Raw genomic sequence first — 576,716 nt, 5'->3', positions numbered from 1 at the left:
ACACGTTCAAACTCACGTTAATCTTGATAGCCTGCCATTGTAGCAGCAGCAAGCGATTCTAAGAGTTGCCCCAGACACTTGTTGTCTTGTATAGGTTTTGCCGACTGTAGCGCCGCATTCTGCGTGTTTACCTGTCTCTGTGTTTGAGAACGCGTGACTATACCATTTTCTTTTTTGTTTCAGTGTAACTCTGGAGTTGCATCGGGAGGTTGTAGCTGCATTGCGGCCTGAGATGGTGTCGTTCCCGTCTCTGCTTCCCCCAACCAGGACGACGTGTCGGACGTTGCTGGTGGGTCTTCTTCCACGGCTGTAGCGGCCACAGTGCCACTAGCTGTAGATTCCGGCGTGGGTGCGACCGATTTCAATAGAGTAGGCTTTAGTTGTTCAGCTTTCTCCTGTGCCCCGAAATGCGCGACGCAAAATTTTTTTCTTTTCAGGGTGACAGATGTGAAGTGTCTCCGTTCCTTTTGCCATTCGTGCTCTCGTTACGTCGCTATTTGGGTTGCAGTTCATCGTCGGAACTCTGAGTGGGGCCTGAGGGAGGGACAGCACCATCATTTCTTCCAACTGGAATTACACTGACTGTTCCGCCGGAATATCAACGCCCGAATGAGTGGCAGATGTTTCGACATGGAGGGTGGCCGCAGTAGGTCACGGGGCGTCAACCGCACCCTCCACGTCGTATGAAGTCGCCTCCCCCGCCGCAACAGCTTCCTCCGATTCGCGGATGCGGTCCCCGGTAAGCGGGTGTCAGTTTGTGGGACGGAGCTCAGGCTGCCGAGAGACAGCGGTGGGGTTCGCCGCGTCAGCCAAAGCACTGCGCGAGGGCGTCGCAGCCTGGCTGAGGCAGTGGCTGGTTCGCTCCGCGGGGAAGTCGACCCGGAAAAAGGGCAGGTGGGGGGACTCTCCACTGTACGATAGGAATGTCCGTATGCCACCAACGGACACATGCGAGGGTATATGTCTCTTCAAGTCAATTCGAACATTCCTAACACCGCTGTGAATTTGGCGGATGTAAGCAGACGACCACTTTTCATTAGTCACGCTAAGGACGGTTCCATAAGGACGTAGCTATCTTGACGTATCGTCACTCGTAAATGCGAACGGCAGACTGAATATGCGGACATTAGAGATCCCGTAGGCATCGCGTGCAATTTCTACGTCACTAACAGAGCCAGCAAAATGTCTAAATTTTCGGTTCCCTCCAGTGAAATTTATAATATTTTCACAAAACTCTGAAGTTTTCAGTCTTACAAAGAGAGATCTGAATATGAAATCCAGCTGAAACCCCATAATATCTTAATGAGCAAACTTGAGTTCCTCGCGTACCCATTTGCGAATGTCTAGAGCAGTAAGATGCAGTCGGAGATGCACTGGATACGATCTGTTCTATTTAAGTTACACGTGTTACTTTGCGAACGTTGCCACGGCACACGCGACATCACGAACCTCACGCGATGCGTAAACACACAGCGGCTCGCTGCCACCTCCCTCTCCTCTCTGGCCTCACGCTGGTAACAAAAATTTCGTCCGCCACCAGGATTCGAACCAGGTTAGCGACCTCGGCTATTAAAGGAACGTTTCTGCAGTTGTGAGTGTATAAGGGAACAGAGCTGCGTCAAGGATGGAAATGTCATGGGAGAGTTGTCGTCGGAATACGTGAAGAACTGTGGCAATCACCCACTCTTTTGGATACCGGTAGCTTTTACTTCATGCAGCGACGTGTTTCGAGGCATCACGCTTCTTCAACTTGCCTAACACATTTAAGCCCTTTTTACACGGCCGAAAGTCTTGTCTCAAATGACTGCTCATGGCAGCTGAGGCTACTGCAACGGCTTTGGCGTTTGTTCCAGTCGCAAGTGATCGACTTCATTTTACACGTACTGCGTTTGTTGTGACAGATATCCACTGTGCAGTGTGAGAGCTGCACGGAGATTACGAAGGACCACACTCTTCTATAAGAAATCGACATATAGTAACAGAGCCGCGCGGGATTAGCCGAGCGGTCTCAGGCGCTGCAGTCATGGACTGTGCGGCTGGTCCCGGCGGAGGTTCGCGTCCTCCCTCGTGCATGGGTGTGTGTGTTTGTCCTCAGGATAATTTAGGCTGAGTAGTGTGTAAGCTTAGGGACTGATGACCTTAGCAGTTAAGTCCCATAAGATTTCACACACAGTTGAACATTTTTTTTATATAGTAACAGAATGTAAGCAATGATAACATACGTTGTTGATGACCAAAGCAAAATTCATTGTCAAATTTTCTTGACGAAGGTCGTATGATAAGTTTTCCAAACTCCTGACAACTGAAAGAATTGGAAAAGTGTCGTCCATAAGTTTCAAAACACCTACATTCATTTGTTCGAGAAAACACAGACTATTTAAAAAAACTGTAATATACATTGACGGAAAAAAAGACAACACCAAAAATTAATTAACATAGAATAATGAAATTTCGAGAATACATTTATGTAGGTAATATGCACTGAAGCCCTAAAGAAACTGGTATAGGCATGCGTATTCAAATACAGAGATATGTAAACACGCAGAATACGATGCTGCGGTTGGCAACGCCTATATAAGACAAATGCCTGGCGCAGTTGTTAAATCGGTTACTGCTGCTGCAATGGCAGATTAACAAGATTTGAGTGAGTCTGAACGTGTTGTTATAGTCGGCGGACGAACAATGGGACACAGCATCCCCGAGGTAGCGATGAAGTGGTGATTTTCCCATGTGACCATTTTACAAGTGTACCGCGAATATCAGGAATTCGGGAAAACATAAAATCTCCGACATCGCTGCGGCTGGAAAAAGATCCTGCTAGAACGGGACCAACGACGACTCAAGAGAATCGTTCAACGTGACAGAAGTGAAACCCTCGCACAAATTGCTGCAGATTTCAATGCTGGGCCATCAACAAGTGTCAGCGTGCGAACCGTTCAACGAAACATCATCGATATGGGCTGTCGGAGTCGAAGGCCCACTCGTGTACCCTTGATGACTGCACGACACAAAGCTTCTAGATACGACTCTGACAGGTGAAACGTACGTAAGCATCCTGTCTGATCATCTGCATCCATTCATATTCATTGTCCAATCCGACGAAGTTGGGAAATTCCAGGAGGACAATGCTACAACTCACGTCCAGAATTGCTACAGAGTGTCTCCAGGAACACTCTTCTGTGTTTTAACACTTTTGCTGTCCACCGAACTCCCCAGACATGAACATTATTGAGCATTTCTGGGTTGCCTTGCAACGTGCTGTTCAGAACAGATCTCCAACCCGTCGTACTGATATGGATTTATGGACGGCCCTACAGGATTCATGGTGTCAATTCCCATCAGCACTACTTCAGACATCAGTCGAGTCCATTCCACGTCGTGTTGCGGCACGTCTGCATTTTCGCGGGAGCCCTACACGATATTGAGCAGATGTATCAGTTTCTTTGGCTCTTCAGTGTATTTAAGTGATTAACATTGCAAAATCACTGATTAGTGTAAGCGCGAACTAAGCCACTGCAAATATGAAATGTTGGTAAATTTATAATTGGTGTAACCGCCAGGCTGTTGAATGCAAGAATGGAAAGTGCATACATTGTGTTGTACAGCTGCCAGGTATCAGTTTGTGGGATGGAGTTCCGCAGCTGTTGCACTTGGTCGCTGTCGCTAAATACAGGGGCGGTAATGCTGGTTGTGGATGGCGCTGTCCGATGTTGTCCCATATGTGCTCGACTAAAGATAGATCTGTCATCGAGCAGGCCAAGAGAACATGTTGTCACTCTATAGAACACATTGTGTTGCTACATCAGTATGTGGGCGATTGTTATTCTGTTGGAAAACAGCCCCTGGAATGCTGTTCACGATGTGCTAATAACAGGTCAAACCAGCAGACTGGCGTACAAATTTGCAGTCAGGGTGTGTGGGATAACCACGAGAGAGCTCCTGGTGTTATAAGAAATTGTACCCCAGACCGTACCTCCGGGGATAGGTTCACGTGCCAGTCCGGTCTTCTCGCGGCCGTACACTGCAGTGGCCGGCGCTGCCAGCAATCACGTACAGTGGCTACATTTCTGCCAAGTCTCTCTACCATAACGCAGAAGGAACATCCAGTTTCTCGTAGCCCTGTTACACCACCTCGTTCAAACTCAGTGAGGTGTCGACAATGGCGGCTTTGTCGCCTTAAAGGCATTCCTGAGTAACATCAACTCCCCACGTCCGATTCAAACGTATCTAACCCTCACGAGCGTTACAGCATGTGTTTAAAACAAATGTGATTTGCATCCTCATCGTGGCGCCACTCTTAGGTGACTGGCGTCAGATCTGAGTAGAAACCATCTTTCAGACATAAAAACACACCTACCAAGTTGTTGCACAACTCCTTCTTGGTGTTGCGACTTTTTCCGTCCGTGTAGTATTGATCAAAATTAGGAGAATAGTTTCTATATTTATATGTCCAAGAATCAACACCTGTTGAGATATGGATAGAGGACGTCTAGCTGTGACTTCAGTTCTACGAGTACACAAACAGTTGTTTTATCTTTATCGTATGTGTGCAGAGCGATTCATGAAGGCTTGCTTAAAAAAAAAAAAAAAAAAAAAAAAAAAAAAAAAAGGATCATCTAGTTACGATTATTAACAGTAAGGCTTGTAACTTAGGTAGGGACGTGCAGTGCAAGCGGCTACCATCATACCAGTAATCGCTCATATGCATTGAGAAACCGCTGATTTCTCGCTCAATGATTTCGAGTTACAGGCAAAAAATGACGCAGCCACGTACATTTGTAAGCAACAGCTCTAAAGGCCGTATGCAGAGGTCCTGAGCTAGGCGGAGTTCCATATCGAGGAGAGTTCCAGCCAGAAGTCTTGGATGACTACCATCCTACATCGGATACTATGTGAGTGAGCATTCTACTCAATTAAGCTTATGCACTAGGAAGGACTAGCAAAACCTTGCCTGTTAGCCTATGTACCCCTGGCTAGGGTTATTGACTTCCATCGTACATTTGACTACATGTATTTATGTCTGTAAGTCACTTCCATTGTGACGAGTATTTGAGCCGAAGGTTCGAATAGAGCAATAGAGTCTGGCATTCGTGGTTCGTGGTCTGTATACCATACGTTACTCTGTATACCCGAATCCTGGGGTGGCTGTTTGTTTTGGTAATTCACTGGAGAATCCAATAAGTCTCATCTGTGTTTCACACTTGCTGAAGTTGTCAACTGAGATGACAAAAGTCACGGGATACATCCTAATATCGCTTCAGACTTCCTTTTGCCCGGCGCAGTGCAGTAACTCGACGTCGCATAGACTTAACAAGTCGCTGGAAGTCCCCTGCAGAAGTACTGAGCCACGCTGCCTCTATAGCCGTCCACAATTGCAAAAGTGTTGCCAGTGTAGGATTTTGTGCACAAACTGACCTCTCGGTTATGTCCCATAAATATTCGATGAGATTCATGTCGGGCGATCTTGGTGGTCAAATTATTTGCTCGAATTGTCTAGAATGTTCTGGTATAGCACATTGCCATCCATAAAAATTCCATCTTTGTTTAGGAATATGACGTCCACGAATGGCTGCAAGTGGTCACCAAGTGGCCAAACTTAACCATTTCCAGTCAATGATTGATTCAATTTGACCAGAGAACCCAGTCAATTCCATGTGAACGCAGCTCACACCGAGGCAGGGCCACCACCAGCTTGCACAGCGCCTTGTTGACAACTTGGGTGCCGGCCGGGGTGGCCGAGAGGTTCTAGGCGCTACAGTCTGGAACCGCGCGACCGCTACGGTCGCAGGTTCGAATCCTGGCTCGCGCACGGATGTGTGTGATGTCCTTAGGTTAGTTAGGTTTAAGTAGTTCTAAGTTCTAGAGGACTGATGACCTCAGAACTTCAGTCCCATAGCGCTCAGAGCCATTTGAACCATTTTTGAAGAACTTGGGTCCATGACTTCGTGGGGTATGCCACACTCGAACTATACCGTCAGCTTTTACTAAACTGAAATCGAAACTCATCTGATGAGGCCACGTTTTTCCAATAGCTTAGGGTCCAACCGATACGGTCACGAACCCGGGGCAGACGCTGAAGGCGGTGTGCTATTAGCAGAGGCACGCTCGGCGGTCGCCTGCTGCTGTAACCTGGTAACGACAAATTTCGCCTGCACTGTCCTAACGGATTCGTTCGTTGTACGTTCCACACTGATTTCTGCGGTTGTTTTTGTTCTTCTGCATGTTGAATGCAAACACTTGAAGCAGCAATAAAATGTAAACCAGTAAGCCAACCCAGAGTCTCAGTTTCTTATCGTCACCATATCTACCTCCTTGGCGTAACATCCAAGTCATTCTTTACTGCCTCCGACCATAGAGACCTGAAATATCTCAAATTGACCCAATCGCCGCCTCCCTCCCGTACGCAGCCGCTCGTATACCGAGAGACTGACGATTTCAAATCCTGCGTCGCCTCCGATCTCAGCGTGAGCTTCTAACCGAGTGCATTGCGAACCACGTCGGGTTGTGACACGTGCAAGTTCTTCGAGCAACAGACCACAACACCCATTTACAGTTTTGCCAGTCACTTCTGTACCAGTCTGTATGTTATTTACAGATGAGGCAAAATCACAAGAGATGGCGTAGCAAATCACCACAACACGCACGTATGGGTAGATGTTAACCCTCGAGCAGTCATGAGGATCACTTCAATGTCAATGTATGGGCAGACACTTTACGAAACAGATCGAATGGTGCTGCACCTCATTGATTTCTGTGCGATGAATTAAAGGCGTCGGCGAAAGAAACTACCAACCCACGAGAATATAGCGTTGAATTATTGCGTGTTATATCTTTGGCTAAATCGGAAATGGCGATAGATTTAGTTGGAACTTTCTACGAACTGTTTTAGCTGTGTAGTCTGCTGGATGGAGATGGCTAAAATCTTGTCCATACGTACTATAAAACTGTCAATAGTGAAATAAGAGCAGTACGAGGACACTTTTGATATCAAATTGAAATGCAAATTAATTAAATTGCTCAATACATTACCCCCACCCCCACCTCCACTCCTGATGACATCACGGGGTTTCCCCATCAACATATGAGTCGTCACCCCCTCCCCATCCCCACCCCTCCCTCTCCCACTCGTCCGCCTACCATATTGACTGGAATTTCGAACTTTGACGCCAATTTTTTGTCCTAGGCTGTGCTGACGTGCCATCCCACCCCCTCCCACAGAAATTGGCGGTAAATTAAAAATGGTGGATGCCCTTTCTGGGGCTTAAACCCCCGCCCTCCTGGACGGAAAGACCAAGTGCACCCCCCTCACCCCCAAACACAGGGAAACTGTTCAGACGCAGGAGAGGGCGGTTAGCTTGAGAGGCACCCACATGCCTTGCTCATACTGTGGCATCAAGCAGTCAGGCCTGCAAGATGAGTGGTCTGCCAAGCGAGTGGATTCACTCTTATTTATCGAGTAACATGAACTCTAGTACTCACACTTAAGTTACAAGTTATCCTCCTATATGATTAATACGCAACGGAAACACGCATCTGACTATCAGTTATTTACAGAATTCTGACTGTACACTACGCACTGGCAATACCACATTTCCTTTTTGTCTTTTATTTAACGGCTTTTGTCAACACGTGGCCACCGCACTGAATATGAATGGCGCACACATTATAAATTCGGGACATAATGACAACATACAATTCGAAGGAAAAGTCCACCAATCTTTTTCTTTTCACTATCTTATTTATTCCGATAAATTCTCTAACCTAAACACACAAATTCTATAACCTACAACAATAACACATGAGAAATTCCGCCCAATGGGCATGGCTTTACATTGGTGAATCTCTATATTATGGTCTCGTAATTATTTAACGCTACAGTGCACTTTCTGGATAGGATGGGGGATCTTTTATTATATCTCACACTTCGACTCTCACAATCATCATCACGAAACTTTCCTCCAGATCGAGCGATACAGAAGGAACAAGCATAACCCACTAATCTTTTGAAACTACCTTGCTACTCTCCCATGCAAACCACACATACCCAAATTACATGACATACATCACACTGCAATAAGAAATACAAAACACAACATTATCACTTTCAGCTTTCCCACTTCAATTAGTATTTATCCCAGTTTCACACGACATTGCCCCACTTTGTAATTCTACTTTCCTACTATGAACTCTGGAGATATTTGCACGTCTTCCTGTGCAATGCAAGCAAAGTGGCGTTGCTGGATAGACGGGCAACTCACCTTGCTTCTCTCTCAGAGTTTGAATCTAGCGTCACACGGAATCATATCACGCAAAGTAATATTAAGAACGTATTCATCACACATGCGAGTCCTCAACTGATACCATGAACGAGTACTTCTCTTTATCTTTTGTCTCATACACAGTTTGAGACTCACACAGTACTCACCACGTGGAAGTACTCGTCTCTAATTTCAAGTCCTGCACACGCCATTTCTTAAATATTTCAACTTATGGTACACACGCTATTTCTTAAATATTTCAACTTATTGTACACACGCTAGTAATTCAGCTTAACTTAAGCACACGGAAGTATTTCAACTTATTGCTACACGTGGTTTCATTGTGACCGTTGGTCACTTCCGAAGATTACTACAATCCCATTAATATTACCTGCCTGACGTTTAATTCTCCCCACAAAAGGTCCTGAAATAGAGAAATTATTATTTCAAACTATTCTTAAATATTTCACATGCATACCATGTCTCCACTCTTTTGTCATTACGGAGCACAACTAAAACAGGTCTCAACAGCACAAGATCCAGTGGCAGAGTGCTGAAACATGGCCGTTCTGTAGGTCATCTCGCACCTCTGTCGAGGTGGGGGGAAGACCATGCTACCGTATTGGTCAGCCACATTTCAGGCGCTCAAAGCTCAGGTAAATTTCATCTCTTTGGTCCCACCAAAGGTGGCCAAAGGATCGACTCAAAGATGATCATATATTCACATTCACTATCTGTGGTTAGCAGACGACCATACATTCATTCATTTCACAGATCTCACCAAACTGGATGTAGGGATTTATTTTGTGGGAGTGCACATGTGATCAATTAAATAAATAAATTGTCATTCTTTCCCACACTGGTATCTGGCTTCGCTGTATTAATTGAAATTGAGTTATTCTACAAAAAAAATGTGTTGTTCTGACAAAAATAATGAAGTATGTTGTACCTATTTTCAATGTCGGGCAGTACTGTACCCTTTCAAGCTTAGTGTATTATATTTGTTTTGATTGGTCAACTGAAGTAATGATCGGTACTAATTACATAATTAATCATAAATATCCATCCTAATTACACAGCAATATGCATAGGGCTTCACAAGGATCGGCTAAAATCGCAATACAGCTCAAAAATTGACGATGACATCCAGTTGGTGATATCCTCCTGGAAAAGCGGCTAGATTTCTACCCACAATGCACTACATCCGGGACAGGGTTTGAAGATGGATGCACCGTGCATTATACCTGCAAAGGTGTCTAGAGGATGAATGCAGTACATCTGGGATAGGTTCCAAAGGTGGATACACCAGCGACAGGACTGGGTCAGGTTTATTGAAGCGATCCACAATGTTCTGACGGGGTTGTGGGAACGTATCAAGCTTGGAAGTTATAAAAAAAAAATGGGAAACTCATCTGGTAGGCAGTAAGAGTATATACTTATGTAAAAAATGTCAGAGCAGCAGCAGAAATCAACTCTGTACATAAGTCAACTCCCTACTGCAGATCTGTACATGGTAAAGTCGAAGTCAAATGAACATGTAAAATTGCGCCAGAGTTTGAGTTTCAATCAACTGCATCACTACGACAGTCTGCATACTAGCTCTCTGATGTGTCATAACAGTACACAGAACTGTTTCCAGACTTTGAGTTTCCAATCCGCCTTATCTAGGTATAAGGTGAACGTTACTATCTTTTCATGATCTTCTTATCCAAAATGCATGCATGTAGATCATTGGGAAGAGGGGAGTTCTTAGGATTTTTTGGTAGGCTGGTGTATAGGGCACGCAAATATCCTCATATAAAATCAAGCAACACATGGGTATACCAGCAATATAACCATATACGTACGGAAAACTACCGACAAAAATATGAAAAAGACATAAAATCGGCAAAAATCGAGAAAAACTGGTATAATTATACGGCAAATTGATGGGAAATACGTAAAATTGAGAGAAATACGACGAAATATGTAAAATCGAAAAATTACATAAATTGAATGGAAAAGAACAAAATTAGAAAAAAAGCGCCATGAAATGCGGGGAATTGAGGTGGGATGGGACCCGGAGACTCAAGACCGAGAAGAGTTTAAAAATTACGCTGTGTCTGCATTCTGTTTTTTAACCTTCCCTTTCGCCTGTAAACTACGTGTCTTTTCCTAACACATACTTCAACAAAGGCGATGTAAGTATTACCAGAGGTGCTATATTAAAGCAGGTGAAACGGATGTATCCAAATCCAGAACTGTGTTCTCACTCATGGAGTCGAATACAGACATTAACGAATTATGGCTAGTTCTCACAAGCAATGCTATTAAGTATTAAGTAGAAGAATCAACATCTGTGTGTAAGAGGAAGCAACTAGCTTCGTGGTGATGCTGCTGTTAACAGCAATAAGACTGTTGCATCTCCTTTGGCTAATGCTCACGGTGCTTACTCCCTTGTTAGAAAGTGCTGCGTCTTCGTGTGCATTTTCGTGCAGCAGGAGGTCAGTGGTAGCGCAGTGTATCAACTATGGAAAATATTCACGTCGTTTTTTCCTCGCTCTGTATCCTAGTGAGGCATAGCCGCATCTGTCAAAGCTGCTACTACTAACAACAAGCATGGCTGACACAGCAAGTGTGGTATGTTTCTGACCTAAAGAGATGTATAAATTGCATCAGTTTCGTAAGGGATAGAACAGCAGCCTCCTGATTTCGTTCTGATTGGCTTAAAAGCAGCTAAAAAAATGGTTCAAATGGCTCTGAGCACTATGGGACTTATCATCTGAGGTCATCAGTCCCCTAGAACTTAGAACTATTTAAACCTAACTAACCTAAGCACAGCACACAAGACCCAGCCATCACGAAGCAGAGAAAAGCAGCTCAAGCTGCAGGTATACGCCTTCTTAGTGAGGAACAGCTCGGTCACTTCTTAGGACATCTGGATAGTGTAGAAGCCATTTTAAAGTTTGTCAACATAGTGATTGGGGTAGAAAACTTGCAGAGTGGTTGTATGTCTGATGTTGGACATATATGTCCTGCATTAGAGTATTAAGAGCGTTGCATTCGCCAACTTGGTTCTGTTTGGTATATAAGCAGGTCGAGCAGTGGATATACACTGACAATTCCTTCGTGGTGAGTAACAACTCGATCACTTTCTAGGACAAAAATAAAAAAAAAAGGCTCTCAGCACTATGGGACTTAACATCTATGGTCATCAGTCCCCTAGAACTTAGGACTACTTAAACCTAACTAACCTAAGGACATCACACGACGCCCAGTCATCACGAGGTAGAGAAAATCCCTGACCCCGCCGGGAATCGAAACCGGGAACCCGGGCGCGGGAAGCGAGAACGCTACCGCACGACCACGAGCTGCGGACTTTCTAGGACACCTGAATAGTGTAGAATCATGTAGTTTTATCATCTTAAACTTTGTCATCGTAGTTGGGGGTTGTATGGCTGATGAACACGAATGGCCTGCACTAGAGTATTAAGAGTGTTGTATTCTGTACAACTAATACTTTGGAAACCATATGGCTTTACGGCCTTTTTAGGTGCAGAGTTGTATAGCCATAGGTGTGTGTGTGTGTTCTATGATCATTTCTTTCATGCTGGTACCTTCTTGGCACTGACTCCAGACACTGAAAAAATACTCCAGAATTGTTAGCACAATTGATTTGCTAATATGTTCCGAACTCCATCCATCTGGAGCTCCATCATGTATAAACCACTCATTTCTTCTAAGCCATCTGTTATATCACCCCAACACTCCCATGTCTACTATACACCAATAAGAGGTGCCAACCTCCTCGAAGTGCACGCATCTGCAGACATCTTGTGCACTTGGATGGGTGCCATGGGAAAGATTGGTGTGGAAGAGTCTTCGCTGGACAGCAGTTACAGATGTGGAACGTAGTGGGTATAGCGCTCAACCACTTCCGGTCAGTTGCAGATTAAATTGGCGACCATGTTGCAGGAAGGTTTGGTCGAGGACAGTGCACAGTGCTCTGCCAATCTCTGACTTTTTCCTATGAATGTGAGAATACTCTGAGACTCCCATCCACACAGGGAACGATGGTCAGTCGTAATCGTAAATTCTGCAGTATGATCGATATGCTAGAAATATGTAGATAACTGTATCTGTACAGGACGCTGTCTAGTATACTTTGCTGTATATGACCAAATGGACATCCTGCATATCCATCTGTCTGCATTCGCAATTTAGTATATGCTACTTGCAAAATTGTGCAGGGGTGGTTTAGCGATGATACACAAACTGGGAAGCATTCTGCTGTGTCATTGGCTGGCATTGAAGTTACGGAAGAACTGGTAAAATTGCTAAAATTGATCACACTATGAATTGCTGTGCTTATTACAGTACATCGGCCCATATCAACGGTGCCTTTTCCCTCCCATCCATCCATTGGTATGCTGTCGATTACCACATAATGTTTGACTGACACTACTTCTTTGAGACAGAGAGAGCCTTGGCGGAACGCTGGACATCTGTTACTTGTCACTGTGGAGAATGGGATGAAATGTAGCGGTCTTCACCCTCAGACAGTTGTTTGGAAGCATTCCTCAATGCTGCAGACTCTTCCTGTTTCCATGTGCTGCGATGCCCTCCATATTTTTTTTTCACCAGTGAAATAAGAGTACCTCTTCTTTTCTGTTGGCATGGGCATGCTGTGAACAGCACCTTCTGGCAATACTGAACACTAGAACAGTGATCATGTACACAACTGGAATATGGACATGTGTTTGTGCTGGGCCATTATTCCCCTATCATGTAAATTGCTCAGTTGACTGCTTCTTTGCATTTGACTTCTTTATTTAGTTGAGAGGGATCTATATGCTTGCAGGTAATACACTTTCTTTTAAATTAATCTCTGTCCAACACCAGGGTTTAGTCGGTTGAACGTCTTTCCTCATCGCTTGTAGGCGTAGGGTAGAGTTTGAGCGTTTCTGCCGCTGTTTTCGAGTGGTATAATTTTTTTCCCGGCAGGATAAGACTAGTTGTTGTATGGTATAGTTAGTTTTTGCGATTTTAAGCCATTCTTGTGCAGTGCTATATATGTTGTTGTTGTTGTGGTCTTCAGTCCTGAGACTGGTTTGATGCAGCTCTCCATGCTACTCTATCCTGTGCAAGCTTCTTCATCTCCCAGTACCTACTGCAACCTACATCCTTCTGAATCTGGTTAGTGTATTGATTAACCATACAGTAAAGCTGCATGTCCTCGGGAAAAAGTGCTATGTATATAGTTTTGAAATTAGGACCGATCATTGTGATTAATTAAATAATTAGGGTGTATAATTGAGTCAGTTTCCCAAGCAAAATAAATAAAATACACTAACTTAACCTTCCTCTACCGCATGTGGACAGTTTCCATGTGTTAGGAGTTGGACTTCGGCTTTCGATCCAGTAGCATCACGGTTCGAGCGGCTGATAAATTGCGTTTTTTTACTTGCACTGAGTGTTTGTGGATTGAATTATTTTCGGGTGTTAAGTGCTGTGAGTGTGTTTGAATGCATTATTTCGGTGATCTACGAGTAGTCTGCACGTCTGCATGGTGTGTACTGGATTATTTAAGTAAGTTACGAGTTGGTTGGTTGGTTGGTTGGTTTGGGGAAGGCGACCAGACAGCGTGGTCATCGGTCTCATCGGATTAGGGAAGGATGGGGAAGGAAGCCGGCCGTGCCCTTTCAGAGGAACCATCCCGGCATTTGCCTGGAGTGATTTAGGGAAATCACGGAAAACCTAAATCAGGATGGCCGGACGCGGGATTGAACCGTCGTCCTCCCGAATGCGAGTCCAGTGTCTAACCACTGCGCCACCTCGCTCGAGTTACGAGTTGTTTGCGTCTCTGCACACCAGCGTAATGCACTATTTACGAGTAGTTTCCAGGTCTGTAAACTGTATATTGTGACTACAAGCACATCAGGGTGTGTGTTTTGCATCAGCATAACAAATAAATAAATTAGGTGAAAACTGTGGCTAAATATATTGTTCAAAAAATAAATAAAGTACACTCCTTCCTCTCTCCAGCAGCCCAGAACAGGCTGATTCCTTTCTCACACCAATTTTCCCCCCTCCAGACCGTTGGCAGTGTGAGTCTTTTTATCAGCGTAATAAATAAAGTGGGTGACATCTGCCCCTCGACGTATGTAGGAAATGTGGTTGGATGACCTTGAAAACTAGTTGAAACTAAGTATTTGAAAGCGTAGCGAACGCTTTTTCTTGCCTGTATGAACATCGACAGCTCAATAAGCTCCGATACCTCAGCCTCTTGTAGTAACATCGAACCAAGTCGATATTGCTGGAGGTAGATAACAAATTTAAACAAATTTATAGAAATTTAAGCAATTTTAAACAAATTTACTAAAATTATATTCGAATAGAATGAGCAGCCTCCAGTGGGGGCGACACCATACTAACTCGCCTCAGCTGCATGAGTAAACTCTTAGAACAAAATTCACCCCCATTTTCCAAGAGGATGGCGAACACATTTGACGGTGCTGGTGGTTCTAATTATTTAAATAAAGACTTATGTCCAGTTCCTAGGAAGAGGTGACTAAGGATAGTGGAGATAGCCCAACTGACCTTTCTTTCCCGCAATTTTCTTAGGTTAGTGGCGGTAGCCCAAGTGCCCTTTCTTTCCCACCAAAATTCAAACTTCCTGCCAGGTCTTAGGAATAGGTGGCGGTCGGGTTAGTGGAGGTAGCCCAAGTGCCCTTTCTTTCCCGCCATTTTCTCACGTTAGTAGAGGTAGCCCAATTGAACTATCTTCCCTCCAAAAATTCAAACTTCCCGCCATCTTGAATCACGTCAATCGTGTCATCAGCTGACGTCACGTACTTTCGTCACGGCCGCCATTCTGGATAACGGTACTTGGGATGACGCTCTCCCTAGGGTGATGCCGCCATCTTGGATACCGGTACTTGGGGTGACACACAGGTTACCCTCCCACTCGTAGTGTGAAGCCCTACAAGCACATGCGTCGCTGCAGACGTGACTTCCCTAGTCAGTCGAACAACCGAATGAAAACAATCGATTCATTGTTTTGAGTGACACAAGTTTGTACGAGCAATCGATCGAAACCAGTCGTTCAGTTGGTCGGACTACTCATTCATTCTTTTGAATGAAAACAGTATGTGGGAGCAACAGAATGAAATCAGTTGTGTCAGTCGGTTGTAGTTTCACCAGTCGGTTGGATTATTATTCATTGATTTTCTTCGAGTGAACAAAGTCGGTGGGAGCAATAGAATGAAAAAATTCAACACTGTCCCAATTTTGCATATCGACTGAATTATCCTTTCTTTCTTTTCAAGTGAAAACAATCAGTAGTTTTTTTGTCAGTTGAACCATTCTTTAGTGTTCTAGCTGAGTGAATTATCCCTTGATTCTCCTAAGTGAATTCAGCCTGCAATCCTTTATTTAGTTGAATTGAAACAGTGCTACATTATACGACAGGGGTAAGCAAAGACTTGTCTCAGGGGTATGGTACAGTTAAACTAGGCAGTATGAATGTTAATTAATTATGTACTGAAAGGAGTAATTTTTCTTTTCCTTATTTCAAACTCGTTAATATACTGTTGTGGATTAAAGTGTTCCAGGTGGCATTACTACGTAACTAATTAAGCTGACGTATCACTGGTGTAGGCTTGCCGCCACTTAAATTGCCAACCCCAGACAAAAACTTCGAAAACTCCGCACGTCTGGGACAAATCGAAATACTTTCCCGGACACAAACAGCCTGTACAAGATGGCCAATGGCCACGATGTTCCGCGGGGAGCGGGGACATGGGAGGGGGAACGCTTCCTCGCTTGCGTTTCAGTGCTAACAACGTCAGTGGGGGCACGCCTCCATCCGTCTGGCACGTGGCACTAACAAGGACTTGTGAAACCGCCTTATAGAGAGGTTCATGTTCGGAAGTAGTACTAATTTGCAGTAAGGAGTACCGATGTAAATGAAGTCAATTTTATACGGTTCCCTGAGTAGAACACAAATGACATTTAAGATATTCAGTTGTCTCGTGGTGTATGCGATCGCCCATTCTCGTCAGTTTCTCATTGTCTCAATAAGTAGTATGGAAAATAAAGCATGTTCCAAAATTGTCTTTACAACTTTGATCACATATATCTCAGAAATGGAGAAAGACAGAAAAGTGCGGCACAATGTTTGCACACACCTAAGGTTCTAGTACCCTCTGAACGGAGTTCAGCGTGTTAAGGTGACCACATTTTCTACACCTGAATTCTGGACACATTAAAAAAATTTGAAATTCCAAAAAAAAAGTCTTAATTGAATGTAACCAATGCAAACCATCATTTTAATTTGTTACAAAAAGTATATTAATGTATACTTTATTAGCACCTTCTAAGATGAGGGAGTGCGTGCAGGCATACAGTATTTATCAGTGCTGTAAATTTTCTTCAGCATGCTATATTCTTCAACAGTATATGAAAACATTCAGCTCAAGTTTCGTCATAATTCACTCTAGTCACTAACATTGTTTTCATAGTTTCTACAAGAAACTCTGTTTTGGCGCTGCTCCATACATTACTGATTTGAGAAAATATCCTTTCAGTAGCAGTATACCGACACAGGTAAAATAAACATCTAATTCGTGGTAAATCGTTTCATTAGTGCTAAATTCGGGACAAATAGATGTCCCGAACTACTTTTGAAAAAATTTGGAACAGAGCTACAAAAATTGCGACTGTCACGAAAAAAGTGGGACAGATGGTCCCGTTAAATGTTTGCGCCCTAGCATACAGGATGTCCAAGCGATGTTCCAGTTCCATGTCAGGCCCAGTATGTCGTCATTAACGTGTGCTGTTGCTGCTCTGATGTGGGCTCACACTTCGTGCAAGTCCGGCAGAAAAAAAAAAAAAAGTAATGGGGTTCCGCAGGGCCTGGATGGCAGATCTCGGCTGTTACCAATCATTCCATGCACTGTGACAAAAAAGCAAAAAATAGATTTAGTGTGTGTATGTGTGAACATCATGCCTCAAACTGCACCTTTTTACATATACCGTTTCTAAAATATACGTGACCAGAGTTGTAAAGATCATTTTGGAACATACTGTAAGTGTATAGGAGAGCCTCTAAGCGTGCTTGCCGCTAAGTTCTAACAGACTAAAGTGAAGAAACTTTCTACAGTTCAGTTCTTATTTAATAAATTTTAGCTAAGGTTCGTTACAATCTATTTATTTCCATCAAATTTCCACAGGTACGGAAAAGGTCCGCGTTTACCTTTTTTGTTTTTTAGAAAGAGGTGGAGCCCCTCCACGCCCACACCGGCATGATGGCCAACACAAAAGGTCTACTGCCATGTCTGCATAAGGGTTAGTATTCACTAAAGTAGTGAGGTGTCGCAGGATGTGGCTACTGCGATGTTTGCGTACGTCTGGCTAGGATTAACCATTAATACGCGCTCATCTGGAGATAGATTGGTCGAAATCTGACGAAGGGTAGCGGTTTGAAGGGCAGAGGAAAAAAAGTGCCAAAGCAAGAGCCAAGGGAAAAAAACCTCTGCGAAAGTTAGGTCGGGCGGCAAGAGCAGTAGCGGTTGTCTTGCTGCCTGCGATAGGTTGTGCAAGGATAGGCTTTGTTAGTAGTGGGTATCATGCATGTCGATACCTTGACGTTGTGCGTTTGTGCTGCTCGGCGGCTGGCGCTGGGTGCTGGTACAGAGTCCTCGTTCAGCGTCCTGCAACCTGCAACAGTTAGGTTTGTTATCGGTCTTGTGTCCGATAGGTCATATACCGGAGGCACAGTGTGAGGGAGTGTTGGCAGATTGTTCGTGCGTCTATGGGCGAGCTCGTCGGTGTCCCTGCTGTGGCCTGTTGGTTGGCTCTAATAGCAGCTGGTAGTTGCCAGTCAGTGTTGCTGATACGCAGGGGCTTACCGGCGTTTGTCGATGTTTGCGTATGTTAGTTTACCATAGGTGGTTATGCCCTAGCTAGCAGTGTCTTTGGCCGCTTGTGTTTCCACCTGTGGTTGTGATCGTAGTTTCCCAGAGTGAGGATGAAAGGATTGTTCGAGTGTCTCGAGTTCCTGTATAGTCGTGTGGCGTGTTTCTTGAATACTTCCTTGAGGGTATCAAGGCGGTATTCATGGTGAAGATCCACGGTGCGTGTGTAGCGTGGAGCATTGCTGATGATTCGTAGCACCTTGTTCTGTATGATCTGCAGGCGGCGCAGTCGTGTGGGAGCTGCATATCCCCAGACGGGAGCTGCGTACGTCATCAGAGGTCTAATCAGTGTCATGTATAAGGACCTCGACACCCTCCTATTCAGTGTGCTTGCCCTGTTGAGCATTGGGTAGAGCTGTTTGAGCCTCGCGTGCGCTCGGTTGGCAACGTATTCGATGTGGTCCCCCCATGTAAGTTTCCGGTCCAGCCAGACACCAAGGTATCTGACATTCTCTCGGAAACGTATTGGGCGTGTATGTAGTGTTATCGGTCTACAGTGTTGGTGTTTGCGCAGTAGTTTCGGTCTGCGTGTGAACAGAACTGCTTCGCACTTGTCGACGTTTACTTTAATACGCCATCGCTCCAGCCAAGGCTCAGCTGTTCTGAGTGCCGTCTGTATTCGTGAGTTGATGTTCGACGGTTCCCAGTCTTGCGCGAGGATGGCTGTGTCATCCGCGTAGACGGCTAACGTCGTGTTTCGTGTCGCTGGGAAGTCATTAATGTACAGGTTAAACAAGATGGGCCCTAGGATGCTTCCTTGGGGTACTCCTGCTTGGATACCGTGTTGTGTTGATTGTTTATCCTGCACGTTAGTGTTGAAACATCTGTTCGTGAGATATGAGTGTATGAGACGTACGAGTCCGTCTGGGAAACCAGCTTCGCTTAGTTTGCGTATGAGTCCGTTGTGCCAGAGACGATCGAAAGCCTTTTCGATGTCTAGGAACACGGCCTCTGTGGCTTTGTTCATGTTGTAGCCGTGTGTTATATGTTCTACTACGCGGAGGAGTTGTGTTGTCGAGTGGTGATTCCTAAAGCCGAATTGCTCCGGTCTTAGGTTGTCGTTGGCGATGCAATGCCTAGTGATACGTTTAGTATTACCTTCTCAACAATCTTGCTGAGCGAGCACAGCAGACTGATGGGTCGGTAATTTTGTGGGAGGGAGTGGTCTTTCCCTGGCTTCCTGAACATCAGGACCTTGGCCGCCTTCCAAAAGTCAGGGAAGTGTTGGTGTGTCAGGATGGCATTCGTTAAGTGTGTGAGGTATTCTACGGCTTTATCCGTGAACTCCTGGAGGACACGGTTTTGAATGCCATCAGGCCCAGGGGCTTTTCTAGTGTTGGTGTGCTTGATAGCCCATGTGATTTCATTTGTGCTAGTACGTCTTATTTCGTTGCGCGAGGGCTGGGCTACAAGTCGTGTAGCCTCCTGGTCCGTTTCAAGTGTGAATGCTGGGCCTGAAGGAACCAGATTCGGCATGAATGACGCTGCAAGTGTTGTGGCCATAAGCTCTGCCTTCTTCGTCGCGGAGTAGGCCGGGCCGTCTGGTCCTTGTAACGTGGGACTGTAATATTTCTCCCTGGTGAAGTGTCTGGCCAGCTGCCACACGCCAGGACGTGTGGTATCCAGCCCAGCGAGTTTCTGTCCCCATTGTTCGTTTCTGAATGTTTGAATTTTATCCCGTATTATGCCCTGGAGCCTGTTGACGTGCAGTTTATAGAACGGGCGCCTGGTACGCTGCCAGTATCTCCTGAGGCGGTTCCTCATTGAGATAAGGCCCAGGATCTGCTGGGGCAGGGCCGTCGAGTGTTGTCTTGGTGTTGTAAATGGAATGGCGTCAGTCATTGCGTCTTGGACGGCAGTTGTGAGAGCCTCCACAGCCTCATCGATTTGCTGTGTGTTGTTAATTTCGTGGGTGTCAGGAATGCGAGTATCAAGCGTTTCCTTGAACAGTGTCCAATTCGCACGCTTGTAGTTAAGCATCCTGCGTGGTTCGATGTCCTGCAGTGTCTCTTCCATGTGCAGTATTACAGGCATGTGGTCTGAGTCCAGATCGTTTTCAACCGTTAGGTTGAGTGTACATGTGATGCCCTTTGTGAGGGCTATGTCTAACAGGTCTGGCCTATGTCGGGCCTGTGTAGGCACGAACGTGGGAACGTCCGGTCCAAGTATAATGTAGTTTCGGCCTAGCGCGTGTTCGTACAGTTTCTTGCCGTTGGAGGTTCGTATTCGTGAGTTCCAATCAGGGTATTTTGCGTTGAGGTCTCCAGCGGCTATTACCCGCGGTGCTATGTTGAGTACTGTACTGATATCGCGTGTTACTATGTTTTTAGGAGGATTGTATAGTGATACCAGTGTGGTGTTGGCTCCGTTGAACTTGGCCCTGACGGCCGTAGCCTCTAGTCTTTCAAGTGCTGGGAGCTCGATGTTCGTGTGGTCTATGTCTCTGTGTATGATGATTGCCGTGCCGCCTCCCCTCCTGCCATCCGCTCGGTCGGTACGATAGACGCAATAACCTGGGAAGTTTAGTTGTTTGCGAGGCGTAAGCAGTGTTTCGTTCACAAGAGCGATTCGGATACCCTTTCGCTCCATGAACGCGGCCATCTCGGCTTTTTTGCATTCCAAAACAGGATCTGTGTGATTGTGTTTAAGTCTGCGTTTCGGGGCTGGTGTGGTGTATTATCCATGTAGTAGTGTGAAAAGCGGTGTGATAGTGGCTTGGAAGCTAGTCCAGTTGAGCGTACCCGACATGAACTGCATGAAGAGTTGTGAGACACACCCCATAATCTTCGAGACTATTTCGGTGGTCGTGCGTCCGGGGAATAATGTTTCCATTATTCTCTGGAATGTTGTCGTAATGTTGGTCATGTCGGCCTGCGAGTTATTGGTCGTGTTAGCGGCCGCTTGTTCCAGTGTTGGCGTTTGGTGAGGGCTGGCCTGCGAGTCGGTTGTTCGTGTGGCAGTTGTGGTCGCCTGTGTATTCTCTGTGGTGAGTGGGTGTGTAATGTGAGTTGTTGAGTTGGTGTCCGGGATGTGTTCGTGGGTGTTGGTGTTCTGTTGCCTGTGTGGTTGTTGTGGTGTGGTCGTGTTCCTCGTGCTGCGGCTGTTTCTCCTTCTCCTCCTCCTCTGGCGCTGTGGTTGTCCCTGTGTGGGTGCGTTTTCTGTAGCCTGTGGTGGGCTGCAGTTCGCGATCTCAGGGGGTAGGGTGTTGTTGCTTGTTTCGTGTGGTGTGCCCGGTGCGGGTGTGGTGTCAGGCGTTGTGCTTGTCTGTTGTGTGTCTGTTGCTGGGGGTGTTTGCTGAGCGTGTTCTGAGCTCTGGGGCTCCTCTGACCGTCCCGCGCTGCTGGGGCTGCCAGCGACCACTCCAGCGAAGGATATTCCACTTCTTACTGGGCGCGGGGGCGGTTTTGGAACTGTGATGGCGGTAGGTTTCGCATGTTTCGCGATTTTGCGCCTCAGAGCTGCTTTGTAAGCAATGCAGCCTCTGTAGTTTGCCGGATGGGCAGCACCACAGTTGGCGCACTTGCGAGGTGCTGTATGGGGGAATTTGCAGCGTTGGGTTATGTGACCGCCAGCGCAAATGCGGCAGCGGGGTGCGAGACCGCATCTCGCATCTGATACCAACGTGCGTATAGCGCTGGCAGTTGTTGCATTGTTGGGGGGTGCGCGGCGTGTTGTAAATTTCTACATTTACGACCATGTGAAGAAATAGCTTTAACTTCAGCAGGTCGCGGGATTTGGCCGTGTCGGCCAACTCCGCCATGTAGTTATGAGACGGTCTCGCTGTGCCGAACTCTGACATTCGGTTTACCCGAATGCACTCCCACCCGAGAGCAGAGAGTTCATTGTGTACTGTGTCGGTCGGGGATCGTGAGTCTATCCCCTTTATCACGTACTGCTGTGTTTTTTCCAGGACTGTCCTGTACGTTTACCCCGGACAGTTGTATAAAAGTACCTCCGGTACGGCTCTGGACGCCCTCACAACCATGACCAAACTCGGGAAATCCGGAAGTATTGCAGCCCTAGTTGGGGGTGCAAAGGTAAGCGTAATAGTTCGTTTAAGGATATATGACGATGAAAGGAACCTTGCCTCGTTTTAGTGACAGTTTCCATTCTGTCTTACAACCAATATTTGATGATGTCAACACATGCAAAATCGTACGAATATTCAGCCATGTGTTTGTATGGAAGGTACATATTTTGTACAGAAAATTGCATCACCTACTACATAGGCACGGCCCAAGTTCTGAGTTTTGCATGTAATGTGACAGCTATTAAAAATTCGCAGGCACAAATGTTCAGGAGTGTCTGTGCGACGTTAGGATTCGTGTGGGCTAGGAGAGATTATTTAATATTTACTTGTATTAGTCTGTTTTAAAACCTTGTTATATTAAAAAGTTTTCTTTTTAAATAGTATTCAGTCTTTTGTGTGTGTGAAATTTTTCAGTTGATTTCAAACATTTCGATGAGATTACAACAGAGACATGTGGTAAACTTCAGGTTTATTTCAGTTTCTGAGTCGACCAATTTACTGCTTCCTCCTAAGCATATCTCGAGAAATGGCCGAGAATGTAAAAATGAGAGAGAGTCGAGGTCACAGGCAAACTTGGCAGCAATCGTTCTTAACTACGAAACATTCGCGACTGGAACGAGAAAACAGGGAAACAGCAGTGCTACACCAAGCACTACTACACCAAGTATATTACATTGTCGTCCAGTTCTGACCTAAGTTGAAAGTTTCAAGTCTTTACCTTATCAGGAAGTTAATTTAAAACCAGTTGCAAAATTTGTAGCGCACAGACAGGCAGACAGCCCGAAATACAAAGTCCCTCCGCAACACACTAGTCTCGAAAGTGTGTTATACTGCAGTATCGTCCGGTTCTGAAACTACGAGGGTGATTTGAAAAGTTCTCGGAATCACCACGAGAGGCCAGCACTAGTGCAACGCGTTGTTCACGTGATATTCATTGGACTGTCGGCTGTAATCAAGTGCCACGTCAGTGCTCTTGGAAGAGAGCTGAGGCTGTGACGTGGGTTTGTTGCTGTTCCCACATTGTGATTTGCGAAGATGGAAAAAATCGAGATTCGAGAAGTGATTAAGTACTTCATAAAGAAGGATATGAAAGCAAACGACATATGCCGATTTCCAGAATACACTGGGCGACTCTGCTCCTTCATATTCAACTGTTGCAAAGTGGACAAATGAATTTAAATTTAGTCGGGAGAGCTTAGATGATGATCCGTGCAGTGGTCGGCCAAGACGTGTCACTACTCTAGAAATCATTGCAGAAGTGCAGAAAATGATCGTGAGGGATCGTCGGTTGAAAGTGCGTGAAATTTCTCACACTTGCTAGACGTCATCTGAAAAGGTATATCACATTTTAAGTGAAGATTAGAAATGAAAAAATTATCTGCAAGATGGGTGCCGCGACTCTTGATGCTGGATCAAAAATGCATGAGAAGAACATAACGAAACAAAGTTTGGCCTGTTTTAGGAGAAACAAACAAGATTTTTTTCGCCGGGTTGTGACCACAGATGAAACCTGGGTGCACCGCTATACCCCACAGACAAAACAACAGTCAAAGCTGTGGAAACATGCTGATTCTCCGCCACCAAAGAAAGCAAAGACAATTCCTTCAGCGGGAAACTTCATGGCGTCAGTATTCTTGGATGCGAAGGGGATTCTGTTTGTAGATCATCTCCCCACTGGGCAAACAATTACTGGAGAATACTATGCCAACCTCCTGGACAAATTGCAACAAAAGATGCGCGAGAAAGGCCAGGTTTAGCAAGGAAGAAAGTCATTTTCCATCAAGACATTGTGCGCCCACAAACACGTGCCATCGCCATGGCAATATTACACAAACTAAGGTATGAATTGTTGCCACTCCCTCCTTATTCACTTGACATGGCTCTGTCAGACTTCCACCTCTTCCCAAAACTCAAAATTTTTCTTGGTGTACGAAGATTCACTTCAAACGAAGAATTGAAACTGGCACTGAAAATTATTTTGCAGGCCTGAAGGAAATTCATTTTCGAGATGGGATCAAGGCACTGGAACATCATTGGACCAAGTGCATTAATTTACAAGGAGACTACATTGAAAGATAAAATAACTTTCAGAGATGTAAGTACTTTTTTCTGTTCCATTCCGAGAACTTTTCAAACCACCCTCATACGATTGTGTGGAAGTCCTCCATGCGGGCCTCTCGCAGGCACTCTGTGGTTCTCTGCCGGCTCCGTATCGGCCATGCCTGGGTGACCCGTGGATATCTCCAGCGCCGTGAAGACCCACCTCAGTATCGGTGGCGCGGTCGGTTGATGGTGGACCACATTTTGTTGCGCTGTCCTACTTTGGCTGCCCAGCGACATAACCTTCAGTTACTGGTCTCGTTAACGTTAATTTCAGCTGACAGCACCTCATCAGCTGATTTAGTTTTACATTTTATACGTGAGGGGGAGGAGGGGTTTATCATTCTAAGTTTTAGCGCATGTCCTTTGTCACTCTGTGATGTCAACCTAGCTCTTTTAGGCTGTAGGTTTTACTGTGTTTTAATCCCTTCTACCTGTTCCTTGCGTCTCTCTGTGGTTTTCTGGTCCTACTTTGCCCATTGTAGTGTTTATTGCCGTTCTGTCATTCTTGCGCTTTTTCTTTTATCCCAGTTTTGTGCAGTAAATCTCGTTTGTTTTATTCTTTCCCTCGTGAACTTGTTTATAGGAACAAACGACCGATGACCAAACAGTTTGGTCCCCCCCCCCGCCCCCCCACCCCTTAAACCAACTAACCCTACTACGAAAGTTAGTACAACACCCCAACCGCCGCGCTGTCAAGCTAGTCGGCGAAGCAACTTCACTCACTAAATGCTTCTTCACAGCACCAAGGTCACCTGTGGCGACTGCTGTCCATACTTCTCTGGTATTCCTTACTTGGACCTTTTCTGCCAGTTTTCTAATTAAAACTGGGGCCACGGACCTTTCTATCTCTGGCTGATCCCACATCAAAACTGCTGCTGCGTCGACTGCTACGTACATTCAGCGTGCGCTACCATCAGTGCATAACAGGCACTTGCCTTACACCTTTCTGTGGCCTCAGATGTGCATTACGTGGTCTGCCATAATACTATGTATCCGTTCAACTCTTTCGATGAAACGAACATAATTCTCATGATTATCACATGGTCCTGCAACCAGTTCTCGCTGAATACAAAATGCTAATCTCCGTTCTATATCCCCCAAAACAATTCTATACCTATGCCCATGTAAGGAAGCTTAATTCATTTCCGCCAGTATTCGCAGAATCCTTTCATTGTACCATGATCTGCTTTATACTTATTACCATTCAAGAAACCTGTGAGAAGTTCTCGTTGAATTTCTGCAGAACAGTACTCTTTTAAAAATTTGTCTTTCAACTCATGTAAACATCTTTAGCGACAGCATACACTCATCTAACGGTGTCATCCCTGAAATATCCTGCGAGAAAGAAACCTATCCTTGAGCAGACCAGGAGAACGGTAACCCATCCACAAATTCCTGCATCAATCATTTCGAATTCACGTGCCTGTGCGGATCGAAATAATTAAATTTTCGACAGCAAATAAAGGCAGCTTCCATTGAAGTTCTAATATGTCCACAAATTCCTGTATGAATAGTTTCGAATGCACATTTCTTTGCGGATCGATATAAGTAAATGTTCGACAACGTTTAAAGGCAGCTTCCATTGAAGTAACAGGCGAATGCTGTAACACAGTTCGTGACAACTTTGAAACTTCATTCTCAGTTTAAATCAGTTTTTTGTTAATAGTCTTATTACGCGATGGCTTCTCTGAAATGAAACGCGTGATGTTCACTTGGTGCCTCCATCTGTGCTACATGATCGTTGAGATCAAGCAACATCTTATCATGGACATTACTTAATTCTCGGACTACCAAATGCTCGTGTTCTAAACTTTTGATCAATTTCCTTAGTGAAAGTGCCCTAGAGAGTTTCGTTAACTTTAGATCTTTTCATTATCTTCCCTACAGATTCCCTAGCTCGTGCATTGCTTTTTTTGTCCATCTTACTAAGATCTCAGTTTACTTTTGAATCCACCTTTTTCAGATTTGCTTCATCATTTAAACAAAATCTTTACGTTCAGCTATGTAAATGAAGCTGTACGTCGTAGAATGCTAAAATATTATTAGTACCTTAATTATCTCTGTCATTGTCACCGATATTGTGCTATTAAAATACGAAAAGTGTATAGCTGTCATTTTTTCCTTCTTCTTCCTCGAGCGTTGCTATAAAAGGTTGTAAATTTTCTAGCCTGCAAATGATATTGTAATATAATAACTTTTATTTGATTTATTTACGTCTTTCTTGAGTAGTGCTGATTTATATCTTTATAGAGTACTACTGAGTTCATACATTTTCTCCACTAACAATGAAGATTTTTGTATATTTTTCAGCGTTTTAAAAATGTTTGGAAGTGGATGGTTTGGTGAAGCAACAATCACGTACAATATGTGATCAAAGGTATATGGACACCGTACTTGCAGTGGATCCCGATGCAGTTAGGAATTCCTGTGTGATGGTCTGGATAGATGTCTCTCTGTTACACATTACGACCCTTTTCAACTGTCGGCGGTCTCTGTCAGCCAACAGACGAGATCGATCTATATGCTTTCGTGCTGTACGCGTCCCTTCACGTTTCCACTTCACTATCACATCGGAAACAGTGGACCTAGGGGTGTTTAGGAGTGTGGAAATCTTGAGTACAGACGTATGACACAAGTGACACCCAGTCACCTGACCACGTTCGAAGTCGGTGAGTTCCGCGGAGCGGCCCATTCTGCTCTCTCACGATGTCTAATGACTACTGAGGTCGCTGATATGGAGTACCTGGCAGTAGGTGGCAGCACAATGCACCTAATAGGAAACAATTATGTTTTTGGTGGTGTCTGGAAACTTTTTATCACATAGTGTATCATATGCGGGTTATCGTTTTCGTATTTCAGCATCTGTAAGTCGAGCCTGCAATCTATGTTCCTTATTATTATTATTATTATTATTATTATTATTGTTGTTGTTGTTGTTATGCATATCATTTCTTAAAACTGGAAGTTAACAAAAAATGGCTCTGAGCACTATGGGACTTAACATGTATGGTCTCAGTCCCCTAGAACTTAGAGCTACTTAAACCTATCTAACCTAAGGACATCACACAACACCCAGTCATCACGAGGCAGAGAAAATCCCTGACCCCGCCGGAAAGTTAACAAATGGTTCAAATGGCTCCGAGCACTATGGGACTTAACTACTGTGGTCATCAGTCCCCTAGAACTTAGAACTACTTAAACCTAACTAACCTAAGGACATCACACACATCCATGCCCGAGGCAGGATTCGAACCTGCGACCGTAGCAGTCGCGCGGTTCCGGACTGCGCGCTTAGAACCACTCGACCACCGCGGCCGGCGGAAAGTTAACAGTAACACGGTTTTGCTACACCAGTCTTGTCGCTTATGAACGACGACATCTGCATCTGTGGTTACCATTTAACTCGATAAAAGAAAAGATATTTTACAGAGCTTCTTATGTAACAAAAAGAGAGAAAAGGAATTCACACTTTCTTTTTAATCTTTGATTAAATTTTTTTCCCCTTCTTATTGGCAACGTAATGCAATAGGTAGCATTACATCTACTGCTCTAATTTTGCTCAGTATTGTGCCAACTGTTTTTCCTGTCACGCTTTACTTTCGATTTTAACTTAGTCATTTCCATGGGCACATGAGAACTGACATCTCGCGCATTGGAATTCCCTTTATTTATTGCAGCGTGCAGGCTAGAATTTATTTTAGCCATTTCTGTTGTTTATTCCGTCTTGAGAACGTTTCAATTAGTGGCAATAGTAAAACATTTTACCCATCCGACTTTGCCTCTGGAGCCAGCCGCTCCTCTCCTTCATCCGCCATTTCTTGAGTGTCATCAGTGCCTTCAGGTACCGAATCGCTCAGATTACTTTCCGGTGTGTCTGACTGTAGATTCTAAGCCTGTTTCCTCCTCATACGAAACTCTTGTGGGTACATATTAGGACTGAAACACTCTGCAGTGTTTGACTACCTCCTAATTCTATGCATATCAATAATTCCTTCAATTTCGCCCTTGTATCATTATCGACCTTTCCGTGCTCTAGGCTACCAGCACGTCCTAGGGCTGATGGTGACAGCTTAGCTTCGGATGCGTTCGGCGCTGCGTCTCCCGTGGTGCCACCCTGCCTTGCTTCGGCTGCCCGGGACCACTCCTTGTGTTTCCCTACTCAACTCTATTAGTTCTGAAGAACCTTCTACAAATTTCCTAATTGATTATTAATTCTCTGCCGTATGCTTTGATCGGAATTACTGCAGCTCACGCGACCATAACTTCTTACTGTCAGCCCAGCGATACTACTTCTCGGGGAAAAGTTACTCACGCTCGAATTTGCACTGCCGTGCTGCCTCAGCTCTTTGAGACTTTGCTGCCACACCTGTTACTGCCTGCCAAGTGGGGCTTTCTAACACACTGTCAGGACAGTTTAGGAATTGCTGGTACTGAATAATCTAATATTCTCCTAAAACCAAAATTACTACTAATTTCCCTGTAGTAAACGAGGTCATCAGCTCCGATAAAATCGCAATACTGAGGCAGTTAACATTGGAATAATCAAAACATCAAACTTACCGACACGAATTGTAGGGAGGGCCTCGTGCACTGCATAAATGTTGCCTAACTTCATCTAAAGTCTTGTTACTCGATAATGGTGGAACCTGGTCACCTCTGGCGCTCGTGAATTTAGGTGAATAAGTCGAATTAAAATCCAAATATTTCGTGACTCTTTACTTGGATCACAATGCTGTTTTCACCAAACTTATTCTAATAAAATTAGCCATACATCTAGCTACGATTAAACCTGATTACTTCTCTCCTTCATTAATTTTAATTTATTGACAATGAGTGGAATGAGTGTGCACAATGGATAGACATACAACTGCCATATCTCATGATGGTAAACAACTGTGAAAGCAGCACTTGCAGTTTTCAATGTTTCACCTTCCATTTTTACAGACAGGTAAGTGCGCATAGAGGGATCACACTGCATACCTATGAACACTCTACTCCATTCTGCCCAGTTCTGTGCTACTCTGCATTCCTCTGGACCATGCCTGATGTGATGCGGCGAGTCTCACACGGATGCTCCTTAAAAGACTGCACTTTTGCTGTGTACCATATGTGGTTTAAACAGTTGTTCTTTTTATTAAAGAAGTTTATTCGCCCATATCGCATAAAAATATACAAAGAAAATTAGTTTCAGCGAAATTAAATCGCCATCCTCACATCATCTATATAGAAATTTTTTTTAAAGAAGAACAACCATGTTCAGGTTCTGAGATCGCCTCCAATGCAGTGGCCAGTGTCAGGTAATCATCATACGTGATTTAGGCTGATCGTATTTCTTTACCCTCTGTGATAAATGTCCAAAACCTGTAACACCTCTTGCGTCCAAGTCACTTCATATCCAGTGTTTTCTTTTGCAAACAACAAACACGGAAAACAGCAAAACTTGTTTGTAAAGTCACAACATATCCAATCTACTTTCCTGTAAATGTCTGGTCTGAAAATTCTTACAAGTTTTTAACTTTTATTATTATTTTTCTCGACAAACCCTATATCTGCCTTGAGTCTTCCTAGGTTGTTGTTACAAAGCTTATCTTCAAGTGACACGGAAGAGAAAGTACTTTCCCTAAGCCACAGCACTGAACTATTGCACATATTAACTTCACACTTTAGACACTGCAGACACGGGAACTCACTACTTCAAACTCGCAACTTCATATCACATCCTCACTCATTACCAACTTTAAAAGGTGGTCACAGCATTGGTAACTTGACTGTAACAAACAAGAGAATACTCCTGCCTGTCCTTGTTTGTTAAACTCTGCAGTTTAAGAAATGTAACTGCTCACAGGGATCAATGACACAACAGATGATAAAATGTTACAGAATAGCATAGAGATGAATTAGATTCAGAGCATGCTGGTTATTTTTCATATTGGCGAAACGACTGGGGAGGTAAAGAAAGCATACTTTGGCGAGGTTCAACAGCAAGAAGGTAAGTGGAGGCTCTGGGCGGGCACATGCTGGAGCGTTGCTCCAATGCTCAGAATGGGAAAAACATCCTGCTCCCGCCCTATTCTGTGCGTAGTCAGCGCTGGAAAGCTGTCTTTGGAGGGTGCAGCACGGATCTTGGCCACAGGCAGAGCTGAGAACATAAAAGCTGACCGCCGGTTTCAAACAGACTGCAGACATCAGCGAAGAGGTTCATAAATCTTAGTAAACAATAATTAGTCACAGAGGCAGGAGAATGGATAGTTTTAAGTTTAAAATTGTTTCACATTTTTGGCCCTTTTTTTATTGACACTTTATTAATTCGTGATAGGTCATTCACGACGAGCTCAGTTTGGCATTTTTGCCATTGTCAGTTTAGCCCGCAATGATGGTACAATTTTTCGTAAAAATGTACCATAATTGACACTTTAGTAATTTGTTATGTTTCAGTCACAACGAGTTCATTTCGGCGTTTTTATCGTCAGTTCAGACTGCAATGACAGTACAATTTTTTGTACAAATGTACGATAAAAGAATGTTGCTTATATCTGTAGTATAATATAGAATTTTATGCCCTACATATATGTCAGTAATTACTTGTTTTATGTGTCACACGTTACGACAGACGTTACATACTGCGTCCCGAAGCATCTCTTTTATCATCCATCACTGGTAACGTCTATAATAGATTTTATATAGCATTTATGTAGCTCTTATGTACAGGATGGTTATAATTAAACTTTCAAACCACTGTAGAAATAACGCCACTGATCAGAATGACGTCACATTGCAATGGAATATTATCGGAGAAGGGGGAAAACGTGTGGCAGAAGAAAAATAAAGTTACAAAATGTAGCAATAGATGGCGCTGTAAGCATCATAATTTAATGGTGGTCAACTACAAATGGGAAATGAGTCATACAACAATGCCTAAGGTGTACATTTGATTTTAAACAGACTGTACTACTCAGTGTGTGTGTGTGTGTGTGTGTGTGTGTGGGTGTATAGGTGTTATGCTGTTCGTTACATGAGCCCAGCCATCACGGCAAGGTCATGTCACACTGGATGGAGAAAATCAGTTTTTAATTGTCCTGATGCCAAAAACCGCATAAAAAGCACAAATCACATCTGTTTTTAACTGTCCTGAGGCCAAAAACCGCATAAAAAGAATCATTAAAAATCAAATCGGATTATTAATTTCCGTGTGACTGGCGCAAAACATGTTCAATATGCTGTCCACCGTTTTCTGCAACAAACTGAAATCGGGAAACAGTATGTTCCACAAGTGATCGAAGTGTTTCCAGAGTTACGTTCAGAATAGGATGTGTAATGCGTACCTTCAACACAGCTAAGTTTGCATTTGGAACACTGAACACATCTTTCAGATAGCCCCACAGCCAGATGTCAAACGGATTAAGATCAGGTGATCGGCACGGCCATACTCTAGGGAAATGGCGGCTGATAATTATAGTATTTCCGAAATTGCCTCAGCAGCTGCTTAAGTGGATTTGCAATGTGCGAAGGTGCGCCATCTTGCATGAAAATGATCCCATCCACACATCCACGCTGTTGGATAGGTGGAATGACGTGGCTGCGCAAAAGACATTCACAGCGCTTACCAGTGATGGTACAGGTAACAGGACCGGAAGCACCTGTCTCTTCGAAAAAATATGGTCCTATGATAAATAATGTCGTAAACACACACCACAAAGTGACCTTTTCAGGATGAAGTAGTACTGGTTGATTTGCGTGTGGATTTTCCATTGTCCATATTCGACAATTCTTTATATTGACATATACTGTCAGATGAAAGTGGGCTTCGTCTGTCCACAAAATCTTCCACGGCCAGTCATTGTCCACTTCCATGCGTGCAAGCAATTCTAAAGCAAAGGTCTCTCTTGCTGGCAGGTCAACAGGAAGCAACTCGTGCACATGGATAATTCTGAATGAATAGCAAAGAAGGATATTTCGTAGGATTTTAAGCACTGTATGTCTGGTATGTCCAACGTTCGGGCAATTCTCCGCGCACTACACGTTTGCACACCACCACTCGTCTCCTCCTGCATCCTGTGGCCACTGCTTCCACTGACGTCGAATCAATTCGTTTCCTCCCTCTATCAGGTTGCACACCAAAAGAACCCGTCTTTTCGAATTTCCGAATCATTCCTCCAGACCCACGGCAGTCATCGGACCAACCTCTTTTTTCAAACCCTTCAGTATCCGGAACTTCTGCAGAGCGACGTGTGTACAGTCATCATTCATGTGATACTGCTTTACACGCAGAGGCGATCTGCATTGAGACAGTCATGGCGAACGTCGCCGTGTACCCGGCGTGTTTATAGCAACTTCAATAGGTCGTGAGCATGACAGGTGTTTTTATTCACATATTCTGTCACATACAGTGCCATCTCTTGATCAATTTTTACACTATTTTTTTTCTTCTGCCATACGTTTTCCCCTTCTCCGGTAACATTCCGCTGCACTTTAGGGGACTGATGACCTCAGATGTTAAGTCCCATAGTGCTCAGAGCCATTTGAGCCATTCCGTTGCAATTTGACTTCATTCTGACCAGGGTTATATTCTTACAGCGTTTTGAAAGTTAAATTTTAATTGTAATCACGCTGTATGTTTGACGGTTTTCTCCTGCGATTCTTATATGTTTACAGTCAATTTTTTTTTCACGGAAAATCATTAAGTAGAAACGCCTCTGTAATGAGCGTTCAGATCCACAGAATTGATTTTGTTTTGTCAACATGTCTTGTCACCATGATCGTGTGTTCTCAGGACAGCTCAGGTTTGTCTGTAAGGCGTCTTATAAATTTTGAATGTCATTACACCGCTAGTATAGACACATTCCATTCGTAGGTGCTGTGGATTTGGCATAAGCGTCGTGTAGATACCGAAAAAATTTGCTCTTGATATATCGAATAAAGTGGGCTCTTAGCTTCGAAGACCAATGTGAATAGGCCTCACATCACGGCACCATCAAGACAGCATGCGTTTACACTGCGCATCACGTAACGTCATGTCAATTCACTTAGCCCAGTACCAAACGGTGAAAGTGGGGTTACGTATCGGAACTGAGGAACTAACAACGAGAAAGTTTATTTATGCCCAAACCAAACTTCATAACGTATGGTTTCTACTAATTTTGTTTGTGAACACGCTGAGAAGTGTAAAAACATTTCAAAACGTCGACATTTATTTGGTCGGGAAACTACATACATGCGAACATCTCAGACAACAGCTACGAATGAATAAATGGAGCCTGTTTACCTTGTCCATTATGTTTTCTTTCTTACATAACCAATAACGTCATAAACAATTGTATTTTTCTCCTTCATCAAAGCTGATATTTTCACTTAAAACGCCATTTAATAGAAATTGCTCGTTAACTCACGTTCTTATTAACATACATTGTGGCCTTTCTGGTGTGATATGACTGCCTATCTGAAACGAATTGTGAAAAAATTTGACATAACGAGAATAGATGTGACGCGACAAGACGTGACGGCCATTGTTAATTGCACTTAAATAAACATCGCCGTCCAGAGATCACTCCAGCTTATTGTTGATAACATGCGCCAAATGCAATGCTCACTCCAGAGATGTACCTACTCCATGCGAAAAATCTGTAATATTAAGTACATTACAAAGACAATGTAACTATAATTTCTTTTTTGTTGTTGTTTCTCTTACAAATATTTGTGAGAAGGAAGAATGTGAATTGTATTGCTGCTCTATCCACTTGCAGAAATTTAAGTTGTCCTCTTAGGTTCCAGCCTAAACACACACTCGGAAATCGCCACATATTTGGAAATAAACAGCCAAATATTCGTGACAAGGAAGAATGCGAATTTTATTGCTATTTGTTTCACTCGCAACAACTGAAGCTGTCCTCTTAGGTCCAAGACTAACCAAACGTTTGGAAATCCCCGCATATTCGGAAATAAACATCAAAATATTTATTTCATCATTCGTTTTGTAATCAGGCGGAAATCGTAAATTGAAGAAACTATTTTCCTTAGAGGACGCTTATCAATGTGTAAATAACATCGAATATTGGGGAACATACCTGTAATACATTCATGAGTCCCTGAATGTGAAAAACGCTAAGACGTCAAAAATGAGGATGTAGCAGGATGTGAACCTACTTCCTTTGACTCTGTAATCCACATCCTTATCCACTATGCTGTTCCTAAACCATGTTGGTTATACGTAGCATGCCTTGAAGGCTTGTATCACTGATGCACCATTAACTGACATTTAATTATAAGGGTGATGTATTAGTGATAAATCTTCAATGTTTCCTTGTCTTGGAACAGCAAGCTAGAATACAAAACAGAAAAATACGCCACAATAAATACAGCATCTGTTGCATCGAATGATACGTCATTTTTTCATGAGTTCCATGTGATTCTGAGTGAGTGTTACAAAATAACACCAGTAGTGTGAAGTAGTCTATGGTCTAAATGGAAGTGATTTAATTCTGTCGTTAACTTATGGCTTATTGTCGCACCCTAGTATGAACTGCCACTGCTTTAGTGTTGAGATTTTTACAGCAAACAGAATCTTCGCGAAAATCTATAGAGGTTGCCAGAAAACAATTTACAGAAACGAACAGTGGGAAAGGGAACACATTACAAGATGTGGTTTCCACACGAACGCAAAAGGAAAAAGGACAATGAGTGCCGAAATATTTAAATTCATGAATGAGTCCTTTATAGTGCTAGAGATTCCATTCACCATTCCACCAGAATCATTATCAGTGGCAGCATCGGAGTCATCGTTATTAATAGCAAACGCAGCAGAGCAACAATAACCACCAACAGCAGAGGCACCGTCGTAGTTGGCAACAGAACAACAACCACTTATAGCAATGGAGGCTTTGTCATTATCAACAAAAACTGCCAGCAGTAGCAGCAGAGACTCTGTCGTCAGCAGGAAGGGAAAGGTTACGTATTATTATTATTATTATTATTTAATTTTATTGCAACTTGTCTGACTTAATTATTCGCATTACACACAAATGCTTAGTTAATTAGACTACAGGATCACTAATTTTGCAGTGAGTTTAGCTACTATGCATGAAAACAGACAACAAGCAGCACGAGAATCACCATCGTCAGCAGAGCTATCATCTTCAGCTGCAGAAGCAGCATCCAGTCCAGCGTTAACAGGCATCCATCACAAGCAGTTAATTGATTGTCAGTCAGAAGAACAGTGACATGGCCATTCCACTTAAAAAAAAATTTCTGTCAAGCAGCCTGAAGGGGATACCAAGGGGAGCCATTGCAACGTCGATAGGGATTGCATTCCGTTCTGAATCCTGGAGGAGAAAAGTATTTACGACGTCCCTTCATGTGTGGTACTTGGGTAACGCAAAGCTCTATTCAGAATTATTGTGGCTCAATATAGCCATATGGTCGAGCCATACATACCTGTTTTCATGCCTAGTAGCTAAACTCTCCAACTTCCTACCTACACGTGGTGCCCCTGTTAAGCCGAGCAACTCAGCGGAAGGTTGGGTAACCAACCCCAGCGGGAAACTGAGTCGGTGAGCAGATAGGAGTTGGAGGACAGTGGAAGGCAACGGGAAACCACCACTGAAGTATCCCAAGAAAACCCCATGGCTTCGCTCAGCTCAAAATGTTCCGGAGTTTCAAGTTCCCCGATCGGATCTCCGGGGGGAACCAGGTTGAGAGGAGCTTCACGAAGAGTAAGATGGTGCAAAGAGAAGCACTGCATAGGAACATGGAATGTAAGATCCATGTATCAAGGAAAACTAGACATAGTGAAAAGCGAAATGGAGAAAATTAACATCGACATATTGGGAATAAGTGAAATGAGGTGGACTGGCATGGGAGAATTTGCTTCGGATAGCCATATGGTGTATTATTCTGGGCACGATAACAACAGAAGTAATGGAGTAGCCTTCATAGTTAGTGATAAAGTGAGAAAAGCTGTGATGGGATGCAAATATAAAAATGATAGAATGATGTCCATCAGACTTCAAGGTCAGCCCCTCAACATCACAGTAATTCAAGTTTATGCACCAACAACCGATGCTAAAAAGGAAATTATTGACCAGTTGTATGGAGATTTACAAGAATTACTACTGTCAACACCAAAAAAGGATATCGTCTTCATAGTTGGAGATTGGAATGCAAAAGTGGGAAATGAAGCCGTAGAAGGTATAACAGGGAAATATGGTCTTGGTACAACAAATGAAGCTGGACAGAGACTCCTAGATTCTGCCAAGAAAATTCATTGATAATTACTAATACACTGTTTCAACTACCAAAACGACGCCTATATACCTGGACTTCGCCAGATGGCCAACACCGGAACCAAATTGATTACATACTTTGTAATCAGAGGTGGAAGAGCGCGGTTCAGTCAGCTACAACAAGACCTGGGGCTGACTGCGGATCAGATCATGAGCTCCTGATTGCAAAATTTCGGCTGAAACTTCAGAATGTAACAAAAAGTATCCCAACTTGCAGATACGACCTTAACTCTATACCCTCCGACTATGCTGTAGAGGTACAAAACAGATTTAATGTATTACAGCTGGAGGACAAAAGCTCGCAAGAGATGTGGACAGAAGTAGCTAATACTGTCAAGGAGGCCGCAGAGAAACACATTCCCAAGAAAAGGAACAGTAAGAAGGCTAGATGGCTATCAGTTGAGGCACTGCAAGTTGCAGAAGAACGAAGGAAAGCAAAAATCAAGGGAGATAGATCAGCTATGTTTGAATTACATAAAGATTTTCAGAAATTAGTTAGAAGAGATAAAAATATGAACAGTGCAAGGAAGTTGAAGATAGTAACGTAATGGGGAAGACAAGAGATCTTTATAAGAAAATTAGAGAAATTAAAGGAAAATTCCAGGCAAAAATTGGAATGATAAAAGATAGAAACGGGAAAGATCTGAGTGAAGCAGAGGATGTTAAGGAAAGATGGGCAGAATATGTAGAAGACCTATACAAGAAAGAACTGCACCATGACAGGGCTCCTACTGCTGATGTTAATGTTAATGTAGAACTAGAGCCAGATATTTTGGAGAGCGAAATCCAGTGGGCCCTTGAAAATATGGGTGATAACAAAACTAGTGGACATGATGAAATACCAGCAGAATTGTTTAAAGTCACTGGAAAGGATGCAGTGAAAGTGCTGCACTCAATATGTCAAAAAATATGGATCACGCAGCAGTGGCCAGAAGACTGGAAAAGATCAGTATTCATCCCCATTCCAAAGAAGAAAATTTCTAAAGAATGCTCAGATTACCGAACAATCGCACTTATTTCACATGCTAGCAAAGTTATGTTGAAAATCTTACAAAATAGACTTCGCCAATATCTAGATCGAGAGCTGCCAGAAGAACAAGCTGGATTTAGGAAAGGAAGGGGAACTAGAGATCAAATAGCTAACATTCGGTGGATTATGGAAAAAGCGAGAGAATTCCAGAAAGATGTGTAACTCTGCTTTATTGACTACGCCAAAGCCTTTGACTGCGTCGATCACAACAAATTATGGAACGTACTGAAAAACATGGGTGTACCAGATCACCTCATTCATCTGATACGGAGTTTATACCTTGACCAAGAAGCCACGGTGAGAACTATGTATGGAACAACGAAATGGATAAAGATTCAGAAAGGAGTCCGGCAAGGCTGCATACTGTCACCGTACTTATTCAATCTGAATGCAGAACATGTCATGAGGAATGCGAGGGTAGATGAAGGAAAAACAGGAATTAAAATAGCTGGAATAAATGTAAACAACCTCAGGTACGCGGATGATACGATCCTGTTGGCAGAAAGTGAAGAAGAATTGAGAACACTCTTACTGAAGGTGAAAGACGAAAGTGAAAAGGCTGGTCTTATGCTGAATGTGAAGAAAACGAAAATTATGGCAACTACACCTACCAATTCGTGGGATATAGCAGGAGAAACCATGGAGGTAGTGACCACATTCAGTTATCTCGGTTCCCAGATCTCTGCTGACGGTGACTGCAGCCATGAAATCCGGAGACGCCTGTTGCTCGGTAGACAGGCGATGTCAAACCTTGACAAGGTTATAAGGTCCAGAGATATAACACTAGCAACAAAGATCCGTATTGTGAGGGCTATGGTCTTTCCAGTTGTGATGTATGGATGTGAGACCTGGACCATTAGAAAGGCTGAAGGGCGAAGAATTGACTCCTTCGAATTGTGGTGTTGGAGGAAACTTCTTAGAGTTCCATGGACTGCAAAGAGAACCAACAGATCAATATTGGAGCAAATTAAACCAGATTTCTGCCTGGAAGGTCTAATCTTAAAACAAGAGCTGACCTACTTTGGACACACAATGCGAAGGCATGCCTCGCTGGAGAAAACATTAATGCTGGGGAAGATTGAAGGAACTAGAAGAAGAGGACGTCAGAGGATGAGATGGATCGATGGCATCACAGAAGCAATGTGTTCCAACCTGGAAGGTCTACGGGAGAAAGTGCAAGACAGGAAAAAGTGGCGTGATTTGGTTCATGGGGTCACGAAGAGTCGGAACCGACTAAACGAATAGAGAGAGAGAGAGAGCTAAACTCACTGCAAAATTAGTGATTCTGTAGTCTAATTGTCTAAGCATTTGTGTGTAATGCGAATAATTAAGTCATACAAGTTGCAATAAAATTGAGTGATAATAATATGCAATCTTTCCCTTCCTAATCGACCTACTGAACTACGATATAACTGACTGTGATCGCGTATGCCTAATGAAATTTTACAGTGAGTAAGGATATCGCTACTGAAGGAAAATGACATCGGTTAGCAGGAGGAAAGTGCACAACAGACCCTTCTGAAGGAAGAATCTATTCTACACCTAATCTAAACACTGATGATAATTTTGCAATTGGTAGAAAATAGTGCAATCGCTAACGAACCACACAAGGAGGGAAAAAGGGTACTACGCAATATTTAGTACAAAAAATGCTGATAACACAAAGACAACACTGATTAGCTAAAAAGGGATAATTAAATTTCGCCAGCCCTCTAGGGCAATGTATCTCCAGAATCCTAAGGAAGGCAACGGCAAAGAAATTTAAGCAAATAGTCACTGGCATGGCAACAGGCGGTTGTCACACTGTTCCACACCACAGTAGCTCACGTGAAAATAAATGAATCAGAAACCACTAAGTATGCAGTGACTTATTCTGAGATAATAAAGTTTGAAGTAAAATTAAAAGAAGTTACAGGTTAAATAAATAACTGGAGGAAACTAAAACTTCGTTAATGTGAAAAATGACTTTCAGAAACCGCAATGTAACATAGTACAAAATTTAGAAAAAGGCAAGCAATTTACTTTTGATCGTTGAAAGATTGAATCCTCTTTAAGCAAATGAGCAACTGATTTTACTATTAATATAACAACAATAAAAATAAATATACCGAGCCAGCAGAAATCACTCGCTAAGCTAAATACAGAATAAATGAAAATGCGCCCTCTTAATTTGTGCTGTATCTTTAGTTATTAGTTTTGCCAGTGAAGTTAATACTCAAAACGGCAAATTTGTTACTGTTATGCAATACAAGAATGAACAGTTAGTGTTGCATAAAATTTAGATAGAAACTGGTCATTAGCAAACAAACACAACTGGCAGTAAATAATTAATCAATTTTCATATTGTTTGCACGGAAAGGGAAGGGACTCTGCTTGGTAATAACGTCTGAGAGCAATGACAACCCCCATACCCTATAAGTTCTAACTATTGCAGGTTATTATTCAGGTTAGCCATACTTTGTGAAAGGAAGTCTCTACAAGACCACTTATATTTTGTCACTTTACGGTGTTACGACGTTGTAGCTGTGCGGAGGACGAAGAATGCTGCTGTTGCTGGTTGAGAACGTCGAGTTGTCTCCAGCACCACGGATAACTATGGGGCAGGCAACAATTAGAGTTGCTGCTTCCTCCCCCTCGCCATTCCTACCGTGTTCTCAATACTCATCGGTTAATGAGTTATAGTGCGTTTAAAATTAGTTGCGACTTTTCACTTTTGGCTCACCGGAGGAGACTTGACGCCGTTGCCCAGGTATCACCAATGGCGAGCCGGTTTTCCCTACCACGCCGCCAGCAGTTCGGCTGGTAAAGCGCCCCTGTTGCCACGCCGTGGGTAAACAGCACCACATTAGAGGCACCTACGTTCATTAGCTCACGTTATAAAGTGATATTTTCTGGGTACTGTGAACGTGTGCTTCGTGTTGCTGCTGCATTAATAATAAGAGTGGAGCACGTGTGAACACGAGATTCGCAATAAAAATAGTCGTCCAAGAACACGTTCACCGGTTTGAAGACAACGTTTTTATACAAAATATTCCTCCGAATTCGAGAATAGTAATGGACAATACGCAATACCACAAAAAGCTCCAACAATGCAACGGAGGAAAACAGCTATTATTCTCTGTGCAGAAAGAAATGTTAGATTGGATAACGTTAAACCTAGCTTGTGTAACTCGAAGTCAATGGAACTTGTAGTACTCTGCAAGCCAAAATCTCGTCGCTACCAAGTCGACGAACGGCCTAAAGCTAAAGAGCATAGTTTGGTCAGGCTTCCTCTTATCATGCTCATTTAAATCCGACTGAGAGTGTACGGGCGTACGTGAAAAGTAATGTGGCAAAACAACAAGAAATTTACTCTGGGCGCGGTTGAAATGCTGACAAAAGAAGTCATCGCAAATGTTACATCACAGGACTGGTCTCAGGTTGTCAGCGATACCAAGAATGTAGATGAAGAGAGTGTTGAGCTTCGAGTAATACTTATGTCCCTTGTTGCTGTGTTAACATCTGCTTCTTTTGCCTAAACACGGCAGAGCTTACGTTCTAATGCAGTTGAAATTGTGGCGGAATGGTTCAAATGGCGCTGAACACTATGGGACTTAACTTCTGAGGTCATCAGTCCCCTAGAACTTAGAACTACTTAAACCTAACTAACCTAAGGACGTCACACACATCCATGTCCGAGGAAGGATTCGAACCTGCGACCGTTGCGGTCGCGCGGTTCCAGACTGTAGTGCCTAGAACCGCTCGGCCACCCCGGCCGGCTGTGGCAGAATACTAAACCAGTGCATTATTAAACTAGCAACTGAGGGCGAGACATACCAATAGTTATGAGAAGGCCCATTCTCAGTATAAAAGTAAATGTGCAGCTTTCACTTATATTGCTGCAAAACCCATAGGAATCCTCGTTTCACAGGCTACTGACGGTCCTTAAAAATTGCATTATTTTAGTTTAAAAAATCTGTAGTTGCTCGAATATCGAGGTGGATATGGAAGTTTCGCATATTAATCGTATGGCAAAATAGTATTCACTTTGCGTGAGATACGAGGAATTGATGAATATTTCATTCTGGCCTTTCCACTGGTGAGTGCGTTCGTTACAGAGCCCATAACATTATGCTCGACACTGGAGACAGACAGTGATATCCTTCGAGGTTTAAAGCACGATTTAATATGTTATCTAAATTTCATGTGCAGCAACATATGACCTAATACACACCTGACATGAATTCATAGTGACCCCTATTTTTCACTGCAGACTTCAAGAATTTCTTGCAGTAGTTGAGATAATACTGAAATATCACAATAACTATGACCGTTAACGAAATGATAGGCAATTCACCATGAAGGTGACGAATGAAGCTGTAAGATGTGCAGGACTCGGAGTTTTTTACCGTATACTTTCTGTAAAATCGTTTGAGAAAGATTGCAGATCGGCCAACTTGCGCGGCTGAGAGGGTAAGAGCCGAGAAGTCTCGGTGTTACCGTCGCCCGCTGACGCATTCAGCACACACTGGCAACTATGTTTTCATCCATCCGCTCCGTACTTGGCTGTCTGAAGCCGCAACTAACTTTAGCACTATAGGTGCGCCTACACTGGCGCGATCCTGACTGCAGCTGCGTCTGCGGGGGCGCCCAGCGAACACTTCCGCATTCTCGCCACTACGAGCTGCTCTGCTCCCTCTCTGCTCGCAGTTCGACATACTCTCCATACGCCGCAAAGGTAAACGACGGCACAGCTACTGCCATTTCGTCGTTGCTATCGGTACATTAAAATAAAGTTCCCTGGGCTATTACCCAGCAATTTACATCATAATTACAATCAATTATATACGTTCAGAAATACACTATTCCATCCATTACATATTAAATATAAAACTAAACTAAACTCCTCCCAAACAGGCCAAGAAGGCCCAACGGTGCTGACCGGCCGCTGTGTCAACCTCAGCCCCTAGGCGTCACTGGATACGGATTTGGAGGGGCATGTGGTCAGTAATAGTTTCTGTAATAAATAAAATGTCGTGTGACTAGGGCCTGCTTATTACAGAGTTATGAACAAAACAGGATAATACATTCAATACAACGTAAGGTATTTAATTCCCAGAGTTCACAGTTTAATTACAGTGCATTTGGACTAACAACGCAAACTGATAAATAAACGTGACGTAACAAACTGAAACAATTCCTCGCGAACACTGTATTAATTTAGGTCCTGTTGATTGAACTACAGCAATGCACAATAACTAAGGAAAATTGAAGCATTTTACAGACTGTACTGTACTGTACTGTATTTGCACAAATCTTAATGCAATGCATGTTCAAAATGCTGTCCCTGAACTTGCAGACAGACCCGTGCTCGTCGCATCAATGATCTCTGCACATTACACAGTCCGTTCAACTCTCCACGAATAATTTCACAACCACCTTCAATTCTTTGTTGTAGCACTTCTCTGTTCGGTACTGCAGAAGAATACACCAATGTCTTTAGTCGGCCCCATAAATAAAAGTCTAAAGGGTTCAGGTCAGGTGATCTGGCTGGCCAAGCAATTGGTCCTCCGCGACCTATCCATCGATGTGGATACGCAGAATTGAGGTACGCCCTTACGTTGCGGCTGTAATGGGCGGGAGCACCATCGTGCATAAACCACATGGTGGCTCGTGTTGCAAGAGGGATATCCTGTAACAATCCAGGCAATTCTCCCTTCAAAAATTCGCAGTACGCGTGCCCATTCAGCCTTGGAGGCAGAACATGAGGTCCGAGTAAGTAATTCCCCACAATACCACACCAAATGTTTATGGAGAATTGATGTTGATATCCACGCACAATTCTCGCGCCAGGATTCTCGACAGCCCACTGGTGCATATTATGCGAATTGTTTACACCCGCACGAGTAAACATGGCCTCATCTGTGAATAATATCCGCCGAATGAACATTGGATCATTCAAATGACGCTCTTGTAACCACTGGCAAAATTGCTGACGGCGAGGATAGTCTTCAGGTGTCAATTCGTGCACTTTTTGCGGGTGAAATGGATGCAACTGTTGTCTCCGAAGCAGCCGCCATACAGTAGATTGTGGAAGTCGTACAGCTGCACTAATTTGTCTCGTACTGATAGATGGATCTTGGTCTACCAGGTCCAAAACATGTTCCTCGACGTTCACTGCATGCTCAAGTGGTCGACCTGAATGTGGCCCAGGACGAATGCCATACTCCCGCATACGTCTGTCCACAGATACAAACGTCTGATGACTTGGTAACCGTCTTCCTGGAAACAGCTCACTGTACCTTCGTCTTGCTGCAAGTGCATTTCCATCTGCTGCACCATACACAAGGTGCATATCAGCATACTCACTGTTTGAGTACATCATGTGCACGAAACCTTTAGCCTTCCGACGATGAATGAACGACAGGACGTACTTTTCCGTTACCAACAACATCAGCGCCATCTTCCGTACAGTAGGAGTAAACATCACGTGCAAACAAAAACAAACACTATTCATGCAGTTTAGAATCAACTGTTGGGAGATACGTATGTGAATTACGTACCAGAATATGGCATCCTGCTGCTTGCACTGCCGTCGTTTTGATACGGACATGACTTTCGTATTTAACGATAACTCTGGAATTAAACGTTTATGGAAAAACATTTATAGAACATTTTTGTCTTATATTTACCTCACAAATACACCCTTAAAATATTTACATGCATTTTTGAATCACCCTGTATATTCAGAATCAGAAGTACAGTACAAGTTATTGACGGATATTAAACGGCAAAAAATTTTGGATGGCGTAGAAAGTATTTTATCTGCATTTTCGGTGTTACAAACAGACAATAAAAAGGGTTTCATTTTCATAAATAGAGACCGGATTATATGCATTTGCATGTTGCATATGCCTTTGCATATTTGGCTCCTTTTCACCGGTTTTTGCATATTTTAACTAAAAACCAGTGACCATGCATATTTTCGCTCTATTTTTACAATATTTAAAAAAAATTAGATGGGCGGTCTCCAGCTCGATCAAGTTTTGATGCCTCACAGATTGACCGCGACCTGGAACTGCGTGCAACCGCTAAGCGAGGGGTCACTGCCTAGCGAAATCATTACAGAAGGGCAACACGAACAGGCAGGCAGGGCCAGCGCTCCTGCGCCCGCACATCCGATTAGGACCCCAATGTTTAAACCGAGATTTACGCCAAAAATCATTTGAAATTTTTCATTTATCCTGTATATAATTTACTTTTACAATGATTTAAGTGTTGTTTAAATGCTTCTAGTTTACTTTATTGCACTAAAAAAAGCCTGCAGCCTTTTACTATTTATCACACAAAAACACATGATGTTGTGTGGTTCTTTTAAATAGTACACATATATAGACAGACTACTGAATTTTACATTCAGAAAAATTATACAATCTCTGTAGCAAATAAATTTCCAAATAAAACTATATTACAGGGCTTAAATTTGCGGATAAAAATTCCACCCGATAGGTACAAAAAGAAAGTCTGTCAAATTGACATTCATTGCTGGGGGCTACATTTTTCTTATCACCACTCGGAACACATTCGATTTTAACAGACAGACAGATCCCCATCACAACTTGCCTGAAGTTCTTCCTCTGAATGACACTCTTGTTCGATAGCAGAACTGTCGTCTCTTTCCTTTATTTCTTGATCTATATCACTAACACCTTCCTCCATAGACCGACTAACAATTTCATCAAATTCGGGAAAGTTAAAAATGACGCATTGGTGCCAATACGTTTTGAGCTTTACGGTACCACACTGAAGAAAACAGGCACGCAGTTCACGAGGCGCGGTTTAGGGGACTCTCAACACCTACCTATCAACAACAGATGTCAACAAGAAACACAGAAGGCGATAACGCAACCGACCTCCAGAACATCGTGGGCTTGGCAATTTAATGAGGGCAGGGGGAGTATAGAAGCATTCCACCACAACTAGCCTTGGAGAGCGAGTTGGGAAGTTTCCGCGCGGTCTGAGAGGCCGCACCTCGTGAGTTAAGGGCTAGATGAATCAACATTGCGTAAAAACTACATACCGACAATTTACGTAAATGTTCTGGAAGAAATACACTATGAACTCAAGTACAGCATTATCTGGATTTCAGTTGACGAAACTATAGACACTTCTGGCCGTTACATTGCAAATTAAATTGTTGGTGCTTTAAAAGAAGAGCCTTCTTCTTCTTATTTAGCGGCATGCAAAGTACTTGAAAAAGTAAACCATTCTACGATCGCCATGCTTGTGAATGAGGGTATTAGAAAAATATTTCCAGAATCTTCTGCAGATGAAAAGGTGTTTGTGTTTATTTCAGATGCTGCTTCCTATACGATCAAAGCAGGGAAAGCTCTCCGAGTATTTTATGCTCATGGAGTACATCGCTTTGCTGAAGAAGTACGTTCCACTTTTGCGAATGTAAATAAACTGATTTCATCCACAAAGAATGCCATTCTAAAGGCTCCTGCTCACATCAAGATCTGCCAAGGAAAACCACCAGATGTGCCTTTACCTCCCGAACCAGTGGTAACTCGTTGGGGGACGTTGGTCGACGCTGTGTTGTTTTGCACTGAACATTTCGAGGCCATTAGAGAGGTAGCAAGCGACTTCGATAGTGCAGAGACTTTGGCAGTTTGCCAGTGCAACAAAGCTTTTAATGATTCCGGTATTAAAAAAGACATTGCTGTGATTAGCACTCATTTTACCCATATACATGCAAGTATCAAAAAACTTGAAACTCAAGGTTTGGCTTTGAGTGAATCTATTCTGCTAATGAATAAAATTGTTCTACTGAATTCCTAATTGCCGGAGATATTCCCAAGAAAACTTAAAGAAAAGTCTGAAAACATTTTAAACAATAATCCAAGTTTTGAATTCTTCTGCCAAATTGATAGTTTTATTAATGGAACAGGTGAACTTTTATCAGAAACAATAAGTGCCAACATAGCACCCAAATTCAAGTACTGCTCAGTTACCTCAGTTGATGTAGAACGGTCCTTTCCTGCTTATAAAAATGTTTTGAGTCATCGAAGACGCTATCTTACTACCAATCATTTGGAACAGTAGTTGGGCGGATATGTTTACAATAGTAGAATAATGAAAAATAAATTGTAAATGATGCTTAGGTCCAATAGTAATAATTAAAATTTAATGATGTTCAAAAATTCATGATTGTATGTTGCTCAAAAAACAACATACAATATTATGGAGTTTTTGAGCGTGCCCCTCTGTGTGCGATATATCTCTGAGTTCATCTTGTACATATTTATTGTTTCGCTGCGACTCACTCCCATCGTATCCGCTTGTTACTGACACCAATAGCAAAGAAGGAACAACTCTTGAAACATAGTATGTGTCTCCATTATGCAAATTTTTAGAAACTAGTCCCAGAAAGGTCCCCTTCCAAACATCTACCAGAAAATAATCAGAATGATAGCGTTCTAAATGTACTGAATTTTCACATGCCGGCACTCTTCCTCATAAGTGATTTGCATAGTTACAATTCAAAGGAAAACAGCCCTCGGTCACTATTTTTAACAAATTAACCTGGTTTCAACACTGCTAGGAGTGTCTTCCTCAGAATTTAAATCAAAGAATGGTCTATATTCTATAACATGGTCACAGAATTATGACTAAAAACGTATGATAGGGTATAAGTACAGAGTCATCGTAAAAGACTGGCAGTACTTATATGTGATTTATAAAATAATAAATATGACAAAAGGGCATTAGTCACAAAGATATTTAAGATATCTAAGTACTGAGCAGCTCTTAGTGGCTCACCAAATTCATTAGCAGTTTCTTGTAGTCTTGTGTTGTTGTGGTCTTCAGTCCTGAGACTGGTTTGATGCAGCTCTCCATGCTAATCTATCCTGTGCAAGCTCCTTCATCTCCCAGTACCTACTGCAATCTACGTCCTTCTGAATCTGCTTAGTGTATTCATCTCTTGGTCTCCCTCTACGATTTTTACCCTCCACGCTGCCCTCCAATGCTAAATTTGTGATCCCTTGATGCCTCAGGACATGTCCTACCAACCGATCCCTTCTTCTAGTCAAGTTGTGCCACAAACTCCTCTTCTCCCCAATCCTATTCAATACCTCCTCATTAGTTGCGTGATCTACCCACCTAATCTTCAACATTTTTCTGTAGAACCATATTTCGAAAGCTTCTATTCTCTTCTTGTCCAAAGTATTTATTGTCCATGTTTCACTTGCATACATGGCTACACTCGATACAAATACTTTCAGAAACGACTTCCTCACACTTAAATCTATACTCGATGTTAACATATTTCTGTTCTTCAGAAACGGTTTCCTTGCCATTGCCAGTCTACATTTTATATCCTTTCTACTTCGACCATCATCACTTATTTTGCTCTCCAAATAGCAAAAGTCCTTTACTACTTTAAGTGTCTCATTTCCTAACATAATCCCCTCAGCATCACCTGACTTAATTCGACTACATTCCATTACCCTCGTTTTACTTTTGTTGATGTTCATCTTATATCCTCCTTTCAAGACACTGTCCATTCCGTTCAGCTGCAATTCCAAGTCATATGCTGTCTCTGACAGAATTACAATGTCATCGGCGAACCTCAAAGCTTTTATTTCTTCTCCCTGGGTTTTAATACCTACTCCAAATTTTCCTTTTGTTTCCTTTCCTGCTTGCTCAATATACAGATTGAATAACATCGGGGAGAGGCTGCAACCCTGTCTCACTCCCTTCCCAACCACTGCTTCCCTTTCATGCCCCTCGACTCTTATAACTGCCATCTGGTTTCTGTACAAATTGTAAATAGCCTTTCGCTCCCTGTATTTTACCCCTACCACCTTTAGAATTTGAAAGAGCGTATTCCAGTAAACATTGTCAAAAGCTTTCTCTAAGTCTAAAAATGCTAGAAACGTAGGTTTGCCTTTCCTTAATCTTTCTTCTAAGATACGTCGTAAGGTCAGTATTGCCTCACGTGTTCCAACATTTCTATGGAATCCAAACTGATCTTCCCCGAGGTCGGCTTCTACCAGTTTTTCCATTCGTCTGTAAATAATTCGCGTTAGTATTTCGCAGCTGTGGCTTATTAAACTGATAGTTCGGTAATTTTCACATATGTCAACACCTGCTTTCTTTGGGATTGGAATTATTATATTCTTCTTGAAGTCTGAGGGTATTTCGCCTGTCTCGTACATCTTGCTCACCAGATGGTAGAGTTTTCTCAGGACTGGCTCTCCCGAGGCCGTCAGTAGTTTTAATGGAATGTTGTCAACTCGCGGGGCCTTGTTTCGACTCAGGTCTTTCAGTGCTCTGTCAAACTCTTCACGCAGTATCCTATCTCCCATTTCATCTTCATCTACATCCTCTTCCATTTCCATAATATTGTCCTCAAGTACATCGCCCTTGTATAAACGCTCTATATACTCCTTCCACCTTTCTGCTTTCCCCTCTTTGCTTAGAACTGGGTTTCCATCTGAGCCCTTGATATTCACACAAGTGGCTCACTTTTCTCCAAGGGTCTCTTTAATTTTCCTGTAGGCTGTATCAATCTTATCCCTAGTGAGATAAGCCTCTACATCCTTACATTTGTCCTCTAGCCATGCCTTCTTAGCCATTTTGCACTTCCTGTCGATCTCATTTTTGAGACGTTTGTATTCCTTTTTGCCTGCTTCATTTACTGCATTTTTATATTTTCTCCTTTCATCAATTAAATTCATTATTTCTTCTGTTACCCAAGGATTTCTACTAGCCCTCGTCTTTTTACCTACTAGATCCTCTGCTGCCTTCACTACGTCATCCCACAGAGCTACCCATTCGTCTTCTACTGTATTTCTTTCCCCCATTCCTGTCAATTGTTCCCTTATGCTGTCCCTGAAACTCTGTGCAACCTCTGGTTTAGTCAGTTTATCCAGGTCCCATCTCCTTAAATTCCCACCTTTTTGCAATTTCTTCAGTTTTAAGCTACAGTTCATAACCAATAGATTGTGGTCAGAGTCCACATCTGCCCCTGGAAATGTCCTGCAATTTAAAACCTGGTTCCTAAATCTCTGTCTTACCATTATATAATCTAACTGATACCTTTTAGTATCTCCAGGCTTCTTCCATGTATACAACCTTCTTTTATAAATCTTGAACCAAGTGTTAGCTATGATTAAGTTATGCTCTGTGCAAAATTCTACCAGACGACTTCCTCTTTCATTTCTTAGCCCCAATCCATAATCACCTACTGTGTTTCCTTCTCTCTCTTTTCCTACTGTCGAATTCCAGTCACCCATGACTATTAAATTTTCGTCTCCCTTCACTACCTGAATAATTTCTTTTATCTCATCAAACATTTCTTCAATTTCTTCGTCGTCTGCAGAGCTAGTTGGCATATAAACTTGTACTACTGTAGTAGGCATGGGCTTTGTGTCTATCTTGGCCACTATAATACGTTCACTATGCTGTTTGTAGTAGCTTACCTGCACTCCTATTTTTTATTCATTATTAAACCTATTTGATTTTGTATTTATAACCCTGTGAATGCTGAAGATTAGATGGGTAGATCACATATCTAATGAGGAGGTACTGAATAGGATTGGGGAGAAGAGGAGTTTATGGCACAACTTGACCAGAAGAAGGGATCGGTTGGTAGGACATGTTCTGAGGCATCAAGGGATCAACAATTTAGTATTGGAGGGCAGCGTGGAGGGTAAAAATCGTAGGGGGAGACCAAGAGATGAATACACTAAGCAGATTCAGAAGGATGTAGGTTGCAGTAGGTACTGGGAGATGAAGAAGCTTGCACAGGATAGAGTAGCATGGAGAGCTGCATCAAACCAGTCTCAGGACTGAAGACCACAACAACAACAACCACCCTGTATTCACCTGACCAGAAGTCTTGTTCCTCCTGCCACCGAACTTGACTAATTCCCACTATAACTAACTGTAACCTATCCATTTCCCTTTTTAAATTTTCTAACCTACCTGCCCGATTAAGGAATCTGACATTCCAAACTCCGATCCGTAGAATGCGGGTTTTCTTTCTCCTGATAACGACATCCTCTTGAGTAGTCCCCGCCCGGAGATCCGAATGGGGGACTATTTTACCTCCGGAATATTTTACCCACGAGGACGCTATCATCATTTAACCATACAGTAAAGCTGCATGCCCTCAGGAAAAATTACGGCTGTAGTTTCCCCTTGCTTTCAGCTGTTCGCAGTACCAGCACAGCAAGGCCGTTTTGGTTATTGTTACAGGGCCAGATCAGTTAATCATCCAGACTGTTGCCCCTGCAACTACTGAAAAGGCTGCTGCCCCTCTTCAGGAACCACACGTTTGTCTGGCCTCTCAACAGATACCCCTCCGTTGTCGTTGCACCTACGGTATGGCTATCTGTATCGTTGAGGCACGCAAGCCTCCCCACCAACGGCAAGGTCCATGGTTCATGGGGGGAGGTCTTGTAGTTTACTCAGTAAGAATTCCATAAGTGCAACTAAAGTAAGTTAAAGTTGAATCTTGCACAGCACACAAAATGTTAAAATTCCAACCAGTTCTCAGAACCTAAAGATCACATGACTGTGAAATATTATAAGTGTGAAAAAATGTTAAAGTATTCATGTGGCCACTAGCTACCCAGAAACGAATACTTTACTGCACTGTCAAGTCCACAATATGTTACTGAAGACTCTCTGAACCAAACTTAACTTCTGAATCCTCTGCCAGCTAAACACAAAATGTCTGATCCTCCTTGCTCTCAGAATGATCGAACACCTATCTGTTTGCGCCAATGAAAAGTTATGTTTCTCCACCATACATGCACAGTTTACTTAAAATATAGAAAATGGATTGTTATTTGAATGTTGGTACTGTCATACATTAGACATCTGGCTTAATGAAAGATCGTTTTCTCCTTGTTCTATAGAGACCAAACACAATATTCCACATATAAAAGTTTGGACATAATGAAACACAGATCTAGCATATGCGTGCTTGTAGCAAATAATAAAGAATACACACTAAAACATGCGAAAATATAAGCTTAGCCTGCTCAACTCGTGCATCTTATCACATCCAGACTAGCGATTGTGTGCCTCTCTGTCAACAAATAGAATAACAATGTGCTGAATTGTGTTCAGAGAGCGTTAACAGTCAGAACACTGACAAGAAGTTGCCTGTATTTGTGATTACCGTCCATAAGACAATAAGAAAGAACATGTTGCCTGAGACCAACATTAGGAAATAAAGGGTTAAATCTTATGAATAATTAGCCATTTTCAAGCAACAAAATTTTTTATACAGGCCAACTTAATGTTTGGTTAATTAAGTCAGAAACAGTTAACAATTTAGATAAATTTAATATAGTAACATCTGGTGAGATCTGAGAGCTGCCATGCTGCTTTCATTTACAGTGTAATTGTGATGTATATGATGATCTAACGCACTTACATAACAAAAAGATATGAAAACGTAATAACTCAATAAATAAATTGTGTACAAATGTGTGGTTTCCTAGAATGATAGTTAGAGTCCTAAGTCCTATTCTAAGATACAATATTTTGTTTATTAAGATTGCATTTTTAATGATTAGATGTTGATTTACTGTCATCACCTAACTTCTGTAGGTTTTGTGATATTTATTGTATTAGTGTCCCATTAGATACACCTCAGAGTGCTTGTGTGTGCTGATATGACTGGATTTGCACTATGATAAAACACCAAATTATTACAGAATTAAAAAGTATTTAAATATCATCATCTTCCTTTGTGTTGCAAAAGCCGCCATTGTGTCAGACATACACCTCCGACCATACTGGCTGGTTCTGTTTCTTTGGAAAAACCTGCATATTATCTACCACTGACTGCTCCCTTGTTGGTGCACCCAGCCCACTATCAAAACTCCAACCATCATGTCTTGCCTTGGCCTACCTCAGCCAGACAAACACTTACATTCCATATCACAAAGCCTTAATCTAACTGATTACTCCCCAGTACATGGGTTTCATTACACAGCTCACCAAGTCTAGGTGTCAATCCCTTAAACAATACTACATCAAAACGAGCAAGGACTAGGTAACAAACTGTGTGAGCTGGAAATATTTTAAATCGTAATATCAAGAAGGTTTCTGCGTTGTGTGTTAATGAGCACTAACTATGAGTCACACAGATCTGTGTAGCAGAAATACTAGATTTTGACCTGATAAATAGCTTTTGCAGGAAACATAAATGTGGAGGGGTATACATCCATATTAGGAATAGCATTAAATCTCGAGAGATAAAAGTTAACAAGATAAAATGTTTAGAAACAGATTTTGAACATCGTGCATGTGAACTGACAGATTGCACCTGCTGGTCCCCATCAGATGATTTTACTTTATTCTTTCATTACATAGACGATCCTCTAAATGAATTATGAAGTATATCAAAAAGCATAGTAGTGCTTGGTGACATTAACACCAGTTCTAATGAAAATAATAGAAAAAGGTGCAATTGTTGAGGATGCAGGGTACTTATAAATGGTGGAAAAATCGAATTTTTTATGACTTTATTAAATTCCATAATCTTTCCTGATTACAATGGTATATATACTTTGTAGGGTTTCAAATGAAAAATGACCTATACATATACCAAATTTTAAAGTTACGGTCATGTATGTCACCAAGTCCCTTTTATTTCGGTTGCAGAAACCAGTATTATTTCGAAAAGGACTGTGAACTTTTTGCTTCTAGCGATTATACAGATGAGACATTGTACATGTTGGTTACAGTGCAGGTTTCTAGTGCCTGTAAATGATTACCTTTGTATAGTATTTACTTTTGTTTCGCTGAAGCAGTTTGTTCACGTGTTACTCAATGTCTGTTGTCCATGTGCTACATATATTTGTGGAAGTACATATCCTTTAGTGTGCAATAAGTACGAACTATGCCACGCATCAAGAAATTCAATAAAAGGAAATTCCGTGGTAACCAGTTCACATAGAAAGCAAACCACACTGTTGAAAGTAGCCTGTGTATCAGTTCTTCAGGGAAGAATCTCCCACATGGCACACCCCCTGGTGATTCAAGTTTTTGTATTGACAATGACGCTGTTTGTAGTTGATTTTTTGTTGTTGATGGGGGCATCTTATCTTCTTTGATAAAGGAAGCAGCGAAATGTAAACAATATGATGGTGTAGGCTGTATGGAAATAACTGAACAACAAAGTAGCATGAAGGGTTTAGAATCAAAGTTAGTTGTTCTGTGTACGAGTAGATCCAGAAATAAATCTACCTTGAAAATAACTTCGAAAATTGTGCATAATTCATACGATGTGAATTTGAAGTTAGTGTATGCAATGTGTGCAATAGGAAAAGGCAAAAAAGGGTGCTCAAAAGTTTTGTGGTTTGATGTACCCTTCTCCTCCACCTCCTCCTAGTAGGTTCAGCAAGTACATAAAAATACTTGTAGGTGCCTTGACGGTTGTGTCTAAAGCATCAGTGAAATGTGCAGTAGAAGAAAACGTAAATATTAGTGGAACCAGGGACATTGCTGTTGAACTTGATGGGACATGGCAACGTCGATGATATCGTTCCTTAAATGGTGTTGTAAGTGCTACTTCTCTGGAGCATGGAAAAGTAGTTGATGCTGAGTTCTTATCTAAGCACTGCCACATATACCATGGTAACACTGAAGGACATATTGAACATTAGTGTTCTAAGAATTATGATGGTTACAGTGGAAGTGTGGAGTGTGGTGGAGCTCTAAAAATATTTTAGAGGTCGGTGAACATTTATAACGTCAGATATACAAAGTACCTAGGTGATGGGGACTCTAAAGCTTTCAGTAAAATTAACGAGTTCAATGTTTATGGTGATACCTTGGTAACAAAACTGGAGTGTTGTGGACTTGTGCTAGATTGAGGAAGCTACGCAGAGAAATAAAAGGAAAGTTCTTATCTGATGGAAAATCTCTGTCTGGCCGAGGCAGATTGACAGAAACTGAAATAGACCTTCTTCAGAGTTATTACGGACTGGCCATTAGACGAACTGCACCTTAGAATGATGTTACAGCAATGAGAAAAGCTGTATGGGCCACCTACTTTCATAAGTTGTCAACAGATGACCACATTGTTCACAGACTTTGCCCTAAAGGAGCAGATTCTTGGTGTGGTTACCAAAAAGCAAAGGAAAGTGTTCAAATATCCCATCATAAGCATTGTCTTCCTGAGCCTGTTGTGAATGAAATAAAACCAATTTTTAGAGACCTGAATGACCCTGTTTTGCATAGTAAATGTCTTCATGGGGGCACTCAGATTACAAATGAAAGTTTCAACCATTGCATATGAGAAAGATTACCGAAGAATGTTTATGTAAGATTAAACCCATTAAAAGTTGGTGTACTAGATGTAGTGACATGTTTCAATGATGGAGTGATAGGAAGGTTGGAAGTCCTGAGAAATTTAAGCATAAAATGTGGCTCTAATATGGAAGATCGAGTGCTTGCATGTGACAGACAACAGGTGCATGAAGCTGAAAGATTCGCTCTTCAAGTTACCAAAGAAGCAAGAAGTGCTAATATGAATGCCAAGAAGAAGCTTGAAGATGAAGAAATGTTGCAGGATGAAGACTATGCTTCAGGAATGTTCTGAGGCACAGTTTAATTGGACTCATATCTTCATTCGCAATTTCCCACAAATTGTATTTTTCAGAATTCAGGCACACATATTTCCTAAATTTATAATGCATTGCTCTAATTTGTTTCTGTAACTTTCAATAGTCCATAGTTATTTAGTAGGCCTAAGCTTTATTGCAGAATCAACTAAATTATAGAAAAAATAACATTTTTATTAGGAAAAAATTACAAAAATTAAGATGTAAGATGTGATATTTTTTATCCTTGTAATATACATAATAGGTGGAATTAAACAGTTCTAGTATCTCAGCCATCATGTCACGCATATCTGGTAAAAATTTGGCCTCCTTCAAATGTATAACAGATTAAATGGTACCTGAATTTGAGGAAGCATTTTGGAAAAAAAATTGCATCAATTACTTTGTAATTTTTTAATATCCCTAAGCAAGTTCAAAAATATTCAAAATACTTCTAATTTGTTTAGAAAGTGTACTGCATTATCTGATATCAACAAAAATCTGTAAAACATATACAATGTAAACAGTGTCTGAAAGAAATAAGTGTTGATTTTTACATAATATTGAGCTAGAAAAGTACCCTGTACCCTTAAATTTGGTTAGCTAATGCAAGTAACTGTGCAGGAAATTACCAGATGTGGGGACTGGTCCAAAACAACCATTGAACAAGGCTGTGACTATAATATCCAAGTAACAGATACTGTATTTTCCGATCATATGGGTTCAAAATGATAATAATGAATGGGAACAGTAATAAAAGTACAGACACTAAAGATACGTACAGAGAAGATTTTTTAATGATAAAAACGTGAGGATTTTTGATAGTACACTCTAAAGGATGCACTGGGACAGAGAGCAAACTGATAATGTAATCAAGGAATATGAAATGTTTACTGCTGATTATAAATAATGCTACGGTATTGCGTTCTCATTAAAAATAGTTAAAGTCAGTGAGAAGTCCCACACATGGATAACACAAATATTGTCTCTACTGAAGCTGAAGTCGAGTGTGACACTGGAGTTGACTGATCGCACGTAACAGGTGTAGGTGAAACCAAGTTAGTTGTTGGATGTGACAATTCTAGAGTTATTCAAAGAAAGTCTACGGTCAGTAGTGCATAAATACCCGGATCATGCGGTACTAGTTGGAGGAGGCTTTAACCCACCAAGTATAGAATGGGATGCCCATGGATTCACTTTGGGGGGTGGGAATACAGACAGACCATTGTGCAAAGTACTTTTGAACTCATTTACCGAAAACTATTCTGACCAGCGAGTTCAGCAACCTACTCGTAACTGAGATATCTTACACCCTGTAGCTACAAATTGGCGAGGCCTTATCATCGACAATGTCATTATAGAAACAGGGATTAGTGATACTGTGATTACGAAAGTTAATAAATCAGTCAAGAAGGCTAGGAGAGTGTTTCTGGTAGAAAGAACAGATTAGCAGTTGTTAGCATCTCACTTAGACAGTGGACTGACATCACTTAGTTCCAGTAAGATGGAGGTAAAGGAATTATAGGCGAAGTTTAAGAAGACTAAAAATCGTGGTCTGGAGGTCTATGTACCCATTAAGTGGATTAACTATGGAGAAGACCCACCACGGTTAAATAACGAAATTCAGAAAATGCTGAGGATGCAGCGGCTGTTGCACTCTCGGTTCAAAAGAAAAGGCGCAAATGACGACAAGCAAAGGTTAGTAAAGATTCGTGCGTCTGTGAAAAGACCTATGCGCGAAGCATACAACTACCACCGCCATACCTTAGGAAAAGATCGGGCACAGAACACGAGAAAATTCTGGTCCTGTGTAAAATCGATACGCGTGTCTGAGGCTTCCATCCCGTTCCTTGTTGACCAGTCTGATGTGGCAGTTGAAGACAGCAGAACGAAATCCGAGGTTTTAAGCTTCGCGTTCAAGGAATCGTTCACGCAGGAGAACCGTACAAACATACCGGCCTTTGACCATCGGTCAGACTATCGTATGGACGACATAGTAGTAAGCATGCCTGGCGTAGAGAAACAACTGAAAGATTTGAAAGGAAATAAGTCACCAGGATCGGACGGAATGCCAGTTCGGTTTTACAAAGAGTACTCTAAGGTATTGGCCCTTTACGCAGGTTGCGTTTATTGCGAACCACTCGCCAAGCGCAAAGTCCCAAGCGACTGGAAAAAGGCGCAGCTGACTCTTGTATATAAGAAGGATAAAAGACCGGATCCGCAAATTTACAGACCAATATCCTTAACTTCGGTTTTTGCAGAATTCTTGGACATTCTTAGTTCGAATATAATAAATTTTCTTGAGACCGAGAAGCTAATGTCCAAGAATGAGTGTGGTTTTAGAAAGCATCGCTCGTGCGAAACTCAGCTTGCCCTTTTTTCACATGATATGCTGTGAACGACGGATGAAGGACAACAGGCAGATTCCATATTTCTAGATTTCCAGACAGAATTTAACACGGTGCCCGTTGCAGGCTGTTAACGAAGGTACGAGCATATGAAATAGGTTCACATATATGTCAGGGGCTCGAAGGCTTTTTAAGTAATAGAACCCAGCACATTGTCCTCGAAGGTGAGTGTTCGTCACTGACAAAGGCGTCGTCAGGAGTGCCCCAGGGAAGTGTGACAGGACCGCAGTGGTTCTCTGTATACAGAAATGATTTGGCTGAAGGGGTGGGCAGCAACCTGTGGTTGTTTGCTGATGATGCTGTGGCGTGCGGTTTGGTGTCGGTGTTGGATGGCTGTTGGAGGATACGAGATGGCTCAGAATAAGTTTCTAGTTGGTGTGATGGATGGCAGCTAGCTCTAAATGTAGAAAAATGCAACTTAATGCCGACGAGCAGGAAAAACAAACCCATAATGTTGGGATGCGGCATTAATACTGTCCTGCTTGACGCAGTCACGTCATTCAAATCCCCGACTGTGACGTCGCAAAGCGGTGTGAAGTGGAACGAGCGTGTGTGGACTGTGGCAGGGAGGGCGAGTGGCAGACTTCACTTTATTAGGAGAGTTTTAGGAAAGTGTGGTTCATCTGTAAAGGACACTCACACTGGACACTGGTGCGGCCTATACTTGAGTACTGCTCGAGAGTTTGGAATGCGTACCAGGTCGGATTGAAGGAAGATATCAAACCAATTCAGAAGTGGGCTGTAAGTGTTACAGAGATGCTTTGGGAACTCAAATGGGAATCCCTGGGGGAAGGCGACGTTCTTTCCGAGGATCAACGTTGAGAAAATTTGCCCGCATCTCGTGGTCGTGCGGTAGCGTTCTCGCTTCCCACGCCCGGGTTCCCGGGTTCGATTCCCGGCGGGGTCAGGGATTTTCTCTGCCTCGTGATGGCTGGGTGTTGTGTGCTGTCCTTAGGTTAGTTAGGTTTAAGTAGTTCTAAGTTCTAGGGGACTTATGACCACAGCAGTTGAGTCCCATAGTGCTCAGAGCCATTTGAACCATTTTTTGAGAAAATTTAGAGAACCGGAATTTGAAGCTAAATGCCCAACGATTCTGCCACATTGTGCATAAGGACCACGAAGATAAGATACGATAACTTAGGGACCATATGGAGGCATATAAGCAGTCGTTCTCCCATAGCTCTATTTGCTAGTGGAAGAGGAAAGGAAATGATTGGTAGTGGTGTAGGGTAGCCTGCGCCACAGGCCGTACAGTTGCTTGCGGGGTATCTGTGTAGACGTAGATGTAAGTTAAAAATCAGAAGTCACCCATCGAAACCCAAGCAGACATGCTGAAATGAATACAACAATAATAGCGTAGTTTACAAAATACAAAAGCGTCTACAGGAAAGAATAACAAACAGCATAAAGTGATTCAAATATCAACAGGGGAAGCAATAAATTAAAATCGATTTAGAGTGTTATAAACAATAGTAGAGGAAAATGTAAAACTATAACTATAACTTCAAAATTAAAAGTGATAAGAAGATGTTCAACAGATTTTCAATATATTCAGTAAAATTAAAAATATGTTCAGTTCAAATAATAAAAGTACAAAAGTATCAATTTGTGAAAGGCAATGTTTCTGTGCCCAGTAATATATTCTGAGCTGTGATATGCTATTAATAAATTTAAAAATATAATGAGTAGTGGTATTTGTAAAATTACAGACAACATAATAACAGTTCCACCAGTATAGATCCTTGGCTTGCTGCATAATACTTCCTTCAGGACAGGAGTGTTTCCAAGAAAACTAAAGCTACCCATTCTAAAGGCACTCTACAAAAAGGATACCACTGCTGACACAAGTTATTATACACCATTGTCACTATTAACACGTTTTTCTAAAGTTATCAAAAGAGTAAGGATATTTGATTTCCAGAATAAAAATAAAATACTGACTAAAGCTCATAACAGATCAACAGGAGCAAGTTCTTTCAATTCATGAAAATGGTCCTACATTGGATCCAATCTGTCATGACTTGCTGCTTTTGAAACTAGATTGTTATGAAGTCTAGGGGCTGTGGTCTAATAGACAATAGAGTGTACAAATATGTCATGAAATTGTGTAGATGTGGATGGAGAATACCTTTCAAATTGTGGAAAAATAACTATGAACCCTCAGTGTTATGTGTTAGGCTCTCTCTTGTTCCTGATGTACATAAATTTGACAGCAGTTCTGATACAGTAAAGTCTGCCTATGGCACAAGCTTTTTTTATAAAAGGTTGCAGTGATGATGATCTACAGCAGAAAGCCTCTAAGACAGTAATTGAAACTGGAAAATAGTTTAGGAATAATGCTTTTGTTAATAACATTAAAAAAACATTGTGGATACACTTCAGCAATATCAGAAGTAAAGTTAGAATCAGTATAAGAGCTGAGTTAGGAAACCATTCTATTGCAAAGGTTCCACACACCAACCCTCTAGGTCAATGGATAAATGAGCAGTTGAGAAAGAAAAAATATCTGAGCGCTTTGATTAAAAAAAGTAAGTAAATGTTCCTATTACGCTTGTATGAACAGCTTATTTGGATATGGTGTGATCTTTTGGGGAAATACATGTATGATGAAACAAACTTTCAGATGTCAATAAAGGACCATCAGAATAATAAAAGTAATTCCTCAAGGAGAGTTATGCAAGGAAATATTTAAAGAAGTTAAAAAAATGATACTTCCTGGCTTATACTTTCATAAATGAGTGCTTTCTGAAAACTCACCGCAAATTTTCAATACTGAATAGTCAAATTTATAAATACAGAACAAGAATCAAAGACTATTTTCACATAGACTCCCACTAAAAATATTTTACCAAAAAAATGTATATTATCAATGAAAAATTCTTTTTTGTACAGTGCCTGCTTCAATAAAGAAAATTAAAAAATTTCAAAAGTCCAAAGTAGAACTAAAACAATTTTAATAACACATAATTTTCACGTCATAGAGGAATATTTGGATATGAAAAAGTTGATCTATTTACATTTGTTGAACTAAGATGTATGTATGTATGTATGTATGTACAGCTGTAAAGAACTTAAATATAAGGAGTTCTTTTGTAACTAATCCTCACTGTGAATTGACTACATCCATCCAGTATATGGTACACTGTTAGCAGATGAATAAAAAGAGTGATTAAGAAACGTATATTGCAAATATGTATCATATAAGTGAATGAACATCTGTAGCGACACAAGTGAGGGAGAGTGAATATGCCATTTCATCACAGTGTCCTTTTCTTCACAATCATTACAGCCTTACAGGATAAACTCTGTTATGCTTAATGTATCGATATTATTAGAGATGTCTTGTTCTGCCAGTTGTTACTTTGACTGTACCGACTATGAGAAGGTGATGAACATATATATTGTCAGATGTTTTAGGTTTTTTAAGTGCCTTTTTAAAACGTGGCAGCCCATAATTTAACTGCAATGCAATATTTAAAAAAAATGTAACATTTGCCTATTTGCTTGTGTTCTAAAGAATCTAGCAAACCATAGATTGATAGCTCTACTGTTGTGCCTATCAAAGTCGAAATTAATCATTCTGTGTATTTTTGTACTTTGTGTTAATGATTGTAAGCGTTAGATGTACTTTCGGATTGTTGAGGTATGCGAGTTACATTCGAAATTTTTTAATCGACTTATAAGTAGATAGCAGTGATTATTTTCCATTGGTGCATTGTAAATATTCGTTTATGAAATAAATACCTTCTCTGTGCTGCACTGTTGATAAATGATAATCCATTAGAATTTACCTTTCACATAAAAGTCATCTTGGGTGAGCCTTTCAAAATATCATAGAGCTTTGGTTATACATATGTTTTGTATAGATTCAGAACAAGTCATGTCCTCAGTTTATGTAAATTAACTTCCAAAATTTAAGCTTTCCTATTGGTTTTCGTTTCTTGTGTTCATGTGGCCACAGATCGAAAGTAACATTTTTAGTTTGCTTATTGACACAAAGTATGCTTCAATTACACACATAATTAAGCCAAATGACATCAGGCAAGCAGATACTTCTCCACTCTAAACCACAAACTTCCTCGCAGAGGACATGTTAGCTGGTGGACCATGTTGGTAAGGTCGTCTCTACAAATGTTGTAAAAATTTCAAGAAACTGTTACTGTTCTTAATATGAAAAATGTTCTCTTTTCCTAAAGTATACTCCAATAAAATATATTTCTGCTACTCGAATAATATCCACCTGTTCTATGGAAACAGAGTGTATCACTTCTTCAGTGCATGCAATGAACTGAAACCCACAATCGCCCATGCTATGGAGTGAGTCATAAAATTGGAAAACATATCTTTGATTCGAATTATACCATGCAGAGTCATTTGGGTTTCTGACATAAGCACATTTTAGGTCTCAAGCCATTCGGGCACTCTGGTTTTTTCCGAGCAGGTGACTTGATCAAATTTGACGATATACGTAGAGGTATTCTCGAAGGTGGCGACCGGTCTTCCCACGGAGGCTGCTCCTGATCGAGGCTGTGAACACAGGAAAACGGTGATGTCGCAGAGGAAAAGAGCTTTGAAAACTTTCGTAGTCTTTGAAAATAGCATTTAAAACTCAAACTGATATGCAGTTATTGTGCTGACAATATAAACAAAAGAAAAAGACAGACTTCGACACATACAGTCACAATATTTTACCAGTCTTTTCAGTAGTGTATATTGTTGCTGAGGTCTAAGGTGATATTATTTTTTGTAATGCAGCTGCAAATTCAGTGGCCTTTTTTTAAATCTTGTGAGTCTAGTGTTAAAAGTTCTAAACCGTTAAATACTCGCATTAGAACTACTCTCTCTTCTTCTACCTTGATATCAAAGTCACTCTCTCTCCATCAATCGTGAACCACACACACACACACACACACACACACACTGAATAACCTCAGTACTAAAAGTGCATTTAGTCTCATTTATTGCACATTTAATGACCTGTTACCATGTGTTTTAAGGTATGTCGTGTATTTTGCAGTTTTCATCATATTATAAGACAGGTTTTTTTCGTATTACAAGCAATTGTTCTTTTAGCAAAGAAAAATCAAAGTAATAATAATGAGGTCTCCAGAAAAGTAAACAAAAACGTTTCTGCAAATTATTATTATAACTTTACAGTTATGTAAACTATAAATGTTAGTATTTTGAAAAAGAATAAAAGGAAGACAGGAACGGATAGACGTAATGGTGGTCCACCACTGTCATTGATTGGATGGGAAACCTTTGGAATTGCATCGAGTCTTTTCCTTTCGATTTGACACAACAATTTTTACATATAATTTGATTGCATCCTTAGGATAATTTCTTAAATTGGTTACACTTTCTGTATCATAGTTACATCAGCTTTTACCACTTGTCAAGCAGAATATGTGAATAAATTTTCTACTTACTTTCTGTTTGCTGCTAGAATCTTACCTCCACTCGTCGCCTAATGCGTGTATTTCATACAAGTAGGCCTTCCACTTGTTGTCCTTAAGAGGGTGCGGGTCTGTGCCTGCCAGGAGTCTGTCAACGTCATTTCGGCGGATGTGTAGCAGCTGTTCTCGGATACGTTTATGTTGCTCTTCAATGTTGCTCCCGATCATGTATATCTGTTTCGTCACCTATCCAGGCAACAGGACCATGTCACAGTTCATATAAGGCTAATTATAAACACTCGCGAGTGCCAGCTGGACAACTTAGAACTAGCTAGCTTGAAATACTCACCTTGCGGAAGAGTATAAGCTACAAATAAACTTCCCAGTTACTTGTGCCTGCTTTCTAGTCTGGGACTCGGACTAAGGTCTTTCACGGCCAATGAATTTCTCAGTTTATATAAACCAGCGAGTCTTACTGGCTTCCTCAGAACCTCACTTTCCCGGTATTCAGTTCGTAAAGTCGTTCCGTGGCAGTGAATCTGACTACAGTGCCGGTTGAGAACACTGCTTCGACAAAAGTGGAACTCATAACGCAGCAAACGTTTTTGTCCAAGTAACCAGCATAGGATGTGGAATCACCGAGTATACAGCAGAAGTATAAGGTGCATTAAAAAATGAGCTTCTGCTGTAAAATGAAAACTGCTATGGAATCATAATGCCATTGCGTTCAGAAGAAGGTGATGCCCCTACACAAGTGCTGAGGTGCCAGACTCGCCGCTAGAGGGACAAGGGCGCACGCGTCGTGTTATGACAATGTGAGTGCAAGCATACGTTAACGGTTCATTGCACTTGTAGTGCTGAAGACAAAGAAATGAAGGCCTCAAAAGAGGAGCAAAGTGTTGCAGTGTTAATCGCAGAAGGAACGGATTTTCGCTGAAGAATGGCACAAGTGTACGGAGAGCACTGCAGGTCCGTTGCAATTCCGACGCTCATTCCGATTTCACGGGAAATGTGGCGTTCCAGATGGTGCCTCCTCTAAATGCTCGTGGCTCGCCTTGAACCCTGCAACGGGCACACAGAGCTCTTCCTACACTTCTGCCATTCTTTGAAGAATTTCCGTTCCATGAACTCGTTCGGCTGTCAAGAGACGCAGTAAACTAGTTCGCTCTTATTCTGAAGCGACGCGAGCGGTTCTAGGCGCTTCAGTCTGGAACCGCGCGACCGCTACGGTCGCTGATTCGAATCCTGCCTCGCGCATGGATGTGTGTGATGTCCTTAGGTTAGTTAGGTTTAAGTAGTTCTAACTTCTAGGGACTGATGACCTCAGATGTTAAGTCCCATAGTGCTCAGAGCCATTTCAACCATATTTTTTGCGAAGCGACGGTCTCACAGTTTCCAGAACAACTGAGTGCAGCGGACGCTCGCCTCTGGCGGACGTTCTGAGTATCTTCCAGGAGAGTGTTATTTTGCCCACATTGAATATGATTACTCTGAAATTTAAACGTCACAGAGTGTCCATAGCACTGCTCGCAGAGTATTTCTCGACCGTTCCACTCTCGAATAAAATGTGGGGAAAATGAGCACGTAAATCTTTGCGTGTGAGCTCTGGCTTCTCATGTATTATGATGACGACCATTTCATCCAATGTAGGAGCGATTCAACAAAATATTTCGGCATTTGTAGGGAAAAATTGATGAGTAACATTTCGTGAAAGAATCTCGCCAACGCCCTTGTTTTTATACTAGCCATCACAAATCGCTTATCATAGCTGTGACATTCTACATCTACGACTTCGTATACACACACATTCCGCAAGCATATACACACATATTCCGCAAGCCACCGTACGGTACATGGCGGAGGGGATCTTGGACCTCTACTAGGCATTTCCTTTTCTATTCCACTCGCAAATGGAGCGAGGGAAGAACGACCGCCTATGCCCTAATTTCTCTTATATTCGTGGTCCTTACGCATTGACAGCAGTAGAATGATTCTGCAGTTTGCCTCAAATGACAGTTCCCTAAATTTTCTCAATAGTGCTTCGCAAAGTAGGTGTCTTCCCTCCACTTCCTTTCCTAAAACTCTCCCAAAGGCCAAAGTCGACCATTCGCCCGCCATGCTACCGCCTTCGCGCGCTCGCTCCACTTCCCGTCGCCCTGCAACGCTACGCCCAGATATTTAATCGATGCAGTACACTACTAATTCTGTATTCGAGCATTACGGGGTTGTTTTTCCCACTCATCGGCATCAACTTACATCTTACACTTTCTTACATCTAGAGCAAGCTGCCACGCATCACACCGGCTAGAAAGTTTGTCTGAGTCATCTTGTATCCGCCTACAGTCACTCGACGATGATACCTTCCCGTACTCCACAGCACCACCAGCAAACAGCCACTCACCCTGTCCCATCAGATCACGTATGTACATAGTAAGGGCAGCCTATAACACCTGCTAAGCCACTGCTGACGATACCCTTGTCTCTGAGCAATAACGGCTGTCAAGGACAACATATTGGTTTTCATTAATTAAGAATGTATCACTCATATACCTTGAAACCTATTCCATGTGGACATCTAGGAACAGGGAATCTGCCTGTTGTCCTTCGTCCATAATTTGGAGGATGCTATGCGAGAAATGGCAAGCTGAATTTTGCACGAGCAATACTTTCCAAACCTTTGCATATTTGTGGGCAGAAGCTTTTCTGTCACAAGAAGCTCAAAACATGCTCAAGAATGCCGCAGCAAGTCGGTGTTAAGGATGCTGGTTTGTAATTGTGCAGTTCCGTTCTTTTACCTTGCAGTCACTTGTAAGGGGTCAACCTCCCACTACGTAGTAAGAACAATAAATCTTTGCCTCACGCAGGTTTCAGGAGGTACTATCGATAGTCGAGCGGCCAGTGCGGCAGAGAGTAGTCAGTGTCGAGACTCCGAGCAAGTTAAGTTGTTGGCTGCTAAGAAAGCAGGGCGATTACAATCGTTTAACGGCTGTGGGCCTGACGTCCAGCAAATACATAAATGACATTAACTGAGTGATTTGTTTGATGTGTTAAAGTATTCATTTGCGCACCGTGATTACGCGATAACCGCGCCGGACACCCACAATTTGGATTGCAGTAAGATCGTGTATTCATTGCCACATGAAGAATATTGGCGTGCAAATGGATATGAGCGTTTGGCTTCATTGGCCAGAAGGCTCCTTGTGGGGCAGGTCTCGCCGCCTTGGTGCAGGTCTTACTACACTCATGCTCATAAATTAAGGATAATGCTGATACATGGTGAAACAAAGCTCTGGTGGGCGGTTTGTGGGTTTAAATCACCTCAGGGTACCACCATGCGGTGCGTTTGACCTGAGGTCGTCGCACGGTGTCGCTGGCAGCAGTCCACATATGCAGAGGTGTGTTGGTCTAAGTCAGAGTACAGTGCAGCAAGTAAGTGTGCAGACGTTTTCAGACGTGCTAATGGTGACTGTGTGTTGAAAATGGCTCAAAGAATACATATTGATGACGTTATGAGGGGTAGAATACTAGGGCGACTGGAGACTGGTCCAACACAGCAGGTCGTAGCACGAACCCACAAAGTGTGATCTCAAGATTATGGCAATGATTCCAGCAGACAGGAAACGTGTCCAGGCGTTACAGTACGGGACGTTCACAGTGTACAACACTACAAGAAGACCGATATCTCACCATCAGTGGCCGCAGACGGCCACGGAGTACTGCAGGTAGCCTTGCTCTGGACTTTACTGCACCCACTGGAACAGTTGTCTCCAGACACACAGTCTACAAACGACTGAACAGACGTGGTTTATTCGCCTGGAGACCTGCAAGTTGCATACCACTGACCACTGGTCACAGGAGAGCCTGTAAATCCTGGTGTCAAGAACACAGTACACGGTCATTGGAAGAGTGGTCCCAGGTTATGTTCACATACGAGTCCACGTATAGTCTGAACAGTGATTCTCGCCGTGTTTTCATATGGCGTGAACCAGAAACCAGATACCAACCCCTTAATGTCCTTGAAAGGGACCTGTATGGAGGTCGTGAATTGATGGTGTGAGGTGGGATTATGATTGGTGCACGTACACCCCTGCATGTCTTTGACAGAGCAGCTGTAACACGTCAGGTGCATCGGGATGTCATTTTGCACCAGTATGTCCGCCCTTTCAGGGGTGCAGTGGGTCCAACCTTCCTCCTGATGAATGATAATGCACGCCCCCACCGAGCTGCCATCATGGAGGAGTACCTTGAAACAGAAGATATCAGGTGAATGGTCTGCCTGTTCTCCAGACCTAAACCCCATCGAGCACTCTGGGATGTTCTTGGTCGACATATCGTTGCACGTCTTCAAACCCCTAGGACACTTCAGGAGTTCCGACAGGCACTGGTGCAAGAATTGGAGGCTATACTCCAGCAGCTGCTCGACCACCTGATCCAGAGTATGCCAACCCGTTGTGCAGCCTTTGTACGTGTGCATGGTGATCATACCCCATATTGATGTCAGGGCACATGCGCAGGAAACAGTGGCGTTTTGTAGCACATGTGTTTCGGGACGGTTTTTTCAACGTATCGCCAATACCGTGGACTTACAGATCTGTGTCGTGTGTGTTTCCTATGTGCCTATGCTATTAGCGCCAGCTTTTTCCTGCTATTATCCTTAATTTATGATCATGAGTGTACATTCTACGCCACACTGGGTGACCTGCGAGCTGGATGAGGATGAAATGATGATGAAGACAGTACAACACCCAGTCCCTGAGCAGAGAAAATCTCCGACCCAGCCGGGAATCGAACCCGGGCCCGTAGGACTGCAATCTGTCACGCTAACCACTCAGCTGTCGGGGCGGACAATATTGGCGTGTAACGACATTAATAGGCGACCTGTGATGAGTTAACCGTTATTACTTTGTCAGACGAAGGGAGTAACTGCCTCATTCGTGCTGTTTAGCCAAAAGATATAGAACATTAACAACAAAGTATGTACCGATTATTGCTACCTGGCATCCTAATTAGCTTTGTTGGATTTGATATGAAACAACTCCCGTGCAAATATTAACCGATCAGCCTTTATCAGTTGCAGACGGTGAAAGTATTTTAAACTGTTAGACTATAATCCACTAGTCAATAAGGTGGGTTTAATAGTGAGTGTTTCAAACTTCTGCTTTTTTCCAGTCCCTTGGAACTTTGCAATGGGCGTGAGATTCGCTATAAATGCAAGCTAAGAAAGGGGCCAATGGCGAAGCGTACACTCTGTAAAGCCGAACTGGTACTCGTCCGGATCTGGCGACTTACTTGTTCTTAATTCTTTCAGTTGCTTCTGTACACCAGGGATGCCTATTACTATGTCTTCCAATTGGAGATTGAGCGACGGTCAAACAACGCCATTTTGCACGATTCTCTTGCGCGAATGGTTTCTTAAACGGAAAATTTAAAACTTCAGCTTGCCTTTTGCTGTCTTCTGTTGCCAGAATGGCAAACGAATGACTGAATTCACGCCTTCGACCTGCTTAGCGATCTTACGTAGAAGCAGAAGTTTCTCGGATTTTCACTACAGTATGATGGTGGAAGTTGAATGCTTCGCTTGTCGATCCTCTTAAAGACGCAGGAATTTGTTCTTTTTCGAATAGAGAGAGCAAAAACCTCTGTTTCCTCAGCATTTTCCGAATTTTATTATTGAACCACGGTGGTCCTTCTCCGTCCTTAATCCATTTACTCAGCACACACTTACCCATGGCGCGATTTAGAATCCGTTTCAACTTTGCCCATAATTCCTCTACGTCCGTACTATTGGAACTAAATGGAGTCCATTCATTCTCTAAGTGAGATGCTAACAGTTGTTTATCTGCTCGTTCCAACAAAAATACTCTCCTAGCCGTCTTGATGGATTTATTAACTTTAGCAAACATCGTGGCTATGATGACATCGTGATCACCAACCTCTATCTCTATACTGACACTGTCAATAAGGTCAGGCCTGTTTGTAGCTACAAGATCCAGAATATTTCCTTTGTGGGTGGATTTTCTAACTAGCTGTTCAAGATCGTTTTCCAAAAATGTGCTCTAAAATGCTTCACGAAGTAGTCTGTCCATACTACCTGCAATGACTCCATAGACGTAACAGTATATGCTGGGCAGGCCCCGTCTCTCCTGTTCTACAATAATACAAAACAAATAGCCTCTTGGAAGTTTTTCGGTGACCTTCGTCAATCCCATCTGGTAAGGATCCCATACTGTGCAGCAGTACTCCAAAAGACAAAGGACAGGCGTCATGTAAGTATTCTAGTTGTCTGCCAATAAAGGACAGTCGTGGTTTTGCGGTTACATACGGGTGTCATCTAGTGGTTGGTCATTGGTTTCGTTATTTTAGAAGATGTTGTTTGCATTTCGGCTATGTTTTGGGTTATTGACAGGGGGGTTTTGACCCTTGTAGCGCGTCTGTGATACTCAGCAATGTTGCCGACTGTTCGATTTCGATGATGCGTCGTATACGTAAGCAATTGTTGACGGAACTGAGAAGCTATGTACATTATTAGCTTTGTGCCTTTGGTTTCCTTGACTGGGCGTTAACACACTAGCATTTTCTTTTGCTTTTGAATATAATAAGGATTATCATTGGTCTGACACCACACATTACATCTGATATGGAGCTTTGCCTACTACACACTGAAGATTTCTGTCTATATTTAGTCACGACTTACATGGACTTACGTAACTATGGTCCCCTAATGGCTACTCATGCTGGTTTACCTTTTGTGGTTTATTGGTTCCATTGATCAACTTTTTAGAGTGATAATTTTATTTTTACTTTTCTTCATATCTTATTATATTTCTTGTAGTAAGTAATATATTTGAAACATGCACATGTTATTGTTCACCCCTTGTGTTTCACCTCGGTTTCACGTTTTGATTAGTTATTTAGCATTGTGATGTCCATGTGTTCATGATGTTTAACCAGGGACGCCTAATGCTATAGTAATACGTACTGCATGTTTCTGTCTATTTTCATTTAGCCACAACTTACAATGAATTATGGAATAATGGGCTCCTAATGGTTACTCATGCAGGTTTACTTTTTGTGATTTGCTGCTTTTATTGGTCCAGATCTTAGGTCAATAGTTTTATTTTCATCATATCTCATTTTATTCCGTTTAGTAAGTAATATATTTGGATCCTATGCATGTTGATGTAATGGTGTAATAGTGCTTTTAAATGTTATTATACCAGACTGTCACATTTAGTTGTAGGTACCTTAATGTAATTTTGCACGATGATAACATGTAATTTATATGAAGTTATTCTCCTTCTCGTGGTGTTACAACCCTGCTTGGTTCTTATTAGCCTCTTCAAAAAGTTTCATCCATTCTGCCGTCTGCAGTGCAGTTCTCCGTCATTCTCTGACAGATTTTATAGCTTCTTCCACATCGACTGTCCACCAGTTTCGTGGCCTTCCTCCCTGTCTTCTTCCAGTTGGCCTCCATTCAAAAACCCTTTTAGTTGTTTGTCCAACATTCATTTTAAGGACATGCCCAGGCCAGACTGTTCTCTTCCTTTTTATTGTTCTTACAATGTCAGCTCCTTGTATGAAGCGATTCAGCTTTGTGTTCATTCTATATCTCCAGAAACAATTGTTATCCTCAATTGCTCCATAGATCTTGCACAGAATGCCGCCTTCAAATATCCTGAGCTGCTGCTTATCAGCACTCATTAACGTCCATCTTTCACATTCGTACATTACAACTGACTTGATCATGACCTTCTAATTTGAAGTTTCAGTCTATTTAATAATCTAGAGGCCAATAATTTCTTAAATGTGTGGAACCATCTATTACTACTAAGGATGCACTGTTTTATTACAGTTCACATGGAATTTGTCCTTTTTATATTAGGCCCCTGATGATTAAAGTTCTGCCCAGATGCAAAATTGAAAGCAGCTGCTAGTAGTTTATCCAAGTTATTCTTTTCCCTCCTGGTAAATTCATGTACTTACTCTTTATTTCACTAGTACCAAGGCCTCTAGGTAGTGTGGCTTCTATCAGCTCACGTATTGTCCTCTCTAGTGAAACTCTTCTTCTTCTAATAGCTGCTACATCATCAGTATTTGCACATATCTGGGTTGAGTTTGTGCCTATGTAACCAGATATTGGAAGCTTTTGAATGGATGCTCCAGGAGCCAGATCAAAAAGCACTGCAGAGAGGGCATCCCCTTGTCTGACTCCTTTACTAAAACATTTACTGGTTTCTTCATCCACTCACACTGTAGCCTTGGAACCCGCCAATGTTGCTTGGACATGTGAAACATACAGGGTATACCAAGCAGTAGCAAACCATTTAGCATTTCTGCCATGTCAAGACTATCGAACACCTGCTTGAGGTCTACATACAGGTTATGAAGCTGAATATTATACTCGCATGCATTTTCATGTGTTTGCCTCAGCACAAATATCTGATCTGTTGTTGACCTATTAGGGCGGAATCCACACTGACATTCTCCCACAATTTCTTCTGCATATGGAACTAGCCTATTGTAGACAATACTAGAGAGAATCTTATAGGCTATATTCAGCGGGGTAATTCCTCAGTAATTCGAGCAACAAGTCTTATCTGCTTTCTTATGGTGTGGTAAGATTACTCCTTAAGGTCAGCTCTCCTGGATTTCTTTCCTGTTTCCATGTCAACTTAATAAGTTTGTGGAGTCGCTCATGGAGACCAGTTTCCCCAGTTTTTAATACGTCTGCAGTTATCAATTTCTGATGCTTTTAAGATTTTTAGGCTGTGCCCTATCTTCGGTAATTTGTCTGATGTGGGTTCTTTTATCTGTGATTCTGCAGTACAGTAGAGTGGCTCTAACTCCAGATATGACTGCCCTCCAGAATTTCCTTGACGTATTCTCTCCATTTATCCAAAACATGTTATCTGTCAGCAAATTTACGTATTTGTCCTTACAACCTGTTATTTTCGGTCTATAATCTTGAGTTCCTTCTTCAATTTTCTTGTAAAATGTTCTGCTCTCATTCCTTTGATAGTGCTCTTCTGTCTCCTCTATCTTTCTCTTTATGGCTTCTCTTGTTTTCCTCCTGCACGTCTTTGCTGCTTCTGTTCTCTTTTGATTATATAATGCCAGATTTGCTCTTGTAGCACTTGGACCTTACTTCCCTTTTCTGTTCCACCGCTTGTCGGCGTTCCTCATCATACTAGTCTTCATTTCTAAATCTCCCCCCCCCCCCCCCCCTGTTGTCAAAATAGCATTTTAAGAGAGTTCCATTCTTTGCCTATAGGGTCTTCACCATTTATTGTTGTAACTCCTGTTTCTATCTGCTCTGATGCTATTGAACAGTAGACCTATCTTTCAGCTGTTCTATAATCCATTTTTTTACTCTGCTACTATTTCCTGTGGCAGTTACAGCAAGGCACTAATAATGTTGTTGTTGCTGCCTTCAGTCTGAGAACTGGTCTCAGACATCTCTCCTGGTTAGTCTATCCTGTGTAGGCCTCTTTATTTCTGAATAATTACTGCAAGCTACCACCATCTGACCATTTTTAGTTAATTCATGTCTATGACTCCCTCTATAATTTTTACACTCGACTCTCCCCACCATAGTCAAACTGACTATCCTCTGGGATCTCACGATGTGTTCAATCAACAGATCCCTTCTTTTAGTCAAGTTGTGACATAAATTTCCTTTCTCCCTAATTCGATTCAGTATGCTCTTTAATTGAAGACATTTCCCGCCAAAAATAAAGACAGCCTTCCTCTCCAGCCCTTTTCCTGTCAGTTAGCATATGGATGAGGGGAGACAGTCCTAAAACAATCCAATACGTCCTTCCTCTCTGGCAACCCAGCACAGACTAAGACTTCTTTCCCACTAAGTCACAAATGGTTAAATGAAGAATATGCAAACTGAATTTTATGAATAAACAATATATCCTCTGCAATTAAATTGAATTTCGTGTCATGAGATACTTCCACATCAACAATTCAGCACAGACTGTGCATTTCCCACCAATTTACAAATAGGATGGGGGAAGGGAGAAAGGGTGAGGAGGGATGCTGAGTAGAGGATTTCCCAGAGGGCGAGTAGTTCAGAACTGAAGGGGGGAGGGATGATGAAAAAGTGCCCCAGGATCGGCTTCCCTTTTCCCAGAGAGGTGGGGGAGGGGAGGAGGGGGATACGGAGGGGTGAGGGGTTTCTCAGAAAGATGGATTATCCCCAGGTGTCATAAATCAATTAGTATAACGATAGGTTAAGGGACTGCATAATCAATTTAATTAATTAGCATATCAATTTGATTTAAAAAATGTCCTTGAATGAGCATTGTCCCACTACTCACTGACACTAATACTGATTTATGAGCGGCTGTAAAGGAATATTTGAAAACAGAGTTAAGCAGTTCCGTTTTTGCTTTGCTGCTCTAAATTTCAGTTCCTGTTGTATTTGCTAGGGAATGGATACTAACTTTGGTGTCACTGTTTTACACCTTTTATGCTGTAGTCTGTTTCTTTAGAAGCTACTTTACAATGACTTTATACCATAGAGGAACCCTCCATTATGAACTGTACCACTGGGTACATGTCTTTCCAGTGCGTGGTCAACTATTCGTTTAAACTTGAGCCATAGTTCCTCTACATGCTCCTGCCCTGTGCTGGAAGTCTCAAGTCCCTTGTGGAGATACGACACTACTGGTTTTTATCTACTTTACTGAACATGTATATCATTGTCAGTTGCACTTTCTACATCAGCAATCATTGTTGCCACAATCACGTCATAATCACTGATACCAGTTTCGATGTGGACACCCTCAAACAGGTCAGGTCTATTTGTTGCCATTACATCCGATATATTTCCCTCATGGGTGGGATTCCAAACTATCAGTCCCAGGTAGTTTTCAGAGAAGGCAATTACAATGCTTCACAGGATGTCTTATCACGCCCACAACTAACAAAACTGTAATTTTTCCAGTTGATTGTTGGATGACTAAATTCTCCACTGATGATTGCAGTATGATTGGGGAACTGACATATAAGCGAACTGAGGCTTCCTCTCTAGCTTTCCGTTACATCAGGTTGTGAGTCTGATGGGCTTCAGAAGGACACAATTACCAATTTATGCCAACCCCCAATACTGAGTCTTATCCAAACAATCTCACATGCAGCTTCAATTTCCATCTTGGATGAACTGAGTTTCTCCTCTACTGTGACAAATACACCACCTGCAAGTCCCTGTAGCCTATCCTTTCGATATACACTTAAATTTCCCCAGAAATCTCACTGCTATCAACTTCAGGTTCTAACCAATTTTCTGTACCTAGTATTACGTGAGCTTCACTGCTTTTCTGGGACACTTTACACTCTGGCATTTGTCTCTGCCAATCTCAGTGGGCAAGCCCCAAGTGAAGTATTGCAGTTAAAGATGGAGAACACAGTGTCCACTGCACTTCATGGTAATCGCTTTCCCTATGGGACCACACCACAGCAGTCTGTGTGTTGTCAGGACTTTTATGTTGTTCACACCACGGTGTCTTGAAGTAACACAAGAGAATTTTGGGGGGAAAATTTAAGTGTATATTAAAAGGATAAGATATTGGGAAACAGAGGTGGTATATTTGTCGCAGTAGATTAGAAACTCAGATCCATCAGGATAGAAATTGAAGCTGGATGCGAGACTGTTTGTGCAATACTCGGCATCAAGAGCGGGCATAAAGTTGCAATCTTATCATACACTACTGGCCATTAAAATTGCTACACCACGAAGATGACGTGCTACAGACGTGAAATTTAACCGACAGGAAGTTGGTGATGTGATATGCAAATGATTAGCTTTTCAGAGCATTCACACAAGGTTGGCGCCGGTGGCTACAGCTACAACGTGCTGACATGAGGAAAGTTTCCAACCGATTTCTCATACACAAGCAGCAGTAGACCGGCGTTGCCTGGTAAAACGTTGTTTTGATGCCGCGTGTAAGGAGGAGAAATGCGTACCATCACGTTTCCGACTTTGATAAAGGTCGGATTGTAGTCTATCGCGATTGCGGTTTATCGTATCGCGACATTGCTGCTCGCGTTGGTCGATATCCAATGACTGTTAGCAGAATATGGAATCGGTGGGTTCAGGAGGATAATACGGAACGCCGTGCTGGATCCCAACGGCCTCGTATCTCTAGCAGTCGAGATGACAGGCATCTTATCCGCATGGGTGTAACGAACGGATCGTGCAGCCACGTCTCGATCCCTGAGTCAACAGATGGGGACGTTTTCAAGACAACAACCGTCTGCACGAACAGTTCGACGACGTTTGCAGCAGCATGGACTATCAGCTCGGAGGCCATGGCTGCGGTTACCCTTGACGCTGCATCACAGACAGGAGCGCCTGCGATGGTGTACTCAACGACGAACCTGGGTGCACGAATGGCAAAACGTCATTTTTTCGGATGAATCCAAGTTCTGTTTACAGCATCATGATGGTCGCATCCGTGTTTGGCGACATCGCGGTGAACGCACATTGGAAGCGCGTATTCGTCATCGCCATACTGGCGTATCACTAGGCGTGATGGTATGGGGTGCCATTGGTTACAAGTCTCGGTCACCTCTTGTTCGCATTGACGGCACTTTGAACAGTGGACGTTACATTTCAGATATGTTACGACCCGTGGCTCTACCCTTCATTCGATCCCTGTGAAACGCCACATTTCAGCAGGATAATGCACGGCCGCATGTTGCAGGTCCTGTACTGGTCTTTCTGGATGCAGGAAATGTTCGATTGCTGTTCTGGCCAGCACATTCTCCAAATCTCTCACCAATTGAAAACGTCTGGTCAATGGTGGCCGAGCAACTGGCTCGTCACAATACGCCAGTCACTACTCTTGATGAACTGTGGTATCGTGTTGAAGCTGCATGGGCAGCTGTACCTGTACACGCCATCCAACCTCTGTTTGACTCAGTTCTAGTATAATATATTTGTCCAATGAATACCCATTTATCAATTGCATTTTTTCTTGGTGAAGCAATTTTAATTGCCAGTACTGTACTATTTACCACTAAACTCACCTCCAGATGTCACGAAAAACTTTTAGAGGAAACCTAAGTTCATTTGTACGTAAGTTCGTTAACCATACTACCATCACCAGAGGAGGCTTCATTCCTCCAGTAATCTACTGGAAAAATCACAATTCTGTAAGTGGGGCCGAACATTCTTTTTTAGATCGAAAATCCTATGAATGCACATTGACTTTATTTAAGTCTTACTTTTTGTCATTATTAAACTGTGACATGAGTCTCCTGTGGTTTACTACCCATGTATAATTTCGGAATCTCATTATTATGAAATCCCACTGGCATTTTCCTATGACTCCTGGCATTTTGTTTACCTCCTCCTACTTCAATTTCTGAATGCTGTGCTTGACGTTACTGACTGAAGTACACTACAGAGCTCAAGGGTGGGCTTTTCCTTTCTCTTCCGTGTTGTCGAAGCTATTTTCTCACTTAAATCCATCTTCTACTTCTTCCCTACAATAACATTCCACTCTCCCCCTGCTTTCCCACCGTGTTTATTAATTTTTATCTCCTTTTGAAATCGTCATGTACGCTTGAACTATAGTTGTCGGCTTTGGTTTGGTTTCGAAACTGTTGAGATAAAATTTATTGTTGAACTATTCACGGTACCCCAATCTTAGCCCTTCCTTTCCATTCATAAAAAATCCTAGTCTCATTATACAATTTCGTGATGCTGCTGATGAGTTCACTGACGTCTAGTAAATCTAGATTTGGTCTATGCATTCCATACTGCCTTGTATGTAATTTTCAACAGAAAGCATTCCTTGTGTTGAGACCTTAACCAATATATCAGCAGTACAATGCAAAAGTTGATCGACTTTTCAGTAGCAAGTACTGCATTATTTGTGCACCTTGGTTTCGTAAAAAAAGATGAGTCCAACCCCTGTCGACAGACTTTCCTAAGTTATTTTAGAATGTTTGACAGGTACTTTGATGTAACTGAGTCTTGTCTCCAGTGCATCATTATGAATCTGCAGCCCTGTCTATCACTAACATAAGTCGTTACAGCATAACTTACAAGTGCATTTCTAAGTTAGGTACTCAGTTTGATCAGCTGATACGGGAAACAACTACAGTAACATTAATCTTACACGGTTTAAAAAATACATGAAATATTTCATCAAAAGAAATGAACAAGAGTTGCAGATGAGTCACAAAGAGGCCCTTTATCATATTTTCAATGAAATAAACGCATGTATAATCAGGAGACTCATCTTCTAACTTCTGCGGAGAACCAATACTGTAGCTACTATCGAATACAGCTTGGGCGATTTGGCACATTGTATGATTAAAACTGTTGCAGATCACTTGCCTCATGAAACTCCTGGGCCATCTTCTTGAACTCTAGGAATCCAGCTGAGTGACCCATAGCTGGACCAGTCTCTGGTGTCTCAAGTTTCCTGCCACAGAGTGATTGTGATATTAGCCACAGAGAAACAGTCTGAAAGATGCATCTATAAAATGGTAATAGGTAAGATAATGAAGTAAAATTCAAGGTTCTTGATGGGAGGGCAAGTTCCCAAACGAAAAAAATTAAGTTCAAATGAGGTCGACCATTCTACATTGGAAGCTAACTGAGGCACTGGACATTTGTGGCTGTAGTAGTTAATAGTGGTGTCTAGGTGGGATTCAAACCCAGATTGGACCTGGTGGAGATTTTAACCTTTGAGAGCGCCTGTGAGGTATGTCAGACAGATTGTGTGGTACCGCACTGTGCCCATAGCCACGAATCCAAGTGTGGTCCCAAATGGACTCACAGATGTACGGGCTGGAACTGTTCATCACATCATAGTTTCATCTAAAGAGTATTAATGGATGATCCTTAACAAATTGGATATGATATTCTTCACATTCATCTTCTCTTTACAATAGAAAGGCTCCAACCTATTGATGTAATAATAAATTAAATCCATGGACCACAAGGATAAGTGATCAGCGTTTAAGAAGCAACACTAAAATTAACTTGAGGCTGCAGTGCAGTTAATAGACGCCAGACCTCTGTATTATAAGGACAGATATGTGTGGTGTGGTGCAACACATGGAGGATCAGTACGTTAACACAAGTGATTATGTTCATTTATAAGCATTAAATATTTTTTATCGGTAAAATGTATATTTAGCCAATGAGATTGTAGGTGATGTTTTTCGTGCATAAATAGCCTCGAGTGCACATAAAACTGCCACAGCTGCACCTCTGAATACAGCCATTGTCTTTAGGACTCGTCTGTGAATCGTGACAAGGTCAACTATAGTCGTACTACATTAAATGAAATGACTTTTTCTTCGCATATTTACCATGGCAGCAATGTCCTGAACGTAAAATACGCTCACAAACGATAGTCTAACATAGGACGAAACAACTAACTTTACTTGTGTGAGTGTAGTAGTAAGGCAAATTTTGCTCTACCCGACATTCTGGTTTCATACATTCAGGGGCAAGCGTACAGATGTCCTTTCTACATCACAATTCGGGTTGCATACATTCAGGAGCAAGCATATGGTTGTTCATTCTACCCCACATTGTGGGCTGCATGCATTCAGAGCCAGCACACAAAAGTTTGTTCTACCACACACTGGAGGTTGCACATATTCAGGGTCAAGCATATATCCAGGGCAAACTTATTGTCATGCTAGTTGATTTATGATCTCCTGGTGGTTGATTTATGACCCTCTGTAGATAATCTGTGCTCCTGGATTCGTTGGCAGTACGTTCAGCTTATGATCTGGGAGTCCCTCACATGAAACCGATGCAGCAGAATGCTGGGCTATATCACTAGTGTCGGTCAGTACAGGTTTGAAACAAACGTTATACTCTTTGCAAAACCAAAATATCGAAGTGTATTCAACGAGTGATACATTACGGAGTTGTTCAGAGAAACAAGGATTAAACAAAAGGAGAAACTAGAAGTGAACAGACGTAACCATATTGCCTAAACTCAGTATCGTTTGTTAAGATGAAAGCAAAAAGAAATATCACAACAGTTCATGAAATCTAAAGACAAATCACGCTTATACAATTGTGGTACAAGTATTACCGCAACGCCAGTTACATTTATGGGTCGAGTAACCAACGTCGACACATAAATTAAAGCACTGGAGACACGTGGAGAGAGCGCAGTTCATTGGAATGGGTGAGCTGTTCCGAAAATACAGAAATCCACTTTGAAAACTGTTTTTTGTCTAGTCAGTGACACTATGTTTCAGTGTTATTACGTTTAAGAAAACTGTGCAGTAACAGAGGGAACATAATACAGAATATTTATGTTGTATGCTGGTCATTACTAGAAGAATGGCCGCAGAGGCTCCATAATGGGTTAATGGATTAAAGATTGTTTGCAAAAAATGTCAGACAAAATGAATTCTAATTTTGAAAAATTATCAGCCACAGTAGATTCAACAAATAAGATGCTGACTGACATTAGAAATGAGTTACCTCACACTAGGAAGAAATTATGTGACAAAGTAGATTTTAATGTTAAGGAAATATCTGACAAAGTAGATTCTGATATTAAGGAATAATTTGACAACGTAGAGACTAAAAGTAATCAGCTGTCTGTCAGCATAGAAAATACGAAAGAAGAACTAAAATTAGAGGTAAGAGAACATGTCAAACAGGAAATAGAAGCTAAAGTAACTAACATTGGAAGTACTTTGTCCTAGATGCCTCAGGACTTGAAGGATGAGATCAATAACCAACGCAATTCAGTTCATGATGAAGTGAAAGAGCGGTTCAAAGAATTAGATGGCAAAAATCAACAAAGTAGGTCCATTTGCCGTTAGAGAGTTCAACCAGATTAAAGAACAAATCTCAGTGGTGAACGAATGTGTAACTACTTTAGAATAATGCAAAGACTTTAGACAAATGGTTAACACACCTGAAACAACAATTAATTTGAAGGAACGATTAAACGAATTTGTAAATTCTACCATGCAAGAGAAGATAGATTTCCTTGATACTAATACTCTTTCTAAAGGAGGTTTAAAGAATTAATGAGACTAGAGGAGGCTGTTGTGAGTACTAAGGAGAAAATCTTTAGAAGGCAGGCATAAATAACAGTGGGCTATCGAGTAGTTTATTAGAGGAGTCACAATTAGGAAATAATATGAATTCATCAAAGCAATTTCCGAAATTGAAACCTGATGGAGAAGCTCACCCCACCTATTTTTTTAGAGTATTTCCTAGATCTTTATCTAAACCCTGGGAGGATAACAAAAAGATAGATTTTACCTTGAGTTATTTGATAGGTGATACAGCAGAATGGGGCACTGAGGATTTTTCGTCTTGCTTAGATTTCAGGAGTTATTTATACTAGCACACAAGAGAAATTAACACTAGAGTTATTAGGCTCGAAATACCATAATAACTCTTGTGGAAGTATATAGAATGACACCTGAATCATTCTAAATATTTAGATAAGCCAATACAGGAGTACCACTTAGTCAAACACTGGTACGAAGGCTACCGTATTATGTACAAATGAAACTGTGGTATAGGGGCTGGGCAACAGTTAATGATTTATTAACTTTTGTTGAGGGATTAGATACACTAAACAAATAAAGGGATGAACATATGGCACAAGGTAACAGGGGAAGTAGTAATAAGGATAATAAACGATTCCCAAACAAGTTTATTAAGATACAAAATACTTGTCTTTGCCAAGTATGAAGAGAAAATAAGAGCAGGAATACACCTACAAGTGGGCAAAACATGTCCTACCCCTAAAACAGTAAAGAGTGTCAAAACAGCAATATACCTTCACAAGTATTTGTGCCTAAAGTAGTAGCTAATAGTGGGAACAACAGAACACAGGGAAATCAAAGAGGAACAGAGAATACAGTGATTGCAATGCACTATCCTATAATAGTTATGGAAAACGAAGAAAATCCTGGAGCACTGGCCATGATCCAGGATGTAATGAAAGGGAAGGTAGTTTCTCTTTACCCAATAGATGCCGACAAGAGAATGGTTATAGGAAGAGGAAAAAAGAGAAAAAACAGATATTCAATTGAAAGTCATAGCAACCAAGACAATTTATGGAAAACCCAGAGACAAAGATCCACGTAGTGAAGTATCTTTAGCTTCACAAGAACTAGTATGTAGTATGAAAACCAATTTGTATTTCCAGTGTTAGTGGTCACAGGAGTACATTTAGTAGGTATTACTGGAACCAAAGGTAAGTCTGCGAGCATGAAATGAGGATACCTATCATCATAGGAGAACATGAATTTTGACAAAGTTTATTAATAGTGCCAAATATAAATTTACCTGTTTTACTTGGTATGGATTGGTTGTTAAAGTATTAAGTAGTTACAAATTTTGATACCAAGCCCTTATTTCATAATTTCAATGGAAGCAGTAGACATACGACTTAAGTCGGAAGCTGAGATAAATCCAATCCTTATACTAAACATAAAAATATGTTTGATTGCAACTGCTCAGTTAGATTTTCAAGGTGAAATGGCAAATGACATACCAACTAGTGAAAGGCTACTATTTAACAAAGCTTATGAATCACCATTGTTAACTGCAGAGCAAAAGCGAGAGTTATATAAAATTCTGACTAAACAGAGTGATGTATTTTCTGTCAAATCAGGCACCATAGAAAGTTATATAGATAAATTTAAGATAAAGAATTCAAATCCTTTATTTTGTAAACCATTCTCAGTACATATAAACTTGAGAGCAGCAGTTCAAGAGGAAATCAACAAAATGGTAGATAACCAAGTCATCGAACAAAGTTTGAGCGATATAACAACCCATTACTTGTAGTGAAAAAGGTACAAGAGTGTTTCAATAGGTGCTGGATGCTCATACATTAAATAAATATACAGAAACCAAAAGGGTCAGACCCATTAATATGGAGAAATATTAACCAAATTCAAACAAGCCAAATATTTCACCTCTATGGATCTCACAAATGGTTATTCGCAGATCAAAGTACATGATGACTCAAAAAATATACTGCATTTTTATTTGATGGAAAATCTTACCAATTTAGAGTATCGCCATTTAAGTTAAATATTTCAGTGTCTGTTTTGTTATGGGCACTTGATGTAGCATTAGGTAAAGATCTGTTGTGAGAACTAATTAATTATGTAGATGACATTTTATTAGTATCGAAACCAATGTCATTTACTCATGAAAACTTTGCAAAGGTTGAATGAAAAGGGGATAAAATGCAAAATTGTCAAAATCACATTTTTCAAGGGGGCAATTAAATTTTTAGGACATCTAGTTGTAGTTAAGAGCATAAAACCAGACCCACAGAGAATAAGAGCTATATGGGAGTGCCCAGATCCTCAAAATCTAAAACAATTGCGTTCTTTTTTAGGATCAGCAGGATTCTACCATTGATATGTTCAGGGACAAGTATTGAATGATCCACTTGTAAAGCAACAGTCTGTGTGGTCATGGGGTGAGGGTGCAGCAGAAGCTTTTAGAAATATTGAACAGGCACTAGTAGGCACCCCTACTCCTATAATGAATGGGCTGTTTAGGATAGCCCCAAATGCATTGGAGTAAGGTAATGCAGCGGCATTATTCGAAGGGGAGTGGAATCCCAAAGCGAGGGAACATAGAATGGTAGCCTCTGCTAGCAAAAGTTTAACGAAGCATGAAATGAATACACAATCACAGAAAAAGAACTGTTAGCACTAGTGTGAAGCATACTAGTATGGGCATCTCAGATCATCTACATAGGCCATCAAGCATTGTCATTTTTGGTAATGTTTTGGGCTGTGTTTTTACAAGAACATCAGATGCCTAACCTTCCATACATAATCACAATTAGCATTAGGTGTGAGTAATGTTAAACGAATTGAGGGACTGGGAGTGATTTTTGCCATCAATTTTTTTTGGGACTGAGCTACACAAACATTTACACAAGGACTCTAGTCTTAAGGATAAAACAAGACATGAAAGAGGATCTTCACTTTTGGGACATGTATAAAAGTTGTAAAGAACTACCACTACCCCAGTCAGGAAATTCTGGATGGGTGATAATGAAAGATTGTTATTTATGAAAGCACCATCAGATCAGTCAAGATGCAGACTACATATTCCATGTAGTGCAGAAACTCATCTGATATGGTTCATACGCAATTGATATGGTCATTTTGGAAAAGGAAGTGTATCAAATATTAAACACATGTATAAATTTTATTATTGGAAGAATATGAGTGGGAAGATGGTCACTGTGTTGAGATCATGTACAACTTTCCAACTCATCAAAGAGGATAATAATCATCAGCACTATAAACTATATCTGATAATTCCAAAAGTTTTGCATGATTTAAAGACAGTGAACTTCTTTGAGCAATAACCCACAGGTAGAGCAGGAGTAAATTATATATTGATGTTGTAGAATGTTAGTCAAAGTATATTAAACTTTATCCCATTAAACTAGTATATACCAACATAATAATGCATTGTTTTCAAGAGTATTTTCAGGATGTAAGTAAACCACAACATCTATTAACTGATAATGGTCCACAATTTATTAGCGATAATTTTAAGAATTTCGTTACTTGGGAAGGGGTAAGATAAGTAACTATATATGAATATCGTCCACAAAAAGATCCTTGTGAATGTGTTATGAAAGAATTAGGACGTTCGTGTAAAACGTTCTGTTCTACAAGGCACACTGCCTGGGCACAACTAGAGCCGGAATTTCAAGTAATCCTTAAAAAAGTACCACATATGTCAACAGGATTAGCTCTTGTAGAAATTATGAAAAAAACTTTATAGGAGTGCCCTTGTTAAAATTGTTCACATGGCTGAATTCAGCAGCGATTGACTTGGAAAAGTTGCAAGAGAAGGTAGAAGGGAATTTGATTACACAGGCACAAAAAAAGAGTCAGAACTTTTAATGATAAGACTATTGTACCAAACTTTCAAATAAATGATTTGATATTAGTTCAAGGGTTTCATCATGGCTCTAATTTAAAGAAGGAAACAAGTAAATTTTTTCATCATTACTTTGGACCTTTTAAAACTCGGAATATACCACATACAAAAGCAGTATATCCAATAGACCCTGATACAGGGAAAGATAAAGGATTATACAATATAGATATGATTAAAAGATTTAACACCCCAAGAGAGTTTATGTCCTTTGCAAATTTGGGAGATTGACGACCATGTTTCTGTATTTCTACCTTAGTTTTCTCAGGGACAATTTCTATTTTCTTTGACTGTTCTATTATCTTTTATTAATGTTATACATTCTACTACCCCTTTCTCCAGAAACAACATATACCGGGTGATCAAAAAGTCAGTATAAAATTGAAAACTTAATAAACCATGGAATAATGTAGATAGAGAGGTAAAAATTGACACACATGCTTGGAATGACATGGGGGTTTATTAGAACCTAAAAAAAAAACAAAGTTCACAAAATGTCCGGCAGATTGCGCTGGAAAGCAAAATGTCAGTGACTGCACATGACAATCGTGTATAAAAGGAGCTGTCATGAGAGAGAGAATCAGATGCGCCAGCAGTCGCAGTATGTTGACTTTACCTGAAAAGGCACTTTTAGTGAAGCTGTATTATCAGAATGGGGAATGTGCTAGTTCAGCGTTACTATCCTATCGCCATAGGAAGGGGATTCGAATGGATAAAGGTCCGTTGACAAATGCAGCTGTGGCGAGAATGATTTCGAAGTTTGAAGCCATGGGATGTTTAGACGATAGACCCCATAGTGGCCGACCGAGCACAAGGTGTAATGCTGCTGAGACAGTTCAGGAAGAAATGGAGACTGTAGCTGGTTCGTCTATGCACGGGGAAGTCAGCGCTCGTGAGAGGTATGCCAATATGTTACAGAATCGCATCATCCCCAGCCTGGCTGATAAACACCTGCTGCAACGTACGATGTTTATGCAGGATGGCGCTCCACCCCATATTGCTAGACGCGTGAAAGATCTCTTGTGCACGTCGTTAGGTGATGATCGTGTGCTCAGCCGCCACTTTCGTCATGCTTGGCCTCCCAGGTCCGCAGACCTCAGCCCGTGCGATTATTGGCTTTGGGGCTACCTGAAGTCGCAAGTGTATCGTGATCGACCAACATTTCTTGGGATGCTGAAAGACAACATGCGACGCCAATGCCTCACCGTAACTCCAGACACGCTTTACAGTGCTGTTCACAACATTATTCTTCGACTACAGCTATTGTTGACTAATGATGGTGGACATATTGAGCATTTCCTGTAAAGAACATCATCTTTGTTTTGTCTTACTTTGCTATGCTAATTATTGCTATTCTGATCAGATGAAGCGCCATCTATCGGACATTTTTTGAACTTTTGTATTTTTTGGTTCTAATAAAACCCTATGACATTCCAAAAATGAGTACCTCTCTATCTACATTATTCCGTGATTTATTCAGTTTTCAAATTTATACTGACTTTCTGATCACCTGGTATATATATATATATATATATATATATATATATATATATATATATATATACATCCCAACATCTGTACACTTAGTATCTGGTGTTTATTCAATAATAATTGCATTGGTATGTTTACAAAGATAGCCATGAGCTTAGTCAATAGACTTAATTATAAATTAACATTTCAAAGAAGATTTTGAAGATGTACGATGCACTTGTAGTACATGAAAAGCCAAGAATAAGAACGATATTATCTTTATTATAATATATTAGTAATAGAAGTGGAAGGAGTTTTAGCACTACAGCAGTTGCAGAGAAATACTTTAACTCAAAAGGTCTTTGCATAAACTATGAATATAGTAAGCAGTAGGCTAAAGCTTCTGGAATTTAGAATAAGAAGTTATTGGTTTTGTACATTTTTTAAACATAAAGAAAGAAGAACAGAATGGTTGGGTTTGTATTTCAATTTTTTAGGGGAGGTTAATCATGGGTAGTGATATCAACACTATTGAGTATTGACTGACGAGCAGGCCAACCACAGAAATTATGCTGATTGTTGACGACAACTTATGTAAAGATACTTGCCTGTTTCATTGCATTTCATAGATGTTTCTTAGGGTCAGTTTTCAGGGTGTTCGTGATGGTGAAGCTGTGGCAAGTCTGTGCTGTAGGGAATGCCAAACAACTTTTCCCTCCAGCACCACAGATGGGGTCACTGGGGACGAGGGTGGTAAATGAATCCGTCTATGGGCTTCTTTTCTTCTTCGATCCTTACATACCAGTTTCTCAATTTCCCTTTCTTACTTCTTGATTAGAAGTACAAACTCTGCGTTCCCTCTGTCCATATGCAAAATTCATATCATAGGGTCTCTTCTTGCTACAGTGTATATGATAGAAGCTACAACTTGCAACAGTAGGTCTGCATTGGCGGGTATTTTGCGTGTGACTATGACAATAGATTACCAATTTTTTGGGTTAAGTAAGTGACATATGTTAGTCACACCACACATTGTAGAGGAGAAGAGTCCAGATAGGAGATGGAAGGCAAGACAAACTGATGGTGTGATAACATGTCTAGTCGAATAAAAAGCAAGATCTTAAGAGTTAACAAGAAAATGAGAAGATTTGATTACTAGCAATCTTTTGTATTGTCTAAAACTAGTAATTATAAGAAAGTAAAGATGAGCTACATGTATCACTAAGAAGAAGCATAAACGTGAGAAATGTGTACATAGTGATGTTGTATGTGTTATAAACAATTGAAAAAAAGTTAGAAGAGAGGAGTTAAAATATTTAGATGAAAAGCAATCAGGTAATGCCAGCAGAAAGCAATAAACTTCTCGTTTAGAGCGAGAAAAGATAGCAAAATGGGGCTAATAACTGTGTTTACTGATAAAGTTAAGGTGGGGCATATTCAAATATTGGATGAGGTGTAGGAGAGAAAATGGGTAGGTGGGTCCATAGGAGGAATGGTCTATACCTTGATCAGGTGAATCTGTCGAAGGAATGGCCTGTACCATTTAATGTAGGTAGGAGAGACATAAGGTTACACAGACCCATAGAGGGGATAAACCGAAATCTATAATGTAATGGAGATTTGACACAGTGAGTGCCCTTAGGGAGTGTAAGTGCACTGAATACAGAAGTATGACGCTTTATAAGGACTGGTGATCACGATACGAAAGTTTTCACCAAACTAGCTCAGTAATCGAATAAAATTAGCTAATAGTATAGACGAAAATGGTTAAAGCAGGGATGTTCCACGGTTGCTGACTAGAGCCAGTACTGAGATTTGACTCTAGAGACTGAATATAGGCATATACCCGATAAGCAGCTATTCACGTAATAATAATGTGAGAAAGAGTAAAATGTAACTAATTATGTACATACACAAGAAGTAAACAAGAAACTCGAGTATAATGGCTTGTTAAATAAATAAGAATAAAAACTATAAGTAAGTTGAGACAATGCGCATATGTAATATTTAAGTGATATCTTGCTATATAGAAAGACTGGCCATTACAGGACAATTTCTAGCATCACTCAGCATGTGAAGTAAAAAAGATGGAGACACACAAAGTAGACTAACGCTGTTTAGCACAATTTACGTGAAATGAAGCAACAAAATTGAGAAGAATTTTTATTAAAAATGAAGTTTTTATTCCTCTTTAAAGAAGGAAATCATATCCATTGTTCTTTAGTTTGTTTATAGTTGTATGTTAATGAGAAATCAATTTTTTTTACAATGTGAGTGGTCCCGACATCTTTCCTTTAATTTGGGGAATATGAAGTGTTATACGCCGTTTCAGCAAAACACTTCACACTTCTTGTGCAGTACAAGTGTGTGCGTGTGTCTGGACCGTGTGGGCGCCCAACGGCGAGGTCATCAGTGCCTCTACACGTATTAAAACAAACGCATGTGGAAATTAACTAAAACTGTTGTGGTTGCGTGCACTCTAAATGACCACAGAGCCCCCCTATCTCTACTGCACTCTCACATGCACTAAAACCAATGTAGGAGGGACTGTGTAGCATAGGGACAGATGATCGTGACAGAATAATATTAAGTAGGGATTAAATCGCGGAATGTATACTGTGCCCTGGTGTTTGTTTTTGTATGTGCAAAAATTAAATGGGAGGTGTGGAATACGAGAAAAAGTCAAGGTGTGGCGATAAATAAACGGCTTCGCCTGCTGTGGACGGAGCCAGTCGCACTTTCGCATCGCAGCTTGGCGATGGCTTGACTGTCAAAGAACAACCAAACTCTGCAAGAAAGAAAATAATAGTCAAGATGGTTTTGTGAGAAATGAAATACAGTATATTGTAACCTGGAATGTAATGTAGAGCCTTCGAGGCGTATGTGGTATAAAAAGTTGTGCTCTCCTCTAATTTACGAGTAACACTAATGATCAGCACACGCATTCAAGGAAATCTATGTTTGTAAAAGGGAAGTAATGGACGTGCTTTTTCACGATATGAGTAGAAGTTTAATAAGTCACAGCTGCAAAATACTAACGTGAATTCTTTACAGACGAATGGAAAAACTAGTAGAAGCTGACCTAGGGGAAGATCAGTTTGGATTCCGTAGAAATGTTGGAACACTTGAGGCAATACTGACCCTACGACGTATCTTAGAAGCTAGATTAAGAAAGGGCAAACCTACGTTTCTAGCATTTGTAGACTTAGAGAAAGCTTTTGACAATGTTGACTGGAATATTCTCTTTCAAATTCTGAAGGTGGCAGGGGTAAAATACAGGGAGCGAAAGGCTATTTACAATTTGTACAGAAACCAGATGGCAGTTATAAGAGTCGAGGGACATCAAAGGGAAGCAGTGGTTGGGAAGGGAGTGAGACAGGGTTGTAGCCTCTCCCCGATGTTATTCAATCTGTATATTGAGCGAGCAGTAAAGGAAACAAAAGAAAAATTCGGAGTAGGTATTAAAATCCATGGAGAAGAAATAAAAACTTAGAGGTTCGCCGATAACATTGTAATTCTGTCAGAGACAGCAAAGGACTTGGAAGAGCAGTTGAACGGAATGGACAGTTTTTTGAAAGGAGGGTATAAGATGAACATCAACAAAAGCGAAACGAGGATAAGGGAATGTAGTCGAATTAAATCGGGTGATGCTGAGGGAATTAGATTAGGAAATGAGACACTTAAAGTAGTAAAGGAGTTTTGCTATTTGGGGAGCAAAGTGACTGATGATGGTAGAAGTAGAGAGGATATAAAATGTAGACTGGTAATGGCAAGGAAAGCGTTTCTGAAGAAGAGAAATTTGTTAACATCGAGTATAGATTTAAGTGTCAGGAAGTCGTTTCTGAAAGTATTTGTATGGAGTGTAGCCATGTATGGAAGTGAAACATGGACGGTAAATAGTTTAGACAAGAAGAGAATAGAAGCTTTCGAAATGTGGTGCTACAGAAGAATGCTGAAGATTAGATAGGTAGATCACATAACTAATGAGGAGGTATTGAACAGAATTGGGGAGGAGTTTGTGGCACAACTTAACTAGAAGAAGGGATCGGTTGGTAGGACATGTTCTGAGGCATCAAGGAATCACCAATTTGGTACTGGAGGGCAGCGTGGAGGGTAAAAATCGTAGAGGGAGACCAAGAGATGAATACACTATGCAGATTCAGAAGGATGTAGGCTGCAGTAGGTACTGGGAGATGAAGAAGCTTGCACAGGATAGAGTAGCCTGGAGAGGTGCATCAAACCAGTCTCAGGACTGAGGACCACAACAACAACAACAAGTAGAAGTTATCGTCTTTTGCTCCAATAACAGCTACAGAACGTGAAGAATTCAAGCCTTTCCACGGCTATAGATTTTATTTCAGAGCCACTGATCAGCAGGAGCTCTACATCGAGAGAATCAATTATGGCAACTGAATTAAAAGAAAAAGGTAAATACTCGTCCATCACACCCTGTGTCAGGTGACAGATCTCATGAAGTGTTCTGACTCAGCTTCAACTACAGGGAGCGAGCCAGGACCTGCATAAAAGCTTAAACCAACAAGAAAAACACTTCTAGGGAATATGTTTAACAAAAAATTCTCATTGCTAAAGTTACACCAAAAATGCATGTGTGAATATCAAAGCACCAACAAAAGTAGCCAGGCATTTAAAATGAGAAAGTACAGCGATCTGGATAAAAGAAGAAATCCAAGAAAAGTATGAAAAGACTCAAAAAAATTATTTAATACAAAACTGTACTCAGAACATTTAGAAATATCAAAACCACTACAAATTAGCGTATTTGACATAATTATGAAATCGATCAATAAATGTGACAAATGCGAACTCACAAAATTAGACTTTAAATTCGATTGATAGAGTTGAAAATCTTACACAAGTAGAAGTTAGTAACAACATTCAGAAACAGACTTATTAAAGAAAGAGATAACATGTATAAGTAATTTACAAATAATCCAACTTTTACTAGTATGGCAAACATTACTGGACATGTAAAAATAACCATTGATAGACCTATGCAGCCTTTGCAGAACAAAACTATATTACTGGGAAAAAACTCCCAAATGATTACCAAACACTGTTACGGCAGCAAAAATACTAAATTGTACAAGAAAATACAAAAAGTCCACACTGTTTTGTGAAAAACCGGAAAAACACTCAATAATTCTCAAAGCTGACAAAGGGAATACAGTAGTAATTATGTCTAAGTCAGACTATGCTGATAAAACATTGAAACTTTTCAACAAAAAGATCGTCATTCGCATAGAATAAAAGCAAACATTTGACTCCAAGCCTTTATTAATACAGCTCTACATAAAAATTAATTTTTACTTGAAAAAAGAACAAAAATACGTTTCACGCCATGATGAACCTCCACCTACATTGCAGTCTGTATATCTCTACACATCAACTAAGCAAAATATTGATTTATATTCTTAGATAAAACTGCATATATAATACCAAACATACGTTTAAGAGCTTGAGCGTCCTGCTACAACAAATTAAAGATATCCACATCGCAGACCACCAAAAACTTAATTCCTTAGATGTAACCAACATTTATGCTAATTTTGTGGTTAAAGGAACTACTGAAAGCAATGATGGCAATTTACTGGCATATGGTAAATGAGTGCAGTAGAAATAGAAGAGTTTGCTACTTTAGTAAAATTAGTACTGTGCATGCGATAGAACACAGTTTAGTAATGGGAAATTCCCTCATTGGTTCAATAGCTAATATTTTTGTACACAAAACTGAAAACATTTTTAAAACTCAACCTGAATGAGCTAATAAAGCACATTATCAACTCGGGTACAAATAACAAAATAAAGTTTCTAGATCATGAAATCACGAAAATGGACCAATCCCTGCATTCTGGAAAAATACATCTCAAACTGTGTCATTCACCATAGCTCTTCGATGCAAAGGAGCATATTTGCGGTTCTGCAGAGAGACACCAATAAAATATCCGCAAACTATACGGAAAAAAAACCTCTGAACTAAAAAACTGAGAAAAATTATAAAAAACGCGGATTACCATGCTCGTCTTAGTCAACAAACGTTGTACTAAAAAGCTACACGTCAACAGTCTACAGCTATCGTTCTAGAGGTTAGCGTCACTGTCTCTAGATCATGGTGTACAATGTTCAATTCCCAGCTGAGTGCCTGCATTGCACTTATCATTTCATCTCATCTTCATCAACACGAATGTCGCTTAAGTGATATCAGATACAAAGACGTGCTCCAGGGTGCCGTATAACCCCAGATAGGCTATCCCAGACAATAATGTTATATGACAATTCTTGTTACACACAAATGAAAAGAAAATATTAGACAGCAGTAGTCTAGCAAAGACACATGATAACAATCAAGCTCAGTTCATTGTCAAGCTACATTGGCAATAAATTTCAATAAGTTACACCTACAGTTCAAAAAACCAAACTGATAGTAGGCTTCCAAACAAGCAACACAATACGATCATAAATTTGTCATTCCCTACAACACCCAGCAAAGTTAGCCATTCAGGATTTGTAAGTTAAATTCTGATAGCGATGAGGAAATATGTCCATGACAGAAATTCCAAAAAGAGATTCAGAGCACACTTGAATGTGGCTGGTGCAAACCTATTTTCTCTTAGTTCACATCTAAAAAACAAACTCACACAGCCAGAGACATAAAACATTGCTTAAAATGGCAGCTTGCTAAAAATTGTACAAGAAATGGAAATTCTCACATGTGTATCAAATCGTTCTAAAAAAAGAAACAAAAGTAATCGAAAAATAACAATATTTTAGTAAACTTTTAGTCATGAAGCAGATTCTTTATTTTAGATAGTCTGATGACGTACAATATCTTCTTCACAATTCGTAGAGGCAAAGCACATCGCTCCTGTCAACTACACAACATCAAAATTGATATGCTGGTTCATTCATTTTTACTTACAAATTTTCACATCAAATGTTGAAAGTGTCCCCCCTGTTGTTAAATACACAATTCAATTCGTGTAATCATGTTTCCAAACACAAGTTGTAACATTTCTTCTGTAACAGAAGCAGTGAAAGTGGATATTGCAGTTTTCAATTCATCGATGGATTTTGGACGGTTTTTGTAGACAGTTGCTTTCGCTGCACCACAGAAGAAAAAGTCAGGTGATGTTAGGTCAGGAGATCGTAGAGGCCATAGTCCCTGTGAAATTATGTGATTACCATAAACATCAGCAAGCAGTGACACTGAAACGCGAGCTGTATGCGTGGTTGCACCATCTTGTTGAAAGTAACCGTTCAGTATTTCACTTAACACAAGGTCTCCTATTAACGGGTACAGAATATCACTGCAGTATCATTGTGCATTTATTGTTTCGTTGAAAAATGTGGGACCCACAACCAGACGTCTAGAAATTTCAATCCGAACTCCTATTTTCACAGAATGAAGTGGTTCGTCACGAACACACAATTGATTTGCAGTACTCGACATACGAGAATTTTGCGAGTTCATGTATTTTGTTGAACGACATTTCTGAACCATTGACAATAGTGCAGTCTCTTGCCACGATCGGTATTTTTCAGTTCTTGCACACGACTGTCACTTTGTATGGGAAAAATTCTAATTTATTCCTTGCAGCTGTGTGGGCCTTTCCTACGCTGCCTGAGATAAACGAAACAGTGGAATGTTGGGAGAGTCCACTTGAAGGGAAGTAACCCAACCAGACGAATAATCGTACAGCATGGACGGCTAAAAATCATACGGCACTGCGGAGAGACTTTTTGAACACCCTGTTGTTCAGCAATAATGTAAAGAACAAAAAGTAAAAACTCCTGGGCAGATAAAATCGATATATAATAACTTCACACATTTTTAAAATTTGATGTATTCTTTCGTTTATCTAATGAATCTCTTTAATATTTCTAACTCTCAACTTAATTGGTCAACTCAAAGGCAGTCAATGTCTAAAATATTGTTAACTATCCTTATGGCAAATAATGTGGTGGAACTAGTACTTTCAGGGCCAACTAGTCCCACATTCTGAAAGTTGCAGACAGTTGAGACCTTACAGAAGTAACGAGCTGTCGCTGTGTGTGGCTGCTGTCGTGACATCTGTGAAGTGTTGTGGCCGACTTCATTCACAATGGTGAGGAGATGCGCGTTACAGAGTGACGTGCAACTGTCACGGTAGGAAAGCTGGAGCAGAAATGATTAGCGAACAAGTTAACACTACAGACAGAAGATATAGGGGAAGGCGGGGCAAGACGGTGAGGAGGGGTAAGACGGGGAGGTGGGGTAAGACGGGGAAGGGCTATAAGTTACAGTTAGAGTGCTGCCATTTGTGGGTAGCTACGTCAACATCATCAACACACAGGTCTCAGTGTGTTGACATTGCTGAACCTTAGTTTCGCGGCGGTTTCTGTGAGCTTTCAAAGGTACATACAATTGTTATACTGATTTGCAATGTCTTACACCTTTCGAGGTCCTAAAACATGTGTTTCGTGAACATTTGTCCAGACTTTATATATAGCACTGAATAGTACGTCTTATTAATAGTAAACTGCTGTGTCAGTAGTCAGTGTTCACTAAATAGTGTTCATGTAGGCGTAACATAACCTGACAGCATGGTAGGGGGCAAGACTGGGTGGGGCAAGATGGGGAGCTTCCCCGTCTTGCCCCTACTATTTGTCCAACCATTACGTTCTTATCGTCTCATGTGTTTACCTCGCTGCGGGTTTTGAACACGTAAATTGTACGTTGAAGTTTATTCGGCAAGCCTTTATTCATTCAGCTACAATGTCCACAGCAGTGAACGGGTTTCGGAAAACAGGCATTTGGCCTGTAAACAGAAATGTGTTTCTGGAAAGTGATTACCTTCCCTGTTCAACGACAGACATTCATCAAGCTCACACATCTGAAGTTATAGAAACGGAAGACCAGAGATGTTGTCAAGACGTAAAACACCTGAACAATTAACAACTGACGATCAAGCCTCTGTTTCGTCTAACTTTCAGGTTACGAGCCCTGAAATGGTGTTAGCTATTCCAAAGGTGGATAAAAAAACCAAAAGGAAACCATCTAACAGGCGTGGAAAACCCATTGTTTTAACCGAATCTCCTTATAGGAGTGAACTATCTGAAGAAATTAAACGAAAAGGAGTCCACAAACGTAAACGAAAACTCTTCTCAAAGATGTTTAACAAACCTGGGATACCACCAAAAGGAGATAATGACAACGAAAAAGTGACGAACGTTACTGACGTCTTAGCCATCCCTTCATGCTCAAGGGATAATAAACTGAGGTCGAATGACAAGGAGGAAGAGAGTGAAGAATGTTTATACTGCTATGACTTCTCTGAATGAGGCTGGACACGGTGTATTAGCTGCGGACGCTGGGCCCACGACACTTGTACAGGGACAGAAAGTGATGATGACGAGGCTGGCCACACTTGTGTACTGTATAAAATTGTTGTTGTTGTTGTGGTCTTCAGTCCTGAGACTGGTTTGATGCAGCTCTCCATGCTACTCTATCCTGTGCAAGCTTCTTCATCTCCCAGTAACTACTGCAACATACAGTAAAGCTGCATGTCCTCGGGAAAAATTACGGCTGTAGTTTCCCCTTGCTTTCAGCCGTTCGCAGTACCAGCACAGCAAGGCCGTTTTGGTTAACGTTACAAGGCGAAATCAGTCAATCATCCAGACTGTTGCCCCTGCAACTACTGAAAAGGCTGCTGCCCCTCTTCAGGAACCACATGTTTGTCTGGCCTCTCAACAGATACCCCTTCGTTGTGGTTGCACCTTTGGTATGGCCATCTGTATCGCTGAGGCACGCAAGCCTCCCCACCAACGACAAGGTCCATGGTTCATGGGGGGGGTATGTAAAATTAAGAGGCCTAAATAAAACGTAATACCTGATTCTACAATTCGCAGAACCATGTTTAGAAACCTTATCGTCACATGATAGCGTTATTCCAGTCCTTATTTAAGCTTTAGAGATGAATTCATGCTAGCTCCCCATCGTACCCCGCACATGGGGCAAGACGGGGAATTGGTGGTTTATGTTTCAAATCGAGATATTTCTAACTAAATGTAACAAGTTTGCAGGTTTCTTTGTATGCTTTTGTAATTCAATGGTTAAGTAAACAAATGATAATCAAACCTACTTGAATTTGTTTATTTTTGACCCTTTTGTAAGGGTTTAAAGTTAGTTCCCCATCTTGCCCCGCCTTCCCCTACTTGACTTAAATTTCGCCAAGTGTATGAAGACTCATTATAAATAATGAAGCAAGAAACAGAGCCGTATGATAGAATAGCAACAAGGATGAGACTCTCTGAACTAAAGCACAAACGATTGTGTAGGAGCCGCAGCTAGGTGAGGTCTGTGAAGAGGCTCCAAGTGAGAGCAGGCTGTGTGGCTGCCGCCGACCATCCTATACTGCAGCAGCAGAGGGCACCCACAGATTGGCCCCACTGTAGGGGTGGATCCGCCATCTCCCGCACGACTGCTGTCGCCGTGTGACGAAAACCTGCACTTCCACTGCCAACTCTGACGCCCGTGAAGAGGCATCGATAAGTGATACCACGCAATGGACACCCTGAAAAACTCTGCGACGATCAGAATATAATTACACGAATAACTGAACAGTACTGCCACACCACATGTTACAGGATCAACCCGCAAACCGCAAAACTCTGATGGGTGTCTGTGCGAATAACAGCATCATTGCTTAAGATGCTGCATACCTTGTGAAACTGAAGTGAGCGATCATACACAATAGGAACCACGAAGTGCAGAGAGAAATACCGTGACATTCACTACACAGTAACTCTAAAAAGAGAGAAGAAAGATACAGAAGTGGGCAGGATGAGCGACTAAACTGATCTTCAGAATAAAACACTTTCATCTACAACATCGTCTCACTCGATTGATGAAAACACGCAGCACTGGATTACCATTAAAAAGAGTAAAAAATAAATAAACTAAGAAATAATATATGGTTAAAAATATGCAAAGAAAGAGGATTTAGAATTCCTTTGAGATGTTTATGGTGCTCACTATAAACCTGCAGCAACTGTAATAACTACACTGTCACTATGAACGTAAAAACAAAAATTGGGTGATTTTATGTTGAAAGAACGCTGTCTCGAGCTTTATGTACGGGGACTTCCTAAGTCGGTACTCAACAGTTAAAATAACAACATTTTGAGCATTAAGAAGAACATGTTATCGTATTGTGAAAGAACATAACATCACACAATGATTCGTTTGATGCAAAACATATTTACAGGAAACCTTAACATCTAATTCATTTCCTCACGACTTTTGTTACATCATATTGGTGTAATGTCTACAGAACCAATATCTGTAAATTGTACATCATGCAGACTTTTATCCAGACCATCAGCAATTCTACAAAAACAGTAAATTATCATATTAACCAAGGAACTATACAACGCTCTTATTATCTTGGGAATCTCATAACCATATGATAATTTAAGCCTATTACATACAGTTGCTTTGGTCATAAAAGATATTGTTCCCTGTAGATCGACTGAAAAGAGTTTTGTATGTAGTAGACATCTACATGAATGTCATATACTGTATGGCGGCTTGTAGGGTACGTACAAAAGGCTAGTCATCTGGAAATCTGTTTCTGTATTTTAGGCCTAATCTAGGTGACGTGTGATAATTGTATGAAACACACTTAAGAGTGGTTTATCTCTGTAGTCTCTAACTTCATGATATGGGAACACATTTGCTGTGAAGGGAGGTCTTTGCGACAATTCTAACACAAACTGTCTATGAGTACATGGGGTATGTATGAGAAGATAGGGGGGGGGGGGGGGGCTGAAGTGTGACTGTGTGCTGGCATCAGAGGTGGGGGAAGGTGGTGGAGAGGACACCAATGCTGGCTGGGCTGGTGAGGGCGTGTGATCCAAAGAGTGTACGTGGGCAGCCATGATGGTGAGGAGACCATTGGTGGAGAAGTGGAAGGTGAGAGCAGCTGTATCGACATCGTGCAATATCTTAAGGGAGGTACACCATGGCCGTGCTGTGGGATTTACGAGACAGTGGTTGTTGTCTGTCGCTTCCAGCCACTCATCTTGCCGTCGACAGCGAGACGACAGCGTGCAGGGGAGTGGCACACTGCACTAACTGAGCAACATGACGTGCCTCTTTGGCTGCTATGTGCGCCCTTTCGTTCTCAGCAATACCCACGCGCCCTGACACCCAGCTGAAGGACATCTCCTTCTACATCCTTTTCAGCTGCGGGAGAGCATCCTGGATATCCTAACTACTTTATCAGCTGGATTCAAGCTTTGAAGGGCACTCAGGGAGCCTGAACAGACGAGGAATTTAGCAGGCATGGCACGTATCACCTGGCTGGCCGGAGTGGCCGTGTGGTTCTAGGCGCTACAGTCTGGAACCGGGCGACCGCGACGGTCGCAGGTTCGAATCCTGCCTCGGGCATGCATGTGTGTGATGTCCTTAGGTTAGTTAGGTTTAATTAGTTCTAAGTTCTAGGCGAAGTTAAGTCGCATAGTGCTCAGAGCCATTTGAACCAACGACGTATCATCTGCTCCAGTACCCTCAAAATCGCGGATGGTTCGGCATTGAATACAGTAAGCTTTGGAGGCAACTGAATCTTCAGGACACAATCCAGGAAAACAACAGAGCAGTGAACTGAGTTCCCCGGTTTTGACTCATCCGTAAAGACAGATACATAGTTGTGCTGTTCATATAAACTGTCAGAATATATCGCATTAAAAACAAAAGCAGGAGTGCAATCTCTCCTGCACTGCACTAAATCTAAAATTTATCTGGGCCTCTGCAATAACCAGCGAGGAAGTTGGTTAAAATCCCCTATTTGAGCCTGGATGTGCTCCACACCGATAGACTCCAGTACACACGTTACACTGATTCTAAACGGCCTCATTGCCCATGGAAGATTCGTAAAGGGGCGTTTATAACATGACGAGCAACGGTATGGTATGCTGAGGAAGTGCGAGTAGCAAGGAGCTGACATGCCTGATGCACCATGAGAAGTTGTCGCCAGATGGTACATGGCAGTTCACCAGCATCAGCACAGGGACTAGGTATGGAGCTGATCTTGTAAGTACCTGAGGCTGGTCTGATCCCCTCATGCTGTACAGCGCCAATGATCTGCAGATTTTGCACATGGATCGAAATCCCCTGAATTCACACCGAGAGTGACTTAGGAGCTGCCTGGTCTCCAGCATCCAGACCAGACGATGGTTAACCACTCGCTCCAAAGTCTTTCCTACACATGGCAGCCTGCTCCCCAAAATCTGTGGCTACGACACTTCAAAATGTTCAGTGTCTTCTCGGCCCTTGCCTTCAGGTTCCTCAGGTGTGGTAACCACGACAATTAGGAGTAAAAAATGAGGCCTGAAAACCGCACAGAATGGAGTTCCAAATAAGCAATTCAGGTAAATTAAAAATACAATGTGAACGATTAAAATGAACATAAACACACTCGTCTGCTGAAAACACAAAACCAGTCTTTGCAGCCCACTCCTCGAGCCATTTCGCTGTAAGTAGCAACTGACAAGTTGCTGTCGCTCTACTGGAGGAGAAACAGAACACGGCAAAATCGTCCACAAACAAGGAGCATTGTATGGGACTCTTTACTGTAGATGTTATACTGTTTTGTGGCTATGGCAAAGAGGGTAATGCTTAAAACACCGCCTGAGGAACACCATTCTCCTTCTCGAAACTATTCGACAGCACCTCACGAACTTAGTACGGAAAAAAATTATTTGATATAAAGGATCGAATAAGGATGGGGAGATGGCCAAGGAAGCCCCATTGGTCGAGCTGTTATAGAATACTGTGGCTCCAAGTAGTGTCAAACGCCTTGTTGATATCAAAAAATATACCTACGCAATGCTGTTTACGTAGGAGAGCCTGCTGAATAGCCGCCTCTAGCAATGTCAGGTTTTCCATAGTGGATCGAAATCTCCTAAATCCACACGAAAGCGAATTACTAGCAGCCTGGTCTCCAATGTCCAGACCAGACAATGGTTAACTATTCGCTCCAAGGTCTTTCCTATACAGCTTTCCAAAGCAATGCTCCAGTAACTGCTGGGGCACATTCTGTCCTATCCCGGCTTTAGAAGAGGTAAAAAAATTGCCTCCCTCCACGATCTGGGAAATTTGCCCGTCTTCCGTATCTAGTTAAAATATTGTAAGAGGACTTCCTTTGACACTGGTTTCAGTTTACACAGAGTGCTGTATTGGATTTGGTCGTGATCGGGCGCAGTATCATGAGCCACAGACATGGCCAAATCCAGGTCAAACATGGAGAATTGGCAGTTGTAGGACACTGAATTGATAGACCTGAAGTCCAACTCACACCATGGTGGCATGGTACTGACTGGCTCTAAGTGGCAGTAGTCCGCGCAAATTGCTCTGTCACTGTACGTGCAATGTCTTCAGGTGTTGTTTGGAGACACATCTGATGCAATAGCACTATCATAGGTAACCGACTGCCTTACCAGAAATCCTCCTGATGACTTCCCACACAATAGTAGAATAAGTGGAATGATTGATAGAGTCCAGCAACAGTTGTCATGACGTTTTCTTGCTCTCCTTGATCTTGTGTCAAACCTTTGTCCTCGCTAATCGAAAAGCTGCGAAGTTTTCTGCTGTTGAGCGGCACTTAAACCGTCCCAGAACTTCAAGCCTGATGCGGATTACTGAAACGCACTCATCATTCCACCAAGGGACATGTGGCCTCCTACAGTGATGAGAGGACTTTAGTATGGAGAAGATAGCAGCATGTGGATTACCCGTGTGGTGTAGTCCACCTATTCTGTATGCTGCTGCAGCATTCAGACACAGCCATCTGGCAGAAAAGCGTCCATTTGGCTCTGCTGAGCACCCATCATGACCACATCCTTTCAGGGAGAGCTCCATCAAGTAGGTGAATGTGGAATGGGAAGTGGTCACTGGAATGATGGTCATCATTGGATTCCCACTGAACAGAGTCAGTAAGGGCTGCAGAGCAGAAACAGAGGTCAATGGCTGAGAATAACCCAGTAGCAGCACGGATATGAGTGGGGTTTCCTGTGTTGAGGATGCACAGATCTTGAAACATCATGAGGTTTTCCAGAACCTGAGCCTGAGGGCAAGTAGAGGTCGAGCCCCACAATACATGATAGGTATCGAAGTCTCCCAGTAGGATATGTGGTCAGGGCAGTTGTTCTATAAGATCTGTTGGAGCATCAGAGACAACCACTTCGTGTGGAGGTAGATACCGCAAGCAAACAGTGATCCTTTGACACACATGAACTTCAGCTGCAACCACTTGCAGGTCAGTAGCTAGGGGCAGAGCAGAGAAGTGGTCCAAGTTATTGACAAAGTGATTCCTTCGTTGACCCTTTCCTCAGTCACGTCATCCTTATGATAGAGCGTGCAGCGCCATAGCACGAGGGCGCAAGACGCTTTAAAATGCGTTTCCTGCAAACACAAGCGCAAGGTACATTCCTGTACTAGCCATTTCAGTTCCTCACATGTATCCTGAACCCATTAAGGTTCCACCATAGGATGGGACTCATCTATCATGGGGTAGCACTTTCATTCTGACGATGAGGGGAACCTGCAATGGGTAGAGGCTCGGACTTGGGGCGACGTGATCGCTCCAGTCTGACATCGAGACCCATCACCTCTGAGGAAGATACAAGAGAGACGTCAGAGAGGATGATGTCGACATCGTCTGACTGTGTACTTCCTGCCTCCCTCAGTGGGCGATCCTTCAGAGACTGCAGAAGTGACAGTTGCAGCACTGGGTGGTGGACCAGACTGGACACTTGTAGGGACAAGGAGTTCCGCAACATCAGCAAACATGGCCTTTCCTGAATTTGTGGGGGGAAGGGCAGGCTTCCAAGTAACTGCAGCAGCACAAGTGCACTGACAAACGCACCTACTAGTGCTACCACTAGCAACCTCCGTTTGTGTAGCAGCATCAGTTTCCTGGACTGGCTGTTTGAGAAAGGAAGCAAAGGAGGCAGCGAACATAAGTGACTGCATGGCCTTGTATACCTTTCTGGCTTCCTGGTACAGGATACACTTTGTCGTTTTTATTCTTCCATTCTTCAAGGCAGACAATGCAGTCCCTACTTTAGATGGGGTGATCCCCAGAGCAGCAGATGCACTTTGGAGGAGATGAACAACTAAGTCTGTTGTGGGCAGCCTTACTGCATTTATCGCAAGTGGCTTCTCTCTTACCACAAAGAGTAGTGTGCCCAAAGTGCTGATATTTAGAATAGTGCATTGAGCTGGGGAAATAAAGCTGCATGCTTAGGCAAAGGAAACCTGCCTTGACATGTGTTGGAAGTTTGATGCTGTTAAATGTAAGTATAAAAGAGTATGGTTTGACAAGATCACCACCCACCTTTTTCATGATATGTTTTACGTCAAGAATACATTCCAGAGATTACTCAGCTTTCAGTTCGTTTTGGGGAACGTCAATCAGATTCCTACAAGTCACAACACCTTTGTTGTAGTTTGTTATGCAGTTCAGTTTTCTACTGTGTACTCCTCGAATCATCAAGCTTTCTGGAGGTTCTTCACTTGTTGGGAACTAGACGTTTCGACTAACAGGCTCCCACTTCGAAAATGATTGGCAGATTTTAAGGTTCCTGCAATGCGCTGCAGATATTTCTCGATATAGAATGGTGAAACTTTATCGAAGCTGCCCTCTTTTCGTTTAACTATTATGAACACATTCTGAAAAGCAGCATGCTTTCTGTTACTATTTCGTGGGTCTCGAGAACTGGTTACCTGAGCCCTCTTGTTAGACTGGGTGTTGGTACCTACCAGCGGCCCACTCGTTCCGATGTAAGCAGGAAGAGTACAATTCGAGGGTTCCGTCTCGGTCCCACGAGCAACCAGGGAAATAAAAGTCCACCTCAACAGAGCCCCATGTGCCTAGGCAAGCCTTATATAACTGAAGTGCGGCACACTCCCGATACGTTGCCCACTAATGACTGTTCCACTTCAACAGTCATGCATCTTATCAGCATGCAGCATACGTTGAGACTGAGAGGTTTTTTATAGAGGTTTTCACCATCCTCGCGATCCAGGTGGTCAAACCGAGATCCCTGTTCCTGTGATACACAATGTACCATCGCCGTGCGCCATGCCGTACAGTGCTCACTGAAGTACGACTGTACCTTACAGTGACAGGAGACTTGTGGTACTTACCAGTCCCCAGCTAAGGAACTCCGAGGTCGCCTAGCCTATACCCAGCAAATGAATGCTGAGACCCTGACGGCGGGATGCGTCATTCGACGGAATAGTGGAGGGCAGTTGGGAGGGGTCATCAGAAAACCTTCTTGCAGAATCCACACTGGCCTAAGACGACGATACTGTCATAGGTTTTCTTTGTAACAGTATGTCAAAGGGACGGTCATCCCATCGAAGTGCCTTGTGAAGATTCGAGTTACGTGGTTGCAAGGGTTCTCAGATTATGTCATCGTGTAACATCACAGACTCACAATCTTCTACAACCATACGGAGGAAACCCTACATGCAGAGTGACGAAGAAAGGGCAGTACATGGAGATCGGTGACATGGCGTTTTACACATGAAATGAGATTGGGTTGGTCAGGAGATAGAGTCGACAGTTATTGAAACACAGAGTCACTGGACAAGCAGAGGACTTTGCGATACAAAAGTTCAGTGAGCGAAGCTCGAACATCGCGTTTGTGGGCCATATGCACTCCTAGGCATACCAGCAGAAGTGCCTCTGTCCACAGTGGAACATAAGAGCCACCTTTAATGTGTGATGCCAGTGCTCGACGGGTGCGTCTCTCCGTGGATGATGCGCTCTCATTCTAAATCAACGGTTGCTGCCTATGTTGTGCAACTTCAGAAAAAGGACCGATTCTTACTGCTGACATTTGGCAGTCGTTATTGAGATCCATGTATCGATTTTGACGGTGGATATGACTACAATGTCCTTAAGTGGCACAGCGTCTAGCCATCGAGTGACACAGTCGATCACCAGCAGGATGTACCGACAGACTTTGGAGATGGTTAGTGGGCCCACAAGGTCTGTGTGCATATGCTGAAAACGTCCTTTTGGGATTTCAAAGCGACCTAGGGGCAGTTGAGCGTGGCGTGATACCTGGCTCCTTTGGCACAGAATGCGCATGCGGGTCCACACGTTATGATCCTTCACATTAGGCCATACGAATAATATAGTGCTCCACTATAGATGGGATGTGGAATTTACAATAACGCAAATCATATCTGAAAAAACGCACGCTTTATTAAAAGAAAGTCGGTACAACACAGGTACGTCTGCACCGGTTGAAACCATAGGCTGCACTGTCTGTCAGAGAAGCTTGAACATAGCCTCAGAAGGGGACGCGATGACGTTGGGATGACAGATTCACTTTAGACTGTGCACATCTTTAGTGGGTCATTAAAACAACGTAATGTGCAAGTAGTGGGGCGCACTACTCTGGCAAGTCCGAGAAAACCGCAAGACACGTGTTACACGTCTATTATGTAACTGATGGTGTGGCTGGTCCCGGCGGAGGTTAGAGTCCTCCCTCGGGCATGGGTGTGTGTGTGTTTGTCCTTAGGATAATTTAGGTTAAGTAGTGTGTAAGCTTAGGGACTGATGACCTTAGCAGTTAAGTCCCATAAGATTTCACACACATCTGAACATTTTTGTAACTGATGTATCCGCGATGAAGGGTTAGTCGTTTGAAGTCATGGTGGTCAAACGGCGCCAGCTCGGTAGCTCAGTGGAATGAGCCATAATGAACAAAATGACATTAAAAAAAAAAGAAAGCGGTTAGCGTTCATGTTTTGCAAACGGATTGTGACCGGCACGATGGCTCGAATCCCACCTACCATTTAGTTTTTAATCTATATTTTTTTCATCACTGGCCGGTCGCGGTGGCCATGCGGTTCTAGGCGCTTCAGTTCGGAACCGCGCGACCGCTACGGTCGCAGGTTCGAATCCTGCCTCGGGCATGGATGTGTGTGATGTCCTTAGGTTAGTTAGGTTTAAGTAGTGCTAAGTTCTAGGGGGCTGATGACCTCAGATGTTAAGTCCCATAGTGCTCAGAGCCATTTGAACCATTTTTTTTTCATCACTGCTCACATTATTTAATTTATATTACATTTGATATTTAATATAATGAAAAAACCATGAGCAATTTCATGAACTTGTAGAAAATTTCGTGTTATTTGACTATTTGCTATTTGTAATTCAATTTTCAAGGACGATGGATGGGCTTGGAAAGCCCAAGTCAAACCTCGATAAATAATGATGCGAATGACATTATTCACAATCAGTAATACAGTAAGTCACAGTGTGCCAGACCACAAGAGTGATGTAAAATTACTCGTTGGACACGCTCTCGAAATCACACGCTGCAGGATACAGGGGAAACATAAATTGAAACTTCATGCAAATACACGTGGTTTTTTTCGTTATATTAACTTATCTCTGAAATGTCATAAAAAGTAAATAATGTGACCAGTGATGAAAGAAATATAGATTTAAAAAAGTGAGTGGGAGATGGGATTCGAACCATCGTGTCGGCCCTTAGTCATTGTCAGTGTGAACGCTAATCGCTTCATTTTTTCTATTTTTTTGTTTTTATTTTTGAAAGGAACCTTCCCGGTGTCCAAGAGAGGTGTTGGGACAAAGTGGGCAGGGGTGTCACAACCCGAGGCCTGGCCACCATGTCCTATTATTTTTATTTATTTATTTTTGTCATAAATACCACCGAGAATATCAGGAAATTGGCGTCACGCAAGGAAGAGGGCGCAGCAAAACCTCAGACTAAGAAGAACATTCCGATTACCAGTGAATATATAGGTTCTAAGTGTGGAGGAGGGGGGATCAACCTTTCATGACAGGAACACACCAGCTCTGTGGTGGGTTAGGGAAGACACTGCAGAGGAAACTGGAGAATAATTGTCTGTATTTTGGATTGCGGACAACTGCACAGTGGCGTTCATTAAGGAATTGACAAAAGTACTTTTCTTACCATTATCAAACAAGCAGTGTGCTGTGTGTCTACAAATCCACCTCACAGAGTTCGTCTTTGCTTGAAGGAAGTATCCCGCGTCGGGAAAGACGAGCAGTTGAGAAGGTATCTGATAAAGAGTCGTATGGGTAATTAGGGACAACATCTGTCGCACCAACAGCCAGACACCTCTCGCTGATCAGCACAGCAGGCGGTGGTCGTCAGTGTCCATAACGTCACAGTCGACACACAACGGCGTGTCTGTGAAGGCGTGACGGGCATACTTGTTTCCCATTGTTGTTGTTGTTGTGGTCTTCAGTCCTGAGACTGGTTTGATGCAGCTCTCCATGCTACTCTATCCTGTGCAAGCTTCTTCATCTCCCAGTACTTACTGCAACCTACATCCTTCTGAATCTACATCTACATCTACATTGATACTCCGCAAGCCACCCAACGGTGTGTGGCGGAGGGCACTTTACGTGCCACTGTCATTACCTCCCTTTCCTGTTCCAGTCGCGTATGGTTCGCGGGAAGAACGACTGCCTGAAAGCCTCCGTGCGCGCTCTAATCTCTCTAATTTTACATTCGTGATCTCCTCGGGAAGTATAAGTAGGGGGAAGCAATATATTCGATACCTCATCCAGAAACGCACCCTCTCGAAACCTGGCGAGCAAGCTACACCGCGATGCAGAGCGCCTCTCTTGCAGAGTCTGCCACTTGAGTTTATTAAACATCTCCGTAACGCTATCACGGTTACCAAATAACCCGGTGACGAAACGCGCCGCTCTTCTTTGGATCTTCTCTATCTCCTCCGTCAACCCGACCTGGTACGGATCCCACACTGATGAGCAATACTCAAGTATAGGTCGAACGAGTGTTTTGTAAGCCACCTCCTTTGTTGATGGACTACATTTTCTAAGCACTCTCCCAATGAATCTCAACCTGGTACCCGCCTTACCAACAATTAATTTTATATGATCATTCCACTTCAAATCGTTCCGTACGCATACTCCCAGATATTTTACAGAAGTAACTGCTACCAGTGTTTGTTCCGCTATCATATAATCATACAATAAAGGATCCTTCTTTCTATGTATTCGCAATACATTACATTTGTCTATGTTAAGGGTCAGTTGCCACTCCCTGCACCAAGTGCCTATCCGCTGCAGATCTTCCTGTATTTCGCTACAATTTTCTAATGCAGCAACTTCTCTGTATACTACAGCATCATCCGCGAAAAGCCGCATGGAACTTCCGACACTATCTACTAAGTCATTTATTTAAGCAATGGTCCCATAACACTCCCCTGTGGCACGCCAGAGGTTACTTTAACGTCTGTAGACGTCTCTCCGTTGATAACAACATGCTGTGTTCTGTTTGCTAAAAACTCTTCAATCCAGCCACACAGCTGGTCTGATATTCCGTAGGCTCTTACTTTGTTTATCAGGCGACAGTGCGGAACTGTATCGAACGCCTTCCGGAAGTCAAGAAAAATAGCATCTACCTGGGAGCCTGTATCTAATATTTTCTGGGTCTCATGAACAAATAAGGCGAGTTGGGTCTCACACGATCGCTGTTTCCGGAATCCATGTTGATTCCTACATAGTAGATTCTGGGTTTCCAGAAATGACATGATACGCGAGCAAAAAACATGTTCTAAAATTCTACAAGAGATCGACGTAAGAGATATAGGTCTATAGTTTTGCGCATCTGCTCGACGACCCTTCTTGAAGACTGGGACTATCTGTGCTGCTTAGTGTATTGATCTCTTGGTCTCCCTCTACGATTTTTACCCTCCACGCTGCCCTCCAATGCTAAATTTGTGATCCCTTGATGCCTCAAAACATGTCCTACCAACCGATCCCTTCTTCTAGTCAAGTTGTGCCACAAACTTCTCTTCTCCCCAATCCTATTCAGTACCTCCTCATTAGTTATGTGATCTACCCACCTTATCTTCAGCATTCTTCTGTAGCACCACATTTCGAAAGCTTCTATTCTCTTCTTGTCCAAACTGGTTATCGTCCATGTTTCACTTCCATACATGGCTACACTCCATACAAATACTTTCAGAAACGACTTCCTGACACTTAAATCTATACTCGATGTTAACAAATTTCTCTTCTTCAGAAACGATTTCCTTGCCATTGCCAGTCTACATTTTATATCCTCTCTACTTCGACCATCATCAGTTATTTTGCTCCCCAAATAGCAAAACTCCTTTACTGCTTTAAGTGTCTCATTTCCTAATCTAATACCCTCAGCATCACCCGATTTAATTTGACTACATTCCATTATCCTCGTTTTGCTTTTGTTGATGTTCATCTTATATCCTCCTTTCAAGACACTGTCCATTCTGTTCAATTGCTCTTCCAAGTCCTTTGCTGTCTCTGACGGAATTACAATGTCATCGGCGAACCTCAAAGTTTTTACTTCTTCTCCATGAATTTTAATACCTACTCAGAATTTTTCTTTTGTTTCCTTTACTGCTTGCTCAATATACAGATTGAATAACATCGGGGAGAGGCTACAACCCTGTCTCACTCCTTTCCCAACCACTGCTTCCCTTTCATGCCCCTCGACTCTTATAACTGCCATCTGGTTTCTGTACAAATTGTAAATAGCCTTTCGCTCCCTGTATTTTACCCCTGCCACCTTCAGAATTTGAAAGAGAGTATTCCAGTTAACGTTGTCAAAAGCTTTCTCTAAGTCTACAAATGCTAGAAACGTAGGTTTGCCTTTAGTTTCCTATTAGTGTCAAGATAAGGAGCGCACACCAATCGCCAAGTGGCGCGACAGTCTATGTAGGGAAGCTTCCCCTCAACCATATTCGGTGACCTGTGCTGCTGAAGTAAACCATAGATCACTTTCGTGGATGTCAATTGAGCTGGCAGTATCACAGTACGGACGTAGCTCAGTTCAAGGAAAAAGTGGCGGAAATGAAAGAAGGGCCGCGGGGATTCCGAAAGTTGGGTAGGTGGTGAGAGAGAGCGTGGTGCAAGGGCCTCCAGCGGCAGGCAGGTAAGGCACGTGGGACTAGGCCGCCACAATATCACGTGAGAGCCAATCAAAAGGTCTATCGCCCTGTCAGACCCGTGACACAAAGCTAAGCCACCTGCGCACCGCAGGTGGGTGAGGGTTTCGTACCTTATCTTGAATAGCAAGCCGTGGCAAACAAATGAACCAAATGCTGCTAGCATGCGGCGGGCCGTTGATGGCGGAACAAGGAGTGTCTGTGCCACATGTACGATATGTGACGCCAAGTATACATTAATGTATTGTGTGCGTTGTAGAAGATCGAGTGCTCGTAACTGATGATCCAAGAGCCCGGCTCATAGTTGGGAAAGTAGATGTCGGCACTGGAGGGCAACTGTCCACAACAGAACACTTGTGAAATCGAGTCCTAAGCATCGGAGAGTATCAGCTACACACAGAGTAGCAGCACTGTCCAAGGAAAGTTCCGCACCTCGATTTGCGCACATTAAGGCAGCTACCAGAAGCCTCGCCGTAGAGGGTAACCCGTGCCACTGACTCCCTGACCTCAGCAGCGCTTCGAAGAATGGTGACAATATCGTCTGCATATGAAGTGCAGCTCAATACATAGTCACCGAGAGACACCCCAGAGGGGCTTTGATGGAGGTCACATAGCAACATGTAACAACAACTACTGAACATATAATAAATTTTTTTCTTTGGATTTTTTAATAAATTAGTATAAGCAATGTTCTGATGTCATTTCTTTTTCTTTTCGTGTTATTATGTTAAAGAAAATGTAAGCAACTTTAGATGTGAATATTAATATTTATGTCAGATTTCAAGCAATGCTATAACAAAATTGAGGTGTAATCCCCGTTGAATCTATTGTAACATGTCTGAAATTGTAATTGTGCGCCTGCGTAGGCAATGTATTAAGATATGTGGAATGTAAAACCTTTGGTGAATACCCTATCTGTAGGGGAGCAGTAAAAGGTGGATGGCAGGCGAGCGCGGGAAAATGCACACGGGCGCGGTACGGCATAACGGGCTCAGCAGCGGTACTAGTCGGAGTTGGGCATCGGTCTGAGGAACACGTACCGGATCGAGGAGGCTATCCTGGAAAAAGTGGTTCCATTGAGGCTCGGATGTGCCGTGTCCGACGACTATACAGCATGGCTATATTCTAATGGCACTGGATTGAAAAGGATTACGACGCCAAGAAGAAGCAAAGTGCCGCTACAGCAAAAGCCATAGCTGTGATTGTATGTGTGCTGTGCGTCTCGCCACCTCGCCGCCCGCCAACCGCTGCTTCGACTCGCACAGGTTGAATCTTTAGAATTGTATTCGTGTGGACCAGTGTTAATTTTGTTCCTGACTGTTCAATAATAACTTAACTTTTACCAGATTTGTTCTATCAATGAATTATCCTAATCACTAACCTAGACAGGGTCCTTTCCACATGTTGTGCAATCCGAGTGTCCCGAAATGAAGATTTAAAGTTTATGTTAATAAGAATTAACTGCAGACCTATTTATGCTAGAATGAATCTTAATGAGCTTTATTGTTAACGAAAATATGAGTAAAGAGCAAAGGTCTGACAGAGTACTAAGATAAATTTGGAATTGACTTAGTAAGGAAGTTTAATTAATTTGAGACAAAAATCATGGTAGTTAAATGAGGAAGTAATTGGACAATAAGAGTAATAATTCATATTTTTTAAATCTTGAGTAATTAATGTTTCCAACAGTCAATGGTTTCAACATTGTGATCATAACAGTTTCAGGGTCCCCCCCCCCCCCTCTTTCATTCTTTTCTTTTCTATTCATTTAAATTCTGAAGTGATTGCACTGATTTGACCAGCAAAGTTAAAGTCAAGATAAAACCTAAATTTATCAGTGTTTTACCATTATTAAAATTGACATTGTATGTGTGTGTGTCAAAAGTGCTATTTCTAGGGTGACCTATGTCCGATTTCAGTCGGATCAATAGACAAAACGCAGTTCGTAGTAAACATTGCAGTGTAATGTTGTGTATTTATAGCTTGTTCAAACTAGTACAAAAAGGGAAAATCTTAATTCAGTAGATTTTTCTGGCACTAAAAATCCACCATATAATACAGTATTACTACGTGTGGTTATGCTTGTACGTACATCTACTTGTACAAGGGGAAAACTCACTCAATGCCTAATTAGGCTGGCGACCGTATTATTAACCATTAGTAGCATCTGCAGTGTACATTTCTTACCTGTCCTAATGTGTAATTGCACTTATACTTGCTTGACGTATCATTGTTGTTACTGACTGGGTATAAGTCCGGTTTTGCTTCCATTTAGGTACACGCGGTCAACATATGTACTAAAATCCTTTCCTATAAGGTGAAGCCCGTCAACTTATCATAGTACAGGCTTTAAAGAGTTAACGTACGCCCGAGGGTGGACGTTACAAACAGTTCCGTGGCAAATGCATACAATAGTGCAGAGAGTGGGCCAGCCTTGATGCATTGGTCGACGGATCAAGATGGGAGGAGTAAGATGGCCATTGTAGAACACACGAGACGTAGCTGCACGAAGCAGACGCATTACGAGGTCGACAGTAGTATCAGGGTAGCCCATACTGCGGAGCACCCTTTCCAGGAAGTCATGATTGACTCGATCGAATGCCTGACTGAACTCCAGAGGTGCCAAGAGTCCTGGCATACAACAAGCGTGAGCAAGAGAGATTATGTCCCGATAGCGGCAGAGCCCAGTGCGGATATTACTGGTACCCCCCAAAGCAGTTTGATTGGCGAAAACCATATACCGAGCTGTCCGTTTAAGGTACACAGACAACAGCTGGGTAAAGACCTCTGTATCACTGTTGAGTAGCATCAACAGGCGGTAATCGCATATCTGTGAGATACACCAAGGCTTGTGAATGGGAATGAGGAAACCATCGAGGTAAATATTTGGAATCAGCACGAAAGGTGACATAAGGTTCTGACAAATTTCCGTCCACACTGGCCCAAGAATGGGACGAAATGTCCAATAAAACTCCAGTGGGAGGCCATCAGGGCCAGGCAACCTGTTTGTGGAACCCACCCGGATAGCGTCATGGACTTTGTCCTTCGTGACGTTAGCAATCAGATCCATCATCGCATCCATGGGAACCGAGCCAAAGGAGAGCCTGGAGACTGCTGTAATGTTGGCAGGGTGGTGACGTTGTTCACAGTACAATGTAACATAATGTTCATAGAGGGTAGACACAATATCCCGTTGGGTATCAAAACGCTGCCCATGATCAATCGTAAGAACATCAATCAAATTCCTCCGACGGTGGCGTCGTTCCGCTATAACATGATACATAATGGACGCTCTTGCACTAACCCATCGTTTGTGTGCACCCTGACCGTAGGTCCTTCAAGATGGCTGTGAGAAAGGGACGTGAGCTGCGCTTTGGCACGATTTGCCATCGCCTGGCGCTCTGGTGGATACTGCTTCATAGTACATTCTCAGAGAATGGTGAAATAGAATTCCTGAGTCCGCCGACGCCACGCTGCAACCTCCCTTCCATCGTCAGAGAATGCAGCGGGCCAGACTTCAGCAGACTGTATGCCATTGGCAATATCGCGGGAGATGTAAACATGGTCGAGTCGGTTGGAAACTCCCAAGAATCCACTAGGCTGAGGTGCTGGAGAATTGTCACTAGTGCCGCGCACGGTGAGTGAAGTGGTCATTGGTCTATGGGTGCCTAGGCGCAGTTGAAATCGCCTCCCATGATCAATGCATCCTGCCATCCCAGATAGAGGCGTGACTGTCTCTGAGAAGAAGATGGGACGTTCACTATGGCAACCCAAACTGGTGCATAGACATTGACGATGCTGACGGCATCAAACGTGAGAGCCATACCTCTGGCGTCAGGGAGATAGGCAACTACATCAGCGAGGATACCGTCACGTAAAAGGATTGCCATCCCACTACCAGTAGGCGACGCATGAGAGGCATTTACTGTAAAACCATGGGGAGCACAGAAAGAAAATTTGGAAATTTGTGGTAAGGTCTTAAGGGACCAAACTGCTGAGGTCATCAGTTCCTAAGCTTACACACTATTTGATCTAACTTAAACTAACTTACGCTAAGGACGACACACACACCCATGCTCGAGGGAAGACTCAAACCTCCAACGGGGGGGAGCTGCGCGGATCGTGACAAGACGCCTCAGACTGCACGGTTACCCCGTGCAGTGAGAATGGAAAGTTGCAATGTGCACCTCCTGGAGGAGAGCTACATCAATGTATACAGCATACAGCATATCATGGAGTAAAGCCAGTTTGTGGCATACTTGAATAGTGTTGACATTGACCATGGTGCAATAAGTCTGGAAAGCTGCCATCGCTAGGAGGACAGGCGATTCAAAGGGGGAGGGGGCGGGGGTGAGGAACACAAGGAACTCCCTGTTAGGCCCTCACTGAAGGGCACATCACTATGGCGAGGAGGGAAACGACCCCACCAATGTGAGTCCATCGTTCTGTACACCTTCAGAATGTCCCTCCTCAGCATCCATGGCGTCAGCTCCGGACACAGACGTGGCACCGGGCTGGTTCAGTGGTACATTATCAGAGGTGCGCCCACAGGTAGCGTTAGACACAGAAAGAGAGGCAACCGCACCAGACACAGGCGGGGTAAGGTCGTCGTCCGAAGGTGGACACTGGCTCTATATGGAGGCAAGGAAGGACGTCACATCGTCAGGTGGCAGCGCGTCAAAGGGCAGTGCGCCATCATTTGCAGGGTCGTTATCCTGTGCACACATCCAGTGGACGCAGTCATCAGAAGGGGTACAACATTATCTCTTCCGTTTCCTCGGCGGCCGTTACTTCCTAACGTGCTTTCCCGTGTCGGATGGTGGGCGGCTATCGTCCAACATGTGGCCAGATGGCAGAAACGCAGAGGTATATACACCTCCATGAACAACAACCGTGGGGCCTGCTGACGATCGTCGTTCATTTGTACTGCCTCCGGCAGGGATGTAGGAGAAACAGGAGAAACGTACTTGGTATCGTCTGGAGGAGCCGACACGGCTACAGACTGATTCTGCACAGCAGGTACCACCGCCGCAGACGCGTAACACAGAGGTAGCACAGGGCGCCTCATCAGGAGCCACGTCTCCGGTCGGCGTCTGAACCAGCCCACGTCGGAAGTATTCTGAACGGACGTGGCCTTCCTGGCCACAACCTGGGCAGGTGCGCGGCTGGCCATCGTACAGACGACAGCCCTGCAGCCGGCAATAACCGAGTATGAAGGCGCGTGTTTCCGTAGTTCAATTTTTATCCGACGGACACCACTGAGGACACAGTACATTTCAAACGTGCTCCACGTTTCAGCCACGTGACTGACGCAGTTGCCGTAAGATTTAGAAGCGGCTACCACGGCGTCCGACGGTACTTCAAACGGGATTTCGAAAACTCGCAACGTTTGGAGGCCAAAAACCTACGTGATCAATTACGACAGCCCCTCTATGTCCGTCAGAGTATCGAAACTTGAGACCGTTAGGGTGGCGCCGCACAACGTCGGCACACAGCTCGTCATTCGCCAGGTTTTTATACACAGCAGTACTAAGGATTGAAAAATGTATTCCGAGAACGTGTTGTGGCGGAGACGCATTTAATCCCATAAAGCGTTCAACTTCATACGCCTTCGGTCGTTCGTGATGTAATGGAAAAGTTGGTTTAATTGTGGCGTGGCGGTAAGAAAACGCCATGATGATCAATGAAGTTGGACTCTGAGACAAGCCACTACGCGGAAGTAAACAAAAGCGTACGCACTCGCTCGCGAGCAGCACAATAGGCGAGACGCAACAAAGGCGTGCGCGCTACATAGCAGCCAAAGGCCGACTGACCGCTTGACCGCCAGGACTTCGAACGACCAGTCCCTTCCTGCCTATACGTCAGTTATATAATAGACGTGCAACACGTCTCTTGCGATTTTCTCGGACTTGCCAGAGTGGCGCACCGTACTACTTGCACACTATGTTGCTTTAATGGCCCACTAGAGGTGTGCACAGTTTGAAGTAAATCTGCGATCCCAACGCCTTGGCGGTCGACTTGAAGTATTGTTTATTGTTCTGGAGTATTCACAACTTCCATTACATACTTCAGTAAACCAAGTTACATAGTTCTATAAAAATTTTGAATACTGGAAAGATCGTTCTGTAGATCCTAACCAGAATGTCTGATGGTTTAATCTCTTCTTTGGCCGAGTGTAGTTTTAACTGGTACGACTTTGCAGCTGACAAGCTTCGGTTTTTACTTTTCATGCTTTTCCATAGACTCAAGCCTCTAACCAGATGAGAGGAATGCTGCAAGGGTTAAGGAATCGTTGCAAACTTCTGTTGATATTCCGATTTCAGACGAATGCCAGATACACTTCCAAATTTTAGTCATCGTAGCTTTAGTAAACAATCGATACATCCGGCAAAAGAAACCTTTTAAATTAGTCTATATCAAAAACATCACTGGAAGGTAGCTCTAGTCTACAATACAACATGAAGAAGAGACAAGAAAATAAACACGAGTATCGTAAATGAACGACAGATACACAGAGAACATTTAGCGCAAAGAATTTATAGTCACAAATTAGCAACTGGCATCTAAAAACACATTGCACCCAAATTCAATTACAAATTGCCATAATGAACTAGTAATGTATCAGGTTGTTGAGCCTGCTCTGTTAACATAGCGTTACGCAAATCATCATAGGTTTTCCGGGAAACTTCTGACATTAGCTCTACTCTGACTGCGTTACAGCAAAAGTCGAGTTTTCTCAACGTTTCCCAACCTAAATACCCGCTGTGCATGCGTCAGTCATAGAAATTCAGAGCTGACAGAGAGATAGGACTCATACTCGGTCGATAATACAAGCCAGACAAGCCTCTACTTGAGCCGTATAGTTCATTCGCGCAGCTACAAATAGTTCATACATTTTCCTGCACCGCTGAGAGAATTTAACACAGTTTAAAATTTTTCGTGGCCCGACGTGGAGTCACGTGACAGTGGGATGGTGGAGGGAGGTGAGAGCAGGGCTGGCTACCGCGATGAACCACTCGCCTGCGCTGTACGCGACACGCCATGGCTGCGGTTTAAACGGCCACAGCTACTGACTGGTTGCGTCACCAGCACACACGAGACTGACGCGGTGCAAACACAAGGCAAGGAACATGGTTGCGCGGCTTAACTCGTCACACAATTTCCATTGCAGCGGCACTCACCTTTTATCGCTATCCATTCTTCTTTCTAATTTGTTGCTGCATATATCACGCCAGAACTGTTGCTAGGTTGCTGACGAACGACAATAATTCATTGTTAGTTCGCTTGCATCTGGAGATTACTTTCGAACACGACGGTGCCGAGGCAGAGTTTATTACAAACAAGTTTCTTTACGCCGAACTAAAAAGGAATACGCCCATCAATAGGGGTTCAAAATGCTAGTTTCAGATGCACCAGGCAGTGAGTTTCTGCTACTATCTATTAAGTCCAGCCTTGTCGTCAAATATGGGTTGTCTAGGAATCCTTCTTACTCGGTTCCTAGACAAACAGTTCAAACAAACCGTATGAGACAGCACTTAACTTTGCAATTACAGAGATGTGTCGCAAGCAAAGGCCGACGTACGAAATATGAAATCTTCTTCAGTATAAACAATTCCAAGCCTGAGCTACACAGAGTGTACAAGCGAAGTAACGAGCGTTGACCCTTCTACACAAGTCGCTGGTCAAACTACTATTCAACTGGGCCGCGACCAGTCTTCTGCACATAGGGGCCACAGCTGTCGAGTTGTTGTCCTGGACAGGGGTCGGTCGGCGTGCGATTGGCTGACGTCTTCTCACAGCCATCTCTCCTATATCGTTTCCGATTGGCGTTCCAGCACTTGACTTTACGCTGTAACACTATTCTTTCGACTCTGTGTTCCAGTTGTTTCTTAGAGCCTAAGTGTGGAAAGACAGTGCCACATTAGTTGGATGACTCTATTTAGTGGTCAGTCGAAAGATACCCTCGACACATGGTGGTCGTCCTATTCTCAATCACGTTATAGCAAGTATCCAGAAGTGAGAAAAATAATATGTTCAGAACAAAGAAACACAAGAGAATTCTAGACCCTTTAAATTGTACCGACACTCCAACGAATGAGTGCATGCACAAGATTTAACAAAGTGCCACAGTAGCTCTGGCCTCTCGTAATCGAAAGGTTAGTCATGAGCGCTCGTCACACGAAGACTGGAGGCAGCTTCTAAAGGACCTGGGTACAGAGTCTCACAGGCAGTTCGGAATCTCATAGACAGACGTGAACATTTCAGTAGAGGTGCGCTTGTTTTCAAATCAGCTGTTGGGTCAGCTGTAGTAATATGATCGGCAGTTTTGATTTTCAAATACAGTGATTTTTACCAAGCTTATGTTCTGAACTGGCGAGAGTCTTGTGTCGTATTAGACACCTAACAGTTACCTGTAAAATGTTCCGATTGAGAAAACGTATTTGACAACGTCTTTGAAAGTGAGTCCAAACAGATCGCATTGAGACTGTCATTTTTCATTTCGATGTGCCTTTTTTTTATATACATTTGTCATTACGAGAGTTTCTCCTTTTGTTGAGAAGGTAGATGTGTGCGATGCGAATGCAACAGAAACAAATAAGAACAGCACCAAACTTGACGCACTACTTCCCCTTGTAATCCATGCCATAAAGTAAGATAATACGGGATTTAATGTCTGCCTCAGCGATCCAGATAGCCCACCATCCAGAAAAATTGGAAAAAAGGTCATCAATAAACTTGCTCCCACACTGTACTGAATTGTTTCTGCGATGAAGAATCTTGTAAGGGAACTGAAACTACGAACACAGGAAAGTATCTCGTGTCTTCGTCTGCTATGTTTGACAGATTTCATAGATACTGACGCATCTGAAAATGAATTTCAGTTTCAACAGTAAGGACTATTTCAGTGACGTAAAAGAAAAGTGGCAATATTTGTTGAGGGTGAACATCTCATCCCATGTCTTTCCTGAAAAGCAAATATGTCGTGTAGTGCATAGTGAGACAGCTGTACAAGGGATCCTCTATTCTTTTCTCTCTTATGACGACTTCAGAGGACACAACACGCTACCGGTGGCGGCACTGCATGCCCAGTGAATCGAGCTCTCGGGGGGGTCACACGTAGATGATATCTGCATCAGGCGCAAAATTCCTGCTTCACGATTGTTGTCTGCCAGTGATCTCTTGATATTCTTTCTCACCCTCAGAAACACAACTCAGTGGAATGAGGTCGCTGATTTGCGTTCTAGTCATCTCGATTACGATGTGAAACGTAGATAGAACATTGCCCAAAAGAAAGCTAATGAAAAGGATTTTCAGCGTGGCAGACAAAGTTTTAACGGGAATAGCCTACACATGATACACCGAGCCCATGATACGTCTGTTCTGAATTGAAGAGACTCCCTGAAGAGATTACTCACTCCCTGGTGGCCTGAGGGTTGCAGCTCTGCAGTATTCCAGGCTTGAGCACGTCCTAGTGTTGACCGAATGATGAGAACACAGAGGAACCTTTAGGGCGGCGAGTACCAAATGACACCTAATTATACAGACAGCTACAAGAAATTTTGGCTTGAGCTTCTGAGCACCTTAAACCACACCAAAACGTCAGTAAGAATTCAGTTGAATGTACGTTACTATTAAGACAGCATATTTTACAAAGCATACTAATGTGGCGTTGTTGTTGTTGTGGTCTTCAGACCTGAGACTGGTTTGATACAGCTCTCCATGCTACTCTATCCTGTGCAAGCTCCTTCATCTCCCAGTACCTACTGCAACCTACATCCTTCTGAATCTGCTTAGTGTATTCATCTCTTGGTCTCCCTCTACGATTTTTACCCTCCACGCTGCCCTTCAATGCTAAATTTGTGATCCCTTGATGCCTCAAAACATGTCCTACCAACCGATCCCTTCTTCTAGTCAAGTTGTGCCACAAACTCCTCTCCTCTCCAATCCTATTCAATACCTCCTCATTAGTTACGTGATCTACCCACCTTATCTTCAGCATTCTTCTGTAGCACCACATTTCGAAAGCTTCTATTCTCTTCTTGTCGAAACTAGTTATCGTCCATGTTTCACTTCCATACATGGCTACACTCCATACAAATACTTTCAGAAACGACTTCCTGACACTTAAATCTATACTCGATGTTAACAAATTTCTCTTCTTCAGAAACGATTTCCTTGCCATTGCCAGTCTACATTTTATATCCTCTCTACTTCGACCATCATCAGTTATTTTACTCCCTAAATAGCAAAACTCCTTTACTACTTTAAGTGTCTCATTTCCTAATCTAATACCCTCAGCATCACCCGATTTAATTTGACTACATTCCATTATCCTAGTTTTGCTTTTGTTGATGTTCATCTTAAATCCTCCTTTCACGACACTGTCCATTCCGTTCAACTGCTCTTCCAAGTCCTTTGCTGTCTCTGACAGAATTACAATGTCATCGGCGAACCTCTAAGTTTTTATTTCCTCTCCATGGATATTAATACCTACTCCGAATTTTTCTTTTGTTTCCTTTACTGCTTGCTCAATATACAGATTGAATAACATCGGGGAGAGGCTACAACCCTGTCTCACTCCTTTCCCAACCACTGTTTCCCTTTCATGCCCCTCGACTCTCATAACTGCCATCTGGTTTCTGTACAAATTGTAAATAGCCTTTCGCTCCCTGTATTTTACCCCTGCCACCTTCAGAATTTGAAACAGAGTATTCCAGTTAACATTGTCAAAAGCTTTCTCTAAGTCTACAAATGCTAGAAACGTAGGTTTGCCTTTTCTTAATCTTTCTTCTAAGATAAGTCGTAAGGTTAGTATTGCCTCACGTGTTCCAACATTTCTACGGAATCCAAACTGATCTTCCCCGAGGTCCGCTTCTACCAGTTTTTCCATTCGTCTGTAAAGAATTCGCGTTAGTATTTTGCAGCTGTGACTTATTAAACTGATAGTTCGGTAATTTTCACATCTGTCAACACCTGCTTTCTTTGGAATTGGAATTATTATATTCTTCTTGAAGTCTGTGGGTATTTCGCCTGTCTCATACATCTTGCTCACCAGATGGTAGAGTTTTGTCATGACTGGCTCTCCCAAGGCCATCAGTAGTTCTAATGGAATGTTGTCTACTTCCGGGGCCTTGTTTCGACTCAGGTCTTTCAGTGCTCTGTCAAACTCTTCATGCAGTATCGTATCTCCCATTTCATCTTCATCTACATCCTCTTCCATTTCCATAATATTGTCCTCAAGTACATCGCCCTTGTATAAACCCTCTATATACTCCTTCCACCTTTCTGCCTTCCCTTCTTTGGTTAGAACTGGGTTGCCATCTGAGCTCTTGATATTCATACAAGTGGTTCCCTTCTCTCCAAAGGTCTCTTTAATTTTCCTGTAGGCAGTATCTATCTTACCCCTAGTGAGACAAGCCTCTACATCCTTACATTTGTCCTCTAGCCATCCCTGCTTCGCCATTTTGCACTTCCTGTCGATCTCATTTTTGAGACGTTTGTATTCCTTTTTGCCTACCTCATTTACTGCATTTTTATATTTTCTCCTTTCATCAATTAAATTCAATATTTCTTCTGTTACCTAAGGATTTCTATTAGCCCTCGTCTTTTTACCTACTTGATCCTCTGCTGCCTTCACTACTTCATCCCTCAGAGCTACCCATTCTTCTTCTACTGTATTTCTTTCCCCCATTCCTGTCAATTGTTCCCTTATGCCCTCCCTGAAACTCTGTGCAACCTCTGGTTCTTTCAGTTTATCTAGGTCCCATCTCCTTAAATTCCCGCCTTTTTGCAGTTTCTTCAGTTTCAATCTGCAGTTCATAACCAATAGATTGTGGTCAGAATCCACATCTGCCCCTGGAAATGTCTTACAATTTAAAACCTGGTTCCTAAATCTCTGTCTTACCATTATGTAATCTATCTGATACCTTTTAGTATCTCCAGGATTCATCCAGGTATACAACCTTCTTTCATGATTCTTGAACCAAGTGTTAGCTATGATTAAGTTATGCTCTGTGCAAAATTCTACAAGGCGGCTTCCTCTTTCATTTCTTCCCCCCAATCCATATTCACCTACTATGTTTCCTTCTCTCCCTTTTCCTACTGACGAATTCCAGTCACCCATGACTATTAAATTTTCGTCTCCCTTCACTATCTGAATAATTTCTTTCATCTCGTCATACATTTCATCAATTTCTTCATCATCTGCAGAGCTAGTTGGCATATAAACTTGTACTACTGAAGTAGGCATGGGCTTTGTGTCTATCTTGGCCACAATAATGCGTTCACTATGCTGTTTGTAGTAGCTAATCCGCACCCCTATTTTTTATTCATTATTAAACCTACTCCTGCATTACCCCTATTTGATTTTGCATTTATAACCCTGTAATCACCTGACCAAAAGTCTTGTTCCTCCTGCCACCGAACTTCACTAATTCCCACTATATCTAACTTTAACCTATCCATTTCCCTTTTTAAATTTTCTAACCTACCTGCCCGATTAAGGGATCTGACATTCCACGCTCCGATCCGTAGAATGCCAGTTTTCTTTCTCCTGATAACGACGTCCTCTTGAATAGTCCCCGCCCGGAGATCCGAATGGGGGACTATTTTACCTCCGGAATATTTTACCCAAGAGGACGCCATCATCATTTAATCATACAGTAAAGCTGCATGTCCTCGGGAAAAATTACGGCTGTAGTTTCCCCTTGCTTTCAGCTGTTCGCAGTACCAGCACAGCAAGGCCGTTTTGGTTAATGTTACAAGGACAGATCAGTCAATCATCCAGACTGTTGCCCCTGCAACTACTGGAAAGGCTGCTGCCCCTCTTCAGGAACCACATGTTTGTCTGGCCTCTCAACAGATACCCCTCCGTTGTGGTTGCACCTACGGTACGGCCATCTGTATCGCCGAGGCACGCAAGCCTCCCCACCAACGGCAAGGTCCATGGTTCATGGGGGGTGGCGTACACCTTAGAATCCTATTGCAGACACCACTATTGACCTCTTCCGTACAGGAGTGTCCGCCTTCAGTACAGGAGAGGGCCAGCCGTGGGTAGACGGGCTTCTGTTCTCCTTTACCACGTATCAGTCATGTCCGGCCTTCTCTTTCCTCAGGCTCTGTACATAGCACTCGAGGACATGTTCCAGCACCGTAACTAGCGAGCCCACTTGAAATCTCTAAAACGGCAGCACTGTGGCACTCGATGACAGATCGCCACTGCAGACAATTAGAAGCATCATGTCTCCATAGGTCCTCACGCAGCTTCCTATTTCTGTCTGTGTTCCTGTATCAATTACGACACCTCTGTTGCTGCTTCAGCTTCCTACGCACTTGGTCGTATTTCTTTGACAAACTCCTACGAGGCAGCTGCCTGGATTTCTGCTGTCGCTGCTCCACCTCATGTTTCTTCCTGGTAGTTTTTTAACTCCTTTTTTGTTATTTTGTTAAGTTTGTTCCACATCCTTTCTTCTCTCAACATTACAGATACTGTTTCTAACTAGAAGAAATTCTTATCACCATCTGCCATTGCTGACTGCTTTTGCTAGAAGAAATTCTTATAATGTCTGTCACTGCTAACCGGTGACGCAGTCACTAGCACACTCTGGCAAGCTGCTAGGCTGTTCGTTCATTCTCTTTAGGTAGCTTTGCTTTAGTCCGTGTCCAGTCAAGTTGTGCATCGTACTGATGACGAGACTGATGACTGGCGCATAGTAGCAACACTGCCACTTCTACAGAAGCTGTGCCGTAGTTTCTTGTTTACTTCTCACGGGTTGTCCTATGACTTGTTTCGTTGTTTGGGACGCACTCTTCTGCAGCCACGACTCAGTGCCTTTCTTACGAACTTCCAGGTCTGCTGGCCAGAGAGGCTCACCAGAATGACCAGCTGGTGCAGTCCTATATGCTCCTGTTTAACGAAGAATCACGTTTAACTGCATAATTGATAGGGCTTCCGGTGGTTTCGCCAGTTGCAACCAATGAACCCGAACGCTAGCTATGGAGCTATGCAATAGCTAACAACCTGAATGGCTTTGTGATACATTCTCATACTTTGTTATGGAAGTCCAAACTTATTCTATCCTATATTCGCTGGTTTGCTTATTATGTAAAGTCCTATCTTGACGATATGTTGGATGTGGGCGGAGAAATTTTTGTTTCCCGTCGAACAATAACCAAGATATTTGCTGGCCTCTCCTCTTTGTGAGCGTTCCTCATTTATTTTTGCTGTAGGAGTTCTGCTTCTTAAGAACTTTGCTTTAAGTACTAGAACAACTGTCTTGCGTGGAGACATGCGGATTTTATTTTATGTACGCCATTCTTGCAGTGTTCTGGAACTTGTTTAGAGTTGTCTTCTAGTTTGCGACTTGGATCTGTCGTTGTGGAGGTAATTGCAGTATGTGAAGCAGTCTTATTGCGTTGTCCGTATTTTCCTTTCTAAACCTCTACTACATATTTCTTTTGTGCCTCTGTTCCACGTCCATGCAGGGTCATCAGGGTTATTTACAAATTTGGCACTGTTAATTTAAAGGGTAGCCCAACTGTATGTGAGCGAAAGTTTTCTAAATTTCTGCAAATTGTGTAACCAAGGCGGAACTTGGGCTCCAGCCCAGTATTCACCTGGTGGGATGTCGGAAAACGCCTAAAAGCCACGTCCAGGCAGGCAGCGGCACTTTCACACACTCGGCTAGCCGGGTGGACTTCCTAAATCCTTACTGATAGGCATTTATACTTCAAAGAATCGCGCGAGTTTCTAATTGTTTGCACAAAAGCTTTTCGCTGCATTTTCCTCATTGTGTTCGACAGGCATATTGGTTGGTATGACTTCACTTTTGTCGCATTCTTATCCTCTCCCTTTTTCAGTACGGTAAACTTTGCTGCCTTGCAAACATTTGGTATTTTTCCTTGATGAGGCACTCGTTATGTAACTGTTAAAGCATGGCACGACACTACTTTCAATGCCTGCAGAACCTCAGCTTTCATTCTGTCAGGTCCCGGTCTCTTATTCTTCTTCATCGTTCGAGTAGTAGTAGTACTTCTTCACCCAAAGGAGAGGTGTTATCGTAGCGCAAATTCGTCTCTTCTCTTAGCTCTGTTTATCGTCCTGTCCAGTTCGCGTAGCTATCATCTGTAGCAACACAGCTTTAAAAGTTCTGCTGAATTATCCTCCTGCATCTTAGCTTTTGGTCAGAACGTAAGTGCGGGCGTATTACTTTCTGCCTTGGATCAAGTCCTGGGGCCTGAATTACTTAGCACAGTCACTGTTTGTACTATAGTCCTATGCTATACTACTAATAGCCACCCCCATCGGGGCAGAACATCTAAGACCGTTAGCGCAAGTCCTAGACAGAGTTTCAGAATTTGAAGTCACAGCCAATCTAATAAAACAGCATTTTGGTGAAGAAAAGGTTAAATTCCTTGGCCTCATAATATCTCCACAAGGTACACTCCCAGACCCACAGAAACTGGACGCAGTCAAACACTGTCCTGCGCCTCGGAATAAGGAGCAGTTTATGGCCTGTCCGGGCCTAATATCATTTTTTAGAAAATTTGTACCCAGACAACTTTTGAATACTGATCCGTTGTTAGATCTTCTGGGAGAGAACCACCCAGGGATACGGACTGACCCAGCGTCACGCTGACTTTGACAGTGTGAAGGAAGCGCTATTGAATGCCAGTGTTTTACGCCAGCCTGCCGTGGCTCTAGGTTTTTGTTTGTGTATCGATGCGTCCTCACAAGACTGGGCGCTTGTTTGTTCCAGATCACTGACGAGGCTGGGGAGCTTAGCCGCAAAGGTGATTAGTTTCGTTAGTCGAATATTGTCAGAGACTGAACGGTCATATTCCGTAACAGAACTCACGGTTCTCGCGGTAATATGGGCATTTAAAAAGTTCGAATGCTGCCTGTGGGGCAGATACACTAAAGCTTACTGCGGCAGACAGTCCTTGTCCTTTCTTTTAACTTGCAAACTGTGGTGGTGCTCGTATTTGCAGGAGTTCGATTTTCATATCGTCTCTATTAAGGACAACCAAAATGTAATCGCAGATGCCTTGTCAAGGCTACCTCACGGACGGGACTTGACGAAATCCTAGAATTTATGGAACATAATTCAGACATCAGGGTTTTGTTAATGCAAGATAAGACACAACAGCCATATTGCATTAAGGTGTGTAAGAGTATGGAACAGCTGTGACAAGCAGATCCGACGTGGTGAAGGGTAAGATTAAAACAATTACAAAACGGTGATGATCATTTAAAGAAATTTTCTACAATTTACAAAGGGGTCTTGATCCAGAGACACCGCCCAGCTCAAAGCCAGTGGTGTGTTGGTTTGCCAGAAGACAATGTGGACGATTTTATACTGCATACTCACAGTGGCTGGGGCCACTATAGCGTTTCCAAGTCCACTAGCAAAATAAATACCTACTGCTACTATACTAATTTGCGATGGAAGGTCCTTCAGGTGATACAAAAGTGTATTAAATGCCAAAAGGCAAGTATTCAAACTTGGCCAAATTCGTTGAGTTGCGCTCAATATTGCCAAAAAGAGCTTTGGAAATAGTATCTTTGGATATGGCTTGGCCCTATCCACAAGGGAAAGGACGCGTAAAATATATTGTTGCTTTGTACGATGTTTCTCCAAAAAATATCAAACTGTATGCTGTGCAGTTGCTGACTCCTAATAACATTATTAGGAGAATGACAGAAGACTATTTCTCGAGGGCAGAAAGCCAGAAATATTACTACGCTTGTCCAATGGAGCTATATTTACAAGTCAACAGCCTTTGCACATGCGCACTGCACAGCTTAGTCCGACATTGCATAGCCGGCAGACTGAAGCAGCTTAGCAAATGAACGTCAACCAAACTGTATTTTAGTAACTTTACAATATAAGTTAACTACTGTAGAAATGAACAGTGTACACTACAAAGCTGAAACTAAAGGGAGAGAAGAATTAATCTAAGGAATAATTACAGTGGAAAAATAAAAAAAAACTTTCTACAAAAAAATATCTACACATTGTATTACTATCTACAGTATACATACATTTACAAGTGACTACACACAAGCTACACTAAACACTATAGGATGACCTCCAAGTACAATGAAGCAAGGAACAGATGTTAAGTTTTGAATAAGTTACGAAAGATAATGAGTTTGTACCCTACCTACGACAACACTTTTATTTTCAGGTTCAAATGGTCAGTCAAAATAACAACTGCACTATTAACACTTACGCTCTTGTAACACTAGATGAATACAGCTCCTTACTGGTGGAAAATAAATAAATGTACATCGAAAAAGTAATGTGTAAGCAGCCATCCAGCGAACGCCGTACGGACACGTCCTGGGATAAATAACGAACACAATGGTTAGGTGTTAAGTACCAAAGCAAAAGGGCCAAACCATAATATAGATAATTATAGTTATAAAAATATGTGTGATAGTGTGGATGTGTGCGTATGAAAGGGCTACAGTACGTCACACGTTATAAAAGTTAAACTGAGGTGTCGTACTACCAAACCACAAGGGTCAGACCAGTTACTATAAGTTGCTGATACGAGCGCCAGATATGTGTCGGCGTGGTGCATTTGCACATGATCACAAGCTATCGAAACATTGTCTTACCGCTATTCACTGACACAATCTTGTTAGTGACATATTTAAACACATCATAATACACAAGAGTGATATCCTCTAGTGAGAAATGTATAAGTCACGAACACTGAAGGACAATCATTGCACCGAGCGAGGTGGCGCAGTGGTTAGCACACTGGACTCGCATTCGGGAGGACGACGGTTCAATCCCGTCTCCAGCCATCCTGATTTAGGTTTTCCGTTATTTCCCTAAATCGTTTCAGGCAAATGCTGGGATGGTTCCTTTCAAAGGGCACGCCCGATTTCCTTCCCCATCCTTCCCTAACCCGAGCTAGCGCTCCGTCTCTAATGACCTCGTTGTCGACGGGACGTTAAACAACACTAACCTCCCTTCACCCCTAACAATCATTGCAGGTATTTGCAAACAGTTGACGTTGATGTTTTGTATAACACAGTGGTGTACTGTCAGAATTTACCAGTAGGTAGGAAACACCAAAATAAGTGAGTTACGCAAAAACGAGTAAATAAATGTTCACAAAGGGTGTACTCGATATTTCTCTCATAGATAAACGAAGGACTGTAGTAACAGAGTAAAATAAACGCTTCTTCCTTTCCATATAACCATTCCTGTAGACTAGTAGACACTTACTAAATAGTGGGACAAAGTATGTGCGGCCCCACATTCCATTGTTGCCAAATTTGTTCAAGTTGGCAGCGATGACGTCATCCAAGATGGCGGCCTGTAGACTTGACAACAGCACATGACATCATCCAAGACGGCGGATTTCGGCGGGAAGTTTTCATTTTGGCGGGAAGGTAGGTCGATTGGGCTACCTCCACCTCCACTAACCTAACCCTCCAGAAAAAAATTGGTGGGAAATTCAAATTCCAGAAGGATAATGCATCACACCACGAAAATGGCGGGAAAATAGACCAATTGGGCTACCTCCACTAACCTAACCCCCTCCCCAAGAAAAATGACGGGAAGTTCAAATTCCAGCACGATAATGGCGGGGAAACCGGACCTGTCTTTATTATTATTTAAACAGTATCGTGCAAGCGTGTTCGCCACGAGGTCCAGAGTCCAACTGGCTTAGTACACATAGCCACCAGCAGAGGACATCATTCAAGATGTCGGATTTTGGTGGGAAGTTTGAATTTTGGCGGGAAGGAGGCCAACTGGGCCACGTCCACTCAACTACCGTTATCCAAGATGGCGACTTTTTTTTTTTCGCTACTCAGATGACCTGAATTGGCGGTGCACATTCAGTCTTTGCTGAGCTGTCGTCGTCAAACCATCGTCATGTGTTCGATCATCAAGATGAATGTGAAGGATAGAGCAGCTTTCAATAGCTGCATTACATGTAGACATTCGAGGGAGGACTGTAGCCACAGTTCACTACATCACGTATGGAAGAGTATGATAATGGAGGAGTGTAGGAGGAATAAGTACAACAATTCTGTTCAGCAGATTTCGGCAATGCAGAGGGATGGAGCCAGGATGCATATCGTAACCAGCTCATGCTCATGCACATGCGCAAACTTCCGAGATATTCAGCATGCAGCATTCACTCTGCCATAACGGAAGAGATGACCAGTTGATGTCAATTCGCTTCAGTCTAAGCATATTCGTATACTCCATATATACCACTGAATATCAGCTGCTCACCCCCCCCCCCTCCCCCATTGTCATGGCCGTGCCGAATGTTTTCTATCGATGAGTTATTAGTGTTTGAGTGGGATGAGTTTAACAGCTATGTTGTTTGTAAGCATACAGTCGAGAACTGCTCCCATAGCCTCCTACATGCGGAATGAAAGCACACATTAATGCTCGAACATATGAAGATGAAGAATACGGCCCTGCAAATAAATGCATTTCAGGGAGATGCTTTAAAGATGCATTACCCATCTCATGGAAACATCTGCTATAGTTGGAACAGTCTGCCTTTTCTAAAAGCACCATATAAGCTCCCAGCCCACAAGAGACGACTGCCTCCGATCCAGCAGACCGAAGAACTGATCTAGTTCACGAGCTCATAGCTAGAGGGTGCTTCGATAGTTCATGTGATCACACGATTCAGCCAATATGAACACGGCATCATGATGACGTAGGTGGATGGTATATAAGGAGGGCTCAGCAGCGGCTCGATCTCTGTTCAGGTCAGTCAGTCAGTCAAGATGCAGCGTCAGTCACCGCAGCAGCAGCAGAATAGGAGGAGGAAGCACCAGAAAAGTAAGTATCTATTTCGCAAAATTACTATTATTATTATTATTATTTCTGTAACAGCAGCATATTATGCTTATAAATATTCTTCTTTGTCTGCTAGCTTCACCCGCACACATGGTGGCCTCGGACTCTTCCACGCAGGATCCTGTATCGCAGCTTCTCAGCATGCTGGAGCAGGATAGCGAGGTCCTAATGTCAGTGCCAGAGACTGCTTCACAGTACTGAACTCCTTCATACGCGCCATCCATTGATCATCACACAAGAGATGTACAACCATCAGTGCAAGAACAGCAGGCTAAAAGAACACCTGGCTTAATGACTCTAATCTTCCTAAGGCCCTCAAAAAACTTAAAATACTCTACCAATGATCGCAAAGTGTATGGTGAAATACTACAATTGACTGAGCTGTATAAAAATCCTGATGGAACACTGAGAAACCCGCAAAACTCTAAATACACAACCATTAAACAACCTTTACTGAATGAGCAACCTAAAAGCATTGGTGAGGGTGTAGACTTTCAGCATAAAGGCGTGAGCAGTCAACTCCCGCAGTATATATGTTACGATGAGCCGGATGAACTAAGACTTCCGACTGTTGATGGCTTCGGCTGCTGCGGGCAATACAGCTCATTCGAATGAGGTTGTTTCGATAATCTCTGAGCTTCGAGAGAGAGGTATCATCGAATAAGTATGGGCACGGTAGTTCGAGAATTGCACAAGCCAGCACGCAAAACATACCCTCGCAGGCATGTTATGATTAAAGGGCTGGATGACTTAGGACAGGCCGATCTTGTAGATATGAGTCAATATTCACATGAGAATAATGGATTCAGATACATTTTAATACATACTCTAAATTCGCATGGGCATTACCTGTCAAAAGTAAAACCGGTAGAGATGTTGCTGTAGTGTTTGAGCGTTCGCTGCAGACAGGAACGAATCGATGCCCGGACAATCTTCAAACCGATCATGGTGGTGAGTTTTACAATGAACAATTCAAGACTGTGATGGAGTGGTACGGGATACACCACTACTCCACGTTTACCCACCTGAAAGCTAGCATCGTGGAGCGTTTGAACAGAACGGTCAAAGCTCAAATGCGGATGCATTTTAATCTTTGCGGTTCGACAAGTGGCTAGATATCATCCCACAGATAATTGCGCGGTATTATCGAAACAAACATAGTACAATAAAAAAGACCGATCGATGTTCACGATAATTCACTCATGGACATAGTACACTTCCGCATTAAAATGCTGGAACAGAGGTTCAATGTAGGCGACTTAGTAGGTATTTCAAAACACAAGACAGTGTTCGAGAAATCGTACTTACCAAACTGGTCGGCGGAGATATTCACAGTATCCAAAGTGCAGAGAACGATCCCTAGGACATATATCTTAAAGGATGGCAAGGGTGAGGAAATTGCAGGATGTTTTTACACTGAAGAATTGCAGAGGAGTTCTGAACCAGATGTATTTCTCATCGAACGCGTGATAAGACGTCGCGGGAATAGAGCGCTAGTTAAATGGTTAGGATTTCCATCATCAGAAAACAGTTCGATTGACGCTGACGAGTTAGTGTATAACAGGGAGCGTAGGCCTCTATCTCATCAGTAGCGTACCATGCATGATAGGAGGCGCACCATAATAAGAGGTGAGGTGGCGTTCTCGACAAATTGCCTGTTGAATTGCACACTCCGGGATATAACTTCTGTGGGCCTGGAACAAAGCTTCAGAAACGCCTGGCACGCGGTGATAGAGGTATTTGTTGTGACTTGGCAAGACAGCCAAGCCACTATGAGATAGCCGAAAGGCACGCGTTTAAGCTCACGCAGGCTGGCGTGATGTCTGGAACAGTTAAAGGAGTTGAGTCTAGTAAAAAAAGTACGTAGCTTCTGGAATACTTAACTTTAATCCATAATTGGTAAACATCGGTCTGACGGTACATGCATCACAAGATAAATAGCAAATGATAATGGCGCCTTGCTAGGTCGTAGCAAATGACGTAGCTGAAGACTACGCTAACTATCGTCTCGGCAAATGAGAGTGTATTTTGTCAGTGAACCATCGCTAGCAAAGTCGGCTGTACAACTGGGGCGAGTGCTAGGAAGTCTCTCTAGACCTGCCGTGTGGCGGTGCTCGGTCTGCAATCACTGACAGTGGCGACACGCGGGTCCGACGTATACTAACGGACCGCGGCCGATTTAAAGCCTACCACCTAGCAAGTGTGGCGTCTGGCGGTGACACCACATTCCTCCCCCGCAAATCGGCGTACGGTTGTGTTATAAGGCTTCCGCCCGCCGTGGGGAGGACCCCATGTTGACGTATGCGACGAGGTGGGGAGCCTAACAACATGCGAGGCTGTGCCACCCGCACCCTGCCATTCGGTCCGAGGGGAGCTAGGAAACGCCTGAAAACCTAGTCCAGGGTGCACGCCAACATGCGGTGTATGCGCCCGTAAAGAGACAGGAGGGGCCGAAGATTCGACCTCCATCGAGCCGGGGCACCCGACGGGCGAAGACGACATATGGTCCGGAGCGGGCAAGAGTTCCATGTCGGAGGACAACTGGTCACGGGAAGCGATCGGCGGCGCGTGACCCATGGAGACGCCCGGCGGTTGCAGCGACGCGTCCACTACGGGCGTCGCCGGCGGGAGAACAGACGGCGGCGGCGGCGCGTCGCCATGGGGCAAAATGGAAGGCAGCGTCGGTAACACCTGGGGATGAGGCGAGCCAGTAGATGGGTCCCCAGGGCGCTGACCGGAGGGCACCGTCGCTGAAAGCAGACGGGGAGCGGCAGAATCCGTGCGACGACAGAGGTGCAGCTGATTGAGATGCCGACGCACCTCACCAGAGGCCCCCAAAACCAGATACATAGCGCGGCCGAGGCAGCGAAGAATGCGCCCTGCGAGCCAACGCCGTGAACCTCGAGAGTTGCGATAGTATACAACGTCGCCTGGGGCAAAAGCAGGTGTCTGCCGCTGCACAGGAACCTGATGCGGCGGATGTAGCAAAGACATCAAGGTGCGATGAGGGCGACCGTGAAGCAACTCAGCCGGCGAGCGACCATCTCGAGGCTGAGAGCGATACGAGGACAAAAAGAGCAATAAGGCGTCCTCCCGAGAATACGACTCTTTCAACTTCAACATCTGTGACTTGAAAGTCCTGACCAAACGTTCAGCGGCACCGTTTGACTGCGGCGAAAACGGCGCGGTTGTCAGATGTTGAATATCATTGGCCTTGCAGAATGACTGAAATTCTGCGGACATGAATTGTGGGCCATTGTGGGAAACAATAGTCTGTGGAAGACCTTCAATGCAAAAGATAGCGGATAACGCTTGGATGGTGGCAGGTGGCAGATGACGTCGTGGAAGACATCCAGACAACAGAAGGAAAATTACTGAATGAATCTACCACAACCAACCATCGAGCATTCCAGAATGGACCAGCAAAATCGATGTGTAAGCGTTGCCAAGGGGAAGTGGCTTTTGGCCATGCAAAGAATTTCCGCGGTGGTGCGGATTGTTGTTCGGCACACGCCATGCAAGAAGAGCACATATTCGTAATCGCAGCATCGATTCCTAACCAAGTACAGTGTTGACGAGCAAGTTGTTTCGTTCTCACTATACCCCAATGTCCTTGGTGGAGAAGCCGTAAGACAGAGGAATGTAACGAACGTGGGAACACTACCCTGGACTGATCATTATCAGAACGCAACAGCAAAACACCACGTTGTACAAAAAGTCTCTCCTTGTGAGCAAAAAATCGGCGAACCAGCGGATCCTCGATCCGTGACTTTGACAAGGGCCATTGCGTAGCAACGAAACGCTGAACGGTAGCAAGGACAGGGTCTGCAGCTGTGGCTGTAGCTACACGACGAAAATCAATCGGAAACGATTCGACCACGTCATCGGTTTCCGAATCAAGGAACATGCAAGCAAGTGCGGAGGAATCGAATGCTCTATCCTCAGCAACAGGCAAACGGGACAACGCATCGGCGTTTCCGTGCTTAGCAGTGGACCGATACAAGATATCGTAGCGGTACTGCGAGAGGAAAATAGACCAGCGAATGAATTTCTGCGCTGTACGTGAAGGTACAGGCGTGGTCGGATGAAAAAGCGATGTCAAAGGTTTGTGGTCTGTGATGATGGTAAAGTGACGACCATACAAGAAATCATGAAACTTTGTAACACCAAATACGAGAGCCAAAGCTTCTTTCTCGATCTGTGAATAATTTCTTTGTGCAGACGAGAGCAATTTGGACGCAAAGGCAATAGGGCGATCGTGCGAACCATCTTTGTGCGCAAGCACAACACCGATCCCGAAATCCGATGCATCTACCATCAACAAAAAGGTCTTCCAGGGATCGAATGGCGTAAGGCAAGTATTAGAAAGCAACGCCGATTTCAACTGGCGAAAGGCGCGTTCGCATTCCGCCGTCCAGACGAACGGAACACCTTTACGGCGTAAGCGATGAAGCGGAGCTGAAATGGAAGAGACGTGGCGCACATATTTATGGTAATAGTTGATTTTTCCCAGCATACCCTGTAGCCGCTTCAAATTCTGCAGCGAAGGCAAGTCATGTATGGCACGGAGGTGCTCGGGACTGGGGTGTATGCCTTGGGCATTGATTACATGTCCCAGATAGGGCAAGTCGCGAGCAAAAAACACACATTTGTCCTTCCGCAAGCGAAGACCATTTTGGCGCAAGACCTGAAATAAAGTTCTGAGATTGGCTAAATGTTCTTCTTCTGTCTTTCCGGAGATCACAATATCGTCCAGATAGTTTGCTGCAGTAGGGACCGACGCACAAACTGTTTGCAGATATTGCTGAAACAATGCAGGGGCGGATGCACACCCGAATGGCAGTCGTTTGAATCGATACAAACCAAGGTGCGTGTTAACCACCAAAACGCGCTGGGATTCTTCGTCCACCAGTATTTGCAAGTACGCATCTGCTAGGTCCAACTTCGAAAAATATTTACCCGGGCACAGTTTGTCAAAAAGATCTTCCGGGCGGGGTAAAGGAAAAGTTGCAGTCACTACTTGTGGATTCACTGTTGCCTTGAAGTCCACACAAAGTCTCAATTTTCCGGAAGGTTTTGGCAAAATTACTAAGGGTGATGCCCAGAGAGAAGCCTGCACACGTACAATTACACCTTGTGATTCCAAATCGTTTAATGTTCTTGCGACCTCATCACGAAATGCGCGGGGAACATTGCGCGCTCTGAAAAATTTCGGTTGCGCATTTACTTTCAGCTTCAAATGTGCTTTATAGTTCTTAGCGCAACCAAGGCCCGGTGCAAATTCTTCACATAGACGAGTAACACTTGCTGAAGGCACAGTCTGGTTCACTGATAGGACCTGATTTACAATAGACAAGTAAAACAACTGAAACAAATCTAAACCAAACAAGTTCACTGCAGAAGAAGAACGAAGGATGTAAAATGACACAAGTTTTGTTTGTCCTTTGTATGTTACAAGAAGGCTGCACTGTCCTAACACAGGGATTGCTTGTCCTGAATAACTGAACTTAACTTAACATTTGCGGCACGCAACGGAGGGGTGCCCAGCTGTTTGTACGTGTCTTGATTGATCAGTGAAACTGCAGCTCCGGTGTCGAGCTGGAATGGTATCACGTTGCCATTAATGTCCAAGTCTACAAAAAGTTTATTGTCCTGCTGACGACAAGAGCGACTGTCTCGTGCAACGTGAACTGACACTGGTACTGAATCACTTGCGACTTGGGATTTCCGGCAATGTCGACGCACACTATTTGTGGGACGAACACAGTCACTGTTAGAGAGAGTGGCACTGGGCGGAGTGGAATGAACTACATGAATTTCCATGGGCGAAGGTTCACGAGCCTGAGTATTCTGGGTTCGATTCCGATTCCGGCGCAAAGCAAAGGGCCTGGAATGGTTGGGAGTGTCCGATCAGAGCTTTTTCTGGCAAACACTTTGAACATGTCCTTTTTTATTACAGAAAAAGCAAATAGCTTGGCGTGACAGGCAATCCTCACGCGAATGTCTAGTAGCACACTGCGAGCATGATTTCACTGCATTTGCGAGCCGGTGCGGGACACGTGGCTGAGAGCCAGGCGGCTTTGGCGCGGCTGGGCGCGAGGACTGTTTACTGTTCCGTGCAGCTCGCCCGGCGGGCCGGTTTATGTGACACACGGCCAGTGAAGTTTCAAATGATTCCTGAGCAAAGTCAATTGTGTCCTGTCGATCCAATATGTCCATCACTTGTTGAAGGGAGGGATTGGCCAGTTTCAAAATCGGTTCCTGTATACGAACATTCTGTGCAATAGCATCACGTACCATAGTATCTGAATAAGGGAGTCCACATTCACACTCAAAAGCACAATCCCTAGTAAGGCCTTGCAAGGTTGCAACACACTCCCGATCAGTCTATCCTGCCGTACGTTTGGTACGAAAGAAGGTATACTGTTTGGCAACTACATTGACTGATTCTTTGAAATATGCATCTAATGCAGACAAAATTTCTTCATAGGACAGAGTTGCTGCGTCGCGTCGGGGAAACAATTTGACTATGACGGTATGTGGACATGCCGACGCACGATAATAAGAAAGGCTGCCACTCGTTACCATGAATTCTGTAGGCGGCGAGATGGAATCCAAATTGGCGTGACCACTCCGTCCAGCTTTCCAGTGCCGCATCAAAAGGACGAAAAGGTGGTGCAACTGCGTGGTGTGGCTGCGGGAGCGGTGAAGCGGCGGCCGCCGCATCTTTTTGCATTCCACGTTGACCCTGGACGAGCTGTCCAAGGGCGTCCAGTAGGGCCTGCGTCTGCTGATTCTGTAAGCGATGAAATTCGGACAGTACATCTGGAGATTGTGGCGAAGTCATGACACAAGTAAATCAGGACAATTTTGGTACAAACGCGAATTGGCTCGTCGCCAAACTGTTGTGGACTGCCCAGACAGCCAATCCACTATGAGCGGTAGCCGAAAGGCACGCGTTTAAGCTCACGCAGGCTGGCGTGAGGTCTGGAACAGTTAAAGGAGTTGAGTCTAGTAGAAAAAGTACGTAGCTTCTGGAATACTTAACTTTAATCCATAATTGGTAAACATCGGTCTGACGGTACATGCATCACTAGATAAATAGCAAATGATAATGGCGCCTTGCTAGGTCGTAGCAAATGACGTAGCTGAAGGCTACGCTAACTATCGTCTCGGCAAATGAGAGCGTAATTTGTCAGTGAACCATCGCTAGCAAACTCGGCTGTACAACTGGGACGAGTGCTAGGAAGTCTCTCTAGACCTGCCGTGTGGCGGCGCTCGGTCTGCAATCACTGACAGTGGCGACACGCGGGTCCGACGTATACTAACGGACCGCGGCCGATTTAAAGCCTACCACCTAGCAAGTGTGGTGTCTGGTGGTGACACCACAGTGTTAACCTACTAGACGAAGTCTGCCTTGAACACGACCTCGCATTCGCTGCAAATAAAGATCTCCCAGCACGCCACGTTGCCGACCGAATATTAGCTGATAGAGTTAAGCAAATAAGACGAAGAAAAGATCTCGGAATAGGTCAGCGCATTGCTGCATTCGTAGTTGATAAAACCATGCGTGGAAAAACTAAGTTGGGCTTGGGGGTGATGAATTTCAAATGAATTATGAATGCAGCACGAGCAGCTTTGGGGGCGAAGAAGAAGAAACCCGGTTGTTTGAAAAACTGTATTCTCACTTCGATGTGTGCAGCTAAACGTGTGTTGAAGGGGGGGGGGGGGAGAAGAACAAGAAGAAGAAGAAGGCTGCAATTAAACCAACTAGGGACCTACCACTACTAAACACATCAGGTGGAATTATTTCGTTCCTCGTTCCAGCCCTTGCAGCTCTGTCGACGGTAGGGTCACTTACAGGTGGGGCTGCAGCTTTGGCCAAAACCGCACAGAATGCACAGGCGCAACTAGAGGAAGCCAGAACACATAATCGGGCCATGGAAGCAGTAGCTATCGGAAAAGGTCTCTACTTGAAATCGCACAGGAAAGGACTAGGTCTCTTCATAAATAAAAAAAAAGTCCGTTACTTATCCTATCTGATCGAGCGCTCACGAATAAAGATCTCGTTAATATAGTTGAAAAACTTCACATTCCTGGTGTTGAGTGGTACTTAAGATAAGTAAATAAATCAGTGAAATCAGAGTGGAGTAGAAATTAGAAACTAAATGAAAAACTTGGTTTAGTTTAGAGAGTTACATACTGACAAACAGCGGACAGAGCAGAAGAGACAATGACCGTGAAGTCAGCAAGTTCCACATAAGCGGACGCTGTCGATTCAGCCGTCAGGGCATCGCCCGACTGGCTCACGTGTTTCTCAGTTGTCGCATGTGAGCAAAGGCCCTCGCCTACATTCCAAGAGCCAATGACCGACGTTAAGAAGATTCTTCGAGAAGCTTTTCAACTTGACAGACGAGGCAATGGCCATGAAGTCGTTCACCTCCAGTGAACTAAAGGGAATAAATACGCGAGATGCAGTGGGCCCGACAAGAAAAGAAGAGTAGCAGTAGTTTTCAGTCAGTTTCGGTGCTGAAGACCGTCATGCAAGAAGAGACTACATCATGCACAGACGCACCAAGTCCGCCGCTGTATTGGAATACCAAGCAGCAGCCTCGGCGCCAGAAGACAGAAGTTAAAAGGTATTTGAAGACTGATTTTTACGTACCCGGGTGACTCGTGAGGACGGGAAGGAGACGGCCTTACATCAGCAGTCACCTGTGAGCTGAAATGAAGATCTGACAGCCGAAGACTGGCAAGCGGGAGTCCGTTGTTCGAGTCCGGGACACTGGCCTTCCCCCGCTGCGCCGCTCCGCTGACCGACGCACAACACATGCACCGCTTAGAGAAGAGAAACACTGGGACGCCACATCCAAGGTATCACCATCCGATGCACGACTTCGCTCTCAATAATTAAACGGGCCACAGCACGAGGCGCGTCTCCAGTCAACTGGGCAAGAAGGCGACACGAGATACACACCGCCAGGCGTAATCAGACGCCGCCGCTGCCGCAGCAGAAGGCTTCGCAAACGACACAGCTGCCGCTCTCCAAGCCAGAACATCCAGTAAGATACAGTTGTACAAAACTTTCAATAAAAGTTATCTTATGTAAAAATGCTGTTTCATTCTACCTCATCCCCGAGCCAAGGAAGAACCCACCCTGCCCACATGCTGTTAAGAGAGAAAAAGTAATTTATTTAGTATTTTCACTCTGATATAATGCTTTAGAATCAAATGCCCTCTGCAGAAATTCTCATCCTGACAATTGACTAGCATCAAAAGAGAAAATCCAGTTACATTTAGTGACAGAATTGTTACACTGGATTCTGCGGCGTCTTTATGCGGGATACATTACCGAAGACCATGTCGCAGACTAATGAGTGCGGAATTGTAAATTTAGATGTTGCTGGTGGTCCAGGGACCCATTGGGTGGCTTATGTTAAGAAAAGTGCAAATACAGTACAATACTATTTCGATTCATTTGGGGATTTACAGCCGCCTGAAGAATTACAATGCTACTTCACCAGCAACAGACGTGTTTTCTACAATTTCCGGTGATATCAGGACCTTAACACATACCTGTGCGGGCATCTCTGCGTTATGTTCCTCATCACAGCCATGGCAAATTAGCCTTCACTCGCATCAGCGAACCTCTGGAATGCGCGCTATATTTAGACCGAGCGGTGAGAAGTGTGGAATGCGCGCTTTCTCCTCTCCTCGTCAGAGCCGGTGTGCGAACATCCATACATATAAAAGAGCCATCATTCAACGCACGCCCATCATTTGAGGTTTAGATGCTATGTCATACACTCTGACTTTAAAAGAGCGAGAATCAGTATTACGAGCATATTACTTTCCGCCGATTGATTTAAGTACAGGGGATTTGAGTATTGCGCTGATTGGTCTGGAGACGTGTAACAACATTCCAAATATCACAAAGAGCAACAATAAACTGCATCTGGAAATTGACGGTCGGAAGGAGATTTTACAAATACAACCTGGTGCCTATGATATTGATGATTTAAACGAAGTCTTAGAACAGTCAGGAAAAGATATTGAACTACAGGCAAACATTAATACCCTTAAATCCGAAATACGGACAGAGAGTGCTAGATCGACTTTAGACAGAAAGATTCAATAGGTCCACTGCTAGGTTTTGCAAAGGATCGTGTTTTGGCGAAGGACGCCAGTAAATTTTACGCATCGGATCACGCTGTAGACATACTACTAGTCAGCACAATCCATGTTGAGTGCAATATTGGCACAAACTCATACCTCAACGATAAGTCGATTCACTCAATTTACCGATTCTTCCCTACAGTTGGTAGTGGGTATAAAATAGTTTAAGCCCCCACAAATGCTATATATCTCCTGGTGACAGTTCAGACATTGGATTACCTAGAACTGTGTTTTGTTGACCAGAATAATCAGCATGTTAACTTTCGAGGAGAAGAGATCATTGTACGCTTGCATCCAAGGCGAGATGGGAGTAAGGTATAAAGCTAGCACACCGAGCTCACAACCCGTCAGTGTATCGCGGAAGGGCAAGGTGATAACACGCCTTAATTACGAATTCCTTATTTCAGCAGGTTTCAAACCGTAAAATGACGTCGCTCAACGTAAGTCAGTCAGTAGAGTATTATGACCGAATTATACGTCATGTATACCACTCACACAAACCCTATGCTTCAAGCACATTTAGCAAAAATGATGAAATTAGGATTGTTATCCAGGATCAGGACGCCGTAACATTGCCTTGCAAGAGCTTCCTGTACCTGGACTGTACATTTAAGAAAGGATGGCACTGTGGTAACGCTATCGAAGCTCAGGCGAAATGCTCTAGCATTCCTGTTTCAAGAGATACATTATGAACTTAACGGTATTGATACAGATCGCACACACAATGTCGGGGTAAAGTCAACCCTTAAGACATACGTTTCAGCCTCACCCTCTGATTCAAACAGCTTGGAAAATGCGGGACGGTTCATAGATGCCCCGGATGGTGAGGGGGGACACAGCGGATTTACCGCGTGCGTACCACTAAAAGTGCTAATGGGTTATTTTGAGGGTATGCAGCGGATAGTTATCAACGCTAAACAGGAGCTTATTTTGGTGCGGAGTGCAAGTGACGCGAATTCATTCTTTCAGACAGCTGCAGATAATGTTCAATTCAAGATTAATAGTATAGTATGGAAAATGCTTCACATCACTGTTGCTGACGAAGAACGCTTGAAGCTCTTAGAAGTTCTGAATGCTGGCACCTATCTACTACTAACCTTCCGATCATGGGAGCTTCTTGAATACCCAGTCCTACCTACAGCATCAACACATACTTGGGCTATTAAAACATCAGTGCAATTGGAAGCACCTCGACCCATCATACTCGCATTTCAAACTCAAAGGCGTGGGAATGTATCAAAGGACTCAACTGAATTTGACCACTGCAAATTAACTAACGCCAGAGTGTACCTGAATTCCGAATACTACCCATACGAGAATCTACATCTACACTTGGACAGCAATGTATACAGTCTGGCATTTGAAATGTATGCGAGATTCCAAGCATCTTACTACGAAGGCATTGAAAACGAAGGATGCCTTCTGAGTCCACAGAGTTTCAAGAAGCTAGCACCAATAATCGTGATTGACTGTTCAAAGCAGAATGAGATAATTAAAGCAGGGCCTGTAGATGTATGGATTGAATTTGAATATTCAGCAAACTCCCCAGATCACACTGCAGCGTGTGCTCTAGTTCTGCATGATCGTGTTGTTAACTACTGCCCGTTCACTGGTGTAGTGCAACGAGTTGTGTAAACTAATAGGTGCTCTGCTAGCTCTAAGGCAGATGACGATGTTGCCCCAAGGTGTGTGGATCGTAGCTGACGTACAAGGATTTTACTATGACGAAAGCAGGAGATTCAATATTAAAGACTGTGCATTAATAGCATTTACACAAAGTTATGGAATAATAGGAACATATGCATCAAGAGTTGCATCGCCGAAACCATTCAAGGAAGTGAGGTGCATTAAAAAATGTAGAAGTGCAATGTGGTTAACACACTTCTATCATGGAATTCACTGGGATGACCCTGGCATCTCTTATAAAGATTTGGTGCGAGTGCTCCGTGTATTTAGTCACAAGGAGACAATCATCAAACGTTGAAGGTGATGCGAAGATTACCTGGCTGCGTCAAATATTTAAATTAGCTTCTATTCAAGACCTGGAATTGTACGGATGTCCATCTATCCATCGACTCGAGAACATTTACGAAAAAAGTGCTTTTGTATCTGCATGTGAGATAGTAAAATTACTTTTAGCTTGGATTACAAATAAATAATGATTTAATAAAATTTGTTGTTTTTCTTTCTTTCTATGACACCCAACATCCTTAGAATGTAAGTTTATTGGCGGATATTGTATACGAAGCGAATACTAATGGAACTGTCTGAGGCGCACACCACAGCCTTGACGCGCTGAGTGACGCTACCTGAGCCAGTAACAGACCAGCCTTCACCTCACCTCACCTCACCTCACGTGCCTGGCAATGCGTCAGACGGCAGCCGCACGGCTGCTGGCGCCAGGGGCTGAGAGAAAGTGCTGAGACAACTGCGTGTTTGTGACCGGTGGACCAAGTCCAGCGCGCGTCGTTCAGAATTCATTTGTGTCTTTAAAGCAGTAAAACCTTATAGGTCTCTCTGCAGTCCAATGTGGCTGTATCCACGTTTTGTATACAAAAATTACATTTATCATATATTTTTTTAATAAAAAAGAATGATCATGATTGAGGGTGATATAATAATAACAAAATTCAACATTTTTACAATAAAATAAGTGAATTTATTATTGAATTCAGAATTTTTTAACAGTGTTTGCAAAATATATCTTTACAGTAAAATGATTCAGTTTTTCACATTATATGAGTTTACAGATATATTATTTCTTATCATGTAAAACATGAAAGTTCTGCTCTTTGCAGATACGTGTTTTACATTATTCATAAATATAAGCATTGTACTGAGATAACTATATAATTTTACAAGTAAAGCAGAGGTACTACAAGCTAATTATACGATCTTACAAGGTAAATAATATCGCTAGTGATGTTCCACAGGAAACACTTTTAACTAAAGGCATATGTAACATTTTTCACTACAACAACCTATTGAAAATATATTTCATTCAAGCAAGTGGGTCTAAACATTTTTTCCACTACAACAAGCATGTGAACATATACATATATTTCTCTCAAGTAAGTTGTCATAAACATTTTTTCCACTATAATGACCAAGTGAATATATATTATTTAATTGGTGGAACTCACATACTTAAAACTACTTCTGACTGGATGGCTAGCGGCAGCTGAAACTTACAAACTAAAATCTAACCTCCATAACAACAACTCAGATCGAAGCAGATATGGGCTGTGAAAATTTTGTTTTTTCCTTCTTCATTATAAAAGGTACAAGTGAACTGGAAAAATTTATGTTTTGGCTCACACGCATTAAATAGTAATATTGGTCAAAAAATATATTTACATATATATAAAGACTCTTTAAATAATTTATTTGAGTTTTTAAAATATTTTTATGATTTTCTTTCAGAGAATAATTAATATATATTTACACACATGCACACTTAACACAGGCTCGCACACATTTGCACACTCTGACATACATGGAAGCTCACTAGCTGATACACATCTCCACAGCAACAAATTTGTTATTGAATATGGTGACCCATTTAAAATTTGGTCTGGCAATGCATTTTCTTACCCCATAACGCCCATCCCATTCGGTTCTAATAAAAATTTCACGTCGTCCCCTCAAATTCTCCATAGTTTTACCGAAAATTGAATTATTCATTAATTTATAAAAATCTTTCTCAAAGTCACACGACGCGGAAGCTCTCTGTCTCGTATTCAGATCAATATACACCTTCAACTAGGGGGACTGCTTGAAGGAGATGGCCCAGGTGATTTTAGCCAGCTCCATACCCAAGCTGAGGCATCGCTGGAGGTTATGATATACCTCTGATTATCCCCCAGCATTGTCATAAGTTTCGGTGTGGAACCTCCTCACGGAACTAGTTGCTCTGGACACAGCAGCAAATCAGTATGGGCATCATGCAAACTAATAGGGTATGTGAGTTCTGCCTCCACCACATACCCTACATCAGAATCAGCTGCCAAACCCACCCATGATTTTTCCATCTAATCCCTTGCATTCATCTTCGGACAGCCATCAAAACTCGGAAATCGGCAGTGATTGCTGCATGACGTACCCGTATAAGTTATTTACGACGAGATACATTATATAACTTGAATCAAGGGACGTGTTGAACCTATCACCCATCCGTGGGTTATTTGCTTTCACGTGTCTATGGACACATTGGAAAAGTCCCCCACGGATCCCTCGCTCAAAGAAAAGAAGCATGTCAGGATCAGTCAATAATTCGATACTGCACTTCGTTTTCTTGAGCATTGCACCTCAAGACAACCCAGGTGCCGTGTAATAAAAGGCAGGGTCCAGAGAATATGTTGTCATACATAGACTCCGGAACTTCTCGAAAACGTCCGCAAGCAACTGCACGTCTGTGTCCGTGTAAAGCAGTGCGTACTCCCCTAAATTGGAAATATTGAATTCCCGCCAGACATTCACGGCATGCTCATATTCTGCATTCGTTGTGGCGTCGCCTGTGAGGTTGTTGGAGAATGCGGTTATTTCGGGTAGCCTGGTTTCGTTGATTTTGGCCACACTATCCACATACTCATATGGGAAAACCCCCTTCCTAGTCGCAAGTTGAAACTTTTACTCGTCAGGAAATACAGCTCGAGTGATATGCATATCCCCCAGAGATAGAGTCTCAACAAGTTTCTGTGGTGGTGCCTGCATAAAACGTAGCATATCAAGGAAGCGGAGCCCAATTCTTGGCATCATTCGTTTGGAGAATGAAATATACTTCTCAACACTCTCAGGTAGGACACTGACCAGATCTTTCTGCAAACTGAATCACTCAAGTGCTGAACTAGAACGTTAGCATCATACCCTCTTAAATTGTGGAAGAAGACGGATATGTGTCTAGGTAACTGGTACTTCAAATTGCATGCGTTGTGAGCGGCACCACGGAATTTCCCTGTAAGATGACAGTGGTCCCTACGAGGAGTTTCTGCTTTTCTGCCTAAAGGCAACCCACAAATATGACAGTGGCGTTGTTATACAAATCTTCATTCTCCTTCGATTAGGTCATGGGAACGTTGCCGCTGCAAAGCGTGTCAGCTTCCTGTGAAAATTTTTCAAGCTCAGAGAGTAAGCAAACCGAAAATGAATTCTATCTCAAACTTAGTTTTATATATATTTTTGTGCGCCCTAAAACACTAATCATCATCATCATCATCTTAGTTTTATATATATATATAAGGCGAGTGAGTAATTACCTTTTTGGCTCTGAGTCCACGGCATAAACAATTCAGCGGGACAGTCTATCGCGCCCTCAAAAGAATCATCCAGCCCATCAGCTAATAAGGACTTATCATGATCTAGAACAAAGAAGATATATACAAATGGAATAGTTAAAGAAAAAGAAATAATTATATTAATATTATTAGAGAGAGGTTTTTTTTTTAACTTACAAGTAGGCTGTTCACTGATCTGCTGTTGAAAGGCCTCCACCTGACTGTCTTTTGATAGTAGGTCATCAATAGCGTTTCCTGTAACAGAATGAGATATAATTTTAGTTATTTTGAAAGGTTAGCTAGAGTGAAAGACGATAGAGATTGATTTACTTTTCTCTATACTTAAGTGAGTGGTGGTGGTGTTCTGGGCTATTTGGAGGTGGAGGCTGAACACAATTATGTAGGGCGCTACATGGGATCTAGAAACAAAGAAAAAAATAAGAAGTCCGAAATAAGAAAAAAAAATTAAATAGTTAATATAAAATGAGGAAAAGATTAGAATTAAAATTATACTCACAAGGCAGTTCCGGCTATCCATGGAGCACAGGGGGCTGGAGCTGGGGAGCCTGTTGTGCTCCAGTCCGTTCCTCAGTCTCGAGGATAAAGTCCATGAGGCCCACTACAACAACGAGATATATAATTAATAAGGAGAATATATAAGATATCGAGGAAAATTGATAATGAAAAATAGAAATTATTTACTTACTCGGTAATGGCGTATCCTAGACTCTTGTTCTCTTCCCACTGGACTCTGCGGTGTTGTTGTCAGAGTTAACACGCTACATATTTGTAGTGAACGAAGAAATAGCAAGCACAAACAAACAAACGATGTGGCAGACAATGGATGAATGAGAAAGATGACCAGGGGGTGACTCCTCATATAAGTGTGATGATCTTAGGATGAACTAATGGGTGTTGAAAATTTTGTGGGGGTTGGTGGTTGAGTTCACTAGCAACCCTAGTGACTAAAAGCTGAACCAGTCAGATGCTTCCAGGACATGGTGGAGAGGTAAGCGTTTTATAATTTATAAAATTATAGACAAATTATTCATACTAGGAGTGAAGATGCTATTTAGAATAGAGACCAGATGATATTGAATTCAAGATTTGAGATCATTATGTGTGTATAAGGAGCTATAGTGTTAGGATGAATGATTTAGATATATTCTTGATGAGGCATTAATTAAAAGTATGTGCGGGGAATGTTTATATATAGAATTTATAATGGGAAACCAGGACTGAGGGCAATGAAACAATGTCCCCAGTTTGAAACAGGGTTTTTAGTAAACATAAAAATAATAGATTCAGTAACGGATTTCCAAGCAGTATCACCAAGAATTGCGACTCTAAGCTTTAAAACAATGAATAAAACCAATACAATAATAAATGCTCATGCCCAACAAATGAAAAAAAATGTCTAACAAAAACAAAGGAAGAGGTAGATAAATTTTGGGACCTTCTAGAACAAACTGTGAACAGAGTAAATAACAAGAATGTAAAAATCTTATTGGGAGATTTCAATGCTCAGTTGGGAAAAGAAAGGAAATATAAAGATATAATTGGAAAATGGAGTCCACATAAATTTATGAACAAAAACGGTCAAAGACTTGTAGAACTCTGCAGAGAACACAACCTTATATCTAAATCAACATACTTTAAGAGGAATCCAAGTAAACTTAAAACATGGAAACATCCAGACTGGAGGAAGGGCGAGTGGCAGCTAGACTATGTCTGTATGGACAAAAATTTTCATAATGAGATCCACAATGTTAAAGTACTGAGAGGAGTAGACACATTATATGGTTAAAATTAAAATCAAATCCACTCTGTTAAAGAAGAGGACAATAAAAACTAATAAAATAAAAAGGTTTGACCCACATCAGGTAATTAAAAATAATAAGTAACACAAACCATCAAATTAACAGATGATCTAGAACAACTAGTGCCTAATCTTAAAAAAGAAGCAGAGAACACATAAAACTGAAGAAAATGCCATCAACCTAAAAAATAAAAGAAAAAAATTCACACAAAATATGAGAAGAATCAAGAGAGGATTTCATAGATATTACAAACTCTATAGAAGGTAATTATCATAAAACCAACTCCAGGAACTACTATAAAATCTTTGGGAAACAACTACAATAATATGAGGCCGCTACACTAATACTGAAAGATGAAGTGGAAGAATGACACATAGTAACAAGGAAAATGCAGAAATCATGGCAAAAGCATTTACCAAACTTCTGAATTGCGAGGAACCCAAAGAACCTTTACAAATCAACATAAATACCCCAATAAAAACCAAACCTAACAAACTAGACCCTCCAACTTTCCGAAAAGTAGAAAAAATTCTTAAAGAACAAAAAAAAAAAAAAATAAGGCATGCAGAGAAGATCAGGTTTTTGTTGCAATGTGGAAATATGCAAGTGACATAGTCAAGACCTCCTTACACATGGCTCTAACAAAAATTTGGGTAACAGAACGATTTCCTGAACATTGGACCACAGCTATCATCCACCCACTACACAAAAAGGGAGATAAGAGAAACCGAGACAACTGCAGAGGAATCTCTCTCCTAGATTGCACATACAAAATTCTATCCAAGATCCTATATGAAAGAATCAAGGAGCAATTAGAACAGGAGTTAGGGGAATATCAGGGAGGTTTCAGACCATGGAGATGCTGTGCAGAGCAGAGAATTAGTTTAAAATTGATTATGGCATACTAAAAGAAACAGAGCAAACCTCTGGCAATAACATTTGTAGATTTTAAGAAGGCATATGGCAGTTTCCACAGATCTTCAGTATTAAAAATTTTAAGAAATCTAGGAATCCATCCAAAACTAATTAAAATAATACAACTCACTCTAACCAACACCAAATGAAAAATGAAGTTTAGAGGAGAAATTTCGGAACCATTCCTCATAAAAACAGGCTTAACACAAGGTGACTGCCTATCACCATTACTGTTCAACTGTGCACTGGAATACACAATGAGAGAATGGTACAAGGACAATCCAAAGATGATAAGAATTGGAAGTACAAAAGATGATATTAGCTTAAACTGCTTAGGATTCGCTGATGATCTTGCTCTCCTAGCCAACACTGTTCAAGAAGCCAGGCAACGAGTGAAATCACTACAAGAAATAGCAGAGAAAGTAGGCCTTAGAATATCATTTGAAGAAACGGAGATTTTGCTAACTGATCCACCACATGCAAACAAAATAACAATAGGAGAACAGGAAATCAAAATTGTTGATAAATTTAAATATTTAGGCGATATAATACCATACAATCTAAATGAGAAGCCATCATGGCAGAATAGAATAAAAAAACTGAACTACGCAAATTACATTACTAAAACTGCATACAACAAAAAAGGCCTATCTATAGATGCAAAATTAAAACATTATAAAACAGTTATACAACCATAAAAAACGTATGCAGCTGAAACCATCTTCAAAACAACTAATACAGCAAAAATTGACAGAATACTAAAAATAGAAAGAAGAATAATTAGGACATGTATAAATAATCCGTATAAAATAAATGGACATTGGAGAATAGCATCAAATGAAACAGTATATAAGAAAATAGAACCAGTCATGAGCACAATCAGGAAGAAACGCATCTCATTCTTTGGACATCTGATGAGAACTCCAGAATAAAGAATTAGTAAAAAAATAATACAAAAATTGTGGAATAGCAAGAGCGACATTAAATAGATCACAGAAATTAAGGAAGATATAAAAGAACTTCAAATTACAGTAGATGACCTAAAAAACAAGACAGAAAACCAGAATACTGCAAGACCCGCAAACCAGACTACAAATGAAAATCAATAAAAGGAGTACAGGAAGAGTGGTCTCAGATGAAGAAAGACAGAAAATATCTGAAAGAATGAAGAAATATTGGGCAGACAGAAGAGCAAAACACCTTTCATATAGGAATAGACTCTAACAATTATATTACCTAAATATCATATTAGGTTATTGTTGAACCAAATTGGATCCCTGTGTAACAACTTGTTTACAACTTTGTATTTTTGACTAGAGTGGTCCAATGAAGGCCATAAAATAAATTATATATATATAATTAAAGGTTGATGGTATTAATAATAGCATTAGTAAGCGATGAAGAAAATGATTTTTAGAAAGTATTGAGATGAATATTATTAGCTATTTTTCTTGGTAAAGAGTTTATGGTAGAGAGCGAATTTGTGTATGAATAAAGAGAATGTCGACTATTTGTGGAACAATATAGAATTTGAATGAGTTCTTATTTTCTGTAGATATGGATGTGAGTTGTGAGCTTTGCTAGATTCAGTTGGGGGGGCTATATAGCTAGGAGCATGCAATGGCTCACGCATATGCACGTGTGTTTTTGCGATGATCTTGGATTAGTTAATCGGGCCATGTAGGTTGAATAATGAGACTTGTGTGATCAGTTAACTTAGCGGGAGCGATCTTTGTCGAGCAAGCCATGTGGTGGACCAGCGGTTGTGTGACGTCAAGGCAGATTCCACTGTCGAGCAAACAACTTTGGCACCAAAAGACCTAAGGCTTGATGTGAGCGGTCAGACGGTCGCGGGCCAGTGAGGTGGCATGAGAGAAAGCGGAAGTCACGGCAGCATCCTGAACTCTGGACCTCGTGGTGGTGGACACAGTGGGTGCAGCCATCTTGAATAACGGTACATGTGTCATGTTCTGATGTAAGGGTGGCACCCTCTGCTGACAAGAATATGAACTAAGCCAGTTGCAGTCTGGACCTCGTCGCAAACACACCTCCATGATATTGTTTAAATAATAATAAAGACAAGTCCGTTTTTTCCGCCATAATCGTAGGTGTGCCGCATTATCATGTTGGAATTTGAACTTCCCGTCATTTCCTTGGGGGTGGGGGGTTAGGTTAGTGGAGGTAGGCCATGTGTACAATCTTACACCATGTGGTGCATACACTGGGTGCAGCCATCTTGAGTGACTTCATGGTCGCCATCTTGGATGACATCACGGTGGCGTCCTCTAGCGGTTGCGCTGTGTACTAAGTCAGTTGGAGTCCCATCCTCATGGTGAATACACTGGGTGTCGCCATCTTGGATTATGTCACAGATGAGAGCGCCCTCTGGTGGTGGCGATGTGTGCTAAGTCAGTTGGAATGCTGACCTTGTGGTGAACACACATGCATGGAATTGTTTAAATAAAGTCTTATGTCCAAGTCCTTTTCCCATGAATCCTTAGAAGGTGGCAGTCTGGCGACTGAGGTTAGTAAAGTGTCTTATTTCACGCCATTTTGTTAGCTTAGTAGACATATGGAAACTGAATTTTGTTTACCACAAAAAAAATTGGTGGCAATTCGTAGGAAGAGGTGGCGGTCGGGTGACTTAGGTTAGTGGAGGTAGGCCAAGTGAGCTATTTTCCTGCGATTTTCTTTGCTTAGTAGAGATAAGAGCGGTGTGGTGCATTATTCTGATTGAATTATAACTTGCCGCCATTTTCTAAGGGGTTGGGGTTGGGTTAGTGGACGTAGCCCAATTGGTCTATTTTCCCACCATTTTTGTGGTGTGACGCACTATCCTGCTGGAATTTGAATTTCCTGCCAATTTTTTTCTGGAGGTTTAGGTTAGTGGAGGTAGCCCAATTGACCTATCTCCCCGCCAAAATTCAAACTTCCCGCCAAAGTCCGCCATCTTGGATGACATCATGCACTGTTGCCAAGTCTACAGGCCACCATCTTGGATGACGTCATCGCCGCGATCTTGGATACATCTGGCAACAATGGAATGTGGGGCCACACATACTTTGTCTCACTACTCTAGTAGACATGCAAGAGGTGTAGCTTAAGTGAAGCTATGTTGGCTTATAGCTACTTGCATGCCATGAACATTTCTTCTCTTCAGCATCTGGAATGACAGATGCTCCCGTCAGATAGGATTACGGACGGAGGTTTATGCACATCACGTGAAACTTCTGTACTCATGTTGTCCTTTTAATAATTAAAGATGAAACTTAAATTGGATTGACTAATGTCTTATGTAAAGCAAAGTTTGTAAAATATCATAAAATCATAATGTAATATTGAAAATATCCATGGGACGAAGAGAATATAAAAGATTGTATATAGTAGTAACAGTTTTAAATGGTGCTCATTAGGCAAGAAATGTAACTTATACTTATAAATATGGTTATATACTGAATAAGTAGCGAGTAAATACGGCATGTCAGCGATTCTATAAATTTAAATCCTTAGATGCCTAGTTTAAGAGAGTAATGGTGTATTTTGAAATTCAATTGTATGTATTCGTTTGTAAGATCAAGACTATGTTGAAATATCGAATCTCAAAACAGGACTGTGAAGTTATATGAATGTATAACATATGCAGCAAATTAGTGCACCCGTGTGCCAAAGCGAAAAACAAGTGCAAGCGTTTACCAATAGGAAAACATCTTGACCCTCGGTAGAGTCGTAGGACGACAGACATCTTACAAAAGTGAGGGTGAAGAATAAACTGGAAAACACTGTAAACATACCTTGATCTCGATCAAGTGTCGAACCGGTGCTGAACGCACGAGTTGTGTTCAATCACTGAAATATACGAATTACGACGGAGAACCACTGCCTTGGGGCGTAAATGATAGCCTACTCGTCGCAGCTTCGATACCCTAAGTATGACACGCCACGGCACACCATTTTGAAGCAACGTGATTAAAACTTTCCCAACAAACTTCGTGATAAAAGGTGAAATGGTATTACAAACTCGGACAGCCTGTCTGTTGCTGCCGTACTAGTGAACTTCCAAAGTACGCTCTCAGAGTACAGCTTGTGGCTTAACCATGCTGGTAGCAGGAAACGATTATACGCAAATAAGGGGAGCAAAATTTTTCTCTTTAAAATTTGCTTGTTGTAAATTATTTGTAGACGTAAATGTACGTATTACAACGCTAACACGTCCTGGGCAAACAACAAATTAAACATTTAGCCACCATATAGGCCAATAATAATAATTTGAAATGTATAAAAATAGAAAATTGATGATGAAGGTGATGTTTGATTCGTGGGGCGCTCAACTGCGCGGTCATCAGCACATATACTAAGTCCCAATTTTTACGTGGTCAAATTTGTTCACAATCCAATCTAGCCAGTGTCACAGATGATGATGACGAAATGATGAGGACAACACAAACACCCAGAAAACTGAAGATGCTCGATTGCCCCACTACTGTATACTGTCGTCCGGTGATAGTGGAACACGTCAGTATACAGTAGGGGGGGGGGGCAGTTGCGTAGGTACATATAAGGTTTACTTGTATCGAAAAAAACGAAACGTATTAATTCATACACGCGCCATTTGAATGCGCCAAAGATACGTTAATCCATATCACGCCACATTATTGTAATTTGAGAGGACAGCAGAGAAATTAAAAACGCTGTATCCGTACCTTAAAATTTTTTAACGTCGGCTCTTTTATTTTAATGACTGTAATATACCTCTTCTGTTATCGTCAGCCGTAGTGTATGGACATATCTTGTTATACATGTGCCTAGCAAATAAAAATGGATAGCTCGTGGAAGAAAAGTATTTTATTTCTACGAGCTACGAGTACAATCTTTCCCTCCCTTCGCGCACCACGAGTTTGCCGTACTCCACTGTTCACCATAATTCCCGGATTTAAGCTCCATTAAAAATCCGTGGGGCACCTCGATCGGGCTGTTCGAAAATATCACACCACACCTTAGAAGAGTACATGTTGTTCTTTGCCTATTAGAGAATGAACGAACTTATACTAAAAACAAACGCAATGATTTTTTTTTTTTTTTTTTTTTTTGCTGATGGGCTGCGTACCGAGCAGAGCCACTGCTGCAAGCTATGTCGGTTGATTTCCGGTAAGGCTGCACGATGAAATGACGGTTAATGCGAGCTGGAGTGGCAGCTGGCTCAAGATGACACAGCTGCTGGCAGGAGCTGACGTGAACCTCCTTGCCTTGCCAGTGAGCGGCTCTCTGCACTCCGATTCTCGTTAAATGACGTACAAGATGGTTTCTTTTGGCTGTCTGAAGCAGTATTTGAACGGTGTTGCTCTGCAGAAATTTTGATGTGGTCATAACGTTCAGTCTCTTTAGTGGCGGTTGTGATCCGCATTACCTGTCAGACAGCGCATGCAGAGGAAGTTGTGTTCTAGAATATAACGTCACGTTGTTTCTGCCCCCCTTTTTTTAATTGCATTTGTGTTTAGCACAATTTCGTTGACTCTCTAGTTGCCTCTGAATAACAAGCTGTGCCCTGACATCGCGATTTTATTAATTGGTCACTATATATATTTCAGTGCAATATTTAATCTATTACATAGTTTCTAAAGGTGTCAACATTTGACTATAGTGTCAAAGCGCTGTTGGCACTGCATATAGGATGAGGCAAAAAGATGTTAACATTGAATATGTCTTCTCTTTTTTGTTTTTGCCAGATTAAACCGTGGCATCCCAATATTCCATTGAGGGACGAAGGAAGATAGCTTCCTGGATGGAAGTCTTTCTAACTCCGAAGCATCATACAAGAAAAATTCAAGATCTGGGCTGGACGAGATGCACCATTGTACCTGACAAGTGGTAGGATCTACGAGAATTTGTAACGACAGGTTCCGTTTCAAGACTATTACGAGGGAAACAAAGGTAGAAAGAGAGCTGTCCTAACTGAACCGAATGTTATCCTCGTACATAGAGCGATGGTAGGCAACCCAACCGAGTCCTCATGCAGACTATCTCTAGAGACCAACATTTCTGAAAGGTCAGTGGTCAGAATTTTGCACTAAGACCTAGGAATGAAACCATAACACTCGCAGACTGTGCAGCAGCTCACAAACACAGAAAAGCAAGCGCGTGTGAGCCGCGCTGCACACATTGTCTTGGAAACAGCGCACACACAGACTGACGTATACTTCTTGTTTTCTGACGAAGCAACATTCCACACCAGCAGTCGTGTGAACAAGCACAACTGTGTCATCCGGGCAGTTCCTGGAAGTTCAAGACCACTGACGCCATCACTTTTATCCCTGCCCAAATGGCCCAGTAGGCCTTACAGTAAACAGTGGGCAGACTCTGTAAGCATATTGAGTGGGTTGGGTGACAAATTGAAGCCCTTTAACCAGATCCTTGCCTTGTATTTTCACCTGAATAAATACTCATTTAATGTTAACAGCTTTTTGCCTCACCCTGTATTACTTCAATGTAAAAATGCGTATACGATTCTGGAGTGTTTCAGCGCTTGGCAGCAAATGAGGCAGGGGAAGACTCAACATACGCATGGCTGAAAGTAAAAAGTAAGAATCTTATGATCGGTTCATGTTGTGTAAAATAGAAAACTTTTGGTTTATGTTGAAGTAAGCTTCCAGGTGGAATATTTGACGAAGATATGTATTCGTTCTTTATGCAGAAGTACATAGTTGTGTATCTGACTAATGAATAATATTTGGTTTTTATCCTTTTTAATGTCATTAAAGTGGTTAACCAAAACGTTATGTTTATCTGTAGTCAGTTACATTAAAACATTACTTACAAGTCTGTGTAAGTTACGTAACAATTATTTATGAGTATATTTATGTGGACCTTGCCGTCATTGGGGCGGCTTGTGTGCCTCGGCAATACAGATAGCCGTACTGTAGGTGAAACCACAATGCAGGGGGCCGAGCGGGGTAGCCGCGCGGTCTAGGGGCGCCTTGCCACGGTTCGCGCGGCTCCCCCCGTCAGACGTTCTGAGTCCTCCCTCGGGCATGGGTAAGTGTGTTGTCCTTAGCGTAAGTTAGTTTGAATTAGGTCAAGTAGTGTGCAAGCCTAAGGGACCAATTACCTCACAGTTTGGTTCCATAGGAACTTACCACAAATTTTGCACAATGGAGGGGTATCTGTACAGGGACCAGATAGACGTGTGATTCCTGAAGAGGGGCAGCAGCTTTTTCTGTAGTTGTATGGGCCACAATCCAGATGACTGACTGATCTGGCCTTGTAACGCCAACTAAAACAGCCTTGCTGTGTTGGTACTACAAATGGCTGAAAGCAAGGGCAAATTAGAATCATAATTTTTCCAAAGGGCATGCGGCTCTACTGATTGGTTGAATGATGATGACATTCTCTTGGGTACAATAGTCCCTCATTTGGATCTCTGGGCGGGAACTAATCGGGAAGATGTCGTCATCAGGAGAAACAAAACTAGTGTTCTACTGATCAGAGCATAAAATGTTATATCTCTTAATTGGGATGGCAGGTTAGAAAATTTATAAAGGCAAATGGATTGGTTGAAGTCAGATGTAGCAGGAATCAGTGAAGTTTGGTGGCAAGAGGAACATGACTTCTGGTTAGATGACTATAGGGTTATAAATACAAAGTCACATAGAGACAAAGTCGCGTAGGGGTAATGCAAGACTCCACGTAAGCTGCTATGAACAGCTTAGAGGACACATTATCATAGCCAAGATAGATACGAAGACCACACCTACTACAAAGTACAAGTTTATATACCATCTAGCTCCACGGATGATGAAGAGACTGAAGAAATGTATGATGAGATACAAGAAATTATTCAGATAGTTAAGGGAGATGACAATTTTATTATGACGGGGAACTGGAAGGTGGCAGTAAGAAAAGGAAGCGAAGGAAAAATAGTTGGTGAATACGGACTGGGGGAAAGGAATCAAAGTGGAAGCCATCTGGTAGAATGTTGCACAGAGCATAATTTAATAATCACTATTGATTATGAACTGCAGATTAAAACTGAATACATTTTAAAAAGTTTGGAAATTAAGGAGGTGGGTCCTGAAAAAGTTGAAAGAACCAGATGCTTCAAAAGGAGGATTAAGCAACAGTTGACTAGAACAGGCGAAAGGAATGCGGTAGAAGGTGAATGGGTAGCTTTAATGGATGAAACAGTCAAGGCAGAGGATCAAAGCGATAGAAAAACAAGGACTAGTAGAAATTCTTGGATAAAACAGGAGGTATTGAATTTAACTGATGAAAGGAGGAAATATAAAAATCCAACAAACGAAGAAGACGAAAGTTAACATAAACGTCTAAAAATGGGACTGAGAGGAAGAGCAAAAAGGCTAAGCAGGAATGGCTAGAGGGCAAATGGAAGGACTTGGAAGCATATTTCACTAGGGGAAAACTAGATACCGCCTAAAGGAAAATGAAAGAGGCCTTTGGAGAAAAGAGAAGCAGCTGTATGCATATCAAGAGCTCAGATGGGAAACCAGTACCAAGCATATCAGGGAAAGCTAAAAGGTAGAGGGAGTATATAAAGTGTCCAAAGAAGGTAGACAAAGGGAATTTTGCAGAAATGAAGCAGGAAACAGATGAAGATGAGATGCCAGATATAAGAATGCGAGAAGAATTTGACAGAGCACTGAAAGACCTAAGTTGTAACAAGGCCTCTGGAGCAGACATTCTGTCAGAACTACTGATAGCCTTAGGAGAGGCAGCCATGACTTCCACCTGGTCCAAGATGTATGAGACAGGCGAAATTACCAAATTATTACCTTAACCGTATTTACTCGAGTATAAGACGACCTGATTGTAAGGCGAACTTCTTTTTTTCAAGAGAGTTCATGAGAAAAACATATTCTGACTAATCAAAATTACAATATGTTTTACCAACATAAAATATCCTAGAAAGTTAACATTTTACTTACTGTAAATTTATGCCGTTTATTGAGTGTGTACATTCTGGTACTACAATGAGAAATAAAATAAACGAAAAAAATGGTTTACATTAATTTGCGGAACGCTTTCTTCTCTACATTTTTCACTTACTAACCCTGTCGCCTGTAGTATCACTAATTTTAATCATCATCATCATCATCATTATCATCATCATTATCCTAGTTGCATAGTTGTGAAATTTATATCCTCATTGTCACAAATCTTTGATAATTTTTTCTGAATATGTTGCAGTTTCTTAGGTTGTGGTTATTGTTGGACCTGAGAGCACGGCTGTTCTTATCCGATTACATTTCGGATTTCACTTCTATACCGATGTGGGAATGTTACAGTCCTTCTTGCTTTCACATACATCTTCTACCCGCCGCTCTCTCGTTGGCTGCGTAGAGCCAGCAGCTGACACACCCCCTTCCGTTCCCGTCATACGTCACGGTGAGCGTCGATGACACTGGAGCCACGGAGCACGTAAGTACGTCGCTGGCCCTTGTCGAGACTATTACCGTCTCCTGCAGAAATGAATAGTGTTGTGGAGTAATTATCAAATTTTAAAGTAAATCCAATTCCGACTGCAGATGGCTCTAGCAAACTGCAGTGTAAACGTGGTAGGTGTTCTTAACAGGCCAAAGTACGTGGTATATATTTCCATGGTTGGCAACATGACATAACATGCTGACCACACACTACCATGGACTGGCATGATCGTAAGAATGAACCTCACGTAAAATTACACTACCTAATCTTTAGCGTTAGCTGAAACCTCATTGGAGCCAAGCTGTCTCGAGTACGGATCAACAGCTTTACCGGCGCGTGTAACTAGGACAGTACTTTCCAGGCAAGTGATCCAGCTAAACCGCAGTGACGTGAACGGTTGCAGTGAAGACGTAAAAAGAAACGAGTAGAGAACTATACACACTACTGGCCATTGAAATTGCTACACCACGAAGATGACGTGCTACAGACGCGAAATTTAACCGACAGGAAGAAGATGCTGTGATATGCAAATGATTAGCTTTTCAGAGCATTCACACAAGGCTGGCGCCGGTGGCGACACCTACAACGTGCTGACATGAGGCAAGTTTCCAACCGATTTCTCATACACAAACAGCAGTTGACCGGCGTTGCCTGGTCAAACGTTGTTGTGATGCCTCGTGTAAGGAGGAGAAACGCGTACCATCACGTTTCCGACTTTTATAAAGGTCGGATTGTAGCCTATTGCGATTGCGGTTTATCGCAACGCGACATTGCTGCTCACGTTGGTCGAGATCGAATGATTGTTAGCAGAATACGGAATCAAATGGTTCAAATGGCTCTGAGCACTATGGGACTTAACATCTGTGGTCATCAGTCCCCTAAAACTTAGAACTACTTAAACCTAACTAACCTAAGGACATCACACACATCCATGCCCGAGGCAGGATTCGAACCTGCGACCGTAGCAGTCGCGCGGTTCCGGACTGAGCGCCTTAACCGCGAGACCACCGCGGCCGGCCAATACGAAATCTGCGGGTTCAGGAGGGTAATACGGAACCCGGTGCTGGATCCCAACGGCCTCGTATCACTAGCAGTCGAGATGACAGGCATCTTATCCGCATGAGTGTAACGGATCGTGCAGCCGCGTCTCGATCCCTGAGTCAACTGATGGCGACGTTTGCAAGACAACAACCATCTGCACAAACAGTTGGACGACGTTTGCAGCAGCATGGACTATCAGCTCGGAGACCATGGCTGCGGTTATCCTTGACGCTGCATCACAGACAGGAGCGCCTGCGATGGTGTACTCGATGACAAACCTGGGAGCACGAATGGAAAAACGTCATTTTTTCGGTTCAATCCAGGTTCTGTTTACAGCATAATCATGGTCGCATCCGTGTTTGCCGTCATCGCGGTGTACACACATTGGAAGCGTGTATTCGTCATCGCCATACTGGCGTATGACCCGGCGTGATGGTATGGTGTGCCATTGGTTACACGTCTCGGTCACCTCTTGTTCGCATTGACGGCACTTTGAACAGTGGACGTTATATTTCAGATGTGTTACGACCCGTGGCTATACCCTTCATTCGATCCCTGCGAAACTCTACATTTCAGCAGGATAATGCACGACCGCATGTTGCAGGTCCTGTACAGGCCTTTTTGGATACAGAAAATGTTCGACTGCTGCCGTGGCCAGCACATTCTCCAGATCTCTCACCAATTGAAAACGTCTGGTCAATGGTGGCCGAGCAACTGGCTCGTCACAATACGCCAGTCACTACTCTTGATGATCTGTGGTATCGTGTTGAAGCTGCATGGGCAACTGTTTCTGTACACGCTATCCAAGCTCTGTTTGACTCAATGCCCAGGCGTATGAAGGCCGTTATTACGGCCAGAGGTGGTTGTTCTGGGTACTGATTTCTCAGGATCTATGCACCCAAATTGCGTGAAAATGTTGTCACATGTCAGTTCTAGTATAATATATTCGTCCAATGAATACCCGTTTATCATCTGCATTTCTTCTTGGTGTAGCAATTTTAATGGCCAGTAGGGTAGCTTTGAATGTCATTCAATTTTTAAATAGAAGGAAATATATGGAAAAACTCAGGCAATGCGCATCTTAGGTGACCGGACGGAAAATATAACATGCTCTCTATATTAGCTAACATATTATGGTAAGAGTAGTGAAAATTCCAGACTTTAAGCATGTAGTTAAATATTGAAGCCACAGAAGGTATTACAGTCAGTCGTCTGGTAATCTTTGAAGTCCTCCCATATCGGACTCCGAGGAAAATATTTCAGTACTGCTAGCTGATAACGTGACGATCATCAACAGAATCCCAAGCCACCAAAGAATCCTCATTTCCTCCTCCTCTTTTATGAGGTACCGTTGTGCATTTCGCTATCGTTCGGCAGTGACGTTTCGCGAAGCTTCGTGCATCAGTTCCAGTACGTTTGGCAACTTAAATGCCTTGTTATTTCTCTCGACAAATTCCTTAACTTGGCTACAGATCAGTGCCACTGGGTTCAGATAGCAGTGGCACGCCGACAACTGTAAAAATGCAGCATTTGTACAGTGTGCTCAACGCCATGAAAATTGTGTTCCATGTTTCTATGACTCTGGCGAGACCACATCCGTCCTACAAAACAATGGGCATATTCAAACAGAGTATTTGATTTTTCATTACTCTCCAAAAATTTAACTGTGTAATGTATTCTTAACTTCAACAATATTTTATAAAATATCGATAATTAAGAATGTGTATTTGCAATGAAAACCAAAATTTCGCGATCAATACGTAATTGGAATCTAGAAGACGTGTATTTTTCTTGAAAAATGGTGGTTAAGCATTAGTTAATTATCATATATTCGATGAATTTTATATTTAGACATTCAAACCGAACTATATATATAACAACCAGCTGCGAACCGTCGCCTACAAGCATACCCTATTACCCGCCTACACGCTACTGTTTTCGTCACGCATATAATACTACTCCCTATTTTTATGACCTACTGTTTATCAAATACGGATTTTTCTCTGAGACCTTGTGAAAAACATTAACAACAGCTTGTTTCTCGCCATTACCGGTGTTCCGCGCGCGTGTTTCACCACGAAGCACGAAGTAGTGTCATCCATATTCGCGGTACATATGAACAACGAGAAAGTCAGAGCACAAGCTGCGCTCTGACAAGGAGTATGGGACTTCACCACCACCACCATCATCATCATCATGATTAAGAAGGACGTTGATGGCTGTTAATACATGAGAATGTCTTAAAGTTCCATTTACATTGACACAGTGATAAGACATCTAATACAGAAGTTGGACCTACTTCCAAGGACGGAACCACACCAGTGTAAGAGAGCTACGGCTGCTGGACAGTCGTAACGTTTGTGTTTGTTTACATCAGGTTTATTCTTATGATGAACGAAATATGCTCTCCTCGAACTCAGCCTAGTTCTCAGCCGAGCTGGTATCACTGTTTCCCCTCCAGCCCTTCCTTAGTTGCTGTGTTTGAGTAACTGTGAAACACGGATTGCAGTATCTTCTCGTGTGCAAGCCACGTGAAACAATAGCCGCTAATACGTAAATAAAAGATCGCAATCAACCGGCCCTTTCCGCCATTCGCGCACCAGCTGCCATCCTGCGTTGTGCTCGTGTGCTTCGCTCCATTTTTGTGCGGCATCAGGCGATTCCGTGCTAGCCGGATCATGGGTGTTGGGGGAAATTGTGCGCCAGGGCCCCCATATCGTGGGACAAGCCCGCGTACGCGGAGGCTAAGGACACCGCTTCCTAAAATTCAGACAAATTCGCGATTCGCTGCGGATTACTTGTGGAGTTCCGCAGCCGCTAAGGCTCCCCAACATTCCTCTGTCCATCCCCCCTCCTGCGAGAAAAACACATAGATACACCACATATCGCCGACACACACCAAAGGATGACGGGAAAATCCAAACCGCAAACGAAATGGAACGCGTCGTTTGCGCTATCGCGAGATGCGGAAAACACCGTCACTACATCCGACTCAACAAAAAAAATGGTTCAAATGGCTCTGAGCACTATGGGACGCAACTGCTGTGGTCATAAGTCCCCTAGAACTTAGAACTACTTAAACCTAACCAACCTACGGACATCACACACATCCATGCCCGAGGCAGGATTCGAACCTGCGACCGTAGCGGTCGTGCGGTTCCAGACTATAGCGCCTTTAACCGCTCGGCCACTCCGGCCGGCTCCGACTCAACAGCTGCAAAGAAGAAAGTCGCAGATGTTCCGTTGAATCCGAACTCCGATACAGAAGCTCCATACCTTCCCCCTTCAGAAACAGACATGGAGACCGAAACCATCGCAAATGTCGCAACCTCGAACAAATTCGACGTCCTTCCGATGGGCGCTACAGGTGACGAAAAAGTGAGACACCCACCCAAATCAGCAAAACCATCAGTACCACCAATCGTGGTCTACAATACTAAAGATTACATAAATATCCCACGTGTCATCAAACCAAACCTGAACGGTAAGATGAAAACCAGATCTGCACAAGACAAGATCACATATAACTATACAGAACAAGAAGCTTTCCAAACACTCTGCAAACTCCTGGACACGGAGAAGATACCATACTACGCTCACGAACTGTATCCGAATGGACCCTTGAAGGTAGCCATTTATGGACTGCTAATTAATATGAGCCACACATTGATCCACGAATGTGTAGTTGGGCTGAACCTTCCCATCAAAAGGGTGGCACAGATGTCAGAGCCCATCGAAAATGTTGCAGGCAAGCGATACAAAGACCAGTTCATGATCCAACTTGAAAACACCAATGAAGGGAAAACAATCTACGAACTTAGATCTCTTCTTCATCTGAAGGTAACAGTCTATTCCTACAGAGCACCGAGGGCGCCTGCCAATGTCACAGTTGCAAGGGCTTGTTTCACGGATCACGACGCTGCTGTCTTCCCCCAAGCTCTGTGAAATGCGACCAAGACCATAAAACAGCAGACTGTACAAAGGAATACAAAATAACTTCGACTTGTGCGAACTGCGGCGGCGGGCACACTGCCGATTACAAAAACGACCAGAATTCTGAGCCGAGCCTTCCAAGTTTTCTGCACTTGCTAAGAGTAACAAGAACATCCCAAATTTCACCCCAGCACCACCCCAAAACCACAAACCATAGCAATATGTTCCGCAAAATCCCCCTCAACCTTCAGCACCAAGCTCCGGACTGGGTCATGACATCAAATATCTCCTTGGTATGGTCACCAAACTAAGTCTCCGACAAGTAGTCTCCACCGTAAACGAAACAGTCCAAGAACTCCGACAAACTCCCGGCTTCATCTCAAAATTCCGCATCATTTGCAACACCGTAATGAAACTTTTCCATGGATTTTAACAACCTAAGTAGGGCATAACACTCATGACATGGAATGCAGATGGCATAATCCAGCAACATCCAAGCCTTAAGGAATATTTAGATCAATATAGATATGGCACTGCTCACAGAAACACACTTCCACCCACGCTGCAGATTTACAGTAAGGAACTGTACAATATACCGAAACGACCGACTGGATAGAGAAGGCGACGAAATGGGCGTCTTAGTAAAAAATAAAATTCCTCATTGCCAAGTAGTTATACTAAACCTCATAAGAGCAGAAGCAACCGACACTGAAATACAAATTAATAATAAACGTGTAATATTAATAGCGTTCTACAACCAACAAAGCGTTCCTACAAAACATCAAGCTGACATAGATGCCCTGATAGGTCTTGGAACAAACGTCATTGCAAGAGGTGACATAATTCCAAGCATCACACTTGGCATTGCAGCGCCAGAAGCAGGAACGGAGAGATTCTCTACAACTATCTTCAGGCTAGGAGTGATGTAACTGTTGTTTCTCCTGATACACCAACTCACATCCCACGAAACTACAACCAACGCCCAGACATTCTACACCTATTCCTCCTCAAAAACATCTCCTGGAACACCATCATATACATCACCAACGAGGTAAACTCGGGTCACAACCCGTTCTCCTTACCATGGGCGCAGTGAACCATCCTGAACAATTGCACAAAATAAAATCGTCCCACACAAACTGGGACCACTTTAACACTTCCATATCAAATAACATTCCTGACATCCCAAATGTAACTTCCAAACCAATCATAAACCAAGCCATCAAGTTGATATCAGACACCATCATTGAGAGCAGCAAAAAATTCACAATCACGATCACCCACCACACCAAATCCCAAATCCCTCAACAGCCTAGCCGGAAAGAAGCACTATCGGCGCAGATATCAGGCCTACAAGGATCCAACCTACTGCCGTCGTGCAGAGCAACTAGGGAGGTAAATAAGATCTGAGCTCCAAGACCACAAACAACACTGCTGGGAGAAAACTCTACAGGAGGCAGAACAAAATCCCAGGAAGTTCTAGGTTTCCTTCTACTTCCATTAAACCATTGCACGGCCCAAATGGGGTAGTTTATGATCCAAAGAACAAGGCAGAGGCAATGGTTGATACCTTGGAACGGCAATTCACGACGCCAGAAATTGACGATGAGGACGTTGACGACCACGAATAAACGATCATGAGAAGTCTGGCTCGTAGCCTGCATGCGCCCCTGTGACTCCTCACTTTGTTCCTATAACTACCAATACCCTCTCTGGTCACACAAAAATCCTACACAACGGGAGGATATCTCCTGGCCCTGATTCCATCTCCCCCTCCCCCAAAAACACCTTCCTCCCATTGCCATCGATCTCCTAACCGACATCCTCAATGCCTGCCTTTGATTGCTTTATTTCCCAAAACACTGGAAAATCGCAAATGTTCTTACACTTCCCATACCTGGCAAAGACCACCTCTTCCTCAAAACTATCGACTGATTTCTCTTCTAAGCTGCGTAGGCAAAATACTTGAAACAATCATTTTCTCCCACCTCCAAAATTTCCTAAGCAACCACATTATCGTTGTTGCTGTGGTCTTCAGTCCTGAGACTGGTTTGATGCAGCTCTCAATGCTACTCTATCCTGTGCAAGCTTCTTCATCTCCCAGTACCTGCATCCTTCTGAATCTGCTTAGTGTATTCATCTCTTGGTCTCCCTCTACGATTTTTACCCTCCACGCTGCCCTCCAATACTAAATTGGTGATCCCTTGATACCTCTGAACATGTCCAACCAACCGATCCCTTCTTCTAGTCAAGTTGTGCCACAAACTTCTCTTCTCCCCAATCCTATTCAATACTTCATCATTAGCTATGTGATCTAACCATCTAATCTTCAGCATTCTTCTGTAGCACCACATTTCAAAAGCTTCTATTCTCTTCTTGTCCAAACTATTTATCGTCCATGTTTCACTTCCATACATGGCTACACTCCATACAAATACTTTCAAAAATGACTTCCTGTCACTTAAATCTATACTCGATGTTAACAAATTTCTCTTCTTCAGAAACGCTTTCCTTGCCATTGCCGGTCTACATTTTATATCCTCTCTACTTCGACCATCATCAGTTATTTTGCTCCCCAAATAGCAAATCTCCTTTACTACTTTAAGTGTCTCATTTCCTAATCTAATTCCCTCAACATCATCCGACTTAATTCGACTACATTCCATTATCCTCGTTTTGCTTTTGTTGATGTTCATCTTATATCCTCCTTTCAATACACTATCCATTCCGTTCAACTGCTCTTCCAAGTCCTTTGCTGTCTCTGACAGAATTACAATGTCATCGGCGAACCTCAAAGTTTTTATTTCTTCTCCATGGATTTTAATACCTACTCCGAATTTTTCTTTTGTTTCCTTCACTGCTTGCTCAATATACAGATTGAATAACATCAGGGAGAGACTCTGACCCTGTCTCACTCTCTTCCCAACAGCTGCTTCCCTTTCATGTCTCTCGACTCTCATAACTGCCATCTGGTTTCTGTACAAATTGTAAACAGCCTTTCGATCCCAGTATTTTACCCCTGCCACCTTCAGAATTTGAAAGAGAGTATTCCAGTCAACATTGTCAAAAGCTTTCTCCAAGTCTACAAATGCTAGAAACGTAGGTTTGCCCTTCCTTAATCTAGCTTCTAAGATAAGTCGTAGGGTCAGTATTGCCTCACGTTTTTCAACTTTTCTACGGAATCCAAACTGATCTTCCCCGAGGTCAGCTTCTACTAGTTTTTCCATTCGTCTGTAAAGAATTCGCGTTAGCATTTTGCAGCTGTGACTTATGAAACTGATAGTTCGGTAATTTTCACATCTGTCAACACTTGCTATCTTTGGGATTGGAATTATTATATTCCTCTTGAAATCTGAGGGTATTTCGCCTGTTTCATACATCTTGCTCACCAGATGGTAGAGTTTTGTCAGGACTGGCTCTCCCAAGGCCGTCAGTAGTTCTAACGGAATGTTGTCTACTCCGGGGGCCTTGTTTCGACTCATGTCTTTCAGTGCTCTGTCAAACTCTTCACGCAGTATCGTATCTCCCATTCCATCTTCATCTACATCCTCTTCCATTTCCATAATATTGTCCTCAATACATCACCCTTGTATAGACCCTCTATATACGAGGGCAGTTCAACAAGTAATGCAACACATTTTTTTTCTGAAACAGGGATTGTTTTATTCAGCATTGAAATATACCAGGTTATTCCCCAATATTTTAGCTACACAACACTATTTTTCAACGTAATCTCCATTCAATGCTACGGCCTTACGCCACCTTGAAATGAGGGCCTGTATGCCTGCACGGTACCATTCCACTGGTCGATGTCGGAGCCAACGTCGTACTGCATCAATAACTTCATCATCCACGTAGTGCCTCCCACGGATTGCGTCCCAAATTGGGCCAAACATATGGAAATCCGACGGTGCGAGATCGGGGCTGTAGAGTGCATGACGAAGAACAGTCCACTGAAGTTTTGTGAGCTCCTCTCGGGTGCAAAGACTTGTGTGAGGTCTTGCGTTGTCATGAAGAAGGAGAAGTTCGTTCAGATTTTTGTGCCTACGAACACGCTGAAGTCGTTTCTTCAATTTCTGAAGAGTAGCACAATACACTTCAGAGTTGATCGTTTGACCATGGGGAAGGACATCGAACAGAATAACCCCTTCAGCGTCCCAGAAGACTGTAACCATGACTTTACCGGCAATGATGACACACGCTTTGCCCAACGACTCACCGTGCTTTTGTCCACTGCCAGATCACAGTAGACATTCTGCAAGCGCCTATGAATATCTGAGATCGCCCGGTTTTCCGTCAAAAGAAACTCGATCACTGCCCGTTGTTTGCAACGCACATCCGTTACAGACGCCATTTTAACAACTCCGTACAGCGCTGCCACCTGTCGGAAGTCAATGAAACTATACGAGACGAAGCGGGAATGTTTGAAAATATTCCACAAGAAATTTCCGGTTTTTTCAACCAAAATTGGCCGAGAAAAAAAATGTGTTGCATTACTTATTGAACTGCCCTCGTACTCCTTCCACCTTTCTGCTTTACATTCTTTGCTTAGAACTGGGTTTCCATCCGAGCTCTTGATGTTCATACAAGTCGTTCTCTTATCTCCAAAGGTCTCTTTAATTTTCCTGTAGGCAGTATCTATCTTACCCCTAGTGATACTCGGTTCTACATCCTTACATTTGTCCTCTACCATCCCTGCTTAGCCATTTTGCACTTCCTGTCGACCTTATTTTTGAGACGATTGTATTCCTTTTTGCCTGCTTCATTTACTGCATTTTTATATTTTCTGCTTTCATCAATTAAATTCAATATATCTTCTGTTACCCAAGGATTTCTACTAGCCCTCGTCTTTTTACCTACTTGATCCTCTGCTGCCTTCACTACTTCATCCCTCAGAGCTACCCATTCTTCTTCTACTGTATTTCTTTCTCCCATTCCTGTCAATTGTTCCCTTATGCTCTCCCTGAAACTCTGTACAAGCTCTGGTTTAGTCAGTTTATCCAGGTCCCATCTCCTTAAATTCCCACCTTTTTGCAGTTTCTTCAGTTTTAATCTACAGATCATAACCAATAGATTGTGGTCAGAGTCCACATCTGCTCCTGGAAATGTCTTACAATTTAAAACCTGGTTCCTAAATCTCTGTCTTACCATTATATAATCTATATCATACCTTTTAGTATCTCCAGGATTCTTCCATGTATACTACCTTCTTTTATGATTCTTGCACCAAGTGTCAGCTATGATTAACTTATGCTCTGTGCAAAATTCTACCAGGCGGCTTCCTCTTTCTCTTCTTAGCCCCAATCCATATTCACCTACTATGTTTCCTTCTCTTCCTTTACCTACTACCGAATTCCAGTCACCCATGACTATTAAATTTTCGTCACCCTTCACTATCTGAATCATTTCTTTTACTTCATCATACATTTCTTCAATTTCTTCGTCATCTGCAGAGCTAGTTGGTATATAAACTTGTACTACTGTAGTAGGTGTGGGCTTCGTATCTATCTTTGCCACAATATTGCGTTCACTATGCTATTTGTAGTAGCTTACCCTCATTCCTATTTTCCTATTCATTATTAAACCTACCATCCTGCATTACCACTATTTGATTTTGTGTTTATAACCCTGTAGTCACCTGACCAGAAGTCTTGTTCCTCCTGTGACCGAACTTCACTAATTCCCACTATATCTAACTTTAACCTATCCATTTCCCTTTTTAAATTCTCTTATCTACCTGTCCGATTAAGGGATCTGACATTCCACGCTCCGATCCGTAGATCACCAGTTTTCTTTCTCCTGATAACGATATCCTCTTGAGTAGTCCCCGCCCGGAGATCCAAATGAGGGACTATTTTACCTCCGGAATATTTTATCCGAGAGGACGCCATCATCATTTAACCATACAGTAAAGCTGCATGCCCTCGGGAAAAATTACAGCCGTCGTTTCCCCTTGCTTTCAGCTGTTCGCAGTACCACAACAGCAAGGCCGTTTTGGTTAGTGTTACAAGGCCAGATCAGTCAATCATACAGACTGTTGCCCTTGCAACTACTGAAAAGGCTGCTGCCCCTCTTCAGGAACCACACGTTTGTCTGGCCTCTCAACAGATACCCCTCCGTTGTGGTTGCACCTACGGTACGGCAAGGTCCATGGATCATGGGGGGAACACATCATCATTCCTCAACAATTTGTCTTCTGTCAACAACACAGTCCTGTCTACCAAACCTTGAGGCTAGTGGAACACACATGCAACACCAGACAGATCTGGCACAGCATAGGGGCCGTCTTTCTCGATATTGAAAGGGCCTTTGATAAAGTCTGGCACACTTGCCTCATCCGCAAACTCATCCTCTACAACTGTCCTCTCCACATAGTCCACATCCTCAGATCCTTTCTCAACAACCATCAGTTCTTCATAGCCATCGAATGCTGAGAAAGCCATCCCCATCCAATAGCTATAGGGGTGCCTCAAGGTTCCATTGTGGGTCCCACCTTATATTCAATATACACAAATGACATCCCCCAGTAGATGGGAGGCCACCTTGTCCTCTTTGCTGACGACATGGCGATATTCAGAAGTAGCAGCAACATTCCATACACAGCAATGAAGCTCCAGCAACACCTAGATGATATTCATCACTGGTTTCGGCTATTGAAAATGACAGTAAATGCAGAGAAAACCCAGGCTATCATTTTCACTTACTTAAGCATACCCTAAAATTTCATGTTATCCCTGGATGGAAACAACATACCCTGGAAGAACTACATCAAATATCTCGGAATCTACCTCGACTGCAGACTAACCTTTCAAAGACATGTAGAGCATATCTGTAATAAGGGCCAAGGAGTCACCTATATCCACTAATCAAAGGAAACGGATTACCACTGAAGACAAAATTCATTATGCCCAAAAGATTGATACTTCCAGTAATAACATATGGCTCTGAAATCTGCTCCACACCCATATGAAGAAATTCCAATGAACCCAAAATGGATTCCTAAGGACAGCTGTGGATCTATCTCATTCCTTCCAAACATTCTGGTACAAAATGCTCGTGACATTCTTAAAATCCCACAAATTCTTCAAGAAAAAGCCAACACCTTCTATCAAAGCACGCAAACCTTCCCATATGACCCCATCCAATCACTAGGAACAATCGCTCTTGATCCCTGATTCAAATTCCCGCGTATGCTCCAATACCGCAACTTCACGATATAACTCGCCAAACATAACATCTCCTCACCTTCCAGTGAGCTCGTCCCCTCAACCAAAATCCCGAATGTCCGATATAAGGAGAGAGACTGTATAGTTGCGGGCCTTGAGACGACAGGGGCCCAAAGCCCATCCGATTACGCAACGGCCAAAAAGTCCAATACCCAAACTTCGCTCATCCCGTCCTCTACTGACGTATTTGAGCGCTACCGCCGTGACGTGTCCCGTCGCTGTGGTTTATTCTCGCGACAACAATTAGTTAAATATTAATTATTTCGTTTTTTAGCATTTAATTCTGGATTAATATTCATTCTTGTTTCATCTGAGTGTCACCTTCATGTCCTAAAGCTTATTAAAATCTGGAAACGTTTTTTTATCCAGTATTTTAGTACATGAACAACGACCGCATTTTTCATTGCAACCAACTTATTAAATCATTACAATGTTCCGTAAACAAAATATTGATCTCGGTTCAAAATCAAGTAATGTTTTTTGAAGTTAACATTTTCGGGTTTGAAAGTCACGTTTATTTAAAAACCAACATTAATATTTGTATAATTATTGTATCCATACATCTATGAGAACTTATATTGCAAACCTGTTCGACCACAACAAGTTTGTAAGATAACAGGATTTAATTAATGCTATTTTCTCCTGTGATTCACTAAATTGTCATATTTTAAGCAGAGCAGTAGACTGTTGCATACTCTGTTCATCATAAGAATAAACCTGATGGAAACAAATACAAACGTGATGATTGGTCAGCAGCCGCAGCTCTCATACACTGGTATTGGTCCGGTCTTGGAAGTAGGTCCAACTTACTTATTAGATATCTTATTACTATGTCACTGTAAATGAAACTTTGACATTTTGATGTATTAACAGCCATCAAAGTTTCTCTTAATCATACTTGAGCAACTTAATTTTTATTTCAAGAATCGCGTACAGTCACAGTTTCTGTAAGCGCTATTTGTGCGCATTCCTAGTTTCCCATGTTGTTATATATTGAAACCACTGAGGGACTTACCTCTTAAGTCGTTTCATAATGGACTCCAAAGAAAACATTTCAGTACTGCTACACTGATACCAAGGCGATCAACAACAGAATCCCAAGTCACAAAAAGTCCACATTTCCTCCTCCTCTTTTATGACGCACTGTTCTGCATTCGGCATCGTTCGGCAGTGATGTGTTACAAAACTTCGTGCATTAGTTCCAGTACATTTGGCAGCTTAACTGTCGTGTTATTTCTCGCGAAAAATCCCTTAACTTGACTCTAGATCAGTTCTACTGGGCTCAGATAGCAGTGGTACGGTGACAACTGTAAAAATGCAGCATTTGTACAGTGTGCTCGACGCCGTTAAAATTACTGTTTTGCATTTTTCTACGATGCTAATTGCTCTGGCTCGTGATATCTGTCCTACAAAACTATGTGCATATCAAAAAAGGGTATTAGATTTTTCATTTTTCTCCGAAAAAATTTGACTGTGTGATGTTTTCTTAACTTCAGCAATCTCTTATAAAATTTGATTCGTACGAATTTATACTTGCATTTTTCTTGAAAAATGATGGTTAAGTATGTTCCGGCGTAACGAAAAGCGCCGGCACCAAGATGAAGAACGCAAGAGCAAGACTACTACTAGGCTGTGAGACGACGTCAGCCAATAGGACGTCACCACGACAAGAGCGGCCTCTACAAGAAGACAACATAACCCCCATTTAGGATCAAAGAAACGTAACTACAAAACAGTGTTTTGAGATGGTTCGATTTAAAGGTTTTGTCCAAAAAAAACTGAGTACTTTCTAATAGCTTTTCACAGACCTTTCTATGGCAAATAAAAAGTATACTTCATTGATTATGGTTTTCTACTAGGTGTTACATATTTTAGCCACTCGATGGACACTAATGAAATATTTAATAAAATTATGGACGCAGTTACGTATGTCCGATCCTAAACTTAATGGCTGCTGCTGTATAACATATGAACGTCAAACAAATAATGTGCAGCTTTAAGCGATATTATCATATTAAAGATTACTGCAGTTGTGTTATTAATGTATTTATAAATACAGATTACACGGAACAAGCTATGGGAGTGTGCGTCATTGCTTTCAATGAGTACTAAAAGCAAGAGAACTATTTTCCAGAAAGTTTATTATCAGTCTATGACGAAAGAGGGGCAGCAGCCTTTTCAGTAGTTGCAAGGGCAACAGTCTGGATGATTGACTGATCTGGCCTTGTAACAATAACCAAAACGGCCTTGCTGTGCTGGTACTGCGAACGGCTGAAAGCAAGGGGAAACTACGGCCGTAATTTTTCCCGAGGGCATGCAGCTTTACTGTATGATTAAATGATGATGGCGTCCTCTTGGGTAAAATATTCCGGAGGTAAAATAGTCCCCCATTCGGATCTCCGGGCGGGGACTACTCAAGAGGATGTCGTTATCAGGAGAAAGAAAACTGGCGTTCTACAGATCGGAGCGTGGAATGTCAGATCCCTTAATCGGGCAGGTAGGTTAGAAAATTTAAAAAGGGAAATGGATAGGTTAAAGTTAGATATAGTGGGAATTAGTGAAGTTCGGTGGCAGGAGGAACAAGACTTCTGGTCAGGTGACTACAGGGTTATAAACACAAAATCAAATAGGGGTAATGCAGGAGTGGGTTTAATAATGAATAGGAAAATAGGAATGCGGGTAAGCTACTACAAACAGCATAGTGAACGCATTATTGTGGCCAAGATATATACGAAGCCCACACCTACTACAGTAGTACAAGTTTATATGCCAACTAGCTCTGCAGATGACGAAGAAATTGAAGAAATGTATGATGAAATAAAAGAAATTATTCAGATTGTGAAGGGAGACGAAAATTTAATAGTCATGGGTGACTGGAATTCGAGTGTAGGAAAAGGGAGAGAAGGAAACATAGTAGGTGAATATGGATTGGGGGACAGAAATGAAAGAGGAAGCCGCCTGGTAGAATTTTGCACAGAGCATAAGTTAATCATAGCTAACACTTGGTTCAAAAACCATAAAAGAAGGTTGTATACATGGAAGAACCCTGGAGATACTAAAAGGTATCAGATAGATTATATAATGGTAAGACAGAGATTTAGGAACCAGGTTTTAAATTGTAAGACATTTCCAGGGGCAGATGTGGACTCTGACCACAATCTATTGGTTATGACCTGTAGATTAAAACTGAAGAAACTGCAAAAAGGTGGGAATTTAAGGAGATGGGACCTGGATAAACTAAAAGAACCAGAGGTTGTACAGAGATTCAGGGAGAGCATAAGGGAGCAATTGACAGGAATGGGGGAAATAAATACAGTAGAAGAAGAATGGGTAGCTTTGAGGGATGAAGTAGTGAAGGCAGCAGAGGATAAAGTAGGTAAAAAGACGAGGGCTAGTAGAAATCCTTGGGTAACAGAAGAAATATTGAATTTAATTGATGAAAGGAGAAAATATAAAAATGCAGTAAGTGAAACAGGCAAAAAGGAATACAAACGTCTCAAAAATGAGATCGACAGGAAGTGCAAAATGGCTAAGCAGGGATGGCTAGAGGACAAATGTAAGGATGTAGAGGCCTATCTCACTAGGGGTAAGATAGATAACGCCTACAGGAAAATTAAAGAGACCTTTGGAGATAAGAGAACGACTTGTATGAATATCAAGAGTTCAGATGGAAACCCAGTTCTAAGCAAAGAAGGGAAAGCAGAAAGGTGGAAGGAGTATATAGAGGGTCTATACAAGGGCGATGTACTTGAGGACAATATTATGGAAATGGAAGAGGATGTAGATGAAGATGAAATGGGAGATATGATACTGCGTGAAGAGTTTGACAGAGCACTGAAAGACCTGAGTCGAAACAAGGCCCCCGGAGTAGACAATATTCCATTGGAACTACTGACGGCCGTGGGAGAGCCAGTCCTGACAAAACTCTACCATCTGGTGAGCAAGATGTATGAAACAGGCGAAATACCCTCAGACTTCAAGAAGAATATAATAATTCCAATCCCAAAGAAAGCAGGTGTTGACAGATGTGAAAATTACCGAACTATCAGCTTAATAAGTCACAGCTGCAAAATACTAACACGAATTCTTTACAGACGAATGGAAAAACTAGTAGAAGCCAACCTCGGGGAAGATCAGTTTGGATTCCGTAGAAACACTGGAACACGTGAAGCAATACTGACCTTACGACTTATCTTAGAAGAAAGATTAAGGAAAGGCAAACCTACGTTTCTAGCATTTGTAGACTTAGAGAAAGCTTTTGACAATGTTGACTGGAATACTCTCTTTCAAATTCTAAAGGTGGCAGGGGTAAAATACAGGGAGCGAAAGGCTATTTACAATTTGTACAGAAACCAGATGGCAGTTATAAGAGTCGAGGGACATGAAAGGGAAGCAGTGGTTGGGAAGGGAGTAAGACAGGGTTGTAGCCTCTCCCCGATGTTGTTCAATGTGTATATTGAGCAAGCAGTAAAGGAAACAAAAGAAAAATTCGGAGTAGGTATTAAAATTCATGGAGAAGAAATAAAAACTTTGAGGTTCGCCGATGACATTGTAATTCTGTCAGAGACAGCAAAGGACTTGGAAGAGCAGTTGAATGGAATGGACAGTGTCTTGAAAGGAGGATATAAGATGAACATCAACAAAAGCAAAACAAGGGTAATGGAATGTAGTCTAATTAAGTCGGGTGATGCTGAGGGAATTAGATTAGGAAATGAGGCACTTAAAGTAGTAAAGGAGTTTTGCTATTTGGGGAGCAAAATAACTGATGATGGTCGAAGTAGAGAGGATATAAAATGTAGGCTGGCAATGGCAAGGAAAGCGTTTCTGAAGAAGAGAAATTTGTTAACATCCAGTATTGATTTAAGTGTCAGGAAGTCATTTCTGAAAGTATTCGTATGGAGTGTAGCCATGTATGGAAGTGAAACATGGACGATAAATAGTTTGGACAAGAAGAGAATAGAAGCTTTTGAAATGTGGTGCTACAGAAGAATGCTGAAGATTAGATGGGTAGATCACATAACTAATGAGGAAGTATTGAATAGGATTGGGGAGAAGAGAAGTTTGTGGCACAACTTGACCAGAAGAAGGGATCGGTTGGTGGGACATGTTCTGAGGCATCAAGGGATCACCAATTTAGTATTGGAGGGCAGCGTGGAGGGTAAAAATCGTAAAGGGAGACCAAGAGATGAATACACTAAGCAGATTCAGAAGGATGTAGGTTGCAGTAGGTACTGGGAGATGAAAAAGCTTGCACAGGATAGAGTAGCATGGAGAGCTGCATCAAACCAGTCTCAGGACTGAAGACCACAACAACAACAACAACATGACGGAGAATACATAAAAGCCATTATTATTTTCACTTTGCATTATTTGGCTGCAGTATCACCGAATTACAACGAAAAATTTACAGGTGACAGAAATAATATTCTTGTTAAAAAACATAAGAAAAATCATTTTAACGAAGCACAGTGCGCCCTCACACCTGTTTTCTGTTCGTGGATTACTGTTTAAATAAATAATAAAAAAATACAACACATACTTTTAAACGAGCCAAAATTAGTTGTTTACATGAAATAGCTAAGGTGATGAACTAGCAACAATAATAAAGGAGATAAAACCAGAAAATAAACATGAAGTCTATTCCCTTGATTCTTCCACATTTTCTAAATCGTTAGCAGCATTGAGTCCTTGATATAATGTGTGATTCCCAGGAGGTATCATTGCATAAATCTATAAGATCTTTTTTTTCTTTTCTTTACTTATGCTGAAAGGACTCTCATATGCTAAGTCATGAATTCGAAGAATTTTGTAGGCCAGGTCTTTTCTTGGAATGCAAAACTTAAAAGTCACGATCATCGTAGGAATACTTGAAAATCATCATGTCAGGCTGATCTTTTCCACATTGCATCCAAACAATTTTAAGCCATTTTACAGTTTCTCCATTCTCAGCAGATTTCCTATTCTGAATTACTGTCTTCTGAAGCTGGTTGAAATCTAAAATTTGATTGTTATCCATTTCTGTCACTCTGTACTTGTTGGATGTCATTCTTACAATTGTATACCGGCAAATGGGATTGGAAACATCCACATGTTTAGTTTTTCTTTCGATGCTCGCATGCACTTAGTCTACTTCCATTTGTGAATGTCCAGGCTCACCGGCCGGAGAGCCCGTGCGGTTCTAGGCACTACAGTCTGGAGCCGAGCGACCGCTCCGGTCGCAGTTCGAATCCTGCCTCGGGCATGGATGCGTGTGATGTCCTTAGGTTAGTTAGGTTTAATTAGTTCTAAGTTCTAGGCGACTGATGACCTCAGAAGTTAAGTCACATAGTGCTCAGAGCCATTTGAACCATTTGTCCAGGCAAAAAAAAGCATTGGTCGATAGTTGGATTGATCAGTGTATTCACTGCATGCAAACACATAGTGCTCATGTTGGCATTCCTGTTCTGGACCCCACATGTATCAGAATTCAAGGTTAACGGTTTTCCTTGTGCTTCATTTTTCAAAAAATCCCACAAATATGAAGTTACCTCTATGGACCTCCTTTTTGCCGTTGTCTCGTCCCACATGTAGCAATCGGTTTTGTTGTCTCCTTTACTAAGGATTGTGATTGTACACCGAGAGCCTTCTTTTACAGAATACTGCCTTTGCATTCATATTAGGGCAGTAAAGCACAGCTTGTAAGTCAAATTCAGCTAGCAAAGATTCACCTTTTCTTGCACTTTCTTTCTTAATCTTCTTAAATTCCTGTGCCATTTCTTTCCTTTTAGAAGCTCTTCTGGATCCCTTTTAAAATCTTTGTCTTCCTTTTCCTCAGTCAAAAGGTGTGAAAACTTGAAACATTTATCACACATATCTTTTCGGGCCTGTGGAATTTCAGATTAAATTCCTTTGTGAATATCTTGGTATACAGCCATAATGTCTCGACTATCTTTCCTTTCTCATAGCATTGTTACCAATATTTCATACATTATCTTAATACTCATATCAGCAGATAAATAATCTGCTGTACACCCCTTCCTCTTGTAATGAGAAGGAAGGGTAGGAAAACTCTTAATGTGTTTCGTTATAGCCTCTTTACTTTCTTCTGATCTCTATATACCTGGCTCATGACATCCTCTTCACTCTTTCTCAATTACATGATGTTCATTTCTTTCTTTAATAGTATTTCTTACAAAGGTTTCAGAAATGTCAAATGTCTTGAGAAAAAACTGTGTACACACTTGAATCTTATCAGATCTCTTTGTTAGATAGAATTTCTTGGTCCTCTGCCTTCGTGAGTTATCCAATTTTGTCCTCACACTTTGTTTCTCTTCTTCTTCCACTAACTTATTTAGGTACTGCCTTTGTAGCTCAACTAACCCAAGATCCCAGTAGGTTATATGGATATTTTGTCTGTCTTGTTCAGTAAACTTACTGGAGCACTGTTGTGGACATCTAGAACAATCTTCACATTTCTTGCAGGAACTTTGGAAGTCTTTGTAGAGATATATGCTCCACCATGCTGTCCACTGATTTTTCTTTGATTTCTTTTCCATTTCTCTTTAACCGCTACCCTTTTTCATTTCCTTGTTTTGTTACTATTCTCAGTACCAGCATTGTTATCTGCAATTTCCCCTTCCTGATGGTGATGATTTACTTGTGCACTAGTTGCATCCACAGTAGTTTTTCTCACATTCTTTACAAGGGACATTCCATGTTCAGTACTGTAGCAATAACATGACAGGTTTTCAGAGGACGGGAAAAGAAAATTAACTGGAACTACTATAGCGTATAGTAATTGTTTGGTTACTCACTAGAATCCGTAGTGTTGTCCGGTTCATAGGATCATCATCTGTATCTGAACCAGTGAATGTCCTGACCATCTCCATATCACGTTCTTTCTCAGCTATGAATATTACCGATAATAATAATAATAATAATAATAATAATAATAATAATAATAATAACAGAAGTAATAGCAATAATAATAATAATAGTAATAATGACAACAGCTGTAATAACAATAATAATAATAATAATTATTATTATTATAGTACTTACTACCGAAATATATACACAAAGAACCAGTTTCTAATACTTACAAGATTCCATTAAATTCTGTTCCTTCTCGAGCCACATTTGAACCATCCTTCTTCCTCTGGATTCCACAGCACCCCTACTTGCTTGTAAACCCATTCATAACTTAAAACAATATTTTAGGATCATAGAAACGTAAGAGCTGTTCCATTTCACAAATTAACAGTGTGTCCAGTGGTCTAAAGATGGATCAGCTCTCCCGTCCGTCTGATTCTTACTACTTTTCGTAAAATGTTGATACATTGACAGTTAAAATGGAAACCACATAAGATAGAGCTGCGCTTGTTTGATGGTAACTTAGGTCTTGATTTCGTGTACCTTGTGGTACTAACAACTCAAAAGTGGCAAAAATGAAATTACGACTGTCTGATCCTAAATGGGAGATAAGGGCTGCTCCTGTCAGCCTAGGCCGCACAGTGCTACACCGGCACTATCAGACCACGTCAGAAGACGAGACACTAGGAGAGCACTACCATAGCAGTTACTAGTGATCCATATCCATTGCTTGTATGGACATAGTATATACAGAAGGACACTGACTATTTGCATGTCGCCAACACTTGTGACACGATCTTGTAAATCCAGAGTTAAGGGGAGTTTGGACGCCCTATCCCAACAATGTTAAATTTAATGACTTGACTTCCCTGTATTTCAGGCACCACTGTAGCCACTGGCATGGAACTTTTACAGGACATTAAAACTTGTGTTCTGAGTCTACTGAACTACAACTTTTTAATTACAGAGTTACGATTTTGTGTACTTTTTTTGTACATTATCCTAAATAATTTTAATTATACATAACATTATGTTGTTCTTTTAGTTCTGTAGACTCAGGATATGTATGTTAGTACAGCCTGAAAATTTAAATATTCTACTTGAAGTAGTTTCTGAGATTTTGGGAAAAATGCAACAGAAAATGTAAATTTTCAGGAATGGCTTTTAAAGTTTTAGAAGACTGTAACTCAATATATGCTTAATTTTTTATTTTTAGTCACTCAGAAGCACCCTTCACCATACTGTATATCATCCTTTTGATCTTTTTCAAGCTTTTTCTTCTTTCAGGACTTCTTAGTGGCCAACTGTGCTGCATACTTCGCCTTATCTATGCGAAACTTGTTCATCCGTTCAAGTTAACTGATGGTTTGCTCCAGGATTAATTCCTGTATGCTGTAGCACTTTCACTCTGCCTATGTTGCCATCAATAAAAGCATCACTGACCCCCAATTTAGTGTCTTCATTCCAACAAAACAGTTTTTTGGTAAGCAACTCCATATAAGATTATTGGAATTTTGAGTCTGACCACGCAGACACTTCAGTAATTCAGGATTTGCCAGGTCTCTGTAAATATGTTTTATGATATCCATAACTGCTGCTGGGATGGAATGTTTATGGCTGTATGAACTGTTTGAGTACTGGGCATTGCAGTAATTGCACCATGAATCAGGTACACGAGGGCAAAAGTGGTGTACTGGCTTTTCATCAGTTGACAGTCTGTGGAAGAAGGTAGCCCATAATGCCTGCTTCATTTTCAACAAATCCTCAGTATTATTTCTAATGGTCATCCCATAATACTGCTGTAGTCCATCAATCATTGTGTCTGTCAGCCTGCTTCTTATGGTTTTACCATCAAAGTTTCTTGTCTCTCAAACTTTGTTTCAACTTCCTCACCCTGGTGCCTATCCTCTTCTGGACATGACCAACACATTTCAGTTTTGTGATAATCTTGTCACCATAAGGCTGAGCAGCTACTACACTGTTATATCCTTTTGAGTCTCCAGCACCTAAGAGCTTAGTGTAACACACTCCCCTTTCGTTCACCAAGTGACTAAAAATTTTAATAGCTGCAGAGATTTCCATACCACCACTTGTTCCTTCATAATTTCTGTCAAAGATATGGCCTTCTTCATCCCCTGATTTAAATTTATAACATTGTTTCCTTAAAATCTGGAAATCTATTACCTTTCCGGTATCCACCCTGGTTACTGTAGCAACAGAATTCTTAGAACTGTAGCCGCACTTCTGCCAAGTGCCATCAAAAACTACTGGTATTTCAGTCATACCATCATTTATTTCAACAGCTTCATTTGCAGGACTCTTCATTGACTCAAATACAGCAGATTCCACAGCAGCACCAATAAATCCATCATACTTGTTGATTTTACAAGGTGGGCATGGCATATTCATCACGGTACACATTGTTTCTGCTGCAGTGTGCCCTTTGCCAATAGCTCTCAATCCATACAACCACCTAACATTTACTTCACAATAATTACCTTTACACTTATCAGAATTCCAAAATAAATGAGTATATTTACAGAATGACGATTTTGGAAAAAAACCTCGTCTTATCATCACATAAATACAATAAGTTACGGCTGTACAATATTAACACAAATTATTTACAGAACGTGAAAACTGGTAAAAGCCAATCTCAGGGAATACCAGTTTGGATTCCGGAGAAATGTAGGAACACGTGAGGCAATACTGACCCTATGACTTATCTTAGAAGAAAGCCAAACTTACAATCGTAGCATTTGTAGAGCTAGAGAAAGCTTTTGACAATTTTGACTGGAGTATTTTCCTTGAAATTTTGAAGATAGTGGGGGTAAACTACAGGGAGCGAAAAGCTGTTTACAAATTGTTTAGAAACCAGATGGCCATTACAAGAGTCGGGGGCTGAACGGGAAGTGGTGATTGAGAAGTGGGTGAGGTAGGTTTGTAAGCCTATCCCCAATGTTCTTCAGTCTCTATATTGCACAAGCAGTAAAGGAAACCAAAGAAAAATTTCAAGTATGAGTTAATGCTCAGGGAGAAGAAATAAAAACTTTGAGGTTTGCCAATGACATAGTAATTCTGTCAGAGACAGCAGAAGACTTGGACAAGCAGTTGAACAGTGTCTTGAAAGTAGAATGTAAGATGAATATCATTTCTTCTTTGTCAAGTTGTGCCACAAATTTCTTGTCTTCCCAATTCTGTTCAGTACCACCTCATTAGTTAAGTGGTCCACCCAGCTAATCTTAAGCTTCTATGCTCTTCTTGTTTGAACTATTTATCATCCATGTTTCACTTCCATACATGGCCACATTCCAAACAAGTAACTTCAGAAAAGGCTGTGAGATCACAGTGAATACAATGGGTAAGATACATAGAGACAAGGGGAGAGTGTAGAATTCGAAATAAAATGATGAAGGGTGTGATTCATTCAGCTATGCAAAAAGGGAGACCTAGAAGAAGATGGATTGACATAGTAGTGGATCTCACCAGTATGGGGGTGGAAAAGAGCAGCAAAAAACCGAGAAATGTGAAGGAAAAGTGTTGAAGTAGTCAAGGTTCACCAAGGGCTGTAGTGCTACTGAAGAAGAAGGGCTACAACAGCAATGACAAGAGCAAGACAAGGATAATGGAAAGTCGTTGAATTAAATCGGTGATGGTGAGGAATTGGATTAGGAAGATAAACTGACGGTATCCAAAGTAAAGACGATATAAAATGTAGACTAGCAATGGCAAGAAAAATGTTTCCGAAGAAGAGAAATTTGTTAACACCAAATATGGATTTAAATGTTAAGAAGCATTTTCTGGATGTATGATAAATGGTTTAAACAGAGCATAGAAGCTTTTGAAAGTGGTACTGAACAGAACTGGGCAGACAAGAAATTTGTGGCACAACTTGACTAAAAGAAGCAATCAGTTGATAGGACATTCTGAGACATCAGCGGATGATGAATTTAGTATTGGAGGGAGGCATGGGGTGGGTAAAAATTGTACAGGGAGACCAGGAGATGAATACAGAAAACAGATTCAGAGGGATATAGGTTGGAGTAGTCATTCGGAGACGAATAGGCTTGCACAGGATACAGTAGCACGGAGAGCTGCATCAAACCTGTCTTTGGACTGAAGATCGCCACCGCTGCTACCACCACCACAACCACCAACATATATCCTGACAAACATCGAGTATGTAACTGAAAAGTATGTGATCAGAATTATTTACTGAATCAATTTGGTGTGGGTGCACATGCCTTGAGGTTTGACTTCAATTAGCTGCGTTGTCATTTTTCGATCTTCATTTCTGTAGTTGTTAACATTATCATAAGGGGCTTTTTTTGTTGGGTGTAAAATTTTGAATTAGTTTTATTTTAATGAATTGTTAAAAGTGTAACTCGGCCAGAATTATTCTAGCACATTCAATATCCCCTGCCACACTCACTAACACATCACTGACACTTACTCAGTCTAGCTGACGAGTTGTTCAGCAGCCACAGTTCATAGTTTTCTGTGCAGCTGGTGCGGTCTTCCTTTTAAGAAATACAGTTGTGGCATCTGACAGCAAAATGGTTCAGTGAGCATCTACATTCAAGCTCAAGTCACTGATGTGCAGGAGGAATAGCAGAGATCCAAGTACTGAACCTTTGTTTGACTTCTTTATTTCCAGATTGAATTTTAGTTGCTGAATTGAGCAGCTTGTTGGTGAATGTCATACAGATGTTCTGTAAGCTATTGCTTAGGAATGATGCAATCCATATATTTGCATCCTCTGAATCCGTTACTATCTATAGCTCCAATTATTCTGGTTCCAAAAATGTGTAGTTTTTCTTGAACAACATATTAGTTTATGAAATATTTCCATTACAAAATTTAAGTTTCTAAAAATCTTGGCAGGCTTTGAAAATACCAGCACACGGTAAAACATCTGCCCCACAAAACAGAACCATCATTTATGCCCATTTCAGGCCACTTTGCTGTCAATCAGGCTAACTTCTTTGTCTGATTTTTATAAATACACTATATATTTCCCAACTTTTACATTAATATCTAAATCTCAACAACTTCATATTTTAACATTTCATAATATTTGACCTGAGTGAGTCATTAATTAGGAGTCTTGCACAAACCCACATTCAGTTAGTGGTGAGTCATTCAAACAATACACATACTATGTCAGTTCATGTTTAGCATTCAGTACGTAAAGTTCTATGTCAGTCAGCTGATAGAGTGTAATCAGTATTATTAATTGTATAAAACTTAGTGAATTCCCTGTATTTACATAAGGTGAAGTTCATTGTCAGTGATTATTGTACATAATCCATTATCTAAACCGAATAAATCGTTTACGCATCTTATGTAACGTTGTTAGTGAAACATCATATTTCCAAGAATAAAACGTTCTTGGTTTTCCAGCCGCATCAATTCGAATAAAATGCTCGAGCTTTTGATGGCCATCTTCATCAGGAGTTCACTTACTGCCGGGGCTGTTACGGTCTCCCGCTTATATAGGCATGATGCCATCATCAGCAGCCAATCAGATCGATCCAATGTGGCGCGCGCGCGTAAGTCGACCCGGGCAGCTATAGCGTAGCTATTGCCCGTGGCAGCACCGGTGATGTCAGGTGGCGCCACGTTTGAAACTGCCGCTCCCGCGTCGTGCATCTGTCTCTGCTTTCTTTCGATGTCCAATGCCCGTCCCTATGCCCTGCTGAGTGTGTATCCCCGGTCTCTGTTGAAATTGTTGTTGTTGAAGCAAATCTTGGTCGCTTCATTTATAACGGAGTCCCAATATGTAGTCGCATGAGCCAACACTTTTGGATTTTCGAACTGTATTTTATATCCGTTTTCTACGCGATGCTCCGCTATGGCCGGCTTGTCAAGCTCCCTTTGTTTTATATGGCGCTTGTGCTCAGTAAAATGCTCCGCAACTGTGCAAATTGTCTGTCCAATGTACATGCTGCCACATTCACAGGGTACACCATACACTCCGAGAGCAATGTCGTCCTTAACAGGGCGCAACATTCTTGTATCTTAGGGGCGGACCGGAACACTGGTCTTAGCCCATGTTTCTGCAGCAGACGTCCTAACTTACTGCTAGTTGCTCCACAGTATGGCAGGAATACAGTCCGTTTGGCCTCTTCTTCTGATTCATCAGGTGTCTTTCGTCGGCGGCCCTTGAAAGCGTTTGCGATGTCTTGAATTGACGTGGCAGGAAAACCGAGAACGTTTTATTCATGTATGCCATCGCGAAAGACTCCGAGGACATCGCATTTTCAAGTAATCTAGTGCTACAAATCATGTATTATTGGCACTCGTAAGTACATTTGTTGATGTGTTAGATCAGGGGTCCGCCGACTCTTTCTAGGGGGTCCGCGGCCGCCTTTCACCTTATCGTGTAAAATAATGAGTAAAATTATCGAATAAAAATGTAAAAATCAAATTGATCACTTTTACTTCAGGTCGTATTCCCAAGGAGCCTTTGCGGATCCTAAGTGAGAACGCATACACAGTTTAGTGCCGGAGAATGGGCCTTCTCTGAATCGACTGTTTTGCAACAATACGGGGGTCGTTTGTGCGCTGGCTCACGGCGCAAGATGCGCTGAAACCTTTTACGCATGCGTGGAGCGAGCTTTGTAGACCAATCACAGCGCTCGCTGGCACGTATGCGGCCCCAGGCATCATTAAATGTTAAACCTGCTTTGTCAGTGCACTACCTGTTTCATAAGTCGATTTTTGATCAGTTTATTACTTCTAACATGGATCGGCGGCTGAAGTCAGGATCATTGAAGAAGGGTGCAGTGTCTCCATCACCTTCACAACAAGGAAAGTTTCCTGTTGAAATGAATGAGCAGGGAGGACGACCAAAGGAAGAACAATCACAAGAAGCTCCACAGCCGGATTTATTATGTGAAAATGCTGCAAGTACTCTATTGGTTGCAATATCCTGTAGAAGTGGAATAACCAAGAACCCTAAGTACAACGAAAGCTATTTAGAAATGGGCTTTATGGAAACAAAGGAGGGTAAAGCTCAGTGTGTAATTTGTTCAAATGGCTCTGAGCACTATGGGACTCAACTGCTGAGGTCATTAGTCCCCTAGAACTTAGAACTAGTTAAACCTAACTAACCTAAGGACATCACAAACATCCATGCCCGAGACAGGATTCGAACCTGCGACCGTAGCGGTCTTGTGGTTCCAGACTGCAGCGCCTTTAACCGCACGGCCACTTCGGCCGGCCGTGTAATTTGTGCACGAGTCCTTCTGAACAGCTCAATGGTTCCAGTTAAATTGCTCCGTCGTTTTGAAGGTACTCACCCGGATTTCCAGGCTAAAGACATCGATTTTTTCAAAAGGAAGAGTGCTGAACTAGCTGCTTCTCAGTATTGCATGACAACTCATGCAAAAACAATTAATGAAAATTCATTAAAAGCTTCTTTCTTGGTTAGTTATCGAGTGGTAAAAACAGGCAAAGCTCATACCGTTGCAGAAAATCTCATAAAGCCGTGTGTTAATGATATTGTTTCTTGCATGCAAGATGAAAAGGCAGTAAAGCTTGTATCTTCGGTGCCATTATCAGGCAATACTGTCAAGAGACACATTGTTGACATGTCAAATGATGTGAAAGACACTCTTGTTTCTCGCATCCAACACAATTCATTTTCTCTGCAGATATATGAATCCACTGATGTTGCAGGATTAGCGATTTTATTGGCTTTTGTCCATTATGAATATTCTGGATGTTTTGAGGACCACCTCTTATTATGCAGACCACTACCTGCCAACACAACAGGTGTTGAAATATTCCATTTATTGGATAATTTTTTAAGGACTAACGAAGTTTCATGGTCTGATTGCATAGATGTGTGCACAGATGGTGCAAAAGCTATGACGGGACCTACAGCCTGAGCAATAACGAAAATAAAAGAAAACGCCAAGAATTGCAGCAGTGGTCATTGTGCTCACGAAAGATACGCTTTAGCTACGAAACAAATGCCTGTTTCGTTCAAGAAAGTTTTAGACGAATCCATTCAAATCATTAACTACATAAAATCGAGACAGTTAGTCAAGACTTTTCACAATACTGTGTGAAGATATGGAAATCCTTCATCGTTCCCTGCTTCTCCACACAGAAGTGAGGTGGCTCTCACATGGCAATGCACACACTCGGTTGTACGAAATAAGGTTGGAGGTCTTAGCTTTCCTTTTGGAGCATAACACCAAATTAGCAGACCTTATTAATGACGAAAATTGGCAGTGTATACTTGCGTATTTGTCAGATATTTTCTCCAAAATCAACGAAATGAATATTTCACTCCAAGGGCAAAGTGAAACAAAGGTCACTGATATCGACAAGTTCGAGCATTCAAGAGGAAATTCAATTTTTGGGCAAAGAGTGTCGAGGAGGGGGAGGTCGAGCGTTTTCCTCTTCTCAAGGAGTTTTTGAAAAACAAAACATTGGCACTTGGGAAGAATTCGTTTCATCAAATCCTGGAACATCTCCGAAGCTTGATGTCATTCTTGGAGCATTATTTCCCAACAGCTGAAGATGAGAAGCTGCAGAAATACGAATGGGTGGTCAACCCATTCACTGTATCCAAAAAAACTGAACATTCTATCATCAAATGAATATGAGTTGTCGATAGAAATTGCCACAGACCCTACCTTGAAATCAAGTTTTGACATTGACGGTTACTCACACTTTTGGATCCGTTTGGATAACAAGAAATGCTACCCCCTTGTTGAAAAGGCAAAACATGTACTTCTTCAGTTTGCCACAACATACATATGTGGATCTGAATTCTCGATCTATGCTGCCCACAAAACTAAGTGCCGAAGCTGTCTAGATGCGGAACCAGACATCCGTCTCCAGTTTTCAAGAACTGATCCCAACTTTTCAAAATTGTGTCAGCAGAAGCACCCTCAACCATCACATTAGGATTCCATTATTATTCCTACAAACTCATCTATAGTAAGGAAGAAAGCATTTTTCTTCGTAGATGCTCAGTGAACGTTCCTGAACTATAACTCTGCAGGAATATTGTTTGTCTTCTATCATTTACAAAATAATTGTTAATTGAATTCTGTTGGCATTGATATTTTTGTTACGAAAATTAAAGTATCTCTAAAGCTAATTTCTTTTCTTTATAATATATTCCGTCCTCTCAGTTAAGAGTACGACCTGCCTGTAGTTCAATTACAATTACTTGTTATTACTCTGACACTATATTGTGGCAACTGGCTGCAAGGGTAAACAAATGAGGACTTTTCATGTGCCACCTTGTAAAAGGTAAACCTCCTCTGCCAGAATTGTTTCCTTTGAGAAAAAAAAGTTTTACATTCTGTGAAATGCTTTTTCTTCTTATATAGAAATAAGAGAGTCTGTTTGTTTGTTTTCCAAATTTGTTTACAGTCGAGGCTGACTGCCACGATATAGTGTCCAAGTAGTAGTTGAAGTTATCAGCTGTGGCTAAACTGTTGCCACGCCACATGCCAGCTACCGACTGACAGTACACTGTTGCAACGCACCTGCTAGCTGCCGGCTAAGGGCTAACAGCTGCCGTTCAGTAGATACGCAGAGTCGTAAAAATAACTAGACTTTCCGAGCTGTTTACATGGGCATGAAAATCGATTGTGCAACTGGAAAACTGCTTTACAAAAGCAGATTTCCAGAATCGATTTTGTTTATCTGACCAACCAAAAGTGGAACTGGGACATCGGCTTACGAAATCCAGTTTTGGAAACGCAAGTAAACTGGGTGAATGTATTCCCACACATTGCACAACGGAAGTCACAATAGCCCTTTAAAGGGAATTCCTTGGCCTCTTTTCTTTCGTGATGTGTTTGTATCCCGAATCATGGGTGTGCCTCTTTTCTTCACAGCTGCGAGGAATGGCCGTGCAGTCTTAGGTGCCATGTCGTCGTGGATTGCGCGGCCGCTCCCGCTGGAGGTTCAAGTCCTCCCTCGCGCGCACGTGTGTGTGTGTGTGTGTGTGTGTGTGTGTGTGTGTGTGTGTGTGTGTTGCCTTAGCGGAAGTTAAATTTAGGTTAATAGTGTGTAAGACTAGGGACCAATGACCTCAGCAGTTAAGTCCCATAGACTTTACATACATTTCAACATTTTTCTTCGGATTTCACTAAAAACCACACACACACACACACACACACACACACACGACTGCTGCGAAATATGCGTGCTTCTTACTCAACAGTAGCCAAACAGTGCAAGTGAACAAACCACAAGCTGCAGCTTGTCAACAGCGAACAGTTTGGACATGACGTTGATTGCTCTTGGAGGAAGGCAGCTCCAACATGTGAAATATCAATTACCAATTAATTTTAATCAGGCTATAGTGTGTTGAACAAAGGGAGTAAATCCACTAGTAAGTGCCTGGATACAGTGGGAATCCAAATTGGATCATTAATTTCAAGTTATTTTCATTCATCTCTAAACCAAAGACTGCTGATACTTCGGGGTGGGGGGCTCATTGGGAACATGGCACTTGTGATTGAGAAGCTTTCAGTTCCCATGGGTTTCGCTCTGAAATTTAAAGTTACTGTGCTCTTGACTGACTAGGGGTCCGCCATGGTTTTTCGACTGAAGAAGGGGTCCGCCAGCTGAAAAAGGTTGGGAAGCCCTGTGTTAGATGACACACGATTACTATTTTCGAGCTGGTCGACATTGCAGTGAACTATGGTTGGGCCCTTGACTGTGCGCCCCGTATTTTGATTCTGCAGGCAGCAACAGTGCGAGTTTACAGGTGAACAGTGTTTGCAACATTCATTCTAACGTAAAACAGTGTCCTACTCACAAGTATGTACTAACATCGAGCAACTTCAGCTATTTGAAATAAGTCGCATTGCTGCACATGTTGGGCACTACATACTGGTGGTGTGTCATTGCTTTGAACAGTCATCTGTGGAACATTCCCACACCTGTTGACCAGAAGCTGGAGGTCCATGAAATACAGATGCACGTCTATATCAATACATTGTGTGAGCAATGGTGGCCGACTGAGCGTTATCTAGGGATGAGATCTGGGCATATGTTGGGCTTGCTGTGTCATCAGGTACCCTTGGGAACTGTCTGCTTGTGTCAGGATTAACATCACATGTGGCTCCTGCCATGTTAGCGCTGACACTGTGACACAGCCAAAAGTGGCTACCCTGGTGGTGTTAAAGTGACTGGGGAGTGTAGTCGTGGTGTTCTGTCCTGTGATGAGAGTAGGTTCCGTCTGTACTCGACTGCTGGAAATACACAAGTTTGGCACAGATCTGTTGAGCTGCTTGTGCCATAGTGCATTCACCCGCGACACACAGCCCCACCCCAGGTTTCTGCATGGTAAAATAACCAGTGCTCGACATATTGCACAGACCGTCATTTCTGGGCTATCGCCATTTGTTCTACGGGTAGGTGATGCATTTTTTCAGCAGCACAGTGAAACCCACATATGGCTGCTTCAATGCAATATGCTCTTCACGATGAACAACAATGAAGGAACTTACTCATTCTTACAATACTTGCAAGAACAGTTGCCGAATTGCACCAAAAGTCACAAGATGCTCGGGACAATCTATCGCAGGATGCCATTTGACTCTTTTATAATCCTTTTCAGGCAAGAAAACGTGCCTTCGTTGCTGCTTGAGAGGGGTACACTGTGTACTGATGCAACTGTCTTGACACGGGTAAAATACTTATGTAGGCAATCAATTTCAGTCAGCTGACCATCATCAATTTCATCACAGCGTCACGTTATGTGAAAAATAAAATTGTTATTGCCAGGTGATAAAACCACAAATAATACACTGTTATTATATTGTAATGTGAATTACATTGTCAATCTGTGGAAACTGTGCAAGGGGATGTACTCGCTCATGTTAAAACCATCAAACAGATGACTGAAATTCATTGCATACCTAAGCAAAGTATTTTACCAGCAGCTCAAGGCAGTAATGTGACATTTTTCAAATATATAAGAGCTGAGGGGGCACCAGCCCCTGGACACTGTGTATTGTGTCATGTGCATTTTATTTGGTCTGAGTTTGTTATAATGTGCTCTTACCTTACTTATCCATAAAATAACACTGTCCTTGAGAGAGTCCTCTACTCAAGATACCACAAAATTCATTCATCACTCTTCTTGGTCATTGTGTGAATATATCTAAATTATTTTCAACTATTCAAGGAGAACTTACCTGTCATTCATGTAAATAAAACTAGCAGAGACACATAATGATTTTATTTTTAACATACAAAAGAAACTGAAATAAAACAGAGAAAACTTACAAAACTAGCTTCTCAATGCTACAATGTTCTACCAGAAATGAATATGCAAAAGCAAAAGAAACATTTTTGTAACAACAACATTTAGGAATCACATTTCATTTGTACTTGATTTTTAAATATTATGAAAAATGAAAATAAACTAAAATACTTTCTTGTGATGATACAAAAGTCAGTACATTAACATGACATAAAACTAAGGGTAATTTACATAAAAGAGTAAACAACCGTTTAATTAATGAAATTCTCAGACTTAACTGGCTGTAAAGGGCACTTTTATCTAATAGGAACTATTGAGTATTCACTAAAAAATATTTTGTGTAAGAAAAATTTGCTGGTTGTAATAAATGTGGAAAATGGTACTATCATAATTAAAAAAAAGTTAATGAAATTATGTGCAGGCAACTTTACAGACAAAACACAAATCTTCAAAATTTCAGAATAAGTAACAGAATCATTTTTCTGAGGCTGCACAGACCCATTTTTCATTTCTGCAGGCCTCTCATACTTCTACAAAATGGAACTTTCTGCATGTATGTATAATGTCTTTATATTTGGCTTTCCTCACTGTCTGTGATGTATAGTGCTTTATCAGTCTCAGTTGTATTGGTAGTGAGGATGAAATCAAATTGATCTACGAGTCATAAAAAAATGATAGAATATTATGGAACCCGAACATCCTATTGTAGCAAAGCAAAATAAACAAACATGACTTCGTATTGTAACAGCATCTATGAGAATAAACATTTAACAAAGTGGAATTCATTAATTGGTTGTTATTTACTTTGAAACAACGTGACAGTTTGTCGATCATGGGTTTCAATACCATCTTCCAAGCTGTTCCCGAACACCAAATAACTTTGCCAGTATATATTTTGAGGAGTCTTATAAAACAGAACTTGGAAAATAATGTCTGTTGTTAAATCTATCAATTTCCAAGTTTTAGAGTGTTTCATTTCTTTTTGTGGAATGTTGATAGATAACAAATTTCCAATCTTTGGAAAGAGTACTACCAGTGGCAGCTCAGTTTGTACTCTACACAGTAACACCAGTTCACAAAGAAAGAAATGAGAAAGGCAGTCCAGGAGCTTACACCTCTCACAGGAATATTTTAGTGACCTTATACTCCAAACTGCAAATGCAAATGAAACCAGCAGTGTGGGCCACACTGATATTAACATTAAACTCTCCAGTTACCTTGTCAACAATCAGAAAACAAGGAGAGGAAATAAACTCAAATACAAGATGCTCATTACACATTACATCATCTGTCTTTAATGAGCAAGAGTCTGCAGGAGGCTGATACAATTTTTCACATCTAGTGTACTTGAAAATACCTTCTTACATAATTTTCTCTTCTCAGCCCTGCATCCTAATTCCTCTGCCTTTTTGAATGCAACTCTAATGATGTCAGTAGAAATTCCTCCCAATTTTGCTGCATTAAAACCGTATGACTTTGGACACACACCTTTCACAAACTTGTACAAGAAGGTCACCATCTCCTCTGTAGGATCATCTGCACCTTCATTTTCAACAGCACAAGCCTCGGAAAAAGAAAAGAAAGCAACAAATGATAATGGTGAACATACAATAAAGACACAAGGAGTATTACATCAACATAACAAAACAGAAAGCAAATACAGTAACATTTGTGAGTATTGCAACACTTTATAATTTATGCCAAAAATAGATACTAAATTTTTAGGTTTTAAGTAATATAATTTCCGAGAAGTTATGTGCCCAAGATCTGAAGGGTACACCCATGTCCACATTTTTTTGGTAGCAACACAAAGTTGTCATTTTTAGCATCAACAGACAAAGAGCATTACACAAACAGGGTACACACTAGCCTACTTTATGCACCATAAGCCAAACAGAGACAAAAAACTAGCTCTAAGGTGTACGATTCACATACACTGTGGCATAACAATGTTCTTGTCCACAACTTACACACCATAAACAGCTTCTCAATTCTGTGGTTAAAAACTTTTAGGCCAACCAGTGTCTTGTGTGATTTGCTTCTTGAGTTATTCTCTTTTTCTAGAGTCGAAACTATGTTTTTCAATGGCAAGTAATACTTATGACAAAATTCAGACTCAAAGGAGCAGCACTAACACATAAGCACTTGCACAAGCAGTATAATTTCTACTTTGGTAGTTTTGTATTTTAAAAGCTTACCAATGTTCTTGTATTTCAAAGAACACTCACACTTGCTTTTGCACTGGGGTACGAGCTGAAGAAAGTATTTTTCAACAGCTGGCCAGAGTTCCAAAAAGCCTCTCTAGAGCTGGTTCTACTGTCAGTTGTCTATAGATAAGGCGTTTCATAAATCAATAACTCACTAGTTTTATATGTAATTGTATTTTTTCAAAATGTTTCCAACAAGATGTTTGGCCACCAAAAAAATTATAGAGAAATGAGATAATGTCCAAAGCATTTTCACCAGTCTTGTAATCATTTATTGAATGCATTATGGGTTATGTTTATGTTACATGTGCCAGCATCAACCAACTGTTTTCTTCCTAACAGGACCAAAGAATCATTCATAAGATGATTCACAGTTTCGTTACTATTGGTTGATAACAATTATCATCAATAACTTGGAACAAAAACGCTGGGCATTATTGAAGTCTTAATTTAACTAATAGTAAATATCACTAGTGGTGCCTTTAGCAATAAAGAAAGTCTGCAGTCATCATGTCATAGTAATTTGTTTGGAATCAGGTCAGTATTTAATTACAGTATGAAACTCTTTCTTTGAAGCTGCATTCACAGTTTCACAAAAACAAAGAGAGAAATGTGCTCATCCAGTATAATCCACTTTTAAAATATGGAGCTGAAGCGTCACATATTAAATATCCTGCCTTTCTTCTACTGAACACTGCACAGTACGTTTCACATTTTCACAAGCTGGCTGAACAGCGAGGTTCCCTCCAGTCATCCTCAAACACCAGGTTGACTCTGGCCTAAAAGCAGCTTTAACAGGATAAAGCTGAATCGATGGCGTACGTCCGTGGGGTGTAATTGTACCAACACTTCTACATTCAGGATGGACAGAAGACAAATATAGCTGTGAAGAACTCACTTTCACTTTACAATGTTCTCTGAGCTTCCGAGTATAGGCATGTTCCTCTACAGCACTACAGTCCCAAGAAACTGAAAATTTCTGGCTTAAACTGAGATTTGTTTAAGATCTTCATGATCACTTGAATAATATTTCCAATATAGAGCTCAAGAAACATTCTTTGGTGCACATGGTTGTTAACTAAGTTATAACTCAGAGCTTTCTCAATGGTATTTTTAATTTTTTAATCCATCTGCCACATAAATGGTACTTTACTGCCTACAAACCCTTTTCCATATGATGTAAATCTTTTTCAAAAAAAGGCCATGGTATAAAACTGACTTTATAGACCAAAACTGAAAAATACAGACTAAAACTGACCAATCAGTAAAATGTTATATTTCATAATATTGTTAATATTCTAACCTGGCCTTTTAATTGTTTCAATCTGAAAAATACTCACTCTTACTTATTTTACTGAGTATTTTCCATCCCTGTATACTGCTTATGAGCAAACACTATGCAGTAATCTAAATACACAACTGAAAGGCAAGTAGTAATTCCAGTAAAACAACAGGGAAAGAAACATGACTACAGCACAACACACAAAGCAGAACTACAGTAACACTTCATTTATACGTTTTTCACTTATACGTTATTCTCACTTACACTTTTTCCTCCCATATCCCGGCAAAAATCCACAGTGTGCACAAGTTATGATGCAGTATTTCAGAGTGGGTTGCCGGGAAGTGGATTGGTAAGGTCAATATTAGACTATAATAAAACTTTCATAGTATAATAAGGAACTTTGTCAAAGTTAGGCATTGGTCAAATTTTCTTTGATCAAATCTATCGCCTCACCTTAGATTTGATAAAAGGAAGTGTTCATCTTATGTTTACCGCATGGAGAAATCAACTGCTTGGAGTGCTACCATCGCTGCAGGTGTCTGACACACGATGTTTATCAGTATGACTCCCAAATTTACATGGTGCTTAGCATATATAATGAAATTGATAGAAATATTCGAGGCAGATGAAGCACTGTGTACCTTACAACATCCCGAATAAAAAAACATGATAGGAAGAAAAAAAAAAAAAATAGTTTGTACTGCTATTAGCCATGAAGTACGGCCAGGCTGTACCCCCGACAATATAAAGGAAAAAGTCTACAACTTCTGTGCAAATAAAAATTTTTCATGACTGCAGTAAGTATTAATTTATTTGCCTTCACATATTCCTCCTTCAGTGGGTTATAAATAGCACCAAACATTTCTGGTATTATTTTCGTCAATGTGCACTACAGCATTAGAGTGGTACTGTAAACTAGAGTAGCTAGAAATCACAGTATTATGGTAAATCTGTCTTTTGTGTATGTAGCATTTCTGAGGAGTGTGTTCAGGTTCATAATATGAGGAGCCACTTTCTCGAGCACATACTGAAATGTACTCTCGACCATTCCCAAAGGGATTTTCATGCGACTTAACGTACTCAACTTGTAGCTCCCATAGCCAATTTTGTTGTACATCTTTTGCATTTTGCCATGAAGTCTACGGTTTCACCCAAGTAAGTTTCCTTTTCTTCTGCTTCTCTTGCAAATGCAATGACAATGCAATTGCAGCACACGCCATTGTGGACCCAGCATAATTTTACTTATGGCATCGGTGGCCTAGTGTGTCGATGTTGGCAACGACCATTCATTTCTGGAAATTCATATCACCACAAAGTAAATAATTAAATTTGTTCTTGCTCTATGGTTGACAGATTCTTGCATGTACTCTCGTCCACTCAGTAAATTAGTTATACTTGTAAAATGAACATTTCATTAAAAAACATCTGCATTATATGAAGATGGTGTTGCCAACTTCAGCACACTACACCACCAATGCCAGAAGTAAAACTGAACTGTAGAGAATAGTATTAAGTTGTCGTCGGCCATTATGAAGGAACTTTGACGAAATATTTGATGACAGTGTAATACCCCCTTCTGCGCCCCGTCGAAGACCATTGTCAAAGAAAATTTGATAGTATAATACGGACCTAAGCTTCATTTATTAACACGGCAGCAAGCTGCCAACTAGAAAATCACTTTGTCGCAAGCATCTGAATCCAACTAACATTTAATTTTTAATGTGACAGACTTGAGACTGGTTTTATAGATTGACAGATACGCAACAACAGTATAAACTGGAATAATAGGGTGTCACAAAAACCAGATGTTATTCAGAGACTGTACAGTACTGGAAAGTACAGTATAATGTGACGGGAAGGAAAAGCTTCCCTCACGATCAGGAAATTTGCGAAGCCCCATTGTTTTAAGAATATTGTTACATTTCCCACAAAATTTGTTTCTACCGACAGGCAATGCACTACACTGCAGCTTCATAGCACAGAGTTTCAGACGATACTATGCGGAACTGTTTACGAAAAGCCGGATTTGGAAATGTAGTCCATGATCAGGGTGGAAATGATCATACTGACGATATTTCACATAATGAAGAAGAATGGAATCGACTAGAAGAGCAGGCATCACTTGAGGATTACGTGAACGTTGATGAAAACCTTGTCAGTACAGAACCCATGACTATCACTGAGCTGGTTCAATGTGCATTGCGGGACATGGATGAGGAAGAAACTCACAATGAGGATGATACAGAAGAGCCTCAGCCGTGACATTTAACAATGCAGTAAACACGTTAGGATTACTTAAACAATTTGTGATGCGCCACAATGTTTCTGACGAAATAATGACAGAGTTATCCCATTCTGAGGGTACAGTGTATGCTATTGCTGCGTCAAAAGAAAAAACAAGCAAAAATTATGCACTTCTTTTACGAAATGACATTTTCTTCTGTGTAGAGGTTTACATTTTTCTTTATATCTTTGTTAAGTATGGTACCTAGTAAGCCTATGTAACTTTTGTAGAATGTTTTTCTTTTTAATTTACTGGATTTTTCATTTTTGTTTACCAATTAATTTGATAGTATGGTGCTATATTTGATATATATTTATTTTTCACACTTCTGCTTTTTTTTTTGTAGTCCATTGAAAAACGTATAAACGAAGTTTTACTGTACATACTGCCTTTGCATACAAGGCAAAACAAACTTTGATGGGGAAACAATAAGTTCAACAACTATTTAATAACATGACTGCAAAAAGGTAGTGCTCACTTACCATGTGTGCGAAATAAATATCAGACATATCCTTGAAACTGTCAACCAAAAGATGATAATGTGTTGAGAAAATTGTTCGGCATTTCATTTTCCTCAGTCTATTTATGACAGCACATGCCACTGCACACCCATCATAAGTAGATGTACCTCGACCTGGAAAATAAAATGTTCAAATATAAATGCAGGAAGAAAGAAACAGTTTTTATTTATATTGGACCTCTGGGTCATTGACATTGGGTCATAGAATATATATCCCCTATTATGAAAAGGATAGTTGCTAGTCAGCGTATTGCACAATAAAAAGACGGTCAAGCAAAGCTTTGGCCAAACAGGCCTTCAACACACCCACCCACCCATGTGTGTGTGTGTGTGTGTGTGTGTGTGTGTGTGTGTGAGAGAGAGAGAGAGAGAGAGAGAGAGAGAGAGAGAGAGAGAGAGAGAGGTGTTCTGAATCATTCAAAGAGAGTGCTACTTTAAAGAGGCTGATATATCTTTTCTTCTGTAAGCATTGTTTAGAATGGTAAAATGAAGTTTGGTGAAAAGCTTTGTTTGACAGTCTTACATTGTGCCTACCTGTGGCTCAACACCTCTGCTATATGGTGAGTAGCAACTATCCTTTTTATAATATTGTCATTACTCCATCCTGGATTTCCCATTCTCTGATTACAACATATTCAGGCTCTTTAATTGGGTGAGGGTGGGGAATAGTAGTATTAAAACAAAATGGCACTGAGGACTATGGGACTCAACTGCTGAGGTCATTAGTCCCCTAGAACTTAGAACTAGTTAAACCTAACTAACCTAAGGACATCACAAACATCCATGCCCGAGGCAGGATTCGAACCTGCGACCGTAGCGGTCTTGCGGTTCCAGACTGCAGCGCCTTTAACCGCACGGCCACTTCGGCCGGCTAGTATTAAAACGTGGGACTGTATAATCACGGAATAAAAGAATGAAAACCACACTGACAAGACAAGAATTTACTTCATTTTACCATTCTAAACAATGCTTACAGAAGAAAAGATGTATCAGCCTCTTTAAAGTAGCACTCTCTTTGAATGATTCAGAACACCATATATCACCCAAATTAGAACAGATGGATCAGATGAGTTAACACTACGTGTAACTTCACAAGACCAATGTATGCTTAACCTTAGAACACACTTTATTGACTTACAATTACAACAACAAAATCAAGTGAATCTGAGCAACATTGTCTGCATTCCATTCATTTAAATGATGTATAATCCCGCAAGAAAACTATATATAGGTACTTATGCGTGGACAAGAAGTTTACCAGAAGAAAAGTCTTCAAACTGTGTTTTAAAGCTGAAGCTTACTGAACATATACGTTCAAAATGCTTACCGTTATTGACCACAAATCTCATAGGTGAGCTGATTTACTGTGCTGCTGGTGCAAAAACGTGGAAGTCATTAAACAGCACTAATAAGCTAAAATTGTATTCTTCACATGCCCTCATTGCTTGAAGTCATATGGGATAACATTTTGTGGCAATCAAGTTCAGACAGAAAGAAATATTTCAGCTTAAGAGTCATTCATTCACCTCACACATGCTATTAATTCTCGAAGCTCATTTGAACCTCTGTTCCACTAGCTGCCAACCCCTGCCGGCAAACAATATAGTGTGTGGCAGCCATGGTCGGATGCTGTGTGTCCTCCATTGTACTGAGCTGTGTTGTATTTCTTTTCAACTGAGTGGTGACACCATTCCAGATCCAACACAGATGTTGCCAATGACTACTATACGAACATGATGGCCTGTTAACTGTAATAATGTGCAGTAACAGATGTTGCTGCGACTAGGAAAAGCAGCTGTCTGATGATGATTAGGTAATTTTCCGCATCTCATCCTACTGAACTGCCCAGACCTTCTGTTAAGGCAAGGTCAAGTGTTAACAGAATCCTTATAGGTTCACTTTGCTGTCCATCCGTCCGTGTCTGTCCGTCCGTCCATTAAATGTCCTTTTCTTCAACAAATGATATATGTATCAAGTTGAAATTTGTGTCACACACTAAGGTCTATGGCCCCTGGCTGTGGTGGAAAAAAAAACTGAAGCTTCCAAGTCAATGCAATCAAAAGATATGGCCATTTATGTGACATATTTTGATACGAACTCATCAAAATCTGTAGAATACCTTCACGTTGACCTAGAATCATGAATTTTGGCTAGAGCAAGATTTCATGGAAGAATGAAATTTTAAAAATCCAAAAATTGGTAATTATACCACATAAAAAAAACAAAAAATTGTCCTTTGTTAGCAACTTCAAATTTGAAATTAAAACATTCTCGAAAGTCTTTTAATTTCTGGTACCAATATCTTGCCAGTATCAAATGTCAGTACCACTGAAAAATTGTCGAGATTTTTGAGACCCGGGACGGATGATCATGTTTGGTTTGTGGGGCGTTCAACTGTGCAGTTATCAGTGCCCATACAAATTCCCAACATTTGCTCAGTCCAATCTTGCCACTTTCATGAATGATGATGAAATTCCAACACAAACACCCAGTCCTTGGATGGATGAACTGTTTAATAAATAATTAAATTTGAATGTAACCCTCAGAGAATGAGTCCTAGTTGCACTTAGCCAATTGTTATTATTATTATTATTATTAAGTTTTGCAAGCCATGAAGTCTCTCTGGTGCAGAAAATACAATTTGGAGCTACTTTGCACTGTCCTTGCGAGTAATTTTCTGGTCTCAATATTGTGTTACTGACTTTGTCTGACGGTGCTCTAATCATGTGTCCAGTATCTTGTTCACTGTAAATTGTAAATTTCATCATCAAGTAGTATTTTCCAGTCATTAGTACTGCTGTCCCTAATAGGTTCAATTGTTTTACACTAAAATATACTCAACTCTCCTCCCCCCCCCCCCCCCTGCTGCTGCCCTCCCTCCCTTTTCTAGCTGGGGGTGAGAGGCGAAAGTCTACTCAAATCTTTAAATTAAGACTGGTACAATTAATGATTTACATATGTACAATTTAAATTTCATAGAAACTAACTTCCTTTTGACGACTCTTGTAAGACAATGACCACATCTGTTAGCCTTCCGAATGCATGGTTTCTGTTAGGCTTAAATGGAGTTGTGAGAGGTTAGTAGGCTGACAAGATAAAAAAATTCATTGGTCTTTGTGAAAGGTGTGTTATTAGTTTGTAGTACATTTCTGTGTTCTTTGAGAGCTTTAAATTAATTTTCATTGTTAGCTAATAGAACAATGTTTTCAAAATATGCTCTTCAGTTGTGTTCCATTTTGTAATAATTTTATTTTTCAATTACTTGGCTAATTATGATATTAAATAACATTGGAGGCAGTGAAATCCTAGGTTTGACTTCAAAATCTTCACAAGAGTTTGTTTGCAACTTTAATTGTATATTTTGAGCTAGAAGTGCAGGATTTTATTAAATTCATCAGTTTGTTACAGGAACCACACTGTCTCATCCACTTCTATAAATATTGCCTATTAATAATAGCACAGGTTTTATTTTATTCTTAAATCCATTAAAGTATACTGTAATCTTGACTGAATTCATACTTCTTTTTATCAACGTCCTTAACATATGTAAAGTGTGTCCCTCCTAAGAGGCATAAGGCTTCTCCATTGCTTCAGAAGAATCTGCAATTTCATTTTAGCAATGTGTAGCTGGAGTCAGCTCAAACAAACATTGCCCATCACATCTTTTACGTGATGCACCAAATTGTTTCCAGTTAGAAACAAAATGATTTCTAAAGTGGGATTTTATACGCCCATTCAATAGAGCAGTCTAGTGAGATACTCGTTTTATTGCGAAGTATTAACAGGAACAGTAAAATAACAAGAATAACCATTACTCTAGCACGGATGGGACCACCCTGGCATGCGTCAACTGCTACCGCCACAAAGCAGTGTTGCTTAGTTACTGCTGGAGTACTTGTCACTCTTTACTTTTTATTATCCCTGTTAATACACACAGAGAAAACTAATATCACAGAAGACTAATCCGAGACTGCTCAATCAAACGAGCATGAAAAATTCCACTTTAAACATTTTGTTCATAACAAGAAACCAAATGGTGCTTTCCATCAACAATGGGCATTGTGTGAAAGGCATGGTGAGCAGTATCTGTTTGGGCTGATTGCAGCTACACATTGCAAAAAGTAAAATTCAAATATCTGCTGAAACAACAGAGCAAATACACCCGATTACTTGTTGACTTGAAGGACAGACAACTCAAATATTAGCCACTGTGGACCTGCATCTTCTGTACCCACAACAGACATTGTCCATGGAATCTCAGACACATCAATGAGCCAAAACATTACGACTGCCTGCTCAACAACACGGTGGCCTGCCTGTACGATGCAGTACAGCAGCTTTACGATTCCCACAAATTACAGGCAGGTGGGTCGTGAGCAGTGCTGGCATCCGATAATGTACCGTGTGGGTCCAATCAGGTCCAGATCAGGCGAGTTTGGTGCCCGAGGTGTCAATGTGAATTCACTATTGTGCCCCTCAAACCACTGTCGCACAACCTCAGCCTCATAACTCCGACAGGTATCCAGTTGAAAGATGCCTTTGCTGTCAGGTAACATGCTGAGCACGAAGGTTGCACATGGTCTACAATACTGTCCACTTAGCCCACAGCTGTAGTGATGTCTTTGATTACTACTACAAGTCCTACAGAAGACCACACAAATGTTCGTTATAACTTAATTCTGCACTCAATGGCCTGCATATGGTGCTCGTTTTGAGCAGCCATTCACATGAATGAATAGTTATCTGCGCATCATCCTGGTCTAAGAAGAAATGTGAATCATCTAATCAGATTGACTCTTAGTCTAATCTCGACGATCCTTTGTCCGCTGAAAATCTAATCCATGATATCATTCGATTGGCACAGAAACACGCACAGGTCGTCAGCAGTAGAGACCGATGTTCGACAAAGTGTGTGTACAGTGCCGTTTGAAACACTTGTGCCTGGACCGGCACTGTAATCTGTTGTTATATGTACCACAGATCGCTGCCTATCCTGCTTTACAGAGCAGGTGAGTGTCAGGCTCTACGTTCTGTGAGGAGGTTCTGACGTCCAAAATCCTGTCGTCCACTCATAATGTCACCATCTTTTAACCATTTTCCAGCTGTGCTCACAGCATGGGACTGTGGAAAAGCTTCACTGTTTCCAAGACGCTTGTTCTCAGACATGGGCCTGATGATTCTGCCCCTCGATCAGTCGCTTTTGTAGGTCTACCATTTTATTTAAAACAGGAAGCAGAATAAATCTTGTTTGACGACAACACAAGCATTGTTATAAAGCTGAACACAGACTCATCAAATAGTAAATGCTGTTTTTCTGAAAGTTACTGAATGGTTTTGCACAAATTGGCTATATTTCAAATTTGAAAAAACACAGCTTACCCAGTTTTGTGCTGTCAAAAGTATTTCACCTCCTTTTAACCTACTATACCAACAAGATAGAAGAAATAGGGTAGAAAATTCTAAGTTCTTCGGCATCCATATTGTTGAAAACAAACTGGAAAAACCATCTACTAGACCTCCTAAAACGCTTATAGGTTTGACTACTTTTGCCATAAGAATAACTGCCAACTTTGGGGATATAGAAGTCAGTAAGCTGAGATACTCTGCATACTTTTATTCACAAACAGGATAATATTCTGAGTAACTCCTCACTTGAGCAAAAAGTAATTAGAATTGTGAGTCATCCACACATGTACATCTTGCAGGTATCCCTTTAAGCAGCTTGGAATATTAACCACAGTGTCACAGTATCTTTATTCACTTATAAAATTTATTACCAACAATCCATCTAATTTTGAAAGTAACAGATATTCATAAGTACAACACTAGAAGCAAAATTAATCTGCTGTATCCTTAATGAATCTAATCTTGGCACAGAAAGGGGTGAAATACACAGCTATAAAACTGTTTCAAATTCTACCCACGGAAATAGAATGTCTGACAAACAGCCGAAGTGTTTTCTAATCCAGATTAAAGAGCTTTCTTCTCAACGATTCCTTCTACACCATAGAGAACTTTAAATACTTTTTATTTAGTTGTATACAACTTTCTCTGTCTCTTCTGTTGACATGTTCAACAACATAACATTTTTTATGAATCTGATCTCTGCAACGAGTAAATAACTAAAAATTGGGGAATGCTTCCCAAAAAAGGGTGGCAGGAGGGAAATGAAATATCTCCTGTGGACTAATAGGCAATGCAGCATCTGGTCCAGAGCAGGTGCAAAAGGCGCCTGTATCCCATGTTTGGAGTGACTTCCAGAATTGCCGAAAGTAAAGGACTAGCACTGCAAATTATTTTCCCTGCATAATGCAGTCTTCATTTTACATGCAAAATATGGCTTCCTCTCAAGTTAATCAATAACCAGATGAAAGCAAGTCCCATGTTTGGATCTATGGGGAGATGGGTATGGGATGTGGTGTGGAGCAACTTTAAAAGGAGACACTATATGTTAAGAAGAAGGATGATATAGAGTTTAACATCCCATTAATGGTGAGGACATTAGAGATGGAAATCAAAACAAGGATTAGTACTTGGAATGTCTAACACCGCTAACGGAGAAAAACTAGAAATCCTTAAAAACAAGATTGAAAAGAATAATATGACCCTGTTAGGGGCTGCTGAGGTAAGATGGAATGGAGGCACAGAATTGCAGTAAGATGAATACATAATGTACAACTCCCCAGGACAAATAAAAGGATAGAATAGAGCAGAGGTGATTATGACAAAGGAAATGGCTAAATGTGTGGAAAATGTAGACTATGCAAATAATGGGGTTATCAGTGTAAGACTGAAAGGAATACAGAACATTCTGATTATCCAGGTGTATGCCAACTTCAGGACTTTGACGACCAGTTCACAGGGGAAACATGTAACATAACAGAGGGAATCATGGAGAAAAATCAAGGTGCTACAAAATAGTAATGGAGAACTAGAATGCCATTGTGAGACAAGGGAAGAACGTAAGCATAATAGGCTGTCATATTCTTAGGGGGAGGAATGATAGAGGTGACTGGTTTACTGACTTCTGCACGGTAAGGCAGTTAGTAGTGACAAATATATGGTTCAAAAATCACAGGAGGAAGATCTACACCTGGAAATCACCAGACGATAAATACCGAATCCAAACTGATTTTACACTGATGGAAATCCAGAGATGGTATAAAGAAGGTGCAACATTATCAGATACAAACATTACTAATGACAATTTACTTTTGAAAAAAGGGGGGCTGGAGAATGTCACTCTGATGAAGAAGTGGGAGCTAGAGAAGATAAGATCAGGGAGAGAGAGACAATTGCAGAAATGACACCACATTTCAGGTCAAAGAACCAAACGATAACAAACGATAATGCCAAGGAGTACTGGTATAATCTAAAAAAAAAAAAAAAAAAAAAAAAAAAAAAAAAAAAAAAAAAAAAAAAAAAAAAAAAAGATTTCCTAGATGGAGGAAGATGAAAATTAAAAAAACCAAGAACAATGAAGATACAAGAAACAAATATCATAGGCGGTATTAGAGAAACAGCATGACAGGAAGAAATGGCTAAAAGAAGGGTGTGACAGAACTGAAGAACTGGAGAGGAAGGAAATATATGATTTACAATACACAACAATGCAGAAAGGATAAGAAGGAGGAGAAGAAAAAGAGAAAACAAAATGGAAACAAAACAGATGATGTGGCACTAGTACGGAAATTCTCAGTAAAGTCAAAAATATAGCATACAAGGACCACGACGGCATCCTCCACGGATGGAAAGACTATTTAAAAGAGCTACATGACACACATCACAAACCAACAACTCCGGAACTTGAATTCTAGAACAGTGTGTATGATGAGAAAGGACCACCAATCATAACATAAGTAGTAAAAGTGCAAAAGTTGCAATAAAAAATCGTAAAGCAGTAGGTACAGATACTAAACTGGGAGAAATAGTAAAATGTCAAGTAAGAAGGAATAAGAGAAATATTGATGTTATTCAACAAAATATATGACAGCGGTGAATGGCCAGAGAACTTTTTGACAACAGTAATGATTTCAACAACAAAGAAACCATGAACCAAGAAGTGCAGTTGGCACAGGACAATTAGCTATCATTGCATGTGCAGCCAAAGTTATATTATGAATCATTTATGAAAGATTGGAGAAGGTAATGGGGGAGAATTTGGATTTGGACCAATTTGGTTGCATATGGAACGCAGGTACAAGACAGAAACATGACTGTTGCCAGTTTTGGGGGAGAGATTTATTGAAAAGGGGAGATGTATATATTTTATAGATCTGGCTACGAAGCCTACACCATGCATTTCACAGTGGTTTGCAGAGAATGTATGTAGGAAAGCAAAGGAATTGGGTATTCTGGAAAAGCTTACTATTGAAATTTGGAGGGTACATGTTCCAAGAAGAGTTAAACTTTACTTCATCCCCGTACATATACTCCCAAATAACCACACTACTAAAAACAGAGAAAAATCAAGTGTGTACAGTCCTACAGACAGTAGTAGTTTTGGTGAACCATTTTGAACTGGAAGGGAGGGGATAATAGTAGTAGTATTAGTACTCTGTGTGTGTGTGTGTGTGTGTGTGTGTGTGTGTGTGTGTGTGTGTGTGTGTGTGTGTGTAACAGTACATGATGATGTATCCTCTACCACAAGCAGATGGTACGGAACAAATGCATATGTAAATAAGACATTCTTTGGGCAGACTCATGTTTAAAATTTTATCTAATACATTTATTGCAAGTCATACAAACCCAGTTCGTCGACGAGTACCAGTGAATGCTCTGTAGCATGTGCACAGATAGTCGCAGTTTCGCTCAGCTCAATGTAAAATGTGCTCTCTCCGGCCATTGCATCATCTCTCGCACCTATCCTTGTGAAAATTCTGTCAACCAATGTAAGCTCAAACGAGGCAGCTGGAACGTGGCAGCCCTGGAAAAGCAAAACACAAAAAAACTGGTAAGAATTCTTAATTGAAATGAAGTCGGCTTTGTAATGTTTCTCCTTATATCTCAAACACTATGCTGTGCTGAACAATTTTTAGAAGTTCAACTTTTGTGGATAAAAAGGAAGAAGAAGAAGAAGAAGAAGAAGAAGAATAGGGAAAGGGGGGGGGGGGGGGGGCAGGGCAGGGCAAGACAAGAACAATTTCCTCCTCTTTACACACCATGACACACAACATTTTGTTATTTTGTAACTCAATCCAAATGAGAAAGCACTATACAAAAATTAAATACACTCAAATTTGTGAAGATTGCACAACCCAGGAAAAATGGGCCAAATGAATATGTACAACAGAAATGAGCATGCGAGCAAAGAGGTGGCATAACCCAGTGGTCTGTTAAAGCCATCCGTATCACAGTGGAGCACTACAATATGTGATAGTGCATACTGTAATGTAACAGACTGAGGCTAGCATATTGCTATACAGGATATGTTGGACTGCTAAGCAACACAATGCACTTTAGTTCCATAGTGTATATATTGCATATCATCAAATTTTTGTTTTCGACTTACGTTAATTACTATTAATAATATTTAACATAATACATGGAAATTACTTTAGTAGAATCTTTGTTCAGTTCTATGTAAAATGATATCTATAATTGTTTGTGATGTAAACAAAGGCCATATTTATAATAATCGGTAGAACTGAAAAAGCAATTCGTATAAAGTGATATGAAATGTCTAAGGAAACTGTCACAATCGAAAACAAGTGAAAGCCCAAATTAACTGTGTCTAAAATTAAATGTAATAGTAATTGTTAAGTATAGTTATGAAGTCATTTTTGGAGCTGAACACACGTGAATTTGTTAAAACTAACAATTAAGAACTGTGTGTAATTGTAAGTCACTTAAGACATATAAACTGCCCCTGACAGAGAGAGTTATGCATCCAGAAGGAGAAAAGGAAATCAAATTTCACAGATTGAGGGAATATGTGATATTATTTGAGTGATTATAACATTGAGTTAAATTTACTAAGGACTTGGCAGTACAAGCCCACTTATCAGTAGGATGCTGCACCCCTTCTGGTCTGGATAGGTGCAGTTATTAAGTTGCTAAGGGTGTCATAAAACTGCTGCATCCTCACCACAGGCCAGCTGGCTCCCATCGGATGCTTTAAACGGTGCCTGACATACCAGATACTGGTCCCGGGACAGAGCTGACATCTGATGTCGTCCCACACGTGTACTATCTGGGACAAATCTGGTGATTACGAGAGTCCCTCAATGTCATAGAGACATACAGCACGAAAGGGCAGGCACTGTCCTGTCGAAAAATGGCAGCGCAATACTGTCACACAAGAGGTAACATATGAGGACGCAAAATGCCAGTGATGTACCGTTGTGCCATTAAGAATTCCCGCAATCACTACCAACTGTGATGTGAAGCCATACCTGACGGCTCCCCACGCTGTGACGCCAGGAGTAACGTAGCTGTGCCTCTCCAGCACAATCACAGAATGGAACTTCTCCCTGTCATCGCACACTCGCTGACAGTCGTCATCTGGGGTACACAGAACCAGACTTCATTGCTGAACAAAATTTATTGCCATCCACTGACAATCCATTCTTCCCTGTTACAGCACCACTCTGTGCTGTTAACAACAGCCTAAGCATGGAACAATAATTCTCTATCCCACTTGTTTCTAGCCTGATCAACACGTTAATCTTCCCTACTGGCGGTCAGCAATGAATTACTGGAATCTTTACAAGTACGGCTGCTCTCTCGTCCCCATGTGGTCTGACATCAGATCACTGTCACATCTAAAAATGTGGGTGCTGCACAGTTTGAACTGCTGGCCAAATAGAAACCAACAATGCAGCCAATTTCCTGGCTGTTGTTGATAATGTTGTGTCATACAAGTATCTAGTATCAACATTCTCTTCACAGGAATCACTTGAAATGTGATGCTGTTCTCTACCAGGTCTGATAACAATAACACAAATGAAGAAAGCTAATGCATTCTGGTGTACATTCTTTCTGTCTCAGAGAATTGCAGCTCTAATCATTTACATACCCACCAATGATGTGCACATGTATAAAGTGACATTGCCAGCTGTCCACACCTTTTGAATGCTTCCCTTTTTCTCATCAGGCAGTGTAAGTTCAGGCAGCTGTGTCCAAACAGTAATATATGTAGCAATATGGTAGCAGTTGGAGTGAGCGATATTTTGGAGTGGCTGTCGTGTTTGGAAGTTGTAGTTTTGAAAGCAATATCTTGCCAAAATGCAGTTCAGAAGTTGTTTTATGAATCAACTGCACAAATTAGCTATCAATGAAATCTGACTACTTATTGTGTGAAATATTCTCAAAAGGCAAATCTAGATGCTAGAATAATTCCCATCATGAACTCAGGCAAATGCAATGACTGGATTTGGAGAATTAGCGACCAATAATAACACCCACTGGATTTGGAGAATAATTAGCCACAAATAATGACACCCACCAAGTATTAACTGTTGATGTAGAATTACCTGTTCTAAAATATTTGTAATCTGTACTGCAAATAAGCTTCATTAAAAACCAGAAGTACATGCGATCAATAACCTAGAAATTTGGATTTTTATTAATTTGTTCTCACATCATTATTAACATGAAGAATTAATATAAAAGTTTTCTGGGTATGGTACCATGTCATATTGTATAAAACTACAGCTGGAGAAAACTCTAATGTTTCGGCCATGGTTGCAGCGACCTTTTGTGGGTCTACTCGTATGCCACTGCAACCGTGGCTGAAACGCTTGTTTTCTCCAACAGTAGTTTTATACAATACAATACGGTACCATACTCAGAAAACTTTTATGTTGACTGACTCAGGCCACAGAAGCCTACACAATTATATTAACAACCTTGTACAAAAACAAATCTTCCCAGTCCTATCTTTCCAGTCTCCCACCACCTCCCAAAAGTCCAGCCACAAAGGAGAATTCCCCTCGTAACCCGGTATCATCCAGGACTGTAACAACTGAATTACATTCTCCGCAAGGGTTTCAATTACCTCTCGTCATGCCCTGAAATGAGGAATGTCCTGTACACTATCCTTCCCACCCCTCCTACAGTGGTATTCCACCTTACTCCTAACCTACAAAATATACTCGTCCAGCCTTACACAACCCCTGCTCCCAATCCCTTACCTCATGGCTCATACCCCTGTAATAGACCTAGATGCAAGACCTGTCCCAAACTTCCTCCTACCACCACCTACTCCAGTTCGGTCACCAACATCACCTATCCCATCAAATGCAGGGCTACATGTGAAGCCAGTCACGTGATTTACAAGCTAAGCTGCAACCACTGTGCTGCATTCTATGTAGACAACAAGCTGTCTGTCCGCATGAATAGCCACCGACAAATTGTGGCCAAGAAACAAGTTGCTGTTGCTGAATACGCTGCCAAACATGATATCCCTCATTGCAATGACTGCTTCACAGCCTGTGCCATATGGATCATTACCACCAACACCAGCTTTTATGAATTGCGGACGTGGGAAGTTCCTTGCAATACAGCCTAGGTTCCCATAACCCTCCTGGCCAAAACCTTTGTTAATCTCTGTCCTCATCCATCCAGCCCTCTCCCTGTTCCCATTTCAGCACCACACAGCCATCATTTCACTGCTACACCCAGTCTTTTTATTTCTCTCCTTCCTACTACTTCTCTCCCCCCCTCCCCACCTGTCTCCTGACCTCTATCTAAACTGCTGTTCGCAGTGTGGTTTCAGTTGCCCGAGACTGCAGCCGTGTGTGCGAGTTGCATTTGTGTGAGTGTGTGCGTGCATGTGTGTATGTGTCTATTGCTGACGAAGGTCTTAACAGCTGAAACCTTTAATTGTGTGAATCTTTTTGTAGTGCGTATCAGCGACTCAGCATCTCCGCTATATTGTGAATAGAAACTCTCTTTCTCTAATATTGTTAATTCCATCCTGGAGTTTCCATTGTTTGATTATACTAACATGAAGAATGTTACAGTACACTATGTTCAGACAGTTTGACTTAAGTCTTCTGAGGGCTGCAACAGTGGTGCACACCCCACCACCCATTAAACACATCATCCCATTGAGTCGGGTGGCACAATCTACTGCTTTTGTACTAACCTGGTTCAGCCTACACAACAGGTGTTGTCACATATCAGATGCCAAATCTGTGGACACACACTGGTAGTCTGACTTGGTGATCAGAATATAAAGTAAGCTATATATGGTAACAACATTTCACTTTTGCTTCTGTAAAGTCTACTTATTCTGAAAACAGATATTGCATCCTCCACAATCTCAATCTTAGTGGGACTAAACAACAAATGATACTGTAATGGTACTTTCTGTTTTCTTGCTGTGATATCATGTATCGATACCATCCCTACTGGCATATCACAGTTGGCAAAGCAATTTTAAGATTCCGACCAACGCTGATAGCTGTCGTGGAAGATCTGCCAGTCCCAATGGAGCACATCAATTGAGCCACATATCCAGCAACTCTAGTCTACAAGTGTACTCTGCTGCTGCAATATAGGATTGTCGGTCGCATTGACTCGGCCCACTCACACTTTGAGCCAGTTTGCTGCGCAGATGCCACCTAGTTGTGTCTGTCTCCAACTCCACAGTTTGTGCCTTTCTACAGAGAGCCTCATACTTGTCCAGACTGAGATAGCTGGACTCTTGTGTCACACTGCATTACTTGTGTCGAGTCTTCGTAAGTTTGGGGAAATACAAATTTTTGTTTGTTGTGTTAACTTGCTTGATAATCATTTCTGCTCCTGTCCAGCTTTCCTACGACGCCAGTTGCCGCACCACTCTGTAGCCTACATCTCTGTATTGCTGTGTATGAAGTAGTACACAACATCTATCAAGGCCTCTGACAGTATAGATCATAAAATTCTGCTACGAAAGCTAAAATGGCACAGCATTAAAGGTCTTCCTCTCGCACAGAAGGTGTCATATCTTAACAATATATAGGGACATAAAAAATTACGTATTTGCAATAAATGCAAATTCCACCTCAAAATGCAAAATTATATAATAAATGTTATTTTAATGTAAGCTGTATCCAGATGAACTCTATCCCTGTTCCCCAACCACCACCACCACCACCACCACCACCACTGATGTCACTGCCGTCAAAACCACCACTGCCACCGCCAGCAGTGATTCTTTTAAGTAGCTTTACAAAGTAATCAGTTTTCAGTTACTGATGTCGTACATAATTACAAGATCTAGCAAAGCATAATTTGGAAAGAATATATACACTAAGTGCCACATAAACTGGTATAGGCACGCATATTCAAATAAAGAGAGATGTAAACAGACTGAATATGGCACTGTGGCTGGCAATGCCTAATAAGACAACAAGTGTCTGGAGCAGTTGTTAGATCGACTACTGCTGCTACAATGGTGTTACAGTTGGCGCGCACGAGTACACCGTGAATGCCAGGAATCTGTTAAGACATCAAACCTCTGACATCGCTGCGGCCGGAAAAAGACCCTGCCAGAATGGGACCAATGACCACTGAAGATAATTGTTCAAAGTGACAGTGCAACCCTTCTGCAAATTGCTGCAGATTGCTGCAGATTTCAATGCTGGGCCATCTACATATGTCCGTGTGCGAACCATTCAACGAAACATCATCGATATGAGCTTTCAGAGCCAAAGCCACTAGTGTCCCCTTGATGACTACAGGACACAAAGATTTACACATCACCTGGGCCTGTCAACACACACATTGGACTGTTGACCACTGGAAACATGTTGTATGGTCGGATGAGACTCTTTTAAAATTGTATCTAGCAGATGGACACGTATGGGTATGGAGACAACTCACGAATCCATGGACCCCGCATGTGATCAGGGGACTGTTCAAGCTGGTGGGGGCTCTGTAATGGCATAGGTTGTGTGCAGTTGGAGTAGTACAAGACCCCCGATATGTCTAGATACGACTCTGACAGGCGACATGTACGTAAGCATCCTGTCTGGTCACCTACATCCGTTCATGTCCATTGTGCAGTCCAATGGACTTGGGCAATTCCACCAGGACAATGCGAGACCCCACACATCCAGAATTGCTACAGACTGACTCCAAGAACATTCTCCTGATTTTAAACACTCCCACTGGCCACCAAACAGCCCAGACACAAACATTATTGAGCTATCTAGGATGCCTTGCAACATGCTGTTCAGAAGAGATCTCCACCCCCTTGTACTGTTGCGGATTTATGGACAGCCCTGGAGGATTCATGGTGTCAATTTACTCCAGAACTACTTAAGACATTAGTAGAGTCCACACCACTTCATGTTGCGCACTTCTGTGTGCTTGCAGGGCCCTACACATTGTTAGGCAGGTAAAGCAGTTACCTTGGTTCTTCAGTGTATATGGTGAACTTTAATAAAACAAACTGCAGGGACAGATTCTCAAATGGAAATTGAGGAAAAAACTCCTATGAACTTGTGTATGGAGATGATCTCTGCCACACTAGAATGACAGCTCCTCTGACCATATGCTGTTTGTTCCTTGTGTGTTGCAGGCTGTGTGATAAACAAATAATACTATAAACAGCAGAATGGTCTGGTATTTGTGTTGGCAACAAGCCAAGATGATATTTGTGTCCGGTCAAGCAGACGGAAATGATCGAGAGGCAGCACGGCTATACAAAAACAAGTGCCCTCACAGGCATGAACCACTTCACACAACATTTTAAGCCCTTTTTCTAGGCATTTGTGTGAGTATGGGTCCTTTCAGACAGAGACCTGCAGGGAGCCGGTGGACCGTGCGTACACTAGATATGGAAGGCCGGGTTCTACAGGATAGAAGCTCCACATAAGTGGCGAAAGGGTGCGGCAACCCATGAAGCAGTGTGTGACAGCATGCACTGCAACCCGTGGAGATCACTATGAACATCTGTTCTGATATGGATGTGATACAGTTCTGTAATGTGTTTCAGGAAGACCTGCTGTTGCACGCACACTGTCCAGTTCAGGACAGATGTTCGTAGGACCTTTCTTCCCCCATTTCCAGTCAAGAATCTGTCCCTGCAGTTCATCAGTTTTATTAACATTCAACATGTGTGTGTTTATTTTAACTGAATATATTGAAATACACTCCTGGAAATGGAAAAAAGAACACATTGACACCGGTGTGTCAGACCCACCATACTAGCTCCGGACACTGCGAGAGGGCTGTACAAGCAATGATCACACGCACGGCACAGCGGACACACCAGGAACCGCGGTGTTGGCCGTCGAATGGCGCTAGCTGCGCAGCATTTGTGCACTGCCGCCGTCAGTGTCAGCCAGTTTGCCGTGACATACGGAGCTCCATCGCAGTCTTTAACACTGGTAGCATGCCGCGACAGTGTGGACGTGAACCGTATGTGCAGTTGACGGACTTTGAGCGAGGGCGTATAGTGGGCATGCGGGAGGCCGGGTGGATGTACCGCCGAATTGCTCAACACGTGGGGCGTGAGGTCTCCACAGTACATCGATGTTGTCGCCAGTGGTCGGCGGAAGGTGCACATGCCCGTCGACCTGGGACCGGACCGCAGCGACGCACAGATGCAAGCCAAGACCGTAGGATCCTACGCAGTGCCGTAGGGGACCGCACCGCCACTTCCCAGCAAATTAGGGACACTGTTGCTCCTGGGGTATCGGCGAGGACCATTCGCAACCGTCTCCATGAAGCTGGGCTACGGTCCCGCACACCGTTAGGCCGTCTTCCGCTCACGCCCCAACATCGTGCAGCCCGCCTCCAGTGGTGTCGCGACAGGCGTGAATGGAGGGACGAATGGAGACGTGTCGTCGTCAGCGATGAGAGTCGCTTCTGCCTTGGTGCCAATGATGGTCGTATGCGTGTTTGGCGCCGTGCAGGTGAGTGCCACAATCAGGACTGCATACGACCGAGGCACACAGGGCCAACACCCGGCATCATGGTGTGGGGAGCGATCTCCTACACTGGCCGTACACCACTGGTGATCATCGAGGGGACACTGAATAGTGCACGGTACATCCAAACCGTCATCGAACCCATCGTTCTACCATTCCTAGACCGGCAAGGGAACTTGCTGTTCCAACAGGACAATGCACGTCCGCATGTATCCCGTGCCACCCAACGTGCTCTAGAAGGTGTACGTCAACTACCCTGGCCAGCAAGATCTCCGGATCTGTCCCCCATTGAGCATGTTTGGGACTGGATGAAGCGTCGTCTCACGCGGTCTGCACGTCCAGCACGAACACTGGTCCAACTGAGGCGCCAGGTGGAAATGGCATGGCAAGCCGTTCCACAGGACTACATCCAGCATCTCTACGATCGTCTCCATGGGAGAATAGCAGCCTGCATTGCTGCGAAAGGTGGATATACACTGTACTAGTGCCGACATTGTGCATGCTCTGTTGCCTGTGTCTATGTGCCTGTGGTTCTGTCAGTGTGATCATGTGATGTATCTGACCCCAGGAATGTGTCAATAAAGTTTCCCCTTCCTGGGACAATGAATTCACGGTGTTCTTATTTCAATTTCCAGGAGTGTATATCTAAACCTATACATCAGACCAAAAACAGGTTATAATTCCAATTTGTTTGTCTTACTGGGAGACATTCAATGATACCACACTCAACTACCCATCCCACCCCAAGTGTGGGTGGGTTGTGGGGCAACTTTGAAATCTTCAATAGTACCTCCCATTTTTTATTGCAAATTACGATTCTACAGCAAAATCTACATATGTTTTGTCTGTAGCATTTTCTTTGTTTCTCCACAGATGCAGCTGTAATCAGAGGAATATAAAGGGGTACACAATCTTAACATACGACATGCTACTCAATGGTTCTTAAATTTACAGTAGCGCAGGGGACCCCACCTCCATGCTGCGAGGGTAGGACAGGCCACTATTTCACAACTTCTAATTGGAGACCCAATTCGCAATGTTGTATTTCTCTGGCATATTGAACAAGAGACTACTTGATGCGTCACCGTGGCCGTGTAACGAACTACAACGTAGAATAGATAGCAACCCAAAACTTTACAATACTTGCGCAGTGTTTAATGCCCGCACACCTACCTATCATTTGGAGAACATACATGCAAGTGGACAATGAATGTTGCAACCATAGAAGAAAAACCTGAAATGATCTTGATTTTGGAGAATGTAGGAGAAATGTTAGAGGCCGCTGTTGCCTTGTATACCGAGCATTTTTCAGTGAAAGCTCGCTCTCATTTATTCTTTTAAAAGGTTGTGAACACCTTTATGTCTGATGGCAGCATACAGACAGCAGAAGGAAATGAAGCAAATGTGTTACAGGAGAAGCTAAGGAAATAGTCATACTAGAAGCAGTGCACCACAACCATCAATAAGCAGCTGGAAATTACACCATGATTGCGATAGGTAGGTGTGGAATTATAACCTGGAAAAATAATTAGTTCAAGTGACAAAGTTGGCTTATCTTTTGCTTAAAAGTTACTATTGTGGATCTTTATGGGTTGTGGTAGGTGGATATCAGCTGTCTACAAATTATTATTACTGCTTACTTACATTTTTATGGTAGTAGGTGAATGGATATGTGTTTCCACTTTTCAGTGCTTTGGGTGTTCACAGTATCTTACACTAAACTTTATGGTTGTCTTTCATGCGTATACTGAATGACAATGATTGAAGGTTACTTGACGTATACCTGCACAATGTTAAATATAGACCCCTACTTCTAGAGTGTGATTCGAGTTCCGTTAAAAAATCCAATTCACATTAAAGATGCAGTTCAGGTTCAAGTAAAACCAGAAGTGACTCTTTGACATATGTCGATTACATTTTCCTAATAATTAAGTCTCTACCACATTCTGAAAAATCACAGTTTCAAAGCTTGTGCGCAATATGTTAAATATCATTTAAAATGCTCTCAGTACTAATTTAAAATCTAATATTTTCATTCTTGCATCTCAAATACCTGTCCCACAAAATTTTAACTTTTCCTAAACTGAATTTTGAAGCTGTGCAAATGCACTAAAAGATACTGTAATATTTTTTTTATTAAACGCAAAATTCAATCTGAAATAATACTGTCATCAGGAATATTGTTACTTCCTTTCTCTAATCCACTGGTAAGTGTTTAGAGAGCAGTGAAGTGTACTAGAATCTGATTATCTGAATTCCCAGCCAGTACTGCATTTATTTTCAGCATTTTTAGAATAAAGTGAGCTGCTGTGAAGCCATAAATCTGTCTGTCATTAATTAGGTGATATTTGCTTCCTTAAATACAAATTTTATCCCTGGATCATATAATAGAAAAACATACTTTCACCACGTGAATTAATCATTGTGCTCATAACCTCACTGGCAAAAACTTAACAGACCGAAATCGCACATCCTGCTACTGGTAGCATAATAAACCACACTCTGAACAACGTGTTTTGGAGCGATCATTAGTGCAGTGTATCACTGAAACTACACATTTTCATAATACTCGCATATAAGTATGAAAAACATCAGTTATAGCCTGTTAGTTTCTAAGGTGGTGGTCCCTTCTGACACTAATTGCTGGTGAGAGAAGGAAAGTGGCATCACCAGTGGCGTAGTGTGAGGGGAGACTTTGAGACTTAGTCTCTCCTGTATTCGTGCTTAAAAAAGATGCAATAGTAATTCATAACAAAAATATATGCAACTTCCTAATAAGAGCTCTAAATGTGCGAAGACATCAGTTTTGTAGCCCACGCCACACCCTGAGTATTGGTGTGTCTGCCTGCTTGAGACTCGACTGCTCTCAAGTCTCTGTCTCCCTTGCCTTACCTGGCTGTGGGCGCTTGCGCGTTAGTGGCATTATCGGCCCCTCTCCACTTCCCCTCGACCATGAAGGCCGGTGCGCTGCACTTGCTAGCAGGTATCGAGACTATGCTAGTTTTTAACAAGGTAGTGAACAGTCGCGCGGTTTGTGTTCGTAGTCATTTTTGTGTGATTTTAGTGCATATTTTCGTTGTGTCGCCAGCAACTGAACACCTTATAGAATTTTTATTAAAAATGCCTTTTTCTACATTAACGTACGAAAAAAGTGCGAATTGAAGGACAAACGACCTACTCCTATACTCAGTGTAGTTTTAAGTGAAGCCAAACAAAAACGCACGTTTCAGACAACCTGGTACGAAAAGTATACTTGGCTGACTGTGAATGCAGTTAATAACAGATTATATTCTTATGTATGTCTTCTGTTTGGTGATGGAAAGGAATGGTGCAATGAGGGCATTTGTACAACAAAGAACTTTGACAGGAAAGCACAAAAGCACCAGATATCAAAACGTCACCTGCAGAACAAAGATTCATTTCAGTTATTGGGCAAAAGTAGAACTGAGCATGCCCTTTCTGAAGCTGCTTGTCTGACAGCAATGAAGCACAATGAACAAGTTGCATCCAACAGGAGAGTATTGCCTTGTCTTATTCAGGCAATTATATTGCTTTGTAAACAAGATCTAGCCTTTCGCGGCCATCGCGACGACGAATTCTACAGCAACAAAGGTAACTATCTGGAATTGTTGGATTTACTAGCTCAAGGATAGCAGTTAATCTGAGACCATCTGTCATAATCTTCAACCTTTAAAGAAACTTCTCCAGATATACAGAATGATGTAACAGAAATGATAACTCTGGCAGTTAATGAGAAAACAAAATCTGAAATTCAGAACTGCAATTTCATTTCGATTCAGGCTGATGAAACATTAGACATGTCATGCAAGAGCAAAATGAGTAAAATATTCAGATACAGTATTGCAGACAAAATTGAGGAAAGATTCATTGGATTTTACGATGTTTCTGGAGGTAAAACTGCTAAAAGTTTGTCAAACATTATTCATGCAGTATTGAAAGAATGGAAGGTGGAAGGAAAAGTGGTTAGTCAAACATATGATGGCAGGCAGAGAAAGAGGACTACAACAAATGGTGAAGTAGTTCTTCGCTGTTTATTTATTCATTGTTACGCACACCAACTGAATTTGGTGCTGTTACATGCCTCCAAAATCATACGACAAGCACACATGTTTGTAAGTGATCTTACTGCATTCCATTCATTTTTCAGCAAATCATCAAAACGAACTGTATTGCTAACTGAAACAGGATATAAACCACCACATGGAAGCAACACTTGCTGGAACTTTCGTTCCAGAGCAGTTTCAACAATACCTACTCATTTCTCAGAGCTATATAGTGTTTTTAATTATGTAACTGCTGATACAGAAATACAGTAGAAGAAGAATGGGTAGCTTTGAGGGATGAAGTAGTGAAGGCAGCAGAAGATCAAGTAGGTAAAAAGACGAGGGCTAGTAGAAATCCTTGGGTAACAGAAGAAATATTGAATTCAATAGATGAAAGGAGAAAATATAAAAATGCAGTAAATGAAGCAGGCAAAAAGGAATACAAACGTCTCAAAAATGAGATCGACAGGAAGTGCAAAATGGCTAAGCAGGGATGGCTAGAGGACAAATGTAAGGACGTAGAGGCCTATCTCACTAGGGGTAAGATAGATACTGCCTACAGTAAAATTAAAGAGACCTTTGGAGATAAGAGAATGACTTGTATGAATATCAAGAGCTCAGATGGAAACCCAGTTCTAAGCAAAGAAGGGAAAGCAGAAAGGTGGAAGGAGTATATAGAGGGTCTATACAAGGGCGATGTACTTGAGGACAATATTATGGAAATGGAAGAGGATGTAGATGAAGATGAAATGGGAGAGATGATACTGCGTGAAGAGTTTGACAGAGCACTGAAAGACCTGAGTCGAAACAAGGCCCCCGGAGTAGACAACATTCCATTGGAACTACTGACGGCCTTGGGAGAGCCAGTCCTGACAAAACTCTACCATCTCGTGAGCAAGATGTATGAGACAGGCGAAATACCCTCAGACTTCAAGAAGAATATAATAATTCCAATCCCAAAGAAAGCAGGTGTTGACAGGTGTGAAAATTACCGAACTATCAGTTTAATAAGCCACAGCTGCAAAATACTAACACGAATTCTTTACAGACAAATGGAAAAACTAGTAGAAGCCAACCTCGGGGAGGATCAGTTTGGATTCCATAGAAACACTGGAACACGTGAGGCAATACTGACCTTACGACTTATCTTTGAAGAAAGATTAAGGAAAGGCAAACCTACGTTTCTAGCATTTGTAGACTTAGAGAAAGCTTTTGACAATGTTGACTGGAATACTCTCTTTCAAATTTTAAAGGTGGCAGGGGTAAAATACAGGGAGCGAAAGGCTATTTACAATTTGTACAGAAACCAGATGGCAGTTATAAGAGTCGAGGGACATGAAAGGGAAGCAGTGGTTGGGAAGGGAGTAAGACAGGGTTGTAGCCTCTCCCCGATGTTATTCAATCTGTATATTGAGCAAGCAGTAAAGGAAACAAAAGAAAAATTCGGAGTAGGTATTAAAATTCACGGAGAAGAAATAAAAACTTTGAGGTTCGCCGATGACATTGTAATTCTGTCAGAGACAGCAAAGGACTTGGAAGAGCAGTTGAATGGAATGGACAGTGTCTTGAAAGGAGGATATAAGATGAACATCAACAAAAGCAAAACAAGGATAATGGAATGTAGTCTAATTAAGTCGGGTGATGCTGAGGGAATTAGATTAGGAAATGAGACACTTAAAGTAGTAAAGGAGTTTTGCTATTTGGGGAGCAAAATAACTGATGATGGTCGAAGTAGAGAGGATATAAAATGTAGACTGGCAATGGCAAGGAAAGCGTTTCTGAAGAAGAGAAATTTGTTAACATTGAGTATAGATTTAAGTGTCAGGAAGTCATTTCTGAAAGTATTTGTATGGAGTGTAGCCATGTATGGAAGTGAAACATGGACGATAAATAGTTTGGACAAGAAGAGAATAGAAGCTTTCGAAATGTGGTGCTACAGAAGAATGCTGAAGATTAGATGGGTAGATCACATAACTAATGAGGAAGTATTGAATAGGATTGGGGAGAAGAGAAGTTTGTGGCACAACTTGACCAGAAGAAGGGATCGGTTGGTAGGACATGTTCTGAGGCATCAAGGGATCACCAATTTAGTATTGGAGGGCAGCGTGGAGGGTAAAAATCGTAGAGGGAGACCAAGAAATGAATACACTAAGCAGATTCAGAAGAATGTAGGTTGCAGTAGGTACTGGGAGATGAAAAAGCTTGCACAGGATAGAGTAGCATGGAGAGCTGTATCAAACCAGTCTCAGGACTGAAGACCACAACAACAACAACAACAACAACAACAACAGACTCTCAGAGGGACCCAGAATATTTGAACCCCCCCCCCCCCCCATGAACCATGGACCTTGCCGTTGGTGGGGAGGCTTGCGTGCCTCAGCGATACAGATAGCCGTACCGTAGGTGCAACCACAACGGAGGGGTATCTGTTGAGAGGCCAGACAAACGTGTGGTTCCTGAAGAGGGGCAGCAGCCTTTTCAGTAGTTGCAAGGGCAACAGTCTGGATGATTGACTGATCTGGCCTTGTAACAATAAGCAAAACGGCCTTGCTGTGCTGGTACTGCGAACGGCTGAAAGCAAGGGGAAACTACAGCCGTAATTTTTCCCGAGGGCATGCAGCTTTACTGTATGATTACATGATGATGGCGTCCTCTTGGGTAAAATATTCCGGAGGTAAAATAGTCCCCCATTCGGATCTCCGGGCGGGGACTACTCAAGAGGATGTCGTTATCAGGAGAAAGAAAACTGGCGTTCTACGGATCGGAGCGTGGAATGTCAGATCCCTTAATCGGGCAGGTAGGTTAGAAAATTTAAAAAGGGAAATGGATAGGTTGAAGTTAGATATAGTGGGAATTAGTGAAGTTCGGTGGCAGGAGGAACAAGACTTCTGGTCAGGTGACTACAGGGTTATAAACACAAAATCAAATAGGGGTAATGCAGGAGTAGGTTTAATAATGAATAGGAAAATAGGAATGCGGGTAAGCTACTACAAACAGCATAGTGAACGCATTATTGTGGCCAAGATAGATACGAAGCCCACACCTACTACAGTAGTACAAGTTTATATGCCAACTAGCTCTGCAGATGACGAAGAAATTGAAGAAATGTATGATGAAATAAAAGAAATTATTCAGATTGTGAAGGGAGACGAAAATTTAATAGTCATGGGTGACTGGAATTCGAGTGTAGGAAAAGGGAGAGAAGGAAACATAGTAGGTGAATATGGATTGGGGGACAGAAATGAAAGAGGAAGCCGCCTGGTAGAATTTTGCACAGAGCACAACATAATCATAGCTAACACTTGGTTTAAGAATCATGAAAGAAGGTTGTATACATGGAAGAACCCTGGAGATACTAAAAGGTATCAGATAGATTATATAATGGTAAGACAGAGATTTAGGAACCAGGTTTTAAATTGTAAGACATTTCCAGGGGCAGATGTGGACTCTGACCACAATCTATTGGTTATGACCTGTAGATTAAAACTGAAGAAACTGCAAAAAGGTGGGAATTTAAGGAGATGGGACCTGGATAAACTAAAAGAACCAGAGGTTGTACAGAGATTCAGGGAGAGCATAAGGGAGCAATTGACAGGAATGGGGGAATTAAATACCGTAGAAGAAGAATGGGTAGCTTTGAGGGATGAAGTAGTGACAGCAGCAGAGTATCAAGTAGGTAAAAAGACGAGGGCTAGTAGAAATCCTTGGGTAACAGAAGAAATATTGAATTTAATTGATGAAAGGAGAAAATATAAAAATGCAGTAAGTGAAACAGGCAAAAAGGAATACAAACATCTCAAAAATGAGATCGACAGGAAGTGCAAAATGGCTAAGCAGGCATGGCTAGAGGACAAATGTAAGGATGTAGAGGCCTATCTCACTAGGGGTAAGATAGATACCGCCTACAGGAAAATTAAAGAGACCTTTGGAGATAAGAGAACGACTTGTATGAATATCAAGAGCTCAGATGGAAACCCAGTTCTAAGCAAAGAAGGGAAAGCAGAAAGGTGGAAGGAGTATATAGAGGGTCTATACAAGGGCGATGTACTTGAGGACAATATTATGGAAATGGAAGAGGATGTAGATGAAGATGAAATGGGAGATATGATACTGCGTGAAGAGTTTGACAGAGCACTGAAAGACCTGAGTCGAAACAAGGCCCCCGGAGTAGACAATATTCCATTGGAACTACTGATGGCCGTGGGAGAGCCAGTCCTGACAAAACTCTACCATCTGGTGAGCAAGATGTATGAAACAGGCGAAATACCCTCAGACTTCAAGAAGAATATAATAATTCCAATCCCAAAGAAAGCAGGTGTTGACAGATGTGAAAATTACCGAACTATCAGCTTAATAAGTCACAGCTGCAAAATACTAACACGAATTCTTTACAGACGAATGGAAAAACTAGTAGAAGCCAACCTCGGGGAAGATCAGTTTGGATTCCGTAGAAACACTGGAACACATGAGGCAATACTGACCTTACGACTTATCTTAGAAGAAAGATTAAGGAAAGGCAAACCTACGTTTCTAGCATTTGTAGACTTAGAGAAAGCTTTTGACAATGTTGACTGGAATACTCTCTTTCAAATTCTAAAGCTGGCAGGGGTAAAATACAGGGAGCGAAAGGCTATTTACAATTTGTACAGAAACCAGATGGCAGTTATAAGAGTCGAGGGGCATGAAAGGGAAGCAGTGGTTGGGAAGGGAGTAAGGCAGGGTTGTAGCCTCTCCCCGATGTTGTTCAATCTGTATATTGAGCAAGCAGTAAAGGAAACAAAAGAAAAATTCGGAGTAGGTATTAAAATTCATGGAGAAGAAATAAAAACTTTGAGGTTCGCTGATGACATTGTAATTCTGTCAGAGACAGCAAAGGACTTGGAAGAGCAGTTGAATGGAATGGACAGTGTCTTGAAAGGAGGATACAAGATGAACATCAACAAAAGCAAAACAAGGATAATGGAATGTAGTCTAATTAAGTCGGGTGATGCTGAGCGAATTAAATTAAGAAATGAGGCACTTAAAGTAGTAAAGGAGTTTTGCTATTTGGGGAGCAAAATAACTGATGATGGTCGAAGTAGAGAGGATATAAATTGTAGGCTGGCAATGGCAAGGAAAGCGTTTCTGAAGAAGAGAAATTTGTTAACATCCAGTATTGATTTAAGTGTCAGGAAGTCATTTCTGAAAGTATTCGTATGGAGTGTAGCCATGTATGGAAGTGAAACATGGACGATAAATAGTTTGGACAAGAAGAGAATAGAAGCTTTCGAAATGTGGTCCTACAGAAGAATGCTAAAGATTAGATGGGTAGATCACATAACTAATGAGGAAGTATTGAATAGGATTGGGGAGAAGAGAAGTTTGTGGCACAACTTGACCAGAAGAAGGGATCGGTTGGTAGGACATGTTCTGAGGCATCAAGGGATCACCAATTTAGTATTGGAGGGCAGCGTGGAGGGTAAAAATCGTAGAGGGAGACCAAGAGATGAATACACTAAGCAGATTCAGAAGGATGTAGGTTGCAGTAGGTACTGGGAGATGAAAAAGCTTGCACAGGATAGAGTAGCATGGAGAGCTGCATCAAACCAGTCTCAGGACTGAAGACCACAACAACAACAACAACTGTGGAAATGAAACGTCGGATGGATGATCCTACGTTTGTCTACTTGTTTTGCTTCAAAAGACATCTCTCAGGGCACTAACTTACGAGATACTGGATTTGCAAATTGTTCAGATGGAAAGACGATTTCAAGACTTTCCCCAAATTCAGTTTGTTGAACTTTTGAACAAAAAATGTTTCCTGAACTATCAAAAAGAATTCCCAATGTTGAAACTGCTTCAGTTATTAGAACAGTACCCTTTTTTCAAACAAGAACAACTTGAAAATTAACTGTGTAACATATACGCTGATGAGAAAAAAAAACTTATCTACAAAAATCCTCTTAAAGTAAATTGTCAACAATGATTTAGACTCTGTTTATGAAGAAACGATGACGTTCCTGCATTTGGTTTTCACCCTGCCCACAACTACAGCAAGCAATGAACAAAGCATGAGTACTCTTAAATGAGTGAAGAATTATTTAAGGAATTCAATGTCCAACACCTGGATGTCATGTTTGAGCACGTTAGCAATAGAAAAGACACTGCTTGGAGAGCTATCCAGTGATCAGATCTTTGTAGACAGAGTTATAGACTTATTTGTGGTAAGAAAAGACAGGCACATTGCATTGTGTACAAGAAAATATAATTGCTTCTTCTCTTGCTGCTGGAGTTCTACAAATTTGTCATTGTTTCTTGAACAAGTTAGTTGTTATTATTATTGGTGGTGGTGGTAGTGGTGGTGGTGGTGGTAGTAGTAGTAGTAGTAGTAGTAGCAGTGGTTGTTGTTTTATTTGATGCATTTTGTTTCATTTGTTTAAATTATTGTTTATTGTACTATTTTGTCTCCCTATAATAACTGTAGAGTCTCCCCAACCTTTACAACCATGCTACGCCACTGGGCATAGCAAAGTTCAAGTGTTTTTAACTTTAGTGACATGGTGATTTCGCCACATCTTGTATATTCGTGAAACTTTTCTGGTAATTCTGGTAACCAAGGACAGTGTGTACAGCACTCACTATGTTCATTTCGAAACAGATACAGCTCATTTACATGCAGCTTGTAAGAGCAAAAGCCGCACTGCAGCACTCATCTCCAAGCACAGAGGCGGCGTTGTATCCGTCCCATACTTGTAAGTTAAAATGTAACCTACTTCGTATGTAAAATATATTCTAACCTAACCTCCTCAATCCCATCAAAAACTGACAAATGAGATTGGATGCAATGTGACCATAATGTTATCGTGTGACCTCTGGCGATGGCCTCTGACGACAGTTGTCAGAGCCACTCTGACTGCAGCCTAGCAACCGTCTGGGCGATCTACATGTATCGTTTCTTTTCGGCACATAGCTGAATAAATCTTGTTTCAGAAAATATATTATGGTCTGTCATATATCAAAAACAATTAATTTTTAAAAAAGCAATGTTTTCTGTTCCTAGATACCTCATTTATATCAAATAATTTAGAATTGTCACTGATATTGTTTCTATTATTCATAGTTATTATCAAACGTACATAAAACAAGTTTCCACTTTTTGGTTGTTGGAAGTAATCTCGAGGAAAGCGTGACCAGGTTTCGAAAATCTTTCCAATAGAAATTTCCGAAGAAGGTATTAGAATATTTAATCACTGGCATAACTGACATATCACGTGGAATGAACGACTAACTACTGTTTCAAACGTGAAGACAGCAGTCTAACATAAATACAAAATAAACTTCACATATTTTTATGGCCAGGAGTTGAAGTTTAGAGTTCACAATAAAACTGGCGAATTGTTGAAGACAAAGAAAAGCTTTAAGCAAGGTCCACACCAAAACTGCATAAGGAATAAAAATATTTTTTTCAGTCCGTTACCAGCCAAGCAAAGCAGTACTGACACGGTTAGCCCAAAACATCATCTTCACTTTTACTCTCTGATTCAGCCAAATCAGAATCATGAAGATTAATTATGAAAGGCTCCATCGCTGAGTCTGTTTGTTTCCTTTTTAAAATCTTCTTTCTGGAGTGTTTCTGAATGTCTGGTGCAGTTTACCCATCCAGAGAGAGTTTCGTTGTTCACTGCTTCACGTGTGAGTTTCTCAACATCAGCAATCCGGAAGGTGCTATTTCTTTCTACGATATGGGCTTTAACTTGAGCAACCATACCAGCTCAATAATATTGTAGTGGCAATGATATGGTGATGACGTGGTTACTCCATGACCAGACTGTTTTGCAAGTTCATATATATTGTTAAGTGCGATAAGTAACTGTGTCCTGGTCTGTGACGCAGTGTGAGGAATAGGTGACAACCATGAAATAATTTCATCCTTTCTGGTATTCGAAGCAGGAGTCTTATTCACTGCACAGAGTGCACACTCGCATTGCGAATGACAATAACAGAATTCCCTGCCATGTACTGAAGTAGCTGTTGTACAACCGCTGCTTGAAGACAATAAGGTATCCCCCTTTGCCTACAGGAACCTTCACGCCTCCAAAATCCTCACTTGTCTTCCATTACATTGGTCTTCAATGGTCATGATGCATGTACATTTCATCAAGATAATAAATATGTGACTTTCCAGCTTGTTTTATTTCATGCATTGATATCAAGAACACTGTTCTTGCTGCTACAATGCCACTTCTCTCAAAGAGTATCTTTCCTTCTTCATTGGTTCTTCTGTATTTAAATCCTATTTTCCTTAATATTCTGAGCATGGTAGATTTGCTGTCGTTGAAACTGTCAGTTCCTTTCACGCATGAACATAGGCATAGGATATTCAACTGTCAAATTTCCCACCATAACACATTCTTGCTGAAATCATTGAGCTCACTTTCTTCTGATTTCGGCGCTTATTGGGCAATATAAAAATAGGTGATCCATTCTTTTCAGCTCTGCTGGCTTCATTGGCTATCCATTAACAGTTCTCAACCTGATACAGCACACCACCACTGTTCATTCTTGGTAACTGGCAACACCAGGAGATGCTTTCTGATAAGACACGGATGCCACTTCAGACTCCCATCCAAGGAAACGATACATGCTAAACACTATCTCTCTTGTCTACCTGTGTAATACTGGGTGTGATTTGCTTTTGCCACCTATATGGTTCATACTGCCTTGAAATAACTTTTGAAAGAACGCCACGCCAAACGCTAAAACAAGTTGTAAACTCGCTCCACACAGTATGAAATTAACTCAAGGGCATGCTACGGCTAACGCAATGATATTGGTTAGCATGTCAAGTGATGTATCCGTGCTTCTTAAAGCACTGGACTATACAGTGCTCTAGTGTTTCTGGGCTAGAGGTGAGCCAAATGGTTATTTTGGAATAATATTCCAGATGGGATTACAGTTAAATAACAAAGTAGGTGGAATCAATAAGTTTAGTTTTGAGTATAATTATAACTGTGAGTAGCGCAAAGTGGCAGGCTCATCGTATGGATCGTGCCATAACTTTAGCTAATTAACTGTCCGGTACATTTCAGTTGATGTCTGGACAGTTACTGGCGTTCCATATTACATGTACATACATTATTGGTCACTATTAGAAATATTATCCTCGTAGCTGCAACAGAAAGTACGCGGAACTTCGCCACAGCACTGTTTAAGTGGAATGTTAAAAATGTGCTGTTTTAAGTATGAACTAATATGTAAGCTGAATACTGTAGGTAAAATTCGAAGCTTAATTTCTTGTGCTGTTCACTTCATAGAATAAGTGTACGGGCTTGTAATGCAACACAAAAATATACGTAATGTGACAGATTCATTTACTATTGTACGAGATAGTCCATTTGAGGGAAGTGTGAGTATGCTAATCCAAATTTTATGTGAGATTTGGAAAACTGCTCAATTTCTACAGCTACTGTGAGAGTTTTAATTTTTTGGTGGGAGAATGACTAAATTACATTCCTCCGAGCATTCAGTTTGTCATGTATCTCTTACATTTGGCATTATTGTACACAGAATTCCAGTGGATGATTGGTTGTGTTGATCTCTTAGGGGTAACATATTTAAACACCTCAGGCATCATTATGAAACCTTTTTTATGTGGTTGATCTAATTCTTCTTCAGTTACCAAGATTGTGAGAGTGAATAGAGGGAATACAAATTTGCATAATATTTTCAGAAATTTCACAATAACATAATTTCCTGTCCTGAGGAATACCTGTCGATTGCATGTTTCGCTTTCTTTTCCCCCCTTCTATCAGACATATGAGGCAATAATAAACACTTCATCTGTCAACACCACCTGCCTACTTTGACCTTTTTTTTCTTTTTACAATTTAATATCATGACATTTAAATGTCTGAATATGTAACAGACTAATTCATGGAGGAGACAGGTGAGCACTCAAAGTGAAGGGCTATGTTTTGCATGTAACAGAACCTCAATATAGCAATGAGTGCACCTAACAAAGGTTCTTAGTGTTGCTTAACATAACAGAAAATGAACTGACTCGAGCTCTTTGAAAAGAAAAGGCATATATTATTCAAAAACGTTCATGTAGTATGCACAAGTACTAGTACGCCCTAATATAAGTAGATCCATACTTTTATTAAATATCACTGACAAAGTATCCGACCTGATTAGCATTGTAAGCATACCTGTATTCAATCCAAATATGCCTCCATCAAATGGTTAATTTGCCGTACATGTGTCAGACGAAATATAAATATACCATTGTACAATTTCCCATACAAACTGACATCCTCAATACTATGCATAAAATGTTTCAAAGTCAATGGCTACAAACTAATTAAATAAAAAAAAGCCCATATGCAATGGATATGTACAAACTGAGAAGACTCATTTTTCTCTCAGTAAAGCCATCAAGTAATGTTTCACCAAATTGCACAGGTTTTTTTGTACACAAGTTGATAAGATACAATTTAATGAGATTGATCTGATCGAGAACCGGCACTTTTACCATAATGATGCCACTAAGCAATAGGGATACGGTATACTTTGAGAAGATATTCAACTATTTTCCATTTTTAGATCATCTGCAAGACTCAAATATTTCAGTAAGTGTAAAACACTTAGAAAATATTAACATGTTGCATACTCTTAACAATATTTAATGGATTTTCACATATAAGACTATCGCTAGTACTACTAGTCTAGTGGCAACAACATAGAGAAAACCAAGTACACGAAATGAAAGCCAGTACCCTCTAACGCAACCAAAGGCCGAAAGAGAGTGACACCTGTTTCGGAACTACAAGAAATGGCACCCTGATGGCCAGTGGTTATTTCCATAGCAGTACACAAATATTTTGTTCACTCCAATAACTATCCTCTCCGGAAATATCGGGTTCTACGACCATTAACTGGAGTCAGGAACACAGTTACCAACTTCCAGGTTATCTGTAGTGGTAGCCTGTTAACTGCCAGAGAACAAGAACTGTGAGTGAATACAATAACTGCCAGAAAAAAATACTGACCTCTGATAGTTATATCCACAGTCTCTCGAATTCCTAATGGTAATTATTTGTACTGCCCACCCAAACTAAACTGACACACAGAGTGATGACTCAAGGAAATGACCTTAAATGTGCAATGCCTTTACAGCCGCTCCTATCAGCCACTGTTCCGACATATCTTTATTTAATCGTTAGTACTGAGAGCACACGAAATAGTATACATTACTATCCACAGATGGCATGCAGTCTCACAGTTATTTCCTTGGTGTATAGAACACTTGCCACATGGTCTAACCCTCTCCATCATAGCCAGATCTCAGTTGATGCGAAAGCATAGTACAATCTTCGGTAAACAGATGACGTGTGGCACTGTTGGCTGTTATTGAAATAACTGGTAGTAGCAGATGAGCAGTTATGACAGTAACTGCTACTATTAAATAACAGGTTGTTTCTATCAGTTATGCTATTTTTCGCCACCTCTATTCTGGGCATTGAGACCCACTAAGTTACGTGGCATGTGCTGTGCACTCTGCTGCTCTGAACATTAGACAATGTATGTGGTTTCAGCATGATAGTTGCCCAGCACATTATGCAATTGACGCACAGCTGGTATTAGGCTGCATTCGCAGTGGCACCGATGACGGATGTCAGACACCGTCGCCAAAGTCGCCCGATAACCCCGTCCGACAGCTTCGCCACTGTGCATCTGATATCATTTGTCAGTTTTCGATGGGATCAAGGTACAAAGTAGGTTAGATTTCAACCTTCAAGGACGGGATGGATACCACGATGGCTCTGTGCTTGAACACGAGTGCTGCAGTGCGGCGTTTGCTATTACAAAGATGCCGAAAGCAAATACATAAGGTATATCTGTGTCGAAAAGAATGTGGTGAGTGTAGCCTCTGTCCTCAATCACTGGTTTTACCAGACAAGTTTTGCGAACAGAATTAAAAATGCTTTAACTTTGTGACACTGTTTTCCTTCTCTCACTAGCAATTAGCATCAGAAGGGACCACCACCACCTTACAAACTAATAGACCATAATTGATGTTTTTCTTATTTATATGCATGCATTACGAATATATGTAGTTTGTGATACACTGTACTAACAATTTCTCCAAAACATGTTGTTCAGTGTGTGGTTTATTATACTACAGTGGCAGGATGTGCAACTTCCCTGTATAAAGTTTTTACCAATGAGGCTATGAGCACATAATGGTTAATTCATGTGGTGAAAGTATGTGTCACTATTATATGATGCATGGATAAAATGTGTGTGTAAGCAAGCAAACATTATCTAATTAATGAAAGGTAGATTTGTGGTTTCACAGCGGCTCACTTTATCCTAAAAATGGTGAAAATTAATGTAGCACTGGCAAGATATTCATATAATCAGATTCTAGTACACTTCATTGTTCTCTAAGCACTTACCGAGAGGATATGAGAAAGGAAGTAACAGCATTCCAGGGGCGACTATCATTTCACATTGAGCGTTGTATTTAATAAATAAAACCAACATTTCAGTGCTTTTTAGTAGACCTGCACAGCTTCAAATTTCAGTACAGAATAAATTAAAACTTTCATAGTATAGGTAATTGAGATGCAAGAGTGAGAACATTAGATTTTAATTTATTATCTGGAGCATCTTAAATAACATCCCACATATCGTACAAAAACTTTGAACCTGTACTTTTCAGAACATGTATACACCTAATTATTAGAAAGATGCGACCCACAGATGTCAAATATCAAAGTGTTACTTCTAGTTTTACTTGAACCAGAACTGCATATATAATGTGAGAATCATTTAACAAATTTAATTTCACTATCACATTACAGATTTTACAGTATTGCACTGAGGTCATAATAGCAAATAAAAAATAACGTAGTTGAATGAGAAGTACATGTTTGTTTATGTTTTAAACTGCTCATGTCATAACACTGCTTACCCAGCTTCTGCTAAGAGGCAGTTCTAAAATAAACTATCCCTGTTGAGTAAATGATGTTTCAAAATACAGCAATGAACAAATAAGAGATGTCTGTATAGCATTTATTGAAATAATGTTGCAGCTAATGAAACTTTTTTAATTACATAAATAGCGTTATCTTGACCAGAGGCTAAAATTAAAACAAACTTCACAGAAATACTTACCATCTGGGCCATTATGACAAGGAGGGCCAATTGCCTCATTAATGTCGACTTTCCACCCATGTTTGGTCCTGTCAAAACAATTAGACTGGCCACATCGTCGCAGCCTATCGTCACATCATTTGGCACAAATTTCTCTACCCATGAGATACATGGATGTCGGCCTTCCAGAAGTCGCACATAGGGCTGTGGAAAACATGTATACTGATGAACAAACAAAGGTCAAATTTTTTTTTTTTTTTTAAGCACTGAATAGTACAAGGATACATCAGAATAAAATATGTTACTATGTGTGTATTTTTTAAAGATGTATTATTTCTTTTTTAAATTAGAGGCATCTTCAGAAAGTAAGTGAACTGTGACCATGAGTGGTATAGGGGAATCCCCTGACAAGTGTGAACATTACAGGAACATGGTAGTACAAAATCTCAAGTTTTAGTGTCCAGTTGCGTGAAAGAAGATGGTAAGAAAACCTGCCATGTGCGAGCCACATGCTGTGATCCCTGTTCTTACTCATGAAATGAATAACACCTACCAAAATTTTTTTGCGAATCAGGACGGTTTCCAACAAAGGTGTTATGAACAGAATGAGTGTGTTTAGTGATGTAGAGATTTCAATGGAGGCAGAACAAATGTTCATGACAAACAGATTAGTGAGAAGACTTCCCATCTTGATTGATGAGATGGTGCAAAAAAATTGAGAAAACTGTTCATGAAGACAGCCGGTTGACAGTGGATAATACTTCTGTGAGGTTTCCACAATTCTCCGGAACACTCTTGTATGAGACACTTAAAGAAATGGAGGGATACCGGGAACTGTGCGCGAGATGGGTCCCATAACAGCTGACAGAGCAGTATGAGAAAAACTGGGTCAATAGCATCCACAAATTTCTTGACTGACTTGAATTGGAAGGTGAGGACTTTCTGAGCACTATTCTGACTGGAGATGAAACGTGGCTGACTCATTACATGCTTGAGACAGAAAAACAGTCATCATAGTGCTGTCACGCCAATTCCCCATCTGCCAAAAAATTCAAAACAACAATTTTCATCGAATTTCTGCTTCAGGTGGAGACCACCAATGCACAATGATATTTAGAGACCCTAAAAAAACTCTAAGGGAACACTTAAAACAGAAGGAAATACTGATAGGAGGACTGCGCTTGTTTGGTGGCAATGCCCATCCTCATACGGTTTTAGCCTATCACCCCCGTATTCCCCGGATTTGGTGCCTTCAAATAATCTTTTCACCTCCCTGAAAGTACGCACTAGTGGAATTAAAATTTAATCTTATGAACAGGTGCAAAAATATGTTCTGACATGGGGGAATGAGCTGGTGATAAGAGTTCTTTGAGGAAGGCATAAGGAAGTTTGTGCCACAGTTCACCAAGCACTCAATGGGATGGAGATTACATGGGAAAATAATCAGCAAGTGTATCAACAATATCCCGTAATTTTTATTTTAAAATACAATTTTCCAAAAAATATGAATGTCTAGTACACTTAATTTCTGAACATGCCTCGTATATTTATTTTGAGTATTTGAATTTACTTTTGAAATTATAATATGCGCTACACAATAGAAAATATAGATATTAACACTATCTGTGACAGAAGATTAGTTCCAACTTTCCAGTTGTTAAAAGAGGAAGAAATGGGGCAGTTGGTGACACTTAGATGGTAGTTTCTGATAATATTATTCCAACACTATAACTTCAACAGCATTATTCACAAATAGACCACTGACCATATAAATATCGATATTTTCTAAGCTTGTACTGCAATATGCCCTTTGACAACAATGTTCCTCCTCTTGCCAACATTGTCACCTCAGAGTAGCAATTGCAACCTACGCCCTCAAAGATTTGCTGGATGTATTCCAATTCCTGTCTTCGTTTACAGTTTTTATCCTCTACAGCTTACTCTAGTACCATGAAAATTATTCCCTGACATGTCAACAGATTTCCTGTCATCATGCCCCTTCTTCTTGTCAGTGTTTTCCCATATGTTTCTTTATTCACTGACTCTGCAGAGAACCACCTCATTCCTTACCTTATAATTATACGTCCACTCAATTTTCAATATTATTCTTCAGCACCGCATCTCTTCTGTCCCGGTTTTCCCACAATCTGTGTCTCATTACTATACAACTCTGTGCTCCAAATGTACGTTCTCAGAAATTTCTTCCTCAAATTAAAATCTATGTTTGATACTAGCCCTTTTTTGCCAGAGCTAGTCTGATTTTTACAACCTCCTTGCTCCATCCAGCATGGATGATTCTGCTGCCCAGGTAGCAGAATTCCTTAAATTCATCTATTTCATGATCCCTAATTCTGATAAGTATCTCGCTGTTCTTGTTTCTGCTACTTCTCATTACTTACAATCTCTCTTCGATTTCTCTCAATCCACATTCTGCACTCATTAGACTGTCCATTCCATTGAACACATCCTTACCCTTTCACCCTGCATTTTCATCTCAATCTTGGACCATTCTTTTATTTATGTCGTTTCCGGTGTACAAACTGAACAGTAGGGGCAAAAGACTGCATCCTTGTCTTATACCCTTCCTAACTCAAGCATTTAATTCTTTGTCTTCCACTCTTACTGTTCCCTCGTGGTTCTTGTACATATTGTATATTACCTGTCTTTCCCCATAGCTTACCTCTATTTTTCTCAGAACTTTGAATGTCTTGCATCATTTTACATTGTCAAGTGCTTCTTCCAAGCTGATAAATCCAATGAACGTGTGTCAATATTTCTTCAGTCTTGCTTCCATTATTCACCACAATGTCAGAACTACCTCTCTGGAGCCTTTACCTTTCCTAAAGCCAAACTGATCTTCATCCAACAGATCCCCAATTTTCTTTTCCATTCTTCTGTATATTATTCTTATCAGCAACTTGGATGTATGAGCCATTAAGCTGATTGTGCAATAATTCTTTCATTTGTCAGCTCTTACTGTCTTCAGAATTGTGTGGACGATATTTTTCCGAAAGTATGACAGTACATTGCCAGTCTCAAAAATTTTCTATACAGCAACATGAATATTCATTTGGTCGCCACCATCCCCACTGATTTTAGAAATTCCAATGTTATCTATCTCATCTGCCTTATTTGACTTCAAGTCTTCCAAAGCTCTTAAGTTCTGATTCTAATACTGGATCCCCTATCTTTTCCTTGTCAACTCTTGTTTCTTCTTCTATCACATCATCAGACAAGTGTTTCCCCTCATAGAGGACTTACATATAATCTTTCCACCTATCCACTCTCTCCTCTGCATTCAACAGTGGAATTCCAATTGTTCTTGATGTGACCACCCTTGCTTTTAATTTCACTGAAGGTTTTTTTGGCTTTTTTATATGCTGAGCCTATCTTTCCGACAATCATATCTTTGTTCAATTTCTTTACATTTTTCATGCAGCTATTTTGCCTTAGCTACCCTGCACTTCTTATTAATTTCATTTCTAAGTGACTTATTTCTGTAGTCCTGAATTTCCCTGAACATTTTTGTACTTTCTTCTTTTGTGGCTCAGCTAGATATTTTATCTGTTATCCCCGATTTCTTCGTAGCTGCCTTTTTTCTACCTGCAATTTCCTTTCCAACTTCTATGAGAGGCCTTTTTGGAGATGTCCATTCCTCTTCAATGCAATGCATTAAGACTGAGATTTAGGAACCAGGTTTTAAATTGTAAGACATTTCCAGGGGCAGACGTGGACTCTGACCACAATCTGTAGATTAAAAATTGAAGAAACTGCAAAAAGGTGGGAATTTACGGAGATGGGACCTAGATAAACTTAAAGAATCAGAGGTTACAGAGAGTTTCAGAGCGAGCATTAGGGAACGACTGACAAGAACTGGGGAAAGAAATACATTAGAAGAAGAATGGGTAGCTTTGAGAGATGAAATAGGGACGGCAGCAGAGGATCAAGTAGGTAAAAGGACGAGGGCAAGTAGAAATCCTTGGGTAACAGAAGAGATATTGAATTTGATTGATGAAAGGAGAAAATATAAAAATGCAGTAAATTAAGTGGGCAAAAAGAATACAAACGTCTCAAAAATGAGATTGACAGAAAGTGCAAAATGGCTAAGCAGGGATGGCTAGAGCACAAATGTAAGGATGTAGAGGCAAATACCACTAAGGGTAAGATAGATACTGTCTACAGGAAAATTAAAGAGACCTTTGGAGAAAAGAGAACCACTTGTATGAATATCAAGAGCTCAGATGGAAAACCAGGTGTAAGCAAAGAAGGGAAAGCACAAAGGTGGAAGGAGTAATAGAGGGTCTATACAAGGGTGATGTACTTGAGGGCAATATTAAGAAAATGGAAGAGGATGTAGAAGAATACGAAATGGGAGATATAATACTGCATGAAGAATTTGACAGAGCACTGAAAGATCTAAACTGAGACAAGGCCCCGGGAGTAGACAACATTCCATTAAAACTACTGATAGCCTTGGGAGACCCAGCCCTGACAAAACTCTACCATCTGTTGAGCAAGATGAATGACACAGGAAAAATACCCGCAGACTTCAAGAAGAACAAGGTGTATACATGGACAAGGAAAACAAATTCCTGGATTTTCCGGTTGAAAATACACTTTCTCCCGGGTGAAAATGCACTTTCTCTGTGTTAAGTGACAGTATACTTTTCCTCGGCACTGTAAAACTGATCAATACTTTGAATGTTTATGGTTTTATACACCGACGTGGAATTTTCCGGCACTTTAGAAAACTTAACTTAGGGGGAAAGAAACAGTTTTGGAAAGATCTTTGATGTGGAGCAACATGTACGCTGCATATAAATTCGAATTCCACCAAACACCGCATGTTACTTTCCAAAGCACAGAAATCGAGATTGCGACTCGCTTTTGTAAGCCAGTCATAGCTCATGTAACGTGATCTCTCCAGCTGATGACAGCATAGGACACGTGCTGTAGTCAGCCAATAGCAAGATCACTCTTAAGTAGCGTGAACACACAAATAAGAAAAGTTAATGGTTTAAATTAATATACATAGTGTTGCTACAAGAAAAACAAAGCTTTCACAAATAATATTGGTCACTAAGATTAATAAGCTGCAAGAGAAGCTAAGCTTCCACATATAATGCTGATCTTTTTGCACGCGTTACACTTTAAGATACATCACACAAATGTGCCAGTAAAATTTTTAATAACGACGTAAATGTCTGATCTTCTGGGCTCATAATTCTTCTAGATGGTTGTCCTCAAAGAGTTGATTTTTAAATGAGAGTCAAACGCTCTGTGATTTAAGAAATTCATCGTACATTCTCTCACATAGTTCGTCTTGTGTAAAAGGAAATTTACTTTGAAAGTAATACTTTTCAAACCACCATTCGCAATATTTTCCCATGACCTGTTAGAAATTGGTTCGTTTCAGCAGTTGCCAGAGAGTGCCAGATAACAGGTGTCACAGTGCCTGCGCAGCTACGCTGACTCAGGAAGCCCGCATGTTCGTACGTGTAAAACATTAAAAGATCTTGCATTATGTCATAAAAGAAACGACATCAGTGGATACTTCAAGAGCATCAGAATTTCGTGAACCATGCTAATGCTTAATTCAGCTTAAAGTGCACATTCGTATATCCAGAATCGGCTGTACATTTTCTTGAGTACCAGTACTGTTTTATCTCATGTTTGGTTCTTTATTAAGGCATAATGCCATACGAGCTAGAAGATGGAAAACGTGCACTTGAAATGCAGCGAACAGTTGAAACTAGCCTACAGTGTGAAATGAAACACTTTGTTTCAGGTAAATTGACTGCCTCAGCGCAAAAAATTAATAAAAGCCAAATCTCTTTAGCAAACCGACAAAAATAATGTCATTGTTCTGCAAGGCGATTAATGCTTGACTGTCAGATGGAAACAAAACCTGAAACTAATAACCTATTTTAGCCTTCCGTAATTATGTGAACATATTTTAATTCACTTGATAACTGCCGGCCACATAAATCTGTTTTGTTTTCATTTGACGTGAGAGCAGTAAATGAAGAGGAAACAGTAAAATCACTAAAAGTAAACACAGGTTACGTGAAGACTCCTCACCTCCCCACTACAACACAGACTGCTCTGTGGATCATCCCTGGATCTCCCATATTTCCAAGCCAGGGCAATATTAGATAGTGGCGCCTAGCCACACATCTGTAGCCAGAAGCGGTAGAAGGTACTACTCATAGTCGACTCAACTGCACATGCACAAGAGCCCGCCGCAATTGCTCAAACGAATCTAATGTAAACAGCTGTCACGTCATACTCATCGGAGGCAATTTGTTGTTAGGAAGCATTGCATAGTCTTCCTAAAGCCTTTGACACACTTTGCTGTTGGCAGACGCTTATATGATCACTGTGTTTTATTGTTGTCTATGGCATATTTCCTTTGCGACTGAAGTTTTATTTAATTCCCCCCCTCTCGTTTATGCTTTGTTGCTGCAGTATTATTCTGCAGAAGCGGGATACAGTAATATCCTTTGTTAGAGTATTGGTTCTTACCAGTCAAAAATCACAAAAATTTAACTGAAAAGTAAACCAATGAAAAGTTCTTGGAATTCTAAAAAATTCCCGGGTTTTTCCCGGTTTTCACCAGGATGAAAAAATTCCCGGGTTTTTCCCGGTTTTCACCAGGATGAAAAAATTCCCGGGTTTTTCCCGGATCTCCCAGGTCATATACACCCTGAAGAATATAATAATTCCAATACCAAAGAAAGCAGATATTGACAGATGTGAAAATTACTGAACTATCAGTTTAATAAGACACGGCTGCAAAATACTAACACAAATTCTTTACAGAAGAATGGCCCTGGTAGAAGCCGACCTCAGGAAAGATCAGTTTGGATTCCTTAGAAATGTTGGAACACTTGAGGCAATACTGACCCTACAAATTATTTTAGAAGAGAGATTAAGAAAAGGCAAACCTACAATTCTAAGAGAAAGCTTTTTACAATGTTGATTGGAATACTATCTTTCAAATTCGGAAGGTGGCAGGGATAAAATACAGGGAGTGAAAGGCTATGTACAATTTGTACAGAAACCAGATGGCAATTATAAGAGTGGTGGGGCATGAAAGACAGGGTTGTAGCCTATCCCCAGTGTTGTTCAATCTGTATATGGAGCAAGCAGTAAAGGAAACAAAAGAAGAATTTGGAGTAGGAATTAATATCTGTGGAGAAGAAATAAAAACTCTGAGGTTTGCCAATGATATTTTAATTCTGTCAGAGACAGCAAAGGACTTGGAAGAACAGTTGAACAGAATGGACAGTGTCTTGACAGGAGGATATAAGATGAATGTTGACAAAAACAAAACTAGGATGATGGAATGTAGTTAAATTTAATCAGGTGATGCTGAGGGAATTCGATTAGGAAATGAGACATTTAAAGTATACGTGAGTCTTGCTGTTTGAGAAGCGCAATAACTGATGATGGCCGAAGTAGAGAGGATATAAAATGTAGACTGGCAATGGCAAGGAAAGTGTTTCTGAAAAAGAGAAATTTGTTAATATCAAGTATAGATTTAAGTGTCAGGAAGTATTTTCTGAAAGTATTTGTATGGGTACAGAAGTGAACCATGGATGATAAATAGTTTAAACAAGAAGAGAATAGAAGCTTTTGAATTGTGGTGCTACAGAAGAATGCTGAAGATCAGATGGGTAGATCATGTAACTAATGAAGTGGTGTTGAATAGAATTGGGGAGAAGAGAAATTTGTGGCACAACTTGACTCGAAGAAGGGATCAGTTGGTAGGACATGTTCTGAGGCATCAAGGGATCACCAATTTAGTACTGGAGGGCAGTGTGGAGGGTAAAAATCGTAGGGGGAGACCAAGAGATGAATACACTAAGCAGATTCAGAAGGATGTAGGTTGCAGTAAGTACTGGGAGATGAAGAGGCTTGCACAGGAAAAAGTCTTGGAAAGACCTTTGACGTGCAGCAACATGTATGCTGCATATTATACAATTGTATAAATTCTAATTCCACCAAACACAGCATGTTCATTTCCAAAGCATTGAAATTGAGATAGGCTTCTGTAAGCCAATCATGGCTCATGTCACGTGATCTCGCCAGCTGATGACAGCAGATATTCAAAGCATAGGACATGTGACGTAGTCAGCAATAGCAACATCACTGTTAAGTAGTGCAAATACACATATGGGAAAAGTTAATAGTTTAAATTAATATACATAGTGTAGCTACAAGAAAAGCTAAGCTTTCTCGTGTAACATTTATATCAAAGACTAATAAGCTACTAGAGAAGCTAAGCTTTTACATGTAATATTGACATTTTTCTGCACGTGTTACACTATAAGATACATCACACAAATGTGCCTGTAAAATTTAAAATAATGACAGAAATGTTTGGTCTTCTGGAAAGTGGCCGGTCCTCAAAGTGTTAAGTTTTAAATGAGAGTCAAAAGCTGTGTGATTTAAGAAATTCATTGTTCATAACAGAATTCAGCTTGCATAAAAGGAAATTTACTTTGAAAGTAACGATTTTTGAACCACCATTCACAATATTTTCCTGAGACATGTTAGAAATAGGTTCATTTCAGCAGTTGACAGAGAGTGACAGAAGAATGGCATTACAGTTCTTGTGCAATTACGATGGTGTAGGAAGCCCATTTGTTCATATGTATAAAGCATTAAGATATCTTACATTACGTCATAAAAGAAACAGGACATCAGAGGATACTCCAAAAGCATGTTAATTTTGTAAACCATATAAATTTTCTTGGTTTACTGGTAATGTTCTATTACATCTGTTTCTTTATTATGGTAAAATACCATATGTGGCAGAAGATGGAAATGTGCACTTGAAATTCAGCAAACAGTTGGAACTGGCCTGTACTGCGGAATGAATCATATTAATTGAATATGTCAGCAAAAAAGATTAATAAAAGCCAAATTTCTTTAGCAAATCTACAAAAATAACTTCACTGTTCAGCAAGGCGATTATTACCCAACTGCCAAAAATGCGGAAATAAAATAAAAATCAGCAAACTGAAACTAATAATATATTTCAGCCTTTCATAATTATATGTAAGTATTTTAATTCACTTTATATTTCCCGGCCACATACATCCATTTTGTTTTCCATTGTACACAAGAGGAAACAGCAAAATCACTAAACATAAATGCAGATCACGTGGAGACTAACTCCCTCTGTACTACAACTCAGACTGTTCTGCACATGCGTGAATCTGTCAGCTTGGGCGCGCCAGAAAAATTTTTCTGGGTAGGCCGGTATTACACTATCACATTTCTTTGACAAAGAAATAAGACCAAATATTTATCAAACTTCTTTGACAAAGATCTTTGACGTTGAGCTAAAACGGGGTATTGCACTGTAATCATCATCATCAGTAAACACTTCCGGGCTAAGTTGCCGTGGTCGATCTGTAGAACTTCTTCTCCCTGACGTTTCGTTCTCAACTACGGAGAACATCTTCCGAGGTGAGTCGACGACTCACCTCGGAAGATGTTCTCCATAGTTGAGAACGAAACGTCAGGGAGAAGAAGTTCTACAGATCGACCACGGCAACTTAGCCCGGAAGTGTTTACTGATGAAGACGCCGGCCGTGAAAGCCTACATGGGATGGCACTGTAATCATATTTCAAGATAACTTCGTATTATGCGCTGCAGTTGCTACTGCCACAATTACATTGCGTGTGCATTTGGAAGAAAAATGGCAGAAAAAAAGGAAACATACTTGGATGAACCCATAGGTATTATGTTGAGATAATAAGAGCATTCAGCAAAATCTTTTACAAGAGTCGCAAGTGGAGGATGTCAAGTCTTATATACAAATTATTTATGAATGGATGAGAGTGTATTTCAGTATTTGCTCCATAAGTGGCTTTTCATACTACAAAACAGAAAATGACACGAGAGAGCTACTACAGTTTACAACAGAGCACTCTAATATCACATTGCACATTAAGCAAAATAATTTCAGAAATGCGTGAAGTGGTTTATAAAGCACTGAAGGGGAATATGTAAAGGTAAATAAATGTTTAGATCACTATATCGGCAATAAGAACTACTTTTCTTTTTTAATAATTTACTTAATGGAATTAGTGATCCGACAACTATGAAATTAATAAAAAGTACGAAAGAGAGAAGCGCTTTTTAATTTGTAGCATTCAGAGTTAAAAAATAGACAAAGTAGAATGGAATGCTAAAAAATTATTTTTTATTTCTGAGTGTGACCACATCCTTTATTCTGGCTTGCTGAAAAGCTGCCTGGATGTTTTCAGATGTACAGGTGGACAGCTGCAGCTATAATTATGGACGTATGTCGCCTGCAGCATATTCCACGTGCCCATCAACAAACAATTAATAGCAAACACAGTGCTGTACAAACATGGCAGCGATGTCTGGACAGCATTCTCAAGGGCACAGCACGTTGTTTCACCTACCTAAACGATATACTCATCTATTTCAGGAACCCTACTGAACACCACCAACACCTACGTGAAATTTTTTTTTGACCAACAGAAAGCTGGAGTGATCCTCAACATTGCAAAATGGTTTCGCGGTAAGGGAATAGCAAAATGGTTTCGCGGTAAGGGAATATGAATTCCTCAGACACTTACTTTCTGCTGCTGGCTCCCACCTCCTCCCCGAGACAGTACAGGCACTAGTGTACTTTCCACATAGTAGAACCTTCAAAGGCCTATGATGTTTCATCAACATGGTCAACTTTCTTACCGCTGTCTTAATGACACTGCTGTCACCCAAACGCCCCTTAATTCAGCACTCCTTGGCGATAAAAACAAAAGCAACGAACTGGTCCCTTGGGCTCAGGCCACGATTGAGAGCTTTTCTTTAAAAATAAAATAAAATAAATAAAAATAAAAACATCGGGGCCTCGCCAATGTGGCCCTTTTTGCCCACCCCCACCCTAGTACACCATCACAATAGTGGCAGACATGACCCAGGCAGCTATCGGGGACGTCCTATGACAATATGTGAACTATGTCTGGCAACCACTCACTTTCTTCTCATTTAACCTCTCTGATGCACAACACAACTGGCCAGCACACGATCATGAGCTGCTCGCAGTCCGTGAAGCCGTCCGGTATTTCCAATCTTCAGTCAGGGACGAGTCTTTACAACCTTCGCAACCGACTGCCCCCTTGCCTCTGGTTTTTGCGGGAAAGAAGCACACCAGATCTCACCTCGACAGGTTAGGCTACAGGAGTATATTGCACAATTAACTACCAATGTCCAGCGTGTTGCCGGCTTCGATAAAATTGTGGCAGATTGCCTTGGCTGCTTCTGCGCCTTCACTCAACTCATAGACTACAATACACTGGCCGCTGCTGAAGAGGCGCACCCATAGCTAGCCCACGCCATTCAGAATGCTGACAGTGGCCTCAGTCTACATATAAGAGCCTTATCCAGCTCTGATTGTAAGATCTTGTGTGACGTCCTCCTGGGTCCTTCGAAACTTGATGGTTCCTGACCATGTCCATGGCCTTGCACATGCTGTGCCTCCATGTTTCTGCAACCATCATGAAACAATGCTTCGTTTCGCCAAGCATCCAACGTCACTGCAGAAACTGTGTCTGGTTGTGTGTTCCACATCAGCACGTCAAGATCGGATAGCACACTCATTCCTTTGCAGCCAACGACCCCCCACACAACACCCATTCGTGCACATTCATGTTGACATTGTTGGCCCACTACCCTCGCACAATGAATATCAATACCTGCTGATACTTATTGACAGATTCACTTGTTGGCCAGAGGCTGCTGCCATCCCTGACGTTTCAGCCAACACTGTGGCTGTGGCCTTTGTTCGACCTGGGTGTCCCACTTCAGATGCCCACACAACATCGCTACAGATCGTGGGCACCAGTTCACGTCAGCGCTCTGTGGCTCCTGTTTCTGCCAAACCGCCAACTAAAACCCTGCAGCTTACGGTGTGGTGGAGTACTTCCACTGCACACTTAAAGCCCCCCCCCCCCCCCCCCCCCCACTCACTTTAGTTTCAAATGGTTCGCTGCCTTACTTCTGGTACTTCTAGACCTGTGGCTCACACAAAAAACTGACTTGGGAACTTTGCTGCTGAGCTGGTATATCGACAGCCACTCACTATTCCTGGTGATATTTTGGAAGCGACCCTGCTCCCTCCTGGCAGTAACATCTCAGGTTTCGTACAGCAGCTCCAGTGCCATAAGCGTCCAGCAGCAACCAACACCTTCGCAATGTCATAGTGAGTACCATGCCTTTATCCACCGTGACCTCACAACCTGCACACATCGTGCTCCAGGTGGAGGCATACCAGCCACTGCTCCGCCCAGTATTCGAGTCCGCACTCGGTTTTGCGATGTGAGGAAAAGACATTCTCCATTCGTCCATACAGGGTCACAACAACTGCCTCCATAAACAGGCTTACGCTGGCCAACGTCCTAGAAGCACCCCCAGCCTACGAGCACAGCACCACTGAGGTGGAGTTGCTCCTACCTACCAATGACCCCAGCCACAGCATCACGAATACTGCCCCTGATACAAAGTTGGTCAATACCTTCCCCTATGCTGTTCCAGACACGTCACTCCCGACGCCATGTCTCACACAATGCCAGTCGGTGCCGCCTCTGGCCAACAGCCAACAATCTACATGACATATCCCCTACTGCCTGGGACCCTGATGTCGCTTCCTCACTATCCTTTTCGCAGCCTCCAGCTGACACAGACAGTGTTCCGCCCCGCCTCCACATGCACCTGCCGCTGCCAACAGAGTGTAGTCACCACCATTGCAGTCACTTCCTTTTTCTTTTTTTTAGGACGCACAACAGCTACGGTCATAAGTGCCCATTCTGTGGCTTAGTGAAGGATAAAAACAGGAATTTAAATCAGCAGCAATGGGAGCGAAACTCAAGAAGGAAGGAAACTAAAAACAGAAGGAAATCTTAGAAAAGTGCCGTTGAACAGGGGTTGTTTTCTCTGAAAAAAGCTTCAAATGAATGATGTCATCTCACTAACACTTATAAACTCAAGGACATCATTGGCTGAGCGCACGTCACCTGCTGAAAGGGAAGATATATCAGGCGACAGCCGTAAACGGATGCGTAGTGGATTAAAATAGGGGCACTGAAGTAAAAGGTGTCTCACCGTCCATGATTGAGAGCAGTGGGGATAAAGCGGGTGAGGATTGTCACTTAAAAGATGTGGATGCTGCCTTGTTTCTGCATATACCAATATGCCCAGGGGTCCAGAGGAATGCCACAGATATGCCCCCCAGGTGGAGCACTCCTGAATCCAGTGGACCGGACAGTGGATGGGATAAAGAGCTTGGAGGCTGAGAAGAGAGCCGAGCGAATCCTAGCATACAATGTACTGTATCCGCTGAAGGTGACGGATGTATTTGACAGCCTGGAGAACAGCACAGAGCTCCGCAATAAAAACTGAACACTGATTGGGGAGCAGAATTCTAATAGGGGTGTCATCAATAATATACGCACTCCTCATACCAAAGGTGGTCTTGCAGCTGTCAGTGTAAATAAATGTGGCATCCTCCACCTGTGCACACAGAGCAGCAAATGACTGATGATAAACTATGGAAAAGGGGGGGGGGGGGTACTATCCTTGGGAAGCTGACAAAGATCATGGAGAAGGCAGGTCCGGAGGCGTTCTACCACCATTTGTCAAGAAAGTTTTAGGAAATTGGAAGGAAAGTGAATGTAACAGTTGACAGAAGTGGACTCCCGGTGGTAAGAGAGAGTAAGGGCTACCGGCATACCATTAATCCAAGGAGGCATTTGAAAAAAAAAAAAAAGGGCCATGGATCGGATGTGCAGGCATGAAAGACTGATGACTAGTGTAACGACTGAAAAGGACAGCCCGCCAATTGGACAGTGGAGGTTCAGCAGTATCAGTGTAAAGGCTCTCTGTGGGGCTAGTGTGAAAAGCTCCAAACACTAAACACAATCCACGGTGGTGGACAGAATCTAGACACCAAAGAATAGATGGCTGTGCAGAGGAGAAAACTACGCTTCCATAGTCCAATTTCAAGTGCACTAAGGCACGATATAAGCGGAGGAGGACCACTTGGTCTGCTCGCCAGGACGTACAACTCAGAACACTAGAGACTGTTGAGGGATTGCAGACAGTGAGCCGAAATATATGAAATGTGGGATGACCAGCACAGTTTTCCGCCAAATACAAGTCCCAAGAATTTGGCAACGTAAGCGAACGGAAGGTCAACATAGCCTAGATGCAAGGAAGGTGGCTAAAACTCTGTAAAATGCCAAAAATTTACACTGAAGGTCTTACTGGGAGAATATCGGAAGGCGGTTTCGATGCTCTGCGAGTGCAGGCGATCAAAACATCCTTGAAGACATCATTCAAGAAGGCTGGACCATTGAGAGCTATAGTAATTGCAAAATCATCAACAAAAAGGGATCTCGAGACATCAGGAAGGAGACAATCCATAACAGGATTTATGGCGATGGCAACTAATACAAGACTTAGCACAGAGCCCTGGGGCACTGTTTTCTTCGGAGAAAGTACAAGAGAGAGCAGTGTTCACCCCCACCTTAAATGTGCGCTCTGCCATAAATTCACAGATGAAAAAGGGTAGCCGACCTCGAAAGCCCCAAGAGTACAGTGTGTGGAGGATGCCTGACCTCCAACAGGTATCATTTGCCCTCCCCAGATCAATAAAGATAGTTACAATTTGGCATTTCCTGAGCAAACTGTTCATGATATAAGTGGAGAGAGCAACAAGACGGTCAACTGCGGGAAGCTGCTTTTGGAAACCGCACTAGCAGTTGTTAAAAGGTTTCGGGACTCCAGCCACCACCGCAGACAGCAATTTACCATACGCTTCAAAAACCTTAGGTACACTTACTTACGAGAGAGGTTGGGCGAAAGCTGGAGGGGAGTAGTTTGTCCTTTCCAAGTTTCGGAACAGGAATGACGATAGCTTCCCGCCACCTTCTAGGAAAGGTACCGTTGATCCAAAGCTGATTATAAAGGCAAAGAAGGTAGCACAGACTAGGGTATGATAGATGCAGCAACATTTGGATGTCCGTACCATCCAGTCCCAGAGCAGAAGAGTGAGAAGGAGGAGAGTTCCCAGATAGAAAAAACGGCATTATAGCTTTCGTGATTATGAGAGGAAAAAAGCAAGAGGTTGCTCTTTCGGTACCTGTTTCTTTGGGAGAAAGGCTGGTAGGCAATTAGAAGAGCTCAAAATCTCAGCAAAGTGTCGACCAAATGAGTTAGAGATTGCAACTGGGTCCACTAAGTTATCCTGCGCGATGGTTAGCCCAGAGGTCAGGGAAAAACTGGATGTGCCAGATATCCATCGGATTTGACTCCAACCAACTGATGAGGGAGTGAAGGTATTAAAGGAGCCGGTAAAGAAATCCCACCTTGCCTTCTTGCTATCGTATATGATCTGACAGCATCACGCATGTTAACTGCTTACAGTGGATACCGTTGGCCAGCGTAGGCCGATGGTGGAAAACACGAAGAGCACGTTTCCGCTCGCGTATTGTGTCACGGCATGCCTCGTTCCACCAAGGAACTAGGGGGCACCGCAGCAAAGGGGAGGTACGAGTGACCTGACTGTTGATGTTAGGAAACTGGCGGTCATAAAATGTTGCTAGAGAGGAGAAAAGTGTCCAATTGGTTTGGGAAAACTTCCAGCATCTTTGGTGAATAGATGGCAGTTGTGGCTGTAATCGAACACATGGAAAATGGTCACTCGAGTGTGTATCAGCAAGAGTGAACCATTCAAAGCACCAAGCTAGCGAACAGTACCGACAGTAAGGTACAAATGAGATTTGGCTGACATGGAGGCAGACAAAAATATAGGTTCCCCAGTGTTGAGGTAAACAAGATCCGCTTGGTGGAAGAAGTCAATCAATAGGGAGCCTCTCTGACAAGGATGCAGAGATCCCCAAAGCGAGTGGTGGGTGTTGAAGTCCCCAACCAGCAAATAGAAGGATGGGAGCTGATGAAGATCGGCTCTTGCCATTGGTGTGGACGATGGAATGTATATAGTACAGAGAGAGAGGGTGAATCCAGAAAGGGAAAGACGTACACCGACACCTTGGAAGAAACTGTGCAAGTTGGTTGGTTGGTTTGGGGGATTAAAGGGACCAGACTGCTACGGTCATCGGTCCCTTTGTCCAAGTACTAAAAAACACCCACAGAGAATAAAAAACGAGTAACAGAATAGAGCACAGACGACACTGAACAAGAGAAACTGAGACAAAGACCAGACAAAACGAACTAAAAGCACACAGAGTGTGACGGTGGTTGGCCGACCAGAGAAATAAAAAAGGAAAAGCCAACCACTTGAAACACATTACAAAATCAGTTTAAAACCGGAGGCCAAAGGCCAGAATCAACACAAAACAATAAGATAAAAACAGAAACACTCAGATTAAAGAATAAAAACCCCCTGCCCGAATAAAACGTAAAACTAAGTCAGCCATAGCCGAGTCATCTGTTAAAAGGGCAGGGAGCGAGTCAGGCAGTGCGAACGACTGCCTGAGCGCGGCTAAAAACGGACACTCCAATAAAACATGAACCACGGATAAAACGGAGCCGCAGCGACATAGAGGCGCGTCCTCACGGCGCAATAAGTGGCCGGGCGTAAGCCGAGTGTGCCCAATGCGCAGCCGGCAGAGGACAACAGACTCCTTGCGAGAGACCCGCAAGGAGGAGCGCCACACACCGGTAGCCTCCTTGATGGCCCGAAGTTTGTTGCGTGAAGGCAGGGCGTGCCATTCAGTGTCCCATAGGTCCAGAATTTTGCGGCGTAGAAACGCTCGCAAATCTGTTTCCGGGAGGCCAACGTCCAGAGATGGTGCACTAGTCGCCTCTTTCGCCAGCCAGTCAACATTCTCGTTGCCGGGGATCCCAACATGGCCTGGGGTCCACATGAAGACCGCAGAGCGGCCGCAACGCGCAAGAGTATGCAGGGACTCATGGATAGCCATCACCAGACGGGAACGAGGAAAACACTGGTCGAGTGCTCGTAAACTGCTCAGGGAATCGCTACAGATAACGAAGGACTCACCTGAGCAGGAGCTGATATACTCTAGGGCTCGGAAGATGGCGACCAGCTCAGCAGTGTAAACGCTGCAGCCAGCCGGCAAGGAACGTTGTTCGGAATGGTCCCCTAGAGTGAGCGCATAACTGACTCGACCAGCAACCATCGAGCCGTCGGTGTAAACAATGCCAGAGCCCTGATACGTGGCCAGGATGGAATAAAAGCGGCGGCGGAAGGCCTCTGGAGGGACTGAGTCCTTCGAGCCCTGTGCCAAGTCTAGCCGAAGGCAAGGGCGAGGAACGCACCACGGGGGTGTGCGCAGAGGTGCCCGGAAAGGAGGTGGAACAGGGACAAGCCCAAGCCCGGAGAGAAGCTCCTTGACGCGTATGGCGATCGGACAACCCGACCGGGGCCGACGTTCCGGCAGATGGACGACTGACTGCGGGAACAGGAGACGATAGTTAGGATGCCCGGGCGAGCTTAGAACATGGGCAGCATAAGCGGCCAGCAAATGTTGGCGTTGGAACCGCAGTGAAGGGACACCTGCCTCCACGAGTAAGCTGTCCACAGGGCTGGTGCGGAAAGCACCAGTGGCAAGGCGTATCCCGCTGTGGAGAATTGGGTCCAGCACCCGCAACGCAGACGGGGATGCTGAGCCATATGCCAGGCACCCATAATCCAGACGGGACTGGATTAACGCCTGGTAGAGCTGTAACAGGGTAGAGCGGTCGGCTCCCCAGCGGGTGTGGCTCAAACATCGCAGTGCATTGAGATGCCGCCAAGTCAACCGGGCATCGAAAACCACCCCCAAAAACCTGTGTGATTCCACCACCGAAAGACGTTCGCCGTTAAGAGAAAGCTGCGGCTCCGGGTGGACAGTACGTCGCCGGCAGAAATGCATAACGCAGGTCTTGGCTGCCGAAAACTGAAACCCATGCGCTACAGCCCAAGACTGCGCCCTACAGATAGCGCCCTGTAGCTGACGTTCAACAGCTGCAATGCCAGTAGAGCTGTAGTAAAGGCAGAAGTCGTCAGCATACAGGGAAGCGGAGACAGAGATTCCCACGGCCGCAGCAAGCCCGTTAATGGCTATTAAAAACAGACAGACACTTACAACGGAACCCTGTGGCACACCGTTCTCCTGGACGTGGGAGGAACTATACGAGGCCGCGACTTGCACGCGGAAGGTACGACACGACAGAAAATTGCGGATAAAAATCGGCAGAGGACCCCGAAGACCCCATCCATGAAGCGTAGAAAGGATGTGATGACGCCACGTCGTATCGTACGCCTTCCGCATGTCGAAAAAGACAGCGACCAGGTGCTGACGGCGGGAAAAGGCAGTACGGATGGCCGACTCCAGGCTCACCAGATTGTCGGCGGCGGAGCGGCCTTTACGGAACCCACCCTGAGATGGAGCCAGAAGGCCCCGAGACTCCAGTACCCAATTCAAGCGCCGGCTCACCATCCGTTCAAGCAACTTGCAAAGAACGTTGGTGAGGCTAATGGGACGGTAGCTGTCCACCCCCAGAGGGTTCTTTCCAGGGTTCAAAACGGGGATGACAATGCCTTCCCGCCATTGCGACGGAAACTCCCCCTCGACCCAAAGACGGTTGTAAAGATCGAGAAGGCGCCGCTGGCAGTCCACTGGAAGGTGTTTCAGCATCTGACAGTGGATGCCATCTGGCCCAGGAGCGGTATCAGGACAAGCAGCGAGGGCACTGCGAAATTCCCACTCACTCACTAAATGGAGCATTGTAAGATTCTGGGTGGTTGGTGCGAAACGAAAGGCTCCGACGTTCCATCCGCTCTTTAATGGAGCGGAAGGCCTGGGGGTAATTCGCAGAAGCGGAACTCATAGCAAAATGCTCTGCTAAGCGATTTGCAATGACGTCGGAGTCAGTACAAACTGCTCCATTCAGTGAGAGCGCAGGGACGCTGACAGGTGGCCGATAGCCGTAGACGCGTCGAATCTTGGCCCAGACCTGCGATGGAGTGACACGGAGGCCAATTGTGGACACATACCGCTCCCAGCACTCCTTCTTGCCTTGGCGGATAAGGAGGCGGGCCCGCGCACGCAGCCGTTTGAAGGCGATAAGGTGGTCGATGGAGGGATGTCGCTTGTGATGCTGGCGCGCCCGCCGGCGATCTTTAATCGCTTCAGCGATCTCAGGCGACCACCAAGGCACAGCCTTCCGCCGAGGGGACCCACAGGAATGGGGAATGGCAGATTCGGCGGCAGTAACGATGCCGGTGGTGACCGATTGAACCACCGCATCAATGTCATCGGTAGAGAGAGGCTCAAAAGTGGCAGTGGAGGAGAACAAGTCCCAGTCAGCCTTATTCATAGCCCATCTGCTAGGGCGCCCAGAAGAGTGGCGCTGTGGTAGTGACAAAAAGATCGGAAAGTGGTCACTACCACACAGGTCGTCATGCACACTCCATTGGACAGACGGTAAGAGGCTATGGCTACAGATTGAAAGGTCAATGGCGGAGTAGGTGCCATGCGCCACACTGAAGTGTGTGAAGGCACCATCATTTAACAGCGAGAGATCGAGCTGCGACAATAAATGCTCAACGATGGCGCCTCGACCTGTTGCCACTGACCCACCCCACAGAGGGTTATGGGCGTTGAAGTCGCCCAATAGCAAGAAAGGTGGCGGCAATTGGGCGACCAGTGCAGCCAGGACATGCTGCGAGACATCACCATCCGGTGGAATGTAAAGACTGCAGACGGTAACAGCCTGTGGCGTCCACACGCGTACAGCGACAGCCTCTAAAGGCGTCTGGAGAGGGACAGACTCGCTGTGCAGAGTGTGAAGGACATATATGCAGACGCCACCAGACACCCTTTCATAAGCTGCTCGGTTCTTATAATAACCCCGATAGCCACGGAGGGCGGGGGTTCGCATTGCTGGAAACCAAGTTTCCTGGAGAGCAATGCAGAAGAAAGGGTGAAGGCTGATAAGTTGGCGGAGCTCAGCTAGATGGTGGAAGAAACCGGTGCAGTTCCACTGGAGGATGGTGTTGTCCATGGCTGGGAAAGGCGTGACGGGACTGGGAAGGCAGATTACGCCACTGGGGCACCTGCTGCCTCCGATGGAGCATCCGTGCAAATGCCATCCATTGCGTCCGAGGGACCGGCAAGAGCGAGGTCCTCAGCGGACGCCAGAATCTCCACCTCGTCCTCAGAGGCAGAGCTTGTAGGAAGCGGTGGGATCGGTGCCACCGCAATACCGTTGGTCTTGGGGACTGTCTTCTTTTTCTGCTTGTCACGCTGTGCCTTCGGCGGTTCAGGCAGCATGGGCTTCACTGGGTCAGTCTCAGGGACAGACGACAACCGCGAGGCCCGACGACCAGGGACTGGCGGTTGTTTCAACCACTTGCGGGCGTCCGCTTTTTCACTGGTCGGAACTTGCGAAGGGAGGTCCCCAAGGGATCCCTTCTTGGCGAGAGCAGCCGAAGAAGACTTACGCTTCTCCGGCTGGGAAAGGGGAGCTGATGTCCCCGATGGTTGGGAGGGTGTTGCTCCTGGAGAAGATGGAGCAGGAGCAACAGGGTGTGAAGTGCCCCCCCACAAGCAAGGGGGCCGGCGGATGCTGACCGATCTTAGAGCCGATTCGTGATGACGGGAGAACAGTCATTGCAGCAGCGGCGTAGGTTGACGTCATTGCCACAGGATGGAGCCTCTCATATTTCCGTCTAGCCTCGGGGTAGGTCAGCCGGTCCAAGGTCTTATATTCCATTATCTTCCATTCTTTCTGCAATATCCTACAGTCCGGCGAGCAGGGGGAATGGTGTTCTCCGCAGTTAACACAGATAGGAGGCGGGGCACATGGAGTATCGGGATGCGAAGGACGTCCGCAATCCCGACACGTGATGCCGGAAGTACAGCGAGATGACGAACTTCCAGCATTTAAAACACCGCATCGGAGGAGGGATATATGGTTTCACATCACAACGGTAAACCATCACCTTAACCTTTTCGGGTAAGACATCACCCTCAAAGGCCAAGATGAAGGCACCGGTGGCGACCTGATTATCCCTCGGACCCCGATGGACGCGCCGGACGAAGTGAACACCTCGTCGTTCGAGGTTGGCGCGTAATTCATCGTCGGACTGCAGAAGAAGATCCCGGTGGAATATAATACCCTAGACCATGTTCAGACTCTTATGCGGCGTGATGCTAACGGAAACATCCCCCAACTTGTCACAATTGAGTAACCTCCGTGACTGGGCAGAGGATGCCGTTTTTATCAACACCGATCGAGACCGCATCTTGGACAAGCCCTCCACCTCCCCGAACTTGTCCTCTAAATGTTCGACAAAGAACTGAGGCTTCACAGACACAAACGAGTCCCCGTCAGCTCTGGTACAGACGAGATACCGGGGCGAGTATCTTTCGCTCTCATTCACAGCCTTTCGTTCCTCCCATGGTGTGGCCAGGGAGGGGAACGATTTGGGGTCATACACATTAGCCTTAAAGTGAGCTTTGGAACGCTTAGAGACTGCTGACGGCTGGCCACCAGCGAGAGATGATGTACCACGCTTCATTGCGGGTCATCCGCCCTGATGCCACCTACTCCGACCAATGGCCCTCCCCACGGGCGCCACCCAGCCACAGCAAAGGCCACCTGGCAGGATGGCCATTGCCGGGAGTCCCGATGCCCCAGGGCGATGGGCATCTACTCCTTGGCATACATGGGGAGTTAACGGCGCAGGCATCAGTAGAGCGATCCCTGTGTTGTCAGGGGGCTACAACCAAGAGGGTACATGGCGGCCCCACCACAACGGACTGGCTACCGTGCTGGATCTTAGGTGCAAAAATGGCCAAGGTCGTCGTCGCAGTTAAAAGAAACACTGCAGAGTGCAGCGCGGTAATCGCCCCAGAGATCGAAAACGAGCGGGACACCATTGCAACGACGAGAAAGACGGCTAAAGGTCTAATTGCACGACGGATACAGTGCACCATGTAAGGCGCCCTTCCCCAATTGGCTCGCTCTTCGGAATAATTTAGAAAGATGGAGGTCAAATCCGAGAGGGGACCATCACATAAGGCCGAAACATGTGAGACTCCTTTTAGTCGCCTCTTACGACAGGCAGGAATACCGCGGGCCTATTCTAACCCCCGAACCCGCAGGGGGAAACTGTGCAAGTGAATTGGGTGATAAGGTACAGTATCATGGAGAAGAATCATTAAGTCCCCCATGTGTCGGAACACCAGCAACAGAGGGGAGATCAAACCGGACTGAATGGAAATGAGGGAAGACAAAGCGATCATACGGACATAGTTTTGTTTTCTGAAGACAGAAGATCACTGGGGATTAAGATCGTAAAAGGATTGACGACTGATCCTGATTGTAGCAAAATTCCAATGGCTAATCGACAAAGGGTGGACTATAAGAGGGAAAATCTCACCACAGTTGCCGTCACCTAAAGCGACCGCCGAGAGCCTGTGGTCGACGGCATGGAATGGCATTCAGCCAGAGGCAAAAGATCCTGATCCATAGGTTGTTCGGGGGCAGCTCCTGCTGTGAGTGATCAGCTAGTTGATCGGCCTCCAGTAGTGCATCTTGGCGACACAGACGATGGCCGAGGATGCTGTAGAAGAGAGACGCCATGGCGGAGAAGGAGAGGAACTGTTTTTCTTATGAGCCCCCTTGGAAGCAGGATGTTGAGACAGGGTGTATACGCAGACAGGGGGAAAAAAAATTCCCGGATATCCTGTTTAAAAAATATACTTTCTTCCGGTTGAAAATACACGTTTTCCGTGCTAAGTGACGGTAGGTTTTCTGTAGATTTTTCCGTGGAACTGTAAAACTTATCAATCCTTTGAATGGTTAACGTTTTGTACACTGGCATAGAACGTCCCTGAAAAAAGAAAAGGGGGGTGGGGGGGGTGGGGGTGGGGGGGGGGGGGGGGGGGGGGGGGGAGAGAGAGAAGTTTTGGAAAGACCTTTGATGAAGAAAAAGGAGAGAAGTTCTGGAAAGACCTTTGATGAGCAGCAACATATAAGCTGCATATTTTCTTACTACGAATGTATAAATTTGAATTGCATCAAACACATGACGTTCGTTTCTGGAGTGTTGAAATTGAGATTGCAATATCCTTCAGTACGCCAGTCGTATCTCATGCCACACAATCTCGCCAGCCGATGACAGTAGATATTCAGTGCATAGGACATGTTTTATAGTCAGCCAATAGCAAGATCACTGTTACGTAGCGCGAACACAGAAAGAGGAAAAGTTAATGGTTTACATTAATATACATAGTATAGCTACAAGAACAGCTAAACTTTCACATATAATATTGGTTTCGACAATTAATAAGCTACAAGAGAAGCTAAGCTTTCAAATGTAATATTGATCTTTTTTGCGAGTGTTATACTTTAAGATGCATCACACAAATGTTCCAGCAACTTCAAAATAATGACATAAATGTCTGGTCTTCTGGGATCGAAATTCTTGTAAGTGGCTGGTCCTCAAAGGGTTCAGTTTTAAACGCTCTGTGATTTAAGAAACTCATCCCACTTTCTCACACATAACATAATTCATCCTGCATAAAAAGTAATTTACTTTGAATGTAACACTTTTCGAACCACTGTTTGCAATACTATCCCAAGATTGTTAGAAATAGGTTCGACTTAGCAGTTGCCAGAGAGTGCCAGAAAACAGGCATTGTTACACATGAGCAGCTGCAGTGGTGTAGGAAGCCTGCATGTCCGTATGTATAAAGCACTAAGAAAGCTTACATTGTGCCATAAAAGAAACAGGACATCAGAGGATACTCCAAGAGTATCGGAATTTCGTAACCAAACTAAAATGCGTAATTCGGCTTGAAGTGCACTTTGGTTTCAACCAGATTCACAATGAAATACGTCCCATATGATCTTAAGCTTTTCAGTGTGGTTTTGGGACGTAAATTTCTGAGAGTACCAGTACTGTACTATCTCATATTTGGTTCTTTATTGCGGCATAATGCCGTACATGGCAGAAGATGAAAACGTGCACCCAAAATTCAGCGAACAGTTGGAACTAGCCAATACTGTGGAATAAAAAACTTTGTTTCAAATAAATTGATTGCCTCAGCTGAAAAATTAATAAAGCCAAATTTCTTTAGCAAACTGACAAAAATAACTTCATTGTTCTGCAAGGTGATTAATGACTGACTGTTAATAACTTGGAAATAAAATAAAATCAGAAAACTGAAACCAATAATATATTTTTGCCCTCCGCAATTATGTGAATGTACTTTAATTCGCTTGATGGCTCCCAGCCACAGAAATCCATTTTGTTTTCATTTGATATGGGAACTGTAAACAAAGTGGAAACAGCGAAATCACTTCATGCAAACACGGGTCACATGAAGACTAAACCCCCCCCCCCCCCACCCCTACAACTCGGACAATGCTCTGCATGCGCGAATCTGGCAGCTAGAGCATGCGAGAAAAATGTTTCTCATTAGCATCTGGCTGCTCGCTGCTACTGCTGATATAGCTAACAGCCACACTTCAAGTAGCAGGAAGGGGGAGAAGGTACTGCTCATACGTGAGTCAACTGGGCATGTGCATGAGCCCGCTGGCAACTGGTTAAACAAACCTAGTCTAAATAGTTGTGACGTCACGCTCATAGAAAGCAGTTAATTGTTACAAAGTATTACATAGTCTTCGCCCTACAGCCTTTGACGCTTGTGCATGCATGGTGTTTTGTTGTTGTAAATGGCGCATTTTCTTTGCCACTAAAGTTTTAATTTTTTTTCCTCTCATTTATATTTTATTGCTGCAGTATCATTCTCCAGTAGCAGGATACAGTAACATTCTTTGCTAGAGACTCAATTCTTACCAGTTTAAATTACAAAAATGTAACTGAAAGCTAAAACAATAAAAAATTGCCGGAATTCCGAAAAATTCCTGGGTTTTTCCCAGTTTTCTCCTGGATGAAAAAATCCTTGGTTTTTCCTGGGTCGTATACACCCTGTGGGATGGAGGAGGATTTGATGGTTGTGAGGTTTGGGTACATAAAAAATATTCACTAGTAGGTTCTTTTTTGGAAGTCTGGGCATTCGATTTTGGGGCCCATGATTTAGCAGGAGCCAATGAAGGTTGAGCGTTACAGTGAGTGGGTGATAGTGGGCAAGTTGAATGGGCGATCTTTGAGCTGACCGATCTGATGACTGTGGCGCTAAAGGTGAAATCCCAAGCCTGGATGGCTACCCCCTTAGTACATCAAGGAGAGGCAAGGACAGTGCTATATTTACCAACTGGGAGCACAGTGGGATTTCTACTGGAGAACTTACGAGCAGCAAAGGTAGACACCTTTTCCTTCACTCGCGTTTCCTGAATAATTTGTTCATCTTTAAAAATAGGGCAATCTCTAGAGGAAGCAGCATGGTCATCCATGCAGTTGATGCAACAAGGGGATGGAGGTGGACAATCACCTTCATGGGCATTCCTGCCACAGGTAATGCATTTAGCCATATCGGAACACAACTGGCTGGTATGATTAAACATCTGACACCGATAGCAATACGTAGGGTTAGGGATGTAGGGGCGAACTGAAATTATCTCATATGCCGCTTTAATGTTCGACGGAAGTTGAACTCTAAAATGTCAAGAAAAGAGTGCAGGTCGGTACCAATCCCTTTTCACTACTCGATGACAGGTAATTTTGAATGTCCTCATTTGATAATGTGTCGAGTGACCGCATATAAACCACCTCGCACGATGAATTTAAAATACGGTGCGCTTCCAGGCGGACAGGGAAGACGTCAGCAGCGTAGTTCAAAGCAATTTTTGTGCCTAGAAGGCACTTTCTAACAGCAAGGTATCCTTTCCTAACCAGACACAAGACTTCACAGAACTTGCAATTGCATCGACACCTTTATGAATAATGAAAGGGTTTACTATTGAGAAGTTTTGACCTTCGTCAGACCGAGAAACAACTAGGAACTTTGGCATTGGTGCAAGAATTTTCTGTGGCTGAGACTCATCTAGCTTCCTCTCGTGGACAGAAGTTGTAGAAGTAGAAGAAACCATTGCGATAGTATCCCCCACGATTACCGGCGTGTCTGATGGCGCGCTCCAACCTAGTGGGGGGGGGCCCCTCTGAGGGCAGTCCCGCCGTAGGTGATTGTCCACACCTCCCAAGAAACAGAGGGACGGACCAACTGGTATGTTCGAAAGGTACCAGTTTGGGTAATCATCCCTCCCTGGATCTTGCCTTTACCAGGGGGTACACACATGTCCTACTTGTCTACCCGGGTTGGGGAATTACGCATTACCCCATTACTGACTATATGTGGGAATGCGTGAATCGGCCTTCAGACACACACAGGGAGGAAAGAAAGTAAAAGGGAGGAACAAAGAAAAGGAAAGAAGAGAAGAATTCTCAAAAGCTGCAGTGGAGAAGAAGGTAAAGGGAAGAATCATGGAAAAGAGAAGGACAAAGTGCGGGCAGATACTTTACATCGTAGACATGAAAGAAGAGAAATCACTTCATTTGTTCACAAGCGTCTGTCTCTGGATGTAGGCGCAAAACATACTCCCAAAGAGAGGAAGAAGGGGTGGGGAGGGGAGGGGGAGGGGCAGGATTGGGGACAGGGAGGGTTGGGGAATGGAAAGAGAGCCGCACGAGCTTGGGGTCCCGTGCTCGCCACGCATGTATCCACAAAGGAGTTGTGAATCCCTCGGATTCGCTGGCACCTGCACGATTACAGCAGGAACACTATGTCACACGCTCCCAACACCGTGCACAGGAGCTGCCCATGCTCCTGCTCTCCCCGGAAACCACAGTACGAGCATGAGCACAACAGCGACCACCCATGCATGCGCCGCAACAAGCATCTTCAGTCAGCTCCAAACACTCCTCCGTGCAGCTGGCACAGGTGTTTTACTATTGAAAGTGGGGAACTGTGTTGTAACTCCTTCCACTGCCTCCACCTGTAGCAGTAGACGACAGACTGCTCAGACCCAGAACCAGTGATACGCGAAGTACTCCCCAGCCATGGTACCACCTCATCCCACCCCTGCCCCTTTGACAACGTCCTTGGACATGTCCACCAGAAGTAGAGCTTAAACGGCCAAACTTTTCCAGACACCACACACACTGAACCGTCACTCGGCCAGTCTCTTCTTCCACTTCAACAAGGCAACACCTCCCAGCCACACCATCAGCAGCTTGTGGGCGCAATGCCATGTGGCTCCTCCTCATCTGCCGTACTTCGCCAGCATATGCGTGAACAGAAGGATTCTTAATCCGCATCAGTCTTTTGTCATGGTTCGTTTAACGAGACGAGTGCTACTGCGTTTTCTGAACTGCTTTCCCATGAAGGCTTCCATTGACTGCCAGTGTACAAAGCCTGATGCTGGATACCTGGGTGATCAACTCACAGAATGAAAAGGACGACAAGACAGACTGTATTAATTACAGATCCATCCAATTATTACCAATCACTCACAAAATTCTCTCCAAGGTGTTACCCGACAGACTAGAATCAGACATTGATACAAAGGTAGATGAATACGAAGCAGGCCTCATAAAAGGAAGATCATGCACCAAACAGATCTAGAATCTGAACACTCCTGGAGATCAGGCAAATGAAAAACATTGTAATCAAATTTGTGGACTTAAAGAAGGCTTATGACTGCACAGATGGGGGAGACACTCTTTAACGCACTTGAATGATGTGGAATAGACCAGGGCTTCACAACATACGTGCTTGCGGAGCAAGCTGTGAGCAGCAAGGCGCGAGCACGGAGCAGCGCGAGCACGCTACCCCCACTACCGGACCAGAGCGGAGAGTGGGGAGAGTCACATGGGGCACACAACAGCTGCCGCCAGTCAATGTAAATCCGCGGCCACCTGCAGGGATATCACTCAGGAATTATTACTGCGACAAATGAAACAAATAAAGGAGAATGTACACGTGCCACATAATTTTATTAGCTTAGTGTATGCCTCTACATTCGTTTTAATTTGTGAACTGTTACACAATAAAAGGTGTCACTGAGGTGTGGGGTTCTCGGTTATCTTGTACTTTTTGCCCTTTACAATTGCGTCTATGTTCGGAGTAATTGTTCTTGTGCATTGTAGGCGCAGCGTGCAGTTTAAATTTCGATCAGACAATGCGTTTCTCAGGCGCATCTTGTTACATTTCATTGCAGAGAACAGTTGTTCACAAACATACGTGGAACATTGATATTATTGTAGCCGCCAGTTTGTGCAAACGAGGAAATCTATCCTGAGGGAAGTGTATTAGAATTCCAAAATGTTTTTCTTGTTCTGAAATTTGTCTCTGTATTCTCTGTCACACTGCAGGTCAATAATTTCAAGTTGCAGCTCAGGACGAATCTCTTCAATATTCACTGAATATGGAGAGGAGAACAGATCAAAATCACTGTCTAGAGCTGTCAGATCTTGAAAGCATTGATCAAATTCTTCCTTAAGGGCAACTAAACTATGTGAATAACATTCACAGTCTTTGTGAACATCTTGTGTGGATGATAATTTAGGAAAATGAGCTAGATTTCCTGTTTCCAGCTGACTCACCCAAAGTGTCAATTTCATTTTAAAAGCTCGTATTCGATCTATGAAATGAGTAATTAGCAGATCTTTACCTTGTAGTGAAATGTTCAAAGCATTCAGATGGCTAGTTAAATATGCTAAGAACGCGAGATCACATTTCCATGAAGGCTCTTTCAATTCAGGAACACACATGTTATTTATTTCCATGAACGTATTTATCTCATCTAATAGGCAAAAAAATCGATTTAATAATTCGCCACGACTAAGCCAGTGGACCTCGCTGTAATAAGGCAGGCTACTATACTGGCTTTCTACATCGTCAAGAAAGCTTTTAAATCGCATGTGTTGTAGCCCTTGCTTCCTTATATAATTGGTTGGTTCAAATGGCTCTGAGCACTATTGGACTCAACTTCTGAGGTCATTAGTCCCCTAGAACTTAGAACTAGTTAAACCTAACTAATCTAAGGGCATCACACACATCCATGCCCAAGGCAGGATTCGAACCTGCGACCGTAGCGGTCTCGTGGTTCCAGACTGCAGCGCCTAGAACCGCACAGCCACCTCGGCAGGCTATAATTGGTTGTACGAACAACAACTCTCATCACTTTTTTTCGAGTGATACTCTTTGCACATAAGTTTTCCTGGTGGATCACACAGTGAACGCCCCTTATTTCATTCGGCACGGTCAGTTTTTGCATTTTCTCCTTCAACAGCACAATGAAACCTGATTTTCTTTCCCTGTCATCGCTGGTACACCATCTGTAGACACTGAAACTAAAGAATTTCACGACAATCCTATATTTTCAACACTTTCTTCAACACTACTTAAAAATATCACCTCCGGTTGTAGTGTTCTTCATGGCTACTACATCGAGGAGCTCCTCCCTCAGCTGAAGGTCTCTATTAACACCTCTAATAAATATGGCAAGCTGCGCTGTTCCAGTGATATCAACACTTTCGTCCAGAGCTAGAGAATACGCCATAAAATCTTTACAGATATTTGCAAGCTGGCTCTGGACATCGTCTGCCATGTCCTGTATGCGACGCATAATGGTCATGTTAGATAATGGCACAATCCAAAACTGTTCAATTTGAGATGGACACAAATGTTCCGCTGCAACTACCAAACATTCTTTTATTAAATCGCCATCAGTGAAGGGGCGCAGGGATTTTGCTAAAAGCAAAGCAATTTTGTAACTCACTCTGAGAGCTGCCTCAGTTGATTTTTCTTCGTCGTCCAGATCTTCTTCGGATAGCCTCCTTTTAAGTTTAATATGGCTGGAAACGTTGCAGACTACTGATGCTTTGTGGCACAAATTGCTATGTACCGATGTCACATTGGAGTGCTGCATCATGGCAGGGTGCTTTAAACCGTGTTAAATGGTGAGGGAGCTCTGCACCGTTTTTTAGCGACTGACAGTGGTTCACACCTTCCGTAGTCTTTCGCGTGGTACGACATATAATGTCGCTGCAAATTAGATTTCCTAAAAGAATTCAGCGTTTTGTGACATACTAAACATTTTGCAACACCATCTTTTTCTGTAAACAGATACAATTCCTCCCAATGGGGGTTGAATTGCGAAAGCATTGTTGGGGTTACGCAATGGTGCCTTGAGATGACTCTTAACCAGCGAAGTGACTCTTAGAGCTGATCGTAGTACTTTAAACGTTACACAGTCGGCGCGAATTCAATACGCACGCTGTGGCCCTATTCAAACGTGCGCGCACGTTTCCCTCCCTCCCTACTCCGCGATCTTGCACCTGCTCGCGAGCACGTGCCTGAGCAGACGCGAGTACTCGCGCTCAAAACCGGCCAGTTGTTAAGCCCTGGAATAGACAGAGAAACTAGGGCACTTGTAAAACAGACACTCACAGGCAGCACACCGAAAATCAAATTCATGGGAGGAATCTGAAAATCATTTGAGATGCACACAGGTGTCAGACAAGAAGGTTGGCTCTGACAGCTTTTATTTGACAGTGTCTTTGACAAAACTATTAAACGATGGGAAGAAAGTAAATGTGATTCAGTTAGGAAAAACACGTGCAAACAAAACAATCATAAATTGCCTGGCAATTGCAGTGTCCTGGAAATACTTGGCAACAGTAGAGAAGGAGCACTGGACCACATAAACAAGTCTTTGCTCAAACAAGTCTACAGATGTATTACGAGAAAAACACAATACATGGAAAGAAAGAATACCAAGACAAGTCATGCACTCAAAATATGAAAAGGCTAAAAGAGCCGAAAAATTTATGTATCTAGGGGGACATACAGTAACACAAGGATCAAACATCGAAAGAACATAAAAACTTCAGAAAACTTACAAACTCACACGAATGCATTACAATGAAAGAAACATATTCTGACAGGCCAATCCCAGGCACTAAAATGCAGGTGTACTACCAGAAGCACTGTACAAGTCAGTAACGACCATAAATGGAGCATCAGGAACCGCAGAAACAGACAAAATAGAAAGAAAAATTCTCAGAAAAATTTATGGAGCAATATGCAGAGAAGATGTGAGGATGAAGAGACCAACCAAAGGATTATACAAACACACAGACAACACCAGAAAACATCGACTAACATTATGAACACACAAATATAACTAACAACCACAGATTCAATTAAAAAAAATACAACTGGCTCCAAGAAATAGAAGAAGACCTAAAACAAGCAGGAATCAACAGGGAAATGAAAAAAAGATAAGAGGCAAATTAATAAACAAAATTATGAACACAAAATTTAAAGTAAAAGAAATGAAGAAAATATGGACAGAACAAAGTAAACAGGAACACAGTCAAAGAATTAAGAAATTTTGGAATAAGAAATAGACGGAAACAAGAAAAAAAAATTGAATAATCATGTAACACTGCTGTGAACACTGTCTAATAATAATAATAATAATAATCAGTACCTTTGTCTCAACAGTTACATTCATAATTCTTGGAATACACGTTTCCTCTTCAATATTTCGAGTATATTCAGCTAATGATAGAAGAACATCTAGCTCAGCAAGACATTTCACAGCAGTCATCCACATGTTGGTCCTTCAAACAAAAAAACATGTAAGTCCAGATTAGAATAAAAAATCAATATCTGACACTAAAAACTTACAACAATTAACCACATTTAAATAAACTGTTTAATTAGGCTGATTGATTTCTTATTATGCGGCAAATGTGATTGCTTTGTTGCCATTTGGAGTTTTCAAACAGCTTCATTCACAAACTCTGCGACGCTAGTTTCCCCTACGGACTTTTACTCCTCGTATACTCATACCTCCCAATAGATGCTTCAACACTGACGTTCAACGACACAGTATACAAGCTGGAGTACTCCGAAGCAACATCCTGGGGCCCCTCTTCGTTAATCTACACATGAAAGATATTCCAGGTACACAAAACACAATGGTTGCTGCACGGATGGCACCACCATCCTAGTACAAGAATGGAAACCATCAAACATCTAATTACAATTAGACACAACACTCAGAACAGCTGAGCTTTGGCTGGAATGATGGTGTGTTACGGTAAATGTCGCCAAGACTGAATCCACAACATAAATACCAAAACTGCAGACCAATAACCCTACATGTATGCCCAATACATTTCTCTGAGAGAGTCAGGTGCCTTGGAGTCCGGCTGGACTGGAAACTAATCTGGAGGGACCATATACTATATATTTCCAACCTAACACACTTGAGGCTCAAACAACTTTACCCAATGCTTAACAGGCAAAGTGCACTGAATAGGAGGGCACTGAATCCATTTACGTGACACAGATTGACCTCTGATGACATATGCAGCTCCGGTCTGGAGTTATGCAGCTCGCAATATGCCTGTGCCATCTACTGGTGATACAGAACAAGGTGCTACATATCATAAGCAGTGCTCTGTGATACACTTGCACTGCGGACCTTTCAATGAATACCGCCCTGAGACAAGATACACTACTAGAAACACTTAACCGCCTATGGTAAGCAAAGTACACAAATAACCCAAATATAGAGCAACAGCATTTCAGCAAAGCTGACTGGCACAGCCAGTTGAATGTACACAGCCACACAACAGGCACAGCAAGGATGCCAATTTGCACATTAAACACAAACAAAACCCACCTAACACTACATACCGCACCATTCATTTTACGACCAATCGACCACTCATATGATGACTCTGGCACATTAGAGGTATGCAGACGCCGCACCTCACATCAATACTGACACACACTCTCTGTGACAAATATAAGCTAGGACACTGGTACTGAGCACTACACAATACCCAATAACGAACCACAACCTCACATGATCTGTCACACCATGCAAGAAACCCACTACTGTTCTCGCTACTTATTCCGCCCGTTGCAGAGGTTTTATCCTCGCTGGTGCTTGCAGTTTTCACTTTTCTCCCCCTTCTGCCCTTACACCGATTCCTCTTCAATCGCTTTTCATCCACCCTCCAGTAGCTTGATGGGCTGTGTTAGTGGGTAATTCTACCCAGACACACAGACTTCACAAACTTACATCCTGTGAAAAAAAGTCAATCACAGTAAAAATTAATTCACACTTATGAATCATTGTAGTTATACAACACCTTTACTTACAAATGCAGAGATGGGATTTACTGTGCAATTGCACAGCGTAAGGAGGGGGTGAAAGAGAGAGAGAGAGAGAGAGAGAGAGAGAGAGAGAGAGAGAGAGGGTGAGTGTGTGTGTGTGTGTGTGTGTGTGTGTGTGTGTGTGTGTGTGTGTGAGAAAGAGAGAGAGAGAGAGAGAGAGAGAGAGAGAGAGAGAGAGAGAGAGAGTGTCTTCATTCACAAATGTTCCGTTCATGATTTTGTTAAGTTCCTTTTGAGTAGTTTTTCCCTAGCTCATATCATTTTTACTGAACCACCTCACTGGAATCTCAATGACATTATCATCAATAATATGGAAAGGATAAGATTCCTACTCTCCACATAGAGGTGGTGCCGAGTAAAAAGAGAGAGAGAGAGAGAGAGAGAGAGAGAGAGAGAGAGAGAGAGAGAGAGAGAGTACTAAGAATACTTAAGCTTTTCGACAAAATCTTCCTGCAGAAGTAGAACTCGTACTCACAACAACAAGCACCTCACCGCCGCCACTGGCGCACAGGCACCCATAGACATTATAAGGTGCAGGCTCATAACTGTAAAACAACAACAGAATGGTGCAAGGCAATGTTATTTGTGGATGACGCACATTATACATAGGCATGCCTGTTTGAGGATTAAATATTTCCACTGTCCTTTTATGTTGTGCCTGTCTGCACCTCCAAGCCTCCTCTAATATGGTTAGTAGCAATCTATCCTTCCCGTATTATTGTTACACCATACTGAACTTTTCACTGATTAATGTCACTAGCAACTATCTGTATTCCTGATTCGCCTCTCAAATTACAAACATTTGAGTGTTTAACCTACAAACAACTCATGGGGATCACTACGAGAAACAGGTTGACCTCATTCTACGACAATCTTTTCTTGGGCCGCACTGAAGACGCATTCCTAAGACGCCCTGACTCAATTCACATTTATTGATGGTATCACTGTGGCCTGGATTCATAGTCAAGATGAACAGCATTTTCTTCAACAGCTTGAAACCTTTTCTCTACTCCAATTTTACCTTGACTTTTTCCTATCACACAGCCACCTTTCTTGACATTGACCTCCATCCCACTAATGCTCACAAGCAACCTCAGTCCATACAAAAGCAACCTAAAAATAACAATACCTTCACTTTGACAGCTACCACATCACACAATCCATCCCCTATAGCCCAGGCATCCTTGGAAATCTTACCTGCTTCATCACTTGAATCCTTCACCACCTGCACTGAGACCCTGTTCCGTACTATCCTCTCCCACAAGTACCGCACAGATTTTGTCCGCAAACAAATCTCCCGAGCAATCTCCTGTCACCCTCCAAGAAATACAACTTCCGTTTGGAAAAACACTCAGAAACAAGCACTTTTTACCCAAACATATCCTGGCCTCTAATCCCTCCATGCATTATGTCATTGCGAAACTATGAATTTTGTTAAATTGAGGACTGAAATGAGGTTTTCTCTCTAAAATCCCTTTCACACCACTTACAGTTACTTCTGTCACCTTTCCTCCATGATATTCTTGTCGAACCATTCAACATTATCAAACCATAATCACCATCACAATGTTCCTCACTGTAATTGTTCCTGCTATGAAATCTGCCACACACACCCATTTTCAAACACTTGTTCTAGTCCCACTACTGATCAATTCCACATCATGATAGACACAGCATCATGTGACACCATGTAACGTGTGTTTATTGCACCACTTTCTAGCAGTATGATACATTTCCTTAAATTCAGTGTTACAGAGTTCTTGTCATTATGTAATTAAATAATGTTTACTTTTTGGACTGCAGTTTTCATTTCTCTAAGCCTCTTTAATCCAATTCATCTGTGATGTATCTTAAAAGTGGAAAGAACAAATTATTTACTAACAACTTACTTCGAACTGAATTTCTGGAATATTTTCTTGTTTATTCCATTAATTGCTTCCTTTCTCAGATCCTCTAAGTTTGATGCCTTTGCAAGGAAGCTCTGAAATAATATGAGAGAGGTATCAGCAATGATTATTTTAAGTAATTTATTGAATTCTAAATTATGTTTGCTTATCGTTAAAAATAAAATGAATTTACATGCAAGGAAACAGACAAGACACACTGATTTGAACTACTTTGTGACAGACACATGGCAGTGATGGCCAGTCTTATGTCTGCGGCCATAATAGTTTGCACCCAACTGATTCTTAAACAATGTGCTTCTTCTCTTCCTTTTCCAGAATTACCATAGTCTACCAGCATATTTCCTCTTAGAGTTTCAACTCTTATGCAGTTCGTGTAATTTAGCACCAAAAATATGTATATTAAGTTCCTGTTAATAACACTTATCTGCTTCCTGCCAATTTTGTGCCTAGCGAACCTTCAAAACTGTTGATGTTACTCTGAAATTAGGTGCATTTTCTCTTGATATTAACAGCAGCTGCAGAATGATTCAGAGATTCCAATTCTGTATTCTTTTAGTGGAGACAAATGTCCACTCCAATTTATATTAAACTGATTAACTACTAAAACCAAGGAATAATGATTTATATAAATTTTCAATTATTTACATTCATGCACATAGAAATAAAATAACAGAACACTTGGTTTGTTAAGCTGACAAGGATTAATATTAACCACAAGAGCCATTAATTTTATGGCCACATTATAATAAGAAAATAGTTTTCTTGGAGAAGAATAACTAAATAGTTTTTAGAGAAAGTCTGGATGTGTATTTGAACTCACAACCTTTCTATAACTGATCCAGTGCTTTTCACTTTCATTAATGCACAGACAGTTACATTAATTTTAATTTTGTTTATGTATACTGCAAACAGAATGCAAACTTAAATTCCTGTGTGTCTGATCTGACGAATTGCAGAAGAAACTTGAAAGATATAAATGAATTCAACATAGTGTGTGGACAACTTCAACTGTGGTGCTGGTGTACAGTGATTTACCATGATTATAACACGGCTTTCCTTCTGCCCCTAAAATCAATTACGGTATGAGAGCTGCATTTCATGTGCAGTAACAAATGATTTAAATAAAGTCCGCCGAATACAAAGTGCTGGGCAACCACATTTTTCAATGAATGCTCTCTGAATTAACTGCTGTAAATGTCTTAATTTAAAATTATTATAGTAACTATGAGCACTAAAGGCCAGCTACAATGTGAAGCTATAAGATGTGAATGAATCAAATGTTTTCAACCAAACTGTTTATTTATGATTGCATGATAAGATTGCGAATCTGACATTTTTGTGCACTTAACCAAAGTTCTATCTTTAACAGTAGATAACGTTTTGCCTGGTTTGTAGAAAAATATTTTAACAGTGGCGAATGAAAAAACCATGGCGTGCCTAGTACTTCTCTCCCTTTCCCTCCCTCCCTAGGCAGCCTGTCTCTTCCCGACCTCTGCATCCCGAGCCACTTGGCAAGGCTCTGCTGCTCGTGCCCCCTGAACACACAACACAGAGAGCACACGGAGCCCAAGGAACGGCTGTGATTGGCCGACATCAGGCCTCTACCACTCGACCCACTGAAATGTCAATCACAAAGTAATTTTAATGAGAGTATAATCAAATTACTATATACTTCACAGTCTTATATATGTTATGCAGCCTTAGAATGAATGCATACATACTGAACATTCAACTTCAAAAATACTTTGTACAGCACAGAAATACAATATTCCACTTATGCTTTGAATTAAAATATTAAAAAGCAATATGAGTGATTCTGAAATTTTGGAAGTTATATCATGCATACAGGGACTATAGAGCACCTTTTTGTAAGCAAACCTCACTTCCACCACCACATTCCATCCACTCCTGATATTGCCAGTAAAATGCCTGATGTACATACTTAAAAAGATAAAGCAACACCTCTTTTAGCAAGAGATCAACAGGGATTCATTAGGATTGATGTGAATAAACAAGCCAAGTTTTTGTGAATTGTACCAGTGCACTGTTAACCCAGTGTGTGATAATACTGCATCGTAAGTTTTGCTTAGTGTCATGTCATTTAATCTTAGTTTTTTTCTGTAATAATATTTTCTTTATTAATGTCTTCAGCTTTTTCTCCTCGCCTACTGCTTCAGCCGCCGCCGCCGCCACCGCCGTTTGACAGTAATTTCCCAAATGGTCATAGTATATGAGACTATGTTACATTGCTTCCCCTCTGGCACATATTCCTTGTTTCATACTGCGAATCATGTTCACACTCATTGCACCTGCTCTGTCTATAATCACTAACCCTTATTGATTTATAAAAATGTGGTTAAAAAAAGTGAGAAATGTTTGTAATTGGAACTACAGCATAACCCCACTTTTAGACTCCCGGAATTAAAGTTTTCCCAACGTTTACAACATTTTTTTATCTCTCATGTCAAATTTCCTATGTCCACAATGTTAATTCATACCCGATTTTGCGACAACATAATTATAATTTTCCTGCAATTTACCATTATGAAGAAATGTCCGTGGAGAAAAACTGATGTAAAATGATGCTGGCACGATGTTGGCCGTCATGTAGTATTTACAAACATTATGTGGCTTAAGTTTCTTGACACCAAAGTGCTCTACTTAGCGGATTTAAAATGGTAAATGTGTAAAAGTTGGAACAATTCATGCTGTATCTCCTGCCGCTGCCAAACTCTACTCTGCATGGCGGCTGATAGGAGTAACTAAGTTCTTACGAATAAGGGTATCGTGACTAATCACAACCATTTGCAAGGTGTCTCTACAGCGCATGTGCAGTTTTATGATTGCTGTAATCATCGACACACCTCTGTTGAACTGTGTTTCGTCTTTTGGCCGCTTGTAGTGCTAGTTGACACCTTCATTCAGTTTGCATTGCTCAAATGTTTTTGGTTTAAATACAGTGCAAATTACGTATACTCTCATGCTGAACAAAACATCGAGAAAAGATTCTCGAAATTCACTGTGTTAAGCAGAAAAAAAGTATGTAACTGACGCAGTGATTCATTATTTAAATAATGAATGGCAGCTGCAGGCGTTCCAAAAACATTGATAATTGCGTATGAAATTGAGTGCAATGTTTCTGCTTCCCAATCATCAGTTCCCACTACATCAGTGGTTTTTAGTAGATAATAAACCATTATTAGATAATGAACAAGTCCCTGAAATGAGTATTTTGATGCCTATTACTTGCACGCTGTACTGTATACATGAAGTGCAAAACTGTAAGGGGGTATCCTGTACATAACTTTTACAGCTTAAAACGTTATTTCCTGCATTTTACACAATTTTTTTTGAAGTCCCTTGAAAAGTGTAAAAGTGGGATTTCACTGTATTTTGATTCAATGAGACAAAATGTCAGGAAACACAAGACTATTATTTGACAAATCCAGCTGGAGCCATGGCAACATTGGGAACAGTCTCAGTGAACTGGCTTGGTGCAGTTTTGTCCCAGTTCAACATAGAGGGTACTGTGCCACAGGGTGATTACCACATAATTCAAGCATGGCAAGTGGCTATGGATAGTATTTTTGTCGATAAATACAACAACTTGTTATTAATGTCACTCACTATGCCATTCAGGTTACTAACAGTAGGTACATGAAAAAGACTGAGCATGTCAGAAAAATATAATATGTCTAATTTGATGACGTTTAAATTTGGAGAGGAAGGATCAGTGTTGAGGAGAGAGGGATCTGAGCATGTGCTACAAAGATAATCATTCCCAGTTCTCTCTACACACACACTGTCGATATGCATAAATGCACTAACAGGCAGCAATTTCTACCAACATTACAAAAGGCATAAGTATATTCTAATTCTGTATAAACTTCATAGTTTTGTCATCCAAGAGCACAGCTTCAGGAGCAGCAAACAAACTATTCGCAATGTAATTATATCTAGGGTATTTGGTTTGGAAAGGTGTCAGATCGTATGAATCACAGATAATAGTTGTGAAGAGGAATTCAAATGGGTGGCAGTTTATTTAGATTCTCACACACGACAATATGAATAACTGCTAACAAACTGAGAGCAATCAAGTATTATTGTTGAATAAAAGTGTTTGTTAATATTTTAGAGGTGATACTGCTGCACAGTGAGGAGACAACCAGCTGCCGCTGCAGCCATATATTCTCTTTCACTCTGAACCTCCCCCCCCCCCCCCCCCCCCCCCCCCCCCCCGAGCCTAAACATAAGGAGACTAACTGGTTTGATCATGACCACCTGAAGTGTGATTCAGATAACTTCTGTCTCTTGGCAGTTTTGTACAGAGCAAGTTGAGGGGAACGGTCCTACCAGCATGAACCTCAGGCTGCACGCTGACTTTCACTGCCCAGCCACTAACGAGCTGTCAGTAAAGCAATGTTAAGTAAATAACAAACAACAATACTGAGCAGGAATCAATCTCCACTTTCTTCCACTGGTTTGGTGGAGTTTCTCTAACACAACACAGCGGTATGGCACACTGTCCATTACTACTGTTAAATTTGTGAGAATATTTTTGTAGCAGCAAATTGAAAGCCAATGTCATGAAAACTGCAGCACTTCTTTTCTCACCACAATCGCCTCACTTTCTGGGAAAAGACAACAATAGACAGTACGGAACGAGGCCTCGAGCTGAGCCAGTCCAAAGGACGATTATCCTGTCACCCTTTCCTCTCCTATCGGTGCCTTGTTTCTCCTTAGCTATCTTGGTTATTCTCCGGTACTACTACTTTTATTGTCCAATATTTCGAGGAGAAAATGACCTGCTGATGCCTCATCACTCTTGTCTTCTTTATCTCCTTTCTCCTTCTGATACACCGCACCGCAGAACTGTGAATATTAAGTGCAGCGAAAGTTCAGAGTCACCTCACACAAAACATCTAAAATTGGCTTCCTGCTTTTGCACTCCAGTTGTCTGAATTCCCTTTCTGATTCAGTGGCTTAGAAGCTGGCTAATGTGTTCTCAGATGACCTCTACCCCAGCAAACATCATCTTGAGATGTAGCATACTGCTACTAGAATGACACTAATACGACAACACTAGTTCCCAGGAACATCCTACAACGAACGTAACTCGTCTAGCTTCAAGGGGGAAACCAGATGACGCTATGGTTGGCCCGCTAGATGGTGCTGCCATAGGTCAAACAGATATCAACTGCGTTTTTTTAAATAGAAACATCCATTTTTTATTACACATTCGTGTACTACTTACAGAAATATGAATATTTTAGTTGGACCACTTTTTTCGCTTTGTGATAGATGGCGGTATAATAGTCACAAACATATAAGTACGTGGTATCATGTAACATTCCGCCAATGCGGACGGTATTTGCTTCGTGATACCTTACCCGTTTTAAAATGGACCGTTTACCAATTCTGGAAACAGTCGATATTGTGTTGATGTATGGCTGTTGTTATGGTCTTCAGTCCTGAGCCTGGTTTGATGCAGCTCTCCATGCTAGTCTATCCTGTGCAACCTTCTTCATCTCCTAGTACCTACTGCAACCTACATCCTTCTGAATCTGCTTAGTGTATTCATCTCTTGGTCTCCCTCTACGATTTTTACCCTCCACGCTGCCCTCCAATACTAAATTGGTGATCCCTTGATGCCTCACAATGTGTCCTACCAACAGATCCCTTCTTGTAGTCAAGTTGTGCCGCAAACACCTCTTCTCCCCAATTCTCCTCATTGGTTATGTGATCTACCCATCTAATCTTCAGTATTCTCATGTAGCACCACATTTTGAAAGCTTCTATTCTCTTCTTGTCCAAACTATTTATCGTCCATGTTTCACTTTCATACATGGCTACACTCCACACAAATACTTTCAGAAACGACTTCCTGATGCTTAAATCTATACTCGAAGTTAACAAATTTCTCTTCTTCAGAAACGCTTTCCTTGCCATTGCCAGTCTACATTTTATATCCTCTCTACTTCGACCAGCATCAGTTATTTTGCTCCCCAAATAGCAAAACTCCTTTACTACTTTTATGTGTCTCATTTCCTAATCTAATTCCTCCAGCATCACCCAACTTAATTCGATTACATTCCATTATCCTCGTTTAGCTTTTGTTGATGTTCATCTTATATCCTCCTTTCAAGATAGAGTCCATTCGGTTCAACTGCTCTTCCAAGTCCTTTGCTGTCTCTGACAGAATTACAATGTCATCGGTGAACCTCAAAGTTTTTATTTCTTCTCCAGCGATTTTAATTCCTACTCCAAATTTTCCTTTTGTTTCCTTTACTGCTTGCTCAATATACAGATATAATAACATCGGGGAGAGGCTACAAGCCTGTCTCACTCCCTTCCCAACCACTGCTTCCCTTTCATGCCCCTCGACTCTTATAACTGCCATCTGGTTTCTGTACAAATTGTAAATAGCCTTTCGATCCCTGTATTTTACCCCTGCCACCTTCAGAATTTGAAAGAGAGTATTCCAGTCAACATTGTCAAAAGCTTTCTCTAAGTCCACAAATGCTAGAAACGTAAGTTTGCCCTTCCTTAATCTTGCTTCTAAGATAAGCCATAGGGTCAGTATTGCCTCACGTGTTCCAACATTTCTACAGAATCCTAACTGATCTTCCCCAAGGTCGGCTTCTCCCAGTTTTTCCGTTCGTCTGTAAAGAATTTGCATTAGTATTTTGCAGCTGTGACTTATTAAACTGATAGTTTGGTAATTTTCTCATCTGTCAACACCTGCTTTCTTTGGGATTGGAATTATTATATTCTCCTTGAAGTCTGAGGGTATTTTGCATGTCTCGTACATCTTGCTCACCAGATGGTAGAGTTTTGCCAGGACTGGCTCTCCCAAGGCTGTCAGGAGTTCTATTGGAATGTTGTCTCCTCCTGGTGCCTTGTTTCGATTAAGGTCTTACAGTGCTCTGTCAAACTCTTCACACAGTATCATATCTCCCATTTCATCTTCATCTACACCCTCTTCCATTTGCATAATATTGTCTTCAAGTACATCGGCCTCGTATAGACCCTCTATTTACTCCTTCCACCTTTCTGCTTTCCCTTCTTTGCTTAGAACTGGGTTTCCATCTGAGCTCTTGATATTCATACAAGTGGTTCTCTTTTCTCCAAAGGTCTCTTTAATTTTCCTGTAGGCAGTATTTATCTTAACCCTAGAGAGATAAGCCTCTACATCCTTACATTTGTCCTCTAGCCATCCCTGCTTAGCCATTTTGCACTTTCTGTCGATCTCATTTTTGAGGCGTTTGTATTCCTTTCTGCCTACTTCATTTACTGCATTTTTATGTTTTCCCCTTTCATCAATTAAATTCAATATTTCTTCTGTTACCCAAGGATTTCTACTAGCCCTCGTCTTTTTACCTACTTGTTCCTCTGCGGCCTTCGCTACTACATCCTCAAAGCTATCTATGCTTCTCCTATTGTATTTCTTTCCCCCATTCCTGTAAATTGTTCTCTTATGCTCTCCCTGAAACTCTGTACAACCTCTGGTTTAGTCAGTTTATCCAGGTCCCATCTCCTTAAATTCCCACCTTTTTGCAGCTTCTTCAGTTTCAATCTGCAGTTCATAACCAATAGATTGTGGTCAGAATCCACATCTGCCCCTGGAAATGTCTTACAATTTAAAATCTGGTTCCTAAATCTCTGTCTTACCATTATATAATCTATCTGATACCTTCTAGTATGTTCGGCCTTCTTCCATGTATACAACCTTTTTTCACGATTCTTGAACCAAGTGTTAGCTATGATTAAGTTATGCTCTTTCGTTTCTTACCCTCATTCCATATTCACCTACTATGTTTCCTTCTCCTCCTTTTCCTACTAATGAATTCCAGTTACCCATTACTATTAAATTTTCATCTCCCTTCACTACTTGAATAATTACTTTTATCTCATCATACATTTCACCAATCTCTTTGTCATCTGCGGAGCTAGTTGGCACATAAACTTTTACTACTGTGGTAGGCATGGGCTTCGTATCTATCTTGGTCACAATAATGCGTTCGCTATGCTGTTTGCAGTAGCTTACCTGCATTCCTATTTTTTTTTTATTCATTATTAAACCTACTCCTGCATTACCCCTATTTGATTTTGTATTTATAACCATGTATTCACCTAACCAGTAGTCTTGTTCCTCCTGCCACCAAACTTCACTAATTCCCACTATATCTAACTTTAACCTATCCATTTCCCTTTTTAAATTTTCTAACCTACCTGCCCGATTAATGGATCGGGCATTGCACACTTCCGATCTGTAGAACACCAGTTTTCTTTCTCCAGTCATACTGAGTTGGCCCCGCCCGGATATCCGAATGGGGGACTATTTCACCTCCGGAATATTTTACCCAAGAGGACGCCAGTATGTATGTATGGCTATTGTGATCAAAATGCCCAACGGGTGTGTGCTACGTATGCTCCTCGGTATCCTGGACGACATTATCCATGTGTCCGGACCGTTCGCCGGATAGTTAAGTTATTTAAGGAAACAGGAAGTGTTCAGTCATATGTGAAACGTCAACCATTACCTGCAACAAATAATGATGCCCAAGCAGGTGTTTTAGCTGCTGTCGCGGCTAATCTGCGCATCAGAAGCATACAAACTGCGTGAGAATCGGGAATCTCAAAAACATCGGTGTTGACAATGCTACATCAACATCGATTGCACCCGTACCATATTTCTATGCACGAGGAATTGCATGGGACGACTTTGAACATCTTGTACAGTTCTGCCACTGGGCACAAGAGAAATTACAGGACGATGACAGATTTTTTGCACGTGTTCTATTTAGCGACGAAGCGTCATTCACCAACAGAGGTGACGTAAAATGGCATAATATGCACTATTGGGCAACGGAAAATCCACGATGGCTGCGACAAGTGGAACATCAGCGATGGCGGGTTAATGTATGGTGCGGCATTATGAGAGGGAGGATAATTGGCCCCCATTTTATTGATTGCAGTCTAAATGGTGCAGTGTATGCTGATGTCCTACGTAATGTTCTACCGATGTTACTACAAGATGTTTCACTGCATGACAGAATGGTGATGTGCTTCCAACATGATGGATGTCCGGCACATAGCTCGTGTATGGTTGAAGCGGTATTGAATAACATATTTCATGACAGGTGGATTGGTCGTCGAAGCCTGCACATTCACCGGATCTGATGTCCCCAGATATCTTTCTGTGAGGAAAGTTGAAGGATATTTGCTATCGTGATCCACCGACAACGCCTGACAACATGCGTCAGCGCATTGTCAATGCATGTGCGAACATTACGGAGGGCGAACTACTAGCTGTTGGGAGGAATGCTGTTACACGTACTGCCAAATGCATTGAGGTTGATGGATGTCATTTTGAGCATTTATTGTATTTATGTGGTATTTACGGGTAATCATGGTGTAACAGCATTCTTTCTCAGAAATGATAAGCTCACAAAGGTACATGTATCACATTGGAACAACCGAAATAAAATGTTCAAACCTACTTGTTACCAACTGTTCGTCTAAAATTGTGAGCCATATGTTTGTGACTATATGCCACAAAGCAAAAAAAGTGGTCCAACTAAAACATTCACATTTCTTTACGTAGTACACGAATATGTAATAAAAACTGGGGGTTCCTATTTAAAAAAAAACGCAGTTGATATCCGTTTGACCTATGGCAGTGCCATCTAGCGGGCCAACCATAGCGCCATCTGGTTTCCCCCTTCAAGCCAGACAAGTTTCGTTCTTTGTAGTTTCTTCGTTGACGCTTATTTCGTGAGATATTTAGTTCGGTCACGATCAATGGACCACCCTGTATATATTGACACTTTACGACGAGAGCGAAGGAACAAAGAAGCGACAGATGCTCACCAGCATATGCTCCTGTTACTGACAGCGTGTACACCACCTGGCAACCTGTCAGTGCCGTGGGAGGGGAAGCGGGCCAGTCACCGGTGTTACCTGGGCAATGGCAGTGTGTCCAAGCTACTAGGCCAAACTGTCACATGTTGCTAGTTATTTCAATTGCACAATAGTCAGGTAAAAGAAAAAAATTCTTTTTAATATAGCAACTGTAGATTTGCATAGCATATGTGGTGACACATACCACTCCACAGAAGTGAGGTGTGTCCCTAGGTCTTCATATCGATGAATGATACAACAAAAAGTTACAGGGATGCAGATATTGTGTGGGGATATTTTCATTTCGCACATGGTGAGCCATATTGAGGGACAACACGAGACAGTGATCACAGAAACTTCACTCGAGGCAGTACTGTATCAGAGCCGTAAATAAATACGGATTGCACAGATATATGAATAATGGAAGTTAGTTAAATAAAAATGTAAAACTATCTTCATTGTTCATTATGGTTTGGTATATGTATCAAGACAGTTGTAGGCAGTTACTGTATGTATTTGTGGAGAGAATACATACATTGTTAACTCAAATGGAATTTTGCAAATCATTTCTTAGAAATGTGGTACAGAAATTCTGAAGTTTAAGGCAATTACAACCAGAAAGGAAATTTGAGAGAACTCCAAAGGCACAGCAATCACATGTTAAGGTAACAATGTAGGAAAAGAAAGATTGTTACTTACTGTGAAGAAGATATGTCAGGTTGCAGATGGGCACAATTAAAGACACTTACATATAGCTTTCAGCTATGGCCTTCATCAGTAAAAGAGACTACAGTATTATGAAAAGGATAATTGCTACTCAACATATAGCAGAGATGCTGAGTTGCAGATAGGCACAACAAAAAGACAGTTACACAATAGGCTTTTGGTCAACAAGGCCTTTGTCAAAAATAGACAAAGCATACACATGCACACACGCGCATACACACACACGCACACACACACACGAGACTGCCAACTCAACGTCCTTTAGGCACGAGATGCTGGAGTTGGCGGTCATGCGTGCGTGAGGTGTGCTTGCTTGTGTGTGTGTGTGTGTGTGTGTGTGTGTGTGTGTGTGTGTGTGTGTGTGTGTTTTATTGATGAAGGCTGTGGCCAAAAGCTTTATGCAGGGGTATTTTAACTGTGCCTGTCTGCAACTTTATGTGTCTCCTTTTCATAAGCAGCAAACTGTCTTTTGCTACAATGTTGATTTTTCTACCTGGAGTTTCCACTGTCCGAGAAGTTATGGTAAAGAATATCAAATTTACATTGAACATCACACTCCACACACTCATTTAAGGAATTACTATTCATCATTTTAATACATTAATGATGCCGTTATCCCTTTCACTTGTCACTCGCCACCATCACAACACTTGATTTCCTCAACAATGACTTTGCAACACTTATGAAACAACTACAATACCTGTGTGTCTTCAGTAACATATCTTTTATAGCCTTTCCTTTGGGATACTAGCTGATATTCATCAGTTGCTCTCTTACAGGCATGCTCTGGAACCTCCAACTGGTAAGCCTTTTTGCCACTTCCAACGTAAGTCACCTGCAGGGAAAAATGAACAAGTGTTCAAACAGTACACAGAATAATGTTCCATATTCCCATACAATACATAATGTGCAGTGTATAATTGAGGAATAATTGATAAATGTCTATACAAGCTAGACCACCAACTGCAGAATTATGTACTTCAGGAGACTATTTCATACAACGTAATAAACTAATAGGTTCATGTACATCTACATGGTTGTGATAAAACCTACAAAATGGCTTAAATTAGAAAAAGACAGGGAAAAAACTTTTTCATACCATACTCCAATTCAGATTCTTTTAAATTAAGAGAGAGAAATGCTGTGTTTAACGCTTTCACTATGCTCTATCACACGCCATATGAGAAATGGTGTCCCATCTGCATTCGTGGCAGTCTTCTTCTTCTTCTTCTTCTTCTTCTTTTCATTTTGGTATTCTGAGCACCATGTTAATTCTCATCAGCTTCGTTTCTTCTGGTCTTGTTCTTTGTTCAATATTCTTTAATTCTCATCATACTTTGCAACATTCTTTACTCTTCTGTTCATGATGATTTTCCTGATAATGTTTGATATTCTCTCTCTATCTTGGTATACAGTTCTTGATTTGCTCATCTCCTAAATTGACAGTCTTCTATTCTTCAAGATCTCAATGCCTCCTGATAATCTTTTATTTCACCACTTCTAATCTCTGAAGTATTCCTTTTCTTACTAGGTAAAGAGCTTCTGCTGTGCATAATGCTCCAGTGCCTATCATACTCTGAAATGTCTCAATTCTACATCAATCAAAGTATTATCCTTATTGTTGATGTTCATGGATTGTATGCTAAATTCATTTTGTTTTACTTGTGCTCCCAGAGCTTCCCTTTTCTGTAAGCCCAATTTGATCTCCCCAACTTCTGAATTTTCCCTCTCGTTGCCTTCCATCTAGAAGCTACCTTAATATTTGTCAAGCTGTGCCTTCTCGATAGTAAACTGTAGATCTGCTTTAGCCGCCATATTTGAAGCTGTGTGGTTTGGTTAACCACCTCTTTTATTAATTCCGACAATATTGTCTGTGAATGTTAGATAATCTACCTGTATTTCTTTGCCTGTGCACCCTAGTCGCATTCTACCCACTCCTTTCATTTCTCGTCACCATTTCCTGATCGCCTCACAAAGAATACGATTAAAGAGCAAAGCAGAGAATCTGACTCTGAGTTTAATCTTTATGGCCCCTAAAAGCTTTCCTCTGAACTTTACCTTGGATGTTGTATTGCTTAAGGTCTGTTTAATCAGTCCACTGGATTTTCTATCCAAACTCAACTCCTCTAAAATTTGAAACAGTGTTTGATTATCTATTGAATAACAAGCTTCCTTTAAGTCTATGCTGTTGTCTATGTCTAATACTTCAAACAAATCATTTATGCAATAAATTGTAGCACGGATGGCTAGTGAGCTATTCTTTTATATTGTTACTGAACAACTGGAGATTTCCAATTTACTCCCTGATGCCCGTTAGTGACATGTTGTGGACTTATGAATCCTAGATAGGGATGTATAGCCTATACATAACTCACCTTTGTTTCTAATACTGTGGTTGTGAATTCCACAGTTCATCCATAATTCATCTTTGTTATTAACCACAAATAACTTTAGAAAGTTTATGCATTTATAATTAAGTGTACCAATTCCTAGGTCCCTGAAGTGTCTCCTAGAAGATGACCAGTTATCAACATTATGTAATAAAAACTGTCCTATTTTGTAAGTATCGGTGATGAATTATGACTCTTCATTTTAAAATATCGTCACTCTAAAGCAAATGCACATTTTGAAAGCCCACATTTCCCACCAGTTCATTCTCACCCATTAAAATACAATAGCGGTATGAAGATAAAACAGTTGACACATTGTTCTTTAAAAATACATCCCATGCGCTTCATTATATTAACAAACTTCCAACATGTTTCATAATGCAGAAAAATCAAATAGTTCTAGTTTGTCACAAACAAATTTTGTCAGTCCAGTTCTAATACAAAGCAACAACTTAATTTATTACAAAACAAAGTTAATCATCATTTCTTTTCCATCCTTCTTAGCCTCCGTTGCATCAACATAAGTTTTCCAGGTACTCGGACTCCTGGGATGTCATGATGGATATGGCTCAAATGTCCTTTGCTAGCCAATAATATCATACTTTTTAACGCACAAATTAACAATAGGAATTTCATTGCTTGTTCCCTTTATCAGTGACACGCACGCACGCACACACACACCATGGTGTGTGTGTGTGTGTGTGTGTGTGTGTGTGTGTGTGTGTGTGTGTAGGCCTTGTTGGTCAAAAGCTCACTTTATGACAGTCTTTTTGTTGTGCCTATCGCGTCTCAGCATCTTCACTATATCGTGAGTAACAAATATTGTTTTCATAATATTGTTACATTCCATCCTGGATTTTCCATTGCAAAATTGTGTAGTTAGTTCTGAAAAAGATGTGAGGGGGTTTCAATTTTTTTTCCCACACTTCAGTCCTTCATAAGACAAAGATAACACAAGGTGGTATGAACTACATCAAATAATGAAAATACAGGGAAAAACTTGCCTCATTGCAGGATAGAAGCATAAGCAGTTCATAACTGTTGTTTCCACTAATTCAGTCATTGCCATATTTTTTTCAGAATTGTACTGTCTTAACACTGAGAACAGTCTTCATTTCTCACAAAGGGATGATTTTAGCCATTAAGGCGTTAAGAGTTGCAGAGTGATATACGCCTTATCACTGATGTTAATCTTGATAATCCACACTTCTTGACTGGTGCCGACGTCTGGTTGCCTCCTAACTTCTCAATGTGAAGTACTGTATAGTTGTTCTTTACAAATCTTATTTTGCTCATGAGATGGATAGTCTCTAACATGGCACATAACATGAATCTTATTTAGTTTACTACTGTGCACAATAGAAGTTTGTTTCTAAGGTCAGTAGCCTGTAATGTTCCTCTCCACTTTCATCAAGCCTTGATGATGTTTAAATTCTGATGACTTATGTGACTGATCATATATTTGATACTATAGCTGCCACCTCTAGCATCATTTACTTCTATACTGACAGGAACACCGTATATATTACTTAGTTTCTCCATTCAATATTCACCCTTATTTTAAAGCCAAAATATCTTTACATTATTAGAAGGCACTCACATATAACTTTCTGCGACAGCCTCTGTTAGCGTGCGCGCGCGCGCGCACACACACACACACACACACACACACACACACACACACACACACACACACGCGTGCACACACACACACACACACACACACACACACACACACACACACACACACACCGCCAACTCCAACATCCCGGGCCGAGATGCTGGAGTTGGCAGTTGAGTGTGCATGAGGGGTGTGTGGGTATGTGTCTCTCTTTATTGATGAAGGCTGTGGCCGAAAGCTACATGCGAGTGTCTTTTAATAGTGCCTGTCTGCAACTTGACGTTTCTTCTTTACAGTAAGTAGCAATCTATCTTCTCTTACATTGTTGATATTTCTACCTGGAGTTTCCATTGTTTGATATCATTAACAATGAAATACAAAGAAAAGTCAAAGTTGCTTGTAGTATGAAGTAACACTATACAATGGGCATTTTATATACTGATTGCACCTGTCCTCTGATGAATGATTGTTTCTTTAGCAAAATATTACATTAAAACTCTTGTTAAAATGTTTGCCACAAACTACACGAACGTGGGCCCCCTTAATTGTGGAGCAATGCCATTTATTTCATTGGATGAGGTTTTCTCTTGCTTTTATAATTTTTTCCACACTCTGGGTGTGTATAACTTCTTTTTATCTTCACTTACAATGTCTGTATCAATACAGACTTAATTCAAGTTCAGAAAGTGTACTATAATTCATGAAATTTTTGCAGAAACAGCATATGTGGAGGAAAAGTTAGACACTGTGTGATCAAAAATAGCAGGTATAATAATTAGCCTGCAATGATGACACTGCAGCAGATACAAGAAAAAACAGCAACTGTGCAAACTAAACAAACATAAGAGAAACTGGAGTTTCAGTTTACTGGACACACCTTCTCTCTGAAGAATCTCTTCTGTTCCTCCAGGTAGCTTTTTGTTTCCCTTTCCAGCTCAAGCTTGGCTGAAATGTATTTGTCATACTGTTCATCGACCCCTTGTTCTGGTATTATTACACCTTCAGTCCTTGCTTTCTCATGATCAAATGCTCCCTACAACAGTACATCATTACTGCTAAACACTACAATACCAACTACAGAAGAACATTCACAATAACCAACTACTTGTAACTAGTGATAAAACATACCAATCATTATAATAACAAATCCATCTTCTCCACGAATTACACCATTCCTTTAAAAAAGGCAACACAGAATTTTAGAAGACAATCTGGATTACATAAAAGCTACACTGAGATGGTTACAAGTATTTTATAAATGGTAAATGCCCTTTATTGCCACAAGTAATGCATAACACAATACGCCAGGCAGTATTAAATGTCTAGTGATTTGAAAACTGTTTACACTATAACAGTTGGAATTTGGCAGTTCCTCTTTCTTAAATGAAAAATTAGTGAATGCGACGGCAGCACTATATCTGCATTGTGCAATATTGCAGTCCCTGTATTCTGAAGTATGATGCAATGTTGACAACATAGGGAAGTTTGGGTGTAGCAGTGAGTCTTACTCGGATAACCAAATGGTAAGCCGACTGCTCGCAATAAGCAGGATATCTGGGTTTGAAGCCCAGTCTGGCACAAATTTTCACTGTCAAAATTCCATTATATAGCTGACAGTAGTCCATATTCGGAACTGTAAATCTGTAATGGGTTAATGCTTTGTATTATGTGCAAATAATTGCTGCTACTGATTAGTTGAAAATGTGTTCATTTTACAGGGTTTGCTGTCAGGGAGGGCAACAAAGTTGGTTCTTTGGTGACATTATACCTTGCCACAACATGTGTAGAACATAGACATTAACACTGACAACAGAAGTTCGACATCAAGCACACAAAACGTTCTTGGCAGTAATTGTTTGACACTGACATTGGGAGCCACCTACCCCGTCTGGTGCAGTTTACGTAATCAGCTACTCATAACTATCTCGGTCAACATAAGGTAACAAAAATAAATTTAGAAATTTACTCTGAAATTAAATGCTGCAAAAATTATACACAGATAACAATCGGTGAAGCACTTGCTTCAACAGCCTAGATGGCAAAATCCAGAGGCAGTCAGAGTACAAGACATAAGGCACAAGCTGAGGTGAGAACGGAGAGTTTCAGCAAGACAGAGAAGGACTTCCTGCAGGTTGGTAGACATGGGAGGGGAATGTCATAACTATTTGGGAAGTGGTTCCCAGATATTGTCTCTGTGGTCTTTGGTCAGTGCACAAGCTCACTCCGTATACTTTGTTGACAAAAAGTATTACAGGTCAATATTTTAAATCTTTTGTACATTGATTCTGATGTGCATCTATTTTATCACCTTCAACTGTCAATACACATAAACTGGTAACAGACTGAATAACTAAACTGTTAATTTCTCTTTATTCTCAGGCTACTGACTGTCGTCTTATTACTAGGGACCAGAAAACGTAGCATCTATTTTTGATGAAATTTGCATCTAATTGTTTTGGTTTGTAAATGATTACACACACAAATTTAAAAGGTTTTCACACTACATGCTTGTAAACGATGCTTAAATATTTTGGAACTGCTGCTTTTGAAAAAACTTCAACTGTCAGCAACCCATGACGAATATGGAGAAGAGTACTTTCTCTTCTCAATTGCATGCTACATGCTACCTCTGTCTTCATAAATGTATAAGTTAAAATTGTGTGTTATTGTACTTCTTGTTACTTACTATCTTTTCTTTAAGGTGGTTGTTGTGCCTAATCATTTAACTCTAAACAACTAAAATTTTAATAATCAGGGGATAACTCTTTGTGTTGCTGTTTGATAAACTTCATTTTTAAATTTCTTTGTGTAGAGGGCAACACATGAACCCATTGCTCAAAAGTGGTTGTTGAGCCTAATCAGTTAATTTACACTCAACGATTTTTACTCATGATGTGTGCCTGAGTATTATTATTATTTACATTCTTTGGGTTTAATAGAAGTTGTTAAGAATAACTCACATAATCAATCAACCCTACCATTCTCCCCACACTATGGTACGCAATCTACGATGACAAAATTTTAAAAGTTCAAAATGTTAAGTGACGTATATTTGATTTGTGCATCAGAATAAAACAGTTTTCATTATATTTATGCTTCATCCCTAACTTCACTTCATGTTGCTACTGCATATTCTTGCATTGGACAACCTGTGGTGTAATATTTTCGCACTAATGAACACAGGAGACAAGCCGATAATTTGCTTACTGTGTATATACTGCCAGAATGGATTAGTTGTCAGCCATTTGCGCATGTGCATGCCCCCACACCCGCATGAGCTGACATGACAAAAAGGTGGAGTAAAAGAACCCCCTGAAGTAAAGTTTCCTATTACAACCAACGACAAGTATATGGTGGCAACTGAACAACAAACTGCAGCCTCGAGATAAGTGGCAGTGCTGCAACGCACAGCGAAGGGCTGTTGGAACAGTCTCAGGCTTTCATACAAACCCACGCCATCAAAAATGCCACCAGTTACCAATTTACATAACTGATAGTTTCAATGAACAGTGTATAGGGAGCTCATTGTTGCCACATTGAAATTTTTTTCCTCCCCAATTCTTCCATTTAATTGTGAAGGTTTTAAATAAACTTCCTTTTGTAATTGTACTGGATCCCTTAAGCTTCAGCCTTGTTTACACAACAGGTGGGCCCCCTCTCACCCTGGGGTCTGCGCGACCTGCTCTTCCTTTTAACCTTTCCCAATCTATATGTACCTCCTCCGTGAGAAATGAACTATTAGTTCCAAAAGCTAGGCAGTGTATAACACTTATGTGTACGTGTCAGCAGTATTGCATATTTCACCTGCTGAAGATAAATGATGACCAATAATTCTGTCTCAACATTTAATAGTTTTTTCAACTGAATTTTCCTTTCATATAATCCCATAAACTTGGAAAATTCTACAGAAACCGGAAATAATTATTGTGAACCTGGCAATGACACCAAGACATTTGCACGTCATGTGTCGACTGGGGCTCACTTGCTCAGAGAGTGATATTACAGCAGCAGGCAGGACTGCTTTGTGTAAACCTCAGGATGGATCCTAACATTGCTACCTTACCTGGGGATACTATATAGTTATGCCAGTTAAGTGTGATTTCGTGCCTTGTGCTGACATGGCAAAAAGGTGGAGTAAAAGACCCTCCTGAAGAAAGTTTCCTATTACAAAATCTTATCAATTAGCTTAATGTCTGCTGAACTGCCCCCCAAAAATCCATAAGGGTGGTGTTCCTCTCAAACCTATTGTCAGTAACATAGGAGCTCCGACACATTGTGTAGTACAACACCTCACTATTCTAATGAGTCCACTAGTGTGTATGTGTGCACATCAATTAATAATGTGCAGATTTTATACATCGATTAGAGGGTTCGTACCTTAATAACAAATTTTAGGAAGTTTTGATGTGGTCTCCCTTTTGCTTGCATCTGCTGGATGTCAGAATCACTGTAATTAAGTGTAGTGTTGAAAAAACTAAAATGTTTTGACCATGTTGATTTCCAAATACTTTTTTGTCAATGATCAATTTAATGAATATATACAAATAAGTTTGCGATGGGGAGCCCTTTGGCGCTATGGTTGTCAGTCTCTTTACAGATTTCGAGGAAGGTTCCCTGAAGTTAACAGCATTCAAACCTGCATGCCTCCTCCATCCTTCCTTTTTTTATGTACACAAAACTTCTGTTATTTGCTCACTGGACAGTGAGAATTTGCATAGCTTTTTAGAACATCTCAATTCAATTCATCCAAAAGTTCTTTTCGCTATTGAATTGGTGAAGGGTGGCTGCCTTCCCTTTCTCACTGTTGGCCATGAGTGAGGATGATGGTACAATGGAACTGAGTTTATGTAAGTTTCTCACAATTTGATGCAGCTAACTGAGAATGACACACCTGCTTAACATGTCAGTGAGATGTTTTCTATGAGAACAACCTTACACACAGAAAAGTAGATACAGAAAGGGGGGAGGGGAGGTGGGGGGTAGTAAATCAGCTTAAAATGATGTTGCTGCAGTGCAGGAAGACAGAATCTAAGGCATTATTTTTAAAAGATACATAAAACAAATATATAGGGCAGACGACATACCCACATAGTGCTCTCAATCTCATTATAGTGCAATTCCGCTGAAAAAGACTACCATGTATTGTCTCCACTACTATTCATTCCCCTAGTGAATCATAGCTTCTACAAGAATATAAAATCTCTTACAACTAAGCAAGCTGCCAAGATTAAACTCCTATTAATAATAAATTTCTTTTCTTCTCATTTTTCAATCTTCATCTAGAGGTCTACCTGGTGCATATATAGCATGTGCCTGAATCTTTCAAAACTATCAGACTGTGGTTTATGAAGATTTATCATTCAGATTGCAATTTTCAATATATAGAGCCCAATAGTTCACTAAGTTTTGCTGCAAATCATGTAACTGAAATTATTACCATTGCATTTCATTTCCATGTATAAAAGGCAATGTTCCAACAGATTGGCTCACTAACTCATCATAACTCAGCTGAAACTGCTAAGGATAGAAATCTGAAATTTGGAAAGGGTGTTGATCTTATACTGTAGGCGTCAGTTGAGAAGGGATTTTTTGAAATTCCACCCTTAAATGCACAAAACAAGAAATTAAAGGGTGTTTTGAAAATTAGATGCTATTAATGCAACTTTGAAGCTCGATCAACAAAAATAAAAGTCATTATGAAAGAACTACTAAAGTATTTGTAAAGCTACATCTATGAAAATTGGTGTTTGAGTTCTCTGTTACAAATAAAAAGCACATGGTTTGGTCTTTTTTGGAAATTCGACCCCTAATGGGATGCACAATGAAATAAAATGTTTTATAAAAATATTTCATCATGAAACCATTTTTAAAGCTAAAGCTAAAGCTAAATCTATGAAAACTGGTAATTGGCTCTGTTAGAAATGAAAAAATATGTTAAAAAATTGTTGAGGCTTTCGTGGCCACTTGTTGACAAACTGCCTACTGGCTTCTGTTTCGGGTTCTTCGGCCAACGTTCTTCTAATGATTTTTCTGACGTTTCACCAGCACGAGTGGCTGGCATTGTCAAAGCTTCACCCTCCATTGCCAGTGGTGAACTGGAGCCGAGCATGCGGGCGCAGACTATATGTACCTGTCGCGCCAACGTCCGAGGGCTTCTCCGCGGTCATTTCCGGTGCGGTTCTCCTCTTGCTACCTGCGACTGTCATTCGCTGCAGTACGGGGAGCCAGGATCCGTTTACCTTAAGGCTTTCCTCTTTCTTGTTCAAACTGTTCGCGTGTTTTTGTATTTCCACAGCTTCTCTGAACAACCGCGTGTGATAGTGCTTCTCTACAGCCAGAACTTACGTGTCGGCAAATTTTATTATGTGGTCGGTCTCATTCAGTGCGTGCTCTGCCACGGCCGATTTCTCCACCTGCCCCAACCTGCAATGTCGCTTATGCTCTTTGATCCTGGTGTTAACGGATCGTCCAGTCATTCCGACATAAACATTTCCGCATGTGCATGGTATATTCCCGACATTGCAAGTGGGTCTCTTTTCTCCTTCGCCGATCTAAGACACTCTTTGATCTTCCTTGTCGGTTTGAAAATCATCTTTACGCCATGTTTGCGCAATATACGGCCGATTCTGTCCGTCACTCTGGGAATGTAGGGCAGAAAGGCCGTACCCGACATTTCTTTTTCTGGTTCCTTACTTCGCCGAGTGTTTGGCTCTGTTACACTTCTAATATAATTTGTGGAGTACCCATTGCTCCTCACGACAGTTTCCAGGTGTTGCATTTCTCGTTTGAGGTGTTGCGGCTTTGGGGTAGGGGATGAAAGCTGTTTCCATTGCTGTGAGTGCTGTCTTGTCTCAGGATCAAAGTGCTGAACCCACATTTCATCCATTATCACATACCTTGCAAGAAAGCCGTCTTCATCCACTACAAATTGGTGGACGATTTCTTACAACACTGCAGACACTACCGTCTCTGATCTGTATTCAAGTCTTTCGGGATCCACCGAGATCCTATTGTGAATTGCAGTCACTGTTTCATCACTGAAAATGGTGACAGGCCTTCTGCTCCTTGGTGCATCTTCCACACTTGTTCTTCCACGTTTGAAGTCGGACACCCAGTTTTTCACTGTTGCACATGATGGAGCACTGTCCGTAACTGTATTCTGCATGTCCTCTACAATTTCCTTGGGTGTCATTCCCTTCAAATGAAGATATTCAATCACAGCACGGTTCTTGATTCTCTCGATGTTTTTGCTCACACTATGGTATACAACGCATCCCAGTGGAAAAATTAACAAAGCTGGAGTAGCGAAATTTGACTTGCATACCCACAAAGGGTCACCATAAAAGTAGGCGATGGTGGTTGTGGTTGAACAATACGTTATGGTAATTCATAGAATGAAGGTTTGTCATCACTTAACACTTCCGGGCTGAGATGCTGTGGTCCATACATAAGACTCTCCCCTGACGTTTTGCCTTCGACTGCGGTAGGCATCCTCCGAGGACAATCAGCGAGCTGCAACAAGAGCACGAGTGAGCGCTGTATACATAAGTCATCCAGAGGGCGCCGCTGTCAATCACGTGATTTTGGCTGTGCTATGATCTCTGATATTGCCAACTTTCTCAATTGAATTTAATCGACTGTCACGCCGTTGCTGCAACCATGTCTTATCCAGCTTAATGCCTTCATCTTTTCTATTAAAATTATTGCAGTGTTTGGCAACCTCAATGGCCTCTCTGTACATTCGCTCATAATAATGCGATGTCTTAGCTATGACAGTCGTCTCACTAAACTTTGTTTCATGATCACCTTCCTGAAACTTGTTCCGCTACAGCCGATTTATCAAGATGTCCGAGGCGGCAGTTCCTTTTATGTTCACACAGACGGGTGTTGACGCTTCTTTTTGTTGTACCTATATAGACCTTTCCACAACTGCATGGAATTTTATAGACACCTGGTGTAGGTAGAGGATGTCGTTTATCTTTTGCGGATCTTAAATATTCTTTTATTTTTGTGGTGGGTCTGAAAACAGTTTCCACATCGTACTTGCTTAAAATTTTTCCATTGTGATCAGTGACCTTGCTGATGAATGGTAAGAACACTTTCCCCTTGGGTTGGTGTTGATCCTTGCCCCTCCTGGTTGTCAGTCTAGGGCGTAATGCACGATCTATCTCTCTGTTGGAATACCCATTCTTCTTGAAGGTCGCTCCAAGGTGTTCAATCTCATCATCTAAGGGATCTGGTTCATGTATTTTGTGCGCTCTGTCTATTAATGTTTTAATCACCCCTCTTTAATGTCTTGGGTGGTGGTTAGAATCTTTCTGCAGATAACGACCAGTGTGTGTGTCTTTTCTGAAAACCTTATGACCCAATGATCCGTCCTCTCGCTTAATTACAGTCACATCTAAGAAGTTCAGATGACCATCGATTTCCTTTTCCATAATGAATTGAATTCTTGGATTAATACTATTCAGATGTTACAGGAAGGCATCCAGTTCCTCTTTCCCCATAGGTCCATGTAACAAATGTATCGTCTACATAACGATACCATCTGGCTGGTCTTTTTCTAGCTGTTTGTAGCACCCATTGCTCACAGTTCTCCATGAACAAGTTAGCCACAGCTGGACTAAGAGGCCTTCCCATAGCCACCCTGTCAATCTGTTCATAAAAAAAAACCACTATTATATTGAAAATAAGTGTTTGTAAGGCAATGTCTGAATAATGCCAAAATATCACTAGGAACAATGTCCGCTATACATGTGACTGCTTCATTCACCGGAATCATGGTAAACAACGACACCACATCAAAACTGACCAGGATATTATTAGGGCCCACACTAATTTCCTTAATAATATTGATGAAGTGATATGAATTTTTAACATTACTGTCATTTCCACCAACATGAGGTTTCAGCAGCGAGGAAAGGTGTCCAGGTAATTCATGTGTGGGAGACCCTACTGCACTGACTATAGGTCTCAAAGGTACCAGCAGTTTATGTACCTTCCCTCAGTGCCTTCCTTTGTGCCTGTGATAGGTTACTATTAGGTGACTGCCCCTCGACATCTTGATAAATCGGCTGTAGCGGAACATGTGTTTCAGGAAGGTGATCATGAAACAAAGTTTAGTGAGACGACTGTCATAGCTAAGACGTCGCATTATTATGAGCGAATGTACAGAGAGGCCATTGAGATTGCCAAACACTGCAATAATTTTAATAGAAAAGATGAAGGCATTAAGCTGGATCAGATATGGATGTCAACATTGCAGCAACAGCGTGACAGTCGATTAATTTCAATTGAGAAAGTTAGCAATATCAGAGATCATAGCACAGCCAACGTCACGTGATGGACAGTGGCGCTCTCTGTATGACTTATGTATACGGCGCTCACTCGTGCTCTCATTGCAGCTCGCCGATTATCCTCGGACGATGCCTTCCGCAGTCGAAGGTGATATGTCGGGGAGAGTCTTGTGTATGGACCATGGCATCTCAGCCCGGAAGTGTTAAGTGATGATTACTGTAACTATCTTGGGCTAGAAACTTTATGAGCGCCCGTCGTATTGCCCATAAATGTAGGAAAAGCCATATCTATTAAAATTCATGTGGAGGACGTCACTGGATTAGTTCTCATGACACAAAGTTTTGCAGCAAGTCAACGAACTTTCCTCAGTGAACATCAAGGACAGAATAAGAGTTTGCAGGTAGGTCATCTCGCAAATGGAGAATGATGGAAAAGTTCAGCATCCTACCTCCTTTGGTCATGTTTGTAATCATGTGTATGGCCATTGTTTTAGTTGTAAACTAATGCCTACAGCCTTCAAAGTCTGGACTGATGTTATGAGTTGGACAAGAGACAAGATTACTACCATGGACTACGTGAAAGCAACAAAGCAAAGGTTCACAGTGAAAAAAGTTATGGAATTGATATACCGTCTGAAGTACATTATCTTCAAAGACACAAATGTGTAAGATACATTTGTGCGGCACTAACTGAAGGAATAACACTACAGCTGTTTTCATATTACCATTTAAATCTTTAAATACACTTTCCTTGGAAGGCAGAAACTCTTACATGGACTGTTATGATTTTCTCTCCTATTTAGAAGACAACCTTGGAACTAAATAATCAATAGTACTGTCAAATTCTTCGGTACTGTACAAAAAAATTACAGCATGTGGCCTAGGTATAAAACATGAAACACTCCAACATACAGAAATACACTCCTGGAAATTGAAATAAGAACACCGTGAATTCATTGTCCCAGGAAGGGGAAACTTTATTGACACATTCCTGGGGTCAGATACATCACATGATCACACTGACAGAACCACAGGCACATAGACACAGGCAACAGAGCATGCACAATGTCGGCACTAGTACAGTGTATATCCACCTTTCGCAGCAATGCAGGCTGCTATTCTCCCATGGAGACGATCGTAGAGATGCTGGATGTAGTCCTGTGGAACGGCTTGCCATGCCATTTCCACCTGGCGCCTCAGTTGGACCAGCGTTCGTGCTGGACGTGCAGACCGCGTGAGACGACGCTTCATCCAGTCCCAAACATGCTCAATGGGGGACAGATCCGGAGATCTTGCTGGCCAGGGTAGTTGACTTACACCTTCTAGAGCACGTTGGGTGGCACGGGATACATGCGGACGTGCATTGTCCTGTTGGAACAGCAAGTTCCCTTGCCGGTCTAGGAATGGTAGAACGATGGGTTCGATGACGGTTTGGATGTACCGTGCACTATTCAGTGTCCCCTCGATGATCACCAGTGGTGTACGGCCAGTGTAGGAGATCGCTCCCCACACCATGATGCCGGGTGTTGGCACTGTTTGCCTCGGTCGTATGCAGTCCTGATTGTGGCGCTCACCTGCACGGCGCCAAACACGCATACGACCATCATTGGCACCAAGGCAGAAGCGACTCTCATCGCTGAAGACGACACGTCTCCATTCGTCCCTCCATTCACGCCTGTCGCGACACCACTGGAGGCGGGCTGCACGATGTTGGGGCGTGAGCGGAAGACGGCCTAACGGTGTGCGGGACCGTAGCCCAGCTTCATGGAGACGGTTGCGAATGGTCCTCGCCGATACCTCAGGAGCAACAGTGTCCCTAATTTGCTGGGAAGTGGGGTGCGGTCCCCTACGGCACTGCGTAGGATCCTACGGTCTTGGCGTGCATCCGTGCGTCGCTGCGGTCCGGTCCCAGGTCGACGGGCACGTGCACCTTCCGCCGACCACTGGCGACAACATCGATGTACTGTGGAGACCTCACGCCCCACGTGTTGAGCAATTTGGCGGTACGTCCACCCGGCCTCCCGCATGCCCACTATACGCCCTCGCTCAAAGTCCGTCAACTGCACATACGGTTCACATCCACGCTGTCGCGGCATGCTACCAGTGTTAAAGACTGCAATGGAGCTCCGTATGCCACGGCAAACTGGCTGACACTGACGGCGGCGGTGCACAAATGCTACGCAGCTAGCGCCATTCGACGGCCAACACCGCGGTTCCTGGTGTGTCCGCTGTGCCGTGCGTGTGATCATTGCTTGTACAGCCCTCTCGCAGTGTCCGGAGCAAGTATGGTGGGTCTGACACACCGGTGTCAATGTGTTCTTTTTTCCATTTCCAGGAGTGTAGTATCAAGAACATTATCAAAAGTGTGCACAAATATGTGAAGTGGATAAAGTGATCACTTGTGATAAGCAGGAAGTCCAGGGTCGAGCCTTGGTCAGTAAAAATTTTTGTATACGACAATAGGTATAACATGTATACTCAACACAGCTGACGTCAAAGAATTCAGAGTCAGCAAATAAATTTCGAATTATTATCAATTTGAGAAAGGAAGATAAACAATGGCTAACATGTAAGTTATCTGTCATCAAATCCAACGTTATTTTCTTAAATCTGAAATTTTAACAATAAATACAGAAATATTACATGTACTCTGTCTTGCACTATGAAAAGACGTTTGGTGTAAAATACAACAATAAGATATAGAACTATTGGCTCTTGCAACAGCTGTGATTTTCCTAGCTATAGAGATGAACATGGTCAGAACAAATAAAAATCCAATTATGAGATGAAAACTTGGATGCACTTCTAATCACAACCCTCCACTCTCCTGCAAAATAAAGCTGTTTTTTGAGACAAGGTTGTAACAACAAATAAAACTGTTTTCCTGTTGATTATATTCAGTCAATGAATGACATTAAATCATGCTCAGTTTTTTGTTAATAATGGCATATTAAAATAGCTGAGCTTTATGTCTGCTGCAAATAATAATGTGAATCAACCAGATGTCAATCATAATGTCATATTTCAGTATACATCCAGTTTAAAGCACACAATCCCCCCCCCTCCCCCCTCTTCCCTCTTCCAAAAGAACATTTATAGTTTAGAGGACAGTGTGTTTTTGTTATTTCCAGTGAGACGACACAGGAAGAAACTCATGTATAGTCCATCACCTATTTACAATACAGTAACAGCTGAAAACACGTCGAGCGATGCAGGCTTTTGAAACTGAGGGCTCTTACTTTTAGCATAGGAGAGGAATGTGATGGAGTCATTCAACACCACACATGTCATCTGGGAAAAAAAGCTGAAAACCAAAAATGGAGTGTCAGTATCTGATGAGGTACAAAAATTTGAAAAGTATTAAGAGGCAGAGGAGAAAGTGAGCATGCAATCTGCTAAAATATGGGCAATTACGTGCATTAATGGCAGATAGGAAACAATGAAATTAAAATTATATACACAGAGATGAAACAACAGAAGATAAAGGAAAGAAGAAAATGAGAAAACTGCCACAGACTGAGGCTAGGAGAGTGATAAGGACCAGGCACACCCCTATCTTCAGTCGGAAGATCATGGTCTTGTGGTCAGCACTGTTGACTCTTGACCATGGGGACCCGGGTTCAATTCCCGGGCAATTCGGGTCGCACAAGCAACATAAAATAAACAGACTTGCACTAGACTGCCCAGCTCTCCAGAAAGGAACCCCAACCCAAATATGCCAGGTGGACATTCCATCCCCTGGCCCCATTTGCAAACTTCTGAGGAGCTTTTACTGGATGGAGAAACCATGTGGCATGGATCGAAAATCAGACAATGGAGTTTCACGTGTTCTGGAACAGAAACACTGTGTTGCCAGTATATACACTCTGTTTATACCAGTTTTACCTAATTGACAACAAGATGGTCTTCGTATCAATTTAAAAGAATGCATCATGGTTGCACTAAGTTATTTCATAGGTGGTGTTCTTTCTAGTGGAGTAGCCTTTACCAAAAACAAAGCTGGTGTAAGCAAGGTGCATATGACAAACCAAACTGTACTTAAAGTTGAAAGCTTCCACATAGTTCAGGTCCTTGAGGATTACTAGACACCATCCACTACTTAAAGGAATGCAAGTTTTTCTCAAATCAAGAACAATTGTGATGATAGATTACAAACAGCCACACGAAGTATACCCCATAATTTTCTTTGTTGTTCGGTGCAGTGTTGTGTTTTGAACATGTACTACACTGACAGAAAAAAAGACACCAAGGAAGAGATGTGCGACATAAACGACAGCTCATATGCATGTTTCTACATCCGAAAGATGATATCTATTCACCAGTCACATAAGAGTAGTAATAGTAGGGCCACTATGAGGATGCAAATCACGTTTGCTTTAAATACATGCTCTAATGCTCATCAGCATTAGTCACCTTTGAGATCGGACATGGTGTAGAAAGGCTTGACAGACGTGTAGTCACTGAGATGATTGCTGGCAGCAGTGTTCAACAGAATGTACGATAGCAAGAAGACTGGGCTCCGGCCGTGTGGCACTACTGAGAGGAAAGACTATCGTGTTCAGCTTATGGCTCTGGCGCATCATATTTCATCTACAGCAGCATTTGAGCAGCAGCTGGCATCACAGTGACTTACTTCAAGGGCAGCTTTGACCCATGGGCCCTGCAGTGCACATTCCACTGATGCCAAACCACCGTCATTTGAAACTTCAGTATCATCAAGCAATAGATGACTAGGCAGTAGGGTGGAGGTCTTTTGTGTTTTCTGATGAAAGCTGGCTCTGCCTTGATACCAGTGATGACCATGCTTTGGTTAGGAGGAAGCCAGTCGAGGGCATGCAACTAACCTGTCTGCATGCTAGACACGCTGGACCTGCACCAGGAGTTATGGTCTGGGGTGGGATTCCATGTAACAGCAGAACCACTCTTATGATTATCCCATGCACCCTGGTTGTGGATCTGTACAGCAGTCTTCCTGTCATTAATGAACAGCATTCCAGGGGGTGTTTTCCAAAAGGATAACCCTTGCCCACCTACAGCTGCTGTCACTCAACATGTTCTACAGTGTTGACAAGTTTGGCAGATCTGTACCCAATCAAGCACATATGGGATATCGTCAGAAAACAACTCCAGTGTCATCCACAAACACCATTAATCCTCCCTGTATTGATCGACCGAGTGCATCAAGCATGGAACTCCACCTCACAAACTGACATTTGTCACCTGTATAACACAATGCATGCTTGCATTCAACAATCTGGCAGTTATAATGGTTATTATTGTACCACACATTTGCAATGGCTTATCTTGTTCTTACATTAACCTGTGATTTTGCAATATTAACCTCTTAAATATGTTACCTAGACAAATGTATTCTCGAAAATTTATTAATCTACATTTATAATTTTTTGGTGCTGCGGTTTTTCTTTTTTCTGTCAGTGTATATGCCAACAGGGGATGTGGGGGTGTGAGTACGCAGTTTACGACCTTTAATACTATTTTTGTTTCAGCTACAATCACATTTTAAATATGTTATTCTAATGTAGCAAATCCTTTCTTAGTGTGTTTTAAAATACTTGGGCGGTTGCAAATAGCACTGTATATGTACTGTAGAAGTCAGTAATAGTATACTGGCTACCCATAAACAATGACTTGATCGCAACACACCTCAAAAAATTTAAGATCTTCACTCATGTCAGGAAAGATTCCTCCACTGTACTTGGATGCTGTAAATGTGTACCTCTTCAGCAGCAGTGACTCCTCGCAGGCCTTACAATCTAGAAAAAAAGATTCATAATCAAGCAGAAATTCAGGGTTGAGTGATTATGAAGGTAACAGGTACTACTTTGGATGCTGTTGTAAAACAAATGTCACAAATACCAATTTTTGTCAGTTAATCAGTTACATGTGTAGTCCTCTGTACGCAACCACATACGTGAGTGGTTTGTACTTACATTAAACTTAATCTGTGTTTACATTTCATAATTTTCATTAATTTTAGACCTACCAGCATCTGTAACATGCATGGACAGGATGTCTATTAGTGACAGATACAGAAATAGTCTCTTACTGGTACGGTACACAGTACTGACTAAAACTACTATGGACTAAAGCACAATGAAATTAATACTATGAGCCTATGTAAGAGACTGTATTGATTGGAGGTTATACAAAAACAAAGAGACAAGTGAAGGTGTAACATTTTTATACACACTATGTGTAGTCACATCATCATGGCCTTCATTCAGATTTGACAACACTATCATGTTGCACAAAAAAAGGGTACATAAAGTAACTGATACCAAATACATATGAACGTAACTCAGTGCCATTTGAGGTAATCAAAGTTATTTATCATAATTGCAAAAACAGTCTATTACCAATTTTTAGGCCAGAACGACTTTCATCTACCACAACAGCTCATTGTATTCGGCTGTCTGTAGGGGTGAATGGCAGCTAGGTCTGTGCTAATGGAGGTAGACAATCTTGAATTTACTCCACAGCATAGCAACAGAATTATTGCTGATAGGATACGGATAGCTTTATCCTACGAGTTATGTTTTCTGCATAACAGGATGGATGAATCGAAGGATGCAGGTATGCCTGGCTAGAAATGTTGGAGATAAAAAATCATCATCATTGCTACCAGAATAACACTACAGTGAGCAGTTGTATGGTCTGGGGAATGTTTAGTGGCTTCCCCTAAGCCTAAGAATTCTTGTAGAAATTGTTCTTGATCCACTTTGATTATAAATCCATTTTCCAAAATTGGAGTAATTCACAGTCCGATCTGTTTTTCTTGGGAAGGATGGATTCCTTCACCACCCTAGAACTGTCTGACAATGAGTCAAGAACAAGGTCATAAGTACCGCCACAGCCCCAAATTTGCTGAACAAAACAAAGAACCAGTCATTATTTGTTTTCTGTCTTGAGTTTACTGCAGCTTAACTAAAGACAAATTTACAACAGATGTATTTCACTTTTATTTATAAAGCGTCTTCTGTGGTTATTCTGCAAACTGGAAACTTAAGTTTGTACATTTTTGGTTGTTTTAAATTAAAAACAGCATTTTGTTTATAAAGTTTGAGTGCACGTTACTTACAGTATTTCTTTACATATTCTCCAAACCACTGCTTCTCCCCTCCTTGCTAGCAGCAGTTGACATTGAAAAGACCTCGTTTCACATATACACTTGGTAGTTTTTGCCATTCTGCAATATTTCTTGTGTTGCATTTGTGTTATTTACATTTCACCTTTCAAGTTAGGTGTGTTTTTTCACTCTGCACAGTATTACAGTGTTTATGTCTATACTTTGTTTTTGTGCAGGTTGTGAGCATTGCCAACATGTGAAACTACTTTTTTTGAAAATTGTGTGTGTGGCTCTGAGCACTATGGCACTTAACTACTGTGGTCATCAGTCCCCTAGAACTTAGAACTACTTAAACCTAACTAACCTAAGGACATCACACACATCCATGCCTGAGGCAGGATTCAAACCTGCGACCGTAGCAGTCGCGCGGTTCCGGACTGCGCGCCTAGAACCGCTAGACCTTTTGTGTGTGTGTGTGTGTGTGTGTGTGTGTGTGTGTCTTATATGGTTGGCAGAAATGAACCACGTAGAACAGGTTATATTTAATAAATTAGTGCCAAATAGGTACAACATCTTACACTGGATTATAGATACATGGATGAGATCTAGGGACTGGTAAGATGAAACAAGAGATAAAACTGACCACATACACACAGACATAAATTCTGTTCATGACGAGATACAGTTTACAACAGACAAAGAGCACAATAGGCACTTAAATTTCTTGGACATCACTGTACAGATTCAAAACAACCAACATACATTTGACGTATACTGAAACTGACAACAACAGGCACAATTATACATGAGACATCACAACACCCGAGTTCTCAGAAGCAGGCAGCACTTAGATATATGCTCCACAGACTAAACAAATTACCATTAGATACAGACAATTATCAAAAAGACATGAATATCATAATACAAATAGCCACTAAGAATAGATACCAGGAAAACTTAACAACAAACTCAGAAAACAGAAAAGAACAAATATCCACAAACACAAAGACAGACTCCCACACAGACACACACACAAAATACAAGATATGGAACAACACACATTGAGAAAAAAAAAAAAAAAGATGGTACACAATGACATACAACCACCAATACACACACAGAATATCCAATATTTTCAAATAAAAGGCATAAAAATAGCCCACCAAATCAACAATTCAGTTTAAAAATACTTCCCAAAAATAACAGGAAAAACTGAACAACACCATAAATGAGAAATATACCAACTGAAATGCAATAAATGTGATGGAAGATACATAGGTCAAACCAGGAGGAGGTTGGACACCAGATACAAAGAACATGGAAGCATAGGACGAATCATTTAACTTTTGCATTACACTTACACCAGCCAGCAACAAAACATTACAACCAGTGACACAGACAAAGAAATCATAAGGCTAAACAACAACTAAAAACACCACTTCATCTTACAAAAGCTACCACATTCAAAAAACCATAACAACAAATAAACAACTCATAAATGACCAACCTGGCAAACCACACATTCTTTAAACTAACCAACCACTTAATATAACATTAAATACACGCATATATCCACTAGCATCTCCTCCCAGGTTCTGTCCTATAATCACTCCAGCCCACCCCACAAAAAAAGATTTCTCTCTCTCTCTCTCACACACAAACACACACACACACACACACACACACACACACACACACACTGCAAGAAATACTGCATACTGAGAAACATTGCCAAGTGTATATATGAAATGAAGTCTTTCGACATCAACTGCTGCTAACAAGGATGGAAGAGGCTGTGGTTTGAAGAATATGTAAAGAAACACTGTATGTAGCATGCACTCCAACTTTATAAACAAAACACTGTTTTTAATCTAAAATAACCAAATATGGACAAACATATGTATACAATTTGCAAAATAACCACAGACGATGCTTTACAAATAAAAGAGAAATGCATCTGGGGTAAAATTCTCTTTAATTAAATCGCAGTAACCTCAAGACAGGAAAACCATAACTGGCTTCACAGCTGCTGCGGAAGATGGGCATGCAAACAAATGTAAACAAAGAACATTTGCTCTGGAAGAGCATAAACTGAAGCTTTCTGAACAATAACCGATCAACAGCAGCTAAGCAACAATTGCTTTGCCCTAACTGTCTACAGGAGGCCTCTGGATGAAAAAGAAGAGGTAGGCAAAAATCTGAATAACTGCAATAAAGAAACTGGAACAGCAATCACGAAAGAAGAAGAAATAATAGTAGCAGTAGCAGTAGTAGTAGTAGTAGTAGTAGTAGTAGTAGAAGTAGAAGTATTACACTGCTGGCCACCGTAAATGCAACACCAAGAAAGACAAGAGGTAGCACAACAAAATTTATTTTGTAGATAACATGTTGACCAAGTATCAAATGATTACGTTTACAGACGTCTGTGACATGTGGTTCCTGCCAGAATCAGTAGCCAGAGTAGCCGCCATTGTCGGAGATCACCGCTGCCACACGTCTCGGCATTGAGTCAAAGAGACGTTGGATGTGTTCCTGGGGTACAGCAGCCCAAGCAGCTTCCACACGTTGCCAAAGATCATCTGGTGTGGCAGCTGGGGATGTAATCTGGGTCACTCGTTGAGCAACCATGGACCACATGTTTTCTATCGGCGAAAGATCTGGAGAGTGAGCCGGCCAGGGAAGCAATTCAATCTGGTTATTGACGAAGAACCTTTGGACAATGCATGCCACGTGTGGTCGCGCATTATCCTGGTGAAATATGCCTGTGGCCGAGCCCTGAAGGTAAGGAAGACAACTGGCTCCAGCACCTCGGATATGTAGCGCCGGCTATTTAAAGTTCCAGCAATGCGTACTAGAGGCGTGCGAGAGTAATACCCAATACTGCCCCATACCATAATACCCGGTGCAAGACCAGTGTGGCGGTGCATAATGCAGTTGTCCAGCATCCTCTCTCCACGGTGTCTCCACACTCGAATCCGACCATCGTGGTGCTGCAGACAGAAGCGTGCCTCGTCAGTAAAGACAACGTCATTCCATTCTGCCGTCCACATCCATCTGTCATCACACCATTGGCGACGGAGACGTCTGTGGTTCTGTGTCAATGGTAGACGAAGCAATGGACGTCTTGCAGACAGACCACTCTGCTGTAAATGGCGTCGAATGGTACGCGCAGACACTGGATGATGCGTTACAGACGCAATGTGCTGTGCTATGGTTAGGGATGTCACTGAGCGATCCGTCACTGCCATGCGCACAATTTGCCTATCAGCACGTGCAGTGGTGCACCGAGGTGAATGCAATCGACCACGTCGGTCCGTCGTACCCTCCCGGACCCAACGGAAACATATCCGCATTACAGTTGTTTGGTTTCGTCCAACACGACTAGCAATTTCTCTGTACGATAATCCACAATCTCGGTAAGCCACTATCCTTCCTCTGTCGAACTCGGATACTTGATCAAAAGATGTTCGCTGTTGTCTACGAGGCATAATTGATCGTCTTGTGAAACAACCACAAGGTAAACACACGTGCCGAACGTACACTCGTCGAAATCGCCAAGCCTTAAATGGCGCTATGAGGTGGCGCCACAGGCGCGCGTGATGCGCGTCTGCGCTGAAATTCTAATCAGTTGCATATCTCATCGCTGCAAACCCATGGTGTAAATTTCACTTGATTCGGATGCTTCCTTCAGGGTGTTGCATTTACGGTGGCCAGCAGTGTAATAATAATAATAATAATAATAATAATAATAATAATAACAAAAATATTGTTATTTACGAAAGTCCATAAATAACAGTACAGTGGTCACAGAGTACGAAAAAGGTAATGAAGCAATTGGGAAAATTATTGGGGTGAAGGTCAGCTAGATGGTGTACATGACACTGTCTGGAATACGAAAGATCAGAGTATGATGTAGTACTGGCGACAATAAAACAAAATATGTGGAAAGGCAACAAGCCCCTTATAGATTAGACCCTGCCTTAAGGTAACTATTCGGAAACATGTCGAAATGTTGGTTTACGATGTCACTGCTACTAAGCCAATAGTTTAACAATTTCATTGGAACAACTGAAGGAGAAATACTGCACTCTGTTTAATTGAAGGATAATCATGGGTAAACAAAGTGACTAGAAATCCTCTGAAGGCTTTTGCGAAAAGGACAAATGTTGGAACACCACAGGTATATGTTGTTGTTGTAAACAATTGTGAATGAAATATTTGATATGTCAGTTCTCAATGGAATTTTTTCTAACTGTGTAAGATGTGTTCAACATAGAGAAGTCAGTCTCGAACACACTATAAAACATCATGTAGGACTTGCCAGTGGAATGAAACTGAAGTGTGGGAAGTGTTCATACATGACCACCTTTTGGAACAGTGTTGCAGTATCTCCAAATGGAGAAAATAGTAGCAAAATCTATGAACACAACATTATATTTGTTTATGCCTTGCATACAAGTGGTAAGAGTGCTACTGCTGGTGCAGTTTTCTATGGCATCATGAATCTTCCAAATCCCCCAACCAAGTTTATGCGTCTGAAGTAGTGGATGTCTGTATAGAATCTATGAAGAAAGCTGTGGAAGAGCCAGTAATAGAAAACAGTGGTAACAGAAACTTGACTGCAGCATTCGATGGTATGTGGCATAAACAGGGACACACCTTTTCATGGTATAGTATCTGCCACCAGTATGTATACAGGGAGTGTTTAAGACGTAGCATTAACATCTAAATACTGTAGTTGGTGACAGTATTTCTAAAAGTTTCAAACATATTCAAGACCTGATGACCACTTATGATGAGGGCTCAAAAGTCACAGACCCAAAGTCTGTCATGACAAAATTCAATGACTATTTCACTGCACTAGCTGAAGACATCATTCCACAAAACTGTAAAGGACCAGTCACAAGTTTCTCCAGCAAATCGGTGACTGTCGATACCTGTACGTAAGTTTATCAAACAAATCCCAATGAAATAATAAGTATAATTAAATCATTAAGCAATAAAATGTCAAGTGGTCTTGATGAAGTATCTGATTTCATATCAAACACGTGTGCTCACCACGTAGCAAAACTGGCAAAAATTTTCAACCTCTCTAGAAACTGATGTCTTTCCAGAAAAAGCAAAAGTTTCACCGCTTCAAAAAAAGGTTTTTGTGATCAAATACTGAACCAGCAATCAGTATCACAGGAAAGTTCCTTCTCAAAAATTCTAGAAGTTCCATATATAAATATTCACCCTTACTGTACTACAACATGGTTTTAGAAAGTCTAAATCCATACACAAAAGAATTTTTCAATTCTTTGACTGCACTTTAAAATCCCATTATCAACTGTTGTACTGGGTGCATATCTATCCAATGCACGGTCAACTATTCTTTTAAACCTGAGCCAGAGTTCCTCTACTTGCTCCTGAACTGTGCTGAAAGTTTCAAATTCCTCATTGAGATATGACAATACTGATTTTTTATCTAGTTTACTGAACATATATATCTTTCTGCTTGTTTTAGTTGTCCTTTGCACTTTGGTAATCATTGTTGCCACAGTCATGGTCACTGATAACAGTTTCAATGTTGACATCCTCAAAGACATCAGGTCTATTCGTTGCCATTAGATCCAATATCTTTCCATCAGGTGTGGGGTTCCCAAGTATCCGTTTTAGGTAGTTTTCAGAAAAGGCATGTAAAGATTCACCGGATGTCTTATCAGGCTCAGTTACGTCTCCTACGATGATAAAAGTATGAGTGGGGAACTGATGTGAACATGAAATGAGGTTTCTGTAAAGTTTTCAATTACATCAGCAGATGGGCGATACAATGATCCAGTTACCATTTTATGCCCACCCCTGATACTAAGTCTTGCCGAAACAGTCTCACAGGCAGCTTCTGTTTCCATCTTGGTGAATTTGAGTTTCTTGTCTACTGTGATAAATACACCACTTCCATTTCCCATCTGCCTATTTATTCGAAATACAGTTAAATTTTCCCCAAAAATCTCACTGATATCAATTTCAGGTCTAACCAGCTTTCTGTACCTAGTATTATGTGAACTTCACTGCTTGTCATGAGCACCTCAAACTCTGGCACTTGGTGGCAAATCCTTCATAAGTTTATCATTAGGATTTTAATACTCTCACCTATGGGAGGCACTTCTTTCAATCTTACGCTGATACTTCTGGGTTTCCTACAACTTTCATTCTGTGGATTGGATGGAGAGTTGCCTAATCTAAAAAACCTCTATGAGCACTCCACAGACAGACAGATACCTGAGTAGCAGCCTTTGATGTGTACCGCTCACCTGACCTATTTACAGGAACCCTACAGTTCTCAATCTAACGGCGCAAGCCCAGGAAGTCACAGCCTCGCTTGTCACTGAACCTTCAAAGCTTCTGGTTCAGTCCTTCCACTTGGCTCAGAACCAAAGGGCCACGATCAATTCTGGGGACAATGCTGCAAATTGTGAGCTTCGTTGAAACTTCATGCGCAAGGCTGGTCTTCTCAACCTTCTCTGCCAGTAGCTGGCAGTTGACCCAAGAATGACCTTGTAGCCCAGACAATAAGCATCATTTATTCCAATGTGCATCTCAATCTGCAGCTGATTGCACCCTGTTCTGTAAATGGCTGCTGGAATAGCCTCGTAAACATGTTGAATGAGGCCCCAAGGCACACACTATGAGTTCACCTTGTGTCCCTCCCTGTCCCTTGCTGCCATTTCCCTAAGGGGTACCATCATTTGCCACATGTTTGAACTGCTGACAATTAACAGATCCCTACCCTTTTGTGTTTGCCACCTCCTGACACTGGACAAAACATATTTCCCCGAAACAGGTGAAGTGAATGACAGTTTCAGTGGAAGACAGAATCTCAGATTTGTCGATTAGGGGGATCGGTCCAACCCTCTTGAGTATCCCTGGTCCCCTTCAACCCTGTACAGGATGTCTCCCTCTACCACTGACACGTCACTCAGTCAACTAGGTGGGTAATGGCAGATCACATACTTGCCGCAAAGGAGACAGGATCCCCAGGAAAGGATAGTACTTGAAGTACCTCTGCTACAGGTATCACAGGTACACGCTCTCAGGAGATTTTCCACCACACTGATTTGCAGCAATTACCATACATTTAACAGTAGTCAGGGCGCAAGTCAACCAACTCATCCCTTGTTTGAGAACAGTATTCACAGTGGGGTTGCATTTTGGCTGGTGCAATGTGTTATAAGTTAATGAATAAATAATTTTAAATTAAACCTGCTGATTATCTTTTAATCTGTTGAGCTAAAAAGTTGCTATTTTCCTGTAGGAATTGGAGCAGAGACACAGAACAAGATTTCTATAAAGGCAACACAAAACACTGTGGTAAAAATTACTAGTTTTTTAAAAAGTTCTTATGTTAATTACAGTTGTTAGCAAACTCAAAAACAAAGTTAATTTACGATAAATGCAGATAATATATAAGGGCACTCCTCTTTAAGGGAAAACTAGATGTAACACAATATTTTAGTTAGAAAATTTGTAACAGTAACTAAATCACAAATGTTGATTTGTTACAAATTGCTTGTAGATTATGCAAAGGACAATTGTAGCTTACAAATTAATTTTTTTTTCCATTGATGTACAATGAAATTCAGGGATGACATTTGCTTGGGGTGAACTGTGAACCACAAACACTGATTTGCTATGAATTAAATTGCATATACAAAGCACTCTTACTACTAACTTATGAAAATATAGTTTTGTAAGTATTTGAAAATTCTCTCAAACTAACCTATTTCCCATTTAAATACACAATCAAATTAGAGAAAGATTGTTTTAGAGGGAGGATAGGTCTACTGTTCTCAAAAATGCGTATTGCACGGTTTTTCACTTAACTGATTCTCGCACATTTCTACACTGGCAGGCCGAAGAATAATAATGCAGCCTAAGTTTATCTGGTGAAAATCACTAAAATCTGCGGCATCAAGAAGGCATGTCTTCTGCCTGTTGCAGCTACAGTCTGGAGACATTGCATGCTAAGGCAATTGTTGTTGTTCCCAGAATGAGATTTTCACTCTGCAGCGGAGTGTGCGCTGATATGAAACTTCCTGGCAGATTAAAACTGTGTGCCCGACCGAGACTCGAACTCGGGACCTTTGCCTTTCGCGGGCAAGTGCTCTACCACAGAGCTACCGAAGCACGACTCACGCCCGGTACTCACAGCTTTACTTCTGCCAGTACCTCGTCTCCTACCTTCCAAACTTTACAGAAGCTCTCCTGCGAACCTTGCAGAACTAGCACTCCTGAAAGAAAGGATATTGCGGAGACATGGCTTAGCTACAGCCTGGGGGATGTTTCCAGAATGAGATTTTCACTCTGCAGCGGAGTGTGCGCTGATATGAAACTTCCTGGCAGATTAAAACTGTGTGCCCGACCGAGACTCGAACTCGGGACCTTTGCCTTTCGCGGGCAAGTGCTCTACCAATGAGCTACCGAAGCACGACTCACGCCCGGTACTCACAGCTTTACTTCTGCCAGTACCTCGTCTCCTACCTTCCAAACTTTACAGAAGCTCTCCTGCGAACCTTGCAGAACTAGCACTCCTGAAAGAAAGGATATTGCGGAGACATGGCTTAGCTACAGCCTGGGGGATGTTTCCAGAATGAGATTTTCACTCTGCAGCGGAGTGTGCGCTGATATGAAACTTCCTGGCAGATTAAAACTGTGTGCCCGACCGAGACTCGAACTCGGGACCTTTGCCTTTCGCGGGCAAGTGCTCTAACAATGAGCTACCGAAGCACGACTCACGCCCGGTACTCACAGCTTTACTTCTGCCAGTACCTCGTCTCCTACCTTCCAAACTTTACAGAAGCTCTCCTGCGAACCTTGCAGAACTAGCACTCCTGAAAGAAAGGATATTGCGGAGACATGGCTTAGCTACAGCCTGGGGGATGTTTCCAGAATGAGATTTTCACTCTGCAGCGGAGTGTGCGCTGATATGAAACTTCCTGGCAGATTAAAACTGTGTGCCCGACCGAGACTCGAACTCGGGACCTTTGCCTTTCGCGGGCAAGTGCTCTACCACTGAGCTACCGAAGCACGACTCACGCCCGGTACTCACAGCTTTACTTCTGCCAGTACCTCGTCTTCTACCTTCCAAACTTTACAGAAGCTCTCCTGCGAACCTTGCAGAACTAGCACTCCTGAAAGAAAGGATATTGCGGAGACATGGCTTAGCCACAGCCTGGGGGATGTTTCCAGAATGAGATTTTCACTCTGCAGCGGAGTGTGCGCTGATATGAAACTTCCTGGCAGATTAAAACTGTGTGCCCGACCGAGACTCGAACTCGGGACCTTTGCCTTTCGCGGGCAAGTGCTCTACCACTGAGGTACCGAAGCACGACTCACACCCGGTACTCACAGCTTTACTTCTGCCAGTACCTCGTCTCCTACCTTCCAAACTTTACAGAAGCTCTCCTGCGAACCTTGCAGAACTAGCACTCCTGAAAGAAAGGATATTGCGGAGAAATGGCTTAGCCACAGCCTGGGGGATGTTTCCAGAATGAGATTTTCACTCTGCAGTGGAGTGTGCGCTGATATGAAACTTACTGGCAGATTAAAACTGTGTGCCCGACCGAGACTCGAACTCGGGACCTTTGCCTTTCGCGCGCAAGTGCTCTACCACTGAGCTACCGAAGCACGACTCACGCCCGGTACTCACAGCTTTACTTCTGCCAGTACCTCGTCTCCTACCTTCCAAACTTTACAGAAGCTCTCCTGCGAACCTTGCAGAACTAGCACTCCTGAAAGAAAGGATATTGCGGAGACATGGCTTAGCCACAGCCTGGGGGATGTTTCCAGAATGAGATTTTTTTTTCACTCTGCAGCGGAGTGTGCACTGATATGAAACTTCCTGGCAGATTAAAACTGTGTGCCCGACCGAGACTCGAACTCGGGACCTTTGCCTTTCGCGGGCTAGTGCTCTACCACTGAGCTACCGAAGCACGACTCACGCCCGGTACTCACAGCTTTACTTCTGCCAGTACCTCGTCTCCTACCTTCCAAACTTTACAGAAGCTCTCCTGCGAACCTTGCAGAACTAGCACTCCTGAAAGAAAGGATATTGCGGAGACATGGCTTAGCCACAGCCTGGGAATTGTTTCCAGAATGAGATTTTTTTTTCACTCTGCAGCGGAGTGTGCGCTGATATGAAACCTCCTGGCAGATTAAAACTGTGTGCCCGACCGAGACTCGAACTCGGGACCTTTGCCTTTCGCGGGCAAGTGCTCTACCACTGAGCTACCGAAGCACGACTCACGCCCGGTACTCACAGCTTTACTTCTGCCAGTACCTCGTCTCCTACCTTCCAAACTTTACAGAAGCTCTCCTGCGAACCTTGCAGAACTAGCACTCCTGAAAGAAAGGATATTGCGGAGACATGGCTTAGCCACAGCCTGGGGGATGTTTCCAGAATGAGATTTTCACTCTGCAGCGGAGTGTGCGCTGATATGAAACTTCCTGGCAGATTAAAACTGTGTGCCCGACCGAGACTCGAACTCGGGACCTTTGCCTTTCGCGGGCAAGTGCTCTACCACTGAGCTACCGAAGCACGACTCACGCTCGGTACTCACAGCTTTACTTCTGCCAGTACCTCGTCTCCTACCTTCCAAACTTTACAGAAGCTCTCCTGCGAACCTTGCAGAACTAGCACTCCTGAAAGAAAGGATATTGCGGAGACATGGCTTGGCCACAGCCTGGGGGATGTTTCCAGAATGAGATTTTCACTCTGCAGCGGAGTGTGCGCTGATATGAAACTTCCTGGCAGATTAAAACTGTGTGCCCGACCGAGACTCGAACTCGGGACCTTTGCCTTTCGCGGGCAAGTGCTCTACCACTGAGCTACCGAAGCACGACTCACGCCCGGTACTCACAGCTTTACTTCTGCCAGTACCTCGTCTCCTACCTTCCAAACTTTACAGAAGCTCTCCTGCGAACCTTGCAGAACTAGCACTCCTGAAAGAAAGGATATTGCGGAGACATGGCTTAGCCACAGCCTGGGGGATGTTTCCAGAATGAGATTTTCACTCTGCAGCGGAGTGTGCGCTGATATGAAACTTCCTGGCAGATTAAAACTGTGTTTCTTTTATTTTATCATACATTTCTTCAATTTCTTCGTCATCTGCAGAGCTAGTTGGCATATAAACTTGTACTACTGTAGTAGGTGTGGGCTTCGTATCTATCTTGGCCACAATAATGCGTTCACTATACTGTTTGTAGTAGCTTACCCGCATTCCTATTTTCCTATTCATTATTAAACCTACTCCTGCATTACCCCTATTTCATTTTGTGTTTATAACCCTGTAGTCACCTGACGAGAAGTCTTGTTCCTCCTGCCACCGAACTTCACTAATTCGCACTATATCTAACTTTAACCTATCCATTTCCCTTTTTAAATTTTCTAACCTACCTGCCCGATTAAGGGATCTGACACTCCATGCTCCGATCCGTAGAACACCAGTTTTCTTTCTCCTGATAACGACATCCTCTTGAGTAGTCCCCGCCCGGAGATCCGAATGGGGGACTATTTTACCTCCGGAATATTTTACCCAAGAGGACGCCATCATCAATTAATCATACAGTAAAGCTGCATGCCCTCGGGAAAAATTACGGCTGTAGTTTCCCCTTGCTTTCAGCCGTTCGCAGTACCAGCACAGCAAGGCCGTTTTGGTTATTGTTACAAGGCCAGATCAGTCAATCATCCAGACTGTTGCCCTTGCAACTACTGAAAAGGCTGCTGCCCCTCTTCAGGAACCACACGTTTGTCTGGTCTCTCAACAGATACCCCTCCGTTGTGGTTGCACCTACGGTACGACTAAGGCAAAGGCAATAGTACCAGAAATATTTGAAAAACTAAAATTAGGCCTACAAAACTTTTGGTGTATATTATAGTGAAGTCATCAATGTGTGTGTACTGATGGAGAGCTGTCAATGATAGGTAGAATCAATGGCACTGCAACTTTGCTCAAAATTTTTTAAAATTATCCTGTACTAAAATATTACTGCATTATACACGAAAAGTCACTGTGGAAAAAAAAAAACCTTAAATATGCCGCCAATTCTGAAATGTGTGAATAAAGCTAGAGTTAAGGCATTCAATACAAGAGAATTCTGAAGGTACCGTGAATTGTTGGATCTGGAGTATGGTGAACTTGTCCTACATTGTGACATGCAGTATTTATAAAGGAAAGCTTTTGAATACATTCTGGAAATTGAAAAACGTTCTTTCCGATTTTTCAGAACAGGAAAATACACTACCTGAAAAATGAACTATGACATGACAACAAGCAATTGGATGTGATATTTTTAGTTGAAGTTAGTTGACATCTCAAATCCTAAATTTCAAACTAGAAGGCAAAAGTATCAGTCCATTTCACATTATATTAAAACTGAGCATATCTCAGTTCTAAAATAAGGATCTGTGTCAATTTCCATCTTGAACGAACAGAGTGAAGGTGCTGTGGATAACTGCAATTTGACCAAACATACTGAAAACTGTGAAAATTGCAAAGGTAATTTGAAAATAGTTTTCAAAAGTTTTAAACCTATTGCAGATTCATAATGACACAGAAATAGAGCTGATTAGTTTAAAAACAATTTCATGGTTAAAAATGAAATATAACAACCCTTTTTCGTATCGAAATAATTGTCAAGATTAATTTCTGGCATTCATTTTGCACTGAACATTTTCTAGAGCCAACAACATCTGTACATAATTACAAAGGTCTGTGTCTCTCTGAGACAACATACAGATGAATACAAGGCTTTACATCTATGACATTTATTGAAGGCAAAACCACATATAGATAAAAGCTCAGCCGCTGTGTGTGTCAATCAGGCCTCCAGATTCTACTATGTCTGTTATAGGAGTAATGAACACACACACACACACACACACACACACACACACACACCAGAACATCTTCAACCACAACAAAACTTTATTTCACCATAGAATGCTAAATACAGAGTTCCAAAAATCAGGCTCAAATTGTTTGCTTGCATTGCAAGGTACATTCTACACAGGAACCCACAGGAGACTTATTCAGGTTGACACTTGCGCACTAACATATCACACGCCAGATGATGGCTGTAGATGTTGCAACAGTCTCTTGGTAGGAGCAGAGTGCCATCTAGAAATGCAACGGGAGGTACATATGACGGCCAGATCTCGTGGTGCAGTGTGGTACAGGAGCTGTCGGCAAAGGCAGTGCAGTTGTGTAGGTCACTTCTGGGACACAGGTAGGTGCTACACTGGGCTGTGGTGGTGGTTTTCAGCCCACACGTGGTGGCTGGTCATCCGATGATGGCTCATGCCATAAAGTGCTACCAGTTTTGGGAACAGCTCTGACTCCAATGTTTGCTTCTATCGATTGCGACAGAGAGAGGGCAACCGCAGTATCCAGTGTGTGTTACAAAGGCCTGCACCATGATTTCGGCCGAGATATTGTCTATCAGAATTGCTTCAGACCAACAAGTGAATTTCACAACAATGGTGAACAGGCAATGCTTGTGATTCGAGGGTGGTAGTGGTCCGATGCTGTGGATGTGGATGTGTGTAAAGCACACCGTGGCACCTGGGAAATCGCCTGCTGCCACGTGAACGTACCTCTAACTCAGCTGCACTGACACTCTGTCCACTCTCTGCAACTCTTCTTGTCCTCTGGCCGCGCGAAATGAGCTAGAACTAGATGGAGCATAGACCTTGTACCTAGGTGGTCCAGGTTGTGCAGAGATTTGAACGCTTGTCGGTGGAATTTCAGAGGCAGATGCAGATGTGACTAACTCGGCAGCGGACACATCGCAATACAGTTGTTTGCCGCTGCCAGGAACGTCCACAAGTTGTAGCTGTAATGATGACCCCATGTCTTTTAACAGGTCTCGATGCTCTCGATCTGGCCTCTGCGACGGACTATAACGGCACTCGCAGAGGCACAGAGACGCTTCCAATGTGAGAGAGGCAGTCTGTCACAATGTTGCCCACAGCTGAAATGTGCTGGACATCCGTGGTGAACTGGGCTACGTACAGCAGCTGACTGTGTTGTCCTGGCGAGCAGCTGAGGTCATTTTGCCAGAAGGCAAATGTGAGCAGCTTGTGTTTGCAAGGGTGTGAACTTTGATATGAGGGCGGAAGTACCTGATAGCTTCATACGTTGCCACTAATTCCCTGTCGCATGCACTCCACTACTTCGGTGAGGCAGTCTGCTTTTTAGAAAAGACAGATAGCAGTTGGCAGGTCACGTCAGCACGTTGTTGAAGTATGCCCCTATTGCCGTCTGACTTGGCATCTGCTACTCTGGCCAACAGAGCATTCGGCTCAGGCTGTGCCGACAATGCCACATCGGCTATCCCTTGTTTTGACTTCCCAAATGCTTCAATCGTATCATCTGTCCACGTAATTTCTAAGTTACCTTTAGCCTTCGAGCCCACCAGCGCAGCTGTCAGTGGCTCTTAAGCTAGCAGACAGCCTCAACATTGTCCGGCAATGGTAGCGAGCCTGGGAGCGTAATGTGGTGGGGCCTAGAAAGTCAGTCTGTGGCTGTCTGAAGACATACTTCACCACATTCAGCACAATTCCGTGTTCACTCAGTCATCAGAAAACCTGGACAAGATGCTGGCAGTGTTGTTTTGGTAATGCAGAGAACACCAAGTTGTTGTCCAGACATGTGAAGCAAAACGACGGACCACGCAGCACTGAATCTACAGCCTCCTGCCACATCTGCGCTGCTTACCAGAGGCAGAAAGTCAAGAACTCTCTCTCAAATAAACCAAATATTGTAATAATGGCTGTCTTCAGGATGTCCTCGTTTGCCACCGCAATCTGTGTGTAGGCCTTGGCACGATCTGGTAAGCTGTATACACATGTGCTGCTCAATGCACAATTCTAGTCATGGAGCAGAGGCTTGGGCATCTCTCAGGAATCATGCAGGTGTTGAAAGCTCTGTAGTGTTGACAAGGCCACAGTACACTCCTTAGGAACGAAGTGCAGGGAAGGTTGCTATTTGCTGATGTTGAATTCAACCAGGCACAGGCAATTTGCCATTTTAATGCAGTGCAAGTTGCAAGGGCACACTATTTGATCCAAAAAGGATGGACTTTTCAACTATGGCATACTTATGAAGAACTCTGAAAATAATGCAAAGTTCTTGAAAGATTCAGTATAACTGATATCTGAGGACGTCAGAGAATTGCCGCATAGACCAGAAGGGGGCTAGTCTTGAACACTGCTTGTGCAAGTGTAGTGCCTAATAATCCACACCGGTAGGTTTGCCATACGAAACCAATGAAGCATACCATGATCACAATACAAGAAAGAAGCCTGACCTCCATAAAATCCAACTCGAGTGCAGGAAGGTGTACGGCACAGTGTTGTTGTTGTTTTTGGGGGAGGAGACCAGACAGTGAGGTCATCGGTCTCATCGGATTAGGGAAGGATGGGGAAGGAAGTTGGCCATGCCCTTTCAAAGGAATCATCCCGGCATTTGCCTGGAACGATTTAGGGAAGTCACGGAAAACCTAAATCAGGATGGCCGGACACAGGATTGAACAGTTGTCCCACTGCAGTGTTAAAATGTTAAACTGACTACCAAACTACTCAAACAATTACACAGTAACAAGGCATTATTTGAAAATAATTAAAGACGTATTTACTTTAAGAAACGAGAGAGAGAGAGAGAGAGAGAGAGAGAGAGAGAGAGAGAGAGAGAGAGATCTACTAATTTTTGCATAATGTCTTATCACTTTGCTTCTGTTTTGTTGAGCAGAATGTTTGAGTGTTGGATGCGGACACTTTGCATGGGCATGGCAAAATTGTTGGGTGAAGCCGTAGGCATAGTCTGTTTGTGGTGTAGCTGCTGCCAGTATACTGACAGCACGCTAGCTGTGGAATTCAGGCTGTTTTCATTGTCAATCCTCTGCACTGCTACCAACGTGCTCCAATCGAAGTTGCTACAGTGAATCCTCCCTGCTCCTCCAAGAGTGGGGAAATTCCTACGCCAAGGCCCATGGCATTACTCAGATACCTGCGTGTTGTCTACGGTCGAGCTAATAACAAATTAACAACCAGTGCCCCTCGGCAGTGATGATCTGACATAAGAGAGCACTTCTGCAGACACTCTGGGTTAACCCAAAGCCCCAGTTTCTTGCACTGCTCAGCCTCTAGGTTCCTGCAGCCACCCTACCACAAACACTACAAAGGCAAAACCATAGAAACAATAGGACCCAGGTGTGATGCCAGCGACCAAGTGACTGGCTCCTAGCAGGCTCGCTTCAGAATCTTCCATCAGCAGAGATGACGTGCCAACATCCCCCACCTCCAATAGCTTTGTCCCCATCTCAACACCAGAGGTGGATAAAATCACAGTGAAGGGAACCCAGAAGATCCCTCCCACATCGTCGCCACTATCCAAAACGGCACAATGTAAATTATCAGGGAGATTGTTCCCAAGCTCAAAGATGGCCTCAACACCACCTGCAGGGACACATAACCTAAATTTCAGGCTCCTACACCAGCCGACTATTAGAGCAATAAAAGAATATTTCCAACGGAACAACATCCCCCACCACACCTATCTCACAATAGAGCGTGATGCCTTCAAGGTGTTATCAAAGGGTTCCCTTGTGACACTGACCCACCAGAAACTAAAGGAGACCTAATATTCCGCAAATTTTAAATTAATTGAGGTCAACCAAGAGAAGCACGTCTAACCCAGCAAACCTGGAGAGGGTCAACAAACGTGCGCCTCTTTCAAGGCAATTATACAGCCAAACCAAAAGAACAGGGGTTGTTACAGTCAAAAAATATCAGCAACCTAAAGGCCCTGTATAGTGCCACCAGCTCCTTCACAGCACCAAGAACGTAGCCCCCCACTTAAGTGTGTCAAATGCGCTGACCCCCATGTCACTAACACATGCACCAAAAAGTGTGACACGCCAGCAAATAGCGTACTATGTGGAGATAGCCATTCGTTACAGCTGCTTCCTCGCAGTTTGCTACTGCAGCTGCGACAGGACCTTTGAGCTCTGCTCCCTCAGCCAGTCACAGGTTCGAGATCTGCCACCATCAAAAGCAGCAAACTGAGCGTGCCAGGGCTTGATCTACACCCTGCACTTCCCCCACGTATGTGCCCCGGCAGCCACTGCCGCCTGGCCACTGCACACCCCACTTTCTCGGCCCTCCCCTCCCAGGGTGTGGAGTCTGCTAACAAACAACTGCAGTCTCCTCCCAGCGTTCGACCGGCAACTGTCCTCGACGAGCTGCGAGCTGAGGCAGCTGTTTGCTGGAATAAGCTTTTCTGTGATCTCCTCCACATTTAGGGGCACCTTGGCAAAGTTTCATGCTGCACCTGTTGCCCAAACAAAAATATCATGATTATTGGGGAAGGAGCAATTTCATTAATGTCACGCTTTGATGAGTCTCTGTCGGTCCAACAGAGTCAAAATTGCAGCCTGGAACACCAACAGCATTAAAACAAGAAAATCTTGTTTTGAAAGACTTTCTCGACTGGCATGCTATTAATATTATATGTTTGACAGAAACCACCCTGAAGAGCTATTTGCTGTTAGAAACTACGCCATCACCCAGTTCGACTGCACGGACCACCCATGCTGCGAAACAATGATACTGGTTGAGGGCAAAACATGTTTCCATACCTCGGATCTTCCACAGACTCAGAATATCGAGGCTGCCGGTATATAAATAAAAATTGGCTAAAACCTTTGGCAAATTATCACAGCCTACCCCCACCCCCTTCCGATTCACTTACCTCTGTTCCGGTCCACCCTAAGTGTCATCGTCCCTGACGAGCCCGAGCACATTCCTGGAGATGTGAACAAGAATTCTGATATACTCGACATTTTTGTCACAAAAACTTAGACCTCGATGCATCGTCCACAGTGCACTATGAGCTGAAATCCAACCAAAGTCCTGTTGTGCTGGATCTTGCCAGTGTTGTAGATGATGTCGGGAGCATGGCAAGCACACAAGTGATAAACTGGGACAGGGAGAGAACATGCAGGAAATTATGCCGCTATAGATGGAAGGGCACGTGGACGAAGCCATTGAACAATGCACTGGCATCCTCAGTGACTGTGCTCGTGCAAATGGCATTACGATTACTACTGATCTTTACGCCAGGAATCTGCCCCCCTGACATCTGGAACCTCACAGTCGCCAACCCAGGAGGTGTAGGCTGTGGCAACACCACCACGACCCAGCCGACCGCCGCCTGTTGTGGAGTCTAGAGGACCGGGTGAAACAATGATTACAGGAGCACACGAGGCACTGCTGGGAGGAGAAACTAAGATCTTCCGAACAGGATTATCCAGACGCAAAATCTGGAAAGTAACCTGGCAATGAAAAGCTCCACCAGAGATAACAAGTCACTCCACGGTGAGAACGGTATTGCATATGACGAATAAGGAAAGGCAGACATAATAGCAAAATCATTCGGGTCACAATTCTGAACTGACGTCATCCGTGACGACGAGAACGGTAGGCAGGAGAGAACAGATATCGGATGAGTGACTCGGGTAAGAAATACATGCCCTATGATAGAATTTGTGCCTGTTAATGACCCGACAATATGTGCACTCATCAAGCACGAGGATAAATACAAGGCTCCTGGTCCTTATCGAATCTCTACCCTACACCTAAACTAGCTTCCCCCTCCCACTATAATGTACCTAGCAAGCATTTTTAATGCCTGCCTGAAGCTAACATACTTCCCCTCAGTGTGGAAAACTGCAAAGACCACCACCCTACCCAAAACTAACAAAAACCTACTCCTTCCCATAAGCTACAGGCCCATTTTTCTCCTATCTGGCCTCAGTAAAATCCTCAAGTTAATAGTCCTTTTACCCCTCAATAAGTTCCTGACTGAAAACAATATCCTTATGCCTGAACAGTTTGGATTCCCTGCTGAGCGTTTCACTATCGACTAATCCCTTAAGTTTATTGAACAGATTTGTCTGGCCAGAGTAAGGAGAGGAACAACAGGAGCAGTGTTCCTGGGCATAGACAAGGCATTGCACCACATCTGGCATGACTGCCTAATTTATAAGCAGATCAAATAGGGTACACAGCACATTTAACCTGAATATTTGATGTCTTCCTTACAGAACAGTTCTTTGTAAGGAATGGAGAGAAGTCCAGCCAGGCACAGCAGATTGCGGCAAGAGTCCCGCAAGGCTTGGTTTCAGTTTCCGTCGTTTATACCAATACACGTATGACATTCCTAAGCAAATTGGTAAAGAGATTGTTCTTTACACTGATGACACTGCTATTCACAAAAATAGTTGCAGTGTCCTCCAAATGAATTACAAGCTTCAGCAACACCTGGATAAGATTATGCAGTGGTGTAATTGGTGGAAGATCGAGATCAAGAACACGATGAGTCACGTGATCTATTTTACCTCAAAAATCAAGCTGTATGACCATCAACTCCCGAGTGACAGTAGGAAACTGATTTGGAGAAATTCTATCACACACCTTGGCTTTTAAATAGATCGAAGTCTAACATGGAACAAGCACCACACCACTGCAGCAGACAAAGGCTGTGTAGTTTTCTGCAAGTTGTATCCCCTCATAAAAGATGAAGAATTAACCATTCAGTGCAAACTTCTCCTCTGGAGCCAGCTCGTACTTCCAGTCATCTTGTATGTCTCTAAGTGCGTCTTTGGCATCAGACACAGTATTAACACAACTGCAACGTCTCCAACACGAAGTTTTCAGTGTCATCCAGGTGCTGGCCACTGCCTGCAAAGACAAATCTTGACGTGTTGCCACGACTGTACAATTACCAATTGGTAACTTACAAAGCTACAGCACACTTAGCGATTATTCAGGCAGCAGATCATGGCATGTAGTTCTGCGGGAAGGTATGGGTGTTGTTTGTCATGGGATCTGTTGCACCAGGTACTTGTGGCAAAACATACAACAGAAGTAAGTCACAGCTACAGGCTGTGTGTTCATTTTGAAGCAAATTGTGCAGCACTGTGTGCTCGTGTTGCTCAGACACTCTCTCTGCCCATGGCCCGCCTGTAGTCTGGCATCTGGAATGTGATGCCCTTCATTTGTAAGTTGGACTATATATTCTGCTTGTCAACATTGCCGCAGTGAGCCACGACCCGTTGCATGTTGGAACAAAGAAATTAGTGGTTTGTGGTCAGTAAAATGTAAGATGTCTTGCTTCCACAGAAAATTGACAATGTTTAATGGTCCTGTTGACCACCACCGACTTGCCACTGACAGTATTCCAATTCTTCCGCTGTGGTGTAAGATTCTGGGAGTAAAAGGCGAGATGTTGCCATTGACTATCCACACACTGTTGCAGGGCTGCATCAGTTGCATTTTGGGTTGCATCCACATTTAGAGCCAATGGAGTACTAACGCACGGGTGAGCCAGCCATGTGATTGTACCAATGCTGCTTCATCTACCTATACCTATATCGTTGTCTGAGAGCAGTGCCGTCAGATGTTCCTGCTCACTTGCCAGCCCTGGAACACGTCGCCAGTAATGCTTTAACATTCCTAAAAATCTGTGGAATCCTCATCAGGAAGAGGTGACAAATCATTTGATGAGAATACATATCCTGTAAATTGCATCTCTTGTTTGTCGAAAACAATCTTTGTGGACAGGAGAGATGCAATTTTTGGGGTACGTTGTCTCATCAGATGATCTGTCACCACTTCCTGACAGAAGAATGTGCAGATTTTTAGGAATGTTAAAGTACTGCCGGCGACACGTACGGTAGGCAAGGGCTAGACAGTAGGAATGACTATATGTATAATAGGATCTGCATGGTGTGTGTCACTCCAAAAGGCTTAAATTTATGCTGGAAAAGCATAGAAGGCCCTATTACAGCAAGTTTTTTAAATGCCCTCTGGCATTACCAGAATCAGCAAAAATGCTTCTGTACAATCGAACCTACTTAACGCCCGAGCATGAGTGGTGACCAGGTCAGGTGTAGATACTGTGTACTGTCCGGTGACGACACTTCCCACCACTGGTGGCCAGAAGAGAATGAGAAGTGATACTAATTAGTTATTTATCTAGATATCTTCCCCGATGAACCATGCTAATTAAAAGAACGTAACCATGAAATTATTGAGGGTTACTAAATTCATCATGACCTGAACCACTGGTGCTGCCACTAAATCTCACAACCATTGGGAGCATGAACATGACGGCTGGAGGCGGTGGTGATGGACCACTGTGTACTGCTGCTGCATTGTTGACAATGCTGCTGCATTGTTGACAAGTCTGGCCAAAATCTCTGACCGGAGCGTCCTGTCCTAGCTGCATGCGGAACCCAAAGTGTCTCTGCAGAGTGTAAAACGCTGCAAACAGAGCAAAAGTGTCCTCTCTGCTGGCAGCATCTGAAGTCACTTTATTCAGAGCAGAATATGAAGCGAAGAGAAAGTACAGAGCTCGTCAGTTCTGTGGAGAATTCCCTCATCTCAAACAGTAACTGCTAATCAGTAACATTTTTTTTTGTTCCGCCAATGAAAAAAATTAACTAGACTCCGCTGTACTACCATTACCTTAGGAAAAATGAGGCACATCCATTCAAGTGTACTGAAATGCCTCTTCCAGAAATTTGCATCTAAACATTTTACGTCACAATGCTCCAGTCAATCCAGATGTCTTTTATTTAGCGCCATTTGCTCACTGTTCTCTAGTGTGGGAACATAAAGAGAGAAAAATAACAAAGGGAGAAATGTGGTTGAAACGTGTGACTGTCATTTCCAGGGACTGCCCGAATCTTTTAGAAAACTTTTGAGATCGACATTTTCCCCCAGAAAGTTTTCTCTCAGGAATGGCTTACGGCCAGTTCCTTTATTTTTATTATTAATATTTGCTAGTACAGTTGCAGTATACGCTTTTCTGTTTAGTGTTATTTGATGTTTGAACATCGATCAATTGTGTTCATGTTAGATGTGTTTTGATTGACCTGTCCCAGTTGCATTTATCTGTATATGTACATTAAGAAAGTAGACACAGAAGCACTCTTGTGTGAACGGAGTTACATATAGTGACAGTAGAAGGGAGTTATATGTATATATATAGTGACAGTAGAACATTAATATGGCTTACGGCCAGTTCCTTATCATTTCCGAAATCCTCTTTTCACCAGGGAAATGTTTCACAGATGTCAATAGTAAAGTTACAGTTTGTGCTCGGCTGGTAATGTCCCTCCAAAAAGCAAGAGGAATGAAACAAGACGATGCTTATTGGTTCGAAACTTTTCGAAGTATGTCGCTGAAAAGATTTCCGTCATTTACTATAGTAACGGTTTCCACTGGCCAAAAACCTTTCGGATGCATCAGTCAGCATCATGTGACACGTCTGAGTGGTTTCCACACAGTTGTATGGGCACAGTCGACTCCTCATTTGCCAGCACAAATGACACAGTTGACAAACTGGCAGTGCGGCTCGCTGGAAGTAAACGACGGTTGGGGAAATCTGACAACAGATGAAGAGAGAAAAAATCCACACCGAGTATATGCCTTGCAGGAATGGTGAAAATAAATGTCCAAGTAGGATCATACTGAAGACCCAGACTCAATTTTATTCTCTGTTCACCATAAGTTTGACTACACCAATTGTTCACTGTGGATAGTACTGGTATATGATGTGTTCGTGTGGAAAGTACAGCACTCAGCTATTGGAGTAAACTCTCACTTGGAACACTGAATCTACAGGGCAACTCTCATTGGAAATGTCATTGTTCGTGAACGGCTTCTGTGACCGGTGCAATGTCAACAGTGCTGCATTACATGCTGCCATTCATGCTTCAGTTGTGGATGGCCACATTGTTGATGACGAATGTCGGTTTCTCCTAATCTCCATCTATGGCATTTGGCTATGTTAAAGTCACCAAATATAGTAAGTTCATTAGGACCAGTCTGGACATCTATAGTATTAAGTCACAGCACCTTTCTTCTTTGGGATGGTGTTCCGGAAAAGCATATTTTTTAAAATTGTTGTATGTTTATACTGCAACACCCCTATGTTTATGGCATTGCCTGCAATAACTATTTATTAGTAAGTAACCTTCTAACCTGTAATATATTTTTTCATGGGGTTTCAGTCGATGTTCAGTTACTGCTAACATATGAGTTTTGTCAATGAATATTTGCAGTAAGTCTCAATTGTTTCTGAGATAATGAATACTGAGATGTACTATCTGCAAAGATATTATCCATCCTTATTGATTTAGTGCTTTGCATGAATCACACTGTTTATGTTACAATTTTTACAGTACCCAATTGCATTGGTTGTGTCTTTAGGACTGTGTTGCAGTGACTTGTTACTTATTTCACAGTCTGGTTTTTCCTGAAGTGAGCAGTAGTCTCGCACATCTGAACTACATCCTCCACTACTGTATTTCTCTTTCTTTCTTTCTTTTTGTGGTTTGGCCTTTCTCTTATTGTTTATGTGCACTCTATGGCTTGTGTGTTTACCACAGTTCATTTTACTTGTGCCTAGCAAATGTAAATAGAAAAACTTATCACACAATTTTTAGTTCATAATTGTAGAACTGTAGTTCTTTATTTATACATCACTGCTGTGGCAAATCATTTGGGAGAGGCACAATTGTGACGATGTTGTTTGGTTTGACAGTTTCGACAATAAATTTATAAAACATTGCAGGGCTGTCTTGTTCTCACCTTCATATACAAGCAGCCACCTACAATCGCAACACAACTGCCTTTATTTTAGTTGACTTTCCTCTGTTATGGCACACAGTAAAAGTCCTCTGCAGCAACTTTGCATCGGAAAGTCCTTTTTCGAATCTTTATCAGAATTTTTGTCACTACTTTTTGGTTTGCCTATGTTGGTTGTATTACCACAAGCAGGGTGTAATGCAGAAAATTTATTTGATAGTGATATCAATTAAGCTGTACTTAGAAGTTGCACTTGCTTGCACATTTTATTCGGAACATACCACATTTTCTGCATGGAATGCCCATTAACAACAACATTGTATTGTACCTTTTTCATGGAGGGCACTACAGCCAAATATTTATTGAATGAATACGGCATTGTTTCTACATATTAAGTACAAAAAATTCCACATTCATTCAATACTAACAAAGGTAATGTTTCCAATCAAGTGCTTCACGTGTTTTTCCAGCTCTTGTTATTTTCTCACAAGCTCTCGATATCTTTGAGTTGATTGTCACTCATCATCTGTTAAAACAATATATTTTCTTTTGATGTTACATGTTCATTATTTAATTTTTTGTGGCACTTCCTAACAATTAGTAACGTTGGGCACATCCACACATGTTCACCTTGCATATGTTTCAGGTTTACTTTTGCACATGCATCATAGTATCATCATCTGCCATAAGGATACCTCACTATTTTTTGATGCTGATTTTGCAAACATCACTATGACTTTCTAAAGGAACAGACATCATTGCACAAATGTCTTTCACTTGGTGCCCTCTTGACCTACACTGTTTGATATATATTCAATGAATGAAATAGTACAGAAAGATCTAGGAGACTAAATATTTTAAGAGAAAAGGAGGCCACTCACAGAATAGCAGTGTTGAGTCATCGACAGGTGCACACAGAAGAGCATGAAAACTTTGCCATATTTAAACACACACACACACACACACACACACACACACACACACACACACACACACACACACACAAAAGCATGCAAGCACGCACGCGAGAGCATGTGCACATTAAATTTGCTATAAAACTTTACTTGATTTAAACACACACACACACACACACACACACACACACACACACACACACAGAGGAGCATGCACACACTAATTACAATTAAGAATGGATTGTGGAGACTTTAGCCACACAGAAGTTAAACATCTTAGAATTAGTATTATTGTCTGCCATTAAAGATATGGCACCACTTTACCAATGTTCTTGCATGAATTGCAGTATTCGAAATAGTATCCATTACTACACCACTCTCAAATTCTCCTTTGCTTGGGACCCGAGTCCTTGCGCCCCCCCCCCCCCCCCCCCCCATTATGCTGCACTTCGTAACTGCAACTGTAACAATGCACACCACTGCTGAACAGTTGCTCACACTTGTGTCACAAGTCACAAGAGCTACACCTGATCAAATATATCATGAGTAATCAGAAATTTGAACTATAAAATTGAACTATCCCAGCTATAACACTATCATGTGATATTAATAACTATATGACACTTAATGATGAATCCTCCTATTTTTGGTCTTGAAGGCAGTAATTCGTTCAGCGATGAACACGACAAATATTTAGAGGCACCTCTGGTTCCATAGTAGTAAATACAGGTATTATCAGTGGACAGAATTTTATAATCCTCACCTTTAAACATTTCCAGTGGCATCTCTGGTTCCATAGTAGTAAATACATGTATTATCAATGGACAGAATTTTGTGATTCTCACCTCTAAACATTTCCCCAACGCAAACTGCAGTCTTAAATGCGTTCAGGGTTGAAATGAAATCTATGATTTTTCTCTTAGAGTAGATCTTGTCCTCATAAAAAATAGCTCTTTCATCAGGATGTGCATTATGAAGATCTGAATTTCCAAAAGTATGTATCCTGTGCAGAATGAAACAAAATATGAATTTAGCAAAACTTGAAGGAAAAAAAAAGTTTAAATATGTAGGAAAGTTTAGGTACAATGTGAACAGTTTAGGAGTAAAGAGGAACATTCACCAAGAACCTCCCACAGAAGAACCCCAAAAGTGCCCCACTTGTGCCAAGATACTTTCCAGGACTGGATCAGACTCTGAATGTGGCTCTCCAGTAAATTTACTCTTCCTCAAATCCTGCCCTGAAATGAGATCCATCCTTCATGAAATCCTCCCCACTCCACCAAGAGTGTCTTTCCATCGTCCACCTAACCTTTGTAACCTCTTGGTTCATCCCTATGAAATCCCCAAACCATCTTCCCTATCCTCTGGCTCCTATCCTTGTAACCGCCCCCAGTGTAAAACCTCCCCCATGCACCCTCCCACCACCACCTACTCCAGTCCTGTAGCCCGGAGGGTGTACACGGTCAAAGGCAGAGCCACGTGTGCAAGCACCCAAGTGATTTACCAACTGACATGCCTACACTATGCAGCTTTCTATGTGGGAATGACCAACAACAAACTGTCCATTCGCATGAACAGACACAGGCAGACAGTGTTTGTTGGTAATGAGGATCACCCTGTGGCTAAACATGCCTTGGTGCCCCGCCAGCACATCATGGCACAGTGTTACACTGTTCGGGTTATCTGGATACTTCCCACTGACCTATCAGAACTCTGGAGATGGGAACTTGCCCTTCAGTATAATCTCTCTCTCTCCCGTTACCCACCAGGCCTCAACCTCCGCTAATTTCAAGTTGCCGCCCCTCGTACCTCACCTGTCATTCAACAACATCTTTGCCCCTGTACTTCCGCCGCGACTGACATATCTGCCCAATCTATTTGCATTTACACATGTCTGCCTGTGTCTGTATATATGCGGATGGATGTGTGTGTGTGTGTGTGTGTGTGCGCGCGAGTGTATACCTGTCCCTTTTTTCCCCTAAGGTAAGTCTTTCCGCTCCCGGGATTGGAATGACTCCTTGCCCTCTCCTTAAAACCCACATCCTTTCGTCTTTCCCTCTCCTTCCCTCTTTCCTGATGAAGCAACCATGGGTTGCGAAAGCTTGAATTTTATGCGTGCGTGTGCGCGTGTGTGTGTATCAACATACCAACGCTTTCATTTGGTAAGTTACATCATCTTTGTTTTTAGATATATTTTTCCCACGTGGAATGTTGCACACACCTCAAATTACTCCACCACCGTCTTACGTGGGCTTATAACTTTGTCGACGGCATGATCATGGCTGTGAAATATTGATGTATGGTTTTAAGTAAGGAGTATCATCTGTTAATTACCAACAATTCCTCCAACTGAACATTATATATACAAACTTAAATTATGTAGCAAATAGTAACTCTGTAGCAAATGGCAATACAGTTGGCTCACAACAAGATCAGCAGCATGAACCAACTATCCTACATTTACTGTAGCAGTTTCATGGCATGCTGCATATGTACATCAAACACGAAATGGAACCCAGGCCCTTGCCTTTTGTGGGCAACAGCTTTAATCTACCAGGATGTTTCGTACAATGTGGTCACACATCGACTAAACATAAGGAGCATCCAGAATGTCCAAAACCCTGTACAACCAATGCCACTCGGCCATGAAGTCACAATGTCAATCCGAATCATTGCTGATCAAATTGGTGCGCTTTCCCTGGTACTGAAAATATCACACTTTCCAATTACCTTTGATGAATAATGTTAAGATCTGTGTAAATACTATACCTGTATCTTTCACAAATGTTTCCTAACAGTAGACAAAACATGGTTCATCATTAAACATCAGAGATAAATGAGTAGTCAGAACAGATGGCGATAAAAGGTGAAAATGCATCAAAGAAAGTAAATAATGGCTCCATTTGTATCAAAAGTCACAGCTACTGTTTTCTGCAAACTTCACAGTGTGGCACTCCTGGATTACCTCCACAAGCACAGAATTGTCACCACTTAATGTTAAACTTCACTACTCAACGAACAGTAGGATATTATTCACAATATGCATTTTGATCTTACAATGATGAAAGTCCACTTAACAATTAAAGTCCATTTCCATCATGATAAAAGGCAATCACATCTTGAACTGATTCTGGATAGCTGCACAACATTGTATTTCAAGTGATCCACACTTGTTATATTTGCCAGCAACTATGTTTTATTTCCAGACCCAAAGAAACGACTGGCTGAATGACAATTCACATAGTGGACACACTATTTTTTGTGAAGGACATTAAAAAGTTATTGTCCTCAAATGATGTACTGTACATTACTTTGCAAGATGACTACATTAAAAAAAAATTCTCTTATGCCTTATGTTTTTTCTGCCAGGCTGAGACTGTTTGAACCTGCCTCGTATCTGAGCTTTGTAACATCCCCATTCATGCACTGGTTCTCCCCTCTATGATAGCCAGCTCAAATAAAGTCCTGTTGGTGTATCGGTCCTGGATGTCAGATTGTGAAAGCACTCAGCATCACCACATACGAGTAGGAAGCTGCCTATCTTTCAAGGGGTGTACACTATCTGAAAACATAAAATGTCAGCCAGTGACACAAACACAACATCCTGCAGATCCAAGTCGCTCATCTATACTATTAGCAGACCTTTACTTAAGACACAATAAAAGTAAATGCATCCACAAAATTTGACAGTGGAAAACTGTTACAGTTTATGTGGCTGAAACATTAGGCTACTTTCCAACCAGCAAAGTTCACATTGAACATACGTGTCTAACAACTTACTTTGTGAGGCGCCTTTCCAGATCTGGCAATGGGCGCATAATCGCTCTAACTTCCTTTGCTAATTCTCCATTTCTCACTAAAATACCAACTGCCTTCTGTTTTGCAATAATCTTTGCACGATTACATAGTGGATTACACACTTGGAGACGCAATAACCTAAAAGAAAGCAGCAGGGTAAAGACAATTAAATCATACACAGAAGTACATCATTAACACAGCAATTTTAATGTGGACCTACCTTTTCCCAAAAGGCGTAACACAATAATCAAGCTTCTTATACAGTGACTCATTATCACCAAGTATGTTTAAGTTTTTTAAGGCAGCTCCATCCAAAATCTAAGAAAGAAATAAAAACACAAAAATCATTTCTCCAACAATATTTTTAAACAAATATTTAAAATTTAGCCAATTCTATGTTACTTTCAACGGATAATGTTATGCGTATGCAATACGACGGTTCTCTCTCAAATATGTGGGACATTTGGGACACACTAAAATTATCTGTAGCTGTGGCAAATGAAACTGCTTATGCACCATGGACCTCAGTTTTCGTTGGGATTATACTCATGTATCAGATGAGGATAGACACATACAAATGGCAAAACAGTACAACTACAATAATTTCACAAATTAAAATGTTCAATGAGATCTGTAACTTTCAAGCTTTACGGAATTCCTGTCAGGAGAATAATTTTTAAAATAATTATGCCTTCTAGAAATTTCTTTTCAGCTTGTTACTGCTTAATGTAAGAAAGGATTCACACTAACTGCACATCCTTACCACAATGTTCCTGAAACAGGGCATGTGCAGCAGGCAAAGACAAGAAAACTTTTCTCTAAACAACACAAGAGTATATTAATAATATTTTCAGCTACTGTTTATAATATTTAAAACAGATAATTATAAGCTCTTATACAGAGCATTGGAACAGTGTGTACTTGAACAAATGGTAAAAATCAAACAATGAAAATTTCAGGATGGAATGTAACTAATTGTGAACTAATGGTAACATTTTTAACATCAATAGGTGACACAGTTTTATCACTTGAAATCAAAAAGCCCTTTGTCAATAACTGAAATAATAATAGGAGGAAAAATGTGAACAGGGAGGTCAATTGGTTACCAGATACAGTGTCATATAAAGCATACAGCAAACTTACTGCATCTGTATTGTCCCTATATGTTATTTCTTTGAGCCAGTCTCATGCTCTGTTGGATTTACAATGTCATTTAAGTCTTTTGTTCAATGTACTATGTAATCACACCTGTTTTTTCAGCTATTACCTTGCACAATACAACAGCGTGAAGCACGATCTGTGTTTTCTTTCATCCCATCTATCGTTGCAAATCCTTTCAACAGGGTTGTCAACTTTGGAGAGAGAGAGAGAGAGAGAGAGAGAGAGAGAGAGAGAGAGAGAGAGAGAGATGCAGGGGCCAGGTGTGGAGAGGGAGAATGCAGCAGCACAGTGATTCATTTTTTGTGCAATGGTCACACACCAACATGATTGTGTGGGTGCGTTTTTTTGATGTAAGAGCAGTGAATTGTTTCACCCAATTTCAGGCCATTTCCTTCTCGCAGGCTTTGCAACACATCACGATAGTACCATCAATTAATAGTTTGTCCCTGTGAAACGAATTCATGATGAACTAATCCTTCAATGTAAAAGAAAACTATCAGCACTGGCCTGACCTGACAAGTTTTTTTGGTTTCGGAGATCCTTTCCCAATCCAGTGTGAAGATTCAATCTTGTCTCAACATCATAACCGTAGACCCACATCTCATCAGCAGTTATGATTCTCTTAAGCAACATCTCGTTCTCATTTGTGCGATCCAAAAGCTCTTTGCAGATTGCGATGTGAAGGTCTTTCTGGTCTTTGACTCGCGAGCCGTGGGATGAACTTAGCAGCTGTGTCACAATTTCGTAACATGATCCAACTGAAATGTTACATTCTCCTGCAATCTCTCGGACAGTCAGTCTTCGATTGGCACGCACAATGTCACTAACGTTCCTGACATGATCATCATTTGTTGGCATTGAAGGGCGCCCTGAACGAAAGTCATCTTTAATTTCCATATGGCCATTTTTAAACCGTGTTAAGCCATATTTGTAACAGCAAATATGGCTTAAGCACTCATCACCACAGGCTTCCTGCATCATTTGGTGTGTCTCTGTAAAGGTTTTCTTGAGTTTCACGCAAAATTTAATGCAGACTTATTACTCCTCTAACTTTGCCATCTCATAATTTGCAAACTCTGCAACAGCATTCTATTCAATGCAGCGCTGAACAATAACTAACAGACATATAACGATGAAACTTCCGGCAGTTACACATTAAACACTTGTGTGTGCAGGGATGCCAACGGCATTTCAGGTTCAACAAACACACGACTGGCGCGAAATTACGTATGTTCTGGAATTTTTTGAACAGACCTCGTCTACGACCGGACTATTTACCCCCCCCCCCCCCCATACAGAAATACTTTCATCACCACGAATGAAGAAACAAGGTAGATGTGTGGAGTGATGGTATCAGTACTGCATTAGGATGCGGCAGTACTGGAACTGTGTCCGCTCATAGGTTCTCAAGCAGCACTGAATGGATGTGTGATTTTTTTTCCCTATGTAACCTACCCACCTGCTCTTACAATCCACAACAGTCAATTCCGGTTCCTGACATCGACACGTTACGGTTGCATGCATAAGTCCAATAAGTGAATGACCTCTAAGAGTGTGTTTCTCATATGTTGGGCAGGCACAACTGTAGTGCATTGACATAAATCATCCTGTCGATCCTGCACCTGCCTGACACGTCCTGCACCAGTCTGACACACCAGTGGCCAAGAGCCAGCTGTGACGACATTTCTGTCACGTGACACTTTTGCCATAGCGACAACAGCTCCCTGGCCCCAATTCTACTGCTCACAAGTGTACAACAATTGTAACTTATGTCAAATTACACATCATTCACTCATGAAAAACAATCTCACTGTTTTATCAACAAAAACAATCAATTTTTGAAAATATAATGTAACTGGATAAGTAAAAATATCTACTCACCAAACAGATGCAGGAAACGCAGGTACTCAAATTTGAAAGCTTTCAGAGCCAGTGGCTCCTCCTCCTGGCAGAAGGGTTGAAGGGGAAGGAAGAGAAATGAACGAACAAGAGTGGTGAGGTTGAGGAAATGGGGAGAGTTCAGGAGAGTTGCTCAGTACCCCAAATCAGGAGAGACTTACCAGACAGTATGAGAAGGAAAGACTGATTGTTGGGGACTGTATCTGGTGAGACTCGAAAACCTGAGAGCTTAAAGATGGAGATAGGGTAATACCCAAGACTGAGATTACTGTGTGCAAGTTAAGAAGAGTGGAAAGCTGGTTTTTGGAGGGGTCAGCAGTACCAGAATTGGATGTGAAGGACCAGGAAATTTGCTGTTGAAATAGGCTGGTGTAATCATGTCAAGGAAAGGCCAAGGTGAGAAAGGTGGTGTATTGCTGGAAAGAGTCCACATATGAACAAATACATTTGCTTCGAATGCCAAGGCTGTATGGGAGAGAATGTTTGACATGGAAAGAATGATAACTGTAAAAATTAAACTACAACTGTTTGTTAGTAGATTTAATGTGAACAGCTGACCCTCTGTGAAGACGAGGTTGACATCAAGCAAAATGGCATGGGATTCAGAATAGGGCCACGCAAAATTCAATTGGGAGAATGTATTTACAGATCCAAGAATTTTAGCAGGTCAGCCTCACTATGAGTCCATATGGCAAAAATGTCATCAACATATCTAAAACTGAACCAGCGGCTGAAGACTTATGGATCCCAGGAAAGCCTCCTCCAAGTGACCCACGAAAAGACTGGCATAGGAAGGAAGGAGCCATCCTGGTCCCCACGACATGCCGCTGATCAGTGACTGTTTGTATGTCTGCCCCTCAAAGGTGAGTGATTTACTGGTAAGCATAAAGTTTATTAATGTGAGCAGGAAGGATGTCATAGGTTCAGAATTAGGTGGATGATGGTTGAGGAACTGTTCAGTAGCAGACAGACAATATAAATGGGGGATGTTTGTATAGAGGGAAGTGGCATCGATGGTGACAAGGTGTGTGGTTGGAGTGTGAGAGGCACAGATTTCAGACAATCTAGTAAATGGTTGGTGCCTTTAGTATAAGAGGAAAGTCTTGCTATTCTGATGTCATAACTGAAGGGTTTCTTCAACAGATGTCCTGCAAACTGTTTGCATATAACTATGTGAGAGCATCACATAAAACATGAGGCCATCAATGTTCTATTCTTGATCAAACATGAATGCACCCCCTTCTCCACTTTCATCTGTTCATCTGTTCCTGGCCCTTCATTTTCCACTTCAAGTGAACATATTAAACATGTTTCTGCAATGGTCAGCCCTTGTCAACCTGATCATACCAACCACATTTCACTGTATTCACTAAAACCCCATCAACTGTCTCCGCATCATTACTGATACCTTCTGATAACAAGAGTGCTCAAAAGGTTCAAGAACACCCGTCCACCATGGAAAGGTCATATCTAGACCACGGATTTTTAGGTCGTAAAAAAGTGTGTTTTAGGCACCTAAAATAGGCTCCTTCAGTAGTTCATTTAGGCAATATAAAACCTAAAATAGGCTCTAATAAAAATGATGCAGAGAAAATAAAAATAAATTAAAATACACAGTGTTGACAGTATGAACATCTTATTAGTCATTAAAACAAGGAGAATGAATATTTACACAGTTACAGAGCACAGCAATCTACAACATTAATGTTGAACACAACTCCAAATATTTTTGAGTTCCTGCAAGATAAAGATCTCCATAAAAAAGATGTGGCAATGGTTTAATTAATACATTCGTAGTTTCATATATTCTGACCATAGTTGGCTTCACAATAAATAACCAAAATCTTTTCTAGGTTTTCTAGTGAAAAACTGTGGCGCTTGTCAGTCAGAATCAATTTATACGCTGAAAAAGAACGTTCTACATCAACAGATGTGACAAGGGCATACTTAATTTTCGGCACATGTTGGACAGGAATGCTGCAGTCAGGAGTGCTGGATTTTCTTTCCAGTAAGTATGTTGGCAGCTGCACACAACTCCTTCAGGCCAGTGTTCTTCTGCAAAACCGTTTGCATTTTTGCCTGTACTTTTTCCCCTACTTCACCTGGTGTTTCATTAATTTTCATTTTGACTTCTTCGAGCAAAGAAATATTGTCGTAGATAGGTCTCCCTGTGCCTTCTAATTGTGAAATTATTCTTGCCATAAATGTGTAGTGGGCCCTAATGTAAGATAAGTCCTGTTTTAAAGAAGAATCTTTGAGTAACTCCATCGCTGCAGTTACGGATGCAGCATCCTCCGGTATATTTTCAGCCTCCTTCTGGACAGCCGAGAGATGCGTACTATAGTATTCTACTGCTATCAGCCACGTGCCCCAGCGGGTGACAACAGGCTCTGGCGGCAATGGGGCATCTGCAAGCGGTTCTTTGGATGCCTGTATTCTTGACGGTGCCTTAACAAAAATTTTCTTCACCATAGATATTACTTTATTTACTTTAGGAAACTGTAGCCTTACTTGCTGTGCTATGCGGTTGATCCCATGTACTACACAAGTTACGTGCAGCATCAATGGGTAGAATACTTTTAATAGTTGAAACGCTGCTATCATATATGCAGCAGCATCAGTGACGGCCAGAAGCATCTCATTCTCATTCTCCATTTGGGTGTAGCATCTTAAGCCCATTGTTCACAAACTGTGTTATTGTTTGTTGGTTAGTTTTTGTAAGCTGTTTTGAGTAAATCAAATGAGCCCTGGATGGAGCATCTGGATCTAGCTTGCCAAAAATCAGGTTTGCAATGTAACGGCCAAGACTGTCAGTAGTTTCATCCACAGAAATCCATATACAAGATTCTCCAACATCTTCTCGGATTCTGTGCAATGCAGCATTGTAAGCTGAATCCACATAATTCTTACGTAAAGTTGACTCTCCAGGAATAGACTGATGGCAGTACTTCTCAAGAAAACCTCTGAAAATGGGGTTTTCTAGTTTCCGAAAGGGGATGTTTGCTGCCACAAGTGCATGACACAAATCACTGCAGAACTTGTTTTTTTTTTCGGAGGATTCACCAGATTTATTGGTTAAAAGAGTTTGCTTCAATTCTGACTTTCGTTCAACATTAGCTCTATGTGCGATTCCATCTGCATGCTGAGTTAAGTGAGATTTCTTTACCCTCGAAACCTAATAAGAGAGAAAAGAGAAATGCAGTTTAGAATCGCATATAAAGAGTATTTCGTATTACTAAAGGATAGCGATAAAAAAGAATCCTAAGTGACAAGAAAATAAGTCTAAGAAAAACATCAACTAACCTCCTTGTTGCATGCTTAGCAGAAAATAATTTTCCCATCTGTTGTATAATGTGGAAAATCTTGCAGCCACTGCCTTATATGAGTAGACTTTGAACTAGCTGTTTTCGGCATGGCGTAGTATTCTCACACAGAAACTAGAATTTATTTTGCACTTAGAACGTCAGTAACACTTAACATGTGGGTCGCTACATAATGTACTAATTTGTTTTCGCTGGGAAAAGTGAACGATGACCTGTTTTACTGCGGTGCATGGGAGCGGTAGGGGAAGTACCGTACTCGTTGGTGGACATAGGGCACCTGACAGATAGCCGCCCCTTCTGAACAAGCGAATGGAATCTACCGGTGCTTCTGATGAAAACATCTCACTACTGGCAAATTATTTTTCGAACCGGAAAATTCACATATAATACCTTTCACGAAATAGAGTAATTTGATAGGACTGCCTGTATACAGCAGCGAGAAAATGCGCAAAGGGCAGTAATTTAGCTATGGAGGGTGTCTACGATTAACATTGTGATTTTTTAATCCGTGCTCAGCGTAAGGCCTATGAACCTGTTTCTTTGCAAAAATACACAGCTGGCCAGAATGCTACGAATGAAATATTTTCAAATATAACATTTAGTACTCCCACGTTTGATTCTAATGTGTAACTGAAATCTTTGACCGGTTCCCACTTGCTCACCAAAGTTAAGCACTGTCGCGCTCGGCGTGTACTTGGATGGATGACCATTCAACCGTGCCGAGTGCTGTTGGTAGTAAGGCAAGCAAAGGAATTATAGACAGTCTCTTATGACCTTCGCCGACATGTAAAGCCCTAAGTTAACTTCCGTTTTTTAATCTTTGAAAACACAAGAACTCTATGTCAGATTAACGAAATAGGTACTTTTTAGAATTTTGATGCCGATATAGGCAAAATTAGGTGTCAACGTCGAAATACGCCACTTTAGGTCCTATAGAACTAACGGTATTCAGTTTAGTTAGTCATGAAATGCATAAGTACCAACTTATATGCAAATTGGAGCTTAGGAAAAAAATAGGTTTTAACCGAAAGATCCGTTACCTATTTTTTACATATGAATAATAAAACACCTGCAAAGAGTATTTGGTATTAACAGGGATAGCGATATAAAAAAATAAAAAAAGACGAAAGTGTTAGGCAAATACGAAGCATGAGTGCATATCAACTAGCCACCTTGCTGCACGCTGGGCAGGAAATATTTTTTTCAGTCTGTCGTATAGTGTGGAAAAACTTGGAGCCACTGTCTTATATGATGAAATAGGCACTTTTTGGGATATTAAAGCCGAAATAGGCAAAAATAGGCACTCACGTCGAAATAGGCTTTTTTAGGTCCTATAGAATTAGCGCTATTAAGTGTAAATAGTCATGAAACGCATAAGTACAAATTTTTATGCAAATAGGAACTCGGGAACAAAATAGGTTTTTACCTAAAATCCGCGGTCTAGTCACATCACATCGGATGGGAGAAATTGGTTTTTAAATGTCCTGAGGCTGAAAACTGCATGAAAAGCATAACTCACATTGGTTTTTAATTGCCCCGAGACCAAAAACCACATAAAAAGCATCACTCACATCGGTGTCTAACTTTTGTGAAGCCAAAAATTGCATAAAAAGCATAAATCACATCATTTTTTAATTGTATTGAGGCCAAAAACTGCATAAAAAGCATCACTGAAAATCAAACTGGATTATTAATTCCTGTGTGACTGGTGCAAAAAGTTGAAGTCAAGAAACAGCATGTCCGACAACTGATCAAAGTGTTTCCGGGGTCATGTTCAAAATGTGTTGCACAATGCACGCCTTCAATGCAGCTAAGTTTACAATTGGAACACTGAACTCAACATCTTTCAGATAGTCCCACAGCCAGAAGTCACACGGATTAAGATCAGGTGTTCGAGACGGCCAGGCTGTAGGGAAATGGCGGCTGATAATTCTAGCATTCCCAAAATGGCGCTTCACTGGATTTGCAATGTGCGGAGGTGCGCCATCTTGCATCCACACATCCACGCTGTTGGAGAGTTGTAATGACATGATTGCACACTAGACACTTACAGAGCTTACCAGTGACAGGACAGTGCAGGTAACAGGACCAGAAGCACCGGCCTCTTCAAAAAAATTTGGCCCTATGATAAATGATGCCATAAACCCGCACCACACAGTCCTTTTCAGGATGTTTGTAGTACTGGTTGATTGTGTGTGGATTTTCTGTTGCCCATATTCAACAATTCTGTGTATTGATGTATCCTGTGAGATGGAAGAGTGCTTCATCTTCCACGGCCAATCATTGTCCACTTCCATGCAAGCAAGAAATTCTAAAGCAAAGGTCTCTCTTTCTGGCAGGTCAACAGGAAGCAACTTGTGCACAAGGGTAATTTTGAATGGATAGCAAAGAAAGATGTTTTGTACGTTTTTATGCACGGTGTTCATGGGTAAGTCCAATGTTCGGACAATTCTCCATGCACTACACGTTTGCACACCACTACTTGTCTCCTCCTGCACTGCTGCAGCCACTGCTTCCATTGACATCGAATCAATTTTTTGCCTCCCTCTGCCAGGTTGCACAACAAAAAAAACCCGTCTTTTCGGATTTCTAAATCATTTTCTCCAGATCCACGGCAGTCATCGAACCAACATCTTTTTTCAAACCCTGAAGTGTGTGGAACTTCTGCAGAGCAACATGTGCCGTCATTATTCCTGTAATACAGCTTTATAAGCAGACCACGATCCTGCACTGAGACAGCCATGGCAAACATTGCAGATGCGAAAGGAGGAAAAATCGCGTACCTAGTGTGTGGGTCGTGCCATGACAGTTGTTTTCATTTACGTATTGTGACACATACAGCAACATCTATTGGTCAATTTTCACACTTTTGTTTTCTTCTGATGTACCTTTTCCCCCTTCTCCAATAATATTCTGTTGCAATTTGACATCGTTCTGACCAGTTCTTTAATTATAATCACTCTGTACATCACAATGTACGTTTCTTATAATGACTGCATACATACTAAATTAATAAAATCTTATTTGCAGTAACTGCTAATACTTATGTTAAATTTGGATGCAACAAGAACAAGAACAACATTCCCTGTTGATGATGTTTGCAAGCCTCTTAGGCCACAAATGGTGATATCGTTTGAGTGATGTACCCCAATGACGCCAAATACTCAATATTTACATAAAAGAATCAAAATTCATCTCTGAATTTCAAACAAAAATATGCACACTCTGAAAAAACTGCTGGACATACCATATTTTCTGGTAACTTTACAGTTCCTTCTTCATCAGAAACCTGTGCCACAGGAGGCACTGCATCCACAGGTAAGTATGAAGAGAACTGCTTCAGTGATAATATTCTGTCCAGCACCACACATTCTTTCAGGTACCAAATGCACGCGCCCAAGGCCTTAATCGCAAGTTCGCCTTCCGAGTTTGCTGACAGACCCATGGGATCAGCTAAAAAAAAAAAAAAAAAACCACAGTAAAATTTCTATTCACTCTAACAATTAAAAGTTAGAGCTGAGAATAATGAGACCTGTAGATATTAACACATCCAAATTCTGTGAGACATTATACATAATAAAACAAAATAGCTTTTCAGTGTGAAGGAAAGTCCTAGCTAAAATTAGGATAATGCCAGAGCTAATATCATCTACCCTTGCCCCCACTACAGATGGGAGTCTGTCATGCTATGGTCTGAGTGATCTGCCCTCCCTTTATATCGTTCCCCATGGAGGGTACAAATATTCACATGTAATTTACATTGCCACCACTTACATCAGAATAACATATAACCGAGAGTGGCTTGAAACAATTACTCTCAGATTAATCTTGAGTAATTAACTGTAAGATGATTTAATGTTAGAACAACTACTGCTGGAGGTTTGTTTTGACAATGTTTCACAGGTACCCGGGTCTCGGAGAAGTGACAGCATGCGGTCCAGTTAGCAGTGACAGCGAAGGCATTTTGCAGCTCCCTGGTTTTGGGCCAATGTGGAAACACAACCGGAAGGTCAAACTATGGGCGAAATATCCACAAATATAATTTAATAAGGTAAATAATCCACATACTAACTTCATACAGAAGAACAACTCAAGGTAAGTTATAGACAAGGCACATTCAAAAAGAAATGAGCCAGAAGCTGTAAAATAAAAACCACTGAAGGAATCGAAATGTCATTGCCTATAGAAGAAGGTGTAGACCGTATAATGGCATTGAGCCACCAAACTCTCTACTCGAGGAATGTGGGCGCAAACCCATGTGGCGACAGAGTGAGTTCATCCGTGCACCACCTGGACTCAGGTGTGCTATAAACACAGAAATGGAGCGAAGGGGCGAACTGTTTTTCCTGACAGTGTAAGGAGTGCAACGAATCAGGGTTCATTAGAGAATGGCACAAGAGTACGATGAGCACTACATGTTCATTGTGCAGGTCAAGGTAGGGCCCAAGTGATTTAAGGAAGGGTGGATGTCACTGGGCAATAAATCGCAATCTGGACTGTCACATCACATTACCAGAACCTCTTCACCCTCAATGGGAGACAGTGTGGTGTGCAATCTCCAGTCAGGGAATAATCGATGTGATATTCCTTTATGACATGACGACTACTGAATGGTACGTAATGGTTTTGGAAGGTGATTTCATTCCCATTATCTAAAGTGACTCTGATTTCGACAAGATGTGGTTCATGCAAGATGGAGTTTGACCACACTGAAGCAGGAGAGTGTTTGACGTCCTGGAGGAGCACTTTGAAGAAGGGGATTAGTGTTTAACATCCCGTCCACTACGAGATAATTAGAGATTGAGCACAAGCACAGATTAGAGAAGGAAATCGGCCATGCTCCTTCAAAGGAACCATTCCAGCAGAGCACTTTGGGGACCACATTCTGGCTCTGGGGGTACCCAGAGACCATTGGCATGGTCCTCAATTGGCCAGCATATATTAAAGCAAGGTGTACAACAATAACCCCAAAACCATTGCTGAGCTGAAAACAGCCATTCGGGAGGTCACTGACAGCATCAATGTACCGACACTTCAGTGGGTCATGCAGAATTTCGCTATTCATCTATGCCACGTCACCGCCAATGATGGTAGACTTATCGAAAATGTCGTAACCTAAATCCAAATATGTGTTGTGACGTTTACATGTTGAATTAAGTGCGTGCACACTGTAGTTTGTAACTAATTTACAATTTTATTTATTTATTTTTTTTTTTCCATACAGTTCAATAATTGTCACACTGTGACAAACTTCAGTTATAAGACGACTTGGGCCTCTTACTAATGTTGGGAGTATAGAGTACACCTAAGGACTCTAACCAATTTTATTTGCTTAGAAGTAAAATTTGTGATAGCAGTTATGTCTGACACAGATTTAATGGAAGAAGTCTGCTGGCCATAACCAGGCAAACAAGTAAGAGTTATGGAAATTTTTTGTCTAATTATTATCCTTCAATGATGAAGCAGCTACCCCAACAAACCACACGCTCCCTTGTCTGCAACCCACCCATCTCCCCTCTAGTTCTGAAAGCTAGATGGTGCCTCTCTCTTATATTTGTGTGTGTCTATTGGCAGTATTACACAGTTCACCTCATGAAGGCAAGTATGATCAGCAATTCTGGCTCATAGTTTTTTCAATTGAGTTTCCTTTGATTAAATTAAAAGACCAGTAAGACGATCCATGTGATGTTATCTGTCTTCCAGAGGGTTTACCAAGTTCTACTTTGAACAACCTGTCATCGGTTTCTATTACGTTGAAATGTTGTGTGCTATCAGTCCCAGTCTCACATATTTAACGCATACAGGAGTGCAACCTCACTTTCAAGTCAATAAAAGAAAATTTCTCAATCACACATTCCCTACAAAATAGATAGAGGAGGGGAGGGGGGTTGTGGAGAACATAGTCTTTTATCATCAGATTTTTACCTTTACAGAATTCTAAAGAACACACTGTGCACTTCATTATCATGAACATTGGATGAGGATTTCAGTGAGCTAATTGTGCACACTTATGTTATTTCATCAGAGAACAATACGACTGGTACATTGTTCAGCTCTACACAGTTGCAAGTGGAGCACTGTGGTTTAAGGCCGTCAGTTTAAAGATCTGCGACCTTAAATTACAGTACACCATGAAGATTGTGTAGCTAGGTATTTTCATTGAAGACACATTCTGTTACAAAGAGTATATGCATTATTTCTGGACACCCCATAATACAAAATCTGCATTACAGAACTAGCAGTATGATCGATATTGATTATTTCTAATCTCTATCTCCACCTGAAATTTGTGACAATAGTTTTTATTTTCCCCTTTCATCATTTTCTTCCATTCATGTAATGCTACTTACCTCCAGCTCTTCTGCCTGCTTCAGCTCTGTAATGATCTAAGCTTTCCACTCTTACCATTCCCACTGTCCTGAAGTTACTTCTTCCAACTTCCATCAATATTTATCAACTTCCTAGGGCATCAGTTGTACTCCCCTCTCCCTCTACCGGTGTGTTCAGACTACTTCTCATATCAGTCCTCCTCTTTCTGTTTCTTCCACAACTCACTGCAGTTGTTCTGCTTATAAAGTCCACATTACCATGTCACACAAAAAATTATGCGAGTACTGAATAATCATTGGAAATCCCATATGGAAAAGTCTAACTCTCACCTGTACATCCCAACTTCTGAGAAGGCAACATTATGTTAAAAGCTAGAATATCTTTTACTACCGTGCAGTTTGTGTTTATGAATTTAATGTCAGAGGCTTAGCATTTTGTGTTTATGGTTTTACTGCTGCTAATATTCTTTTGTTTAGTATTCTCAATATTATTTTTATTTTATCTTCCAATTTTACTTCTAATCATAATAAGTAAAGAAGATCATAAAATATATTAACGCAAAGAAGAAACACTTGAGGAAAAAAGGGAAATTCTATGGGAAAAAATTAAATAATTTTCCAATAATGCAACAGTAAACAAACAGAGAAAAAGAGAAGCTCTTAGAGAAATGTGATAGCTAAACAGTGAAAGTAATACATGCTTACAAATTCATATTAAAGTAATTACCACTGTTCAGATACTGCCAGAATGCCTTTGGGAAATACTTATTTTGATTATCATCACTTTCTACATCATCAGCTGTAAAGTACTGCCCCTCTCTCAAAAACACAAGTGTCTCTTCAGCGGTCCAAAATTCTGTCCTTGGTAGCAATACATCTTTCCTCACTACAGACTTTATAGAACCTATAATTTTTTGAGCCTCTTGTGAAACACTATCCTTCTCCAGAAGGACCTGAAACAGTGCATTAATGTGAAGAAAGAAAAACACAGGTTTATATATGTGTAACTCAGACCACTGATTATACAAAACATAAAATACTTTAGGATTTTGCAGAATTGTTATTCAGTACTAGATACGTATTAAATATGGTACTCTGATGGCAAAACAGCTGATGGGATCTTATTCTCTTAAAGTAAAGTGATATGTTCTCCTGTTTTTCTTACTTCAACTACAAGTTTAAATCATAACACTATGCTGTCCGGCGGCACCACAGTGGTGGTGTGCGCGAAACAGCGGTCAACAGCCAGCGACACCACAGTGGTGTCGTGTGCATAGTATCGCTGAGTGGCCGGCGACACCACAGTGGTGTCGTGAGCATAGCATTGTGCAGTGGCTGGTGACAGCACATTAGTACCTTTTGCATTTGTTGGTGTTTTGTTTCGGTAACAATAAGTTACACATGTCAGCAAGTTTTTTGTTTTTGTAAGTACTTGTGCCCTTTCATTATGGCAAACGAAAGAGACGATACAATTATTTATGATGAATGCACGGACGTCTTGTCTGACGTTCTGGACGACTTGGCCGATTGAGAAGATACTGGATATCACAAAAATGAAAGTGAAGCAGAATCATTGGAAGATAGTGAAATATGTCCAAGCAGCATTCGCTGAACACTACAGTTGCCAACTAATTTCGATGAATCAGACGAAGAAGACAGTGCACAGTGGTCAGACTTTGATTTACAAGGACCAATAACAAATTTGAAGGATTTCCGGGTCCAAACATATTTCCCTAAGATACACAGAGTATTGCGGATATCGTAGAATTATATATCGGGAATGATCCATTTTAATATATTAGCAATGAAACCAACAAGTATTACAGTCAAAATTGCAATAGAAAAGAAAAAATTTGTCGACGTTAGGGGACCTGAACCTAGAAAATGCTTTGGGCTTGCTATCCTTATGGGAATTTTAAAGAAAGCAAGGATCGATGATTATTGGTCAACGAATCCATTGATAGACACACCAGTATTTCGCAAAATGATGTCCCGCAACCAATTCAGACAAATATTATCATTTTTACATTTTTCTGACAGCAACAATAAGCTGGATAATGCAGACCGGCTTTTCAAAGCGCAATTCATAATGGATTTTTTTTCCTCCAAAAAGTTTAAAGAAAATTTTAATCCAAGTCAAAACATCTCAACTGATGAAGGAATGATACCGTCACATTGGTGGTTGAATTTTAAAGTTTACAATCCATCGAAAATTACGAGATATGGCATACTAATTCAGATGCTGTACGATTCGAGTAAAGGATACATTTCCTCATTCAAGATATATTCTGGCACTGGACAGCCTTCAGCAAAAACAGTGATGGAACTGGAATGGATTTTCACTCTGCAGCGGAGTGTGCGCTGATACGAAACTTCCTGGCAGATTAAAACTGTGTGCCAGGCCGAGACTTGAACTCGCGACCTTTGCCTTTTGCGGGCAAGTGCTCTACCAACTGAGCTACCCAAGCACGACTCTCGCCCCGTCCTCACAGCTTTACTTCTGCCAGTACCTCGTCTCCTACCTTCCAAACTTTATAGAAGCTCTCCTGCGAACCTTGCAGAACTAGCACTCCTGAAAGAAAGGATATTGCGGAGTCATGGCTTAGCCACAGCCTGGGGGATGTTTCCAGAATGAGATTTTCACTCTGCAGTGGAGTGTGCGCTGATATGAAACTTCCTGACAGTTTAAAACTGTGTGCCAGGCTGTGACTCGAGCTTGGGACCTTTGCCTTTCGCGGGCAAGTGCTCTACCAACTGAGCTACCCAAGCACGACTCACGCCCCATCCTCACAGCTTTACTTCTGCCAGTACCTCGTCTCCTACCTTTGCAAGACACCTGTAGTTTGTGAAGGTTGATGGCAGTTCAACACTTGCAGATAAAGGTCCGTATGTGTAGGCTTATGGCAGACAGAATGCCCTAATGCCCCCGCCATGGTAAACTGTATGTTCTTGTAGATTGAATTCAGATGTTGCAAGAATTGTGTAGTAAAGTCTTCCCAGTAATATGGATCATTCTTCTTCTACTCCTCCCCCTTTCTCAGTGTTGGGTGATTTGGACGTTATTCATGCTTTATGGTTTCTTTTCACTTCCGTGTCCGTCATTCAACAACTAAGTATTAATCTTTGGCATTCCCTTTTGTTTAAATTTTGGCATTTTTAGGTCAGCAACTAATAGCTGGTGGTTGGTATCTAGGCACTCACTGTGTATGACTAACATATGTAACATACTGACCAACTTTTATATCAAGACTATGACTTCACTCAACTCAAGTCTTAATTATAACAGACACTGTTGTATCTGACATTTGGTTAAGATCAAAATTATGATAGTATTATAAAATAAAGAAGTTTGTATAGTCAAATGGTGGCAATATCATTCAAAGATTTTTATATGATTGTGGCCCAAAAGTATGAAGAGATTATCCAAGAATTTATTGCTGTGTTGTTAAAATTTGACATGGTGAGACCACGGGTGTGTAAAAATACATATTGCTTCTTAAAAAAAAAAAAAAAAAAACAACAAGAACAGGTATCAGCCAGTAATAACAACGCTATTTATTTAGAACAATGGACATGTTTCTGGTTTCAACCACAGTTTCTTTGTTAATTAAATTTAAAATTTTCCCGGCCTATAGATCGTTCCACAAAATTCTGTGTGAAGATAATCGAACTGATATTGACAATGCAAGCTTTCACTATGGAAGGTGCTCACAGGAGGGCACAGACTTGCAGCAGATGTGCATGCACTATAGCACCGCATGTGTAGTGATAACTAGGTAAAAGATGAACGCACCAGTGGTTTTAACCTGGACACCTCAGTTTACTTTCACTTGTATATGAGAAGGTGGTCAGAGGACTCTATGCCTAAACATTGGGGCAGTAAGTAACTGACATACAACAGTTTACATGAAATTTCATGGAACAGACTGTTTCATACTCAGATGACTGTTTACATTTACGATTGTTGTTTCAGTTCGTTGTTACATCTACTGCCAAGTTGCAGCTTGAGTTGTTCTTAGATCTCTCTTTTTTTTTTTTTTTTTTTTTAAATGTAGGGCACCACTACATCAAGAAATTTTCACCACACTGAAAAGCTGCTAACACTGTGAGTGTAGCACAATATAAATTCAAATATAAATGTGAAAAGCCATCTCACAATGAACCAGTTTTCTTCGAAACCTTTTCTTTATTAGTATTATTAACAGTGGCCAGTTGCCATCTTGACTTCTTTGTAAGAAGGAACCTGTATGAAAATTCATTACTGTTAGCTTTGTGTTTCTCTTTCAGTTCTTTATCAAGACCTCCATTTGAATGTCTTTTGTTTAACAAAAGAGTTTATTCTTTTTGGAATATAATCATTATACCAATCGTTAAAGATAGATGGCTATATATCTCACCCTCCAGTGAGAATTTTAAACAATTCATAACTGTGTACGGCATGTAATGAACTGACATGGAAACTAATGCAGGGGGTGGACAAAAATATGGAAATGCCAAAAACAACATGCATTACCATGCCTAATACACAGTAGGAAACCTGTTGACATTCAAAACAGCTTCCATTCATCTCAGAATGGATAACAACTGGTCCTGTATGGTTTTTAAGGGTATCCTATACCATTCATCCCGCAAAATTAAGGGAAGTTCAGATAACAATGTGATAATGTACCCTTCTCTGCAAGTAGACCACAAAAGCTAATTAATATTGAGTTCTGGTAATTGTGGTGGCCAGACAATTTATATTAGGGCTCACAAAACCATTGCTGGATGATGCAAGTTGTGTGAACAGGAGCCCCATCTTCTCTTAGCACAGCACCACCACTGAACAGCAAATATTATACCAGCCAAAATTGTTACATAATCCTTGGCAGTAATGTTACCATTCAGAGGAACCATGGGACCCTTGGAATACCACAATATCACTGCCCAAATCACTGCCAAAGCCCTGCCATGTTTTGCTCCTGGGATGTAAACTTGGCCAGAAACTGGAAACTGTTTGAAAACAAGTTTGATCCATTCAAATGACTTTCTTCCACTGTTTCACAATCCAGGTTTTATGGCTTCAGCACCACATTTTGCTGCTAACAGGCAGTTGCATCACTGATGAGTGGTTTTGGAATTCCTACTCGTCCTGCAATTTCCTGCTTATGGAGCCAACAGGATTTTGTGTGTGTGTGTGTGTGTGTGTGTGTGTGTGTGTGTGTGTGTGTGTGTGTGTGTGACATTCAGCTCTGCAGTGACTTTTGCAGGTGTCATTCTCTTATTTTTCATCACAATCCTCTTCAATAAGAGTCCACCACGGTCACTCAGCACAGACTATTGCCCACATTCTGACTTAGCAGATGATGTTTTACTGTCTTCTAATAATTTCCGGGTATGCAGCCGGATCCCGTCGACATTCTGCCACGATATTTCGGCCCAGAGACGTCCGGCCATCATCAGGTGAGTACACAACTACTGAAGAGCCCCGGTGCAGTCGCGGTATTTATGCTGGGCTCTTCAGTAGTTGTGTACTCACCTGATGATGGCCGGACGTCTCTGGGCCGAAATATCGTGGCAGAATGTCGACGGGATCCGGCTGCATACCCGGAAATTATTAGAAGAAGAAATATGCCGGGAAAATTTCAGATGTTTTACTGCTTTACCTGTAGGCAATACAAATCTTTGTTATGGTACACCTCGAAACAAATGCGCGACTGCAACCTCTGGCAGCTGAAGCCACACTGGTCGAAAGCTTATACTGTGACAGTCGTTTTGTTGTGCCCATCTACAACTCAGAATACCCGCTATATGATGAGTGGCAACTTTCCTTTCCATAATATTATAACTGTCATTAACTGTTGATGTTCATTTTGTCTATGTAAAAATTTGTTTTTACAGAGTTTTAATGCAACTCATGTTACGGATGTATTTCCAAGCATGGGGATTTGGGGAGGAAGGGGTCATAAATTATGAGTTTTGAGCATATTGTTCTATTATCATGCTTTTTCTACAATTGCTGTATTTGCATTCTTGTATTTGATGAGAATGCTGTGGAGATATATCCATTTAAGGGCATGGTCTTAAATAGTGATATCATTGTGACTGAAAGAGAGTTTCTGTGTATGAATATTGTTGCATTTATTCATGGACACCTTTGGCGTAATAAAACTAAAATACAATTTGAAAGAAATGCTAGTTTCAACTTTGGCCACCAGGTACAAATCTGGCACTGTGAATGCACGAAAGATGTACAGAAATGTTTCGCTACATAATGAATCAGGAACACGACGTTGGCAAAAAGAAATCAAACATGTGAGAAAGGCATAATTGATTTTATTATTAACCGCTGCTTACACAGTTTGTTCTATATAAGCACCAGAGAAGTTGATGGAATGCTTATCCTTGAAACGACATGATCAACAGTTGATTGTAGTAGTTAAGACAGAATCTGAGCAAAATGTGCCTGTATACTGGGCTTCAAATCAGGTAGTGACTTAACATGTCCCTGGTAAAAATATTTTTTTTTTTTAGATATCCCCAGAGACCGAAAGTCACATGGATTCAACTTGAGTGACCTTGCGAGGAATGCATTTGCAAAACCTGTCGAGGTAATACATTTGTGGAAGGTCGCATTATGCAGACATTTCACAGTGTAAGCAACATAAGGTGCTGCCACATCTTGAAACAGCAGTTTCCACACAGCAGCAAACTTCCAAAGCAGGAATCCCATGCTGTATAAGATGGTATAGATAACATGCAGATTGGTTGGTTGATTTGGGAGAGGGTAACAAACAGCAAGGTCGTTGGTTCTATGGTCTAGGATGGCAGAAATCAAGGGAGGAACAACACAGAGAGCACAGTCAATCAAGAGGAAGGGAAAATGGGCAAACAAAGAGATAAAAGGAACATCAGGGCAACTGAAAGAAGAAATAAAAGGAGGGGGTGGGGGAAACAGGGAGAGCAGGGGTGCCCCAGAAATGCTGAGAGGGGTCAGGCACCAGCACCGCCACCTACCCGTCCCAATTCCCACACCCGACCACAACCATAACACAAAGGGGACAACATCAGCAGAAAGAGACGCAAGAGAAGAGGAAACAAAACTGCACTAAAGACCACACAAAACCTAGAGAAAGGCATCGAGAGCGTGGCAGGTGTAGAGGGAAGACCAAGGACTCCATAACCAATGCTAACACTAAGTGAGGGACTCCAATTCCAGAGGAAAATTCAAGGACTTAAACCTTAGAAGCCAAACCACTTTGGTGAAGAAAACTGAGGACAGACATAACCAAGCACAGGTCATCCGCTAACCCAAGAGACAAGAGAAGGTGGGAGGACACATTTAGTACGGTGAGCCAAAATGGGAGGCAGTCCAGCAAAATATAGACCACCATGAGGGCAGCCCCACAACCACAAAGTTGGGTGGGGAGGAGGGGGCTGCTCACTGCAGAGTAAAAAACCATGTGTCAACGTAGTATGGCCAATACGAAGATGACAGAGGATGGCAGATTTCCACTGGGAGCGGCAGAGGGTAGAATGCCACATGGTGGGAGTCTCCTCGATAGAGTGATGTTTATTAGACAGTGGGATAGCCAGTCAAGAGTCAGTCCAAGATTGAGCAAAAAGAAATTTGATGTAAAGCAAATCTGCCCCTGGAGGGGTCAAGAAGAATGCCCCACCGGGCAGCCAGACGATCAGCAAGTTCATTTCCCAGTATACCGAAGTGGCCAGGAATCCGAAGGAAACCAACCAAATAAGCAGAATCCCCAAGAATAGCGAGAAGGTTGTGGATGGCAGAGACCAATGGGTGGTGGGAAAGCTCTGAGTGATAGCCTGAAGACCACTCATTGAGTCCATATATAACAAAACTAGGGTAAGTGAGAACTATTTAATGAAGCAGAGGGCCCTATAAATAGCATCAATTTCACAGCGAACACCCCACACGCAACAGGCAAGTCACGGCGCTCCATGCCAACAGAAGACGTGAAGGCATATCCCATATAATAGGCAGATTTAGAGCCACTGGAGTAAAACACAATGGCATCCTGAAACCCCCATAAGGACAAGGAGGGGAGATGGACAACACTGTGAAGAGATGCGAGGCGGAGCAAAATCGGTAACCCACATGAGGGTGGGCCATTGTTGCGAAAAGAATACAATAGGAGGGGTGAGCAGGGGAAGAGCAGATAGTGTTGGCATAGGCAACCAGAAGATGAGATTGGCATTGGTGGCTAAACGGCTACCACAATGGTGAACTGGACCCAAGAGGAGCAGTGTGGAAGGTACAGCTGATCCATAAACCTCACAACCACAATCCATACAAGACACAAGTACTGCCCGGTAAAGGCAGAGAAGGGTTGAACGATTCACACCGTAAGAGGTGTGGGCAAGGAAGCGAAAAACATCAAGTTTACAAAAAACAACCAAACTTCAGACAATGGATATGCGGCAACCAAGTGAGCTTGTTGCAAAAAGAACAGCCAAGAAATGGATCTCAAGGGCCATGGGTAGGTCTTGGGTGTTGAGATATGGCTCTAGATCAGGATGGGCCATAGTACGGCAACAGAAACACACCATCCTCGACTTACGGGGAGAGAATTGAAAACGATGCAAGATCGTCCATGTGGAAGTGTGCCAGATGGCACTCTGGAGCTGTCGTTCTGCAGAATCTCTGAGTGTGAGCTAGCCCAAATACAGAAATCATCTACATACAGTGCAGGGGTGGCCAATGGGCCAGCAGAGGCCACAAGTTCATTAATGAAGCTCACTTAATACGGAGCCCTCTCGGAACACCATTCTCCTGGGACCACAGAGAACTTAAAACAGTGCCAACCTGAACTCTGAATGACCAGTGGGACAGGAACTGGCAAATAAAAATTGGGAAGGTCCTCCAAAGACACCACTCATGGAGCATAAGGAGACTGCAATGATGCCAAGCTGTGTCGTAGGCCTTACGAAGAGCGAAGAAAAATGCAACAAGATGGCAGTGTTGAGAAAAGGCCTGCCAAAGTGTGGTTTCCAATCAAAGGAGATGATCAATTGGAGACTACCCCCTCCTGAAAGCTACACTGTAAGGAGATAAAAGGTCCTTGGATTCAAGGATCCAACTGAGCTAACAAACCAGCATCCAGTATAGTAAACTCACAGGGACATTGGTCAGGCTGACTAGCTGGTAACTATCAAGGGACGATTGATTCTTGCCAGGCTTAAGGACAGCAACCACTGTCTCCCCATTGAGAGGAGAAAATACCATGGAGCCAAATATGGTTAAACAACCGAAGGAGGTACTGTCGTTGTAGAGGACTGAGGTGTTGAACAACTAGTTATGGATGGAATTGGGGCCAGGAGCTGAATTATGAGAAGAAAAGAGGGCCAGAAGATGCTCCCATTCAGTAAACTGTACACTGTAGAATTCTGCCTGACAAGGGGTAAAATATAAGCGGGAAGCTCAGCCCGCTGTTTACAGAGGTGGAAGGTAACTGTATAGGAGGTTGATGATGATGCCGTCAAAAAATGTGTTGCAAGGTGTTGCAAGAGCACTGATAGATATGTACAGAGGCCACCTGGAAGGGCAAGGTCCAATATGGAAGACTGCCACTGACAACTGTGGAGGGTGTGGAGTTTAGTCCACACCTGTGATGAAGGGCTAAAGAACGCAGAGGAAACAAAGCATTCCAACACACCTGTTTGCTCTGATTAAGTACCAGGATTTGACATGAAGACGTTTAAATTTAATAAGACCGGCAGAGGACGGGTGCCACGGAGATGTTGCAAGAGCAATGGCGATAACAAATAGCAGTGGTAATATCCGTGATCCACCAAGGAACTGGTTGATAGCGAATGGGGCCTGTCAAGCAGGGAATGGGAATGTCAGCAGCATGGATTATCTTATTGGACAGATCACAGACGACTGCATCAATACAACCTGGCAAAGGTGGAAACACAACCAGGGAGGTATTAGAGGACAATCAACACAATGGAAAGCCTAGCAGATAACCTGGTCATCGGGAAGTGGGAAGGGAAGAAGCGAATCAACATGAAAAGGTCACTATCAGAGATCACTGTGTGATGACCAGAGTAACAAAGGAAGAAGGGGGGGGAATAGAGGAAAACATCAAAGGAACTCGATAGAATAATAATAATAATAAAAAGTTTTGGAAAGATCTGTGATGTGCAGCAACATTTACACTGCATAGTTTCATATCACAATATGCTGCATACTTTTGTATTCATATTAAGAAAGTATAGATTCGATATACGATACAGCACGTTAGTTTCCGAAGCACTGAAATTGACTTTGAATGCGCTTTTGTAAGCCAATCGTAGCTCACGTCACATGATCTCGCCAGCCAATGACAGCAGATAAATAGGAAATGTTAATGGTTTAAATTAATGTACATAATGTAATTACAAGAAAAGTTAAACTTTCACATATAATATTGGTCTTTAAGAGATTAATAAGCTATGCGAAAAGCTAAGCTTTCATGTATAATATTGGTCTTTTTTGCATGTGTTACACTTTAAGATACATCACACAAATGTGACACTAAACTTTTAAATAATGATGATAATGTCTGGTCTTCTGGCCTCAAAATTCTTCTACGTAACTAGTCCTCTATGTGTTAAGTTTTAAGTGAGAGTAAAACACTCTGTGATTTAAGAAATCCACTGCACATTCGCATACTTAACATAATTCATCTTGTGTAAAAGGAAATTTACTTTGAAACTAATGCTTTTGAAAGCATTATTCACAATATTTTCCCATGGCCTATTAGAAATAGCTTCATTTCAGCAGTTGCCAGAAAGCGCCAGAAAACAGACCTTACTGTGCATGGACAGCTACGATGACTTAGGAAGCCCACATGTTCATGCATATATAGTATTAAGAGATCTTACATGATATCATAAAAGGAAGAGGACACTCCAAGAGCATCGGAATTTCATAAACCATACTAAAAGGCATATTTTGGCTTAAAGTGCACACTCATATGTCCAGATTCACAATGAAGTAGGCCCCAACATGGTATTAAGCACGCCAGAAGATGAAATTCAGTGATCAGTTGAAACTAGCCAATAGTGCGGAATGAAACACTTCATTTCTAATAAATTGACTGCCTCTGGGGAAAAGATTAATAAAAGCCACATGAAAACAAAATAAAATCAGAAAACTGAAACTGATAACATGTGTTAGCCTTCTGTGGTTACGTGAATGTATTTTAATTCACTTGACAGCTCCCAACCACACAAATTTGTTTTGTTTTCATTTGATGTGTGATGTATGAACAAAGAGGAAACAACAAATCACTAAACGTAAATACAGCTTACATAGAGGCTAACCCCCTTCCCACTACAACCCAGACTGCTGTGCAGATGCGCGAATCTGGCAGCTTGGGTGCTGCCAGAAAAATTCTTCCGGGTAGCATCTGGCTGCTTGTTGCTACAGCTAACAGCCACACTTCAAGAAACTGGAAGCAGGAGAATGTACTGTCCACACGCAACTCAACTGCACATGTGCATGAGCCCGCAGGCAACTGCTCAAATGAACTTAATGTCAACAGTTGTGACATCAGGCTCATCGGCAGCAGTTTATTGTTATGAAGTATTCCATAGTCTTAGTCCTAAAGCCTTTGACACATTTTGATGTTTATCAGTTCCTACCGGTCAAAATTATAAAAAATTAACCAAAGACTACAACAATGAAACATTCCCAGAATTCTAAAAAATTCCTGGGTTTTTCCTGGTTCTCTCCTGGATGAAAAAATTCCCGAGTTTTTCCCAGATTTCCTGGAGTGTATACACACTGTTAGTGTATCTACCAAGTTTTGCTACCACATATTGGATCTCCAAGAGTAGGTGCGCTTCAATTATGAACACCCAGTAATTGAAGAGGCTATTCCTTGACCATTGCTTACACTTTTCCGTTTTCCCCCACGGTCTTACTTTCGGCCCTGATGAAGGAACTTTATATAATTCAAGAAGCTAGAACATCCCATATTGTGTGTGTATCAGCAGCATTAAAAGTTCCATCTCTTGAAACTAATTACTGGCTAGTTATTCTGTCTTATAATTTTAAGTTGAGTATACTTCTAATTTGTAATATAATTGAAGAAGTTAAGCTTTCCAGACAACAGTCAACTGAAGTTCACTTGACCAGAATAATTTTATGGCACAGACTGCAAACAATGTTATTGCAGGTATGTTGAAATTGCAACAAGAATAGATATTCAGATAAAAATATCACGAACAAATATGACTTTTACTGAAGACTTTTTAAACTCTTTCTGCATTGTTATTTGGAGGCATTATAAGAAAAGAAGTATTAATTTTAATGAACAATGATCAAGAGGCAATATTTATGAACAAAAGGTTGACTTTGAAGAAGTGCAGAAGGAGGTGGGAAACGTCCCCACCTCCCTTTCTTTAAAGATTACCAGCTTAGTTCATTACCACTCATGTGAAGATCATTTTGTCATGTTTTGCTGTGAGTCACAACAGGTGATGGTAGCAAATGGAAAATATAATGGATGTTGATCAAGCCCTTTATACTGCAAAATAGAGGTCCCATGCAACACTTTAAAAGCAGTGTAACTACTACTTCACATCAAACTGAAGCCACAATTATACTGCTTAATAAAATGCGCCAATGTAACAAAAAAGTCCTTAAAAGATATGTACAAATGTCTAACTGAAGCAGTAAACAATACTTACCTGAACAGGCGGATGATGTGCTAGCAGAGTCCGTAGTCTAGACCTATGCCGATCATCGGAAAACTGCCCAAAATTAAATGTACCTATAGATGTGTCAATGAAACACACCCCAAATACTGGAACACAGGAACCCACCTGGAATAGAATGCTTCAGATTAATTCAACCTCTTACACTGTGTACATATATGACACACACAGAAAACAGCAATGGAGGATAAGACAGATTGCTCCTCACCATACAAAAATGACTCGTTAAGTTGCAGACAGGCACAATTAAAAGGCACAGCCCTCATGCCCATGGTCTTACCGCTTCTGAACACTACCATTCCCAATGTCTTTCAGATTCAAAACCTAATACTTCATTCCTCATACACCTTACTAACTTTATCCTAACCCACACCTACTTCTCCTTTGAAAGGAAGGTATACAAACAAATCTGCAGCACGGCCATGGGGCTATGCATGGCAATCTCCTATGCCAACCTGTTCATGGGGCACCTAGAGATCTTTCCATCTACAGGAGATCTTCCTACCATCTCGAAACACCAAACCCTTTACCTGATACAGTTTCATTGTCGATACCTTCACGATCTGAACTCATTGCCAAGACACCTTACCCCCATTCCCTAACAAACTCAATACCTTCTCACGTATCTGCTTCACACTGTCCTCCTCAACAGTGTGTGCAATCTTCTTGGACACAGAGTTTCTCCTCTATGTTTACTTCCACACCAAAAAATCCCTCTCATACAGCCTGGCCACCTAGGGACAGCGTACCTGCAGTGACAAGTACTCCCTTACCCAGTATACCGAGGGTCTCAACTAGGCCTTCACAGACTGGCACTATCCCCAAACCTAGTCCACAAACAGATCTCCCGTGTAATTTCCCCTCATAACCCCAATCCTCCCACCGCTCCCAAGAGCTACCCATGAAAGTGTCCCCCCTTCATCACCCAATACCACCCTGGACTGGAACAACTGCATCACATCTGTTGTCAGGATTTTGATTATCTATCACTATGCACTGAAATCAGGAACATCTTACTCAAGAGCCTTTCTACCCATCATAGAGTGATGTTCCACTGCCCTTCCAATCTCCGCAACATCTTTCTCCATTTCTATGCCACTCCCAGTCACACCTCTGGCCACAATGATCATATCCCTGTGGAAGACCCAGGTCCAAGTCCTGCCCAATCTACCCACACAGCACTTCTTATCCAATCCTGTCACTGGCTTAGCCTGCCCTATCGGTGGCTTGGCCACCTGTGAAGACAGCCATGTCATATACCAGCTCTGCTGCAGTTACTGCACAGCTTTTTATACTGTTATGACTACCAACCAGCTGTCCACCAGGATGAATGGCCACCACCAAACTTTGGCCAAGAGCAAAGTACACCACCCTGTGGCACAACATGCAGCTGAACATAACATGCTTGATTTCAACTGCACCTTCACTTCGTGAGTCATCTCAATCCTTCTCTCTACCACCAGCTTTCCTCAACTACACTGTGCGAGTTATCCTTATAATGCATTCTCTGCTCCTGTAATTATCCTGGTCACGACCAAAGGTAACATATTGTCCCCATACCCTTCAACCATCAGTTTCTGCATCATCTGACCTATCACCACCACCTCAGTCTCATCTCCCACTTTCTTTGTTTGCTGCCCTCTGCCAATGAACCTACCCACCTTTCCTCACTACTCTCGTTTTTTCTCTTTTTTACCCATCTCCCTGCCCCACAACTGCAAGATGCAAGCCTGTTGGTATTCTAGTCCCTGCACACACTTCAGACACCCCCCCCCCCTCCCCCCACCCCTACACTACTGTTCCTCTTACAAGTATCATCCCAGACTGCTACTTCCATCGTACATGATAGTTAATCTGGTCCCAGCTGCTAGAGTGCCGAATTGGTGGTCATGTGTGGGTCAGTTGTGCCTGCTTGTGTGAACGAATGGTGTGTGTGTGTCTCTTTTGCTGACGAAGGCTGTGGCCAAAAGCTTTGTGTAAGTGTCTTAATTGTGCCTGTCCGAAACTTAATGTGTCATCTTTATAACAAGTAGCAATTTATCTTTTCCTACATAGTTGGTACTCCTAACTGGAGTTTCCAATGTTTGATTTTGCAGAGGAAACGAGTGTGTATTATTGAATAATTATCTTTATTTGGTTATTTTCATACTGCTCAAATAAGGGAAAGTAATCTCACTATACTGTTGTCATTAATAGGTCATAAAGAAGCAGATAGAAACAAATTTACAGAAATAAAGTTAGTTAACTATGCAATCATCTTGCTGCCACACTATTCACTATACTGCACCTTACAACTTCTTGCATAAATGCTATGTGCCTAATTCCTTTTTGTTCTTGATTAGAGACCAGTCGATCAGAAACTTTCCCTTTGCTGTCTTTGTGCGATTTCTTACCACACCTCATAATATTCACCATGCCTTATACAGGCATTTGGTAATTTCCATCACTTGAAATTCAGATTTTACCGAGAAAATTTACTATCTAGATATGCAACAATGATGAAACAAGTTCCCCAATATTTCGAATTTCTAGATACGTGATGTCTTGTGGCAATGGTTGCTGAAGATTAAGAAATAGTCTGAAACTTGAATAATACTTAATATGCTAATCACAAGGCAGTGATAAAGAAGAGGAATGGGGAGGGGAAAGACAAGCAGGTGCACAGGCAGAGGATGGCACACAAAGAAGGTGACAGGACAAGAATCAGAAAGGGGTAATAGGACAAAGGGGGTGGAAGCTATTGGGTAGAGGGTGTGAGGACAGTAGGTTATCATAGGTTGAGGCTGAGATAATTTGAGAAGCAGAGCATGTACTGCATTTTAAGGATAATTCCAACTACAGAGTTCAAGAAAGCTGGTGGTGGAGGGAAGGATCTAGATGGCTAGGGTAGTGAAGCAGCCACTGAAATCAAGCATGTTTTGCTCAGCTACGATGTTGTGCCACAGGGTGGTCTACTTTGCTCTTGGTCACAGTTTGGTGGTGGCTGTTCATCCTGGTGGATAGTAAGAGTGGAGAGCAGCTACGAGGTGGGTGAGGGTCGTGTTCTGCACGCGCACATGGCAAAAATCTGTGAAAAATGTGAACATTACTGCCATCACTATACAGTCTGAAGGCAACAAATAATACAGTGAAACCTCTGTTTCATGTTTTCCAGACTTAAAAACTGCAGAATCGAGGAAATCATTAAAACTTCCGAAATACGAGCAAAATCATATGTAATTGGCATAAAAGTGTAATCCTCTCCAATGCTTTGTGGTAATGAATTACATCAGTTCTTAAAAAGTTACAGATGTGTAACACCAAATAAAAATTCATCAAAAAACTGAAATTGATATCTGGGCACAACGTAATAGAGTTATTTTCCGACATGCTACGACCACAAATTATACATCAAAACACAAATTTTTGAGAGATCTTTCCTTTGTGCTCACCCAGAAAAAGAGCAAACATTGATGAACATGGTGAATTGAATGGAAAACTGAAGTACGGTGGAAAATGTTGAAATCTAACCTGTGTGTGTGCAGCAAGCTCTGGTGATGCGAGGGCAGTGACTTCTAGTGTATTGATTGTAAAATTTTCCTTGTTCTTTTGCTGAATAGTCAAAGCGGAGATTTTTGTGGTGTTGCCAACATGCGCTGTTTGCACTTCGAACTCATTGCTTGCTGTAGTGTAAACACAGGCTGTTTCATGAAAGCAGATATGTACGCACAAGTTTACGTTCACATGTGGTACTTATTTATGCCAACGAATATGAAACAAAGTTAAGCCTGCTTGAGATTTCAGCGCTTCTCTGCCCCAACAATCTGTTACATTTACAACAATTGTCTGCTATCACAACGTTTTAAACAGCATTGATGACTATAACAAAGACGAACAACTATTCACCAAAATGTGGTGCCGCATGTAGCAAAGAGAGTAGACTACACTGGCTGCAGTCCGTAGAGCCATGATATGTTCCCGATTCTGTTGACAGGCACTGAACAGAACTACCGTAAATAAAATTAATGCATGGTAGTGAAGGGCGTACGAGATTGAACTACATAAATTAAAACCTAAATGGAAGCTGTGGCCACTATATTTGCGATTTACCAATCACATCAGTCATACTTTAGAGCAACCCACCAAGAAAGCTTGCTGTTCACCATTCTATATTCCTGAAGCCAACGGATTAGTGACGAAGTCATGCTAGACGCCTATCGGCTGCAGGTCAAAAACAGACATTCAAGCTGTTTTAATCTAACAGTTTTCACCGTATTCCACAGTTCTCAGTTTATTTCACGATGTAGGCTATAAATGTTTACTATTTTCGAGGAGAACATAAAATGAAAGAACCTTCAAAACTGCAGTTTTAAGGTATAATTTGTGATAGTAGTGTGTAGGAAAATGGTTCATCAATTACCTCATGTTATCATTAGCAGAAGTGATAGTCTTTTCAATTACGTTCCGTATAGTATTACTAGTGCCAAAACTCACCTTTTTTCCTAACAACTATCAAATGATGTAAAATTTTGAAATTTATTTCTTGTTTGTTTACGGTTTTGCAATTTACTTATATGAGTTGACATTATGACTGTTGGTAAAATTGCTAACTAGGAGGAGGAGAATGAAATTCTTGCACAGACCGATTTACAGCTTCCGTGTCTGTTTATACTTTATAATCCAGTATTTTAGTTTCATAGGCTAAGATGTTGTTGTTGTTGTTGTCGTCTTCAGTCCTGAGACTGGTTTGATGCAGCTCTCCATGCTACTCTATCCTGTGCAAGCTTCATCATCTCCCAGTACCTACTGCAGCCTACATCCTTATGAATCTGCTTAGTGCACTCATCTCTTGGTGTACCTCTACGATTTTTACCCTCCACGCTGCCCTCCAATACTAAATTGGTGATCCCTCGATGCCTCAGAACATGTCCTACCAACCGATCCCTTCTTCTAGTCAAGTTGTGCCACAGACACCTCTTCTCCCGAATTCTGTTCAATACCTCTTCATTAGTTATGTGATCTACCCACCTAAACTTCAGCATTCTTCTGTAGCACCGCATTTCGAAAGCTTCTATTCTCTTCTTGTCCAAACTATTTATCATCCATGTTTCGCTTCCATACATGGCTACACTCCATACAAATACTTTCAGAAACGACTTCCTTACACTTAAATCTATACTCAATGTTAACAAATTTCTCTTCTTTAGAAACACTTCCCTTGCCATTGCCAGTCTACATTTTATATCCTCTCTACTTCGACCATCATCAGTTATTTTGCTCCCCAAATAGCAAAACTCCTTTACTACTTTAAGTGTCTCATTTCTTGACAGAATTACAATGTCATCGGCGATCTTCAAAGTTATTATTTCTTCTCCATGGATTTTAACGCCTACTCCGAACTTTTCTTTTGTTTCCTTTACTGCTTGCTCAATATACAGATTGAATAGCATCGGGGAGAGGCGACAACCCTGTCTCACTCCCTTTCCAACCACTGCTTGCCTTTCATGTCCCTCGACTCTTATAACTGCCATCTGGTTTCTGTACAAATTGTAAATAGCCTTTCGCTCCCTGTATTTTACCCCTGCCACCTTTAGAATTTGAAAGAGAGTATTCCAGTCAACATTGTCAAAAACTTTCTCTAAGTCTACAAATGTATGTATGCCTTTCCTTAATCTTTCTTCCAATATAAGTCATAGGGTCAGTATTGCCTCACGTGTTCCAACATTTCTATGGAATCCAAACAGATCTTCCTCAAGGTCGGCTTCTACCAGTTTTTCCATTCGTCTGTACGGAATTCGCGTTAGTATTTTGCAGCTGTGACTTATTAAACTGATAGTTCGGTAGTTTTCACATCTGTCAACACCTGCTTTCTCTGGGATTGGAATTATTATATTATTCTTGAAGTCTGAGGGAATTTCACCTGTCTCATACATCTTGCTCACTAGATGGTAGAGTTTTGCCAGGACTGGCTCTCCCAAGGCAGTCAGTAGTTCCAATGGAATGTTGTCTACTCCCGGGGCCTTGTTTCGACTTAGGTGTTTCAGTGTTCTGTCGAACTCTTCACGCAGTATCATATCTCCCACTTGATCTTCATCTAAATCCTCTTCCATTTCCATAATATTGACCTCAAGAACATTGCCCCTGTATAGGCCCTCTATATACTCCTTCCACCTTTCTGCTTTCCCTTCTTTGCTTGGAACTGGATTTCCATCTGAGCTCTTGATATTCATACAAGTGGTTCTCTTTTCGCCAAAGGTCTCTTTAATTTTCCTGTAGGCAGTATCTATCTTACCCCTAGTGAGATAAGCCTCTACATCCTTACACCTGTCCTCTAGCCATGCCTGCTTAGCCATTTTGCACTTCCTGTCGATCTCATTTTTGAGATGTTTGTATTCCTTTTTGCCCGCTTCATTTACTGCGTTTTTATGTTTCCTCCTTTCATCAATTAAATTCAATATTTCTTCTGTTACCCAAGGATTTCTACTAGCCCTCATCTTTTTACCTACTTGATCCTCTGCTGCCTTCACTACTTCATCCCTCAGAGCTACCCATTCTTCTTCTACTGTACTTCTTTCCCCCACTGCTGTCAATTGTTCCCTTATGCTCTCTCTAAAACTATGTACAACCTCTGGTTTAATCAGTTTATCCAGGTGCCATCTCCTCAAATTCCCACCTATTTGCAGTTTCTTCAGTTTTAATCTACAGTTCATAACCAATAGATTGTGGTCAGAGTCCACATCTGCCCATGGAAATGTCTTACAATTTAAAACCTGGTTCCTAAATCTCTGTCTTACCATTATATAATCTATCTGAAACCTGTCAGTATCTCCAGGCTTCTTCCATGTATACAACCTTCTTTTATGATTCTTGAAACAAGTGTTAGCTATGATTAAGCTATGCTCTGTGCAAAATTCTACCAGGCAGCTTCCTCTTTCATTTCTTCCACCCCCCCCCCCCAAATCCATATTCACCTACTATGTTTCCTTCTCTCCCTTTTCCTACTATCGAATTCCAGTCACCCATGAGTGCAAACATTAATACTGCATTTTAAGAAAAGGTAACGTTCAAAAGCGAAAATGTTATCCTTCAAAAAACATTGCTCAGTTCTCAACCCAGATCAGTATTTAATTTGATTATGAGAGACTGTAATGATAGTGAGTGGTCAGCAAATTACATCCTGTAGCCAATCATGGAAATCTATACCAAGTTCTTAGGCTTTTTTGGAACGTTTACCATGTTTAACCTGCAGTTTGCCTGCAGCCGTTTCTAGTCAGAATTGAATTGACTTTAAAATTTGATACGCATTCGAGAATAGTTTTCAGTTTCACAGGAGACTGTGAGTGTACTTCATGCTGCAATATTGTCAGTGCTCACCGTCCTGTACAATAAGAATGGAAGGGGTGTGTCAGCAGCTGGTTCTGCGCAGCCAATGAGAAAGTAAAATGCAGACAATACACCTGGAAGCAACAGACACTGCAACATTCTCATATTAATACAGAAGCAAAATCAAATACCAATTCGGATGAATACGGCTGGGTTTTAAACTCCTGTAGTAGCCACAACCTCAGGAACCGTAACATTTTGAAGAAACAACCATACATTTGTGACAATGAATATATAAATGTCACAGTTGTGCTATAGGATTATGATGATTAACAATTGTGATAACACAGACACAGTATTAGTAAGCAAAAATGTTGTAATAAAAAATAAAAAACTTTATATTGATTAAACAGTTTGTAATATTGATTAGTCAGACTATATTAAAAATTAATTTTTCTCAAGAAGCCTCTTCACAAAAAGGTGGTCCTCTTATACTTGATTAAATATGGTAAATTGTTTATTATTTCAAAAGTAATCACAGTAACTGTTAATATATTTATCCCATTGTGAGATAAGATGGCGCATGGCTTCATGGAAACATTTTTGCAATTGTCTACAGAATCACAATTCCATCTACATGTGCACTTCTTTGTCCAAAGAAAATCTATGGCCATGAATGTCTTTCTTCAGAGCTCCAAAAATATGAAAATCATAACGGGAGGGATCGGGACTGTATGGAGGATGTGTAAGAGATTCCCAGAGAGCTTCTGGAGCATAGTCAAAACGCCAGCCTACACATTGCAAAGGTTGTTTTGACTATGCTGCAGAAGTTTCGCTGGGAAGCACTCACACATCCTCCACACAGTCCTGATCTCTCCCCATCTGATTTCCGTATTTATAAAGACCTGAAGAAAGACATTTGTGGTTGTTGATGTGCTTTGTATGAAAAGGTGCATACCTTGGTACAATCATAGTCCATAGGCAACCGCAAACATTTTTCCAGATAGGCATTAGATGTCGAGTCTCACTGTAGGATAAAAGTATTTAGTAGTTGTTGTTATCTTCAGCCCAGAGACTAGTTTGATGCAGCTCTCCATGCTACTCTACCCTGCGCAAGCTGCTTCATCTCCAAGTAACTACTGCAGCCTACATCCTTCTGGATCTGCTTAGTGTATTCATCTCTTGGTCTCCCTCTACAATTTTTACCCTCCACACTGTCCTCCAATACTAGATTGGTGATCTCCTGATGCCTCAGAACATGTCCTACCAACTGCTCCCATCTTCTAGTCAAGTTGTGCCACAAACTCCTCTTCTCCCCAATCCTATTCAATACCTCCTCATTAGTTACGTGATCTAACCATATAATCTTCAGCATTCATCTATAGCAACACCTTTCGAAAGCTTCTATTCTCTTCTTGTCTAAACTATTTATCGTCCATGTTTCACTTCCATACATGGTTACAGTCCGTACAAATACTTAGATCTATACTCAATGTTAACAAATTCCTTTTCTTCTGAAACGCTTTCCTTGCCATTGCCAGTCTACATTTTATATCCTCTCTACTTCGACCATCATCAGTTACTTTGCTCCCCAAATAGCAAAACTCATTTACTACTTTAAGTGTCTCATTTCCTAATCTAATTCTGTCAGCATCACCTGATTTAATTTGACTACACTCCATTATCCTCATTTTGCTTTTGTTGATGTTCATCTTATATTCTTATGAACAGTTATGGGGATTATTTTTGAAATAACAAAAAGTTTACTTACTTAGTTTCCATCTGTCTTGTTTTCATTTGAGTGTCCCTCATGCAGAACATGTGCATTCAAATGAGATCATTTGTCTTTAGGGAAATAAAGATACCGATCTGCTCACCTTTATATATGGTACTGACTGCACAAGCTATACATATGAAATCTTGAAGGGTTATGTATTAGGTCTACAACAATGCTTCCACCATTTTGCAATAGACGGCATTAGTGGAAAGTAGTGGTGCAAGTCGTAGGTTGTAAGTGCCATACAGTAAACTTAGGCATTTCAGAACATAACACAATCAAAATATCAGATGATTTCTGATTGCATCTTAAAGTTATTCTCAGCCGAATATGTCAATTTACGAGCCCGATTCTCGTCATCTGCAGGAGGTTTTAATTTTTGGCTCTGATACGAAGAAATCTTCCCGAGGGCATGCAGCTTTACTGTATGATTACATGATGATGGCGTCCTCTTGGGTAAAATATTCCGGAGGTAAAATAGTCCCCCATTCGGATCTCCGGGCGGGGACTACTCAAGAGGATGTCGTTATCAGGAGAAAGAAAACTGGCATTCTACGGATCGGAGCGTGGAATGTCAGATCCCTTAATCGGGCAGGTAGGTTAGAAAATTTAAAAAGGGAAATGGATAGGTTGAAGTTAGATATAGTGGGAATTAGTGAAGTTCGGTGGCAGGAGGAACAAGACTTCTGGTCAGGTGACTACAGGGTTATAAACACAAAATCAAATAGGGGTAATGCAGGAGTAGGTTTAATAATGAATAGGAAAATAGGAATGCGGGTAAGCTACTACAAACAGCATAGTGAACGCATTATTGTGGCCAAGATAGATACGAAGCCCACGCCTACTACAGTAGTACAAGTTTATATGCCAACTAGCTCTGCAGATGACGAAGAAATTGAAGAAATGTATGATGAAATAAAAGAAATTATTCAGATTGTGAAGGGAGACGAAAATTTAATAGTCATGGGTGACTGGAATTCGAGTGTAGGAAAAGGGAGAGAAGGAAACATAGTAGGTGAATATGGATTGGGGGACAGAAATGAAAGAGGAAGCCGCCTGGTCGAATTTTGCACAGAGCACAACATAATCATAACTAACACTTGGTTTAAGAATCATGAAAGAAGGTTGTATACATGGAAGAACCCTGGAGATACTAAAAGGTATCAGATAGATTATATAATGGTAAGACAGAGATTTAGGAACCAGGTTTTAAATTGTAAGACATTTCCAGGGGCAGATGTGGACTCTGACCACAATCTATTGGTTATGACCTGTAGATTAAAACTGAAGAAACTGCAAAAAGGTGGGAATTTAAGGAGATGGGACCTGGATAAACTAAAAGAACCAGAGGTTGTACAGAGATTCAGGGAGAGCATAAGGGAGCAATTGACAGGAATGGGGGAAATAAATACAGTAGAAGAAGAATGGGTAGCTTTGAGGGATGAAGTAGTGAAGGCAGCAGAGGATCAAGTAGGTAAAAAGACGAGGGCTAGTAGAAATCCTTGGGTAACAGAAGAAATATTGAATTTAATTGATGAAAGGAGAAAATATAAAAATGCAGTAAGTGAAACAGGCAAAAAGGAATACAAACGTCTCAAAAATGAGATCGACAGGAAGTGCAAAATGGCTAAGCAGGGATGGCTAGAGGACAAATGTAAGGATGTAGAGGCTTATCTCACTAGGGGTAAGATAGATACCGCCTACAGGAAAATTAAAGAGACCTTTGGAGATAAGAGAACGACTTGTATGAATATCAAGACCTCAGATGGAAACCCAGTTCTAAGCAAAGAAGGGAAAGCAGAAAGGTGGAAGGAGTATATAGAGGGTCTATACAAGGGCGATGTACTTGAGGACAATATTATGGAAATGGAAGAGGATGTAGATGAAGATGAAATGGGAGATATGATACTGCGTGAAGAGTTTGACAGAGCACTGAAAGACCTGAATCGAAACAAGGCCCCCGGAGTAGACAATATTCCATTGGAACTACTGACGGCCGTGGGAGAGCCAGTCCTGACAAAACTCTACCATCTGGTGAGCAAGATGTATGAAACAGGCGAAATACCCACAGACTTCAAGAAGAATATAATAATTCCAATCCCAAAGAAAGCAGGTGTTGACAGATGTGAAAATTACCGAACTATCAGCTTAATAAGTCACAGCTGCAAAATACTAACACGAATTCTTTACAGACGAATGGAAAAACTAGTAGAAGCCAACCTCGGGGAAGATCAGTTTGGATTCCGTAGAAACACTGGAACACGTGAGGCAATACTGACCTTACGACTTATCTTAGAAGAAAGATTAAGGAAAGGCAAACCTACGTTTCTAGCATTTGTAGACTTAGAGAAAGCTTTTGACAATGTTGACTGGAATACACTCTTTCAAATTCTAAAGGTGGCAGGGGTAAAATACAGGGAGCGAAAGGCTATTTACAATTTGTACAGAAACCAGATGGCAGTTATAAGAGTCGAGGGACATGAAAGGGAAGCAGTGGTTGGGAAGGGAGTAAGACAGGGTTGTAGCCTCTCCCCGATGTTGTTCAATCTGTATATTGAGCAAGCAGTAAAGGAAACACAAGAAAAATTCGGAGTAGGTATTAAAATTCATGGAGAAGAAATAAAAACTTTGAGGTTCGCCGATGACATTGTAATTCTGTCAGAGACAGCAAAGGACTTGGAAGAGCAGTTGAATGGAATGGACAGTGTCTTGAAAGGGGGATATAAGATGAACATCAACAAAAGCAAAACAAGGATAATGGAATGTAGTCTAATTAAGTCGGGTGATGCTGAGGGAATTAGATTAGGAAATGAGGCACTTAAAGTAGTAAAGGAGTTTTGCTATTTGGGGAGCAAAATAACTGATGATGGTCGAAGTAGAGAGGATATAAAATGTAGGCTGGCAATGGCAAGGAAAGCGTTTCTGAAGAAGAGAAATTTGTTAACATCCAGTATAGATTTAAGTATCAGGAAGTCATTTCTGAAAGTATTCGTATGGAGTGTAGCCATGTATGGAAGTGAAACATGGACGATAAATAGTTTGGACAAGAAGAGAATAGAAGCTTTCGAAATGTGGTGCTACAGAAGAATGCTGAAGATTAGATGGGTAGATCACATAACTAATGAGGAAGTATTGAATAGGATTGGGGAGAAGAGAAGTTTGTGGCACAACTTGACCAGAAGAAGGGATCGGTTGGTAGGACATGTTCTGAGGCATCAAGGGATCACCAATTTAGTATTGGAGGGCAGCGTGGAGGGTAAAAATCGTAGAGGGAGACCAAGAGATGAATACACTAAGCAGATTCAGAAGGATGTAGGTTGCAGTAGGTACTGGGAGATGAAAAAGCTTGCACTGGATAGAGTAGCATGGAGAGCTGCATCAAACCAGTCTCAGGACTGAAGACCACAACAAACAACAACGAAGAAATCTGCGGCTGAGGCTCATAAAAACCTGGGCAAGACCTACGATAAGACACCTGTTAGTAAAAGAACTTTGCAGAAAATGGTTTCTGTGCTTCAAGAACGGTGATTTTGACGTTGAAGACCAGCACGGTTGTGAAAGAGAGAAAGCTTTCGACGCTACTGCAACTGATGGGAACAATCACAGGAGGTCGTTATCGAAAGCAATTTGTGTGTTTTAGCTGAGCACTGAAAGACAAACGGCCACAATACATTGCTAGAGATGAAAAGATGATTTTGCGGCATAACAGTGTACGACCCCAAGTTGAAAATCCCATCAAAACATACCTGGAGACGTTGCAATGGGAAGTTCTGCCCCACCCGCTGTATTCCTCCCTCTGACTGCCACCTATGGCTCACGACCTAGCTGACTAGCTCTCGCAGTCATATGGACAAGTGGCTCCCCTCAAAAGATGCCCAGTTTATACACTACGAGATTCGTATGCAGCCCTAAAGCTAGGAGAAAGCAGTGGTCAGTGACGGCCAATACTTTGAATTGTAAATGTTTTGTAAGTTTTTTTACAATAAAGTCTCAAACTTCAAGAAAAAATGGCAGAAGCAAAGTTGTAGACCTGGTACATTGTTTTCTAGGCACTAGTGATACTGTAACTCTAAAAAATGAAAATGACTGACCACAAAGGGCCTTTCTCTCATATGACTGTTTTCGAGAGCACCAGCATTGTTGTTGCTGTTGTTGCCATTTCTTTGATCTGAAGGCTGGTTTGATGCATTTCTCCATGCTACTCTATACTGTTGAAGCCTCTTCATTTCTGAATAACTAGTACAACCAACTCTCTCTCTCTCTCTCTTTTTAAATGCTAAAGGCCATACTCCCCACCTAACTCAAATGGAGCATTTTTGTAAAAATGTGGTACATCACATAATGTGCACACCTCCTCTATTTTATCAATGGCTCAAGGTACTGAAATACTATTTTTGATTAGTAACAGCAGACAAAAGTGCTATGCAGTTAATACTTCACACTTTTACACATCAAAAAATGAACTAGTTACTTTTTTCCTCGCAAGAGATTTTGTGCTTTCCTTAAAGTCTTAAAAGAGACTTTGAGCAGATGTGTACAATAAGTGGGAAATACTGGAGTAAACAAAACAAAGACCCCTTTCTTTTTAAATAGGGGACAGATAAACACTTCAAGGAATCAAAGTGTAGATGAGACAGTAACAGAAGATATACTTCACAAGTTTTTGCTGAAAACAACAAAACTAAAGACAAAGCAACATAAATTCCAAAATGGATAACTGAGTAAATTTGCAAATACATAATGAACAAGGAAAAGAAATACAATGTTAAAAACAATGCTAAAGTATGGACAACTATAGCATAGATAGGTATTTATTACCATTTCTGTCAGTGAGAGTAAATAGTGGTTTTCATTGTCTCCTATGTCCACATCTATAGGCCCAAATGTTATTGTTCCTTTGGTGATTAACTGGCAGACTTCTCTCCTTACTACTTTGTCATACTTTGTTGTCTTTTTTGCTGTAAGAGAAATTACTGGCAAATATTCATTAAATTCCAACAATTACAATAAATTGGAGCAGACATAACAATATCCAACATTTAACATTTCTGATAATAATACAAATTACTACACAATAGGTAATAAATCTGACCAACTGAAGCAATCTGTACTCTTTTTCTGGACTCAAGACATCTGTAAAGTCTACAATAGCAACAATGCAAGAGTTTTATTCCATTATCAAGCTTTACAACCTGTTGAATACAACAGCAACGGAAACTTAGTTCCACAGAGCATACAGTTAGTGTTCCATGTCCCATAGTGAATTTTTCTCTTGATCTAAGCCTTTTAAATATAAGCGGCAGAGTCGTGGGTTGTAAGGAGGGATGAGAGCGGTCAACACGGCAGCCATGCTTGAGGACATGCCCATGACTGTTAAGAGACCTCACAATGTTGGCCTTGTCGATTGGAAGTGTTAACAGAACCATTTGAGCACTTTCTTCACGGACTGCTAGACTGGTTACTCCAGTTCAAAAACAAGGACAGCTAGCGACATATCGGAGTTAGAGGGACCAAATTATGAGGTCATCAGTCCATCCGTGGATCAAATCTATGTCAAGCCAGGAAAAGTCCTCAGAGACGAAGAACACAGAAGACTAATCCTGATGAACACAACTGGAACAGAGACTCAATAAAACCAAGAGACAGAAGCATGAGGAGTAAGATGGTGAAGTTGGGTGAGCGGCTCTGCCCAGAAAGCAGCTGGAGGCCCCTGGGACACATTATGTGAGGGTAGATGAACTCTCTACAAGCAACAGCTGTTTCCTCACCCTCTATTAACCGAATTATACTATCACCGTGGACAAGTTGATAAGACTCAGGAAAGAGAATAATGACACCAAGACAGGAACTCAACAACAGACGTAAAAGGATAAGAAGAATTATACAGGTGGGAAGGGTGATAGCAGGACCAGACCACCAAGCAAGGACAGCCGTGGGCCCCACGGGTCAGAGCAAGTGACGGGGCACCACTCCAATCCCTCAGCTGACTGACCGAGGCATGTGTGCCCCACCTCACACAGAGGAGTAGAAACCACATTCATGAGCAAAACGTAAAATCAAGTCAGTCACTTTGGCATCATCCACCAGCACGAGAGGCAGCATTTCAGCAAGTTTTAGGTTTCACAATAAAGTGACCACATCAGGGCAGTCCAGTATGTTGTGGGCCTCCGTTAGACGGACACCAGACTAATAATGGGGTGGCTTCCCATGTTGTAGGATGTGGCGATGGATCAGCCAAGTGTAGCCAATGTAAAGTCGACAGAACCATAGAATCCCTGTGAGAAGCACAAAGCGAAGACTGCAACGTGATCCCCTTTCTTATTTGTAGTTTGTCTGGAGACAACAGGACACGCCAGTCACAGTTCCAAGCCTCCTACAATTGACAGCAGAGAATCAACTGAAGATCCAGTTATGGTATCCCCATCTCCAAAGTTGACATCCTCGCAGCCAGAAAGCTATGCGCAGAAAGCAACGTGTTTTCTCAGTTGTGCGCATGACGTCACAGTGGAAGCAAATCCGATCGGCACCTTCATTTCCTGGGATCCAAACAAAGATGAGCAACAAAGAAAGTAGATCCTGGGTAGACACAACCAATGGGTGTCAAAGTAGCACTGGTCAAGAGCCTAAAGACTACTCACGGAGACACTGCTGATTATAGAAGTCTCACTGGTGCACGAATGAAGGTGGCTGAGGGCTCAAACGATGGCCACCAATTCTGCAGTGAATACACTGCATGGTTTGGCAGGAAGTGCAGTTCACTGCACCTTGCATGTCTGTAGGCAAAACCAGTTCATCTGTCAAACATAGAGCAGTGAATGTATACCACTTATAATGAAGGTCAGGAAAAGGTGACAAAAACTCATGGAGGTCAAAAGTTTTTTGGTCCAAAGCATAAGTAGAGACAGATCCAAGGATGGGGTACACACCATAAGAGCATACACAACTGCTCTCTGACAAGAGGTGAAAGTAGGGGAAGTCGGAGTTCGGAGCAGAAATCCTGTATGCGAACTGTGATCATGGCTCCAGTCCTTGGCCTCTGTTGTGGGAGTTGAATCTCTTTAACAGGAAAAAGGAACAGTAGCTCAAATGCTCAGGGGAGCAGCAAATGTGTATCTATAGTTTAGCAGCAGTAGAGAGACCCGGCCTCTGCAGTTAAGACTGTTCATAGGGCTGGTCTAAAAGGCATATTTCACAAGTAGGGCCCCACAATGGTGAGTAAGGATCAGCAAGTGTAATCTACAGCAACTGGGCATCAAAGACAAGTCCCAAAAAGTGATAAGACTTCACCACATTGACCAGTCGGTTGTCGAGCTAAAGGTCTGATTGTGGAAGGAAAGTAAAATGGCAACAGAAGTGCATGACACATATCTTGGTGGCTGAAAACTGGAAGCCATGGGTAAGAGACCAGGATATGCCTTTTTGTGGCATCCTGCAGTCAGCGTTCAGCAAACCCACAGAGCAATTGCAAATGCAAAAGACGTAAGTATATGGGAAGATTGAAACTACAGACCCCACAGCTGCACTAGACCATGGCTACCCACTAGAAAAAGGCCCACATTCAATACAGAGCCCTGCAGGACCCAAAAAGGGAATCCCGGTAAGACCTAGAGCAAATTAAATATTGTAGGAGGCATTTATCATCTGGTCTCTTTACCCTGTGTTCCTCCCGCAGCATAGCCAGGCAGGAACCACTGTGGGGTCATATCTCCACATTGTAGTAATCCCTTCCTTCAGAAGAGACTGCGAGGTCTACAAGTCATCCACCTTGGTGGCACACACTCCAAATAGTGGTTCTCCCATGGGTGCCAGCCTGCCACAGCAATGACTACCTATTTAGGTATGTCCCAGAGTCCTCATGCCCCAGCCATGACAGGTACATACTCATAAGCATACACTTGGACACTTGGGTTTGCAGTGCAGGCACGAATAGTCAGAGAAAGAGAGAGAGAGAGAGAGAGAGAGAGAGAGAGAGAATAAGAATAACCAGCAGCAGTTTTCCTGATCACATTTTCTTTATTATTGGAATATGGCATCTACACCTTCAGACATTATGTCCAAAGCCCTCCAAAACATAGTGATGTTCATTGTCTCCTATATCCACATCCATAGGCCCCAATGACGTTGTCAATTTCGCGATTAAATGGCTAACTTCTCTTCTTAGCACTGTGCTATTTTTGTTCTCTTCCCTGTTGTAAAAAAATTACTGTTCATATGTACCACCATTCTTTGGGCAGAAGGGTGTATGTCCAATCTGCACCATTTAACAGCAGACACATGCTCCTGCCTGAGAGTTATTTATATTATTGCACGTTAATGATGAATAAAAAAGTGTTATTGTTTTCAAAACAGGCTTACACCACTCTGCTCAAATAAAGTTGTTACTATTGCCAGTAAGAGAATTACATTCTCTCATTTCTTCCTACTTCTAGACATCTATATTTTTGCCCAAAAAAGGGCAATATTTTAATTAAAATCTGAACTTTACAATAAATGAGAAAAGACATGTCCTTTCCAAAGGAACCATCCCCTCATTCATCTAAGGCATTTCAGGGAAACCGTGAAAAGGAAACTAGGTGGCTGGACAGACATATTGTCTCCGGTCTTCGCACATTGGAGTAAAGTTGACAAATGTGCAGCTCACTATCTGAAACATGAAGCAGCAGCTGTTAAAAAAACAGCACAGAAGTACCAGTAACAGAAGAAGAAGAAGAAGAAGAAGAAGAAGAAGAATCAGAGACTATCCATTAATCAACCAACTCGGAACATGTTTATAGTACACCAAAATTCACAGTAACATACAAAAGCAATAAACCTGTACTAGTGCTAACATTTATAGGTATTATTTTTATTTTTTATACACATACCACTACTGCTACATCTCTGCTCCATCATTTCAGGTGTTTCTGTCTGTTCTACACGAGCAACTTTATATCCTTTGTGAATCAGATCAGCAGAAAATTTTCCAAATGCCATTTCTGGAAATCCAGAATGAGCATGATCTCCCTGTAGAAGCAAATTCCTAATATATTCTTCATTGAAAAAAAAAAAAAAAAAAAAAAAAAAAAAAAAAAAAAAAAAAAAAAAAAAAACCTACGATCAATATCTATGTGTAGACTCACCTTCATATACGCCAACCCGAGTTCCTGAAATCCTATTACTGCATCCATGTGGTATAGTTCATAAAATTTGCCGACTTTGAAAAATATGACACTGTCAAAATTATTCGATTTTATTTCCCACCATTGACGCATTGCCTGTATGATATGAAGAAGGATTACACCAAATTAACAGAGGTGAAATTTTTTATGACCTAAATATAAAGGGAAGTTAAATAAGAAATGGTGCAAACTACATTTACACAGACTTACCTTCAGTAGTTGATAGTTCATTTACTGTTACCCATTTTTTCAAGCAACTTGGAGGTCTCAATTCATCGACCCAGAAGTTCATAAAATTTCCAAGTGAAGTACTAATAACAAGATATAAAACTTAGGCAAAGGAGATATAGTGAGCAACCACATTTATTACAGTGTTTTCCTATTTCCCTATTAAATTTATCAGTTGTGTGAATTTTCTAAATCACACCAGCACTCGTTTAATGCTCAATCCATCGTGCAGTGCAAAGCTGATAGTACCTCTTGACAACACTGCCTTTTGGTTCCACCCACAAGTGGAGTGAAAGGAAATACAGCTATCTGTATTGTTACACATGAGCCCTGATCTCTCTGACCCTTTTCTCTCATTTCTTATATGAGATTATAATAAGTGCAAGGCAATTGTTGCACAGTATGCCAAACACCAGCGAACTCCAAGCTCCACAATGTGTTTCACAGGGTGACACACCCTTCTTCCACAGTCGCCACTGTCCGTACATCTCCACTAGTTTTGTTTGGGCTATTCTGACCTACAGTGACTTTAGCAGTGTGCCTTTGGATTCCTTTGATGCTTCCGATCATCCCAATGTAGCAAAACCCTGCATTACATTGCACTAGACCTTTCTTACGACAATGTACAGCTCTTCCATAAAATTCTCACAACAAATCCACAACTTAACTGAATGGATAATTCCGTCATTACAAATCTGGTGGTTCAGCGATCGATCACTGGACAATTCTCAGATTTTTTTTCTGTTGTTATACTAAAGCATACACATATCTCCTTCAGGAAACTTTAACCTCTTCATAAAAAGTCTGGAAGCTATGTTGTCCCATCTCACAGCGAAACATATGGAAATAGTGTATAAAATGCATATTTGAACTATCAGCTGTTTTTATTTTAAACCCAAATTCTACTGTTTTTGGCCTTGGACCCTTTCACGGATGCTATCCAAATATACAAATAATAATATGTAGTATGCAGGAAATGTTAACAGTTTTTTTTTCAAAGAGTGCAAAATAATTTGAATACTTAAAGGGGTTACCATGGTTTAAGCTACCATATCACATTAGTCATTACTTAAAATGTGTAGTGTGTTTCATGAAAATAAATATATGACACAGGACTTTAAAAGCAAACATCCAAAAACAAATTGTATACAGAGCAGTATTGAATATAAGATCAAGTCTTTAAGTATTACTTATACAAAATATTGAGAAGTTGGTCAAAGATGTTTAAAAGAATGTTTTGGTCATATGGTATAATAATATCTTAATAACAAGTTACTTGGTAATGTAGGGGATCAGACTATATTTGATGAATATCTTTGGTACAATATCACATGTAAACGGAAAACAAAGTTGCTATCTCCAAACTGTAAGACAACTTAGATGTTACAATATAAGGCAGAAAAGTTATAAAATCCTAATGTTACATGGAATCATATTCGATGCAAATACCTGATAAACTGTATACAAATGTCAATTATATCATAAATGCAATGGAAATCACACTGCAACATTAAAATAAGCTAAAATTGTGCTCAGAATCGGGTTTAGATGCCACGGAGGGTTGATATGCATCTAAGTTATAGTAGCGAAACAATTACTGTCACGTATCAATTATATTTAAAGAAACCCTTCATATGTAAATAAAGTTTCATTACAGTGCTTAATTGGAAGCTTAGTATGTCAGTAATACTAGTATCATAACAAAGTGGGGGGGAATAAATAACAGCAGCATAACACGAAATGAGATTGATGACACACTTCAGGGCCAAACAGTGTAAGAGAAAGACATGGGCAAACCCATGCACCCACCTTGGGGAATTTCAAATTGACCACATGGCAATCAGCTGGACAAATGCTAAAGAGATCATGAACACAAAGTTCAGGAAGAACACAAGAATAGAACCGGATCACTATCTCACAGAAGTTAAGTGCCTTTGGATTCCAAACAGGGATAGACTGCCACATATGAATAGAAGAACAGAAAACATAATGGTAGACAGAGACAAATTAAGACACAATCGATCCAGATATGAGGAAGGAATTGAACCATTCAATGAATGGGACGACAAGAAGCGAAATACGGCAAAACAGGCTGAAACAGGCTGAACTATGGGGAAAGGAAGAAAAGAAACGGAAGCACTGGCGATGGAACAAGGAACGTGAGGAAGCGGTAGAGACTCACAGGAAAGCCTGGAGAGACTGGAGCAGCAAGAAGGACCCGGAAAAATGGGAAGTTTTCTTAGGAGCAAGAAAGGAAGTGGCCCGAACAATAAGATGGACCAGAAGACAGAAGATGAAGCAGGAACTGGACGAGATTGAGACCAACTCCAGGAAAATCAACAGCAGACACTTTTTTGGGAAATTCAAAAAGAGTCTGATAAGAAAGAAGAACTGGCTGTCAGTGCGAAGGAGAACAATCGGATTTTTGCAGAGCACTTTCACGATCTGCTGAACTCTGAACCACCTGAAGAAGAGCTGGAACTGGGGACTGACACAGAAGAGAAAGAGCCACGCCCTCCAACCAGGGATGAAGTCACACATGCCATAAGCGATCTGAAGAATAATAAGGCAACTGGAGAAGATGGTATAGCAGCCTAGATGATAAAGTGGGGAGGCAACAAAGCAACAGACAACATGATCAACATAATTCAGCAGATCTGGGGAACAAAGAAGTTGCCAGAAGGATGGAAGAATGCAATTGTAGTACCAATACGCAAGAAGGGGGACAAGAGAGATGCAAACAACTACAGAGGAATATCGCTATTAGAGGTTGGATACAAGGTGCTGTCAAAACTATTGCTCAAGAGAGTAGAAGAACAGGTAGAAAGTACAGTTGGCGACTACCAAGCGGGATTCAGGAAGGGAACAGGTTGTGTGGAACAGATATTTATCCTGAAGCAACTGATAGAACATAGGTTCTTAAAAAACAAAAAGACAGTAATAACCTTCGTGGACTTCACAAAGGCATATGACTCCATCGACAGACAGACTTGTCAGGATCCTGAAGAACAGAGGACTTGATGGAACTACAAAAGAAATTCTGACAGACACAAAAGCAAGGGTGAGATTCAGAGGAGTACTGTCAGAAGAATTTGAGATCAAGACTGGTGTTAAACAGGGAGATGGATTGTCACCATTGTTGTTCAATATAGCAATGGACGAAGTGACCAGGCAGTGGAGAACAACAAACGAGGAAATGGGAATACCAAAGACCCATGTGGGGGACAAAAAGGAAAACGGGGCTCAAGTGGACTGCCTAGCCTTTGCAGATGACATAGCAATAGCAAGTGAGACAGAAGAAGACGCAAAGACACAACTCGACAACTTAAGTAAGGTAGCCAGAAAGGTGGGACTGAGCATTGCCTATAACAAGACACAGACATTAAATACCACTGCAGACTGGGAAACACCAGAAGGCACTGTGCAAATGGTGGACAAATTTAAATACCTGGGAGAATTTATAACAGGAAGGAACAGGAGCAACGAGGGAATAACAGAGAGGATAAAGAAGATGAGGTCAGCCTTCTGCATGGCGAGAGAGATATACAATAAAAAGAATATATCCACAGAGGCAAAGATAAGCCACTACAAGGCAATGGTGAGGAATGCAGTATCATGTACTGCTGAGACGATGACACTAGGAAGAAATGGGGCAGAACAACTAGAGAAAGAAGAGAGAAAAATACGGAGAAAAATTCTAGGTCCCAAAAGGGGTGGAGAGAGGTGGATGCGAAGACCTAGGGAAGAATTGTACTGGAACATGAGAACACTATCCAGGGAAATCAGACTCAAAAGAGCAAGGTTTGCTGAACATGTAGTTACAATGAGTACGGACAGAATGACGAAGAGAGTGTGGGAAACAACAGGAAGGACAAGGGGAAAGACAGGAACCAAGTGAGCTGTTGAACTTTGGAAGGACTGGCTGGAATTGGGGATCAAGGTCAAAGGAAAGGAAAATTGGAGGAACAAATATACACCGACAAATATGCCAGAGATCAATGACAGAGAAGAATACAGGAAAAGATTATGGTGTCAGTGGAGCCAATAGGAGAAACGGAAACCGAAGATCTTGGAAGAAGAGCGGGAGAGAAGATGAGAAAGAATGAAGAGGTTCGGGGAGAAGAGGAAAATGCAGTCCATGAAGGGGCTACCCATGGTCCTACAGAGGCCATAACGGAAGAAGAAGAAGAAGAAGAAGAAGAAGAAGAAGAAGAAATGTACTCTCAAATTCGGCTTTAATGGATAATGACAACATACGTATACAGTAGTGGGAGTGCTCAGCCTATGAGTGCACATTTTGAGAAGCATATAGAAAAAAATTCTTTACATCATGAAGGTAAGTTAATGCTAACCAAATACGTACCTGCTTAAGTAAAGACTTAAACGCATTAGACAGAATGTAGACATCAGGCTACAGATGACATATCTAATATATCAATACATGATGGTTATTTACATAACCTCATTTAACGATCACACAGTTTTCAGTAGAAAATGAGTATATGACCTGTTATTCATTAAAATAAAAACTACAACTTGAGAGTAGGAACATATTTCAAGTGAAGACAACTTGTTGACCAGAAGCTACAAACATTTTATAAATGCTTACAACAAATCACAATGGATAACAAACCATAATATAATGTATCTGTACCACATTTACATAATGAAGAAAGCTAGCAGGTGTAGACATTTAAATGCTAAATGAAACTTGTCACATGTATGTCGGGCAATCTCTTCATATAATAAAACAAAACTACAACGTTTATCATGACGACAACCCTATGGGGCCCTAGGATTCCATCTTCAAGATTGTAACCACACAATAGGTACCATTGATGAGAATATGAAAACACTACACCAAGCAGAAAAGGGATTAAGTATGAACCTTCTGGAGAAAATTGAAATCTTTTGTAACTTTATAAAAAAAACCAAATGATATTCTCAATGAACAAAAAGATTTGAAAAAATAAGACTTTCTTTGAGAATTTCTCTGCAGTCTTTCACATACCTGATTCCAACCCTTAGCATGTCTTTTTCAATTATACTTCAAGATAAAGGTTTTTTTTCACAGTTGCTATTAAGGTTAAAACCTTGAAGATGGAAGCCTAGAGCACTATATGCTTGTCTTCATGATAAACTTTATAGTTTCTCCCAAAAGTAGGAAAGGTTTAGGGACTTGATAAATCAGTGCAGCTAATAATTTCGGGGGTAGTGCACCATCTGGAGGAAGATAAACATTGCAGACAGTTATTTCCTGCGTCAACTTTATCCTGACAGCAACAGCTTCAAGAGGGGTTTGAAGGGGCACAGTGTCACTACAGATTGAGTTTAGGACATAAATGCAAACTCCAGCTGACACTCGATTATAGTCGCTACAGTTCCTGTAATATCCCTTATAGCTGCAGTTAGTCTTCTGCCACCGAGCAGTGTGTCAGCAATGCGCAAGTAGAAGCGAGTGACTTATTTAGCGTTTATATAAGTGTTGTACTCAGGTTGAAAACTTGTTTGAGTGTTCTTAGCACATTTGTTTAGTTAACTCCTTCAAATCACTGTGTAGTTTCGTATTTAGCAGGGGCAGATTTGCATTTTAATATCTGTGATGTGTAAAGTCACGTAGTCGTCTGTCATTTGTTTATTTCTTTCAAATAGTCTTTGTATGTTACTGACAGTACAGTTAGCCTTCTGCCGCCGAGTAGTGTGTCAGCAGTGCGCAAGTAGCAGCATTACTGCATCTACTAGGCAGTCTTGTTTTTTAATAACCGTTTGAATTTTGTGTCGAATTGTTTGGGCTCTCTGTAGATTACTTCAGACGTTCTCTGCACAACAGTATTTAGCACGGATAGGGACTGCGACTGCTGTGTTCGGATGCGGGCTGTGTTGGCATCCCTTCGCTCCCAACTTCAGGCAGTGTTGGCTTTGGTCACACAGTTTGAGGCTGCTACCAATGGGCATCACTGTGGGGGCCCAGACAGAGGTTTGTCGGGGATGGTCAGCTCATCCCATGCATCCCCCAATCGGGCTACGATTGTGGCTGCACAGGATACTGCCCACATTGAGGCTGACCCCTCACCCATGGTAGAGTGGGAGGTCGTCTCGAGGTGTGGCAGGGGCCGAAAGACATTCCGGAGGGCTGAACGGAAGGCCTCTCCAGTTTGTCTGACGAACCGGTTTCAGGCTCTGTCTCCAGCTGATACTGATCTTCGGCTGGATATGGCTGCTTATCCTGTTCCAGAGGTTGCCCCTCAGTCTGCAAGATCCGGGCGGTCGCAGAGGGTGGGCATACCCGATCCAGGCGGTCGCAGAGGGTGGGCTTACTGGTAGTTGGGAGCTCCAACGTCAGGCGCGTAATGGGGCCCCTTAGGGACATGGCTGCAAGGGAGAGGAAGAAAGCCAATGTACACTCCGTGTGCATACAGGGGGCCAGTCATTCCAGATGTGGAAAGGATCCTTCCGGATGCCATGAAGGGTACAGGGTGCACCCATCTGCAGGTGGTCACTCATGTCAATACCAATGATGTGTGTCACAATGGATCGAAGGAAATCCTCTCTGGCTTCCGGGGGCTATCTGATTTGGTGAAGACTGCCAGTCTCGCTAGTGGGATGAAAGCAGAGCTCACCATCTGCAACATCGTCGACAGGACTGACTGTGGATCTTTGGTACAGAGCCAAGTGGAGGGTCTGAATCAGAGGCTGAGACGGTTCTGCGACCGTGTGGGCTGCATATTCCTTGACTTGCACCATAGGGTGATGAGGTTTCGGGTTCCGCTGGATAGGTCAGGAGTCCACTACACACAGCAGGTGGCTACATGGGTAGCAGGGGTTGTGTGGCGTGGACTGGGCGGTTTTTAGGTTAGATGGCCTCAGGCAAGTACTGAAAGGGCAACAGCCTCAACGGGTGCGGGGCAAAGTCAGGACATGCGGGGACCTAGCAGCAATCAGTATTGTAATTGTAAACTGTTGAAGCTGCGTTGGTAAAGTACCGGAACTTCAAGCGCTGATAGAAAGCACCAAAGCTGAAATCGTTACAGGTATGGAAAGCTGGCTGAAGCCAGAGATAAATTCTGCCGGAATTTTTACAAAGGCACAGACGGTGTTTAGAAAGGATAGATTGCATGCAACCAGTGGTGGCGTGTTTGTCGCTGTTAGTAGTAGTTTATCCTGTAGTGAAATAGAAGTGAATAGCTCCTGTGAATTATTGTGGGTGGAGGTTATACTCAACAACCGAGCTAGGTTAATAATTGGCTCCTTTTACTGATGTCCCGACTTAGCAGCATTAGTGGCAGAACAACTGAGAGAAAATTTGGAATACATTTCACGTAAATTTCTTCAGCATGTTATAGTCTTAGGTGGAGATTTCAATTTACCAGATATAGACTGGGACACTCACATGTTTAGGACGGGCGGTAGGGACAGAGCATTATACTGAGTGCACTATCCAAAAATTACCTCGAGCAATTAAACAGAGAACAGACTCATGGAGATAACATCTTGGACCAACTGATAACAAGCAGACCCGAACTTTTTGACTCTGTAAGCGCAGAACAGGGAATCAGTCATCATAAGGCCGTTGCAGTATCCCTGAACACAGAAGTAAATAGGAATATAAAAAAAGGGATGACGGTTTATCTGTTTAGCAAGAGTAATAGGAAGCAGATTTCAGACTACCTAACAGATCAAAACGAAAATTTCTGTTCCGAACTGACAATGTTGTGTGTTTATGGGCAAAGTTCAAGGCAATCGTAAAATCGTTTTAGACAGGTATGTGCCGAGTAAAACTGTAAGGGACGGGAAAACCCCACCGTGGTTCAACAACAAAGTTAGGAAACTACTGTGTAAGTAAAGAGAGCTTCACTGCAAATTTAAACGCAGCCAAAACCTCTCAGACAAACAGAAGCTGAACGATGTCAAAGTTAGCATAAGGAGGGCTATGCATGAAGCGTTCAGTGAATTCGAAAGTAAAATGCTATGTACCGACTTGACAGAAAATCCTAGAAGTTCTGGTCTTACGTTAAGTCAGTATGTGGATTGAAACAGCATATCCAGGCACTCTGGGATGATAATGGTATTGAAACAGAGGATGACACGCGTAAAGCTGAAATACTAAACAACTTTTTCCAAAGCTGTTTCACAGAGGAAGACCACACTGCAGTTCCTTCTCTAAATCCTCGCACAAACGAAAAAATGGCTGACATCGAAATAAGTGTCCACGGAATAGAAAAGCAACTGGAATCACTCAACAGAGGAAAGTCCACTGGACCTGACGGGATACCAATTCGATTCTACACAGAGTACGCGAAAGAACTTGCCCCCCTTCTAACAGCCGTGTACCGCAAATCTCTAGACGTACGAAAGGTTCCAAATGATTGGAAAAGAGTTCAGGTAGTTCCAGTTTTCAAGAAGGGTCGTCGAGCAGAAGCGCAAAACTATAGGCCTATACCTCTGACACCGATCTGTTGTAGAATTTTAGAATTTTTGCTCGTGTATCATGTCGTTTCTGGAAAACCAGAATCTACTCTGTAGGAATCAACAAGGATTGTGGAAACAGCGATCATGTGAGATCCAACTGGCTTTATTTGTTCATGAGACCCAGAAAATATTAGATACAGGCTCCCAGGTAGATGCCATTTTCCTTGACTTCCGGAAGGCGTCCGATACAGTTCCGCATTGTCGCCTGATAAACAAAGTAAGAGCCTATGGAATATAAGACCAGCTGTGTGGCTGGATTGAAGAGTTTTTAGCAAACAGAACATAGCATGTTGTTCTCAATGGAGAGACGTCTACAGACGTTAAAGTAACCTCTGGCATGCCACAGGGGAGTGTTACGGGACCATTGCTTTTCACTAAATAGAGGGAAACATTCCAAGAGGAAAAAATATATTTAAAAACAAAGATGATGTGACTTACCATCCAAAAGCGCTGGCAGGTTGATAGAAACACAAACAGACACATACATCCACACAAAATTCAAGCTTTCGCAACAAACTGTTGCCTCGACTGACATCTCTGCCCAAACTCTTTGTCTTTAAATATGTCTGCTTGTGTCTGTATATGTGTGGGTGGATATGTGTGTGTGTGCGCGAGTGTATACCCTTCCTTTTTTCCCCCTAAGGTAAGTCTTTCTGCTCCCGGGATTGGAATGACTCCTTACCCTCTCCCTTAAAACCCACTTCCTTTCGTCTTTCCCTCTCCTTCCCTCTTTGCTGATGAGGCAACAGTTTGTTGCGAAAGCTTGAATTTTGTGTGTATGTATGTGTCTGTCTGTGTTTCTATCGACCTGCCAGCGCTTTCGGATGGTAAGTCACATCATCTTTGTTTTTAATATATATATTCAACTCCTTTGGTTCCATCAGATTCACCTGGTCCTACTCCAAATCCCATGCCACTTTCCTTGACGTTGACCTCCACCTGTCCAATGGCCAACTTCACACGTCCGTCCACATCAAACCCACCAACAAGCAACAGTACTTCCATTATGACAGCTGCCACCCATTCCACATCGAACAGTCCCTTCCCTACAGCCTAGGTCTTCGTGGCAAACGAATCTGCTCCAGTCCGGAATCCCTGAATCATTACACCAACAACCTGACAACAGCTTTCGCATCCCGCAACTACCCTCCCGACCTGGTACAGAAGCAAATAACCAGAGCCACTTCCTCATCCCCTCAAACCCAGAATCCCCCACAGAAGAACCACAAAAGTGCCCCACTTGTGACAGGATACTTTCCCGGACTGGACCAGACTCTGAATATGGCTCTCCAGCAGGGATACGACTTCCTCAAATCCTGCCCTGAAAACCTTCGTAACCTGTTAGTTCATCCCTATGAAATCCCCAAACCACCTTCCCTACCCTCTGGCTCCTATCCTTGTAACCGCCCCCGATGCAAAACCTGTCCCATGCACCCTCCCACCACCACCTACTCCAGTCCTGTAACCCGGAAGGTGTACACGATCAAAGGCAGAGCCACGTGTGAAAGCACCCACGTGATTTACCAACTGACCTGCCTACACTGTGATGCATTCTATGTGGGAATGACCAGCAACAAACTGTCCATTCGCATGAATGGACACAGGCAGACAGTGTTTGTTGGTAATGAGGATCACCCTGTGGCTAAACATGCCTTGGTGCACAGACAGCACATCTTGGCACAGTGTTACACCGTCCGGGTTATCTGGATACTTCCCACCAACACCAACCTATCCGAACTCCGGAGATGGGAACTTGCCCTTCAGTATATCCTCTCTTCTCGTCATCCGCCAGGCCTCAATCTCCGCTAATTTCAAGTTGCCGCCACTCATACCTCACCTGTCTTTCAACAACTTCTTTGCCTCTACACTTCTGCCTCGACTGACATCTCTGCCCAAACTCTTTGTCTTTAAATATGTCTGCTTGTGTCTGTATGTGTGGGTGGATATGTGCGTGTGTGCGAGTGTATACCTGTCCTTTTTTCCCCCCTAAGGTAAGTCTTTCCGCTCCCGGGATTGGAATGACTCCTTACCCTCTCCCTTAAAACCCACTTTCTTTCGTCTTCCCCTCTCCTTCCCTCTTTCCTGATGAGGCAACAGTTTCTTGCGAAAGCTTGAATTTTGTGTGTATGTTTGTGTGTGTATCGACCTGCCAGCGCTTTCGTTCGGTAAGTCACCTCATCTTTGTTTTTATATATATAATTTTTCCCACGTGAAATGTTTCCCTATATATATATATATAGTGTCGGAAGTTCCATGTGGTTTTTTGCGGATGATGCTGAAGTATACAGAGAAGTTGCAGCATTAGAAAATTGCAGCGAAATGCAGGAAGATCTGCAGCAGATAGGCACTTGGTGCAGGGAGTGGCAACTGACCCTTAACATAGACAAATGTAATGTATTGCGAATACATAGAAAGAAGGATCCTTTATTGTATGATTATATGATAGCGGAACAAACACTGGTAGCAGTTACTTCTGTAAAATATCTGGGAGTATGCGTGCGGAACGATTTGAAGTGGAATGATGATATAAAATTAATTGTTGGTAAGGCTGGTCCCAAGTTGAGATTCATTGGGAGAGTCCTTAGAAAATGTAGTCCATCAACAAAGGATGTGGCTTACAAAATACTCGTTCGACCTATACTTGAGTATTGCTCATCAGTGTGGGATCTGTACCAGGTCGGGTTGACGGAGGAGATAGAGAAGATCCAAAGAAGAGCAGCGTGTTTCGTCACCGGGTTATTTGGTAACCGTGATAGCGTTACGGAGATGTTTAGCAAACTCAAGTGGCAGACTCTGCAAGAGAGGCGCTCTGCATCGCGGTGTAGCTTGCTCGCCAGGTTTCGAGAGGGTGCGTTTCTGGATGAGGTATCAAATATATTGCTTCCCCCTACTTATACCTCCCAAGGATATCACAAATGTAAAATTAGAGAGATTCGAGTACGCACAGAGGCTTTCCGGCAGTCGTCCTTCCTGCGAACCGTACACGACTGGAACAGGAAAGGGAGGTAGTGACAGTGGCACGTAAAGTGCCCTCCGCCACACACCGTTGGGTGGCTTACGGAGTATAAATGTAGATGTAGATGTAGAACCATGTTTCCTGGAGGGGAATGCAAAAAGCAGGTGTAAAGCTTAACAGTTGCCATAGCTCAGCCAGGCAGTGGAAAAAGCTGCCACAATTCCACTGGAGGATGACGTCATTGTGAGACTGGGAAGGCATGGAACATTCAATGAGACAGTTTAGGCCTCAGAGTCACCTGCTACCACCGACTTATTGCCTGAGCAGTCAGTATCTATTGTGTCTGAGGGACCGGCGAGATCTAGGTACTCAGCGGATGCCAGTATCTCCACCTTATCCCCAGGTAGCGGTGGTGTGGGTGCCACTGCAATTTCCTTGGTCTTAGGTGTCTTCTTTTTGGACTTTTCTCACTGCTCCTTGGGTTTCTCTGGCTTGGAGGGCTTCACTGATTCAGTCTTCGGGACAGAATGATCGTGAAGCTCTACGACCAGCTGCTTTTGGGCACTTCAGCCATTGGCGGCCACAATCTTTTCCCTTAGCAGAAACCTGGGAAAGGAGTGACCGAAGGGGTCCCTTCCTGGCAAGAGGTGCCGAACAAAACTTGTGCTTGTCTGGCTGAGAAGTGGGGACTTGTGTCCCGATGGTTGGGGGGGCAGTGCTCCCAAAGTAGGTAGTGTGGGAGCAACAGGGGGGGACGTGCCCCCCACCATCAAGGGGACAGGTATAGCCTCCTGGCTCTGAGAGCCAACTGTAATCCGTGGAACTGATGGGGCAACAACTGTTGTTGTAGTGGCGGCGTATGAGTTGGTAATAGCCACAGGATGTAGGTGCGCATATTTTCTCCTAGCGTCAGTCGGTCCAGGGTCGTGTGTTCCACGATTTTCCTCTCTTTCTGTAAAATCCTGCAGTCTGGCAAGCAAGGTGAATGATGCTCTCTGCAGTTGACACAGATGGGAGGCAGGTAACATTGATTACTGGGATGTGATGGACATCCACGATCTCGACATGTGACGCTGGAAGTACAGCAGGAAGACATATGGCCGAACTTCCAGCACTTAAAGCACCACATTGGGGGAGGGATATATGGCTTGACATCACAGCAGTAGACCATCACCTTTATATTCTAGGGTAAGGTGTCACTCTCTAAGGTCAAGATGAAGGCACCGGTGGCAACCTGATTATCCCTCAGACCTTGATGGACACGCCACACGAAATAAACACCTCGTTGCTCTAAAGTGGTGCGCAGCTCATCGTCAGACTGCAAAAAAGGTTCCTGTGGAACATAATACCCTGGACCATATTTAAACTCTTATGTGGCACAATGGTAACAGAAACATCCCCCAACTTGTTACAAGCGAGTGAAATCCGTGACTGGGCAGAGGATGCTGTTTTTATCAAGACTGACCCTAATCGCATTTTGAACAAGCCCTCCACCTCCCCAAACTTATCCTCTAAATGCTGTACAAAAAACTGACTTCATCAAAACAAAGGCAGGGTGTACACGCGGACAAGGAAAAAAAATTCCCGGATTTTTCCACGATTAAAAATACACTTTCTCATGGGTGAAACGAAACTCAGGGAAAAAGACATGTTTTGGAAATATCTTTATGTGCAGCAACATGTATGCTGCATACCTGTATTACGAAAGTATACGTTGGAATTCCACCAAACACCACATGTTACTTTCTGAATCATTGAAATTGAGATTGCGATGTGCTTCTGTAAGCCAGTCATAGCTCACGTCACGTGATCTCGCCAGCCGGTGACAGCGGATACTCAGAGCATAGGACATGTGATGTAGTCAGCCAACAGCAACATCACTGTTAAGTAGCCCAAACACACAAACAGGGAAAGTTAACAGTTTAAATTAGTATACATAGTGTTACTACAAGAAAAGAAAAGTGTTCACGTATAATATTGGTCTCTAAGGTTAATAAGCAGATAGAGAAGCTAAGCTTTCACATATAATGTTGACCTTCTATGCGCGTGTTACACTTTAACACTTAAATTTTTAATAATGACATAAATGTCTGATCTTCAGGGTTCGAAATTATTCTAAATGGCTCATCATCAAAAAGTTGATTTTTAAATGAGAGTCAAACGCTCTGTGATTTAAGAAATTCATAGTACATTCTCGCACATAGTTCAACTTACATAAAAGGATATTTACTTTGAAAGTAACACTTTTCAAACCACCATTCGCAATACTTTCCCGCGACCTGTTAGAAATAGGTTTGTTTCAGCAGTTGCCAGAGAGTGCAGATAACAGGTGACACCGCGCTTGCGCAGCTACCATGATGAAGGAAGCCCATTATGTACATACTTGTAAAACATTGAAAAATCATAAAATTATGTCACAAAAAGAAACAAGACATCAAAGGATACTCCAAGACCATCGGAATTTTGTGAACCATGCTAAAATGTGCACATTTAAAATGCATACTTAAAGTGCACATTTGTATCTCCAGATTCCCAAACAAGTAGATCTCGACATGATATTAAGCTTTTCAGTGTGGTTTTCGGGGTGTAAATTTTCTTGGAGCACCAGTACTGTATTATATCACGTTTGGTTCTTTCTTATGGCATAATGTCATACGTGCTAGAAGATGAAAATGTGCACTTGAAATGCAGCGAACAGTTGAAACTAACCAGTACTGTGGAATTAAACATTTTGTTTCAAATTGATTGACTGCCTCTGCAGAAAAGGGTAATGAAAGTCAAATTTCTTTAGCAAACAGACAAAAATAACTTCATTGTTCTGCAAGGAGATTGATGCTTGACTGTCAGAAAGGTGGAAATAAAATAAAATCTGAAACTAATAACAAATTTTAGTCTTTCGTAATTACGTGAATGTATTTTAATTCACTTGATAGCTCCCAGCCACAGATATCCATTTTGTTTTTATTTGACATGAGAGTAAACGAAGGAAAACAGAAAAATTACAAAATGTAAACACAGGTCATGTGGAGACTACCCACTATAACTCAGACTGCTCTGCACATCAGCCCCGGATCTACGATATTTCCTAACCGGGTCGATACTAAAAAAAAAAATCGTATAGCCCCGTCCCCTTTTGCCTGTGGAAAGTTTATTTCTAGATGCGACGAGGATTCTCATGACAGAGACATCACGTACACTATCCACGCATTCAAAAATCAACTTATGATTCATTCAGAAATCAACTTAAAATGTGTTCAAAACCCAACAGGAATGCGTTTCAAAATAATATGAATAATCGATAGACGAACATACGCTGGATGCTAAGCGCTTTGTGAAACAAGTTTTTTTTCCTCAAGAATATACATTTGGTGCCCCCTTTTCCCGGTAGCATCTAGCTGAGACTGCTTGCACAGCCAACAGCCACTTTCCTGTAGACAGAAGCGGGAGAATCTACACTGAAACGCAACTCAACTGCGCCTGTGCATGAGCCCGCTCGTAACTGCTAAAACAAATCTAATGTAAACAGTTGTTACTTCATGCTCATCGAAGGCAATTTGTTGTTATGAAGCATTGCATAGTATTCCTAAAGCCTTTGACATATTTTGTTGTTGGCAGACACTTGCATGAGCACTGTGTGTCATCGTCGTATATAACGCATTTCCTTTGCAATTTAAGTGATTTCGTTTTTTTTTCCTCTCGTGTATGTTTTATTGTTTAAATGTTATTCTGCAGTAGTGGGACACAGTAGTATCCTTTGTTAGAGTATCGGTTCATACCAGTCAAAATTACAAAAATTTAACAGAAAACTGAAACAATGAAAAATTCCCAAAATTCTAAAAAATTCCCGAGTTTTTCCCGGATCTCCCGGGTTGTATACACCCTGAAAGGAGTCCCCATCAGTTCTCAGACATTCAAGGTACCGGAATGAATAAGGTTCGCTGCCATACCTAGCCTGGCGCTCCTTCCATGGTGTGGCCAGTGGGGGAATGATGTAGTGTCATACTTTCTTGCATTGTACTGAGACTTTGAACACTTAGAGACTGCTGGTGTTTGATCACCAGCATGTGATGACATAGTACGCTTCGTCGCTAATCATCCGCACAGATGCCACCCTCTCCGACCAGTGGGCCTTCCCCACGGGCGTCACCCAGCTGCAGCAAAGGCCACCTAGCAGGATAGCCATTGCCGGGAGTCCCGATGCCCCCCAGGATGACGGGCATCTGGTCCTTGGCATACGTGGGGAGTTAATGGCACAGGCATCAGCAGAGCGATCCCTGTGTTGTCACGGGGCTACAACCAACAGGGTACATGGCGGCCCCACCACAATGGACTGGCTACTGTGCTGAATATGAGGTGCAAAGAATTCCATGGTCCTCATCAGCACAGAAAACGACACTGCATAGTGGGTGGAGGAAAACACACCCAGAAAGGCATCCTCGCCAGGCCGAAACGTGAGACTCCTTTTAGTCGTCTTTTACGACAGGCAGGAATACCTCAGGCCTATTCTAATCTTTAGACCCGCAGGGGCAACATACTCTTTATGTCCATCTGGCATGTGCTGTGTTGACATTTACACATGAAACCATAAAAAATTCAGCTACTACAAGCTCTCTGTGGAGGTGACAAACAACAACATGTGGAGCTGTGTAATTTTGTTCTTGGCAAGATGGAGGTTGACAGTTTTCTGCCATGCTTAGTGTTTAGTGATGAGGCAACATTTCATTTAAATGGAAAGGTGAACCGCCATAATGTGAGAATATGAGGTATGGAACAAGCACATGAAGCTGTACGACATGAGAGCAACTCTCCAAAATGTAATATGTTTCATGCAGTTTCGCAGGAACTGGTGTATGGTCCATTTTTCTTTGCCGAGAACACTGTTACAGGAAGCAAATATCTCAATATGTTTGAAAACCTTTTCCCACAGTTGGAGACTTTTTTTTTTTTTTTTTTTTTTGGTGGCGCAAAACTTCTATGGTCATTAGCACCCAGCCCATGACGTAGAAAACAGGAAAAAAACGAAATTTAAAATCAGCAGCAATGGAAACAAAGTCAGAAAATTTGAGAAACTAAAGGCAGAAGGAATGCTTAAAAGTCCACTATAGAAAGGGGTTGGTTGCCCCCCCCCCCCCCCCCCCCAAAAAAAAAAAAAAAAAAAAAAAGCTTCAAATGACTGACGTCATTTCACTGTCACTAATAAACTGTAGAACGCGGTCAGCTGAGCGCGTGTCATCTGCTAAAATCGACGATAGATCAGGCGATAGCTGTAGACGGGAGCGTAACGGATTAAAATAGGGGCATTCAATTAAAAGGTGTCTGACCGTCCACAGCTGAGAGCAGTGGGGACAGAGTGGGGGAGGATCACCGCTTAAAAGATGTCGATGACTAAAAAGACAGTGCCCTATCCGGAGTCGAGCTAAAATTACCTCCTCCCGACGACGCGTTCGGGAGGAAGAGGTCCAAGCGCAAGGAAGGGCTTTCACTTCCCGCAATTTATTGTGGGGAAGTGTTGACCAATGCGCATGCCATAAATGAGTAACTTGGCGACATAAACCGCTCCGTAGATCGGTAAACGGAAGAGACTGAAAAGCTGGCCGAGGAAGAGAGACTGCAGCCTTGGCCGCTATATCGGCCGCCTCATTTCCACAGATACCAGCGTGTCCCGGGAGCCAGAGGAACGCCACTGAGACGCCCACCAGGTGGAGGAAGCGCAGACAGTCCTGAATCCGGTGGACCAGAGGGTGCACAGGGTAAAGAGCTTGGAGACTTAGGAGAGAGCTGAGAGAATCTGAGCAGATTACGTACTGTATCCGCTGATGGCGGCGGATGTAGTGGACAGCCTGGAGAACAGCGTAAAGCTCCGCAGTATAAACCGAACACTGGTCGGGAAGCCGAAAGTGATTTGGGGTGTCGCCAACAATATAGGCACTCCCTACACCTAACGATGTTTTCGAGCCATCGGTGTAAATAAATGTGGCTTCCGTCATTTGTGCACATAGAGCAGCAAATGCCCGACGGTAAACAAGTGTAGGGGTACCATCCTTGGGAAATTGACATAGGTCTCTGAGCAAGTCGATCCGGGGACGGAGCCAAGGCGGTGCTGTACCCCAAGTTGTCAAGAAGGTTTTAGGAAAGCGGAAGGAAAGAGAATGGAGCAGTTGATGGAAGCGAACTCACGGGTGTAGTAGGGAGGAGGAGCGGCCTGCATACCCGACATCAAAGGAGGCGTCGAAAAAAAGGTTATGGGCTGGATTAGCAGGCATGGAAGACAGATGGCTAGCATAACGACTCAGAAGGACTGCCCGCCGATTGGACAGCGGAGGTTCAGCAGTCTCAGCATAAAGGCTTTCCACAGGGCTGGTGTAAAAAGCTCCAGACACTAAACGTAATCCACGGTGGTGGATAGAGTCGAGACGCCGAAGAATAGACGGCCGAGCAGAGGAGTAGACTATGCTTCCATAATCCAATTTCGAGCGCACTAAGGCGCGATAGAGGCGGAGAAGGACCACTCGGTCCGCTCCCCAAGAGGTACTATTCAGGACACGGAGGGTGTTAAGGGAACGCAGACAGCGAGCCGAAAGATAGGAAACGTGGGAGGACCAGCACAGTTTTCTGTCAAACATAAGACCCAAGAATTTAGCGACGTCGGAAAACGGAAGGTTGACAGGACCTAGATGTAAGGAGGGCGGAAGAAACTCCTTACGTCGCCAAAAATTAACACAAACGGTCTTACTGGGTGAGAAACGGAAGCCGGTTTCGATGCTCCACGAGTGGAGGCGATCGAGACATCCTTGAAGACGTCTTTCAAGAAGGCTGGTCCGTTGAGAGCTGTAGTAGATCGCAAAATCGTCCACAAAGAGGGAGCCCGAGACATCAGGAAGGAGACAATCCATAATTGGATTAATGGCGATGGCAAACAGTACAACACTCAGCACGGAGCCCTGGGGTACCCCGTTTTCTTGGGAGAAAGTACGGGAGAGAGTAGTGTTCACCCGCACCCTAAATGTGCGCTCTGCCATAAATTCGCGAAGAAAAAGGGGCAGCCGGCCTCTAAAGCCCCAAGAGAACAGTGTGCGGAGGATGCCTGTATGCCTGTCCTCCAACAGGTATCGTACGCTCTCTCCAGATCAAAAAATATTGCTACCGTTTGGCGTTTCCGGAGAAAATTGTTCATTATATAAGTGGAGAGAGCAACAAGATGGTCAACAGCAGAACGATGCTTTCGGAATCCGCATTGGGCTGGTGTTAAAAGACTGCGGGATTCCAGCCACCAAGCTAAACGGTAATTCACCATACGCTCCAAAATCTTACGGACACTACTCGTGAGAGAAATGGGGCGATAGCTAGAGGGGAGATGTTTGTCCTTTCCAGGTTTCGGAACGGGAACGACGATAGCTTCCCGCCATCGTCTGGGAAAAGTATTGTCGGTCCAAATTCGATTATAAAGGCGAAGGAGGTAACGCAGGCTATGGGTTGATAAATGCAGCAACATTTGGACATGGATACCATCCGGTCCTGGGGCGGAGGAGCGAGAAGAAGAGAGTGCATGTTGGAGTTCGCGCATGGAGAAAACAGTATTGTAGCTTTCGCGATTTTGAGAGGAGAAAGCAAGATGTCGCACTTCCGCTGCACGTTTCTTCGGGAGAAACGCCGGCGGGTAATTTGAAGAGCTCGAAATCTCAGCAAAGTGCTGACCCAATGAGTTAGAAATTGCGACGGGGTCCACTAAGGTATCATGCGCGACAGTGAGCCCAGAGACCGGGGAGAAACTAGGCGCGCCTGAGAACCGTCGAAGCCGACTCCAAACTTCCGAGGAGGGAGTGAAGTTGTTAAATGAGCTAGTAAAGAATTTCCAGCTTGCCTTCTTGCTATCGCGGATGACGCGACGGCATCGCGCACGGAGCTGCTTATATCGGATACAGTTGGACAAAGTTGGATGGTGACGGAAAATGCGAAGAGCACGTCGCCGCTCACGTATTGCGTCACGGCATGCCTCGTTCCACCAAGGAACTGGAGGGCGCCGGGGCAATTCGGAGGTGCGTGGTATTGAACGTTCCGCAGCTGTGAGAATAACGTCGGTAAAATGTGTGACCTCATCGTTGACGCTGGGAAAGCGACGGTCATCGAATGTCGCTAGAGACGAAAAAAGTGTCCAATCGGCTTGGGCAAACTTCCAGCGTCGCGAGCGCATATATGGCAGTTGAGGCTGCAGTCGAAGAACACATGGAAAGTGGTCACTCGAGTGTGTATCATCAAGGGCGAACCATTCGAAGCGCCGAGCTAGCGGAACAGTACCGACCGCAAGGTCCAAATGGGATAAATTTGCCGTGGAGGCAGACAAAAATGTGGGGACCCCAGTGTTGAGGCAGACTAGATCCGCTTGGTGGAAGACGTCTAGCAATAGTGAGCCACGTGGACAAGGATGTGGAGATCCCCAAAGCGGGTGGTGGGCATTGAAGTCCCCAACCAGCAAATAGGGGGGTGGAAGCTGACCAAGAAGATGAAGGAGATCAGCTCGTGCCATTGGACGATGGAATGTATACCGTACAAAGAGAGAACGTGTATCCAGAAAGGTAAAGACGGACGGCGACAGCTTGGAAGGAAGTGTTTAAGGGGTTTGGGTGATAATGGAGAGTATCAGGGAGCAGAATCATGAGTCCTCCATGGGCTGGAGTGCCTTCAACAGAGGGGAGGTCATATCGGACAGACTGAAAATGAGGGAGAACAAAGCGGTCATGGGGACGCAGCTTTGTTTCCTGAAGACAGAAGATGACCGGCGAGTAGGATCGTAAGAGGATCGACAATTCCTCCCAATTGGCGCGAATGCCGCGGATATTCCAGTGGATAATGGACATAGGGTGAACAGAAAATGGAGGAACGTGACCAAGGGTGCTGTCAACTCAACGACTGCTCAGAGCTTGCGACCGACAGCATGGAATGGCATTCAGTCGAAGGCAGAAGATCCTGATCCATAGGTTGGTCAGGAGCAGCTCCTGCCACCAACGATCGGTCAGTTGACCGGCCACCAACAGTGCGCCTCGGCGACACAGAAGATGGCCGAGGGCGATTTCCGCCAGGTGGTGCTGTAGATGGGACACGCCTTGGCGGAGAAGAAGAGGAACTGTGTTTCTTCGTAGCCTTCTTGGAGGTATGTTTAGATGAAGGAGGAACCGATGGTTGTGAAGTTGCAGTACGTAAAAACTCGTCACGAGAATGCTCTTTTTTTGAAGACTTGACGTCTGACTTTTGGGCTCGAGATTTAGCAGAACCCGACGAAGGGTGAGCCATAGAGTGGGCAGGCGAAAGAGGTGAGGTTGAACGGGCGATCTTTGCGCTGGCCGATCTGACGACCGTGGTACTAAATGTGAGGTCGCAAGTCTGCGTGGCCGCCTCCATTGTTGGCCGAGGAGAAGCAAGGACAGTGCTGTATTTTCCTTTCTGAGGCACGGTGGGCTGTCGACTGGCGAGTAACTTTCGAGCAGCAAAGGTCGACACCTTTTCCTTCACTCTTATTTCCTGGATCAGCTTTTCGTCCTTAAAAACAGGGCAATCTCGAGAGGAAGCAGCGTGGTCACCCATACAGTTGATGCAGCGAGGGGATGGAGGTGGACAAGCACCCTCATGGGCATCCCTGCCACACGTAACACATTTGGCCGGATTGGAACAGGACTGGCTGGTGTGATTGAACCGCTGACATCGATAGCAACGCGTAGGGTTTGGGACATAAGGGCGAACGGAAATTATCTCATAGCCTGCTTTGATTTTTGAGGGGAGTTGAACTTTGTCAAATGTCAAGAAGACAGTGCGGGTTGGAATGATGTTCGAGTCAACCCTTTTCATAACCCGATGAACAGCCGTGACGCCTTGGTCAGACAGATAGTGCTGAATTTCTTCGTCAGACAATCCATCGAGGGAGCGTGTATAAATGACTTCACGCGAGGAATTTAAGGTACGGTGCGGTTCCACCCGGACAGGGAAGGTGTGGAGCAGAGAAGTACGCAGCAATTTTTGAGCCTGGAGGGCACTGTGTGTTTCTAACAACAGGGTGCCATTCCGTAATCTGGAACAAGACTTTACAGGACCCGCAATTGCGTCGACACCTTTCTGAATAATGAAAGGGTTGACCGTGGAAAAGTCGTGACCTTCGTCAGACCGAGAAACAACAAGGAACTGTGGCAACGATGGAAGAACCGTCTGTGGCTGAGACTCAGTGAACTTACGTTTGTGAGCAGACATAGTGGAAGGTGAGGAAACCATTGCGGAAGAATCCCCCATGATTACCGGCGTCTCCGATGGCGCGCTCCTCCCTTGTGGGGGCCCTCACCGAGGGCACACCCGCCTTAGGTGATTGTTCACACCTCAGGTCACACCTCCCGACAAACGGATGGAGGGACCAATCGGCACTTTCGGAAGGTATCAGCTCGGGTAATCACCCCTCCCTGGGCCTGGCCGTTACCAGGGGGTACGTACGTGTCCTACCTGTCTACCCGGGGCGGGGAATTACGCGTTACCCCGTCACCGGCTACGCATGGAAGTGCGTGGGTCGGCCTTCAGACACGCACAGGGAGGAAAAAAGAGAAAGGGAAAGGAAAGGAAATGGGGTCTCAAACGCCGCAGCGGAGAAAAGGGCAAGGAGAAGAGGGAAGGAAAAGAGAAGGACAGAGGAAGGATGAGGACTTGCAAGTGTAAAAGCAAGGAATTTGGAACAGTTTCGAGCATCCGTCTCCGGACGTAGGCACAAACCATACTCCCAGAGGGGGAGAAAGGGAAGGAAAGAGCCAGAGGTGTGGGGGGGGGGGGGGGGGGGCGAAGATGGGGGACGGGGAGGGATGCGGAAAGGGAAGGGAAGGTATGCAGCCCGGAAAGGAAGGAGGGCCACATTAGCTCGGGGTCCCGTGCTCGCTACGCACGTGTCCACAAAAGAGTTGTGGACCCCCTGGGGGGCAGTTGGAGACTGATTCAGATGACTTCATTTACCAACAGGATGGGGCACCACACTGGTATCTGGAAGCGAACAACAATGAATGAACTGAGACATCACATAACAGCAGCTGTGGAAGCTGTAACTCAAGACATGCTCACTATAGTATGAGAACAATTTGAACACTGCATTGACGTATCCCGTGCATCTCAAGGGGGGCATATTGGGGATCCATGAAAACGTATGGGGGGGGGCGGGGGGGTGGGGGGGGGGGGGGGTGATGGGAAAAAAAAAAAGGTTTGCGTTTCCCTTTCATCAAAAAACTAAGATTCATTGTACATGTTTATTAATATCAGAAATCAAACAATGGAAAATCCAGGATGGAAAGTAATAATATTATGAAAAGGAAAGTTGCTACTCACTGTACAGGGTGTACATCAAGTCCGGGAACACTTTCAATTATTTATTTCACAAGAACCAAACGTTGTACAGATATCATACGTACGCCATTTTGAAGAAAAAACCTGAAAGTTTTTTTTCCCTCTCTTGTATACTACCACAGCGTACTTTGGTAATTTTCCGATAGTCAGCGCTAGTCACAAACATGGTGAGTTCAGGTGCAGAGCGAGGGTTCTGTGTGTTGGAGTTTGACAGAAGTACCAGATCTCACTCCGTGTGTCTTTTTTCTGTGGGAACACATTAAACAACTGGTGTATGTACCACCTCTACCAGGTGATGTAGCAGAGCTCCGGGAGAGAATACAGGAAGTGACTGCCACAGTTGACGATGCCATGCTGGGACGAGTATGGCAAGAATTCGATTACCATATTGACTTCAGCCAGGTAACTCATGGTTTGCATATCCAATGTTTTTTTATACAAACATTCAGAGTCTCTCTTCAAAATCCAATATGTATGACATCTGTACGATGTTGAGTTCTTGTGCAATAAATAATTGAAAGTGTTCCCGGACTTTATGTATGCCCTGTATAGCGGAGATGCTGAGTCGCAGATACACGCAACAAAAAGACTGTCGCAAATAAAGCTTTCAGCTAGTAAGGCTGTAAAATAAACCACCCACCAACACACACACACACACACACACACACACACACACACACACACACACACACAAATCTCAACCCACACACACGATCGCAGGTTAGATGTCTAACCTGCAATACTTCACTGTCCGCCATTGGGAAAGGTAGTGTTCAATTGTGGCAAGTGCATGGGCATGAGGGATGTTGCTGTATCGGGAAGTGGTGTCAACAGCGACCAGTAGGGAACTTGAAGTTACAGGGGTGGGGATGGTGGAGAGTTGGTGATGGAAGGGGTTGGTATGTTTGATGTGGTACGCTAGGTTACGAGCAATTGGTTGGACGCGTTTGTCAATGAGGACTGAAATCCTTTCAGTGGGTGACAATAACCACCTACAATAGGGCATCAAGGATTGTTGGGGTTTGTGAATTTTGGGGAACATTTGGAAGGTCGGTGTATGGGGTGTCATATGGATTAGGAGGGAAATAGATTCAGGGGAGCGATTCTGGGAAGAGCGTAAGGCTTTAATCAGGCACTGGAGTTAATGTTGGATTCCTGGTATGAGATCACTCTGGCAGAGTTTATACGTGGACGAATCAGAAAACTGACAAATCTTCGACCAGTACTCACAGTAACTGTCACCACAATAATGGAGCCTTCGTCTGCAGGGAGGATCAAGATCTGTTTTGCAACTGTGTATGGCTGTTCTCTCTGATGCTGAAAGCTTGGTGTTCTTAGGAAGGGACCTGGGAAAGGATGGTGAGGCCAAGTTGGAAGAGAGGTATTCCTGGGAGGTGACTGGGATGGTTAGGTGGGAGAAGAGAGGATAACAGTTATGTATGGTGGTACGAACTGCGTGAGGCAGGTTCAATGCTGGGATTAAGTTGGCTTTGGTTGGTGGGATTGGTGGCAAAGGAGTGTTTCCATTGCAGGAATTGGAAAAGGAGAGTAGGTCTTTCACAAGTTAAATCTGGGTGTAGGGCTAAAAGCAAGCCTTTTTGATAGGGCTGTAACTTTTTGTGAGATTGAGGATTTCGTGGAAAGGTTAACAACAGTGTTCCAGGACTGCTTAGGCTCTAAAACGTGGAGTGTTGGGGGATGTGGTAAACTGAAATGTCTGCTAAGCAGGGACTGAATGCTATGAGGGGTTGACAAGGAGGAACACAGTGCGCAGGGTAGTGGTTGATATTGATGCCCAAAGGCAGCAACAGCACATCAGCAGGTTAGCTAACTTACAGCGGTGGTGTTTGGAATGTTTTTCCAGATGCTGGAGAGCCACGGATTCAGTTTCAGAGACGTGACTTATACATAGTTATCTTATGGAGCAGTATCAGTCCCATGGAAACGTGTTTTTGCAGTACCAGTGATGTGAGGCAGAGTTACTGGCAGAATCTGAAAAAAAGAAGGTCAATGTGGAAGGAAGGATGGGATCCAGAGAAAGGAATTTTTATGGTTACACCGTTGGGGAGGGGGATCTCATGGCTTAGGCAGCATTTAAGGAACAACATGTGGACTCGGTTTTGGCCAGGGAAAGGGATGCTTTTCTGAAATGGTACAGAAAGATGGAGCATTGTGGCAGGGAAGTTCCAGTCCTATTTAAAGGCTTCACTTTTGAATTTTACACCCAAATTTATCAATGTTGCACTCGTCAGAGACCTACTCTTCTTCTCCTGAACCCTGCAATGGAAACAGTTCTTTGCCACCAATACATCGAATAAAAGCCAAACTAATTACAGCTTTGAACCCTGCCTCTCCCATTTCATACCACCATCAAACAATTTTGAATAATCATTTTTTAAATATTGTAGAGAAATAAAAGCCTGTTCCCAAGAAATAAGTGGGATTCTTAGCCACATATGTAATATCTCTCTGAAGCAGGTTATTTTCCCAGATAGACTGAAGTATGCCATTGTTAAACCACTGCTTAAAAAAGGGGATATGTCAGATGCCAACAACTACTGCCCAATCTCTCGTCTGACTGGCTTATCCAAAATTCTTGAAAAAGTAATGTATTGTAGAGTAGCTTCACACCTTCTTAAAAATAAAGTTTTAACAAAATGTCAGTTTGGTTTCCAGAAGGGTTTTTCAACGGAAAATGCTATATATACTTTCACTAATGAAATATTAAATGCCCTGAGTAACCAGGAGTCACCCGTTGGGATTTTTTGTGATCTATCACAGGCTTTTGATTGTGTAAATCACGGAATACTTCTAGATAAGCTCAAGTACTGTGGTATGAATGGGAAAGTGCTCCAATGGTTTAAATCATACCTAACTGGAAGACTGCAGTAAGTTGAAATAAGCAGTTCGCATAATATGAAAGAAACTATTGATTTCTCAAACTGGGGAACAATCAAGAATGGGGTGCCGCAAGGTTCGGTCTTGTGTCCTCTGCTGTTCTTAATATATATTAATGACTTGCCATTCTATATTCACGAAGATGCAAAGCTGGTACTTTCTGCCGATGATACAAGTATAGCTATCACACCCAACAGACAAGAATTAACTGGTGAAGTTGTAAACGATGTTTTTCAGAAAATTGTTAAGTGGTTCTCTGCAAATGGGCTCTCATTAAACTTTGACAAAATGCAGTATATACAGTTCCACACAGTAAATGGAATGGCACCATTAATAAATATAGACTTCGATCAGAAATCAGTAGCTAAGGTAGAATATTCAAAATTTCTAGATGTATGCATCAAAATTTCTAGGTGTATGCATTGATGAGGGGTTGAACTGGAAAAAAATACAATGACGATCTGCTGAAACGTTTGAGTTCAGCTACTTATACTATTAGCATCATTGCAAATTTTGGCGATATACACCTCAGTAAATTAGCTTACCATGATTATTTTCATTCTCTGCTTTCGTATGGCATCATATTCTGGGGTAACTAATCATTGAGTAAAAGAGTGTTCATTCTACAAAAGCGTGTAATCATAATAATTGCTGGAGCTCATCCAAGATCATCCTGCAGACACTTATTTAAAGAGCTAGAGATCTTCACTGTAGCCTCACAATATATATATTCACTTATGAAATTTGTTATTAACAATCCAAATGAATTCAAAAGTAATAGCAGTGTACATGGCTACAACACTAGAAGAAAGGATGATCCTCACTACTCAAGGTTAAATCTAACTTTGGCTCAGAAGGGGGTAAATTATGCTGCCACAAAAGTCTTTGGTCACTTACCTAATAGCATGAAAAGTCTGACAGATAGCCATATAGCATTTAAAAGGAAATTAAAACAATTTCTTAATGGCAACTCCTTCTATTCATCAGATGAATTTTTGGATATAGTAAGTGGGTAATTTCCCCAACCCCTCCCCAAAAAATAAGAAAAAATAAAAAAAAAAATAAAAAAAATAAAAATATAAAGTGTCATGCAATATTTTGTGTAATGTAATATCTTGTATAGACACCTTTTATTAACCTGACATGTTCCACATCATTACGAAGTGTCGTATTCATGATCTATGGAACAAGTACTAATCTAATCTAATCTCTAATCTTAGATCCCCCCCCCCTCCTCCCACCTAACCATCCCAATCACCTTCCAGTAATTTCTTATCTCTAACTTGACCTCACCATCCTTCCCAAGGTCCCTTTCTAAGAACAGCAACCTTTCAGCAGAGGAAAGGACAGCCATAAACAGTCTGAAAATAAATCCTGACCATTTCGTCCACATATACACACTGCCAGAGTAATCCCAACCCAGAAATCCAACATAGTCTCCAATGCCTACTTAAAGGATTACGCACTTCCCAGAACCTTTCCCCCCAAAACCATTTCCCTCCTCATCCCTATGACACCCCACACACCCGTCTTCCAAATGCTCCCCAAAATTCATAAACCCAACAATCCTGAATACCCCATTGCAGGTGGTCATTGTCCCCCACTGAAAGGATTTCACTAGCCTCCCTCATCAAAGATATCAAACACTCAACTCTCCATCATCCCAACACTGTAGCTCCAGATTCCATACTGGTCACTGTTGGCACTACTTCCTTATACACCAACATCCCTATGCCTATGGCTATGCCGTAACTGAATACTATCTTTATATTTCCCAATGTCGTTTGGACTTGAGATGCACTACCTCATTCCTGGTTTACCTAAGTAACTTTAGTGTACTACATACGTAGTTCTCCTTTGAAGGGAAGGTGTACAAATAAATCTATGGCATAGCCACGGGCACTCACATGGCACATTTCGACGCCAATCTGTTTACTCGGCATCTACAAGAAGTCTTCCTAACCTCCCAAAACCCAAAACAAATGGTCTGTTTCAGGTTCACTGATGATTTCTTCATGATCTGGACTCATAATCAAGACACCTTATCCTCAATCCTTTGCAACCCCTGCATGTTCTGTCTCAATCGTTCCACCTACTCCTCCTCAACCCAGAGCGCCACCTTCCTCTTGAGGCTTCCATCCACACCTCTGTCCACATTAAACCGATCAACAGTACCTGCATTTTGACAGTTGACATCCCTCTCATGCAGCCTTACCACCTATGGATGACATATCTGCACCGACAAGAACTCTACCTTTCCCCGTATGCTGAAGGTCTCACCAAGGCCTCCACAGACAGGCACTATCCCCCGGGCAGAGTCAGCGAACTGATTTTCCGTGTCCATTTCTCATCACTTTGTCAATCCTCCTGTCACACCCAAGAGGCAGCTACAAAAGATTGCCCCCTTCATCACCCAATACCACACCAAACTAGAACAACTGAACCACATCCTTCATCAGGGTTTTGATTGGCCGTCATTGTGCCATTAAATAAGGGATATCCTACCCAAGATCCTTCCCACCTCTCCTAAAGAGGAGTTCCGTCACTCGACTAACCTCCACAACATCCTAGTCCACCCTTATGCCACTCCCAATCTCAAACCCTTGCCAAAGGGATCCTACGCCCGTAGAAGACCCAGGTGCAAGACCGGCCCAATCCACCCAACCAGCACTTTCTATTTCAGTCCTGTCACAGGTTTATATTACCCCATCAAAGGCTGGGCAACCTGTGAAAGCAGCCATGTTTTATAACACTTCAGATGCAACCACTGTGCAGCTTATTATATTGGTATAAACGTCCATCAGGATGAACAACCAATGCTAAACTGTCACCAAGAGCATAGCAGACCACACTGTGGCACAACATGTAGCTGAACATAACATGCTTGATTTTAGCAGCTGCTTCACAACCCGAGCCATCTAGATCCTCCCTTCCACCACCAGCTTTTCTGAGCTGCACAGTTGGGAGTTATCCTTAAAACATATTCTCCTCTCCCAACATGATCCTAGTCTCAACCTATGGTAACCTACTGTCGCAACATCCTCCACCCAGCAGCCTCGTCTGTCACCTCCTCCCCTTCCACATTCCCTCACAATCTTTGTGTACTGCCCTCTGTCAATGTACCCACCTGGCTGTTCCCCTTCCATGCTCCTCTCTATTTCTGCTACCGGTTTTCCCCCCCACACCTCAAGTCCTGACACTGTGCTTGGCAGTCTTGTCCCTGCACCCCCTCCCCCCTCCCCTCAGACAGCACTCTTCTCTCCCCCCTCTGCTGCATTCTGGCCGGAACTGTCAGTGGTAATGGTCATGCACATGTGACAAGTGCTTCCTGAGTGAATGTGTGTGTGTGTGTGTGTGTGTGTGTGTGTGTGTGTGTGTGTGTGTGTGTGTGTTTTCTTAGCTGAAGAAGGCTTTGAGCGAAGCTGTAATGGGTAACAGTCTTTTCGTTGTGTCTGTCTGCAACAGAACAGGTCTTCTTTACAGTGAGTAGCAATCTAGCTTTTCCTAATGTTGCTGATATTCAAACCTGGAGTTTCCATTGTTCTGGACTTTTCAGGTGTATTCACAACCCGCTACATCCCTCCCTAACTTCAGCTAGCCACTGCCACTGCCTCTTGACACTTACTATAACTTCACTAGCAAAGATGAGTGAAGTACGTAACTAAGGAGCACGTGGCCCCAAGATGCTGTAGTAATGATAGAGAATATTTGGCTCTGAGAAGTTACAGGCATGTGCAAATAATTGTCATGTATCAAGTGCTCTTTATTCCACTTTCTTCATGCTTAAATGTTGTGAACTATTGTTGTTTAATGCTGTTAAACCTGTTTATCACATTATAAATATACATGTATCTGAACACAGAACAAAGTCACATAATATATAGGGAAACATTCCACATGGGGAAAATTTTATCAAAAAACAAAGATGATGTGACTTACCAAACGAAAGTGCTGGCAGGTCGATAGACACACAAACATACACACAAAATGTATATATAAAATTACATGGAAAATTATGGTTGAAAATTACGAACTATTTAGGAATAAATGAGCCAACTCACTGGAAGCAGAAGCATGTGAGTGAGTGTCATCCCATTTACATAGGGCTCCCATAACTAGATTTTGCAAATCAATTTCCCAAGTCCGCTTCTGAGTGTTCATGTAAACACTTCAAAATCGATTCTGGAAATCTACTACTGGTTGCCAGTTTCCCAATTCTGTAATCGATTTTCACTTTCATGTGAACGCAACAGGTTTTGAAACGCTCTTGGGTTGTGAGGTTTCGTCTTGTTTCCAAAAATTTTTGGCCAATATGGATTGAGTGGCTTTTCGATACAGTGAAGGATAAGTAGAAATATTAAACTGAAGCTCTTTACAACTCGTCTAATTGAAGAGAAATAGTGATCGTGCCGACTAAATCATAAACTGTATTGGCCGTTTTCCAGGCGCCATATTTAACCGTGCGAGCAAATCCGCTTCAGACCGAAACATGCAAACACAACAGCAAAAAATGGATTTTTAAAACATCATTTCCAAGATTTTACACAGTTTTTTTAAAGACCCTTGAAAAGTGTAAAGCCGGGGTTTCGCTGTGTTTTAGATTCCTCAAAATGGAGAAGTAGTGTTTACCTAGTGGGGGCTACAAATCTCTTACATCAAATAGCACAGCCTCACATCATGTTTGATTAGTAACAACAGGGCTCTTAACCATTCAAAATACAAGGCATTGCAGTTATTACAAATCTGGCAATAATGTGAAAATACTGTAAGAAATATTAGTGCTCCCTGTAAATTATTTGATAATGTAAATATGAGGAGCAGAAATTCAATTTCATAGAACAAACAATTTTCAATGAAAATAGGCCTTGGTTCTTGGAACATGCTAATAACTGTTATCCTTTACAGCTATCGGGGTATTCTTGAAACCACAGAGCAAGCAGTAGTAAATAAAAGGCAGCTAACTGATATCACTGGGGAAGCACCTACAGGACAGTCTTCAGCCATCCTTCCAACAATGGTGCTTCCGTAACTTATAGCCACTCTATGTACATAAAGCTTACAGCAGACTTATCTTATTTAGGGGGAAAAAATTTATTTCCGCAAAAACAAATTATATGAAAAAAATGTTTTCACTACATGACGTAAAAATGTGTCAGTTTTCAACACAATAATGCAAAAATCTGACTTTTTCCTTGTCCTTGCGTAATACACTGCAAGTCAGAGTTGCAGTTGACTGATGTCGGCTTCGTACTGTTCTCTATGTAACACTCACTTCTTCTCTGAACCCCGTCCCCAATGTGTTCAATTTAGCTGGTGAATGATGTTGCTCGAGAAGTACTATTAAACTTAACATTATGTGGGCAGCCAAATTGTTAATGCTGAAATGTAAATTCCCATGCCAGTAGTTCTGGATACAAAAATATTTAATTTAGAAAACAAAATGATCCAACCAATATAGGATTGAGTTTGTAATGTAAGTAATTGTTAACTGCAGCTAATAATGAGGTGTTAAACAGTTAGTTTCCAGTGGATGGCATGTCGTGAGGACAGTAAGTCAGTGTCCAATATTCTGCCAGTAGTCTTGAAAGTCCGTGGGATGGTCTGTTAGAACCACCAGTACCTAATACTGTGTAGTTTGATCAGGCACACTAAGTTCAGAGTTCATTTGTTTACATCTACCCTGCCACAATTCACAGTGCATTTAAGCTCACTGCAATTACCAGGCAGTCCTAATTAAAGTGAAGCTTTCCACAGAGGTCCAGTGTGGGCTCTAATTATTGTATGACAGTGAAGCTTGGTAGATATGTTAATGGGTTAATGCAGAACCAATTTACGCTGGAAAAACATTGGTTCCAGTTTCGGCCACTATACAACATCTCATCAACGTCTCCAATGCTCATACTGACCAAACTGTGTCAGCGACAGTTAATAATACAATCAACATAATGCCTTTCTTACTTGTTTGAACTTTTCTGCCCACATCCTGTTCCTAGTCCATATATAAACGTATGTATAAACGAAACAACATTCACTGTTTACTGATCAATCATTATACTGGGCATGGAGGGCGAGGCCATCAGAAGGCAATTCGGTGGAGCTCCACAATTTGCAGCAGTCAGGGAGACCATCCACGGCTGTCACACTTGACAGCACTGACCTAGCCCCCTCAGAATTCCACTTGTTTGGGCCATTAAAGGATGCCATTCATGGAAGACATTATGAGGATGATGAGATGACACACACAGTAAAGCACTGGCTCCGTCACCAGTAAAAGGATTGGTACTGACAGGGCATACATGCCCTTGTTTCGTGCTGGAGGAAGGCCATAGAACGGGATGGAGATTATGTGGACAAATCGGATGTGCAGGTAAGACACCATTCCTTCATGGGTGTAATTCTCATATTCTCATTATGTTCAATACAAAGAATTGTTGAAGGGAAAAAATGCAGTGCATTACTTTCTGGGCAGCCCTTGTAGTACCTTTTTATGTTTTGTAGATCTAGTATATATCTCTCAGAGGCATCATCTTGAATAATTATATTGTAAGGAAACTGTATGGTTTGCCTTTCAACATAATAAACAAAACATTAAATAAGTCACAAATAAAAAGCAAACATCTCAATCTGCAACAAAAAATAGGACAGAAACACAATTTTGCTGTTCCTAAACACAGTTAATTGTTAATAAATATCATACAAATAGTTTCTAACAGCTACTTGTTGTTCCAACAAGTATTTTTTCATTTTTTTAAAACTGATCATTACTTACAGGTGTCAATGTTTTCTTGAAAGATTCTGGAACAAACAGTGTTTTAGCATTATAGTTTGGGTCAGTAGGCTTTCTTTTGTCTGCATCACGGATGTTCTCTGGCTTCAAAAACTCTAGTTTCAAATGTGTCCATTCATCAGCAGTTTCTGTTTCACCCTGTTAAAATAACAAACAAGATAAAAACGTAACTACTGCTGTTATTTTATCTTAAGCATCATGATGAAGCAAATTTTATCTCTTGTTAACAGTAAAGATTCTACATCAAGCACTGGAAAAAGTTCATTTTCATGAATATGTGATTTATTTAGGTATTTAATATAATAGAGAGATTAGAGGAAAAGTGGCAACACATACTACATGCAAATCTGTTAGCACACTTTACATATAAACCAAACACAAATTTTTCAGCACCATATTACATAAAGCTCATGATTCCTATATGATTCGTGTCGTCATCTGAGAGTGATATATGGACATTTCTGTTACTTGTGTGCAAGCACATCAAATTTTCTGCTTCAATTCCTATCATCCCCCACAGGTGAAATATTGCTGCAGTCTGCTCTGCAGAATATTCTGGCCTGAGCTGCCAGAATTGATGGTCATGTGTGTGTGAGGTGTGATTGGTTCTTCTTCCAACAAAGGCTGGGGCCAAAAGCTTATATGTAAGTGTCTTAATTGTACATATCTGCAACTTAGCATGTTACCTTTACATTAAGTGACGATCTATCTTTTCCTACATTGTTTATATTCCTACTGGGAGGTTCCAGTGTATAATAAATCCAATCTACTTAATTTTCTGGGACAATTCAATTGCTTGTTTGTCATTATTGTTACAGACTAGAGGAGAATAAAAGTTTGTAACATAACAAACAATTGCAAGTCACTGATTGCCACTGACTTAATATACAGGAAACTAGCCAAAACACAAAAACTTGTTTGCAGTTTTTTTTCTTAAAAATACAATTAATGTAATATACTATAGAGGATATAAAACTAACACACAATTGACATCTTATTTTAATAACAAACAATCTGAAGTACGCGTCCTCCCCTGCTCAAATTTTCAGATCATCCTTCATGACATAACATTTCTCCACCAGATTGACATGTAAGGGTTTTTCTTTCTTTTTCTCCCAGTGATTTTAAATTAGTACTAAGCAATTCTTTTATTATACCTTTGTTACAAATTTTCATACCTACCCATGTATTGTGACATTTGAGTATTAAGTTTTAAACAATGGGTAGGCAACATACAATTATTCTCATTCCTGATGTTTTAAATGTATCAGAAAAGATCTGCAACAAATAAACTAGGGTTACTACATACAACCCCCCCCCCCCCCCCTCCCCATGAACCTTGCCGTAGGTGGGGAGGCTTGCATGCCTCAGCGATACAGATAGGCGTACCATAGGTGCAACCACAACGGAGGGGTATCTGTTGAGAGGCCAGGCAAACGTGTGGTTCCTGAAGAGGGGCAGCAGCCTTTTCAGTAGTTGTAGGGACAACAGTCTGGATGACTGACTGATCTGGCCTTGTAACACTAACCAAAACGGTCTTGCTGTGCTGGTGCTGCAAATGGCTGAAAGCAAGGGGAAACTACAGGCGTAATTTTTCCCGAGGGCATGCAGCTTTACTGTGTGGTTAAATAATGATGGCGTCCACTTGGGTAAAATATTCCAGAGGTAAAAAAATAGTCCCCCATTCCGATCTCTGGGCGGGGACTACTCAAGAGGACGTCGTTATCAGGAGAAAGAAAACTGGCATTCTATGGATCGGAGCGTGGAATGTCAGATCCCTTAAACAAGTAGGTGGGTTAGAAAATTTAAAAAGGGAAATGGATAGGTTAAAGATAGATATAGTAGGAATTAGTGAAGTTTGCTGGCAGGAGGAACAAGACTTTTGGTCAGGCGAATACAGGGTTATAAATACAAAATCAAATAGGGGTAATGCAGGAGTAGGTTTAATAATGAATAAAAAAATAGGAGTGCGAGTAAGCTACTACAAACAGCACAGTGTACGCATTATTGTAGCCAAGATAGACACGAAGCCCACGCCTAATACAGTAGTACAAGTTTATATGCCAACTAGCTCTGCAGATGAGGAAGAAATTGATGAAATGTATGATGAGATAAAGGAGATTATTCAGGTAGTGGAGGGAGACGAAAATTTAATAGTCATGGGTGACTGGAATTGGGTGACTAGAATTTGAGAGTAGGAAAAGGGAGAGAAGGAAACATAGTAGGTGAATATGGATTGGGGGTAAGAAATGAAAGGGGAAGCCATCTGGTAGAATTTTGCACAGAGCATAACTTAATCATATCTAACAATTGGTTCACGAATCATGAAAGAAGGTTGTATACATGGAAGAATCCTGGAGATACTGGAAAGTATCAGATAGATTATATAATGGTAAGACAGAGATTTAGGAACCAGGTTTTAAATTGTAAGTCATTTCCAGGGGCAGATGTGGACTCTGACCACAATCTATTGGTTATGAACTGTAGATTAAAACTGAAGAAACTGAAAAAGGTGGGAATTTAAGGAGATGGGACCTATATAAACTGAAAGAACCAGAGGTTGTACAGAGTTTCAGGGAGAGCATACAGGAACAACTGACAGGAATGGGGGAAAGAAATACAGTTGAAGAAGAATGGGTAGCACTGAGGGATGAAGTAGTGAAGGCAGCACAGGATCAAGTAGGTAAAATGATAAGGGCTAGAAGAAATCCTTGGGTAACAGAAGAAATATTGAATTTAATTGATGAAAGGAGAAAATATAAAAATGCAGAAAATGAGGCAGCCAAAGGGAATACAAACGTCTCAAAAATGATATTGAAACTTTGAGGTTCGCCAATGACATTGTAATTCTGTCAGAGACAGCAAAGGACGTGGAAGAGCAGTTGAACGAAATGGACAGTATCTTGAAAGTTGGATATAACATGAACATCAACAAAAGCAAAATGGGGATAATGGAATGTAGTCGAATTAAGTCAGGTGATGCTGAGGGAATTAGATTAGGAAATGAGACACTTAAAGTAGTAAAGGAGTTTTGCTATTTGTGGAGCAAAATAACTGATGATAGTCGAAGTAGAGAGGATACAAAATGTAGACTGGCAATGGCAAGGAAAGCGTTTTTGAAGAAGAGAAATTTGTTAACATCGTGTATAGATTTAAGTGTTAGGAAGTTGTTTCTGAGATGATTTGTATGGAGTGTAGCCATTGGACGATAAATAATTTGGACATGAAGAGAATAGAAGCATTTGAAATGTGGTGCTACAGAAGAATGCTGAAGATTAGATGGGTAGATCACAGAACTAATGAGGAGGTATTGAATAGAATTGGGGGGGAAGAGGATTTTGGGGCACAACCTGACAAGAAGAAGGGACCAGTTGGTAGGACATGTTCTGAGGCATCAGGGGATCACAAATTTAGCATTGGAGGGCAGTGTGGAGGGTAAAAATCGTAGAGGGAGACCAAGAGATGAATACACTAAGCAGATTCAGAAGGATGTAGGTTGCAGTAAGTACTGGGAGATGAAGAAGCTTGCACAGGATAGAGTAGCATGGAGAGCTGCATCAAACCAGTCTCAGGACTGAAGACCACAACAACAACATACTATGTACAAAGCTAATCAGTTCAGACACATACAGTGAAGGAATGCTTACTATACATAGATTTGTATAGAAGTGTGCAACATGATTTTCTTCACTTTACACTGCGCAAATTTCTAATGGCAGTTTTTGAAGTTTTAATATTTGAGACAGACCGTTTGAACTACCTCAAAATATAATTTCATATATTATTATATTATTGCCGATCCGAAGTCGCTCTGGTATACTACTGTCATTATTTTCACGCTTGTGGCATTGCATATCATCACTGCAAACGCTACACCATTTAATTTATTTGTGAGGTACTGTATATGCAAGGCCCTTGATAAATTTTTATCCAATTGCATTCCTAGGAATTTCACACAGCTGGCATTCCATTCTAATGAGCAGCTTAGTGCCTCAGACCACTAACACGACGTTTCAATGTTCAATCTCTAGTCAGTCCTACATATTTACAGCAATTTATTACTTCTTTCAACTCTGGCACTCATTTGCTATGGTGGCACTGTTGTTCAAGTAGGGAAAGTCAGGAATGCAAGGGCATAACATATGTGCCTCATGAGGAGCTGTGGTGTTCACACCAACCTTATGTTTGAAGACAGTGTTACACTGTGTAACATTATACATTTCTTGCTTTTGCTTGCCTACGTGCTTCAACAATACACCTGTAATATTTACAAATACAGAGTGTAATAAAACTATGTACACACATTTTAAGAGTGTTTAGAGCAGATAAATTAACAGATTGTTCCAGTGACAGCGATCTACCGCAATAATTACACTCTTCTTTATGTGACCAAAATTTCATAGATGCACCGTTTCTCCACAATGGGTCCATGAAGGTTTTGATGCCAGCAATTTTCAGAGACTGTGTTCAAACTGCTGTGCACTGAATATTGTTTTAGGGATGTTCCTGAACTATTATAGACTTTTTTTTTTGAGAGGGATGGGAATAAATGTTTGCTGTACAAGATACCGATAGACCCTTCAGATGAGTCAGCTACCAACTTGCCTGATGCTGCAGCCATTGTTTGTGAGACACTTAGTCATTTCGAGTGCAATAGGAAATTGTTAGCATGCAGATGCCACTTGTGCATTAATATGAACCGATTACATTTTCAGTAACCTCTCTACAACAATACACAGCACAGAGCAGTCTGAACACCATCTGTGAATATCGATGGCATCAAAACTTTCGTGGAAACCTAGTGGGGAATTAGTACCTATGTGATTTTTGTAACATAAAAAAATGTTTTTTCCTGCTAAATACTCTAAAATTTTGTTTACATAGTTTTCTACAGCCTGTATACTCTCCCAAAATCTGTGCACTGCATAACAAAAGGTACTTAGTAAAGTACTGTAATGGACAGATGCTCCTATTCAACTACACTACACTGTCTATTCCTAAACGTAACGAAACACAATAATTTTGTTGTGTGTTGGGTCATGTCTTAAATTTTCAACATAAACTAATCATTGCATAATGGCACATGAGAAAGTAACTTTTAAGAGACATAAACTAACATGAAAATCAACATTAAATGTTCTACTTTCACCCCAGAACACAAACTACAAAAAGACAAGGGGGAATGGCTTAAGCGTCACGCAGCACATTGTTCCCTCCCACTGCACATTGCGCCAATGCCCGCCTTTTTATGTGCACACAACTCTCCAGTCCAAGGGGCTGCTGGGATGTGAGGATGTGTTTTAGATAAAGTTCCCATTTCCAGAAACTAGTATCGGGTGCTCTATCCTTGATATTGTAGGCTTTACCTGTGGTGGGGCTGAGTAGATGGTAGTGGGTGGGTCCAAGGGGCTGGTTTTTCTGCGGGTGCGATTGTGGGATCAGAAACTAAGTTATGGATACCAGTTCGGCACTGGGTAGCATATTTAACAATTTTTAAAAATGTATTGTCTTTGACAGAATTAACCACCTTTCTGGTGTGTCTTCTGTTCCTTCTGTGTGTTATCTGCAGCTTTTGCCTGTCATCTTTCTTGTCATTCGGCAATCTTTTTATTTCTTCAGTGATCTTCCTTTCACTTTAAGTGACCATTTTCTCATATACAGCAACTTCTTTCCATGTTTAGTGATATTTACCTGGCTACCAGTTGTTCCGAGTGACTGGTTTTCTTTATTTGGCAATGCTTTTTCTTCATTGTTCATGTTTCTTCAGTGCAGTCCACTTTCATTATTTGGTTATTTGTTTCCATCGTTGGATGGGATCTCCCACCACCACTCTTTCTCTCTGTTTGTGTATGCTGCAATAGTTTTTCCTTTATTACACATCAGGATAGTATCCCTGGTGGACACTACAAATTCGTCAAAGATCTACCTCAGCAGCTCCCAGAAGCCAAACCACTGTGTTAATGACCAGTAGACTGCCAGATAGTGGGAAATGCTGACTGAGTTGCGGCAGAAAAGAAACAGAGGCTATTTCAGAACAGGGGGATGATTGAGCATCCCAAGTCTGCAAGCACAGCACGATAACATAATGAAAGCTGAGAAGTACCATCATAATACTGACAAAGCAAAATGTTTTAAGGAGGCCAAGGCACAATGTAATAATGAGTATTCAAGTGCCGATCCAGTCGAAAGAGTCTCTGAAAGGAGAAGTTGAAAATCTGAAGTCACTACGAGAGCTGGCAGTGAGGGAAAACCAGGTCACACGATATCACTGCCATCCCCACCGCAACAGAGCGCACAGGAAGTGCCAAGTTAAATACCCACCCTTCTTACTAATTTTTTAAGGGAGCAAAAACAACTGATGTCACAAGCACCCAAGTCATAACCGTAGAATATAAAGAAGTAAAAGAAATTAAAAGCAACTATATGTTAAGCCCAACTGACCGAAAGCAAGAGTGCTATGAACAGGGGTTCCCCTTGGAGAAAGGTCCAAAAAATATGCCACATAGACAACAGAGTTGCCAAACCAAAGATTAAACATCCTTCACCATATGGCTATGATGGATAAAAGAAAAAATGTGGTTGACAGCTTGTGCATCTCTGTTAAGATGGCAAACATGTGAAACGTGTTTGACAGCTTGTTTATCTTTGCTAAGATGGTCGATAACTCCGATGGCAAACATACACCGGACTGCTGACAGTGAGCAGAAAGTGGTGGTGGATTACCACTTAACAAATGGTGATGGTTAAACAGACGGTGCCCAATAAGCAACCTAGCTAAAACGATTGTGTGGCAGGTTTTCAATCCCCAAAGCTTGTTCCTGTAAAGAGAACACAAGTGGTGATGCCAAAGTGACACCACCACAATCACGACCATAGGTAGAAGCATAAGTGGCCAAAGACTCTACGAGCTAGGGCATAGCCACCTGTGGCAAGCTAACATACGTCCACAAGCGACAACATCAGCAAGCCCCTGCATATCAGCAACATTGACTGGATATGCCAGCTGCTATTAAAGCCGACCAACAAGCTACAGAAGGGAAACCGATAAGCTCACACACTGACACACAAACAAACTGTCAACACTACCCTACACTGTGAATCCGATATATGTCCTATCAGACACAAAACAATGATGAACGTAACTGTTACAGGTATTTTGACATTGACCGAGAAATCAACACCGGCACCCCACGGCAGCTGCCGAGTACCACCACCGCACAATGAAAAAAGATATCGACTTGCATGATACGCACTAGTAACAAAGCCTACCCTTGCACAACCTGCCGCAGGCAGCAAGAAAACCACTACTGCTTTTACAACCCGACCCAACTATCGCAGTGGTTTTTCTCCCTCGGCTCTTGCCTTGGCACTTTTTTCCTCTGCCCTTCAAACCAGTACCCTCTATTAAACTTTCAACCAAAGCAAATCCAGACGAGCACGTATTAATGGTTAACGTTAACCAGACGTACGCAAACATTGCAGTACCTACATCCTGTGAGACCTCACTTTAGTGAAAACTAACCCTTATGCAGAGATAGCAGTAGACCTTTTGTGCTGGCCATCATGCCAGTGTGGGTGTGGAGGGGCTCCACCTCTATTGGAAAAAACAACCTGCTGACAGAAAGTAACATGTAACTCACCCGAAGGAATGGAATAGCAAGCAGGGGAAGGTATGAGAACTGCAGCATTGGCACCAGCATCAGCAGCCACATTTCCTGTCAGATCGACGTGACCAGGAACTCACATAAACATCACAAACATCATAAACATCTCAACTGGGCTAGCATAACAGGCCCCAGCGGCCAAACAGATTTCACAATGGTGGATTATATTAAGATAGCTTAAGATGGACGGACGTCCAAATGCATAAATGAAACACACTTGTAGTTAGTTTCAAACGGACAAGGAATAGGCACAGGTGGAGCAGGATGTACCGCTTAGGACATGTAGGATACTGAGGGACCGAGTGCAGCGGACGACCAGGTAAGACATGTGAGAGGAACAAGAAAAGTTTTCTACCAAGCATGAGCGCCAGGAATTTCATAACTTCAGCGAATGGAAGACCAACAGGCCCAAGATGTAAAGACGGCGGAAGAAAGCCAGTGCACTGCCAGAAATTCATACAAACGGTTTTGTCAGTGGAAAAGCGAACGGCACTGTCAATGAAACTTCCTCGCAGATTAAAACTGTGTGCCGGACCGAGACTCGAACTCGGGACCTTTGCCTTTCGGGGGCAAGTGCTCTACCAACTCAGCTACCCAAGTACGACTCACGCCCCGTCCCCACAGCTTTACTTCTGCCAGTACCTCGTCTCCTACCTTCCATCCCCCAGGCTGTGGCTAAGCCATGTCTCCGCAATATCCTTTCTTTCAGGAGTGCTAGTTCTGCAAGGTTCACAGAAGAGCTTCTGTTAAGTTTGGAAGGTAGGAGACGAAGTACTGGCAGAAGTAAAGCTGTGGGGATGGGGTTTGAGTCGTGCTTGGGTAGCTCAGTTGGTAGAGCACTTGCCTGCGAAAGGCATAGGTCCCGAGTACGAGTCTCGGTCCGGCACACAGTTTTAATCTGCCAGGAAGTTTCATATCAGCGCACACTCTGCTGCAGAGTGAAAATCTCATTCTGCCACTGTCAATGTTCCAAGAGTAAAAAGGATCGAGACCTCAGTGAAGATGCCACTCAAGGAGACAAGTCTATGGAGAACTGCAATAGATCGCAAAATTGTCGACAAAAAGGGAACCGGAGGTGACCAGCCAGAGATGGGCCATAATAGAGTTAATGGCTATAGCCCAGAGGGCGACACTCAGGACAGAGCCCTGAGGCACTCCATTTTCCTGTCCAAAGGTGTCCGACAAAGCAGAACCCACACGTACCTTGAAAATTCTTTTAAAAATTCCTAAAAGAAATGGGCCAGGCTACGTCGGAAGCCCCACATGGAGAGAGTACGGAGGATACCAGTCCTACAGCAAGTCCTGTAAGATTTTTCCAAATCAAAAAAACAGAGCCACAGTCTGGTATTTCCACATAAAAGCATTCATAACATTGGCTGAGAAAGTGACTAGGTGGTCAACTCCAGAACAGTGCGCTCGAAGTCCACACTGGGCAGTAGTTAATAAATTACGAGACTCCAGCCACCATACCAGCCAGGCACGAACCATACATTCCATCACCTCGCAAACAGAGCTGTTGAGCGAAATGGGGCAGTAGCTACAAGGAATGTGCTTGTCCTTACTAGTCTTAGGTATGGGTATGACAGTGGATTCACTCCAATCTGGGAAACTTGCACACTGCCCATGTGCTAATGTACATATCAAGGATGGTCTGTTTGTTTTTGTTTTATAGGGTGCAAAAACAACTAGGGTCACAGACACCCATGTCAAAACTTTAGAATGCAAAGACAAAGAGAGGAGTTATAAATGACTACAAGTTAATACAAATGAACGGAAGAGAAGACAGCTAAAAACAGGAACATGGAGAAAGGTCTATAAAATACGCCATGGAGAGACAGAGGTTCCGAACTAAAGATTAAATGTCCTTCGTCATATTGCTACGACGGATGATCGACAGCCCAGACGTCATTCGCTAAAAAGGCCGGTACCTAAGATGGCAAACACAAATGAGAAAGTGAGTGGTTAAAAACTTAACAAATGGCGATGGCCAGAAAGACAGTGCCCGATACGCAATCTAGCTAATAATAAACAGATTAACCATAGAATAGGACTGACGTCCTTCAGTATGTGATACCATGAGGAATCGAGGTGCAGCTGGGAGATTCTTGAAATCTTTAGTCTCATTTGGTTTACTTTTAGTAGATGTAGTCTGAGTTGGAGATTGGTTCCTTCCAACTGACCCCCCCCCCCCCGCCCCCCCCCCCCCCCCCCCCGCCCGTCCCCTCAGAGGGGGAGCTCACCCACCTGGGTTGAGTGTTCACACCTCAGGTCACATCTCTTTAACTCCTGACAGAGGGACCACTTGGCAATTTGGAAAGGTAACAGGTCACACCATCACCCCTCCCTTGGCCTGACGCGTACCAGGGGTACCAGCGAGTACGTGGGAATCCTACTTGTCAACCCACGACTGGGAATTACGGATTACTCAGTCACTTGTTACGCATCAAACATGTGGGCCGGCCTTCAGGAAAACAAAAGGAGGAAGAAAAAACATAGAGGAACCTCAAATGCTTATATGGAGAAAGGTAGGAGATGCATAATGAAGAAAGAAATAAAAAAAGAGCAGATGAGGGGCTGTACTGATGTCAGGCTGTTAAATATCAAAACCTCTGAACACATTCCCAAAAATATCCCAGACGTGTTCCCCAAGGAAAGGGAGAAAGAATAGCAGAAGGACAGACATGCAGCATGGAAAGGGCGGAGGTGCTGTAAAGACTGCTGCCCAGTGGCAGCCAAGCACAAACTCACCAAAAAAAGGTGGGCCCCATGAGGTAGTGTGTTAAAGCGTGTTTCCACATCTGACGGAAGACTCTGTCCAATGACTTAATAATATCCAATAGCTTACTTTTAAATATGCCTATCTGCTGCTCAGTCCCTTCTCCTTTTGGTGAGTAGCAATCTATCCTAATTCATATTGTTGGCTTTTCATTTAAAATTATAAAATACTTTTAAAAGTAAGAACAATTTAAAAACAACAACACATGTTGAAAATGGTCACTCAGCATCTCCAAACATTTTGAGCTCTTGGAAAACTATCTTTATTAAATCAATTGTTATACTTTTAGCTGCCACCTACGTTTAGTCCACATTTGTCGTATTAAAAGGGGGAGGCTACAATACTCCACCCAATAGTGAAAGTACAGAGATCTACATCTAAGACTGTCATAGTATTGCCTGTGGAAGTGACTTCCACTCAGTTTCAAACCATAGGTCCACAATTGGTTCCCAGTATGATGCTGCAAAATGATAGCTCGGCTTTCACCGTGTGAGCAAAGCCAGCCGGTTTCACCAAAGCAGCCAGCCACTTGTAGGAACTGAGGCTAGCCTCTGAATCCAGGCAGCAGGCATGCTGATACAAACAATGATTTGCAACCGGTTGCACCTTGTGTGCTCAATAGCCGCCTACAGGGCTTCATTCACATCTCAGATGAGACTCCCCATTCCATGGGGCATAGAGAATGTATACTGGCCTTCCTTCCCACCTTCCTGTTATTTCCCTAACATTAGAGCTGCCAGAGACCACCAAACCCACACTCTACACTAGGACAGTTCTTCCAGGATGACTGTTCTCACTCCCAACAGACAGTTTACGACAGTTGTCACAGTTCAGCATATGCACTCAGAATGTGGACCAATGAAGTCAAGCCTTCCTGAAGGCGATGCAACATCAAGGATCACAGTTGATGCTAGAGGAAGGTGATGCGACATCAAGGATCACAATTGATGCTAGAGGTAGCCCATGGCAGCAACACAAAGTCTGTTGACCATAGTCAACAAAGTAAGTGGCCAGTTTCTTCCAGCATCTATAAACAACAGGTACAGACCCTATCCATCTTTCACCTGCATTCAAATCTACCACTTAAGCAAGTAGTCACTGGATGCAATCCAAGTACTTCTGATATGCTGTCACTGCCTTTCTCTCTCCAACAGTCAACCAACCCAATATAAATGCTCTAAAAATACAAAAACACTTGAAAAAAAAGTTAATGGTTACTAGTCGACACATCAATACAGAAGTACTACTCGTTTCTTCACAGAAACAAATGAATAAAAGCTAAACACTATGTAGAAACAGGTGCTGCTGCTGGAGAACACAAACTGCTACATGACTGGAGCTCTACTTTGATATAAAATACAGATGTACTTCAAGAACTATAAGAATGACAAAAAGACATTCACAGCACTTCCAGTAACAACTGACAATCAAACGCATCACAAGAAGTGAATGTTGGGCAAGCGGAATACAATAAGATCACAAAGTGTTGCTTACCGAGTGGGGCTGCTTTTACATTTGACACACTGTGTAATTAGATCAAATGATGCAATACGATTTTAAAAAAATTGTTGCTAAAAATAGCGTGAATAATGAACTGGCCCCTCTTCTCACTTCCATAGATTGGAATGAGGTGCACAACAATTGGGAAGTTGTATTTATCAATCCACCTTATTGTGAGTCACTTCCAGCCACTGCATTTCCCACCCATCACATGCACTGTTCTCCACAACATTGCTGAATATGAGAGGGCGGTACATTCGATCACGTCAAATTCCTTGAAGGCCCACTTGTCCACAGCATCTGCCATTGTATTACAATGATTTCCGTATGTCTTGTTGCTGTGCAGAATAATACATCCTCAATCAACTTTTGGAGGTAGGAGAGCGTGTACTTGATATGCTTCTCATGCTAATCTGCTGTGTACTTTCATTGGAAAGCCTGTAGGTGATTAAGAACTTAGGCAGAAGGAAAACTATACAAGAAACTGAGTAACCACACAGCCCATATGTAAGTGCTAGATGACTTCTAAAGGACGCAAGAGTGACAGGGTGCATGGTTGGAATTCTGACACCCTAAAGAATTTTCTGCAGCTCAGTAAAGATACTGGGATAATTCTACAGTTTGGGGACATAGCTCAGGCATTCTATACTCACTGCTGACAGAGGGCAACATCCCACACCAGTATGGTATCAGCATAATAACATGAAAAATAACTACATGATACTGATATTTTCCTCAAGCAACTACCTCAAATGTTAACTTCATAAATGAAAAACATAATTTCATACCCGTCCTTTAAACCAAATGGAGGTAATGGTTCAAGAATTTGTCTGTTGTACACCGTATCTTCAAAGATCAGTGTCACTCTCTCTTTATCAGTTGTCACAGTTAAGTATTGATTGTTTTAACTTCCAAATATCTCCATTATTGGGGTTATATTTGGTGATAATATGGTGTCAACCAGTGTGATGTTACATCTGAATACAAGCGAATTTGGAGATAATATGAAAATTACTTCAGGTAAGAATGAATCTGCCAGTTTTGCTGAGCAGATTCGCTTTTGATATGTCTAGTATTGATTAGAACCGGTTGTTCTATTCTTCAAGTGGAATATGCATCAATTAGAGCAATATAAAATAACACATCAGCTACCAAAACTCCAAAAATTTGGTCTTGCAATGGATATAATGGTAAATGTGGGGGTACAGGTGCGAAATATAAGAATTTTTGTACCCTACTGCCCTTGGAAATGGGACTATTTCCTCTGCAAAGAATTACTCCCTCTGAACATTGCATGCATTCATTGCTGGACAGACAAATGATGAAATCAATATCTCTCAATTTGCAACATGAATCCAATCGTTAACTCCTACACAACCTCACTTGGCCCTATAATCTATAATAATCTAAAATAAAAATATATTATCATAAATACCTCAGTAAGCACTTTTACCTTGTCTTCTCCAACTGCTGACTGCTTGCTTGCTTGTCCAAGTGGAATATTTTCCTCTTTCGCTTCTTTTCCACTATCAGACGTAGCTTCTCTTAGATCGCTGTTACCATTCCTCTACAATCAGAACATAAATAGTACAATAATTGTGAACAATCTGAGATACTTTTGAAAAGGCAAATTTTTGGAATGCATACCTTATATCCATCGAGGGCTGAGTCCACTGCCAGCTGAAACCAAAAGCATGTAAAGAAACAGGCTGGTGCAGAACAGATGACTTACTTAAAGTAACCATGTATTCCCGAATGCCCTAAGAGAAGTTAAAAATTTTGGTGAATTGTGTACTGTGCAGAATAAATGTTCCGAAAGAAAAATGAAATACCTTTATTTCACTAGCACTGTTCTTCTTGTAAGAATTTTCTGAAGAGTTTACACTGTCCTGCTCCACATCCGAGTCATCAGAACTGTCACCACCATTCATGATTCTCTTGAACTTCTGTAACAGATAGCTAACATCAATATCAAGAATTCCTTCAGGTATTGTTAATAGTGGAATGTGTTACAATACCTTTTTCGACCCCGAAGAACCGGGTGGGCTTTCCTGTAATTTAATTTTTTTAACGGATTAGATTCAATGCTATTAGTGAACAAAACCATAGCTTACACACATCAACCAACCCACCTTCGCAGAACGCACTCTGCCAGCAGGTGTTCTTGGAGAACTGAGATTCCGAACGCCTGCAATAAAAAAATAATAGAGAAAATTATTAATTGAAATGATTTATTTTACTGGATTCATTACTCATTCTAACACTAATAATACCAGCATTTCACAGGCAAACTGACAAGTATAACAATAAATTTACTGAACCAAGAATGAAATGAGCCAACAATTCATGGAGCAAACGAATCGCAACTAGAAGGCTTGTAGAACAGTGCACCAGGAACAATCGAGGGATGGCAAAGATGTAAACCTCTCCTGTGCGACAGTAAAGATCAGTGTTACCCTCAGACAGTGAAGAACTGGCAGATAAAGTTGCAAGTGCGGTAAGGGCTGCATATCAATATGTTTGAAGATCTGAATGGGACAAAATTATCAGTCTCTGGGACACTGATGAATCCCACCATGACACTTTGGTTTCTACGGTGCATGCTGCTGTGACAGAAGCACATGTGTGGAGTCCAGAGTTAGAGAATCATACGCAAAAATGGTGGTGGTGGTGATAGGGTTTAGGGTGTTTGAGATCACAATTTCTTCTGCCCTTATTAAAATACAGAGATAAATGTAGTTGAAAAAATAAAAAAGGTTAAAACTTTCCATTAGTAGAAAACCACACACACACACACACACACACACACACACACACACACACACACACGATAGCCTTCCATCCATTTTCGCCTTGGCTAACACAGCCATATCAATCACAGTTCCCTGCAGAACTTAGTTTGTGTCTGAGTATCTATACCTCCAAAATACAGGCACGGTAGCTCTTTGCATTGTTTCACCATGTTGTTGTTGTTGTTGTTGTTGTTGTTGTGGTCTTCAGTCCTGAGACTGGTTTGATGCAGCTCTCCATGCTACTCTATCCTGTGCAAGCTTCTTCATCTCCCAGTACCTACTGCAACCTACATCCTTCTGAATCTGCTTAGTGTATTCATCTCTTGGTCTCCCTCTACGATTTTTACCCTCCACGCTGCCCTCCAATGCTAAATTTGTGATCCCTTGATGCCTCAAAACATGTCCTACCAACCGATCTCTTCTTCTAGTCAAGTTGTGCCACAAACTTCTCTTCTCCCCAATCCTATTCAATACCTCCTCATTAGTTATGTGATCTACCCACCTTATCTTCAGCATTCTTCTGTAGCACCACATTTCGAAAGCTTCTATTCTCTTCTTGTCCAAACTGGTTATTGTCCATGTTTCACTTCCATACATAGCTACACTCCATACAAATACTTTCAGAAACGACTTCCTGACACTTAAATCTATACTCGATGTTAACAAATTTCTCTTCTTCAGAAACGATTTCCTTGCCATTGCCAGTCTAGATTTTATATCCTCTCTACTTCGAACATCACCAGTTATTTTACTCCCTAAATAGCAAAACTCCTTTACTACTTTAAGTGTCTCATTTCCTAATCTAATCCCCTCAGCATCACCCGATTTAATTTGACTACATTCCATTATCCATATTATTTGCAAATCCTCTTCACCAATGTATTTGGCGGGTGGCAACTGGTCTTGGACCTACGTCACACTTTTCAATCTCCTCGTGCTGGTCCCCAAGGCGTTCATCCTGATCAGCAGGGACGACCAAATCAGTGGAGGCAGCACCATATCGCTCATCTGTATCATCGAGAAAGTTTGTTCACTAGACTCACTCTGGAGAGTTACTTTATTTATTGTGCGATACAATTATAATGAATGATCCTCTCCAGCACATGTGCATCATCGTGAAGTCTTCTGTACTGCTTATTTAAAACTGTCTCAGGCTCCAATTTGCAACTCCAGTATGTAGCAGTTCTGAGCTACTGCAACAGAAATGCCTTTTGGTGTGATCTGAGATACAGGTGACTATTTGCATACGATATGATGCCATGTAATTCTGCTGGCATTTTGTTGATTCAATTAACGGAAGCAGTGTGGGACAGGAAAGCGTACCCCTACAAGAAGAGGAATCTCCCGATTAGCTGTCAGCCGGAATAAAGCCGGGCAGATCTCTACATTCAAGGCCCAAGCTGTTCATTCTCCTATGAGAGTGACAGCACTATTACAAAACGGATAAAACTAGGGATACGATTCAGTGGGAACCTGGCTGTCATAGCAAGAACTTCCACATTGACAGAGGCATGTCGCAACTGAACACAAATACTGATCGGCGTGTTTCTGTAGGAATTTGTTTAAGGGACGCTGAAAGTGGCAATAAGGAGACTTAGTGCAGGCAGGCCACTGGTTTGTAATAACACACTTCATTGGCAGGACAGTATACAACAGAAGAATTAATGAGTGTGCCATGAGAAAAAGCACAAGTGCCTGAAGAGCACTTTGCAAGTGTTCGATTGGAGCCTTGGGAGAACATCGCTTTGTGAAACATGATTTATATTGGCAGGAGAAAAGATCAAGATGCTTCACTAGCCGTCGCTATTTTGATATGGTAGCCCTGCACCACACTGCCTTTTCCGGTTTCTAATACGTCAATCGGCCATCCTGATGATCTGAGATGCACCGCACCTAGTTACGGAACTCAGGTCACCTCACATTTAGTTAATACCTGCTTCTGTCAGCTCGTCGATGACACGATCCCTGCAGCACTACCTTGCACCATCCCGCACTAGGCCAGAACTTGTAATCCAATATACCATGTGCTTGTTAAGATTATCCACTAAAGAAATGTAAAACATATTCATAAAATACAAATATAAACACACACACACACACACACACACACACACACACACACACAAAATGGAGTTTATCCTCACGTACGTACTCACACAAGTCGTTTTTAATTTATTTGCATTGTGGGACAGCTCCAGCTTCGTTCTGCAGCCAGCAGAGAGCACCTCAATGCTGCGCATTAGAGAAAGCAAGCAGGAATTTATTACAGTAGTGGTACAAGTCCATGTGCTTTTGTGCATTGCAGCATGTTGCTATTTCTCGTGAAGATGATGGATTCAGGAGAATTATCAAGTGACTGTGATACAATTGATGATCCAGATTTTCAAATGATTGCAGGTAAAAGGAATTTATTTACTTTTCTCTCAGCATTATACACATTTTGTTCCAAAAAAGGAATATGCAAGAATGAAGATCATGTTGTCAATAACAATGGAAAATGAGGGTGTCCACCTTAATGTATTTCACATATACACATGTTTTCAATCATCTGGTGCTGTATAAATCACGACATGTGTTACTTTCTATCTAGATACAAGTACCGATGACGATGAAACTTCCAATGAAAGTGCAAATGACAAAACAGGAGACAATGTTACTGATGCCTGTGCGAACGGTGCAGCCACAAATATGCAGACAAAAAGGAAGCATACTCAAAGCAAGAAGGGTGCAAGGAAAATGGACACACATGTAAAGCATATTCAGGGGGGAACGGGAATTATGTGTCACAGCAACTGGTAAAACAATTCCTCCAAAAACATTTTGCAATGTGGACTGCAGGTGTGCACGTAAATGTTTCAATAAAATTTAAGAGTATGAGGAAGACGTTATTTGATAATTTCTGGACTATGGGTGATATTAATCACCAAAATAGTTATCTGAATGGTTTATGCATGTATCATTCAGTTAACAGCTGACAACCAAGAGATGGCTCTGGTTCTTAGAAAAGCTGTATTTATGAGTATCGATTACATGTGAACGAAAACTGTGCAATAGTATGCAAGAAGTTTTTCTTGAATACTTTTGAAATTTCTAATGGACGAATCTCTAGGCTTTTAACAAAATGCAAGGAAGAAGGTACACCTAACCTTGATGGAAGGGGCAAACATCAGAACAAATTCTCTGTATCGAAAGGTCTGATCAATGATGTAAGGGAACACATCAAAAGCTTTCCAGTTTCCGAGAGCCATTATGCAAAGAAGGATAATCCACACAAAAAAGTTTTTAAATTCTGAGCTGTGTGTGGCCAAAAGGCATGATTTGTACAAAGATAAATACATATCTCAGAATAAAGAAATCATGGTGGATCACAGACATCGAAAAATCTTTAACAAAGACTTCAACCTGTCATTTCGACCACCAAGTAAAGACACTTGCTCTTTTTGTGACAAACTGAGCTTTGAAATGGATGCTCCTACCAATGGAGAAGAAAAAAGAAAGCTTCATACTGAAAAGGAGCTTCACCTTAGGAGGGCTGAAGCTGTAAGAACAGCAATCGCTACAGACAGCATGTAGTGAAGAGGCAGATTCCCAGGTGTTCGTGTTTACCTTTGACCTGCAAAAAGCACTTGCATTTAGTAAACTGACAACATCATTATCGTACTACGAAAGAAACATGTACGTGTTTAATTTTGGTTGCCACAATTTAACTGACGGCAAAATTGATATGTATTTTTGGGATAAAACATCTGGATCAAGGGTTTCACAGGAAATTGGTATCTGTGTATTGAAACATATTGAAAAGTGTGTCACTTCTCAAAAACAAGTAGTTGCATACAGTGACACGTGTGGTGGGCAAAACAGGAACATAAACATTGCCCTAACACTAATGAAAGTGACACATTAACAGGTTTACATACAATGTTCCATTTATTTCATGTCAATAGTGGTACAGCTCTATTACCTCCACTTTTCTGCCAATAATGCTGCTGAAATTAATGATTAAAACAAAAAGAAAGAAAGGTTCAATATTAGCAACAAGCCGTATACTTGAATATTTCTAGTACCTCAACTGCAGATTTTTCAGCGCTCATTTAACTTTAAGACTCTGTATCTCAGAATGAACAAAAATGGACTTGTACCACTATTGAAATAAGCCCTTCATGTAACAGGCAGGTCACACATCAAGTGATGAATGATCAAGCCACTTTTCAAAACATTACAATTTCCATTCCAGAAATCTGAGCTTGAGACAAGACAGAACACAAAATTGTAAAAGACTTATCACTTTTCCTCCACCATAAGCTAAGAAAGGGCAGATCCCCACTATCCTCTTGTCAGAATACAACGTACCCTCTCACATACGTCATACCCATATATTGTACATACACAAGAAACATGTGGACCTTCACTCTGTATCAGAAAAATACGATGAGCGAACTACACACAGTACCAAGGTGGGTGACTGTGGTTTCAGGTTTTCTAGCCTTAATGAGGAAAACCATAGCAGAACTGTTTTCTCCATTCACAGCTTCTTGCCCCATACCTCCAGTGACACTTTGTGAGTTAACAAGCATTTCGCTCTCATTTAAGTATATAGCCGAGAGAGTTAGTCTACAGGAATTGTGAAACGAACCCTGTCATCCAAGACCGTGTGCCACAAAGGGTGCAGATTCACCACGAGATGGGGAAACTCACAGGCGTCTACTGTCTATTGAGGTCCAAGCGCTGTAGTGTGCGAGTGAGACAGACGAGAACGTACATCATAGGGAAACCCAGTAGAAGCCTTTTGTGGTCAAGGAGACATAGCAGTGTTAAATATGGCGGAAATAAGATTGGCCATAAAGAGAAACATTTATACAAACTATTTAATTCTGTAGTAATTCCGGAAATTAAGCCACAGTTATTTTAATCTACCATCCTTCATAAATTTTCATGGTGATCCCAATAAAACTTGAATATTGATCATATCTATATAAGTTTAGGATTTACTGTTAAAGTGAAGTACAAAAGTTTTGTAACAAAGACATGAATGCTAAAATCTGAACGCTTTAGTCGATCTTAATGATCAACATTTCATACAGAAGAGTGTCATTAAAATGACAAATGTTGTAAATATCAAATCTGTAACTTTATTTGTTTAAAAGATATAGTAAATTTAAATTATTAGTATTTTCAGTTCAGCATCAGATCATCATTTTCTTCACACAAAATGCATTGAACGATGACAGCATGACACCTTATTGAATCATTACGTAATAGAATATTTGTCGTAAAGTTTAGTACATAACAGTTACTTTTGCTCTTTATTTATTTACCAGAAAGCACATTAGTGCAAGGCTACTGGCCGTGACATTCAAAGTTGAGGAGGAAATTGTATTGGTTTTATGTAAAAGATTTTAATGTTTATTATGTAATGGATATTATTGTTACTTTATTTACAATGTGAAAGTGGTCAAGCTTTGATTATTTAAATATGTTAAAATGTAAAGTAATGTACAATTAGCTGTAGACAATCAGATGGATGGTTTCAGGAAAGGGAACTGCGCTAGTCAGTTGAGCGAAGATGTTCGGCAAGCGGGAAACGTGGTCGGAGACAGGCAGAGAGCAGTTCTGGTCGAGACACCAAAGGGCACAGTTCGGATTGAGACGTGAATGCGGACTGTCGGTCTTTAGGCAGCTAGGAAGTGAAACGACTTAGAAAATTTCGCTTTGTGTGGTATCGTGGGACTTAGTCTCTGAGCGGTGAGCAGCCGCGCACCTAGTGTGAACTCCAACTTTTTGCGTAGTTAATGAGGTGGGATGTTCGACTTTTAAATCAGGATGAGATTGTGAATGATCGAACTGTGTCCAATGGATATGCGCTCGAGTGTAACAGTAACTCTAAATACGGCCACTTTCACTATTAGTTTGCTTTCTGAATAAACATTAGTCTTACCAAATCACAACTGTGTGGCCCACATCATTTATGGGTTGTTAATTTAATTCCTAATGTTCCCTGTTTCTGATCTGACAGCATTCCTCAGTGCCCCAGTTTTAGAAGCACTACAAAATGTGAGAACCGAGATGATGATCACACGAAAACTAAATAGAACCTGAAAATGTGCACAACACTACATCATCTCCGCCTCCATCAGAGTACTCCATTTAACAGCTGCAAAATATACAGTATCTGTCGATAAGAAATTCTACCCTTGTCAAATAAGTATATTTTACTGTTAATGCCATTGGTTGTATTGTGCCAAGGTGTTTGTGACCAATTCCAACTGCATAAAATTTACCTCACTTTATCAATTACTCTACCAGATCGACAGGAAGTGCAAAATGGCTAAGCAGGGGTGGCTAGAGGACAAATGTAAGGATGTAGAGGCTTATCTCACTAGGGGTAAGATAGATACCGCCTACAGGAAAATTAAAGAGACCTTTGGAGATAAGAGAATGACTTGTATGAATATCAAGAGCTCAGATGGAAACCCAGTTCTAAGCAAAGAAGGGAAAGCAGAAAGGTGGAAGGAGTATATAGAGGGTCTATACAAGGGCGATGCACTTGAGGACAATATTATGGAAATGGAAGAGGATGTAGATGAAGATGAAATGGGAGATATGATACTGCGTGAAGAGTTTGACAGAGCACTGAAAGACCTGAATCGAAACAAGGCCCCCGGAGTAGACAATATTCCATTGGAACTACTGACGGCCGTGGGAGAGCCAGTCCTGACAAAACTCTACCATCTGGTGAGCAAGATGTATGAAACAGGCGAAATACCCTCAGACTTCAAGAACAATATAATAATTCCAATCCCAAAGAAAGCAGGTGTTGACAGATGTGAAAATTACCGAACTATCAGCTTAACAAGTCACAGCTGCAAAATACTAACACGAATTCTTTACAGACGAATGGAAAAACTAGTAGAAGCCAACCTCGGGGAAGATCAGTTTGGATTCCGTAGAAACACTGGAACACGTGAGGCAATACTGACCTTACGACTTATCTTAGAAGAAAGATTAAGGAAAGGCAAACCTACGTTTCTAGCATTTGTAGACTTAGAGAAAGCTTTTGACAATGTTGACTGGAATACTCTCTTTCAAATTCTAAAGGTGGCAGGGGTAAAATACAGGGAGCGAAAGGCTATTTACAATTTGTACAGAAACCAGATGCCAGTTATAAGAGTCGAGGGACATGAAAGGGAAGCAGTGGTTGGGAAGGGAGTAAGACAGGGTTGTAGCCTCTCCCCGATGATGTTCAATCTGTATATTGAGCAAGCAGTAAAGGAAACAAAAGAAAAATTCGGAGTAGGTATTAAAATTCATGGAGAAGAAATAAAAACTTTGAGGTTCGCCGATGACATTGTAATTCTGTCAGAGACAGCAAAGGACTTGGAAGAGCAGTTGAATGGAATGGACAGTGTCTTGAAAGGAGGATATAAGATGAACATCAACAAAAGCAAAACAAGGATAATGGAATGTAGTCTAATTAAGTCGGGTGATGCTGAGGGAATTAGATTAGGAAATGAGGCACTTAAAGTAGTAAAGGAGTTTTGCTATTTGGGGAGCAAAATAACTGATGATGGTCGAAGTAGAGAGGATATAAAATGTAGGCTGGCAATGGCAAGGAAAGCGTTTCTGAAGAAGAGAAATTTGTTAACATCCAGTATAGATTTAAGTGTCAGGAAGTCATTTCTGAAAGTATTCGTATGGAGTGTAGCCATGTATGGAAGTGAAACATAGACGATAAATAGTTTGGACAAGAAGAGAATAGAAGCTTTCGAAATGTGGTGCTACAGAAGAATGCTGAAGATTAGATGGGTAGATCACATAACTAATGAGGAAGTATTGAATAGGATTGGGGAGAAGAGAAGTTTGTGGCACAACTTGAGCAGAAGAAGGGATCGGTTGGTAGGACATGTTCTGAGGCATCAAGGGATCACCAATTTAGTATTGGAGGGCAGCGTGGAGGGTAAAAATCGTAGAGGGAGACCAAGAGATGAATACACTAAGCAGATTCAGAAGGATGTAGGTTGCAGTAGGTACTGGGAGATGAAAAAGCTTGCACAGGATAGAGTAGCATGGAGAGCTGCATCAAACCAGTCTCAGGACTGAAGACCACAACAACAACAATGTAAAGAGGGCCATCACAATACATGTCAAATGGAGAAAGCAAACTTCTGATCTAAATCATACGCTGTGCAGTTGTCGAGGATTACTGTCCAGACTTACATCGAGAAAGGAATCTTCTAGAACTCTGGTGAGAACTAACAACAGATCCATTACTGGAACTTAGGTAGGTACTATTGCTGGCTTTCCCATTTCGAACCTCACTTTGAAGATCCTTAAATGACTAAGGTCAGGCACATAAAGGTGATAAACAAATCTTGTTGAATGGGGACACCTTAATGAGGATGAATTATGTGACTGAAGACTGCCACAAACTTGTCGGCTAGAACTTTAATAAACCTGTTCCAAAACAATCTTCTATATAGTGAACACTTGTATCTTGTATCTACATACTGACAAAATCAGGTTTCTGGTTTGGTTGTATTATTTCATATGTGTTTATTTCTATTACTTGTTTGTGAAAGTGTATTCAGGCTTGGAAAATAATGAATACATACAAGTCAGCACATAAAATAACAAAATTGTGATGCTCATCTCAAAGCTTTAAACTCGTATTTGCTGTGCTAATTCTTCGAAGTGAAACAATTTGAGCTTACTAAATGACCAAGATTTTGAGTTATTTGCGTCTTCTTGTAAAACTGTAATACTCACTGCACCCATTTCTGATAGATAGATCTGTGCATTACCCCTAAAGAGCCAGAATGCACATGTATAGAGTACAGAGCATATTTTGCATGCTTGTTTCACTATGAGGACTTGCTACCTGATGTGAAGTGGCAGCTCTCCAGCCTGAGCAACGAGTGGTAACAAGAATGGAAATACTACTATAAACAAAATTGGCCAGCCTAATTTCCTAATGGTACATTGCATTCAGTACTTCAACAAATGATAGTCTTTTGGCTTCATAGAATATTCATCCAACATGCACACAGAACTACACAAAGACTCTACAAAAGTAGAGCAGATATCTTGGTTTGCTCCTCGGTCCTATGAGTAATGCACTTGAAAGTAGTAAGGACTTGGTTGATCCCTCACATATGATAAGTTGTTCTGTTTCTAATAAAAAATGAATCTGGTAAACTGAAATTGTGGGCTTCACTCTAAATTCTGGAAGATTAAAAAAACTAACACAGTTAAAATAAATAAAACCAAATTATTCCGACAGAAACTTAAATCTAGTTTCCAACAACCACTCCTTCAGCCTCCTCATTGTCACACACAACTGGAAGAATAACTACAAACTGAAGAGTCATTCACAAGAAACAAGCACTGAATGGGGCTCTTTACTTTACAAAACTGTCTACAAGCTATTACAAATTGTTATATTTTGAAGACTAACTTTAAGGACACCATCATTTCATGTGTGACAACACGATTTTAGTCACCAATTCAATACCTATAAAGAACATGGGGAGAAGAGATTTCAGAAAACAGGAAGACAACTTGCAACTAATACTGCAGGCTACCTCCAGAACGCAGGTCATCTACTAGGCGACAGGTCTACATGCTCGTTGAGCACCTCCACCAGAGTTAGGTTGTCAATGGTGGAGTCATCTCCTGAAAAGTATAAGGAGCTGTTCAGATTAAAGGATCCCAACAAGGCTATAGTTGACCATGCACTAAAAATCTTTTGCCAAGCAGCTGGTGAGGACCGATCGCAAACTAATAAATTTTTTTTGGTGAAACAGGAGTAGGTAAAGTAAATTGGGTAATCTGGTATCAGGCAGACTGTTGTTGCGTAACTTACTACGTGTTCTGGCAAATGACGTGCAAGGGAGTTTTTTTAATTATGGTTTTAAGGCACAAAATTGCTACGGTCGTGAGCACCCATTCTGCGGCTTGTGAAGGGTAAAAACAGAAATTTATATCAGTAATAATGGGAGTGAACTCAAGGAGGGGAGAAACTAAAAACGGAAGGAAATCTTATAAAAGTGCTACTGAAGGAGGTTTGTTTTCCCTGAAAAGAGCTTCAAATGACCGATGTCATCTGATTAACACTTACAAGCACGATCAGCTGAGCACGTCATCTGCTTAAAGGGAAGATTATCAGGTGACAGCTGTAAACAGGCGCATAGTGGATTAAAATAGGGGCACTGAAGTAAAAGGTGTCTCACTGAGCATGATTGAGAGCAATGAGGACAAAGCGGGGGAGGATTGCCACGAAAAAGATGTTAATGGCTAAAAAGACAGTGCCCAATCTGGGGTTTAGTTAAAATTACCTCCAACCGACGATGAGGCCAGAAGGAACAGGTACAAGCACAGGGAAGAGATTTTATGTCCCATAATTTATTATCCTGAAGTGCAGACTACCGTGCGTGCCATAAAAGAGCAACATGACGACACAAAAAGCTCCGCAGATCAACAACGGGAACCATGTGAACAGGAAACCGAGGAAGAGAGACAGCAGCCTTTGTCGCTATATCAGCTGCCTCGTTTCTGTGTATACCAAGATGCCCTGGGATCCAGAGGAATGCCACAGAGATGCCCCCAAGTGGAGCATGTGGAGGCAGTCCTGAATCCAGTGGACTAGAGGGTGGACAGGATAAAGAGCTTGGAGGTTAAGTAGAGAGCTGAGCAAATCCTAGCATATAATATACTGTATCCACTGATGACAATGGATGTATTGGACAGCCTGGAGAACAGTGTCAAGCTCCGCAGTAAAAACCAAACACTGGTCGTGAAGCCAAAATCTAATAGGGGTGTCGCCAATAATAGGCACTCGCGACAGCAAAGATGTCCTAGGTAAATAAATATGGCATCCTCCATTCGTGCACATAGAGCAGCAAATGTCTGACGATAAACTATTGGGGGGCCAGCAGCGAAGGCAAGGAGGCATCATACCCCCATTTGTCAAAAAAGTTTTACAAAATTTGAAGGAAAGTGAATGTAGCAGTTGATGGAAACGGACTGCCGCTGGTAGTAGAGACGAAGGGCGGCCTGCATATCCTAAATCCAAGGAGGCGTTGAAAAAAAGGGCATGGATCAGATGAGCAGGCATGAAAGACTGACGACTAGTGTAATGACTCCGGAGGACAGCTCGCCGACTGGACAGCGGAGGTTCAGCAGTCTCAGCGTAAAGGCTCTCCATGGGGCTCATGTAAAAAGCTCAAGACGCTAAACGCAATGCACAGTGGTGGCCAGAGTCTAGACATCGAAGAATAGACAGCCGTGTCGAGGAGTAAACTATGCTTCCATAGTCCAATTTTGAGTGCACTAAGGCGCGATATAGGCAGACGAGGACCACTCCGTCTGCTGCCCAGGAGGTACACTCAGAAAACTGGAGGGTGTTGATGGATCGCATACAGCGAGCCGAAAGATATGAAATGTGTGAAGACCAGCACAATTTTCTGCCAAACATAAGTCCCAAGAATTTGACGATGTCTGCGAACAAAAGAGCAACAGGGCCCAGATGTAGGGAAGGCGGATAAGACTCCATACGACACCAAAAATTTACACAAGCAGTCTCACTGGGAGAAAATTGGAAGCCAGTTTCAATGCTCCACGGGTGGAGGCGACCGAGACTTCCTCGATGACATTGTTCTATAAGGCTGGTCTGTTGAAAGCTGTAGTAAATCGCAAAATCATTGACAAAAAGGGAGCCCGAAACATCGAGAAGGAGACAATCCATAATTGGTGTACTGTTATGCCATTCCCTCTCCCAAAGCCGGAAAACAATACGACGTAAGACAGAATGCAGGTCAGTTTCAGAGATGGCCATCTCCACAAACAGTTTCCACATAGCCTGTCGGCAAGTTCGTAGCCTGGGATTACGACGTGTCCCGGAGTCCATACAAACAACACTGACGGTGGGACTGTTCCAGGGCATAGATGGAATCCTGAGTGGACGCTACCAAAGGATGGCGAGGGTAGCACTGGTCGATAGCTTGTTAGGCTGCTCAAGGAGTCAGTATACAGGAGAAATGACTCGCCAGGGCATGAGCGGATGTGCTCAAGAGCACGAGATATGGCCGCCAGCTCTGCAATGAAAACACAGCAGCCATCTGGCAAGGGTGTTGTGTGATGTCCTTAGGTTAGTTAGGTTTAAGTAGTTCTAAGTTCTAGGGGACTGATGACCATAGATGTTAAGTCCAACAGTGCTCAGAGCTATCTGGCAAGGAATGCTGTTCAATACGTCTTCCATGAACATACACAAAGCCTATGTGACCATCAGCCATTGATCTGTCGGTGTAAACCACTTCACGGCCCCGGTACATGTCGAGAATCGGGAGGAGGTGATAGCGGAGAGCCACAAGGTTAACCGAGTCCTTAGGGGCATGAGAAAGGTCCAGAAGAATCTGTGGCATAGGTGTACACCATGGAGGTGTACGTGAATGGACCTCGAGGAGAGGTGGTAACGGGAAGGACTCCAGTCCAGACAGAAGGGACCGGACACGAACCGCAATTGTAAGCCCTGACCTGGGCCACCAACATGCGAGATGAATCGCTAGGGTAGGGAAAAGGAGACGGTAAGTTGGATGCACAGGAGAACTACGAACGTGTGCAACGGAACTGGAAAGCAGTTGTGCACGCCTAACCAGCAATGGAGGGACTCCGGTTCCACCAGGACACTGGTCACCGGACTCGTTCTAAAAGCTCCCATCGCTAGGCGAACACCACAGTGGGGCACTGGGTAGAGTAGACGCAACGGTGAGGGCACCGCCGAACCCTACAGCAGACTCCCATAGTCAATGCAGGATTGAACAAGGGCTCTGCAGAGCTGCAGCAGCGTAAAGCGATCAGCACCCCAGTTGGTGTTGCTCAGGCAGCAGAGGTCATTGAGATGCTGCCAGAATTCCACCTAAGCTGACGAAGGTGAGGTAGCCAAGTCAGTTGGGTGTCGAAAACAAGTCCTAAGAATCAATATGTCTCCACTACAGTGAGTGGATCACCATTAAGGTAAAGTTCTGGTTCTGGGTGAACGGTGCGACGCCAACAAAAATGCACGACACACGACTTCGGGGCTGAAAACTGGAAGCCGTGGTCTAGAGTCTATGACTGCACCTAGTGAATGGCTCCCTGTAAGCACCACTCAGCAACACCAGTACTGGAGGAGCAGTATGAAATGCAGAAGTCATCAGCCTACACAGAAGGTGAGACTGACGGCCCTACAGCCATTCTCCTGAATAGAGGGGGAACTACTGGAGGCACCGACTTAGACACGGAAAGTTCAGAGCGACAGGAAGTTCTGGATAAAAATTGGTAGCAGGGCCTGGAGACCACACTCATACAATGTGGGAAGGACGTGATGTCGCCAGGTCCTGTCGTATGATTTACGTAAGTCAAAAGAAGATGACAACCAGATGTTGGCATCTGAAAAAGGCTGTTCGGATGGCAGACTCGAGGGACACAAGATTATCAGTGGTAGAGTGACCCTGGCAGATGCTGCCCTGACAAGAAGCCAATAGGCCACTTGACTCCAGGGCTCAACGTAACTGCCGAAACATCATATGTTCCAGCTTCTTACAAAGAAAGTTGGTGAGCTGATGGGCCTGTAGCTATCCACATCAAGCGGGTTTTGAACCGGGTTTGAGCACTGGAATGATGGTGCTCTCCTGCCATTGTGATGGAAAGACGCCATCGCACCAGATCCAGTTGAAGATGACATGGAGATGTCGCTTGTAGTCAGACGAGAGATGTTTAATCATCTGACTGTAGATCCAATCCAGCCCAGGAGCTGTGTCGGGGCAATGGGCAAGAGTACTGAGTAACTCCCACTCTGTAAACGGGGCGTTACAGGGTTCACTGTGGCGTGTAGTCAACGAGAGTACTTCCCTTTCCATCCACCGTTTGAGAGTGTGAAAGGCTGGGGGATAGCTCTCTGACAGAGAGGCTAGAGCATAGTGCTCAGGAAAGTGCTTGGTAACAGCGTTTGCATCAGTAGATAACACGCCATCAATGTTAATGCCAGGGACACTCGTTGGGGTCTGGTATCCTCAGACACATCTGATCTTTGTCCAGACTTGGAAAGGTGATGTATGGCACCCAATGGTGACACATACCTCTCCCAACACTCCTGTTTCCGTCATTTTATAAGCTAGTGAATGCGGGCAAGGAGCTGCTTAAAGGCAATTGGGTGCTCTAGGGAACCTTGGACCTTGCCGTTGGTGGGGAGGTTTGCGTGCCTCAGCGATACAGATAGCCGTACCATAGGTACAACCACAACGGAGTGGTATCTGTTGAGAGGCCAGACAAACGTGTGGTTCCTGAAGAGGGGCAGCAGCCTTTTCAGTAGTTGCAAGGGCAACAGTCTGGATGATTGACTGATCTGGCCTTGTAACAATAACCAAAACGGCCTTCCTGTGCTGGTACTGCAAACGGCTGAAAGCAAGGGGAAACTACGGCCGTAATTTTTCCCGAGGGCATGCAGCTTTACTGTATGATTAAATGATGATGGCGTCCTCTTGGGTAAAATATTCCGGAGGTAAAATAGTCCCCCATTCGGATCTCCAGGCGGGGACTACTCAAGAGGATGTCGTTATCAGGAGAAAAAAAACTGGCGTTCTACGGATCGGAGCGTGGAATGTCAGATCCCTTAATCGGGCAGGTAGGTTAGAAAATTTAAAAAGGGAAATGGATAGGTTAAAGTTAGATATAGTGGGAATTAGTGACGTTCGGTGGCAGGAGGAACAAGACTTCTGGTCAGGTGACTACAGGGTTATAAACACAAAGTCAAATAGGGGTAATGCAGGAGTAGGTTTAATAATGAATAGGAAAATAGGAATGCGGTTAAGCTACTACAAACAGCATAGTGAATGCATTATTGTGGCCAAGATAGATATGAAGCCCACACCTACTACAGTAGTACAAGTTTATATGCCAACTAGCTCTGCAGATGACGAAGAAATTGAAGAAATGTATGATGAAATAAAAGAAATTATTCAGATAGTGAAGGGAGACGAAAATTTAATAGTCATGGGTGACTGGAATTCGAGTGTAGGAAAAGGGAGAGAAGGAAACGTAGTAGGTGAATATGGATTGGGGCTAAGAAATGAAAGAGGAAGCCGCCTGATAGAATTTTGCACAGAGCACAACTTAATCATAGCTAACACTTGGTTTAAGAATCATGAAAGAAGGTTGTATACATGGAAGAACCCTGGAGATACTAAAAGGTGTCAGATAGATTATATAATGGTAAGACAGAGATTTAGGAACCAGGTTTTAAATTGTAAGACATTTCCAGGGGCAGATGTGGACTCTGACCACAATCTATTGGTTATGACCTGTAGATGTCCGCCCCGGTAGCTGAGTGGTCAGCGTGACAGACTGTCAATCCTAAGGGCCCGGGTTCGATTCCCGGCTGGGTCGGAAATTTTCTCCGCTCAGGGACTGGGTGTTGTGTTGTCCTAATCATCATCATTTCATCCCCATCGACACGCAGGTCGCCGAAGTGGCGTCAAATCGAAAGACCTGCACCAGGCGAACGGTCTACCCGACGGGAGGCCCTAGCCACACGACATTTCCATTTACCTGTAGATTAAAACTGAAGAAACTGCAAAAAGGTGGGAATTTAAGGAGATGGGACCTGGATAAACTGAAAGAACCAGAGGTTGTACAGAGTTTCATGGAGAGCATAAGGGAACAATTGAAAGGAATGGGGGAAAGAAATACAGTAGAAGAAGAATGGGTAGCTCTGAGGGATGAAGTAGTGAAGGCAGCAGACGATCAAGTAGGTAAAAAGAAGAGGGTTAGTAGAAATCCTTGGGTAACAGAAGAAATATTGAATTTAATTCATGAAAGGAGAAAATATAAAAATGCAGTAAATGAAGCAGGCAAAAAGGAATACAAACGTTTCAAAAATGAGATCGACAGGAAGTGCAAAATGGCTCAGCAGGGATGGCTAGAGGACAAATGTAAGGATGTAGAGGCTTATCTCACTAGGGGTAAGATAGATACTGCCTACAGGAAAATTAAAGAGACCTTTGGAGAAAAGAGAACCACATGTATGAACATCAAGAGCTCAGATGGAAACCCAGTTCTAAGCCAAGAAGGGAAAGCAGAAAGGTGGAAGGAGTATATAGAGGGTCTATACAAGGGCGATGCACTTGAGGACAATATTATGGAAATGGAAGAGGATGTAGATGAAGATGAAATGGGATATACGATACTGCGTGAAGTGTTCGACAGAGCACTGAAGGACCTGAGTCGAAACAAGGCCCCCGGAGTAGACAACATTCCATTGGAACTACTGACGGCCTTGGGAGAGCCAGTCCTGACAAAACTCTACCATCTGGTGAGCAAGATGTATGAAACAGGCGAAATACCCTCAGACTTCAAGAACAATATAATAATTCCAATCCCAAAGAAAGCAGGTGTTGACAGATGTGAAAATTACCAAACAATCAGTTTAATAAGCCACAGCTGCAAAGTACTAACACGAATTCTTTACAGACGAATGGAAAAACTAGTAGAAGCTGACCTCGGGGAAGATCAGTTTGGATTCCGTAGAAGTACTGGAACACGTGAGGCAATACTGACCTTACGACTTATCTTAGAAGAAAGATTAAGGAAAGGCAAACCTACGTTTCTAGCATTTGTAGACTTAGAGAAAGCTTTTGACAATGTTGACTGGAATACTCTCTTTCAAATTCTAAAGGTGGCAGGGGTAAAATACAGGGAGCGAAAGGCTATTTACAACTTGTACAGAAACCAGATGGCAGTTATAAGAGTTGAGGGACATCAAAGGGAAGCAGTGGTTGGGAAGTGAGTAAGACAGGGTTGTAGCCTCTCCCCGATGTTATTCAATCTCTATATTGAGCAAGCAGTAAAGGAAACAAAAGAAAAATTTGGAGTAGGTATTAAAATCCATGGAGAAGAAATAAAAACTTTGAGGTTCGCCGATGACATTGTAATTCTGTCAGAGACAGCAAAGGACTTGGAAGAGCAGTTGAACGGAATGGATGGTGTCTTGAAGGGAGGATAAAAGATGAACATCAACAAAAGCAAAACGAGGATAATGGAATGTAGTCGAGTTAAGTCGGGTGATGCTGAGGGTATTAGATTAGGAAATGAGACACTTAAAGTAGTAAAGGAGTTTTGCTATTTGGGGAGCAAAATAACTGATGATGGACGAAGTAGAGAGGATATAAAATGTAGACTGGCAATGGCAAGGAAAGCGTTTCTGACGAAAGAAAAATTTGTTAACATCGAGTATAGATTTAAGTGTCAGGAAGTTATTTCTGAATGTATTCGTATGGAGTGTAGCCATGTATGGAAGTGAAACATGGACGGTAAATAGTTTGGACTAGAAGAGAATAGAAGCTTTTGAAATGTGGTGCTACAGAAGAATGCTGAAGATTAGATGGGTAGATCACATAACTAATGAGGAAGTATTGAATAGGATTGGGGAGAAGAGAAGTTTGTGGCACAACTTGACCAGAAGAAGGATCGGTTGGTAGGACATGTTCTGAGGCATCAAGGGATCACCAATTTAGTATTGGAGGGCAGCATGGAGGGTAAAAATCATAGGGGGAGACCAAGAGATGAATACACTAAGCAGATTCAGAAGGATGTAGGTTGCAGTAGGTACTGGGAGATGAAGAAGCTTGCACAGGATAGAGTAGCATGGAGAGCTGCATCAAACCAGTCTCAGGACTGAAGACCACCACAACAACAACAACAACAACAACAACAACAACAGGGAAGGATGCCATTTATGCCGCTGTAGAGCTCGCTGACGCTCTTTAATTGGCTCAGTGACTTCCGGTGACCACCAAGGGAATGTCTTTCGCCAGGGGCACCCTAAAGATCGAGGGATCGCGTTTTCCACCATAGAATTTGTGGTCATATTTCTTGGCATTGAAGTTACACCTTGCTTGCTTAGAGACTGCTGGAGTTTGACCACCAGCAAAAGATGACGTACTACACTTCATGGCGTGTCATCCGCCCTGATACTACCCACTCCAACCAAGGGCCCTCTCCACGGGCGCCATCCAGCCACAGCAAAGGCCACCTGGCAGATTGGTCATTGCCGCGAGTCCTGATGCCCCAGGGTGACAGGCACCTACTCCTTGGCATACGTAGGACATCAGCAGAGCGATCCCTATGTGGTCAGGGGGCTACAACCAACAGGGTACATGGTGGCCCCACAACGGACTGGCTACTGTGTTGGATATCACGCGCAAACGAGCTAAGAAGTCCATTATCGTCGACAGCGCAGAAAGCGATACTGCATAGAGGATGGAGGAAAAGGCACCTAGGAGGTTGACCTCGCCCGACAGCTGGAGAATGAGTGGAAGTACAGATCCACGTCGATGAAGGATGTGAGAGGTCTCTGTGCATGATGGACATTATGCACCATGTAAGGCGCCCTTCCCCAATTGGCTCGCTCTTTGGGAAAATTTTGAAAAATGGAGGTCAAACTCTACAGGAGACCATCACACAAAGGCCGAAACTTGTGAGACTCCTTTTAGTCACCTCATACGACAGGGAGGAATACCTCGGGCCTCTTCTAACCCCTGGATCTGCAGGGGGAGACTGTAGGAAACCCAGAAGTATCAGTACAAGATCGAAAGAAATGCCTCCCACAGGTGAGAGTATTAAAATCCTAATGGTAAACTGCCGAAGCTTTTGCAACAAAGTGCCAAAGACTGAAACATTCATAAAAAGCAGCTAAGCTCACATAATACTAGGTACAGAAAGCTGGTTGAAAACTGAAATTGATAGGAGTGAGATTTTTGGGGAAAATTTAGGTGTATATTGAAAGGAAAGGCAAACGGAAAATGGGGTGGTGGTGTGTTTGTCACAGTAGACAAAAAACTCCAATCCATGGACATAGAAACTGAAGCTGCATGTGAGATTGTTTGGGCAAGATTTAGTATCAGGAGTGGGCATAAGATGATTCAGCTTATGTCCAGGAATGTCAATATTCCCTTGCTTTCTGGTGTGATGAAAGTGTATGTTCTCTCTAGTATTAAATTTTGTTCCGTTCTTTTTAGCATATATCAGTGATGCATAAATATGAAGATTTATCATTGTCATTACTTTCTTTTTGATGAAAAAAGGACAGCAGTGTTCCTTTGGACCAACCTCGCACATTATTCATAGCACCTTTTTCTGCATCAGTAGTACATCATTGACATGACATGAGTGGTCCCATAGTAACAGCCCATAAGGTAGATGAGACTGAAAAAGTCCAAAGTAAGCTGCTCTGAGATACTTGTTACTCACTAGATCAGACAGTTTCCAGATGAGATGGGACTCCCCTGATCACTTTTTGCAGACTTGCTTGATATGGGGCTGCCAGTTAAGTTTGGAATCAATGTGTATTCCACACAGTTTTTTGGGTTTTGGTTCTGCCTCTTTAGCCAATCCCAACTGCAGTTGCTGAGTTTTATCTGGATTACACAGAAGTTTGTTAGCTGAGAACCAGTTTAGTATTAAGGTGAGAGTGTCCTGTGATTTCTGGTGTAGCTTCGATAAATCTCAATCTGTGCTGATTAAGGTTGTATCATCCACATAGCAGATAACCAACTCAGGTCCAACATAAGATGGCAAATCATTAATTGCAACAATGAGGAGGAAAGGACCAAGGACAGTGCCCTGAGGTACACCAGATGTGACACTATTCATAGAAGTGTGTCTCCTGTTATTTAGATAAGAACTGATTATTGCTAATTCTGTATTATTTATACCATAATACTTCAGTTTGGGTAGTAGGATGTCAAAGGGGATACAATCAAATGCCTTACTCAGATCACAAAGTTCAAGTGAGACTGTGTTTATTTTTAAATGCAGTTAATGTCTGGATGCATTTTCCCTTGTCGAAAACCGTGCCGTCTATTACAGAGAAGGTCATACTTTTCAAAATAGTTGTTTAGCTGTTTGTGGAAAATTGCTTCACATATCTTGGAAAAGGTTGGTACAATAGACACTGGTCTATAGTTTTGAGGTAGGTGTTTTTCCCCCTTTTTGTATATAGGTATAACCTACGAAATTTTGAGCTGACAGGGAAAACTCCAACTTCTAGGCATTTATTCATAATAAAAACAAGTGGATTGCAAATGAGGTGTATTGTCCTTTTTATTGTGTAGTTAGACAATCAGTAGTAGTCCACGCTTTTCGAGTTTCAAAATATTCTAACAATATTTATTATATCTGTGGGTGTGACAGGGTCCCAGTGAAATTCATGTCCTTTAGGTAGATAATCAGCAAGTATATCAATTGCTAGTATGCCTGAGTGATTAACTTTTGATTTTAATTGATTTAATGTAGCTGTAAAATATTTATTGAACTCTTCTGGCTCAAGTAGAACATCTTGTGTTTGGGAAGAGGTATGCTCTTGTTTTATGATATCCCAAGCACCCTTGTATTTTTTTTTTTTTTGGTCTCCTTCTAAGTAATTTTCACAGACAGCTTGTTTGGCAAGTTTAAGGTTGGCTTTGTAATTTTTTTTTACATTTCAGGTAGTCTTTATAATCAGTATCATTTTGTTCTGCCCCACATTTGCCATTGTTTTTATATGTTTTGTACAGTGAAAGCATCTTTCCCAGTGAAAGCATCTTTTCCTCTTTTCCCAGATACTAGTAAGGTCATCAGTGTACCAACAAGCTTTTTACCTTTTCTGTTTGGTTCAGTACTGTTTCTTTTCATTGGTGAGCAAGAGTACCGTAAGTCAGTATATGTCTTAAGGAAATTATTAAATAGAATTTCAACAGTCGATTGATCTGTGTCATATTCATCAGTTTACCTTTCTGAGGAAGTCTGTGAATAACATATTCCTCTTTCTGACCTCTAACCCACGTTATGCTTGGCTTCTTATTTGCAACCTTATAAATCTTATCTGACTGTGTATACTGGTATGTTCGGAGTAGAGGATCATGATCTGCAAAACATTCATCTACAACGCTTACACTATATAGGTCTATTGAAAAATGAACTATAATATTGTCCAAACAGGCATTTCCATGTGTCGGGCTATTGTTAGTATGATGTATATTTAGTGATCTGATTAGATTTAAGAATGTTTCTCTGTTGAGTTCCTCTGTGTCTAGCAAGTCAATGTTGAAATCACAACACATTGCTACATTTGTTTTGAGTTTTTAAGATTTTTCTCATCAAGATAGTTACCTACAAAAAGGTACCCCATGTATAAAAATTGGCAAGGTGCATGTAGGATTCGTGCATGGAGGGTTCTATACAAACTACTGACAGGTCGTCCATTCTGGGAAACGAGAATTGTACCATTTTTGCCTGTTATCGACACTGATACTGGCAAGATATTGGTCCCAGGGATTCCAAGGTTCTTGTATATGTTTCAATTTCACTGATATAAATGTGACAAAGTGATACTGGATGCAGGTGGGCATTATTACTATGATCAATTGTTCTCATTTAGGCCGACTGGGTCAGAATGGTAGAAGTCAAACATCAGGCAAGGAATGACTTTATTGCTCATAGAATGCATTTCCAAATTTATCCATCATCAGATATCCAAGAGCGATTACTGCACTTATCTTGAAACATCATATCTACATGCATTAATCACACCTGTTTATCTGATGATGGATAAATTCTGGAATGCATCATATAAGCGATAAAATCATTCCTTGACTGATGTTTTGACTTTTACCATTGTGACCCAGTCAGCCTGAATACAGAACTACTGATTGTTTTAATTTCAAGTTTGATGTCGGATATCAAATATCAAAAGAAATAATTTTTTCTTGCAATACAAATACAAATTAACAGTTTGCTGATTTTTTCCTTTACTTGTACTGTCACGCCTTACTTTTTGTCGAATTTTATTACTGTATATCAACAGGAAGAACCCTATAAGTTGTGATGAGTTAGTTTTTGAGTATTAAGATATGTGACATACGAGTCAAGTGCAGAATGATCCAAATTTTCTTGAAAGAATTGTGACTAGTGATGAGAGTCGGTGCTACGGATACGATCCAGAGCCAAAGCAAGCATCCAGCCAGTGGAAAACCCAAAAGTCACCACAATCCGAGAAAGCACATCAAGTACAAACCAAAGTGAAAATATGTTGATTTGTTTTATGTCAGTGACATTGTCTACAAGCAGTGTACTCTCCAGCACAATCAGTGAACCAACATTTTTATTTGGATGCGTTACGAAATTACGAGTGTGTGCAACGAAAACAGCCAGAATAATGGAGAAATGAGAACTGGTTGCTCCACCACAAGAATGCTCCAACCCAGACAGCTCTGGTTGTTTAACAGTTCATGGCAAAAAACTGCATGGTATTTGTGCCTCATCCACCCTAATGACCTGATCTGGTTCCGTCTATCTTTTTGTGACAACAACAACAACTGGCTGATGGGAGTAACTAGTCTGTTCGAATAAAGATATCATGAACAATCACAACCATTTCCAAACTGTCTCTACTGCACATGCACAGTTTCGTGATCGTTGTGATCATCTTAACACCTTTGTCAAACCATATTCAGCATGTTTCATCGGTTCATCACTTGTAGCGCTGGCTGCCACCTTCACCCACTTTGTGTTGTTCAAATGATTTTGGTTTAAATGGTGCCAATTACTAATTTTTTCATGCTGGACAAAACTTGTTTGAGAATTTATTCTCATTGTCAAGTGCTGTATTTACATACGTATTTTTTGTGATGTTGCAGAAATAAACAACGTGAGTGATAGTTTGCGTGCAAGTGGTTTTCTACATAACTGAGGAGGCACAGTACCTGATAACCTCAAAAAGACAACTACAGTGCAAGACACATAGAACAACACATATGCAAACAATGCACAAAATACTTATGTAAATATTTTCACTTCAAAAAGATAAAAAATTCTCAAAATGGGTCATTCTAAGCATGAAAAAATACATAACTAGTGCAGTGTTACATTATTTAAATAACAAATGACAGCCGCAGGCTTTCCAAAAAACTTCAATATGACGTATGAAACTGAGTCAAAGGTATATCCTTACCAGACCGTTATCAGTTCTGGTTGCATCAGCGGTTTTTATTAGATAATAAACATTTATTAGATAATAAAAAAGTCCCTGACAAGTATTTTGATACATATTAAGTACATATACATAATGAGTGAAATTGCAGTGTCCTATAGGTAACTTTTACAGCTTAAAACCCTGTAAAGATGCACAATACAAGAGAAGGCGGTAGTTGAACAGTGTATTACCTTGATGAAACACAGGTGAATCAGAATCATTCCAGGAATATCTACTGGAAAATGAGTGATAATGCTCGCAGTTTGAAAGTTCCCCTAGCAAAAGATTCTCGGATAATTATTCTTATAGTTTTATTTCTGAGAGTAAACTCATATTTAGGTGTAAGAAAAACAGCAATGACTATCATTTGGAAATGAGTGCTGTCAGTTTCAAGAAGTGGCTCACAGACCAATCCATGCTTCGAAGGCTGTCACTGCCAGTTTAACCTGATGGAATTAATTGGGCACAGACTAAAGCTATGTGGTGAGGGTGGACATCCCCCCCCCCCCCCCCTTCAGCATGGGTACACTGTGCGCGGCTCACTGAAAAGCTTCAGGAAGGAGACTTTGGTAGGGGTGTGAAGATGGGTATAAGCCTTGGATTACCAATGTAAATTTACAATCAGATGGTTTGGACACAGACTCAGAGAGCAGTGACAATGGTATTACGATGTAGACTTGGGTTTTAAAAAGTTGTAGTTTCAAAAAATGTGTAAAAATATCAATAGCATACACAGTATGTGAGAACTTCCTAGCCTTTGTTGATTACGAATTTGTGTCCTATAAAATATGCAGACTATAATGTTAAATGTCTTGCCCAAGGAGAAGCTAAGTTTTTACCAGTGTGTTCTATGCTCTAATAAATCTCAAGAATGCCGCTGGATAAATTAGTCAACTCCGAAATTTTGACAAGTAAACCCCTGTCATTTTCAAGGCACAAACACAAGCGGTTTTTGTTATCAGTCAGCATTTCCTACAGTTTTTTCTTTTTCTTTTTTTCTTTTCTTTTCTTTGCAGAAATTGTTTATTTGTTCAATGGATCATAAATGCAATCTCTCACTGTAATGTCAAACGAGTTAGTTTACATTCATAATTTACATTAAAAGCAAAAAAATATGACAACATACTGACCAATTACACAATAGTTTCTTGTCTTTACTAGCAGTAATTATTTCTTATGCATTGTAATTTAAACTTAACAATGGTCAAACAAACCCACATAAAGACATTTCATAAATTTTTTTAAAAAATTCTGTGGAGTAGAAATAATTGTCAAGCAAATGTTATCATTTTGGATTGTGCCTGAAGTTAATTTTGTGGTGTATTACACTTGTACTTATCATAAGGTCCAAATTGCAATAAATGACAGTTATTGCAACACGTTTCGATGACCTTGTCATAGTCAACTATCATTTTGAGAAAAATTGCGGCCAACATATTCACAAAGCTGCGTCAGCTGTTCCCGTCTTCCAACACCACATAACATTGGCTATAGTTGTGGGGCAAAGGGCGCAATGTCTTCAAGACGTGAAATAAGATTTCTTTCATATAGATGATTCATCAAAATCTGTCTTAAAATTTACTAGCACCCCCCTCATGGATTTGAATGTATAATACGATGCACTGTATGCAAATGAATCTGACTGTTGTCAGCAACAACACATTTCAGCAAAACGCTGTTAGCTTGCTAACACACTGCTGCCACACCATGAGCAGATCTGATCCTCTCCATGCTTTCCTGTCACTCCACATCTACGCGTGGAAGCACCAACTTATCTTGCCCATATCAGTCACACAAACAGAGTTACATGCACACAAAAATACAAAAATTTGAAAAATTACCTGCATAGGGTCATTCCATGTCAATTCAACCAATTTGAGAAAATGTTCCAGCTGATAGTCTCAGATTTGGCTGAAATTTAGCACACCAATGCTAGCAAGTGTGGAACACTCATGCACAAAATTTTAAGTTCCCCTGCCAATTAGTTCCAGAATTGTGACTTGTGCATCTGGCAATCTATCTTCAGACCCAACTTCAGGTCTTAATAACTTTGGAACTATTCCGCAAAGTCCAGTGAAATTTTTACAACCCAGTAACATCCACTTAGAGAACACACTTTACGAATCAAAACACCAACAACATATTTCTGAGGGAAAATAAAAAATTCCAAAGTGTGATTAAAAGGTACATATTGTAAGTGCCCTCTATGCCAAATATAATTCACTCAAAAAGGGTATAAATTTTTTTGTGGTAAGCTTAATGTAGCCTAAACACACACACAACTCATCTTGCTCATATCAGTCACACAGACAGAGTTACATACACATGAAAATAACAAAAATTTGAATAAGTAGACCATAATACAATGTGTGTCAAAATTTCAACTTGTTATTGCAACGCATTTGTGTACAATGGAAGTTGACAGAGATGTATTTGGTTACGTTTCTTTTAACAAGATTTAGCAAGTAATAGTGATGATGCAGACAGCTTGTTTCAGATAAAGCTGTAGCAATTATTGGGAACCATTAGGCAACAGAAAGTTAAATAATGGTAGTTTTCAGGGAGAGAATAAGTCATTGTTAGGCAGGAACAACAAAGGAAACAAGCAACAAATACAGGTTACACATGTTTTTAAGATTCTAGTTCAGACTGGTCAGTACTGTTGTGGAAAATCAGTATGGAGGCAGAAGAATGTACTAGTGGTGCTTATGTTCAAACAAGTTGCAGTATTGGTAGAGCACAAGCATCTGAATGTCATAAAACAACATACGGAACAAAATGTGGCACTCGCTTTGTTCTGTATGATCTGGATGAATCGGACCAAGATTTTTTGCTATGAAGATTCCGGATACACCCTGTGAGCACAAGAAGTACGGCTCCAGAAAACTTTAGTGTCTGTTATCATCATATGAAACTGTTTCGGGATAAGTATTCTTTCCTACAAAGAAGTTGTTTTGATCCATTTCGGATTCATAAGAAGACAGTGAAGTGAAGCCTCAGAGAAACTGATATAAAATCAGTATTAAAAGTGAATCAGTGCATGAGACTTAACATGAAACCCGGACAAAAGTTATGTTCCAAGTGTTTTACACTGCTATAAAATGAAGAATATTCTGATAATTTACATGACAGTGACGAAGAGCATCAGCCACCTACAACCACAGCAGATGAGCAATTAAATACTTCAGCGACTGCTCTTGGTTTGTTTCCCATGAAGACACACAAAGATGGGAAAAGAGACAGGCCCAGCTATGGTAGAAGAAAACTACAAGAAGCTCAAATGGAATTAAAACACAAAATAGCTGACACACTATTGGTGGAAGAGGAAGAACTGTCTGCTCCAAAGGAACAGAAACGATGCCAGAAATGCTCCGATTTGGACAAAATTGTGCATGATTTGAAAGAAAAATGTGCCATATCCACACGCCAGAAAAAGTAGCTATTCTTACCCTTGCACCTTCCAGCTGGTCTATTGATTACACTGCAAAGGAATTCATGTTTCTACAGATATGGTAAAGCAAGCTAGAAAAATAAAAGAAACTCAAGGAGTGCTTCCACAACTTCAGCAGGCTCAGGGTAAGCAATTGAGTTCAGAAATAAAGGTGCTAGTGTCGGAGTTTTATGAAAATGATTACAGCCGAATAATGCCTGGAAAAAAAGACTATGTAACGGTGTACATGGGAAATGTACGTGTACAGATGCAAAAAAGACTGTTGCTATGCAACATATCAGAACTATATGTAGAATTCAAGGAAAAGCATCCCAATACCAAAGTAGGTTTATCGTCTTTTTTCAGTCTTCGGCCAAAATGGCTTGTGCCTGCAAGTGCAAGGGGCACACACAATGTTTGTGTATGTGAGACCCATCAAAATGTTAAGCTGATGTTTGCTGCTATAAAGGAGTCTGGTCTGGATTACAAAGGTGCAATGAAGCTGCTAGTGTGTGACATCAGTTCCTACCAGTGCATGATAGACAGGTGTGAAAAGTGTCCTGGTAAGGCAAATCTAGCAGAACGCATGAATAACAAACTGTATGGTGAACTCCTTATGGATGACAATGAACTTGTTTCTTATAAACAATGGACACACATGGATCACACAAGTCTTGAAACAAAGCAAAGTACAAACTGACCACACACAGCTTCACAGCAACAGCACAAGCGGCTTATCTCCAGTTTTGTAAGGATAATTTGAAATAAGATGAAATTATAGTAATACTAGACTTTCTGAAAATTATGCATTTATAGTTCAAGATGGCATCCAAGGATATCATTGGGACAACGGTCAAGCAACTCTCCAGCCATTTGTGATTTACTATAGAAGTGAATCAGGTGATGTGTCTGTCATGATCCTGTGCATTTTTAGTGACTCTTTAATTCATGATGCCATTGCAGTCCATGCCCACATTCGCACTGTCATGGCATATGTGAAAAACAAGCTACATCACATACATTTTGCTAAATACTTCAGTGATAGGACAGCTAGTCAGTACAAAAACTGTAAAAGCCTCAAAAATTTATGCATGCATTACCATGATTTTCAGATTCACGCAGAATGGAATTTTTTCGCAACGAGTCATGGTAAAAATGTATGTGATGGTATTGGTGCTACCTTGAAGTGCATGGCATCACGAGCTAGTCTGCAGCACCCTGCAGAAGGTCACATTCTAACACCTCTTCAATTATTTACCTGGGTACAGAAAAATATCTCTGGCATACAATCATCCTATGTTTCGAAAGATGAGGTTAAATCAGTCGAAGAGTTGCTAAAAAGCAGACCAGAACATGTCAAAACTGTTTCAGGCACAGGGAGCCATCATCACTTCCCTCCAGCGGACTCTGACAATGTGCAGATTGTCTGGTTATAACTATAGATTCATGCACAACATGTGTCTTCACAGTGTGTCTGACTCAGGATTCAGAAGCAAAAGCAGCAACATACAACCAGGTTGCTATGTTATTACTGTTTATGATGACAAATGGTACTTAGGATGTGTTGCAGAGTGCTGTGAAGCAGAAGGTGATGTACTTGTGAACTTCATGGCACCAGCAGGAGCAGCAAGATCATTTCATTGGCCACGTTTGGCAGACAGGTGTTGGATTCCTTTTGAACATATTCTTATGACAGTTACAGTTCCTACCACAGTGTCAGGAAGACAGTAGAATTTGCCACTCAATGTACAGAGTACAGTAGCTAAAGTGTGGGAGAACTTCTGTTTGAAGCACAATCGACTGGTTTTTAGCAGTTAAGGTGCAGTAAACATTAATGATAGGTTGTGTCAATCTGTCTATATGTTACTGCTTAGTGATTAAACAGTTGTGGGAGAAGATAAGAAGAGGCAGAACAATTTACGATGTTTTTACAGAACTGTGTTGTGGAACAATGGCCACATCACCAAATACATCTGTCAACTTCCATTGTACACAAATGTCTTGCAATAACATGCTGAAATTTTGAGATATATATCACTATGGTCTACTTATGAAGTGTGTGAAATTTGGCTTGGATACCACTTGTCCCTTTTGTGCTACCACACTTCGAAAATCCATGTTTTTCAGGTAATTTTTCAAATTTTTGTATTTTTGTGTGCATGTAACTCAATGTTTGTGACTGATATGGGCATGATGAGTTCTGTGTATGTTTAGTCCACATTAAGCTTACCACAAAAAAATTTATACCCTTTTTGAGTGAATTATATTTGGCATAGAGGGCACCTACAATATGTACCTTTTAACGTATTACATTTTTTAAATCACATTTTGGAATTTTTTTATTTTCCCTCAGAAATATGTTGTTGGTGTTTTGATTCACAGAGTGTGTTCTCTAAGTGGATGTTACTGGGTTATAAAAATTTCACTGGACTGTGTGGAATAGTTCGAAAGTTATTTAAGACCTGAAGTTGGGTATGAAGATAGATTGCCAGATGCGGGTTGCAATTTCCGGGTCACGCTACCTTCTTTCACAAGTCATAATTCTGGAACTAATTGGCAGGGGAAACTAATACTTTGTACACGAGTGTTCCACACATGGTAGAATTAGTGTACTGAATTTCAGTCAAATCTGAGACTATGAGCTGGAGTCCCTGGTTGAACTGACATGGAATGACCCTATAGCACAGACGTAATAAGCACTGGCCATCAGAAATAATAGAGCTGCCACATTGCAGATCAATAACAATATTGACATTACCATCAACACAGCAAACACAACTACGAGCTCTTACAAAATACCCCCATGAGATCTTTACCTGCTGGAGATCCATTGTCCAGACACAATTTCTTCTCTGGTGGAGGGTCTGACGTACCTACAAAAGAGAAATGGCACAATGGAAAAAATTGGTACATTACAGCAATCCAGTTACTATACTAACACATTTATATGTTACCTGCAGGCTTAAGGTTTCATTCTAGCACCTCAGTATGCCAATCTCAATATCCTTTAGGACTCTTAACAAGCAACGACACAAAATAACTTTATACCGCAGATCAAGTGGATTACATATAGTGAGACCCTCTACGGAAAAATATTCCAGGTACCAAATCATAAAAAAAGTAGAAAATTTTTTTCAGTTACTACACTAATATTGATGAAAATTGCAACATGAAATAGCATAGGGTAATTGAAATGAACTTCATACAATAGATTAGGATCAAAACAATATACAAATTATTAAGGTTTCCGGAATTGCTCATGCTCTCTGAACAGAAGTCCAATAAACCATCACGTGTTGCAATGGCAGCCTCTAATTGTTCTAACATGGAACTGGAGGGGTAAACTACATTTATGGAGACTCTCTCTCTGTGAATATTATTTCCAAATCCCCAAAACACTTACAAAAATTACTTGAGGATTGTGGCAAACAAGCTGCCAGTGAATGAGATGTTAGGACAAGTGGGGCAGAAATCAGAGCTAAACCTCATTTTTCCAACAAGACTCACAACTTCCTCACCATATGCAATAAGGCATTGTCTTGCTGAAATACAGTGTACGGAGTAAGCTGATCATGGAGTTACCAATCTATACGTTGTATAGATTGGCACCCAAAACAACCTAAAATGTCACTTGTCCTCCAGGATTCTCCAGAATGCGGGCTGCCACAGTGGGGTGACTGGCATGGAATAAAAGGGTTAAATGGTATTAGTCCAGTAAACATTTTGCAACTCAAAAAAACTGGCGATGGGATTCAAAGGCCCACTGATGTCCGAAGCATGTGCAGTGTCTTGTTAGCTTCACAGCATATGACATTTAATGTCATCACTATTTATAAATTGCAATTTCTAAACTGCATTTGTATATATTTATGATGATTAGTTAGTGTTTTTAAAAATTAATGTTTATCTTGGCACCCAAAATGCACAGGCTTGTGGAATGGATAAAATACGCAGAAAGGTGTGTGTGTGTGTGTGTGTGTGTGTGTGTGTGTGTGTGTGTGTGTGTGTGTGTGTGTGGGGGGGGGGGGGAGGGGGGGGTTACCACTGGCAATCTAATTTACATTTATTAATGATATCTTAATATGTCTGCTTGTGTCTGTATGTGTGGATGGATGTGTGTGTGTGTGTGTGTGTGTGTGTGTGTGTGTGTGTGTGTGTGTGCGAGTGCATACCTGTCCTTTTTTCCCCATAAGGTAAGTCTTTCCGCTCCCGGGATTGGAATGACTCCTTACCCTCTCCCTTAAAACCCACTTCCTTTCGTCTTTCCCTCTCCTTCCCTCTTTCCTGATGAGGCAACAGTTTGTTGCGAAAGCTTGAATTTTGTGTGTATGTTTGTGTGTCTATCGACCTGCCAGCGCTTTCGTTCAGTAAGTCACCTCATCTTTGTTTTTATCTACATTTATTAATGTTTGTTTTGGTAATGTCGAGACGATAATCTACATAAAACCACTGCTACAGCGACAGAGGTGTTGTCTGGTTGTCCTTGAATGCCTGCAGAATGAAACCAAAGGGAACTGCTTAATTATACTTGGAAATTAAATTATGACAATACTGCTGACTGACCCAATTACGTTACATCATCGTAGAGAGAGAGAGAGAGAGAGAGAGAGAGAGAGAGATCAGCCGGGAGTTGCACAAGCAGTATATTACACTCTTCTGAAACATTCCAACAGAGCCACAAAATGCAGAAGTTTTGATGTCAGTGAATTTGCACCATCACTCACACAACCAACCCAAAAAACTTTTTCCGCAACCAGAAACAACTCAACTGGCATCTTGTGCACAGCATTATTTGCATGCAAGAAAAAACATGTACAGCTGTTGATGAAACCACTAGGGGCACTACTTGTTTTCAGTAAATAGCACAGTTAATAATAAACAGCTGGGTTGTTAACGTTTTGTAGGAATTAATATGTAATATAAAACTTGATATGATTAGATTTTTAAAAAAATGGATGAGGCAACTGCTTTATAACACATTACAAGACCTCCAACTGCACCCTGCTCTCCCCCCACTTGTAGGGATGAGGTGCAATGCAAAACAAACTCACAAAATTTGTATTGCCATCATGTAAAATATACTGCAAGCCCCCAGAAAAGTGAGAGTCACTCTACAACCAGCAAACAAAACACATGGAATTAAAGTGTGGTGAACAGATAGGATTACACCCCAAGCATCACACTCTGGAGATTATTCTGTAAAGCGAATCACTTTTACACTGAACTTTAAAATAATTACGGTGCCCTATCACACTGACTGATACTTTTCCTTTGTTTGCTTTGTCGAACTGGCAAGGAATAAGAAATTTCCTGTAAAACGAACATACATAATTAAATTGCTTATTGCAAAAAAGCACTGATAACAAACTCTGATAGTACTCATAATGTGCACTCGGTGTGTGTGCATACTGTGTGAATAATTCATATTCATTATAAATGAATGGTTTTAACTTTCCAAGTATATTTTAAATTGAATACTTTAGTAACTGGTTTCAATCTCTCTTTGTTGTGGCAGTGAATCCGCAGCAAAATAAGAGATAGAGAGGAAGGAAATGGTTCTACCAGCAACACCTGAACGCCCATACTCTTGTTATCTTTACAGGTAGTTACTGGTGTCTGCAGGTCTGATGGCTTTAGCCATACTTTCTTTGTCTTTCATTTACTTTGGCTGTAGCTCTCTATTCCTGTAGCAATGAGAATAAAGATGGTAGTTGGAGCTACACTTATGTTCTTTTCTTTTTCCAGCTATCAGTTCTCAATGGACCTCAATTATGTTCAGTACATACCATTAATTTTCTTATATTTGTACTGTTCTCAGTTTTTCATTGGTATTTACACATGCAGCTGTTGTTTCCAGTACACAGTTGTTTCCGTTTTGTGTTGAAGCACTTGTCTTCCCAAATAGTTTCACTGAACTGTATGCAAAACATGCAGTAAAGTCAGGTTATCATGCTGCCTTGAAAACCTTCCCGGTTTCAGCATACAATGTGTGTTCTTTTAGCACAAGTTATTGTATTTTTCCTCCCTCTTCAATGAAATGAGTGAATATTCAACTCCAAACTTTATGCATACCTTTGCAGTCAAGAAATAACAGCGGGAAGAATAATACTGTCCCTGGTTTAAGGCCTGCCTTATGTGTTTCTGATGTTGCAAAGCTTTTATTTACAGCCCAATTTTGTATAGTGAAAGTCTGCCATTTTAAATATCGTAGGTGGATACAGGATGCACAGCCTTAATTTTGCTCAAATGAAGCCTCGATAGAGATATACAGATTACACTGTAAAGCCAAATACCAACAAACATTTGTTATCCTGGTCAAGTTATTAACGTTTTTCATTATGGCTTTCTTTGACACCTCTTACAAGGGAACATTCCTAAGTGTATAGACGGGGCAAAATAATGCATGCACCCAATTTCACTTTTAAAGGGTAAAACACATCCCGAACGATAATTTGGCATATCAGGTTTAGAGGGAATAGCTACTAAACCATGAAATATAAAAAATATGTTTCATATCACAGCTAAAATGTAACTGATGTTCTTGAAAACTGTATAATGAACTTCTGAAAAAAATTAAAAAATTGCAATTTTTTTGATCGATAACTGTTAATAAATTTTGCAAAATGGAAACTATTGTTACATCATAAATTAAAAAGTTTTCAAGCCACATACATCCATATGTAATAAAGATGATTTCTGGAAAATAATTTGTACAAAATATGCTCTCAGAGTAGAAGCAATGTAACTGATTAAATTATCTGAACATTCATTATTACACTAATTATTTGTTTTAGATATTTTTGCTGTGTCATGTAAACTGTTTTCAGTTTTTTTGTTTTGTTTTTAGTTTACTGTTTCACACGTGTGTATTCTGTTAGATGAAAATAACAAGTAACTCATCATTATGATATAAAATTGTTCAAATAATGAATCTGTAAGGAAATCCTTAAAACGTAACATTCTTTTACACCATGCACACGAAACGAACAACATTTTTCACATAATACACACAATGTACAACACAATAAAATACAAAATTCGGATCTTTCCTTTGCGGAGGACTGCAGCCATACAATTTTTTTTAAATATTAAAACAACTCTAACCTGTCTATTGATATGTCGTTGTTGGAGAAATGTATTTCTGGTCTCAAAGATCAGCTTCATATTTCAGGAGATGTACTCGTATCCCATAATACAACAACTGATCTTTAAGATAAGAAATTTGTTTTTCCGATGATGACGTATCACAGACAGATCAGAGATATTTTAATTCTTTAACATGCACTTGAGAATAGCTACAAAGCCGAAATATGAGTGTGCTAAATAAACAGGCAATGTCATAAAAAAAAGTACAAAAGTTGCCGCAAACTGTGGCTGGTGATCCTCTAAATCGATTTGCACCTGCCATACTTCGATACACTGGAAAACCTCAGCGAAGAGAACTGTCTATGTACTAGTGATTGCAGCTGATTATATTAGCTTGATTATATTGTTTCTCAACTGGTGAATGACATCATAACCATGCAGCAAAACTAGATCTGAAAGTACTTTACACCGTTCTTCCAACATCGAAAGCCGTATACGTTCAACGACTGTACCTGCCTCATTGAGCCCTTTGGGGTCACCAGATGAAGTTCCTTGACTTCTTGTACAATACTCTAAACAGTTCTTTCACACGACCACCCCACGCATCTAACAATAATACACATTTTTCTCCCGCACTGGGAAAGAAAATTTTTATCAAATATCTTTTGACATAGACAGACATTAGCTTACCAGATTTCAATACCACTGCAAGAACATTTGGGGCTTCAAGAAGAGATTATCTAATTCTTTGTCCAAACTTTCCATTCATTTCTATTAAAAAGAATGAAATGGGGGTAGCAAATTCGCCAGCTGCAAAGACTGTAGGTTGAATCCTGTAACAGTGACCAACTGGTGACAATGACTGCAGCATGGATTCAACTTTCTTTGCGTTCTTTTGGAACACATTATGTAAAGAGTGCTACTCCAGGTCAAATTCACTCTAATCAGAGTACTACAAATCTTAAAATGACCTCATAGAGATCATTTTTATCATTTATGTAGCGTCTAGTTATAAACCACATTGTTTTCTGAGACACAATACCATGCACCTTTTTAAAATTCAGTAGCCATTTGGGGCTTGTCTTGAAGTTACCCCTATGTGACTATTTCCCCACTCATTTGCAGGGCCCACTTACATAGGTTAGCATCACAGATAACAAGATCCATAGCTTCTAGTATTTTTTGTGAAGCCCAGCAATGTATTTCACATCCTGTGAAAGTGTACAAAATGCCTTCTCTGAAAACTACCAAGAACAGATATATAGAAACGCTACTCATGTTGGGAATACATTGGATCTAATGGCAAGAAATACATGTGACGTCTTTGAAGATTTCCACATCGAAACTGGTATCAGTGACCATGACGTGGTTGTGGCAACATTGATTATCAAAGCACAAAGGACAACTAAAACAAACAGAAAGATATATATGTTCAGTATACTACATAAAATACCAGTAGTTTCGTATCTCAATGAGGAACCTGAAACTTCCAGCACAGGACAGGACCATGTACAGGAACTAGGGATCAAATTTAAATGAAAAGTTGACCATGCACTGGACCGATATGTACCCAGCGGAACAGTTCATAATGGGAGGGAACCTCCATGGTGTACGGTCACTGTAAGGATACTTCTAAAGAAACAGAGATTACTGCATAATAGGTGTACAAAAAGGTTAAGAATATAGATAGAGAGATGCTGAATGAAACACATTTGGCTGTCAAGAGAGATGAGTCACCTTCACAGAACCCACAGAAATTCTGGTTGTATGTAAAGGCTGTTAGTGCCACCAAAGTTAGTATCTATCTTGGGCAAGTGTTGTGAAAGGTGCCAGTAAGCGAAATACTAGGCTTAAAGTAGCAGGGAGAGATGTAACAGTGGAAATTCCGCTCTCAAATTCCTTCAAAGTTCTCGAGGAAAACGTAGAAACTGCAGATGACTACACAACCATGCAACAGAAGGCAGTTAGTGAAAACAGGAGAAAGAAGATCAAGCTAGGGAAGGCACTTATTTATGCAGACAGTCATGGATGAGCGGTAGCGGCGGAGATTCACAGCAGGAACTCTGAAATAGAAGTTTCATCAACGGTCAAGCCAGGCGCCCATATAGCTGAAGTTACAAAGGACTTGAAACGTGAGTGTGCACAACTATCATCAAACGATTTTGTGATTATTATCGGTGGTGCAAATGACGTTTATAGAAACGAAGGGGGAAAAAGTGAAAAACTCATTGAAAGATTCATTGCCATCACTCACTCACACTAATGTAATTGTCATAAATATACCACATCGCCACGACTTTTTGGAAAATTCTTGCGTAAATTCGGCAGTGAAAAAAACAAACTCTAATACATTAAATGTCAGTGAGCACTTCACTTCAAAATTGTTCAAGTTGTAGATATTTCTAATCTTCAAAGGGGAATGCACACCAGACATGGACTTCATTCAAATCAGCCAGGAAAAAGATTGAGTGATGAAATTTGTAAAATTGTACTATCTAAGCATAAGGATATTAGTAATATGTTGCCATTAGAATATTATTCATGCTCAGTCAGTCAGGAAAGTAATACTTTTTTTTATTAGAAATATGCAACTGCACTGAGAATGCCTTACAAAGTAACTTTAAAACAAGGCCCCTAGCACATAATACTCAGGAATACAAGCAGAAATTAGGGAACTTTACTATTGAGAAGGATATTTTAAGTGTTTTTCATATCAATGTACAGTGTCTGAGAAACAAAATACATGAGCTAGAGAATTTTCTGGAAGATTTTCCATGTGATATTCTATGTGTTAATGAGCACTGGCTCTCTGAGGTTGAAGGAACTCTCTATGTTCCATGTGGGTTTGAATTAAAAACACGTTATTACAGACAGAGACTTGGTCATGGAGGTGTCTCAATTTTTCTAAGAAGTAATAATCATCTAGACCATCAGTTATTGAATCTAGGAACTTTCTGCTTAGAACAGTCATTTAAAGTAGCAGGTTTCCTTTTCTCAGGAATTAAGCTGATTCTGATCTCACTCTACTGAACCCCAGACACAGACATAAATATATTTATAACCCACAGGGAACAACTGACACAGCATCTACAGAAATACAAGAATTTCAATACAATTTATCTAGGGGACATTAACATTGATGTCTTAACCCAGTCAAATGCTAAGACCCAATTATGTAATATTTTAAGATCATACAACATCGATCTGATTAATGACCAACCAACAAGAAAGAAGTCTTGCCTAGACAATATTCTCACCAACATGGATAGAAATCCATTTTCATACGGAGTTGAAGATCCACTCATCTCTGACCACAGTGGGATCTGGATTAAATTTCCAATGACAGGAACCGAGCATTATAAAAGGGAACAGAAAATGTTCAGAACGTTATGGAAAGGAACATAGAAAAACTGAAATTCATTTTAAGGGAGATGGACTGGGAGAATAAAGTTTTAAACAGAAAGAATGTAAATGAGGCCTTTACAAACTTTTTGTCAACAGCTTTAATATTAATAAATACTGTCCAAAGATAACAAAGGTACTAAATAACCAAAATAACTTGAAAAGGAAACAGAGCTGCAAATGGTTCACTCCAGAACTTGCAGCCCTTAGGAAGGTTACAATCATCCTTCACAAAAAAGCCAAACAGGGAAACCAGGCAGATAAAGATAGGTATACCAGGGCAAAACAAGTCTATAGACGGGAAATAAAAGCAGCCAAGAAAAGAGCCAATGAAAATTTTATCAATAATTCTAAAAATAAGTGTAAAGCTGCCTGGGCAATTATAAATAAAGATTAGGAAGAAAAGTAAGAAAGGAATCAGTGCCTATTGCATCCAACAACTTAATGAGTTCTTTGAAAATAGTGTTAAAAATATTACTCCCACTGACAATCTCGAGTTAACATATAAACATAGAGTGAGCAACTACACCGCAGATAGAACTAGAGGATTAAATTTTAGTTAGAAGCAAGTCACCCCTTGGGAAGCGTCTAAAATAATTGCAAAATTGAGTAACTCCAAAACCGAGGATTATTACGGTTTCTCTAATGTGATATTGAAACAAATTTCAGACACAATATTGTTAACATTAACTTATTTCATAAATTGCATCCTTGAGGAGGGAATCTTTCCAGATTGTTTAAAAATGTCTATCACACTTCCAATCCACAAGAAAGGGGACAGAGGCTGTCCAAATAACTACAGACCAGTTACAATTGTCCCTATTTTATCAAAAGTCATTGGATATTGCATGAAAATACAACTATTGAAGTACTTTGAAACGAACAATTTATTTAACAATGTTCAGTTTGGATTTAGGACAGGTAAATCAACCATTAAAGCCGTAGACAATATCATCAACAAGATTGTTACCTATTTCGAGCTACATTTAATTACTTGTATTACACTCTTAGACCTCGGTAAGGCTTTCAACACTATTTCCCATGAGATCTTATTTTCTAAGTTAAAACTATACGGAATAAAGGGCTCACAGTTATCGCTAATAGAATCGTACCTTGATAACAGACAACAAATGGTCATAATTGAGAACCAACTATCAGAAATACTCAAAATTGAAACCGGAGTTATTCAAGGATCAGCCATTGGCCCATTTCTCTTTCTAGTGTATATCAATGACCTCCCTCTTAACTTGCCAGACAAATCAATTCTGTATGCTGACGACATCACCTTACTAACATCAGACGGAAATCTAGAAACTTTACAGGACAAAAATACAGACATTGTAGAAAACTCCACCACATGGTTGCAAAGCAATAAATTGGTCTTAAATGGCAATAAAACAGAGACAATATATTTTCATTTGAGTAAGTTGAAACCAGAAGGGTTGGTAAACACATCTGTCAAACTGTTAGGAATTTATTTAGACCCGAATTTGAACTGGGGTGAACATACGCAACAACTATGCAAGAAACTGTCCAGAGTAATTTTCTTATTGTGCAAACTTAGGACTTGTGTCAGTAAGAGCCAAACGTTAGAGGCATACTATGCCTTTTTCCACTCGCGTCCTTAGTTGAAAACTACACGTGCACCCTGTGTAACGCTAAATGAACTACCACACTACCACCATACTGGCGACCAGACAATCGGTAAACGATCTCCTGGTCATAATCAAACCACGATGACTCACAGAAAACGGAATGCTGAGTGTCCTTCTGAGGGCAACTTGATTAGACAGCTCGGACCGATCGTACGAGTCTGCCAACTTAATATTGAAGGCATAAGTAAAGCCAAATGCCAATACATGCATAAAATTTTAACATTGTACAACATTGACATAGTTGCAATCCAGGAGACCCATACAGAAAACGATGAGCAGCTAAGATCAAGAGGTAAAATAATGGGCTATGACCTGATAGGTGCTACACATCACAGGCATTATGGTACAGCAACGTATGTTAGAAAGGACATAGAGGATGCAGTCCTTATTTCTACATCTACCACATGTGATATCCACGAAATTACTGTAAAAGTAGGTGAACTAACAGTAAACAACATCTACAAACCTCCAGGCCACTCGTGGCCTCCACAAGTTCTACAACCCCTGCCTCACCCCACAATATATGTGAGTGACTTCAACAGCCACCACGAACTGTGGAAATACCGCACATCTGGCCAGAATGGTGAAGACTTGGTGAAATGGGCTGAAGATAGCAATACACAGCTAATCTTTGACGACAAAGACCAAAGTACATTTAAGTCAGCTGCATGGGGAACTGAAACCCACCCTGATCTGTGCTTTGTTATGGCTGACACTAATAACAAACCTATACCAGCCTCCAGCAGAATACTTGGGGACTTCCCTCACTCCCAACATTGTCTGGTGCTCATAGAAACAGGCCTTACTATCCCCCTAATTTCCTCGTATCCTCGGCCCAGATGGAACTTTGGGAAAGCGGACTGGGCTACTTTCGCAGAAAAACTTGATAAACGCCTTGGATGGATACCTCCAACTTATAAAAATTACAAAAGATTTGTGGGAGCAGTCATCAGCTCAGCTAAGAACAGCATTCCCTGGGGATTTAGAAAAGAATACGTGCTGGGGTGAAACGAAGAGAGTGAGCGCCTCTATAAACAGTTCCTAGAGCATGGGGATATGGAGATTGCAGATTGACTTATTGCACAGTCTGGACACTGCCAGGGGCACTAAATGGATAGAGACTGTTGAGGAAATGGACTTCACAAAATCAAGCAGAAAGCCATGGTCGCTACTTCGGAAGCTTGGTGGCAGTAGCAGGAACCAACAACCAACCAGCTCTATTTCTCCAAACACAGTTGCGGCGCACATCTGTAAAACTTCTAGAGCTCCATGGGATCGAGCTCATACCATAAAAGTTAAAAAGGAACTTAAAAGTTGAAATCTTTAGTAGGAAACAATTCACTACACTCGCAGCCCTTCTCAATCGAAGAGATAACACTGGCTCTGAGAGACATCAAGCCACGGAAAGCCCCAGGTTTTGATGGAATTCATCCAGAGTTTCTGATTCACTGCGGTAAATTTGCAAAATTATGGCTTGCACAGTTCTTCTCCAGCATGATGGAAACTGGAAGAATACCAAATACCCTTAAGAAAGCAAAAATCATAGCGATACTGAAACCAGGTAAACCGAATGACCAACCAAACAGCTACCGCCCAATTGCCCTTCTTAGCATGACCTACAAACTACTGGAGAGACATATGTAACAGAATAAGTCCAGATATCCTAAAGTGTATCCCTGTGGAACAAGCAGGCTTCTGGCCAAACAGGAGCTGCACAGATCAAGTCCTCTCACTAACTTCCTACATCGAGGCAGGCTTCCAAAGACAAGAAAAAACATCCGTGGTATTTATAGACCTGACAGCAGCTTATGATACTGTATGGAGGCAAGGCCTGATTTACAAACTACTCCGCATCATGCCATGTTTGAACATGGCTAACCTTACCAACGAGATACTCTGCAACAGACCATTCCAGGTGATACTTGGAAATTATAGGAGCAAAACAATGAAGCTCAATAATGGCTTGCCCCAAGGATCAGTCCTGGCACCGCTACTTTTCAGCATGTATATAGCCGATATGCCTAATACTAAATCTGAAAAGTTTGGATACAGATGACTGGGGCATAGCTACACAACATCGAGATATGGAGCATACTGAGACTGCCCTGACAAGCGACTTGTCCTTGCTGGGAACGTACTTTCGTGAAAGGAGACTACAACCTAGTCCAACTAAAACTGAGGCTGTGTGTTTCCACCTGAATAATAAATTGGCTAACAGGCGCCTTAAGATATATTTTGATAACAATATTCTGCCTTATAATAAAAATCCAAAATACCTGGGAGTGACATTAGATAGAACCCTGAGCTGCAAACAACACCTCATCAACACTGCTGCAAAAATCCATACTAGGAACAATATCATTCAGAAACTATGTGGTACCAGCTGGGGCTCCTCTGCCTCTACCTTGCGATGCTCTGCTTTGGGACTTGTCTACTCTGCAGCAGAGTACTGTTCCCCTGTTTGGCTAAAGAGCGCTCACACCAAGATGGTGGACACAGTACTGAACCAAACTATGAGGATTATTTCAGGTACAATAAAATCAACCCCCATTCACTGGTTACCTGTACTGAGCCGCATACCGCCACCTCACTTACGAAGAGAACATGCGCTTCTCATAGAATTAAAAAAAATACAAGACAACCCGCAACTTCTGATTCACACTTTGAGCAATGGCATTGACAGAGATAGATTGCGCTCTGGACATCCACCTCTTATAAGGGCCAAAGATCTGGAGGAAAATGGTTTCTGTCTTGAAGAACGCTGGAAAGTGGAATGGGAAGAATCAGCACCACCACAGGTAAACACCTTACTGAAACCGTCGAACAGACCTCCCGGCTTTGGCTTACCACGTAAAACCTGGACCACCCTCAACAGGATCAGGACGGGCCACGGTCGATGTGCGGACTCTCTACACAAATGAGGAAGAGCACCATCCCCAAAGTGCGACTGCGGCGCTGAGAAGCAGACGATCCGGCACATCATTGCAGAATGCCCTCTGAGAGCCTACTCAGGTCAAACAATGGACTTCCTGGATGCGACTCGAAGTGCAGTTCAATATATTAAAAACCTAAATGTTAATTTGCAATTATATATATGTTGTTCATGACATAACTGTATTTAATTCTTTATGTCTTGTTTTTAGGGCCAAAGTTACAAAGTTATTGTAGCAGCTTATTTCTCTATAAACGTGATTTGTACTTGCCATACGCTAAATAAATATGACATAATACTTTGGGAGAACTCTTCAGGGACTCAGGAAGTTTTTAAGTGGCAGAAGAGGGCAGTAAGGGGTATAAACTGCTTACCCGACAATGAATCATGCAGACCAGTATTCAGGGAGATGAAAATAATGACTCTCTCTGCAATATTCAGATACCACTGTCTGATAGACATCACAGAAAACCAGAGTAACTTCACAGTAAGGAGGGAGGTACATTCACACAACACAAGAAACAACATTACATTGACAAACCCCAGGTAAGACTTTTTTAAAAAAAACTGCCATAACTACATGGGGATTAAGCTATTCAACAAACTGCCTGTAACACTGAGGGAAATGCCAGTACAGCAACTAGGGAAGAAACTAAAGAGTTGGCTGATTCTGAATACAACCTACAACATTCTCGAATTCCAAGAAAACTTGAGACGCCTCCAGAATGAGTGATGATTATAGCATGTAGTGAAAATATAGGCAGTATCATATTCTGTGACAAATTTGATCCAAGGAGATGTATAACTGTAAATACTTTTCGTTTCTGTATATTTTTTACAAACTAATTGTTAGCTAAAAAAAACCTGTATGTATGTATTGTACTGTGCTTTGGTACCTTTTCTTGCATTTTTTGGTGCTGTCTATTACAACACTAAGTTGTTTAATGACAATAAAATTTGATTTGATTTGATATTCAGTCCCTAGCGAATGAGGCTGGAACTGAAACTGAGGGTAGCATAGCAGTAGCTGAAAGGCTTAACTCAGTTTTCAATTGTGCTTTTACAATTGAAAACCCACAAGAACTGGCTGAATTTAATCCTCGTACCAATGAAAAGATGAGTGAAATAAGTATTAGTGTCAGTGGTATCTAGATATGGCTGAAATCGTTAAAACTTAACATAGCTCCAGGGCCCAAGTGAATCACTGTCAGCTGCAATACTGAATTTGCAGCTGAAAAAGACTCTCTTCTATACACCGTTTTTCTTAAGAATGAACCTTATGTAAACAAACACAAACACGATGATTGGTCGGAAGCCTTAGCAAACTTACACTGGAGTTGATACGCTCTTGGAAATAGATCCTACGTATGTATCAGATACATTATTACTAAGTTACGTTACCCCCCCCCCCCCCTTTTGTGTGCCTCAGTGATTCAGATGGCCGTACCGTAGGTGCAACCACAACGGAGGGGTATCTGTTGAGAGGCCAGACAAATGAGTGGTTCCTGAAGAGGGGCAGCAGCCTTTTCAGTAGTTGCAGGGGCAACAGTCTGGACGATTGACTGATCTGGCCTTGTAACACTAACCAAAACAGCCTTGCTGTGCTGGTACTTCGAACAGCTGAAAGCAAGGGGAAACTACAGCTGTAATTTTTCCCTAGGGCATGCAGCTTTACTATATGGTTAAAAGATGATGGCATCCTCTTGGGTAAAATATTCTAGAGGTAAAATTGTCCCCCATTCAGATCTCTGGGCGGGGACTACTCAAGAGGACATCGTTATCAGGAGAAAGAAAACTGGCGTTCTACGGATCGGAGCGTGGAATGTCAGAGCCCTTAATCGGGCAGGTAGGTTAGAAAATTTAAAAAGGGAAATGGATAGGTTAAAGTTAGATATAGTGGGAATTACTGAAGTTCGGTGGCAGGAGGAACAAGACTTTTGGTCAGGTGAATACAGGGTTATAAATACAAAATCAAATAGGGGTAATGCAGGAGTAGGTTTAATAATGCATAAAAAAACAGGAGTGCGGGTAAGCTACTACAAACAGCATAGTGAACGCATTATTGTGGCCAAGATAGACACGAAGCCCATGTCTACTACGTTAGTACAAGTTTATATGCCAACTAGCTCTGCAGATGATGATGAAATTGATGAAACATATGATAAGATAAAAGAAATTACTCAGGTAGTGAAGGGAGACGAAAATTTAATAGTCATGGGTGACTGGAATCCGAGAGTAGGAAAAGGGAGAGAAGGAAACATAGTAGGTGAATATGGACTGGGAGTAAGAAAATAAAGAGGAAGCCGTCTGGTAGAATTTAGCACAGAGCATAACTTAATCATAGCTAACACTTGGTTCAAGAATCATAAAAGAAGGTTGTATACATGGAAGAATCCTGGAGATGCTAGAAGGTATCAGATAGATTATATAATGGTAAGACAGAGATTTAGGAACCGGGTTTTAAATTGTAAAACTTTTCCAGGAGCGGATGTGGACTCTGACCACAATCTATTGGTTATGAACTGTAGAAAAACTGAAGAAACTACAAAAAGGTGGGAATCTGAGGAGATGGTACCTGGATAAACTGAAAGAACTAGAGGATGTGGAGAGTTTCAGGGAGAGCATAAGGGAACAATTGACAGGAATGGGGGAAAGAAATACAGCAGCAGAAGAATGAGTAGCTCTGAGGGATGAAGTAGTGAAGGCAGCAGAGGATCAAGTAGGTAAAAAGACGAGGGCTAGTAGAAATCCTTGGGTAACAGAAGAAATATTGAATTTAATTGATAGAAAGGAGAAAATATAAAAATGCAGTAAATGAAGCAGGCAAAAAGAAATACAAACGTCTCACAAATGAGATCAGCAGGAAGTGCAAAATGGCTAAGCAGGGATGGCTGGAGGACAAATGTAAGGATGTAGAGGCTTATCTCACTAGGGGTAATATAGATACTGCCTACAGGAAAATTAAAGAGACCTCTGGAGAAATGAGAAGCACTTGCATCAACATCAAGAGCTCAGATGGAAACCCAGTTATAAGCAAAGAAGAGAAATCAGAAAGGTGGAAGGAGTATATAGAGGGTCTATACAAGGGTGATGTACGTGAGGACAATATTATGGAAATGGAAGAGGATGTAGATGAAGATGAAATGGGAGATATGATACTGCGTGAAGAGTTTGACAGAGCACTGAAACACCCGAGTATAAACAAGGCCCCCGGAGTGGACAACATTCCATTAGAACTACTGACTGCCTTGGGAGAGCCAGTCCTGACAAAACACTAAAATCTGGTGAGCAAAATGTATGAGACAGGCGAAATTCCCTCAGACTTCAAGAACAATATAATAATTCCAATCCCAAAGAAAGGAGGTGTTGACAGATGTGAAAACTACCGAACTATCAGTTTAATAAGTCACAGCTGCAAAATACTAACGCGAATTCCGTACAGACGAATGGAAAAACTAGTAGAAGCCGACCTTGAGGAAGATCTGTTTGGATTCCGTAGAAATGTTGGAACACGTGAGGCAATACTGACCTTATGACTTATCTTAGAATAAAGATTAAGGAAAGGCAAACCTACGTTCCTAGCATTTGTAGACTTAGGGAAAGCTTTTGACAATGTTGACTGGAATACTCTCTTTCAAATTCTGAAGGTGGCAGGGGTAAAATACAGGGAGCAAAAGGCTATTTACAATTTGTACAGAAACCAGATGGCAGTTATAAGAGTCAACGGACATGAAAGGGAAGCAGTGGTTGGAAAGGGAGAGAGGCAGGGTTGTAGCCTCTCCCCGATGTTATTCAATCTGTATATTGAGCAAGCAGTAAAGGAAACAAAAGAAAAATTCGGAGTAGGTATTAAAATCCATGGAGAAGTAATAAAAACTCTGAGGTTTGCTGATGACATTGTAATTCTGTCAGAGACAGCAAAGGACTTGGAAGAGCAGTTGAATGGAATGGACAGTGTCTTGAAAGGCGGATATAAGATGAACATCAACAGAAGCAAAACGAGGATAATGGAATGTATTCAAATTAAGTTGGGTGATTTGAAGGAATTAGAGTAGGAAATGAGACACTTAAAGTAGTAAAGGAGTTTTGCTATTTGGGGAGCAAAATAACTGATGATGGTCGAAGTAGAATGGATATAAAATGCAGACTTGCAATGGCAAGGAAAGCGTTTCTGAAGAAGAAAAATTTGTTAACATCAAGTATAGATTTAAATGTCAGGCAGTCGTTTCTGAAAATATTTGTATGGAGTGTAGCCGTGTATGGAAGTGAAACGCGGACGATAAATAGTTTAGACAAGAAGAGAATAGAAGCTTTCGAAATGTGGTGCTACAGAAGAATGCTGAAGATTAGATGGGTAGATCACATAACTAATGAGGAGGTATTGAATAGCATTGGGGAGAAGAGGTGTTTGTGGCACAACTTGACTAGAAGGGGGGACAAGTTGGTAGGACATGTTCTGAGGCATCAATGGATCACAAATTTAGCATTGGAGGGCAGCATGGAGGGTAAAAATCTTAGAGGGAGACCAAGAAATGAATACACTAAGCAAATTCAGAAGGATGTAGGCTGCAGCCGGTACTGGGAGATGATGCAGCTTGCACAGGATAGAGTAGCATGGAGAGCTGCATCAAACCAGTCTCAGGACTGAAGACCACAACAACAACAACAACAAAATGAAACTTTAAGACACTCAAATCTGTTAACAGCCAAAGTTTGTTTTAATCATGCTTTAGGTGAAAAAGTAGTTTCCATTTCAAAAATCGTGTAGTCTCAGTCTCTGTACTGTTGTGCTCTGATTGTCACGCTGGTAATACGCAGCATGAAAATGGCTGAGGCTGCTTCTTGTTCCGTAATAACACACGCGAGTGGAACATGGCTACAAAGTGCCAAGGAATGGGTAGTTCTCAATGATTTTCATAAATTTTACAGAAGTAATCGGCTTTGACGTTTTCCAGCAGAGTGTATCATACACAGTTTGGATATGAGCACTGAATAAATACATAGCGGAACTGGCCGCGTAAATGATTGTTAATTTACTGCAATTCATGGTCCGTTCGTTCATATCTCACCTTTTTTTTTCTCATTCAATTTGAAATACCTAAAGCTTGTAATGGTGAAATTCATCTTCGTTTTTATGAATAATGCACGTCTTCTTGTTTCTAATTACTTACTGCACGTGAAATTACCGTTTTCATATCAAATATAAATTCTTAATTGTTTTACACCACATATGTATACAAGTGCAGAAATATGAAAAACAATCATTTTCACAGCATCGAGCGCACCATACATATGCTTCATTTTTACATTTTCCACGGTACCATTACAATATGAACCCAACAGAACTGATCTGGAGCCAATTTATGTGATTTGGCCCGAGAAATACCAAGACTGTTAAGCTGCCAGATGTACTGGAACTATCGCACGCTGCTTTTTCACACGTCACTGCCGAACGCATCCTAGAGAATGGAACATCATTGAAAATAAAAAAAACAGGAGAAAATAGGGCGACTGGTTGGCTTTGTGGATTTTGTTGTTGATCGACTCGTTATCAACGTAGCAGATGAAAGTTTCAGAACTGAAATGTATTTCTTGGATTCGGATACAGGAGCTAAGATATTACCAGACAACTGTCTGTAATTAATACCTTCAGTGGCTTCAGTATTCAACAGTATGGCGAAACTCCTGCAGTATGCTTTTGCATTACACATAGCTCGCTCAGAAAAATTATCCTGTACTTAAGTTAGGGATTTTCATCACTCTTGTTTGTAATCAGAATATTTTGTCAGGTGGCAACGAGAGCATTTTATGCTTTCCGTCTGCTCACCTAAGATGTGCGTGTAGTTTTGCCGAATATTATTTAATTCTCTTTAAATATTAAATGACATTCAAAGTTATGTTTCTTTGCTAGTCTCTTTTTACATCTGAACTGCAACTGCTCTCATCATTGCAGGTTTGCTGGGCCGCTGGCTCCAGTGCTGTCCAAGTTTAGTGCGCCGCTCAAGCTGTCCGTTCAACACAGCATACACCGTATCCTTATGATCGTACTTGACAGTACTGGTCACAGCTTGGCTTTCGCTCCACGTGAAACGAAATCCATTGAAATTCAAGCAAACGCGGAAGAATACATGGCGTAATGTTTTCAACAGATTTATTCTTATGATGAACGGAGTATAGCAGAAGAATACATGGCGTAATGTTTTCAACAGATTTATTCTTATCATGAACGGAGTATAGCTATAAGCTATCATAGATATCTCTAACAAAACACCGTATCCAATTCTTGGAAAAAAGCATAGGTCACACCCACCTACAAGGGAAGTACAAGTAATCCAAACAACTATCGTCCAGTATCATTGTTACTGATTTGCTGTAGAATCTTAGAACATAATCTGAGCTCAAACATGACGTATCTTGGACAGAATTACCTCCTCAATGCCAACTGGCATGGATTTTGAAAACACTGAACATGTGAAACCCAAGTCGCACTTCTCTCACATGACATACTGCAAGTTTTGGATCAAGGTAACCAGGTAGACACAGTGTTTCTTGATTTCTGAAGTGCTCGACTCAGTACCACAAATAAGCTTACCGTAAAAAATACAATCATAAGGGCTATCAAGTGAAATTTGTGACTGGACTGAGGACTTTTTGGTAGAACGGACAAAACATGTTACCTAGGATGGAGAGTCGTCAGATGTAGACATATTATCGTATGTGCCCCAGGAAAGTGTGTCGGGTCCTTGCAGTTCATGTTGTACATTAATGATCTTGCAGACAACATTAACAGTAAAATCAGACTTTTTCCAGATGAAGCCGTTACCTACAATGAAGTACTATCTGAGAGAAGCTGCTTGAATATTCAGTCAGATCTTGATAAGATTTCAACGTGGTGCACAGATTGGCAACTTGCTCTAAATGTTCAGAAAAGTAAAATTTTGCACTTCACAAAACGAAAAAATGACACATCCTATGACTGTAACATCAATGAGTCACTGTTGGAAACGGCCAGCTAATACAAATACCTTCGTAGGGATATGAAATGGAATGATCACATACATCCTGCCATCGGTAAAGCAGGTGGTAGACTTCGGTTTACTGGTAGAATACTGGGGAACTGCAATCAGTCCACAAAAGAGAGTGATTACAAATCACTCGCATGACACAGTCTAGATTATTGCTCAAGTGTTTGGGACCTGTGCCAGACAGGACTAACAGGGAATATTATGATGATGATTGGTTTGTGGGGCACTCAACTGCGCGGTCATCAGCGCCCATACAAAGTCAATTTTTACACAGCCGAATTTTTGTACACAGTCCAATCTAGCCATGGTCATAAATGTTGATGATGATGATGATGATGATGAAATGATGAGGACAACACAAACACCCGGGACCCTATGATCCAGAGGCAGCAACGCTAACCACTAGACCACGAGCTGCGGACAACAGGGGATACTGAACGTATACAGAGAAGGGCAGGATGGATGGTCACAGGTTTGTTTAATCCCTGGGAGTGTGTTACAGAGACAGAGATACTGAAGGAACTGAACTAGCAGACTCCTCAAGACACACATAAAAATGGTGAGAAAGTCTGTTAACAAAGTTTCAAGAACCAGCTTTAAATGATTACTATAGGGATATACTAAAACCCCCAACTTATCACTTACACAGGGATTGTCAGGATAAGATTGGAATATTTACTGCACGCACAGAGCCATTCACACAATTATTCTTCCTGTTCTCTGTATGTGAAGGCATAGGGCGAAACCCTAGTAACTGGTACAATGGGATGCACCCTCTGCCATGCACCTCAAGGCGATTTGCTGGGTATACATGTAAATGTAGATGTAGAGCTTATATTAAACAACACACTGTCATGGTGAGAAGCCTCATTCTGTTTGAGACTTTCTGGTAAGTTCTTGGCACTTTCAACAAAATGGCATCTCATGGCTGCACACAAAGAGGTGACATCTTTTGCTTGTATTATTAGGGAAGCTTTCTTCCACAACTGAGAAATTACATTCAATGTCAGACTTGTAAACCCTTCTCCTCAACTTCATTAGTAGTTCACTTGCACGTTTGTACAAAAAGTGGATTAAAGGTCCTTCTTTTTTAAAGTACTGCAAGTAGGATGAAATGACGTTAGCACTGTTAGTAGCAAACATAAGTTGCACTTTTATGTCAGGTTGCTTTATAAGCTCGACTATTTCCTTCAACTTTTAGATTTCGCAAGTAAAACTGTGAGGATTTATCTACTGATAGCACGCCACTGGACCAAAATCCTTTGAGCTGCTGGGCTTACAGTTAAGCGACGTGATGGCAGATGGTTTAATAAACGAAGCTTAGGCAATCCAACTTTCTTCCGGCACAGTTGAAAATCCTCCCATCTGGCACGCCAGTCGTGAAAATAGTGAAATATTGCAATAATAAGATTTACAAAATCAGATGCAAAATTTTCAAGGCCACACAAGAATAAATTAGGAATTTTACGCAAACTGCACGTTCCGATATCAATCGAATATCTGCTGCGTACAACTAGAACACTTTTGTTCATTAGTTATAATACTCTCTTATTCACATTTGAGCCGACACAACTGATCGCCTGCAAATTCCTTAAGGGAATATTTGCTTTCTTTCTTGCACAAACGAGGTTTTGACACAGGTTTTCTACCTTAGCGTGGCCCACGAAATAAGTCTGAGGACTAATTTCAACAACTTCTTTAGCTGCTGCTGACCAGTAATGTGTTGCAACTTGCATTTCCTTCGAGCTGGGTTCATTTGTGTTATCATAGCAGAGCGCATATGTTGAACTTCTTGCAACATCTGCAGTTTGCTCCCAGAAATAGGGCCCTAGAGCAATTACATAAACCATCTTCGATAGAGACAAAGTAAAATCATCGGGCACAAAATTTCCAATTATCTCTCTGGAAACGTCTGCAATATCATTGCAGCTGCTCAGTGAATAATTACACAATACTGATTTTATTACAGTCCATGTCAATTCCATTTTTGATCCGTTTTCTTTGTTCAGTTAAAATTCAAGTTTCACCTGACCGTGTCGTACTGTTTTTGATCATTGCCCACAAGATGCCTCTGTAGAGGAAGCTGTTCCAGTCTGACTACTTGAACCGACTTCATTTGCTTGACATGTAGAATCCACTTTTTCCAACCTCAATCGAAAAGCGTATAGTTTTCTTACAATTTCTTCTTATTAGTTATCATTCCAACATATTCGTCTTGAGAAACCATGGTCAACCATGGTCACACTTACAGATTATGCAGAACAGCAATGTTTCTGAACTTTTCTTGTCTGTGATCCAATTAAATATCTATTTTTACCACAGCATTTGAATCAAGTTTGCTTTATCTTGCACTTCCACGTGTCTGTGTCCTCTGAGCTTCAGCACAAACACAAAGGTTTATTGCACAATTACCTATGGAACAAATTTTTGTTAAATACGCAATATATTATTAATTAATAATGAGAATATAAAGTAAAATCTCACTTATCATTTTCAGGAGGCAGTAGAAAAAAGTGTAAAATAGGTGTAATATCTAGACGACTGGGTGTCTTTCACTATGACGAGTGTCTGAGAGCTAAGTAATCGCCCGTACCTCCTGAAGTAAAAAAGTGCCGGGAAATTGTAAACAAACAAAAAGGAGCGTCCATGCGATGCATTTTGTATGTTCAACTTTGCGCATGCGTCGTTTCCTGGAAATAAAGGAACGAATCTATGAGCTTTTTAGGAGATGACAGTTTGATGGGGCCCATATGTCTGATTATGTTGTATGTCGAGATTATGCCGTAAATTTACATGCAGTAATGACTGTTGAGTCCAAAGGAAACATGCTTGAGTTTATGGATGATTACAGACGACAAATATTCTAGATGTGCTGCCCTGACTGTCACATATTATATAAAAGTCTCCGAAAAATATTTCTATAAAAAATATAATATCTTGAAGATTCCAAGACTGAAAACTGAGAAGAATAAGCCACAGATTCATGAAAAGTTTACATGAAAACTGTGGGCGAATATTCGTGCTATGATGATTTAAAAGCACAACTGAGGAGCTTGACATCTGAAGAAAAGAAGCGATGGAGTATGTGTAATAGCTCCTCAACAAAGTGCTCAAAATAGGGATGAAGCACACTGATGCAAAAAATACTAAACTGAAAACCAAAATCACCGTTCTAGTGGCTTCTGGAGCCTATAAAATACCCAAATTTGTCGAGTCCAAGGTCGTTGATCTCTATATAATATTTCATGATTAAATACATATGACGCGTTGAAAGGCAATTAACCTTAACATAGTGATTACGAACCTCCCTTAACCATTTCTCAGTTTCAGGAATAATCACTTTTATTTTTATTTATTTATTCATGCTCTGTTGATACATTATGCAAGAAAATTACATGGATATGGAATGATTCATAATTAAAAACGAGAACAGTACTTATAGATGCTAATAGATACAAATTGTAATATTGTATAGGAACACATTAAGTTAAGCTTAGGCATTTCCTACAGTGATAAGAGATATAAAGCAATCAAATAATTAAGTAAAATTCTTTACCTACAGTCGCTTTTGCGTTCTCTTTCTGTGTTGCCATTTCATCACAATGCAACGTTAATATACTATGGCAGAAATGCATCAGAAGATGCAGACTTCGTGAATGGGCATTATAACAATGCTCACGTTCTATGAATGGTGGTCTCCATGTGGTTCCCAAGTTGTGCAGCGACCGTAAACCATAATATTACGAAATAAGCAGCAACCAGTCGCAAAATCATGTTTTATTTAACTTAACAACTGCGATTTGCCGTTACAACACTACCGCACTCAGCTATAACATTGTTGAGTGCAAGTGCTCCCATTCTAGTCCAAGTCTTGCGATATATCGTGTCGTATCTTATCGATTCCATTTTCGATTGGTTACGGGCTGATGAAAATAACAGTTCACAAACCATTGAAAAATCCTGTTCTTAAGGGTTTGTATGCAGAGTAAGAGCTCTTGAAATTTGCAGTATCATACATTGTCTGTGAGCTGCAAATCAAAATTGTTTATCAGTTTTATTTTCAATTATTTTCCTGGCATTCCACCACACAACACATCGTATGCAAATCTCATCTTTACACCTAATCCTTAATAAAATACCGTAAGAGTATGATGTAGATGAAGACAACGCTAATCCGGAAGTATTTACTATACTAATTCCTTAGAGTGTATTATCGCGGTCTTTCACAGTCATAGCTAACAACTTACCCTTCCCACAGAGTTCTAATTCGTTTGCTAACGTAATGGTTTTGGCGGAGCTACGAAATTCAGTAAAGCGTGACTGACATATACAGTGGTCGAGAGTGACACGTAGTACCGCCCCCTCCCCCCAACCCCCGCACTCAGTGGCTTAATATTTACGAACGCAGCTGAAATCAGGGTCAAATTTCTCAGTGGCCCTGTCCCGGATCGGTATTGCCGGTAGAAGTAGCTAGTCGTCCTCGGAGCTAAAGCCATCATATGCGAACTACTTCAGTGCGTCATTTCTACCACAGAAAATGAAGAATAAGTCGCGCAGAAGTTGCTGGCATAGCAGCACTGTCTTCCCATACGTTTCTTCGCCCTGCGCCCGTGCACTCCTCAAACCATCCATCACTCCCTCGACCGGGGACTTACTGTACGCGCAGCAGTTGAAAAGAAATCAAAACACTGAGCCACCGGTTACAGCCAGTCTTAATATGAAAGTATTGAAGCTTCACTGAGGTTTCCAGAATGAAGTTTTCACTATGCAGCAGATTGTGCGCTGATATGAAACTTCCTGGCAGATTAAAATTGTGTGTCGGGCCGAGACTCGAACTCGGGACCTTTGCCTTTCGCAGGCAAGTTTCGCAGTAAAGCTTCAGTGAAGTTTGGAAGGCAGGAACGAGGTACCGGCGGAAGTACAGCTGTGAGGTCGGATCGTGAGTCGTGCTTGGGTAGCTCAGATGGTAGAGCACATGCCCGCGGAAGGCAAAGGTCCCGCCGAGTTCGAGTCTCGGTCGGGCACATTGTTTCAAGTTACACTGAGGTTATTAAAATTTTCAGAAAGTACTTCAGAGATCAAATTGATAAAGGTACTTAAAAATGAGGGACCAATGGGACATCCACTAAATACCCTGTGATTGTGACTAATAGCAATCTTCCTTCTGCTCAATGTGTTGTGTTACAGCAGCTATAATTCACAGTCATTTACACAGAAACCTCGTTTTTGAAGACGGATGTGTGTATAATGGACTTTAACGCATCGCCATTACTCCCGCATGAAATAACGCCAATCAACATTAGGTGCGCAGTCTTAGGTTGGTACGAGCTGATGTCAGACGTAAACATTCCTACTCAAGATGCTCCGTAACATGACGATAATTTCCACCCTCTTTACCATATAGGGCTTCCCTGCGCTGAGTGAAATCTTTGTTAAGTTTTATTTGCCGTAATTTTGTAATTATTATTAATAATACACTGGTGTCGCAACAAACTTCTATTTCCCTGTCCGTGTCTAAGTATCAATATAATCATACAAACTGTCAACAGATGTCTGTACGATCGTGTTCCAAACGGAAGATAGCATTCCGGTCAACGGAAAATCACGCCAGCGATGACGTCAGGGCACCCATCAAACGGAGTAATATTTGTCCTGTAGTTTCGCATCCACAATCGCTATGTTCATAGTCACAGATGATGCAGTATGGCACAGAGAAGACGCCTACCAGACATTCTGCAGTTGAGAGCCATAGGGAGAACGGAAGCAGGGCAATCGCCCACTGATGTGGCCCAATGGATTAAAGTCAATCGTTCTGTTGTTTTTTGGATGTGGGGACAGTTGACAGAGACCGAAACTGTATCCCAAAGAACAGGGCAGAAAGGGAAGACCGTTTATTGGGCTGTAAGAGCACAACAGAACGGCCTTAGTACAAACAGCACGGCAACTGGCATCTAATGTCGCAGCATCTGCTGGGCATGTTGTATCGAGGAAAAGAGTGTACACAAGGCTTCGGCACAGTGTCCTTCATTGTTGGTGACTTCTTGTGTGTACCTCTGACCCCTCTTCACAGAAGGGAACGTCTAGATTGGAGTCGTCAACATGTCACCTGGACGCTCGAACAGTGGGCCAATATTATCACAGATGAGTCTCAAAGTGGTCTGGAAGGGTGGCGGGGTCTTGACGGATACGCATCTGAAGGGACGTGAATCACGATTTCAAGACACAAACATCGTGGAAAGAGACCGATATCATGGAGGATCCCTAATGTTGTGAGTAGGGATTATGTTGATCATTCGAACAGCTGTTCATGAAATTGTGTGAGTGAATCGGTAAGGTTTAACTGCTGTCAGGTATCGTGAAGATATCTTGAGACATCTTGTGCGGTTGTTGTGAGGTGCTGTGGACCTGGACTTCGTACTGAAGGACAATAATGGTCGATCTCGTAGAGCACGGGTGGTTAATGTTTTCTTGGAAAGAGAAAAAATTGCACGCATGACATGGCCTGCTCGCTTTCCCGATTTGAATCCCACAGAGCATGTCTGGGATCATTATGGAGACGTGTTGCATCAACCACTCCTCATGACCGCGAGCAGCTCTGCATGAAGAAAGGGCGTTACTGCCTCAACATGAGATTGACAATACCATTCACAGCAAGCCCCGTCGCTGTCGCGCCTGCATTGCTGCCACACGTGGTCACATCCCATGCTGAGCACTATAGTCAGTTGTCAGAGTCAGAATTCAGGACACCAGTGTATTTCTCACATTAGAACAGGAATATCTTTTTATGTGGTTTCACGAAAGACTTTTGCTTCCGTGTTTCATTTACATCATCAGACAGGATTGGAAGGAATAGGGAAACCTGCGCATGAGTTTGTGTCAGCTCTCGACCACTGCCTCTGTGATGATGCTTTTTATACTGTGACAAGACATGTAGAGCTTAACTGTTAGAAAAAACAAAAACAATTATTTCAGAGTTTTTAAACTGGCAAATTCTAAACTTTTTCAACTTCATTTTTGAACAATATAAACAGGATGATAGTAATTTATTTATTTTCGTTTGCTGTGTTTCCCACACTTTCCAGCATTTTACGTTTTCTTGCATTTTACACTTCTTTGGGTCAGTCCGCATGCAGCTGTCGTAACTTTGCAATGTTTATGCTACACAGATGAATGTGGCCTTTTCCCATTTCTTCCATTTTCTAAAATTTCAACAGCAGATTTTTTGTATTCGATATTTAATTTGCTTTCTGAAGGACGGGCACTGCCTGGGATTATTATCAGACACACAATCATCACCAATCATTGCTGTTATCATGGAGCTCCGATCCATGAAATCACAGACCATTATCTGGTTCCGTAATGGTCAATGGTCAAATGCCCATCCGTCCCATCACAAATCAATGCTAAAATGGTGTCTTTCAGTTCCACTTCCTGTGAACTGACAGCAATCTCAAGGAATTCCATACTACTGAAATGATCATTTAGTATTCGGCAAATATTAACTGGGTTAGTGTTCACGTCTTCCCTATTTTTAAACAGATATACTTTTACACACAATAAAAAGCCTCACGTCAATTCGGTAACAAGTTTGTTCGACACCACAGGTTCAATGACTATTGACAAGTACAGGCAGTCCGAAACAAAATCCGAAGAAATGTCCACGTTGACGGCCACATACAGAAATCCATGCGATACCTAGTAATCTAAAGAGTGTTCCGTAAGATAGAGGACCTGAAGAGTGTAGAGAGGCCCAGAAATCGTGCGGCAAATTACAGTTCCATAGTAGCACCCAGTGGCAGATGAGTATGTTGCAGAGCTGTTGGTGCCAGCTTATATAACAGAAGGCAGCACCAGCAGCACATGTCACCACCAGCAGACTCAGAACACGGTCTATGGTGTCGCCAACTAACTGTACGGCCTTGTACTCGGTGAGCTACTAGTTGGCGAACCGTGGCAGATCACAGGCTGCAAACTGCAGCATCTTTGGATTGCGGCTAGCAAGAAGTACTGCCAGACAGGGCCCCCTTGGGGGTGATAACTGGGCATGTTACAACGTGTTACAATCCTTTACACTCTTCAAATAAAAAAAAAAAAAAAACTTGTTGGAATAACTGTTTCTGAAGGATGGAGTGGCGAGCGGTACTTATTACGCATAGTCCCCACAGACCGGCGTTAGCTGATGGTAGGTATACACTGTTTTACTATTTGTGAGATCCTACCTTCAAAAGCCTACAGAGATGCACCACAAAGAAACCCTTAGCTGAACAATTCAGCCATCAGTATTTGCAGCTGGCACATTGCTTACCTCCCTTTTCACAGTTTTAAAAGAAACTTTTAATGGAGAGAATGTACCAAGAATTCGAGAATCTCTCTACAAAGCCCCAAATGTTCCTGTGATGGCATTGAAACATGATAAGCTAATGTCTGAACAAGTCAAATTATATTTAACAGATGTTGTCTTTCCCAGTGCAGGAGAAAATTCATTCATTTTGTGTTGATTGGTGCAAAAAATTGTTATATTGCAAGCATTTCTTTATTGATTATTACTGTAATGACTTTGCATCATAATAATGGGTTACTTATTATTTTCAATTAAGAAAGTACACATAAATGAAATGGCGAACTGAAAAGGTAAAACAATAATGATAAATTTACAGTTTAGTATAACAGTTTAAAACAAACCAAAAGAAGTTAAAGAATTAATTAGACTAATAATGAACATTTAGATGTTTTAATTAGGTACATACTTCAACAGTACATTTTGTACAACATATTTTTTAACAATGGTATTACAGAAACCAGCATTATTACACATGGATGTCTGTGGCGTTAAAAGTGTTTTAATTTATGTTGTAGCAAAACTTTCCATTTTGATGAAACACATTTTATCCATGAAACATGTTTTTCTATATTTATTGGTTTTGAATCTACTCCTTCTAAACCCAATGTGTTAAATTACCTTTCTGGGTGTGTTTTAGCCATTAAAAATAAAATTGGGCACAAAAAAATACATACCACATCATTTTGCACCTTCTATACACTCTTCAAGTTTCATCAAGATCGTTCATTGAAACTTGGGAATGTTACCTTGTTTGTTCACTTTCTTACACACATCATCTGCACCAGCATTTGTTGTGTCATGTGACAGCAACTTGACTGAAATTAAGTGTTGAGTGCAGCCCAATTTTCACCGTGCACTATCCAAGCTGCTTACTCCTCCTCAAATACATTAAAAGGAGAAGGAAGGAAGATTAGAAATTTATGTCCCATCGACAGTGATGTCACTAGAGACGAATCATAAGCTCGGTTTATGAAAAAATGGGGAGGGAAATTGGCTGTGCCCTTTCAAAGGGACCAACCTGGTATTTGCCTGAGCAATCCAGGAAAATCACAGAACACCTAAATCTGGATGGCAGGACGGGACTTTCAACCATATTTCTCCTGAATGTGAATCACGTGTGGTAATCAATGGACCACTTGTATTACTATACGAGCCAGTGTAGTACTGATGAGGGAGTCGTTTCTTGGATGATTAATGACTTTCAGTATACCAATCAAAGCCTTTAAATGTGTCTTCAACAGATGTTTATAAGTATGAACACATTCTGTATTACAAGAGACGCTCTGTTGCACACTCTGAGAACAACTCGTTACTAGAACCAAGTGTCATCACTGTGTTTGTTTCAGTGTTTCTACTTCTTATGTTTGTTTCCATGAAACACTAGGGGTCTATGCAATCAACACCTGCTTCCCTCTGTAGCCCTGCTGAAACTGAGGTGCAACATGTGCCCGTTACTGGCTCTTTTGCATCAACATCAATCATCCCAGCAGCACATAGCACTCCTTTGCAGTTTTTTAATTGCCATCTGTACGTACTCTCCGTCTGGGCTGTAAAAAAGTAGATTCGCATTCCCGTATTACACCATCACACACGCAAGAGTTTGTTACAAGGGGACTGGCGATGGTGAGGGGCATCAATATCTCTACAATTTAGCAACTGCTACAGACATAGTGCACTTTCTCAGAGACAGAATTCATTTTGTCATTTCGCAGGGCTGCAATTTTGACAAACTTTAATTTTATAATTATACTAGAGAATCCGGTAGGAAGACATTATCCTACCACAGACATCGCTAGCAAAATATATGTTTTCAACTAAAATCTTTTATTCAATATAATTGAAATGCTTCAAATACATTAATGTAGTTAGATACTGAAGAACAAAATTAAGAAAGGTTGATCTCTTAAATCTAACTAGTGAATGTTTTAGATCTATGAAATCTAACCTAAGTAATAATAAATGTTGGAAATTAATTTATCTCCTCGGATATTCCAGATTCAATCCACATACGGCCAATGTTTGGTCTTGTGCCTTATTTATGGTCAATGCAAAGGCCAAACGAATAGTACATTTTATGTGCTTGAACTGAATGGCTGCATTCGAATGTCTATTCAAAATTTTGACTGTCGTTGCTCTGAACAATGTCGGCTCTGCAAAAAGATGTCATTTGGAAGCACGAACTGGATTTGCGAATTTTGCACAAAAACAATTTTGAAGCCGGAGTAACACCATTCGTAAGCGCTCTACGGTTTCAGTGGTGAATTCAGCGTGAATTCAACGAAGCAAGTGGCACACCCAAGGGCAGAGAGCAGGTCATCAGTATCAGGGATCAAAGGGTGACGAGAGTATCATCGATCCATAGCAGCTCTGCTGTGAACACGCTACATGATTCTGTCAGTAAATGACGTTCCACAGCAATAGGAGATTTGAAAGTGTATCCCCTCATATCTATCATATCCCACTTGACATTTTATAACCATCAGTGTAGAAGATGGTAGCACCCTGGACATCTTCATGGATGGATCATATAAGATGCCGGAATATCATAGGGGCAACAGAGACCTTAAGACCCTGGAATAGGTCAATTCTAATTTGTGGTCGAGGCACCATCCAAGGGGGAGGTGCAGAGGAAATGCACAGGCCACTTTCAAGTGAGTGGCGTTGGAGATCCCAACAGAGGGAAGTGAGACACATTCCGACCAGCAATCCCACCCAAGGGCTGGTATCAGGAGGGTACGCAGGATGATCACAGAACTATCAAATGCTGATTGCATAAGAAACTAGAAGTTGGCTTCGTCGTATTTGTAGGGGGGAATCCCTGTTCTGCGAGTAGTCTGTTGACGGGACTAGTGCAAAAGGCACTGATAGCCATACGCACCCCATAATGATGAACAGGATTGAGTAGTTTCAGAGGGGAAGGAGCCACCGAGCCACAAACATCGCAACCACAGTGTAGTCTGGACAAACCAGAACACGGTACAGATAGAGAAGAATAGCACGGTCTGCACCCCAAGATGTGTGGGCCACGAGGTGGAGAGCATTAACCTTCCGCATGCAGGTAAGGCCCGAGAAACGGGACTGTGCTACAACATCTAGGTGCTGGTCACCTAAAAATGTTCTGGATCAGGGTGTGCTACGGATCAACGGCAAAGATGCATAACAAACGTTTTGGAGGGAGGTAGCTGGAAACAATGGGAGGGGGCCCACACAGAGGCCCGTAGGATGGTGCCTTAGAGCTGGTGTTCGGCAGATGCTACCACGTGGGAGCTGCACCAAACGCAAAAAAATCACTGACACTTAATCCCAGGTAACCAGAGTCCCACAGAGGTTTATTGATGGTGATGAGGAACCCTGTGGGATACTGTTCTCCTGGATCACAGGGGTGCTGAGTGAAGTGCCAACTCTAACCTGGAAGAGCTGGCGGGATATAGTCTGGGCAAACCAGAACGCGGTACAGATACAGACGAGTAGCACGGTCTGCACCCCAAGATGTGTGGGCCACGAGGTTGAGAGCATTAACCTTTCGCATGCAGGTAAGGCCCGAGGTCAAGGAAAACTGCAACGAGGTGCCGGAGCTTAGTGCGAGCCGCTCCGAGTGCTGTTTCCAATCTGAGTAAATGCTCAGACGGAGATCATTTTTCCCAGAAGCCACGCTGATACGGGGAAAAAAGGCCCCAAGATTCAAGTACCCAATATAAACTGACACTAACCATTCTATCAAGTAGTTTACAGAGTATGTCGGTCACGTTAATCGGGCCGTACCTGCCGAGAGATGTCGGGTTCTTCCCAGGCTGTCTCACCATTGCGAGGGAAAGTCACCAGTGAGCCAAATGTGGTTGAAGACCCTGGGTAGACATTTGCCTCTAGGTGACACCCAAGTGTTGGATCATCTAGTTGTGGAGGGCATTCGGGCCTGGGGCTGTGTCATGTGAAGAGGTAGAAGTCTGCAAGAATTCCCATTCACTGGAGGGTTCATTATAGGATTCAGTTTGGTGAAAGTTGAAACTGACGGGGTTTCTTCAACTCATCATTTCTGCCAGAGAAAGGTAGCAGGATAGGAAGAGAATGCCGATGCTGTCAAAAAGTGTGTCGCGAGGTGTTCTGCGAGGACCCGTGGATCAGCACACAAAGCACCCTGCCCTGTACAGTAAGACTCTGGACAGTTTGTTGTCGCTGGCGGCCCAGAAGGCTATGGAGCTCGGTCAAGCCTGTGATGATGAGGCATACATTCCCAGGGAAGAAACACAGTGCTCCCACCTTTCCTTTTTATTCTGCTTAATAAGGTAGCATGCTTTAGCACGGAGACACTTAAAAGCGATTAGTCTGTGAAGGGTGTCATCTAAATCATTGCAGAGCCTGTCTGCAATCCTGGATAGCAACTGCTACATCCTCGGTCCACCACTGTACTGGTCGATGAGGAGGACCTGTGGATAGTGGGATAGCAGTACCAGCAGCATGAAGAATAGTGGCAGAGATGTCTTGCACGATCACATCAATGCAATTTGAGAGGTGTCAAAGTGCACAGCAGACATATATAAAGGCCAATTGGCTCTGTGGAAAGCCTAATGTGGGGGACTGTCTGCCTGGTGGCGGCAGGTGAACGATAGCATCATCGGGAAGTGGTCACTGTCACAAAGATCATCGTGGGTAACCAGAGAAGACACGAAAGCAGGGGACGAGATTGTGAGATTGATAGCAGAAAAGGTGGCACTGAGTGGGTAGGGGAATCATCACTGAGCAGACACAAATCGAAGTCTGTCATAAGTTGGTCAGTTAGAACACCCCCACCTGTGGAAGTGGCACTCCCCCACAGATGGGTGGTGTAAACTGAAGTCCCCCAGGAAGTGGTACAGGGATGAGAGTTGCTGTATTAAGGTAGGCAGGTCAACATAAGGAACTGACCTACCTAGAGGGAGGTAGATATTGCAAGGGGTGATTGCTGGAACCTTTCACACTTGTACTGCTATTGCATACACAGTGGTACGAGTGGAGGTTCAGTCGATAATGACATCGGTGCAAACCAAAGTGCGGACCACTCCAGATGATATCCCGGGATGTCACAGTTCCGACAGAATGCCCGACAACTACGAAACATTTTGGAATGGTCATCATGAAAGTGCAATTCTTGAAGAGCAAGGCAGAATGCAGAATGTGAGGAAACAAGTTGTATTTCTGGTAGATGACAGTAATATCTGTTGCAATTCCACTGGGTTATCGTGTGGTGAGTGTCCAGGTTAGACATAAAGAAGCCGAGGGAAGACCGTGTCACCAGGTCAGTCGTCATCCCCGGTGAGGATTGGGTGACATCCATAAATGTCAGACTCAGGTAGCGAAGGGGGAGATGGCACCTCCAGGGGTCAAGGTGGGGAGACATCGAATAAGCGGGCATTTCTTTGGCTGGGGAAGGTGAGCGACAGCACCTAGAGGGGAGGGGGAGGAGGCTGGGGTAAGGATGAGGTAGAAGAGGGAAAGGATGCAACAGAGGTAAAAGTAGAAGAAATCGACACTGGATGGAGGTGGTCATATTTCTGGCAAGCCTCAGAATAAAACAGACAATCCAGGGACTTGTGCTGTTTGATCTTTTTTTTTTTTTCTTGTAAACTGGGCAATCTGGCAAGAGTGGAGAGTGGCGGTCATGACAGTTGACACACACAGGTGGCAGAACACAGGGTCTTCCCTCAGGGAGTGTGTGGCCACAGTCACCACACAGAGGGTCCACCATACAAAGGGAAGACATATGCCCGAAACACAAGCACTGAAAGCATCTCAGGGGTGGCAGGACGTACGACTTCACATCACATCAGTAACACACAACCTCGACTTCCCCTGGGATGATATTCCCCTCGAAAGCCAGAATAAAGGTGTCACTCTACAATTATTACATAAAACACCAAAAGAATCAGAAATGAATATTTTAGAAGAACACACAAAAAAATATCAGAAGGAAATTCTCAATGAACACACCAATTTCAAACACAAAAATTATTTAGATAATTTCACTGACTTAATCGATAAAAGTCGACAGTGCAAGAGTGGATACGCATGCCAGAGATGCCTAAAGACATCTTTACTCTCACCAATGTCTGTTCTTATGTAAATATAAAGCACTGTGGCGTCAGCTGTCCTAAACTATGCTAAATATTTCACGATTTTACACTAACATGACACTGCAATTTCTTGAATTTCACATGAAATGTAACAAGAACAGTCACACCAGACATTATTTAAATTTCAGAACAACACTTATATAAATTGAGAACCAAAGATAGGGCACACGAACTTGAGATACCTAAAGATATAATCACCTCTGACCATAGTTGCTTACTATGTAAATATAAAACACATATGGTGTTGACTGTTAAAAACATTTCAGGGAATATCTATAATGCCATATCAAAATATGTCACACAGTATAAAACAGCACCCAATCGACAAGAATAGTCACCAGATACAGTCACACCAGATGTTATATACTCGCCACGACAACATAAACATGTTTCCCTCTTACTTACATAATTTAGAAATATGAAAAATTAATTACAACACAGTTTTTTGTGTAGTTCATAATAATTAACTTGCGACTTACTCTCTGCCATGTACGTCACGATGGTTTGCAGAGTACAGATGTACACACTGAACGAAAATTATAACTGCATTTTCAGTTATAACTCAGTAACTCACAAAATTTTTCACTTATAAAAAATTAAGTCTAATATTCTTATGGAACTATAGAACACTGTAATTCTCAAACTCTGTATATGCAGGTACTTGAAAATGGAAATCTTCTGAAACAACTGTCTTAATTATCGATAAATGTTTTAAGCAGTAACACTGGAAACTTACTGACAATATAACAATAACTTTTAATCTGGACCTTCACCCAAAATCGACCAGTCTCTTTTGTGTCTTTACTAGTATTGTCATTCTTAAATAGGTCTGCTTGCTTATTCTATGGCAGCCCCTCCAAAGCATCTGCAATTGGGGGCACCATAAAATAGTGCACTCTACCACTGCTCAGGCTCCACACTTACATGCCGCATTCACTTCACACTGTACAAAGAGAGACCTCTCAACGGCGTAATATTTTTACAACGTCTATGTAAGCTATATATGTTGTTGTTGTTGTTGTAGTCTTCAGTCCTGAGACTCGTTTGATGCAGCTCTCCGTGCTACTCTATCCTGTGCAAGCTTCTTCATCTCCCAGTACCTACTGCAACCTACATCCTTCTGAATCTGTTTAGTGTATTCATCTCTTGGTCTCCCTCTATGATTTGTACCCTCCACGCTGCCCTCCAATACTAAATTTCTGATCCCTTAATGCCTCAGAACATGTCCTACCAACCGATCCCTTCTTCTAATCAAGTTGTGCCACAAACTTCTCTTCTCCACAATCCTATTCAGTATCTTCTCATTAGTTATGTGATCTACCCATCTAATCTTCAGCATTCTTCTGTAGCACCACATTTCAAAAGCTTCTATTCTCTTCCTGTCTAAACTATTTATCGTCCATGTTTCACTTTCATACATGGCCACACTCCATACACATACTTTCAGAAATGACTTCTTGACACTTCAATCTATATTTGATGTCAACAAATTTCTCTTCTTCAGAAACGCTTTCCTTGCTATTGCCAGTCTACATTTTATATCTTCTCTACTTCGACCATCATCAGTTATTTTGCTCCCCAAATAGCAAAACTCCTTTACTACTTTAAGTGTCTCATTTCCTAATCTAATTCCCTCAGCACCACCCAACTTAATTCGACTACATTTCACGATCCTCGTTTTGCTTCTGTTGATGTTCATCTTATATCCTCCTTTCAAGACACTATCCATTCCGTTCAACTGCTCTTCCAAGTCCTTTGCTGTCTGACAGAATTACAATGTCATCAGCAAACCTCAGAGTTTTTATTACTTCTCCAAGGATTTTAATACCTACTACGAATTTTTCTTTTGTTTCCTTCACTGTTTGCTCAATACAAAGATTGAATAACATCGGGGAGAGGCTACAACCCCGTCTCACTCCCTTCCCAGCCACTGCTTCCCTTTCATGCCCCTCGACTCATAATTGCCATCTGGTTTCTGTACAAATTGTAAATAACCTTTCGCTCCCTGTATTTTACCCCTGCCACCTTCAGAATTTGAAAGAGAGTATTCCAGTCAACATTGTCAAAAGCTTTCTCTAAGTCTAAAAATGCTAGAAACGTAGGTTTGCCTTTCCTTAATCTGTCTTCTAAGATAAGTCGTAAGGTCAGTATTGCCTCACGTGTTCCAACATTTCTACAGAATCCAGACAGATCTTCCTCAAGGTCGGCTTCTACCAGTTTTTCCATTCGTCTGTACGGAATTCGCGTTAGTATTTTGCAGCTGTGACTTATTAAACTGATAGTTCGGTAGTTTTCACATCTGTCAACACCTGCTTTTTTTGGGATTGGAATTATTATATTCTTCTTGAAGTCTGAGGGTATTTCGCTTGTCTCATACATTTTGCTCACCAGATGGTAGAGTTTTGTCAGGACTGGCTCTCCCAAGGCAGTCAGTAGTTCTAATGGAATGTTTACTACTCCCTGGGCCTTGTTTCGACTCAGATCATTCAGTGCTCTGTCAAACTCTTCACGCAGTATCATATCTCCCATTTCATCTTCATCTACATCCTCTTCCATTTCCATAATATTGTCCTCAAGTACACCGCTCTTGTATAGACCCTCTATATACTCCTTCCACCTTTCTGATTTCCCTTCTTTGCTTAGAACTGGGTTTCCATCTGAGCTCTTGATATTCAGACAAGTGGTTCTCTTTTCTCCAAAGGTCTTTTTAATTTTCCTGTAGGCAGTATCTATCTTACCCCTAGTGAGACAAGCCTCTACATCCTTACATTTGTCCTCTAGCCATACCTGCTTAGCCATTTTGCACTTCCTGTCAATCTCATTTTTGAGACGTTTGTATTCCTTTTTGTCTGCTTCATTTACTGCATTTTTATATTTTCTTCTTTCATCAATTAAATTCAATTCTTCTGTTACCCAAGGAGTTCTGCTAGCCCCTGTCTTTTTACCTACTTGATCCTCTGCTGCCTTCACTACTTCATCCCTCAAAGCTACCCATTTTTCTTCTACTGTATTTCTTTCCCCCATTCCTGTTAATTGTTCCATTATGCTCTCCATGAAACTCTGTATAACCTCTGGTTTAGTCAGTTTATCCAGATCCCATCTCCTTAAATTCCCACCTTTTTACAGTTTCTTCAGTTTTAATATACAGTTCATAACCAATAGATTGTGGTCAGAGTCCACATCTGCCCCTGGAAATATCTTAAAATTTAAAACCTGGTTCCTAAATCTCTGTCTTACCATTACATAATCTATCTGAAACCTGTCAGTATCTCCAGGCTTCTTCCATGTATACAGCCTTCTTTTGTGATTCTTGAACCAAGTGTTAGCTATGATTAAGTTGTGCTCTGTGCAAAATTCTACCAGGCGGCTTCCTCTTTCATTTCTTAGCCCAAATCCATATTCACCTACTACGTTTCCTTCTCTCCCTTTTCCTACACTCGAATTCCAGTCACCCATGACTATTAAATTTTCGTCTCCCTTCATTATCTGAATAATTTCTTTGATTTCATCATACATTTCTTCAATTTCTTCGTCATCTGCTGAGCTAGTTGGCATATGAACTTGTACTACAGTAGTAGGCGTGGGCTTCGTGTCTATCTTGGCCACAATAAGCTACATATAGTCTTTTATATTTCATTCACATGGCTATTCACCATACTTTGAAAAGCTGAACAATAAGCCATGGCCTTTCCCACAGAAATGTTATGACACACCACAGGTTGCAACAGGTCCCCCCTACTAACGACTGTTCCACCTCAACAGCCAAACATTTCATTGGCGTGACTGCAGCACACCTTGAGACTGACAGGTTTTTATACAGATTTTTTACCATCCTCACGATCCTGGTAATCAATCAAAGTTCCCTCCCCCAATTCGCTGTAGCACACAAAGTTCCACCACTGCACCATACAGTGGTCATTTAAGCACGCCCACAGCTAAGGTGACAGAGGACTGGTGGCACTTACCAGTCCCCAGCTCAGGTACCCCAGGGTCGTCTAACCAGCACCGAGAAAACGAATTCCGAGACCTCGGGACTACTTGTGTCAAAACTGACGACACCTGTCGCATGGGTACATGTGCACTAAAATGGCATTAACACAAAGAAAAAAGATAATTTTTTTAACTACTTGAGACTTCAACATCAAGCTTAAATCTAATACAGACACCTATCACTAATACTACTACTGTTCTCCACATAGCTGGTGACATAATTGATGGTTGATTTTTTAAAGATTAAACAATAGAATATATCTCAATTTAATGTCCTCCTACTATCTGACAAAACACGGTACTAATATCAAAAGCATTTTAAACAATTTTCGCTTGGCATGTTGCCATCAGACATACCATTCTTCAGACATTCTTTCTTCTCAGACGGTGAGCACGCAGAGTCTGGAAAAGTAATAAAGAATTTTCTATAGACATCAATAATCATACATGGGACAGGAAGATCTTACAACTCAACTGGATTTTTTTATCTAATTATTTTAGATCACAAACCACACAAATCAACACTCAATAATGTATCATATCTCCAACAAAAGCTATTACAAGTTCACCAATATTTAAGAGTAAATTATGATAATTTCAGTCTTTCAAATTCTGTAAATTCAAATCTAATGTAGCTCTTCTTCAGTCATTTTCCTTTCCTAGCTCATTAACAAAAATCAGTTTTCAGGTGCTGCAGAAATCTGGGAAACACGTTGACACACAGAGAGGTTGCTCAATCAGTATATTTGCCAAAGCAATTTCAAAAAATAAGCTGTAATAACATAACTGATTCTTTTTTTGTATGTGCATATTACAAATCGAAAGTATTGATTCCTTTCGAATACAATACTACTTGACAAATTTATTGTGACAGTTATGGCTCCCAATTTTTCTGAATTAAGCAGTATTGTTTGGCCTAAAGTGACCGTATAAAAATTTTGGAATTTTAATATATTGAGGATTGGAGGAGCTACTGGCAATGGCCTAGAGAAAATTCTATTCAAGAAAGTAATCACTTAGCTCCCACAGCAACAAATTCATATTTCGTATGGAAATATCATTAAATATTTTACACAGGAAACTAATTGGCCCCTCATAGTTTATAGTTTTGCACCACATGTAAATAACTTCAAAATTAGGACTTATCACTAGACATGGCACCTGTTTAGTACACTGCTTGCACAGCAGGGTCACAGTAATCTGGATCTCACAGGGTCAGGTATTTTATTATTCATTATTTACTGCTTGTACATTTACAATATACAAAGAGTACAAGAAATGAAAGTTGCTCACTGCTCCCAAATGGCCATGAAACAAACTTCAAAAATATTCATCTAGGAAGCTGAAGCTTGAGTCAATGCAACACAATGATTCTTGACTTTACTACAATATGAAAAAGATATACTGTGGAAAATCTCAAAAACATCCTCTTGTTTGTGCTAAATAAATGTTTCCATTAGTGTGTTTACAGCATAATTTTCATTTCAAGACGAGTTCTCATGAACCAAAATTAAGAAAGCTATATTAAGGGGAGTTTGAACGCCATATCCAGACAATGTTAAAATTAGTGACTTGAATTCCCTGTATTTCAGGAACCACTGTAGCCATTGACATGAAACTTTTACAGGACACTAAACTGCATGTTCTGAGTCTAATAAACTTTAATAATTGCGCTTCAGCCACTTTCAGAAATACAATTTCTTAATTACAGTTAAAATTTTGGGTACTTTTTTTGGATGTTATCCTAAATAATTTTAATTATACGTAACACTATGTTCTTTTTTTAGTTCTGTAGACTAAGGATATGTATGTTATTACTCCCTGACAATTTGAATACTCTACTCAAAGCGGTTTCTGGGATTTAGGGAAAAATGCAATAGAAAATGCAAATTTTCAGGACCAGCTTCTAAAGTTTAAAAGACTGTAACTCACTTAATATATGTTTAACTTTTTAATTTTAGTCACTCAGAAGCACCCTGTACCATACTGTATATCATCCTCTTGATCTTCTTCCAAGTTTTTTCTTCTTCTTTCTGGACTCCTTAGGGGCCGACTGTGCTGCATACTCTGCTTTATCAACGCAACCCTTGTCCAGCCATTCAAGTTCTCTGATGTAGTTTGCTCCAGGATTAATTCCCATATGCTGTACCATTTTCACTCCACCAATGTTGCCATTATTAAAAGCAATAACAGCAACACTGACCCCCCCCCCCCCCCCCCATGACCACCACTTTAATGTCTTCAATCCAACAAAAACTTTTTGGTTCGCGAGTACAAATAAGATTATTGAACAACTCATTGGGATTTTGAGTCTGACCATGCACACAGTTCTTCAGTAATTCAGGATTTGCCAGGTCTCTGTAAATAGGTTTTATGATATCCACGACTGCTACTGGAGTTCAATGTTTGTGGCTGTATGAACTGCCATACTGCCTGCTTCATATTCAACAAATCCTCAGTATTATTTATAATGGCCATCCCATAATACTGCTGTGGTTCATCAATCATTTTGTCTGTCAGCCAGCCTCTTATGGTTTCACCATCAGAAAGTTTCTTGTCTCTCAAACTTTATTTCAACTTCCTCAACCTGGTGACCATCTTCTTTTGGACATGATCAATTTCATTAGATCCTGAAGTAATGCACGTAAAACTTAACATTTTCAACTGGTGTAGATTATATATAAAAAAATAAAATAAAACACTTCCCATGTAAGTTTATAAGTGATTTTTATATAAACATTATAACTATATATATATCTCATTTTATTCAGAAAATTGCAAATTTTATAATGAGATAAAAATCCAAAAAAGTAAAAAAAAAAATTTTTTTTACGTTCTAACTCCCCTTAAATAAAATAACTTACAGATTTTAAAAACTTTAATCAATGCTTTCCTTCAAAAATGAAGCAGAGATATTAAGTTAATTAGCAAGAATCGTGTTACATATTTTAATCTTTAGCCTACACCTGATGAGATAACTATGTAATAAAAGTTACTTCAAATAGAAACAACTGCGTAAGAGTACATTTAATGAGCATAATCTGCATTTTTTAGAAAGATTTTAAACGGCATTTTACTGAAAACAGAATGATTCTAACTGAATCAAAAACCTATACAAAACAATCACTTTAACTATTTTACTTGAAGTCATTTTTATAATACCTTTCATAGATTTCTTTTGAAACGCGGTGACAGTGGTGATGGTACCTAACACAAGGTCAATGTACACTGTTACAGCACACATCGTAGCATCAGTCTTTCATAGAATACAATCAATTAGCACATCCAAGATTTCTACGTTTGGATCAGGATAAAAAAAATTAGACAGCACGTCCCTTTGAGTGAAGAATGCCTTTGAATTAAGCAGATAGATGTCCTTTTCAAGAACATAAGCAATCAGCAAGAAACTTCTAAAATTGGCCCTACTAGTTGAAGCAACTGTACCAAGTCCATCTTCAATGACACACAGATCTTCTGAGCAAGTATGCTGTTTAGAACTTGCTTGCATACTTAGTTTACCACTCAGAATATACCTTCACTGCAGCCTGAAATTCACGTGGTTTTTGAATTACTGTGTTGAGCCAATAACCATACTTTGCCAGTATACCTAAGTTGTATAATTCTAAATGGATACCAGAAATGGTTTCTTGAGTCAAATTCTACAGCTGCTTAGCTACTACAATTTGATTTTCAAATGTCCATTGAGAACTTGCTTTATCAAGTAAGTTTTTAAGCAGTGCCTCAAGTCCACTGCAAACACTTTTACCATGTGCAGTGGCAAATCAGTGCAATTCTCCATGAATAATCTAATTAGTCTTTGGATGCATGTGCTGACGACAAAAAAACAGCTTTTACATTACATAGCTATGCCGTTATAAAAGCAGAATATTGTTATGCTAGACAGTTTTTCCATTTGATATTTATATCAGTTTTTGCTGGAAAACATTAAACATCACTATATCACGTTATAAGTAGTGAGAAATTAAGACATTATTTAGATATTCAAGTTCAAGACAATCGTGAAGCTAAGAAATAGTATGATAAGACTGACCTCCAGAGGATGTAGAGGTGATTTAGTGGATAAAATTTTGATAAGAAAACCACGGCTGGAAATGTACCAAGTTAGAAGATCACATCACTCTCAAATCTACAACTTCACGGTATGCACGCAGCGGAGACAACTGAACTCTGACGCCACAAATGGCACATGACAGGCTGAGACGATTCAAAAAAGGTCTAGGTACATGTGTTGAACAGCTCTACCATTACAGACTGTACCATTAAGCGGAAGATTTCAAAGTGGTTCCATCTTGTAACTTTTTATATTCAAACAGTTCATTTCTGGACACGAGTCCCTTCAAGACTACGTATTAAATCCCCTCTTCAACTCTAGAAGCCTGCAATATGAATTCTGAAACAACCTGTTTGATAATGAATGCAGTATAACTAGAGAAGAATGCAGGAAGATCAGCAACATCTGTTTAGCTGATGAAATGCTATTGCTCTGAAACAGAGCACTCTCCCTTCAAAGAACAGTATTGGGTTATTCCAAGTCACTTCACCCAGGGGCTCCAGCTCATAGTCTCAGATTTAACAGAAATTCAGTAAACTAATTCTACCATGTGTGGAACACTCATGTACGAAGTATTGGTTTCCTCCGCCAATTAGTTCCAGAATTATGACTTCTGAAAGAAGGTAGCGTGACCCGGAAATTGCAACCCGCATCTGGCAATCTATCTTCAGACCCAACTTCATGTCTTAAATAACTTTCGAACTATTCCACACAGTCCAGTGAAATTTTTATAACCCAGTAACATCCACTTAGAGAACACACTCTATGAATCAAAACACCAACAACATATTTCTGAGGGAAAATAAAAAAATTCCAAAATGTAATTTAAAAAATGTAATACGTTAAAAGGTACATATTGTAGGTGCCCTCTAGGCCAAATACAATTCACTCAAAAAGGGTATAAATTTTTTTGTGGTAAGCTTAATGTCGACTAAACACACACAGAACTCATCATGCCCATATCAGTCACAAACATTGAGTTACATGCACACAAAAATACAAAAATTTGAAAAATTACCTGAAAAACATGGATTTTCGAAGTGTGGTAGCACAAAAGGGACAAGTGGTATCCAAGCCAAATTTCACACACTGCATAAATAGACCATAGTGATATATATCTCAAAATTTCAGCATGTTATTGCGAGACATTTGTGTACAATGGAAGTTGACAGATGTATTTGGTGATGTGGCCATTGTTCCACAACACAGTTCTGTAAAAACATCGTAAATTGTTCTGCCTCTTCTTATCTTCTCCCACAACTGTTTAATCACTAAGCAGTAACATATAGACAGATTAACACAACCTATCATTAATGTTTACTGCACCTTAACTGCTAAAAACCAGTCGATTGTGCTTCAAACAGAAGTTCTCCCACACTTTAGCTACTGTACTCTGTACATTGAGTGGCAAATTCTACTGTCTTCCTGACACTGTGGTAGGAACTGTAACTGTCATAAGAATATGTTCAAAAGGAATCCAACACCTGTCTGCCAAACGTGGCCAATGAAATGATCTTGCTGCTCCTGCTGGTGCCATGAAGTTCACAAGTACATCACCTTCTGCTTCACAGCACTCTGCAACACATCCTAAGTACCATTTGTCATCATAAACAGTAATAACATAGCAACCTGGTTGTATGTTGCTGCTTTTGCTTCTGAATCCTGAGTCAGACACACTGTGAAGACACATGTTGTGCATGAATCTATAGTTATAACCAGACAATCTGCACATTGTCAGAGTCCGCTGGAGGGAAGTGATGATGGCTCCCTGTGCCTGAAACAGTTTTGACATGTTCTGGTCTGCTTTTTAGCAACTCTTCGACTGATTTCACCTCATCTTTCGAAACATAGGATGATTGTATGCCAGAGATATTTTTCTGTACCCAGGTAAATAATTGAAGAGGTGTTAGAATGTGACCTTCTGCAGGGTGCTGCAGACTAGCTCGTGATGCCATGCACTTCAAGGTAGCACCAATACCATCACATACATTTTTACCATGACTCGTTGCGAAAAAATTCCATTCTGCGTGAATCTGAAAATCTGGTAATGCATGCATAAATTTTTGAGGCTTTTACAGTTTTTGTACTGACTAGCTGTCCCATCACTGAAGTATTTAGCAAAATGTATGTGATGTAGCTTGTTTTTCACATATGCCATGACAGTGCGAATGTGGGCATGAACTGCAATGGCATCATGAATTAAAGAGTCACTAAAAACGCACAGGATCATGACAGACACATCACCTGATTCACCTCTATAGTAAATCACAAATGGCTGGAGAGTTGCTTGACCATTGTCCCAATGATATCCTTGGATGCCATCTTGAACTATAAATGCATAGTTTTCATAAAGTCTAGTGTTACTATAATTTCATCTTGTTTCAAATTATCATTACAAAACTGTAGATAAGCCAATTGTGCTGCTGCTGCTGCTGAACCTGTGTGGGGTCAGTTTGTCCGTTTTTTGACAACACATCTCAACAAAATCTTCCACTGTACTTTGTTTTGTTTCAAGACTTGTGTGGTCCATATCTGTCCATTGTTTATAAGAAACAAGTTCATCATCATCATCATCCATAAGGAGTTCACCATACAGTTTGTTATTCATGTGTACTGCAAGATTTGCCTTACCAGGACACTTTTCACACCTGGTAGGAACTGATGTCACACACCTTTGTAATCCAGACCAGAATCCTTTATAGCAGCAAACATCAGCTTAGCATTTTGATGGGTCTCACATACACAAACATTGTGTGTGCCCCTTGCACTTACAGGCACAACCCATTTTGGCCGAATATCGAAAAAAGATGGTAAACCTACTTTGGTATTGGGATACTTTTTCCTGAATTCTACATATAGTTCTGATATGTTGCATAGCAACAGTCTTTTTTGCATCTGTACACGTACATTTCCCATTTACACCGTTACATAGTCTTTTTTTCCAGGCATTATTTGGCTGTAGTCATTTTCATAAAACTCTGACTACTTCTGAACTCAATTGCTTACCCTGAGCCTGCTGAAGTTGTGGAAGCACTCCTTGGGTTGCTTTTATTTTCCTAGCTTGCTTTACCATATCTGTAGAAACATTGAATTCCTTTGCAGTGTAGTCAATAGACCAGCTGGAAGGTGCAAGGGTAAGAATAGCTACTTTTTTCTGGCGTGTGGATATGGCACATTTTTCTTTCAAATCGTGCACAATTTTGTCCAAATCGGAGCATTTCTAGGCATCATTTCTGTTCCTTTGGAGCAGACAGTTCTTCCTCTTCCACCAATAGTTTGTCAGCTATTTTGTGTTTTAATTCCATTTGAGCTTCTTGTAGTTTTCTTCTACCATAGCTGGGCCTGTCTCTTTTCCCATCTTTGTGTGTCTTCATGGGAAACAAACCAAGAGCAGTCACTGAAGTATTTAATTGCTCATCCGCTGTGGTTGTAGGTGGCTGATGCTCTTCGTCACTGTCATGTAAATCATCAGAATATTCTTCATTTTATAGCAGTGTAAAACACCTGGAACATAACTTTTGTCCGGGTTTCATGTTAAGTCCCATGCACTGATTCACTTTTAATACTGATTTTATATCAGTTTCTCTGAGGCTTCACTTCACTGTCTTCTTATGAATCCAAAATGGATCAAAACAGCTTCTTTGTAGGAAAGAAAACTTATCCAGAAACACTTGCATATGATGATAAACACTAAATTTTCGTGGAACTGTACTTCTTCTGCCCACAAGGTGTATCCCGGATCTCCACAGCAACAAATGTTGGTCCGATTCATCCAGATCATACCGTACAAAGTGAATACCACATTTCGTTCCGTATGTTGTTTTATGACATTCAGATGCTTGTGTTCTACCAATACTGCAACTTGTTTGAACAAAAGCACCACTAATACACTCTTCTGCAGCTTTACCTGAAACAAGTTGTCTGCATCATCACTATTACTTGCTAAATCATGTTAAATGAAACGTATTATGTTCTACTTATTCAAATTTTTGTTATTTTCATGTGTATGTAACTCTGTCTGTGTGACTGATATGTGCAAGATGAGTTGTGTGTGTGTTTAGGCTACATTAAGCTTGCCACAAAAAAAGAAATTATACCCTTTTTGAGCAAATTATATTTGGCATAGAGGGCACCTACAATATGTACCTTTTAACGTATTACATTTTTTTAATCACATTTTGGAATTTTTTATTTTCCCTGAGAAATATGTTGTTGGTGTTTTGATTGATAGAGTGTGTTCTCTCTAAGTGGAGGTTACTGGGTTGTCAAAATTTCACTGGACTGTGCGGAATAGTTCCAAAGTTATTAAGACCTGAAGTTGGGTCTGAAGATAGATTGCCAGATGCGGGTTGCAATTTCCGGGTCACACCACCTTTCTTTAGTCATAATTCTGGAACTAATTGGCAGGGGAACTTAAAATTTTGTACATGAGTGTTCCACACTCGGTACCACTGGTGTGCTCAATTTCAGCCAAATCTGATACTATCAGCTGTAACATTTTCTCAAATTGGTTGAATTGACATGGGATGACCCTATTCATACTTGAATGATTGCAGGAGTACAGAATGAAATTATCACACAGAAAACTACAGCATAGGGAGATAAGAGTACATGACACAGAAGTTACGAAGCGGAAACAATGGATGATAAAATTGAACAGGTTGCTCAGCATGTGTATTTGGGGAGCAAGTTAACTGATGACAGGATGAGTGAAAAAGAAATAAAATCAGGAACTGCAATGAAAAATCAAGACTCCCAGAAACAGAAACACTTACTATGCAGCAAATTGGAGTTAGAGTAAAGAAAAAGGTACATTGAATACCTCATGTGGTGTGTGTCTCCATAGGACTTTGGAAATTGGGCAGTGAAGAAGCGAAAAAGAGGCAAACTTAAAGTACCGAGATGGATAGAGAAAAATGGAGAAAATAAAATTGTCAGTAAAGCTACAATTTTCAAGGACAGGAGAGCACTCCTTTTCTTGATTTCATGCACTGTGGATCAACAAATACAGTAGACATGTCTTGTGAAACATTCACAAAACTGTGAAGTGTCATCCGAAACTGCTGGCATGAGCAACTGTTGTCTGGAACAGTCCCCTTCAAGACAACACATATCCACACACCACTGCCCTCTGTTGGCAACTTTTCAATCCTACAGTCCTAACCATACATGGCCAGTGATTACAGCCTGAAGGTGACAAACTCAAAACTGTCATTGTCAACTAGTTCAATTCCCAGGTGGAAAACTTCTATGCGAAGAGGTTGAAGCAGCTGGCATGTTATGAAGCGTGCTTAGGGAAGAACTGTGACTGCATGGATAACTAGCATAGATTTGTAAGAAATTAAAATTCCAAGTAATAGCATTTTTCTAAAAAACAATTTTTTTATGAGCTGTTTGGCTCCACCCTCCCCCAAACACATTCCCAGCCTTAAAAATTAAATATACTGGCCCACAAATGTTCCTGTAACATTTTCCGTTATCGATTTTACATAATATGCTTCATGCACAACCTGTTAAAAATACTTTTTTTACCACAGCTGTGCTGCTCCAGAAGATTGCCTTAAGATATTATTGCACGGAAGTACGAGAAGTACGCTAGCTATCTTGTCTGCAAGTCAACCCAATGAGAGATATTTCTAAGTACATAGCAGGCATAACTGAGTGCTTCTCAATAAGAGTTACGTGCAAGCTGGAGCCACCTCAATTCATTATACATCTGGATGACTAAGAACTTTACACACGGAGCCTTATCGAATATCTGCCCGTTTCTCTCTACTTCTGGCACATGCAAGTTATTTTTATTTGTTCGGAATAGCTTCCTGTAAGTCAACAGAGCTGTCTGCTGTCACCCAGTTTTAAACCTGTTCCTCTGCTCTTCAGCCTGTGTCCAGATACTTCCTTTAAGAGTCCTCCAATGTATAAGGTTAACAATTTATGCCGGTCAAGGTGTGGGCCACATGCTAAACCTTGCGAGACACCTTGTCAAATGTTTCCCAACTCTCAATTTAGTATTATTTCTGTGGAATAATTTGTTAACACAATCCACTTTTGTCATTAACACCATATCATTAGTTTCTCCAAGCAGAATCTTCTGTTCTATATAATTAAAGCTGCTGACATGATCACAAAAAGTGGCAAGAAGGTAATTCTCATTTAATTCTCCCGGGACTGAGTTCGTAAGATCATATGATCCTTTCTATGAAGAGAAGTCTTTACAGAAACCAAAATGAGCTATAGTAAAAGATTACTGTCTGAAACATTCAATATTCTGTTGCACGTAAGCTTCCCTAAAAAAAACTGGAGAAAACAAGGTGGAGGGAGATGGATCTTTAATTAGAAATCAGTTTCTTAACTCCCCTAAAGTTTATAAATGGGAGTTACTATTGCATACTTCAGTCTTTAAGGAAATGCTCTTAAGCTCACTTCACACAAATAAGTTATGTGACAGTGGCACGACTGGCCCAGCGCGTGATTGCACCAGTGGTAATGCCGCGACAACACACATTCAAAGTGGCCACTGTGTGCAGTACACTTGAGCAGCTGGGATGGCAAAGTTCTCAGGCGACAATCTTATGCTGATTGCCATGATTTTGGATGAATGGACAATGGAGCAAAGTTTTATGAATAGTTCAGAATGTCAGAAAATTCACTCTACTTCCTATTGAACTACTTACAAGTTCACATTGAAAAATGAAACACATACTGGAGAAAATGTATCACACCAAGAGAATGGATCGCCTTTTGCTTAAGGTTGGTCAGTACATAATGTAAATAACACACTTTGACAGTTTATTGATAATTAAATATATGAAATCAACATTCATAATTACTGTCTTGTGTTGCAGGCAGTCTTTAGTGTTTTCTTCTGTTTGATACTGATTCGGTACTGCTAATACCCTCCGTGAAATCTTTGTCTACCTTTTTTCTGAGATATGGCTACTGGAGATACACTAAACATGATTTCATTGAGTTACCACAGGGGATATAGTACAGTTCACAAAATCGTAAGAGAAATCTACATCACGATTACAGGCAATATAATGGACAAATTTATGACTGCTCCGACAGAAGAAATGTTGAAGAACATCACTACAGATTTTTATTGAATGTGGAATTTTCCCACCTGCATAGAAGCTTCGGATGTGAAACACACTACTATTCAGGCTCCTTCAAACGCTACATCAGTATTCTTTAATTACAAAAAGATTTTTTTGATAATTTTGTTGGCTCTTGTAGACACTCGATGTAAATTTGTTACTACTGATTTTGAGGCATATGGAAAGAAATGTGATGGGTATTTTCTTCCAATTAAAATTTAGGTAAAGCACTTCAACCAGGCTCCTTGTGAATGCAAGAGCAAATTCTACCATACCAAACACTGATAGTCAAGTTCCATATGTTTTAATGACGTACTTTATGCAACCACATCCAAGAGATAATTTGAACAAGTGTAAGCATAACTTCAGCTCTTGTCTGAGTCATGCCAAGAGGACAATTGAAAACGATTTTGGTATATTTCCTGAAAAATTTAGGCTTTACAACAGGTGGATTAAAGTCACTCCAAAGTATGTAGATTACATAATTACAGCCACTTGCTTACTGTATAATTCCTTTAAAAAGTAGAATAGGACTACATATAATTATGTCACTCAGCAACTGGATACGAGCGGTCGGGGTCACATATTACAAAGGTCACATTTGCAAGGAATGAATGCAACGACAGATGCATTTCATGTAAGAGAAATTCCCTGAATATTTTTGTTCTGAGACTGGATCTCTCCCTTGGTTATCAACAACCTAGATATAAGATAATGTTACACCTATACTGTTAAAACAATGCTCTTTTGCTTACATTGCCACTATACAATTATGTAAATTAAAGATATATACAAGTATTTCATTGCCAGTTGTTTTTATTTTTGCTTCTATTTTAGTCCAAAGTGTATTATTCAGCTCTGTGTCCATGTACTTGGGATTGGAGAGATCATTCAACAAAGGGAGGTTTCGTACTAATTCAATATGTTTTTCTTTATTCGTGTTTATGATGATAAACTACTGCACAACACAACAATATCACCATGCCAGCTGTGAAGTGGGAAAACAAAGTGTGAACACTGCTCTTTAAATTTCTAGAGCAATACCTTCAAACACTTTGGCAGTACAATGGGCTGGTCATGGCACTGTTACACTACTGATGTGTGTGAAGCAGACTTTACTCATAAGCTAGTTACAGAGGCAACACAATGTAGCATGTACTCGACTAATGACTGAAGAAGTGCTGGAGGCAATTGACATCATGAAACCTGCAGGGTTGTCCATCAATCCACACGAGTACGAAGGGGTGGAGATCTCTTCTGAACAGCACACTGCAATGCTCAATAATCTTCATGTCTGGGGAGTTTGGTGGCCAGTGAAAGTGTTTAAACTCAGAAGAGTGTTCCTGGAGCCACTCTAGCAATTCTTGATGTGTGGGGTGTCACATTGTCTAGTCCCATATTACTCCAACTGCACATGTCCCACACCATTACAGGGCGTCCACCAGCTTCAATAGTCCCCTGCTGACACGCGGGGTAAATGGATTAATGAGGTTGGCTCCATACTCGTACACGTCCATCAGCTGGATACTATTTGAAATGAGACTCGTCTGACCAGGCAGCATGTTTCCAGTCGTCAACAGTCCAATATTGGTGTTGACGGGCCCAGGCAAGGCGTAAATCTCTGTGTCGTGCCATATTGATGATGTTTCGTTGATGGCCCAGCACTGAAATCTGCAGCAATTTGCGGCAGGGTTGCACTTCTGTCACGTGTAACGATTCTCTTCAGTCGTCGTCCATCCCGTTCTGGCACGATCTTTTTCCAACTGCAGCGATGTCAGATATCTGATGTTTTAGCAAATTCCTTATATTCACTGTAGACCCACGAAATGGTCATACGGGAAAATCCCCACTTTATCGCTACCTCTGAGATGCTGTGTCCCATCGTTCATGCACCGATTGTAACACCAAGTTCAAACTCACTTAAATCTTCATAATCTACCATTGTAGCAGCTGTAACCAATCTAACAACTGCACCAGATACTTGATGCTTATATAGGCGTTGCCGACCGCAGCGCCGTATTCTGTGTGTTTACATATCTCTGTATTTGAATACGACCTGCCTGTACCAGTTTTTTTGGTACTTCAGTGTACATTCCCATTAGAATAATAAAACAATTAAGCTAGTTGTAAACACGGTTACTGCATCCCCCCCCCCCCCCAACCACAAAAAAAGAAATATTAATTTTATATTATATATACTTTTCATGTCTCATGGAAAAATTACTTTGTTGTGAGCATGCTTCTCACTGACCTTTAAAACAATGTTATCTGGTGGTATGTATACTTCCCAAGGCACCTAAAAGACCCAAGAGATATTTCATTACAATAATTAAAAGCTATACCATATTTCATGACAAACAAACTATAGCTGGTGCAGCAAACTACCACTATATTCCAGGAGTAGCCCCTCTTCTAACTATAACCTACTGCAGATCCCTCGAACAAAAAACCATGTCCACTTCTTGGAAAAAGGCACAGGCCATAGTGGAAGTGATCCACAAAACTACCACCCAATATCCTTGACAATATCCTTGTAAAATCTTAGGACATGTTCTGAGCCCACACATAACAAGGTATTTTAACAGAATGACCTCGTCAATCGCAAACAGCATGGATTTCGGAAACACGGATCATGCGAAATCCAACTCACACTTTTCTCACATGACATACTGAAAGCTTTGGATCAAGGCAATCAGGGAGATGCAGAGTTTCTTGTACCTACACTTTGAGCCGTGGTGGCATTTCCTTTCGAATTCCTGGCACCACTAGCTCGATATGCCATGTGTTGTCCCTCTGGTTTGAGGCCACTAAGAACTTTGCTTGAGGTCGTTGATGGGGGATGGGGCGTGTTGTGGCGTGGGGAGTGGTAATGGTCAAGGACAACGGTATGAGAGGTCCGACCAGCGAGTAAGGCAAGCACTTGCACAAGCATCTTGGGCACGAAGTCTGGTGAGTGGTTGCTGGGCATATTTGTGGGCTGATCTGAATCCATGGCTGACTGAGTGCAGTCTTTGTGCATAGCCTGGCCAGCCGGCTCCACCAATGTGAGAGTAGAAGCCCACCAATGTGAGAGTAGAAGCCAGTTTCACTGGGCTGAGTTCTGGGCAAGCTTCAGGTTCAATTTGTGAACTCCAATTAAGTTTTGGATTTTGAGGTTTTAGCTGTTATTGAAGGCCCGCCTGTTTTACATTTGGTAATTTTACTTAGCTTAAGCTCTTATCATTGAAGGCACGTCTGATCTGCAGTGGAGGGACACCAGCCTCCATCAGTACGCTGGTCACCGGACTCGTCCTAAAAGCTCCTGTTGCTAATTGAACCCCACAGTGTTGCACAGGGTCGAGTAAATGCAATGCTGAGGGTGCTGCCAAATCAAAAACCATACTTCCATAGTCAATTCAGGATTGACAAGGGCTCTGTAGAGATGCAGCAGCTTACAGTGATCTGCACCCCAATTGGTGTTGCTCAGGCAATGGAGGGCATTGAGTTGCTGCCAGCACTTCTGCTTAAGCTGACAAATATTAGGGAGCCAAGTCAATCGAGCGCCGAAAACCAGCCCTAGGAATTGATGTGTCTCCACTACAGTGAGTGGATCGTCATTAAGGTAAAGTGTGCGTTCCAGGTGAATGGTATGATGCCGACAGAAGTACACGACACGCGACTTTGCGGCTGAAAACTGGAAGCCACGGGCTACAGCCCATGACTGCGCCTTGTGGATGGCTCCCTGGAGGCGCCGCTCAGCAACAACAGTACTGGAGCAGCAGTACGAAATGCAGAGGTCGTCTGCATACAGAGAAGGTGAAACAGAGAGCCCGATAGCTGCTGCTAGACTGTTAATGGCCACTAAAAATAGAGACACAATACAGAGCCCTGCAGGACTCCATTCTCCTGGATATGTATGGAACTATGGGGATCACCAACTTGGACACGGAAAGTACGGAGCGACAGGAAGTTGCGGATAAAAATCGTGAGTGGTCCCGGAGACCCCACTAATACAATGTGGCAAGGATATGATGTCGCCAAGTCGTGTCATATGCTTTAAGTAAGTCAAAAAAGACGGCAATCAGGTGTTGCCGTCTGGAAAAGGCAGACTCGATGGACACAAGATTATCAGTGGTAGAGCGACCCTGGTGGAAGCCGCCCTGACGTGGAGCCAACACGCCACGTGACTCCAGGACCGAACCCAACCGCCGACATACCACACGTTCCAGCAGCTTACAAAAAGAACGTTGGCGAGACTGATGGGCCGATAGCTATCCACATCAAGCGGGTTTTTACCGGGTTCGAGCAACGGAATGATGGTGCTCTCAAGCCATTGCGATGGAAAGCTGCCATCGCACCAGATCTGGTTGAAGATGACGAAGAGATGTCGTTTGTAGTCAAATGAGAGATGTTTAATCCTCTGGCTGTGCATGCGATCAGGCCCAGGAGCTGTATCGGGGCAATGTGAAAGGGCACAAAGGAGCTCCCACACTGTAAATGGGGGCGTTATAGGATTCACTGCAGCATGTAGTGAATGAGAGGACGATCCCTTCCAGCTGCCATTTGAGTGTACGAAAGGCTGGGGGGTAATTCTCCAATGCAGAGGCTCGAACAAATCGCTCAATAAAGTGCTCGGCAATCACGGTTGCGTCGGTACATAACTCGCCATTTATAGCAACACCGAGGACAGCTGTTGGGGCCTGGTACCCGAAAAGACATTTGATCTTTGTCCAGACTTGGGAAGGTGACGTGTGGCACCCAATGCTGGAGACGTTTCTCTCCCAACACTCCTCCTTCCGTCTTTTGATAAGGTAATGAACATGGGCACGGAGCAGTTTAAAGGCTTTGAGGTGCTCCAGCGAAGGTTGCCGCTTATGCTGCTGTAGAGCTCGCCGACGCTCCTTAATTGCTACAGTGACTTCCGGTGACCACCAATGGACTGCCTTACGCCTCAGGAATTCTAAAGAGCGAGGGATCGCGTTTTCTGCCGCAGAAACAATTGTGCTAGTCACCTGCTCAACCATCACACAGATACATGGATGTTACTGTGTGGGGCGGATTCAACAGTGACAACAGAGGTGAAATTTCCCCATTCCACCTTGATCAAAGCCTATCTGGGCAGGCGTTCGCATACCTGATGCTGGCGCAGTGACAGGAACATGGGGAAGTGGTCACTACCAAACAGGTTATCATGTGCTCTCCAGTGGATAGATGGGACAAGTCCCGGGCTGCAAATTGATAAATCAATGGCCGAGTAACTACCACAAGCCACACTGAAATGTGTGGTGGCCCCAGTATTTAAGAGGCAGAGGTTGAATTGCGACAGTAAAGTTTCGACATCTCTGCCTCGGCCAGTAAGAATAATACCACCCCACAAGGGGTTACGGGTATTAAAATCTCCCGTAAGTAGGAAAGGTTTACGGAGTTGATCAATCACTACGGTTCCTGTAATATCCCTTATAGCTGTGGAGGGCAAGGGTCTGCATTGCTGGGAACCAAGTTTCCTGGAGGGCAATGCAGATAGCAGGTGTGAAGGTTAACACAGTTGCAACAGCTCAGCCAGGCGGTGGAAAAAACTGCCGCAATTCCACTGGAGGATGGCATCGTGAGACTGAGAAGGCATGGATCATTCAGTGAGGCAGTTTACGCCTCAGAGTCACCTGCTGCCATCGATTTATTGCCTGAGCAGTCTATATCCATTGTGTCTGAGGGTCTGGCGAGATCTAGGTCCTCAGCGGACGCCAAAATCTCCATCCCATCCTCAGCCACAGAGCTTGTATGTAACGGTGGTGTGGGTTCCACCGCAATTTCCTCGGTCTTAGGGGTTTTCTTTTTGGATTTCTCTTGCTGCTCCTTGGGTTTCCCTGGCTGGGAGGACTTCACTGGCTCAGTCTCCGGGACTGAAGATGAGTGTGAAGCCCTACGACCAGCTGCTTTTGGGCTCTTCAGCCATTGGCAGGTGTCGTCTTTCCCACTAGAAGAAACCTGGGAAGGGAGTGACCCAAGGGACCCCTCCCTAGTGAGAGAGAAGCCGAAGAAGACTTATGTTTCTCCAGCTTAGAAGTGGGGGCGGATGTCCCCGATGGTTGAGGGGTGAGGGAGGGGGAGGTGTTGCTCCCGAAGTAGGTGGTGCAAGAGCAACAGGGAGGGAAATGACTCCCACCATCAAGGGGGCAGGTGTAGTTGGAGCTGATGGTGCCATAACTGTTGTAGGGGTGGCATAAGACGATGTCATACCCACAGGATGCAGGCGTTCAAATTTTCTCTTAGCCTCAGTGTAGGTCAGTCTGTCCAGGGCCTTGTACTCCATCATTTTCCTTTCTTTCTGGAGAATCCTGCAGTCAGGTGAGCAAGGTGAATGGTGCTCTCCACAGTTGACACAGATGGGAGGCGAGGCACAATGAGTATTGGGATGTGATGAGCATCCGCAATCTCGGCATGTGACGCTGGAAGGACAGCGGGAAGACATATGACCGAACTTCCAGCACTTAAAGCACTGTATCGAGAGAGGGATATAGGGCTTTACATCACATTGGTAGACCATCACCTTGACCTCCTCGGGCAATATCACCCTCAAAGGCCAAGATGAAGGCACCGGTGGCAACCTGATTATCCTTTGGAGCCCGGTGGACACGCCAGACGAAATGTACACCTCGCCACTCTAAATTGGCGCGCAGCTCATCGTCAGACTGGAAAAGAAGGTCCCTGTGAAACATGATACCCTGGACCATATTTAAGCTCTTATGGTCACAGAAACATCCACCAGCTTGTCACAAGTGAGTAACCCCCGTGACTGGGCAGCCCGCCACCTCCCCAAACTTGTCCTCTAAATGCTCAACAAAGAACTGAGGCTTTATCATCATGAAACATTCCCCATCAGCTCTCAAACATACAAAGTACCGGGGCGAATAAGATCCGCTGCCATAATTAGCCTGACATTCCTCCCATGGTGTGGCCAGGGAGGGGAACGATTTGGGGTCGTACTTCTGTGCACTGAGTTGCGCTCGTGATCACTTAGAGATGGCTGGTGTTTCATCACCAGCAGGAGATGATGGACTACGCTTCATTGCGTGTCATCCGCCCTTATGCCTCCCACTCCGACCAGGGGCCCTCCCCATGGGCACCACCCAGCCACAAGAAAAAGGCCACCTGGCAGGATGGCCACTGCCGGGAGTCCCGATGCCCCAGGGGGATGTTCATCTACCCCTTGGCATACGTGAGGAGTTAACGGCGCAGGCATCAGCATAGCGACCCCTGTGTGATCAGGGGGGCTACAAGCAACAGGGTACATGGCGGCCCCACCACAATGGACTGGCTACCGAGCTGGATATCAGATGCAAAGAAGTCCACGTTCATCGTCAATACAGAAATCGACACTGCATAGTGCATGGTGGAAAGCGCACCCAGGAAGGTGTCCTCACCCAAGATATGGAGAATGGGGAGGACTGCAACGCGATGACGAGAAAGTGGACACGATGCACCTTGTAAGGCGCCCTTCCCCAACTGGCTCGCTGTTCGGGAAAATTTTGAAGAATGGAGGTCAAACCCTACAGGGGACCATCACATAAAGGCCGAAATATGTGAAACTCCTTTTAGTTGCCTTGTACGACAAGCAGGAATACCTCGGGGCCTATTCTAACCCCCGGACCCGCAGGGGGGTGACTTCTTGTCTAGAAGGTTGTAGATAGGAAACTCATGAAAAATAGTAATTTTTTTTATATTTCTAAATCCAATCAAAAACCTACATTTTTATTCAGTTACCTGATACAAATGTATTTTTTAAATTTCTAGTACTTCACTGTATCGTTTTCATTATTGTACTGACTTTTTTTATTTGCCCTTATTTTTCTATCATTCTTTTTTTCATTTTAAATGTGCCAGTACTGTCTATAATCTATAACAAGTGCCAACCAGGACTGCACTTCGGTTGGTGAAACGGCAGTTCGTGTAGCCAAGTGTGAGGATAGTTTCAGGTTACCAACAAATGACAGTAAGAAATTGCAATTTCTTTTCCAGTGCTGAAACTGACATTTTTCTGTCTTGAGTTTGCTCATAGGGATTAGCTGTAACTGACATGAACAAAGCTGTTATGATTTTAGTTCGCCACAGACTTTTGGCTGCTGTTTTCTCGGATACACTGCACATCATGAGGTTGTGGGTTGGCTTCGGTCATGGCTTTAAATTCAGGGCTACAAAACATGTCTTGTGCCGCAGTTTAGTCATTGGTAACTTAAAATCAGTTGTCGACAGAGCATCTCTTCTCTCTGTTATACCTCATGGTAGCCGCTTCCAACATTGCTCCGCGTTGCACATTAACAGTGTTTGTTAAGTGACACACTGTGTGTGTGTGTGTGTGTGTGTGTGTGTCACTTATAACGAAGTGATAGCCGGCAGCCAATGTGACAACAATGTAGTCGCAAGTGATGGACATCAACTATCAAGTAATTTTAATCAGACTATAGTAAGTACTTCATATTAAACCATCAGATAAAAGCAACAAAAGTCAGACTGAGCACGTTTGTAGCATAATACAATTGTTCTTTCAACGTAATGGAACGTTTACTGCAATTTGTTAACTCAGTTCATCCAGATAAAGAGATTTCAAAAAAAGTTACTTGGAGGTGGACAAAAGTGACATCCATCATGAAGAGTGTTACTGGCATTGACAGCTAACACAGGGTGTGACTAGAGACTAGAGAAAATACATTTCCTCTAGCTGTGGATGAATCCACAGATATAAGCATTACAAAACAATTGTGTCTAGTCACACATGTTAATGCAGGGGATATTATTGATACTTTTTATGAGCTTCTGCCTGTAAGTGATGGAACAGTATAACTCCGTTAGAAAATTGTTAGTTCATTGGCAGCAAACTGACGTGTTGCAGCATTCGCCTGTACGGCCATCAACCCACATGGCACAATAACAACAGAAAACAGTTTTGCACCAGTTCCACTAGGCGTCCCCAGCAGCACCACCAGGGGAGACATTTGTATCAGCGACCCAAGTGACTTAAAATAGTTCCTGCGACATCCTGCCATGCGACAGTATTTAGGCCCGCGCACCGCTGTCCAGAGAGAGTTCATGTCAAGCCAGAGCTACCGATGGACATCTACTCCACTATGACGCCGCCGCCAGCTGTCGACCGGCTGTCTCTTCGATGGACACCGCCTGGCCTCTGCAACTCCACCAAGTGTCCAGTCGCCATGGTTGAATGGTTCACAAACTTTGGCAGCACATTGACTAATATCACTGTGCACACACTAAAAGTTAACTTTTGTGGAACGTGGTTTCCCTGTCCAGTAGAAGAACATTGTAAAACATTAGTTTGTGGAAAACTCTACTAAGTATGGCACTGAGTTGTCGAACTCAGCTCGTCACTCATTTTAGAGTGTTAATTGTGTCTGGTTCATCAGATTAGACGAACATACTATCTTTTTTTCAAAAAAACTAATATCCCCTACAAAGAAAATTTACTGGGGTTTGCAGCAGACAAAGGTTGTACTACGATGGAAAAGAGAGAATCTTTTTACACTCCTCCAAGCCGATGTTCCAAACTCACGAGCTGCGACAATAAAGTAATGAGACTTATTTTCTTTGCAAGAAGTAGCAACCCTGCAGGCTTCCGTACGCACAATATCTTTGACCTTGGTCTATAAGCTACTTCTAGTCCAAGCGGCACATTGATGCAGCTTCTCAGTTGTGAGTTGTGCTGTAACAAGTTAACATGTGTTTGTGTCTCTCATCACTGAAATGGAACCGCATAATATTGCGCAATGGTATGCCATTTCTTTTTGCGCTAAATTGGGTGAAAATGCGACGAAAACTTACGGTAAGCTTCAGAAGGCTTTTGGAGAGGAGGTTATGTCAAGAGCTCACGTTTTTTGTTTGCATAAAATGTTTAGTATAGGCTGAACTAATGTTGAAGATGAAGTCTGCAGTGGACAATCATCAACCTCACAGATGGATGTCAACTTGGCCAGGGTGCGTGAACTCGTACGATCTGATCGGAGATTATCCGTGAAAATGATTGCAGAAGAACTGAACATTAATTGAGAAACGGTTCGTCTAATAACAACTGAAGATCTTGGTATGAGAAAAATTTGTGCAAGAATCACGATAACATGCCATCCCATACTGCTCTGTCTGTGTAGCAATTTTTAACCTCAAAACAAATTTCAGTACTACCAAAATGGCGGTCAAGGGGCACAATTTTCAAACGACACAAGATGTCCAAAAAGCTGTGACAAGGGCCTTGGAGGATATTAAGGTGCGTTTACACTGCCATTTGTATCGGCACATGTATGAGATACATGTATATGCGACTTTGCGACATGTATGAGTTGACAAGTATCAACCTCATACATGTATGAGCATGCGTTTACACTGGTTGATATGTATCACTGTGCAATAGCTTTCGACGACGATTTGGAAGATTTCACATTTTTATGTGCTGGTACACTTGCTCTTTTGGAAGATGATAGGAAGAAAAGGCGGAGGAAGCATAGATGGTGGCAGAGAGAGTTTCTCGCGAATTAACGCTAAAGGATGGCACATATTTTAGAAATTATGTTAGGATGAGTATGGAGGATTTCCGCGGTTTGTTATCACTTGTGGCTCCTCTTGTGTCCAAAAGCAACACAAACTTTCGGGAAGCGATTCCACCAGAGGATCAGTTTGCAGTAACACTCCGTTGTTTGGCCACTGGGGATTCCTCTTGAAACGAAGATTTCATTATGAAACATTTGCATTGTCGCACGTTTGCTAATGCCAACGTCTCACACATGATTGTCGGCATCCGTTGTCAACATTATCACGCGAGGCTGCCGGAATAATAGCAAAAAATTGATATACGTGCCGGATGCATGAAAAAATTATAGAATGTATTACATACTCTGATATATATAAAACTTTTACCTTCACTTCTTGGCATAAAACTTGCACAATAGCCTCACAAACACGAAGAATAATGTTGCATATGGCACTTTTTTATGTTCTATGCAGATACATTAACGTCGAAACGATAGTCGGCACCTCCAAAACTCAAACAGCCGCCAAAGAGCCTGGTACTATGCATGCGCTAATCGTCAAAATAAGTGGCAGGCGACAAGACGACAGGAAAGGATAGTACTGCGCATGCGCGAGTTCTTCAAATGTCGCTCATACATGTCGCGTATATGGCCAAAAAGCGATATACAAAATGTATACGCGACATGTATGAGCTCGAGGGTCCGCATACAAGTTCCATGAATTTTTGTATGTCAAATTGACATGTCACTCATACATGTCGCGATACATGTATCCCAGCGTAAACGTACCTTTACAGAAGGTGAGTTCCAGAAATGTTACCATCAATGGCAGAAGTGCTGGAAAAAGTGTGTGGAATCAGAAGGGAACTACTCTGATGGAGACAACACTAAACTTGACTAAAACGGTAAGCAACATTTTTTTTCCCCACATCAGGCTCATTACTTATTGTCGCACCTCGTATATGTCATGAGGTGCATTTACCATTCATTTAACCTGTGCCTCTTATGTAATCTGCACCAGGTAGTGAAAGCATCGATAAAAAAATATTTGTTCAATTCTTAAACTGTAATAAATAATATGTAAATAAATAATATTAGTTACCAATTTTGCGTTCTTGTCATGACTAAATAAGGTTAAATGACAGCTACGGTTCGTCTCCATTGCAATTCCTTACAGAATTCTATTTTTTTTCCTTTTTTTAGGGTTTTTGTCCACTTCTTTCACTCCAACATTGTTGGCAACACTGGCTCACCCTCATTAGTATAATAGTTTATGTATATAGAGATGAAGAATGGTCTTATTACACTTCCCTGGGGCATTCCTATGACTACCTTTGTCTCTGACGAATACCCGCCATCCAGGACAATAAGTCCACTACTGGGTTTCTCAACTTAAAAAAAGTCTTTAAAACCTCACACATATCTGAGAACCTAATCCATTCGATATGACCTTCGTTAACGGACTGCAATGTGACACTGTGCCAAATCCTTTCAGCAAATTTAGGAATATGGAATATACCTGTTCTCCTTCATTACTTGTTTGCAGGATATTGTGCAAGAAAAAGGCAGCATAGTATGTAGACACACATGAAATTTACTCGCAGTCGTGGATACGGACAACTATCAGCTGTATAATGGAATGATGACAATGACCAGGATTTAAACCCAGATTTTCAGTTTATCGTGAGTGGTCGTCTTGCCATTTGGCTAACTGAGCATGACTCACAGCCAGAACCAAGTTTCCATATGTTGTCAACTGTTCTGCTGGACACCTTACAGTGGTTTGCAGAATGTAGAATGGCCAGTGACAAAAAATTTCCTGCCTTAATCTTGTCATTGGAAATTTGTTGTAAGTTACAGTGACACATTAGTTTTGGAGAGCAAGGATTCACTGCTATTACAATAAACCACAAGCAAAACTTGGGAAATGCCTCCACATTCAGTAACGGGGATGTTATTCCCCAGTCATCCTTAATCTATTTATTAAATCTTCAATCATCCCTCTTTCTCCGAAGCGCTCTACAGGTCTTTACTATCAAGAGCCATAATTTCTCTGCACTATGTTCTCATTAAATAATGGATGATCCTTTAACAGTTTCAAGTTAACAAGGGATGAAACCTGTTGAACAGTTCCATTACCAAGTTCCTAAAATTATTGCCACAGTCTTGAAAAATTAAAACAGAAGGACAATTTCTCAAGTGTGCCTTCTCTCAATGTAAATACAGTCTGTTTCATACACCTGTGTCTCATCTTGTCAGCTTGGAATTATGTTTTTTGAGTGTGGTCAACATCCATTCTGCTACAAGGGTATTGTACAGAATGTCTACTACAGAGCATGCTACAACTAAGTATCAGTAAATCCATTTAACTACGCACAGCAACATTTACTTTATGTTGGCAGGAAGCTGCTACACAGTGTGAGATGGAGGGAACAGCTGCAAATCCCCTTCATTTTCTACCACTGTTGCCATTGCCGGAGATGATGTATGAAGACATGTAGTGCCTCCTGGCTTGAATTAGAACCTGAGCGATCGGAAATTTTGAGGTACAGAACTTGGCCATGCACAGTATGTCTTAGCACTCCCAGTGGAGTTTCTTTTAACATTTAGCTGATGCTTACACACTAATTAAACAAACTTTGAATGAACACGAAACACCACAGCTCTTTAACTCTTCTCTCACTCTTCCAGTAACCCAGCTCCAAAAGACTGTGAATGTTAATGTGGACTATAAACAACAATAGAGCAAATGACTGCCACAGCTAAATGACATGGCTAAAAACTAACCTTTTTGTTTTTGTCGCTAGCTTGTAACATATAGGCCTATCCCTCAATAAGGAAAAACACAACTCCCTTCTTGCATATACATATGTCAATAAAGTCTCACCTCTTCGTCACTCCCATCCTTGCCCTCAGCTCTACCTTGTTCTCATCTACCATGTCACACATCCTATTCTACACTCTCTGTAATCAGGACCCAGTGCCCGCGCGTGTGTGTGTGTGTGTGTGTGTGTGTGTGTGTGTGTGTGTGTGTGTGTGGGGGGGGGGGGGGGGGGGGGAGAGTAGTACTATTCAATTAAAATGGTTGCCAATTTATTTAAAATTACAAAAGTTTAAAACAGCATGACAACATATACTGAAAATAGTCACCTATTATATATACATGAGCATAATCTTTGGTAATGGGTAACAATAAGAAATTGTTTTGTGGGCTTTCCTGGTCTCTAGAAACATAACACCACCCTGTGCTCCACTATCTGCAGTCCTCTGGATCTCATGAATGAATTGCCTATCCAGTAAACAAATGTAACGGGCGTTAGTGAACATTCTACATGGAACCACAATTCCCGCATTAAAAGACTATCGTTACATATAAAGTAATAAACAGCAGAAATTAACATGAGTAATGTAACTTATGTTATTTTTTCCGGAACCATTTCAATAACGAAACAGCATCAATAACACTGTCAACTAAGATTCCAATTAGGCCTACTTTGAGATTAAAACAAATCCTATTTACTAACAAAAACCAAAAATAAATTTGCCTTTTACGTTCAATTGTAAAAATTATGAAGACACATAACACGATTTAACAACTTCCCTAAAGTAACATAGGATTCCATGCTATACAAAGCATTGAACCTGGAGGCAATTCTCTTACGAGGTACAGGATGGACTGTTAATACTCAATAACAATGGGATAGATTATACACATACTGCCTGCTCCCGAGATCTTATGGTTCATTAATATATGTCACTCGATTAGTATACACACAGTAACCAACAGCTGAGCGCAATGACAATGTTCGAATACGCTCAACTGAACGATTCACGTGCAAACCATAAAGAGAATCAAAAGTAAATCGCGACGCGACGCGACCTCTCCCCCCCCCCCCCCCCCCCCCCCCTAACACTAACAATAACACTCACTCACTCATCTCACTCTCTTCATTAGGGTATCAGTAGTACTATAACTCAACTACTTACCTCTACTCCGCTTCCCATCTGCTCCATTTACTTTGTGTTCGGCACTACACGGGTTTTGCCCTGTAGATTTCCGTTTACTTGGCTGCCCGAAATAAGAAAACAACGTATTCTTCTGTGACATATCTCACCCTGTCGTGTTCACACTTTGTCACCGCATAAACAATATTGCCGCCAAAATTCGCCCACATGCGCTCGAAGCAGTATTTTGTTCTCTTTGGCATCATGTGAACAAAGACAATCCGTATGAAAACAAAGCGCATTGAAAACAAGTTCTGCCATCTAGCGTCAAGGCGGGTAAGCCCATGCAAATAAATTAACGCCACTTAGCAGTGACGAAGCTCAAATGTAGCGTAAAGATTTTTCAACAAAGGAAACAAACACTCTCATTTTGAATAAAATAAATATTTATTGATTAAGTGCAGGTTACATAGGTTGTTGTTGTTGTGGTCTTCAATCTTGAGACTGGTTTGATGCAGCTCTCCATGCTACACTATCCTGTGCAAGCTTCTTCATATCCCAGTACCTACTGCAACCTACATCCTTTTGAATCTGCTTAGTGTATTCATCTCTTGGTCTCCCTCTACGATTTTTACCCTCCACGCTGCCCCCCAGTACTAAATTGGTGATCCCTTGATGCCTCAGAACATGTCCTACCAACCGATCCCTTCTTCTAGTCCAGTTGTGCCACAATTTTCTCTTCTCCCCAATTCTATACAATACCTCCTCATTAGTTATGTCATCTAATCTTCAGCATTCTTCTGTAGCATCACATTTCAAAAGCTTCTATTCTCTTCTTGTCTAAAATATTTGTCGCCCATGTCTGACTTCCATACATGTTTACACTCCACACAAATACTTTCAGAAACGACTTCCTGACATTTAAATCTTTACTCGATGTTAACAAATTTTACTTCTTCAGAAACGCTTTCCTTGCTGTTGCCAGTCTACATTTTATGTCCTCTCTACTTCGACCACCATCAGTTATTTTGCTCTCCAAATAGCAAAACTCATCTAATATGTTAAATGTCTGATTTCGTAATCTAATTCCCTCAGCATCACCCGTCTTAATTAGACTACATTCTATTATCTTCGTTTTCCTTTGTTGATGTTCATCATATATCCACCTTTCAAGACACTGCCCATTCCGTTCAATTTCTCTTCCAGGTCCTTTGCTGTCTCTGATAGAATTACAATGTCATCGGCGAACTTCAAAGTTTTTATTTCTTCTCTATATATTTTAATTCCTACTCCAAATTTTTCTTTTGTTTCCTTTACAGCTTGCTCAATATATAGATTGAATAACATTGGGGAGAGGCTACCACCCTGTCTCACTCACTTCCCAACCACTTCTTCCCTCTCATGCCCCTCGACTCTTATAACTGCAATTTGGTTTCTGTACAAAATGTAAATAGCCTTTCGCTCCATGTATTTTACCCCTGCCATCTGCAGAATTTGAAAGAGAGTATTCCAGTCAACATCGTCAAAAGCATTCTCTAAGTCTATAAATGCTATAAACGTAGGTTTGCCTTTTCTTAATCTAGCTTCTAAGATAAGTCGTAGGGTCAGTATTGCCTCACATGTTCCATCATTTGTATGGATTCCAAACTGATCTTTCTGAGGTTGGCTTCTACCAGTTATTCCATTCTTCTGTAAGGTATTTGTGTTAGTATTTTGCAGCTGTGGCTTATTAAACTGATAGTTTGGCAATTTTCACATCTGTCAACACTTGCTTTCTTTGGGATTGGAATTATTATATTCTTCTTGAAGTCTGTGGGTATTTCGGCCTGTCTCATACATATGTAAGTAATGATTTACAATTAATGCTCCTAGGAGCCAAGTTACCCAAACATTTCAAACATATATTTTTCTCGCTGTTTTTTTCGGGAAACTTATTCATTAAATTATCTGTATCAGAAGACGATTTTAGTTTTTCGCAATGTTCTGCCTCTATAGACAGCACTGACAGGCCTGAAAGCCGATTTTGGCTCATAGAAGTCTTAAGATAGTTTTTAATCAGATTTAATTTCGAAACACTTTTGTCAGCTTTGCAGTTGTTGCAGGAAGAGCAATAACAGGAAACATGTTGTTATTATCTCCAGAATACTGGATGCAAGGCTATTGAATTTAATCAGTAATAATTCTGTGAGTACCTCAAGGAAATGGATTTTCTGTATTTCAGTTATTATGTACATTTTCAAAGAAATTAATTGTGCACACAGATCAAATGACATGTATTTACTGTATTTAGCAATCAGTTTTCCCATTTCCTCTTTTATTATTTCATTTGAAAATGATAAGAGTTTCTCATGTTGTAACACTTCGAATGTATTACTCAGATTATGGAAGCTTTGAAATCTTTGTTTGGTTTGAGAAATTAATATATCTTAACAAAAATAGTACATATTGTCTTTGAAGTATGATTCCAGGTCTGAAATTCCCTCATCTTCTAATAACTCATCAAAATATCGCTTCATCATCATCACTCTTTTATTTTTGATATCAATGATGAACCCTCACTCTTTTTCTAGGTCTCTGGACTCGTTTAGCAAACTGTGGAACGAATTTTGGTTTATTATTTCACTCAGTCTATTCAAAACATTACTTAGTAAAACACTGAGATTTTCATACTGTATAACCTTAGAAACTGCATTAATGCTTTCAAGTAATGAATCAAAAAAGGCGACAAGTACTATAAAGTCCTAGTTCTCTAAAACATTAATTATACTTTTAAAATCGTCATGCTCGTCTATTTTAGTAGAAATTAAATATATCTGGTACAAAGTTTTCATTATTAATGAATATTTGTTCTTTATAGCTGATAAAGTGTCATGTCTTCAAAATCACCTACTATGGCATACTTTTTTTAAGGGTAGTTTTATATTTTCAATATTTATCGTTACTCAGCGATGATCAGCATTTTATAATATTGCCAAAAAAGATACATATTTTTTCCAAATTATCGGAAAAATTGACACTTCAGAAACACATTTCACAGAATCATTTAAAATTAAATGTACTGTGTGTGCCACACAATGAATAAAATTGGAATTTGGTGTTCCTTTATAAGGGCTTGTAATCCTCTATACACACCTGACATAACAATGTATCCATCGTAAGCTTGCCCTTTTCATTTCGAGGAATCAATTCCATATTCTTTTGTAGTATTAAATACTTCGGTTTTAAGTCCCTCTGCAATACCATTGGCTACTGATGTAAACCCCAAAAAGGACTCACGGATTTTTATTTCTACAGGCATACAACCATCATTTTCAGCTAACGAGATGTATCGAAAAACTACAGAATGTGGGTCAATGTTTGACAGGTCTTGAGTTCTATCAAAAATAATAGCCAGAAATTGAGCTTTTTTAATTTCTAAAATAATATTTTCTCTAACTGCAGGAGCTAGTAAATTAACAGTCTTATTTTGAATCATGAGGCTTAAGTAATTTATTGCACCTTTGGTCTATAAGAGAAGGTCTTTTAAAATAGGATCATAAAATGATAGTAAATGTAAAACTGACATGAAATTTCCAGATTCAGAATTATGGCGTCTTAAAGGTAATTTGTATGATGCTAAAGTAATTATGACATTAATAACACGATGCAATACATCTCAGCCAACGACCTTTCTGCAGCGGATACAGTGGTTCCCGTCAGATTACCGAAGTTAAGCGCTGTCGGTCGTGGCCGGCACTTGGATGGATGACCATCCAGGCTGCCATGCGCTGTTACCATTTTTCGGGGTGCACTCAGCCTCGTGATGCCAATTGAGGAGCTAATCGACCGAGTAGTAGCGGCTCTGGTGAAAGAAAACCATCATAACGACCGTGAGAGCCGTGTGCTGACCGCATGCCTCTCCTATCCGCATCCTCATCTGAGGATGACACGGCGGTCGGATGGTCCTGATGGGCCATTTGTGGCCTGAATACAGAGTGAGAGCGCAATACGTCTCGCCAGAAAGTAATTTTACTATTGATTTCATTTGACAAGAAAATGGCTCTAAGCACTATGGGGCTTAACATCTGAGGTCATCAGTCCCCAAGATTTACAACTACTTAAACCTAAGGACATCACATACATCCATGCCCAAGACAGGATTCGAACCTGCGACCGTAGCAGCTGTGTGGTTCTGGACTGAGGCACCTATAATCGCTTCCTGTTGGGCCGCATGACTAATATAGCGGAGACTCAACAAATACAAGTAATACTTCGTGGAAGTACTGTTTTTGCAGAATCATTTATATTTGTATATGGCACATTTCTCTTCCAAAGGATATGACATTAAAGTAAGCTGGTTCCGATATTCATGAGTAAGAGAAGACTAACATTTAAAATATGGTACTTAATAAAGTTATACAGTCCTGTTACATGCCCTTGATGCGTCGAAAAAGTAACAGATAACGTTCCAGGAAAGCTTTCCTCACCCATCTAGTAATATTAGAAATTCAACTTAGCGCTCAACACAGCGATAACAACAACAAGACATACACGGCATAACTGATACTGCAGCAGAACACAAGTGATCACTGTGTAGATTGGCTGACGTTTCAAAGCAGCACGAAAAGTTCTAAACATGACAGGTGAGATTCCTTCAGAAGTTAGGGATATTGACAAAATGAGAATAATAAATGGAGTATAAGGCTTAATTTGGTCCGGAACACGCTGAAACAGCGTTTTGGCATATCTGAGGAAAGATCTTTTTTGGACATAGTGGACCAAATCTGTATTGGAGATTGAAAGTAGTACACTTATTTTAAAACGTAATGTCAAGAAGAATTCACTGCATGAAGGCACCGATGAACGTATCAGTGACTGGCCTGTGTGTTACGAAAGTGTGTTAACAATTTGTTTGCAAAAACCATTCCACATGAATATCAACTTGCAATATCTGCACAACTGCAATGTGCATTGACTGACCTCTCTGTATTTCTGCTCCTCACATTTGTAATTCTCTGTGAATTTGGTGTACGTCCAAAGATATTTCTGTTCGTTCATATTACACATTTCCAAAGTGTTACTTATGTACATATACTGTAGTGTTCCTGTTCGTTTTCGATATAAAATGTGCCTTTCTTTTCATTGGTGAGCTGCTTTTTCATACTCTCTATTTGTGGCAAATGAATGTTGTAACCAATACTATGTATGCATATTGACCTATAATGTTTTCCAAGGCGCATCAAGATTAGAGACAAATATTTGTAGCAGGCGAAATTAATGGTCTTGGGGAATATGTAATCAGAAAAGTCAACACATCAAACGCACCATCATGGAATTTACATCGCTGATTCAGACGTTTTCGTCTGACGTATAATCCATAAATTCGTCGATCTTAATCGAAAAATTCGGTTATTGTTCTTACTAATAATGAATTTTCCATTGGGCCAACTCTCCCAAGGAACTATTTTTTTGCCATTAGAGATATCATCTCTTCTTTTGTTTTCATTACGGGTGACGAAGCGCAAATATCTGTAAAACATACTTTTATAATTTTTGGTTATGTACCGTATACGCTAATAATCGCGGTTCCCAACCTACAATCCGTTAGAAAGGAGTCAACAATTGGTACTTAACTCTGTAGTTACATTACTTGGATTCATTTTGGGGAAAAATATTACTGTAACATTGGAAGTTGGTTTAAAATGAAATTTAATTACGCTTGGGACTGAAAAAGAGAATGTAATTCCCCTGAACCGATACTCGTGTTAACTGAAAAAATTTACTGTTGGAACTAATGTATTCCTGCGTGCAGCGAATTTTTTTCGCGTTAACCATGAGTTCGTCCTGGGTGATTTCGCGCTAACTAGGTTAAACACTAGTATGGCTACTATATTGATTTAAATTTTATTTCATTAAATGTATATTTAATAAAATCTACACACATTAAAAAAAGTTTTTCATCGCCTCCGTTCCCAGAACTCCTGAAGAGAGACGTTGACTGTGGATATTGTATACCAGGCACAGTCCTTCTGACTGTTCAGAGATGTCACTTAACCCGCCCATTAGATGGAGGGGGTCTGACAGACGATCAGTTCCAGTCATTCCACCAGGAAGGAGGTACACGGCTTGTGTTGTCTGTAGACGGTCAGTGCCACGCTTCGATCGCGTCTGCCTTGTTACTTTGTGCCAGGAAGGGTCCTCAACAACGGAAGTGTCCAGGCTTCTCGGAGTGAACCAAAGCGATATTGTTTGGACATGCTGGAGATACAGAGAGACAGGAACCGTTGATGATATACCTCGCTCAGGCCGTCCAAGGACTACTACTGCAGTGGACGACTGTTACCTATGGATTATGGCTCAGAGGAACTCTGACAGCAATGCCACCATGTTGAATAATGCTTTTCATGCAGCTACAGGACGTCGTGTTACGACTCAAACTGTGTGCAACAGACTGCACGATCAACAACTTACTTCCTGCCGTTCACTCCAAGGTCCATCTTCGCAAACCACGGCACCATGCAGTGCGGTACAGATGGGCCCAACAACATGCCAAATGCACTGCTCAGGATTGGCATCACGTTCTCTTCACCAATGAGTGTTGCATATGGCTTCAACCAGACAATTGTTGGAGACATGTTTGGAGGCAAACTGGGCAGGCTGCACGTCTTAGACACACTGTCCAGCGAGTGCAGCATGGTGGAGGTTTCCTGCTGTTTTGGGGTGGCATTGTGTGGGGCCGACGTACGCCTGTGGTGCTCATGGAAAGCGCCATAACTGTTGTACGAACGTGAACGCCATCCTCCGACCGATAGTGCAACCATATTGGTAGCATTGGTCTTCATGGACGTAAATTCACGCCCCCATCCTGCACATCTTGTGAATACTTCCTTCAGGATAACGACATCGCTTGAGTAGAGTTGCCAGTATTTTCTCCAGACATGAACCCCTATCGAACATGCCTGCGGTACATTGAAAACGGTTGCTAATGGACCACGTGATCCGCCAACCACTCTGAGGGCTCAACGCTGAATCGCCCTTGAGGAGTGGGACAATCTGGACCAAGAGTGCCTTGATGAACTTGTGGATAGTATGCCACAACGAATACAGGCATGTGTCAATGCAAGAGGGCTTGCTATAGAGATGGGTAGTTCGCGAACGAACGGGTTCAAATTAACGGTTCACCAAGATGAACGAAAGGACCGAGAAACGAATTCCAAGGACCTGTCTTTCATAGTTCACTTTGGTAGCAGCGGTCTACTTATATTTGCCGGGAAGGAGGAATGATCGGTTCATAGTTCACTAGATCACTTCGGTCGTGGCGGCCACTTTGGCAGTCATCATTCCAGCCTAGGTCCCGTGCTCGTCTCAGTCTCGGTCTCCCTCGGCCGCACCCGTCGTTCTTCGCATGACCACCTGTTTCAGTTCCACTACCGACCGCTCCTAGTTCGTTCAGTATACAGTTGTTCGTTTCGTTCACTGCACTCGCCCATTTTACATGTGTTTCAGACTGTTCTTGCACTTGGTTCTGGCTATTCAGCGTCCACGACCGGTAAGTAAAAAGTAATTTATAATTACGTAAATTACACAAAAATTACGTTGTATGTAATAGGTACGTCTTTTCAGGTAACAAATGGCATATCAGCTCACTTCACAATATCGATGAACAGCGGAAGAAATTCTTATAAAAAGGCAAGTTTTTTTTGTTATTCATATATTTTTTGGTTTCATCGACTTGACTTAGCAACTAACTTTCAATGATTTGCTTAATTTGTAGTGTAAGAAAATTCATATAAAACGATTTTCGTATATCTTTAATATACAAAACATTATTATTATTATTCATTTTATGGCCTTCATTGGACCACTGTAGTCAAAAATACAAAGTTCTAAACAAGTTGTTACAAATGGATACAATTTGGTTTGACAATAACTTAATACATTTAGGTAATATAATTATTAGAGGCTATTCTTATATGAAAGGTGTTTTGCTCTTCTGTCTGCCCAATATTTCTTCATTCTTTCAGATATTTTCTTTCTTTCTTCATCTGAGACAACTCTTCCTGTACTCCTTTTATTGATTTTCATTTGTAGTCTGGTTTGCGGGTCTTGCAGTATTCTGGTTTTCTCTGTCTTGTTTTTTAGGGCATCTACTGTAATTTGAAGTTCTTTTATATCTTCCTTAATTTCTGTGATCCATTTAATGTCGCTCTTGCTATTCCACAATTTTTGTATTATTTTTTTACTAATTCTGTTTTCTGTAGTTCTCATCAGATGTCCAAAGAATGAGATGCGTTTCTTCCTGATTGTGCTCATGACTGGTTCTATTTTCTTATATACTGTTTCATTTGATGCTATTCTCCAATGTCCATTTATTTTATACTGTTTATTTATACATGTCCTAATTATTCTTCTTTCTATTTTTAGTATTCTGTCAATTTGTGCTGTATTAGTTGTTTTGAAGATAGTTTCAGCAGCATACGTTATTTCTGGTTGTGTAACTGTTTTACAGTGTTTTAATTTTGCATCTATAGAAAGGCTTTTTGTTGTTGTATGTAGTTTTGGTAATGTAATTTGCATAGTTCAGTTTTTTATTCTATTTTGCCATGATGGCTTCTCATTTAGATTGTATGTTATTATTTCGCCTAAATACTTAAATTTATCAACAATTTTGATTTCCTGTTCTCCTATTGTAATTTTGTTTGCAAGTGGTGGATCAGTTAGCATAATCTCCGTTTTTTTCAAATGATATTCTAAGGCCTACTTTCTCTGCTATTTCTTGTAGTGATTTCACTTGTTGCCTGGCTTCTTGAACGGTGTTGGCTAGGAGAGCAAGATCATCAGCGAATCCCAAGCAGTTTAAGCTAATATCATCTTTTGCACTTCCAATTCTTATCCTCTTTGGATTGTCCTTGTACCATTCTCTCATTATGTATTCCAGTGCACAGTTGAAAAGTAATGGTGATAGGCAGTCACCTTGTCTTAAGCCTGTTTTTGTGAGGAATGGTTCCGAAATTTCTCCTCTAAACTTCACTTTTGATTTGGTGTTGGTTAGAGTGAGTTGTATTATTTTAATTAGTTTTGGATGGAGTCCTAGATTTCTTAAAATTTTTAATACTGAAGGTCTGTGGAGACAGTCATATGCCTTCTTAAAATCTACAAATGTTATTGCCAGAGGTTTGTTCCGTTTCTTGTAGTATGCCATAATTAATTTTAAACTAATTATCTGCTCTGCACAGCTTCTCCGTGGTCTGAAACCTCCCTGATATTCCCCTAACTCCTGTTCTAATTGCTCCTTGAATCTTCCATATAGGATCTTGGATAGAATTTTATATGTGCAATCCAGGAGGGAGATTCCTCTGTAGTTATCTGGGTTGCTCTTATCTCCCTTTTTGTGTAGTGGGTGGATGATAGCTGTGGTCCAATGTTCGGGAAATTGTTCTGTTACCCAAATTTTTGTTAGAGCCATGTGTAAGGAGGTCTTGACTGTGTCACTTGCATATTTCCACATTTCAACAAAAACCTGATCTTCTCCACATGCCTTATAATTTTTTTGTTCTTTAAGAATTTCTTCTACTTCTTGGAAAGTTGGAGGGTCTAGTTTGTTAGGTTTGGTTTTTATTGGGGTATTTATGTTGATTTGTAAGGGTTCTTTGGGTTCCTCGCAATTCAGAAGTTTGTAAAATGCTTTTGCCATGATTTCTGCATTTTCCTTGTCATTCTTCCATCTTCATCTTTCAGTATTAGTGTAGGGGCCTCATATTGTTGTAGTTGTTTCCCAAAGATTTTGTAGTAGTTCCTGAAGTTGGTTTTATGATAATTACCTTCTATAGACTTTATAATATCTTTATGAAATCCTCTCTTGATTCTTCTAATATTTTGAGTGAATTTTTTTCTTTCGTTTTTTAGGTTGATGGCATTTTCTTCAGTTTTATGTGTTTGAAACTTTAACCATGCTTGGTGTCTATCTTCATGGAGTTTGTCACATTCTGATGTCCACCATGCATGTTTCCTTCGTGGGTTCAACGGAGCTAGATTCTCTGCTTCTTTTTTAAGATTAGGCACTAGTTGTTCTAGATCATCTGTTAATTTGATGGTTTGTGTTATTTGTTGGTACTTATTATTTTTAATTAGCTGATGTGATTCAAACCTCCTTTTTATTTCATTAGTTTTTCCAGTCCTCTTCCTTAACGGTGTGAATTTGATTTTAATTTTAACCATATAATGGTCTGAGCCTGTGTCTACTCCTCTCAGTGGATCTCCTTGTGGATCTCCTTATGAAAATTTTTGTCCATACAGACATGGTCTAGCTGCCACTCGCCCTTCCTCCAGTCTGGATGTTTCCATGTTTTAAGTTTACTTGGCTTCCTCTTAAAGTATGTTGATTTAGATATAAGGTTGTGTTCTCTGCGGAGTTCTACAAGTCTTTGACCGTTTTTGTTTGTAAATTTATGTGGACTCCATTTTCCAATTATATCTTTATATTTCCTTTCTTTTCCCAACTGAGCATTGAAATCTCCCAATAAGATTTTTACATTCTTTTTATTTACTCTGTTCACAGTTTGTTCTAGAAGGTCCCAAAATTTATCTACCTCTTCCTTTGTTTTTGTTAGACAATTTTTTTCATTTGTTGGGGCATGAGCATTTATTATTGTATAGGTTTTATTCATTGTTTTAAAGCTTAGAGTCGCAATTCTTGGTGATACTGCTTGAAAATCCGTTACTGAATCTATTATTTTTATGTTTACTAAAAACCCTGTTCCAAACTGGCGACATTGTTTCATTGCCCTCGGTCCTGGTTTCCCATTATATATTCTGTATCCTTGTGATTCGAACGGGTCCTCTGTGGTGTTTCTCATTTCTTGGATCCCTGTTATTAAAATTTTTTGTTTATATAGTTCATCTGTGAGCTCCTTGAGTTTTCCGGTCTGAAGTAGTGAGTTTATGTTGTGTGTTGCTATATAATTTATCTGCTCATGTTTAATCTTCTTTTTGTGTTTTAGTGTGCATTTGGATGGTTGCAAACGCTCCGATTCGTTGCTGTCTTCTAGTTGACTACCCACCGAATCCGATGTAGCCTTTTCCTGCGTTTTTGAGTAGGACGGTGGAAATTTTTTTCCTAAAAGACCTTTCCATTTTTGACTGTCGAAGGTTGTCAACCTTAGTTGGAGCAAGGTCCGATTTACGACTCTGGTTGTTAACCGCAGAGGGTGTGTTTGGTCCGCGAGAGCTATTTATTTCACTCAAGTCCGCCAGTAAACCGGTGAGGACTTCCCTATCTGCCACCTGGGACGCGCCACATAGGAGTATCACCTCTCGTCCTACTATGACAGCATAGTAGGTTCGTGGATACAAAACATTATATCTAGGAAGGCTCTAATTATTTTTAAGTTTGTTTCCAATTTGTATTACCTGCTAGTTTGGTTTCTTTGAAAAAAAAAAGTGTGGGTTATGCGTTATTTTGGCTCAGTAGGAAAAGGGGTGCCTCTCAATTTGAAAAGACATAGATTGCCATAAAATCGTATTTATTTACTATCTCAAAAACATTTGTTCAGAAGGAGCTTTCAAACCAAAAACTTTATTACTGCGAACTTAATTATTATTATTGCTGCATTAACTTTAATAATGCAACACAAAAACCTAATTTTCACTAACGTGTGAGGGAAGTATGATGAGAAAACCACATTTTATTTTACAACTATTTATTCTTCCTTAAAGATTATACTTCGCCTAGGATCTCAGAGACAGCGTGAAGTATATAAAGGGTGTGAACGATTATTGTTTACAACGTAGCATAGCTGTGTAGAGGAAGTCGAGATGAAGAATTTTATACAAGACACTTGTGGCCCATTAAGTTGGGAAACAGCCACCAGCAAGTTTATAAGACTATATGAGCTATAGCCCATACGCGTCGCGTGAGATTTTCATGTTCTCTTCTCCAGCTCTCTACACGTGAACTATTAATGATAGAAAAAATGAATACGACCTTTTTTGTAGGAAATTTAATGTAGTTAAATATTACATCGGGATACGTTTTCGCTAGAGGCTATGGTTTTCCACTTATTAAAGAAAAACGTAGAGAAGTGACTTTGAAACCTTTTCCGTATTACGTTACACACAATTATCAGCATTGAACTAGTAATACATGTCGCTTTTCATATACATTTGTATAAAGTTTATATCAAGTACAGTAAAACGTAATTGTAAAATTTCATATTCGTTTCACTCTCGTCTGTTAATGGCTGCCTGACAGCCCTTGCTCGCTCAGAGTTCTCTTTGTCAAATAACTGATGACTGATTCCATTCACGAAGCCCTCCCCCCATCTTTCTTTTCACTTATAAAGCTACGACGATATTCCAGCATCCTTATGTAGGTGCCGCTGTTGCTGATACAAAGCTTCTGATTTTAGTATGCCGTTTCTCTGCTCCTGTGTCGGAAGTTATGATTTATATCAATAAGTCTTCAGTTCCCACACAGTTAGTATGGCAGTTTGATGCGCAGACAATGTGATATAGACACCAGCAAACTTCAAAAGGAAACTTAATGTTGGTTTGATAGACGACTCATTACTGGCCAGATATTTAATTCGAGTAATTCCCTTGCAAATGTGAATTATTATAAGTAAACCAACAGAAAACGAAGACGTTGCACTTGCTACGATCTTCCCTCGAAAAGGAAAGGCGACTGTATTCTGAGGTGGCCGTGCTGGGTCGTAAACAGGTTTTAGTTCCGTAAACCCGTTCTTCCGTTTGTCTTGAGCCTGCCGGCCTGACCATGTGGCCACCGAGTAACATCTTTGTCTGCTTGTAGTCACTGGCCCGTCACACCAACATTGCGATGCGAAAAACGCATTCAGCTAAGAAAGTCTAAGTAAGCAATCTGTCAACATTAGACAATTAGTGAATTTATCATGCGGTCGTGCAGAAGTAATACTTGGGCGGACTTATTATTTTTTCAAGGTTTTCAAATTTTATGGTCAAGGGGCCTTATCTCATTGAGCTCAAATTTCACAGCTCGTTTCTACATGGAATGGAGCCCAGTCTGGGAAAGGAGTGGGAGGGGTGGTAGCCCAAGAAAAGAAGACATAACTTTGAAAATTGTCATAAGAGCAACCATAATTATACTTCAAATCTTTTATCATTTACTTTATCAACACCATTCCCTGCTACTCAATTTCCAACTATTTTAATCATGTGTAATTTTGCGTATCAATATTTATTTGTAATGATTTGTACAATGCATACAGAGACTCTATTTAAAACTTTTCAAGGTAACTTTTTAAGGCGAATTAGTAATGAAATTACAATAATATTACAGATGCCAAGATTTTCAACATCTTTATTGTGGTATCACTACAAGAAAATAGAGGTGGATAGAGGAGAAATCAAATACTGCAAAGCCATCATCAGTATTGCTGGAGGCTCCATGGCTAATTTAAAAAGGCGTCTTATATAGAAACACCCCACAGTGCCACTGGAGAGGACGGATTTTCGATCTAGGTCTCTATCGTCAACACCTGCAGAAACAAGTGCCATAACATCAACTGCATCGTACCAGCGATTCACCCCAGCCTCTACCTCCTCAGCCTCTGTAAGCAAATCTGTCAGCGATGTTGATTCGCTATCGTCGAACAATCTGATTAGCAGTCCGCCCAATTTATAAAAGCAAAGAAATTGATTTACAGTTGCTTAAAATGATTTGTAAGGAATACCATCCCTTCAGCATTGTGGAAGACAAAGAATTTAGGAAGTTTGTTTCCCTGCTCTGCCCCAGTTACCAGCTTCCAAGTGGGAATACCCTTTCGGCTAGCTTGCTGTCACAACTATTCAGTCAACTGCGGGATAATTTACGAGGAATACTGAATTCGATGACAGCAGTAGCTCTGACGACTGACAGGTGGAATTTCTCGAAAAATCAAAGTTTTATTGCAGTTACTGCACACTATATGAATGATAACACGAGACTTCATACGAATGTATTGGGTTCCTGGAATTTTCGCCTCAACACACTGCTGAAAACATAGGTAATTTTCTACAAAGCGAAGCGACCAACTGGGGAATAAGTAACAAAATAGTGGCAGTTGTGACCGACAATGCACCTAACATGGTTTCTGCGGTCAAAATTGGTAAATGGGCTCACATCCCCTTTACGCCCACACTATAAATTTAATTGTCAAATCGGGTATAAAACTAAAAAATCGAAAAAATTAAATGTCTCGTTTAATTTTTCAAAAAAAGTTCGTTTGCAATGAATAAACTAAAGGAAACGCCAGTGCAAAAGAATCTGCCGATACTAAAACTAAAAAAAGAAGTTACAACGTGATGGAACTCGCTTTCGTCATGCTAGTACGTGTTTTTGGAAACAAATTGCCCATAATTTCCACTTTAGCTGTTCTCGGAAACGATGAGCATATAGTGACGCCAGAGGAGTGGGATATCATAGAACATTCAATTAAGTTACTTCAAATCCTTTATGAAGCAGCTAAAGAGGTGAGCGTTGAACAAACTGTGTTGTTGCCCAGAACGGAGGTTTTAATTTGGACGCTTTTAAACTTCATGTCTACGTTTAAAAACCAGGAAGGGTTGCCCCCCGTAATAGTTTCAATGTCGGAGTGGATGATAAAGGCTGCCAAAAAGCGGCTTGTTAATACGTCGTATGTTGTTGGCCAAGCGACATTAGTTGATCCACGATTTAAAAAGAAAAAAAAATAGGTTCACAGCAGGAAGCACGAAGTATATGCGGGCATACGTTAGAATCGTGAGTGAAGTTCATCAACTAATCAACTATTAGCACAAGAAACAGCTGATGAACCCACTTCAGTAGCTTGCTCTTCAAGAGACTTCCGTCATCATCATCTTTTCCAACATTAACAAATTTTTGTTTGTGGAAAGCCTATGACAACGAATGGCTGTAACTGAAATGGACAAATACATTTGTGAGATGTTGCTCCTGAGGGATGGCGATCCTCTGTTGTGGTGGGAATAAGGGGAAACTTCTTTATCCACATTTATATTCATTGGCCCTAGACAGGCTGTGCGTACCAGCGACCTCTGTACCCTCAGAGAGGATATTTTCGAAAACAGGAAAAACACTGACTGAAAAAAGAAGTCGATTGGGGCCATCAAAAATTTCAGAAATTATATTTATCAACAGCAATGTTTAAATTTGTACATACGTGTTCTAGAAATTGTTAAATAAAGTTTTACAATGAAGTGAAATGAGTTTATCTAAATGGTCCCTGTACCATTTTCATATTTCAAATTCGGTTGGTAATTCTTTTGAGGAATTACTAAGCAGTCTGACTGCTTTAAGTTCATTCTATTCTCCTTTACATTCGCTCAAGTCACCAATTTTTTTAATAGCACATGTTTCGAAAATGTCTGATCCCACTTGAGTTTATAAAATGTATATTATTTACTCAAATACTACAACTTTTGTATTCCCTGTAATATTTTGTTGGATATGAGTCTGTGTTATGAAAGAAAATTTATGAATTGTAATTTTAGAAAACTTTTCCTACAATTTTTATCCAACACTGTAAAACGTAGTGTTTGTAGGGTTCAATACTACTAGTCGTGAGTGTCCACAGAAATTTTTCCAAGGAGGGGGGCAAGGCTCTAAAATAGCCATTTTTTATATAAATTAATTGATCACTTTTGAGATGTTTCATGCGACCAGAACTCTCCACAAAATGATGGATATCGACTCAATATTCGTATTTATTATGGGTAGACTACTTTGATACTTATAAGACAGACATGATTCACGATTATCTTCTTTGAAGTAAACCATTCTGTGGTATTAATATAATTCTGGAAATGACACATTTATAAACGTGACGAACTAACATTATATCATTTTACGATAGCATTTAACATGTATTCAAGAAAATGTCCAGTAAGTTAGGAAATAAAACAGCAAAATATTTAGAAAACATATTTTTATCAAGTACTTGTAACGTCAAACTGATACTGAAAGCATTACTCAGAAATGAGAATACTATTGGTTATAAACAAAAATGAACCGGTCATAAAGAACCTCTGACTCGAAAGTGATAAAGCAAAAAAAATTTTTTTAAGGCATAGCGGAATGCACACGGCATTCCGTTAAACAAAACATTGCTATAGGACGCGCTACCTTCAGCTGTTGCTGATTACGTTAAGAAAACTGTGACGGGGAATTCGGTTCCACGACAGTGGTGAAACGCCTCATACGCAACTCCACAACAACATTTCGAAGAAGGCAGTCGGTATGGCACAGACGAGGGGCTATTTTCCGTCTCTCTTTGATCCAAAGTAAAACGGCATGTTCATTGCTATGGAAAGCAAGCCGACTTACAACCAAATGAAGTTTGCGCTCCATAATCGAGTGTCTGCTGTCATATTTTGTAAATGGAATATGATAACTTCTACAATATTATTTCAATGGTACAGGCTGGCACACGAAAAATCGGCCCCGAGTACTAGACTGCCCATTGTGCCCCAAGAATCGTTATCTATTGTTTCGCAGTTGTTGCTTGCATTAGTTTATTTGTTATTTCTTCACTGCCTAATTATTACATGTTTATCCGTTTGTTGTATGTGTTCGTAACGGGCAACAAATCATGTGTAATTGTACTCGAGGCTGGTTTTCCGTGTGCCACCCTATATTATTTCCCGCTACAGTTGGCTAAACGAGAGGTTCTGCAGAATAACGGAAATTGCTTCTACAAGTGTGTGAAAATTCTGTAATGAATAAAAACTCTGTACTCCAGGGGGGAGGCAAGTGCTCGCTCTTGGTGCACTCCACCCTTTAGTCACCTACACTACTAGTTTTCAGTTTTTCATAAGAACCATATACCACGCACAAATGAACGGTGAACGAGTAAAAATGAACGGTTCCCAAAAAAGAACAATCACCAGTGAACTAGTTCCCAAGGATGAACGACTTTGCCCATCTCTAACTTGCTACTGGGTATTATAGCTACCAGTGCATACAGCAATGTGGACCACCACATCTGAAGGTCTCACTGTATGGTGGTACAACATGCAATGTGTGGTTTTCATGAGCAATAAAATGGGCAGAATGATGTTTATGTTGATCTTAATTCCAATTTCCTGTACAGGTTCCACACTATTGGAATCGAGGTGATATAAAACTTTTTTTGATGTGTGTGTATTGACTGGTTATATTTTTCATCGCCTTTTGCTTATCATATGTGTTGGTTAGAAGAGATCTCTTCCTAATATAAGCACACTGTTACAAAGAAATTTAATGCTTCCCAAGTTGTTAATGGTGTATGATGAAAAAATTATGTAATTAATACACTCTGTACAAAGCACATAAAATTAATCATCCATGTACATACAATTAACGTGGGATAACTTGGGTGTATAAAATTATGGAATGTGTTTTCTTAGAAAGGTGTGTACTGCATGTGTAAAAATCTAGGAACATGTTGCTCACATGTAATTACCTAGCGCATTTTGTTCTACTAGATGATAAACCTATATGTAACTTGTCACGTGGGGCTGCCCTCGAGCGACATTCATTGCATGCACATCCTTAATCTAATCCTATTATTTCTTGCCATAATTCAAATAAAATTATGTTTACTCTACATTATGATGTGAAATGATACTTATGAGTCCTGCATTACTCAACATAGAATGCTACATAATGTGACCTAAGTTATGATAATGATGTATTTTTTCCATGGAGGTAGATAAGATTTTTGAATTTGCCATTGCAAAGTAAATCACTCACAGAATCTGATCGCTGAAAAACTGAAGAAATTTGGGCAGTTTCTTTATAACTTCCTCCTTCCGTTTATTTCTTCTTTCCATAGCTCCACAGGGGTAATCTCTCTTTCTTTCATACATTTCTTTCACAATTAAACTTATTAACAAACAAGTACAACGTTTGAACGTCATCAATCGCGTATACAGATTATAATAAACGCTTATAGATTGTTAACATTCAACTTAAAATGAGAAAGACCCTATACATTGTTGTCTGCCGAAATGCGCCACAGGAAACCAGAGACATTCAGTGTTGCCAACATTAGGACGAATGATTAATTAAGCGTTTACGGTGCAATCCAAAATTTAAGTGTTCACCTTGAGTGAGAGTATGGGAAACATTCCTGCTGAAACATTGTTGGGGCATCTGTACCCCGGGAGTCCCATTTCACTGATATAGCTGATACGGCGCAAGCTGCACCCCTGCCACTTAGCCATTTCAAACAGTGTGACTGAAGTGGCATGCTGAAACAGCCAGATAAGTGTGGTGTCATTAGAATGACACCGCTTTTAGCCACACCACTTGCTTTGTGATCCCTCTTTTCATCCTATCACCACCGATTAGCGTGCATCGACTTCCATACCACGACTGAATTTCGAAGTATCATTCAAGATACCATAGCTGTATTCTGGTTTTCGAAGCGAATTACACTTCAAACGGTCAGTGCTTGGAACCAGGGAGTCCAGTAGTAGTTTCCAATGCACCACTGCAGGTTTACTGTAACCCCCCTTATACTTCCACACTGCTAATGAAACACACAGAAATTGCATCAAGATTGAATAAAACAGGCACTATGGTGACTTCTGTCCAGGCGAGTAACGCTTCAAACGGTCTGTGATTGGAACCAATCCTAGGACTCCAGTAGTAGTTTCGGATGCACCACTGCATTTTTACTGTAACTCTAAGACCTTCAAATTGACGATGAAACACAGAAATTGCAAAGTAAATGAATACAACAGGCACCACACCATCACCAGTCCAGGCTAGTAACGCTTCAAACGGTCTGTGCTTGGAAACTTTCCTGGGACTCAAGTAGTAGCTTCCGATGTACCACTGCACGTTCTCTGTAACACTTGGACATTCACGTTGGCGATGAAACACAGAAATGGCATCGTGATTGAATGCAAGAGGTACCATGGCGACTTCTGCCCAGGCGAGTAACGCTTAAAACGGTCTGAGCTTGGAACCTTTCCTGGAAGTCCTGTAGTAGTTTCCGATGTCCAACTGCAGGTTTACTGTAACCATTGCGCCTTCAAATTGACGACGAACCACAGAAATTCCATCGGGATTGAATTCAACAGCCACTATGCCGACTTCTGACCAGGGGAGTGACGAATCAAACAGACTGTGCTTAGAACCTTTACTAGGAGTCCAGTAATAGTTTCCAATAACCTCTGCAGGTTTAATGTAACCCTAGAACATTCACGTTGACGATGAAACACATAAATTGCATCGGGATTAAACACAACAGCCACTATGCTAACATCTGTCCAGGCGAGCAACGCTTCATACACTCTGTGATTGGAACCTTTCCTGGGAGTTCAGTAGTAGTTTCCGATGCACACTGCAGACTTACTGTAAATCTTGGAGCTTCACGTTGACGATAAAACACAGAAATTGGAAGGGGATTAAATACAACAGGCACCATGCCAACTTCTGTCCAGAGGAGTAACACTATAAACGGTCTTGATTGGAACCTTTGTTTGGAGGGCATTAGTTGTTTCCGATGCACCACTGCAGGATACTGTGACCCTTTGATTTTCACATTGATGATGAAACACAGAAATTGCACCACGATTGAATACAACAGGCACCATGCCGATTTCTGACCAGGGGAGAAACGCTTCAAACGGTCAAACGGTCTGTGCTTTGAACCTTCCCTCGGAGTCCAGTAGAAGTATTCGATGTACCTTTGCCGGTTTACTGTAACCCTTGTAGCCACATTGACGATGAAATACAAAAATTGTAGGCGATTGAATACAACAGACACCATGACTACTTCTGTCCAAGGGAGTAACGCTCAAACAGACTGTGTATGGAACTTTTCCTGGGAGTCCAGTAGTAGTTTCCGATACACCACTGCTTATTTACTGTAACCCTTGGATCTTCACATTGACGATGAGACACAGTAATTGCATCGGTATTGAATACAACCGGCACAATGCCGACTTCTGTCCAGGGGAGTAACGATTCAAAGGGACTGTGCTTCGAAACTTTACTAGGAGTCCAGTAAGAGTTTCGGATGCAACAGTGCAGGTTTAATGTAACCCTTGGACCTTGCTATTGATGACGAAACACAGAAATTGCATCAGGATTGAATACAACACTCAGCATTCCGACGATTGTGCAGACGAGTAACGCGACAAACTGTCTATGTTTGGAACCTTTACTGGGAGTGTAGTATTAGTTTCCGCTGCACCACTGCAGGTATACCAGGGGAGAAACGCTTCGAACCTTTGAACCTTCACATTGTTGATGAAACATAGGAATTGCATCGGAATTGAATACAACAGCCACAATGCCCACTTCTGTCCAGGCGGGTAACGCTTCAATCGATGTGTGATTGGAACCATTCCTGGGAATCCAGTAGTAGTTTCCGATACCCCATGCAGGTTTACTGTAGCCCGTGGACATTCACATAGACGATGAAACACAGGAATTGCATCCATATTGATTTACAACGGGCGCCATGCCGATTTCTGACCAGGTGAGAAGCGCTTCAAACGGTCTGAATCTTCCCTGGGAGTCCAGTAGAAATATCCAATCCACCTTTGCAGGTTTACTGTAACCCTTGTAGCTTCACATTGACGATGAACACAAAAATTGTAGGGGATTGAATACAACAGTCATCATGACTACTACTGCCAGTGGAGTAACGCTATAAACGGTCTGTGATTTGAACCTTTCTTTGGAGTGCATTAGTTGTTTCCCACGCACCACTACAGGTTACTGTAACACTTGGATTTTCACATTTACTATGAAACACAGAAATTGCATAGGGATTGAACACAACAAGACCATTCCGATTTCTGTCCAGGGGAGTAATGCTTCAAACGGTCTCTGCTTGGAACCTTTCCCGTCTGTTTAGTAGTAGTTTCCAATGCACCACTACAGATTTACTGTAACCCCTGTACATTCCCATTGACGATGAGACACAGTAATTGCATCGGGATTAAATACAAGAGCCACTATGCTGACTTCTGTCCAGGCGAGTAACGCTTCAAAGGGACTGTGCTTAGAACCTTTACTAGGATTGGTTGGTTTTGTGGATTAAAGGGACCAGACTGCTATGGTCATCGGTCCCTTGTCCCAAACTTTGAAACACACGCAAAGAAAAAAAACGAACAATGGAAAAGACGACAGACGACACAGGACACGAGAAATTTAGACACAGACCAGAGAAAACGAAGTAAAATCAGACAGAGTGTGACGGTAGGTGGCCGACCATTGAGAAAAAAAAGGAAAAGCCAACCCCCTAGAAACATATTAAAAACTCAGTCCAAAATCGTAGGCCAAAAGCCACAGTCAACAGAAAAAACATAACAAACACTCACAGTAAATGATAAAAACCCCCAGCCCGAATAAAACGCAAAACGAAGCCTGTCACGGCAGTCTCATCTGTTAAAAGGGCAGGGAGTGTATCAGGCAGCGCAAATGCCTGCCTGACCACAGCTAAAAGGGGGCAGGCCAACAAAATGTGGGCCACTGTCAAAGCCGCCCCGCAGCGACCACGATCGTACGACCCGACCGGGGCCGACGTTCTGGGAGACAGACGACTGACTGCGTGAAAAGGATACGATAATTAGGATGCCCGGGCAAACTACAAACATGCGTAGCATAAGAAGCCAGTAAACGTTGGCGGCGTAACCACAGTGGAAGGACACCTGCCTTCACAAGTATGCTGTCCACAGGGCTGATCCGGGAAGTGCCAGTGGCAAGTCGGATTCCGCTGTGAAGGATTGGGTCCAGCACCTGCAACGCAGATGGGGATGCTGAACCATAAGCCAGGCTCCCATAATCCAGACAGGACTGGATTAACGCCTGGTAGAGCCGTAAGAGGGTAGATCGGTCTGCGCCCTAGCTGGTGTGGATCAAGCATTGCAGAGCATTAAGATGCCGCCAACACATCTGCTTAAGCTGCCGAGTATGTGGGAGCCAAGTCAACCGGGCATCAAAAACCACACCCAAAAACCGATGTGTCTCAACCACAGAAAGAAGTCCGCTGGTAAGATAAAGCCGTGGCACAGGGTGAGCTGTTCGTCGCCGGCAGAAATGCATAACGCAGGCCTTGGCAGCCGAAAACTGGAAGCCATGCGCGACAGCTCAAGACTGCACCTTACGGATAGCACCCTGCAGCTGACGTTAAGCAGCTGCAATGCCAATGGAGCTATAGTAGAGGCAGAAGTCGTCAGCATACAAGGAAACTGAGATAGACGTTCCCACCACCGCAGCGAGCCTGAAAATTGCAATTAAAAACAGGCAAACACTTAAAACAGAGCCCTGTGGCACCCCGTTCTCCTGAACTCGGGAGGAATTATGGGAGGCCGCGACTTGCACACGGAAGGTCCGTTGCGACAGAAAATTTCGGATGAAAATCGGCAGTGGACCTCGAAGACCCCAACCATGAAGCGTAGAGAGGATGTGATGGCGCCATGTCGTAATGGGGCGGTAGCTGTCCACCTCCAATGGGTTCTTGCCAGGTTTCAAAACGGGGATAACAATACTTTCCCGCCATTGCGATGGAAACTCACCCTCGACACAGATTCAGTTGTAAAGGTCGAGGAGGCGTCGCTGGCAGTCCACTGAGAGGTGTTTCAGCATCTGACAGAGGATGCAATCCGGCCTGGGAGCGGTATCAGGGCAAGTGGCTAGGGCACTGTGGAATTCCCACTCAGTGAATGGGACATTGTAGGATTCAGGATGGTGCGTGTGAAATGAAAGGCTCCAACGTTCCAACCGCTCTTTAATGGAGCGGAAAGCCAGAGGGTAATTCACAGATGTGGAACTGAGAGCAAATTGGTCTGCTAAGCGGTTGGCAATTATGTCGGAGTCAGTACAAATTGCCACATTCAGTGACAGTGCAGGGACACTGACAGGGGTCCGATAGCCATAGAGGTGCCTAATCTTTGCCCAGACCTGCGATGGAGGCCAATGGTGGAAACATACCGATCCCAGCACTCATGCTTGCATTGGCAGATAAGGCAGCGGACCTGCGTACGCAGCTGTTTGAAGGCAATGAGGTGTTCTATGGAGGTATGTCGTTTGTGACCCTGGAGCACTCGCCGGCGATCTTTAATCGCCTCAGCGATCTCAGGCGACCACCAAGGCACAGTCCTCCGCCGTGGGGACCCAGAAGAACGGGGAATGGCAGATTCTGCGGCAGTAACGATGCCAGTGGTGACCGAGTGAACCACCACATCAATGGCTTCATTAGAAAGAGGCGCAATAGCGGCCATTGAGGAGAACAAGTCCCAGTCAGCCTTATTCATAGCCCACCTGCAAGGGCGCGCAGAAGAGTGATGCTGTGGCAGTGACAGAAAGATTGGAAAGTGGTCACTACCACACAGGTCGTCATGCACACTCCATTGGACAGAAGGTAAGAGGCTAGAGTTGCAGATCGAAAGGTCGATGGCGGAGTACGTGCCATGTGCCACACTGAAATGTGTGGAGCCACCATCATTTAAAATCGAAAGGTCGAGCTGTGTCAATGGTGGCGCCTCGACCTGTTGCCACTGGCCCACCCTACAGAGGGTTATGGGCATTGAAGCCGCCCAGTAACAGGAAAGGTGGCGGCAATTGGGCAATCAGCGCAGCCAGGACATGCTGCGGGATGTTACCATCCGGTGGAAGATAAAGACTGCAGATGGTAACAGCCCATGGCGTCCACACCCGAACAGCGACAACCTCTAAAGGTGCTTGCAGAGGGACAGACTTGCTGTGAAGGGAGTGAAGGACATACATGCAGATGCCACCAGATACCTTTTCATAAGCGACCCGGTTCCTATAATAACCCCGATAGCCACAGAGGGCGGGGATTCGCATTGCCAGAAACCAAGTTTCTTGTAGAGCAATACAGACAAAAGGGTGAAGGCTGATAAGTTGTCGAAGTTCAGCGAGATGGTGGAAGAAACCGCTGCAGTTCCACTGGAGGATGATATTGTCAAAGGCTGAGAAAGGCGTGAAGGGATTGGGGGGGGGGGGGCAGCTTACGCCGCTGGGTCACCTGCTGCCACCGATTGAGCACCTGTGCAAGTGCTGTCCATGGTGTCAGAGACCGGCGATATCAAGGTCCTCAGCGGACGCCAGAATCTCGACCTCATCCTCAGACACAGAGCTCGAAGGGTGCGGTGGGGTCGGTGCCACCGCAAGTTCTTTGGCCTTAGAGGTCTTTCGCTTGGACTTCTCTTGCTGAACCTTGGGTTTCACCGGCTGGGAGGGCTTCAACGATTCGGTACCCAGGACGGAGGAGGATCACGAAGTCCTACGACCCGCCGCTGGTGGGAACTGGCGTCATCCTTCCCACTGGTGGAAGCCTAGGAAGGGAGGGACCCCTTACGAGCGAGAGCAGCCGAAGAATTTGGACGCTTCTCCGGCTGAGAAGAGGGGACGGACGTCCCCGATGGGTTGGAGGGTGTTGCTTGCTCCCAAGGTAGGTGGTGCAGGAACAACAGGGTGGGTAGAGCCCCCCACGGGCAAGGGGGCAGGAGGAGTTGTACTGCTCGTCGACTCGGCTGGAATTCTCGGAACTGATGGGGCTAGCACAGTTGTTGTGGCAGCGGCGTAGGAAGATGTCATTCTCACAGGACGTAGTTGGTCATATTTCTTCTTAGCCTCACTATAGGCCAGTAGGTCGAGGATCTTATATTCCATGATTTAGCGCTCTTTCTGTAAGATCCTGCAGTCTGGCAAGCAAGGTGAATGATGCTCTCTGCAGTTGACACAGATGGGAGGTGGGGCACATGGAGTATCAGGATGTGATGGGCGTCCGCAATCTTGACATGTGAGGCTGGAAGTGCAGTGGGAAGACATATGGCCAAACTTCCAGCACTTAAAGCACCACATCGAGGGAGGGATATAGGGCTTGACGTTACATCGGTAGACCATCACCTTGACCTTCTCCAGTAATGTATCACCCACGAAGGCCAAGATGAAGGCACCGGTAGCAATCTGATTATCCTTTGGACCCCGATGATCACGCCGGATGGAATGTACACTCCGGCGCTCTAAATTGGCTGCAAAAGAAGACTGCAAAATAAGGTCTTTATGGTAAATAACACCCTGGACCATATTTAAACTCTTATGGGGTGTGATCGCAACGCTAACATCCCCCAACTTGTCACAAGCAAGTAACCGTCGTGACTGGGCAGAGGATGGCGTTTGTATCAGTACTGACACAGAGCGCATTTTGGACAAGCCCTCCACCTCCCCAAACTTGTCCTCTAAATACTTGACGAAGAACTGAGGCTTTGTGGATATAAAAGACTCCCCATCAGCTCTCGTACAAACTAAAAATCGGGGCGAATAACTGTTATTGCCATCCTGAGACTTCCACTCCTCCCACGGTGTGGCCAGGGAGGGAAACGTTTTCGGATCGTACAACCGAGCATTAAATTGGGCCCAAGAACGCTTAGAGACTGCTGGCGGCTGGCCACCAGCGAGAGACGATGTACCATGCTTCATTGCAGGCCATCCACCCTGATGCCACCTACTCCGACCAAGGGCCCTCCCACGGGCGCCACCCAGCCACAACAAGGGCCACCTGGCAGGATGGCCATTGCCGGGAGTCCTGATGCCCCAGGGAGATGGGCATCTACTCCTTGGCATACGTGGGGAGTTAACGGCGCTGGCATCAGTAGAGCGATCCCTGTGTTGTCAGGGGGCTACAACCGACAGGGTACATGACGGCCCCACCACAACGGACTGGCTACCATGCTGGATTTTAGGTGACATGTAATCCATGGTCGCCATCAGTGCAGAAATGGGCAATGCACATCGCACGGCGGAAAGTGCACACAGGAACGTATCCATGCCCAAGAGATGGAGAGTGGGCAGGACGGCAATGCAACGACGAATAAGCCGGCGAAAGGTCTTACCGCAAGATGGACACAATGCACCAAGTAAGGCCCCCTTCCCCAATCGCCTCGCTCTTCGGAAGAAATCTGAGATATGGAGGTCAAACCCGACAGGGGACCACACATCAGGCCGAAACTTTTGAGACTCCTTTTAGTCGCATCTTACGACAAGTAGGAATACCCCGGGCCTATTCTAACCCCCGAACCCACAGCGGGCAAACAGTCTGTGCTTGGAACGATTCCTGGGACTCAAACCGCTGGAGGTTTATTATAACCCTAAGACCCTCACATTGGCGATGAAACACAGAAACTGCAACGGCATTGCAAATAACAGGTACTATGCCGACGCCTGTCCGGGCGAGTAAAGCTGCAAACGGTCTGTGTTTAAAACCTTTCCTGGAAACCCAGTATTAGTTTCCGATGCACCACAGCAGGATTACTGTTACCCTTGGACCTTCACAATGTCGATGAAACACAGAAATTGCATCGTGATTGAATACAACAGGTACTATGCCGACTTCTGTCAGAGCGAGAAACGCTGAAAACGGCCTGTGTTTGGAACCTTTCCAGGGAGCCCTTAGTAGTATCCGTTGCTCCAATGTTGATGAAACAGAGAAATTGCATCGTGATTGAATACAACAGGTAATATGCCGACTTCTGCCCAGGTGAGCAACGCTGCGAACGATCTGTGCTTGGTACCTTTCCTGGGAGTTCTGTAGTAGTATCCGTTGCTCCACTGCTGGTTTACTGTAACCCTTGGACCTTCCCATTGACGATGAAACACAGAAAATGCATCGTGATTGAATACAACAGGTACTATGCCGACTTCTGTCAAGGTGAGCAACGCTGAAAACGGTCTGTGCTTGGAACCTTTCCAGGGAGCCCATTAGTAGTATCCGTTGCTCCACTGCGGGTTTAATGTTACCCTTGGACCTTCACATTGTTGATGAAACAGAGAAATTGCATCGTGATTGAATACAACAGGTAATATGCCGACTTCTGCCCAGGTGAGCAACGCTGCGAACGATCTGTGCTTGGTACCTTTCCTGGGAGTCCTGTAGTAGTATCCGTTGCTCAACTGCTCGTTTACTATAACCCTTGGACCTTCACATTGACGATGAATCACAGAAATTGCATCGTGATTGAATACAACAGGTACTATGCCAACTTCTGTCAAGGTGAGCAACGCTGAAAACGGTCTGTGCTTGGAACCTTTCCAGGGAGCCCATTAGTAGTATCCGTGCTCCACTGCTGGTTTACTGTAACCCTTGGACCTTCCCATTGACGATGAAACACAGAAATTGCATCGTGATTGAATACAACAGGTACTATGCCGACTTCTGTCAAGGTGAGCAACGCTGAAAACGGTCTGTGTTTGGAACCTTTCCAGGGAGCCCATTAATAGTATCCGTTGCTCCACTGCGGGTTTAATGTTACCCTTGGACCTTCACATTGTTGATGAAACAGAGAAATTGCATCGTGATTGAATACAACAGGTAATATGCCGACTTCTGCCCAGGTGAGCAACGCTGCGAACGATGTGTGCTTGGTACCTTTCCTGGGAGTCCTGTAGTAGTATCCGTTGCTCCACTGCTGGTTTACTGTAACCCTTGGACCTTCCCATTGACGATGAAACACAGAAAATGCATCGTGATTAAATACAACAGGTACTATGCCGACTTCTGTCAAGGTGAGCAACGCTGAAAACGGTCTGTGCTTGGAACCATTCCAGGGAGCCCATTAGTAGTATCCGTTGCTCCACTGCTGGTTTACTGTAACCCTTGGACCTTCCCATTGACGATGAAACAGAGAAATTGCATCGTGATTGAATACAACAGGTACTATGCCGACTTCTGTCAAGGTGAGCAACGCTGAAAACGGTCTGTGCTTGGAACCTTTCCAGGGAGCCCATTAGTAGTATCCGTTGCTCCACTGCTGGTTTAATGTTACCCTTGGACCTTCCCATTGACGATGAAACACAGAAATTGCATCGTGATTGAATACAACAGGTACTATGCCGACTTCTGTCAGGGCGAGAAACGCTGAAAACGGTCTGTGCTTGGAACCTTTCCAGGGAGCCCATTAATAGTATCCGTTGCTCCACTGCTGGTTTACTGTAACCCTTGGACCTTCCCATTGACGATGAAACACAGAAATTGCATCGTGATTGAATACAACAGGTACTATGCCGACTTCTGTCAAGGTGAGCAACGCTGAAAACGGTCTGTGCTTGGAACCTTTCCAGGGAGCCCATTAGTAGTATCCGTTGCTCCACTGCTGGTTTAATGTTACCCTTGGACCTTCCCATTGACGATGAAACACAGAAAATGCATCGTGATTGAATACAACAGGTACTATGCCGACTTCTGTCAGGGCGAGAAACGCTGAAAACGGTATGTGCTTGGAACCTTTCCAGGGAGCCCATTAGTAGTATCCGTTGCTCCACTGCTGGTTTAATGTTACCCTTGGACCTTCACATTGTTGATGAAACAGAGAAATTGCATCGCGATTGAATACAACAGGTAATATGCCGACTTCTGCCCAGGTGAGCAACGCTGCGAACGATCTGTGCTTGGTATCTTTCCTGGGAGTCCTGTAGTAGTATCCGTTGCTCCACTGCTGGTTTACTGTAACCCTTGGACCTTCCCATTGACGATGAAACACAGAAATTGCATCGTGATTGAATACAACAGGTACTATGCCGACTTCTGTCAAGGTGAGCAACGCTGAAAACGGTCTGTGCTTGGAAACTTTCCAGGGAGCCCATTAGTAGTATCCGTTGCTCCACTGCTGGTTTAATGTTACCCTTGGACCTTCCCATTGACGATGAAACACAGAAATTGCATCGTGATTGAATACAACAGGTACTATGCCGACTTCTGTCAGGGCGAGAAGCGCTGAAAACGGTCTGTGCTTGGAAACTTTCCAGGGAGCCCATTAGTAGTATCCGTTGCTCCACTGCTGGTTTAATGTTACCCTTGGACCTTCACATTGATGATGAAACAGAGAAATTGCATCGTGATTGAATACAACAGGTAATATGCCGACTTCTGCCCAGGTGAGCAACGCTGCGAACGATCTGTGCTTGGTACCTTTCCTGGGAGTCCTGTGGTAGTGTCCGTTGCTCCACTGCTGGTTTACTGTAACCCTTGGACCTTCCCATTGACGATGAAACACAGAAATTGCATCGTGATTGAATACAACAGGTTCTATGCCGACTTCTGTCAAGGTGAGCAACGCTGAAAACGGTCTGTGCTTGGAAACTTTCCAGGGAGCCCATTAGTAGTATCCGTTGCTCCACTGCTGGTTTAATGTTACCCTTGGACCTTCCCATTGACGATGAAACACAGAAATTGCATCGTGATTGAATACAACAGGTACTATGCCGACTTCTGTCAGGGCGAGAAGCGCTGAAAACGGTCTGTGCTTGGAAACTTTCCAGGGAGCCCATTAGTAGTATCCGTTGCTCCACTGCTGGTTTAATGTTACCCTTGGACCTTCACATTGTTGATGAAACAGAGAAATTGCATCGTGATTGAATACAACAGGTAATATGCCGACTTCTGTCCAGGTGAGCAACGCTGCGAACGATCTGTGCTTGGTACCTTTCCTGGGAGTCCTGTAGTAGTATCCGTTGCTCCACTGCTGGTTTACTGTAACCCTTGAACCTTCCCATTGACGATGAAACACAGAAATTGCATCGTGATTGAATACAACAGGTACTATGCCGACTTCTGTCAAGGTGAGCAACGCTGAAAACGGTCTGTGCTTGGAAACTTTCCAGGGAGCCCATTAGTAGTATCCGTTGCTCCACTGCTGGTTTAATGTTACCCTTGGACCTTCCCTTTGACGATGAAACACAGAAATTGCATCGTGATTGAATACAACAGGTACTATGCCGACTTCTGTCAGGGCGAGAAGCGCTGAAAACGGTCTGTGCTTGGAAACTTTCCAGGGAGCCCATTAGTAGTATCCGTTGCTCCACTGCTGGTGTAATGTTACCCTTGGACCTTCACATTGTTGATGAAACAGAGAAATTGCATCGTGATTGAATACAACAGGTAATATGCCGACTTCTGCCCAGGTGAGCAACGCTGCGAACGATCTGTGCTTGGTACCTTTCCTGGGAGTCCTGTAGTAGTATCCGTTGCTCCACTGCTGGTTTACTGTAACCCTTGGACCTTCCCATTGACGATGAAACACAGAAATTGCATCGTGATTGAATACAACAGGTACTATGCCGACTTCTGTCAAGGTGAGCAACGCTGAAAACGGTCTGTGCTTGGAAACTTTCCAGGGAGCCCATTAGTAGTATCCGTTGCTCCACTGCTGGTTTAATGTTACCCTTGGACCTTCCCATTGACGATGAAACACAGAAATTGCATCGTGATTGAATACAACAGGTACTATGCCGACTTCTGTCAGGGCGAGAAGCGCTGAAAACGGTCTGTGCTTGGAAACTTTCCAGGGAGCCCATTAGTAGTATCCGTTGCTCCACTGCTGGTTTAATGTTACCCTTGGACCTTCACATTGTTGATGAAACAGAGAAATTGCATCGTGATTGAATACAACAGGTAATATGTCGACTTCTGCCCAGGTGAGCAACGCTGCGAACGATCTGTGCTTGGTACCTTTCCTGGGAGTCCTGTAGTAGTATCCGTTGCTCCACTGCTGGTTTACTGTAACCCTTGGACCTTCCCATTGACGATGAAACACAGAAATTGCATCGTGATTGAATACAACAGGTACTATGCCGACTTCTGTCAAGGTGAGCAACGCTGAAAACGGTCTTTGCTTGGAAACTTTCCAGGGAGCCCATTAGTAGTATCCGTTGCTCCACTGCTGGTTTAATGTTACCCTTGGACCTTCCCATTGACGATGAAACACAGAAATTGCATCGTGATTGAATACAACAGGTACTATGCCGACTTCTGTCAGGGCGAGAAGCGCTGAAAACGGTCTGTGCTTGCAAACTTTCCAGGGAGCCCATTAGTAGTATCCGTTGCTCCACTGCTGGTTTAATGTTACCCTTGGACCTTCACATTGTTGATGAAACAGAGAAATTGCATCGTGATTGAATACAACAGGTACTATGCCGAATTCTGTCAGGGCGAGAAGCGCTGAAAACGGTCTGTGCTTGGAACCTTTCCAGGGAGCCCATTAGTAGTATCCGTTGCTCCACTGCTGGTTTAATGTTAGCCTTTGACCTTCACATTGACGATGAAACACAGAAATTGCATCGTGATTGAATACAACAAGTACTGTGCCGACTTCTGTCAGGGCGAGAAGCGCTGAAAACGGTCTGTGCTTGGAACCTTTCCAGGGAGCCCATTAGTAGTATCCGTTGCTCCACTGCTGGTTTAATGTTACCCTTGGACCTTCACATTGTTGATGAAACAGAGAAATTGCATCGTGATTGAATACAACAGGTAATATGCCGACTTCTGCCCAGGTGAGCAACGCTGCGAACGATCTGTGCTTGGTACCTTTCCTGGGAGTCCTGTAGTAGTATCCGTTGCTCCACTGCTGGTTTACTGTAACCCTTGGACCTTCCCATTGACGATGAAACACAGAAATTGCATCGTGATTGAATACAACAGGTACTATGCCGACTTCTGTCAGGGTGAGCAACGCTGAAATCGGTCTGTGCTTGGAACCTTTCCAGGGAGCCCATTAGTAGTATCCGTTGCTCCACTGCTGGTTTACTGTAACCCTTGGACCTTCCCATTGACGATGAAACACAGAAATTGCATCGTGATTGAATACAACAGGTACTATGACGACTTCTGTCAAGGTGAGCAACGCTGAAAACGGTCTGTGCTTGGAACCTTTCCAGGGAGCCCATTAGTAGTATCCGTTGCTCCACTGCGGGTTTAATGTTACCCTTGGACCTTCACATTGTTGATGAAACAGAGAAATTGCATCGTGATTGAATACAACAGGTAATATGCCGACTTCTGCCCAGGTGAGCAACGCTGCGAACGATCTGTGCTTGGTACCTTTCCTGGGAGTCCTGTAGTAGTATCCGTTGTCCACTGCTGGTTTACTGTAACCCTTGGACCTTCCCATTGACGATGAAACAGAGAAATTGCATCGTGATTGAATACAACAGGTACTATGCCGACTTCTGTCAAGGTGAGCAACGCTGAAAACGGTCTGTGCTTGGAACCTTTCCAGGGAGCCCATTAGTAGTATCCGTTGCTCCACTGCTGGTTTAATGTTACCCTTGGACCTTCCCATTGACGATGAAACACAGAAATTGCATCATGATTGAATACAACAGGTACTATGCCGACTTCTGTCAGGGCGAGAAACGCTGAAAACGGTCTGTGCTTGGAACCTTTCCAGGGAGCCCATTAGTAGTATCCGTTGCTCCACTGCTGGTTTAATGTTACCCTTGGACCTTCCCATTGACGATGAAACACAGAAATTGCATCGTGATTGAATACAACAGGTACTATGCCGACTTCTGTCAGGGCGAGAAGCGCTGAAAACGGTCTGTGCTTGGAAACTTTCCAGGGAGCCCATTAGTAGTATCCGTTACTCCACTGCTGGTTTAATGTTACCCTTGGACCTTCACATTGTTGATGAAACAGAGAAATTGCATCGTGATTGAATACAACAGGTAATATGCCGACTTCTGCCCAGGTGAGCAACGCTGCGAACGATCTGTGCTTGGTACCTTTCCTGGGAGTCCTGTAGTAGTATCCGTTGCTCCACTGCTGGTTTACTGTAACCCTTGGACCTTCCCATTGACGATGAAACACAGAAATTGCATCGTGATTGAATACAACAGGTACTATGCCGACTTCTGTCAAGGTGAGCAACGCTGAAAACGGTCTGTGCTTGGAAACTTTCCAGGGAGCCCATTAGTAGTATCCGTTGCTCCACTGCTGGTTTAATGTTACCCTTGGACCTTCCCATTGACGATGAAACACAGATATTGCATCGTGATTGAATACAAGAGGTACTATGCCGACTTCTGTCAGGGCGAGAAGCGCTGAAAACGGTCTGTGCTTGGAAACTTTCCAGGGAGCCCATTAGTAGTATCCGTTGCTCCACTGCTGGTTTAATGTTACCCTTGGACCTTCACATTGTTGATGAAACAGAGAAATTGCATCGTGATTGAATACAACAGGTAATATGCCGACTTCTGCCCAGGTGAGCAACGCTGCGAACGATCTGTGCTCGGTACCTTTCCTGGGAGTCCTGTAGTAGTATCCGTTGCTCCACTGCTGGTTTACTGTAACCCTTGGACCTTCCCATTGACGATGAAACACAGAAATTGCATCGTGATTGAATACAACAGGTACTATGCCGACTTCTGTCAAGGTGAGCAACGCTGAAAACGGTCTGTGCTTGGAAACTTTCCAGGGAGCCCATTAGTAGTATCCGTTGCTCCACTGCTGGTTTAATGTTACCCTTGGACCTTCCCATTGACGATGAAACACAGAAATTGCATCGTGATTGAATACAACAGGTACTATGCCGACTTCTGTCAGGGCGAGAAGCGCTGAAAACGGTCTGTGCTTGGAAACTTTCCAGGGAGCCCATTAGTAGTATCCGTTGCTCCACTGCTGGTTCAATGTTACCCTTGGACCTTCACATTGTTGATGAAACAGAGAAATTGCATCGTGATTGAATACAACAGGTAATATGCCGACTTCTGCTCAGGTGAGCAACGCTGCGAACGATCTGTGCTGGTACCTTTCCTGGGAGTCCTGTAGTAGTATCCGTTGCTCCACTGCTGGTTTACTGTAACCCTTGGACCTTCCCATTGACGATGAAACACAGAAATTGCATCGTGATTGAATACAACAGGTACTATGCCGACTTCTGTCAGGGCGAGAAGTGCTGAAATCGGTCTGTGCTTGGAACCTTTCCAGGGAGCCTATTAGTAGTATCCGTTGCTCCACTGCTGGTTTAATGTTACCCTTGGACCTTCACATTGTTGATGAAACAGAGAAATTGCATCGTGATTGAATACAACAGGTACTATGCCGAATTCTGTCAGGGCGAGAAGCGCTGAAAACGGTCTGTGCTTGGAACCTTTCCAGGGAGCCCATTAGTAGTATCCGTTGCTCCACTGCTGGTTTAATGTTACCCTTTGACCTTCACATTGACGATGAAACACAGAAATTGCATCGTGATTGAATACAACAAGTACTGTGCCGATTTCTGTCAGGGCGAGAAGCGCTGAAAACGGTCTGTGCTTGGAACCTTTCCAGGGAGCCCATTAGTAGTATCCGTTGCTCCACTGCTGGTTTAATGTTACCCTTGGACCTTCACATTGTTGATGAAACAGAGAAATTGCATCGTGATTGAATACAACAGGTAATATGCCGACTTCTGCCCAGGTGAGCAACGCTGCGAACGATCTGTGCTTGGTACCTTTCCTGGGAGTCCTGTAGTAGTATCCGTTGCTCCACTGCTGGTTTACTGTAACCCTTGGACCTTCCCATTGACGATGAAACACAGAAATTGCATCGTGATTGAATACAACAGGTACTATGCCGACTTCTGTCAGGGTGAGCAACGCTGAAATCGGTCTGTGCTTGGAACCTTTCCAGGGAGCCCATTAGTAGTATCCGTTGCTCCACTGCTGGTTTACTGTAACCCTTGGACCTTCCCATTGACGATGAAACACAGAAATTGCATCGTGATTGAATACAACAGGTACTATGACAACTTCTGTCAAGGTGAGCATAGCTGAAAACGGTCTGTGCTTGGAACCTTTCCAGGGAGCCCATTAGTAGTATCCGTTGCTCCACTGCGGGTTTAATGTTACCCTTGGACCTTCACATAGTTGATGAAACAGAGAAATTGCATCGTGATTGAATACAACAGGTAATATGCCGACTTCTGCCCAGGTGAGCAACGCTGCGAACGATCTGTGCTTGGTACCTTTCCTGGGAGTCCTGTAGTAGTATCCGTTGCTCCACTGCTGGTTTACTGTAACCCTTGGACCTTCCCATTGACGATGAAACAGAGAAATTGCATCGTGATTGAATACAACAGGTACTATGCCGACTTCTGTCAAGGTGAGCAACGCTGAAAACGGTCTGTGCTTGGAACCTTTCCAGGGAGCCCTTTAGTAGTATCCGTTGCTCCACTGCTGGTTTAATGTTACCCTTGGACCTTCCCATTGACGATGAAACACAGAAATTGCATCGTGATTGAATACAACAGGTACTATGCCGACTTCTGTCAGGGCGAGAAACGCTGAAACGGTCTGTGCTTGGAACCTTTCCAGGGAGCCCATTAGTAGTATCCGTTGCTCCACTGCTGGTTTACTGTAACCCTTGGACCTTCCCATTGACGATGAAACACAGAAATTGCATCGTGATTGAATACAACAGGTACTATGCCGACTTCTGTCAAGGTGAGCAACGCTGAAAACGGTCTGTGCTTGGAAACTTTCCAGGGAGCCCATTAGTAGTATCCGTTGCTCCACTGCTGGTTTAATGTTACCCTTGGACCTTCCCATTGACGATGAAACACAGAAATTGCATCGTGATTGAATACAACAGGTACTATGCCGACTTCTGTCAGGGCGAGAAGCGCTGAAAACGGTCTGTGCTTGGAAACTTTCCAGGGAGCCCATTAGTAGTATCCGTTGCTCCACTGCTGGTTTAATGTTACCCTTGGACCTTCACATTGTTGATGAAACAGAGAAATTGCATCGTGATTGAATACAACAGGTAATATGCCGACTTCTGCCCAGGTGAGCAACGCTGCGAACGATGTGTGCTTGGTACCTTTCCTGGGAGTCCTGTAGTAGTATCCGTTGCTCCACTGCTGGTTTACTGTAACCCTTGGACCTTCCCATTGACGATGAAACACAGAAATTGCATCGTGATTGAATACAACAGGTACTATGCCGACTTCTGTCAGGGCGAGAAGTGCTGAAATCGGTCTGTGCTTGGAACCTTTCCAGGGAGCCTATTAGTAGTATCCGTTGCTCCACTGCTGGTTTAATGTTACCCTTGGACCTTCACATTGTTGATGAAACAGAGAAATTGCATCGTGATTGAATACAACAGGTAATATGCCGACTTCTGCCCAGGTGAGCAACGCTGCGAACGATCTGAGCTTGGTACCTTTCCTGGGAGTCCTGTAGTAGTATCCGTTGCTCCACTGCTGGTTTACTGTAACCCTTGGACCTTCCCATTGACGATGAAACACAGAAATTGCATCGTGATTGAATACAACAGGTACTATGCCGACTTCTGTCAGGGCGAGAAGTGCTGAAATCGGTCTGTGCTTGGAACCTTTCCAGGGAGCCTATTAGTAGTATCCGTTGCTCCACTGCTGGTTTAATGTTACCCTTGGACCTTCACATTGTTGATGAAACAGAGAAATTGCATCGTGATTGAATACAACAGGTAATATGCCGACTTCTGCCCAGGTGAGCAACGCTGCGAACGATCTGTGCTTGGTACCTTTCCTGGGAGTCCTGTAGTAGTATCCGTTGCTCCACTGCTGGTTTACTGTAACCCTTGGACCTTCCCATTGACGATGAAACACAGAAATTGCATCGTGATTGAATACAACAGGTACTATGCCGACTTCTGTCAGGGCGAGAAGTGCTGAAATCGGTCTGTGCTTTTAACCTTTCCAGGGAGCCTATTAGTAGTATCCGTTGCTCCACTGCTGGTTTAATGTTACCCTTGGACCTTCACATTGTTGATGAAACAGAGAAATTGCATCGTGATTGAATACAACAGGTAATATGCCGACTTCTGCCCAGGTGAGCAACGCTGCGAACGATCTGTGCTTGGTACCTTTCCTGGGAGTCCTGTAGTAGTATCCGTTGCTCCACTGCTGGTTTACTGTAACCCTTGGACCTTCCCATTGACGATGAAACACAGAAATTGCATCGTGATTGAATACAACAGGTACTATGCCGACTTCTGTCAGGGCGAGAAGTGCTGAAATCGGTCTGTGCTTGGAACCTTTCCAGGTAGCCTATTAGTAGTATCCGTTGCTCCACTGCTGGTTTAATGTTACCCTTGGACCTTCACATTGTTGATGAAACAGAGAAATTGCATCGTGATTGAATACAACAGGTAATATGCCGACTTCTGCCCAGGTGAGCAACGCTGCGAACGATCTGTGCTTGGTACCTTTCCTGGGAGTCCTGTAGTAGTATCCGTTGCTCCACTGCTGGTTTACTGTAACCCTTGGACCTTCCCATTGACGATGAAACACAGAAATTGCATCGTGATTGAATACAACAGGTACTATGCCGACTTCTGTCAGGGCGAGAAGTGCTGAAATCGGTCTGTGCTTGGAACCTTTCCAGGGAGCCTATTAGTAGTATCCGTTGCTCCACTGCTGGTTTAATGTTACCCTTGGACCTTCACATTGTTGATGAAACAGAGAAATTGCATCGTGATTGAATACAACAGGTAATATGCCGACTTCTGCCCAGGTGAGCAACGCTGCGAACGATCTGTGCTTGGTACCTTTCCTGGGAGTCCTGTAGTAGTATCCGTTGCTCCACTGCTGGTTTACTGTAACCCTTGGACCTTCCCATTGACGATGAAACACAGAAATTGCATCGTGATTGAATACAACAGGTACTATGCCGACTTCTGTCAGGGCGAGAAGTGCTGAAATCGGTCTGTGCTTGGAACCTTTCCAGGGAGCCTATTAGTAGTATCCGTTGCTCCACTGCTGGTTTAATGTTACCCTTGGACCTTCACATTGTTGATGAAACAGAGAAATTGCATCGTGATTGAATACAACAGGTAATATGCCGACTTCTGCCCAGGTGAGCAACGCTGCGAACGATCTGTGCTTGGTACCTTTCCTGGGAGTCCTGTAGTAGTATCCGTTGCTCCACTGCTGGTTTACTGTAACCCTTGGACCTTCCCATTGACGATGAAACACAGAAATTGCATCGTGATTGAATACAACAGGTACTATGCCGACTTCTGTCAGGGCGAGAAGTGCTGAAATCGGTCTGTGCTTGGAACCTTTCCAGGTAGCCTATTAGTAGTATCCGTTGCTCCACTGCTGGTTTAATGTTACCCTTGGACCTTCACATTGTTGATGAAACAGAGAAATTGCATCGTGATTGAATACAACAGGTAATATGCCGACTTCTGCCCAGGTGAGCAACGCTGGGAACGATCTGTGCTTGGTACCTTTCCTGGGAGTCCTGTAGTAGTATCCGTTGCTCCACTGCTGGTTTACTGTAACCCTTGGACCTTCCCATTGACGATGAAACACAGAAATTGCATCGTGATTGAATACAACAGGTACTATGCCGACTTCTGTCAGGGCGAGAAGCGCTGAAATCGGTCTGTGCTTGGAACCTTTCCAGGGAGCCTATTAGTAGTATCCGTTGCTCCACTGCTGGTTTAATGTTACCCTTGGACCTTCACATTGTTGATGAAACAGAGAAATTGCATCGTGATTGAATACAACAGGTAATATGCCGACTTCTGCCCAGGTGAGCAACGCTGCGAACGATCTGTGGTTGGTACCTTTCCTGAGAGTCCTGTAGTAGTATCCGTTGCTCCACTGCTGGTTTACTGTAACCCTTGGACCTTCCCATTGACGATGAAACACAGAAATTGCATCGTGATTGAATACAACAGGTACTATGCCGACTTCTGTCAGGGCGAGAAGTGCTGAAATCGGTCTGTGCTTGGAACCTTTCCAGGGAGCCTATTAGTAGTATCCGTTGCTCCACTGCTGGTTTAATGTTACCCTTGGACCTTCACATTGTTGATGAAACAGAGAAATTGCATCGTGATTGAATACAACAGGTAATATGCCGACTTCTGCCCAGGTGAGCAACGCTGCGAACGATCTGTGCTTGGTACCTTTCCTGGGAGTCCTGTAGTAGTATCCGTTGCTCCACTGCTGGTTTACTGTAACCCTTGGACCTTCCCATTGACGATGAAACACAGAAATTGCATCGTGATTGAATACAACAGGTACTATGCCGACTTCTGTCAGGGCGAGAAGTGCTGAAATCGGTCTGTGCTTGGAACCTTTCCAGGGAGCCTATTAGTAGTATCCGTTGCTCCACTGCTGGTTTAATGTTACCCTTGGACCTTCACATTGTTGATGAAACAGAGAAATTGCATCGTGATTGAATACAACAGGTAATATGCCGACTTCTGCCCAGGTGAGCAACGCTGCGAACGATCTGTGCTTGGTACCTTTGCTGGGAGTCCTGTAGTAGTATCCGTTGCTCCACTGCTGGTTTACTGTAACCCTTGGACCTTCCCATTGACGATGAAACACAGAAATTGCATCGTGATTAAATACAACAGGTACTATGCCGACTTCTGTCAGGGTGAGCAACGCTGAAATCGGTCTGTGCTTGGAACATTTCCAGGGAGCCCATTAGTAGTATCCGTTGCTCCACTGCTGGTTTAATGTTACCCTTGGACCTTCACATTGTTGATGAAACAGAGAAATTGCATCGTGATTGAATACAACAGGTAATATGCCTACATCTGCCCAGGTGAGCAACGCTGCGAACGATCTGTGCTTGGTACCTTTCCTGGGAGTCCTGTAGTAGTATCCGTTGCTCCACTGCTGGTTTACTGTAACCCTTGGACCTTCCCATTGACGATGAAAAACAGAAATTGCATCGTGATTGAATACAACAGGTACTATGCCGACTTCTGTCAGGGTGAGCAACGCTGAAATCGGTCTGTGCTTGGACCCTTTCCAGGGAGCGTATTAGTAGTATCCGTTGCTCCACTGCTGGTTTAATGTTACCCTTGGACCTTCACATTGTTGATGAAACAGAGAAATTGCATCGTGATTGAATACAACAGGTAATATGCCGACTTCTGCCCAGGTGAGCAACGCTGCGAACGATCTGTGCTTGGTACCTTTCCTGGGAGTCCTGTAGTAGTATCCGTTGCTCCACTGCTGGTTTACTGTAACCCTTGGACCTTCCCATTGACGATGAAACACAGAAATTGCATCGTGATTGAATACAACAGGTACTATGCCGACTTCTGTCAGGGCGAGAAGCGCTGAAAACGGTCTGTGCTTGGAAACTTTCCAGGGAGCCCATTAGTAGTATCCGTTGCTCCACTGCTGGTTTACTGTAACCCTTGGACCTTCCCATTGACGATGAAACACAGAAATTGCATCGTGATTGAATACAACAGGTACTATGCCGACTTCTGTCAACGTGAGCAACGCTGAAAACGGTCTGTGCTTGGAACCTTTCCAGGGAGCCCATTAGTAGTATCCATTGCTCCACTGCTGGTTTAATGTTACCCTTGGACCTTCCCATTGACGATGAAACACAGAAATTGCATGGTGATTGAATACAACAGGTACTATGCCGACTTCTGTCAGGGCGAGAAACGCTGAAAACGGTATGTGCTTGGAACCTTTCCAGGGAGCCCATTAGTAGTATCCGTTGCTCCACTGCTGGTTTAATGTTACCCTTGGACCTTCACATTGTTGATGAAACAGAGAAATTGCATCGCGATTGAATACAACAGGTAATATGCCGACTTCTGTGCAGGTGAGCAACGCTGCGAACGATCTGTGCTTGGTACCTTTCCTGGGAGTCCTGGAGTAGTATCCGTTGCTCCACTGCTGGTTTACTGTAACCCTTGGACCTTCCCATTGACGATGAAACACAGAAATTGCATCGTGATTGAATACAACAGGTACTATGCCGACTTCTGTCAAGGTGAGCAACGCTGAAAACGGTCTGTGCTTGGAAACTTTCCAGGGAGCCCATTAGTAGTATCCGTTGCTCCACTGCTGATTTAATGTTACCCTTGGACCTTCCCATTGACGATGAAACACAGAAATTGCATCGTGATTGAATACAACAGGTACTATGCCGACTTCTGTCAGGGCGAGAAGCGCTGAAAACGGTCTGTGCTTGGAAACTTTCCAGGGAGCCCATTAGTAGTATCCGTTGCTCCACTGCTGGTTTAATGTTACCCTTGGACCTTCACATTGTTGATGAAACAGAGAAATTGCATCGTGATTGAATACAACAGGTAATATGCCGACTTCTGCCCAGGTGAGCAACGCTGCGAACGATCTGTGCTTGGTACCTTTCCTGGGAGTCCTGTAGTAGTATCCGTTGCTCCACTGCTGGTTTACTGTAACCCTTGGACCTTCCCATTGACGATGAAACACAGAAATTGCATCGTGATTGAATACAACAGGTACTATGCCGACTTCTGTCAGGGCGAGAAGTGCTGAAATCGGTCTGTGCTTGGAACCTTTCCAGGTAGCCTATTAGTAGTATCCGTTGCTCCACTGCTGGTTTAATGTTACCCTTGGACCTTCACATTGTTGATGAAACAGAGAAATTGCATCGTGATTGAATACAACAGGTAATATGCCGACTTCTGCCCAGGTGAGCAACGCTGCGAACGATCTGTGCTTGGTACCTTTCCTGGGAGTCCTGTAGTAGTATCCGTTGCTCCACTGCTGGTTTACTGTAACCCTTGGACCTTCCCATTGACGCTGAAACACAGAAATTGCATCGTGATTGAATACAACAGGTACTATGCCGACTTCTGTCAGGGCGAGAAGCGCTGAAATCGGTCTGTGCTTGGAACCTTTCCAGGGAGCCTATTAGTAGTATCCGTTGCTCCACTGCTGGTTTAATGTTACCCTTGGACCTTCACATTGTTGATGAAACAGAGAAATTGCATCGTGATTGAATACAACAGGTAATATGCCGACTTCTGCCCAGGTGAGCAACGCTGCGAACGATCTGTGCTTGGTACCTTTCCTGGGAGTCCTGTAGTAGTATCCGTTGCTCCACTGCTGGTTTACTGTAACCCTTGGACCTTCCCATTGACGATGAAACACAGAAATTGCATCGTGATTGAATACAACAGGTACTATGCCGACTTCTGTCAGGGCGAGAAGCGCTGAAATCGGTCTGTGCTTGGAACCTTTCCAGGGAGCCTATTAGTAGTATCCGTTGCTCCACTGCTGGTTTAATGTTACCCTTGGACCTTCACATTGTTGATGAAACAGAGAAATTGCATCGTGATTGAATACAACAGGTAATATGCCGACTTCTGCCCAGGTGAGCAACGCTGCGAACGATCTGTGGTTGGTACCTTTCCTGAGAGTCCTGTAGTAGTATCCGTTGCTCCACTGCTGGTTTACTGTAACCCTTGGACCTTCCCATTGACGATGAAACACAGAAATTGCATCGTGATTGAATACAACAGGTACTATGCCGACTTCTGTCAGGGCGAGAACTGCTGAAATCGGTCTGTGCTTGGAACCTTTCCAGGGAGCCTATTAGTAGTATCCGTTGCTCCACTGCTGGTTTAATGTTACCCTTGGACCTTCACATTGTTGATGAAACAGAGAAATTGCATCGTGATTGAATACAACAGGTAATATGCCGACTTCTGCCCAGGTGAGCAACGCTGCGAACGATCTGTGCTTGGTACCTTTCCTGGGAGTCCTGTAGTAGTATCCGTTGCTCCACTGCTGGTTTACTGTAACCCTTGGACCTTCCCATTGACGATGAAACACAGAAATTGCATCGTGATTGAATACAACAGGTACTATGCCGACTTCTGTCAGGGCGAGAAGTGCTGAAATCGGTCTGTGCTTGGAACCTTTCCAGGGAGCCTATTAGTAGTATCCGTTGCTCCACTGCTGGTTTAATGTTACCCTTGGACCTTCACATTGTTGATGAAACAGAGAAATTGCATCGTGATTGAATACAACAGGTAATATGCCGACTTCTGCCCAGGTGAGCAACGCTGCGAACGATCTGTGCTTGGTACCTTTGCTGGGAGTCCTGTAGTAGTATCCGTTGCTCCACTGCTGGTTTACTGTAACCCTTGGACCTTCCCATTGACGATGAAACACAGAAATTGCATCGTGATTAAATACAACAGGTACTATGCCGACTTCTGTCAGGGTGAGCAACGCTGAAATCGGTCTGTGCTTGGAACATTTCCAGGGAGCCCATTAGTAGTATCCGTTGCTCCACTGCTGGTTTAATGTTACCCTTGGACCTTCACATTGTTGATGAAACAGAGAAATTGCATCGTGATTGAATACAACAGGTAATATGCCTACATCTGCCCAGGTGAGCAACGCTGCGAACGATCTGTGCTTGGTACCTTTCCTGGGAGTCCTGTAGTAGTATCCGTTGCTCCACTGCTGGTTTACTGTAACCCTTGGACCTTCCCATTGACGATGAAAAACAGAAATTGCATCGTGATTGAATACAACAGGTACTATGCCGACTTCTGTCAGGGTGAGCAACGCTGAAATCGGTCTGTGCTTGGACCCTTTCCAGGGAGCGTATTAGTAGTATCCGTTGCTCCACTGCTGGTTTAATGTTACCCTTGGACCTTCACATTGTTGATGAAACAGAGAAATTGCATCGTGATTGAATACAACAGGTAATATGCCGACTTCTGCCCAGGTGAGCAACGCTGCGAACGATCTGTGCTTGGTACCTTTCCTGGGAGTCCTGTAGTAGTATCCGTTGCTCCACTGCTGGTTTACTGTAACCCTTGGACCTTCCCATTGACGATGAAACACAGAAATTGCATCGTGATTGAATACAACAGGTACTATGCCGACTTCTGTCAGGGCGAGAAGCGCTGAAAACGGTCTGTGCTTGGAAACTTTCCAGGGAGCCCATTAGTAGTATCCGTTGCTCCACTGCTGGTTTACTGTAACCCTTGGACCTTCCCATTGACGATGAAACACAGAAATTGCATCGTGATTGAATACAACAGGTACTATGCCGACTTCTGTCAACGTGAGCAACGCTGAAAACGGTCTGTGCTTGGAACCTTTCCAGGGAGCCCATTAGTAGTATCCATTGCTCCACTGCTGGTTTAATGTTACCCTTGGACCTTCCCATTGACGATGAAACACAGAAATTGCATGGTGATTGAATACAACAGGTACTATGCCGACTTCTGTCAGGGCGAGAAACGCTGAAAACGGTATGTGCTTGGAACCTTTCCAGGGAGCCCATTAGTAGTATCCGTTGCTCCACTGCTGGTTTAATGTTACCCTTGGACCTTCACATTGTTGATGAAACAGAGAAATTGCATCGCGATTGAATACAACAGGTAATATGCCGACTTCTGTGCAGGTGAGCAACGCTGCGAACGATCTGTGCTTGGTACCTTTCCTGGGAGTCCTGGAGTAGTATCCGTTGCTCCACTGCTGGTTTACTGTAACCCTTGGACCTTCCCATTGACGATGAAACACAGAAATTGCATCGTGATTGAATACAACAGGTACTATGCCGACTTCTGTCAAGGTGAGCAACGCTGAAAACGGTCTGTGCTTGGAAACTTTCCAGGGAGCCCATTAGTAGTATCCGTTGCTCCACTGCTGATTTAATGTTACCCTTGGACCTTCCCATTGACGATGAAACACAGAAATTGCATCGTGATTGAATACAACAGGTACTATGCCGACTTCTGTCAGGGCGAGAAGCGCTGAAAACGGTCTGTGCTTGGAAACTTTCCAGGGAGCCCATTAGTAGTATCCGTTGCTCCACTGCTGGTTTAATGTTACCCTTGGACCTTCACATTGTTGATGAAACAGAGAAATTGCATCGTGATTGAATACAACAGGTAATATGCCGACTTCTGCCCAGGTGAGCAACGCTGCGAACGATCTGTGCTTGGTACCTTTCCTGGGAGTCCTGTAGTAGTATCCGTTGCTCCACTGCTGGTTTACTGTAACCCTTGGACCTTCCCATTGACGATGAAACACAGAAATTGCATCGTGATTGAATACAACAGGTACTATGCCGACTTCTGTCAGGGCGAGAAGTGCTGAAATCGGTCTGTGCTTGGAACCTTTCCAGGTAGCCTATTAGTAGTATCCGTTGCTCCACTGCTGGTTTAATGTTACCCTTGGACCTTCACATTGTTGATGAAACAGAGAAATTGCATCGTGATTGAATACAACAGGTAATATGCCGACTTCTGCCCAGGTGAGCAACGCTGCGAACGATCTGTGCTTGGTACCTTTCCTGGGAGTCCTGTAGTAGTATCCGTTGCTCCACTGCTGGTTTACTGTAACCCTTGGACCTTCCCATTGACGCTGAAACACAGAAATTGCATCGTGATTGAATACAACAGGTACTATGCCGACTTCTGTCAGGGCGAGAAGCGCTGAAATCGGTCTGTGCTTGGAACCTTTCCAGGGAGCCTATTAGTAGTATCCGTTGCTCCACTGCTGGTTTAATGTTACCCTTGGACCTTCACATTGTTGATGAAACAGAGAAATTGCATCGTGATTGAATACAACAGGTAATATGCCGACTTCTGCCCAGGTGAGCAACGCTGCGAACGATCTGTGCTTGGTACCTTTCCTGGGAGTCCTGTAGTAGTATCCGTTGCTCCACTGCTGGTTTACTGTAACCCTTGGACCTTCCCATTGACGATGAAACACAGAAATTGCATCGTGATTGAATACAACAGGTACTATGCCGACTTCTGTCAGGGCGAGAAGTGCTGAAATCGGTCTGTGCTTGGAACCTTTCCAGGGAGCCTATTAGTAGTATCCGTTGCTCCACTGCTGGTTTAATGTTACCCTTGGACCTTCACATTGTTGATGAAACAGAGAAATTGCATCGTGATTGAATACAACAGGTAATATGCCGACTTCTGCCCAGGTGAGCAACGCTGCGAACGATCTGTGCTTGGTACCTTTCCTGGGAGTCCTGTAGTAGTATCCGTTGCTCCACTGCTGGTTTACTGTAACCCTTGGACCTTCCCATTGACGATGAAACACAGAAATTGCATCGTGATTGAATACAACAGGTACTATGCCGACTTCTGTCAGGGCGAGAAGTGCTGAAATCGGTCTGTGCTTGGAACCTTTCCAGGGAGCCTATTAGTAGTATCCGTTGCTCCACTGCTGGTTTAATGTTACCCTTGGACCTTCACATTGTTGATGAAACAGAGAAATTGCATCGTGATTGAATACAACAGGTAATATGCCGACTTCTGCCCAGGTGAGCAACGCTGCGAACGATCTGTGCTTGGTACCTTTCCTGGGAGTCCTGTAGTAGTATCCGTTGCTCCACTGCTGGTTTACTGTAACCCTTGGACCTTCCCATTGACGATGAAACACAGAAATTGCATAGTGATTGAATACAACAGGTACTATGCCGACTTCTGTCAGGGCGAGAAGTGCTGAAATCGGTCTGTGCTTGGAACCTTTCCAGGTAGCCTATTAGTAGTATCCGTTGCTCCACTGCTGGTTTAATGTTACCCTTGGACCTTCACATTGTTGATGAAACAGAGAAATTGCATCGTGATTGAATACAACAGGTAATATGCCGACTTCTGCCCAGGTGAGCAACGCAGCGAACGATCTGTGCTTGGTACCTTTCCTGGGAGTCCTGTAGTAGTATCCGTTGCTCCACTGCTGGTTTACTGTAACCCTTGGACCTTCCCATTGACGATGAAAGACAGAAATTGCATCGTGATTGAATACAACAGGTACTATGCCGACTTCTGTCAGGGCGAGAAGTGCTGAAATCGGTCTGTGCTTGGAACCTTTCCAGGGAGCCTATTAGTAGTATCCGTTGCTCCACTGCTGGTTTAATGTTACCCTTGGACCTTCACATTGTTGATGAAACAGAGAAATTGCATCGTGATTGAATACAACAGGTAATATGCCGACTTCTGCCCAGGTGAGCAACGCTGCGAACGATCTGTGCTTGGTACCTTTCCTGGGAGTCCTGTAGTAGTATCCGTTGCTCCACTGCTGGTTTACTGTAACCCTTGGACCTTCCCATTGACGATGAAACACAGAAATTGCATCGTGATTGAATACAACAGGTACTATGCCGACTTCTGTCAGGGCGAGAAGTGCTGAAATCGGTCTGTGCTTGGAACCTTTCCAGGGAGCCTATTAGTAGTATCCGTTGCTCCACTGCTGGTTTAATGTTACCCTTGGACCTTCACATTGTTGATGAAACAGAGAAATTGCATCGTGATTGAATACAACAGGTAATATGCCGACTTCTGCCCAGGTGAGCAACGCTGCGAACGATCTGTGCTTGGTACCTTTCCTGGGAGTCCTGTAGTAGTATCCGTTGCTCCACTGCTGGTTTACTGTAACCCTTGGACCTTCCCATTGACGATGAAACACAGAAATTGCATCGTGATTGAATACAACAGGTACTATGCCGACTTCTGTCAGGGCGAGAAGTGCTGAAATCGGTCTGTGCTTGGAACCTTTGCAGGTAGCCTATTAATAGTATCCGTTGCTCCACTGCTGGTTTAATGTTACCCTTGGACCTTCACATTGTTGATGAAACAGAGAAATTGCATCGTGATTGAATACAACAGGTAATATGCCGACTTCTGCCCAGGTGAGCAACGCTGCGAACGATCTGTGCTTGGTACCTTTCCTGGGAGTCCTGTAGTAGTATCCGTTGCTCCACTGCTGGTTTACTGTAACCCTTGGACCTTCCCATTGACGATGAAAGACAGAAATTGCATCGTGATTGAATACAACAGGTACTATGCCGACTTCTGTCAGGGCGAGAAGCGCTGAAATCGGTCTGTGCTTGGAACCTTTCCAGGGAGCCTATTAGTAGTATCCGTTGCTCCACTGCTGGTTTAATGTTACCCTTGGACCTTCACATTGTTGATGAAACACAGAAATTGCATCGTGATTGAATACAACAGGTAATATGCCGACTTCTGCCCAGGTGAGCAACGCTGCGAACGATCTGTGGTTGGTACCTTTCCTGAGAGTCCTGTAGTAGTATCCGTTGCTCCACTGCTGGTTTACTGTAACCCTTGGACCTTCCCATTGACGATGAAAGACAGAAATTGCATCGTGATTGAATACAACAGGTACTATGCCGACTTCTGTCAGGGCGAGAAGTGCTGAAATCGGTCTGTGCTTGGAACCTTTCCAGGGAGCCCATTAGTAGTATCCGTTGCTCCACTGCTGGTTTAATGTTACCCTTGGACCTTCACATTGTTGATGAAACAGAGAAATTGCATCGTGATTGAATACAACAGGTAATATGCCGACTTCTGCCCAGGTGAGCAACGCTGCGAACGATCTGTGCTTGGTACCTTTCCTGGGAGTCCTGTAGTAGTATCCGTTGCTCCACTGCTGGTTTACTGTAACCCTTGGACCTTCCCATTGACGATGAAACACAGAAATTGCATCGTGATTGAATACAACAGGTACTATGCCGACTTCTGTCAGGGCGAGAAGTGCTGAAATCGGTCTGTGCTTGGAACCTTTCCAGGGAGCCTATTAGTAGTATCCGTTGCTCCACTGCTGGTTTAATGTTACCCTTGGACCTTCACATTGTTGATGAAACAGAGAAATTGCATCGTGATTGAATACAACAGGTAATATGCCGACTTCTGCCCAGGTGAGCAACGCTGCGAACGATCTGTGCTTGGTACCTTTGCTGGGAGTCCTGTAGTAGTATCCGTTGCTCCACTGCTGGTTTACTGTAACCCTTGGACCTTCCCATTGACGATGAAACACAGAAATTGCATCGTGATTAAATACAACAGGTACTATGCCGACTTCTGTCAGGGTGAGCAACGCTGAAATCGGTCTGTGCTTGGAACATTTCCAGGGAGCCCATTAGTAGTATCCGTTGCTCCACTGCTGGTTTAATGTTACCCTTGGACCTTCACATTGTTGATGAAACAGAGAAATTGCATCGTGATTGAATACAACAGGTAATATGCCGACTTCTGCCCAGGTGAGCAACGCTGCGAACGATCTGTGCTTGGTACCTTTCCTGGGAGTCCTGTAGTAGTATCCGTTGCTCCACTGCTGGTTTACTGTAACCCTTGGACCTTCCCATTGACGATGAAACACAGAAATTGCATCGTGATTGAATACAACAGGTACTATGCCGACTTCTGTCAGGGCGAGAAGCGCTGAAATCGGTCTGTGCTTGGAACCTTTCCAGGGAGCCTATTAGTAGTATCCGTTGCTCCACTGCTGGTTTAATGTTACCCTTGGACCTTCACATTGTTGATGAAACACAGAAATTGCATCGTGATTGAATACAACAGGTAATATGCCGACTTCTGCCCAGGTGAGCAACGCTGCGAACGATCTGTGGTTGGTACCTTTCCTGAGAGTCCTGTAGTAGTATCCGTTGCTCCACTGCTGGTTTACTGTAACCCTTGGACCTTCCCATTGACGATGAAAGACAGAAATTGCATCGTGATTGAATACAACAGGTACTATGCCGACTTCTGTCAGGGCGAGAAGTGCTGAAATCGGTCTGTGCTTGGAACCTTTCCAGGGAGCCTATTAGTAGTATCCGTTGCTCCACTGCTGGTTTAATGTTACCCTTTGACCTTCACATTGTTGATGAAACAGAGAAATTGCATCGTGATTGAATACAACAGGTAATATGCCGACTTCTGCCCAGGTGAGCAACGCTGCGAACGATCTGTGCTTGGTACCTTTCCTGGGAGTCCTGTAGTAGTATCCGTTGCTCCACTGCTGGTTTACTGTAACCCTTGGACCTTCCCATTGACGATGAAACACAGAAATTGCATCGTGATTGAATACAACAGGTACTATGCCGACTTCTGTCAGGGCGAGAAGTGCTGAAATCGGTCTGTGCTTGGAACCTTTCCAGGGAGCCTATTAGTAGTATCCGTTGCTCCACTGCTGGTTTAATGTTACCCTTGGACCTTCACATTGTTGATGAAACAGAGAAATTGCATCGTGATTGAATACAACAGGTAATATGCCGACTTCTGCCCAGGTGAGCAACGCTGCGAACGATCTGTGCTTGGTACCTTTGCTGGGAGTCCTGTAGTAGTATCCGTTGCTCCACTGCTGGTTTACTGTAACCCTTGGACCTTCCCATTGACGATGAAACACAGAAATTGCATCGTGATTAAATACAACAGGTACTATGCCGACTTCTGTCAGGGTGAGCAACGCTGAAATCGGTCTGTGCTTGGAACATTTCCAGGGAGCCCATTAGTAGTATCCGTTGCTCCACTGCTGGTTTAATGTTACCCTTGGACCTTCACATTGTTGATGAAACAGAGAAATTGCATCGTGATTGAATACAACAGGTAATATGCCGACTTCTGCCCAGGTGAGCAACGCTGCGAACGATCTGTGCTTGGTACCTTTCCTGGGAGTCCTGTAGTAGTATCCGTTGCTCCACTGCTGGTTTACTGTAACCCTTGGACCTTCCCATTGACGATGAAACACAGAAATTGCATCGTGATTGAATACAACAGGTACTATGCCGACTTCTGTCAGGGCGAGAAGTGCTGAAATCGGTCTGTGCTTGGAACCTTTCCAGGGAGCCTATTAGTAGTATCCGTTGCTCCACTGCTGGTTTAATGTTACCCTTGGACCTTCACATTGTTGATGAAACAGAGAAATTTCATCGTGATTGAATACAACAGGTAATATGCCTACATCTGCCCAGGTGAGCAACGCTGCGAACGATCTGTGCTTGGTACCTTTCCTGGGAGTCCTGTAGTAGTATCCGTTGCTCCACTGCTGGTTTACTGTAACCCTTGGACCTTCCCATTGACGATGAAAAACAGAAATTGCATCGTGATTGAATACAACAGGTACTATGCCGACTTCTGTCAGGGTGAGCAACGCTGAAATCGGTCTGTGCTTGGACCCTTTCCAGGGAGCGTATTAGTAGTATCCGTTGCTCCACTGCTGGTTTAATGTTACCCTTGGACCTTCACATTGTTGATGAAACAGAGAAATTGCATCGTGATTGAATACAACAGGTAATATGCCGACTTCTGCCCAGGTGAGCAACGCTGCGAACGATCTGTGCTTGGTACCTTTCCTGGGAGTCCTGTAGTAGTATCCGTTGCTCCACTGCTGGTTTACTGTAACCCTTGGACCTTCCCATTGACGATGAAACACAGAAATTGCATCGTGATTGAATACAACAGGTACTATGCCGACTTCTGTCAGGGCGAGAAGCGCTGAAAACGGTCTGTGCTTGGAAACTTTCCAGGGAGCCCATTAGTAGTATCCGTTGCTCCACTGCTGGTTTACTGTAACCCTTGGACCTTCCCATTGACGATGAAACACAGAAATTGCATCGTGATTGAATACAACAGGTACTATGCCGACTTCTGTCAACGTGAGCAACGCTGAAAACGGTCTGTGCTTGGAACCTTTCCAGGGAGCCCATTAGTAGTATCCATTGCTCCACTGCTGGTTTAATGTTACCCTTGGACCTTCCCATTGACGATGAAACACAGAAATTGCATGGTGATTGAATACAACAGGTACTATGCCGACTTCTGTCAGGGCGAGAAACGCTGAAAACGGTATGTGCTTGGAACCTTTCCAGGGAGCCCATTAGTAGTATCCGTTGCTCCACTGCTGGTTTAATGTTACCCTTGGACCTTCACATTGTTGATGAAACAGAGAAATTGCATCGCGATTGAATACAACAGGTAATATGCCGACTTCTGCCCAGGTGAGCAACGCTGCGAACGATCTGTGCTTGGTATCTTTCCTGGGAGTCCTGGAGTAGTATCCGTTGCTCCACTGCTGGTTTACTGTAACCCTTGGACCTTCCCATTGACGATGAAACACAGAAATTGCATCGTGATTGAATACAACAGGTACTATGCCGACTTCTGTCAAGGTGAGCAACGCTGAAAACGGTCTGTGCTTGGAAACTTTCCAGGGAGCCCATTAGTAGTATCCGTTGCTCCACTGCTGATTTAATGTTACCCTTGGACCTTCCCATTGACGATGAAACACAGAAATTGCATCGTGATTGAATACAACAGGTACTATGCCGACTTCTGTCAGGGCGAGAAGCGCTGAAAATGGTCTGTGCTTGGAAACTTTCCAGGGAGCCCATTAGTAGTATCCGTTGCTCCACTGCTGGTTTAATGTTACCCTTGGACCTTCACATTGTTGATGAAACAGAGAAATTGCATCGTGATTGAATACAACAGGTAATATGCCGACTTCTGCCCAGGTGAGCAACGCTGCGAACGATCTGTGCTTGGTACCTTTCCTGGGAGTCCTGTAGTAGTATCCGTTGCTCCACTGCTGGTTTACTGTAACCCTTGGACCTTCCCATTGACGATGAAACACAGAAATTGCATCGTGATTGAATACAACAGGTACTATGCCGACTTCTGTCAGGGCGAGAAGTGCTGAAATCGGTCTGTGCTTGGAACCTTTCCAGGTAGCCTATTAGTAGTATCCGTTGCTCCACTGCTGGTTTAATGTTACCCTTGGACCTTCACATTGTTGATGAAACAGAGAAATTGCATCGTGATTGAATACAACAGGTAATATGCCGACTTCTGCCCAGGTGAGCAACGCTGCGAACGATCTGTGCTTGGTACCTTTCCTGGGAGTCCTGTAGTAGTATCCGTTGCTCCACTGCTGGTTTACTGTAACCCTTGGACCTTCCCATTGACGATGAAACACAGAAATTGCATCGTGATTGAATACAACAGGTACTATGCCGACTTCTGTCAGGGCGAGAAGCGCTGAAATCGGTCTGTGCTTGGAACCTTTCCAGGGAGCCTATTAGTAGTATCCGTTGCTCCACTGCTGGTTTAATGTTACCCTTGGACCTTCACATTGTTGATGAAACAGAGAAATTGCATCGTGATTGAATACAACAGGTAATATGCCGACTTCTGCCCAGGTGAGCAACGCTGCGAACGATCTGTGGTTGGTACCTTTCCTGAGAGTCCTGTAGTAGTATCCGTTGCTCCACTGCTGGTTTACTGTAACCCTTGGACCTTCCCATTGACGATGAAACACAGAAATTGCATCGTGATTGAATACAACAGGTACTATGCCGACTTCTGTCAGGGCGAGAAGTGCTGAAATCGGTCTGTGCTTGGAAACTTTCCAGGGAGCCTATTAGTAGTATCCGTTGCTCCACTGCTGGTTTAATGTTACCCTTGGACCTTCACATTGTTGATGAAACAGAGAAATTGCATCGTGATTGAATACAACAGGTAATATGCCGACTTCTGCCCAGGTGAGCAACGCTGCGAACGATCTGTGCTTGGTACCTTTCCTGGGAGTCCTGTAGTAGTATCCGTTGCTCCACTGCTGGTTTACTGTAACCCTTGGACCTTCCCATTGACGATGAAACACAGAAATTGCATCGTGATTGAATACAACAGGTACTATGCCGACTTCTGTCAGGGCGAGAAGTGCTGAAATCGGTCTGTGCTTGGAACCTTTCCAGGGAGCCTATTAGTAGTATCCGTTGCTCCACTGCTGGTTTAATGTTACCCTTGGACCTTCACATTGTTGATGAAACAGAGAAATTGCATCGTGATTGAATACAACAGGTAATATGCCGACTTCTGCCCAGGTGAGCAACGCTGCGAACGATCTGTGCTTGGTACCTTTGCTGGGAGTCCTGTAGTAGTATCCGTTGCTCCACTGCTGGTTTACTGTAACCCTTGGACCTTCCCATTGACAATGAAACACAGAAATTGCATCGTGATTGAATACAACAGGTACTATGCCGACTTCTGTCAGGGTGAGCAACGCTGAAATCGGTCTGTGCTTGGAACATTTCCAGGGAGCCCATTAGTAGTATCCGTTGCTCCACTGCTGGTTTAATGTTACCCTTGGACCTTCACATTGTTGATGAAACAGAGAAATTGCATCGTGATTGAATACAACAGGTAATATGCCGACTTCTGCCCAGGTGAGCAACGCTGCGAACGATCTGTGCTTGGTACCTCTCCTGGGAGTCCTGTAGTAGTATCCGTTGCTCCACTGCTGGTTTACTGTAACCCTTGGACCTTCCCATTGACGATGAAACACAGAAATTGCATCGTGATTGAATACAACAGGTACTATGCCGACTTCTGTCAGGGCGAGAAGTGCTGAAATCGGTCTGTGCTTGGAACCTTTCCAGGGAGCCTATTAGTAGTATCCGTTGCTCCACTGCTGGTTTACTGTAACCCTTGGACCTTCACATTGTTGATGAAACAGAGAAATTGCATCGTGATTGAATACAACAGGTAATATGCCGACTTCTGCCCAGGTGAGCAACGCTGCGAACGATCTGTGCTTGGTACCTTTGCTGGGAGTCCTGTAGTAGTATCCGTTGCTCCACTGCTGGTTTACTGTAACCCTTGGACCTTCCCATTGACAATGAAACACAGAAATTGCATCGTGATTGAATACAACAGGTACTATGCCGACTTCTGTCAGGGTGAGCAACGCTGAAATCGGTCTGTGCTTGGAACATTTCCAGGGAGCCCATTAGTAGTATCCGTTGCTCCACTGCTGGTTTAATGTTACCCTTGGACCTTCACATTGTTGATGAAACAGAGAAATTGCATCGTGATTGAATACAACAGGTAATATGCCGACTTCTGCCCAGGTGAGCAACGCTGCGAACGATCTGTGCTTGGTACCTCTCCTGGGAGTCCTGTAGTAGTATCCGTTGCTCCACTGCTGGTTTACTGTAACCCTTGGACCTTCCCATTGACGATGAAACACAGAAATTGCATCGTGATTGAATACAACAGGTACTATGCCGACTTCTGTCAGGGCGAGAAGTGCTGAAATCGGTCTGTGCTTGGAACCTTTCCAGGGAGCCTATTAGTAGTATCCGTTGCTCCACTGCTGGTTTAATGTTACCCTTGGACCTTCACATTGTTGATGAAACAGAGAAATTTCATCGTGATTGAATACAACAGGTAATATGCCTACATCTGCCCAGGTGAGCAACGCTGCGAACGATCTGTGCTTGGTACCTTTCCTGGGAGTCCTGTAGTAGTATCCGTTGCTCCACTGCTGGTTTACTGTAACCCTTGGACCTTCCCATTGACGATGAAAAACAGAAATTGCATCGTGATTGAATACAACAGGTACTATGCCGACTTCTGTCAGGGTGAGCAACGCTGAAATCGGTCTGTGCTTGGACCCTTTCCAGGGAGCGTATTTGTAGTATCCGTTGCTCCACTGCTGGTTTAATGTTACCCTTGGACCTTCTCATTGTTGATGAAACAGAGAAATTGCATCGTGATTGAATACAACAGGTAATATGCCGACTTCTGCCCAGGTGAGCAACGCTGCGAACGATCTGTGCTTGGTACCTTTCCTGGGAGTCCTGTAGTAGTATCCGTTGCTCCACTGCTGGTTTACTGTAACCCTTGGACCTTCCCATTGACGATGAAACACAGAAATTGCATCGTGATTGAATACAACAGGTACTATGCCGACTTCTGTCAGGGCGAGAAACGCTGAAAACGGTCTGTGCTTGGAACCTTTCCAGGGAGCCCATTAGTAGTATCCGTTGCTCCACTGCTGGTTTACTGTAACCCTTGGACCTTCCCATTGACGATGAAACACAGAAATTGCATCGTGATTGAATACAACAGGTACTATGCCGACTTCTGTCAAGGTGAGCAACGCTGAAAACGGTCTGTGCTTGGAACCTTTCCAGGGAGCCCATTAGTAGTATCCGTTACTCCACTGCTGGTTTAATGTTACCCTTGGACCTTCCCATTGACGATGAAACACAGAAATTTCATCGTGATTGAATACAACAGGTACTATGCCGACTTCTGTCAGGGCGAGAAACGCTGAAACCGGTATGTGCTTGGAACCTTTCCAGGGAGCCCATTAGTAGTATCCGTTGCTCCACTGCTGGTTTAATGTTACCCTTGGACCTTCACATTGTTGAAGAAACAGAGAAATTGCATCGCGATTGAATACAACAGGTAATATGCCGACTTCTGCCCAGGTGAGCAACGCTGCGAACGATCTGTGCTTGGTACCTCTCCTGGGAGTCCTGTAGTAGTATCCGTTGCTCCACTGCTGGTTTACTGTAACCCTTGGACCTTCCCATTGACGATGAAACACAGAAATTGCATCGTGATTGAATACAACAGGTACTATGCCGACTTCTGTCAGGGCGAGAAGTGCTGAAATCGGTCTGTGCTTGGAACCTTTCCAGGGAGCCTATTAGTAGTATCCGTTGCTCCACTGCTGGTTTAATGTTACCCTTGGACCTTCACATTGTTGATGAAACAGAGAAATTTCATCGTGATTGAATACAACAGGTAATATGCCTACATCTGCCCAGGTGAGCAACGCTGCGAACGATCTGTGCTTGGTACCTTTCCTGGGAGTCCTGTAGTAGTATCCGTTGCTCCACTGCTGGTTTACTGTAACCCTTGGACCTTCCCATTGACGATGAAAAACAGAAATTGCATCGTGATTGAATACAACAGGTACTATGCCGACTTCTGTCAGGGTGAGCAACGCTGAAATCGGTCTGTGCTTGGACCCTTTCCAGGGAGCGTATTAGTAGTATCCGTTGCTCCACTGCTGGTTTAATGTTACCCTTGGACCTTCACATTGTTGATGAAACAGAGAAATTGCATCGTGATTGAATACAACAGGTAATATGCCGACTTCTGCCCAGGTGAGCAACGCTGCGAACGATCTGTGCTTGGTACCTTTCCTGGGAGTCCTGTAGTAGTATCCGTTGCTCCACTGCTGGTTTACTGTAACCCTTGGACCTTCCCATTGACGATGAAACACAGAAATTGCATCGTGATTGAATACAACAGGTACTATGCCGACTTCTGTCAGGGCGAGAAGTGCTGAAATCGGTCTGTGCTTGGAACCTTTCCAGGGAGCCTATTAGTAGTATCCGTTGCTCCACTGCTGGTTTAATGTTACCCTTGGACCTTCAAATTGTTGATGAAACAGAGAAATTGCATCGTGATTGAATACAACAGGTAATATGCCGACTTCTGCCCAGGTGAGCAACGCTGCGAACGATCTGTGCTTGGTACCTTTCCTGGGAGTCCTGTAGTAGTATCCGTTGCTCCACTGCTGGTTTACTGTAACCCTTGGACCTTCCCATTGACGATGAAAAACAGAAATTGCATCGTGATTGAATACAACAGGTACTATGCCGACTTCTGTCAAGGTGAGCAACGCTGAAAACGGTCTGTGCTTGGAACCTTTCCAGGGAGCCCATTAGTAGTATCCGTTGCTCCACTGCTGGTTTAATGTTACCCTTGGACCTTCCCATTGACGATGAAACACAGAAATTGCATCGTGATTGAATACAACAGGTACTATGCCGACTTCTGTCAGGGCGAGAAACGCTGAAAACGGTCTGTGCTTGGAACCTTTCCAGGGAGCCCATTAGTAGTATCCGTTGCTCCACTGCTGGTTTACTGTAACCCTTGGACCTTCCCATTGACGATGAAACACAGAAATTGCATCGTGATTGAATACAACAGGTACTATGCCGACTTCTGTCAAGGTGAGCAACGCTGAAAACGGTCTGTGCTTGGAACCTTTCCAGGGAGCCCATTAGTAGTATCCGTTGCTCCACTGCTGGTTTAATGTTACCCTTGGACCTTCCCATTGACGATGAAACACAGAAATTGCATCGTGATTGAATACAACAGGTACTATGCCGACTTCTGTCAGGGCGAGAAACGCTGAAACCGGTATGTGCTTGGAACCTTTCCAGGGAGCCCATTAGTAGTATCCGTTGCTCCACTGCTGGTTTAATGTTACCCTTGGACCTTCACATTGTTGAAGAAACAGAGAAATTGCATCGCGATTGAATACAACAGGTAATATGCCGACTTCTGCCCAGGTGAGCAACGCTGCGAACGATCTGTGCTTGGTACCTTTCCTGGGAGTCCTGGAGTAGTATCCGTTGCTCCACTGCTGGTTTACTGTAACCCTTGGACCTTCCCATTGACGATGAAACACAGAAATTGCATCGTGATTGAATACAACAGGTACTATGCCGACTTCTGTCAAGGTGAGCAACGCTGAAAACGGTCTGTGCTTGGAAACTTTCCAGGGAGCCCATTAGTAGTATCCGTTGCTCCACTGCTGATTTAATGTTACCCTTGGACCTTCCCATTGACGATGAAACACAGAAATTGCATCCTGATTGAATACAACAGGTACTATGCCGACTTCTGTCAGCGCGAGAAGCGCTGAAAACGGTATGTGCTTGGAACCTTTCCAGGGAGCCCATTAGTAGTATCCGTTGCTCCACTGCTGGTTTAATGTTACCCTTGGACCTTCACATTGTTGATGAAACAGAGAAATTGCATCGCGATTGAATACAACAGGTAATATGCCGACTTCTGTGCAGGTGAGCAACGCTGCGAACGATCTGTGCTTGGTACCTTTCCTGGGAGTCCTGTAGTAGTATCCGTTGCTCCACTGCTGGTTTACTGTAACCCTTGGACCTTCCCATTGACGATGAAACACAGAAATTGCATCGTGATTGAATACAACAGGTACTATGCCGACTTCTGTCAGGGCGAGAAGTGCTGATATCGGTCTGTGCTTGGAACCTTTCCAGGGAGCCTATTAGTAGTATCCGTTGCTCCACTGCTGGTTTAATGTTACCCTTGGACCTTCACATTGTTGATGAAACAGAGGAATTGCATCGTGATTGAATACAACAGGTAATATGCCGACTTCTGCCCAGGTGAGCAACGCTGCGAACGATCTGTGCTTGGTACCTTTCCTGGGAGTCCTGTGGTAGTATCCGTTGCTCCACTGCTGGTTTACTGTAACCCTTGGACCTTCCCATTGACGATGAAAGACAGAAATTGCATCGTGATTGAATACAACAGGTACTATGCCGACTTCTGTCAGGGCGAGAAGTGCTGAAATCGGTCTGTGCTTGGAACCTTTCCAGGGAGCCTATTAGTAGTATCCGTTGCTCCACTGCTGGTTTAATGTTACCCTTGGACCTTCACATTGTTGATGAAACAGAGAAATTGCATCGTGATTGAATACAACAGGTAATATGCCGACTTCTGCCCAGGTGAGCAACGCTGCGAACGATCTGTGCTTGGTACCTTTCCTGGGAGTCCTGTAGTAGTATCCGTTGCTCCACTGCTGGTTTACTGTAACCCTTGGGCCTTCCCATTGACGATGAAACACAGAAATTGCATCGTGATTGAATACAACAGGTACTATGCCGACTTCTGTCAGGGCGAGAAGTGCTGAAATCGGTCTGTGCTTGGAACCTTTCCAGGGAGCCTATTAGTAGTATCCGTTGCTCCACTGCTGGTTTAATGTTACCCTTGGACCTTCACATTGTTGATGAAACAGAGAAATTGCATCGTGATTGAATACAACAGGTAATATGCCGACTTCTGCCCAGGTGAGCAACGCTGCGAACGATCTGTGCTTGGTACCTTTCCTGGGAGTCCTGTAGTAGTATCCGTTGCTCCACTGCTGGTTTACTGTAACCCTTGGACCTTCCCATTGACGATGAAAGACAGAAATTGCATCGTGATTGAATACAACAGGTACTATGCCGACTTCTGTCAGGGCGAGAAACGCTGAAAACGGTATGTGCTTGGAACCTTTCCAGGGAGCCCATTAGTAGTATCCGTTGCTCCACTGCTGGTTTAATGTTACCCTTGGACCTTCACATTGTTGAAGAAACAGAGAAATTGCATCGCGATTGAATACAACAGGTAATATGCCGACTTCTGCCCAGGTGAGCAACGCTGCGAACGATCTGTGCTTGGTACCTTTCCTGGGAGTCCTGGAGTAGTATCCGTTGCTCCACTGCTGGTTTACTGTAACCCTTGGACCTTCCCATTGACGATGAAACACAGAAATTGCATCGTGATTGAATACAACAGGTACTATGCCGACTTCTGTCAAGGTGAGCAACGCTGAAAACGGTCTGTGCTTGGAAACTTTCCAGGGAGCCCATTAGTAGTATCCGTTGCTCCACTGCTGATTTAATGTTACCCTTGGACCTTCCCATTGACGATGAAACACAGAAATTGCATCCTGATTGAATACAACAGGTACTATGCCGACTTCTGTCAGGGCGAGAAGCGCTGAAAACGGTCTGTGCTTGGAAACTTTCCAGGGAGCCCATTAGTAGTATCCGTTGCTGCACTGCTGGTTTAATGTTACCCTTGGACCTTCACATTGTTGATGAAACAGAGAAATTGCATCGTGATTGAATACAACAGGTAATATGCCGACTTCTGCCCAGGTGAGCAACGCTGCGAACGATCTGTGCTTGGTAACTTTCCTGGGAGTCCTGTAGTAGTATCCGTTGCTCCACTGCTGGTTTACTGTAACCCTTGGACCTTCCCATTGACGATGAAACACAGAAATTGCATCGTGATTGAATACAACAGGTACTATGCCGACTTCTGTCACGGCGAGAAGTGCTGAAATCGGTCTGTGCTTGGAACCTTTCCAGGGAGCCTATTAGTAGTATCCGTTGCTCCACTGCTGGTTTAATGTTACCCTTGGACCTTCACATTGTTGATGAAACAGAGAAATTGCATCGTGATTGAATACAACAGGTAATATGCCGACTTCTGCCCAGGTGAGCAACGCTGCGAACGATTTGTGCTTGGTACCTTTCCTGGGAGTCCTGTAGTAGTATCCGTTGCTCCACTGCTGGTTTACTGTAACCCTTGGACCTTCCCATTGACGATGAAAGACAGAAATTGCATCGTGATTGAATACAACAGGTACTATGCCGACTTCTGTCAGGGCGAGAAGTGCTGAAATCGGTCTGTGCTTGGAACCTTTCCAGGGAGCCTATTAGTAGTATCCGTTGCTCCACTGCTGGTTTAATGTTACCCTTGGACCTTCACATTGTTGATGAAACAGAGAAATTGCATCGTGATTGAATACAACAGGTAATATGCCGACTTCTGCCCAGGTGAGCAACGCTGCGAACGATCTGTGCTTGGTACCTTTCCTGGGAGTCCTGTAGTAGTATCCGTTGCTCCACTGCTGGTTTACTGTAACCCTTGGACCTTCCCATTGACGATGAAAGACAGAAATTGCATCGTGATTGAATACAACAGGTACTATGCCGACTTCTGTCAGGGCGAGAAGTGCTGAAATCGGTCTGTGCTTGGAACCTTTCCAGGGAGCCTATTAGTAGTATCCGTTGCACCACTGCTGGTTTAATGTTACCCTTGGACCTTCACATTGTTGATGAAACAGAGAAATTGCATCGTGATTGAATACAACAGGTAATATGCCGACTTCTGCCCAGGTGAGCAACGCTGCGAACGATCTGTGCTTGGTACCTTTCCTGGGAGTCCTGTAGTAGTATCCGTTGCTCCACTGCTGGTTTACTGTAACCCTTGGACCTTCCCATTGACGATGAAAGACAGAAATTGCATCGTGATTGAATACAACAGGTACTATGCCGACTTCTGTCAGGGCGAGAAGTGCTGAAATCGGTCTGTGCTTGGAACCTTTCCAGGGAGCCTATTAGTAGTATCCGTTGCTCCACTGCTGGTTTAATGTTACCCTTGGACCTTCACATTGTTGATGAAACAGAGAAATTGCATCGTGATTGAATACAACAGGTAATATGCCGACTTCTGCCCAGGTGAGCAACGCTGCGAACGATCTGTGCTTGGTACCTTTCCTGGGAGTCCTGTAGTAGTATCCGTTGCTCCACTGCTGGTTTACTGTAACCCTTGGACCTTCCCATTGACGATGAAACACAGAAATTTCATCGTGATTGAATACAACAGGTACTATGCCGACTTCTGTCAGGGCGAGAAGTGCTGAAATCGGTCTGTGCTTGGAACCTTTCCAGGGAGCCTATTAGTAGTATCCGTTGCTCCACTGCTGGTTTAATGTTACCCTTGGACCTTCACATTGTTGATGAAACAGAGAAATTGCATCGTGATTGAATACAACAGGTAATATGCCGACTTCTGCCCAGGTGAGCAACGCTGCGAACGATCTGTGCTTGGTACCTTTCCTGGGAGTCCTGTAGTAGTATCCGTTGCTCCACTGCTGGTTTACTGTAACCCTTGGACCTTCCCATTGACGATGAAAGACAGAAATTGCATCGTGATTGAATACAACAGGTACTATGCCGACTTCTGTCAGGGCGAGAAGTGCTGAAATCGGTCTGTGCTTGGAACCTTTCCAGGGAGCCTATTAGTAGTATCCGTTGCTCCACTGCTGGTTTAATGTTACCCTTGGACCTTCACATTGTTGATGAAACAGAGAAATTGCATCGTGATTGAATACAACAGGTAATATGCCGACTTCTGCCCAGGTGAGCAACGCTGCGAACGATCTGTGCTTGGTACCTTTCCTGGGAGTCCTGTAGTAGTATCCGTTGCTCCACTGCTGGTTTACTGTAACCCTTGGACCTTCCCATTGACGATGAAACACAGAAATTGCATCGTGATTGAATACAACAGGTACTATGCCGACTTCTGTCAGGGCGAGAAGTGCTGATATCGGTCTGTGCTTGGAACCTTTCCAGGGAGCCTATTAGTAGTATCCGTTGCTCCACTGCTGGTTTAATGTTACCCTTGGACCTTCACATTGTTGATGAAACAGAGAAATTGCATCGTGATTGAATACAACAGGTAATATGCCGACTTCTGCCCAGGTGAGCAACGCTGCGAACGATCTGTGCTTGGTACCTTTCCTGGGAGTCCTGTAGTAGTATCCGTTGCTCCACTGCTGGTTTACTGTAACCCTTGGACCTTCCCATTGACGATGAAACACAGAAATTGCATCGTGATTGAATACAACAGGTACTATGCCGACTTCTGTCAGGGCGAGAAGTGCTGATATCGGTCTGTGCTTAGAACCTTTCCAGGGAGCCTATTAGTAGTATCCGTTGCTCCACTGCTGGTTTAATGTTACCCTTGGACCTTCACATTGTTGATGAAACAGAGAAATTGCATCGTGATTGAATACACCAGGTAATATGCCGACTTCTGCCCAGGTGAGCAACGCTGCGAACGATCTGTGCTTGGTACCTTTCCTGGGAGTCCTGTAGTAGTATCCGTTGCTCCACTGCTGGTTTACTGTAACCCTTGGACCTTCCCATTGACGATGAAAGACAGAAATTGCATCGTGATTGAATACAACAGGTACTATGCCGACTTCTGTCAGGGCGAGAAGTGCTGAAATCGGTCTGTGCTTGGAACCTTTCCAGGGAGCCTATTAGTAGTATCCGTTGCTCCACTGCTGGTTTAATGTTACCCTTGGACCTTCACATTGTTGATGAAACAGAGAAATTGCATCGTGATTGAATACAACAGGTAATATGCCGACTTCTGCCCAGGTGAGCAACGCTGCGAACGATCTGTGCTTGGTACCTTTCCTGGGAGTCCTGTAGTAGTATCCGTTGCTCCACTGCTGGTTTACTGTAACCCTTGGACCTTCCCATTGACGATGAAACACAGAAATTGCATCGTGATTGAATACAACAGGTACTATGCCGACTTCTGTCAGGGCGAGAAGTGCTGAAATCGGTCTGTGCTTGGAACCTTTCCAGGGAGCCTATTAGTAGTATCCGTTGCTCCACTGCTGGTTTAATGTTACCCTTGGACCTTCACATTGTTGATGAAACAGAGAAATTGCATCGTGATTGAATACAACAGGTAATATGCCGACTTCTGCCCAGGTGAGCAACGCTGTGAACGATCTGTGCTTGGTACCTTTCCTGGGAGTCCTGTAGTAGTATCCGTTGCTCCACTGCTGGTTTACTGTAACCCTTGGACCTTCCCATTGACGATGAAACACAGAAATTGCATCGTGATTGAATACAACAGGTACTATGCCGACTTCTGTCAGGGCGAGAAGTGCTGAAATCGGTCTGTGCTTGGAACCTTTCCAGGGAGCCTATTAGTAGTATCCGTTGCTCCACTGCTGGTTTAATGTTACCCTTGGACCTTCACATTGTTGATGAAACAGAGAAATTGCATCGTGATTGAATACAACAGGTAATATGCCGACTTCTGCCCAGGTGAGCAACGCTGCGAACGATCTGTGCTTGGTACGTTTCCTGGGAGTCCTGTAGTAGTATCCGTTGCTCCACTGCTGGTTTACTGTAACCCTTGGACCTTCCCATTGACGATGAAACACAGAAATTGCATCGTGATTGAATACAACAGGTACTATGCCGACTTCTGTCAGGGCGAGAAGTGCTGAAATCGGTCTGTGCTTGGAACCTTTCCAGGGAGCCTATTAGTAGTATCCGTTGCTCCACTGCTGGTTTAATGTTACCCTTGGACCTTCACATTGTTGATGAAACAGAGAAATTGCATCGTGATTGAATACAACAGGTAATATGCCGACTTCTGCCCAGGTGAGCAACGCTGCGAACGATCTGTGCTTGGTACCTTTCCTGGGAGTCCTGTAGTAGTATCCGTTGCTCCACTGCTGGTTTACTGTAACCCTTGGACCTTCCCATTGACGATGAAACACAGAAATTGCATCGTGATTGAATACAACAGGTACTATGCCGACTTCTGTCAGGGCGAGAAGTGCTTAAATCGGTCTGTGCTTGGAACCTTTCCAGGGAGCCTATTAGTAGTATCCGTTGCTCCACTGCTGGTTTAATGTTACCCTTGGACCTTCACATTGTTGATGAAACAGAGAAATTGCATCGTGATTGAATACAACAGGTAATATGCCGACTTCTGCCCAGGTGAGCAACGCTGCGAACGATCTGTGCTTGGTACCTTTCCTGGGAGTCCTGTAGTAGTATCCGTTGCTCCACTGCTGGTTTACTGTAACCCTTGGACCTTCCCATTGACGATGAAACACAGAAATTGCATCGTGATTGAATACAACAGGTACTATGCCGACTTCTGTCAGGGCGAGAAGTGCTGAAATCGGTCTGTGCTTGGAACCTTTCCAGGGAGCCTATTAGTAGTATCCGTTGCTCCACTGCTGGTTTAATGTTACCCTTGGACCTTCACATTGTTGATGAAACAGAGAAATTGCATCGTGATTGAATACAACAGGTAATATGCCGACTTCTGCCCAGGTGAGCAACGCTGCGAACGATCTGTGCTTGGTACCTTTCCTGGGAGTCCTGTAGTAGTATCCGTTGCTCCACTGCTGGTTTACTGTAACCCTTGGACCTTCCCATTGACGATGAAACACAGAAATTGCATCGTGATTGAATACAACAGGTACTATGCCGACTTCTCTCAGGGCGAGAAGTGCTGAAATCGGTCTGTGCTTGGAACCTTTCCAGGGAGCCTATTAGTAGTATCCGTTGCTCCACTGCTGGTTTAATGTTACCCATGGACCTTCACATTGTTGATGAAACAGAGAAATTGCATCGTGATTGAATACAACAGGTAATATGCCGACTTCTGCCCAGGTGAGCAACGCTGCGAACGATCTGTGCTTGGTACCTTTCCTGGGAGTCCTGTAGTAGTATCCGTTGCTCCACTGCTGGTTTACTGTAACCCTTGGACCTTCCCATTGACGATGAAACACAGAAATTGCATCGTGATTGAATACAACAGGTACTATGCCGACTTCTGTCAGGGCGAGAAGTGCTGAAATCGGTCTGTGCTTGGAACCTTTCCAGGGAGCCTATTAGTAGTATCCGTTGCTCCACTGCTGGTTTAATGTTACCCTTGGACCTTCACATTGTTGATGAAACAGAGAAATTGCATCGTGATTGAATACAACAGGTAATATGCCGACTTCTGCCCAGGTGAGCAACGCTGCGAACGATCTGTGCTCGGTACCTTTCCTGGGAGTCCTGTAGTAGTATCCGTTGCTCCACTGCTGGTTTACTGTAACCCTTGGACCTTCCCATTGACGATGAAAGACAGAAATTGCATCGTGATTGAATACAACAGGTACTATGCCGACTTCTGTCAGGGCGAGAAGTGCTGAAATCGGTCTGTGCTTGGAACCTTTCCAGGGAGCCTATTAGTAGTATCCGTTGCTCCACTGCTGGTTTAATGTTACCCTTGGACCTTCACATTGTTGATGAAACAGAGAAATTGCATCGTGATTGAATACAACAGGTAATATGCCGACTTCTGCCCAGGTGAGCAACGCTGCGAACGATATGTGCTTGGTACCTTTCCTGGGAGTCCTGTAGTAGTATCCGTTGCTCCACTGCTGGTTTACTGTAACCCTTGGACCTTCCCATTGACGATGAAACACAGAAATTGCATCGTGATGGAATACAACAGGTACTATGCCGACTTCTGTCAGGGCGAGAAGTGCTGAAATCGGTCTGTGCTTGGAACCTTTCCAGGGAGCCTATTAGTAGTATCCGTTGCTCCACTGCTGGTTTAATGTTACCCTTGGACGTTCACATTGTTGATGAAACAGAGAAATTGCATCGTGATTGAATACAACAGGTAATATGCCGACTTCTGCCCAGGTGAGCAACGCTGCGAACGATCTGTGCTTGGTACCTTTCCTGGGAGTCCTGTAGTAGTATCCGTTGCTCCACTGCTGGTTTACTGTAACCCATGGACCTTCCCATTGACGATGAAAGACAGAAATTGCATCGTGATTGAATACAACAGGTACTATGCCGACTTCTGTCAGGGCGAGAAGTGCTGAAATCGGTCTGTGCTTGGAACCTTTCCAGGGAGCCTATTAGTAGTATCCGTTGCTCCACTGCTGGTTTAATGTTACCCTTGGACCTTCACATTGTTGATGAAACAGAGAAATTGCATCGTGATTGAATACAACAGGTAATATGCCGACTTCTGCCCAGGTGAGCAACGCTGCGAACGATCTGTGCTTGGTACCTTTCCTGGGAGTCCTGTAGTAGTATCCGTTGCTCCACTGCTGGTTTACTGTAACCCTTGGACCTTCCCATTGACGATGAAACACAGAAATTGCATCGTGATTGAATACAACAGGTACTATGCCGACTTCTGTCAGGGCGAGAAGTGCTGAAATCGGTCTGTGCTTGGAAACTTTCCAGGGAGCCTATTAGTAGTATCCGTTGCTCCACTGCTGGTTTAATGTTACCCTTGGACCTTCACATTGTTGATGAAACAGAGAAATTGCATCGTGATTGAATACAACAGGTAATATGCCGACTTCTGCCCAGGTGAGCAACGCTGCGAACGATCTGTGCTTGGTACCTTTCCTGAGAGTCCTGTAGTAGTATCCGTTGCTCCACTGCTGGTTTACTGTAACCCTTGGACCTTCCCATTGACGATGAAACACAGAAATTGCATCGTGATTGAATACAACAGGTACTATGCCGACTTCTGTCAGGGCGAGAAGTGCTGAAATCGGTCTGTGCTTGGAAACTTTCCAGGGAGCCTATTAGTAGTATCCGTTGCTCCACTGCTGGTTTAATGTTACCCTTGGACCTTCACATTGTTGATGAAACAGAGAAATTGCATCGTGATTGAATACAACAGGTAATATGCCGACTTCTGCCCAGGTGAGCAACGCTGCGAACGATCTGTGCTTGGTACCTTTCCTGGGAGTCCTGTAGTAGTATCCGTTGCTCCACTGCTGGTTTACTGTAACCCTTGGACCTTCCCATTGACGATGAAACACAGAAATTGCATCGTGATTGAATACAACAGGTACTATGCCGACTTCTGTCAGGGCGAGAAGTGCTGAAATCGGTCTGTGCTTGGAACCTTTCCAGGTAGCCTATTAGTAGTATCCGTTGCTCCACTGCTGGTTTAATGTTACCCTTGGACCTTCACATTGTTGATGAAACAGAGAAATTGCATCGTGATTGAATACAACAGGTAATATGCCGACTTCTGCCCAGGTGAGCAACGCTGCGAACGATCTGTGCTTGGTACCTTTCCTGGGAGTCCTGTAGTAGTATCCGTTGCTCCACTGCTGGTTTACTGTAACCCTTGGACCTTCCCATTGACGATGAAACACAGAAATTGCATCGTGATTGAATACAACAGGTACTATGCCGACTTCTGTCAGGGCGAGAAGCGCTGAAATCGGTCTGTGCTTGGACCCTTTCCAGGGAGCCTATTAGTAGTATCCGTTGCTCCACTGCTGGTTTAATGTTACCCTTGGACCTTCACATTGTTGATGAAACAGAGAAATTGCATCGTGATTGAATACAACAGGTAATATGCCGACTTCTGCCCAGGTGAGCAACGCTGCGAACGATCTGTGCTTGGTACCTTTCCTGGGAGTCCTGTAGTAGTATCCGTTGCTCCACTGCTGGTTTACTGTAACCCTTGGACCTTCCCATTGACGATGAAACACAGAAATTGCATCGTGATTGAATACAACAGGTACTATGCCGACTTCTGTCAGGGTGAGCAACGCTGAAATCGGTCTGTGCTTGGAACCTTTCCAGGGAGCCCATTAGTAGTATCCGTTGCTCCACAGCTGGTTTAATGTTACCCTTGGACCTTCACATTGTTGATGAAACAGAGTAATTGCATCGTGATTGAATACAACAGGTAATATGCCGACTTCTGCCCAGGTGAGCAACGCTGCGAACGATCTGTGCTTGGTACCTTTCCTGGGAGTCCTGTAGTAGTATCCGTTGCTCCACTGCTGGTTTACTGTAACCCTTGGACCTTCCCATTGACGATGAAACACAGAAATTGCATCGTGATTGAATACAACAGGTACTATGCCGACTTCTGTCAGGGTGAGCAACGCTGAAATCGGTCTGTGCTTGGAACCTTTCCAGGGAGCCCATTAGTAGTATCCGTTGCTCCACTGCTGGTTTAATGTTACCCTTGGACCTTCACATTGTTGATGAAACAGAGAAATTGCATCGTGATTGAATACAACAGGTAATATACCGACTTCTCCGCAGGTGAGCAACGCTGCGAACGATCTGTGCTTGGTACCTTTCCTGGGAGTCCTGTAGTAGTATCCGTTGCTCCACTGATGGTTTACTGTAACCCTTGGAAATTCCCATTGACGATGAAACACAGAAATTGCATCGTGATTGAATACAACAGGTACTATGCCGACTTCTGTCAGGGCGAGAAGTGCTGAAATCGGTCTGTGCTTGGAACCTTTCCAGGGAGCCTTTTAGTAGTATCCGTTGCTCCACTGCTGGTTTAATGTTACCCTTGGACCTTCACATTGTTGATGAAACAGAGAAATTGCATCGTGATTGAATACAACAGGTAATATGCCGACTTCTGCCCAGGTGAGCAACGCTGCGAACGATCTGTGCTTGGTACCTTTGCTGGGAGTCCTGTAGTAGTATCCGTTGCTCCACTGCTGGTTTACTGTAACCCTTGGACCTTCCCATTGACGATGAAACACAGAAATTGCATCGTGATTGAATACAACAGGTACTATGCCGACTTCTGTCAGGGTGAGCAACGCTGAAATCGGTCTGTGCTTGGAACCTTTCCAGGGAGCCCATTAGTAGTATCCGTTGCTCCACTGCTGGTTTAATGTTACCCTTGGACCTTCACATTGTTGATGAAACAGAGAAATTGCATCGTGATTGAATACAACAGGTAATATGCCGACTTCTGCCCAGGTGAGCAACGCTGCGAACGATCTGTGCTTGGTACCTTTCCTGGGAGTCCTGTAGTAGTATCCGTTGCTCCACTGCTGGTTTACTGTAACCCTTGGACCTTCCCATTGACGATGAAACACAGAAATTGCATCGTGATTGAATACAACAGGTACTATGCCGACTTCTGTCAGGGCGAGAAGTGCTGAAATCGGTCTGTGCTTGGAACCTTTCCAGGGAGCCTATTAGTAGTATCCGTTGCTCCACTGCTGGTTTAATGTTACCCTTGGACCTTCACATTGTTGATGAAACAGAGAAATTGCATCGTGATTGAATACAACAGGTAATATGCCGACTTCTGCCCAGGTGAGCAACGCTGCGAACGATATGTGCTTGGTACCTTTCCTGGGAGTCCTGTAGTAGTATCCGTTGCTCCACTGCTGGTTTACTGTAACCCTTGGACCTTCCCATTGACGATGAAACACAGAAATTGCATCGTGATGGAATACAACAGGTACTATGCCGACTTCTGTCAGGGCGAGAAGTGCTGATATCGGTCTGTGCTTGGAACCTTTCCAGGGAGCCTATTAGTAGTATCCGTTGCTCCACTGCTGGTTTAATGTTACCCTTGGACCTTCACATTGTTGATGAAACAGAGAAATTGCATCGTGATTGAATACAACAGGTAATATGCCGACTTCTGCCCAGGTGAGCAACGCTGCGAACGATCTGTGCTTGGTACCTTTCCTGGGAGTCCTGTAGTAGTATCCGTTGCTCCACTGCTG

The 576,716-nt window shown here is 42.1% G+C and overlaps 1 protein-coding gene across 2 annotated transcripts; it reads right to left on the bottom strand.

Annotated features, from left to right (window-relative positions):
- Window positions 1–188,342: 188,342 nt before the first annotated feature.
- On the bottom strand, window positions 188,343–507,150 carry LOC126416189 (DNA mismatch repair protein Msh6). Of its 2 annotated transcripts, XM_050083772.1 has the most exons (27): window positions 506,928–507,150; window positions 481,621–481,665; window positions 443,542–443,598; window positions 413,598–413,653; window positions 413,484–413,516; window positions 413,298–413,411; window positions 413,113–413,145; window positions 412,919–413,032; window positions 399,508–399,663; window positions 366,788–366,922; window positions 366,533–366,671; window positions 362,487–362,626; window positions 348,563–348,697; window positions 336,603–336,828; window positions 332,794–332,999; window positions 323,384–323,481; window positions 323,146–323,301; window positions 320,211–320,368; window positions 293,334–293,443; window positions 279,251–279,406; window positions 275,063–275,197; window positions 263,716–263,807; window positions 260,124–260,256; window positions 228,662–228,844; window positions 203,323–203,500; window positions 194,537–194,688; window positions 188,343–189,842 (listed from the first exon to the last, which is right to left on the bottom strand). In XM_050083772.1, exons 1-27 carry the CDS (start codon window positions 507,046–507,048, stop codon window positions 189,573–189,575), a joined length of 3,531 nt encoding a protein of 1,176 aa, XP_049939729.1. In that variant the 5' UTR covers window positions 507,049–507,150; the 3' UTR covers window positions 188,343–189,572. The 2 variants fall into 2 exon arrangements, with proteins under 2 accessions (XP_049939729.1, XP_049939730.1); XM_050083773.1 differs by lacking the exon at window positions 481,621–481,665.
- Window positions 507,151–576,716: the final 69,566 nt, after the last annotated feature.

The sequence above is a fragment of the Schistocerca serialis genome, chromosome 8 (genome assembly GCF_023864345.2).
Source record: "Schistocerca serialis cubense isolate TAMUIC-IGC-003099 chromosome 8, iqSchSeri2.2, whole genome shotgun sequence".
In the NCBI taxonomy this organism is placed as follows: Eukaryota; Metazoa; Arthropoda; class Insecta; order Orthoptera; family Acrididae; genus Schistocerca; species Schistocerca serialis.
The sequence above is the reverse complement of the archived record's forward strand: the minus strand, read 5'-3'. Positions and strand labels throughout refer to the sequence as shown.

Excerpts from the sequence above, each read along its gene's own strand:
- LOC126416189 (XM_050083772.1), bottom strand. The coding sequence starts at position 507,048 with ATGTCACAGAAGAATACGTTGTTTTCTTATTTCGGGCAGCCAAGTAAA. Across the intron at positions 323,482-332,793 it reads TAAAGTTACCAGAAAATATG|ATTTTGGATGGAGCTGCCTT; the intron begins GTATGTCCAGCA and ends TTTCTTTCTTAG. Across the intron at positions 203,501-228,661 it reads TTGTCATAATGGCCCAGATG|GGCTGCCACGTTCCAGCTGC; the intron begins GTAAGTATTTCT and ends TTGCTTTTCCAG.